We start from the raw sequence: 576,716 nt of genomic DNA, 5'->3' as shown, positions 1-576,716 counted from the left end.
ATACATACACACATACACATGTAAATACAGAATATATATCTATGAATTTTAAATTTCATTTTATTGATTTTTAATTGAATTTTAAGTTCTGATCTTTTTTCCACTCTAATTCCCTATCCAATATTAGAGAAGACCACCATTTGACAAAAACATAATTATCTCTCCCATTAGAATATAAATTCATCAAGGGTATTAACTGTTCTTTTCCTTTCCATTATATCCCTTTGGTTTATTATTGTGATTGGCTCATAGCAAGCATTTATTAAATGCTGTATTGATTGAGTAATTGAATGATGATTGACTTTATATGTTTGGACTTTGGTTTCCTCGATGTAAGGGGCTGAAACTGAGTAGATGCCCTGGAATCAGACAACTGAGCACTTAAGGCTAATTACCTATTGGACAATATCTATTATGCTTGAAAAATGGCCCTTCCCACTATTTTGTGCTGGCTGGATATTTTGGTGTATACAGAAATTGTAGGAGGGATTAAGGGGTGGAGTAAGACAAGCCAACGTCACTTTGGAGGTAGATGAGGAGAAAGGAGGTCTTGGAGATCCTGCGTCCATCCAATTCACTTCTACCCCTAAAGACCAAGAATAAAGACCAAGGACTTTTGCTTATGCTGACTCCAGCTGATTCTAAGGTATCCAGGGTGCTAACTCGGTCTTCGAACTCAACTGTTCAGCATAGGAAGTAGATTCAATCTCTGAAATCCTTTTCAGCTCAAAGTCCTATGAACCTTGGTTCTATAAAACATTTTTGATGTTAACAGTACTTCCAGCCAACCAGCTAGCATTTATTAAGCCCATACTTACTGCCAGGCACTGTATCAAATGCCAGGGTACAAAGAAAGATAAAAAAGAGAGGTCTGTTCTCAAAAGACTCATTGTCTAAGGGACTTTGCCTTCTAAGGTATTAAATATAAAATGATATATCAAAAGATTTATTATGTGGAATCATTTTTTTTTTGTTATGGGCCAGAACTCTGAACTTGAAACAAAGGATTCTTACAAGGTACTAAGTCAGTGGAATTGATAGAGACAATAGTTATCTAATTTAGCATGGTTCAGTATGATTGATCTGATCCTACAAGGACATGTTAGGGGCCAGAACTTGAAACAAGGTACTGAGTGGAATTGAGGAGACAATGGTTAAATCTAGTTTAGCACTGATTTAATCCTACAACAAATAATGGTTTCTTAGTAATATAATGATTGGTTTGTACTCAGTATGGGGCACATAAGCCTCAGCCAAGATTCAGTTGGGGAGATTGAGATGCCAGAGAAAGCAGGTAGGAACTCAAGCTTTTGGAACCAAGGCTGGACTGAAAGGCTTTCCAGAAAGCTGCCCAGCCCCAGGAAGGAGATAATAAAGGATCTGGATTATAAAAAAGTTAAACAGGCTGCAAGAAAGGAGACAAGACTTGGAAAGAGACAATAAAGGATTTGGACTTTAACCCCTGGCTACTCATGTGGTGATTACTGAACTGAAAGGAAGGCTGCCTCCAGAGACCCCAAGAAAACCCCAACAAGAATATATTGCATTTTAGAGAAGGATATTACAATTTTTATTGTTGTGATTTGCTCTACTTAATTCCAAAATTTCTCCAGATTCCTCTATTCTCTGTGGTTGATAAAGAGGCGGCATGGGAGAGAGAATAAAGAGCTAGACTGGAAGTCAGGAAGCTGGAGTTCAGATCTTTACTCCCACATTAATTAGCTCTATGACCTGGAGTGGGATATAACTTCTCTGAGCCTGTTTTCTCATCTCTAATAATACCTCATGTATCTCATAAGGTTGAAAACCAAATGAGATATTTGTTTGATATTTTCAATCATGTCCAACTCTTTCATAAACTTAATATCTCTGCCATTTTCCTTAGCAGAAATATTAGAGTGTTTTACTATCTCTTTTTCATTTTACAGATGAAGAAACAGAGGTAAACTGGGTTAAGTGACTTGCCCAGGGTCACACATCTAGTAACTGCCTGAGGCTGGATTTGAACTTTGGTCTTCCTGACTCCAGTCCGATCACTGTATTTAGTGTGGGACCTAGCTATAATACATATATAATACACAATTCTTGAAGCACAATACAAGGTACTTCAAAAATACTAGTGTGGTTTTAAGATATTAAAGCTTAATATATAAAATATTAAACTATACTTATGTATAAACATTATCTCTTATTTATTTTGGGGTTGCTCTATTTTTCTACAGCCACATATCACAGCAGTTATATTTTTTGTCAACAAATTTCAAGCCCCCAAATGTTTTATGGTCAAAGTAAGGAGAACAAGGGGAAGAGGGAAAGAAAGAAACAAGCATTTATATAACACTTGCCATGTGCCAAATTAAACACTTTTTACAAATATTATCTCATTTAATCCTTACAAAAACACTAGGAAATGGATACACTTCTTATTCTCATTTTTACAGATGAGGAAATTGAGGCAAATAATAGTTGATTAATTTGTTCAAGGTTCTATAGCTAGTAAGTTATCTGAGGCTATATATTTGAACTTGGATCTTCCTGACTCCAGGCCCAGAGCTCTATCTATCACACCATCTGCTACCTCTAATAATTTGGGAAATGCTAATCTAACTGTTTTAAGTGTCAACCTTGTCCCTCAAAATGGGATTGGGGGATTGAAATTGGAAGGAATACTCGAGACCATCTAGTTTATCTTATTTTCTGCATAAAGAAACCAAGTCCCAGCCAAGAAAAGTTACTAATGTCAGACAGTTGTGCTTCAAGGTTAGATCCTTTGTCTTCACATCTGGCATTCCTTTCTGGTACACCATCTTGCTTTTCTTTTTCAACACATCTTGAAGACAAGGATCTAAAAGCACAAGGCTATAAACTAAGGAGAGACTTTTTTGTGCAACTTGTGAAAAATGTCTCACTACCTGTTGTTATACATTGTACTTTTCCTTTATTCCCATCCACACTACCAGACAGATAGATAGCAAGCTCTCTATAAATGGAGCTAGCTTAATTGAATGGTCCAAAGGGAAGAGAAGAAAAATAGTGAAATACCAAGAAGGGAATCTTAAATCAGTATTCATGGTCATGAAATAGTGTTAGGTTCTTACTAAGTGCTAAGTCAGTACTTAACAATTCTCTAGTTCCGGTCTTTAGGGGAGTTTTACCCCTGTGAACTCCTAGGGAGGAGCTTACATGTTTAGGAGGAGCAAGTTCATTGGTAGAAGTAATCTTCCCACAAGCCCTTGTGTTATCCCACGCCCATTCTCTGGGAGGATAAAAGAGGGCGGCACTCTTGAGATTCAGAGTCTTGTCTGGCCCAGACCTGGGGCGGCTCTCTGGAGGGAGAGAAGTCTCTGCTCTGGGTCAGAGTTGGCGGCCGAGAGATTGAGTTGAGACAGCAGATCACCTCCCAGAGAGTGATCAGCAGTTTCTGGAGACAACAGCATATTACATATTGGCGTCCACAACATGGGGCAAGGATTTTTGCTTATCCTGACAAGGACTTATTCTGAGCCCTTCAGAGGAGCTAGCCCAGACCTTCGCATTTAAGGACTTATTTTGAGCCTTTCAAAGGAGCTATACCGGACCATCACAATTTGGCGCCCGAACAGGGACAGACACGATCCTGATTCCAGTGGAAAAACCTCCCATCCAGATTCCAGTGGAAAAGACTTTCTGATGCAGAAATAACCTTGAGTAACAAGGAAACTTTGTTAAAGATTAAGTGAGTATTCTAATAGACAAATAAGGAACTTACCTTGTTAAGGGCTAAACCAGCAATCTCTTATAGCTGAAATGGGGCAGATGTTAGCTAAAGACATTCCCTCGACCTCAGCCGACTCAGTCCCAGCCCCAGCGGCAGCCTCAGCTCCACCCCCAATCAGGAATGGCACTATAGAGAGTATAATTAAGATAATTGAGGAGTAGAGTTTACTTGTAACCTGGGTACAGATTGCTAAACTCTTGAGCACATTAAAACGCACGTCCCCTTGGTTCTTAAAGAAAAACTAAATGTAGATAACTGGAAGCTAGTGGGACTTCAATTGAAAGAATTTCATACAAAAAATGGGCCTCGTTCAATTTCCGCAGAGGTATTTTATATATACAATGTAGTTCAATTAGCCTTAAACTATCAAGCAAGTTGTAGGAGAAGGAAAAGTTTTAAAAATGAACAGAGGAGGAAGTGTGAGGAAAAAAAAGAAAGATCAAGATCTTGCCCAAGGGCAAGGAGATTTAAATGAGGAATTAGGGTGTGATGACTTTGATTCTCTTAAAGAAGCTTCAACCCTGCCTAGAGAGCAAGATTATTGAGAGGCCCACATCAACTCCACCTTCAGGAGTGGAGGAAGAAGGAGGAGGGGAAGAGGCAGAAACAGAAACAGAATCACCTTGAAGCAGCCTATGACAAGATTAGAAAAAGCATTTGATTAAAGCTAAGAGAAAAGGACAGGATATAAGTGATTTTATACATGCATATCCTGTGATTGAAGAGATTGATTCTGTAGGTCAAAAAAGGAGAAGATACGCACCTTTAGATTTGAATAAAATTAAAGATTTGAAAAAATGTTGTACCCTTTATGGGGCTACATCAGCTTATGTTAAAATGTTATTAGATGGTTTGTCTTATGAAGTCCTAACCCCAAATGATTGGAAATCCATAGCAAGGACATGTCTTGGACAAAACTTGTGGCTTGCAGAGTTTTATGAATTATGTAAAATCCAAGTCAGATGCAATTTGGAAATAGGAGTTAACACACAATTCACTTTTGAGCAATTAGCTGGTGAAGGTCACTATGGAGAGAATTCAGAACAGATTAAATATTCCATAACATTGTATGAGCAAATTGCTAAGGCTACAATAAAAGCTTGGGGGGCTTTCACTAAAATCGAGCAAGGTCCCAATGAACCTTTTGCAGATTTTGTGGGACATTTGGAAACTGCTGTCAAAAGAACTATTGGAGAAAATGCAGCTACAGAAATAATGACCAGACATCTGGCTAAGGAAAATGCAAATGAGATTTGCAAAAGAATTATATGGGAATTAGACAAAGATGCTCCTTTAGAGGAGATCATAAGATGATGTGCCAAAGTGGGAACAAATGCTTTTTACACCTGGACTATTATGAACATGGAAAGACAGGGTCCCTCCTGGCAAGGGACTTCTAGAGAAACTCGGCGATGTTTTCAATGTGGAAAAATTGGACATCTAATAGCTCAGTGTAGATATGGAGATAGAGTGAGAAGACAGGATGAGAGAAGACCTAAAACTCCATGTCCAAAATGTCACAAGGGTCTCCACTGGGCCTCCGAATGTAGATTGACCCAGGGAAATGAGAGGCGGGGCCCAGCTTCAGCCCCCCAGGTGGGGTTACAGCCAAGGTTACATCCAGAGAATTTTAAGACATGATCAATCAGCCAAAAGGCAATCAGATGGAAGAAAGGGATTGAAATTAGGAAAAATAGAGTTGTGTGCTACTGGCAGGATCAACCTGTGAAATCTGTTCCTGTTCAGCCTATGGATCCTTTGCCTCCAGGCACAGTAAGCTTGACCATTTTACCTTCTAAGAATGCTTACAAAACAGTGTCCATCCATATACTGATGTGGGAAACTGGAGAACGTGTAGCTAATATCCCAGTCACTAACACAGGTAGACAACGTGTGATTTATCAACCAGGAGAAGTAGTAGCATCAGGCTTATTGTTATGTACCCTTAATAAGCAACCTGGTGATAGTCGCCTAGATTCTGACTCCAATGAACAAAATCCAGGAATATATTGGACAGCAGCTGTGACAGCTGACCGACCTATGCTTACTATTTATATAAATGGAATACCATTTGAAGGATTGGTAGACATGGGTACAGATTGTACAGTTATTAGAGGTGCCAATTGGCCCAGTCACTGGCCAAAGATTAAGGCAGACACCTACATCTCTGGGGTAGGAGGATCAATAGCAGCAGAAGTTAGTGCTATGCCTTTGAGATGGATATTTGAAGGTGAAACAGGAGTTTTTACTCCTTTTGTAGTTGAAAAAATCCCCATCAATCTGTGGAGAAGAGACATTTTACAGCAGATAGGATTACAAATAAGCACTTCGGCTTTTTAGGCAGGGCTGCTGTTGAAGGCCTACCTGCACTTTCACCGGTTCCTATTCTGTGGAAGACTGATTCACCAGTGTGGGTAGAACAGTGACCCTTAAGAAGTGATAAAATTCAGGCCTTATTAGACATAGTGAATGAACAACTTGACCAACGACATTTGCGGCCTTCTCTAAGTCCATGGAATTCCCCAGTATTTGTGGTGAAAAAGAAATCTGGAAAATGGAGGATGTTAACTGATCTAAGAAGAGTAAATGACCAGATGGAAACTATGGGAACTCTTCAACCTGGACTTCCATCTCCTACTCAGTTGCCAAGAGAATGGCCTCTTTGGGTTATAGACATTAAGGATTGTTTCTATTCTATCCCTCTAGATAAGGAGGATATGAAAAGATTTGCTTTTTCAGTGCCTAGTGTTAATTTGGCTGAGCCTTATAAAAGATATGAATGGACAGTTTTGCCACAGGGAATGAAAAACATCCCTACTATGTGCCAAATGTATGTTGCTGATGCTCTTGCTCCAGTAAGAAAAGCATTTCCAAAAGTAATATTGTTACATTACATGGATGATATTTTGAGATGTGTGCACCTGAGGAACAAATGTTAGAAGCATGTCTACAAAAGACCATGGAAACACTAAAGTACCACAAACTGCATATCGCTACAGAAAAAATTCAAAGACATGCTCCTTTTCAATATTTAGGATATGAAGTATATCCTACGACACTCACATACAAAAGCTTTCTTTAAGAACAGAGAAGTTGAACACCTTAAATGATTTCCAAAAACTAATAGGAGATATCCAATGGATGGGTCCAGTGTTAGGCTTAACTACCAATCAACTGCAACCTCTATATGACATTTTAAGGGGAGACAGTGCTTTAAATTCACCACCCCAGCTTACAAAAGAAGCGCAAGAGGCTTTGAGAGAAGTTGAACTGGCTTTATCCAATGTGGTTGAAAGAGTCACTCAAAAACCCTTGGAAATATCAGTTTTTGCTACAAAAGAGGCACCCACAGCAGTCCTTCATCAAGGAGACAGTGTGATTGAATGGGTGAACCTCCCAGCACAACCAGAACAAAGCCTTACTCCTTACCCAGTGCTTGTGGCTAGAATTTTATTAAAGGCTATTAAGAGAGTAATACAATTATCTGGGATAAGTCCTGAAAAAAATATACACATTCTATACGAATGCACAAATCAATGTATGCTGTGAGACCATCCCAGAATGGCAAATTTTATTGGCTACAGCTCCAAATTTTGCACATGGGTCTCCATTAAAGATAACCTGGCTACTACATAATTGGCGATGGATTTTTGAAGAAAAGATTTCTAAGGTTCCTCTTAAAGGACCAACAATCTTTACAGACGCTTCCAAAGAAAATATTTGTGCTGTATACTCTCATGATTTAACCATAAAGAGAGTAGTCAGGACTCCTTTTCAGTCCACTCAACAGAATTAATTATTTGCTATCATGCTAGCTCTTACTTATTACCCAGGAAACGTAAATATAATTACTGATTCAGTCTATTCAATAGGTATAGTACAAAGAATTGTCACAGCCCAAATAAAATTTGTAGCCTTTAATATTTATCAGCTCTTTAAGGAACTTCAAGAACAAGTGAGAAAGCATCCAGGCAAGATCTATATCTTGTATGTCCACTCAAATAGTGGACTTTCAGGTCCTATTTTTGATGGAAATTCAAAGGCAGATAGCCTTTTAACTATGTTAGCTAGTACTCCTTTATTTCAGGAAGCACAAGAATCTCATTCTAAATATCATCAGGCTGCTTGAGCTTTACATTTACAATTTGGAATAACAAGAGAGGAAGCTAGAAGCATAGTAAAAAGCTGTACAGCTTGTCTTCCTTTCCATGCTCTTACACTCCCTCCAGGGAAGAATCCTTGTGGTTTGAGACCCAATGAAATCTGGCAAATGGATGTGACCCACTATAAATCTTTTGGTCGTCTGTCTTTCATCCACGTGGTAGTAGATACCTTTTCAGGATTCATTTTTGCAGTGCCAACAGCAAAAGTGACAGCCCAGGTGGTCACTGAATTCCTTATCCAAGTATTTGCAATTATGGGTGTGCCACAAGAAATAAAAACAGATAAAGGACCTGCATATAGTTCTAAACATTTTGCACACTTCTGTGTGCAGTATAAGATTTTACACACTACTGGAATACCTTTTAATCCACAAGGTCAGGCAATAGTAGAGAGAAGAAACAGAGACATTAAGACACTTTTCCAAAAACAAAAGAAAGGGGAGCCACAGGTAACCCTAGAGAACTTCTAAATTTAGTTCTCTATACCATTAATTTTCTAATTTTTGACAAAGATGCACTGGCTCTGGCAGACAAGTTTTATAACCCACCAGAAGGGCAGTGTCCAATTCAAGCAGCTCCATTGTCCTTAGATAATCGCCAGGTCATGTGGAGAGACCCAGAAACTGGTGAATGGAAGGGACCAGATAGGTTAATTGCTTGGGGGAGAGAGTTTGCTTGTATTTCTTCAGAAGGAGAAGGAATCAGATGGGTGCTGAGTCTTATTCGCCTTGTCCATCAGAGAGAGACAGAAAAAGAGAAAGACCTCAAAACAAAGGAGAAAATCTAAGAAACATCTGACACTAAAAGAGCATGGCTAATAAGAAGACTGTTAAAGAACTTTAAAACCAGCAGGAATCATTGGATTTCCTTATACAAGATGAGAGAAATGGACAATGGACTTATGGACATTTATAAATTCTCAATTTATGATTATTTGATCATGTTATTTGTTACATACTTCTAGCATGTATTATGTTACTATGTGTTTATATAATCTATGTAATTATGTGTAATGCCTCCCATATTGATGGATTTATGTTTCAAGGTCATGACCACCCTATGTTCTAAATCAAAAGAAAGGGGGAGATGTTAGGTTCTTACTAAGTGCTAATGAGATAATGAGATATTAGGTTCTTATTAAGTGCTAAGTCGGTACTTAACAATTCTGTAGTTCCTGCCTTTAGGGGAGTTTTACCCCTGTGAACTCCTGGGGAGGAGCTTACATGTTTAGGAGGAGCAAGTTCATTGGTAGAAGTAATCTTCCCACAAGCCCTTGTGTTATCCCACGCCCATTCTCTGGGAGGATAAAAGAGGGCGGCACTCTTGAGATTGAAAGTCTTGTCTGGCCCAGACCTGGGGCGGCTCTCTGGAGGGAGAGAAGTCTCTGCTCTAGATCAGAGTTGGCGGCCAAGAGATTGAGTTGAGACAGCAGATCTCCTCCCAGAGAGTGATCAGCAGTTTCTGGAGACAATGGAACATTACAAAATAGAACATATTACCATGATGAATTATTATCATCTTACTGGCCTGCCACCCCAGCTGTTTAATGGACTCCATTATTGTGTATGCATCTGTTGGCAGAGATGACAGACTCATTGTAGCATGACTAACATAGGAAATTAATAGGGCATTTTGAGCTAGAAGGGACTTTGGAGTTTTAATCCAAATTCTTCATGCAACAGATGGAGATTAGAGGCCCAGCAAAGTCAAGTGACTAATCTAAAGTCATACATGATGGAGACAAAGTTTTAGTCTGATTCATCTAGTATACTGTTCATAATACCAAGAAGGACATGTATTCCAGGAGAGGTGCACACAATGACTATGTGTTGGATTGGGATTTGGTAATATTGAGTAGACAAGCCAGAAGGAAAGTCAACAGGCTTTACTATGAATGAATGGAACATATTAAGAGTTTATTATGTGCCGGGTAAGGTGCTAAACTCTGGAAATATAAAAATCAAGAGAGTTTTTTACCTCAACAACCTTAAGAAGAACACAAAGACAACACACAAAGGGAATGGTATCTAAGGAAGGGGTGTTTTGATCTGAGAAGTCACAGTGATGGTGAATAGAACCATAGGGCTATTAACTGATAGGTCCTTTCTAGGGATGGTCATGTTAATGTGAATATTAATCACAGAGCTAAAAGAAGATATGGGGGAAAGTTATGCTTAACACTATGTCAGATGAAGATGGCTGGAAAAACATTACACTGGGTCTAGGTTGGGCTAGATATGGAGACCTATAGCCAACCAGGAGTCTAGGGCTCCATGGCAGATGCTGGAGTCTTAGTTCTTAGGCAGAGTGAGAATGAAGAGGGGGCACCTTTAGAGATTAAAAAAAAATTTAAAAATGAGCTAGAGATGAAAATATCAAACCAGGCCAAAGATACCAAGATGATACAAAGATGCCTTTAGGTCCAGCAGATACTAGATAACAACAAGGCTATTTGCAGACACTTAAAAGATACAAAATGCAATGATTAAGTTCTTCTAGTTCTCTATGTCCCCATGGGGACATTTGTCCAGATCAATACCAACAACACCCTACTTGAGATCGAGAAATCTTTCATATTTGAAAAGCTAATCCCACTTTGGTTTAGACTGAGCTCCTAATATATCTAACCCTTATAATACTAAAGTAAATCCCTACCTGATAATCAGTGAAACAGATACGATTTTACTACCCAATTTAGAACTAGAGTAGGCTGTGAACCTCTAAAAGACACTAGCTTTGTGTACATCTTGAATTTCTAACATACTATGCCATATTGTCAACTTCATAGAGCCCAAGGCCTTGGGAGGTCACGTGGCACTCTGTACAGTATAGAATATATTTAGACTTCTGTGTTGGACTAATAAAACTTACTGAATATATTAATATATATTACGATAAAAATAAGTGGTGAAGTAGATAGATAGGGCATGGAAGACTTATCTTCCTGAGTTCAAATATGGCCTTGGACACTTATTTTGTGTGATTCTGGGAAAGTCTCTATAATCTTTTTTGCTTGAGTTTCATCATCTATAAAATGAGTTGGAAAAGGAAATGGCAAACCAATCCAATGTCTTTGCCAAGATAATCCTAAGTGGGGTCATGAAGAGTTGGACATGACTGAAAACAACTAAATAAAAGCAATAAAAATAAGCTTTATGGTATGTTAGAGTCTACAAAGTTATTTTATATAACTTTCATTTGATTATCACAAAATCCTGTAATATATGAAGTATAAATATTATTCTCATTTTAGAGGTGAATAAATGTAAGTCTCTGAGAGGTCATATAGTTAAGAAATGGCAGAGAAGGTACACACCCACATCTCTCCATCAAGCCTCTTTCTAGTCCAGCAAGCACAGGTTAGTGGTAGAGATCTGTTTTCTCTAATCACGCCCATAATCATGTGTGGATATACATGACATTAAATTTTATTAACTTTTATTTTCAGTTTCAAATTCTTTTCTTTCCCCTCTTTTTACCTGCTCTTTGAAAAGGCAAGAAAAATAAACTTCCATTATACAAACATATATAAACATATAATCTATGTTGATTAGAGTTACTAAGTCAAGGTTGCTTCCCTTTATAATTTTGCTGTTAGTGCATACATTTTTCTCATGATTCTGTTTACTTCATTGTTGTTGTTGTGTGGTATGCAAATGATGAGGGGTCACTATTTAATAAAAAAGCTGGAGAGATTTCTAGAGTAAAGCAGAGTTTATTGTACATTCTCAGGAGAAGGGCATCCCACCCCTTGAGCAGACAATCAGGAAGAGAGGAAGCGCCTCCTGTGGGCAGGATCAGCACCTTTAATCCCTAACACAAACACCCCCTCCCACCACTGACCCTCATCCTCATTGGCTGAGAGTCTTACATTCTAAATGCGAGATCTACCCAAGAAATTGAACTTGACCAATAAGTACATAGTTGCCCATATTTGACAGAAATAGGGAGAAAATTGTGTCATGGGAGGATAGCTGGAAGGGGACTCGATCATGCCCTTGACTCAATCCTCAAAGTCCTTCAGGCCTACTCAAACTCTGAAGTAGATGAAGCCTTACTCGATTTTCACAACTGTCTTGAAAGATCTCACCTCATCTCACTCACTGTGTTGTGTTGCATTGCTGTTGAGCCTTTTCAGTTGTGTCTTACACTTCTTGACCCCATTTTGGGGTTTTCTTGCCAAAGCTACTGGCCTACTTTGTTATTTCCATATCTAGCTCATCTTTAATTTTTTTTTTTTTATTGCTAGCTCTTTTTTTTTTTTTATAGATAATGAAATTGAAGCAAAGAGGATTAAATCACTTGTCCAGAATTATATAGCTAGTAGATGTCTGAAACTGTATTTGAACTCAGTTCTTACTGACTCTAGGGCCAGAATTCTATCCAATTGCACCATCTAGTAGCTCATTTCACTTTGGATCAATTCATACAATTCATCCTTTCCAAGTTATTCTGAAATTATCTCTTTCATCATTTCTTATAACACAATAGTATTCAATTATATTCCTATATCATGTTGCTTAACCATACCCCAATTAGTAGATTTCCTCTCACTGCCACACAAAAAAGGCTGCTCTAAATATTTTTGTACATTTGGATCATTTTCTTTTTTGTTAAATCTCTTTGGGAATATAGATCTTATAGCATAGACATTTAAATAAGACAGGTCCATGACCCACGAAGTCTTATACATTATGCTACAAGTATAGGTGTGATATTTCTCATTCTTTTTTGGTATGGGATGTACATGAAAAAATGTGTAGCAGTTAGTTATTTGGGAGACCATTGAACAGCAAATTGATGAGGTGCTCTCAAGTATTCAAATAGATATGTGATCTCTTCGATTCCAAAGTTCTATTCAATGATGCATATTGGAGCTTTTCTATGCTGGCCCACCCTGGGTGATTATCCTTAATGTTGTCCAGGAAACTTACTGCAAGAGGTCTACCCAAAGTCCTGGAAGTCTTTTTTTGCTTTCTCCTGACATGATGAGGAAGGAAGGCTCTCGCTATACACTAGTTGCCCCTAATTCTGGTCACAAGACTAGCCCATTTTATCTTTCTGTTATGCTATTCACTAATAGCATCCACCATTCCTATTCTTTAGAGTTTCTTCCTAATTAGATTTTGTAGTCTATTCATACCTGCCTTTCCATTGCCCTCTGTGTGGTGCTCTTGGAAATAGGAAGTTCCTTCCACACAGCAGCAACACTAGTAAAATACATACATTGAAATGGTCTTTATTTTTATGGTAAGCTGAGACTTAGTAAAAGTGTGCTGTAGTTTACACAAAGAAAACTAGCTCATTATCCTTTTTCTTTTTCCATTCTGGGTTTGGTTCATTGTTCATCTGTACTTCCTGTCCCATAGATTCTTACTTATGGTGAAATTCTGGAGGGTACTCATTCATATATATGTTGAAATCTAGGTAACGGATTTTCTTTTTTTCATATTTGGTCTTTACTGAGTGGATGGACAAGCCAATTTCCATCGAGTGATCACAAATCTGTTCCAGAAGGTTCTGCAGTCTTTTGGGACTTAATATAACCAACATAATGTTGTCAGTAAACAGGAAAATCTGGAGAACCTCAGTATCCATCCTTGTTCTGGATTTTGCAGCAGATCTCCTCCATGACAGTGCTAAATACTTTAAGTGAGCATTCATTTCCATTTTATGCCCTGCCTGATGTTTGTTATTAGATAGTTACTGAACAAGGTTATTTCTATTGTGATATTTTCCAGGAAATCTTGAATCATCAGGAGATCTAAATGGGAGAGACCTTAAGAAAGGACATTCTAGACAATATTTTTATTCTATTGAATTGACTTTTTTTTTCCATAATCAACAACCAAAAAGCACAATAGTATTTTATGTTCTCTAGTCAATTGTGAGATGGCAAAAATATGGCTTATTTATTGACTGTTATTTGGAAAATTCTGCTTTTTTTTCCTACCAATAGATTTATTGAGAATGCCCTTAATTCATGTGTAGATGATCCTCAAGCAGATTTTGAATTGAGTGTATTGAGAGAGAATATGTAGATCAATAAGTATTGATGTTCTCTCGGTCACCTTTTTAGGGATATTAAGACTGTCTTAGTTATTTCCCCCATGCTTTTGATAGTTTTCTCTTCTTCAAATATCTTGTATAACAGTCCTTCACAATTATACAACTTTCATTATATATATATGTATACATATACATATATACATACATATATACATATATACGTATATATATATACACACATATACACATATACATGTATATACGTATATATAAATATATGTAAAACAATGGCTGAAGGATGTTTCTTGGTTTACAATTAGAGATTGTTATTTTTCCCCCAGGCCTATCTGAATCTTCATGATTTGAGTTATTCTTGGCAAAGATCCTGGAGTAATTTGCCAATTCATTCACCAACTCATTTTACAGATCAGGAAACTGAGGTAAAGAGTTAAATGACTTATCATATAGCTAGTAAGCATCTAAAGCCAGAGTTGAACTTGGGAAGATAAATCTTTTTGACACCAGATCCATCATTCCATTCTCTGTGTATCCTTTATCATATCAAGGGCCATTGAGGGTCACAATGCAAAGAAATCAAGGTGAGAATTTTAATATTATTGAAAAATAGTAATTTTGCTGAAAACCCATGAATAAAATTTTTGGAAGTGATTTTTTTAGTCCTTTTCACTCCCAGGACAACAGAATCATCAATACCTTCATCATTGAAATAAAAGGAAAAATCATATGTACAGGACCTTCACTATAAGTCTTCAGCATCTATGGTATAAGATTACCTTATTGATGAAACTACCTCTAAAATAGGTTCTTTTGGTTCTTCATCACCTAATTAATCCTGTGATCAAATTTCCATTGTTTACCAAAAAGAATCATAGGAATTTAGAGTTAGTAAGGCTTTAGAGATCAGCCATTTTCATTCCCACCCCACATTTTGTGAGAAAGGAAACTGAAGGCCAATAAAGTGCAACGACTTGCCCAATGTTACATGTTAAGTAAATAAATATAATGCAGTTGAGGAATGCACTAAGCAAAAGTCCAGAGAGAGAGAGGCTGGGAGCCAATAAAATTCTTAGAAATAAGGTTAGAACAGTGAGAATAGTTAAGTGGATTAAGAAAGTATTTGTGGAAACAAAGAATCTCAGACTTGGAAGGGACTGACTTCAAAGATTGTATATCAACTCATAGGCTTATAGGGTTATAGATTTAGAGCTGGAAAATGAAGAAATCTGGTTTCTGAGAGGTTAGGTGATTTGCCCTGAGTCACACAGTCAGTAGGGGGATAAAGAAATAGATCAGTTTGAGGGAATTTAGAGCATGTTTAAGCTTGGATAGGTAGGTTGGAGGCAGATTGTGAAAGACTTTAAAATGATGGAGGGTGTTTCAAGATTTAAAAGCTTAAAATTACACTTATATTCTTTGGAATACTGAATGAATTTGTGAACTCTTCAATTTATGAAGTCCCTCCAACAATGCAGATCACAGCCTCTGCTCATCCTGTGTGACTCTTGTCTGTCTTTCCATAAATTCCCCCTTTGGGGTCCACTGAATATGCTGGGAGTCTGCTTCAGTTTCTCTTTTTTATGTATTTATTTAAAATGAGGGGGGGATGTCTAGCCTGCAAAAACATTTGCATAATCAACCACAGAATGATGAGCTGAAAGCTAGGTATAAAAACTTCCCAGTGCTTGAGTTATATAAGCTGATAATTTTGAATGTTGTTATAAATATCTAAAGGTGGATTATATCATCTTTCTTAGGTCCAACTCTTTCCATCTTTTTCTAAATTCTCCAATTAATCATTTTCTGCACCTCTCATACACTGTAGCAATATTCCAACCCTATACTGTCTAGCTGTTTTAAATAGTATAAACAACATCAATTAATATGACTGATGTATAGTGTAGTATTCCCTATTGTCATCCACTTGACCAGCCTATCTTCTCTTCCTTTTGAGTATTTCCTCAATGACATCTTTAATCTTCCTTGAAGCTGCTTATTGGTGCCTTTCCACGGCTTTTGGTGTGATGTTTATATTTACTTCACTGGGGAGTGTTGTAGTTCATGTCTTGCGTAATTTAGCAACACTATTAAAATATTGGTATTTAAAGTATGGGCTGTTATTTTTGTGTTTAAATTGGATTCACTAAAGGAGCTTTGTAGTTTATTTATTTATTATAGCTTTTTATTTACAAGATATATGCATGGGTAATTTTTCATCATTGACTTTTGCAAAATCTTCTGTTCCAACTTTCCCCATCTTTCCCCTCCCTTAGATGGTAGGTAGACCAATACAATCAAATATGTTAAAGTATATGCTAAATCCAATATATGTATACATTTATACAGTTATCTTACTGTACAAGAAAAATTGGATTTAGAAATAAGGTAAAAATAACCTGAGAAGGAAAACAAAAATGCAGAGCTTTGTAGTTTTCCAAAAGTTATCCCATGTCCTTTCTTGTTCAACTCCAGGACTATGTCATTATCCATAGGTATGTTCTGTCATGTGTGTGCATAAATATGCATGTATGTATATGAGTAATAAATACTCTGCAATATTTAAAATCCCACCTGCTGTAAGATACTTCTGCCAGTCCTCTTTATTGTCTTCCCTCTGAGACTATCCTATTTATACCATCTTAATTACACATTTTTATTTTCTTATTGTGTCCTCCATTAAACTGTGAGCTTCTTGAAAATGGGCTATTTTTGCCTTTATATTCCCAGAACATTATATAGTACCTTGCACCTAACAGGCACTAAATAAATGCTAGTTCTCTCTCTCTCTCTCTCTCTCTCTCTCTCTCTCTCTCTCTCTCTCTCTCTCTCTCTCTCTCTCTCTCTCTCTCTCTCTCTGTCTCTGTCTCTGTCTCTCTCTGTCTCTGTCTCTGTCTCTGTCTCTCTCTCTCTCTGTCTCTGTCTCTCTCTGTCTCTCTCTCTCTGTCTCTGTCTCTGTCTCTCTCTCTGTCTCTCTCTCTCTTCTCTTTCCTCTCTCTTCTCTCTTTCCTCTCTCCTCTCCTCCCTCCCTCTCTCCTCTCTGTCTCTGTCTCTGTCTCTGTCTCTTCTCTCTTTCCTCTCTCCTCTCTCTCTTCTCCTCTCCTCTCCTCCCTCCCTTTCTCCTCTCTCTCTCCTCTCTCTCTCTCTCTCTCTCTCTCTCTCTCTCTCTCTCTCTCTCTCTCTCTCTCTCTCTCTCTCTCTCTGTCTCTCTCTGTCTCTCTCTCTGTCTCTGTCTCTCACACATACACACACATGTAAATATACTGATGGACAGACTCTATACATTTTAAAAAATCCAATTTCTGTACAATCTGGGGACAAGACACCCCACATTCACTTAGTCTTTCCTGTATGAATGATCCATCCAAATTCTCTCGAGTTGTCAAGAATTATTCTAGGAGATTCTGTAAGGCTTCAGGAATTGATGAAGCCAAACCATTACTATCTAAAAACAGCGGTTTTAGGAGGACCCCTCTGTTCACTAAAAAGAGAAAAAAAGCCTCTTCAACTTAGACTCCTTGCTTCACCTCTGCCATTACATTGGTAAACATCTTTAGTGAGTATGTCTCCCTGTAAGAGGAACAAAAGTTCACCCAGTTAACACAGATCTTTACAGCCTACATTTCTTTGCTTATTGCACATTATTTTTCATTAAACATTCTACATTTCCAGCTAAATTGTCCTACTTTTTGTTTGTTTCACCTGCTGTTTTGAACAAAGTATCATTCAAGGGGATTTTTCTGTTGTGATGTTTTTCAAGGACTCTTGAATAATTTTGATGTGTGGGTGGCTTGATGCCTCAGAAAAGAGCCTTTAAGGTAGAATTCTGCTCTATTGAACTAAATGCTTTTTTGTAATCATCAAAAAATCAGCACAATTGGATCTTGTATTTGCTGCATCGTTTATCAATTGTGAAATAGAAAACACGTGACCTATTGTTGAATATTGCTCATAAGAATCTTCTTTATTCCCATTAATATCCTATTCAGACGATCTTAATGTGTGTATAGATGACCCAAAGATTTTGTATAGGTGGAAGAGGAGGTTTACTGGTCAGTATTTATCTTGAAACCCTCCCCCCAAGGTTTAAAAAAAATTTAAGTTAGCTCTTATTGGAAATTTTATAGATTTCACTTCACAGCAATATCAAAGATTTCTTTTCACATCACTAGTTAAAATATTTAAGATCTATTTGAGCTTATGTTTCAAAAGCAGGAACCTTATCTAGCTTGCTATCTCCTAGTCAAGCTCAATAGCATTTTTCTAATGGTAAATGTCTAGGAATGATGGTGAGGGGTTTTGTCATATTGATCTGTAGAAAATGCCTGGACTCAGTTTCTCTGCCTCTTGTTTTTGCTCTCAACTGCCCAGCTGCAGAGTTAGGTGTGATGAGATATTGACTGGAGTCAGAAAACCTAGCTTCTCAGTTTCCCAAGCTGTAGCTTGGACTAGATTACCTATGGTCCCTCCTAGCTCTAGATCTGTGAACCTAGAAAGTAAGACTATATATGTATGTATGGCTATTTACATATATGTGAATGTATATCTGTATCTTTATTTTTATACATCTATTATTGTTTGTCCTTTGTTCTTGAAGAGGAGCATGACTTCAGGGAGGTGAAGCCATGACATGAAAGGGAATTGGATTTAAGTGAGAGAGGGCTCTGCAAGGTCACTTTTCCCTCCAGAGCCATCTGGATCCAGTGAAGAATTAGATGGAATGGCTTGGAATGAAACAGGCCTTTTTTGAGGTAAGGTCTTCAGCAGGTCTCACTTTGACTTTAGCCACATTCGCACAGTGATTACGGTTGTAGCAATTGAAGCAGAGAATCTCCTCTTTCACCCATCTACACATAGAGTATACCAAATCTTCCATATAGTTTTAAGCTAATAATATCTGTATATAATTATAAATATAAATGCATGTGTGTTTATCTCACACAAGCAACCACAAGCAAAATAATCTTTGGAAAGTTAGTAATACAGATTTTGCTACAGGAATGAACCTGAGCTTAGCTCTCAAGAAATCAAAAAAGAATTAGTGTTCAGAAGTCTTAGTCTGGTAGGTAAAAGTAGGGAATTTGGAAGTATTCTGGTCTATTATCTGCAACATCACCAACAAGTGGTCATTTGGTCTGAATATAGCCAATGGTGCATGTCAGAACCCAGCTGAGATAGTTCATCTGGCCAACAATTTCTCTAGGAACTGGCAGAAGACATTAATCTGTTTGGCAAGGTTCACTGAGAGCTGTCAATGTGAACTGAGTGGGGAAGCCATTTGAACCAGTAGAATAGGCTGCTTGCTGCCCATATTTGAGCCAAATTTGATAGCTAGTTTCTTAATAACTGCAATGTCTGTCCAAGTTCAGAAAACAGTAACAAATACCATATAGCTAGAGCTTTGAATAGTAGATTTCTTGATTATCACAACATGAGGACTATAGGGAAGATTGTCAGAGGGGGAGGATAGAACTAAGGGACCAGACTAATTGGGCAGATGTGAACATACCATTGATAGGAAAAGAAGCCAAGACAATCACTATGTGATACAGAGGTAAATCAAGTGAATTAGCAGGACTTCTTAAACTTTTTGCACTGATGGACCCCTGTTTGCCCAAGAAAATTTTACATGACCCTGGTATATAGGTATATAAAATACAAATCAGATATTTATTTACAATAAATCATAATTTCATGACTCCCATTCAGTTATGAGATTTAGATGAGAGATTGTAAGCCACAGTTTAAGAACCTGGGAGCTAGACAAATGGGGAAAACAGAACCAAATGTAGCATGGATCAAAATTATGAAGCTATCCAAAAACAGATTTCCAACAATAGCTGTGACAGTTCATATGTGATAATCCTTCAAATGTCTTATGTTCAAGACACTTTATTGTTGGAAAGACCCCTAGCTGCCATCTCTTCCAACCTATACCTGAAAGAATTACAAATCCTTTGTTTGAGATGCTAAATTGATAGAAAATCCACTACCACCAGAGGCAGCCCATTTTACTGTGGGATAGCTCTAATTGTTTTGGAGAATTCTAATTGCTTTCCTGAATTCAGGCTTAAGTAAAATTGAAACTTCTATACATTGCTATTGGCTCTGATTCTCAAGGTCAAACTGACCAAATTATAACTTATTCTATATAACAGCCTTTCAGGTTCTTGAAGGTACCTGCCATGTTTCTCTTAGCCCCCTTCTTCCATCTAAACATTCCTGGTTCCTTCAACCAATCTTCCCTTGGCATAGACTTAAATCCTTTACTATCAGCCCTCTTCTGGATGGTCTTCATCTTATTGATGTTCTCTCTAAAAGGTGGAGTCCAAAACTGGACATAATATACCAGAAGTATTCTGATGCAGATAGAGAGCAATTTTTCCTTCTTTCTATAAACTATTCCTTATTTTACAGCCCAAGATCATGTTAGATTTTTTTTTTGGAGGGGGCTTCCAAAACATACTGTTGACTTGCATTGAGTTTGTGGTCCACTAAAAGCTCCAGATTTTTTCATATAAATTGCTATCTAGTCATGCTTCCTCCATCTGTGTTTGTTTAAAGAGAGCTGTCATATAAGCAAATTCTTAACCAATATCAACACTCCTAGTTCTTTTAACTACATCTCATATGACATGGTTTCTAAAATTCCACCATTCTTGTTGCTTTCCTCTGATTATTCTCAATCAGATAGAGATAGTAATAGGGATATCTCTTTTGTCTGCATCTTTCTTCTTCCTGGCTGTTCTCTTTATGTTTTGGCTGTATAAAGTAATTTCTTAGTTAATTTCTTTTATACTAGCAAACCACATCCATCAGTTGTTTAAATCTGTGACAGGCTGGAAGATTGTGACAGTCTGTACAAAAAATATTTAGCCTTCTTTTGAGATTGTGTTGATGATCTAAGAAAGTAAGGGAATAGAGATCTGATTGATCTGTTGCTAGGATTTCTTGAGACTGCTTTCTTCAACCATGAGTCTTATGATGACTCGCAGGGCAGTTCTGAGAATTCCCAGGCCTTCAAAAGATCTAAATGTAAGAGTAAATTGGTTTAGGACGAAGAAGGACTTAATTCAGGTCAGGTAATATATTGTATGATGATATAATGATTTTAACATGGTCTAGACAGTCTTTCTGAATGATTCAGGAGAGCTGCAAATGATATAGCCCTTTGCCCTGTTGTGAATGAGTGGTCTTGGACTAAAAATAATAAAATGGTAGTGGTGGTGGTGGTGGTGGTGGTGATGATGATGATGATGACAAGTAGTTTTCAAGACTCTGGCAGAGCTGATTTTCTCTTAGTTTAGATTTTGGCACCTGGACCAAGTGTTTTGGGGCTCTTGAAAGTTATACTGGCTGCAGACAAGCTAGAAAAGCTTTGAAGATGGGCCTAATTGTATGTCTGTTGTTCAAGAACCAAAACTTCCCTATTACTTTTGAAGATACCATCAGTCATTCAGGCTAACAATTTTAGTGTCTTTCTCAAATCCTCACTCCACATAACCATTCTTTTGCCAAGTCTTTTAATTTCTCTCTGCACATCCTATATTTTTTGTAACATCTTCTTCTCTCTCCACACATAGCTGCCACTCTATTGTATGCTCTCATTTTCTCTTACTTGGACTGTTGTAGGAGCTTTCTGGTTGTACCTTGTTTCAAATCACTTCCAATTCCAAGCTATCCTGTGAACAATAGACAAAGTCATTTTCCTAAAGTGTAATTCTGCCCATGTCACTCCCTTTTCTCCTCCTAACTCAATAAATTCTAGTACGTCTCTATTACTTTAGAATAATATATACAATTCTTGGTTTGTCATTTAAAGCCCTTAACCCAAGTCCTACTTTTTCAGCATTTGTACATTTTTCTTTCCTCACATACTTTTCAGTCTAGTTATAATGGTTTACTAGCTGCTTTTCACATACAACAGTCCATTATTGTGCTTGTACCTTTTCCCTGACTATCTCCCATTCTTGGAATGCTCTACTTTCTTCTCTTGGCTAATTTATGGCAAAACTGTGACTGGAACCTGAGATTTGTGGTTTTAAGTCTTTGCTTTTTTTATACCATTTCCCCAGATTTTTCAGGGGTAAGAAATCCTACTGGCTAACATCACAGAGGGCCAATGGGTGCTCATCTTTTCTTGACAGCCAAGAAAAGGTGGTAAAATGCCATTTCTTTTTTTTTTAAATTTTTCATTAATTTTATAATTATAATTTTTTTGACAGTACATGGGTAATTTTTTTTTTACATTATCCTTTGTATTCACTTCTTTTCCAAATTTTCCCCTCCCTCCCTCTACTCCTTCCCCTAGATGACAGGCAATCCCATACATATTAAATGTGTTACCTTATATCTTAGATACAATATATGTGTGTAAAACCAAATTTCTTGCTGCACGCTAAGAATTGGATTCCAAAGGTAAAAGTAACCTGGGTAGAATGATAGTAGTGCAAACAGTTTACACTCAATTCCCAGCGTTCCTTCTCTGGGTGTGGCTGTTTCTGTCCATCATAAAATGCCATTTCTAATAAGAATTTTAATGTCTTTGGTATTTAAAAACTTTTAAATTAAGATAAACCTTTGGCAAACTGACAGCCTGTGAAATGAATCAATCAGTCTGGAGGAACACAAGACAAAAGTTAGGAATTGTTGCCAAGACAAACCCAGGAACTATATAAACACAATTACAAAATACTTTTTACTCATATAAAATCAGATCTAAATAAATGTAAAAATATAATTTTCTCATGGGTATAATGGATTCTGATTGTTGTCCCCAGCTCCAAGCCCCACAGAAATCATTAGTCATCATTAGGATTCTGTAACCACATCACCAGGTTACTACATGATAGTTACCATAAAACATAACACAGAAATCAACCAATAACAAAGTAGTATGAACAGGATAAAGAACAGGACATTGGAATACAAACCTTAATAAATATTTCCTCTAACATGGTTTCCCTGCACAGTTCCAAATCTCATCTTGGTATATAGTGTGAGATATTTAGGGTTAGGGTTTCAGAAAAACCCAGGAAGACTTACATGAATTTGTGTAGAGCAAAGTGAGAGCGGAACCAAAAAAATATTATATACAGTAACAGCAATTTTGTAAAGATGATCAATTCTGAGATATGTAGCTATATTAAGACAACTATCCAAGACAGTTTCAATGGACTGATGATGAAAAATGCTTTCTACTTCCTAAAAGATAATTGATGAATTCTGAATGCAGATTGAAATATATTTTTAAATTTTTTCTTTATTTTTAGTTGTTTCATTTTGCTTGTGTTTTCTTTAGCAACAGGGGTAATATGGAAATACATTTTACATAATTCCACATGTATAATTTATATTAAATAATTTACTTTCTCAAGGAGGGGGGAGAAGCAGGAGGGAGGAAGAGGTTAGAAATTAAAATTTTCAGAAATGATTAAAAAATTTTACATGTAATTGGGAAATATTTAATGAAATAAATAAAAATAAGAAACAAAGAACATTGTTTGTTCTGATCCTTGAGAAAAAAAAAGGGGATTCTAAGAGGCAGAGATGAGTATGAAACCTAGCTTCTTTGATTCCAAGTCCAATACTCTTTCATTGTACCAAATTGCCTACTAAAAAGGGTTAAAGCATAGACTATACAGCATTGCTCCCAGACATTGCTGTGCCCAATTGACTCTGTACTCAAAATTTTTTCATGTAAAACATTTTCACATTGGCCATTTTGTACAAGATTTAGATCAAAGAAAAAGAATGAAAGAAAGAAAATGACAAATATGCTTCAGTCTATATTAAATCAATATTAATTCTTTCTCTGGAGGCAGATAGTATGCTTCATAATTAGTCCTTTAGGATTATCTTGGATCATTGTGTTTCTGAGAATAGATAAATCATTCACAGTTCTATATTGAATACTACTGCTATTAGTTACTGTGTACAATGATCTGGTTCTGTTCACTTCACTTTATATCAGTTCATGTAAGTCTTTTCAGGTTTTTCTGAAATCATCCTGTTTGTCATTTCTTATGGCACAATAATATTCCAGTACAATCATATACCACAGCTTATTTAGCCATTCCCTAGTTGATGGGCATCCCTGTTATTTCCAATTATTAGCCACCATAAAAAGAAATCAGTTACATTCCTCTTTTTTTGGATGTCTTTGGGATATAGACCTAGTAGTGGTATATTTGGATATAGTCCTTTAGGTAGTATTTCAAATTGCTCTCCAAAATTTTTGAATCACATTTATACCCAGTTTTCAAAGCCTACTTCCCATCTGCTTAACTACAATTCAAGACTGTTTATTTCGTGAGAATCACTCTACAAGTATCTATCAGTTAATAGACTGAGCTGCTTCCCAAGCACAGATTTCCATGAAAATCTGGCATAATAAAGGTAGAATAGAAAGCTTGTTTCTTAGTTTCTAAAATTTTCTTTCAATCAAGCAAGTACTCTGCCTTATTTCCTTTGTACTAATTTATTGTGAGCCCTGGTTATATTAGGGGACTAATTAGGCTAAATTAGATATCATAGATTGGCACTACCACATGAATCATGGGAACCATTTAGATTAACCTGGACCAAATTTCAGTTTAACTCTAGAGAAATGGATTTCCAGGACTGCTAGATTCTTGTGTGCTACATTCTTGATGGGAAACTATTGAGATTTTGAAGGAGTAAATAGAGGGAGCCATTATGTGACAAATGTTAAATGTTGACACCAACGTGACTAAGCAATTGATACAGACTTTCCTGCTGATGTTTTGAAAGTCCTCACTGGCAAGATATTTAGAGGCATTTTGTATGAAAAATATTATCTTAACCATTAAAGAGTCAGGAAAAATAATCTGAAAAGCTGGTTTAAATTCAAATTGATGAGAAAAATGTTTTATGATGAGATTGATCATAAGGATGAAAAAGAGGAAAATACCAGAATCCACATCTCCTGGCAGATTATGGATAATGGGACTTCAGTTTTATGAATAATGAGAGCAAAGGTTAATTGAAGAGAACTGGCCTGCATCCTTCATTATTTTACTGACACCTATTCAAAACAACAGGGTCATGTACTGCCTATTATAAAATGTACTCGAATGAAAGAATTTTCTTTACCATGGATCAAAGAATGATTTGTACTTAAAGGCTAGAGTCTATATAACCACTGAAGTGGGTTAGAAGATGAGGAATAAGCAAAGCAAGAAAGTTCAAAGAATTAACTTTTTATGAATCTGTGAAAGGAGTCAGTCTTGAGATTGAGGTCAACTATGTTAGGAGAAAATCTGAAGAATGAGGATGTCTGGAGATGCAATCTGGAGATACTCCAAAAGCAGTCATTATATCCAGCAGTGAATCTGGATCCTTTTATGTATAATTTAAAAATTTTTTCCACTCACAACCCCTTTTCATCCAAAAAAATTTATGCTATTCTCAAGTATTTAGGTATATGAAATGGGCATACAAATCAAACATTTATTGATAATAAATTATACTTCCCCACATTCAGTTATAAGACTCCATATGGGATTGCAATCCACAGTTCAAGATGCTGGGATTTAAAGAACTTGCAGATAGTGAAGTATTAAAATACAGGTGGTGCAGTGGATGCAGTAGATAATGTGTAGGGCCTGGAATCAGAAAGACTCATCTTTGTAAGTTCAAATCTGGCCTCAGAAACTTACTAGCTGGGCAAGTCACTTAACCCTGCCTGCCTCAGTTACCTCATCTATAAAATGATCTAGAGAAGAAAATGGCCAACCAAACCAGTATCTCTGCTAAGAAAACCCCAATGGAGTTGCAAAAAGTCAGACACAACTGAACCACAACAATACTATTTTGTCTTTCAGTACTTTGCAAATACTTGCATTTATTTACTTTATTTTAATGCTGTATATGTTTGGATATATACTTATTTTCTCCCCCACTAGAATGCAAAGAATTAGGAGTCAGGAAAAGCATGGGAAGAGAGTGAAAAAGGGAAGACTGAGGGTAGATACCTAGTGAAGGATTCATTTTGTTTGGTGGAGTTGAAACTGAGCAAAAACAAAAACAAAAAAAAACAAACAAAAAAACAGACTTATAGTAGAATGAGCCAAAGTCCAGTTTCTTCTATAAAGGAAGGTATCCAGAGGATTTTTGTATTCCATCCTCCAGCTTTCCAATCAAAGGTGAGAAGAGGCTGAGGAAAGTGTTACCAAAGCTTGAGTTAGAAGCTTATTGATGAGTTTAGGGATGATGAGTTTAACTCGGGAGTATTGTTCTATAAAATTGAAACCAGGCAGGACAGTAGAGGCAGAGTCAAAGTGAGAGACAGAGAGGGAGAATAAGCTAATGAAGTATACAGAGGTGGTTAGGGAAAGAGCTAAGACGTAAATCTATTGATCTCATCAGAAAACTAATCATGCATGTGATCAAGGATTCTCAGTGATCTAGGAGGGGACAAGATGAACTCATAAGAAGTAATAATATGAAGGAATGAACTCATTATTGCTCCTTAGCTTTTCTTATAATACTGGAGCCCATAACTGGAGCTCATAGGTCCTCTTATTGATACTTATTTTGATTAGTCTTTATGGGCCTCTTGGGGTGGGATGGAGAGGGATTTGGGTTTTTTGAAATTTTCTACTCAATGTATTATCTATTTCTATTTCTCTCTTGCTCTGCTGTCACTAAAATCAGCATATAACATTTTAACTTTTTAAGGATTTTATTAAGGTGGCACCTTGGTTCTAGAAGACCCACTAAGTCATATATTCCCTCAGCCTCAATTTTCTTACTCATAAAATGAGAATAACAAGTATAATACCTAGCTTGTATATTAATTATGTTTTACTTTGTAAATCCTAACAGACTACATATATTTAAATTACTATTGTTGTTGTTATTATATCCAATATTTTGCCTGAATGAATTAATGGAAAGTTAACTTTGACCTTACAATTGGTAGACTTTATCCAAATTTATTTTAATACTATATATATGTTTGGATATTTACTTGTTTTATCCCCCACTAGAAGCAAAGAATTAGGAGTCAGAAAAAGCGTGGGGATTTGTTTATGTCAACATTTCTTTTTTATAGTATTTTTTTTCCAAATATGTGCAAAGATAGTTTTCAACATTCACCTTTGTAAAACCTTGTGTTCCAAAATTTTCTCCCTCTCCTTCCTAACCCCTCCAAGACAGCAAACAATCCAATATAGGTTGAACATGTGCAATTCTTATAAATTTGTCATGCTGCATAAGAAAAATCAGATCAAAAGGGGAAAAATGAGGGAAAAAGCAAACAAACAACAACAAAAAGGTGAAAATATGTGCTTTGATCCACAGTCAGTCTCTACAATTCTCTCTCTGGATGTGGATGGCATTATCCATCATGTCTTATTGGAATCACCTTGAATCACGGCATTGCTGAGAAGAGTTCATTGCAGTTGATTATCACATAATCTTGCTATTACTGTGTACAATGTTCTCTTGGTCCTGCTCACTTCACATAGCATCATTTCATGCAACTTATGTCAATATTCAAAGGATCCACGATCTCATCAACTTGTATACTCCCTTGCACAGCAGATCTCAACTCACACTGGTTTTTTTTTTTTACCCTGTGTGAGGCTTGTCCATATCCTTCCATTAAATGGCTTAGATGTGATGGGTCCTGTGCTACATGCTGGGGCTATAAAGACAAATAAGAAAAATAATTTCTTTCCTCGAGTTCTGGGTGTGATTAAATAATTCCCAAATATGGTTGACTTATAAAAGTAGGAAGAGGGTGAGACAAGAAGAATTGTCTGGGGACCTGAGGATGCATCATCAAAAAATAGACTAGACAACATCAGAACTTTGACTATTCATTTGTGCAAATAAGTGAAAAACTGAAAAAGTTTCTCAATGTAGCAGCAGAAATTTAGTGGAAGGGGAAATCAGATGATAGCCTTTGAATTGAAAGAGTTCAATCTACTGTGGCTACTAGCTGTGTGACACTGGGCAAGTCACTTAACATCTGTCTGATTCAGTTTCCTCTTCTATGAAGTGGGGATAATGATAGTAGCTAATTCCCAGGGTTGTTATGAGGATCAAATGGGACAATATTTGTAAGGTATCTTGCAAAACTTAAAGTACTATATATACTGCTATTTGGATGACGATGGTGATGATGATGATGATGATGATGATGGTGATGATGATGATGATGATGATGATGATGGCATTTGAGTTTCATGGCAACTTTTTGAATATTATCATCCTATTACCAGACAAGCACTTGCTTATGATCATAAAACTAGTGTCAGGACAGGATTTGATTTTAAGTCCAACACTATATCCATGTTGTATCTCATGCCAATAATCACTAGACTCATGGCATCTAGGAGTAACGAGAGGTAGCTACTAGGGAGAGAGTGTGGTCCAATCTAAAGAACACTGATGTGAGTTTGAATTTTTCTATTCCTGAGACCTTGAACAGGGCTCTTAAGCTTTTGGATTTTAATTTCTTCTATAAAATCAGATAACTAGATCAGATGACCTTTGCTTTTTCTAGAAATAGGATCTTAGTAATCTAAGACAGGAGGTAAAACCTCTAAGTTCCACCAAATGAATGTAAAGAAACATTTTCATAGATAAATAATGAAATAAGTTGACCAATTAGAGAGGGATGGATTCAGAGCAGTCTAATGCAGAAAAACATATAAACAAAGATAGGCACAAGATAAATTAGGAGTATCTTAGCAAAGAAAAGACTATAATTAAGAGCAACTGGGAACAGATTTTTACAGAAAGTGAAACATTAGCTGAGGATTTAAGGAAATCAAGGAAGGTGGGAGGTGGGGTTAAAGAAGGAGAACATTCCTTCTTGGGGCAAAGCTAGACAAAACTCTTATCTTGTCTGAGGACTGGGAGAAGACACACAGAAAGCTAAAAAGGTGAATGTAGAAAGGGGAGAAGGTAATGAGAGCATAGTCACAAAATCAAGAGTCAGAAGCCAAGAAGGGAATGGAGGCTGATTAGCCTTGACTTTCCCCAGAATGGAGTCCCAGGAAGGAATTCACTATTTGGAGGAAGCCATTATGGCTGAGAAATGTTCCAGTATAAGAAAACCACAGAGATGGATGGATGGATGGATAGATGTCCCAGGATGAGGAAGCCACAGATGCTGAGGGAAGTTGATGGGTCAGATGGCAGTTGAAACATGATGGCAGTGCCTAGAAAGACTAATAGTGTCTGGAACCATGGAGATCAACATAAAGTGAAAAGCAAGACTATTTCAAACAGGTTACCCAGATCTCAGTGGACCAGATAGTTGAGATGAGGAGAGGATGGTCTACACTAGCATCAAAAGCATCTCTAGCTCAGGTGCTACTTCCCATGTGAATTTTTTTTTTCATATTATTCACTTTTCAAGGTTATTTCCCCAAGTCAAATGGTCTTCCATTTTTTTCTCTGTGTCTGAGTAATAACCCACTGGTAGAATATAAGTTCTATTAGAGAAAAGAGCTTCTCATTTTTACTTTGTCTCCCCCAATGTCTCCATCACAGTTCCTTACATATAGCCGCAATTTCGTAAGTTTAGGGAGCTCTCTGCCAAAGCAGGCCAGCACTTTACCTGTAATTTTATCTTGGAAAATTGCCTCAAGTACTGAGAAGTTGTGACTTGTCTGACTTACTCTCTAAGTTAGAAACAGGACTGAAATGCAGGTCTTCCTGACCTCAAGGCTAGGTCTTGATGCATAATGCCAAATTTCTTCTGCTTGGTACACAGTGGGAGCTTACTAAGGGTTGAATTGAAAGGAATTGAAAGGGAAATGCAGAGAGACAAGTGATGTCAATTTTCCCTCATGATTTTCTCATATATCCTGTACTTCTAGGTACAGATGACAGGTTTTTGTCCTAATCCTTCCATATCTTACCATTTAGATTTTGGTGATTCTTTCATCATGTATCATCTCCACTTATATCCTGTTTGCATCTATCCATGTCTGATAACTGGGCTTCCTGGGTCTAACCTTGACAAGCCCTGACCCTGGCTGGGTAGCTGGGTATTAATCCTTTTCTACTGCACACAGAGAATATTTGATACAAGGTCAGGGGAGAAATTTTTGGAGATCAGATAAGAAATGGCTTTTTTTTTTTAAACATAGGGAGTCAAGCAGTACAGTAGAAATAGTCACTCTAAATTCAATGCATCTGGTGTCAGATCCTGCCTTTCATGTGAATTTACCTGTGTGATTTTGAGGAAAATAGTTCAATTCCCTGGACCTCAGTTTATTCGTCTGTAAAAAAGAGGTCTCTTCCAACTTTATAGCTCAGATTCATGTGCTTTATACATGGATAGAATTGTCAAAGGAGCCTTTAAAACTTGCATGGAGATTGAGGTGGACAGGCAAGAGGCAGGGGAGACAGCTTTAAGGTCTTTGCAGAATCACTTGAAATCTCTAGAAGGAAACTTTGGAGGGTAGATAAAGAAAGTACTTTCTGGAAGCCAGGAGAAAACATTTTCACCAAGAATGCCCTCCAAGGGGTCACAAAATCAAGCTCTACTGAAAAACAAGTGAAGAGCAACAACTTGAGAAGCCAGAAGGACCGGGTTTGCCTGCATTATTGGCAGGTGTGCCTCATCAAGCCTGTGACAACCTTGATGCTGTTCCACCCCAGATGTGATCAGAACAAAAATGCCTCCTCTATCTGGCGCCCCAGGAGGGGCAGGTTTCCAGCTAGTGCTGCTGTCCACCACGTCAGCAAATTTGCAGGTCTGTTCAGTGAAGCTTGGGTGGGCTAATTGTTCTAAATACGTACTCCCTATAAACTGGAGAGGGGTTGTTTTTGAGCAGCTTGTCAATGATGTGAACAGGTTGGCAGGAAGTGTCAACAAAAAGAAAATTTATTCCTTTTCTTCAGAAGCTGAGAATGTCCTCTCCAGAGTGATACTCTTGCTCTATAGGTTGGATGAAGTGAATTTGAAGGGCCACATTGAATGGCCAAAGTGATGGTTTACATTTTTAGGATATAATTGGAGAATTCATTCTATTTAGCATAGTAGATAGAGGTGTGATATGGGAGTCAAGCAACCCTGAGGTCAAATGTTTCCACGACACTTATTAGCCATGTAAATCTGGGCAAGTTACTCAATCTCAGTTTCTTCATCCATAAAAATTTAATAACACCTCTCTAACATAAAACAGTAAATCAATGCTACATTATTTTTTTTTCTTAACTTCAGTCTGCTCATCTGTAAAATGGGGAAAATAATTCTTGCAAAGATGAGGAAAGTTCTGTTTGCCAGAATAAGAAACACAATTGGAAAATAAAGCTTTCTTCCAGGAGAAGTAAGAATTCTCATTTGCTTGCAGGTCTTAGGTATGCTCTGGGGAAAGCTCTTGAATTTATGAATAGTGGGGTTAGAAAGGTAATATTTAGGTAAATTGAGTGGACAATTGTTTAGGAATAAATTAAGGTCTAGGATGGAAAGATGTTGAGTGTAGTAAGATATGAGAAGATTCAGTGACTGAAGTGAAAGCAAGTATGTGGGAATCCTGGTGTCTTCCTGCTTCTACCCTACCCACACTGGAGAACAAAGATGAAAATGGCCCAATTACACACGCATACATACCTTATGTGTATGTATATTATATATGTGTACATATATATGCCTATATATACATATACACAGTGTACATGTGTAACAACATATACATACACAAACATGCCTTCCTACCAACAACCCCCTATTTATACATTGTGTGTGTGTGTGTGTGTGTGTGTGTGTGTGTGTGTGTGTGTGTACAATGGATAGAATGCTGGACCTGGAATCAGAAAGCCCTGAGTTCAAATCTGGCCTGAGATGCTTACTAGCTGTGTGATCCTGGCCAAGTCACTTAACCCTGTTTGATTCAATTTCCTTATCTGTAAAATAATATGAAGAAAGAAATAGTCTCTAAGGTTCCAATAGATTGAAATCTGTGAGTCCAGGAATTATACCTGGATTCATTTAACAATAAGAAGAAATATTATCATATATGCATATTTATATTTAATATTTTATATAATAATTATAGATCACTTTAAAGTTTGCAAAATGCTTTATCGATATAATCTCATTTTATGTTCATAACAAACCAGGAGGTAAGTGCTATTGTTATTCTCACAATATAGATGAGAAAATTGAGACAAATGGAGCTTTAGATGATTTGTCCAAAGTTGAACGGCTAGTAAGTGTCTAAAGCTAGATTTGAATTCAGATCTTGCAGACTCCACATCTGGTAGTCTATAGGCTGAGACATGTAATTATTTCTTTTTGAACAGCTGCCAATGCTACATAAACAAGTGTTAACTTTCCATCCATGATCTCAAAATAGACAAATCATCATTTATGGTGATTGACGTTTAAACAGGATATTTCATCTCCCTGGGACTCTGTTCCTTCACATGTCAAATAAAGGGATTGAAATAGATGACCTCTAAAATCCCCTTTGGTTTTAAATTCATGATCTCCTGATCCTATTAAACAGCTTTGTTAATTCTTCTTGCTGTTGTAGATGGCAGTTTTTCAGAATCACACACAGTGCCCCCAAGTACATTTTAATGCATTTAAATAATTATTAAAACAAAGCATAGCTACAAGCTTTAGCAAATTCCAGAGTTGCATAAGAAAATTATGATCTGCTGAGATGAACTTATGAGCATATCTAATTTAATATGTGATATGAATGGTTGAATTCATGCTGTGATATTAGGCATTATCTTATGCACAACGAAATTGTCCTGGGTAAAGGTAAAAATGGTCTGAATAAATTGTTCCCTCTAAACTGTGAACAAGTGAGATGTGTCAACTATGAATTTGTCACTTCCTGTTGTGTTGTATAGCCTTTGGAGAAAAATGCAAATGTAATTATTATGCAAATAAAAATATAACTGCTCTTTTTAAAAGATAGTTCTTCTGTATCCTTTCCCTGCCCCCCCCATGTTTCTCTTTATTGTCAATCAGCTATCATCATTACTAGAAAAAGAGAATGATGTGAAAATATACCTTTACATATACAACAAAGAAAAATCATATTTTTAAAATCATTTAAAAATCACATAAAAATTCTATTTTTGAGTCATTTCATCATCCTATTTTCCCTTCACTGAACCAGTCTGTTCTCCCCATATTTTGACTTCATTGCTAGCTTTTGAAGCAGCTAATCAGGGAACCCCCATGCAAAGCCATCGCATGTTATATTGACATGGATTTCTTGTCTTACTGGAAAGAACGTTGGATTTGGAATGGGAGAACCTGGATTCAAATCTTGGTTCTACTTCTGTGTGACTCTACCTTACTCACCAGATGTTATAATTTTCCTCCCTGAAAAAATTGGACTCTGACCTAGTTCCTTTTTATCTATAAATCTTTGATTCTGAGACCCTTTTTGAAATCACTAGGTGGTAAAATGAATATAGATATTGGACTCGGAGTCCAGGAGACCCAAAGTGGAATCCAGTCTCAGACACCTCCGAGCTGTGTGACACTGGGCAATTTCCTCAACTTTAAAACCGAGCAATAATAGGACTTTCCTTGCAAGGATCCAATGAGATAGTATTTCTGAAGCATTTGGCACAGTGTTAGCATGCAATAGATGATATATAAAGGCTTATTCTCTTCCTCCTTCCCTTCCCTAGAGATGTGATCTTGGGTAAGGGTGGAGAGTCTCAGTTTCCCTATCTGTAAAGAGAGATAATAATAATAATAATAATAATAATAATAATAATAATAATAATAATAATAATAATAATACCTATTTCTATGAGGATCAGATGAGATTTTATATATGTATGCATATAGATAATATTTTATATACACATTCTATGTTTTATATATGCATATTTATACATGTATATATAAATACACATATGTGAGCATATACATATAGCTACACAGATATTTGTAATTCTTAAAGTGCTATATAAATGCTTTATTTTAACTTAAGATCTGTCATGAACCATCTCAGCTAACTTTATGAGTTATTCAGAACGTGCCATTCTGGTTATTTTGGGTTTTCCTGACCAGTCTTAAGGCAACAAGATGCAACATATAGACTGTTAACTATGGGAGACAGGGCGACATTATGGATAGTACACTGAACTTGGAGAACTGGGGTAAAGTCCCTTCTACCTGTGTGGTATTTACCTCAATTTATTCATCTGTAAAATGGGGATAATAACACAATAGGATTGCTGTAAAGATCAAATGGGAACTATGTAGAATGTATAAAGGTATAGTGAAAAGAAAAGAAGGTATAGAGGTCCGTCACTTATTACTTGTATGACTTTGGACAAGTCAATGAAGTTATAATAGACGACTTCTAAAGTTCCCTTCAGCCTCAAACCCAAAGGGCTCAAAAACTTTATTATAAAAATATCGGTGGTTATCATCATTATCATTATTGGTTTTATTGATCTGTGCAGACCTCCCCTTGCCTCTCTGTAATTTCCCTGGAAACAGTTCTTATATTTCAATGTCTCTGTTTTCTATACTGAATATCAGAGTAAAGCCTTCTGATTGAACTCTACTAATGAGCTAATTAATGAGGGGGTCCATGTCGGAGAAAGATAGATGAAATTTCCTGTTGCTCCTAGCACTGCAGAGGAATGCCCTGCTGTGTATTTCATACTGAGCAGAATAGAATCTGACTAGATTATTGGATTGACATGTTCAAATCTTTACACTCTCCCACTGTTCAAAACAAAACTGTCTGAAGGAAGAACCATTAAAATGCTATTAGAAGCAGTAGGCAAGAGTTGGTCAAATTTACAAATCTGTATCACGAGTGATGAATTGGGAAGGTTGATTTCTTACTGAAGATTCCCTCTCCTGCCCATCCTCCTCCCACCCCCTCTCCCAACTTTAGTGAAATAAAATGCCTATGAATTTGTCCATTTGTTTTTCTCTAAAATATGTGGGAAGATGATTCACTTCTCTAATAGGTACTTACTTCTGGTTTTGAATTTTACCGTGTGGTTTTCTGTTTTCTGATTCACAGATACATTGTTCTTTCATTCAGTTTTCTTCACCCATCAGATTAATCAGAGTTCAGAGCAAATGAGATCATTGCTAGTTCTTTCCTCTTCCATCATGCAGAAAATCTGACCCTGATCTCATTCAATTTGACTAGAATCATTTGCTGAACTTATTAAGCTATTAAAAATAACTTCATTTGTCATTGTAACTACAAAGAGGCTTTTAAATCTGGCAGGAACTCCCCAAGTATTCACTAATCCTCTTTGAAGTGGTAGGGAGCTACCCACCTAGAGAAGAGAGGTAGTTTACAGGGGGAAATGAGAATCTGATGTTGCTTATTAATTCTGGATTCATACAGATTTGGCAAATGTTAGGTCAGTTTCACAGATGGAGAATCCCAGGTAGAGAATTCATTTTTGGGTTGAGACAAAGCTTGCATGGTGATATAAGCAATAAAAGTAATAAAATTTTTCAGAAAATTTCAACTAGAAGAAAATTGGAGCCCTGTTCGCCACTGGGATGGTCCATGTCTCTTCCCTATTTGGAAAGCATATTTTAATGAACTTAATATGAACAATTATGACTCACAACCATGCATTACCACCTCTTAGGGGGGGAAAGACCATTTTAAATATACTTCCTGCAGGGGAACATTATAACTCTGACCTGTTGGGCGGCACATCTGTTTTAAATTAATTTCTTTTAATAAGAAGCATAGTTATTATAAAGATTTTTTGTATGCATGCATGTATGTTCTACCTATTAATCCTAAATAATAAAATACTGATCTAAAAGGCCACATGTTGGGATCAGCACTTTCTCATTCTGTAGTTCATTAAAATGGTTAGTCCCTTATACTTAATAGTAAACTAGACAAAGCAGTGGGAAATTAGCTGAGGGGACGAAAATGAGCTAGAAATGGAATGAACTATAAAAAGGAGGAAGAAAGTAACAATTGAAGAGGAAAGAAAAGGAGACAAAGAAAGTAGACAAATTAGTCATAATATTTTAAATGAAAATTAGTCCAATTAAGATAAATTGCTATCTGTATAAAATAGAGATAGATAATCATCAGATTCATAGATATCTACATGGACAAATTAATAATGGAGATAACAAATACATATTTTTTGGTTGTTGTTGCTTAATCATTTCAATCATGCCTTGACTCTTCTTGTACCCATTTGGTGTTTTCTTGGCAAACATACTGGAACGGCTTGCCATTTTCTTCTCTGGCTCATTTTGCAGATGAGGAAATTGAGGCAAACATGTTAAGTGACTTGCTCAGGGTGACAAAGCTAGACAGTGTCTGAGGTTAATTTTGAATTCATGAATTTTTGATTACAGCTCCAGTGTTCCAACCACTATATCACCTAGCTCTGCTAAACATACATAAACATACATATATACATATAAATACATACACATGAGAGAGTTATATACACACACCTACTACACATGTGCAAGATATGTACTACAAGCAGCATATGTTATATATAACATGTATTATAAAGACCACACATGTTTAGCATACACATGTAAGATGCATAGGTTTATATGTTAATAATACAACACATGTATAAGATGTATGGGTTTTATATATATTATAATATATCCATTTACATGGATATCCATTTACATATAGATAATAGATACATAGATACACACATAGATAATCAATAGATAAATCCATCTATGCATAAATAATCATTAGATAAATAATTGGTAGGTATAAATTTGGTCCGATCCCTTTTTTGTGACTTCCCAGGAATAGAGAACTTCTGCTGTGGAAACTACTTCTACCAGTTGCAGTAGTATTAGTTAGAATTTTAGAAACCTAGGACTCTGAACTAAGTGATTTGCCTTGCTACCCTCATTGATCGAGAAAGTTTTCAATATACTAAGAAAATTACAGATCCAATTACTATCCTTGTCTTTATGCCATCCTGGAGAATTGATTCAAACTCAAAGAAAATGAATTAATGAATGAGAATGCAGATGTATGACTTTATCACATAGGGTTTCCTAAAGACCTGAGAGATTATACAGGTGCACCAAATACTGTCAAAACTGGGGAACTAAACTCCTTATCAGCAGACTGCATTTGTTTGTATTGAATCAGAGATAAGTGAAATTTTAAAAAATCATTTAGCAAAGATTTCCTCTAACTGGGCTCATTTTATCGTGAATTTCATCTATTAATAAAAGTCATTCATGTATGTAGAGAGTTTTAAGGGTCACAGAGCTCTTCCCCCATAAGTATCCCAGGAGGTAAATAAAACAAATGTTATCTTCATTTTACAGCTGAGGAAGATAGAGTTTGGAGAAGCTGCCATTTAGTTAGTGATAGAATTTATTCTTGTACCCAGGTCCTTCCAAATCTAGTCATCTTTCCTTTTTTTGACTTGTTCTTTCACTTTCGGGTTTTCAGAATTATACCTCCCCTCCCTCTGGCCCATTCTGAAACTTCCATCGGTGTATGGGCCCCCGCACACTGGGACGGTTGCCATATTTGGGGCTTGCTCTGATGGGTATATTCCTCTACAAGGCTCATTTACTTCTCCCATTGATAAGTTCCTCCAGAAGCCTCCATTTTATAGAGGAATCCAGATGGGTCTTCCTTCCTTCCTTTCCCAATTCCCTTTCTTTCAGTACAGATAAACAGATTCATTTATTTATGATTTTATGTATTAATCTCTTCCCTTAACTATTCAAGGACAAAAATGGTTTTTTTTGGTTTGTTTATTTTGTTTTTGCTTATAAATGTATTCCCAGCACTGGAACATAGTAATTCTATCACTTGCTTTTTTCCTACCTTCCATCACTCCCCCATCACATTCTCTTCTACTATTAGGGTGATTTACTAGGGAAAGGCAGATTATCTAGGAGAGACCCAGGTATAGCTCATATTGGAAATAGGCAGAAGTTTGAACCAATAGGTTGAATTTCATGAATTTACTTTAAGATCAGCTAATAAGTGACTGAAAAGATACTTAAACCAAGTTCTTTCTGACTCTAAGACCAGTGCTCAACCCACTAACCAACTCTAGCAAATGTTGGTTCAGATAAATTGTGATCCCAAATGCCAGGAGTTTGCTTTTCAAAGCTATAGAGACTTTTGGAAGAGCAGGGCCTGCTGAATGATTGCATTTGAGTTCTCAGTGGTCCGTGCGAGGGAGATTTATATGCTAAAAAAATTATTTCAGTAGGGTGCCAGCAGTCAAGAATATGAAATGGTATTTCTCATCCTTTCCCATGTATCATTTGCCACCCATTATTAAGCATAGCAAAAATTAAACGATCATTGTCCTATAATGGTGGTTGACATGGAGTTTAAAGCCTCTCTTTAGAATAGTAAAACTTCAGAAGGCAATAGTTGAATGTGGAGGAGCTGGAACTGGGCAGTTTGAAATATTAATGATTGTCCAGGTTTTAGGAAGCAACTAAAACTGCTTGCAATGGGAGGGGAGAAAAAGAGGAAAAAGATACTTGTGTTGCTCTGGCCATACTTTCTATTTCAGAGGTATTGAAGGGAATTGGAAAAAAAAACAACTTATTAAAGTCATTTTGGGGAAAATGCCCTGGAAGGCAGGAGTAGAATTTTAGGTGAAAGTCTTCCCTTTCCCAATTCAGAAATGGAATGAGGGGCACCATAAATACAGACAGATAGCTCAGAGCACAACTGCTGTGGTATACGAGAGCTTCTTTAACCTTTTCCACTCATCATCCCTTTTCATCAGAGAATTTTTATATGACTCCCAAGTATATACAATATACAAATCAAACATTTAATGATAATAAATCACAATTTGTTGATCTGCACATTCAGTTACATAACTCTATGTAGGATTGAGACCCATAGCTTAAGAAACTTTAGTATAGGATGAGTCTGGAGTCAGAGCTAAGAACAATTTACCTAAGATGCTAAGCACCAGACTAGACAATGTAGGGGATCCAAAAGGGTATGTGATGCTGTTCCCAAAGGAGGTAAGGGCAGCAGTGATGGCGTAGCATGGAAACTGAATATGTCACAGGTCTGCCACTTACTACTAGGGTGATCCTTGGCAAGTCCCAACCCGTCTGGAGTTCAGGTTCCTCATCTGTAAAGTGAGATTGATAGATGGCCTCTTCCCCCTCCCTGAGGGCCCTTCCATCTTAAAATGGATTCCTGAAGGATATTATCATCACTCACATTTATATCACATTTTGAAATTTGCAAAGGACATTATATAAATTCCCTGGTTTGAACCTCATATTAATCCCATTGTGTAAATACTACAGGCTTTTTGCTTGAGCTTTGCAGATAAAATAATGGAACCTTGCAGAGGTGACTTGCTCATGGTAAAATAGCTACTAAGTGCCAGAGAAGGAATTTGAACTCAGATCTTCCCGATTCCAAGTGGTATTCTATCCACTATACCATAGTAAAATAGCTATAATATTTAATGCTTATATAATTCTTACTATATACCAGACATTGTGCTAAATGCTTTATAAACATCATCTCATTTGATCCTCACAACAACCTTGGGAGGCAGGTGCTGTTATTATCCCCATTTTACAGATGAGGAAACAAAAACAGAGGCTGAGTGACTCATCCAGAAGCATACAACTAGCAAATGTCTGGGCAGAATTTGGACTCTGGCCTTCCTGACTCCAGGCCCAGTACTCCATCCATTTTGCCACCTAGATGTATCCTAGTGCCTTCTGAGTCTTCTCAGATGTTGTGCCTCTCTGCAGTCTACCATCTGGATACCTCCTTGCTTATCTTTTCTTGAACATCTCTAGTTATCCCACAAGCCTGAAATGTTCTGCCCCTTCAGCTCTCCCTTTTAGTTTCTTCTATTAAATGTATGTTTACATTTATATACTTCCATTAAGGCACAGCTAAGATAAATACCCTCCTTCTTTAGGAGATTTTTATTTTTTTAATTAATTTTATAATTATAAATTTTTTTTGACAGTATATATGCATGAGTAATTTTTTTTATAACATTATCCCTTGTATTCATTTTTCCAAATTTTCCCCTCTCTCCCTCTATTCCCTCTCCTAGATGACATTTTACATGTGTTACAGTATAACCTAGATACAATATGTATGTGTAAATCCAATTTTCTTGTTAAGAATTAAATTCCAAAGGTATAAGTAACCTGGGTAGATAGACAGTAGTGCTAACAATTTACATTCGCTTCCCAGTGTTCCTTCTCTGGGTGTAGTTGTTTCTGTCCATCATTGATCAACTGGAAGTGAGTTGGATCTTCTTTATGTTGAAGATATCCACTTCATCAGAATACATTTTCATACAGCATTGAAGTGTACAGTGATCTTCTGGTTCTGCTCATTTCACTCAGCATCAGTTGATTTAAGTCTCTCCAAACTTCTCTGTATTCATCCTGCTGGTCATTTCTTACAGAGCAATAATATTCCATAGCCTTCATATACCATAATTTACCCAACCATTCTTTAGGAGATTTTAAAATCTATCTTCCCAATTACTAATGCCTTTCCATCCAGAGTACTTTAATCTACTGGTTTTTTTAAATCTCCTACTTTCCTAGTTATTTACATGTTGCTCTCCTGTTAGAATGTATGATTTTTGAGAGATGAGGACTGTATTTTGCATTTCTTGGTATCTTTGTTTGCCGAGCACATAATACAGATACAGACTTATGAATTGACTGCCTCTCCAAAAAAGGCTTATTTACAAAAAACAAACAACAATAATAAAAACTCAACAAAATAAGCATCAAGAGATTAACAATCTCTTTAGAGATTTCACAGGAGGAAAATGTCACTGCAGGCAGGGACAATCTCTTTCTTACCTTCTAAATGCCTCATGGGGTACTTCCTTTAGAAAAACCTGAAAGCATTTCAGAAGCCTCATGAAGGGAAGAGGCAAATATCATTTTAAAGATGAAAAACGCTCTGGCACAGGGAGGCATGAGAGTTTTACAGATCTGTAGTCTCCTTACTCTTTTTTCCCTAGTAAATTTATTAATTTTTAATATACATTGCTTTATGAATCATATTGGAAGAGAAAAATCAGAGTAAAAGGGAAAAAACATGGGAGAGATTAAAAAAAAAACAGAAAAAAAGGAAATGAACATAACATGTGTTGATTGACATTCAGTATCCTTTTGTTCTTTTTTTGTGGACGCAGATGGCATTTTCTGTCCGAAGTCTATTGCGATTACTTTGGATCACTGACCAATGAGAAGAACCAAGCCTTTCATAGTTAACCATTGATTATTATTGTGTATGATATATTCCTGGTTCCGCTTGTTTTGATCAGCATCAGTTCATGTAAATCTTTCCAGGTCATTCTATAATCAGCTTGTTCATCATTATTTATAAAACAATAATATTCCATTATTTTCATATATCACAACTTGTTCAGCCATTCCCCAATTTTTGGACATCTACTCATTTTTCCAATTCTTTGTTGCCACAAAAATGTTGCTACAAACATTTTTTGGCAAAAGTGGGTTTTTTCCCCTCCTTTATGATGTCTTTGGGATATAGACCCAGTAATGGCACTGCTGGATCAAAGGGTATGCACAGTTTTATAATCCTTTGGGCATAGTTCCAGAGTGCTTTTCAAAATGGTTGGATAATTTCACAACTCCACCAACAATGTATTAGTGTCCCAGTTTTATCACATCTCCTCCAACATTTATCATTGTCTTTTCCTGTCAGCTTAGTCAATCTGAGAGGAGTGAGGTGGTACTTCAGAGTTGTTTTAATTTGCATTTCTCTAATCAATAGCGATTTAGAGCATTTTTTTCATATAACTATACATGACTTTAATTTCGTCATCTGAGAACTGTTCATATCCTTTGACCATTTATCAACTGGGAAATTACTTGTATTCTTATAAATTTGACATAGTTCTTTATATATTTTAGGAATGAGACCTTTATCAGAAATATTGGTTATAAAGATTTTTTCCCAGCTTTGTTTTTCCTTTTTAGTCTTGTTTCTATTGTTTTTTTTTTTTGTGTGTGTGTGTGTGTAAAAATTTAATTTAATGTAATCAAAATTATCTATTTTGCCTTTCACAATGTTCTCTAGTTCTTCTTTGATTGTAAATTCCTCTCTTCTCCAAAGATCCAATGGGTAAATTATCCCTTCTCCTAATTTGTTTATGGTATCCTCCTTTATGCCCAAATCATGTATCCATTTTTACTTTACTTTGGTATGGGGTGTGAGACGTAGGTCTGTAATGACTGCATTAGGACTGTAATGACTGCACCCTGGATACCTTAGAATCAGCCAAAGTCAGGATAAGCAAAAATCTTTTTTCTTCCTCTTTTGGGGTCATCCTCAGGGGAATAGTTATAGGAATCTCCACACTTCTTTTCTCTCTCTCCACCTCCAAAAAGTGATCCTGCTTGTCCTACTCCACCCTCTGATCTCTCTCACACTTCTCTGTTCACAGCCACAGATCCAGCCAGCATAGAATAGTTGGGCAGGGTCATTCTCCAAACTTATGTTAATAGAGTATTGGCCAATTGGTAATTAGCTTTAAGTGCTTGGTTATCTAAGTGCATCTGCTCAGTTCCAGCCCTTTACATAGGTCTATGCTGAGTTTCTGACATATTATTTCTAGTTTTTCCAGCAATTTTTGTGAAATACGGAGTTCTTATTCCAGAATCTGGACTTTGGGAGTTTATCAAATATTAGATTACTATAGGCCTTGATTATTGTGCCATGATTATCTAACCTATTCCACTCATCCACCACTTTATTTCTTAACCAGGACCAAATGTTTTTGATGACTGCTGCTTTATAATATAGGTTTAAGTTTGATATTGCTAGGCCACCATCCTTTGTATTTTTTTTATTAATTATCTTAATATTTTTGACCTTTAGTTTTTCCACATGGATTTTGTTATTATTTTTTTCTAGTTCTATAAAATAATTTTTAGCAGTTTGATTGGTATGATACTGAACAATACATCAATTTAAGCAGAATTGTCATTTTTATTATTATTAGCCCAGTCTACCCATGAGCAATTGATGTTTTCCAATTGTTTAGATCTGACTTATTTTGTGTGAGAAGTATTTTGTAATTGTGTTTATATAGTTCTTGGAGGTGTCTTGGCAGATAGACCCCCAAGTAATTTATTTTGTCTACAGGGATTTTAAGTAGAAGTTCTCTTTCTATCTCTTGCTGATGGGCTTTGTCAGTAATATGTAGAAATGCTATTGATTTGTATGGGTTTATTTTATATCATGCAACTTTGCTAAAGCTGTGAATTGTTTTTAGTATGTTTTTGGATTATTTTCTAGGATTCTCTAAGTATATCATGTGCAAAGAGGGATAATTTTATTTCCTCATTGCTTATTTTAATTCCTTTAATTTCTTTTTCTTTTCTTATTGTTACAGCCAACATTTCTAGTACAATGTTGAATAATAGTGGTGACAATGGGCATTCTTGTTTCATCCCTGATCTTATTAGGAAGGCATCCAGCTTTTCCCCATTACAAATGATGCTTGCTGAAGATTTTAGATAGATATTGTTTATTATTTTAAGGAAAACTTCCTTTATCCCTATATACTCTAGTATTTTTAATAGGAATGGGTGCTATATTTTGTCAAAAGGGTTTTCTGCATCTATTGAGATTATCATATGATTTCTATTGGTTTTGCTATTGATATGGTCAATTATGGAAATAGTTTTCCTGATATTGAACCAACCCTGCATTCCTGGTATAAACCCCACTTGATCATAGTGACCATAACCTTCTGATCAGTTGCTGCAATCTCTTTGCTAAAATTTAAACATTTTTCATTAGGGAGATTGGTTTATAATTTTCTTTCTCTTTTTCTTTTCAAAGAGTCTGGACATTTTGTCCTTTTCTAAGTTCATCTTTTGGTTTGCCCTGTTACCATAGTAACTTTTTATGGCCAAGGTTCTTTTCTGTTTCTTGCTCATTTTCTTGATTTTTCCTTTGGTATTTCCTCTTTATTTATTTATTTTTACTTTTATGGTTGAGCTCTGCTCCTGGTGAAAAGGAAGCACTGTCTCCAGTTTCCTGTGCAACTCTGAGCTTGGCTTTGAGCATAGGGGCCCTTTGTGTTTGCAGGGGGTAGTTTTGCCTCCTCTTTTCAGGAAACAGCCCGGTTTCTCAGAGTTTGCCTTCTGAACTGAGACTGGAAATTGCCCCACTGTTTTGCTCTTCTACTAAGCCAGGACTGCGGGTCTAAGTTGCTGATTTGCAGTAATCAGCTTTCCCAGAGTCTATCTGAGCTGGGCTGAACACTCTTTTCACCCCAGTGAGACTGACTTTATTTTTTTTTTTTAAAGAACTTTTTCCAGTTTATCTTGAGCTGGATAGTGGTTTCTTTCTGTCAGACTTGCTTTCATGTGATTTTCAAAAAAAAAAAAAAACTGGGGGAGCTCTAGCAGTTTCCTGACTTTACTCAGCCATCTTGCCTCCATCCCCGGAAGTGTAGTCTTCTGTCTCTTAAAGCATTGTCCAGTTCTTTACATCTCCTCAGCTCTTATTAACAACCTTTCTAGTTTCACACCAATAATTCTTAACATCCTATATATTTTTTCTAACTTTCACTCAAGGTTAAAATCTGACTCTCCACATTTTCTTTCCCCTCCTTCTCTTCAATGGGTCCTTTACCCTCTCTACCAAAGAAATTCAGTGCAGAACAAATACTATTCATTTCTGCCCCCAGAAAGATCTATATCACTAGAGGGATGTTTTGTGTTGCTATTGTTGCCTGTCATGCACTAGACTACACCTAGACTCAGTTATAATCATAATAATTCTCCTTCTTTAAATCATACTCAGCACTTGTATACCACAGAGTTTTACAATGTCAGAGCTCATTTGTTCATAGGAATTAACTCTGGCTATACTTGAAGGAGATGCCATCTTTTTGCTCAATGTGTGGGTGAATTAATGTGATGGAAAGAGTTGTGTGGTAAGAAAGGTCATAAATTAGTTAAAAACCCATGTTCCTATTAATTTGCATGTGAATACAATGTCCAGCTGTTTTTTTAGTATCAGTAGTACATGTCCACTGATCCAGTGAGATATCATCTAATTTAGTCTCCCTGGAAGCATGCGCTTGACATGCCTTTAAATTCTTTAAAAAGAATTGAATTTGTGACCTTGATATCATTATTTTCATACTCAAAATTACTGAGCTAAATAGTTGCAACTGTAAATTAGCAGAGAATAGAATTTATAGAATTATTTCATGACTATGATCCTGTTCTCTCTCCCTCCTTCTTTCCCTGCCTCTCTTGCTTTTCCTCCCTCCTTTTCTTCTTCCATTCCCCCTCTCCCTCTTCTTCCTCTCCCCTTCTTTCTCTCCTTCCCCCCTTCTTTCCCTCCTTTCTGTCTGTTTGTCTGTGTTTTTCTGTGTCTTTGTCTCTCTTTTTCTTCTCCACCCTCTTTCTTTTCCCTCTCCCTCTCATCCTCCTTTTTCTTTCTCTGAATATGTGTCTCTCTATCTCTGTCTCAAAGTATGTCTATCTCAATGTGTGTCTGTCTCTGTCTCTGTCTTTATCTCTACTCTCTGTCTCTCTCTGTTTCTCTCTCTCTTTGTGTACCTGTTTCTCCCTGTATGTATGTAGTCTGTCTCTGTCTCTATCTCTGTCTTTGTGTTTGTGTCTGTGTTTCTGTCTGCCTCTGACTCCCTCTCTTCTTCTTCTCCTTACACACAAACATACACACTCACACAATCCCTACCATTTCTTTCCTCAACTATGAAATGGACAAAATGATGTCAGCCTTCCAGATTTCCCACTCGCTAACTGAGCAATTTGGGACAATTCATTTCATCTTTAGACTTGATTTTCTCATGTAGTGGTTGGATTACAAGCTCTTTAAAGTTCCTTCCAGCTCTAAAACTCTAGGAACATATGCTTATGTGCAATAGATTTTTATATACAAATTAGTATTTGTTCTTGATTGATGCTTTAAAATTTTTCTTATCTTTTAATATGGTTTTCATTTCTAAAAATAGCTCTATCTCTACCCTTATCTAGAGAGCCATCCCTTTTAGGGGTAGGGGAGTAGAGCCAAACTGCCCATTTAATTGAATCTGATAGCATATGGGATGTTCATATCTATAGTGCCCCACCTCTGCAAAGGAGGGAATGAGTTACTCTGTCTTTTAATCTTTTTCTGGGTCATTATAATTAGCATTAGAACGTTTGTCTTAGATGATCTCTAAAGTCCTTTCCATGTCTAAATCTATGATTCTATGAACATTATGATATAGTAGCCAAAAAGAAGCTGATGTGATTTGGGAACAAATTAAGAGTGAATATCTGGGATTAGGGAGCTAATAGTTCTATTATATTCTGCCCTTATCAGCCACTCAATAAACATTTTTAAAAAGCCTACTATGTGCTAGGAACTGTACTAAGTGCTGGAGTTATAAAGAAAAACAAGAGGCAGCCCCTGCACTCAAGACACATATGAAAGATTGTATTCAGTTTGGGATAGATACTACATTGTAGGAAGGCATTGATAAACTGAAGAGAATAGGAGTGATTCTGAAATTTAAGCCACATAAGGAAATATTAAAGGAACTGGGAATATTTACTATGGAGAAGGGAAAAATTTAAGGAAGACATGATGGCTGTCTTCTAGTATCCAAAAAGCTGCCATATTGGAAAACAATAAATAGACTCTTTTTTTTTTTTTTGGCCCCAGAAAGCAGATTAGAGCTTTAGGTGGAGGTTGCAAAGAGGTAAATTTGGGCTTGATGTAGGGGAAATCCCAACAATTAGAGACATCCCCAAATGGAATGTACTGTCTTGAGGTGATAGTGGGATGCTCCTCACTGAAGGTCTCCAAACATAGCTGCTTGTTGGGGATGGTTCAAAGAGGATTTTAAAATCAGATTAAGTTAGACTGGGCAATCACTGAGATCCCATCCAATCAAAATTCTGTGATTCTTAGAACATCATTGAGAGTCCATATTTTTATTCCCATATATAGTATCTTGGATACTTTCACTCATTTAAAGGAAATTTTTTTTATCTGAGTACAAGTTATTTTTGGCTCTCTGGCCCCAGTGATTTTCCATGGAATGGGAAAAGGTAACCTTTGCACTATCCTTTCTAGCAGACTACCCTCTTCTTTATGGAAAATATCATCACACTGGACACAGTAGAAGGAAAGGATCCATTTAGGAACTCAAGAAAACTTTTAAAATATCACAATAGAAGAATTGTTGTTAAAATTGGATTTTTCTGCTTTAGACTAACTCACTGCAAATGCACTTAGAATATTATTGGAAAGGAGGGTGGCTATTGTGTCCTGCTCATTCTGACATGTGGGCAGAAGTCACAGTATTTACCTATTAAAGAAAAAGGTAGAATAAGTCCCTTACCCTTCATCTCTTGATCAGCCATATTTTACATCTCATATTAAATTGAATCTGTGGGGTCTGGGTCCTCAAGCTCAAATTGCCAGGTTCATGAATACTGACATTCCTGACTACTATAGAGTTTCTGTGGATTTAAGAATAGTAATGCCACCTGATATTTAGATAGTACTTTAAAGTCTGTAAAACTATTTACATACATGACCTCATTTGGGCTTGTAAAATTGATTTATAAAATCAATATTATTGTTCTCATTTTACAGAAAAGGAAACCAAAGCTCTGAGAAGTGATCTCTTCATTCAGGAAAGATTCTCTGGACAGGCCTTTTTGATTCCAGGTTCAGTGTTCCATCTACCATGTTATGCTGCCTCTTCTTTCTTGCTTGGCGGAGGAGACTTCCCCAGTAGCTCTTTTAGAAATTCATGTTTTAAGACCTACTGGATCTGAGGGTAATGGCAGTTTATCCTAATAATATCCTCATCTTCTCATGGAACCATTCCTACAACCCCAAATTTGTTGGAGTCATGGTCCAGTATCCATGCCAGCCTATCAATTTCTGAATCAGTAAAGTGTCATTTAAGAAAGAAGAGATAAACTTTATAAGGCATGTAAAACTTTGGTGTGGAATATGCATTGAGCAAGTGTATACTGTAATTAGTAATTTTTACCTCTAATAAAAATCCAAAGTGGTTCCCATTACACCTAAGGTCTTCTCCTTGTTGGTACCTTTCACTGATATACTGAAGTGCTCCAAGACTTTCAGGACAGGAACATATACTTAGCATCCTGAAAAACTGGTTCTCTCAGTCTGTTTTTCTATAATTAGCCATTCATGAACAGTTCATCCTGAAACTGATAAATCCAATGTCATTATTAGATCTAATCTCATATAAGTGACATTATCGATCTATACATCTAGACCTCTATGTATACTCTTCTACCAATGACATAAAGAACTGAACAATATGGGAAAAGGAAATTCTTGCAGATTAGTGCCATTTGTGGTAACAAGGGGAAAAGGAGCCCTATTGTTTTCTACAATGTTATCCTTACAAACATCTGGCGCCTTTGGACTACAGTTCAATTGATGTGAGACCCATTAGACATTCCTTTTCACTGAGTTCAATTTCATCAATAGATCCAAATACTCAGCTTAGAGTCAGAAAAACCTGAGTTCAAATCCTTCCTCAAACACAGACTGGCTGTGGGTCCTTAGTCACATAAACTTGTTGTGCCTCAGCCTCTTCACCTGTAAAAAAAAATGAGTTGGAATGGATGATCCCTAAAGTCTCTTCAAGCTTTAAGTTTGTGATCTTTAGACACTGTAATTGGTGTGCAGATGTACTGTTTGGAAAACATGTGCAAAACCTGAATTTAGATATTTAATGGATCAATTGCTCTAAACTTTGTGTCTCATTCAAAATTATTTGAGCTACTCCGTAAGCTATGACGCCAATTGTACTGCCTCCAAGTGGGCAAATGCTTCAATCTAAAGGAGAGTCAGAATAGCCTGGGCTCTTGAGATATTATTCATGCCAGTACTTCCTCTTGGCAACACTCAATAGGCAGTGTTACATCTCTGCCACTATAATTCAGTCATAGACAAAAGGAACTTGTTCAAGACCTTACAAATGGTTCCCTATGACTTTTGCAATTTGATATCCACCATGGTTAATCATACATGTAGTCATAGCCATAGTCATTCCCATAGTAGGGAAAGCAGCAGCATTTTTGCGGTCACTACCTGCTCCTTTAGTACCACTGGATTACTTCAAGGACTTGCCTTTATTTTAAGGGCATAATGCTATCTTGGAGATAAGTAGATATCTTGATCAATATGGGTCCCACTGTAGCTGAGACCTGCTCCCTTTTGGTTTAATACATTTTCTGGCTTTATAACTTTCTTTCTCATGTTATCTCACATCTTTGGATTTCTTTATATACAGGTCTTCAAGTAAAATTTCACTTTCATAGAATTTGCTTTAAGTCCAATGTGTATACAAAATGCACATGAAAAACCTTCGTATTATACTTCCTATCATCATTGGTAGATCTGATTTTAGAACTAGGAAGTTCCTTAATCAGTATGCATGCATTACATACTTCATATGTGCCAGATATGATGCTAAGCTCTAGGGACACAAAGAAATGCAAAAACAGTATGTGTTCTTAAGGACCTAACATTCTGGTGGTGGAGATAATATGTAAATAACTAGAAATCATTTTGCTCAACACAACTTTTTATTTAAATATTATCTTTTATAGTGGACTTATTGATACACATTTTAAACTATAAAGAATAGGAAAGAAGAATATATGAGAAACTGAACTTCTGTCATATAGATTTTTAAAAGAAATGTTCAAACAAACAAAATATTCAATAAAATAATAAAAGAATTTGTGACTGATACTTTTTTCTTTTTGTTTATTTAACAATATCTTACTGATGTCTTTTTTCATGTCTATGACTCCCCCATAACCTATCTTTCCTGTCCCATCTGTCATAGTAAAAGCTCTCCCTTGTAATTAATATATATAGTTAAGCAAAAGAAATCAGTACTTTGGCTATGACTCCATTTTGTCCATCACTTCTCTGCCAAGAGGTATTATTAGTCTCTCTTATTTCTTCTCTAGCATATACTTTTTCCCTCCTATTTTCTCTTTTCTTAAAACCAATAAAGTCACATACAGCTTGAGTTTTTTCTCCCTCTCTGTTCCCTGAAGATAGTGAGATTCTGTAGGGATACTTATTTCTTTCCTCCTCTCCTCCCATTCCATCACAATGTAAACAGTTGGTCATCATTTAATTCTTTAAAAAAGCCCAGATGTTTTTATTAACTCATAACCTGTGTTTGCACTTTAAAAAGTCAACTCATCTCTGGTTTTTTCCACTTCTATGATAGTCCAGTTTTGTTCCTGAGGGATTGTACTCATTTTTTAGAAAAAAAAAAACTACTCTTGGTTGCAAGCTCTTTTCCTTTCTTTTTTGAATCTCATAGCTTAGGATTTCCTATCCTTAAAACTTAACTGTTATTGACATGTTACATGACCCTGACTGTAGTTCAGAAGTACTTGATTTATCTTATCTTGCTTAAAATATTTTTGCTTAAAATATCTATTACTGAGTGTTTTTAATTTGGAATTTCTTTCAGGAGAAGACAGGTGGATTTTTTCCATTTTCATTTTGTCTTCTGATTCTAATGAATATTGGAAATTTTCTTCTATAATTTATAAAATACAATGCCAAGATTTTATCCAGTTACAATTTTCAGGAAGTCTGATGATTCTTAAATAATCCTTCCTTGATGTTTTCTACATCAATCATTTTTTATTATACTTTTATTTTATGTTCTTCCAATTTTTCATTTTTTCAACATTATTCTTAGGTTTTTAAACTAATGGAATTATTAGGTTGTTTTGAGTCCATTCTACTTGTCAAGGAGTTTATTCTTTTGTCATCTTTTCCATTTTCTGCTTTAAGCAGTTCTACCAAAATTTTCCCTCAAGAGCTTTAATTTCAACTTTAATCTCATTTCTTCTATCCACTTTGAAGTCATTTTATTTTGTGCTACTTGAATATATAGTTATTTTTTTTCTTCTAGGTTTACTTCCTGGGATTCTCTTAACTTATACAATTTCTTCACTGTTTTCTGAATTCTTGTATTTACTTCTTATATCTCCAGTCTCAAAGGCTTGAGACTTTATACCAGGACCATTCTCTGCCCCTTTCTGCAAAGGGGAGCAGGGCCCTGGCTTGTTTTGTCTCTCTCTTAGTCTGAAGGCTGTTACCAAAGATGGTTGGAACTAGGCTCCATCTTCTTTCACCATCTTGACTTGTTTCTGTGTCCAGGTGGCCCAGAAGAGCAGCCCTGTCTCTATTTCCATTATCATTAGTTAGCTTTGTTTTTTGATTTCCCTGGCTGTATATCAGATATCATTCTAGTTTTAGTACTCTTGAAACCTTCACCCAAAAGTACAAAGGCTCAGGTGCTGCATCTCTCTATTTCCCTAGACAATTAATTAATGAGAGCTGGCTTTGTTTTTTGCCGCTGTTCTGACAGGATACCAAATTAGCATCTGACTGTCTTCTAAGAGGACCCTGAGGTAGGCTCATACTACTCAGGAAAGTGATTTCTTGGTATCTGTGCAGAGACCTCCTGAAAACTATTTTGTCTCTTGTTAAAGTTTCAATAAGGCCGGGTTCATATTCCAACTGGCTTCAACTGACACCCACTAGATATCATCTAGATATCAGGCTGACTTCAGGTATCCCAATGTATATATTTTTTTCTTTTTTTTAATTTTGGTTTTTTTTATTAATTTTTATAATTATAACATTTTCTTTGACAGTACATATGCATAGGTAAATTATTATTATTATTTTTTACAACATTATCCCTTGTACTCCCTTCTGTTCCAAGTTTTTCCCCTCCTTCCCTCCACCCCCTCCCCTAGATGGCAGGCATTCCCATACATATTAAATATGTTATAGTATATCCTAGGTACAATATATATGTGCAGAACCGAATTTTGTTGTTGTTGTTGTTGCAAAGGAAGGATTGTATTCGCAAGGTAAAAATACTCTGGGAAGAAAAATAAAAAAAGAAAAAAAATGTTCACAGTTTACACTCATTTCCCAGTGTTCATTTTCTGGATGTAGCTGATTCTGTCCATCATTGATCAATTAGAATTATCCCAATGTATATTGACTAAGATTTTCCACAGTCCTGGTGAGTGGGGATACTTCCCTGAAGTTGACCAAACCTTTATATATTGATTCTCCTCCTAACTGTATTGATTGGCTGACAAACTGACTATACAACTAGTTTCTGCCTATGTTGCTATAGGAGCACTGATTCCGAGAGAGAATGTTTTTGGTACTTAATCATTGGGTATGGGATTACTAGATCATAAGAAGGGCATATTTCCATTCAGTTGAACTTTCTACACCTTCCTCAGTTTATCATTTTCTTGTTATGGGGGTGTTAAACTCATTTATCAACTTTTATTCAACAATAGCAGATATAGTAACCATTGTCCAGGTACCCCACTTGCCAGGTACCTTTTTGGGGATCTGGGAATGCTTCATGCTTTCTGGAAGCCCATGTAATATATTCACTTAATCATCTTCTTTTCTATTAATTTTACCTAACATTTTGCACCCTCCCCCAAGAATTGTCAGCATCAATTATCATTGTCACACTTAATAGGTATTCCCAAAACTATCTAAGCAAAGCTTTATAGTAATTGAGTTGATAAAGTGGTTATTTCCAAATTTATCATGAAAGCATGTATATGCATCAATCTACCTGCAATATTTATGTACATATCCTATGTATGCAAATATACCTCTCTTAATACTCCAGTAAATGATATCCTCTTAAATAAAACATGTCATACTACTTTACACATTTGTTTCTTAATTCAATTTACCTAGATTGCTAATAGTACTTGTGAAAGAGAAAAAGACACCTAAAAATTTAGACTTGAAAGAAAATGAAATCCTCAATTGGCCCTGAAGTGTTAGTGTAGATAACCTCTGCTTGATCCAACACCATCATGTCCTAGAAATATAATGGACAGAAAGGATGGAGGAAATTCTGCCCAGACTCATGCTCTCTAAAGCTGGCAAGGTTTATCTTAGAACAAAAAAAATGATTAAAAAATCCCTGATGACTACTCACAGAGATGGGATAATGTCCATGAGTCCCTCACCAGGTGTTTAACGTTGTGCTTGGGTTTGGTATGTGGAAAGGGAAATATATTCTCAACTTTAAGCTCAATTGCAAATTAGACAAATCATCATATGTCAAATAATGTAATATTTCATAGAACTATGCTAACAAATTAGAGTAGGAAAGCTCATGCAATAAAATCATCTTTAATCTGTTATAAAACAATTTATTTATCATACTTTGACACTCTTGGGGAAAAAGAAACAAATCTGCAAAGGAAAATCTGCAAATGCAAAGGAAACAAATCTCCTTTATAAAATAGATTCCAAAGACTTTTTTGGTCTTCTGATGTCATGACTTAAATTAATTCTGTGTTAAAAATACTCAAAACAATAATTCTAGAGTAGAAAACAAAAAAAATTGAATTGTATATAAAATATGTATCCTCCTTTTTTGGCAGGAGGAAACAATCAGGGATAAGTGACTTGCCCAGAGTCACACAGCCAGGAAGATGAATCATGAATCTTAAAGCTAGTGCCTTCCCTCTGATATTACTTTTGATTTACCCAGTATATATTTTGTATATACTTAGGTGTTTACATATAGTCTCCTCAATTATGTTGTGAATTCCATGAAGGCAGGGACTGTTGGTCTTTTTTTCCTTTTACCTTTTTTTTGCATTCCCAGGGCTTATTATAGTGCTTAGTCCATAGAAAGCACTTTAATTAATTGACATTTGACATTTACTTAATTTTTTTAATGTGATAAGTTCAACCTATTACTTACAAAACTCTCCTGCTGTTCTGGAGTTCCTTCTGAATTTGGTTCTCTCTCCTCTGTTTACTGTTTAAAAAAAACATTTAAGTGGCCTTTACTACCTACTCTTCATTTAAAATGACGAGAAAAGAAAAATCTTTTACTTTTTTTCATACAATGTACATGATAATGAGAAACAAAATGAAAGCAAACAATAAAAAAGGTGAAAATGCTATGTTGTGATCTTCACTCAGTCTCTACAGTCTTCTCTTTGGGTGCAGATGGCTCTCTCCATCACAAGACCATTGGAATTGGCCTCCCAGATTTTTCTGAGAGCATCCTGCTATTTCTAGTGGCTTTGATCAAGATCTTCCCTGTCTAATACTGGAGGACAGTACACTGACCCTGCTTTTTTCAGGATGTATAACATATTAATGATGGAATGATATCATAGATCCAAGAGGCTGCTAGTAAAGGAAATATGGTGACAGGTACCATGTCTTCCTGACATTGATCACCCTTTCATAGGGACACAAAAATGAAAATAAACTCATATGGTCAAATTCAGATGGGTAGACTGTATCTTATAACAACATTTATGACTCCAATACTATAAAGTTAATCCGTCACTAAACATTTATTGAGTATCATGAGCCAGGCATTGTGCTGATAGAAAGAAAGGCAAAAAGTAGTTCCTACGCTCAAGGAGCTCACAATCTAATGGGGAGAGACAACTTAAACTATGTATTAGATATTTAGGAAATAAACACAGGAAAAGCACTAAAATTAAGAGGCATTGTGAAAGGTTTCTTACAAAAGATGGGTGTTCAGTTAAGATTTGAAGAATGCCAGATAAGCCAAGAGGCAGATGAAAGAAAGGAGAATTTTCCAGGATGGGAAAAAAAAAATGAGAGAAAGCAAATACTATATATTGCAGCTAAAGAGCAGTATAAAATGAATACCTTTACTTATCATAATGGAAACCCCAAAGGAAGAAACCCAGGACCAAATTCTACAGGAAATGTAGCTGTACCATGTCTTCCAGCCTAAACTGATACATCCTCAATACTAATCCACTTTCTCTCACCAAGCAAATTGAAGTCCCTTTCCATTATCTGGCTCCTTTAATCATTCTAATTACCTACCACTTGCTTCAGATATTTTCCACATTCTTTCTGGGAACATCCTAGAGGAATGTGCTTTTGAGCAGCCTGAGGTACTTTTAATGAAAAGAACAGAATCTGCAGGCTAAAGAAAGTTGGTTCTGTCACACATTATCTATGTAACATTGGGCAAGTCATTCTCTAGACCTATTTTTCCTTATCAATAAATGAGAGGGTTTGTCTACATGGCCTCTAGAGTTCTTTCTATATCTTTATTTGTGATCATGTGACTAGGTGATCTTTTGAATTTATTCCACCTCTTAAGTCTACAATCACTTTTGATTTTCATAACAATCCCTGAACAAGTATTGCCATTCTCTCACAACCAATTAATTAATCAACAAGCATTTATTTAAATACCTACTATGTATCATGTATTTTCCAAGGCAGAAAAGTGGCAAAGATGGGTGGAGTTCTGGTTCTGGAGTTAGGAAGACTCATTTTTCAGTGTTCAAAATTGCTCACGGGCACTTACTAGCTCTGTGATCCTTGGCAGGTCACTTGACCCTGGTTGCCTTAGTTTCCTCATCTATAAAATTATCTGGAGAAGAAATTGGAAAAACACAACAGTATCTTTGCAAAAAATAAAAATAAAGAAATCTAAATGGGGGTCATGAAGAGTTAGACACATTTGAAAAATGACTGAATAACATATAATCCAGGGACTGTACAAAAAGCTGGGATATTGATTATTGTGATTCATTTCATGGTTTAAAGTGCTGTTGAGAAGTAAATTTATACCTTTTGGAAGAAGAAGCTAAGTAATAGGCCAGGCCACTATGCGTGATTGCATTTATTTGTCCCTTACTGAAAACAGAAGTGCAATTCCTATTTGTAGCTAGGCAACTAAGTAGCACAGTAGAGAGAGACTGGATTTGCAGTCAGGATGATCTGATTTCAAATTTGGCCTCAGACTTTCATAGCTTTGTGACCCTGGACATTTAAGTTCTATTCACCTCAGGTTTCTCATCTGTAAAATGGGGATAATAGCATATAAAGTTGTTGTAAGGATACAAAAAGATAATATTTATAAATGCAAACCTTATAGTGCTATATGAGTGCTAGACATTCTTCTTATGTAGAAACAGAACTTATGTTATTTACTACAATCTTTTGGTTTTTAAGGTAAGGGTTAATCATTTTCTTTAAAGATGTTTGTAACTCTACTGTTTGCATAATAAAAGTTTAATAGTGTTTCCTCCCCATGTAACTTTATTTAAGAAGTTTCACTGGGTTTCTTCATCAATCCTATTATAAAATAGTTCTGCTTTCTTCTTAGGTTATTATAGGTAATGGTTAATACCTGAGCTGAGCATACTACTTTCTTCCAAGGTAAGACTTTCCCAGGTCTTTCTGTGTGTCCATCTAATACGACCTACCAGAAAGTCTCTGATATATACTTTTATATAACTCTTCATATTTAAGGAAAAAGTTCTAAAATTGCCCTCAGGTAGCACCACTCATCCCCGAAAACAGCCACCTGCATTCAAGGCTCCTGAATGTCTTGAGTATGTGTCAAGGCCAAATTGTCTGAAAGAGCAGTCATGAATTCAAAAGAGACTATGTACAAGCTCAGTACCCTTTGTCAAACTTCTCCTGAAATTTCAAGGCTATAAAAATGCAAGTTTGTTGATAAATTATATGAAATATGTAGCTCTTTATCTCAATGTACAAGGACACTTGAATATCAACCTCAAATCACATTGTTCCCAAAGATTTGTTTTGTAATCTTTACACAAATGCTGATTTTGTAATAGCATATTGATGGTTTCTATAGGACCAAGAACTGTATAATCTGGATAATTGTCATGTCCCTCACCTGGAAACATCCTAGAAAGTTCTACAAGTTTCATAGTATATGTGTTTACTACTCACAATTTATCAAACTATAACATTTTTAAATAATATGTGTAAGTTGTGTAGTGGATTTTGCATTCACCGTTCAAAGATGCAAAAGTGATGTTGCTGCATAATTATTTAGATGAGCATTTGCTGCCAAGTAGGAGATGAGCAAGAAGATCGATCAGCTTTCCAAATTTTGGAATTGTCCTTTCAAATCTAGGTCATGTCTCTTTTTACATAGAGGCAAAAGAGGTGAATAAGTCTCCCAAAATGTCAAGCAGTTAATGATCATCAAAGCCAGAATTAGGATCCAGCTAGCTTATTTCTAGTCCAATGGTTTTATTGCTGTTATTGTTTTTTACATCAGAGAGGGATCTAAAGAAGATTCTTTAGATTTTTTTGTTGATCAAAGATGGAGGAAGTCAGATTATAGAAAAGAGGCTAGTGTATCTTGGCTTAACTTATTCTATGCTCTATACTGAGAATACATGTCATACAATTCAATGGAGTTGCTGCTGGAGACAGACTGATCAATCAAGAGAGATTGATTTGTGAAAACCTTGGATACTCTAAGCTCTCTGGAGAAAACAGAGAGTAAAGGACATTCTCCCTAACTCAACATATCCATAACCCCCAAAAGGACACTATGATAGGAAGAAGATCAGATCATGGTTAAGAATAGGAAAGGGAATAATTGATAATCCTCCCCTTTGTTGCATCTCTCATCTATAGGTAATGGCTCAGGCCTTCATACTAAGGATTTGTTAGCAGTTATACTGCCTTGCACCATTTCCACTGCAGTTAAATTTGATAATATTCATCTGAGTCATTTGAGATTATAAATAGATCATACATATTTTTCAGGTCATACATATTTTCCTCCAGGAGCTGGTTACTGAAAAGTGCAACCCTGAATCCATTTGGCTATGATAATAGTAAATGTTGCCTAAAGTTCTTTGGTGCAAAGAACTCAAATAATGTCTGGTTCATATGAAGAAAGTGTTTCCCAGATAATAATCAGAACTTCTTTGAAGCACAGAATGAGTAATAATTGTAAATTTTGCTTCACAAGAGCTTCTAACTATCACTCTTAATGAATCCTAGGTCACTGGAGGTTTATCAGGAGATTTCAGTGGGTATATGTAGCAAAGATTAACACAAAAGGAAGGCCCAGAGTCTGGACTTCCTCTCTTCCCCTAATTCTGCACCCTTCCTTATAGATGTATGAAGTTTGAATAAGCATGGGACTAAAAAACTATCTTCTGATAGTTTTTAAAACTATTTCTGGATCAGATAGGAAAATGGCTAAGTCACACAGAGCATTGTCTCTCCCCAGAAGTTTGAAGAATAATTATCTAGGATCTAAAATAAAGGTATAAGTGAAACTTTCTACTTCTCTGTAACATGAAATATACTGTCTTCTTAAATAGAAAAAAATCATCAGGTGATTCAATCAATTCAATATCTATATTATTTAACCAATCACTCCTAGCCTCACCTCCAACCCCTTTGGAAACAGGATTAGTGTTGGAGAGAGGGCCACTGTCTGGGAATAACAATTAACAAATGTCGTCTGCTCTCCTTGGTCCTGAATAATTGACTCATCCTTCATGGACTGACTCGTGCCTTGTCATCAGCTGGTAGGAGGTAGCAGACATGAGTCAGAAGCAAGCTGAAATAGGATTTCAGGTTGGATCCTACTTTTACCACCGAATTATGGTATAATTTGTCCTACCCATGACTCAATTTCTCCATCTATAAAAGTAAATAAAATGCAAACATGAAATATTTTGAACTTTTAAATCCTTAGTTGGCTTTGTTCACAGCATATTTATCAGCTACCTCTCATCCCAGAGTAATGTGGTATGTCCCCAAGGAATGCTAATTGTATTTAAAATCAAAGTAAACAAAACACAATTAGGAAGGTAAATCTGCTGACAAGATAGAAAGGGAGAATTATATCATGTGTCTCAAAGCCAAATATTAATGACTGGAGATTATATATACCTGAATCTTCTCCATAAAAGTGAATAATCAAGGTTTTTCTATTCTGTGTGACCCTAAGTAAGTTACTAATCTTTTCTGAGTATTTGTTTCTTCATTTATAAAATGACAAAGTTGGACTAGATGATATCTACTATTCAATTCCAATTTCTATATTATTCTCATGCCTAAATGATAATTGATAGCCATTTTATTCTTCATTTAGGATTTTAAAACTTAGTCTGTTATAGTCAAATGCATCCCTCAGTGATAATAAGCTGGCCAATTTGACTAACCTGTCCACAGTAGGCTCCAAAAGAAACTTCCTATTCCCCAGCAATTCTATCCTAGGCCGATTTCTTTGATCTTAGTCTCACTTTTCTTACTGAGAAAATTTTCACACTTTCCAAGGTCAACTGACAGTTGCTGCTGCTTCAATGCTGATATCACAGCTTTACCCAGTTCCACTTTCTGAAGACTGGTGGGTGTCTGAGTGCCAAGAAAACTCTAAAGGCATGTCCTGCTAATGCTTGAAATGGATGTTATGAATGCGCGGCATCATTTTCTTTGCCTTGATTTTTATTTAGATACACCTGCCTTGAAGGACCGGCTGAGTCAGAGTAATTTATGCAGAAATTTAAACTAAATTCTTCTCAGCTTAATACATGTAATTTCCAGTCCTTTGAACCAGAGATTGGATATGCCAGCATGTATTTGTAGACTTAACTGTTGAGACTTCAACATAATTCTTCTTTGGGGAAATCTTTTGGGGATGCAGCTCTCCCTCTTACTCTGCTATTTCTCCCTAACTCCAAATCAAATGTCATGTTTTGCACTGAAGCTCCATTAATCTTCCTATTTTTCTTGTTTGAGGGTTAGGGCAATAAAAAGCAAATCACATTAAAGCTATTCTAGCTCTTTCTAAATGAAAATATGACAAAGATGTCTCCTATAATTATGGTCTGAAGCTGTATGTCACAAGGAATATAGCTTCTGCTACAGTTTGCAAGATCCTTAAGGAAAGGAAATATGGGTAGGTCACAATTAACATGAATAATGAATCTCTTAAAGTAGTCAAATGTACATTTTTCAAATAATTATATAAAATATTGGTTTCCATTGGTTCCAGTCCAATGGAAATATACAGTGCAAATTAAAAATAAGATGACCGCTTTGGAAGGGATTCATTAGCCATACTAATCTGGACCTAGTTCTCAGCTTTCCAACATTCAGTAGTCTCCTTCCCCTTTGCAATGTGACTAAGAGATCTTTTCTCTTCTCTGAGTACCTATGGCTCTAACTTACAGTGAGCTCCATGCAAAATTACTAAATAACAGAATCTCAGCATTGAAAGGGACCTCAAAGTCCATTTGGCTCAATATGTATCTGCCACAATAGTGTATCTACAACATAGTAAGTAATCTTTAAGACTTTTAGAGATAGTACCTCTTGATGAAGCCTATTTTCTGCTGTAGATAGTGCTCATTGTTAAAAAATATTCCTTATATTAAATATATTAATATATACATATTATATATAATATAATTAATATAAATATATAATATATATATTAAATACAAATCTATAGCTTGAAGGAGCAGCCAGAAAAGATGTCAGAAGTTCTTTGGGGGAACTTCTCTTCCCTGCTGCTGTGTTGTCACCAGCATGGTGGAGATATTGCTACTTGTAGCTACTACTTTCATTCTGACATCTTGTTTTCCTCTGTGGATTGTCAATGCTTTTCTAAAAATTTGGTGTCCAGAACTGAAGACGATTCTCTAGATGTAATCTGGCTATGGCTGAGTGCAATTAGACCATGAGAAAGTGTAGGTCAATCACTTTGTAATCCTTAGGCATTATAGATAAGTATGTCTATTGTTATTGTTATATATTGTTATATTATATTATTATATGTTATATTATATATTGTTATAAATATATATATTATATGTTATATTATATATTGTTATAAATATTGTTATTGTTGTCATTATCATTGCTATATTCAATGAAGTTCAGAAAGTAATAGTCCCAGAACAAGTTACTATTTCACTATTATTAACTTATATTTAATGTTTGTTACAGATGGACAAAGAATTGCCTTTCATAATTAAGTGAAAATATTAGGATGCAAACTCATCATTTATAGATTCACTGAAAGCATTTTGGCACAGGTTCAATAATGAATAAGATACTAGAAATAAATGCCTCATTTTATTCCTACAGGGCACTGAGTTATTCTTCTATGTCTCTATATTTTGAGAGCATTACCTTACATGTAATCTGAAGGTTTCAAGTGTTTGGTATCATAACATCTTATTCAATATTCTTAATTTTAATTTTTATGGGTCATTTTTATATCCTACACAATTATGTCTGTGATGATCTTCCAATTTATTTACTGAATTATCAGAGTTGTTTTAAGTCCAGTATCCAGAATTTGTAACACAAAGTATTGTCTAAGAGTTTACAAAAGATAGTAGGCTTCTGGTATACAATGCTGGCTAACTGATTGTGTTTTTCTAGATAGTACTAAGTTTTTAAAACTATACTGATATGTTGTGGGGTTCTCACCATTTCTTTATTAATTCTGGACATTATCCTTCTTAAGATAGCCTAAGATTACATCAGCTTTTTCAACTGCTATATTACATTATTGACTCTTAAATAATAATAACTTACATATGATTTAAGTTTTGCAAAGGACATTACATACATTATCTCATTTGGACCTATAAAATATGCTATAACATACCTGTGATAACTATTTTCATTTACCAGATGAAGAAACTGAGTTTCAGAAAAGTTAATGGCAGCTAGTTAGCATCAGAGTCAAGATGTAGACCCAGGCATTCCTGATTCCAGTTCCAACATTTTTCCGACTATGTCATGCTGTCTCTCGGTACTCACCTTGAACTCTTCCAGAATCCTAAGATTATATTTCTTCACAAGTTAGACTAAAAGAGATGTTTTTCTAAATTTATCTTCTTAATACATAATTTAATACATAATACATAAATTGCTTTATGAATTATATTGGGAGAAAAAATCAGAGCAAAAAGGAAAACCATGGGAGAGGAAAAAAAACAGAAAAAAAGAAATGAACATAGCATTGTTGATTTACATTCAATATCCATAGTTCTTTTTCTGGATGCAGATGGCATTTTCTGTCAAAAGTCTATTGGGATTGCTTTGTATCACTGAACCACCAAGAAGAATCAAGTCTTTCATAGCTGATCATCGGAATTCTTGCCGTTATTGTGTACAATGTATTTCTGCTTCTGCTTGTTTTGCTCAGCATCAATTTGTGTAAATTTTTTCCAAGGCCTTTCTAAAATCAGTTTGCTCATCATTTTTATAGAACAATAATATTCCATGATCTTCATATACCACAATTATTCAGGCCATTCCCCAATTTATGGGCATCTACTCATTTTCCAATTCTTTGCTACCACAAAAAGAGTTGCCACAAACATTTTGGCACATGTGGGTCTTTTTCCCTTCTTTATGATTCCCTTGGTATACAGACCCAATAGTGGCACTGCTGGATCAAAGGGTATGCAAAATTTGTTAGCCCTTTGGGAAAAGTTCCAGATTACTCTCCAGAATGTTTGGATCATTAGAAGAAATAAATTATAATATTTTATTTTGTTAAGGACCATGCCTAAGTGAAGGGGCAGGTCAATTCTCTAAGAGTCTCCACAGCTGTGGATCATAACATCTGAAGGAATTGCAAAGCAGCCTTTACTGACCCAAGTGTGGCTTATGGACTGGGAATGAAATAAATTGGAGGCAGAGGAATGAAGAGAGAGGTCAGAGAATAGCAACTGTCTCTCAGTCTCCTTCTATCATCATCATCATCTTCTCACATGAAGAAGATCCATTCTATCCATGTTACATTTCAGTTTAATTGTTTGAAATTAGATTTAGATTGTCAAGACCTTTGTGGATCCTAATTCCAGTATATTAGATAATCCTTCTTGTTTTATCTCATCTGCAATTTTGACGAGCATGCTGTATACAATTTTATTTAAGTAAGTGATGTAAAAAAATAATAATATAGGCCCAAGCAAGAGATGGGGTCACTTTATTGCATTCCTTCCAAATTGACGTTGAATGTTTAATGACTACTCTTACATCAAACCACTCAACCAGTCTTGAATCTCCTTAATTGTCCTATAATCTGGTCCTCATAATTCTATTTTTCCACTAGAATAGCATGAGAAAATTTCTCATTATGTTCTGGGTAAAATTAAGATAAAAAACATTTACAAAATTCTCTGGCCACTAGTGAAAGAGGGGAGGGAGGCTGAAAGGCAGGGAGATAGACAGAGAGAGGGGGGAAGGAAGAGAAATCGGGACCAAGAGGAGGAATGAGAGGAGAAAAGAGTGAGGGAAAGAGGAGGAGCAGAAAAGGGAGAGGCAGAGGCAGAGGCAGTGGCAGAAACAGGCACTCATAGAGAGATAGAGACAGAAAGGCACAAAGGCACAAAGACATATTCATAGAGACAAACATAGTCACAGAGACAGATACAAATACAGAGCCAGTCACAGACAAACCCAGAGACAGAGAGAGAGTCAGAGAGAGACTTACACACACACACACACACACACACACACACACAGATAAGGTTAGTCTGGTATGACTTGTTAAAGAAATCACAATGCTGATTCTTTGTGATCATTACTTTCTTTTTAACATGTTCACTAATCATTTAATTAATAATGCATTATAGAATTTTCTTGGTAATTGAATTCAAGCATATAGGCTTTTGTTTTGCAGATTCTATTCTTTTCTTTTTTGAAAATCAGGATGCTTTTTAAAAATCATCTCATCTTTAATATCTTGAGAGATTACAATAATCTCTCAAAAAATCATCAATAGTGGATCAGCAATCATACTTGCCACTTCTTTCAGGACCAGTTTGTATCTTGTACTCATAAATAGCATCTAGATAATTTTTATCTATTTTTATACTTATTAACTAATTCCTATCCTGGTCTCCACAGGTTAAGGAGTGTCACTGAGACCCTTTCAGAGACTGAGATAAAAAGTATTTCCATAATAATTCTAAGGTATTTTAATTTCTAATACAATGACTATCGATAGATATAACTCACATAAACAATACTTCCTTGAGGAATCCTCTAAGGAGTCTTGAGTCCAAAATGTGTGAGAACCACTTTCCTATATATATTCTTTTAGAAAATTATATATGGGGGGCATCTAGGTGGTGCAGTAGATAGAACACCAGCCCTGAAGTCAGGAGGACTTGAGTTCGAATTTAGTCTCAGACACTTAACATTTCCTCAGCAACAAAAAGAAACTAGATATAGTTGAAATCCATAGTTTTATATACCATCTTTTTTCAGTTCTTTATGGAAATGTTTGTGTTTGTCAAGTATGTGATAAAATAGAAAACAGTTTTAAATGTCATTTAATCATTTTGTTCTATCCTTTACAATTCAAAGATCATTCTTCTTGGCAGAGAAAATGGAAACACAATATTCAAATAGTTCTACTGTTTTTCCCTGATCTATTTTTATCTTCCTATCCATCCAAAGCAATACTGCTATCTCAATTTTGAACTTCTCTTTTTGCTAATATAGCTTTTTAAAAATTATCTGTTGCTCCTGACATCATTACCATCCAAAGTTTTATTGTTCTTATAGGATCCTATAGGATTCCTATAGGATCATGCCATACCTTCCTCCATTACTTGTTCTTGTTTCTATCTTCTACATATGTTTTAAAAATTCAGATTGATTGATAAATTTCCTATTAATCTTTTCAGAAAATTTTGTCCCCTTACCTCATCATTAGGATTGATTCCCCTGGTGCTGTCAGAATTTCATCCTTCCCATCCTTCCTAGGTTTACTTTCCTTCTAGAATTTTATGCCATAAAATTCTATCCTTTCTCTGGATGCCTTCAAATATGATTTCCCAAATATTAGTTTCAAGTCAAACTATACTTAGCTTTCCTAGTTAGTTAGCTAATGAAAGCATTTATTAAGTATTTACAATATAAATGCAAACAAAAAGAAAAATAGTTTTCAACAACATTAAATTTTAATAGGCAGCAGAGAGTGCATAAAAAGAAGATAAAGTAATATCTAAAATTGAGTAGTCATATCTCACTGCCTCCTGCTCCTGCTAGATTCCTATTGTATTTACATATAGAGTAATTATCTCTAGAACAATAATTCCTCTCATTGGTTTATCAATATTTTGAAGGATAAACTTATCATTAAGGTGAACCTACTAGGTTTGCTAGCTTTTACTACTTTTTCCACAGAAAATGTCAAAGGTTGTGATAATTAAAGATGCTCACCATTATTATTTCATTTTTCTGTAGCAGTTTTTTGGTTTTTCCTAAATCTATCAACCTTTTTTTTTCCTGTTAAAGAAGTTTGTAGTATTCTCTGACTGCATTATCAATCCTGTTTTCTTTTTTACCTTCATTGATTTTTATCCAAATGATCTCTACCATGCTTTCTTATTCTAGTTTATGAATTTTCTCAGTTAAGACATCTTCATATTTATGCTACTATGGCATGTGTCCCGCCTAGGCTATAGGGAATATGGTATAAGATAAAGAAGGATAAATCAACTCCAGCTCTATTACTGCTATATATGTAAGTTATATAGGTTACTACTATATGAAAAGTTTTTTTTTTCATGCAAAGTTATTTTACTTGTAAAGCGAGAAAGTTGGACTAAGAAAACTTATAAAGTTCTTTACAATTCTAAATATAGGCTCTTCTTTGACTTACAGTACTAAGCTAAACCCTTTTAGAATTGTTTTCCAGTCTTGGATACCAAGTCTAGTGATAAAGACTTTGAAAGCAAATTTGCCTTTTTTCATTAGCAACTCTAATTCCCCTGATTTGTTGCTCATACTTTTGGCATTTGGGAATAGACCTCTGAGGCCATGGGTTTTATTTCTAAACCTACCTAAGAATTTGTCTCCTCATATCTTAGGCAACTCTTCTGTAATTCTTCCTGCAGTTATTTTCTATGAAATTTAGATTGTAGATATCTGTGGGTGATTTTATCCCTCCCCTTTCCATTTTCAGTTTAAAATCCTTTTAAATATATTTGTAAGACTCTAGACAAATATATATACATATATATATATAATGCATATATTTTACTAGCTACTTTTAAGTGTGTTTCATCTCTTAAGTATTCAACATTTCTATATTTTAAGTCACAGACCAGAAATCTAAATCCTGTTTTCAGATACCATCTTATTCATTCATGGCATATTTTAAAAATCTTTCTCTCCCTTTCCAAAACTCCTTTAAGAATTCACAAGAATGGAAATACCATCTATATCCTGAAGGCCTTCAACTTCTTTGTCAAGAAAATTGAGAATTCTTTGTAATGTTTTCTAGTTTCTTTTCAGCAGCATAATTTATACCCATAATAGTTATAAGAAGCAATCTGATAAATTTATGATAGGTCCTATATTATATCATGGACATATTCCCTAGAATAACAGCAGATTCCTTTTCTTTTTAGTTCTTAAATATTTTTTATTTTATATGTTGGCATTATCTTCTAATATGGATTATAATTTCTATTAAGGCATGAAAAATACCATTTGTTTCTTTTTTCTCATTGTCACAATATGATATGTATATTTTTGACATTCTGCTTTTTTGACTGATTTAGACACTAAAACATGGAAGTTTTTTTTGTACTTTGTACATAGGCCACTCCTCTATTCAGTAAACTCTGGGGACTCCTTAATACTTGTAACATTAAAAAATGTTCTGAGTTTTAAAGCTCTTAACAATCTGGCCCCTGTTAATCTTCTTATACGGTTTTCCTGCTGTTCCTCTTATAATGCTCTACCTCCCATTTGAAATGGCTATCTCGTATGTTCTCTCTCTTTACTTCTGTCTCTTAGAATCCATGTATTCTTTCAATATTCAGATCACATGCTATTTTCTAAAGGAGACCTTTCTAAGTCTTCCTAACTAAGGTGGGCAATAGCTTACCCAAGCATTTGGTGTGTCTTATATCTACCTATTTATATACATATTACCTTATTAATTAAATTTATTAATTAGAATTTATGCTCCTTGAGGTAAGGTCCTGTTTTTGCTTTTCTCCATATCTTCATCATTTAGCACAGGGCATCTTCAGGATTTAGCACAAGGCTTGATATATAGTAAGCACTTAATAAAATGTTTTTTAAAAAATTATTCATAGTTAAGTAGTGATTTTATGAATAAATATATAACTAGACTTTCAATGAATGGGACTCTGATATTCAAGGAGTTTAGGATCAACATAATTCATCAGTAAGACTTGAATTTTAAAATGGATATCCTATAACATCCAAAAATCTTTCAAGAATAGTTTTGTGGGAGGAGAAGGAAGCAAAGTCAATGACTTATTCTAATCTGCTCTCATATTATAATCTCATCACATTCTTTCTCCCTCTGGCATAGTTGACCTTGATTTTGGTGTCACATGCCAAGTCACAGTGCATAAGACTCCTATAGAATAAACAAAATACAGCCATAATACAATTATTCTCCTCTAGTGGCTTTCTCATTGGTTCTGAATACTAATGACAAGAACACAGCTCAAATGGAATGGGGGAAATGGGTCATCCAGGCAGCCATAAATGAGTTTCTCTTGCCACATGTGGTAGTCTTATGTACCTTTATTCCTAACATGAAAATGATTTCTTAGTAAGTTATTTACTCACCACTTGTAGCCTTGAATTGGAAATAAGGGCCATCTCTAGTTTCCTGATGTCTTGTTGATGGCTCCAGCGGAGAAAGTGATGACTTTGTACATCCTTCCCTCACTTAAATAGGATTCACTTGCATGTCATGGCATCACCTCCCTGATGTCATGGTCCTCTTCAAGAAGGAAGGATAAAAAGCAGGAATTTGGAAACCCGAGTCCATTAGCTTGTACCATGGCTTCCCTTGCTTTCTTCAGCCGCTGTTCAAGGTACCTGGATTGTATTCATATTTCCTGAGGTAAGATAAGAGTATTTGGAAAATTCACTCTTAGGACCTGGCTTCTGAAGAGTCTAGTGAAATGCCCCAATTATATGTTAGAGTGTATAGAATTATTATTATTTTACTAAGTGGAAGATATTTATGTTTGCTTTTGCCACAGGATATTGGCTCCTAACTCCAGGCTTTACACTATCCACTATACCACCTAGTTTTTATATAGTGCAGTGAATAGACTGTAGCATCCAGAATCAAGAAGACTTGATTTCAAATCTTGACTCAGACATTTACTTAGTTGTATGATTTTGGGCATGTCACTTAACTTGTATGCCTCTAATTCCTTGCTAGTAAAATGACATAAAGATGGCCCTATCTCCCAAGGCTGTTTTGAGATAACATGAGATAATATTTGTAAAACAATTTGCAAACATTAAAGTGTTGTGTAAGTGCTAGCTATTATTATTCCCTGGGATTATTCACAGGTATTGAATATTGTCAAAGAAATCTGACAGGAACGTTTACTAGCTTTGATCACTGTGATTCAGCATGTGACATGCCTCAGGATGTTTATAAAACTACCTAAATACCTTTCTGTATGGCATCAGTTTTTATCACTGCATTATCTAGCCAGGGTTCTTGCTTAAGGAATGGAGGGTTACTCTAATGCCCTAAAGAGGGACATAGAAAAACAAGAGTGTGTCCTGAGAGAGGAGACTGCAACTGGCAGCTGCCACTCAGTCAGGATTGTTAGCAGGGTAGTGAGAAGTCTAGAAATCACTCTACATGCGAGATGGTTGAAAAAACTAATTATGTTTACTCTGATAAAGAGAGAATAAGCTGGGGGAAGGGGAGACATAAGAAGTGATTCCTGTCTTTAAAATGTCACATCAACTTATCATTATTTAATTATTTTGTTTTAACAATTTTAAGTACCTACTATATGCAAAACACTGTTAGAGCCTTATATTAGATGCCAGGGATACAAATACAAAATAATGCATCCCCTGTCATCAAGGAACTTATATTCAATTTATTTATTTTAAAGGCCAAGTTATTCCACCTAGATTGTAAAGCTCCCTGCCCATAGGGGAAAATGCCTTATAAACCTTAAAAAGTGTGATCTAAATAAGATCTATCATCATTGTCTTCCTCATCTCTCTTTGCATATTTAGTTGTTTTATATAGGTTAGGACCTCAATCAAAGTTTGATGATGATGTAGATAAAGAAAACCTTTTGTGTTATACCAGAAGGCAGAGCTAGAATGGATGGACAAGAGTCATTGTGGTGCATAAAAAACACTGGAATTATAGTTAAGAGACCTGAAATCAAATCCTGCCTTCCAAGTTTACTATTTGTGACTCCTGAACAAGTTACTTGGTTTCTCTGGGTCTCAATTTCCTTATCTATAAAAAGAGGGCAATAATTTTGCAGTTATGTTATAGTTATTGAAAGAAAGAGCTTTGTCAATCTGTACACTATAAATACAAGCTATTACTGCCTGGATGGTGTAAACTAAGTGGCACAGTGGATACAGCACTGGAACTGGAGTGAGAAGGGCCTCCATTCAAATTGAATGTCATTTTTTTTTTCTTTTTTGGGTAAAGCAGTTGAGATTAAGTGACTTGCCCAGAATCACACAGGTAGTAAATATTAAATGTCTGAGGCCAGATTTGAACTCATCTTCATCTGAACTCAATTTCATCATCTGAAAATTGTCTGTTCATATCCTTTGACCATTTATCAATTGGAGAATGGCTTGATTTCTTATAAATTAAAGTCAATTCTCTGTATATTTTGGAGATGAGGCCTTTATCAGAACCTTTAACTGTAAAAAATGTTTTCCCAATTTGTTACTTCCCTTCTAATCTTGTTTGCATTAGTTTTGTTTGTGCAGAAACTTTTTAATTTGGTGTAATCAAAATTTTCTATTTTGTGATCAATAATGGTCTCTAGTTCTCCCTTGGACACAAACTCCCTCCTCCACAAGCCATCCAGCTGCCCCTTGACTGTCAAATATTACCTAGTATTGTGACCCTAGGCAAATTCACTTAACCTCTATTTACCTCTGTTACCTTATCTGTAAAATGATGCCAATAATAATATTGATACCTTGGGTTTGTGAAGATAAAATGAGATAATGCATGTAAAGAGCTTTGCAAACCTTAAGATGTTCCATAAATTCTAGTTATTAGCTATTCTCAATTATTATTATTATTATTATTGTTGTTATTATTATAAAGAAGTTCAGTGTGAGATTTTTGGCTTAATATAATAATTTCCTAATAGATAGAACCATCTAGTAATGGAGTGAGTTATGTGCCTGGGGAAGTAATGAGTCCCCCATCACTGGAAGTAAACACATCTAGATGAAAATTACTGCTACAAAACCTGATGCAATATTATTAGTTTAGGTGACTGAGATGGGAAAGGACCAGTTTATGGGATACTATACCATACAACTGCCTTTTCAGGAAGTTGATACTGGCTTGAGGAAGTGGGTAATAAGTTTGTATCATGTAGTAGAGAAGAGAGGGAAAATGAACTAAGATCAATAGAAGTGATGAGGAAGTCTCTTGGTCTCAAAACCTGCTGTATTCAGAAAAAATCAGCTTAGAGAAAAGACATGGGATTGGTGACACATCTGGTTAGGTGGGGAAAACTCCAACCTAATTTAGTGAGCGATGCACAGCTAGTAAAACTTGCAGCCGTTTTTACATTAGCCAGAATGAGAACAAAACAGTAATTAACAAGAATTAGAAATGCTCAAAGTAGCTTTTTAACTCACATGCCTTATGTTTTCACCTAGTTGTAAAGGAATACGAGTAATGATTATGAAAAAGCTTGAGAAAGAGAGGCCAGCTTTGATTTCCTCCAGAGGAAGACCTCAGGTAGTAGAAGCTTGGTGCTAAACATCATGCTCTCTGCATGAAACCCATTTCAAAAATATCTGTGTAGCAGTAGCAAAACAACTGCAGTTTTCCATCGATCATTACAGAGGGTAAATGGGAATAATTCTCACCCACGTTGGAGAACAGAGAGAAAATAATCATGACCAGCTTCTTGCCATGATTCCAAAGACATCTTCTTCACCTGTTCAGCTCAAGAAAAGGAATTAAGAATCATACATGCTGGCTCAAAATTCTCCTAAAGTCTATCCTTCATAGCTTAGATAAATAGATGGATGAATGCATGATGTATGACAGATTGAGAGACTGAGCTTTTATTAAGCACACTTAATATGTTTCAGTATATTTTGTGCTGAGAATACAAATACAAACTGAAAAAAAGTCACTGTCCTTAAGGAACTAATATCCTAAAAGGCAAAGAAAATGTATAAAAGGGAGCTGCATGGGAGGCAGATATCCATGCAGGGACAAAGAGAAGTAGTTTGGAGAATCATGGGCTGAACCAGGTTTGAATTGAGCACAGATGCTTCTGTAAATGGAGGTCACAGAAGGAACTCACCAATCAGAGGACACAGGGTGAAAGCATTGCTTGAGTAGGCTGCTGGGGCAGTCAAAAAGACATTCAGGGAATCATGGTCTGCGCTGAGTTTGAATTGTGGAAATGTGATAGGGACTACTACACCAGATAGAAGATTGAAGCCCACAAGCTGTCATTAGCCAAATATCTTATTTGTCCACTGACCAAGAACTTTGCTTTGATCATGATTCTATATAACATATTCTAGAGCTGGACAATCCCAGAGGATAGTTAAACACTAGGTTAACTTTCTGTGTTGTATGGGAGTGGTTATAGGGGATGATATACTGTTCTTAGTCACTTAGCATTACCGGCTCATCATGCCTTTTGGGAGTGACCCAAAAGTCCACCACAGGATGCCATTTGTGAATCAGGTTGTTAAGTTTTCCCAAGGCTGAAACAAAACCTCAAGTAAGCTGAGCTACATGCTTGATTTTGGGATCCAGTACAAGACCGAGTCTAATTTTATCATTCTCATGATTACCCACTCTATTGGCATATGCCATGTGGGAAGTCAGTTATTCAATAAGCATTTATTAAGCACGTGCCAGGCATTCTGCTGACCGATGGGGATATTAAAAAGCAAAAATTACAGTCCTCTTCTTCAAGAAATTCACACTTTAATGGAAAGGACAATGTGCAAATAAATTTTGTGCAAAGGAGACCGTGGAGCTGGAATAAGAGGGCAGTCCTCTTATTTTGCAGATGAAGAAACTGGGGTCCAGAGTGGTTGAGGTTTTTGATCAAGGTTACACAGATAATAGAATGGTATAGCTTAGATTTGAACCTAGTCCCTTAGACATCAAATTCAGTGTTTTTCCCCATTATAGTCCAAGTGGCATTGTTGGAAGAATACAGAAAGGTTGTAAAGTCAGAAGCTTTCAGTTCAGTTCCTGATTCCTGAACTTATAAGCTGTGTGACTTTGGGTTAGTTGCTAACCTTCTTTAATCTTGAGTTTACTCAGTTGTAAAATGGAGGGCTTGGACTAAAACATCTCTAAGGTGCCTTCCACTGTGACAGACTATCCTTCATATTTCAAAAGCGTTTGCTTTATAAAATAATTCACAGCAGGGTCTCTGTATTCTGAGGCATAGTATTAGGGTTTAGAGAAATTCACTGAATCCCAGGAAAGACAGATGCTGAATCAGAGAAGCCTGCTTTGCTAAAAGTTTTAGGGGACTTATGCAATATTTCGAGTTGCAATGTTGCACAATGGATTCTTGGAATCAGGAAGACCTAAATTAAAGAGATCTGTGTCTTTGACACAGACTAGCTTCATGATTATAGGCAAGTCATTTAACCTTTAAGTCCCCAGGGACATCTTAGAGACCAGAACTGCTGGTCTGCTATGGAGGAAGGTTCTATATTAGAAGTTTATGGGATCATATATTTAGTGGTGGATAGGACCTTTGAAGGCTATCAAGTCCAGTTCCTTATATTTCAAATAGGGATATTGAGGCCCAGAGAGGTTAAGCGATGCAAATATTCATTGCTAATATGTGTCAGAGACAAGATTTGAACTTGGGTCCTTTGTTTCCAAACTTACTCTTTTATTTCCCCCAGACTTAGACCAAAGCAGAATAATGACCCATAAGTTACTACTTATGGAGTTCTCAGCATGTGATGTAAAATGTTTTTGAAATCTTTTGTATTTGCGAAGGATTTTAGTTATCTTTATTTGGTCATTTGTGCCATTGACTAAGGGGAGGGAAAAATAGAGCAAAATAGACTGATTCTTAGTTATTCTGTTAGTGAATGGTAGCACCAGATTCAGGACTATCCTTAAGTAACTATTTAGTCACTGAGCCACCTTGTCTCTGAATAGCTAATTTAAGCACTCTTTGAATCAGGTTTCACTCTCCTGGGATGCCTTTCCTGCAGCCTTCATTGTATGTCCTTCATTCAAGGTTTCTGACTTGTCTTCACTGACTGACAGGCACTGAAGGTATCAGCTCTTTCCTGTCTCATGGAATATTCAACCAGCAGTTTTCCCCAAAGGAGTGTTCCCTCCTTCCAACAAGATTATAATGGTTTGTGGTAATTAAGGAGAATTGCTCAATTATCTCTGTTGTATTCTCTCTGATGCCCATACTTTTCTTCAGTTTTCCTCTAGAGACCTCTTCAGAAGACAAGCATGGAGTTAAGAGTTAGAAGGAGATACTGAGCAAACAATCTAAAAGGTCTTCCTCTGTATTGTGAGACTCAGTATTATTGTATAGAGAAGTTTACTGTATTCTGGGAAAACAGACAATGAATTGGGGAAACCTGCTTTGCTAAAAGCTTTTGGTGAACATCACATGCAGTAATGTGTGCTGGGCAAATGCAATCCAATCCCACAATACTTTTTGTGGCTCAGTTGGAATATCCTACCTGCATTTTCCCTTCTCTATCCTCCTTCCATCTCTGCCTCTTGAAGTTCTATTCATCTTTCTAATATTATTACAAGGTAGAAATGGGGTGATAGATGACACTCTTGAGATGAATTATCATGATTTTCAAGACTGGATCCTGACAAACAATCTAGTTGGGACACAGGTTAGAGGAATCAGTATATATAGTGGGAAAAAAAGTATTGGCTATAAAAGCTGAGAATGTTGATTCAACTCCCCCCTCTAATGTTTATTTTATGTTTGACCTTGGACAAATAACTTCACTTTTCCTTAGTTTCCTCATTGGGAAAAATGAGTTCTATTGAATTAGCTCTTTCTTAAAGTTTTTCCTTTTTGCCTGAGAAATTTTTACATAATTCCTAGGATATGGACATATAAAATAGATATACAAATCAAAGATTTGCTGAAAATAAATCATAATTTTGCAACTTTCACATTAAGCTATATGACCCTCATAAAAGTCACAAGAACCTTTAAAGTAGATAACCTTTGAAGTCTCTTTCATCCCAGTATCTCTGATCTTACATATAGGAGAGACAGAGTGCTGTATTGATTCAACTGTGCTCAATTTCACTGAACAATGGAAAACATGGAAAGTTGACATAGCTACTGCCTGGATGGAGCTATAGTCTACTAGGGAGATAGAATGCAAACCACTGAACATTTTAATATATAATATTATAGCATGTGCTAAAATGCATTAGACTTGGAGGTGGTAAAACAGAAATAAAACACTGGCCTGCATATCTAGAATATGAGAGATTCGTTATACAAGATTGGAGCTTGCTTGAAATTTTACATGACTAATAATGAGGAAATAGACTACTTGGCATCAAAGGTCCCTTCCAACTTCAGGCTTATTAGTCTATGGATTTAGTGAGAATGATCGATCAGTCAACAAGTATTTATCAAATGCTTACTATTTGTCAGGCAGAAATGAAGGGAATAAATGTCTTAATGGTTTTAGACATACTAAAATGTTTGAAATATTTGAAAATATTAGAAAATAATTTTTACAGGGAAAATATCCATTTGGAAGTTAAAATAGCAGGACAAGAAGTTCAAGAGAAAAGTAAGAACTAGACATAGAGAACTGAGTATAATGTACATGGAGGTTTTATTTGAAATTAGGGGGATGACATCACTAAAGGTAAGAGAACCCAGAATTGAACACATTACTCAGGGTAAGATGTGAAGGCAGCTCAGTATGTACTATGAGACTACCAAAAAATAAGAATGATTTCAATATTGTCAACCTATGGGGCAGCTAGGTGGCGCAGTGGATAGAGCACCAGCCCTGAATTCAGGAGGACCCGAGTTCAAATCTGGTCTCAGACACTTAACACTTCCTAGCTGTGTGACCCTGGGCAAGTCACTTAACCCCAGCCTCAAAAAATATATATATATTGTCAACCTACGTAGGTTTGTGGAGATGGCATCCTTGATAGAATCAGTCAAGTTCGGAAGGGGTTGAACTTAGGACCCAAGAGTTATAGTCAAGAAGAGTCTTGAACAAGTCACTACAACTCTTAATGACTAATTCCTCATCTGTCAATGAGAGAATTGGACTCAATGTGTTCTAAACTCTTTCCTGTACTACATATATGATCAAATTTATTTTTCTACATTATCTTTGCAGAAATACCCTGCCTATAAGTAGTCCTTCCTGTGAGACTCTCAGATAAGACCAAAATACTTTTTGATTAAAGTGAATAAAAATGTTTTTGTCAAATAATTTTACATATACTTTCATAAAATAGAGTGTCTAACTGTTGCGATGCAACAAAAATTCACTTGAAATGACCTTGAAGGGGGTTGAATTGCCTTCCAGTGTCATCTATGAACAGATGGAAATGTGTGTTTAGGCAGCAAGAGAAGAATTTATTTCAAAAGCTCTTAGGGAAAAAATTATATTTCCTTACTAGGACAGAAAAAGAATATTGATGTAAGATCATACTTGATTTAGACATTTAAAAAAAACCCCAAAACACAAATCCTATTTTCTTTCCAACAAAGGAATCAGAAGACAGTAGGCTTTGCCTTTATACCTCTTTGATGAAAATTACAGATCTCTGCGTGAATGTACATAGTTTTCTCTCCAGTGTTTTCATTTTTCTTTATTTCTGGATTTCCTTGATCTAATTGATAGCCAGCAATAATTAAATACTGGGTGCATATTGTTTGGAGTATCTCTAGATATTCCTCTGTCAAGGGTATATAAAGTATAAAGTCAAAGGTATATAAAAGACAAACTCTACCAATCTATCCCTACCTAGGAAAAACCCCTCTAGTTCTAGTGCTAATCCCTATGCTTATATCTGGAGGATGGGGCTTAATTAATGACCCTGAGAACATTTTTTAAAAATCGTTTTGCTGTAGGTGGGAAGAAAGGGTGAGCAGAAAAAGTCTATATGTTAGTATTAGAATTTACTTAAACATTTATTAGGCTCTGGGCACTGTACAAAGCACTTTGGGGAAGGTGCAGAAATACTTTATCCAGAGTTTACAACTGATTAAAAATAGAACATACATACATACATTTGTGTGTGTGTGTGTGTGTTAGAAAAAGAAATTGAAATCTGAGGACTAGGAAGGGAAGAGATCACAGATATTGTGGTGCACAAAAATTCTCTCAAAAGTGCTTTTCTTCTGAAAATCTTATTGATGAATATTACAACCTTTACAAATTATTCATACTTGGTGAGAAGTCTTTAGTAACAAAGAGACACAAAAGTATAGCTAATAATATGGTGAAATCACCTGAAAGCACATGGAATATTTCTCATCTATACCTTCTAGAACTGTTTCTAGAGCTCAGGCACTGCAGAGATGGCTGACCAGGAGAGGTTAATTGCATCAGCAAATATTTATTAAATCCCTACTATATGCATGGTCTTCTGCTGGACCATAGAACTACAAAGGCAAAAGAAAAAAAATAAAAACAAGACAATACTAGTCCTCTAGAAGCTTCATTCTTTGTTTTTGTTTAGATGGATTATGTTTATTGATATTTCCTATATTAAAATGTAATAACTCTTTGGGCATAATTTTAGATTGTTCTCCTAAAGGATTTTTATGCCCTAATATATGGTCAATTTATATCATGTGTAGGTGCCATTTACTGCTGAGAAAAAGGTGTAGTCCTTTCTGTCTCTATTTCATTTTTTTTCTGCAGGTTTATCATAGCTAGGTTTTCTAGGATCCTATTAATCTCCCTAGTTTATTTCTTGTTTATTTTATGGTTAGATTTGTCTGATTCTGAGAGGGGAAGTTTGAAGTCCCCCACTAAAGTAGTTTTGCTGTCTATTTCTTCCTGTAATTGTATAACTTCCTGTAACTCTGGAAATTTGCCTGTTCTACCACTTATTGCAAACACATTCAGTATCTTTACTATTTAATTTTTAACAAGATGTACTTTCCTTCCTTATCTCTCTTAACATAATCTATTTTTATTTTTGTCTTATCTGAAATCACAATTACTACTCTTGCTTTTTTTTTTATATATATACTTTAGTAGTTGAAGAATAACAAATTCTGTTCCAGCCTTTTAGCTCTACTCTGTATGTATCTCTGTGTCAAATGTGTTTCTTGTTAACAAGCTATTTTCTTTTGTTTTATGGGAGAGTTCATCCCATTTACCTTCATAATTATGATTATTAACTCTGTATTTTCCACCATCCTTTTTTCTCCCCTGGAAAAAATATACTTTTGTTCTCTCTTTCCATCTTGTCCTTAGTAGTATGCTTTTTCTTTTTTTTACCCACTCCAGCCACTAACTTATTTCCTATGACCTCTTCCCCTTCTCTTACTAGTGTTTTTACCCACCTCACCCACTACCTTATGTCCTATCACCTCTTAGTAATGTTTTTTTAACCTACTCCACTCACTACTTTATCTTCTATTAATCCTTCCCTCCTTCTCTTACCTTTTTTCCTAGTGTTTCTGCCCTCCCTTCTATCATGATCTCTCCCTTTTCTTTTCCTCTTTCTCCTACTTCTTTATGGGGTTGCATAAATTTCTACATTTAACTGAGTGATTAAGTTATTCTCTCTTAGAGCCAGAACTTATGAGATCAAGCTTCAGACAATGCTAATCTTCCTCCTTTCTTTTCTTCCATTGTATTAGGTGTTTTGCACCTCTTCACATGGACTAATTTTCCCATTATACCTCCCTTTTCATCTTTTTCCAGTACAGACATTTTTCTACTCCTTAATGTCTTTTTCTTTGATGTCATTACATCAGAGTCCATTCGCAACCATATTCTCAGTCCATGTGATGTCCCCCTCTGCCCTAGTGACAGGTACAATTCTCAAGAGTTACAGATATTGTTTTTTCATCTAGGGATGTAAACAGTTTAACCTGTAAATAATATGTAGTTTTCCCCTGTTTACCTTTTAATGCTTCTCTTGAGTACTGTATTTGTAGCTTAAATTCTGTTTAGCTCTGTTTTTTTTTTCCCAATAGAAATGATTGAAAAACTCTTACTTCATTGAAGCTCCATAACCTCCTCTGAGAGAGGATTCTGAATCTCACTGGGTAGTTAATTCTTGGTTGTAACCCTAGGTCTTTTGCCTTCCTGGAATATAGTATTCCAGGCCTCTGATCCTTTATTGTAGAAATTGCCAGATCCTGGGAAATCCTGACTATTGGCTCCTTGATATCCTTGAATTGTTTTTGTTCCATAGCTTGCAGTATTTTTTCCTTGAGATTGTAGTTTTGGAGTTTCATAACAATGTTCCTTGGGGTTTTCATTGTGGGATCTCTTTCCAAAGATGATTGAGGGATTCTTTCAATGAGTATTTCCCACTCTGTTTCTAGAAGATAAGGACAATTTTACTTATCTCTTGGAGAATACTATCCAGGCTCTTTTTTTTTTTTTTTTTTTTTTTTGGTTATGGCCTCCAGTAGGCCAATAATTTTTAAATTATCTCTTTTGAATCTTTTCCAAGTCACTTGTTTTTCCAATGATGTATTTCATATTTTCTTCAATTTTTTTCATTCATTTAGTTTGTTTGACTGATTTTTGCTGTCTCTTAAAGTCATTAGCTTCCATTTGCCCTTTTCTAGTTTTTAGTGTGGAATATTCTTTAGGTACTTTTTGTATATCATTTTTCATTTGGTTGATGCTACTGCTTAAGGAGCCTTTTTAGGCATGAGACCAATTCATATCACTTTTTGAGATTTCCTCTGTGGACATTCTGTCCTCTTCTGAGTTTGTTTTTTGGTCTGCCTTGTCACCATAATAACTTGCTAGGGTCGGTCAAGGTTCTTTTCTGTTTCTTGCTCATTTTCTTTCCTTTTCTTTTGTTGTTTACTTTTTTTTTTTTTTTTAACTTTTATGGTTGAGCTCTGCTCCTGGGATAAAGGGGGTAGGGGCGTACTGTCCCAAGTTTCCTGTGCAGCTCTATTGACTTTGAACACACATGCTTCTTGTATCTGCAGGGGTAGCTTTGCCTGCTCTTTTCAGGAACAGGCTGGTTTCCCAGAGTTTGCCTTCTGAGCTAGGACTGGAAACTGCCCCACTGATTTGCTTTTCTACCAAGCCAGGACTGAGCGTGTAAATTGCTGATTTGCTGTGTATAAGACCCTCTCATTGCCTTTCCCAGAGTTTATCTGAGCTTGGCTGAATATACTTTTCACCCCAGTGAGACTGACTTTTTCCCCCAAGTTTTTCCAGTCTATCATGAGCTTTGAGGTCAACCTGATGAATTTGTATTTTTTCCTAGAATAATATGGAATCATTGCACAATCTTGAGTAAGGGGAGGAATGTGGTTGGTATGCTTTAAGAAAATGACATTGAGAGATTCATAGAGGATGGTTTGGAGAAAAGGGAGACTAGAAGCAAGTGGACAGTTAGAAAGTAATAATCTAGAGCAGGATGATTTCAGAAAAACCCAGAGAGACACATGAATTGATGCAGAATTAAGTGAGCAGAACCAGGAAAACATTTGATGTATTATAGTCCAGGGTCTGCTCAAAACTGTATGTCTAGCAATTTAAAAAAAAACACCAAAAAACAACCCACTACATATCTGGCTAAGAAATGTGGAGGAATAAACCTCTTATCTATTGCTCTTTATTTGTTTCCTGTAAAACTCCTATCCTGACTTTTATTTGACTTTTTATAAAAGCTCTTGTCTCCTTTCCTAAATTATGATTTTCCTTATCTCTCTTTCTTTCAATTTTCAGTCTGGTAGGTGTTAGACTGCTAGTTAAATCCCAAAGACTAGTCCATCAGTTTTGTCTAATAAAATCTTTTTGTGAATTCAGGAAAATTTTGAATTCTTTCAATGCTACTATAAAACTTGTTCTCAAATACTTTTCATTATGCATAATAATAGCAATATTGTATGATGAGAAACAATAAATTACTTAGTTATTCTCAGCAATACAATGATCCAAGATTATCCCAAAAGATTTATGATAATGTTATCTACCTCCAGAGAAAGAACTGAGGTATCTTAATACTGACTTTAACTTTCTTCCCTCTTTCCTCTTCCCTTACTCCCTTTTTCTCTCCCTCTCTACCTCTGTCTTAGGTAAGGGGAAGGGAAAAAGGGAGGGATATAATTTGGAAATTAAAACTTAAAAAAAATGAACATTGAAATTGTCTTTAAATGATTTGAGAAGAAGAAAATAACATTTAAAAAGTAATAGTCCATACAAGAGATAACGAGGCTCAAACTAGGATGTTGGTCATGTTAGTGGACAGAAACAGACTGATGTAAGAAATATTATGGAGATTAAGAACTATTATAGAATGAACAAGAGCTGTCCTCTCAGGGTCAAGTCAAGGATGATTGCATCTGAGCAAAACGGGAAACTGAGGACTTCTCAGAATAATAATTGTGCAATTCAAGACAGCTCCAAGGATCTGTTAATCATTAAGGTTCTGGGAAGAAGAGCAAGCAGAAATACCTGGGATAACCTCCTTGACCTTTAGACTGCTTAGAGAAGAACCTGACTAATTATTTAATGGCCTAGAGATATTCAAGAAGTCTCCAAAGTAGCTATCTCTATTTGTTGATTGAGGAAGCCTGAGGTAAACTATGTCTGCATGGTTATTGTAGAAACCTTTTAACCCTTCTGGCTTAATAGATTACTTACCCCTAAATAAATCTCCTGATTATGAGAAACCTTATGTGTTTTTTTCATAAAATCATTAACTAAGGTAGATTGAACCTATAATCTAAATTTTAGTTTATGAAGGTCTGATGGGTTTGGGAAAAATTAAATTCTTTGTACAAACCTTACAATAGAGTTGCTCGTACTGCTCAAATATGCCTGCAAGCATTTGCAAACATAAATTGACCACCATAAACTTAGGCAAACACACCTGCAATAAATCAACTAGATTGGCTTGATTAGAATTAAGCAAATCTTTGCTACTTCCATCTAAGCAGGCAGTGAAAATTAACCAGATGAGGAGAGAGGGTCACGGGTTCCTGTGGTTCCTGTTCTTCACTTTGAGAAATCTCTGAGTAGTCATTTTGAGTTAGGGGTTGCTATCTCACCCACATCTGCATTTCTGTAGGAGCTTTCAGAGATGCAAGTGATTGAGAAAGCTACTGGTATATGGATGGTTTGGGAGAAGCTGAGATTGTACATTATTCAGTAGTACAAAGTGGTTTAGTAAAAAATGGCTTAACAAGAGTCATTTTTTAGTTGTCATGAGCAGATTGCTTGGTGAGAGTTTGAAGTTTGATTGTGGGGGAAAAAACCAGACAGGCTGTCAGGTACAGGGGCAGTAGCATCCAACATGTTTGTTCTTATATGTACTTCCTTTATATTGTCAAGTGGCACTGTTTATGGCTTTCTGACCATTTTGATGTAGCCTTCTCTTGCTACTGACCCCCTTGAAGTATTTATACCAGTATGAGGAGCAAGTAATAATAAAACTGGCAGATCAGATCCAGTCTAGCACTGCTTATCTGAACTCTGTCAGAGGAATTTCCTATCCCTTTTCTGTCTTTCCTAGAGCAGGCTGTCATCAGTGGCAGGACTGAGCATTCTAACATTGGCAATCTAATACAAATGTGCTGAGAGAATATGGGAAATGTCTAGAGAGAGAATCTCTAAATTAGGCCTGCTTTAGACCATCATAGGAGACTGCTTTGTTATTAAAATTCCAAAAGGAGCTTGTTATAAATGATATTCACCTCCAAGAAGGCCCTGTGGCATGTGCCCTTAGGAAATGCATTAAAGAGAAACTACTTGCATGTAAAGGAAGGTGGGAAACAAGAGTTTAAAATCAATAGGAATGGTTTTTATAATCCTCATGGACATTCAATGGAGCATTGTATGTTCTTGTATTCAACTGAAAAGTTTAAGGACCTAAAGCAAAGATCAATTAGCATTCAATGAGATAATGTCAGCTCTTTACTCAAGTTTAAAACATGCACTTGGAACTCAAGGTGAAAGAGAAAACAGAACAAAAGACCAAGAAGAAAAAACTGAGTAGTCTGCCCTAATAGAAAGAGTACCAGACTAGGAATTAGGATACATGCATTTAGTGGCCTGTTAGAGCAACTTGTAAGAACTGATTGTTAAATTTCAATTCCAACAGTTTATACCTCAGAAATCAGAACACTTAAGAGTCAGGAAGATTACAAATCAGGGCTTGATTTATTATTTTGTTAATTGTCTTTATTTTAAGAAATCAATTCTCCATTAGATTGCAAGCTCCTTGAGAGTAGGGAATGTATTTTGTGTTGTAAATTCTGAAACTCACTCCTAGTCAGGAAATGCTAAAAAGGTTCATCCTGGGAACTTACAAACTGTGTTATGATTACAGTTAAGGCAACCATGATTTGTCCAATCTCATAAGATACCTATGATAGGAATTTCCCAGACTGGTTTGTTAAGTTCTGATGGGAACCACATTTTCTCAGAATATCTTTAAGATAGTCTCACTATCAATAGATATCCTTTATCTCCCCAACTCTTCTCTGGTATTTGCCCTCCCCCCATAAATCCCCAAGATTATATTCCTCCTATAAAAGATGTACTTATGATGAAGATTTTTTTTGTTAAGTCCTTTTCAGGACTAAGCATGCTATGAGGTATTCTCTCCCTCCTTATGGCATCTTCCCTTTAATGCCATCATTGTCCTTACTATAGCTAATTCTGTTAATCTGCTAAACTCCTCTATGGAATTAACCTGCCGATCAGTGATGGCCTGAAACCTCATGACATATTCCTTTACAGGCTTCTTCTAAACCCCTTTCCTTGCTAACTCTCTTGCTCTCCCAAATCTAGTCCATATTTACCACTTCTGGTGCCTATTTTGCCTTTTCATTTTGTCTGTAACTTATTCAAATAAAGTGACTAAAATGTCTATACTCTTTGAATCAGAGATTCTATTACTGGGCTAATCCCTATCTTCCTCCACAAGAAGCCATTAAGTAGCAGAAATTTCCCATATTTATTCCCAATTTCCCAAAATATTTATAGCAGCACATTTTTGATAGTCAAGAATTAGAAATTTCCTTCAATTGGGGAAAATTGGGGAATAAATAAGCAAACTGTAGTATATGGATATACTGGAATTCTACTTTTTTATGATGAATGCAGCAAAGCATGCAAAGATCTTTATGGTCTGATACAAAGGGAAGTAAGCAGAACTAAGAAAACAATATATACAATAACTATAACAATGCAAATGAAAAGAACAGCTACATACTAAAAATGAAAAGGAAATGTAATCAAATTATAATCAAATAGGACTAAAGAAAAAAGATACGATATGATACCTTACAACCCACTGCTTTGATGGGTGTTATGCATCATTGTCTATGTTTTCAGATTTTCTGTGTGTATTGATTAGTTGCACTGATTATTTTTTTCTCTAAAAATGTTAATTTTTATATGGGTGGCTCTTTGAGCCATGGAGAAAAGGGAACATTTAACATAAAAATGATGATATAAGAAAAATAAGCTATCAATAAAAACCTCTTTTTTTAAATGGAAAAAAAACCTAATTATCCTTCCTTTTTATGCTGTGTGTCTGCATATTCTGTGAGTACATAGAGTCTATCATCTCTTATCCTTTGATTGAAAGTCTTGACCATCTCAAGACATCTCAAGTATATATAAATATATATTTTCTTGTTACACTCCAAAAAAGCATTACAGGGAGCAAGGAGGCAATAAGGATTTATTCAGTTGTTATTATATGCCAAATGTTCTTTATGATATCTCATTTGAGTTTCATGTCAGTGCTGGAGGTTAGGTAATATATTTATTCCCACTCTACAGTTAAGCAGGTCATTTGGGGTATTAGCCCTTAAAAATAATGATAGCTATCACAAATCTATCATCAGTGCATCTTTAGAGTTAACCTGGCTGAGAGATCTCCTCAGGTAAAATAAATTTCTTAAATCTTTCACAACTACTTAGGCTGTCTTCTAAAAGATGCTCCCTGTGCTAATTCCAAAGGTGTGTGGGATAATGATAATAGTAATAACCTGGATTATGATAGTTTACAAAATGTTTTTATATATATATTATATGAATGGATATATAAATATATAATATCTCATTTGTTCCTTATAATAACCCTATGAAGTAGGGATACAAATATCATTATCTCCATTTTACAGATTAACACACTGAGGCTTGCTGAAGATCACACAGCTAGAAATTAATGAGATGAGGGCTAAAACTCAGATCTGATTGAAAATCTAGATGGCTCCATACTCAGCAGAAATTTAAAAAAAACTTTAAGCGGATAGGTGAAAGGATAATAAGACATTTATATCCCTACTGGTAAATATCTGAGAGTCTCATTTTCCCCATGTAAGAAACAAGGAACAGAATTGATGTGTTCTAAAGTTAAAGGTTTGATTATATAAATATATAAAGAGTATTTTAAAAAACAAAGTATTAATAACTAATCTTTATTATTATTTTGAAGCTAACTACATGGCAAAATGGATAGAGTACCCACCATGGAGTCAGGAAGACTGATTTTTGTACTTCAAATCTGTCCTCAGACACTTCTTAGCTGTGTAACCCTGGACAAGTCACTTAACCCTGTTTGCCTCAGATCCCTCATCTTACAGTGAGCTGGAGAAGAAAATGGCAAACCAGTCTTGTATCTTTGCCAAGAAACCAGTGACTGATGTGCCTGAACAGTAACAAAAAATATTATATAATAAGAAGGAAGCAATTATTTAATAAGAGCCTATTATGTACCAGGCACTGTGCTAAGTATTTTATTTATATCTTGTTTGATCCTCACACTAATCCTGTGAAGTAGGTATTATTATTATCTGCATTTTACAGTTGAGGAAATTGAGGCAGACAGAGTTTAAGTGATTTTCCTAGTGTCCCAAAATGAGGAAATATCTGAGATTAGATATGAATTCAGGTTTTCTTCACTTTTAAGTCCAGCACTCTATCCACAGCTCCACTTAGCTGATAGGGAAATTTCTTGTTTGGGAAGATTTATTTTTTTCAAATTCTCTCAAACTGAGTTCAGTTCTCATCTCAGAATGCAGTATCAGAACAGACAAAGTGCTTAATGCAGATGACAAACACAGCACCTGTAGCATATAAAGGAGTCTACTGCCCTTCTATCTTCCATTTTTTCTCAAATTGCTCATCACCAGAAATTTGACATGTGGTAACTGGCTAAAGTCACAAAGTGGGTAGATGGCAAGGTTTACTCTTACATCTTTCATTAACTGCAAAGTTAAGTAATCTATGCAAGGTCATCAGCATTCTGATAGCTTATTTTAGAAAACTCATTTGTTACATTTGAGATTTGGGGCAAAATGTCAATTCAAATAAGGCAGAAAATTATTTCAGGGGGAAAAGCATGTGTGTATGCGTGCATGCATGTGTTTATTTCTACCTTGAAGCCCAGAGAGCCCCCATGTGCATTGTCACATTTACTAATTATTTTTATTTTGTTTTCTGCATAATGAATAGGCTCAATTCCAATCTCAGAAGGGAAATATATATGGAAATATATTTTAAAATAAAAGGGAAAGGGGAGAGCAATTAAAGCCCCACCAGTTTTTCTTAAAATGAATAATTAGAATTCATATTTATGTCTAATAAAAATAAGAAACAGCATGGCATAGTGATTAGGACATTGGACTTGGGATCAGAGATGAATCAGTCAATGTGATTCTCTCAGTTCTTTATAAAATAAGGAGACTGGACTCAATGACCTTCTCCAAGCCCTCTTTCCTATAATATAATAATAGTATGAGCATATGTGGTTAAGGAAGCATGGCATTTAGTTGCAAATTCAAATCGAATATCACTTGGTTTTGTTAGTGCATAAGATTGTATAGCATAGAGCTATAGTCTGGAGAGGAACCATTAGCTGCAGAGGAAAGAATGCAGAATGTGGCTTCAAATGATCCAGCTCTGCCACTTTTACCATCTGTGTGACCTTGAACAGGTCATCAGTTTCCTCATGAACTAGATGGTCTAGGTCTAAGGTCCTTTTGAATTCAAAATCTTTGATTCTAAGCTATTATTCCAGCTGGCCAATTCTGAGTCTACTTGGAAAAGAAAAGGAAAGGGAAAATTTAGAAGCTGGAGCATGTTGTTAAGTACAATATAGCACAATACAAAGTGTCAGTTACTCAGAAGATTTTTAAGTGCCTACTGTATAACAAAGCAATTAAAATGAGTTCTCTATCTTTTTGTGGTTTAATGTATAGTGGAGAATAAGACAATGGGCAAGTCACTTAACCTGTGTTTGCCTTAATTCGTCAGAGAAGGAAAAGGTACCCATTCCAGTATCTTTGCCAAGAGAACTCTATGGACTACATTAGCATCTTATGGTCCAAGGGGTCACCATGAGCTAGGAACTACTGAATAACTGGACAACAACAACAAAATTATCGCACACAGTATTACCTGAGAATTATATTAGAATTAATTTTGAAATCTATACAAAGTCTGAGGGGACATTCAATAAATGTTGGTTCAATTGGATTACAATTATGTCATAAAACTAAATTGTTTTCCAAACTCCTTTCAAATGTCCTGCCAAAAAGCTCAAGGGAGCTATTTGAAACCTAATGCACACTGACAGAATCATTGCTGCTTTCATTCGTTGTTAACAAAGTTAGGCAACAAGCTGGAGGCATGAGAATATGCAGGTAACTTTATTCTTCTTGGTAATAAAGTAAAGAGATGTTCAGATAATCCAAAACAATGAACAATATAAATATAAGCAGTGGACATACTTTCTTTTGCCTTTTTGGACAGAATGTGGAAATGTTCACTGGTTCCTGGTTAAGAAGTGAAAGGCTAATTCTTGATTGTTTCATTAGTTGGGATTACTCCAAGAAGATAAATTAATTGGCTTGGATATGGTTTTCAGTGTCTCGATCCCTTTTTTTCCCTTTTTTTTTTTTTTTTTTTTTTTTTTTTTGGCTTCCTGTCTTTCACAGAGCTCCATGGCATAGCAGGTGATTGAGATTTATTCTTCTCAAGCATTAGAAAATGGCTGCCTTAGGGCAGAAGCACATGGGAGCTGTATATACTTATTCACTGGTCCTGAGATAAATTCCTCATCCTTTTTTCTCCTGCTCAGCACAAGTCAGAGACCAGAGTCCTGAGACTAGATTTCTCTAGTCCAGTAGAAATCAAACTGGTCTAATTATGGAAAAGTAGACTGGAGAAGCCCATGGGATCTAAAATGATCCCAGAGATTTTCAGAGCAGTATGCTTTTTGGAGATTGTTTATGAGACCATAAGTACTGAAAAGAATAATAGCAAGGCTCTAGAGCTATGATATGGGGTAAGGGTGGGGTGGGGAAGGAATCAGGACTTCCTTCTCTTTTCTTTCCCAGTGAGTTTTTTGAGCATTATCCACCTAAAAGGCAGCTAATGAAACAGAGTGCAGGACTTGGAGAGATAAAGACTCAAGTTCAAATTCTACCTCAGACCCTCCTAGCTGGGTGACTTTGAGCAAGTCATTTAACTTAAGCATAAGTTTTCTCATCTGTCAAATGGGAATAATAAAAGTACTTACTTTCAGGATTGTTGCTATGATCAAATGAGCTAATAATTGTAAAATACTTAGTACAGTACCTGACACATAGTGGGTATTATGAAACATTAGCTATTATTCTTATCAATATTATCATCTAAGGGTAAGGGAACTCCCTATCTAGTAATGCCTAAGTACCTTGGCATTCTAGGAAGAGTTTAAACCATAGAGTGGCACTTTGAGTTTGGGGAAGATTACAGAGATTAGAGATGTCATTCACACTGCTTAATATGCTGCCAAACCAGATTAAAATGTAATTGGGAAAAATTTAACAAAATAAATAAAAATATAAGACAACAAATAATATTACATCTTAAAACTAAGTCAATATCTGACTCATAGGAATCCTTATTTGAATTTTACAAAGTAGAAGAGAGGCAGGAAATTCAGGAAGATGTCCTTGAAAACAATCTCAGAACAGTCTTTTGAAGGTGAAAAGTCTGGATAACTTTGGCACTCTATAAAAAAAGGTAGGACTTATCAGAGAAAGAAAAAGTTTACATTATCTTTATTACATAATATTATTATATAATATATTACATATATTTATTATATATTATTATTTATAACTGAAATGTTCTCTTCTCTAAAATGTAATCATTGTGAGCAGGTTTCTTGGAGAGCTTCTGCAGGCAGCCTTAATTTCAGTTCAGTTCAATAATTACCTCAAATGAAGCCAGGAGTTAAAGTCCAGATCCTTTATTTTCTCCTTCAAAGTCTTGTCTCTTTTCCTGGGCCCAGTTAGCTTTCTTAGAGGCCTTCCTCTCTCCTTGATTCCAAGAGCTCTCTCCGAATGTCTCCAGCCAGCTCAAAGGTGGAAATTGGAATAAAACTGACTCTGCCTCCAAGAGTGGGCTTCTGGCTTCCTGTGGGCTTGTGGGAGATCCTCTCTTAAAGGTGTGAACTCTAATAAGTATTAAGTACATAATCACTTAGTACCTTGTTTCAAGTTCTGGCCCATAACATTATATATTTCTTTTTGTTCTTTTTCATTTTGGGGGTTTGGGATTACTATTATAAATCCTTTGTTTTCTGTATGTTTTTTGGGTGGTAATTAAAGAAAAAGGCTTTTCTTGTTCTAGATGTCATTATTACCTTGAAGAATTACTGGAGCCGAGGACCCTATTAACCTTATCTATAAAAGCCTAGATATGAGCTCCATCCAGTAATTTTCCCAGAGTAAACTGTAGGTGAAATCAATATAGGCCAAATCAATAGTGCTATTTGCAGGAAGTTGTCTACATTGAACCCAAACCATGGAAATACAAGTTAGGGATTCTGGGTCGCTAGTTACACAAATATTTTTATATTTTACTTTCAAATTAAGTATTAGCTGCAACCTCTCTCTGGGTCATTCTAACTTGTCTTAATACTGGCAACACAGGACCCAACTGGATGATGGCATAGAAATCTCAGAAGGCGACACATAGTCTACAAATTCTTGCATAGAAAATGATATTGACCATAATTAGCATTTAAATGCCTTTTCTATTTCTAAGTTTCCTTCTACTAAAGTCCAGCTCTGACATTACCGTATCATGGTACAGAGGTGACCTTGTACAGTCCTAGACTTTCCCAGAAGAGTCTACATTTAAAACATTTTACAAAACTGGGAAGGCTTCAAATACAGGTCTGACAATGGTCTATTTTTCCACAATTCAGTTCAATTAGACTAAATGTGGTAAACATTTATTAAGTGTCTACTATGTGTGTGTGTGTGTGTGCCATTCACTGTGCTAAAAGCTGGACATACAAAGGGGAAAAAGTCTCTGCCCTCAAGAAGTTTAAAATCTAATGGGAGAAGACAACAAATGAAAGGAAGTTAGGAAGCTCTAGGGTGGAGGGGTCCATTAAGGGATGAAGTTGTTCAATAGAGTTAAAACCTAGCTGATATTTTGTTGGAAAAGATAATTACCTGGAAAGTTCTGAGCGCTCGGTAAGTGAAAGTTTTAGGAGATGTTCAGAGCTCTACTTTCCAATCCCCAATCAGAGGGGAGAAGCAACTGAATGAACTGAATGGTGGTGAGATCAAAAACTGAGGGAGACTGTGTGACCCTGGGCAAGTCACTTAACCCCAATTGCCTCAGCAAAAAATAAACAAAAATTTTTAAAAAACTGAGTGAGTCAGCATAATGATAAGATTTAAGATGATAAGCTTACCCTAGTAATGTGATGAAGTTCAAAATGAGTTCAGCCTTATAGGAAATTCAGGTAATGTCTGGACTAGGACACAAAAGTACTGCCTTAGATGTAAATTGTTAGGTGGATTTCAGAAAAACCTGGAAAGATTTACATGAAACTGATTGCTGAGTGAAGTGAGAAGAACCAGGACACATTGTACACAGTAAAAGCAACATTGTGTAAATGATCATCTTTGAAAGACTTTGCTCTTCTCGGCAATACAATGATTTAAGACAATTCTAAAAGATTCATGATGGAAAATGCCTATCCACATCCAGAGAAAGAACTATGGGGTCTGAATGCAGATTAAGCATACTATTTTTACTTTTTTTTTTTTTTTTCTTTCTTGTGGTTTTTCTCTTTTGTTCTGATTTTTTCTTTCATAACATGAGTAATGTGGAAATATGTTTAATGTGATTGTACATGTATAGCCTATATCAGATTGATTGCTGACTTGGGAGGAGTACAGGAGATAGGACTAATAAATAAAATATTTTAAAAGTAATAATGTGTTAGTTTGAGATCGTCATCCAGAAGATTGATTACTGATGACTAATTGTGTCTATTAATTACCCATTAATGAGCATTCCTCTGTGGGGACTTATAAGCTATAATATAAGGACTCAGAACCACAAGATATCTTGGAACTTAAGACTAGTTGTCCCCTCTCCAGGGACTTAGTGTTAGTCTAAGTTGGGAGGACTATCCCTAAAGTATTGGAACATATATTTTGCATTTTAATATCTGTATTCCTCTTGCTCCTCAATTCAATTTATGCTCTTTAAAAGCAATTATACGTTTCATATTTGCTTCTGTGCCTAGCATCTGGCACAAAGCCTGAGACCTAATAGTTTAATAAATGTTTGTTGAATGAATAAGTGGATGATGAGGATGTTTGATGGAGAAGAAAACTTTGACATAAAATCAATGAAAACCAGGTAGATGCTTTTAATCCCCAGGATCAAGACAGACAGTTTAAAAATTTCACTGGCATATATTAAAACTATTAATAATTTTGAACTTGCCATGCAATTAATAAAATTGTAACATTTTAATCCTAAAATTAATATTTTTTGAAACTAAATTATTTATAAAGCAAGTATGGTTATATTGATACATTTTTGGCTTAGTAGTTTTCAGGAAGCTGTAGTTATAGATTATTGCTCCCAGAAGCTATCAATTTTATAATTTGTTTTAGGATAAAATTAAAGGTCTTAATGCCCTGCCTCTATTCCTTCTGATCATTTGATGTGGTTTGAGCAAATTTGGCTCCCCAACCTGCTATAACGTAGTACTAGCAGGGATTTTTCCATTAACTGCTCTTTTGGGTCATGGCATTTAGGACCCCATGATAATGCATAATGAGGAGTAATAACTTTTTGTTCTCCTAACAAACATAATGCAAATTAGTCTTTCTGATCAGTTAGATGAAATCTTGCTGTATGAGTTGATGTTTAGCTAACTATTGAAATGTGTAATGAAACCCCAAGATCACGACAGATAAAGTGGAAGAGGTGATTCTACTGGAAAACCCTTTGAGGGAAATTAAACAAGTTGAATCTAGTCATATGTCAAGTTATGGTTTAGAATCATAATATAGGCAGGTAGATATCTCAGTAAATAGAATGCTAAGTCTGGAGTCAGGAAGACCTGAGTTCAAATTCAGTCTTAGACATTATGTGATCCTGGATAAATCACTTAACTCTGTTTGCCTCAATTTCCTTCTCTGTAAAATGGGAATAATATTAGTATCTACTTCCCGGAGTAGTTATGAGGCTGTAATGAGATAAAAATTATAAAGTACTTATAACTTATAAAGTGCCAGGTGTACAATAAATGCTATATAAATGTTAGCTATTATTATTATTAATATTAGTTTTCTACTTCTAATCACTATGCATCAAAAAGAACATAGGCACTTTTATTATCATAATAAAGATAAAATGCCAACTAAGCTTTTTTTTCCCCTTTGGGTATACATTGTATATTTTGACTTCTACTCAAATCAGCCAAATCAAACACCTCGAAAATGTCAGTTCTTGGTCCCAAAGTGACTTGAAGATGAGAATATGAATCAATCAGTCCAAACACATCACTTCCACAAGAAGTGATACTCATGTTTTTAGTTTTGTTCTTACTATGCCATTTTAGTAAATGCCTTTATCCTTGATTTACTCAGTATTATTTCTTCCTATTTCACAGATCAAAATTAAACACAGGAAAACCTCTTTCTAATAAAACACCCAAGATTAAAATTATAAGTGACAGTTTAATAAAGAAACTTCTATCCTGAGTTTGAGTAACTCAAGTGAATTGTCTACCAGGCCAATAGGATAGGAAGCAATGTATCCAGAGAAGTACCCTACAGGTATCCCTTCCACATCCTGATTTTCCCCATCTTGGTTCTGATATATTATGAGTTGACATAAGAAATTAAATTGGATATTTTTTGGGGGAAGGAGTTTTGTTGAAGCTTTGGATAAAACATGAAGGCCAGCAGATGACACAGAGACTACAACAAAATACTTAACCCAAATTTTACAAAAAAGTACATTAAATTTCTCATAAAAGAAAAAAAAAATCAGACTTCTCTTCTATGGAGGTAGGGCCAAAAATTTATGGAGATTTTCCAGATCTTGACACACTCCTAACCCAAGATATGGAAGGGATAATTGTAATTGCTCCATTACAATATTGTAGTCACCAGTGTACAAATAACTGGAAGATAAATAATTCTGTTAAGAGTCAGCTTCACTCCCAGTCTTCTATGAAAGTCATTCTCCAGATTCTGCTTCTAAGTGCTTACTAATGGCACCATACATCAAAGAGACATAGGACCCTTTTACCATCATCATAGTAAAGATAAAATGCAAACTAAGCTTTTTTTCTCCTTGGGTATATATACATTGTATATTTTTATTTCTACCTCAAATCAGCCAAATCAAACAACTCAAAAATGTGAGTTCTTGGTCCCAAAGTGACTTGAGGATGAGAATGTGAATCAATAAGTCCAACCACATTGCTTCCACAGGAGGTAGTCCTTGCAGTACTCATGCTGGTGATGATAGATTTAGTCTTGTCATTTTCATGTGAGGAAAACCTCATTTTGACTTGCTGTCTTGCAGGGCATATAAAACTGACAGCAGAAGGTACATGAACAATACAACTTTAGGCACCTGTGGTTTTTCATTTGTGTTTCTTTTTATCTGCAGTATTTATATTAGAATAACAGAATCTGCATATCTCTCTAAGGTGTGCCAAGTTTGAACTTCACATCTATTCTATGAGAAGTAGGTACTACTCGAAGTTTCAGAGTATAGATGACATGTTTTGGGAATCAGAGGCAGAATTCCAAAGTAGGTCTTCTTGATTTCAGACCAACTCCTCAACAAGTTGGGAAGAATATATGTTTAAGGTAATCTATAAACAAGTGGTGAAGGACAACATAGTATAATTGAGTGCTGGTCTAAAAGTCAAGAAAATCTGGATTCAAATTCTACATTGGAAACTTAATAGCTGTATGAGCCTGGGCAAGTCACTAACCTCTCTGTCCCTCAGTTTCCGAATCTGTAAAACAAGGAAATTGGATTCTTAAGTTTCTTCCAGAGCTAAATCTATGATTCTATCCCAGTTCATCTTCCCTGGATCTTTGGCACATTAATTATTACTTTTGTACTTCTTTAATGGAGGCAGCAAGGTGGCTCAGTGTTGGTTCTGGAACTAGGAAGGCTTGAGTTCAAATTCAACTTCAGACACTTACTAGCTGTGTGATCCAAGATAAGTCATCTATCCTCTATTTACCTTAATCCATTGGAGAAGGAAATAGCAAAACACTCCAGAATTTTGTCAAGAAAATCCTATGGACTGTATGGTTCTTAGGGTCAGAAAGAGTCAGAGGCAACTCAACAACAACAGTTCTTTGATTTCTACTTCTTTCTACAACCTTCTTCTTCTTTGCCTACAAACACTTAGATCCCTTCCCCCATTTAAACTTTCTTCTCTGCAACTTTCCCTGTATCCTCACCAATCCACTACAAAATCTTTATTTGGCCTTTTCTACCTTCTTTAGTTATCATTTTCTCCTCTTCATCTCATAGTTAGACTTCTATAGCCAACTCTACACTTGATCCTTTATGTTTCTAATTTCCCATTATCTATTAGCCTTTGCAATATAATTTATGTTCTCACATCTTTACAGAAACTGTTTGGTCAAAGTTTCCAGTAACTGCCTAATGGCCAGATTTTCTTTTTTTATTTATAGTTTTTTATTTACAAGATATATGCATAGGTAATTTTTCAGTATCGACAATTGCAAAACCTTTTGTTCCAACTTTTCCCCTTCTTCCCCCCCCTCCCAGATGGCAGGTTGACCAGTACATGTTAAATATATTAAAGCATAAGTTAAATACAATATATGTATACATGTCCAAACAGTTATTTTGCTGTACAAAAAGAATCGGACTTTGAAATAGTGTACAATTAATCTGTGAAGGAAATAAAAAATGCAGGTGGACAAAAATAGAGGGATTGGGAATTCTATGTAGTGGTTCATAGTCATCTCCCAGAGTTCTTTCGCTGGGTGTAGCTGGTTCACTTCATTACTGCTCTATTGGAACTGATTCATCTCATCTCATTGTTGAACATCCATCAGAATACATCCTCATACAGTATCATTGTTGAAGTGTATAATGACCTCCTGGCCCTGCTCATTTCATTCAGCATCAGTTCTGTAAGTCTCTCCAGGCATTTCTGAAATCATCCTGTTGGTCATTTCTTACAGAACAATAATATTCCATAATATTCATATACCACAATTTATTCAGCCATTCTCCAACTGATGGGCATCCACTCAGTTTCCAGTTTCTTGGCCAGATTTTCTTAATAAAAACTACAATAAACTTAAAGCATAGTCATCTAAGCTAAGGAATAACCTCATACATAAAGTTATGAAATATAGTTAAAATGTACAGTATGGGGAAAAATTCAGAGACTTTTTCTCGTCTTTATCCTTCTTTTCCTTAGAGCACAACTTCAAAACGATTCACAGATATTCCTAAAAAAAATTATCAAGCCTTTCTTTGAACACATCTATTGTGGGAGAACTGTCACCTCCAAAGGAATATCTGTCTCTTAAGATAAGTGTTTGGAGCAGCTTGCTTGATCCTGGGCAAGACACTTAATTTTGTCTGCCTCAGTTTCCCTCTCTGTAAAATGAGCAGGAGAAGGAAATGGCAAACCATTCTAGTGTTTTTGCCAAGAAAACCCCAAATGGGCTTATGAAGAATGGGATGTGACTGAAAATGAATGAACAATGAGAAAAAATATTCACCCAAAACCAAAACTCCAGACACGGTCGTGCTAGGTCAGAATTGCCTTTCTGTTACTAGAGGAATGTTCCATTTTCTAGTGTAAGAAGAGATACAGCATGAAGATAATATTATAAGACTGAACAAAGGCCAGCCCTCTCTTTATTCCTCCTCATTCTCGGCCGAGATCTTCGTCTCTTTGTGCCTTACTATACAGATGCATTTTACTTTTTGCAACCTTAATTCCCTGCTTTGTCAACTTCATGGAGAGCTAAATTTACTACTACATAGCCTTGCTGACACACTATCGCCATCTCGTGGAAATATTTTTACAGATTTCAATCTTTTAAAAATTCTTTAAATGCAAAGTTTTAAACGCCCTTTCCTCAAGACTTTTAAAGGAAAAGTAGAAACTTCAGATATATAAGTGCTAAGGAAATGTGGAGAAGGACAATGATAGTACATTGGAGTTAATAAGAAGAGGCTTTTTGGATTAATTTTGAATTTAGTCTTTGTTATAAAGGCTACAGGGCACCTTCCCCCAAGGCACTCATATTATGGATTTGTATTTCATGATACCTCTCTTTTTCCTTATTTCAGTTTCACAAATAATGCTAAAGTGCTATTTGTAGTATTTATGTGGTGATAAAGTTATTGTTCACTCATTGCAGCTGTGTTTGGTTCTTCCAATCCCATTCAGGATTTTCTTGGTTAAGATGCCAGTTTGCCATTTCCCTCTCTAGATCATTTTGCAGAGAAGAAAACTGAGACAAATAAGGTTAAATGACTTCTCCAGGGTCACACAGATAGAAGATATTTGAGGCTATATTTGAACTCATGAATTTGGATCTTCCTGACTCCATGCCCAATATTCCATTCACTGTACCACCTAGATGTTCCAAAATACTGATGTCACATTACTTATTACAAAGATTTTGGAATTTTTTTTAGAAAAGAATTTGATAAGCCTTAAAGCAACACACTCACATTAGAGCTATTCTTATTGTTGTCTATTAGGTTTATTCCTCTGTTGCTTGTGACTATTTTCTGACATAATGCCCATTCTAAGGACAAGCATCATTTAAAAAAACTTATATTTTCAATAGTATTTTATTTTTCTAAATACATGTAAAGATGGTTTTTAACACTCATTTTTTTGTAAGACTTTGTATTCCAAATTTTTCTCCTTTCTTTTCTTTCCTAGGCCCACCCCATGACAGCAAACAATATGATATAGGTTAAACATGTGCAATTGTTTTAAATACATTTCCATATTTGTCATGTTGTATAAGAAAAATCAGACTAAAGGGAAAAAAACATGAAAAAGAAAATCAACAAACAAAAAGGTGAAAATACTATGTTAGATGCACACTCAGTCTCCATAGTTCTCTCTCTAAATGAGAATGGCATTTTCTATCCCAAATGTGTTGGAATTGCACAAGTGTCTTTTTTATCACATCATTTATATGGGTTGTAGGGGCATTAACTGACCAACTCTATGACTTATTTCTATATTTCTGGCTTTTTCACTCCTTTGATTGAATAGTACTGTCATAGAAACAAGAAATTAAAGCAGATGTCATCCCATCAACAATTTGTGAAATGTACCGGAATTTTAGTTTAAGGGGCTATGTTTTTATTGTTTATTTACTTTTTATTAAAGCTTTTTATTTTTCAAAACATATGTGTGGACAATTGTTCCACATTAGCCCTTGAAAACCTTGTGTTCCAATTTTCCCTCCCTTCCCCCACACCCTCCCCTAGATGATAAGCAGTCCAATATATGTTAAACATGGTAGAAATATATGTTAAATATAATACATGCATACATAGTTATGCAATTATTGTGCTGCATAAGAAAAAATAAAGTCAACCCAGTAACAAAAAAAGAAGCAAAATAAAATGCAAGCAAGAAACAACAAAAAGAGTGAAAATGCTATGTTGTGAACCACATTCAGCTCCCACTATCCTCTCTCTGGGTGTAAATGGCTCTTTTCATCACTGAACAATTGGAACTGGTCTGAATCATCTCATTGTTGGAAAGAGCCACGACCATAAGAACTGATTGTTGTATAGTCTTGTTGCCGTGTACAATGATCTATTGGTTCTGCTCCCTTCACTCAGCATCAGTTCATGTAAGTCTTTCCAGGCTTCTCTGAAATCATCCTGCTGGTCATTTCTTATAGAACAATAATATTCCATAATATTCATATACCACAACTTATTCACCCATTCCCCAACTGATGGGTATCCACTCAGTTTCCAGCTTCTGGCCACTACAAAAAGGGCTGCCACAAACATTTTTTGCACATGTGGGTCCCTTTCCCTTCTTTAAGATCTCTTTGGGATATAAGCCCAGTAGAAACACTGCTGGGTCAAAGGGTATGCATAATTTGATAACTTTGAGCATAGTTCCAAATTGTTCTCCAGAATGGTTGGATCTGTTCACAGTTCCACCAACAATGTATTAGTGTGCAACTATGTTTTTTTTTTTTTTTAGAGAAACCATAAGGTAAAATGAAGTACCATTTTAATACTGCTTCAATTGATAGAAAAGTGAGTAGAGTCAAAAAGGGGACCCAATCTATTGATGCAAGTTTCTAAGTCTATACAACTCAATGAACTCCAAGGACAGATAACGGGAATCAAAAGCTGAGCAGTGATCTTTTTTGATTTCAAGAAGATAGAAAAGCCCACTCCCACCAATATTATTCAATATTGTATTAGAAATTCTAGCAATAACAATAAGAGAAGAAAAAAGAAGGAATCAGAATAGGGTATAAAGTGATAAAACTATTTTTTTTAAACAATATGATCACATACTTGGAAAATCCCAAAGACTCAACTAAAAAGTTAGTTGAAACCATTAATAATTTTAGCAAAGTACTAGGACACAGGATATAATGCAAATCCACATAAATCATCAGCACTCCTATATACCAAGAAAAAGTGTGTAAGAAGAGCTAGTAAGAGATACTCCATTTAAAATAGCTCTAGATTATAAAATTCCTGAGAGTGCACTTACCAAAACAAACCCATTCTAAAATTTTTCTTTTTTTAAAACTTCTAATGTCATAGGAATAATTATTTTATTTCATAAAATAAAAGAAAAGAAAAATTTAAAAAGAAAACAGAAGAAATATAAGAACATTAGAAGAAGAAATGATGCTCAATGAGGAAAGGAAAGCAGAAAGGGAAGAGAATCTGGAGGAGTTGCTCTTTGCAAACTCCTTGAAGTCAGGAATTAGCTTTTGCCTCTTTTTTTTTTATTCCCAGCTGCTGAGCACAGTGCCAGGTACGTAATAGGACATTAATAAATGATAATGAAGTGGGGATAAATTGAAAAATTGATCTGAGAGTCAGAAAGATCTGGGTCCAAATTCTACCACAGTTTTACTAGCTGTCCTAAACAAATCACTTCATCTCTATGTGCCTTAGTTAAATAAAAATATTGGATTCAATGGCCTTTAAGGTTCCTTCCAATTCAAAATCCTATAATTTTGTGATAATAGAACAGTAAGCCCTAGAATATAATGGAAGGTGAAGACCAAGTAGGAAAAATACATGAGAAGAACAATATGGAGGTGGATGGAAATTATAGGATGCAGAATGATATCAGGGAAAGATGGTGGGCTTGTTTTTTCCCTTGGTAACTGATGACTGGATCACTGGAATTCAGAAGGGATTTTTGCTAGATTGTCATGGTAGTTGGCAGGCAAAGGTTAAGTGACTTGCCAAGAGTCATACACCTAATAAGAGCCTGAGGAGAACTTTCTAAGTAGGATCAGGTGGTCAAGAGCACAAAAACTGCACAGAACAAAAGAAGGACAGGGATCAATGAATATTGAATGTGGTGATTAGAATATCATTGATGACCTTCAAAAAAGCAGGTTCCACAAATGATTCCTGAATGTTCTCTTTTTGTGACAGCAGCACAAAGAACTTTGAATTTTTAATAAGCTTATTATTGTTGAGTGTGACAATAAAAATATTTAAAAATAAACTTCAAGGTAGCATATTCTTCCTACGCTATTAGCAGTACGTCAAATATCAATTTTCTTCTTCTGTTAATCTTTCAAATGCCATAAAGCAGAACACTATATAGTTGTTCCAGCTGTTTTTCTACGCATTTAACTGCAAAGCTAAAAGGAGCTTTCTACAAACAGCTTCTTAGATTCATATCAATGGCCCTGAAAGGTGTTTGTGCACCATATGTTTCTTTTTCTTTGACTGTAGAGCAATAAATAACATTGTCAAAATAGCTCCTGAAAAATATAAACTCTCATTGCACTTTCTGGGTGTGGAGTACATGTTACTAAGAAAAAAAAAAGTTTTGTCCTGCCAATCTGTCTCTAAAGCTCTGGATAAAGTGCCATTCTGCATGTAAGGGTACTTTTTGTGGACTGAAAACATCCCCAGGAGATTTTTAAAGGTTGTAAAAGATGTCTTTTCAAATATCAAAAGAATGGACACAAAATGTAAATAGCACATTGGTAAGCCATGTAACAAATGGCCAACTTTTTTTAATGAGAGTTCATGAGTTTGAGAAGTTGAGTGTTTGCTTACTACTCTGGAAGGAAAGTTCTCCCAGCACTCCCAGAAAACACCCCCAGGGAAACAAACTTTCAGTTTATAGATAAGGAAACCGAGGCTCACAGAGGTAAAGGGACTTGCCCCAAATCTTTTAGTTAAATTGACCAGGTGATGACTTGGTGTACTTTAAAAGGACAGAAGATCCAGAGTTCTCATAAGCTCTGGTAGCAATGTCCCTTGAATTTAGTAACAAAATCCTTAGAGTGGGTGATATGTGCATTAGAAATTGAGAGATATACTGAAAACAAATTAAACACATTAAAGAAAGTCAGCTCCATCCCTGGAAATTCAGGCTACAAACTCTACAAAAGCGAAAAAGCAGGCAATAAGCATTTATTAAGCACTTACTATTTGCCAGGCATCAATCCTTGAAGTCTAAGAGAAAGCTATACATAAGTAGTACTTCCTGAACCCTTTATGAAGAGAATAGATTCAAAGTTATTAGTCTGTGGATTACCATTTTATAGCACTGCTATCTAAACATATGTCTCACTGTCATTTTTTAATAACTTTGAACCCACTTTCCCCAAACACTGTGTATATTAAAGAGGAGAGTATACCTATTTTGAAGGAATTGTGGCTATAACAACTGTTCTTGTCATATTTGCTTAGTAAAAACTTTTTTAAAATTGAGTCTGATAAAAATCAATGGGCAGAATAGCAATGGAGGCTTCTGAACAATGATATAAGAAATTACAGTGACTTCCAATGTTACTCTAATGCCCTAGGAAAAAAAGTAGTCATTTTTCTTTAGGGACCTCAAAGTGCCTGCAAAATGGGATTTGGAATAGTAAATCCTGAAAAAGGTGCTGCATTGACAATAACAAAAATGGAGTGACCAAAATCATATTTTTTCCTAATTTACAGTTGATGGGAAGTTGATAAAGACATCAAACACATTGAATGATAGAATCTAGTTCTAAAAATTTCCTTAAAAGGATAGAATCATAGGCCAATTTTTTAACTTTCTTTTTATATTTTTATTTGTTATTTTAATAGCTTTTATTTACCAGATATGTGCATGGGTAATTTTATAACATTGACAATTGCCAAACCTTTTGTTCTAATTTTTCCCCTCCTCCCCCCCCCCATGCAATTTTTTTTTAAAGGTGAAACTAAGTAGGGATAAGCATAAAGTCTTAGATTTGTATTTTAAACTCTTTTTCATAAGTATCAGTATTTGGATGATAGTATCTCAAAAAACAAAACAAAACAAAAACCAAAAAACTCTTAGCCTTTAAATTGACTGAAAAATCTAAGTCAGCAATATGGCATAGCAGACCCAGAAGGTAATGTTAGGCTTCATTGAGTGATATAATTCACGTGTTAAAGGCTTTCTCTCAACACAGATGATCCAGATAAACTTAAGGGGAATGTTTTACTTTAGTAGTAGGGTATATTGTCTCATGGTAAAAACTTAGGAGAAAGAAGGCAGGACTTTTAAAAAAGTTTCATTTAAGAAAATTCTTAATAATTGAGTTGCCCAAAAGTAGAAATCAGTGCATTATCCCTCCTTAAATATTTTCAAGAAAAAACTAGACAATGAATTTTGCAGATGTTGTAGAAGTAATTCTTGGGTGGGCCAGATGGCCTTGCATATTCTTTCTAATTCTTACAGTCAGTAGTTTCCAGTCTGCTTCATTAACTCCCCCAGATCCCGGAGGACTTCAATATTGAACTCCTGGTTTGATGTGATCTTCTTTTCCTACTCTTTTATTTGCTTTGTGTACTTTCCATCAACCTCAGCACTTCTTTTAGATCTAAGAGTTTTGTATTGCATACAGTTCTACCTGTTTTTCTCTTATACCTCTGGGATAGCTAAGCTGGATTGCTCAAATCACCTGTGACTATTTCTCAATGTTGTAGGGAGAAGGAAGAGATGAAGGAGGGAAAGCAGGATGGAAGAGGCTATGTACTCCCTTTCATATTCTGAGGCACTAAGAAGGAAAGGGATTTTGAAGATCTCGTAATAAGTGATTTTGTCTATTTTCATCTATCATTGTTCCCTCCTTTGAACCATTACCACTTTGTTCATGCCTCTCTTGGGCCCCAGATTCCATATCCTATATTTGTATTATAACTATTTGCATAAATGCCAACTTCCTTCCAATACAGAAAACTTTCTGAGTTCAGGGAGTATGTCCTATTAATCTTGGAAAGTTCCTGTACTGCTAACACAAGATCTTACATAGAGCATAGAGCTTGCATAGAGCAAAGCTTCTTAAACTATGAGTTGTCACCCTATCTGGGATCAAGTAAGTGACTGTGATGGTTTGTGAAATTATGATTTATTATCAGTAAATATTTGATTTCTATACCTGTACCCCTGGGGTGCCATGAAAATTTCTCAAGCAAAAAGGCGTTACAAGTGGAAAATGAATGTCAATTTGAACAAATGAATGTCAATTTGAACAAATGAATGTCAATTCTTGCCAGTCCAGATTCACTGGTTTAAAGGGCAGGCTCTCTAGGAGTCTCAACTAATTTGTACCCCTCTAGTTCCCATTAGAATCTCCCCTTCCCAATAACTGGGAACCCAGACTTATCATACCTCTTGATAGCAGAATCACCAACTAGAATCAAGGACCATTATGTTTTTCCATTTGCCTTGCTGATATATTTCCATTGCCTTCTGGTCTGCCATGTATCTCTAAGGATCACCAAATCTTTCCTGAACCTTCCTGTAAGTTTTGTCTTGTTAAAATGCGAGCTCCCTGAGATCAGGGACAATACTACTTTTCTTCATGAATTCCCAAAGCATTGTGCAGTTTTTGATACATAGTAAGCAGTTAATGAATTTTTTAATCAACTAACTAATTAAAATTTCAAAGTCCTCCAAATTGTCCATTTTAGGCTTTGTTATAATGGGTCACAGGGAATTGTCCTCAAACCAAAGCCCCCCTTCCCACATTTCCCACAAGACTAGAAGCCATTTCCTTTGGAGTAGTAGAGGTTCTACTCTACAATCTCCTCTCTGAACTTGTACAATTGCACCATTTCCCCATAACATGCCAAAAAATATCTCCAGGCATCAGAATAGGAAAACAATAACTTTATTACACACAAAAAGGCTCAAGGAGCTCTTGCATACTATCTGGTGTTATTCTCAAATTGTTTCCTATTAGTCTTATCTCTCCAGGCAAGTAAACTATAACCTCCTCCAGGGAAGAGACTGTATCTTCTGCTGCTTTTTTATCCTTCATAGTATCCAGCACAAAACAGCTACTGAATAAACATTGTCCCTTAGTGATATTAAATATGAGGGAGAAATTTGTAAGGTCATTTACCTTCACTATCTTATTTCTCTTTGAATTGGTGATAGAGGTTTAATTTTTGAGAGTGAACTTACAAATAGAATCTACTTTTCAAATATATACTTGATATTCTCCAGGAGAAAATTGTCCACTTCTAGATGCTTTGTCACCAGTCAGATGTAGGGAAATGAGTATTATATTAGAAAAACCTTCAAATATTTGACAATCTGAGACTTGTCTTTAAGACTTCTTTTTTCCAGGTTAATATCACAAGTTTCTTCCACTTTGATCCTCATTTGTAATGCTTTTGACTTTCCTTGTATCCTGATTGCCTTTCTCTAGACATGTACTTATCTATCAATGTCCCCCTTAAAATGTGAATGGAATACTCCAGGAAAATCCCCTGTCTCATTGAAACAACACAGTGGTGGGACTCATAGTTCCACCATTCTGGACATTAGTATGACACTGAATTAATCAAGCACTTGTTTAGCTCCTACTCTTCACCTGGGCACAGGGGATATGAATACAAGTAATGACTTCTTACTCAAAAAAGACATTTAGTAAGCTGCTATTTTTATGGAACCCAAAAAATTAGACAGTTGAAAAGGATTAAAAAGAAACAAGCAAACCAGAAATGTCCTGCTCTAGTTTTTGTTCAATTTGTTTTCTAGAGAATGTCCTAGGATCATTTTAGATATATGTTAATCTCTTAAATACCCTATCCCTTCAATACTGTATTATGGTAATTAATGTTCATAATGATGACCCTGAGACAACAAAAATATCACAAAATACCTTCACAATCATCAAGATTCAATTGTGATCAGTGTTATTATAGTGTTTTAATAGCATCTTGATGTTTTGAAAACCAATAAAACTATAGTGGCACCCACAGTGATTCTCAGAAAATTCATTGTTTTTTTTTGTTTTGTTTTGTTTTTTACAAACTAGGACACTCTGATCCCCAGTCGTAAAGGATGAACACACGTTTATAGTCACGTACTCTATGTTCCAACCAAACCGGGCCTATGCACATCTCCTATCTTTATGCATTTGAACAGGCTGTCCTCCATGCCTGGCTTATGCTCCCTTCTCATCTCTGGCTTGTAAAATTCCCAGCGTGTTTCAGGGCTTTGTTTCAGTGCTTACTCCTAAAGAAATACTATTCTGAACCACTTCATGCCCTCTTGAAAGTGCACACCAACCTGAGTTACTTAGCAAAAAAATTAATATTCTCCCCTGGTAGAATATAAGTTCCTTGAGGGGAGGCCTTTGTTTTGCTTTTATATCTCATCTAACTAGGGACAGTTGGCACTTAAAATTGCTATTAAGTGAATAAATGTCTATTCAGGTGATATGATAATGTTCTTTATTTTTCTTCTTTTTTCCTACTTATTATTATTATTATTATTATGAAGGTATTGAAAGAAAAATCTTCACAATTATTACAAACTCATGGATCTTTAGAGTAGAAAGTGATATGACTGCTTTATGGGATTATGAATGATTTTTTAAAATTTCTCTCACCTCATTTGCTAGGAAACTATAATGCTCTGGTTTCTTTCTTCTACCCTGTTGCTACTCCAATGGGCTTGCCTTTTTCTTCAAAAAAATCTAATAGGTAATAGTTCAGACTCAGAAAACTGGTAATAATGTAGTTTGATGATTTAGAAATACTTATTGCTGGCTATTTTATTTTTATTTAATTATTTTGCAATTAGTAGGCATTTTTTTTGTCTCCCTCCCACCTCTGACTATTCCTACTCCATTCCATCACTGGGAGGAAATGGAAAAGAGAAAGTATGCATAATCAAGCAAAGCAAAATCCCTTTTTGCCTGGCCCAAAAGAAATGTGTATCTCATTCTGAATACTGAGTTCACAATCTTTTTCAAGAGGAAAGTAGCATTTTGTTATTAGTTTTCTGCCCTTCTGGTTGGTCATTATGTTGATCAGAATTAAGTCTTTTAAAGTTTTTCATTTTTTTACAATCTTATATTATTGTATATATCATTCCCTTGGTTTTTTTTGGTTTGTTTTTTGACTTAACTCTTAATAAGTTCATTTAAGTCTTCCTCATTCTTAGCTCACAATAGAATTACATTACATTTATTACCATTAATTGCTCAATCGTCTCCAACATATATAAATCCTTTGTTATTGTTGTTTTTATCTGTTTGACATTTAGTAGTAGTATTATGGAGTCAAAGAGTATACACAAGTTAGAAACTTTTGGGCCCTCCTAATTATTGTAATGCATATTCCAATATTATCTTCTTTCTTCTCTAAAGTTTTAGGATATATTTTAGAGCAATTATCGTACTTTAGTTTTTGGTTAAGACACCTGAAAAGATTATATAAGGCTTTTTTTTCCCTTTAGAGATCTGCTGGTCCTGCTTCTAAAATATGTTCTATTTTTACAAGGAAAAAGCATACATATTTGAGATAGTCAGTAAACATTTGGGGGCTTAGTGAGTGAAGGAAACTTTATTTGGTCCAGTGAATTGAAGAAATGGAAAGGCTGAATTTAAATAAAGGAACTTGGGGGTGGTCTCTAACTTTGAGAAACTGGTATTCTAGCTGGAGAGAAGAAAGAAATAATTACAAACCTAGCATACTAGTAATTCAAAGGATAAGTAACAGTGCTATACAAATTGTGGTTATTATAGTTCTTTTTATACTTCTTATGGACTCACAATGTAATATAAGCAAGGTTTTAATGGAAAGAACTTAAAATTTAGAGGCAGCATATCTGGATTTAAATTTTATTTCTGCTACTTGTTAGCTTAATAATAGCTAATATATATAAAGTACTTACTATGTACCATGCTCTGTGCTAAACACTTTACAAATATTAATTCAGTTGATCTTCATAAATTAACAGCCTTGGGGAGGCATGTGCTATTACTGTCCCCATTTAACTGATGAGACAACTAAGACAAATAGAGGTTAAATTATGTATTATTATATTATATATTAATTTTGCTATATATAATGAAATATGTACATTTATAAATAGATATGGAATAAATTCAAAATCAATATAAGATGTTGAGGGAAGGCACTAGGGGGATTAGAAAAATATTCACATGAGAGGTGATATGGCAGTTGTATTGTGAAGGAAGTAAAGAATCCTATGAAATGGAGATGAGGAGGGAGGGCATGCCAGACAAAGGGAATGTTTTAGTCCAAAGATGTGACAATGGGAAATGGAGTATTGTGTGTAAAAGATAAAGAACAGTTTGATTAGATAGTAAAATATGGAAAAGAGAGAAATGTGAAACTAAGTTGGAGTCAGGATCTGAAAGACTAAGAGACAAATGGAAGAACTTATGACTAGTCTAGAGTCAGTAAGAAGTCCCTGGAATTGATTGAATTAGGAAAGTGATATAGTCGCATGAATACTGTAGGAAAGTCACTTTGGCAACCCTGTGAAGGACAGACTAGAGTTAGGAGACTCAAGGTAGAGACATAAATTATATAGAATAAGTCATTCACAGTTGATAATTGTACAATATTCCTGTTACTGTGTACAATGTTCTCCTGATTTTGCTCACTTCACTTTGCATCAGTTCATATCAGTCTTTCCAGGTTTTTCTGAAATTCACCTGCCCAACATTCCTGACAGAACAATAATATTTCATTATATTCACACAACTTGTTCAACCAATCCCTAATTGATGATCCCCTTGATTGTCACACAGAGGGAACTGCTATAAACATTTATGTACATGCATTCTTTTCCCTTTTTATGATCTTTACCTAGTAGTGTATTGTAAAGCTTCAACTTTTAATATAACATAATAATTATTCCTCTTTTTAGATTAGAGAAATCTTGAAAGCATGGGGAAAAAGAGAGAGGAGAAAAAGAGAGAGAGAGAGAGGAGAAAGAGAGGGGGAGAGGGGATGGGGAGGGAGAGACAGCAAGAGAGAATCCTTGTACTAATGCTATGACTCTGGGAAGTCACTAACCTCTCAAAAGTCTAGCAATTAACTGTCTAAGCCTACATTGTAGAACAATGGCAGATCAGCATTGGTAGAAGGAGTTTCCTCATCAGGGAGCTCTGTACACCAATGAAATCAGATTTGATTGTGCCATGCAGAATGATGACCTCAAGAATTTTAGAAAAATGTGGAAGGACTTGCACAAAACAATGAAGAGCAAAATGAGCAGAACCAAGAGAACATTGTATCTGGTAGCAGCAATATTGTTTTAAGAATGACTTTGAGTGAATATGTTATTTAAAATATTATAAATACCCAAATTAACTGTAAAGGATATATGAAACAGAACTGATAAATAGAAATATGTATAGAATAATTGTACACACACACACACACACATATGAATACCTTTGTGGATCTAATGGTAGAGCAGGGAACAGAAGGAGGGAAGAAAAAAAAAGAAATTTATATAACAATTTTGTTATATATTTGAAAGGAATAGTAAGTTGTGCATAGTAGATTTGTAATTTAATGTGCAATCATCTTTTTATTTTTATATGTAATGGAAATGCTTGTTTTATTTCTTAAATTAAAAATAAATTAAATCAGAGATCTAATTCCACTCCTGAAAAAAAATTCTCTTTTTCTTATTTTACTAAAGGCTGTTTGATTTGAATAATATGGATATTTCTTCCAATGCTGCAAGACTATCCTATGATACTCTTCTTAATTGCTATCTTCTTGTTGGTTTTATTTTGCTTTAAAAAAGAGTAACTTGCTAGTTTTTTATAATTGTTAGGTAGAAATTTTCAATAATGATCTCTGTGTAATGGGTAGGTGTGGGGGGTTTGGATGGGGTTATTTCCCAGAGAAACAGCTTGCTATAGGAAGTAGACTATAGCCTTGAGCAACACAAGGGCCAATGCCAGCCTGCTGCCTATTAGAATGACTGTGCCAAACAGCTTGATAATATCAGTTCTGACAAGTTGGCTATGAGCCTGTACACCCTATGAAGGCTGTGTTAGTCCCAGACCCCATATCTTTTTCAGTGACAGTTTCTCTTGCATTTAAGAGTCTTTTTTGATACAGAAGGAAGAGTGTCCTATTGAAACTGGTGACGCTTTGAGTGTAGTTTGGAAAAATTCTGTTTCACTCAATCCTACTTTCCACCAGAAGTGGGGAAGAGAAAGAGAAGGAGAGGTGAGGGAGAGGGAAAGAGATAGACTCTGACTATAGATCAGTGAATCCAGAGCTTAGAGATGGAGGCAATTCAAATAAGACAGAGAAACTCAGCAAATAGCCATTTCCAAAGGAATTTACTGATTATTTGTGCTAAGAATCTATAAAAAGGTAATTACCTTGGCAAATACTTCATTTTCTGCTCCATAAAGGAAGCAATAGGCAGATTATAAATAAATGATAGCTCATAATTCATTAAAACCAAGGAGAAGGAATGTCTTAAGGTGTGGGAGTTTTAAGGTGAGCATTCAAATCTCCAATGACATTTCTTCTATGATGTGTCTAATCCAGCAAAGGTCATTCTGATCATCTGGCATTTAGTAAATGTGCTTGAAAAGGACTAAGTTTCTTCCTCTAATATAAGAATGACTTTATATCACTCCCTTCCTGAGTATATACTCATTATGGTAAGGTGTTTTCCAGAGCTTTGTCCGTATTCCTAAGGCCCAGAGGCATAAGTTCAGAATATGACGGGATCTATGTTATGCCATAGTCTCCTTGAGCTGTTCTACCTCAGTTTCCCTTATTGTCCTGACTGAGTTTCCCTGAATTGTTCTATCTCCGTTTCCTTCACTGTTCTGCCTCAGTCCCTTAAGTTGTAAAACCCCCCCTGGTTCATTAAGTCTAGGACCATTTGCTCTAAGGTTATAAATTGTCAATGGGAGATGAGGAGCAGATCAGACATCCTGGCTCCTAACTCCCTCTGCCTTCAAAGAATTTTTAACACTGTCCCTCTAAGAGATAAGATCATCCCAGATACTTCAATTGATATTCTTACTTCTGTTTCCTGATTCTGGTTTTCAGTAAGAGTTTATTGCTTTCCCCATCCTGACAAAAAAAGAACCAAACAGGCTCTGTAAGAACTTTTCCCGCTCTTGTTCTTTTCTTTGTCTGAAAGCTATAAAAGGTTTGTCATTCTCCCATTCATCACTGGATACTTTGAGACGAGAGTCCTGTCCAGTCAATTAAGCTCTCCAATTAATAAAATATTTAAAAAAGCTCTCTAATCTCTATCTTGCCTCAGTTTCTCCGGCATTGCGCTCAGTGGTTTTGATTTAGTCTGCTACTCAATACAGGAATCCTTTCTACAACTTACATGATACAGTACAGTGAATAGGGAAATAAATTGGGAGTAAGGAAGACCTGAATTCAAATTCTGTCTCTAAAATGTTTGAAGACAGTTTTGTTTGTTTGACTTTCAGCAAGTCACTCAATCTCTCAAACCTCAAATAATCTCAGAACCTCTATGAAGTGAGAAATTTATAGTGAGAAACTTGGCCTGACTTCGATGAGTTCCCCTGTTAATTGAGGTTCAATATTGAGATGAAATAAGATATTTGTATATCAATTGACAAAAGAAGATTGTACTAACATAGAAAGAATATTCAGCAAGGATATTAGAGCACTTAACTTGGGTAGACATGGTATCTCCATCTCCACACAGAAATTTATCTTGTGGGAAGGGTAGATATCATAACTCTAGTGGTCTTGTACCATCCATGAAGTCTGAAGGATCCCACCTCCATATAGGAGGAGGAATGAATCCTTAGATAAACAGAAAGCTAAGTCAATGGACCCAGAGATCACCAAGAACTTATATCACCAAAGGTAGGTTTGAGTTTTAGCTCCCTTGGCCAATCATATCTCTAGGGTAGCTTCTTTACCTTAAGAAAAACAACAATAATAATAGCTAACATTTTAATATAGAGCTTACTATGTTCCAGGCACTATGCTAAGCTTTTTAGAATTATTACCTCATTTGATCTTCATAACAACACTGTGAGGTATATGCTGTTATTATCCCCATTTTATAGATGAGGAAATAGAGGCAATCAAATTTTAAGTGACTTACCCAGAATAGTAGAACTAGAAAATGTCCGAGGTCAATTTGAATTCAGGTTTTCTTGACTCCAGCCTCAGGGTACCACCATATTGCCTAGCTCCCCATCTAAATGGGGAGTGGAGTAGAGAAGCATTGTGGAGAGTGACCTTATCACAAAAGCGCTGGACTTGATAGGTTCTAAGATCCTTTCTAATTCCAAATTTGTGGTTCCATTATCATATCTAGCTTCTGCTTGAACAATTTCAGTACTGGAAACTCAAAACCTCAAAAAGCAGATTCCAGCCTCTTTTATACTTTCCTTCTTGTTTCTACTTACTTTTCTTTCACTTGATCTCTCTCCAAACATGTGGAGAAGAAAGGACATTAGTGAACTTCTATTTTGTTTTATGAGGCAATTTAAAATTTACCCAGAGTGACACCTAAATTTGAATTCAGATCCTCCTAACTCCAGGTGAACTTTTAAAGCTAACGGCTTATCTTTGGTGTTTCCCTATCTGCCCTTTTTGGCCCATCTGATGCCCTTCCAATACCCCCACACCTCATCCAGTGCCCATCACTTTTGTTATACCATTCTTCTCAACATTCTATTTTCTAACTCCAGTTCTACACTCTAAGCTTTTTCCAATTTCCTACCCTCATCCTCATTAAAATTTAGCACTTTGTGTTCCATTCTCTCTAGACCTCATTCTCTGACAGAATATTTTATTATATCCATCAATCAAAAGGCACTTATGAAATGCCTACTATGTGCCAATCACTAAGCTAGTTAATCTCCTAGGTAACATATTTGTATTTCATTACAGATTTTACAGTGTGCCTTCAATCAGAGGAATGATTAATGACAAGAATTTCAAAAATCTTGGCTAGTCTAAAAGAAAGATTATTTTTGTAAAATGCATTTTTCATAAAACATAAGTGTTGTTTGAGAGTATATGAAATAGCATTTGCAGATCATGGCAAGGTTAGAGAATCAAAGAGGTGACCAATTCCTCCCCTAACAGCTCAAAAACTTAGACAGCCAGAAATTGAGGGCGTTATGTATTTTGCCATTTAGTTTGGTCCCTGTATAAAGCTGAGATTGAATTTGAGTAAGGCTGGTCAGGGTCTTTGGTACCATTTGAACTCACTCCTGTCATGCAAGTGGGGAAAAGGTATATCAGAATTCAAGTGTGTTTAGGGTTAGTTAGGTGGACAACTTGAAGGAGCCAGAGGCAGAAAGCAGTATCAAAATTAGACATGTACAACAAGATCATTTCTTAAGGGCAGACATTGTGTTAGACTCTGGATATATAAATACAATAAATGAAACAATCCCGGCTTAAGAAGAATAATATTCCTATAACAGAAATGTATATAAATGATAATTAGGTATAAAATATCTCAAATATTTGCATGGGGAAGGAGGAAGGGACATATATATATATATATATATATATATAGATAGATGAGAGAGAGAGAGAGAGAGAGAGAGAGAGAGAGAGAGAGAGAGAGAGAGAGAGAGAGAGAGAGAGAGAGAGAGAGAAAAGTGGGGAGAGAATGAGAGAATGAACTGTAGGTTGGTAGTTGATGTGAAATTTCTGGTCTTAAAAAGCTATGCAGTGATTTGCCCAGGACTAACAGTCATTATATGTAAGAGGCAAGATTTGAAATCAGCTCTTCTTGACTCTAAGACTTGCTTATTGCTCTTGCTTCTCACTTCTTTCAACAGCAGAGGATGAATGTTATCAGACCTCATTTCTTTAGGTCTGTATGACCAGGGCATCAATTATTTCACAAGAATTCTCTCATCACCAATGGGATCAATTTATTTTTTTATTTATTTTTCTATTTTTTTTTATTAATTTTATAATTATAAAATTTCTTTTGACAGTACATATGCATGAGTAATTTTTTTATAACATTATCCCTTGTATTCATTTTTCCAAATTTTCACCTCCCTCCCTCTACTCCCTCCCCTAGATGACAGGCAATCCCATACATTTTACATGTGTTACAGTATAACCTAGATACAATATATGTGTGTAAATCCAATTTTCTTGTTGCACGTTAAGTATTAGATTCCGAAGGTACATGTAACCTGGGTAGATAGACAGTAGTGCTAACAATTTACATTCACTTCCCAGTGTTCCTTCTCTGGGTGTAGCTACCTCTGTCCATCATTGATCAACTGGAAGTGAGTTGGATCTTCTTTATGTTGAAGATATCCACTTCCATCAGAATACATCTTCATACAGCATTGAAGTGTACAGCGATCTTCTGGTTCTGCTCGTTTCACTCAGCATCAGTTGATGTAAGTCTCTCCAAGCCTCTCTGTATTCCTCCTGCTGGTCATTTCTTACAGAGCAATAATATTCCATAACCTTCATATACCATAATTTACCCAACCATTCTCCAACTGATGGACATCCATTCATCTTCCAGTTTCTAGCTACAACAAAAAGAGCTGCCACAACATTTTGGCACATACAGGTCTCTTTCCACTCTTTAGTATTTCTTTGGGATATAAGCCCAGTAGCAGCAATGCTGAATCAAAGGGTATGCACAGTTTGATAACTTTTGGGGCATAATTCCAGATTACTCTCCAGAATGGTTGGATTCTTTCACAACTCCACCAACAATGTATTAGTGTCCCAGTTTTCCCACATCCCCTCCAACATTCATCATTATTTGTTCCTGTCATCTTAGCCAATCTGACAGGTGTGTAATAGTATCTCAGAGTTGTCTTAATTTGCATTTCTCTGATCAGTAGTGATTTGGAACACTCTTTCATATGAGTGGATATAGTTTCAATTTCTTCCTCTGAGAATTGTCTGTTCATATCCTTTGACCATTTATCAATTGGAGAATGGTTTGATTTCTTATAAATTAGGGTCAGTTCTCTATATATTTTGTAAATGAGGCCTTTATCAGAACCTTTAACTGTAAAAATATTTTCCCAATTTGTTACTTCCCTTCTAATCTTGTTTGCATTAGTATTGTTTGTACAGAAACTTTTTAGTTTGATGTAATCAAAATCTTCTATTTTGTGATCGATAATGATCCCTAGTTCTCCTCTGGTCATAAATTCCTTCCTCCTCCACAGGTCTGAGAGGTAGACTATTCTCTGTTCCTCTAATCTATGATCTCATTCTTTATGCCTAAATTATGGACACATTTTGATCTTATCTTGGTATATGGTGTTAAGTGTGGATCCATATCTAATTTCTGCCATATTAATTTCCAGTTTTCCCAACAGTTTTTTTCCGAATAATGAATTTTTATCCCTAATGTTGGTATCTTTGGGTTTGTCAAACACTGGATTGCTATAGATGTACCCTTTTTTGTCCCTTTGTATCTAATCTGTTCCACTGATCATCTGGTCTATTTCTTAGCCAATACCAAATGGTTTTGGTGACTGCTGCTGTATAATATAGCTTTAGATCAGGTACAGCTAGACCACTTTCATCTGACTTTTTTTTCCCATTAATTCCCTTGAAATTCTCGACCTTTTTGTTCTTCCATATGAATTTTGTTGTTATTTTTTCTAGTCATTAAAATAGTTTCTTGGGAGTCTGATTGGTATAGCACTAAATAAATAGATTAGTTTGGGGAGTATTGTCATCTTTATTATATTCGCTCGGCCTATCCAAGAGCACTGAATGTCTTTCCAATTATTTAAATCTGACTTTATTTTTGTGGCAAGTGTTTCGTAATTTTGCTCATATAATTCCTGACTTTTCTTTGGTAGATGGATTCCCAAATACTTTATACTCTCAACATTTGTTTGGAATGGAATTTCTCTTTGTATCTCTTGCTGTTGCATTTTATTGGTGATATATAAAAATGCTGAGGATTTATGTGGATTTATTTTGTATCCAGCAACTTTGCTAAAGTTGTGAATTATTTCTATTAACTTTTTATTACAATCTCTGGGGTTTTCTAAGTATACCATCATATTATCTGCAAAGAGTGACAGTTTGATTTCCTCATTACCTACTTTTTTCCTTTAATCTCTTTCTCAACTCATTGCTGAGGCTAGCGTTTCTAATACAATACTGAATAGTAATGGTGATAGTGGGCAACCTTGTTTCACTCCTGATCTTGGGATCAATTTATTTGAATAATCTACTCAGGGAACATCTAAGATATCCTTTTGTTTATCCCTCTTTATCCTGTCTGCCCCTCATCTACAAAAACTCATTTTGAAGCAAAGAAATGCAAAAATGAACTTTCCAAACCAGACAGACAAAATTGCTCCTTTTTTGTACCTCTCTCTTTCTCCAATTTCTGTCAGCTGCCTGATACCATTCTCCCTGTCACCTTCTATTTTTAAGACTAGTTGACAGCAGGTTTCTTCTTTGCCAAAGCATCTTGCCCTAATTTCAGGTCTTGAATGGTTCCAGAACCATTTCCATGGCATCCATGGCAGCTGCAACCATAACATTAGCACCCATATCAATATCAACAACCTATACAAAAGCATTTATTTAGCACCAGCCTCTGACCCTATGCTGAGAGCTATGTAAAGGGCAGTCTGGATCCTTGATTTTCATAGTAACCTCCAAAAGCTTGAAGTTTAAGAGAAACAGTGGGCATGTGACCAGAACTGCCAAATTATGATTTAGAAAAATACAACATGGATGGGGAGGGAGCACATATAAATAGTAAGACAAGTTCTTTTGTAGCAGGGCACTGGGTGGGGATTGGGGGAATCATTTAGTAAAGTAATGGGTGAAAGGGGAAATTATAGAATTGTGTGATTACAAAGACAGTTGTTGAGAGAATGGAATGCGGAGGCTGACACTCAATACTTTGCTTCCAGAATGCAAGACTTGTTCATAGAACTTTTTATTGCATAGGGATGCTTGAAGGGATTGGGGATAGGGGTGCCAAGATGCTTTTGCTGAACTGATGGATTAATTAAAATTCCCAGTTCTGATCTCTGTGTCTCAACTTTCTCCTTGTACCCAAGTGTTTCAGCTTCCCAGAAAGTTGACTGTCCCCTGAAATTTGATACTCATGTATGGATTCCCTCTTGCAAACCTTTACCAGTCTACTGTTTATTTTCTTGAAGTTAGAATCCTACCTGTCAAGTTTCTATGCAATGTTTCTCTTAAGTAACCTCATCACACACACTCTTTCTTTCAACAAAAATTTATTAAGTAACTATTGTTTGTTGAGCACTGTGAGGGGCCTTGGAAATACAGAGACAAAACCAAAACACTCTCTGCAAAGAAGGCATTTTATTGGAACATATAATGTGTGGTAACAATAATTTATCATTTGAATCTTACAAAAACTCTGGGATGGAGGAGATATCATTATGCCCATTTTACAGATGAGGAAATTGAGGGAGACAGGGGTTAAGTAACTTTCCCAGGACAACACAGCTAAGAAGTATCTGAGACAGAATTTTGATTCATGATTCATATGTAATTACATATGTGTATATATATATATATATATATATATATATACACACACACACACACATATATATATATAGGAAGAGAAGAATCTTGAGCTCAGAATTATCATTAATAAAATGTATAGATATATAAATACATATGTATGCATGAAGAAAACAGCTTGGGGCTGAGAATTATTGTTAATAAAAGAAATGAAAACTAAATGACTCCGAGGTTCTAATTCACATTGGCAAAGTAAAAAGATAAAGTTTACACAGCCAGAGTTGAAGACTCACCAGAGCATGCTGTTGGTAGTTCTGTAAACTGGTCAAATAATTCTGAAGAACAATTTGGAAAATGTATTTCAAAAGTCACTAGACTATCTTATCTTTGACTTAGTGATCACGAGGCACATGCTCCCCAAAGAGTTTAGAAAGAGAGGGAAAGGACTCACTTACATAAAAATATTTATGACAACAATTATTTTGGCAAAAAAGAGTACTCAAAGTTGTGTCAATCAACACGTACATGGCTGAATCATAAGATATGAATTTTAAGTAATTATGAACAAGAAGAATTCAGAGAAACTTGAAAAGATTTGTATGAACTGATAAAGAATGAAGTAAGGAAAGCCAGAAGAACGATTTATGCAATGATCACAATTTATACATAGGAAAATAAAAGACTTCAGAATTCTGATCAACAAAATGGCCAGACATTACTTTAATGGTAGTGGTGAGGAGGGCAGATTAGTAGGAAAGCGATAGATACAAAGAAAAAAAGGACAAGAAATAGCAAGAACAAAATAATAAAAACAGCAGAAAAACAAAGAAAAATTCAAAAGAGGAAAAGGAAAGAATTTGTGTCTACTGTATACTAGATGGACAGTTAACTGTCACAGTGGATAGAGGGCCAGCAGTAGAGCCAAGATGTCTCAGGTCAGATTTGAATTCAGGTGTGTAACTAGCTGTGTAACCCTAGCAAATCACTTCACTATTTGCCTCAGTTTTCACATTTGTGAAATGAGTTGGAGAAGAAAATGTCAAATCACTCCAGTATTTTTGCCAAGAACACCCTGAATCAAAAGGAATATTAAACACAATTGAACAATTATGTATTAGACACTATGCTATGAGTTTTACAAATATCTTATTTGATCCTCACAACAACCCTGAGTTCAGGTGCTTTTATATTCCTCATTTTTCAGTTGAGAAAACTGAGATAAATAGAAAATAAGTGACTTGCCCAGAGTCACACAACTAATACAAGTCTGAGGCTGAATTTGAGCTAATCCTTGGATGCAGTTCTCTGACTACCTCATTAACTTTAAAATATTTTTTACACAAATTCATATATAATTCTCTTTTTTAACCCAGTTTGTCTCCCTTTCTTATCTGTAAACTGAGCTGGGAAAAGGAAAGGCAAAACACTTTGCCAAGAAAACCCCAAATGGAATCACAAATATAATAACAGCAATATTGAAATGTTTGTTATTTATTGATTATTATTTATTCATGATGAAAAAGCAAAAAAAAAAAATTAAAGAGATAGTGAATTAAATGCCTGGCACATTATAGATACAAGAAAAGAGTCTTAAAGATGTGGTTCCAAAGGGGACAAAGAATCTAAAACCTTTGTTTTTGTGATTAAAATCTTGATCTTTCTTGGGCTGCTACAATCTCTATAAAATATTTAGTGTGCTAAATAACTTGAGACATCATCCTTCTAAAGAACCTTCCATCTGGAAATGTTAAGTATTATTTATTAACAGCCGCTTGTTGAGTCTGGATAGCTGGAGTATGGTTGTCCAAGAAGTACTGAATCACAAGGACACTGCATGTATTGGGTTTGACAATTTCCCAAAATATTGTTAGTGGAAATATTTGACATTCATTTCCATATGAAATCTAGCATTTTGTTGTCAGCTCCTTGGTTCAGCTGCTGTTCGAACAGCCCTTTTCTTTCAGTATTTGCTGTACTAGGGATTTAAGGAAGGGCTAGCTAGTGCAGGAAGTAGAGAAAGGAGATGGGAAGGGTTGATTCTTTTTGATTATTGATTTCTTTATAACACAGTTTACAAAACGTGATAGAGCCTGTTCTTAAATTTGACTCTCCAATCCAGGATGCAAATTGTTACTAGTCCTGTAGTAAAACTTTTCCAAAGAATCAGATTTAGAGCTAAAAAGGATGTAAGAGATTCTCAACATTTTTTTTTTTTTTGCAAGGCAATTGGGATTAAGTGACTTACCCAGAGTCACATAGCTAGTAAGCATTAAATGTCTGTCAGATATTTCTAACTTCAGGGGATGTTCTATCCTATACCATCTATCTGCCAAGTTTTTAACACTTTCTCTCTCATTTTACTGATATAAAATTTGAAAGCTAGAGAGATGAAAAAACCTGGCCAAGATCACATGGATTATATTAATTTACCAACTCAGGATTTGAACTCAGTTTTCTGAACTCTGAATCTAGCATTCTTTCCATTAATTTAAACTGCCTTTTCATTTGTTTTATTCACTCTCACAAAAGTCTCTTCCCCAAAAACTTTAAAGGTACTGACAAATCTCACCCTGAAATGTTTATTTCCATTTTTGTTCACTGTGAGAAGTCATCTTTATTGGCAAAATGAACAAAATTTCACATTATGATAGTAAAATGTATATAAATCTTGGAAATTACTGTAGATTTTGCAAGTGTTCTGTGGAGTTTTCAAAAACTAGGGAAATAAAACTCCTGGCTATGTTTGGATTTATAGCTTCCCAGTCTGCAGTGTTGACATTTTTACTCAGCTGGTGTATCACGCAGAGAGAATTACTTTTTAAAATTTTAAAATGATTATAATTATAATTAGTATTATTATTACTCTCTTATCCACAGCAGGAGAACATAACCATAAGGTCCACAATTTCATCAGCAGGGTATATGCAGATTTTAAAGACACCAGGATTCCATGAGAAGTTTTATGCTGCTTCTCTTGAGCTATTTTTCTAACTTGCTAGAGAGATCTAATCTATATAACTAAAAAAAAGAAATGATATAAAGAGGAGGACCATCAAAAATTGCTGCTCAGGAGATCAGAAGGGAAGAAGAGCTGGCTAAAAAAGCAATTCTTCTGCCTTCATAACTGTTAGCACTGCAGGATGGGCAGTAGAGCTGCCTGCTCTAGATGGAGGAAGGGAAATGGGAATGGAGATTGTATTGGGAAAATGTAATTGAATTTCTATCCAGATGAAGATTGTTTTCAACTGGTAAAGAATTGCACTTAATGTCTGGAAGACCTGAGTACTAGCTTTGTGATTCTGAACAAGTCATTTAACCACTTGAGCTAAATGATGAGGTCTGGAGTCAGGAAGACCTAAAGTCAAATCTGGTCTTAGAACTCACTAATTAAGTATGTAACTCCATGCAAGTCAATTAATATCTGTTTGCCTTCATCCACTGGAGAAGGAAATGGCAGCTCACTCTAGTATCTTTGCCAAGAAAATACCAAATAGGGACACAATGAGTTTGATACAACTGAACAACAATAAGAAGACTCAGTTTTCTGATCTATAAAATGGAGATAAAAGCATTTATTTTCCCCAGTTCTTATAAGCATTAAATGGGGTAATATTATACAAAGCACTCTATAACTCTTAAAGAACTATATTAATGCTAGCTATTACCATCATCATTAAGAGAGGAAATCATGGCACTAGCCATTGATAGTTTTGTTATTCAGAATGACAGTGAGAAGAGAAGGCAAGTGAGACTTTTGTTGGTTGTAGCAGGGGAGTGCAGTGGTTGTACTCTTGAATCCTTTGTTTCTATATTTGTCATTGTGCTATGTTGATATCTTTATTAGTAATGTAGACAGTGGTTGAGATGAAGCTCTTGAGTCCAGGTATAAGTAGTGTTAGGAAATAGGCCACTCTCAGTATAGATAACTGGAGGTAATCCAGCCAAGTGGTAGATAGAGTAGATAGAATACCAGCCCTGAAATCAAGAGGATCTAAGTTTAAATTTGACCTCAGATATTTACTAGCTGTGTGACCCTGGACAAGTCATTTAACCCTTTTTGCCTCAGTTCTTCTTCTGTAAAACAAGCTGGAGAAGGACATGGTAAGATACTCCAGTGTATTTGATAAGAAAACCCCCAAAAGGGGTCATAAAGACATGACAGAAAAAAAAACCTCAACAACAAGGGAATTTTCTTTTTTTTTTTTTTAATTCATTTTTCCAAATTATCCCCTCCCTCCCTCCACTCCCTCCCCCCCGATGGCAGGTAATCCCATACATTTTACATGTGTTACAATATAACCTATATACAATATATGTGTGTAAATACCATTTTCTTGTTGCACATTAATTATTAGCTTCCGAAGGTATAAGTAACCTGGGTAGATAGACAGTAGTGCTAACAATTTACATTCACTTCCCAATGTTCCTTCTCTGGGTGTAGTTGTTTCTGTCCATCATTGATCAACTGGAAGTGAGTTGGATCTTCTTTATGTTGAAGATTTCCACTTCCATCAGAATACCTCTTCATACAGTATCGTTGTTGAAGTGTACAGTGATCTTCTGGTTCTGCTCGTTTCACTCAGCATCAGTTGATTTAAGTCTCTCCAAGCCTCTCTGTATTCCTCCTGCTGGTCATTTCTTACAGAGCAATAATATTCCATAACCTTCATATACCATAATTTACCCAACCATTCTCCAATTGATGGACATCCATTCATCTTCCAGTTTCTAGCTACAACAAAAAGAGCTGCCACAAACATTTTGGCACATACAGGTCAACAAGGGAACTTTCTAATAGAAATATGACTCTGGATTCAATCAAAGCCAGTTAAAGCTATGAAACAGTTTAATCTCAGATTTTAAAAGAGTCTTAGAAGCTATCATGTTCCAATCCGTATTTAAATACAAGATTCCTATAGCAATGGTGTCAAAATCAAGCAGAAATTAGGGCTACGAAATTACATATAAGGATCTCTGCCCATATATTGCCTTAGAAAATCACATATTAATATCTCTGCTTTGTGTTTTTATTTTATTAAATATATTCTAATTATTTTTAATGTGTTTCTAGCTACAGTTAGGAATATCAACATGGTGTCCTTGTCTCTTCTGCCAAAGCTTACATAAGAAGGAACATCTAGTTTTTGCTAAAATACAGTTTTGGGGGGGACCCACTGATCCCCTTATCCAAGTAAACATGTTCCATTTTTAAACTAATTATTAGGGAGTATTTCTTTATGTTCTATAACCTACATATATTTTTATATGGGAAAATGTATAATATATGTTTGATTTACATCAGAAATAAGGTAGCTCAAAAAAAAGATTGGCAGATTCAAGATAAAAATAGTAATCAAGTTATTGAAATGAGGTGCAGAGGAAGAATAGACAGAGCCATTATAGAGGGAAGGAAGGTTGGTAGTTCTGAAAACTTATTGATTGGGAATGGATTCAATAGGCAATACTAAATATACATCATGAAAGGTACTATACTCTCCAAAATCTATATAGAAATAAGGAAGGAGGGATAAGTGGATGGGGAAGCAAAGGATAAGGGGAAAAGACAAAGGAGAGATCCCTGAATGGGGAGAAGATAAGTAATAGTAAGCCAAGTCATGGAGTGAGTTAAATTAAAAAGGCAACAGGGTTAGGAAAGACTCTGTGTGTGTGTGTGTGTGTGTGTTTATGTGTATGTATACACAAAATATACCTTCTTAACAAAAGCTTGCTTTGGGATGGTGAGGAGAATGAAAGGGGGGAAATAAAGTAAAAAAGGTGTGCAGCAGAGAACTAAAGAATAATTTGCAAGGAAATAAAAAAAATGGATATTCATGAATATAATTTTTCTACTAATATATATGCTTTCTTGATCTGGTAATTTATTTTTATATATTTTTAATCTTCCCTGATATTCTGCTGGGCACATGACAATCTTTTCTTTTGTTTTCCTTTATTTTGTTTTGTATTTCTTTTCTGTTTTTATTTTTTTCTTTGTTTTTTTCAAATAAAGTAAATTAAAAAAAAAAAAGAAAATTCCCTAGGATCAACATGCTATTAATTTGGTTGATCAAATGCTTTCCAAGTTTAATACTTAACTGAAGTTAGTGTTTTTTTGGAAATAGGATCTAAAATAGTTGATGATGCTTATTCTGTTTCCATTTTCCCTTCTTTGGGGTTATGAGGCATAATTCCATTGTCCTGTGAAAATGAGATTCTATTTTCCTGGTTGGAATTTGTCTCATAGAAAGGGCAAATAAGTCAAACCATTTGGGGCTGTGATAAATTAACAACAACACTGGGGAGACAAATAGAAAAGTAAGACAATCCCTGTTCTTAAGGTTTCATTCTAATAAGGAGGCATCTTTTATGGAAGGTTTTAGTTGTAAGTCAGAAAAGTTCCATGGTCCTTATGGTGTAACAGTACATGACAGCAAAACTTCTCCTTTAATGTAATTTTCACTGACAAACTCCTATTAGCTGTTGAACCATTTGACAGTGCCCAGGATGTTAGTGGAAATAACTTTCTTTTCTGGATCTTCAGTAGCTGTAGCTGTTGCACCTGCAGGAACAGTTGCCAAGTGTTAGGCTGCATCTTTGCAGGGTTAGCTGCAAGCATGGATTAGAAGTACTGGTATTACCAAGGCTCTAGTGTTCAGGGTCCTGAGATGTCCCACTGGGATGTCAGAGATGATGGTGAAGGTGATGGCGATTGCTTGACTTGTCTGGATCACGATCTGGATACATTTAGGGCATTAAGTATAAAGGAATTTGGCTGTACATCTTCTTTTCTTCAACTACTACCCTGGAATTGCCCTTTATGTGAATAAGCTCAAAGAGAAGGATGTTTTAGTTGTGGGATAATACTATATAATCAAAATTTGATTTATATGCTAATACCACTAAAGCATTCATAATAACCACAACAACCAGCATTGATATAGCGCCTTAAGATTTGCAAAGTACTTTATAAATAGTATCCTCATAACAATTCTGGGAGGTAGATGCTATTATCATCTCCAGATGAAGAATTCAGGAGATTAAGTGACTTTCCCGGAGAAAACAGCTAATTAATATCTGAGGCACAATTTGAATCCAGATTTTCCTGAATCCGGGTCCAATGTTTTATCCATTGTACCATCTAGTGGCTTTCTAGTTACTGGACAACAATGTGTGTGCGAGTGTGTGTGTGTGTGTGTGTGTGTGTGTGTGTGTGTGTGTAGGGATGGTGGGAGGAGGGTTTTATTATAGATAAAATAGCAAGAGAACACAGCTTCTCTCTTTTTATTGATTACCATTTTATTGTAGTGAAATTAATACATATTTTAATGAAACTGAAGCTCATTTAGTTCTAGTTCTGGCTAGTGCTCTTTATTATTTTAGACTGCTTTTGTAAGAGAAACATTATTAATAACACATTTAGGGTCTTTTTCTAGAGTACAGAAACTGTGATATATTGACTCATTAAAAATTCATCTTTTGCTTAAAGAGGTTGAAGTGACTAAAAACAATGTTATATGATCCTTGGGCCCATTTTTGGAGTAAATAGATACATTATATTAATTACAGATGTCTAGCCTGTGCAGGGAACCCAAGTACATTTATAGGGGTTGTGCCATAAAACATATGGAATTTTAAAACTTGAACTTACATAGGGTACCTATTGCTTTTTCTCAAGAGAAACTGTTAAAGGGCTATGAGATATTGGCTCATCAATCATCCACAAAGATAATATAAACAATATCATATTTCATCTGTGTTTTTTTGTCAAAGATATATAAAGCAGCTTATACCTGAATTTTTCAGTAAGACTAATATTGGTCTACTAAAGTGTATTGGGGGGAATTATGTAAGTAATCATAGAAATTACATTCACTCATGTGCCACTTTAATATTCTCTCTGTAGACTGCTTCCTTTGTAGAGCATTTCTTCCCTCATTAATTAACCCTTGATGAGGTAGTACCTAATAACAGCATTGTATGGCTTGTAAATTTCCGGAAAAGCCTAATTGGACCCCTCCTGGAACATTTATACAACGCTCCCTAAAGATTTGATCCCTTCCTAAGTGCTTTAAAATTTTTATTTACTACTGAGAAGGTTCAGCTGCAGCTGCCAAGGAGCTCACATTGTACGAAGAAGACAAGACAGAGAAAAATACACATCATTGAACAGTACCTCTCCTGAACTCCTTCTCTACATGGAAAATTCATTTGCTTCTTAAGAATGGCTATTCTTTTTCCATTTACTACTATTCAAACTGAAATCCCACCCATTTCTTTCTTGCGCTAGACAGAGAACTCCTCCTCTTTTATGTGAAAATTGCCATCATAAATTCAAATTTATAGATAGATAGATAGGTAACAATCAAATATCAAGCATTTATTATGTACTTGACAGTGCTAAGTGACAGGAATATAAATATAAGCCAAAGGACAGTCCCTATCCTCAATGAGTTTACATTCTATGGGGCAAAAATCACATAAAAGGTGCAGAAAGGGATGGTTACAAAGTCCTTGGAATCACAAGTACAGTCAGGAGAAGAATGAAACATGTCTGGCTTGTCCCTGTCCCCAAAATGGAAGTTCCCAAACGTCATACAGTATAAACTGAGCCTGAAGTCAGGAAGACCTGAATTTAAATTTGGCTCCAGATACTAGTTGTGGGCAAATTACTCACTTAACCCGTCTGCCTCAATTTCTTCAACTATAAAATGGGGATAATAATAGCACCTCCTTCATAGAGTTGTAAGTATCAGATGAAATAATATTTGTTAAAAACACATAGCATAAAACCTGGCAACAATAGGTGCCTAATAAGTGTTTTTTACCCACTTTCCACCTCCCCCATCTTTTCCTTTAACTCTATCTCTCTTACTATAACTCTGTCTCTATAATTCTCATGCTGCTCTCCTGATTCAGAGGAAGAGGTGAGAGGTGACTCTTCTTCCTCCCAGAGGTAGCCCTTGCTTCTGGGTCTTTGATCCTTTCTTTCTTTTAGGAACTTCAAAGAAGGGGAATTACAAAGAGGAAAATGGAAAGATGTTTAAAACAGACTCTTCTAGACATCACAATTTTACTCAGGGCAGGCTCTGATTATACTGACATTATGAACTGCTATGAGGACAAATGGAAATTTAATAGGCTAATAGATTTAATTGCAAGGATATTTTATATAATTCTAAAGTTTGCTATGTTTTGAAATATGTGATGAAGTGCTGGGAAGTCTCCTTTTTAAAAAACAATTTCATGCAATACATGACATTAGAGAAGAGTTCTTTGCACCTGCTTTGTAGATTTACAACTTCACAAGGTTTTTTTGGTTGTTTAGCTAATTGCTGTTTAATGTTGTGTAGAGAATGGTCGCAGGAGGCCCCCATTTTAACCTTGCAAAATGAGTTGCAGGTGCTTTCTCTCTATTTCCCTGTCCAAAAAAACAAGTTCTGTGAATCTCATCCTCATAATTACACATTGATAGTATGTGAGCTACTCATTATCTGCATTTGACTCTACTAATTATATTTTCTCTCCTCCCCCCTCATATAAAGGTTACATTTACATAAATCATATTCAAGGATAATACATGTTATCAAAGATGGCTTCTGCCCTTGCTTTTAAAATTATGAGCTATAATGGGAAAGGACGAAACAGAATAGAAAATAAGCATTACTTGACACTTAGTTTTCCTAAAGAGTCATAAAATCACCTTGATTAAGTAACTCGGGTTGCCTAATGTCATAGTTGCAATATATTACTGCCTTTGTTCCTCTCTTTTACCATCTGTCTCTAATCTCTGTTGATCAGGGAAGAAAGAGACTAACACCATAGTTCTTGCATGAGACTAACAATCCAGTTATAGTTAGTATTTTTAAAAAAATGGATGTATATAGGGCAAATCATTCCAATTCCCCTGATCTAGCAACTGCACCTATTATCTTCAAGACAGAGCTTTCACCTTTCCCCTCCTTACCTCAACTGTTTAATTTTTTTCCAGAAAATTCTTTTAAAATTGTATTTATTAATTGTTTTAATTTATAATAGCATTTTATGTTTCCAAAAAAAGTAAAGATAGTTTTCAACATTCACTCTTGAAAAGTCTTGCGTTCCAATTTTTTCCCCTCCCTTCCTGTCCCTCCCTAGACAGCAAGCAATCCAATACAGATTAAATACGTGCAATTCTTCTAAACATAGTTCCACCTTTATCATGCTGTGCATAAAAATCAGATCAAAAGGGGAAAAATGAGAAAAAAACAAACAAATAAACAAACAAACCACCACCACAACAAAAAGGTGAACATACCATGCTGTGATCCACACTCAGTCTCTATAGTCTATCTCTGGCCTTGGATAAATCTTTCCATCACAAATCTATTGAAAAGAGCCAACTCCTTCACAACTGATCATCTCATAATCTTGTTTTGTACAATGTTCTCTTGGTTCTACTCACTTCACTTAACATCAGTTCATATAAGTCCAGTCTGAAATCAGCCTGTTCACCATTTCTTATAGAACGATAGTATTCCATTGAATTCATATATCATAAATTTTTAGCCATTCCCCAACTAATGATGGCATCCACTCAGTTTCCTCTTTTTTCCCATTTCAAAAAGGGACATTACAAACATTTTTAACATATGGATTTTTTTGCCTTTTTATAATCTCTTAGGAATACAGACTGGATCAAAGGGTATGCATGTATGAATTAGTGTCCCAATTTCCCTACATCCCCTCCAACATTTATCACTATCTTTCCACTCATTTTAGCTAATCTAAGAGATGTGAAGCACTACCTCAGAGTTGTCTTAATTTGCATTTCTCTAATCAATAGTTATTTGGTGACTTTTTTTCATATGACTAGAAATGGCTTTAGTTTCTCCATCTGAAAATTGTCTGTTCATATCCTTTGACCATTTATCAACTGAGGAATGTCTTGAATTCTTATAAAATTTGAGTCAATTCTCTGTAAAAATTGAGTCAATTCAAAATTTTAGAAATGAGGCCTTTATCAGAAACATTGTAAATAAAGTTTTTTTCCCACAGTTTTCTGTTTCCCTTTTAAACTTGGATGAATTGGTTTTATTTGTATAAAAACTTTTAAATTTAATATAATCAAAATTATCCACTTTGCACTTAATAATGTTCTCTAGTTTTTTTCACCATAAATCCCTTCCTTCTCCATAGATCTAAGAGGTAGACTATCCCTTATTCTCCTAATTTGCCTAAAGTATCATCCTTTATGTTTAAATCATGAACCCTTTTGACCTTTTCTTAAGATAGCATGTTAAATGTTAGTCAGTGTCTTGCTGCTGCCATACTATTTTCCTGTTTTACCAGCAATTTTTGTCAAATAGTGAGTTCTTATCCTAGAAGCTAGAGTTTTTGGGTTTATCAAACGCTAGATTATTATAGTCATTGACTATTGTATCTTGTGAACCTAACCTATTCCACTGATCCACTACTCTTTATTTCTTAGCCAGTACTAAATGGTTTTGATAACTGCTGCTTTATAATCTAGTTTAGGTCTGGAACAGCTAGAGCACCTTTCTTACCTCAGCTCTTTTTACCTAAATGGAAATAGTTTTTATGCAACTAGGGAGAGGTTATGATGTTTAGCTTCTACCTTTTTGTGGTTGTTCACTTACTTCAGTAATGCCTAACTCTATGACCCCATTTGAGATTTTCTTGGCAGAGATATTGGAGTAATTTGCCATTTTCCACTCCATTTCCAGTTTTTAGCCACTACAAAAAGGGCTGCCCCAAACATTTTGGCACGTATGGGCCCCTTTCCCTCTTTTAAGGTCTCTTTGAGATATAAGCCCAGTAGAAACACTGCTGGGTCAAAGGATATGCACAGTTTGATAACTCTTTGGACAAAATTCCAAATTGCTCTCCAGAATGGCTGGATTCTTTCACAACTCCACCAACAATGTATTAGTGTTCCAGTTTTCCCACATCCCTTCCAACATTCATCATTTCCTGTCATCTTAGCCAATCTGAGAGTTGTGTATCAATACCTCAGAGTTGTCTTGATTTGCATTTCTCTGATCAATAGTGATTTAGAGCACCTTTTTATATCACTAGAAATGGTTTCAATTTTTTCATCTAAAAAGTGTTCATATCTTTAGACAAATTTGAATTAATTCTCCATATATTTTAGAAATAAGGTCTTTATCAGAACCTTTGAATATAATTTTTTCTTTGTTTATTGCTTCCCTTCTAACTTAATATAATCAAAACTATCTATTTTGCATTCCATAATGTGCTCCCATTCTTATTTGACCACAAATTCCTTCCTTCCCCACAGAGCTGAGAGATAGACTATTCTTTGTTCTTCTAATTCTAATAATATCATTCTTTATATCTAAATCATGAGCCCATTTCAAGCTTATCTTGGTATAGAGTATTAGGTGTGACTCAATGTCTAGTTTATGCCAAACTAATTTCCAATTTTTCCAGCAATTTTTGTCAACTAATGAGTTCTTATCCCAGAAGCTGAAGCTTTGGGGTTAATCAAACATTAGATTACTATAGTCATTGGCTACTGTGTCTTGTTTACCTAACCTATTCCACTGTGTGGAAAAATTGGGACAGAAATTCTCTGTTGGTAGAACTGTGAACTGATCCAGCCATTTTGCAGAGCAATCTGGAATTATGCCCAAAGAGTTATAAAAACTATGTTTATCAGCAATACCACTATTAGGTCTAGTTCCCAAGGAACTAGGAGGAAAGAAGGAAACAAACTTATATGTTCTAAAATATTTATCGCAGTTTTTGTGGTAATAAGGAACTGGAAATTGAGAAGTGCTTGTCGATGGGTGAATGGCTAAATAAGTTATGGTATTGTGCTATAAGAAATGAGCACAATTTGCTATCTACTAAAATGGTTTAATGTTAATGCTTTTTTATAATTAAGAGAAAAAGTGAATAGCAGTAATGAGTAAATTTTTTTCTGTTTATAAACATAATCAATCCTATTCATGTATAGCTATTACTAGTTTGTTAAACCCTTTTTTGCTTCTCTAGAAATTAACTAGCATTAGAGACTGATGTTCTGGGTTTTATTTTTTATTAAATATTCCAAGGTATTTTTAAAAATCTTTTTAAAAGACGATTCAGTGGATTTTAGAGCAACATTCACAAAGAAGAGAATAAAAAGTTATTTCCCTGATGACTAGATGTCCAATTATTAGAATGTATTTTGCTTTTCTTAAGCTGATTAAGAAAGATTTGATGATTCTTCAGAAATGCTGCCTCTATTTTGTAAAAGCCCTTACTCTAATTTATCGTTAACCATATTTAAATCATACTGCAGCTTTTTGTTATCCATTTCTCTTTCCCAGGAAAACTTCAAATAGAAATTCAAATAGAACTAGTTTTCAAACATAATTGCTTTCATCATGGAGGCTACTTAATTTAGAGATCTTCGAATTCCCAATAGAGTGTAACACATTTTTTTCTTTGTACTCATAGAATCATAGATTAATGAGATCAGGATTTCTTAAACTTTTTTTCCACTTGTGACCCCTTTTTGCCCAAGAAATTTTACTCAATTCCAGTTATATAGATATGTTAAATAGGTATATAAATCAAACATTTACTGATAAGAAATCATAAATTAGCTATACTCACATTTAGTTATGCAACCCCATCTGAGGTTTTGACCCAAAATTTAAGAAGCTCTGAATTAGGAGTCTGAGAAGTCATGTTATGCCACAGTCTCCTTGAACTGTTCTACCTCAGTTTCCCTAATTGTCCTGACTGAGTTTCCCTAAATTGTTCTACCTCAGTTTCCTTAACTGTTCTGCCTCAATCCTTTTAGTTGTAAACCCCCCCTCTGGTTCTTTAAGACTGAGGACCATTTGCTCTAATGTTATAAATTGTCTATGTGAGACTCAAGATAAGGGGGAAATCAGACTTCGTGGCTCCTAATTCCTTCTGCCCTCGAGAATTTATGGCACAACCCCTCTAAATACTCTAAAAGATAAGCCTACCCTGATACCTCATTGACATCTTTACTTCTGTTTATTCAGACATCCTGACTCTGGCTTCTAGTAAGAATGTATAGCCTCCCCCCATCCTGACAGAACCAAATAGTTCTGAAAACTTCCCACTCTTTTCTTTCTTTGTTTCAAAATACTATAAAAAGAGTTGGGATTCTCCCATTTGTCACTGGATACTTTGAGACGAGAGTCCTGTCCAGTCAATTATACTCTCATTAATAAAATATTAAAAACTCTCTAATCTCTATCTTGCCTCAGTTTCTCTGGCATTGCAGTCGCAGAGTCCACCTTTTTCATTTTACAGATGAAGCAATTGAGGCCCAATGAGGTGATATGACCTGTACAAATTCACTAAGATATTAAGTATCTAGGATTCAAACCTAGATGATGGGTTGGCAAAAGTTGAGAACTGGAAGGGATATCAACAGCCATCTAGCCCAGTCCATATATCAAAGGAACACCCCCATGTCATATCTAATAAGTGGCCATCTACTTCTGCTTACAGACTTTCAAGCAAGTTTGGGAAATCCAACCTGTCTCAATATAGTTCTTTCCAATTTTTGGCACAACTTTTATTGTCAGGTGGGTCCCCCCAACACAAAACCTAAATCTGCTTCTTTTCAACTTCCAGCCATTGCTCCTGGTTCTGCCCTCTGGGATCAACAGAACAAGTCTAGTTCATTCTCCATGTGACAGACCTTGAAATGATTGAAGACAATTATCACTCCCCACAGTCATTCTGTCCTAGTTGTCTCTTCTCCAGGTGCTTTGACTACAAATCCAGCTCTCATCCCATTAAACAATGCTGCCTTCTTTTTTATTCAGATCTATTGTTACTCAACACAATTAGCATGCAAATGATCCACCAAATAGGAAAAGAGATGAACATTTGCTCATTGTTCCCAATTTCTGCCCACACATCTCATGCCACTGAATTTGCTGCCTCCTTGATGCTGCTTATGGATCCATGGATTATAGGATCATGCATTTAAAACCAGAACAGACAGCAGATCTCATCCAATATGATCTGCTCATTTTACAGATGAGGTATAGAAATGTTAAATGATTTATCCAAGGTCACGTGGATAGTAATGGCAAAGTTGGCAATGCAAGTTTGGCTACCACAACTCCAAGTTTAGCATTCTTTCCTCTGTACCTTGAGTTAAGCTGTCCATTTATTATTGCTGTTGAATGTCAATTTTGGTTGCTGAGACCTTGCAAGATATATTGAGGTTTACAGGCTAGATTTCTTTCTTAAGGACCATGCCTGAAACCCAAATCACTCTGGATCTCATTGATTGGCCAACAATAGGTTCCAGGACAAGCCCCACTTGGTCATTCTTTGGGCTCTGATTGCCTCAGAGAATGTAAATAGTAATTGTTTCTGTTTTGGCCAAAAACTCTTAGTGCAGGTCTTCCCCCCCTAAATTTTTATATGTGTGTGTGTGTGTACATGTATACAAATGTGTGTATTATATATATGTGTGGATATATGCAGATATACATCTACACATATGTATATGTATATGTATGTATTATGGATCTGTATGTGTTTGTATATATGTGCATATATGTGTATATATACAGGTGTGGATGTACATATACAAAGAAAGACAAACTGACTAGGGAAAAAAAAAGTACATTCTCTAAATTACTCTTTTTTTTTTTTTTTACCTAGCCTTAATCACTGAATGGTCATTACCTCAGTCAAACTGAAAACTGTTAAAGATCTTAGCTTTAAAAAAAAAAAGGCCATCTCCAGTCATCCTGATCATATCTTGCCACTGGACCCAGCCTTTGGAGGAGAAAATAAGGCAGATGATCTGGCACAGCTCTGCACTACTTAAATATAATTCATATGCATTCCCTGACATCAGAGAGAAGGTAAATAATAATCATTTCTGTTTTAGTCAGAAACTCTGAGGGTCTTCCCCATCTAGATTTATATGTGTGTGTGTGCGTGTGTGTGTGTGTGCGCATTCTCTTTGAACACAAAGGACCAACAGCAACAAGCCATCCATTATTATGCTGCACATTTACTAAATGACCTTTGATTTTCTGTGGAACTTCTCATTTGTTATGAAAAAGATGCTGAACCTCAGAAGTGTCAAATTCATAAGAACTGATACGTGTTCTTTTAGAAAACCACAAATTAACATTGTCTATATCATATTGTATTTTTGTTTCTTTTAGTAAACATTTTCCAACTACATTTTAATCTTGTATGAATTTTGCAATGGATGGGCCCCAGGTCTGTAATCTCCACTGTACATTCTTCTTTCCATTGCATCCTGGCTGACCAAAAGTTTCTGCCCTTTCCTCTTTAATATAAAACAACATTTTAAAGTATAGATCAAAGGATGTAACACGTCCACTGGATTTCTGTGAATTTTCTCTTGTGCCTATCTAAGGTTTCTGTGTTATTGTTCTAGGTGTTTTTTTTTTTAAATCAAGAACCTGCTGGCAGCAGCTGTAAAGATATAGGGTCCTAAAACTATTTTCACTAGTATGAGTCTTGAGAAAGTAAAGAAAGAAAAATGGTGAAGGGAAGGAGAAGCAGAGAAATCCCAAAGGGTCAATGATACAAGAAGAAACACTTGTCCCAGGTACGTCAAACTACCTTGACTCCCAGTCCATCCCCAAATCTTAAGTGGAGATAGCCCAGAATTTTGAACACAAAATCTTGGAGAATTCAATGGCTTAAACCATCAGTCCTGCTTCTAGTCCAGCTCATAGTCACAATTTGAAGAGGCAATTCTTGTAGAGAAGGGCCATCCATTCCAACCACCTTCCACCTACAAGGCTGGCAACCAGCCTAGCTGAAGCAAGATACCTTAAGGAAAAGACAGAAAGGAGTTTGTACCTGGCAAGTTAAATCATTACCATTTCAACAACCTTCTCTTCTTAGACCCTGATAGAAACAGCCCAGGACCCTAAATGCAAAACCTTGGGAATAATAGTGGCCCTCAGACTACCAGGTTTGTTTCAGGCTTCTTTAGTGAAGGAAAAACTACTTTGGGAAAATGTCCATCCTTTCTTCCCACTCCCATCCCCAACAACTAGCAATTGGACTTATTTTCAATCCATCCCTCTCAGTAATCATCCTGGGAAGCAAATCCCATAGAGATGTCGCCTGGCAGGTATTGTGGTCATAATATTTTATGGTTTAGGAAAGAAAATTCTCACGACCAAATTCCTTTTTACTGTCAAATGGGTCAATATCAGAAACTAATATGGTTTTATCAGTGAAAATGAGATTTTAAATGAGGCATTATACCCTAATCTACTCTTGTACTGTAATATGTACCTTTCCATCTGATCTTCAGTTGAAACCTTTTATGTTGTTTCCCCCATTAGAATATAGGCTCCTTGAGAGTGGGAATGATTACTTTTCTTTTTGTATTCCCAGTTCTTAGTATGTGTAAGTACCTTATAAATGTTTTTCATTTATTCCTTCATTGTGTCCCTAGCATGTAACACAGTCTTTTTCATAGAATAATCACAAAGTAGTAAGTATGTCAGCAAGTAGTCAAGTGCTTTTGGACTCAGGAATTTTTACCTTATGAACTTTTAAAATGAACTTCATTTTAGGAACACCAAATGCCTGAGTAGGGGAAGATTGAAGGTTCCTGCGACTATCCAGATGCCAGGTCTAGTTGTGTTGACTAAGTGAGATGCTTAGGCTATGGCTGTGAGCAAGGAAAAGCAACTCACAGTCTAATATAGAAGACAACATGCAAACAATTATGTAAATATGTGCATGTATGCATATATATATGTATGCACACTGTACATATATGTGTGTATAATACAAATTAAGAATAGTTTCAGAGAGAAGGCACTAAAATGAAGAAGGACTGAAGTTAGAAGTTAGAATTTTAATTGAAACAGGAAGGAAACTAAAGAAGTTAAGACATAGAAATGAAAAAAAATAAGAGTTGCTAGCATAAGGAATAGTCAGTACAAATCCTTAGTCAGAAGATGTATTTTGCAGAAACGGGCTGACTTGTCCAGGGTCACAAAGTTAGTAAGTGTGTGAGGTCGGATTTAAATTCTAAAAGATGAGTCTTTCTGACTCTAGGCCCAGCAATCTGTCCACTGTGCCACTCACATAGACAGACACATGTGTGGGTATGTATATGTATGAATATACACACATTTATATAGATAAATATGTATATATGTCATTTTATTTCTTCTGTATACATAGATGACATTATCTCCTGTGATAGAATGCAAGCTTCTTGATAGCAAAAATCCCAACCCTTAGTACACTACTTGATATATATTTTAGGTACTTAGTGAAGACTTATTGATTAATCGATTGCTCAGTGTATATGTTACCAGAAAAACTCAACAACTGATACTGAACTTTAGGCAGCAACAGATCTAACTACACACCTTCCTATAGATGGCACTATGTAGTTAGATCCCCCAGTGGTCCTCTGGAACCTGCTTCTTCTCCATTACACAGCCCCCATTGGTGTAAATATCCTCTGGGATTCAGAGGGATATTGCCATTACTCATCAACTCCCAAAGAGAAGCAATGGGCCTGGATGGAGCTCTGTTTGCCAGTCTTAAACTCCCAAACCTTAGAATTAACACAATCAACACATCTCTCATGATTGGCTATAAAAGATTACCATCAGCAATCATGCTTCAATTATTAGTCTCTGATTGGATACTAGCATAATAATTATGTTCCATTAATAATCACAATTGGTTTGATTAGATAATGAATGCTTCTAGTCACAATTTTTCCATCATGACAAAGTGTTATATTGATTAGTTAAGAAATACAACTGCCTGCACAGTAATATCCCTTCTCAATTTATTTTTGACTCATGTAGAAGCCCCCATATATAGCATTTAGCCAAAATCTTTTCCCACTTACATTATCCTCTCAGATATTTCATCTTCCTAGCATATATTCAGACTAAACATTTGAATTTATGATCACAGTTATCTTGGATTTTTGTCTCATCACATCTAATCATTAATGATTAATGCAGTAGATTATTTCAGTAGATAATTATATCTATTAACTCACTGGTTATTTAGCTACAACCCAGTGCATAAGCATGATGAAACTGGGAAGAACTTGAAGGCCCACAAAAAAAGATCCAGTATCTGTAGGAATGATTTTCGTGTATATGAGTACCATGCCTCTGAGTCAAAATGGCATCAATGCCTTGGTAACAGAAAATATTATTTGAAGGCAATGATATCTCCTACATGAGAGAAAGGACATATCCTCTTTAGTCTCATCTGCAAAATATTCTAGTGGCTATTCCTTCCCAAAAGATAAATACCATGTCCTTTTTAGAAATTTTCTTTACAAGTGAAAATGGGTCAGTAATTGCATTTTCATTTTTGGTGACATTGCTGCGTCATCAAACATTTGTGGAATGCCTAGAGTCAATTAAATTTTAATGATAGCTGAAATGATTGATGTAAGCAAATTGTTGGGTAGATAAAGCTTTGTCTTACATATTTTTATTCTCCTTCTCCCTTCCTTTTTATAGTTTCATGCATTCATTCATTCAGTATACCAATAATTGCTTGAGAATAATCACATTTAGTAAAAATTAAAAAGCTAGATTTGGCCTCAGAAAGCTTGATTTCAAATCTCAGCCTTGACATTTATTACCAGTAAGATGTTAGACAAATCATAAGATCTCTTTGCCTTTAGTTTTCTCAACTATTAAAAAGGGACTTAGTCTAGATGACCATTGGGGTCCATGTTAGTTCTAAATTTATAGTTATATTAGATGACCACCTAGTTATAAAAACTCCTCTTTCCATACCTTTCTTACTTTCTTACTCTTTTACTTATCTTCAGAACATCTCTCAAGATCTTCCAGCCTGTTTTCTGATTCTCATCCTCTTTCTTTAAAACCTTGCCTCACGAAGACTCAGCTCACAGTCAAAGATATCATCATTAGTGACTGAAAGATGTGGCAAATATATTACCATTTTCAAACTGAAAAATCTCAAGACATGTTGCAGGCACCTGAATTTGGAACTCTGGATTATTTCCTCCCATAATAAATATGGTGGTTAAGTTTGCTAATACTATTGCTCCGTGCTATAATTCAAGTAGAAAGGACCATAATATTGTGGTAGAGAAAACCTTTGTATTAGAATGAAAAGATGCAAGTTCAAATTTTGAAGCCACTTCTTACTAGCTTTGTGACCTGGAAAAATCTTATTTTTTCTGATGTTCTTTCATTATCTGATAAATGGAGACAATGATCCCCTTACTTACACTGTCTAACTGGTACAGCTAGGTATCGCAGTAGATAAAATACTAGAAGGACAGGAAGACTTAAGGTCAAATTCAGCTTCAAATACTTACTAGTTAATAGGTGTAAATTATTATCTCAAGATTATTTTAATTTGCATTTATCTAATCAATTTTCCAAAGATGATTAGGGGAAAAAGAAAAGAACTTACATGTTCTAAAATGTTCACAGTGGCTCTCTTTGTGGTGGCAAAGAACTGGAAATTGCAGGGATGCCCATCAGTTGGGGTATGCTTGAACAAGTTGCAGTATATGATTGTAGTGGAATACTGCTGTGCTATAAGAAATGATGAGCTTGATCTTAGAAGAATATGGAAAAACTTATACAAAATGATGAAGAATGAAATGAACAGAACCAAGAGAATGTTGTATACAGTAATAGAAATACTATTTAAGAACAACTTTGAGTGAATAAGTCATTTTTGACTATTATAAATACCCAAATTAACCATAAAGGACACATGAAGAAAGAAGCTATCTAAATCCAGAGAATCACATGTATAATTCTACATTACATATAACTATTTGTGTCTAATCATAACTTCCTCTGTGGTGGGTGGAGGTAAGAAAAAAAGGGCAAAAAATAAATTTTACATGATAACGTTATTACATATTTAAAGGGTATAGTATGCTGTACATAATAGATCTATAGATTGATATCTGATCATCTTTTTAAAAATATTCTTTGTTATAGAATTGCTTGTTTTATTCCATAAATTAAAAATAAAATAAAACTTAAAAGATACTAGCTTTTATAGTAAGTCTCAACTTTTGTCTGCTTTTGTTTCCTTGTCTGTAAGAGTTGAGAACTAATAGCAGCTATTTCCTAGGATTGCTGTGAGAGCCAAATGAAATATCTCTAAAGTGTTTTGCAAATATTAAAGTACTATATAAATACTAATTTTATGGTTGTTGTAATTATCTCACTTGGTTGTAAGATGAGTAGCTAGATGGTACAGTGATTAGAGTATTGGGTTTAGAGTCAGTGTTCAGTCATGCCCAAGCCTTTGTGATCCCTTTAAGGGTTTTCTTGGCAAAGATACTGGGATTGTTTGTCATTTCCTTCTCCAACTTGTTTTATAGATTGTGAAACTGAGTCAAACAGGATTAAGTGACTTATCCCAGGTCACACACTTCATAGATATCTAAGGCCAAATTTGAACTCAGGTCCTTCTGGCTTCAGACCTCATAATGCAGATTTGACTTAAAATAAGTGGCTTCAGCTACTTATTAGCTGTGTGGCTTGCCATTAAACTTTATCTACATAAGGAGTTCCATAGCGTCAAATGGCCTCTAAAGTCTCTAGCTTTAAATCTATGGTCCGATACTCTGTCATCTTATGAAAATACTTGATAAATTATTACATAAGTATGAATTGCTATAGCCAGTAAGATGTGATCATTTTTTATAATATTGTTTCAGTGGGAAAATATATTCTAAGTTCCAAAGGAACTTTTAGGAAATAACCTATTCACAAATTAACAACTACTTGTACAAAAGGTTGAGGAAACCTTAAAATCAAAACTTAACAGTACAACAATGTAAGCATAATGCCACAAGGCATGTACCCTAATCCTCGTGAAGATCTGAGATTTTAACCAGGTAGGTCCTTCACCCACTGAGCTCAATCAGAACTCTTTCCATGGCTTAGAGATTGTCTCATGGCTTTCTCTGACCAAAACATTATCTAATGGTCCTTATTTCAATGAGGCACCTCTCACACTTGCAAGATTGTTTTTGAATATCAATCCATCACTTCTGGGTCTATTGTTGAAATTTTTCCAGTTTTGTGAGGTCTGCCAGCTTGTGCTCTGCTGACGTTGCTTCTAAAAATTCGGGCTCCCCTTTGTGCCTCAGGGAGGTATAAATGGAGGCACTCTACTCCTTTTTCACAAGGCAATATGATATCAATCTTTTAATGCCACAAAAAAATCCAGGAAGATCTCCATTAAATTGTCTTCCAAGTGAAGTATGTGACTTGGAATGTATTTTTCCCATGGAAACAATGTAATAAGTGCTTGTTCAGTACCTGATGATGATAAAAGCCTATTGAAAACACTAAAGTATAATACAAATAATTTTATTTCTGCTTTTATAGATTAAGTTCATTTCAATTCAGTTTATATTTATGAAGTATTTACTTGATGTTTGAAGAGCACTGGGCTACATGATGGGAGAGATACAAAATATAGAAGCAACATGGAATGCGTTCATGCAATTGAGATTCAAACATGAGTAAGAATTTTAAGAATAGTTGACATATGTAAAACACCTATGGAGAAGGGAGGAGGCATTCCCAGAGGGAAACAGAAGACTTCATGAAAGAAGTGCCATTTAAGTTGGATTTTAAAGAAAATTATAATATCAAATTATATGGTACTAATAGTACTTTTTCAACTCAGAAGTCAGCATGTCAAAAACTATATAACTGTGCTGCTAATCAAGAAAGGATTCCCCTAGAATAATAGTGGTGCTAGCTCTAGCTTCAGTAAGGTATGTAGACTTAGTTATCATCAACATTAACTTATAGCTGTCTTATACCTGCTTTACATTGTACATTGAGTGCCTTTCTATTCTCCCAGTGAGGAAACAATAGATGTAAGCCAATTCTAAGCTTTAAGTAATTTTCCTTAGAGTTCTGAGACAGAGTTTAATCGAACAGAATATCTGAGAACTGTTTTTTCTAAAAGCTCTGATGAATGCTATATGTATGGGTCCAGAATTAAGAGAGTCCCAAATGATAAATGGTCAAAGGATATGAACTGACAATTTTCATATGAAGACATTAAAACCATCTATAGCCATATGAAAAAATACTCTAAATCACTATTGATCAGAGAAATATAAATTAAGGCAATGCTATGATACTTCTTCACACTTTTCAGATTGGCTAACATGACAGAAAAATATAATGATGTAGAATGTTGGAGGAAATGTGGGAGAACTGAGACAATATTGTACAATGATCAATTGTGAATGACAGCTATTAATTTTGAAAGACATGTTGAAAAAATGCTTTCTATCTAGAGAAAGAACTGATAAAGTTTGAATGCAGAGCAAAGGATACATTTTTCCTTTTTTTGGTTCTGTTCTCTTTTGCAACATGGTTAATATGGAAATATATTTTGCATGACTATACATGTATAATTTATATCAAAATGTTTGTTTTCTCAAGGTGGGAGGAGAAGAAAATTTGGAACTCGAAAATTAAGGTGTTAAAATTGTGTTCCATGTCATTAAGAAAAAATAAAATAAAATTCTTTTAAAAAATAAATATATGAGCTAAGGGAAAGGGAAGAGTTGGGATGATATCAAAGTTATAATCTGGGTGATTAGAAAGATGGTGCTTCTTTTAGTAGAAATCATTAAATTTGAGCTAGAGATAGATTTAGGGATTAATATAATGAATTCTCTTAGTTATATGTTGAGTTTGAGATTCTTATGGGATTTTCATTTTTTAGAAAAAGCTGGAACTCCTTAAGTCTAAAATTCAGAAGAGAGAATTGGGCTGGATATATAAATTACAAGTACAATAAGTGTTATTGAACCTATAAAAGATTATAAGATTACTGAAAGACAATGTAGAGAGGGAAGAGTCTCTGAAGACATCTCTGCTTAAAGGGTGGAAAGTTAATGCGATCCCCCCAAAAAGAAAAAAACTGAGGAGGAATATTCACATAGGCAGCAAGAGAAATAAGAGATAATAGTATAATGGAAGACAAAGAAAATTGGTATCTTGGAGGATGAGGTGATTAACAATGTCTTTAGTTCAGGAAAAGGAAAATCAGGTAGTTTAGCACTGAATAGCATCTTTATCTCTAGAGAGAGTTTAGAGGCTTATTGTTGAATCATTTCAATGTTTTCTACTCTCCATGATCTCATCTGGGATTTTTTTTGGCAAAGATAAGAAGTGGTTTGCCTTTTTCTTCTTCAGCTCATTTTACTGGGGAGAAAACTGAGGCAAACAAGGTTAAGTAATTTGCCCAGCGTCACACAGATAGTAATTGTTCAAGGTCAGATTTAAACTTGGGAATATGAGTCTTCCTACTCCAGACTTGACACTGTCACATGGGAAATTTAACAAAAAAGTCAACTGAATCAATTTTCCAAGTATATAGAACTTTATTAATAGATAAGCAAACCTATTAATAAAGGATAGGTCAATGGTATTGCCTCTGTCCAAAGACTCAGATTTGAAGTGCAACTCATTTTTATAAACACAGAACAAAGAAAGAACAGAACAAATAATCACTTAATCGACAATCTGAATCATAGGGGTAACGGATCATGATTGGTTATATCAAAGAAACTGGTTGTTGCATGTCTGTGAGATAAAGGACACTTTTAAAGAATGCTTTTGTGAATTTATGAGTTCCAGTTATATCCTGAAATCCATTATAGGGACCCACTGGCTCTTGTGGGTGCTAAAGATGCTTTTTAACTGCTAAAGATGGAACAAGGATACTCAATTCAGCTTCTCAAGAATAACACACAAACTTGCTGGAAATGCTGAGCTAAGATTTTATGAGAGTATTGAGAATGCAGTTTTTCTGTAATAATAATTGTGGGAAAGCTTAAGCTGTTGATATCTAACTTCAGAGAAAGGGAGCCAAAACTTTTAAATTCATGAGCTTCTTAACTCAGATAGATGAGAGGCTTAGATTTGTTACATAGAATACAGAATATTCTTACAGAATAAATTCACTTTCAGAGTAAAATCAAATATAAAATCAATATTAATTTTCACAGTTCTCTATTCACTGTGCCACCTGGCTGCCCCTTAGAGGCTTATTACTTGAAACAAATGTGCTTATTACCTGGCTAAGAAGTTATCCTTGTCCTGATGACTAACTAATGAATTTCAGTCTCAAAAGACTTATAGTTCTAGGCATAGGATAAAAAAGGACTATGGCAAGAAAGAGAAATAAGTGTAGAACTCTTTTTCCTTCCCCTCATGTAAGCCAGCTTCAAGGAGATGACTGAGATCACCAGCTTTTCATTTAACTTTTGTCAAGGTCAGCCTGCTGAGAGTTACTTATAAGTCACCCAAGAGTTTCAGCTAGCTGTCTTTGTTACTTTCCAAAGAGAAAAAATCAATAATGATCTGTGCAGAAATTATATAGGGGCAATATTTTCTGAATTTTCCTCCACAAAATGACAGTACAAAACCAGAGGGAATAAAATAATTCTTTGAACAATGACTAGTTAAGCTTTTTAATAATAATAATTAGAGAATAGTAGAATCAATTGAAAGCAATTGAATAGAATTAATAATAATACCTAAGAGTCACTGTGCTAAGGTCTTTACATGTATCTCACAATAACCTGTGCATCTTCTCAACAACTTTGCTAGGTAGATGTTATTATCTCCCCCATTTTATAGTTGAGAAAACTGGCAGACAGAGGTTAAGCAATTTGCCCAGGATCAAAAAGCTATTAAGAGTCGGAAGCCATATTTGAACTCAGATCTTCCTAAAATGAAAGAGCTTCTTGAGGGACAATTTCTAGGCCCAGTATTCTATTGACTATTATACCTACTCTTCTTTTGATAGATGAATGTGTGTTTTCCCTGGAGCACAGTCCCCAGTACTAAAATTCTTCCTACCAAGTCTGTAGTTTATAATCTTAGAACATGGATTCTTATCTTGGGCTCCCCAGACTTCAAAAGGGTGTATGAATAGATTTTTAGAGGGCCTATGAACGTGGATAGGAAAAAAGATCATGCCTTTATTTGTATGGACCTCCAACTGAAATTTAGTAGTTCTTTTAGTTATGAATTTTAAAAAATCTACATTATTTTGAGAAGTAATTCATATCCTTCCCCAGACTTCATGTGACCCAAGAAAAGGAATGCCCACTTGTACAGAGCATTGTGGTGATTGTTGTTCATTTGTTCAAGTTTTGTCTGACTCTTCATGACCCCATTTAAGCTTTCCATGGGAAAGATACTAGGATGGTTTGCCATGTCTTTCTCCAGCTCATTTTACAAATGAGGAAACTGAGCCAATAGGATTAAGTGATTTATCCAGGGTCACACACAGCTAACAAGTTTCTCAGGCTGGATTTGAACTTGGATCTTCCTCACTTCAGGCTCAATATTTTATCCACTATCCCTTCTAGCTCCCTCAAGCTTGCTCTCTGTCTGTCATCCCTCTCTTCCTTTCTGGTTGAAGAAAGCAAGGACTTGACTGTCCTCCGTCTCTCCTCCTTATTGTTGTTGTTCATTCTTTGTTTTTGAAGAGTACCAAGGTTTCTTTTCAAAAGAAAACTGGAATTTTTGTGTGTGTATGCACCTCTTGGGAAACCACGTGACCCTCACTGGACCCAGGAACAGTTTCATTTGGTAACTCTCCAGTACCTTTTCTTCAGGAGCAGCTGTTTGATTAAAACAGTCTGTTAGAATCAGAGAAAAAAAGAACAGCTCAGAATTTGTTGTCAGAGCCTAAAATGACACATATGATAAACCAGTAGTGGAAGCAAGAGTGGAAAGGACAATATAGACTAAAGCTATCACAGAAGTAGACTTTCCAGGACTTAGTAAGTGACTATATGCAGTAAAAGGGAGAAAAGAAAGTGTCAAAGGTCAATCTCAGATTTAGATCCTGAGTGATTTGGGGGAATTATGATACATTCAAAAGAAATAGGGAAGGCTAAGTCTCAGAGATAAAAATTAGCATGATTATGGACAAACTGAGCATGACTATAAAAAACTTTAAATTTCAGTAGAGGAACTTGAAAAAAAATGAAAAGTTGAAAAATGAAAAATAAAAATAGTTCTACCATTTTATTATATGTTTTCATATACATTAGTCTACAGGGGTGGGTATATTATATAAATATATGTGTGTATATATATGTATATATATATACAGATATGTATATATTACATATATGTATATATGTATATATGTATATATGCATGTATATATGTATGTATGTATGTGTGTATGTATATATATACATATATATATATATGTATATTTATACACCTGCTACTAACAAGACTAGATCTCTTGAATTCAGGTGTTCTGAGCAGCAATAAGGCTAAAGCTGTTGGGTATCCTCACAAAGACTGGCTCCAACAGCAGAAGACTACCTTATAGCATTTTCTGCTCAAGTCAGAGATAGAGCATTATGCCAGTCAGCAGTCATATTGAGCTTGTGAATGTCAGCTTCACTTTATGTCTAGACAAGATAGAGAGACCCAGGATCAAAAGAAATACATTTTTAAAAATCCCAAAATGAAAAGGAGGCAAATTACTAAGAGTTCATACAGATTAACTTGAAATGAAAAGCAACAATAATAAAGTTAGACCTAATAGGGTTCTTTAAGGTTGATAGAGATTAGTTCTCATTACCTTTAAAACCAAGAGAATCTTTTGTAAATTCTTATGGCTTTAATTGAAAAGTAAACTAATCTAATGTGCACAGTCGACACTGATATTTGATAACACACCCAATGTAAAATTCCATTCCTTAGTGCAACATTTGTTTTCAGATCAGTCAGCCCTGATTAATACAAACTTGTCAGAAGAATCCATTTTTATCTGTATTTATTCATTTCAAATGAACAAATCAAAGATTAGTCACCAATTAAATCTTTGGAGAATCCAAATGAGGATAAATCAAGCTTGGATTAACAGTTCTGAACAGACTTCTCTCTGACTTTAAAGTTTCTAGCAATCTGGGTGTTTAGATAAAATAATACCCGAGTTTTAAATTTATTTTTATTATTATATAATATGGAAATATACATGACAAATAATCCAGCAGAAGGTATAAATCTTGTTTGAGTTCATAATAGAGATTCTATATAGTTTTAATCAATTTTAATATTAAATATATATGACATTTATAATTCAAATGAACTTTTTTTGAAATACATTAAAATATAGCAGTCTTTTTCAACCTAGGTACTTTTGAGTAGATATTGGGAAAAAAGTTAAGCTTAATTTTGGCTCTTTTTCCCTCTTCCTTTCCATCCTTCCTATCATTCTTCTTTACCTTTCTTCTTTCTTTCCTGCATATCCTGAAACAACTTTGCCTTAATGAGTAAGGAAATTAGAATTTCCTTTTCTTTAGGAGATAACTAGAAGATGGAAAATGTAAAGACGACCACACATAATGTTCAATAAGCCGTTATTAGTCAATTTTCTGCTAGTTTAATAATTAAACAAGTTAATGAACTCCAGACTCCAGGAATTTTTTTCACTGGGGGATTTGGGCTTATCAAACACTATGCTACTTTGCTTATGTATTTTTTTATGTATTTGCTGTGTATTCTACCCCTAATCTGTTTCAATGATTTACCGTTCTATTTCTTTACCAGTATAAAACTTCATTACAAAACAGTAATCATTAAATTTCATATTGGTTAAGAAATTGAGAGGTCAGTCAGTGGAGCAGATCAGAAAGCAAATAAGCACAGTAGTACAGTATTTGATAAACCCAAAGACTCCAGTTACTGAAATAAGGACTCACTGACAAAAATTTCTAGAAAACCTGGAAAGCTCTCTGGCAGAAATTAAGTAGAGACAAACATCTCATAACATATACCAAGATAAACTCCAGGTAGATACATAGCTTAGACATAAAAGAGGACATCATAAATAAATTAGAGGAACAAGAAAGCAATTACCTATATTTTATAGGATACAGAAGAGTTCATGATCAAACAAGAATAAGAGAGATGATTATGGAAGATAAAATAGTTTTGCAAAAATAAAACAAAACTAATATAATTAAAATGAGAAAGGAAACATGATGAGGAAACATGTGTGTGTGTGTGTGTGTGTGTGTGTGTGTGTGTGTGTGTGTGTAAAACTCTATAAGACTAGGAGCCATTTCCCAAAGATAAATGGTTAAATACTTTGAAAGGGAAGTTTTCTTTTTTTTTAATTTTATTTATAAATTTTTGACAGTATATATGCATGAGTAATTTTTTTTTATAACATAATCCCTTGTATTCATTTTTTCCAAATTATCCCCTCTCTCCCTCTACTCCCTCCCCTTGATGACAGGCAATCCCATACATTTTACATGTTTTACAATATAACCTAGATACAATATATGTGTGTAAATCCCATTTTCTTGTTGCACATTAAGTATTAGATTCCAAAGGTATAAGTAACCTGGGTAGATAGACAGAAGTGCTAACAATTTACATTCACTGAAAGGGAAGTTTTCAAAGAAAGAAAATTATTCCAAATAATTTGTAATTTAAAAAATACAAACTGAAGATTCTCTGAGGTTTCATTTCATTGTCCTCAAATTTTCCAAGAAGACAAAAAAGAAAAATGACAAATTCTGTGGCTCCAAGAAAATAGGTATAGTTGTTATAGCTATGAATTCACTGGCCTAGTCTCACTGCTACACAATTTGGAACAAGACTCAGAAATCACTACATTGTCCTTACCTATTGACCTAGTAATACACTATTAGGCTTACATTTCGAAGAATTGAAAGAAAGAGGAAAAGGATCCATGTGTACAAAATATTTATAGCAAAGCTTTTCATAATACTCAAAATCTAAAAACTAAGGGAGTCTTCATATATTAAATAGCTGAACTAAACATAGTATTTAAATGTAATGGAAAGTCCTCACAAAATAAGAAATGACAAATGAGGTGGTTTCAGGGAAAGCCAGGAAGAGCTTAATAAACTGGTATAGAGTAAAGTAAGCAGAGTTAGAAGAATGATTTATACAAGGACAACAATATCATTTAAAAAAAAAACACCTTTGAATCACTTTAGAATTCTGATCAATGCAATGATAAACTATAATGCCAGAAGACTAAAGACAAAACATGGCCCCTACCTTTTACCAGAGAGATGATTGACTCAACAGAATGTTGTACATGTTTTTGGATATGACCAACGTGGGGATTTGCTTTGCTAGTATATATATTTCTTACTAGTACTTTAAAAATATTTTTTCTTATTGATTAATGGTGGGGTTGGGGAAGTTAGAAGAACAGATATAAGTATATAAAATAAATGAAATACAAAAAAGTATAATAAGATAATTATCTTCTTGTGTCTAATTTTCCTCATCTGTGAAAGGAAGAGGTGGGATAAGATAACTTCTAAGGTCCCTTTCAGCTCCATGTCTGTATTTCAATGATCTTGGAAATGTTTCACTATAATCTAGGTAAATATATTATAACTTTTAGGGTTTTTTCCCCATATTTCTCATTTAAATTTTCTCAGAATTAAAATCCATAATATTTCATCTAGGAATTCTTAAGTAAATTATTTGTTATGTATTATTTGCTTGTTCTATTTAATACAAGCATACAAGTATACCTTCTGATGTTAAATTCAACACATTTCCTTGCTTTAAGAGCTAATCTTGACTTTTACTGATCTATAACTAAATTGCTCATTACAATTGCTTTTACCTTTAGCATTTAATTATTTGCTTATGTATTCAATCCCATCTTTTTGAAAACAGAATGGTAGTAACGGCGATAAAACTGTGCATACCCTTTGATCCAGCAGTGTCTCTCCTGGACCTGTATCCCGAAGAGATCATAAAAAAGGGGAAAGGAGCCACATGTGCAAAAATATTTGTAGCAGCGCTTTTTTGTAGTTGAAAGAAACTGGAAACTGAATGAATGCCCATCAGTGGGTGAATGGATGAATAAGTTATGGGTATATGGATGTTATGGAATATTATTGTTCTTTAAGAATGATGAGCAGGATGATTTCAGAGAAGCCTGGCGAGACTTACATGAACTGACGCTAAATGAAGTGAATAGAACCACAAGAACATTGTACGTGGCAACAAGATTATACAATGATCAATACTGATGGATGTGGCTATTTTCAACAATGAGATGATTCAGACCAATTCCAGTGGTTTTATGATGAAGAAAGTCATCTGTACCCAGTTAGAGGATTGTGGAAATTGAACGTGGATTACAACATAGAATTTTCATTCTTTTTTATTGTTGTTTGCTTGCATTTTCTTTTTTCTCATTTTTTTTCCTTTTTGATCTGATTTTTCTTGTGCATCATGACAATTGTGGAAATACATATGGAAGAATTGCACATGGTTAACATATATTGGATTATTTGTCATCTAGGAGAGGGAGTACAGGGGTGGGGAAGGGAAGAAATTTGGATACAAATTTTGCAAATATGAATGTTGAAAGTTATCTATCCATATGTTTTGAAAATAAAAAGCTTTAATAATAAAAATAAACAAATAAATAAGAAAAAAGAAAATAGAATGGTAGTAATGAAAACTTTTTTTAAGCATTGAAAGTCTTATTAATTAGTCCTCAGTCATTGTCTAAATGTTCAGCAAAATAGTATATTACTAATTACTAATTAAAATGTTTTAAATGATGCATAACATTCTAAAGCAATTAAGATGAGATTAAAATTACATAATGAATTGTTGGCTAGCTATCTTCCACTAGGAGTTCATAGAACATAAATATAGTTATTCCAATCATAGGATTTGATTTTGGAAGAGACCTTAGATATCATCTTGTCCAACTGTCTCATTTTACCAGTAAAGAAATGGAGGCCCAGAGAGCTAAAGTGACTTAGTTCAGTATTCAGTATGACTAATCCTCTTGGAGTTTCATCTGTTATAATTTGAAATATTTTGATTATGAAATTTCAGCTTCTTCTAGTTTTCTTGGTTGTTTTTTCTTTATTAACAGCAAGTTTGTTTAACCAGTTTCCCAAGTGTCCAAGGTGCTGCATTGGGTATCACATAAAACAAATAGCTATAGCTATGGGGTTTTTTTGTTTGTTTTTTGTTTGTTTTTTCCTTTAGAAGGTTACATTCTAATTTGGCTTCTTTGAATTTCATTTGGATTGTACCATTATTTGCCTCCTTTAAAAATAGTGGCTAGATGTATTTCAGCAGCTACCATGTATACATTTACTATGGTTTCTGTAATGCATCAAAAATGTAGAAACCAAAAGCAAAATATTGCAAAGGAGTCACTCTCTTGCCCTGTGTTTCAGAGTCTCTTCCAAACATAGCAGAGATGACATGGATAGTAATTATACTTAAGGGGATTTTCCATCACTCTGGGTTCATAGAATTGGAAATAACTCAAGAGAGATGATCTCCTCTGGGCACTTGCATTAAGAAAAATGAACGCCTATGCCTTCCAGGAAAGATGATACTCAACTTCACAACATCACTCAGTAATTTAAAGTAATTTAAGTAATTTTAAGTGCCTACTATATACTAATCCTGTACTAAATTCTAGAGATAAAAAGGGAAGAAAAACGATCCCTGTTGTCAAAGAATCTAATAGTGAAGATAATATACAAAGAACTGTGTATAAACAGGATATATACAAAATATAGTTTAGATTTTGCCACTAATTAGCTATGTTGTATGACTGAGGAAATCATTTCAGCTCTTTAGATTTCATGTTCTTATTCTAATAGATCAATAAATTTATCTGGAACTCTTCTAATTCTAATGTTACATGATTCCAAGCCCCTTCCAATGCCCAAAGAAAAGTGAGTAGTCTCAGAGAAAAGAAATCATAAAGATTAAGGAGGATTAAGGAGGACTGTGTAGACCATTGCAGTGTTTTATCATTCTAACAATCAAATCAAAACAAGCAAATTTATTTCCTCCATCCTATGGAAATCTCTCCTGGTTTAATATAAATAAGCTTTCCCCCTTCTGCTCCATTTTCTTTGGGTATCAGAAGAGGCTAGAATCATATAACATTAGAATTAGAATGGTTCTAGACTAATTTATAAATTTGTTAAAATAAGAACATGAAATCTAGAGAAGTGAAAGATTTCCCTAGTCATATAACATAGCTAATTAGTGACAAACTCTAAACTAGAGTCCAGGTCTCCTAATTCCCAGTCCAGGATTTTTTTTTTTTACTCAAAATATCATCTTTCTTGACATGCATCTCACTTAAAAACTTTTTAATCCCTTTAATTTTTCTTCATAGGCCATTTTTATTTTTAATGATTTCTATTACTTTCGTCTGTACTTTCATCCATTTCCCTATATCAGTTTAAAATCATGATAATCAGAATTGAATATATCATTCTCATAATGATTTAATGCCATGTTCAGTGTGTGGGTTACTTTTTAAGTCTTTAAATGTCAAAAAATTTTAATAGGTCTCAGAATAATGTTGGCTTTTTTTTTTCTAAAAGTCCATCTTCCTAACTTGATCATTTTATAGCCAATTTCCATATCTTTTTCTCTTTTACTTGTGTCAATCTTTTTTAAAACTGATGCTGTGTTGTCTGGTTTGGGTTCCTAAATATTCATCCCAGTTTTTAACTCTATTGGGATTCATGTTATATTTAGAACATTAATTTTTTTGTTTCTTTTTTTCTTTATTTCTTTAAAACTAAATGCAAAGATAAGGAAAAGATAGAAAAAGAAAGACATAAAAGGAAAATAAAAATAAAACAAAATATTGTCATGTGCTCAGCAGAACATCAGGGAAGACTTAAAATATGTAACAATAAATTTCCATTTCAAGAAAGTCTAAATAATAATAGTGGATATTATATGTTCATGACTATCCATCTTTATTTTCTTTATTTTGCTTCCTTGTAGATTATTTCTTTGTTCGCTGTGTATTTTTATTTTATTCTTTTTTTCTCTCTTTTATCGCCTCAATCTCTCCCAAGCTACAGTTAAGCACAGGTATATTCACACATACGTATGTATTCATATCCAGATGCATATATAAACATACATATATACTCCTACATGCATACCCACATATTTATATATATATATATGCACATTTGCATATACATGTATTAGACATGCATCTAAAACAATATGGCTGACATCTTGTAGATTTCTTTCTTGATTGAATCCTTCAGTTTGACTTTGTCTAAGATCAGTGATTATTAATAGTCCTATTTTTTTTCCTAATGAATAACACCCCTGATTCTTGTTACAATGTTTGAGTATATATTTAGAACATTTTAAAAGAATTTTTAAATTTCATTTTTCCCCAGAATTTTATTAGTCATAGTACGACTTAAAATACAACAATAAATGCAGAGATTGTATCTTTTCTTTAGATAACATCATTTAAAATACTGCATATAGGACCATATTTTCTCTATAGGTGACAAAATAACTATGGATGCTCATGTTGATGTTTACACCCAATCTGGGTATGCCTTTTACAGATTTTTGTTTTTGTTTTTTGAGTATACCTTTTAAAATTATAATTCGTGAACAAAAATATTGTACTATTTTGTTGCTATATAAATGGATCTTTAGAAAAATTTTCTTTAATTATGGCTTGACCAAGATAATTTAATTTTTGTGATACTAAATAATATCTAGTCTTTTAATAACTACATCTTTTTTCTTATGTAATATTCTAGGTGACCTAGCACAGTAGGTACTTGAAAAATGGAAGGACCTACTTGATTATTTGATTAAGCTTCCTTTTTTCCTTAGAATTCTTATCAGTCACATTATACTGCCACATTTAACTCTCTTTTTATTAATATTTTATATCTATAATCTTGCTACTGATTGAAACTCTTGAATATTCCAATCAGTTAAATCTTGATTTTACCAGTACAGCATCTTTTAGATTTCCTTCTCTCTGCTTATATATCTTTAACCTACTTTAGATTGCAACCAACTCATAATTATTTTTTCTGTCCTCAAATCTCTTTTCTTCATCCTTTTTGAACTCACTTTTCCAATTTCCACTTGTACTTGTCTAAGTCCCCAAAAGGGGACTACTTTACTTAAGAGTTATATGATAGGATCATGCTAAGACTCTGATATTTCTTAATATCATCATTCACAAGACCTCGTGAGTGTTTCTCCATTACTGATTGAACAGTTGATATTAACTTTTAAGTGGCTATTTGCTGAGAAAGTATAGCCAGGACAGTTGTTTTAAAAAAAAAAAAACAGTCCCTCAAACCTGAGAAGAGATAGTTAACTTTTCTCTGGAGAGAATGGACTTGCTTAAAGTGGTTGGTACAAAGTATTCCCTTGATCCAGGTTAGATGTTCCTTCCTGCAAATATAAAAGGTCTGTGGGGAGAAGGGGCTCATACTTGAAATACAATGATACTGAACAGTATACATATGGAATACATAGAGTGGATAGGACTTCTAGACACTGTGAATGAAGTTTTTATTTTGAGTTCCAAATTCTTTCTTATTCTACCATTTCTCCTCCCATTGAGAAGGTTAAAAATAAATTACCTATTACACATATGAAATCATATATATTTCCATGCTAGCTGTATTGTTTTTCTTTTTTAAGCAAGGGAAATAAAAAATGTGATTCAATTTACATTCTGAGTCTATCAGTTCACTATTTGCAGGTATAACATTTTTCATTATGGAGCTGTGAAGGATCATTGTATTGTTCAGAGTTGCTAAGTTTTTCACAGTTGATTATTATCAATATTGCTGTTATTTTGTACGTAGTTCTCCTAGTTCTGCTCATTGAACTTTGCATCAGTTTATGTAAATCTTCCCAGATTTTCCTGAAACCATCCATTTCATAATTTCTAGTAGCACAGTGGTATTCCATCACATTCAGATACCGTAACTTCTTCAGTTATTAACCAAATGATGGCCTTCCTCTCAATTTCTAGTTCTTTGAAATCACAAGAAGTGCTGCTATAAATATTTTTTTTTCTCTATGTCATTTTCCTTTTTCTTTGTTCTCCTTGGGGTATATACCTAGCAGCATTGTTTCTGGGTCAAGGGATATGCACAGTTTTATTGTCCTTTGGGAATGGTTTCAAATTATTTACCAGAATAATTGGACTAGTTCACAGCTCTACCAACAGTGCATTTGTGTACCAATTCTCCCACATGCCCTAGCATAGTCATTTTATGTTTTCTTAAGCAGGTATGTAAGTCCGCTTTTTACTGCTACATGCCCACATTACATTTGTTGGTTGTGTGGGAATACTAGGAAACAAAAATGTAGAAGAGAAGTATGTATGTATATATACAAATATATATCACATATATTCCTATTTTCACATTGTCTTCTTCATTAGATTGTAAATATCTTGAGGGGAGGGGCCATTTTTGCCTTTTTTTGCGTCTCCAATATTTAGTATGGCAACTGGCACAAAACCACCATTTAATAAATGCTTCTTGATTTTTATTGATTGTATCTTTGAAGGGCATGTCCCATATTGACAAAAAAGAATTCATCAGATAACTAACATTTACATAACTTTTTAAGGTTTACAGGGTGCTTTTACACATTTCTTATTTGCTTTTGATAACAACGCTGTTGTGAAGGTAGGTATTTATATTATTCTCATTTTATAGAGGTGGGAATTAAGGTTTAGAAACATTAAGTGACTTGCCAAGATGACACAGCTAGTGATACAATAATCCTGAGACAGTAATTATTATTATCGTTTCCATTTTACAGACCAAGAAACTAAGTCTGGAAAGTGCTTAGATCACATTGCTAATAAGTGTTTGAAGCAAAATTCAAATTCTGGTTTTCCTGACACCAAGTAGTTCTTGAGCCACTTGAGACAGCTGGCTGTCTTTTCCCTCCTCAAGATCCACATTAGGACTGAAATAAAAAGGAAAAATCTGTTCTATTCTTAGCTGCTACCAATTTAAGAGTAGTCAGGAGCCAGGTTTTTCTCGCTTCAACTGGAATTTTTCCTCTCACCCGCATGAATCAATTTGGGGATGAAGAACATGGATTTGAAGTTCCACTTTACCATAATCTTGAGCAAGTCACCTCCTTAATGTGAAACTTTGTTTCTCTCCCTGGGTGTCAAAATTGGTTGTTTCCATTCCCGTTTCGCACTTTTAAGGCTGTATACAAATGAATTTTGGTACTCTAAAAGCCTGAAACGTCCTGCCATGTGCTCCAGCATACCCAGTTGAGGCTACTTCTCACAGGACGTGATGTCACCTCATCACGCCCCTCCCCCACACGTTCCAAGGGTCGGGTCGCCTGGGAAGGGTCTTTGTTGTGGGTTGTAGTCTCCAGAGAGGGCTTTCAACTCTGGCTGTTGGCTGGGCTTGGGGACCAAGATTAAACGAAGGTCGACTTCGCTAATTTCTCATTGCTTTAACCTTGATTGGTTCAGAAGTCAAAGTATTAGAATTGTGATTCGTGAAGCAGGCGAATTATCTGGTGAGGGGCTAGGAATAGTGCTCCTTGGGGAGGGAAAGAGGAGCTCAACTACGGCTTTCTAGAGCAGGAAAAGTAATTGGCAATACAGTCATGTGGAAGGCAAATCATCAGTTCTAGACCTGGTTTGCAAAGTGCTGGCTTCCATTTAATCCATTACTTTAAACCACTGTTTCTCGACCATCGTGGCTTTGTGATGCTGGGTAAGTGATTTAATTTCTCTAAGACTGAAATTCATGGGGTTGTGGTCCATCTGCAATGGAAGAAAAAATTTTCCTTTAAGACAAATTTTCTATGACATGAAATCACAAGTTCTCCCCACTCCCTTTGAAAAATAAAGAGGATAAGGGATAAGTGTTAGATTCAAAAAAAAAGGAAAAATATATAGTCCCTGTTCTTAAGAAACTTGATTTTAGTAGGGAGAAACATTATGTAAACAGGAATGGATAATAATAGTCTCTAGCATGTGTATATTTATACTTATTTTATATTTGTATATTGTATATATATATGTGCATATATGTATACATATATACACATAATATACATATACACATATGTATGATATTTTACATATACATATATGTATGGTGTATATTATATATACATCATAGAAAACTTTAAGGTTTGCAGAATACATAAATATCTCATTTTATCTTTACAACAACTTTGAGAGGTAAGTGCCATTATTTTCCATTTTACAGATGAGGAAATTGAGGCAGATACTGACTTGCCCAGGGGTTGTCTAGCTACCAAGTCTGAGTCAATATTTGAACAGTAGTCATCCAACTCAATCCATCTCTCTATGTCCCTAGCTCTAAATCTATCTGTCATTTATCTATCAGTCCATTCAATCTACCTACCTAATTTAATCCACCTCTATTTATCTACTTACCTATCTTTCTATCCATTTATCAATATAGCTACCTACCTATCTAATCTAATTCAGTATCTCTACCTGTAGAGGGCTGAACTCTGGAGAAGTAGACTTGAAACAAGTATATATAAATCCATCATCATGGGACATATTACACAAATAGTAATATATTACAGGCTACTAGTGATATAACAAATAACATGAATCAACATGAGGAATTATACATGTCCATAAGTCCTAGAAATAGTTGAAAACCAATCTATTGTCCATTACTTCATGTGTCAGGGAATCCAATGATTCCTGCAAGTTTTGAAGTCCTGTCTCAGTCTTATGACTCGGGGAATCCAAGGATTCCTGAGGGTTTTTAAGTCCTACATCAATCATATCATCTACCCATTTCTATTTTTCTCCCTACTTAACTGTCTCTGGAATGTCTGTCAAGATCTAGTTCTAGGCATAGATATAGATGGATATCAACAGACTTTACTGGTAATAGTTTGTGATGTTTATTAAAATGTCTGCCTATAGTTTATTGGTTTTCAAATGTTATATTCAAACTCATATATATGCATATGTAACTTCCATACATGACACATATGAGCATATACCTGATGTGTTCATATACGTATATATGAGAAGTTGAGAGAGAGTGAACTAATTTAAACAAAGTCAGAAAAGGCTTCTTTCTCTTGGGATATTACGTATAAACTTAACCTTGAAGTAAGTTAAGGAGTTAAAAGAAATAAGGACTGAAGGGGATGTATTCTGAATTTGGGCAGTGCAGGAGTTTGGGGAACAGTTAGTTTGTGCTGGAACTAGAGTGTCCCTAAAGGGAGATAACAGATGCCCAGTTGGATGCCTACTATGGAACCTGTGGAATGTTATAAAAATAAGACTTGTATGTAGCATGTTGGCTTGACAACAGAGGTATCCGACACATAGTCTACAGTGAGTGCAGCCTGAACCAAATTAAAATGTAATGAATGGGGAAGTATTTAGCAAAATAAATAAAAATACAATAAAACATTGATAATAGTATTTTTATAATCATATATAATACTTATAATAGTAGTGTAAGGCATCATACAGTCCATCAAGATTTTTATGTACACATATTAATGGCCTCCATTTCTCTTTGAATTTGACATCATTGATCCATAAAGTTTTAAGAAGGCATAGACAAGGATCACTGAAAGGTAGAAAAGTTATATATTGGTTGATGTTTGCCATATTGGATGAGTTATATACATATATGAGATTTCAGATCCATTGAAATATTTATAGTTTACAAAGTAAAAGCCATTAATTGAGATTATTACTCCGAAGTCTGCAATTCTTTTCAAGGTAGCTTGAGATTTCATTAGCTTTTTTTTTTAAGCTTCTGCATCTCACTGTTGAGTCTTATTGATTTTATGATCCAGTAAACTCTAGGTATTTTAAGTGAAGATTTCTCCTATTCTAATTCTACATGTAAGCTATTGATTTTTTGAAACTTTTTGCAGTACTTTATATTTATCCCTATTAGATTTTATCTTGTTTTAGATTTAATAGTTATTAGACAAAGATTTGTTCCTTGTGAGCTAATTTTGCGCCCTGATTCCTTCACTCATTCTGTTAACTGACTCTCCTGGGTTTGTATGGTCTTTATATTCTCATCCACACTATTGGAAAAAAAATACCAACAAAGAGCTGAAAGATATATCATCAGAGGCTTAGGTTTATGTTGAATCATTAATCAATACTTCTTGGAAATTATTGTTTAATCAGCTATCAATCTAACAAAATTTAATTCTCATACAGCTCAGTTTTCTATCTTGTCCATATGAGTAGATTAAAACATTTTAATCAAATGCCTTATTAAAATCATACCACTCCATGAATATAGGTTTCCTTGATCTAGTAACCATTTAGCTTTTCCCAAGGGAAATGTTATTTTGCTATGACTTTTTTCTTGTTCAATGTTCTACTTTTATAGGTACTCACAGGGCAACCATTTACTATTTCACTCTGGATTTTTTCCCCCCAGGAATAACTATAAGTTTATTTGAGAAAAACTTTTTTTTCACCTTTTAAAAATTCAGAGTCAATTGTTTTTTCTTGATATTCTGGAACCTTTGCAACTAACTTTTCTCTCAAACAATAAGCAGAGCTACGGTTGCTTTTTGATTTCCATTATATGTAACTATACTCTCTTTTTTCATACCTTATTGATACTCATTAATTAGAAACTTCCTGGGTCTAGGAGAGGCCAGGACTTTGCAGCTGAGCTACCTATAGCTGTTTTTATCATTTGTCAGTTATTGCTTTTATTGTTCAAAACTAAAATATTCCAAGCAGTTAATCAAGTTCTGAACCTTCATAGCTCTTTTCTTCTCCTATGCCCTGCCTGAGGCCATTCCCAAGTTCTGCCCTCATAGCTCTGCTCTTAGCTCTTATTTCTTTATATTTTCTTTGTATTTTCTCCCTTCAGTAATCCCTTTACATTGATGATGCTCAAATATATACAAGGATATCTTGGAGATATTAAGGATTCTGTTCTAGACCACCATAATAAAGCAGATATCTTAGTACCATAAGTCATACAAATTTGGAATTATGCCAAAGGGTTATCAAATTGTGCATACCCTTTAATCCAGCAGTATCTCTACTGCGCCTGTATCCCAGAGAGATCATTAAAACCAAAGAAAAGGACTCAGATGTCAAAAATGTTTGTGGCAGGCCTTTTTGAAGTGGCAAGAAAATGGAAGCTGAATGGATGCCCATCAGTTGGAGAATGGCTGTATAAGTTATGATTTTTGAATGTTATGGAATATTATTGTTCTGTAAGAAACCATCAACAGGATGATTTCAGAGAAGCCTGGAGAGACTTACATGATCTGATGTTCAGTGAAGTAATAAAATTAAGGTAACATTATACACAGCAACAACAAGATTATGTGATGATCAATTTTGATGGACATAGCTCTTTTCAACAATGAGATAATTCAGGTCAGTTTCAATTGACTTGTGATGGAGAAAGCCATCTGCATCCAGAAAAAGGATAATGGGAACTGAATGTGGATCATAGTATTTTCAATTTTTGTTGTTGTTTGCTGGGTTTTTTCTTTGTCATTTTTTTCCTTGTTTATGTGATTTTTCTTGTGCAGCAATTTAGAAGAATTGCACATTTAATCTATATTGGAGTACTTGCTGTCTAAGGGAGTAGGGTAAGGGTAAGGGTGGGAGAAAAATATGAAACACAAGGTTTTGCCAGGGTAAATGTTGAAAACTATTTCTGCATATATTTTGAAAATAAAGAAAAAAGTATTATTAAAATTTTAAAAATTGCCTTGTGAATGTTTCCCTGTGCATATAAAAATTATGTTTATGCTACACTATAGTCTAGTAAGTATATAAAAGTATTATGTCTCTCTCTCTCAATATGTATATATATACATATACATTAATTAAAAATATTTTATTGCTAAAATATGCTAATCACCTGAGCCTTCAATGAATTCTAATCTTTTTGCTGGCCAGGTTCTTGCCTCCATGTTGATCACTTTCAGTGGTAGTTGCTAAAGATTGCGGTAGCTGTGGCAATTTCTTAAAATGAGACAATAATGAAGTTTACTGTATCAGCTGGCTCTTTCACTTGAAAACTTAGAGGAAATGGTAAGATCAGTAAGTGGCCTAATTTCAATACAGTTGTATATTTGGAAATAGGAGGACCAGAAGATTAGGAGAAAGACAAGAAAGAGCCAGTCAGTGGAGTAATAAGAATACACACAACATTAAGTTTGCCATTTTATATTAAAGATGCAATTTGTGGTGTCCCAAAACAATGACAATAGTACTATCAAAGATCACTGATCACAGATCACCATAATGTATATAATGATGGTATTATTGTGAGAACTATCAAAATGTCTACAGACAAAAGACGTGAGCACTTGCTATTGGGAAAAAAAAAAAGGTGCTGATAGACTTAGTGTATAGGATTGCTGCAAAACTTCAATTTGTTTAAAAAAAAAAAGAAAAGAAAAAGTAATAGCTCTAGGGTGTAGTAAAGGGAAGCTCAATAAAATGAAGCATATCTGTATCTCCCAAGGTGTCCTTTTTCAACAGCCATTTAGATAGTTCCACTAATAATACTGGAATGCCCTGTAGCACTTTGAACCCTCTGATAACTGAATGTTTGCTGTTAAAAACTTCACTTTTCTATATCTATTAGAATAGCACACTTCTTTTTGGCTTACCTATTCTTGTTTTGTACCAATATTCTTCCAGTTACCTTGGTTGAATCCTCACTTTCCCATTTGATTTATTATTTGCTGCTCCTCAAAATCCAACTAGTCATCAAGTAGTTGTCTTCCTTTTCAATGTTTTCCACTCTCTTCATTTCTATTTTTACTTTTATCACTCAAGTTCAAGCTTTTTTTTTTTAAACTTCATTTCTAAAGCATTTGAATCTATCTACTAATTGAGGTCATTTTCACCAGTCTCTCATGTGGCAAGCCATCCTATGTATTATTTCTAGATTATATTAATAGCCTGATAAATTTAATTCATTCAAATTCTTCAAAACCTATAAAGATTCTTTGTTGCCTATGAAATAAAATCTAAACTTCTTATTTTCACATCTTGAGAATCCTTATACTCTCTTCCTCAACTATGTACCATCCAAACTAGATTGTTCAATTTTCATCACATAGGTGATTTGAATTTTCTCATCTTTTCTCTTTTGACAGTTTCTCCCCTCCTTTTCTGTTTGTAGAAACTGTAACTTAGAACATAGAATCATGGTATCTCCATGGTAAGAGACCTTAGAATTTTGCCTCATTTTCTTCACTGAAATGCAGAAAAAAGGATTTGTTTGGAGTCAAATGAACCTGAGAGTGAGTGGCCTTTGGAATTCCAGGCCAGGGCTCTTTTTCCTGTACTTGGCAATAAACGATTCCACCTGGGAAGGCTTTGAGTCAAGCAACCTCAAGTTTCCTCCTAGCATTTATATTTCTTTGTTTACATTATCATCATTTTTTCTGACGATGCTTTATAAATAATCTATTTTAATATGTTATTGTTGAGTAATTATTCAATTGTGTCCAACTTTGTGACCCCATTTGGTGTTTTATTGGTAAAGAGACTGGAGTAGTTTGCCATTCCCTTTTCTAGCTCATTTTACAAGTGAGGAAACAGAAGCAAACAGGACCTTGTGTGCCCAGGGTCACACAGCTAGTTAGTAGAATTTTCCTGACATCAGGCCTGGCACTCTTCTCTATTTTACCACTTAGCTGCCTCTATTTTTATATACTTCCCCTCATAAATTTTAATACTAATAATTCACATTAATATGAGTTTAAAATTTACAGCCCAGTAATTTGTGCCCATTTTATACATTAATCTGTTATATAACTGAAGTTCAGAGAAGTTTAAAATTTTTTTTCTTCATTTTGAATTTAAATCCAAAATGAAGAAAGAAAAAAAACAGAACATTTTCTTGTACATAGCAGAACACGAGAGAAGTCAATATAAAAATAAGTGTCTATTTCTCAAAAGTCTATATATCTTACATATTGTATCCAAAGCAACATCACTTTTCCATTCTTCCTTCAAGGTGTTTCCTTTTTGTTCTCCAGTGTGTACTTTTTCCTCCTTCCTTTAACCCTCCATTCCCAAAAGACTACAATTAAATGGAAAAATATAAATACATATACACACATAAACATATACATATATACCTACACAAATAAATATGCATATGCATATGTATATATATTTGCCATTTCTTTTTAGGAGGTGGGTAGAACCTTCATAAGTCCAAATCTTTCCACATTTTTTCTAAATCAGTCAGCTCATCATTTCTTACATCACAATCATATGCTATGTAAGAGATTCTCTATGAAAATCTGTCCCAATTTTCTGCTTTCCTTCTAATTGAGTCTCAGAAGATTTAAAAGATTATTTCGGTAGAGCACTGGATCTGGATATGTAACTCTGGGTATATTAAACTCTGCCTCAGATTTCTCAAATATAAGATGGAGGTATAACCACTTCCCGTGGATGGTAGAAGGATAAAATGAGATAATATTTGTAAAATGCTCTATAAATCTTAGTGTGCTTATATGCTACTGACTTTTTGTTGTTGTTACGTTAATTTATTATTATGCTACTTTAAAAAAAATCTCCATAACATCTTTGAAGGCAATACCTAGTGTCATGTTTACCTTTGAATCTCTCACAAGAACAACTGTAAGGTAAGTACAATACCTTGTATTTAACAGTAGCTCAGTATTTGTTGAATTCTGAGATTTAGTCTTCCTGGATAATATTTTTTATAGTTTTGTACCCCCTTTTTTCTCTTTGTTCCTGGTTATGTGACAATCTCTCCTCTTCCTTCGCCTCTCTCTCTCTCTCTCTCTCTCTCTCTCTCTCTCTCTCTCTCTCTCTCTCTCTCTCTCTCTCTACTCTTCCTTCCTCTCTCTCTCTCATCTCCCCCCCCCTCTCTTTTTCTCTTTTTTTGCTAAGTGACTTGCACAGGGTCACATATCCAGGAAGTGTCAAAAGTATCTGAGGCCACATTTGAACTCAGGTCCTACTGACTTCAGGGCTGGTGCTCTACACCAAGTAGCTGCCCCTAATCTCTCTCTTAGAGTATTTTATTTAAATCTGACCTTTACTGTGTAGTCTCTCAATTCAACATCCACTTAGGTTTCTTTACCTGTTCCCTCCCTTTCATTGGTTTTATTTACAATTTTACAGATAGAATTTTATTTTAAGGACTTTTCTTTCACCTTTGACAGACCTCTGGACATCGAATCACACTAATCCTTTCTCATATTTTTTTAAATTTTCACAACATATTGATGAGCCCAAATTAAACTTTTTTTTTTTGCCCAAATGAATCTTTAATATACACTGGGCTATCTGATGCTGCATTATTCAATCACGATATTTGAAAGGTGGGATGGAGCTCCATAAGGCCTTCTAGTCTAATCAATATATAGAAGGAATTCCCATTTTAAAATGCCTAATGTGTTAGCTCCTACAGCAAGATACCCAAATTGAGGGAACCACTTCCATTTCTAGATAATTCTAATTATTAGGAAGACTTTTATGTACATTAAGCCCAAATTTGCTTCTCCAAAGATTCTACCCATTGTATTTATTGCTTGTTTTGTTCAGTTACAGTCTTTAGTACATGCTAATTCTCTAATTGTTTTATGTATAAGTTGTAATCTCTCCAAAATAAAATAAGCCCTGTTGAGCAAAATCCTAAGCAAGGAAAAGGCAGCATTAAAACTTCTGAGTTTTAGATTGAAACCCTATTAAATTTCCATTTCACCTGCTACCCTCAAAGGAAATTTGTGCATTGAGTAGAGTTCTAAACCTGGCATCAAGAAAACCTGAGTTCTAATCCTGCTTCATACACTCAATTAAGAAAGGTATATGGACATTCAAAAGCTATTTTATGAGTAAAATTTTAACAAGTTATGATCTAACTCTTTTTTGAAAAGAGCTTCAAATATCATTGATCAACTATATTAATTTTTATAAACTTTAAAGTCCTCTATAAACATAAGTTCATAACATATATTCTAGGAAGCTTTTTGTACATATCCTCTGTCTCAAACAAAATAATTTGACTTGGAAGCCTCTATGCTTTCTTCTAGCCTTCCAAGTCTGGGTTCCTGTGATTCTAACTAGAAATTTAGGTGCTGTGAAAATTAAATTTTTTCCCCACTGATACTACTTTTCTGAAAGGAAGTAAAGAAAGTAAAGTAAAATTTGGAGTGAATTACACATGTATTGTTGGTGGAGAGTGAAATGATCTAACTGTTCTGGAGAGCAATTTGGAATTATGCCCAAAGGGCACATGCCCTTTGATCCAGCAGTGTCTCTACTGGATCTTTATCTCAAAGAGATCATAAAGAAGGAAAAGGATCCAAATGTGCAAAAATGCTGGTAGCAGCTCTTTTTGTGGTGGCAAAAGATTGGAAAATGAGTGTATGATGATCAGTTGGGGAGTATTATTGTTCTATGAGAATTGATGAACTAGCTGATTTTAGAAAGGTCTGGAAAGATTTACACAAACTGATGCTAAGTGAACAAACAGAACCAGGAAAACATTGTTCACAGCAACAGCAAGATTATGCGATGATCAACTGTCATAGATTTGTTTCTTCTCAGTGGTTCAGTGATCCAAGGTGATCCCAATAGACTTTGGATAGAAAATGCTTTCTGCATCCAGAGAGAGAACTATGGAGAACATGTTATGTTCACTTTTTTCTTTTTCTTCTGTTTTTTTTTCTCTTATGATTTTTTTCCCCTTTTGTTTCAACTTTTCTCTCCCAACATGCTTCATAAGGAAATATGTGGGAAAAATGGATGTACATGTGTATCCTTTACCCAAATGTTGTTTTTTATGTGTAACTGGGGAAAATGAAATTTTTAAAAATAGCAATTGGAAAAAAATAAACATTAAAAAAAGAAAAGACAGGGCAGCTAGGTAGTGCAATGGATAGAGTGCCAGTCCTGAAGTCAGGAGGGCCTGAGTTCAAATCTAATCTCAGACACAACACTTCCTAGCTCTGTGACCCTGGGCAAGTCACTTAACCCTAATCGCCTCAGCAAAAAAAAAACAAACCCAAAAAACCAAACCAAAACAAAAAAAACACTATGAATGTATTTATACATAAGAGATTCTATTCATCCACTGTTTTCATTCTTAAGAGTAAAGATACTTAAGCCATGGATATGAAGAAAAATGTGTTTAGAAGAAGGGTTTCTCACCCTAGACAAATGGATTTAGATGCCTTGCAGTACAAAATCAAACAGAGGAATTTATTTATGCAAAAAGATGATATAAGCGACCAAGTTCAACTACCAGTAAGACATTTTTCTTTTTAAAATTTATTGTAATTATTGCTATAGTTCAAGAATTTTATAACTTTTTATTACACAATTTAATACTTAAAAGAAAAATTATAGACTAAAATATAAAGACATATATTTTAATGCAAAGAGTCCATTATAATTTAACTGAAATATTTAGAAATTAAAATCCTAAGTGTTAGTATGATTTCCTGATTTGTTGCAATGTAAATTTAAAAAAAAATAAGTTTGTTTCAATATAAATAAAAAGAACAATGGGAAGGGAAGGGAAGGACTTTTCTCAAGGATCAGCCTGTTGGATTAATTTACTCTATTTTTCTGAATAGTAGTACTTTATTAGAATAGTTGTAGAACTGCTTATAGTAAACACATTTAAGTTAATGATTATATGTTAATATTGTCCATATGTTATGGGCTTAGATATGTATGCTTATTTAACAAGACAGTAATGTTCTCAATAGTGTATTCTAACTTTAAAGTAGTTTATCAGCTTAAAATTTTTGTGAAACTTTTTCATTGAAAGCAATATTACTGAGAAGAATGAAATTTTTTTTTAAATTTGCTTTCAAAGAAACACAGGAACTAGAATGAAAGGAACCCAAGAAGCCATGTAGTCCAGTTTAGACCTGATTAAGAATCCTGTTTTCATTCCTTCCAATTTTAAGTCTTTAAACAGGAGCTGCTTGACTCCTTAAGAGCCCTCTCTATAATAAGGGAACCTATTTTTCTTTTGGATACCTCTGTTCAGAAATTTTGCCTTATTTCATGCCTAAATCTGCTTTTTATTAGGTTTTCCCATTTTGTTTCTGGTTCTACCCTTGGAGTTCAGAGTCAACTTCCCTTTATATGTGACAACTCTTAAGTCTTTTCTCTTCAAGCTAAACATAGCCTGATATATTTTTTTTTTTCTGTGTGTGTTTTTTTTAATTGTGTTTTTTTTCTGGTTATATATGCATATTAATTCTTAATACATATTTCTTTATCAGTTATGTTGGGAAAGAAAAATCAGAACAAAAGGGGAAAAGTATGTGATGAAAAAAACAGAAGAAAAAGGAAAAAAAAGGGAAACATTTAGAATATGTTGATTCTGAGAAGAACCTTGTCTTTCATAGTTGATCATCACACAGTCTTAACCATTACTGTGTACATTATATTTCTAGTTTTGCTCAGCATTGTTCATGCAAATCTTTCCAGGACTTTCTAAAGTCAGTTTGTTCATCAGTTTTATAGAACAAAAATATTCTATTACTTTCACATACCATAACTTATTCAGCTATTCCTCAATTGATGAGCATCTATTCACTGTAATTCTTTGCCACCACAAAAACAGCTGCTACAAACATTTTTGCATAGGTGGATCCTTTTCCTTCTTTTATGATTTCTTTGCTATACAGGCCCAATAGAGACATTGCTGAATCAAAGAATATGCATAGTTTAGTTGCCCTTTGGGCATAATTCCAAATTGCTCTCCAGAATGACTGTATCATTTCATAACTCCACCATTAGTGCATTAGTGTGCCAGGTTTCCCACAGCTCCTCCAATATTTATAATTATCTTTTTCTGTCATTTTAGCCAACTTGAGAGAGATGATAACTCAGAGTTGTTTTAATTTGTATTTCTCTAAAAAATAGTGATTTATAGCATTTTAATTTGATTGTAGATGGCTTTAATTTCATCAATTGAATATTGTCTGTTCATATCCTTTGACCATTTATCAATTGAGTAATGACTATCTTAAAACTTTGGCTCATTAATATGTATTAGAAATGAGGCCTTTATCAGAAACACTAGTTGTAAAAATTTTCTCCTGGCTTTTTACTTCACTTTTAATCTTCTTTATGTTGTTCTTTTTTCTATAAAACCTTTTTTAATTTAATATAATTAAAGTTGTCCATTTTGCATTTCATAATGTTTTTTGCTCATAAATTCCTCCCTTCTCCAAAGATCTGATAGATAAAAATCATTCCTTGCTCTCCTAATTTGCTTGCGGAATCACCTTTAACACCTAAATCATGTACCCATTTTGACCTTATTTTGGTTTGAGATAGGCAGTTTTTGACATATTATTTTCCTGTTTTCCCAACAACTTCTGTGTAATAGTAAGTTCTTATCCCAGATGGTGTTTCAGTGTTTATCAAACACTACTAGATTATTATGGTCATTGATTATTGTGTCATGCATATTTAATCTATTCCACTGATCCACCACTCTATTTCTTAGCAAATACCAAATAGTTTTGATGATTGCTGCTTTAGAATAGAGTTTTAGATCTGATACTGCTAAGCTACCCATTCTTTGTATTTTTAAAATTAATTCCCTTGTTATTCCTTTCCTTTTGTTCTTCCAAGTTAATTTTGTTATTTTTTTCTAGGTCTATAAAATAATTTTTGGCAGTTTGATTAGTATGACACTGAACACATATATCACATTAGTCAGAATTGTCATTTTTATTATATTAGCTCTGATTACCCATGAGCAATTGATATTTTTCCAGTTGTTTAGATCTAATTTTATTTGTTATTGTGTTCATATAGTTCCTGGGTTTGTCTTGGCAGGTAGACACCCAAATATTTTATTTTGTCTACAGTTATTTAATTTTATTTTTTTTCATTCTTTTTAAAATTAATTTTATAATTATAACATTTTTTGACAGTACATATGCATAGGTAAATTTTTTTTACAACATTATCCTTTGTACTCCCTTCTGTTCCGAATTTTTCCCCTCCTTCCCTCCACCCCCTCCCCTAGATGGCAGGCATTCCCATACATATTAAATATCTTATAGTATATCCTAGATACTTGTGCAGAACCTAATTTTTTTGTTGTTGTTGTTGCAAAGGAAGAATTGTATTTGAAAGGTAAAAATAATCTGGGAAGAAAAACAAAAAAAATTGCTCATAGTTTACACTCATTTCCCAGTGTTCCTTTTCTGGGTATAGCTGATTCTGTCCATCATTGATCAATTAGAATTGGATTAGCTCTTCTCTAAGTTGAAGATAATCCACTTCCATCAGAATACATCCTCATACAGTATCATTGTTGAAGTGTATAATGATCTCCTAGTTCTGTTCATTTCACTCATCATCAGTTGATGTAAGTCTCTCCAAGCCTCTCTGTATTCCTCCTGTTGGTCATTTCTTACAGAACAATAATATTCCATAGCCTTCATATACCATAATTTACCCAACCATTCTCCAACTGATGGACATCCATTCATTTTCCAGTTTCTAGCCACTACAAAAAGGGCTGCCACAAACATTTTGGCACATACAGGTCCCTTTCCCTTCTTTAGTATTTCCTTGGGATATAAGCCCAGTAGTAGCACTGCTGGGTCAAAGGGTATATGCACAGTTTGATAACTTTTTGAGCATAGTTCCAAATTGCTCTCCAGAATGGTTGGATTCTTTCACAACTCCACCAACAATGTATCAGTGTCCCAGTTTTCCCACATCCCCTCCAACATTCATCGTTATTTGTTCCTGTCAATCTGACAGGTGTGTAGTGGTATCTCAGAGTTGTCTTAATTTGCATTTCTCTGATCAATAATGATTTGGAACACTCTTTCATATGAGTGGAAATAGTTTTAATTTCATCATCTGAAAATTGTCTGTTCATATCCTTTGACCATTTATCAATTGGAGAATGGCTTGATTTCTTATAAATTAAAGTCAATACTCTGTATATTTTGGAGATGAGGCCTTTATCAGAACCTTTAACTGTAAAAATGTTTTCCCAATTTGTTACTTCCCTTCTAATCTTGTTTGCATTAGTTTTGTTTGTGCAAAAGCTTTTTAATTTGATGTGATCAAAATTTTCTATTTTGTGATCAATAATGATCTCTAGTTCTCCTTTAGACACAAATTCCTTCTTCCTCCACAAGTCTGAGGTAAACTATCCTATGTCCTCTAATTTATTTATGATCTTGTTCTTTATGCCTAAATCTTGGACCCATTTTGATCTTATCTTAGTATGTGGTGTTAAGTATGGGTCCTCTACAGTTATTTTAAATGGAATTTATCTTTCTATCTCTTGCTGATAAGCTGATAAGCTTTGTCAATTATATATATATATATATATATATATATATAAAGAGAGAGAGAGAGAGAGAGAGAGAGAGAAAGAAATGCTTATGATTTGTGTGGGTTTATTTTATATTATGCAACTTTGCTAAAGCTGTGTATTATTTCCAATAGGTTTTTGGATGATTTTCTAGGATTCTCTTTGTATATCATCATATTATCTGTAAAGAGTGATAGTTTTATCTACTCGTTGCCTATTCTAATTCTTTTATTTTCCTTTTCTTTTAAAAAAAGCTGACCTTTCTAGTACAATATCAAATGACAGTCTCATTATAGTCATTCTCTTGAATGAAATTATTTGTTGTTTGTCCCACTCATTCTTTAGAATTAGATTATTTAATTTTCAATTGGTTTTTATTCTATCTTTTCCTGGCTCTTTATTGAATATAATTTTTATTGCATCATGGTCTGAAAAGGAAGAATTTACTATTTCTGCATTTGATTGTGAGGTTTTTATGTCCTAATACATGGTCAGTTTTTGTGTAGGTGCTGTGTACTACTGAGACAAAGGTGTATTCCTTTATGCCCCTATTCACTTTTCTCCAGAGAGCTAGCATATCTAACTTTTCTAGGATTCTATTAATTTCCTTGTTTTCTTTCTTGTTTATTTTGTGTTCAGGTGTTTCTTATTCTGATAGGAAAAGGTTGAGGTCCCCTACTAATATAATTCTGCTGTCTATTTCTTCCTGTAACTTCTTCTCTAAGAATTTGGATGCTTCACCACTTGGTGTAAATGCATGTAATATCAATACTATTTCATTGACCATGGTACCCTTTAGCAAAATGTAATTTCCTTCCTTATCTCTTTTAATTAGATCTATTTTTACTTTTCTTTATCTGAGATCAGAATTGCTGCCCTACTGGTCTGCTTTGCTACTGAGCCAGGATAGAAGCTCTCCTTTGCTGATCTGCTATGATTAAGACCATCTCATAGGCTTTCCCAGACACTATCTGAGCTAGGCTGAACACCCTTTCACTCCAATGAGACTGATCTTTCTTCAAGTCCTTCCAATCTATCTTGGGCCAAATAGTGGTTTCATTCCATCAGACTCTGTTCAGAGGTTTGGTTTTATGTGATTTTCAAAGGTAACTGGGAAAGCTCGATCAGTTCCTTGGCTTCACTCTATTATCTTGGCTCTGCCTCTGGAATTCCATTGTCTTTTCCTTCAACTGATCCATCTGATCTGATTTCAAGGCTTTACATCCTCTTGTCTGTTATCTTAAGCATGGCTCATCAGACAATCAATAACCTTTCTTAATATCTGGCACATAGAACTAAACACTGTATTACAGTTGTCTAACTCGGTACAACAGGAAGAGCACCTCCCTCATACTGAACTCTGGGGCATTTTGTAATATGGCTTTAGGAGAACATCTCCTCTTTTGACTTTTATATCATAGTATTGACTCATGTTGAGCTCACCATCCTCTGAAACTACTAGAACTTTTTCATATTGGCCAACTAGGAACCTGTTTCTTTAACCTGCATTTGAGAATTTGACTTTCTGTATCCAGGAATACCACTTAACATCATTCCTTTTGCTTTAATTCTTTTCTGTCTGGTTCATCCTTCTACCCTGGCCAGGATTTTCCAGTCAGTTAGCAAAAGACTACAATATTTTTTTTTCTTTTTATGATGTCTTCATGTTGCTCCTCAGCAAGTCATTTAACTAAATCCAAGCCCGCTTCCCCTGTAATTCAATGCTTTAGGCTATTCTATCCACATAAGTCATTACTTTAGTTGTTCTCCTGCAGAGAATCATTGTGTGTATGTGTGTGTGTGTGTGTGTGTGTGTGCGTGCATGCGTGTATGTGTGTATACAATTCATAAATATGTAAAATATATGTATATATATATATACATATATATGTATACACACATATAGATAGATAGATAGATAGATAGATAGATAGATAGATATAGATATATATAGATATATATATAGTTCCAGTACTACTGAAAAGTCTCATTACTGATGGTCAAGAGAGAGAAGCATGAAATCTCCTAGAAATGAGAAATGATTCCCTTGTGAGGTCTGGGGTTTTCCTTAGTTGGCTCTATTCTAGACTGCTAGAGATAGCTTTCTAGAGAGAATGTCTGCAGGACTGGCATTCCTGTTATCAGGAATATGTATGATTCTTCAGGTAACCAGTGGATAGCTAACTTTACATATCCAGGGTTATTAGAAGAACTTCTGCATGCCTCCTAAAGAAATAAAAAAATAACATTAAATCTTTTATAAGGTGTGAATGTATCCTGTACATTTTTAGGAATGTTATTTCATGATACATTCAAAGTATCATGTCCTTTATAAGATTTAAGATGATCTATTTGAAATCTTATAAGATGTAAATACAGTTGTTCCAGTTCTTAAAGCCTGCAATGAGACCTTAAATCGCTTTGTCCCTTTTACTTCATCCTTACATTCTGAAGTATCATCAAAAGAGCTGGTTAAATGCAATTATCTGGGATCACTTCATCAATTCAGTCTGCATTTCCTTTCTCTAAAAGTACTTGCATACAAGTACTGTAATGAAGTACTCTAGATTCCCTTATTCCATTTATTTACAAGATGGTCTTTCTTCTATCCAAGAATAACCTTTCTATGTATCATTCTCCTCTTTATCTTTAATCTTTTTTTTTTATCTACTAGTTTTTACCTCTGACCTTAAAACATTCTCAAGTCTTTTTCATCTTTAGAAAACAAAAATGAATAAATTTGCCCTAGACCTCACAATCCCACCAAATTAGATTCCTATTTTTCCTCCCTTTTTCAGTCAAACTTATTTTTTTAAAAAAGCTATCTACTCTGTTTCCTCCTTCTTACTCCTTAACTTTTTGTAGTCCAGCTCCTGATGTCAACCCTCAACTAAAATAACACTCCAAAGATGCCAATGATAATTGCCAAGTCTTTGCTTAGTCTTCATCATTTTTTAATGCTTTGCTACCATTGACACTGTTGACCATCTTCTCACCTTTGACATTCTTCCTTCTGGGTTTCTGTGATATTCCTATCTTCTGGGTATTCCACCCATCTATCTATTCTTTTTGTTGACTATAAATACAGGTGTGGCTATTTCTCTCTACTTTGCCCTAGGTTCCTTCCTCTCCAACCTTCTTTCTGTCAGCTCAGTGACTTTCATTTCTGTTTTGGCCAGAAACCTTGAGGGTCTTTCACTCCAAGATTCATTCATTCTTTCTTTCTTTCATTCATCTAGATTTTTTTGGACAAGATGAAAAAGGAGATTTTTTTTCTTTTCTTTTGTTTTTTATTAATTTTATAATTATGACATTTTTGACAGTACATATGCATAGGTAATTTTTTACAACATTAACCCTTGTATTCCCTTCTGTTCCGAATTTTCCCCTTCTTCCCTCCACCCCCTCCCCTAGATGGCAGGTATTCCCATAAATATTGAATATGTTATATCTTAGATACAATATATATGTGCAGAACCGAATTTTTTTGGTTGTTGTTGCAAAGGAAGAATTAGATTCAGAAGGTAAAAATAACCTGGAAAGAAAAACAAAAAATGCAAACAGTTTACACTCATTTCCCAGTGTTCCTTCTCTGGGTGTAGCTGATTCTGTCCATCATTGATCAATTGGAATTGAATTAGATCTTCTCTATGTTGAAGATATTCACTTCCATCAGAATACATCCAAAAGAGGAGATTGTTTGCCTCAACTAACTACGTAGCCTTAATCAATGAATAAGTACCACTTCAGTCAAACTGAGACCTGTTGAAAACTTTAACTTATAAAATTCAAGGTCTCCCATTTCATCCAGAACTATTTTTATCCATTTTAATCTATATCTGGCCACTGGATTTAGATGGCTCTGAAGGGGAAAGTGAGGCAGGTAACTTTGCAATAGCACTCTCTCACTTGAATCTCCCCTCAATATGGAAGGGATAACTATATCTATTAGTCATTTTCTGAAGATACCTTAATCTCAGAATGTCCAAAATAAAACTCACTATCTTTTCCCCCAAAACCCACCACTCTATTTTTCTTCTCTATTTCTGTGGAAGGCAGCACAATTCATTCATCAATATGGGTATCACCCTGGAATTCTCATTCTCCTTCAGTTCTCATATTTAGTCATCTGCCAATCTTGCCATTTCTACATCCACAATATCTCTGCCTCTTGTCTCTTTTCTCTTTTTAGTTCTGGATTTTATCACTTCTCACCCACAGTATTGCAATGGTTCTTTAATAGTTTTATCTATTTCAATATTATCTATTTTTTCCACTCCTAATTCTTCTTCTGCTGAAGTGATTCCCTCCACCCACCACTCCCCCCAGTCAGTAAACTCTGGTGACTTCCTATGGCCCATCAAATGAACTAGAGCTTTTTTCAAAAGCCCTTTACAACCTCATCACAATCTAAATTTCCTGTCTCATCATTCTCATTTGCACACTCTACTGTTCAGCCAAACTGGAATTTTCTTTATTTCTCACATAAAGCACTCTATCCTATTTTTCTTCATACCTTTAGACTGGTCATTCCTGTATCTCTCACCTTCAAAAAGACACAACTTGAGCAGTATCTTCTATATAAGCATTTTATGATCACTCTAAATGCTAAGTCTTTCCCTTTCTGACTCCCATGTATTTGATTTTTTTTATCTTAATTTTGTATTTGTACTTATAAGTACATGTATTTAAGTTCAAAATGAATATTTTTTTTAATTCTCTGAAACTAGTTCCAATGATCTTGTGATGAAGAGAGCCATCTACACCCAAAGAGAGAACTTTCGGAACATAGCATTCTCTTTCTTTTTGTTGTTGTTCGCTTGCATTTTGTTTTCTTTCCCATTTTTTTCCTGTTTGATATGATTTTTCCTGTGCAGCAGGATAATTATATAAATATGTTTACATATATTTTATTTAACATATATTTTAGCGTGTAACATATATTGAATTACTTGCCATTTAGGGGAAGGAGGGGAAAATTTGGAGCACAAGATTTTAGAAGGATCAATGTTGAAAAATTATCCATATGTTCTGAAAATAAAAAAGCTCTAATAAAAATTTAAAAAATAAAAATTCTCTGAGCTTTAGTTATATAGATTTATCTATAAAATGGACACAGATTACTGGGCTGTAAAATTTAAGTCCATATTAATGTGAATTATTAGTATTAAAATTTATGAGGGAAAGCATATAAAAATAGAGACAGATAAGTGGTATAGTATATATATATTTTATGTTTGTATCTGTAGTGCCTATCACAGTGCCTGGCACAGAATAGATACTTATTAAATACTTATCAATTGATTGACTGCTGAGAAGGCATATGGTAGCAGTAATTCACTATTGGGTTTTGGACAAGGTTGAGAAGAAAAAGAATCCAGGGGACAGGCAGTATCAGAGCATGGTGTAACCTTGAACTTCTCAAAAATAGAGTTAAGATTGGTCTTCTCCTTTGAGAATTTAAAGATTTAGGGAATTAGGACCACAAAGCTGCCTAGATTATAAGGAACATCCTTAGGATGACAAAAATTTAAAGTTATACTAAATGGATAGAGCCCCTGGCCCAGTGTCAGGAAAACCTGAATTCAAATGTGGCTTCAGATACTTAATAGCTCTATGACCCTATGCAAGTCACTTAACATATATGCCTCAGGTTCCTCAAATGTAAAGTAGTATAATAATAGCACCTACTTCTCAAACTGTTGTGAGAATCAAATGAAATATTTGTAAAAGCTACACAGATGGCTCATAGTAGGTGCTATTATATAAATGCTTATTCTCTTCCCTTTCCTCCCTTTGAACAAAATTGGTCATTTTAATTATGTTTATAGAGATTATATTGAGGAAAGAGCAAGAGAAAGAAGAGTTAGAAAAAATTGATTGGCAGAGCAAGATGGGCTAATCCATGCAACCTGAAGCCCTGGGCGTATTTCAGATAAACTCTGTTTTGTTCCCTTTGAGAAGAATAATCAAAGGAGTTCTGGTATCTGTATCCCTAAACTGCCCTGTATGTTTTTGTTTTCATGTTATCTATTTCCCAGAAATAGGCATATTTACATGTAAAGGGAAAGGATATGAGGGGAAAAAGGTGCCCAAGACCAGGAAATGGTGCAAAAATGCTATAAGTGAAATCAAAACCAACATGCAAATTTCTAGAAAATAAATTATGTAAATTGAGTCCTATTTTACATTAGTATAATGGTTAGAGATCAGCTTAGAAATGATAAAAATATGTCATGCCTACATTTTTAAAATGAAAAGCAAACTAATATAAATGTCTTTCTGCAGCCACGTCCTTCAAAGAATTCTTTTGGAAACATTTCAGATATGTATACAAGACTGAATAGGAAAAAATCTGAGAAGATGGAAACCAAACCAAAACTAAGGTAAATTAAGATAGAATTGAAAAATAAGTTTGTGTTTTCTCCCTGCTTCCTATGGAATTTTTTTGAATAAATTCTAAAGCAAAATATCACTAAATTAGAAAAATAAAATGAGGTTAAGGTGATCTTGACTTGCTGAAAATTTTGTATTAGAGAATATTTTTAATGAAATACAGTATTACTTTTGAATACTAGTCTGTTAGTAACTATCATGTGCCTCCTCTGTGCTAGGTTTTGGGGGTAAAGAATCAGCCCCTGTCTTCAAGTTGCTTACAATCTAATGGGGAAAGACAGTATACAAAAAGAAGATTAAAAAGCAGTGGAAAGGCTCCTGGCATGGAAGCATCATGAAGAAGGCCAAATGGGTCCAGCTGAGTAGAAAGTGAAAAGATTCTCAAAAACTAAGTTATAAATATTTGCCAATAAGCAAAGCGATTGTCCTTAAAATACATCCTTCTCAGCCTATAATTTAATGCCCTCCACAGTCTGATTCCCAGCTACATTCTTTGCAGTTTTATTTTCAAATACTATGCTTTGTCACTTCTATTTTCTATCCAAACGGGATTTTAATAATTGGTTGTTTCCTGCATTTGATACTCCATCTCCATGCACAGACAGCATTTTCTGTACCTTTCCAATCTCTTACAATCTTTGTCTTCCTTCAAGGCTCTGCTCAGAGGTCACCTCATCCTTAGAGCATGTCTTGTTGCTCCTGGTTGTGACTTTGTTCTGATAATTGTCTTCCTTGTACCATACTCATTTTCATACATATATCCAATCAATTTCAAGTTCTTTGAAAGACAAGGGCTTTTGTCTTTGTATCCTTTGTGTATCCTTGAACATAATTAGAAATGTTTGTGCCTTGAAATGAATTGAGGAATATAAAAATAGTCTGATAGGAATGAAATTATAATGTATCATAAATTTAATGTCACCCAGATGGTACAATGGATATAGTACTGTTCTTATATTCAAGATGATCCAGGTTCAAACTTAATTAGAAATTTATGAGCAATGTGATTCTGAACAAGTGACAGTTTCTGAATGCCTCAGTTTCCTCAACTGCAAAATGGTACTAACAGAAATAATATCCTTTGGTGGTTGTGAGGATCAAGTGAGATAATATTTGCAAACCAATTAACATAATACTTGTCACATAGTAGACACTTCTTATTTGATGTCACCACCCTTTCTTATTTTTTTCTTACTAGGTTTTCATGTCACTGTTCTCTACATCTTACCAGTTCTTTTTTTCAGGTTTATGTTCCTTTTTCTACTTCCTGCATGATCACATGCTAAATCTCTAGTTTTTCTCTTTCTGTGTTCTCTCTCTCTCTCTCTCTCTCTCTCTCTCTCTGTGTCTCTCTCTCTGTCTCTCTCTCTCTGTCTCTCTCTCTCTGTGTGTCTCTCTCTCTCTCTCTCTCTCTCTCTCTCTCTCTCTCTCTCTCTCTCTCTCTCTCTCTCTCTCTCTCTCCTCATTCTCTTTCTTCCTGCCTTCCTCCTTCCTCCCTTTATCTTTTCTCTGTCTCTCTTTGTCTCTCTGTCTCTGTCTCTGTCTGTCTCTCTCTCATATAATCACATAATGTGGGTTCAGCCATATCTCAAGGCAGATGACTCCCAGCTTTATATATCTAGCTCCAATATCCCACCTGAACCCCATCTTTGTTTCAACAACTGCCTTCTGGAAAATTTTAACTGATATAAGCTGTATCTCAAACTCAACATATCCAGAGTCTCTTGCCCACCTTCCTCCACTCACATCTCTTCCAAAATTTTCTGTTGAGAGCACCACTGCCTTTTCACTCATTCAAGTTCAAAACTTCATCCTTGATTAAGAGAGTCTGTACCTCTCTAAAATAAACTCCAGTGTTTCCCACTCACCCCGGGATCAAATATGAAATCGGTTTGGCTGTTCAAAACCCTTCATAACCTTTTTCCTATTCAATCCCACCCCTGCCATTACCCACCTTTTGTGTAAATCTTCTTATACCTTTACCCTCCACATACTTTGCGATCCAATGACAGTGGTCTTAATATTCCATCTCCCAAACCCTGAACATTTTTATTGACTGTCCTTCATGCAATTTTTACTTTCTGCTTCCTGCCTTTCTTCAAGTTTCAACAAAAGACCTACCTTCTATAAGTAGGCTTTCCCATGTTTAATGCTTGTGCCTTCCCTCTGTTGATAATGAACTAATTGAGATCAAACATTTCCTTTACCTTTCTTTGTATCTCCAGTACTTAACACAATGACTGGCAGATAGTAGGTTCTTAATAAGTGTTGATTGATTTTATTGATTTACCTCTCCCTCATCTCTCAAATATAGCCACTTGCTAAATTTTTGTCAATTCTCTCTTAAATATATTTTCCACATATATGTCTATTTGATTCACTCCTACAATCTATACCATCTTTCCCCCTCTAATCAGACTCTCTGTTTCCATCCCTATCCTTTCTCATACTTTCTCTATATAGTTGCCAAGTTGATATTCTTAAAATACACATCTGATCATGTCATTTTCTTGTTCAAGAAGCTCCAGGAGCTCCCTCTTGTGTCTAGCATAAAATATAAGTTTAGCTGTTCAGCTTTCAAAACCTATTGCAACTTCCCCAACTTCAGTTTACTTTTCCAGGTTTACTACACATGACTTTGATCCATGAACTCTAAATTCCAGGATAATCCACTTGCAGATTTTTCCCAAAACAAAGAATTCTACCTGGCAACAAGTATCCTATGCCCACATATTATTTTGTGCGTATCTTTGAAGATAGGGACTAATTTATCCTCAACTCTTAGCACAGTGCCTGATACATAGAAGGTAATTAATAAACGTTTGTTGAACCATCTTGAATTGAATCTTTCCTTCCATAGACCTCAAGCTAAATGCTCACTGCCATGTTTCTTTTTTTTTAGTTTTTGGATTTTTTCAAATGAGGATACCTAGGATATCTTCTCAATATAGATTGCCATAGCATAAAATAAAAAATGCACAGCAGAAAACAAAAGAATAAGCTTCAAAGAAGCAAAGAAAAGATGGACAATCAGGAATATAATCTCTTCTATTATTATATATGCTTTCTTGAAATAGAAATTTATTGTTACCTATTTTAAATTCTCCCTGATCTTCTGCTGGTCACATGACAATGCGGTGGGTTTTTTTTTTTGTTTGTTTTGTTTTGTTTTTGTCCTTTTTTATATTTTTTGTTTGTTCTTATTTTGTATTTAGTTTTAAATAAATATTTTAAAAGAATAATCTAGCAACGGGAAAATATATATATATATATGTATGTATGTATGTGTGTGTATATATATATATACACACATATATTCATATATGTATATATGTGTGTGTTTGTGTATATATATATATGCAAACACACATACATACATACATACATACACATATATATTTCCCCATTGCTAGATTATTCTTTTAAAAATATATTTGTATATATATATTACATATACATATATATATATATTACCATGCTCCCTTACCATTAACTCATATACTTTTTATTGTTGTGAATAAGATAAAGTCATCCAAACCCATACTCTAGTTCTGATTTTAATCCTTCCAAGTCTCAGTGAAGTATTGTAGAATAATATTAATTTTTTTTAAAAGGATGTGTAGCCTTCACACCTGGCTCTCTTTGTCATCTTAGAGAAATTGCCCATTTTTGGTCCCAGTTTCTTTATCTTTAAAGTGAAGGATTTAGACTATTTCAGCATTTCTCCAAGTGTAACCTGGAGAGTACTGAGGATTCTGAAGACTCTTTCGGGGGATAGTACACAAAGGCAAAACTGTTTTCATAATAATACCAATGGATTTTAGTAAATAATACACTAAATGTCTCTCATTGTAACCCACATAAACAAAATATCTACTAATTTTTAAGAGTATAAAGGGATTCTGATACTCAAAAATTTAAGAACCTCTGGATTAAATGATCTCTGAGGAGTTTGTGACCCTTCAATATACCTCCTTGACTTGGTACTTCTAGTTCATTTTGAGTGCTAGTTAAACTTTGCTTATAGTTGCATTTGAGATTAGCTGCTTGAGGATGGATTTAATTGCTGGCTACTTTGTTAGATTTTCCAGGTGGTTAAATGGTATAGTGCTGGACTGGGAATCAAAAAGATCCAATTGCAAATTCTTCCTCAGATATTTACTAGCTTTGTGATTTGGCAAGATGTTTAACTTCTCCCAGCCTCAGTTTTCTTATTTGTAAAATGTGGACTATAATAGCTAATACCTCACAGGGTTTTTGTGATGTCCAAATGTAAAGCATTTTGCCAACTTTAGAGTACTACATAAATACTAGTAGAATATTATTTTTATTTTATTGAATATGAATTTCTGATTGTCTCTGTTGCTATTATGTTATAATTGTTCTCAGTGGTACCTAGCTTTATGGATATATGTTGGTAGTTTTCTCTTTTCTCCATCATTTTCATTTTAAAAACCTATTCAACTACATTTTAAAAATACACACAGTATATACTCTCAGTACAGTTTTTAGAGGGAACTCTATTGTCAGTCATGAATTTTTAAAGTCTCCATTTAAAGTGTTGTCCTTTAGAAATCCAAATCCCATTTCCAGTCACCATCTTCTTAGCTAATTGTTCACTTCTCAGATGAACTTTTCTTCTCTGCTACTGGGCCAGGAGAGTTAATCCTCTTTCCACTTCTCTTCAGACTTCCACTCTTCAATCACAATGGACACTAGAGGGTCTATCAAGAGCAGGTCTTCCTGGTAATCCATCTCTTCCCTTGCCTATGCCTCCACTGCCCAGTTTCCACCAGGTTCTAGACATCCCCTTTCAGCTAGATACTTATACCCCACAACTACATTTCTAGTAGAAATGCTGAGACCCACCTCCACTTCAACTGTTGGGATCAACTTCCTTTCTCATCCTAATAATTTGGGGATATATCTGCCCCTTCATGCCCACCCCTCCTTCTGTACTTCCCCTTTCCCATTGTGAACACAGATACTCACACTGCTTGGATCCTTAGGTAAACATTGAATGATGAACTTAAAATCCTTCTCATAAGATGGTGGACCATCAGGCCTTACCATTTAATTTCTCTTACTGAAATACCTTACAAGTCTTTTGGTTATCATCCTTAGATTTGCTGATACATCTGAAGGATTCCTAGATCGTTCCACTGAGTTGTTCAGATCACTTGGCCCCTATAAACAAACCTCACATGTTTGTGTATGTAGTCTACTCCAATTACAATGAGGAATCCTTTGAGACTCCTTTTCCTATTTGCACTTCCAGGTTTTATCACAATGCTGGGCACTTATTAGTGTTTAATAAGTTCTTTTCCTGTCATTTACCTTCGGGGGCAGGAATGTTGAAAACTGAGTCTGTATTTCTGTCATTGTCGGTGTCTTGTTTAAGTCTTAGTAATATGTAATAATAAAGTCTTCTATGTTCCTTCTTTCAATATCATTGTGTCCAAGGAATTCTCAGAAGTTATTATTTAGAAAATAGTTTTGACAAATTTTGGGAGTTTCTGTGTTACATACTTACATACATCACTGAGAAAGAGAACAGATTTCTCTATTGTTATCAGATCAATATTTCTAAGAAAGATGGCATCATTTACCATTATTCTTCTTTCTCTAATTTCTACCTGCTGCTCCATGCTTTGAGAGCAAAACAGAAAAATCTATGAATTTGTTTTTCTACATGACATTACTTCATGTACTTGAAGACAATTGTCATGTCTTACTTGAGACTTCGTTAGGCCATACATCCCAGTATCTTTCACTGATTCTCATCAGTGAGGCCCTTCACCACTCTGGATGCCCTTCACTGTACTTTCTCTAGTTTATCCATGTATTTTCTAAAATATGACAACCAGAGATACACACATGAAATCTAAATAGAAAATAATTGAGAGACCCCTTTCTTTCTTGAAGCTATTTTGGCTGTCTTATCACATTCTTGACTCACCTTGAGAATATAACCCAAGTCCAATCTTTTTTGGATAAACTATACTAGAGCCACATTTCCCCCATCATATCTTATATTTGTGAAGTTGATTTTTTAACCCACATTTAAGACTTTACTTTTATCCCTATTAAATTGTATCCTATTAAAATCAGCCCAAAGTTCTACTTGGAAAGAGTTTTTTTTTTTTTTTTTTTGATTTTGGCTCTTTGAAAATGATGACACAGGCAATCAGCAAACTATCTTATTTTCAATTTTAGGGTTATCTCAATTGGAATGAGATCTCCTTGAGAGTAGAGATTTTCTCACTTTTCCTATTTATATCCTCAGCATCAGGGCTTAGTACATAATAAATGCATAAAATGCTTTTTAATGAATTCATTTATTTCACCTGGTTTAGATCCTAGTTATTCTCATATATGAGACCCTAGCTCATCCTTCTTTCTTGAGGAGTTCAGTATTTAACTCATTCTTCCTCTGATATGCAATGGCTGACATATTTCAGGACTTCATAATATTTACAGATATAACTGGAACATAAGGTTAACGTTGAAAATTTATCCATGCTTGTTTTGAAAATAAAAAAGCTTTAATAAAAATTATAAATATAAAGCTTGTAAATATATTTATTCATGTATAAACAAATTATTAAATAATTGTGCATATATATTTGTAAAATAGTTGTTAATGCTTAAATATAACATTTTAAAAACAGCTATAAATACTTATATTCAAATAGTTAAATATAAGGTAATATAGGAATGAAAATATTAGAAGTTAAAAGAAATAGAAAAGGCTTCTTGAAGAAGATGGTGTTTGAATTGCATTTTAAAGGAAAAAAGAACGCTAAGGTGCATACCAAGCATGTGGGATAATCATTGAAAAAGCATGAATATAGGAGACAGATTTTTCTCTTTGAGCACTAGAGATAGATCAACTTGGTAAAATATCAGAGTGTGGGAAGAGGAGTAAAGTTCAATGAGACCAGAAAGATAGGTTAGGGCCAGGTTGTCCAGGACTTTAAAAATGAAACTGAGTTCATATTTTCTATTAGAGCCAAGAGGAGGCCTCTGGAGGTGGTTGAAAAAAAATGGAGTCATGTGATCAGATCTTCATTTATGGAAAACTATTCCATCAGAAAATTATAGAATGAAAAGGGATATGGAGACACTTGATGCAAGGAAACTGCTTAAGAAGCTGTTGAAATAACATAGATGAAAGACGATGAGGGCTTAACAAAAGTGGTAGCTCCATAAGTAGAAGAGTTTGGATTCAAGAGAAATTGTGAAGCTAGAAATGGCAAGATTTGGCAACATACTGAATAGATGGTCTAAGGGAGAGTGAGGAAACCAGAATAATTCCTGAGAGACTAGAAAGATGATGGGTATCTTTCACAGAAATAGGGGAATTTGGAAGAGAGGGTCTTTTAAATGAAATAATCAAGATTTCAGTTTTGGGTCTCTTGAATTTTAGATGTCTCTGGCATACCCATTTTGGAATTTCCAATAAGCAATTGGTAAAGTGGAATTGAAATTCAAGGCAAAGACTAGATGTTGAGATTTGGGAGTTATCTGCATGAAATCTGATGAAATGACCACGAATTTACAGGGAGTTGAGGAAGTAGGATGGAATCTTGGGGAACACTGTGAATTAGTGGGCAGATGAAGGTAATGAGCCAGCAAAGGAATCTAAGAGTAATCAAGGTAAAGATCAATCAAGAGAAAGTAGTATTAAAAAAGCTCAAAAAGGTGAAAGTATCTAGGATGGTCAACAGTGTAAAAACAGTAGATAGGTCACAAAGGCTGAGAACTGACAAAAGATCATCAGATTTAGCACTTAAGAGACACTGGTAATTTTTAAAGAGATCAGGTTCAGTTGAATGATATCAGAAGCCAAGATTGTTAAAAAGCTTAAAGAATGAGTGAAAGAATACATAAAATAAAATAAGTTTGGACAAATTTTTCAAAATTTGGCTGAGAAAGTTAAGAGAAATATAGATTAGTGGACATAGGATGATGGTAAGGTTTGTTTGTTTTTTTTTAAATGATAGAGGAGATTTAGGAATGTTTGAAGGCAATGAGGAATAAACCAGATAAGGAAAGATTAAAGATTCAAGGAGATGTTTGAAGATGTTATCTGTTAGAAGAAAAAAAAAACTTAAGAAGGAAGAAGCCATCTCTGAGGGATGGAGGGAATTAAAAGTCTGAGTGTAACGTTCAGGTGTAGAAGAAGTGAAACACACACAGAGAAGAAGGATGATTGAAGAGATGATGGTCAGAGAGGAGAATGTTCGAGTTTCTAAATAGTGAAATTGAAAATTTATGAATAATAGTAAGATCAAATTTGTGACCATCCTATGTGTGGCAGAAGAGTGAAGGATTCAATCATGAAATTTGAAAACTATTAGAAATTGTGAAGTTAGAGAGTTTAGTTAAAGAGGATATAAGATATATGTATTGTGATGAAATATTTCTTTTTTATTTTATAATTATAACTTTTTATTGACAGTACATATGCATGGGTAATTTTTTACAACATTATTTCTTGCACTCACTTCTGTTCCGACTTTTCCATTCCCTCCCCCTATCCCCTCCTCTAGATGGCAGGCAGTCTTATACATGTTAAATATTTTATAGTATATCCTAGATACAATATATGTATGCAGAACTGAACAGTTCCCTTGTTACACTGGAAGAATTGGATTCAGAAGGTAAAAATAACCTGGAAAGAAAAACAAACATGCAAATAGTTTACATTCATTTCCCAGTGTTCCTTCTCTGGGTGTAGCTGATTCTGTCCATCATTGATCAATTGAAACTGAATTAGACCTTCTCTCTGTTGAAGATATCCACTTCCATCAGAATACATCCTCATGCAGTATTGTTGTTACAGTGTATAGTGATCGCCTGGTTCTGCTCATTTCACTCAGCATCATTTCATGTAAGTCTCTCCAAGCCTCTCTGTGTTGTGATAAAATATTTCTATGCTGTAAGAAATGATGAACTTGATGATCTTAGAAAAACATGGCTAGACTTGCACAAAATATTGAAGAGCAGAACAAGAGAATATTGTATGAAATAACAAGTTTTAAGAACTGCTTCACTAAATTCAGTTCACATGCATTCTCATAACATCAATTGATTCTCTTTGAGAATGAAGGACAAAAAAATAGCATTATTTTTTGTAGTTCTATTTCCCAAAATTCCCAAACAGCTTTGAGCCATAAGAGCTATTTATTAAATATTTATTGCATAAATGTTAAGCATATAACATGAGGAATGTTTAAAGGAACTGGACAAGAAACTGGAAAGGAAAAGACTAGGGAAAGCATCTTCAAATATTGCATCCTCAAATATTCAAAGGGTATTAATGTAAGAAAATTTTTTTTCTGTGGTATTCTCTGTGGCACTGGCATTTGGTGGCACGATAGTGTTGAGCCTGAAGTCAGAAAAACCCAAGTTCAAATATAGCCTTAAAATTAGCTGTGTGACCATGAGCAAGTCACTTAACCTCTGCTGCCTTAATTTCCTCTTCTATAAAATGGGGGTAATAGTATCTACCTCCTTAGAGTTGTTGTGAGGATCAAATTAGATAATATTTATATAATGTCTTAGCACAGCATAGATGCTACATAAATGTTTATTCCTCTCCCCCTTTTATCAAGATAGACTAGAATCAATAGGTAAAAGTTATGAAAAGTAGATTTTAGTTCAACATAAAGTATTTCCTAATGAATATAGCTTCTCCATGATAAAATTGGTAGCATTGAGAAAAGGCATATAAACAAGGTCCTAGTCTTTTGAATCTAACTTTATACATAGCCATATTTCCTATCTCATTGAGTAGAAAAAAAGTTGTGGTTTTTTTAATCAATGCTTTAAAATATTGTAGTATACTTTTTCTATAGAAACCACTTTCTTTGCTGATTTATTTTGGGATGATCATGAGCAAATTGTGAATTTTTATACTTTGATAACAACTTTAATGTCTTGAATAAAAAGTACATCTCAAGGTCTTGTATCTTATTGAGTATGTATCTTTAATAACTGAGTGAAGATTAACTATTTATATTGCAGTCAGTAACACAAAGTTTTGAGTGTTATTCATGTATAAATTAGTTTTATTTGGTGGGGGTTTTTTGTATTTTTTACTTCCTTTGTTTTTCACTCAGGAAGATTAGCGGGGAAAACACAGGAGACTGAGAGTTAGGGAGATTGAAGTTCTAGTACCCTACTTTGCCATAGCCTTTTTGTTTCCCAATTTCTTCATTCATAAAAATGAGAAGATTAAACTAGATCAATCTTTTAAAATTCTTTTCATATGTAAATTCTCTAATAGTAATAATTGTTAAAAGATTAAAATAATCTTTAGTTAAAGCATTCATAGCTACTTAAAATTTGATAATATTCTATTGTTGACATTTGACATGTGCTTTTCAAATTTCTGAATCAATATTTAGAAGGAAAGAGATCTACAATATGATATATTTTAATTTACAGTTTAAGCTATCTGTTCTAATTTCTCCAAATTATAAATAATATAGAGTAAAGTTAATTATACATTAAATTCAAAGAAGCTATGTCTTTCATTCTAAATTAAAAAATCTTGTCAATTTTAATGTGTGAACATTTAATTATCCTCATCATTGCTTTCTGTATTATTCTAGGTTGCATAAACTTGAAAATAGAAAAACCTTTGATGACAATCAATCTACTTCAGCTACAGAAATAGATAGAACACAAGAACACATGGTTTTAAGTTATCCTAGCGTTTCATCATATGAAGAACTAGTTTCAGGTTTGCCAATTTCTGCAATACTTTATTATGATGGAAATGTTTTATGTGACTTTTTAAAGGAGAGAGATACAAGTTATATATAGTCTGGAATAATATTTTACAGATGATTTATTAGAACAGGCTTTGTAATATACTTGCGTACTTTAAGAGTATATTTGATACCTCTTTCAATAAATAATATTCCGGGGCAGCTAGGTGGTGCAGTGGATAGAGCACCAGCCTTGAATTCAGAAGGACCTGAGTTCAAATCTAGTCTCAGACACTTAACACTTCCTAGCTGTGTGACCCTGGGCAAGTCACTTAACCCCAGCCTCAAAAAAAATAAATAAATAAATAAATAAATAATATTCCTTGTATAAAGTCAGATACTCTTCTCTAGGAATGGAATAGTAAATGGAGTAGGGATAGAGTAACTGAAAGGATCAATTCCCTTGTTGCATCTGACTCCATTTTCCATTTCCAATATCTACTTAGTTTCATTATGTCTTACCCAGGATTAACTGATCAATTAAAATCAGTCCTTATACTGATTAACTCAATTTTTGATTCTCATTGCCTTTTCCACTCCCCTAGAGTTGTCTCTCTACTCTGAATGGAGGGCTGAAGAATGGAGCACTAAACTCATCCCAAATCCTTTCTTTACAGAGAGCAGAAATCTAAACTTTCCAAGTAACTCTCATTTTCCATCAGCAGCTCCCCTTGGTTTCAATTCTATGAAATGTCATGCCCCCTTTTGTTTATTATCTTTAAGCACTGTAAGACTGTAAATTACTGGAGGGTAGAGATTATTTCTTTTTCTTAGAATAACCCCAGATACATAATGGATTTATTCAATTGAATTGACTTCAACCCTTTCTTGTTCAGCTTTTCTCTCTTGATCTATACTATATCCAGGAAACAAATTGACACCATATACATATTGTCTGTACATGATTATTTTTTTGTCTTCCCTATTAAAATTTGAACTTCTCAAGAGCTTATCATAGTGCATCGTACATTGTTAGTGCTTAATAAATGCTTATTTATTGACTGTCAGCAAATAGGGAATTTTTTTTCATTTGTATATGTTTATACCTTTAGCTTCTGCTTCATTACTATTATGAGCATTTTTAGAATTTTGTAAAATAACCATGAAAAAGGGGGACATTTTTGCATTGCTCTTGTATTTACTAGGAAAATTTCTGGTGTTCAGGTACAACAAGAATGCCTGTTTGGCTGGATTGTAATTTGTGGAAAAGAAAGTGATGTATATTAAGATTGGGAAAGTAGGATCATGCCAGATTGAGAATGACTTTATTAAATCCCAAATAGAGATTATATCTGATCCTAGAAATAGTAAGAAGACACTGAAGTTTATTGAGTAGATTGAATGACGTGAACAGAAATGTGTAAAAGATGAACTAATAAAGAGGGAAAATTGAGGCTTATAGTAATTAGGTGAGTAGAGATACTGTTCTCCTTCAATATGTCATTCATTCATCCTATTCCAAATTCTCTGAATTAAATTATTGTCTGTTTATAGATTTCTCTTTCTTTTTGACCCTTCTCTTTCCCAGCCCAGTAAAGACTAAAGTTCAAAATTATCCTTTGTACAAACTCTCATCTTGAGTCTTATACCCTTTTCAAGGAGTTTTCTGCTGCTTTATTCTTATATTTTTTTCATCTGTTCAAGTCAAGTCTGACTCTTACTTTATGCCTTATTATTTATTCTTCTTTTATTCCCTATGTAACCCTTATAGAGAGAAATCTTCTGAAATATCAAGTTTAATTTCTCTCTTCCATTTTCATTTTTTTTTTTGCTTTTATTGGTCTTAATCTCATCTTCATTATTTTCTGATATGGTTTACTTTTATAAATGTAAATTTGACCAAGAAGTATTGCTTGGATAAAAACATGGCTATGTGGGAAGAGTTAGCCTATTTTCTGCATTGTGAGTTCTAATCAAATCCATGTCTTTCATTATGTCCCCATTCTTTTTTTTTTAAATTTTATTTTATAATTAGAACTTTTTTTTGACAGTACATATGCATGGGTACTTTTTTACAACATTATCCCTTGCACTTACTTCTGTTCAGATTTTTTCCCTTCCTCGCCCAACCCCCTCCCCCAAATGGCAGGCAATCTTATACATGTTAAATATATTACAATATATTCTAGATACAATATATGTATGTAGAACCGAATTTCTTGTTGCACAGGAAGAATTGGATTCAGAAGGTAAAAATAATAGTTTACATTCATTTCCCAGTGTTCCTTTTCTGGATGTAGCTGGTTCTGTCCATCATTGATCAATTGGAATTGGATTAGCTCTTCTCTATGTTGAAGATATCCACTTCCATCAGAATACATCCTCGTACAGTATCATTGTTGAAGTGTATAATGATCTTCTGGTTCTGCTCGTTTCACTTAGCCTGAGTTGATGTAAGTCTCTCCAAGCCTCTCTGTATTTCTCCTGTTGGTCATTTCTTACAGAACAATAATATTCCATAACATTCATATACCATAATTTACCCAACCATTCTCCAATTGATGGACATCCATTCATCTTCCAGCTTCTAGCCACTATGAAAAGGGCTGCCACAAACATTTTGGCACATACAGGTCCCTTTCCTTTCTTTAGTATTTCCTTGGTATGTCCCCATTCTTAAAGTAAATTATACTATCATTTTTTAAAATAATCTTCTCTGATGTTCAGTCAATTTTCCTGAGCTTCAATTTACTCATCTAGAAAATGGGCAAAGTTAAAATAAGTGACCTCTGAGGTTCCTTCCAGCAATAATCTCTGACCCAAAGATTTATGGCTTTGAATAGTGAACCAATGTAATTGTAATTAATCATGGGTAATACCAGCAGAATAAAGGACATTTCTTCTATTAGAGAATGGCTAGAAAAATTGTGAAATATTGAATATAGTAGAATATTACTGTGCAGTGAAAAATGATGAATTGGACAATTTGAGAGGAAATTGGAAAGATCTTTATTAACTGATGCAGAGTGAAGTGAGCAGAACTAGGAAAACAACTTATATAATAATAACAGCACTACTTTCTATAAAATGAAAGCTTCAGAAGTCTGATCAATCCAGTGATAAATCACAGGTTCAAAAGAATAAAGGTGAAACTTGTCACTCAACTCTTCATATAGAAGTAATGAACTTAAAATGCAAAAAAGATATTAAATTATTGGGCATGACTAAAATGGGAATTTGTTTTTGTCTAATTATATAAATATGTGTTGAGGAGTTTAAAAGATAATTTTTCTTAATGAGGAAGGATATGAGGAGAGAGATTAATTTATAAGAAGTATTTTTACATGAAAAATATTTTTAAATGCAAAAAAGAATAGAGAACTCTTAAAATAATCTCACCTCATAATTTGCTATTGACTTGTGGGATGATATCTAAACATCATATGCTACATATTTAATTAGTAAGATTTTTCATTTCATATTCTACTGAGTACTATGTAAGTGAGCATATGGTTTCTAAAAAATCAGGTTTCCAGAAGACTGGAAGAAGTAAAGAAGACAGGAAGAAAATGCTTAATTATCTGAAGAAAGATTTTGGAAATCGTATTCTATATGATCCAACAAGTATGTAATTTCAGATAAATACCCTTCTTAGCAGGTAATCAACGACTGTATGAATATCTCAGTGTTCCTTAATTCTAATGCCTTTCCTCTTTTGATTATCTTCACTTTATCTAGTTTATATCTTGTTTAGACAAAGCTATTTACCTGTTGTCTCCCCTATTATACTATGAGCTCCTTGTGTAATGCTGGAGAAACTGAGGAAGACAGAGATTAGGGGTTTCTAATATTTTAATAGTGGAAAAGTTAGACCATAGCCAGCTGGCTGGATCAGACTTTTATAGGACTCCAGTGATCAGGGAAACAAAGCTAAGATGGAAGGGGAGGCAGAGCACTGCCTGAGTGGAAATTCCAGGAAGGACCGTAACTTTTTAATTCTGACAGGTTGGGGGTTGAAAGCAGGAGACAGGAAGTCTGAGCCAGAAAGATAGAGGGTGCCATCTAGGTATTTGGGATAAACCATCTGGAGTTTAAGATGCAGAATGGATCCGGATTACTGGGCAGAGTGTGGGAGTATGCACACGTAGTCAGTCCCTCACCAAACCATGAACTTTCAGAGGCCTGATATCAAGCTGCAAAGTCCTTTCAGGATGCTGAAATGTTAATTAAGGAACTGGGGTTATAGGACTGGAGAAATAGATCAGAGACACAGCCAATCACAAGATAGGTCCTGTACCTTGGAGATTTCCAAGGGTGATTTCTGGTTGTTCCCAAGAACAGGTAATCAGAAAATGGTCCCAGAAACTGAATCTGCCAGGGCAATTCCAACAGAATAAGGGGGTTCAAAGTTAAAGCAGAACTGTCAATCATAGTCCAGCTGGGGTTACAAATAAAAAATAAACCAAGCAAGGAATAAAGATGAAAAAAAAAAAAAACAAACTGCTAGAGGGGCTTCCAATATGAACTGGTGGGTTAGGAGTGGCAGGAGTGCCTGAGGCCAAATGAATAGGAAACTAGAAGCACTAGGAGTTCCCAGTTTTTCAAGTGCTTTTGGGAAAAATCAACCAGTTTTCCTGGTCCCTTATCTCTTATCCTCCCTTTTTGTTTAATCATAGGAATCATCCAAGGGAAAGTAAATAGGGCTCCATTTGTCAAGTAGCCACCTCACATATAAGTTCTGAAAATGAATTGAAGTTCCTATACATAACAGACTAATACAATAGGGGTTTTCTACCCTGGAACTTATCCAAAGATCTCTCAAATAATTATATGTTCTGAAGGGAACATTGTAATCAATAAGATAATATAGATACATATATAAGCATCCTTTACAGCAACAGTTACCCAAATTTTAACCTAACATTTTTCATTCTAGTTCCTAAACACACAGTAATAGGTGATCCAGTCAGAATTTAGCAGTCATTCATCAACCACTTTCAGTTCCCCCCAAATCACTGAGGCTCAAAGTCCATTAGGGGCAGGGGCGATGGTCTCTTCTGAAACTGCTTTCTGCTGAGAATTGGTGAAGAGTTAACTCCTATTCCAGGGAAGGGTGTGTGGTGTGGTGAAAGCATCCAATGGGCTGATATAGGTCCCAGAAGGTACAGCTGAAACTTGACCAAAATCTAGAACAAAAACCAAATCTAACAAATAAAGGTTAAAATAGTCTGGGAAAGAAAGACTGGTTCACAAGAACTGCTACAAAATGAAGAAAGGCCAATATAGACTGGACAGCAGTTTCCCATGTAAGGAAACATTTGTCTCACAGGACAGATAAATAGTAAAGATGTATCAAATGATAGATGACCAGGCTAAATACTCATTTACCTAATTATTCAGTATATAATGACTACATATAGTCAGCTTGGAAACAACAAGGTATTATATATTTGAAGTGTATTTATTAATGGTTTCTATTGACTATTTGCTCTGATCATAGAAATCAGCCATAGGAGGAAAAAGCAAGGACATGACTATAACATAATATAATCAGTCAAAACTGATTCTTCAGCACATACATGTCACAGAATAAAATAGCCTTAACTCAGTTTTAGTTCAGGTAATTGTCCCAGTAACTTTTAGATCGTGGAGCTTTAAAACTTCCAAATAATATTAGCTATAGGCCCACAAAATTTTACCTGCAATAACAAATCTCAGCTTCAGATGAATCCTAAACAGTTATTTATCATGACTTTATGTAGATAACGGTAAGAGATTCATCTTAGAAACTTCACAGCTTATCTTTCATATTCCTATCTAAGTAGAGGGTTTATAAGGCCAACATTACCCAAATCATTTGGCTTTTAAAATACCCAGTATGTAGAAAAATTCTAAATTGCATATTGTTCATAACAGAAAGATGTTCAACTTGATCTCCTCCCCTTCTTCAACATGCTTTTTCCTTTATTTTTCTCTCTCTCAATGACCAACAACCATACTCTCAGTAATACATCCTATCTCTCCTCTGTTACTGCAACATTCTGTATTCTAACTAGATATTTCATTCAAACTGTCAATTCTTCTTATCCCATTCGTGTAGTCACCTCTTTTCTCCTTTCCTTAGATTTCTTTTTCTTTAAAACTTTTGAATTACAATATAGTAAACAGCTAAAAAAAACACCATAAAGCTCATACACATGTTCCAAAGAGCTGACAAAATTTAAAGCATGACTTAGAAAGTTTACAAATTATCCAATATATATTTTAGAAAGTAATATACTTCATCTAATTAGGGGTATGTGACCTCTTTGGATAAGTTATCAGGACTGTTTTAACAAGCTATTGTTAAACTTAATCAAATAAAATACAGCCTTTAAAAAGTTTTGTCTTTCAGTAGTAATGGTTCAATATTCTAACAAAGTCCTAACATCTTATACCCAGAATAAACCAACCTAGTATGCACAAGGCAGTACCACTTTAAAAACTTAAGTTCCCAAAATTCAATAGACCAAAAAGCCCATAAGGTTATGGCTTTTTCCCACGTAAGTAAGTTTTCTAAATCATAATTAAATGTTACAAACTGAGTTACCATTTGGTTATAAATATATATATATGTGTGTATATATACACACATACACATACAAACACATGCACACACACATGCACACACACACACACACACATATATGTGGCTCTCAGAAGCTTCCAATAAGAGGTTAAAAAATCACAAGCATTTCTGTTTTATTCTAAGCACCTTTGCAACATTGAAATGACCAATTGCTAGAATTTATTAATCATTGTCCTTAAAACTTAACAGAGCTCCTTAAATCAACACACCAAACAGACAAGTCACAAACCCTGATCACACAACATTTAACACATAAAAGCTAGGGGAAAGCTCCTTATATTTCAGAAATGCCATGAGGGGAGTTTTCAGGTTGACAATTTCTCCCTCTCAGAAATTTAAATGGAGCCTTTTAAGTAGGTTTCCAAGCTCTAGTTTAATGCACTCTCTGCCTTCACAGAGTATATACAAATGTTAAAAAAAATTACCCAAAACCCAGATTTGTGTCTGAAGATACAGACCAGTAGTGTTTTAAAAAAAAACAACACCCAGGGTTGTGCTTAGAAGCATCCCAATTTGTTCCGGATTTTTTTTTGCCCCAAGGCATTCCTTTGGCACTTCCCAGAGTTGTGTGGCTAGTCAGTTCAACTTTTTCTAGGGACCCAGATTTGCTAGCAATCAGAGCAGATAGAAAACTTATCCTGAAGGGATATCAAAACAGTTACTCGACTGCGGTGGAAATAGAGTGTCCAAGGTGAAATCTTGATACTGCTGGAACTGCTCTCTCTATGGGATTCTGGAAGGCTTTTCCTAAAAGAGTCCAGGTCCAGCCAGTAGTAGGCTTCCTATGGAGATCTGCTCTCTAATTCTAATCTTGCTCTCAGATCTCATATCTTCAGATATGAGATCTCCAGAAATGTAACTGAGGCAAGACAGATTAGAGGTTTTCAATATTTTAATAATGAAGTTGGAGTGGTGAAGCCATATTAGCCAGCCAGCTTGGATGAGACTCTTGTCTCAAATCATCCAGCAATGAACAAGTAATTCCCGAGACTTTTATAGGGCTCCAGCAATCAGGGAAACAAAGGCAATGTGGGGCAGAGCACTGGGTGAGTGAAAGTTCTAGGAAAGGATCATAACTTTTTTTAATTCTGACAGATTGAGGTAAAGAAGATGATCAAGCAAGAGACAGGAAGCCTGAGGCAGAAGATAACCAGAAGATATCTCAAACCAGGGTTTTCAGATAAGCTATCTGGAGTTTTATGGCTCTTTGGAATGCCAGAGTGGCCAGAGTTCTGCAGCCCTAATTATGTCAGTCCTAATGGCCAGGAAGGGGGAGTTGCTACCAGGGAAACTTAGGCAGTATAATTCAGAGAATCTGAGGCAGGGAAATTGAGGTATTACAATTCAGGGAAACTGAGGCAGAACAATTCAGGGAAACTGAGGTATTATAATTCAGGGAAACTGAGGCATAATAAGGTCAGTTCCAATGGTCTTGTGATGAAGAGAGCCATCTATACCCAGAGAGAGGATTGTGGGAACTGAGTGTGAATTACAATTTTCATTCTTTTTGTTTGTTGACTTGCTTTTTGTTTTCTCTCTTTTTTTTTTCTTTTTTGATCTGATTTTTCTTGAGCAGCATGAAATTTGTGGAAATGTGTATAGAGGAACTGCACATGTTTAACATATGTTGGATCACTTGCTGACTTGGGGTAGGGGATGAGGGGAACGGAGAGAAAAAAATAGAACACAGGGCTTTGTGTTCAAAAATTATCAAATGTCAAAAATTATCCAAGTATATATTTTGAAAATAAAAAGCTTTAAAAAAAAAAAGAAAATGGGGAGGAGTATTAGTACCTCATATGAATTGCTGGGCCTCTCCATGAACAATCTTTTTCCCACATTTTATCTGCTATTTTCTGTGATATTGGGCTTGGCACATATATGCAATCAGTTTTCTAATCATCCCTGCCATTCTAACTGAAAGACTTTTTTGGTCAACTTTATAAATCTTTAGGCAAATTTCATTTCACTACATTTCCAGAATGAAGGATAAACCACAACAGCAACAATTTTTGGACACTTATATTTTATAAGATTTTGTGGAGTGTGGAGACAAGGTTTTTTTTTATATATTTATATATTTTTTATTTTTCAAAATTTGGGACAATTTGCTTTTTTTTGTCCTGTGCGGTTTCTTTTAAAACTTCTTGAAATATAGCCCTAAAAAATAAGTTTTTTTAAAAAGTCCCTTGAGATTTAAATGAAACTACTTGACTAAGCCTTTAAACCCAAATGACTCTGTCTTTCAATTGAATGCAATAATAGACCCAGGCTAGTGGTCTGTTGTTTATTGTTTAGGAATGATATCTTAGAATGAATGTAAATAGCAATGTTTTTCTGTTTGGAAAGTCTTAGAATCTTCCCTCTTCCAGATAGATAGTTTTCTGATGGTAAAGTAGGCCTTCTTTTGTTTCAGTTCATATTAATCCTTAGTTTTTGAATGGGGGGTTTCCTCAAACAAACTGAGGCCTGGGGAAAGACCTTAATTTAGGAAAGCTATGGTCATCCACTGGATCCTGAGTGTTATCTGTAATCTTGACTTTTGTTTTGCCACCACTGGTCTTTGATGCTCCTAGAGAAGAGAGTGATGGCGTCAAACTTTGCCCAACTCCATTTCATTTAAATCTAATTCGCAGAACAAGTCAAGATGAATCATAACAATAATGTCCAAGTAATCATCTGAAATATTATGACTCTACCCTAGCTTTATGGCCTGTTTCTGAAACTTTTTGGTCTGTTTGCTTTCTTTATAGATGACCTAAAATGAGATGCTATGAAAATATAACTTCATTTTCCTGCTGATACTTATCTAAATGTACTTCCTTATGCTTTCTGTTTCTTAGATTCGCTCAAAAATGCAAATTCATATTTTGATCATGATTGCCATCCCCATTTTTGTGATGCTTCATACCATAGGTTGGATAACATGGTCTACAACGAATATTAACAGAGATTCAAGCATAAGTAGATCTTTTATATGTACATATATATGCATATTAAAGTGTAAAAATTGTGTTATAATTTTTTTTCAAGCCATGTCCAACTCTTTGTGAGCCCATTTGTGGTTTTCTTGGCAAGGATAATAGAGTGGTTTGCTCTTTCCTTCCCCAACTCATTTCACAGATGAGGAAATTAAGACAGAGAGCTAAGTGACTTGCCCAGAGTCACACAGCTAGTCATTGTCTAAGGGCAGATTTGAATTCAGGTAGATGAGTTTTCCCGACTTCAGACTTACTGTACTATGCACTGTGCCATGTAGATGCCCCATGACATATAATATTGTGTTTATTCTTTATATTTTAATGTAAAGAAATGGCATATGACTGTAACCCACACATATAATTGAAATTAGATCTTTGAGCTTTTTAAGAAACAGAGGTATTATGATTAGCTACTATGTGACTAGGTTTTAAGATATTTCCTTTCTCTCTTATAGTAACATTGTCTTCAAATAAATTTTCTCTTATTACATATTTAGATTTGTTAGATGTGTGTTTAAGTATTTTCTGTATGCAGTTATTTATTGTGCCATTGCAAAGATTTTGATTATTTAATTTTTGGATATGGGACTTATAGATAATGCTTTAATATTTTGAACTAGTACCAAAGGATGATAATGCCGTAAGAAATATTTTAAGACTAAGAGAGAAGCTGAAGTGGAAAACTGAATTTACATCACATGGATTTGAAGTTAAAAAAACTAAAGATGTTCGTCTGACGACTCCATTTATGGTATTTTTATTTATACTATTTATATATTTATGCTATTTTTATTCAGTTTTGGATAATGTTAAAATTGCAGAGTTATTTTGATCTGGATTTTATTTCTTTTGCTAGCTATATATATATAGGAAAGGAAATGTGAGAGTGAAGTTTAAAAAAAATTCGTAACACCCAATGACTGTTTTCTCATAATCCTTATAAATGAGAGAGAGAGATAAGCCTAAGAAGAAGGGATAAGGGGCTGAAATATAGTGATGGTTGTGTGAGTGGAAAGAAAAGAACATAATGTGAGAGATGTAGAGAAAAAAGAATTAGTCACTGTTTGGATAGATGAGATGAATAAGAATAAGGAGTAGAGGTTTACATTGAGGATATACATTTGAGTCACTGGGAAAATGGTAATACATTCACCAATAATGAGGAAATTTGTGGGGAGGTTGCATTTTGATGGAAGGTAATAAGTACAAGTAATATTTATGTTTAATTTGAGATATGGAACATGCAATTTGGACATAACTTATATAAGACTGGATTTCAGCAAAGATACTAGGGCTACATGTATAGATTGAAGAATCATAAGCATAGAGGTAATAAGTGATACAGTAGAGAAAAAAACATAAGAGGAACAGAAGAATTTTGTGGAATACCCTCAGTTTGTAGGTATGACATGGATGAAAATCAAGGCAAAGGAAACAGAGTGATCAGACAGGTAGGAATAGAACCAAGTAAGTAATATCAAAAACAAAGCAAAACAAAAAGTCCTACAGAAATCTAGTATCAGTATAAAAATTTCTTGATAATATGGCAAATCTTGCAGAAAGAGAATTTCTAAGATATTTGAACAAAGTCATATAGCTTTAAGTTAGTAGGACCTTTATAAGAATTTCATTAGCCCACACACCATTTAATTATTTTTTTAAGTTTTCATGATAATTGTCAATATTTCTGATGGAATAGGACTCTGTGTGCCCATTTTCTTTGTGGGAATGTGGGGATCATTTTATGAATTTTCCCCGAGGTTTGGAGGGGTTGAGATTTAAGGTTTTTCTAAAAATGATCCCCACCCTCCCACAAAGATCAAGGCAACACAGAGTCCTATTACATCATTTCTATAATATTTAAGGTTCAGAAAACTGTTTTCCAAACAATATTTCATTTGAACTTCAATGAGTTTACCTCCATTTAAGAGATAAAGAAATGCCTCAGAGAAGTTAAATTACTTCCCCAAAATCATACAACTAGTAAGAGTTAGAGGGGAGATTCTAATTCAGGACTTGCCTAATTCTCAGTCCAACCTTCTTTTCATTTTACCATATTGCTTCTTTGAACATAATTGGAAAACCCAAGTTATCTTTCCTATTTATTTTTCCTAGGTTCTTCATAATTTTTTCCTTTAAAGCCCTACTGAATTATCTTATCTGGTAGGCAAAGGGTAGACAAAAAATTCTTGAAGGAAATGCCATCAGAATACACAATTCAATTGGTATTAAGAAAGCCTTTCAATTTGAACTCCATCTCATACTAATTCTTTCATAAGGATTAGCCAGTTTATTTCAGAGAGGCTTAACTTTAGATGCCTGGCATCAAAGACATATTTTTTTTGGCCACAGGATTTCATATAAACTATTTGTTAAGACATAGAGGAATTGCCCTCTCTATTAGTGGAGAAAACATCCCCATAATAGTCAAATCACGAATCTTTTGAAGAATTGAAAAAAAAAACACATTTGTGATTTAATTGCTTTCATTTAATTTTCTGATTATAAAGTAATTGCATTATTTTTAACTAAACAAAGTAAGAATAATGTTTTCTGTTAATAGGAATCATTAAAAATAAAAGATGATGGAGAATATGTATATGGCCTTCTCAGAAATAGAAATGAATACAGAGCTCTTTATAATCCATATGAAATTCAAGTGGTTTCTGCAAATGACGCAAGAACCTGCCAAGAATTTTGGCTTATTACAGCTTCATTTGTCTCAAAGGTAAAGCATCCTTCTAAACAATTAGTGTGTTCATAATTGATTTAAGAAAATATCTTTATGGTTGAATTTGATGAATCTGTTGTCTTTTTAAAGTAGTATTTTATTTTTCCAAATACATTTCAACATTCACTTCTGTGAAACCTTGTGTTCCAAATTTTTCTCCTTCCCTCCCTTATCTCTCCCCTCTGCAGACAGCAAGCAATCTGATATAGATTAAATATGTGGAGTCCTTATAAACATAGTTTCATATTTGCACATGTTATGCAAGGAAAAAATCAGACCCAAAAGGGAAAAACACAAAATAAAAAATAAACAAAAAGATTCTTTGATCCATATTCACTTGCCATAATTCTCATTCTGGATGCAATTGGCCCTTTCCATCACAAGTCAATTGGAATTGACTTGAACCTCAATGTTGAGAAGAACCAATTCTGTCACAGTTGATCATCATAAAATCTTTTTGTTACTGTGTAAAATGTTTTCCTGGTTCTGTTCACGTCACTTGACATCAGTTCATGCAGGTCTTTCCAGGCTTTTCTGAAACCAAGCTGCTCATCTTTACTTTTTTTTTTTTTTTTTTTTTAAAGCTTTTTATTTACAAAACAAATGCATGGATACTTTTACAACATTGATCCTTGCAAAACCTTCTGTTCCAAATTTTCCCCTTCTTCCCTCCACTTCCTCCCCTAGATGGCAGGTAGTTAAATATATTACAATAGATGTTAAATCCAATATATGCATACATATTTATACAGCTTATCTTGCTGCACAAGAAAAATCAGATCAAGAAGGAAGGGAAAAAAAAGCCTGAGAAAGAAAAAATGCAAGTGAACAACAATAGAAAGAGTGAGAATGATATGTTGTGGGCCACACCCAGTCCTCTCTGGGTGTAGATGGCTCTTTTCTTCATGGAATAAATGAAATTGGTTTGAATCATCACATTGTTGAAGAGAGTCAAGTACATCAAAATTGACCGTCTTATAGTCTTTTTGTTGTCATGTATAATGATCTCTGGGGTCTGCTCATTTCACTTAGCATCAGTTCATATAAGTCTCTCCAGACCTCTCTGAAATCATCCTGCTGGTTGTTTCTTACAGAACAATAACATTCCATAACATTTATATACCACACTTTTATTCAGCCATTCTCCAATTGATGGACATCCACTCAGTTTCCAGTTTCTTGCCACTACAAAAAGGACTGCCACAAACATTTTTGCACATGTGGATCCCTTTCCTTCCTTTAAGATCTTTTTGGGATATAGGCCCAATAGAAACACTACTGGGTCAAAGGCCATGCACGTTTGATAACCTTGAGCACATTTCCAAATTGCTCTCCAGAATGGTTGGATCCATTCACAATTCCACCAACAATGTATTAGTCCCAGTTTTCCTGCATCCCCTCCAACATTTGTCATTATCTTTTCCTGTCATCTTAGCCAATCTGAGAGGCAGGTAGTGGTATCTCAGAGTAGTCTTAATTTGCATTTCTCTGATCAATAGTGATTTGGAGCACCTTTTCTGCTCATCATTTCTTACAGAACAACAATATACCATAACTTATTCAGTCATTCCCCAACTGATGGACATCCACTCAAATTTCTGAATCTGTTATCTTAAAGAACTCTAGCAACAACAGAAGTATTGAAAAATAAATATTGTCAGTCATAAGCAGTTTGCTTATTATAGTTATGTACTAAGAATTCCCTGACCTTTTGAATTTAAAAAAATTTAAATTAAAACTTCAAAACAATTATATACAAAATAGATATATACTAGATATATGCAGGATTAATGGAAGGTAACCTTAAAGGGAAAGATCAAGCAGATTGGGGAATAGGAAGGGCATGAGTTAAGTCTTGAAGGAAAGGATATCCCTGACCTCCCAAGGTGAGCAGGTAAAAGTTTCCTATAAGGGAGAGAGCCAGCACAAAGGCAAGCAGCATGATATCACTGGCTCTTGGACTATATGATATAGAAAGTATGAGAAAACTAGGAAGTAGGTCAAAATTGTACCAATACCAAGCAGAGGACTTTGTGATCCTGGGATTTAATTTATTGAGCAGAGAGGTGTAGCATACTTAAAGATTTAGGAAAATAATTTTAGCAACTACATAGTTGTTGAATTGGATGGGGAGAGGAAGGGAGATGAATTTCCTTTCCAGTTAAGTTGCTGAATATTTGAAGTATTTTGCTGTTGTGATCCATCTGCTCTCATACCCTGGGACATTCTTACCCTACAGTGTTTTTCCTTTCTCCCTTTAGTAAGTTCCTTTGGGAGAGGGGTGGGCTCTCATTTTGAGAACAGACTCAAACTGGTCCCACTTTATTCCCTCCTTTTTGAATCTAAAGACTTTGCCACTATCCCAGGCTTAAGTATTTACTAATTCTTCTCGGATCCCTAATCTTTTTTATATATTGCTTTATCTTCTTTAGAACATAAGTTTCTTTTTTTTTTTAATTTTTTTAAATTCATTTTTCCAAATTATGCCCTCCCTCCCTCCACTCCCTCCCCCCGATGGCAGGTAATCCCATACATTTTACATGTGTTACAATATAACCTAGATACAATATATGTGTGTAAATACCATTTTCTTGTTGCACATTAATTATTAGCTTCCGAAGGTATAAGTAACCTGGGTAGATAGACAGTAGTGCTAACAATTTACATTCGCTTCCCAGTAGAACATAAGTTTCTTGAGGAATCTTTTTTCATTTTCTTTTTCTCATAAGTTCTTAGCACAGTTCCTAAGGGCACATAGTAAACCAATTTTTGTTGCCTACCTATCATAAACTAGATGAAAAATTGAGGGTTTGAAATAAGGGAATAGATGTGTGAGTAGAGCAAAGAAGATATTTAAAAGAGATGTAAGATAGGAAAAAATACTTCACACTCCACTGCTATGGGGAATGAGTAAGAGTGAGAAAAACATTGGAGTTGGAAACTTGTTTGGTGATAATGATAAGGAAGTCCAGTAGAGAGAAGGGTTTGAAGGGAAAGATAAAAAGTTATGTTTGGGGCATTTCGAGTTTGAGATAACCTCAAGACATCCAGTTCACAAACGTCTAACAGGAAGTTGAAAAAATGGGATTGGAATTCAGAGGCAAAGCTGGGCCTTTGAATCTGTATCTATACCTATCTGGAAATCAAATGAATATGAGATCACTGAAAGTATATATAGAGAAAAAAAAGAGGATCCAATATAGAGCTTCCTACAGCAAGGGAAAGTGATAAGGATAACTATCTAAAAAAGGAGAGGGATTGTCAGACCAAAAAGAGAAAAACCAATAAAACAAGTTCATGAAACCCCAGAGTGTATCCAGGAGAAGAAGATAATGAATAGTGTTAAATGTTGCAGAGAGATCAAGAAGGGGATTGCTAGGCAATTGGATTGCTTCTCAGTCTCCTGATTTGTCAATCAAGAAATTACCAATAACTGTGGGAAAAGATTTTCGGTAGAATAATGAGGTTGGAAGTCAAATTACAGAGTTCTGAAGCAAGTGAGAGCAAAGGAAGTAGAAGCCCTGAGTATGAGGTCATTTGAGACAAGAGACCCCATTGGGCTCTCTTTGGGAGGAATAACAGAGAAATAAAGGAGACACACAGGACAATAATTTGTGAGGTTGATGGAATGGAAGAGATTCTGACATTTTTATAAGTGAAAGGGAGGGGGAGAGTCAATGGATAGAGAAAGATCAGATCAAAGATTAAAGATTATATTGCTGACTATATGATAGAGAAAATGGGAAGGCATAAGATTGTTATTAAGGGATTGCTATTAAGGAATTTTTATCAGTAAAGACAATGAGATTGGATAAAGCATTTATTTAGTGCTTACTATGTGACAAACACTGAAAGAATTTGAAAAGAATATGAAATAGGAAAAGGGAAGAAAATGTGGCTTATGGTAGATGACCCCAAATTTTTAAGCTCAATTTTTTTCTGTATAAAATATGAGGAAAAATTTTAATAGAAGAGAGTGATGAAGCATTACAAAAGATAAAATAGATCAATAATTTTATGAAACTAAAATATGACTTAATAAAAAGCTTCATAGCTAAGATTAATACATTTAGGATAATAAATGTTGGGTCAAATGGAAAAACAATATTTGTATCAAATTTCTCCAATAAGGGTTTGGTATCCAAGATAAAAAAATAAATAAACAAATATCTATTCATTCTCTCTGACTCGCTCTCTGATATGTGTACATTTGTACATACATGGATATATATGTGTGTATGAATATACATATATATATATATATATATTTGTATAAATGAGACTAATGGTCATTCCTCAAATATATATGGTCAAAGGATATGGTCAAAGGATATGACAAACAATTCTTAAAAAAAGAATTGCAAAATATTGATAGTCACACAAAAGAATGCTCTATATTTCTAATAATAAGAGAAATGAAAAATGGAAAAAAATTTTGTGGTTTTATCTCACACCTACAAATTCAGAGAGATTAATATATGCTATTTTTCAGGTTAATCGAATTGGTATGGACGAACAAGTAGAAATGATACCTGTCATGGAATGGCTTGTGGAAAGAAATCACTTCATTGCATTTCGTAAATTTGCTTTCTTTTCCATGTTCCGGTAAGACAAATCAAAGGAGATCCTTATATTCAAGGAAAGCTATGCAGCTTCCTAGAAAGTGTAGAGAGCTGAGCCACTAGATTCTAATATCATAATACATCATTTGTCTATTCTTTGCTGTGAACTGGGGCTATGGGATTTACAGTCAGGAAGGGTCCTAGATGGTATCTGTTCCATCTTTCTCATCTAATAGGTAAGAGAATTGATCCCTGAAAATGAAAAGTGACTTGCTCAGCATCACACAGGAGATAAAGAGCTCTACTGGAACCTGTCTTCAGATTCCATCCACTCTCTTCTAGTTTTTCAGTATAAATTTATTTTCTAAATAATTTAAAGTTTCTGTCTTTAGCTACTGAAAATTTTAATCACTTCTATTAGAAATTATATATATATATATACTTATTCCAAGAAATTTTATATATATATATATATATATATATATATATATATATATATATACTTATTCCAAGCATGACCATTTATTGTATAGTTATATGATAAAATTTTCAGAAAATATTAGGTTAAAGCACTGTTTCTTTGCTAAATATGTACAGAATATTGTGTTTTCAGACTTCTATTTAGTCTTCAAATGTTTTTTTTTTCTCCCTCATTTCTGCACTCTATCCTTACCTTTGCTCATAGAGTTAAATCTAGTTAAACATTTATATCTTTTATTTTCTTTATACTTTCAATGGTAAGAAAATTTTTTTTAGGAAGAGCAAAGGTTTTGGGAGGAAAGATATTGAGTTCTATTTGAATATCTTGATTTTAAAATGCTTACAGCATATCCAATGTGAAATGTTAGTTGAATATTTAGAAATATAAGATTGAAGATTAAAAGGTTAGGACTGAAATAATGGATATAAGAATTATCTATATAAAAATGATAATTTATGGGATTTGATGAGAACAGAAAGTGAAATAATATAGAGAGTGAAGAGGAGAGGGCCCACAGAACCCACAGTTAGCAGATACAGACTGAATGAATATCAGGAGACTAAGAAGGAACTTTAAGACATATAGGAAGAGGAGAAAACAGTGTCACAAAAACTAGAGACAATCCAGGAAAACACAGTGATTGATGATGGGTATCAAAAGTCTTGCTTTAAGATGCTCAAGTTCCATCTTTTGTATGAGGATTTTCCTGAACTTTTAATTGTTACTACTTTCCCTCTCAAACTACCTTCTATTTTGCTGTTTTAAGGGTGTGTGCATGTATTACTGACTTTACATTTATGCTCTTTGTATTCCAAATGTAAACTCATTGTGAGAAGTGATTTTTTTTCATTCTTTATACCAAACTGATTTGAAGTTCTCTAAGATTATATCGTTGATAAACTATCAGGAGAAAATGAAAATCATTACCTCTTTGTTGGAAGGTGTGACAAGCTAGACAGCAAACATGTAAGAAGGGAGACTTTGCTCAGTTTCTAAGAATAGATGTGATTCTATGTCAGTTGTAGAATCAATATAGAATTAATAAGAGGGCAGGATAAAAAAAATAAGCATTAAAATCCTGAAAACTTTAAAGCTGCTTCTGATTTAAGTCTTTAAAAAGTAATATTTTATTTAAAGTCCTATGATTTTTTGGAATAACAAATCCATTTATATTCAAATGTAAATTTCAGGACATATTTCAATGATAAATATATCCTAATTATTTTTCTAATTGCAATTGTAGGGTTTTCCTGTTGCTCTCCCTCTTTATAAACATTAATCATTAAAAAATGATTATACCATGATGATATGAATGCTGAAGCACAATTTTTTTCTTGAAAAAGTACAATTTAACTGATAAAATTAACAGGCTATATGTTACAAAGAAAATGATAAGCATAATTGTATATTTTAAATTAGTTTTTGAAGTATATTTTAGAAAAAAAAATTTGCACATTGTGTGCTTTATTGAGTCTTGTGATGACACTGATACTCACTTAATAGATTAATAGTAAGTTGGTCTAGGTTATTTACAAATATTAATAGGCCTAACCATATAGATTTATAATATGCAACTCTAATCCATTTTTGTCTAAGATAATGTTTCATCTTTCAGAGAAAGAAAATCATTTCTCATCTGGAAAAATAATGTTAAAAGAAGCAAAAAAGACAAGAACACGTAAATATTCATATAAGTGAAGTTTGTAAAAGTTTCATAAGGAAAACACAATTTAAACTATAAGATTAAAACAGAAATAAATGACTTTTAATTAATAAAGTCATAGAATTAAATAAGGCTTTGGAAAGTAATTTAGTATATCTATTTAAGGCAATGTTTTTAAGCTATCTTTAGTGACTTTTAAATCATATTGCTTTGTTGAAACATCATGGGGTATAATAGAAACGTAGCTCTATAAAGACCCTTAACATTCCTTGGTCTTTAGCCCAGATTTATGCTTCCAAAAGAAGGAGTGAACATTTAAGCAATCCAAGTTTGTTGATCTTATTTGTAAATACTTCCATGATTAAAGATACCATACCCTTCCCTGATAACAAAGTAGATTATGGTCTCCCTATGATTAACAAATCTTTCCTTGTACTAAATTTAATTTTCTTTTGAAACAAAGTAAAGCCATTTTCTCTTATTTAATTTTCTTTGGAAAGGGCAAAGAAGTGATTAGCATTTTTCTTATAACTCAGTATACTTGAAGATATTTTCAAGAATCACAGAATCACAGAGTTTGAAGACATCTAACTCAAATTACATAGCCAAGAAACCTTCCTCTAATACCTGATAGGTACTTGCTTGAAGAACTCCAATTAGAGAAGCACAAAGTAACTTGTACTTTTGTATAGCTCCAATTTTGGGAGGTTTTCCTTGAGATAAAATCTAAATTTTCTTCTTTTCAACTAACACAATTTACTCTTTGTTTTGGTCTTTTGGAATCAAGAAGAATAAATATAATACATCATTTGTATGTAAGACAGCCCTTTGGTTACCCAAGACAATGATATCCCCCTAAGTATTCTCTTTTTCAGAGTTTCTTCAACCAAACTAAATTTTTCATAATCTTGAGACCCTTCTGCTACCCAGGCTACCCTTCTTTGGACACTACCTAGTTTATGAGAAACTGAATGAATTAAAAAGCATTTATTAAGTGATTATGTTATCCTTTCAAAGTATATCAATGGCTGCTTTCTTAATCACCAAATCTGATGAACTTCGTCAATCCTCATCTTACTCTTTCTGTGGCATTTGACATCTATCTGCTCCTTCTTTCTAGGATATTCTCTCCTCAGACTCTAGAGATACATTATTTTCCTGATTCCTCCCCCTTTCTACTCATCTATCTCTTTCACTAATTCTCCTACATCTTGATTATTTACTATGGAAGTTCCCCAAGTTTTGATCCTTAGTCCCTTTTCACTATCTTGGCAATGTTATTTACTCATGAGGTGCTAGCTACCACTTTTATGCAGCTGACTTTCAAATCAATGGCTCCCTAGACTGTCTACAGGATATCTCTTATATAACCCTTGGCATCTGAAAGTCCACATCTAGCATGACTTTTTTTTTCCTATTCTTTTCTGACTTCACTGTTTCTGACACTCTTCTACATGTGAACAGTTAGTTAAATATTTTGCTCTTATGTCTCTCTCACCTTTGTTTGGTATTCAGCTTTCATGTTCTGATACCTCCCTACCTTTCCAATTGATTTACTTCTGTTGAATATGCTCTAGGCTTCCTAATCTGTTCTGTGAATATTCTTAACTGTTGAATTCCTGCCTGTCTTTCAAAGTCCGATTCAAATTTCCCTTTTTACAAAGCTTTCTGTCATGTCTTGTTGATAATGATATTTTCCCTCTAAGATTTCATGTTATCCTTTAGTCTTTATCTTTTCCTTTTATGTATTATGTATTGTTAGTTAAAATTATAAATATAATCAGAATACTTATCATTTTATATGTTTTCTCCACAGTATTCTCTTCCCAATTCCCCCTGCTCCCTGACTGTACTCTATTGGAGGGCCAGGGACCATATTCCATGTATTAAACTTCTTGTTTCTTTTACTTCTCTTACCCAGTGCCCACAATCAGTGTTCAATAAAAGTTATTTTAAAAATTAAATAGTTGTGTTTTATTTGAATAGATATGTAAGCAAAACTTGATTTTAGCAATTCTCACTGAACTTAATTCTTTTGTATTTCAGATAGAAGATTTTTTCCAGAGCCCCCTACTTATGCTTTAACCCTCATGCAAACACACATGCATTTCCCAAATGGAAAATCTGTTTGCCTATTGAGTACTAAAGATAAAGCAAAAAGTACTAAAGCCACTGAAAATTTTAATGTTAGAGACCAATGCCATTTTAAATTTTAGCCAAAAACTCACTTGAAATAATTGTTTTGGTTGACTCTAAGTTAATGAAATTAGCATTATTTTAGTAAATGAGTTTGAGATAATTTCTAAAATTCCAGATTGATATTGTACAAGCAACTTTTTTGGGCTGATAAATTATTTCAAAGCTGTTTGCTTCAAATACGGAACATTTGTGAAAATGCAAGTAACCTCACAAGAGGCAGGCTTTTTGAGGATAATCCTGCTGCTATCCTTCTGGTTAAGGTAAGTAAAAAATATTATACCTTGAAGTTTATGTATAAAAATCTTATAAAATAATTGGCCCTGAAGTTTTTGATTCAGAGAAATAGACAACCCTTGATTCTAGTATTAGATAAAATCTTTTGGATAAAAGAATTTAATCCGATCCTTCCTTCATTCCCTTCCTTCAAGTACCTAAAATATCTCAAGGAGGAGCTAAACTTTAAAAAAATTTCTGTTATTAAATTTTCCCTAAATTTTAACCATGCTTCCACTTAACCCTATTATTTTACTTTGTACTCATTGGGTATAGATGGAGAATTATCTACCATTTCTATTATATAATTCTTAAATATATAATCATTTATTGAATTTTAGCATTACTATAATAATGATAATAATAATGATGAGAACTGATATATTTTACTATATTATTTGCAGAGTGTTTTAATATATTATCTCATTTTAGCCTTAACAACTTAGTGAGATAGATGCTATTATAACCCCCATTTGATAGATTGCTGAACTGAGAGGGGTAAGTGAAACAGGGAGGGTAAGTGAATTGCTCAGTGTCTTATAGCTGATGACTGAGACATGATTCAAAAGCAAGTCTTATTTACTTCACATTAGTCATTTAATCCCTATGCCTTCTGGTTGTTTTGTTGCTGTAAGAGCTCATAGAATCTGGAAGGAACATAATAATCCTTTTAGACTCTCTAATAGACACATGAGTTCTCTCTACATTATCCCAACAAATGGTTGTTCAGTTTATACTAGTACATTAGCTGATAGTTGGGGATGAAGGGATATGTACTCTTTCCTGTGTTACCCCATTTTATTTTTATATAGATTTAATATATTTGTTCTTATATTCAGCTGAGCTGAAGATTTGGGTTGATATTGAGTTGTTTATTTTTTGCTTTGCTTTTCCTACTTGTAACAACAACATTTTGGCTTTCACTTTTAATTATTAATTGAAAATGGTCAGATATATTGTTATCATCTTTTTAGATAGAATTCAGATAGAAACATTGAAACTGGACATTATCTTGCATTTTTATATTTGATATTGTATAGACTACTGCACAGGTGAAACACCTACTTTTGTAGTTGAATAAAAGTATTGGGATGTATGTGAATCTTTTGTAAATTCACTTTAAGCATCTTTAGAACAACTACAAGAGCAATCAAGAGGATAAGAATATTATGTACCTCATTCTGCTTCAACATTTTAAAAAATATCTCCTGCTAGACTTCTAAATTTTGAAAGCTTTTTTATTGACATAACTTAGAAATGATGAGTATTTGTATGGTGATATCTATTTTTTTCCTTTTTTAGAATTTTTTAATTATAGATTTTTATTTACAAGATAAATGCATAGGTAATTTTTCAGCAATGACCCTTGCAAAACTTTCTGTTCCAACTGTTCCCCTCCTTCTCCCCACCCCTTCCCCTAGATGGCAAGTAGACCAATACATGTTAAATATATTAAATACAATATATGTATACATATTCATCCAGTTATTTTGCTGCAAAAGAAAAATCAGACTTAGAAATAAGATAAAATTAACCTGAGAAGGAAATAAAAAATGTAAGCAGACAAAAACAAAGGGAGTGGAAATGCTATGTTGTGGTATGTTAGGTTCTTACTAAGTGCTTATGAGATAATGAGATACTAGGTTCTTACTAAGTGCTAAATCAGTACTTAACAATTCTCTAGTTCCTGCCTTTACTGGGAGTTTTACTTGTGAACTCCTGGGGAGGAGCTTGCGTGCTTAGGAGGAGCAAGTTCATTGGTTGAAGTAATTTTTCCTAGAAGCCCTTGTGTTATCCCATGCCCATTCTCTGGGAGGATAAAATAGGGCGGCACTCTAGAGATAGGGAGAGAGTCTTGTCTGGACCAAACTTGAGGCAGCTCTCTGGAGGGAGAAGTCTCTCCTCTAGACCAGAGAGCAATTGGCAGTCTCTGGAGACAACAGCACATTACAAATTGGCATCCACAACATGGGGCAAGGACTTTTGCTTATCCTGACAAGGACTTATTCTGAGCCCTTCAGAGGAGCTAGACCGGACCATTCCAATTTGGCGCCTGAACAGGGACAGACACAATCCTGATTCCAATGGAAAAGCCTCCGATCCAGATCTCAGTCTCTCTGACCCAGAACCGTGAGTAACAAGGAAACTTTGTTAAAGATTAAGTGAGCATTCTAATAGATAAATAAGGAACTTAACTTGTTAAGGGCTAAAACAGCAATCTCTTATAGTGAAATGGGGCAAACGCCTTCTGTTCAAGGAAAATGTTTAGAGAGCATCATCAAGATTATGAAAAGCCAAGGATTGATTATAATTTTGAAGGAGATTACTGAACTTTTAAAAACTGTGTAGGTCATATGTCCTTGTTTTTCTCTGGAAGAAGAATTGGATCTAGATAAATGGGCATTAGTAGGAAAGCAATTAGGTGAAAACTACAATTCCAAACCAAACTCAATTTCCAAAGATACATTTCATACCTACAATTTAATCCAAATGGCTTTAAAAATTGTTATTCTAAAGGAAGAGAAGAAGGAGCAAAATGGGGAGGTGTCAACTAAACTAACTAGGTGAAAAGGATGAATCAGAAACCAATGAAGTTAAGTACAATTCTGAGCAACAGGAGCATTTCCCATCTCCTCCCTCAATTAACCCTTTAGGGGTTGAGCAAGAAGGAGGAGGGGAAGAGGCAGAAACACAAACAGAATCACCTGTGAAGCAGCCTAAGCCTATGACAAGATTAGAAAAAGCATTGGCTAAAACTAAGAGAGAAGGACAGGATATAAGTGATTTTATACATGCATATCCTGTGATTGAAGAGATTGACTCTGTAGGTCAAAAAAGAAGAAGATATGTACCTTTAGATTTGAATAAAATTAAACATTTGATAAAAGGTTGTACCCTTTATGGGGCTACATCAGCTTATGTTAAAATGTTACTAGATGGTTTGTCTTATGAAGTCCTAACCCCGAATGATTGGAAATCCATAGCAAGGACATGTCTAGAACCTGGACAAAATTTGTTATGGCTTGTGGAGTTTCATGAATTATGTAAAATCCAAGTCAGATGCAATTTGGAATAGGAGTTAACACACAATTCACTTTTGAGCATTTAGCTGGTGAAGGTTGGTATGGAAAGAATTCAGAACAGATTAATTATACCATGACAATATATGAGCAAATTGCTAAGGCTGCAATAAAAGCTTGGGGTGTCCTCCCTGGACAGAAAGATCGGGGAGAGGCTTTCACTAAAATAGAGCAAGGTCCCAATGAACTTTTTGCAGATTTTGTGGGACGTTTGCAAACTGCTGTCAAAAGAACTATTGGAGAAAATGCAGCTACAGAAATAATGACCGTAGACATCTGGCTAAGGAAAATGCTGAGATTTGCAAAAGAATTATATGGGGATTAGACAAAGATGCTCCTTTAGAGGAGATCATAAGATGCTGTGCTACAGTGGGAACAAATGCTTTTTACACCCGGACTATGATGAACATGGAAAGACAGGGTCCCTCCTGGCAAGGGACTTCTAGAGAAACTCAGTGATGTTTTCAATGTGGAAAAATTGGACATCTAAGAGCTCAGTGTAAATATGGAGATAGAGTGAGAAGACAGGGTGAAAGAAGACCTAAAACCCCATGTCCAAAATGCAACAGAGGACTCCATTGGGCATCAGAGTGTAGAATAATTTAGGGAAACGGGATGAGGGGCCTAGGTCCAGGGCTCCAGGCAAAAATGACTTGGGGCATGATGGCAGCTGATGTTACACCCAAAGAGCCTTTAGAAGGTCAGGACTCTGATTTGATCAACCAGCAGAAAAGCAATCACATGGCAGAAAGAGATTACCTGATAAGCCAGCCAAAAGGCAATCAGATTACAAAAACTTGGGGAGAATACAGGCCTTTTAAACCAACAGGGCTGTGTCCAGTGCAAACAACTCCAATGTAATTGCCAGATGATGAGAAGAGATTTAGAAAGTGGTAAATAGAAGGAAATTAGATAGGTTAACTGCCTGGGAAAGAGGATTTGCTTGTATTTTAACAGACAGAAGGACAACAGATGAAAAAGGAAATAGATAGGTGGCAACATGCACCTGGAAAGAGACAGAAAAAGAGAAAATCCTCAAAACAAAGGAGAAAATCTAAGAAACATCTCACACTGAAAGAGCATGGCTAATAAGAAGACTGTTAAAGAACTTTAAAACCAGCAGGAATCATTGGATTTCCTAACACAAGATAAGACTAATGAACAATGGACTTATGGACATTTATAAATTCTCAATTTATGATTATTTGATCATGTTATTTGTTTACATACTTCTAGTATGTATTATGTTACTATGTTACTATGTGTTTATGTAATCTATGTAATTATATGTAATGCCTCCCATATTGATGGATTTATGTTTCAAGGTCATGACCACCTTGTGTTCTAAATCAAAAGAAAGGGGGAGATGTTAGGTTCTTACTAAGTGCTAATGAGGTACTAGGTTCTTACTAAGTGCTAAGTTGGTACTTAACAATTCTCTAGTTCCGGCCTTTACTGGGAGTTTTACTTGTGAACTCCTGGGGAGGAGCTTGCATGCTTAAGAGGAGCAAGTTCATTGGTTGAAGTAATTTTTCCCAGAAGCCCTTGTGTTATCCCATGTCCATTCTCTGGGAGGATAAAAAAGGGCGGCACTTGAAAGATAGAGAGTCTTGTCTGGACCAGACTTGAGGCGGCTCTCTGCAGGAAGGGAAGTCACTACTCTGGACCAGAGTTGACGGCAACTGTCTGGTGACAACAGCTCTCTACAGGAAGAAGAATCTGTCCGAGAGATTTGAGTTGACACAGCAGATCTCCTCCCAGAGAGCAATTGGCAGCTTCTGGAGACACAGCACATTACAGTGGTACACACTCATTTCCCAGAGTTCTTTCGCTGGATGTGGTTGGTTCTCTTCATTATTGAACAAATGGAACTGATTTAGTTCATCTCATTGTTGAAGAGGGCCACGTCCATTAGAATTGATCATCATATAGTTTTGTTGTTGAAGTATACAAGATCTCTTGGTCCTGCTCATTTCACTCAGCATCAGTTCCTGTAAGTCTCTCCAGGCCTTTCTGAAATCACCCTGCTAGTCATTTCTTACAGAACAATAATATTCCATAACATTCATATACATGATGATATCTATTAAAGACATGATTTCTACATTTTTATGGATCCTTGTTTGTCTAGGTAATGATGGGCAAGTTTTGTCTATAATAATAATACTTTTTTGTAAGGAGTTACATACGTTTTCTATTTCACTAAATCTTTTTTTGTAAGGAGTTTTCTACAGATAATTTCTCTGTTTCTTTTTCCAAACCCTCTTGCAAAGTTTTCATTTCCTTTACCCAATTTTTCTTTCTTTTAAGATCCTTTTTGAATTCTTTCAAGAGATCATTGTGAGATGGGGACCAATTCATAACATTTATTGGGGCTTTACTTAGAGATGATCTGCTTTTAATGATCTCAAATTTTGAATTCTGTTCTTCTCTTTCACCATAAAAACGATCTGTGGTCAGAGTTCTTTTTGCTCATTTAAAAAAAAAAATTGATTGAGGTCTTTTTTTTAGGGCAAAGGGGAGATTATCCAAGCTTCCTTTACATGTGACAGTGGTTGTGCTGGATCAGTGTGGACTAACTTCTAGTGCTGGGTGGGTGTGGCCATGTCCCTCCATATTCTAGAGTTTAGGGGCTCACTATTTGCCCTGTGTATTTTCATTGGATGTCTTACAGCTAATCTGCTGATCTACTGGCTTACAACCAGGACAGAGTAGCCAACACTGCTGTAGATTCCTCTTAATACATCCCTGGCCCAGGACACCACATTACCATGGTCTCTGCACTCACCTGTACTTGGCCCCTCCCTATGTGCTCAATTGAAACAGACCTTTTATGAAGATCTTCCAAATGATCTTCTGCTAGAAATTTGTTACACTCCACATATTTGTTGATTCTGTCACTCCAAAACCAGTACAGAGAGTTGATTGCTGTTAATTTGAGGGACATAGGGGAAAGCTCAGAAAAAGATATCTCCTCTCTGCCATCTTGGTTCTGCCCCCAACAGAGTCTCTCTAGAAAAAAAAGATGTCACATGGATAAGTTTTTCTTGACATTCTCACACTGGTGACAAAATAGATAGATGTGCATTTGGACATCCAATACTCTTGCATTCTTATAATAATTGGGTGTCTTCTATGTTCAGCAGAATAGATTTAGAATTGGAAGGAACCTTAAAGATTCTTAAAGTCTCTCATTTAACATATGATGGAAATGAGGTTAGGAGAGGCTTCAACTTATCAAAGAGATACATAGCCAGTGTCTGAGGTAGGATTAGAACAAAATTCTTCCTGACTTTTAGATTCACCAATCTACTACTACACTACCTTGTTATCTTTTTTGCATTTTCTTAAATATGTCATTAGTTCAGAACTTAATTTTTTTCAATAGTAAATACATGAAGGGTAACACTGTTAGATAGCTTGTTGAATAGTGAACAATTGGAAACTTAAGTTGCTTTCTATAACCCTGAAAATTTTGCCACACCTATTTTGCTTCTTAAGCAATATATTGTTTTCTTATAATTTTTGAGAGGTTTTTAATCATACAGATTATGAATATTTATTATAAAGTACATGAATATTTTGTTGGCTTAAACTTAGAGATATTTCTGATGTTCTTATCTTCGGGTAATAGAGTTCTTATCTTCGGGTAATAGACATGAAATGTCTTTAGTCAAAATGGGATTAGGCATAAGTCTGAGAGGAAATTGGTCATCCCTCACTTTTACCTCAGTGGCTCGCTGTTATTTCTTATGATCAAATATAACCTCTTCTATCTTACCTTTAACACTCTTCACCATTTTAGCTGCTCTCTTACATATGAGGATCTGTATGCATGCTGTGATGAAGCAACACTGGTTTCCTTGGTGATCTTCATATACATCACTTCATCTCCCATCTCTCACTGACTATCACCAGTGCCTAGAATGTTGTCTCCTTTCATCTTCACCTCTCAAAATCTTTGTTGTTCATTTGTTTGATCATGTCCGACTCTTCATGATCCAATTTGGAAAAGTTTTCTTGGCAAAAATACTAGAATGGTTTGTCATTTTTTTCTTTCTGCTCATTTTACAAAGGAGAAACTGAGGTAGATAGAGTTACACAACTAGTAAGTGTCTGAGGTCACATTTGAATGTATGTATGTATTTTATTTTTAGGGCAGATTGGTAGCACAATAGCTAGCGTGCTGGAACTGAAATTAGGAAGACCTGAGTTCAAATGAGACATTAAAAAAGCAAAAAACATGATAAGGAATGTTTGTCAGAGTTCTTTTTGAAGTGAAAAAGAACTGGAAAATAAGGGAGTGCTCATCTACTGGGAATTGGTTAAGCAAATTATGGCATAGGAATATAATGAAATTTTATTATATCCTAAGACATGACCCTCAAAAATGATTTCAGAAATACCTAGGAAGACCTATCTGACCAGATGTACAGTAAAATGAACAGAAAATTAAAATTTTATGTAGTAACATTATAAATAAAAACAACTTTGAAAGATTTGAGAACTTTGAAGTTTGTAGTGATCAACCATGATTCCAGAGAACATATCTAAATATTTTTGTACATATGAATCTTTTTCCTCTTCGATTTTCTGCTAGTCTCTTCCCACCTAAATGCTTCTCCATACAGTTGTCAAGTAACATTTTCACAATGCTAGTGTGACCATATAAATTTCCTTCTCTTTAAAAAAAAATCATCATGAACTATCACCAGTTAAAATGGGCATTTTCTTATACATAGTAAAACATAAAAAAAGATTATACATGAACTTCAGATCTCTATAATGTACAATATGTTTTTCTTTTAAAGTACACAATAAGTCCAATATGCAGCTTTTAAAGATATCCTATTTGTTATTGCTTATTTCTGGTCTTCATTAAAAAAAAAAAAAGTTAATTCAATTATCTTCATGTCTTTTGTTTCTCTTCTCTTTTGATTCCATTAAAAAAAAATCTTCCCTCCCCCATCCACCTTTCTACTGGATAAAAAGAAACAAAAAGATCTTGCAACAAATATACTTAGTAAAGCAAAACAAATTCCCATATTGGACATATCCCCAAATATTTTATCTTAGATATTTATTTCATCATTTCTCTGTGTAAAAGTGACTCGTATGATAGTGAGTGGGTGGAAGATCAACCATAAAAAAAGGTCCAATTTGCTTAGCTAAGTTTTTAGGTGTCCATTGGTATGAAGAAAGGAAAGGAAAGGAAAACTTATATTAAACATCTACTCTGTGCTAAGAACTTTACAGATGTTGCTTTATTTGATCTTCACAATAATCCCGGAAGGTAGGTGCTATTATTATCTTCATTTTACATTTGAGGAAACTGAGGAAGATAGAGGCTTCATAGCTAGTATGGGGGATTATCTGAGAGCCCAGATGATTCTGGGAGTAATTGATCATAAGTTTTACAATAATACTTACTATCCCACATACCAAAAATAGAGATCCAGAGATTTCTTGAACTTTTCATGTTTCAGAGAGCAATATTGGTTATCTGGATATTTTGATGGTATTTATAAAGTTATTTGTAAGTCTGTCTCTTTTGGAAGAAGATTTCATTAGGCTTGGAAGGTCTAAAACAACTATCTAGCAGTCTGTCTGTGGGGTCCTTTGTGATCCTCAGGTATATGTTCTTGAAGTTCTCTGTTCATAAAGAATAGAGCCTTTGGCAGGTACCAAACATTTGTCAAACTAAATGACCATTAGGCTTCTGAAATTGTAAATTTCTTAAAGTGGCCATTCACTATATTATTATATAAGCTGCTTGCAATGTTATTGTGCTTTTGTTTATACTGAACAAATGTTTAAAGATCATACTATTACTCATCTTGCAGAATTACTCATAAGTTGTGGAGCTAAGATGGATAAGATATCAGAGGCTTCTACTGTTACATGAAAATGGCATGTCAAAGATAGCAACTACCTGGGCCCTTTGGATATTAATTATTTTGTTAGATAGATTGCAATGGTGCTGAAACCTGAGACCTCTATTCTCAGCTACATCACATTGTTCCCTTTGTTTGTAAGGATTAAGGATTGCATCCATCATCAATTTGAATATGAAAGGTATAAGACTATCTTCTTATTTTCAGTAGTTTGCCACATTGCCCTGAACAGTAGGTACTAAAAAGATGCTATTTAATTGATTTGTTGTGCTTTCTCTTACTTGCCATATTCAAAATATAGTTTCCCCTTTTCTATATGTTGAAGTCATTACCCTTCTTCACTGTCCAGATAAGTTACCAATAGCTTTTTGGAACTTTGTTGATTCTCCTAGCTAAAGTTACAAATTACCGAATTTCAATGTTGGAAGAGGCCTTATCATTTATCCATGCACCTGAAAAGGATTATGACATTATGACATTACATGACTCTATGTCATCATGACATAGACATTATGAAATTATGACATTACAAAAGACTAGAAATCCAAATTCATTTAAATACTTCTAGTGAAGGGAAATCCATTCATTCCTTTAAAAAAATTCAATATTTTATTTTTCCAATTACAAGTAAAGATAATTTTCAACATTCATTTGAGTTCCAAATTTTTTTCTCCTTCCCTCCCTTATTTTCCCCCTCTTAGGACAGCAAGAAATGTGATATAGATTTTACATGTATAATCATTTTAAATATATTTTCATATTTGTCATGCTGTGAAATAAAAAAATTAGGATAAAAGATAAGACCATGAGAAAGAAAAAAAAACAGAACAAAAGAACAAAAAGTTAAGAATATCAAGGGAATTAATTGGTGATCATATTGGTTTTTTTCTATTCCTTTGGCATAGTTAATTCTGCGAATTAGTAGAGGTTTGGTTTGCTTGTTTTCACAGATATTATATTGAAATATCATTTAATTCCTTATTTTATAACTTGAAAAGGATGATTACAGTGTTTTTATTGCCTTAGCCTTATAAATGAAGTTTGACTTTCAAGGGCTTTTTTTTTTTTTCTGTTTGTTTGTTTATTTGTTTGTTTGTTTGCATCAGCTGGACCGATTTCATACATACTCTCTGGATGAGTTTTGCGAGGACCAGTTACAGCAGACTGTCGAAGCACTAAAACAACTAGAGGAACTTAAGGGAAAAATCATTGCATTGATTAAAGATACATTTTTACAGGTAATTCTTTAAGATTTTATTTCCCCATATGTACCCTCTATAAGTTTGAATGTTATACCATATATTCTGTGTAGAAATTCTTTAGTAACTTTCTGATCACTTCATGAGGTTATATATTATACAAGTGTTATACAAGAATAACTTCCATGTAGTAGGCAGACTTATTGCTCCAAGTTGTAGTCCTGAAAGGAACAGGGAGAAGACAATTTGAGGGCCAAAGAACTGATCAATTAATCTTGTATTTATTGAGCCTCTGTTATATACAACATATTTTTCAAGGCATAAGATGTTCTATCTCAAGGAGCTTAAAACTTGATAAGAGGGGATGACTTATTTATGAAAAGATAAATAATAATGCAAGGCAAGGGAAGAAAAGTGACAAATAAGTGGTACACTTATGTTATAAAATAAAATCAAAAGAAGAGAATAATTTCTGCAGAGGAGGCCAAGGAAGGTTGAATGAATAGTTCAGTCAATTTAGATAAGTAAAGAGTATGAGAAGACTTTCAAGGGGAGGAGCCGGATGGATTAAGGGGAACTGTGATTAAAGCATTTTTGATTGTTGGAATGAGTTTGTTTGTGAATAATGGGAGAAACAAGACTGTATCTGAAATTGCAAAAGCCTATAACATTAGTCTTAAGTTCAGTTAGGCAATGGAAAACAACTGGAAATTCTTGAACCCAGGAATGAAATGAAAACCTATTTTCAGAAGATTAATATGAAAGTAGCATGCAGGATGATAGCATTCCTAGGTTGCACAGAATTCCTCTCCAGACATATGGGCAACACAGTGAAGCTAAAATGTAAGGAAGTATTCTTGAGCACTACAATTCAATATTTATGAAATAATTACTTGATAGATTTGGATTTATAAGTTCAGCCTTTAGGTGCCCATCTCTTAATTAAATGCTTTGCTTGTGATTACATACAGAATTATTACCAGGTGAATAGCAAAATCTTGGTTCTGTTTTTATGATCTGAAAAAAAAAATAGGTATGATTCACCAAGAAAAATAATGTGCATTTTACCATCCAGCTATGCTTTTGGTAATTATAATAGTTAACATTTATATAGAGCTTATATTTTTATAAAACATAAGCACTGTGCTAAACATTTCAAATATTGTCTCATTTGACCCTGACAAAAACCCTGTGAGGTAAGTGCAATTATCATCTCTATGGCAAATGGGGCAAGTGACTTACCTGGAATAACAGAACTGGTAAATGTGTGTGGCTGGATTTAAACTTGAGTCTTCCTGATTCTAGACTTGGGACCTTATTCACTGAGCCATTTGACTGTCCCAAGTCAAAAATAGAAATCTTATTTTTAAAATCACTTAAAACAATCACCCAGAAATGAGTCTCAGTTCCCAAAAATCTCAAGTATTATTTGTTAGTCCAACTGTTACGCTAGTTGTGATTTCTATCCAATAGAAACTAGTCCAATAAAACTCATCCAGAAAGCTTGCTTGGATTTCCACCTTCCTAGAATTTTTCTGTAGCTTTGGGAATCTGTTTGGTGTCAGAAGTCTTTCCAGATCCTTTCTTCTATTGGAGGTGGCCTGTTATTACAATCATGAATAATCCATTGTCCTTCTAAGGCTTATAACTAATGAAAATCATATCCTTGCTAGGCAGCTCTTATCAGTTAGTTGAGTCCTTTTGTGCTCCTTCTAGCAAGGAGGATGCTGGTAAAAGTTTATCAATGGGGGAAATTCATGCATGACACATTTTTAAAATTTAATCTTCACTAATAACATTTTATCAATCACTTTCTTAAGTCTTTAAAATCAATAAAATAATAAATTAAGCACTGATTTGTAGTACTTGCTGATATTTAAAGCATAATGCACATAATGAAATTTTGACAGGTTACTCTGTAGTTGTTAGGAGCTGGCTGCTAGGAGCCTCAGTTTCTGCCTCTCTTCCCTCTCCTCTGACTCCTTTCCTTCTCCATAGTCCATATGGTCAAATATAAAGAAAAGAATAAGTTTCACACAGTGGAATTCTATGGCTGAATTAGCCTTCTTCTACCTTTTTTCTATTAGGAGCATTGCCTAGAGCAGTGTTTCCCAAAGTGTGATACACATACCCCCAGAGGTAGGGGAAGAGTTTGGTGGGAGTTTGTGTTGCACCTGGAGTTTGGTGGGGATATGCATTGCTTAGTTGCTCCTAATTCTACATTCTCATGAGTCAAGTTAAGACAATCTTGTGAGTCATGAGATGGTCCAGTGTAGCACGGGATGAATATACCGTACTTTGTTACAGAGACAACTTACTTTGTTAATAGTTAGTGGCTTCTCCAGGCACCTGTGTATTTTTAGCTTTTGTACAATTTTTCTTATAGGAAAGATTTGTCATATGCTTTAGTAAGTCCCATTTGTTAGGATTCTTAAAAGGTGCTAAGTTAGTTGTCTAATTTAACATGGTACTTAACAGTTCTCTAGTTCAGAGTTCATACCTTTCATACCTTTATAAGAGCATATAAAAGGACAAGCCCACTAGAAGCTCCAGGAGATTTAGAGTCAAGATTCATTCCCACTTCCACCTGTGTGCTGGATGGAAACATTCAAACAAGAGCGCTCGGGAACCAAGGAGAGAGATAAGCCTCTAAGAAAGCTAACGGGATCCGGGAAAAGATTCAGGATTTTGAAGGACACAATAAAGGATCTGGACTTTAACTTCTGGCTGCTTTTGAGGAGATTATTGAAACTGAACTAAAACTAAGGTTGCCTCCAGAGCCTCTCCAAGAAACCTGCTCCAAGAGAACGATTACAATTTAGAGAACAGAATATTACACCCACTAGTTTTGATTATTTTTATATAAAAGGATGAAATTGTTTGTGCTGAAATAACAGATCATCATAATTTGGTTCCCTGGTTGTTAATTTTAATCTGAGATGCGGTTCCACGTCTAATAGTCTGTTCCTTTTTTTTTTTTTTTTAATTTTTATTTTTCAAGAATCTGTCTGAAACCAATTCTAACAATTGCTCTTCTTCCACATGCAACAAACCTTCTGACATGGATTTATATTTTATTATGAATAATTTTATTTTTCATTTATTATTATTTTGTGTATGTACCAAAAAAAAGAAAAAATATATATTTTGATTGTTATTAAAATACATCCATTTTTTTGATGAGGGGTACTCAGCATTACGAAAATTATAGAAGAAGTATCATATATCAAAAGTTTGGGAAAACACTGGCCTAGAGAATAGAGGAACAAGCTAGAGCTTATAATCAAAAATTATAAAACAGAGGCATGATTTGTATATTAAGAAATTCTTCCCATGATTTGTTTAACAACCATAACACCTACAGAATTAGAGTTGCTTTCTGTTAGGGTAGATTTGATAATAAGATGTTATAGATAACAGGAGGAAGAGAGTACTCATATATTTAGGATTGTAGATACATCTAATTATTCAAGTAGAGATATCCCAACACTTTGAAGGTAAATCTATCTTATCTAACCCATCCTGTGTCATCCATCTCTCTCTGGTAATTATTCATGTCTTTCTAGAAAGAATTTTGTTTGGTTCTTTTAATATATGTGGATACCTGTGAAGTTCTCAGATGAAATTCATCTAGTTTCCTTTACTCTTGTTACATAGCTAGTCTACTTCCTTTTCCTATCCTAGACAATAATAATTAACATTTATATAGGTTTCTATGTGCTTGGCCACCATGGTAAATTATCTCATTCAATCCTCAAAATAATCTTGGGAGGTAGATGCTATTTCTATAAATGAGAAAACTTAGACAGATGTTTAAATGACTTGCCCAGGATCACACAGCTATTAAGTGTCTGAGGCTTGATTTAAACTCTTCCTGATTTCAGACTTAGGACACTAACCACTGAACTGTAATCTAGCTGACCTCAAGATGTTATTGATATATTCTTAAGGAACTTTGTACTTATCTGTAACGTGCTCTCCTGGCAGTTACAATTATTAGTCTGTCCTAGACCCACCAGAGTACCTTTGACCACTGTCCTTTGCAGTGTGAGCTCTACCCGGCTCGCCTCCTCTGAGGCCTTCTAAGGTCTCTGGCCACAATCTCTTGAATCTATAGCTTAGTAACCGGTAGCGCACTCAAGAACAACCACATGTAATCTTAAAAGCCTTTATTATACCTACTCACATAATGCCCTAACTGATGCCCTGACTTGTTGGTTCCCTGGTGAACACCTGGTCAGAAGACCCATGTGTTCACTACCAAAACCCTTACCTCTTTTGGCTACCCATCTTGGCTTGGCCACCCAGGCTAGGGAGCCAGGGTGAACAGCACGAGGTTAAAGAGGGCGGTTGCTGCCTGCAGTGGGCTTACATAGGGCCTGTGAGGTCACACACACAGCCAATCAGCGAGAGAGTCACCCATTACGAAGCTATCTCAATATGTCCAGGATCCCGCCCAAGGGCAGTCCTAATATCCACAGAAATTATTTCCGGGCCTCAATCTCCCGATGCACTGTGGCGCCCATTTAAAGGGCCCTTACACTTATCATTGTCATGTAGATTTTCCTTGCTTTTTGGTAATACCACCATTTTGATTTTTCTTATCTGGTGGCGTTTCATGGTTTTCATTGGGAGAATATCAGTGTTAAAAAAGATAAGCTTTTACAGCTATGAGAAATCTAGGATCATTGAACTGCATAGTTTCCTGAATGTTGCAGCTTATTTCCAACTCTTCAATTCTGTACCCAGTTCATTGCTCATCTCTATTAATGCCCAAGTAAAACGGTAGAATAACTCTGTGAAAATTACATATATCCTTAATCCAATTTATTTTTACATATCTTTTGAATGACCCTGATTCTTAGTGAGAAGAAACCACAGAGTTTTAATAGTAGCTATAAACAATTCAGTGTCACCTACAAATAGGAGAATTTTCAAAACCTTACCATGAATAGGGAATCCCTTCTTTTTGGACCTTTTTTTTTTTTAGAACATTGTCCATGACTATATAATAATCAATAACATTTATACACCATAACTTATTCAATCACTCCCCAGATGATGGGCACATTCACTCAGTTTGCAGTTTCTTGCTACTACAAAAAGGGCTACTAAAAACATTTTTCCACATGTGGGTCCTTCTCCCTTTTTTTTTATGATCTCTTTGGGATACTGACCCAGTAGAGATATTGCTGGATCAAAAGGTATGCACAGTTTGAAAATCCTTAGGCATAACTCCAAATTGTTGTCCAGAATGATTAGATCAGTTTCAACACCAATTAATACATTAATGTCCCAGTTTTTCCACATCCCCTCCAACATTTATCATTATCTTTACCTGTCATCTTAACCAATCTAAGAGGTAATGGTACCTCAACATTGTCTAATTTGCATTTCTATGGTCAATATTGAGTTATGGCATTTTTATATGACTAGAAATGGTTTAAATTTCTTCATATTAAAATTGTTCATATCCTTTGACCTTTTATCAATTGGAGAATGACTTGTATTCTTATAAATTGGAGTCAATTCTCTAATATTTTAGAAATGAGGCTTTTATCAGAAACATTGGATGTAAAAAATTTCCCAATTTTCTGCTTCCCTTCTAGTCTTGTCTGCACTGGTTTTGTTTGTACAAAAACTTTTAAATTTAATATATTCAAAATCATTCATTTTGCATTTCATAATGTTCTCTACTTCTTCTTTGGCCATAAATTCCTTCCTTCACCACATATCTGAGAGGTAGATTATTCTTTGTTCTCCTAATTTGCTTATAGTATCACCCTTTATGTCTAAATCATGAGCCCATTTCAACTTTATTTTGGTATAGGTTGTTAGGTGTTGGTCAATGCCTAGTTTCTACCACATTACTTCATTAGTTATGGCACCCTTTAGCAAAATGTAGTTTCCTTCTTTATCTCTAATAATTAGATCTGTTTTTACTTTTGCTTGATCTGAGATCAGGATTGCTATCCCTGTGTTTTTTTTTTTTAAACATCTTCTGAAGCATAGAAGATTCTGCCCCAGCCTTTTAATTTTACTCCGTATGAATCACTTTGTTTCAAATGTGTTTCTTCTAAACAATATATTGTAGAATTATGGCTTTTAATTCAATCTGCTATTTTATGGGAGTCTTCATCCTTACCACCAACTCCCTCAATTTGCCTTGCCTTTTTATAGTCTCTCTTTCTTACTTATCCCTTACCCCTTCTATTTCTGTTATCTCTTCTATTAGACTCCCCCTTTCTTTTCCCCTTTCCCCTCTTACTTCCCTATAGGATAAGACAAGTTTTTATATCTAACTGAATATGTCCAATATTCTCTCTTTAAGCTAAATATAATGAGATTAAAATTCAAATAATGCTCATCCTCCTCTCTTCTTTCCCTCAATTATAATAGGTCCTTTTTGCCTTTTCATGTGATATAATTTACACTATTTTAGATTCCCTTTCCTTTTCTTCCAGTACAATGCCTTTTCTACCCTTAGGTTTTCTTATATTATCACAATAAAGTCAAATTATACTTACATCTTCTAAATATACATCTATCAAAGATACATTTCTCAAGAGTTAAAATAGCATCTTTTCATATAGGGATATAAACATTTTAACCTTTAAAAAAGTTTTTTTCTTTTTTTTTTACCCTTTTTAAAGTTTCTCTTAAGTTCTGTATTTTAAGATCAAAATTTTTGTTCAGCTTCATCTTTTCATCAAAAATAATTGTAAAAAAACCCATTTCATTGAATGGAATTTTTTTCCCTGCAAGATAATGCTTAGTTGTGCTGGGTAGTTGGTTCTTGGCTGAAGCCAAGTTCCTTTGCCTTTCAGAATATCATATTCCAGGCCCCTTAATCCTTTAAAATGGAAGCTGCTAGACCCTGGGTAATATTGATTGTGGGTCCCTGATATTTGGTTTCTTTCTGGATTCTTGCAGTATTTTCTCCTTGATCTGATAATTTTTTAATTTAGCTATAATATCCCTTGGAATTTTTATTTTGGAGTCTCTTTCAGGAGGTGATTGGTGGATTCTTTTTTTTTTTTTTTTTTCATTAATTCCCTTGAAATTCTCGACCTTTTGTTCTTCCGTATGAATTTTGTTGTTATTTTTTCTAGATCATTAAAATAGTTTCTTGGGAGTCTGATTGGTATAGCACTAAATAAATAGATTAGTTTAGGGAGTATTGTCATTTTTATTATATTTGCTCAGCCTATTTAAGAGCACTTAATGTCTTTCCAATTATTTAAATCTGACTTTATTTTTGTGGCAAGTGTTTTGTAATTTTACTCATATAATTCCTGACTTTCCTTTGGTAGATAGATTCCCAGATATTTTATACTATCCACAGTTATTTTGAATGTAATTTCTCTTTGTATCTCTTGCTGTTGGATTTTGTTGGTGTATAAAAATGCTAAGGATTTATGTGGATTTATTTTGTATCCTGCAACTTTGCTAAAGTTGGGAATTATTTCTAATAGCTTTTTAGTAGAATCTCTGGGGTTCTCTAAGTATACCATCATATCATCTGCAAAGAGTGATAATTTGGTTTTCTCATTACCTACTCTAATTCCTTTAATCTCTTGCTCAACTCTTATTGCCCAGGCTAGCATTTCTAATACAAAATTAATAGTGCGGTGTTAGGATTACTAGGTGCTAACTCGGTTGTCTAATTTTGCATGGTACTTAACAGTTCTCTAGCTCAGAGTTCACACCTTTAGTTCAAACCTTTAAAGGAGTTTACACCTTTAAAAGGAGCTTGCTCATTGGTCTGTAAGAAGTTCCCACAAGTCCATGGGAGTACCTACAAGCCCATTCCCTGGGAGGATAAAAGGAACAAGACATTGAGTCTAGAGGGCTTGAGGGGATTCAGAGCCAGGATTCAGGAAGAAGAGGATTCGAGATTCTACTGTGGTACTGACTAGGGACACTTGGACAAGAGCAGATTCACAAGAACTAAAGGAAAAGCCTGCTCATCGAGATTCACAACTAGGATTGACTTCCAGGAAACCCACAATCCCACACTTTTGGAGGCAGACTCTGATTCATTCCCACATCTACCTTCGCACAAACTGGAGGCTCCAGAAGCCTCTCAAGAAACCTACTTCCAGAGAAAAGGATCTACAGAAAAGAAACCTCCTCCCAGAGAAGGATTATAATTGAGAGACAATAGAACATTACAGTGGGGAACCTTGTTTCACTCCTGATCTTACTGGGAAAGGTTCCAGTTTCTCCCCATTATATATGATGCTTACTGGCAGTTTTAAATTTATGCTCCTGATTATTTCAAGGAATAGTCCATTTATTCCTATCAAATGCTTTTTCAGCATCTATTGAGATTATCATATGGTTTTTGTTAATTTGGTTATTGATATGGTCAATTATACTAATAGTTTTCCTAATATTGAACTAGCCCTGAATTCCTGGTATAAATCCCACTTGGTCATAGTGTATTATCCTGGGGATGATTTTCTGTAATCTTTTTGCTAATATTTTATTTAAGATTTTAGCATCAATATTCATTAGGGAGATTGGTCTATAATTTTCTTTGTTTTCAACCTACCTGCTTTAGGTATCAATACCATGTCTGTGTCATAAAAGGAATTTGGTAGGACTCCTTCAATCCCTAATTTTTCCAAATAGTTTATATAACATTGGAGTTATTGTTCTTTAAATGTTTGGTAGAATTCACATGTAAATCCATCTGGTCCTGGGGATTTTTTCTTAGGGAGTTGGTTAATAGCTTGTTCTATTTCTTTTTCTAAGATGGGATTGTTTAACCAATTTACTTCTTCCTCTGTTACTGGGCAAGCTATATTTTTGAAGCTATTCTTCCATTTCCTTTAAGTTATCGAATTTATTGGCATAAAGTTGGGCAAAGTAACTCCTAATTATTGCTCTAATTTCCTCTTCCTTAATGGTGAGTTCTCCCTTTTCATTTTTAAGACTAACAATTTGATTTTCCTCTTTTCCTTTACTAAGAATTTGTCTATTTTGTTTTTTCATAGAGCCAACTCTTAGTTTTATTAATTAAATAGCGTTTTTTTTTTACTTTCAATTTTATTAATCTCTCCTTTCATTTTTAGAATTTCAAGTTTCGTGTTTGTCTGGGGATTTTTAATTTGTTCTTTTTCTAACATTTTTAGTTGCAAGCCTATTTAATTGACCTTCTCTTTCTCTATTTTAATGTAAGTAGGACTCTAGAGACATAAAATTTCCCCTTATTACTGCTTTGGCTGCATCCCACACATTTTGGTATGATGTCTCATTATTGTCATTTTCTTGGGTAAGTTATTATGTCTATGATTTGCTGTTTCAACCAATCATTCTTTAGTATGAGATTATTTAGTTTCCAATTATTTTTTTATTTTTATTGAATGTAATTTTCATTGCATCGTGGTCTGAAAATTATGCATTTACTATTTCTGTCCTACTGCATTTGATTTTGAGATTTTTATGTCCTAATATATGGTCAGTTTTTGTATAGGTTCCATGAACTGTTGAGAAGAAAGTGTACTCTTTTCTGTCTCCATTTAGTTTTCTCCAAAGATCTATCATATCTAACTTCTCTAGTATTCTATTTACCTCTTTGACTTCTTTCTTATTTATTTTGTGGTTTGATTTATCTAATCCTGAGAGTGCAAGGTTGAAATCTCCCACTATTATAGTTTTGCTGTTTATTTCTTCTTGCAGCTCTCTTAATTTCTCTTTTAAGAATTTAGATGCTGCACCGTTTGGTGCATATATGTTTAATATTGATACTGCTTCATTATCTATGCTACCCTTTAGCAAGATATAATGCCTTTCCTTATCTCTTTTAATTAAATCAAATTTTGCTTTTGCTTGATCTGAGATGAGGATAGTTACCCTTGCATTTTTCTTCTGCTCCAACTTTTTACTTGTATTCTGGATTATCTGGACTTTATTCAGGATTATTAAACCTGTTTCAGGTTTGTTTCCTATAAACAATATATTGTAAGATTCTGGCTTTTAATTCAGTCTGCTAATTGCTTCCTCTTTATGGGGAAGTTTACCTCATTCACATTTATGGCTGAAATGATGAATTCTGTATTACTTGCCATCTTGTTAACCCTTACTTATGCTTTTCTTCTTTCCTTCCTCCTTACCCTTTCCCCAGTATTAAACTTGTGAGTACCACTTGCTTCTCACAGGCCTCCCTTTTTAATATCCCTCCCCCACTTAGAGTTTCTCCCCCCTATCTTGCCTCTTTTCCTCACAATTTCTGTATTCCCTTCTGCTCAGCTTACTCCTCCACTTTTCAATGAAGTGGAAGGAGTTTCATCATAAATCGAATATGTCTATATTTTTCTCTTTAAGCCAATTCTAATGAGAATATGATACACACTATGTTCATCCCCCTCCATTCTTTCTCTCAGATATAATAGGTTACCTTTGCCTCTTTGTGAGATGTAGTACCACCATTTTACCTTTTTTTCTGGTATAATTTTCTTTCCACCTCTAGTTTCTAGAGCAAATTATACATGTGTTCTTTATCTTTATGGCAGAAATATAGTTCTCAAGATTTCTTTTTACCTTTTTAGGAATCTCTTGAGTTCTGTATTTGGAGATCAAACTTTTTGTTTAGATCCGTTTTTTTTTGTTTGTTTGTTTGTTTGTTTGTTTTTTTTTTTTAAATCAAGAATTGATGGAATTCATTTATTTTGTTGAATGTCCATCTTCTTCCCTGGAAAAAGATGCTCATTTTTGCTGGGTAAGTTATTCTTGACTGCATACCTTTCAGAATATCATATCCCAGGTCCTTTGATCCTTTAATGTGGATGCTGCTAGATCCTGAGTATTCCTTATTGTGTCTCCACTATATTTGAATTGATTTTTTCTAGCAGCTTGTAGTATTTTTCCCTTCATCTGATAGTTCTGGAATTTGGCCACTATATTTCTTAGCATTTTGATTTTAGGGTCCCTTTCAGTAGGTGATTGATGAATTCTTTCAATATCTATTTTATCCTCTGTTTCTAAAACATCTGAGCAGTTCTCTTTGATAAGTTCCTGGAAAATAGTGTCCATGCTCTTTTTTTCATCATATTTTTCAGGGACTCCAATTATTCTCAGATTGTCTCTCTTGGATCTATTTTCCAGGTCTGTTATCGTCCCAAAAAGGTATTTGACATTTTTTTCCATTGTTTCATGTTTTTGGTTTTGCTTGACTGATTTTTGGTGTCTCCTTGAGGTGTTCAATTCCATTTGTTCAATTCTGATTTTCAATGAAGTATTTTCTTCACTCACTTTTTAAAAATCTTTTTCTAATTGTCCAATTGAGTTTTTAAGTAACTTGATTTATTCTATGGAATTTTTTTCCATTTTGTCAATTTTATTTTTTAGAAAGTTATTTTCTTTTTCCAACTCACTAATTCTGTTTTCCTTAGAGTTGTTTATTTTTTACAATTCACTAATTTTGTTTTTCAAATATTTGATATCTTTATCCACTCTGTCTTTAAATGAATGGGATGGCATATCCATATTCTCTTGCCAAGCTTCCCTTTCTTTTTTTCCATTTTGCTTCTAGCTCTCTTATGAGAGCCTTTTTGATTTCCAATATGAAAGTTTTGTGTATTGAGGAGCAGAGCATATCCCCCTTTGGGGATTCCTCTGGAGACAGTCTGTTTTTAGTCTCCTCAGGTTTCAAGTCTGCTCTCTATCCATATAGAAGCTATCAATGGTTAGAGTCCTTTTAAATTTTTTGCTCATTTTGTCAGAGAAGAATCAAAGAAAACAAATTAACAAGAAAAACAAATGTAGTCTGCTTTTTATTTGGGGGGGGGCTGGATGGTGTTACTGGGCTTCCTCTATAGACTGTAGGGGGCAGCAGTGAAGCACTAGCAGGACAACAATGACTGTGCTGCGACTGCGCTCTGATACTCTGAGGCTCTAAGAACACACTGAGTCATTCTGGGTGGGGGTGGGCAGATCCCGAGAGACGCTAGCTTTTTGGGGTGCTAGTCTTTACCTCCTATGTTTACAGCTTCTCTTCTGATCCTGGCTTGCTGTTAAGACAGAATATCCACACATATGGTAAAAGTTGTTCTGCAGAAATGGCAGAGATCTCACCCCTCCCCCTTCTGGTCTGTGCAGTGTGAGCTGCCTGCCTCACTCTCCCTGCTTGTGAGCTTGAACTGTTCATCCCTGCCCCTGAGCAAAAACAGACCTTTTCTGGTGAATTTCAAAGATGTCTTCTGTTGGTAATTATTTGTGGGGTTTTTTCTGAACAGGCACTAATTCTGAGGCTTGTCATGAAATAAATTCTGAGAGAAAACGTGGAGCTTAAGCAGATGTGTGCCTCCTTTCTGCCATCTTGGCCGGAAGTCTCTGGTGGATTCTTTCAATGTCTATTTTACCCTCTGGTTTTAGGACATCAAGGCAGTTTTCCCTGATGATTTCTTGAAAGATGTTGTATAGCCTCTTTTTTTTTTTCATCATAGTTTTCTTGCAGTCCAGTAATTCTTAGATTGTTGATACTGAATCTATTTTCTAGATCAGTTGCTTTTCCCATGAGGTATTTTATATTTTCTTCTATTTTATTTTATTTTATTTTATTTTATTTTGGTTTTGTTTGCTTCTTAATGTCACATTGAGTCATTTACTTCCATTTGTTCAATTCTAATTTTTAGTGAATTATTTTCTCCAGTAAGCTATTTTACCTTCTTTTGAATTTGGCCAGTTCAACTTTCAAATGAGTTGTTTTGTTCATTGGATTTTTCCCCATTTTACCAATTCTATTTTTGGAGGGAGTTTTCTTTTTCCATTTCACCAAATCTATTTTTAAGGAGTGGAAACACTATTTATTCTTCATAAATTAAACTACATATTTTTCATTTTTCACTGAAAAAATTGTCTACTTTTTTGTTTTTAGTTTCAAAGTTTTGCTTTGAAATAAAAATTTTTAATCATTCTGATGTTTTTCCAGGACATGATTTTGGCTCTTTTTATAACCTTAAATATTAAAGTAAATTTAATAAATAGTCTTAAAGTCATTTTGATATTTCAATAAATCTATTAAACTATCTTTCTAATTTTAGCATTCCAGAAATTAAGTTTGCCTCATAGAATTGCAGGATTGCAGAACTAGAAGGGATGTCAGGATTCTTCTAAGCAATATCTCACAAAGAACAGCTAATTCAGTGTGTCCAATATTTTTATTAAAACATCAAAAAGATGATATCTATAAAAGCATTTAGCACAGAGCATGGTATGCAATCAGTGTTATACAAATGCTTATTCCATACTCTTTCCTAAGAAGTAGTCATGTTTGAATATCTCCACTGATGGGGACCTCCCTAGTCCACTTTTGGAATGTTCTAATTGTTAAGAAAGTTTTCCTGACATTTAGTTTAAATTTACCTCTTTGTAATCTTCATTCATTACACTTGCTTGAAATAAAAAAGCCACCCACAAATCCAATTCCTTTATTTATCACTAGACCATTTTGTCTTAATATATTCAGTCCAATGTTCTATCCCACTGAGGTCTGTGTAGGTTGTTTCTTGTTATCCTCAGTATTAATTATTCTTCACATCTTTGTGACATTTGCCATTTGACAACTACACAACCTGGACTCTTATTTAAGCCATTGATTAAAAGTATTTAACAGCACAGTTCCAAGAATAGAATATCTAGTACAATCTATGGAAGATTACTCAGAAGAGTTGACATCAAATCACCAATAATTATTCTTTGAATCTGACCATTCTACTGAATGGGAAACTATTTTAAATTGTCTTGTATTATAGTCTCTCTACCTATGTATCTTTTCCATAATAGCATTTCCAAAATATAGTTTTCCAGAAAAGAAATCAATTGAATTTTGTGTGATTTAATCTTGCTGGGTTCTTGTAAATGTTACTTCTTTTTCTAAATCATCACTCAAACATTCCTTTAATTATAGATTCTGAAATTTAGCCAAGAAATGTAGTCAAAGTCACTCACTGATTTATAAATTACCAATAATCTTTTTTTTCCTTTTTTGATAATTGGAATATTTGCTTTTCTCCAATTCTCCAATACTTCTCCCTTTCTTTGTGAGCTTTCAAATACAACTGACACCACCTCAGAGTTGAAATCTAATTTCTAACACTTACTAGCTGTGTGATCCTATGCAAGTCATGTTACCTTGTTTATGTCAGCTTCCTTAACTGTAAAATGAGCTGGAGAAACAAATGGCAAACCACTGGCAATGTCTTTGCCAAGAAAACTCCAAATGAGATTTTAAAGAGCCATACACAATTTACTAACAAATTTAATTTGTCAAAGGCAACAAGCCTGAGGTTGCCTTATTTATTTTGGATAATAACCCATTTTTGTTTTGTACTTTCTAGCCCAAAGATCATTTGGGGGGGGAGTGATAAACTAGAGGCAAAATCAGAATTGAACATGTTTGTTTTCTCTTTGTCATCAGTTATCAGTTTCCTTTCCATCCTTAGTAATGATTCCTGCTTTTATTCTTCTTTTCTCCCATATATTGTAAAAAACAAAAAACCAACAAAAACAGTAAAACCTCTGGAATTTCCTTCCTTATTAGTCTCTGCTAATTTTGAACTTTAGTACTCTTAACATTATTTTTACAGTATCAGTGTTTAGCCCAGTACCTCTTATTCTTTTCATTTAAAAATGTTAATTAGTTGAAGAGATGTCTTTAGACAATACCTCTTTGTTCTCATCAGCATTGATTTTTCTTGTGTCTTCAGAATTCTATTACTGAGAGCATTTCATCTCTTCTGGATGAACTTCTGCAACAGAATTTTGGTCTATGTCCTACTTACTATTCTTCTACATTATTAAAAATCTGCCCCTCTTCAATTGAGATAGCATGATAGAATGTTCTCAACTTTCTTTTCTTTTTCTACTACATCCTCTTCTTAAGAGGAGGTGATCACTTTTTCTCAATATTCTGACCCTTTGCCCCTAGAAACCAGTTTTTTTTTATGATAATCACAGATCCAGAATGTCATTTTCCCTTGTTGTTTGTTCCCTCTTTTTGAATGATAAAGTTATAAATAAAGCAAGTAAAGATGTTATTATTTGCACTATTTCTAGAAGAATAGAAGTTTATAAATATTTAGATAATCAAGTTGACATATTTGTATTATGCCTTTTAGCCCAGATACTGTAGTTCATTTTCCAAACTTTTTATCTATTGTACTTTTCGGTCCATGTAGAATATAGTATACTATAGTGCTAGTCATTTTTGTTTCTCCATCCATTCATCTTAACTGTAATTTATCATGCTTCCCTATCTGGATCCTGAATTTCCCTTACATGAGTATAACTTCTGAATAGACAATAAGTACCCCCATTCCTCTCACTCTCTTCTTAACCCATTAAAATTCAGCTTTCAACCTTATGTTCTACAAAAATTTCTCTTTCCTTAGTTTTCTATGATCTCCATTGTCAAATACAATGTCTTAATCTTGTTGTCGTTAACCTCTCTGCAATCATTGACACTGTTGATTAACTTCTTCATACTTCTCTTATATCAGACTGCTTCCTCTTGACCTTTTTTGTGATTCTTCATCCAAATCAGGCTGTCTAAACATTGCCTTTATTTCATTGCCCTTGAACTAATGGAAATTTTTAAAAACATCAGTTAAATAGCTCTTTATGAAATTCACACTTTTCAAAATATTTCTAGGACCTCTTGAACCTTCTCCACTTGTGATCAACATTCTTTGTTTTTGAAAGCATGAGTTTTATTTATATGTGCAAAACAGAAAGCCTTTGTATATATAGTTGATAAGCTAAGATATTTCTTGAAATTTCCTTATCTGATATCTGAGAATTGAGTTAACTGTTCAAAAGTGATTTACTGATTTAAGATGTATTTCTCAAAATATGTAGTAATAGTTTTTCTTTAGATTGATGTTTAAAACAGCATATTGTTTCAGTGAATTTTAAATTAAATTTATGAAGTTTTATTTTATTACATTATTTGGATTAAAAATACTACAAGATAATGACTATGATATTTCAAGAAATAAAGAAATTGTCATTTTCCTTTAAATTTGCTTAAAGGCTGCAGAAAAGAATGGAATAAAAAGTTACTTTGAGTGTGAACCACTTGAAAACAAGATAGAACATATGAAGGCACCTACACACCGCCGTATGATAGAAAAATTTTCAAAGTTTCTTAAATTAGTTGACCACATATTCCAAGAACTGATCCGACAGCTGGTGCAGACTTCAGCCAAACTATTTTTGGACTTCCTTAGTAAATCTTGCAGAGTAGGATGTTCAACAGAAAAACGAAATAAAGACCTCATAAAGTAATTTCTACATTTTTCTTATATTATAGATATGCAATAACTTTTAAATATATTGAAAAGCTTTTGAGAGAACCATCTGGAAATATTTTGAAAATTCATAAAATTCTATTCTAACTATGTTTATGGTGATAACTGAAATTAACCAAGTATATTCTTTCACAAAATTTTATTCTATTTTGTTTCTAAATTTAAAATAATTCATTTCACTCTGATTTTATTGTATGTCTGTGTGCTTGGTAAAAAGTTTCTTCGAATTTTAGCTCTAAGCATGGCTATTAGAGCAATTACAAAGTTTAAAAGATTTCAACCCCAAGAAATAGTTTTTGATTCAGTTATTCCAAATATTTTTGGAAGTGGTATTGTCTTTATGTAAAAGCAATACTGGATAGAGGACTGGCCTTGGAATCAGAAATACCTATGTTCACATTCTGTTTCTGTCACTCACTTAGCTATGTGTGACCATGGGAAAGTCACAATTCCTCAGTGGCCTAGACAGTACTCTGTGGCACATGTATTGTTGTTCTGGATTACTGAAAGGAGTATCCATACCAGGAGTAACTCAAGCTGATGAAATCTCAGACTTAGACAACAATTATAAAAATGTAATAATATAAATACACTTAAATCATAAATTTATACATGAATGATCTGTATTTCTCTAAACATTTTTAAAAGCTGAAGTTTTGGGGGATTTTGCTACTTATGTTTATGATGGTAGAATAATTGTGGAAAAGTTTGTTCCATTAATTAATTCTTCATTACTACTTTCTATCCTTTAAATGTATTTTTGCCCTTTTTGACTCATTTGAATGTATGTCAAAGTGATAATAGTATAACTCAGCACATCATTCTACTATATAGTTCTTTGGAAGTTTGAACAAAATTAAAAACAGTTGTGGCTATTTTTAAAGGTTCAGAGATTTTTTTAATAAATAAAAACATCAAATGGAATTAAATCATAAGACTAGTCCAATCCCTTTATTTTCTTGACAAAAAAAAACAACAAAATTCAAAGAGACTTTAGTACACAGTCCTAGTGAACTGATAAAAACTAAAAACCAGAATTTCAGTCTCATAAACCAGTATTATTCTCATCACTCCATATAACCTCTTCTTAGAGATAGTAACAAAATATAAATCTCATGTGATTCAAAAGTAAATACCAACAGAATAAAAGAAAAGCATGTTGTAATATTTGAAGATAATTAGCAAAGATATTCTTTAAAAATTTTTAAATTTGTAAGCATATTATGTTAGCAAATTTAATTAGTGTGTCTGTCTTCTAGTTAAACAACTTGTATGTATTTACTGTTTTTAATTAAATTTATTATTTCTAATTAAATAAATTTTTACTGGGATGTGAAAATTGAAAGTTATCTCCAGTTTTTCTTATTTGTTAATGTAGGGCAACAAGGGAGAGCGTGTTGTTCAAAGTGCCAGAAAATTTGAATGATAATGAAGAAAACTGTAAGTCAGAAACTGATATCAGTATTTCACAAGATGATGTTATAAAGGTAAAATGATCTATGAGAAATATAAAAATTAATTTGTTGAAATAAGAATTAGAGACTAGGTTTAAGAATTTTATTTTCCCCCAGACATTGAAAAGTTGTAGTTTGTGTAATTAATACATGTGCTTTATTTAGCAATGATATGCAGAAGATAAAGGGAGGTACTCTGGATGATAGTTTGAAGTGGTCAGACAACACTGTGTGAGCAAATGGAGGAATTAGTAAATCCATGTAGATCACTCAAGGCAGCTAACTGACATTATTAGATAAAATATATATTTTCCATATTGCTATTTTTACATAACAGACCCCAACAATATTTCTGTATACCACTAACTTTGATAGCTTCTTCTCAGAGACTATAGATGTTAGTATTGAATCTTTTCTTTAATGTTAATTATTTATTTGTCTAAAACTTAAATACAAAATAGAAAAAGAAAAAATATTGCCACGTGCACAGCAAAAAATGAGAGGATTCAAAATATAAAGTGATATTAAATTCAAATATTCAAAGTATATTTGAAAATTCAAAATATAAAACAAAAATTTTTTTATTTCAAGAAAGCCTGTATAATAAATGCTACACATTGTATTCAGAGCCTTCTATCTTGTCTTTGCTTCCTTATAGGTTTTCTTTTGTTTTCTTCTATACGCTTTTTACTTTATTCTTTTTTCTACCTTCCTTACCTCTCCCAAAGGCTATTAAGCACAGATATATTTAAATATATCTATATGTATACATATATAGATAAATACATACCTACACATACATAAATACATATGGTAGATTTCTATGCTACATCAATATTCCAACCTTATACTTCCTAATTATTTTAAGTAGTCTAAAACAATATTGAATAATAATAGTTGACATTTAGTGCAGTTTACCTATTTTTCTCTTTTGATTAAATCTATTTTAGCTTTATCTTTGAGATCAATGATTACTGCTTTTTTTAATCTAATAAATTCTACTTCTGATCTTTATTATATTTCTGTGTATCTTTTATTTCCTATCCCTCTTGTCCTTTACTTCCACTGATTATCTTGCCTTGTTAACCTACCTTTCTCCATAGCTCCCACCCTTATCCTCTCCACCCACCCTTTTCCTCATTCTTTATCCTTTTTCATTCTTCTACATATCATTAGACTCCCCACCTTAATTTATTCCATCATCATCTTATTTCTTTATAAGTTCAGAAGACTTTTATTCCCTTTTAAATGTATATGTTGGGGGCAGGCAGGTGGTACAGTGGATAGAACACCATCCCTGAAATCAGGAGGACCTAAGTTCAAATCTGACCTCAGACACGAAACACTTTCTAGCTGTGTGACCTTGGGCAAGTTATTTAGCCCTAATTGCATCAGAAAAAAAAAAAAAAAGAAAAAGAAAGGAAGGAAAAAATAAAGGGAAAAAATGTATATGTTATACTCTCTTTAACCAGATCTGATGAGAGTAGGGCTTCTTGGAAGAATTCCTTCCTTATTCTCTTCCTCATCCCAATTTTCTTACTCTCTTATTTCTTTTTCAATTTGGAAGACTTTTAAACCCTTGTAGATATATATGTATTGTTGCTTGTTTAATTCATTCTCTATGAAAGTAACTCATAAGGAGACTGACAACTACTAGCCTCCTGCCTTATCTAATTCCTGTGTCAATTCTTGCACTTCATTCATATATAAAAAGGTGTGCTTTTTTACCTTTTGTATGTGGTTTTTCCTCTTAGAATCATATCATACTGAGCTCTACCTCAATCTTTCTTTTGAACTCCCTACTTATAATTATAATCTTAGCTATATGATTTACATTTCCATGTATCAAACACAAACAGGTTTGTCTTTATTGAATCCCTTTTATTTAGACTTTGATGTTTGTCTTATATTTCTCATAGATTTTATATAACAAATTTTTGTTTAGGTCTTTTTACAACAAAATTTTGGAAGTCTGGCAATTCATTGAATATCCAATTATTTTTTGTTCATAATTATGCATAACTTGGATGGATATGATATTCTTGGGCTCAACTCCATTTCTTTTGTTCTTTGATATATAATGTTCCAAGACCTGCCATCTTTTAATGTAGCTGCTGGTAGGTCTTGTATGACCTTAAATGTGGTCACAGGTCAAGTATTGTGAGGTGTCTCAAAAGAATTTTCAGGCTTGAACCCATCTCCTAGTAAAAGGACAAAGTTTATTGAAAGTAATCATAGCACCATTGCAAAACATACTGAATTCGAAGGGAATCCAGTAAAGAAATAGAACCAAGGAGAATCATTTTATCCAGCTTCTACCATAGATATGCTAATCATATGGCCTAAGGATAGGGTTAAGGAGTCTATCATTGGCATGATAATTCTATGACCCAAAGGTAGGGTAGTCTCCAGATTGAGGGGTGGTCTCTGTAATTTGATTATCACTGACCAGATCATCAATCAGCAATGAACTGACAAATTGTCTATTCAGAATCAGACAGATTGGCTGTGGGAGTTTCTTGAGGCATACTTCCAAACCAAAAGACCCAGGATTTCTTGACTCACTGCCAGAATAGAAGCCCCCGCTACCTAAAAGCAGGAGACCACAAAATCATATTTCATCAATTATATTATTTTTTTAATTGAACTTTTAGATAGTCTGATTATTCTTATGTTTTATCTTCTTGATATGTTCTCCAGATAATTTTTTTCCTATATCTCACATTTTCTTCTTTTTTCCCCCTTTTTTCTATATCTTATAACTTTTCTGTCTTCCCCTTGCCAAATTCTAATTTTCAAGGAGACATTTTTCCCTTAATTCTGTCTCTCTTTTTCTAATTGGTTGACTTTTTTTCATAATCTTATTTTTCTCCGATTGTTATTTTTTTTCCCCTCAATTTCACTCTGATTTTTAAAGTTTTTTTTTTTTTTTTAATTCTGTCTCTTTGATGAAACAACATTACTCTTTTGGGTAGAGTGTTTTTTTTGTTTGTTTTTTGTTTTTTGTTTTGTTTTGTTTTGTTTGGTTTGGTTTGGTTTGGTTTTTTTTTGTTTGTTTGTTTTTGGTACAATGTCCTCCTTCTGAAGATGAATCCCATTTTTCTGTTCCAATAGTAACTTTCTATGATTGGGTTCTTTCTCCTTTGCCTGCTCGTTTAAAAAAAAAAATTCATATCAGTGATGTAATCACCTCTAGTCCTATAGTATACAGGATGAAGCTTCTGGCTTCTAGTTGTCCTTTTGTTCTCCCTTTTCTCCTGGAACAAAAAACAAGAATTCTACCCTCCTTTAAATGCATGCAACCAGCAGTATCTCTACTCCACTGCTTTTGCACTCACTAGGAATTAGATGGTTCCTTCTTATCCAGCGTTGTGTCTCAGCAGCACAACTGGCCCTACCCTCATATTCAGAGTTTCCAACAGTCTTCCCCAACTCAGATGCCAGATTTTCTACACTATCTAGGAGGGGAATATTTCTGTGGCTGGGACCAAGTCTATCTCCTAATCTCACTAATCACACAGCTTGCTGTTTGCTATTTCAGCAGAGTTAACTTGGAGGTATTTGTACTCTACACAGGCCTCCATCCTTGGTATCTTTCTAATGATCTTCTTTGGGGGACCACTATCATGCCCCAAATCTTATTTATTTTTACCATTCTATATTCACCTTGAGGTACTGTTGTCTCGTTTGTGGGAGAGATCTGGAAACCTTGGATTTTCTGACCTACTGTCATCTGCCCAGAGTCCTTCTCTGCTATTGAATCTTTCAGAAGTGTTGGGAAATTGAGATTCAAATAGTTTTAGTAGTCATTCTGGAAATTTACCTATTATGACACAAGAGAGACACTACAGTGAAAAAGAGAAGGAAAAGTTTCCTTCCTGAGAGAACTGTTTTAACTTTTGCAAAGAAATATTATAAAGAATATCTTTAAAACTTTCTGTTCCTAGAGAGCTAATTAGTACAACTGTTTCCAGAATTGAGAAGGATTTTGTAGCTATAATGATGCAACTTTGGCTTTTATCTTTCTCAAGGTCGAATTGTGAACAATTATATTTGTCTCATTGTTTTTACATTATTAATAAATAGCATAAGACATGTTCTTGGTATTTATTTAGGCCCCCAAAATTAAGGGATTTGATATATAGAGAGCATTTATGGGGAGGAAGATTTTTCAACAGGGTTGGGAATTCAGGGTTAATTGTTCAAAAAGTGGTAAAGATGTTGAATTTTAATAATAAATATAGAAGTATTGGAAAATAACCCTTGTTTTCTGAAAACACATGATGCAAATGAATAAAGAAACTATACTAATGGAAGACAGAGAGATGGATGATGATCCTCACCTGAATAGAAGAAGGTTGATATAGTGGATAAAGGGCTGATCCTAGAGTCATGAAAACTTAACTTTGAATGATGCTTTACAAACGTATTAGCTATGTGACTCTCTGAACAAGTTATTTGCCCTCTAGGTCTCAGCTTCCTCAATTGCAAAATAAAGAGATTAAATCCAAAGGCTTCTATGATCCTTCTAAGCTCCAAAACTATTATGATTCTATACTGGGATCTGGCCAACCCTAAATTCTTCTTGCTAGATGTGAAGACATATCTGGAATTTTTCTTTTCTTTTTTTACAGCCATTTAATCTCTCATTATAAAGCCACATGATTAATGACATTTATTACCTGTTTTTTCATACATATTAAATGCATATAAAATTTTATATTTTTTATTTTGATAAGCATACTACTTATGCTGCATATTTAATAATAATATGGAGACTGAGCATCTGATTACACAACTTGACCTTGAACTGTAATGTGGTTGGCTATACTAGTTTTCTCAATACTAAATTGTAATGGTCTGTAAGATCTTGAAGCTTATATAGTTAATACTTTGAGTAGGATCTTCAATCAATCCTTAAATTTTAAGTAACTTCTTACTCTTTCTGCTAGGTAAAATTTCTTAGAAAACCATAATCTTCCCTTAAGAATCATTGATAATACTTTTGTATTTATTTAGTTAGCTTTCTCCATAATACAGTCAAATCAAAACACAATACTCAAATGGATCTGTGTTTCATAAATTCCTAGAAGTGATACAAATTACAATCCATTCATAACTATCTGTGCTTTTCATCTCTTTTCCAATTTCTTCCACAAATTTGCTTGAGGGTATCATGCTTGAGTCTTTTCTTTTCTTTCCTCCTGACAGTTTGCTCTATCTCTCACTGTTTTCCTTTGCACTTACAAAATAACCAAACAGTATTTTTAATCACATATCTTCTTGATATTTTACTTCCTTCATATCTGATGCCAATCTTCAAAAATCCTTCTTTATTTTGTGATGCAGGCTGCTCATAGGATAACACTTTAAATATTTCAGAAACTGTATAGCATGTCTCCTCATCATATAAGAATTCTGGTAAATTATTGGTATTAAGAAGACAGGTCTTTGCTTCAGCAAGATATTGGGGAGTCATTAAAAAGGCTTTATAAATTTCTTACCTCACTCTTCTCCTATTTATTTGTAGATGTTATTTATTGACTACTTCTCGTCTTTTCTGTTCCTAACATCTGTCATTGTCATAATTATCTCTTCCATTATTTGTTGCCAGTCTTTAACTCTTCTAGAGTAATGTATTTGGAGCTAGAGGATCCAGATTTAGATTCCAACAGTGGCTGCTTAATACCTTTATGGCATAGGGCAAATTACCTAATTCCTTTGGAGTTCAGTTTTCTAAACTAAAATATGAGAGGGAAATCCTCCTCTCAATCCATCATATCGATCCATATTTTCCAATATATTTCTTCAGATCTTTAAATATTCCCTCTGTTACATTATAATCACCCATGTCCAAAAATGTGATAATTTGATTTGGAAGATTTTATCTATTTCTTTATAGAACTTCCTTTCCTTTTTATCCTCTCCATATATGGTACATACAGTATAATCATGTTCATGGCAGTCTTTTTGTCTATATTCCATTGGATAAAATTCAAGAAGCCAATGTAATAACTACTACATGATCATATACATATAAACATATCTATACACATACGTACACATATTTTATGTACACACATACACACACATGCACACAGAGTAGAATAATTCATGCAAGTTGTTCACTATATTGTCTAACAAAAATACCTACTTTTTATGGAAAATGATCAAGAAATCTTAGTCAAAGTTGATTTCTAAGGAAGAATTTTTTGATCGTGATAGAGTATTTTGATGACTCGAAATATCTATAGTTACATCTTAAAATTCTGTTGCAACCATCATGACTTTTATTTTTAATGTATATATTATCATACAACATTGCTTTTGATAATTTCTGGTCAGTAGTGTTGTTTTTGAACACAAATGATGTTATTTGTAAAATATATAAATGAGAGAAGTAGGGGGATTTTACACAATTTTCTTATAAATAGTAATCCTAATAAATTTTGAACAATTTATTTTTAAATTCTTTTTGGGAACATAGCATTATATAAAGGAAGTCATAGCAATAAGTAATGTATTCAAATCTTAGAGTTCATCACAGTCCATTTACATAGCACACAGATAAAGTAATATGTCCCCTAAAATTAGGTATTGTCATAATGATATTATGTGTAAACCAAATTTCATTACAAAAAGTCAAATCATCTGCATTTTTTGTTATTTTGCATAAATTTGGCTTTATTGAATGCTGGTTGAAACAAATTAGCAAATAATTGTGCCCTAGAAATATTTTATGCTGAATAGAAATATTGTTGTAATGGAATTATTTTAGTTCTAGCAATCAAATGCTGTGCTTCTTCTCCCTTAAAAGCACTACTGTGTCATGTAGGAGTGAAAAGCTCATCTCATGGAGTCATACAATTCATTCAGTTGTAGAATTGGAATTTAGTATACAAATCTTTCAGTTCAATTCAATTTAGTTTTCATTTTAATCACTTTAGTATCTGTCTATGTGTATGTATTGTTTTCTGGTTCTTCATACAAGTCCCCATACCCCTCTAAATCCTTCATATTCCTTGTTTCTGATGAATCAATAGTATTTAATTACATTTCTCTACCACAGTGTGTTTAGCTATTTCCCCTATCAGTGGGGACTCATTTTGTTTCTATTTCTTTGCTCCCTCACAAAGTGTTGCCATGAGTAATTTGGCATATGAGAGATCATTTGATCCTTAATGACCTTAGGGATCAATGCTAAATAGTAGGATTTTGGGGCTGAGCTTTCTTTTTTTTTTTTTTTTTAATGTAATTTCAACTTGTTTTTCAGAATAGTTGAATTGTCACAAATTGAGCTATTTTATTATAGTGACTAGTTTCCTGTAGCCCCTCTCACACTAATTGTTTTGGATTTTTTTTCCTTTTGCCAAAGAATATGAAACATCATAGTTATATTATTTTCCGTTCTCTTCTTAGTGACTTGAAGCAGTCTCTCATAGTTGTTAATAGTTTACAATTTCTCTTTTGAGAACTTTATTCATATCTGTTGACCTCTTATCTATTATAACTCTCTTATTCTATTTTATTCAAAATGTAATTTATTTTGATGCCTTTTTTTAACCTCAGTTATTTTAAATCCCATCCCTCACCCCACGCAGGATGGAACCCTCTCTCTGATAAAAAAATAATAATAATAATACAAAATAGTAAATTGTCGTCTTCCTCAAATTTTTCATGGTGCATTCCTTTTCTCTTTTTTCTCTCTCTTAATCAAAACAGAAGGAAAAATTTATCCCCAGATCTTAGTCAATTCCTTATATAAATCCTGGAGGGGATCCTTGTTTCTTCTCCCCATATGTTTATGTCAGCATTCAATCATTATTTAAAGATTTCCAATTGCTCAAATATATTTACATTTCTCTTTCCTTTAGGCTGTTTTAATTTCGAAGATTTTATTAATCTCTTTAATCACAGACAGAATAGAGAATATTCATTTATTTTCTTGTATTGTTATGCCTGTTACTGGAGAATAAGTTCTTCACTCTATATCTTTTGATATATCTATATCATTTATCCTTTGGAATATTGTATTCCAAGATTTTCTTTTCTATATGGTTCTTGCTACCAAAATTGTGTGATTCCAATTGCAGGGTTTTTTTTTTTAATATTTGAACTGTTTATAACTGATGTTAGTATTTTTCTTTCTTTTATCTGAAAGCACTGGATTTTCTCTATGATATTCCTGGGACAACTTATTTTGAGGTTTTTAAATGAAATAACTGGTAACTTTTTTTTTCACTTTGTCTTCTAGTTCCAATAGATCTGAGCAGTTTTCATGTGTGGTTTCTTAAAATATATTATTCGGATTTTTTATTTGGTCATACTTTTTAAAGAGTACAGTGATTGGAGTATAATGATTATTTCTAAACTAAATTTTTTTCAATAAACAAAAAAGTCAATTTTTCATCTCTTTCCCCAATAAAATGCTCCAGGTGTTAGATAGTCTTACACTTTCTCTGGGCAAAGAAAGCCTTAACAAACTTCTATTCCTGCTGGCTTTGCTGATGGGACTCCTTTTTTTCATTGCATACAAATTTCTAACTATCTTTTGTGCAATTTTGGATTTCTTGATCATTATTTTGTTTTTTAAAATATTTGTTGGAATATATTTAGGGAAGAGGAATTCTTTCTCTTTTAATGCAGCTAAAAATTACAACTTTTTGACTAATATATAACATTGCTAATCAATTTAACTTTCATTCCATGAAAACTTATGTGTTTTTTAAACAACTTGGAATCTAGGTTTGACTTTTGCCTATCTTGTACTTTTAGAATGGAGATTTTAATCAAAATGTCAACTTAATATATTTTTTTCATTTTTTGCAGCATCATGTTAAAGTATTCTACATACTTAAATAATAATCTACAACTACAATGAACATTGTTTACAGTGTGCTTAGTATAGGATTTATATGAAAATGTGGTCTGCCAGCTGGATATTCTGTATCAAAATAGTTCTAATACAAAGATAGAACTTGCATAACAAAATGCTGTTCATCACAATGCAATTTGAACTATTTTCTTATTCAGTATGGATGATTTGGAAGTAATTCTTTAATTTGTGTTTATATGTGAATTAAAGTATAAAATTAAGGTATATAATAGATGATCCAGAACCAAAATGAATGAGTAGAACTTTTGATGTGTTATTCAGTGGCTGGAACTCAGTCTTATAATATCTTTTACTGTGTCATTTGAGTTTTGAAAGATTTTAAATACAAATTATTCTATCACTGACATTTTATTATGTCTCCTAAATCATGTTTAAGAATTTCAGTTTGAGAAAAGAGTCAAAGAGGCAAAGTGAGCCAGTATTTGAAGTACAAATACATTTGAAAACCCCTCGAAAATCTTTGGATGAGAAGGATGTTTCACCTAAGAAAAAAGAACCTTTGGATGAAATTAAATTAGATGATCCATCCCACACACCCACCAAAAAGGAAGACGAATTGTTTTCCAAAATTCCAAGATCAAGACGTGTTTTACAAAACAAAGATGAAGGAAAATTTGTTGGTAAGAAAAATGGGCACCTTATTTTGCCTTCTGTCTCAGCTTAGCATGGAGGCAACTCAAAATTATCAAAATTTCTACCAGCTTTTCAGATACCATCAAACTGGAAATAATTCAGTCATAAGCCCTAGAGGAGATTATGTGTCTGTCCCTGTATTCCAGGCTACCTGAGATCAGAGGATCCTCACAATATAGTTGACCATCAAAGAATGATTTGGGGGTTAAGAAATTACTCCATTGTCATTTCTTAATATACCCACCTTCTCCATTTAATATTCTCTATTAAGTAAGGAAAAACAATTAAGAAAAATCAATTCAACAAAATCTCTAGATCTGACAATATGTATTATATTCTGCACGCATAGCCCTCTACTTTTCTACCAGTAAGGGGGAAGATAGGCAACATGACATAATAGATAAGGCTCTGGACTTGGTCATGAAAATATTTGGGTTCAAATCCTATCTCAGACACCTACAGCTACATGAACCTGGACAAATCTCTTAACTTTTCTCTACCTCATTTCTCCCATCTTTAAAATGAAGGTATTGGACTTGATATATTTTTATGATCCCAGGTTTTTAATCAGATGTTCTTTAGGAATGAGACTTAACAAATGGTAACTAGTAAAGTCCATTTACTATGATAAAGAGGGCTTGTAGCTACATTGATGGAAGGTATATTTACACTAGTAAAACTACATATCTTTTGAAATATTGAAAAAATATAAACAAGACTGTTCCAGATGAAAATCCTTAAATATTAAATAGTCTTACTAGAAATATCATTGGCTTAGTAGTGAGATAATTTAGATTCAAATGCTATTGCTATACCCACAACCTCTGTGACTCCCATGGATATTGTGTGTATTTGTGGATAATAGTGAACCAGGTTTTTAAGAGATCATTTTGTATTAACTGTCTTAACCATAATAGTATAGTAATAGCTGCCCTCTGGTATCTTACCAATTCAAGCAGAAGTTAGGGAATGCTATTTCTTCTACTTTTTCTCCTCTTTCCTTTACTTCTCCTCCTCCTCCGCCTCTCTAGATCTTATTTTGCTTATTTGTAAAATTAAAGCATCAGACTAGATGACATCTAAAATCCACTCTGGATCCAGATTGCTATCCTATGATTCTATGAAATAAGAGCTGAAAGATGTACAAAAAATAAAAATAAAAATGAAAAAGTTTCTCTTTTACATACTTTGAGCATATAAGAAGTTGCATACATTTAGTAAATTGACTTAAAATATATCCTAAAAACAATCATAAATAGATTTAGAACAAAATTTATTTGTCATTTATGAACTATCTTTTTTTTTGACTAATACTAATTTCTTCTCTATTCATGTTTAACAACCTTTCATTTTGCTGATCCAATTAGTTTTTACTCTTTCTTTTTACCTATAAAAATAGAAGAAACATCTCCAACAGACAAAGAAGATAGTCACCCAATCAAGCTCACAGAGTAAGTATTGTAAAATTATTTCCAAGAAAAAACTATTTTACATCATTTACTGTGTTCCTCTAAAATCTCTATTATTTTCTTTCATAGAATTCCAGAATTCCATGCAAATCTCTTTCTAACTCCCAACAGATTGGAATTTTCTAAGAAAATTCAGGAAGTGATAAATAATTTTGAAAAAACTCTAAGTATGTTTATATTTTAATTTTAGAACAATATGTATATTTGTTAGTGTTCACAGAATTCTTCTATTTGACTTTTTCATAATGCAAAAAGGTGAAAAACTAAGAAACAGTGTATAGCAGATGATCAAAATTATAAGGAGTGTATGGAATGTTGGAGAACATGATACAATTTCATGTTTTCTGGTTTATGAAAAGCTGGTGAGATCAATTAATTTGAGAATGAGGTGTATCACAGAGCTCATTCTTGTGACTTTTTACTCACTACTATTTCTGCCTTCTCTTAAGAGAGTCTGTTTTTGCATCCCATACACTTACATAGTAACTGGTACATAATAAGTGTTTTATATGTGCTTGTTGATTGACTGGCCTACAAACTGATGCCTATAACTAAAAGTTTACCTGATTTCCTTTGAATAACAATATATAAATAAAGATGGTCATAGAGATTGTGAAGGAAAATAAGAGAAGACAAATTCTTACATAATGCATTTTGTAGCATTCTCAAACTAATAATATATATCCAAAATCTTCATTGAGAATGTGACTAAACAGAGATCTGAGTTTAAATTCTGAACCAGGCATTGATTAGTTGTATGACCCTTAATGAATTATTTAATTTCTTTCCTAATCTCTAACATGGAAGTGACAATTCTTACAATTCTTTCTCACAAGGTGGTTTTGAGGAAAACACTTTGCAAAATTTGCAACTCATATTGGCTTTTTTGAGCCCAAACAACTGGTTTTACAAAACTGAGACCAAAAGAAAAAAAGCCACTTATCCAAGTTTGTGCTGGAAGTACTTGAACATCTGAAAATCAATTCAGAATTCTTTCACTCTACAACTTCCCTGTTTTTTTCTCTTTCCCTATACTGCTTTGTGAGAATATTTTAAAATGTTTTTATTGTTTTCTTTATTTCTGGTTTATATGTACATTAATTTTTAATACACATTTCTTTATGAATCATGTTAGGAGAGAAAAACCTTTTCAACTTTTTCAGTTTCCTCACTTATAATATGAGAGGTAGTTTAGATAGACTTTGATAACTGTGTCAGTTTTAGATCTGTGATCCTGTGAATGAAAAAAAAAAAGGGACAGGGCCAGACAAGATCAAGGAACAGTAATAGCCTATATGACTGAAATAGAATCTGTAAAAAAAGAATGAAGCAAAGTATGTCTTTAAAAGCAGGTTGGAGCCAATGATCATAAAGCTTCAATTTTTTACTTACAGGCAATAGAAAATCACTCAAAGTTTTTGAGCCAGGATAATTATGTGAAGATCAGGTCAGATAAAAAAGTGTGAAGGAACATTATTTTAGAAACTGTATGAATAAACTGACAAAAAAGATAATGGAGGTGACAAGATCATTTAAGCAGCTGATATGTCAATCATATGGAGGATAAAAAGAATGAGGCTGGAAAAAAAGAATAGTTAGTGGATTATTGTAGTATTGGTTGGGAGAGATCAGAGATTAAGCAAAAACATTATCTTTGAAAATAGGAAGTAAAGATTTGAGTTAGTATAGAAATCTCAGAAGAATTTTTTGAATATTTGTCAGAGATGAAGAAAAAGAGCCCCAAATGAACACATTTTAATCCTTTGATAGTCAAGTAAAAGAGGATAAAGATAGGGATAAACACATTAGAGGTTTTTTGGCAAAGATATTGTCATGGTTGCCATTTCCTTCTCTAGCTCATACTCTTACCCCTGCTCAAGAATCCTATACCAACTTATTCCAGAACTTTCCCCTAGAAATGTTTTCACTGTTTCATTCCCTTACCCAAGAACTTCTGTAACCCCATTTTCCCCCAAATATAAATCTATCTAGTGTTAAAGACCCTCCCTCCATCAAATACATACTATATTTTAGTTCACCACCTCGATTTCTTAGTAACTGTAGATGCTATAAATAAGATTTAGGAGTTATTATAAATGAGATTGCTAATGTGGACCTAACTACTAATTTTTAAATTATTTATTTTTAGCTCGTTTCATTCCTTTCAGTCAAGATCAGCGTCTGTTTATCTTTTTCTTTGATCCTATGACTATGGAAGTACCTAGTGAACAAGAATTGGAGAGACAGAAAAGGCTGATCAGATGGCCAAATTACTCTGTCCTATTTGAAATGGATCCTCTTTATCAAAACAATGTGAGTTTAGTAAAAACAAATAAACAAAAAACTCTTCAAAATAAGATGTGAATTACTAAATATCCAAAGCTAGTACCAAGCCCAGAGTCAGGAAGAACGAATTCAAATCTTGCTTCAGACACTGTGTAATGCTTGGCAAGTCAGTTTCCCTCATGTATAACATAGAAATAAAAACACTTACCTCTAAGAATTGTTGTGAGGATCAGCTGAAATAATATTTATAAAGCATAGATCTGGCCACATAGCAAGTGTTAAGCAAATGCTAGGTATCATCGTCATTATCGTTGTAATTTTTAAATCTACCATTCTGGGAAGAGTGATATAAAAAAGAAATTTTAGTCTGACCATTTCTCTATAGCAGTTTAGAACTGATATTTAGCCTGATAAAACTTAGTCCTGAATTTGGCCTAATGAAATTGACTTTCCAAAGTGAATAAATTTAAATTTAATAGAAAATATTAAAAAGTGCAGCATCCTTGGTGTTCATGATAATTCCTAATTTACCATTAATAATTTATTCACAGATTGTAAAACTTCTGACCATTATTGGTAATTCAATGGCACGAGTTGAACGTTATAGCCACCGATTTCTTCAATTTTGTACCATGGTAGAACAAGCAAAGAAAATGGCATATAAAATATCAAAAATACAAGAACATTTAACCTCAAATGACTTTAGAGATATCTTGGATGTATACACAGACTATTTTAGAGACGTTGTTTATATGCCTATTGAGAAACGCATTAATATTATCAAAGTTGTGAGTCTTGAATATCAATCAAGCTGCTTACCATATGTTGAAGACGTCATTAAAATGAGCCATACATTGTTGGAGACCATTATTCAAAAAAAGAATACAAGCCTCTTTGAAGTAAGTAGTTTGCTAATGTTCTTTACTAACATTGTTATAGAATATGCAGTGTGATTAGCATGTCTAGAAAATGTTCCCCTGTAGTGACAAATGCTTTTTATATTTAGACTTTTGTTAATTCCATTACTCCCCATAGAAAACTGTTATACCTAACTACATAGTCACACTTTGGGCGATATAAACCTTAGCCTGGGATCCTCATGACAATAAAGGATCCAGGTGTACTTAAAAGATTTTCTCAATCTTTTGGCTCATAGATACTTCCTCAAAAATTTAGAATAGTTTAGGCAGGTATCTCAAAGATGATGAGACCAATTTTCAACTTGTAAACATACAGTTTTCTTTATGATAGAAGAACCCCATAAGTAAGTTGAATACATAGAAAACTTCAAACAAGGAAGAAAAAAATGAAAATGAGGGCAACACTTGAAACTCATTCCCATCTGAAATGGTAAACAGAAGATTTAATGCACACAAAGTTGGGTGAAATAAATTTTACTAACCATAGAGAGAGGAGAGGAAATAGGAAGAAGAGACAGGAAATAATATTAAAATATGTTCGGGACAAGATTAGCACTGTGCAAAAACAAAAAAAAAATCTCCAACTTTGGAGAATCAATCCCAAAGACCAGTTGGGAAGGAAGGAAGGGAGCAAAGGTGGGTGATTGATTATTGGACAAATGAAAGAGAAGATGGAAATGGGAGTAGTAAAACATTAAGCATAGAGCATTGGTATTAAGGTCAGTTTTTTCTCTCACCATCTTCTTTATAAAAAAGGAACAGGAAACTAAGAAAGGAAAAACTGTGAGTTTAGGATGAAAGAAAATATACAAATTGGCATTCACAGTTGTAAATAGGATGAACTAATCCTTAAAATGGAGCATAGTAGCAGAATGAATTCTTGTTTATAAGAAATACATCTGAAACATGATTCATACAGAATTACAATGAGAAACTATTGTATTTCTGCTGAAGGCAAAAAAGCATGAGTAGTAATCATGATCTCATCTAAGACAATAGCAAGAAAAAAAGACTTTATTCAAAAAGAAAAACAGGAAAGATTCATTTTGCTGAGCTCTATTATAGATAAGTAATTAATATTAATACTTAAAATGCATGCAGTAAAAATAAGATATATATTTTAAAGGAAAATTAATGGGCTAGTGGTACAAATTGGCAGTAGAACTATAATGATGAAGATCCTCAACATATCTATTTTCATACTTAAATAAATCTAACCAAAAAGTAAATACCTGAATAGATTTTTGAAAACTTAGAAAAGTTAGATGGTGATTATTGAATGAAAATAGAAAAGTATGTGTGCATATATATTTCTTAGCTGCATCTTTTCAGAAAAGAACAATTTGTTAGAGCATAAAATCCTTACAGATGAATATAGAAACCTAGATATATTAAATATATCTTTTACTGACCACAATATCATATATATATATATATATATATTATTGTTGTTATTAAAGGCTATTGAAGAATAGATAAAAATTAATTGGAGATTCAATAACTTAATCTTTAATTGGGGGATCAAAAAACATGCCATAGAAGTAAAACATAATTTTGTTTAATGTGGTGATAACACTGAAACAGCTCATCAAAATTTTTGGGATGTAGCTAAAGCATTTCTTAGGGAAAATTTTCTTTTTCTAAAGATTTTTTTTTTTGTCAACAAAAGCAATAAAAACAAATTAATGAATTGAGCATGTAATTAAAAAGAAGAATTCTAAAACTCCAACATCAAAATAGAAATTCTAAAAGTCAAAAAATAAGTTTAATAAAATTGCAAACAAAATAAAAAAATCATCTACTTAATATATAAAAGAACAAAATTGAAAAATCATTCCCTGATTTGATTTTTTAAAAAAGGAATAGGAAAACCATATCCTAGTATCAAAAATGAAGAAAAAGAAAATTATATGACAATAAAACTAACAAATTAAATGAAATGGATGAATATTTGCAAAAATATAAAATTTCTACTTTAAGAGGAAGGAAAAAGTGATTTAAATGATCCAATCTCTGAAAAATAAATTGAACAAACTATAAACACACACATATACAACACATATACACATGCATGAATGCACAAAAGTTGGACCAGACAAATTTACAAAAAAATTCTTCTAAATATTCTAAGAATAATTCATAAATTAATATTTTATAAACTATTTGAAAATAGGAGCAAATGAATATAGTAACTTTATTTGGAAAACCCAGAGAATCCAACTTATCAGACAAAATCTTCAGGAAAAACCTAGCAAGCCATCTGCCAAAAACTAAGTATACACCAAAACTTCACTGTGTACCATAAAAAGCTCTATATTAGTATGACTCAGAAGTAAAAAGTGACAAGATGAATAAATTAGAGGATCATGGAATAAATTACCTTTCTGATCAATTAATAGGCAAAGAGCTCATAACCAGAGGCAAGGTAGGATCACAGATAATTAAAGCGGATAGTTTTGATGATGTGATATTTTAAAAAGTTAACACAAATTCAATGTAACTTAGACTAGAATGTAAATAGTTAACTGGAGAATAAAGTATGTTTCTCTTATGACAATCTTATTTCCAAAATACTTAAGGAACTGGTTACAGATTTTTAAGAGCAAGAGTCACATGTATACATATATTGTATTTAATTTATACTTTGACATATTTAACATGTATTGGTCAACCTGTTATCTGGGGGATGGGGGAAGGAGGGGGGAAAATTAGAACAACAACAAAAGGTTTGGCAATTGTCAATATTGTAAAATTACCCATGCATATATCTGGTAAATAAAAACTATTAAAATTTTTTTAAAAATAAATAAAAGAACGAGTCAATCCCAAACTGACAATTGGTTAAAGAATATAAGTAGGAAGTTTTCTAAGGAAAAAAAAATCCAAATTATCAATAGTTATGTGAAAAATGCTACCAACGACTAATAATTAGAGAAAAATTAATTCTGAGGGTTCACCTCACAGGAATCAGATTGACAAAGGTGACCCAATAAGCCATTAATACCATTAGTTTAGTTATGAACTGGTGTACCCATTCTGGAAAACAATTTGAAACTAAACTCAAAACATTTTTAGGACTCTTTCTCAAAGCAGTTAAAGAAAAGAAGGTCTTAAATGTGAAAAACTATTTATGGCATTTTTTTTTGTATTGACAAAGAATTCTAAGTTAAGGGAGTACCCATCAATTGGGGAAAGACTGAACAAATTATGTCAAATAAATATAATGGAATAATTTATGACCTAAGAGATGGTTTAAAGAAGTGTAGGAAGACTTATACAAACTTACACAGAGTGACATAAACTAAATCAGGAAAGCAATTTATACATTAACAACAAAATCATAAACAATCTTGAAAGATTTATAAGACCTTTGATCAATGCAGTGACCAACCTTAATTCCATAGAGTCACTGATGAAGGATAATACCTATATCCTGATAGCCACAAAGTATAGAAAAACATGGTTTTGGACAGGGCTAAGGAGGACAATTTTTTTACTTGACTTTGTATTTGTGTGTGTTACAATTTGTCTTTCTTTTCCAATAGAAAGTAAGAGGGGGAAAAATAAAAAATAAAAAAAATTGTGACTGGATCAGTTCATAACTCCACCAATAATGCATTTGTGTCCCTGTTTTTCCACATCATCTCCAACATGTATCATTATCTTTTTCTGTCATTTTTAGACAATCTGATATGTGTGAGGTGGTATTTCAGAGTTGTTTTAATTACATTTCTCTAATAGTAATTTGGAGCATTTTATCATGTGACTATAGACGGCTTTAATTTCTTCATCTGAAAATTGTCTGTTCATATTCCTTGACTATTTATTAATGGAAGAATGACCTGTTTTCTTATAAATTTGAATCAGTTTTCTCTATATTTTAGAAATGAGGCCTTTATCAGAAATACTGGATGTAAAAAATTGTTTTCCAGCTTTCTTCTTCCTTTCTAATCTTAACTGCTTTATTTCTGTTTGTGCAAAACCTTTTTAATTTAATATAATCAGAATTATCTATTTTGCATAGTGTTCTCTACTTCTTAGGTAGATATAAATTCCTCCTTTCTCCAAAGAGCTGAAAGGTAAACTATTCATTGCTCTACTGATTTGCTTAAAGTACCACTCTTTATGTCCAAATCACGAACCCATTTTTACCATATCTTGGTATAAAGCATGAGATGTTAGTCTGTGTCTAGTTTCTGTCATACTATTTTCCTGTTTTTCCAGCATTTTTTGGTTAAATAGTGAGTTCTTATCCAAAACATTAGATTCTATGGGTTTATGAAACAATAGATTACTATAGTCATTGACTATTGTATCTTGTGGACCTAACCTATTTCACTGATCCACCACTCAATTTTTAGTCAGTATCAAATAGTTTTTGAGGCCTGCTGTTTAATAATATAGTTTTTAGTTAATTCTCTAGGATTCTTTAAGAATACCATCATATAATCTACTGAGAGTGATAGTTTTGTTTCCTCGTTGCTTACTCTAATTCCTTCCATTTCTTTTCTTTTTCTCTCCTTTCTTTCCCTCAATTGTAATTGATCTTTTTTGCTCCTTTTTCCTGGGTAGTTAATTGTTGGCATTTTGACTTTGCTGTCTTATTCTGAGTCTGTGTTCTGATTTTCTCTCTCCATGGCCAGGGCTTTTTTTTTTTTTTACTTTTTTGTTCATATTTTAAAGTTGAACTCTGCTTCCAGGGCACAGAAAAGTTTTCCCAAACTTCTTTTGCAGATGGACAGGGGGATCTCCACACTAGCTCTTGAAATGCTTTTGGGCATCCCATTATGATGGGTTGGCCTGGTCTGTTGTGCTCACAGACTCACAATTTACCTTCTAAGCCACTAGGTAGCTAATCCAGGACAGCAGGGCTTCTGCCATAGATCTATGCTGTGGCTAAAAGCCTCCTACTAGATCTCCTGCACCACACCTGTTCTGGGCCATGCTCTTCTTTTAACCAAGTGAGAGACACCTTTCCTGAAGTCCTTACAAGATAAAATAAGCTAGAAAATTGTTTTACTCAGTCTTTTTCTGGGATCTGTCACTCGTTCCATTTAGAAATTGGGGAGAACTCAAGCAACTCCTTGGCTTTTCTCTAGCATCTTGGCTTTACTCCTTTGTGTCTTAAAATACCAATTGTGGCTACAATTGTTATAGAGTGAAGATCATTGTGTGCAAACTCCCCTATCCTTTCCTATGTGTGTATGTATGTATGTGTGTTTATATACACACAAAATATGTGTGTGTATATATATACTTATATGTGTGTATATATACATACATTTATGCATACATACACATACCAATCTCTCATATCATAGTTATAATAGCAAGTTTATAAACTCAAGCATATATATGTATAATACACATATATACTCTTCTTCTCTCATATCCAGTTATAAGAAATAGTAAGTTTATATATTCGAATATTTATAGCTATACTATATACATATACACATGTATCTATATACAGATATGTATATAGCTACATGTTTGTACACACACACACACACAGTTGGTTTAATACATTTAGCTTTCTAGATTTCCTTAGATGCTTGCATTTATATTTCAGAGTTCCTGTCATCTTTTCATCAAAAATGCTTGAAATTCTTCTTGGAATAATGTATTATAAAATTGTTTTCAGTAGAAGCTGCAAGGCCTTGTGTGAACCTACTAAGTAGGGTTTGATCCTTGTATTATCCTTGGTACTTGAACTACTACTTTCTGAACTTGAGTATTTTCTTGTGTGTATGTGTGTGTGTGTGTGTGTGTGTGAGAGAGAGAGAGAGAGAGAGAGAGAGAGAGAGAGAGAGAGAGAGAGAGAGAGAGAGAGAGAGAGAGAGAGAGAGAGAGAGAGAGAGAGAGAGAGAGAGAGAGAGAGAGTCTAAAAGATATAAGCAGCTTTAATTGACAGTTTCTTAAAATTGTCCAATAACATCCAAGTTAAGGAGGGAGTTGTGTATAATCATGATTTTTCAAAAATCAAATGATTCTTAAATTATATCTCCTTGACCTGTTTTTCAGATTACTTGTTTTTGATAGCAGGTAGCTTAAATTTTTTTTTTTCTATTTTTTTAGTCTTTTGATTATGTCCTAATCTTTCTTGTTCATTCATGGAATGATTGATTTATCTTTATTCTATTCTTCTTTATAATGAGTCCATTTCTTGAGTAAGGTTTACCACTTTTTATTCTCAACTATTTTTGTGCTTCTTTCTTCCCAAGTTATTTCATTTTTGCATCTCTTGCTTTATTTTTGGTAGATATTCATAAAGCCCTTGTCTAAAACATTTTTTTTTCCTTTGAGTGTCTAATTTCAATTGTTACAAAGTTATTTGCTCTTTCTTTAGGGGCTTTCTAAATTCACAATAGTTTTTTATTCTGCTCTGTATTTTCTCTCCATTTTTACTTCTTGAAGTGAGGCTTTATGCCAGAGCTGCTCTCTGCTCTCAGGCAGCCAAGTAGTGCAATGAATAAAGCACCAGACCTGGACTCAGTAATACCTGAATTTAAATCTAACCCTAGACACTTACTATCTTTGTGATCCTGGACAAGTTACTTACAATTGTTTGCCTCAGTTTCCCCATCTGTAAAAATAAGCTGAAGATGGAAGTGACAAACTACTCTACCATCTTTGCCAAGAAAACCCCAAATGGGGTCATAAAAAGTCAGACATGACTGAACAATTTAAGTAATCTATCTTTGTTCTGCTTTTAGTTATAGTGATTGGCCCTGCTTGGTTTCACCCTGGATGCTCTGGATTTTTATTTTGACTTCTGCCTTCTAGGATGAATCCCTTTGGTCCTGCCCTTGCTCTATGAGTGTCTCTAAGCTGGATCGTTGGAGTCCTCTGGGGCTTCTCAAGACAGAGTTCATAGGTATTCTACAATTCAGAGATGTGTCACTATAGATACTGTCACTCTTAAGAATTTCTATTTTAGGGAGCAGCTAGGTGGTGCAGTGGATAGAGCACCAGCCTTGAATTCAGGAGGACCTGAGTTCAAATCTGCTCTCAGACACTTAACACTCCCTGGCTATGTGACCCTGGGCAAGTCACTCAACCCCAGCCTCAGGGGAAAAAAAAAAGAATTTCTATTTTAGTCTGGGGCGTTATGTGTTCCATGGGTCCTTTATACAAAATGTGCTTTTGGGCACAACCTTGTAAGCTATATGTGTCTCTGACCCATATTTGATTAATTTGAAAGGTTTCTAACTTACATATATTTTGCTAGTGGCCTCCTTTCTTACTGAATTAGTTTTTGCATATTTCTAGGTTAGAAGAAATCACTGAATAGTTTCTTGTTGGATTTATTGGTCCTTGGTTCAGCATGATGTGAATTTAAGATTTTTAATTGGAGTATCTATGCTGGCTTTAAGTGGTTTGGCTCCTTTTAGTTAGCCATTTAAATTGGGAGCTCCTTTTACCTCTCTTTGTGTCTCCAACCCTTATCACAGTACCTGGTTTGTAGTAGGTGGTTGGTAAGTTGTTCTTTATTCTCAAAGAGGACCAAAATGACATCACTATGTTAGAGTTCAATTACAGTGTGTCTGACTGTGGCTGTTCAGACCTACATGAGTTCAGAATGCTCTGCCACAGAATGCTCTGCCACAAATACTCCCTATGAACATTTAAGGTGGATTCTATTTCTTCTGAGCTAATTCAATTATATTTTGCTCTTAGAACATGGAACCTTCTGTGTGAGAGCACATTATACTCAGCAATACTCTGCCAGTATCTCCCATGCTGTAGAATTTTAAGTTCTTAAAGAGAGACCTCGAATTGCTTTTTCTGACCACCTCGTGAGTACTTGCCCTATATGAGTTCTTCATAAAATAATCTTTTTGTCAAGTGTACATTTGGCATTTGAACAATGTAGCCAACCCAATGGATCTGTGTTCTCTGCAGCAGAATTGGAATTAATGGCAGTTTAGTTCAAGAAAACACCTCAGTAAAATAACTCAAATTTATAAGAATACAAGCCATTCTCTGATTAATAAATGGTCAAAGGATATGAGCAGACAATTTTCAGAAGAAAAAAATTAAAACCATTTCTAATTATACGAAAAGGTGCTCTAAAACACTATTGATCAGAGAAATGAAAATTAAGACAACTGGCAGCTCTTTTTGTAGAAACTGGAAGATGAATGGATGCCCATCAATTGGAGAATAGTTGGGTAAATTGTGGTATATGAATGTTATGGAACGTTATTGTTCTGTAAGAAATGACCAGCAGGATGAATACAGAGAGGCTTGGAGAGACTTACATGAACTGATGCTGAGTGAAATGAATAGAATCAGAAGATCGCTGTACACTTCAACAACAATACTGTATGAGGATGTATTCTGATGGAAGTGGATATCTTTGACAAAGAGAAGATCTAATTCAGTTCCAATTGATCAATGATGGACAGAATCAGCTACACCTAGAGAAGGAACACTGATAAATGAGTGTAAACTATTTGTATTTTTGTCTTTCTTCCCAGGTTATTTTTACCTTCTGAATCCAATTCTTCCTGTGCAACAAGAAATTCGGTTCTGCACACATATATTGTATCTAGGATATACTATAACACATTTAACATGTATGGGATTGCCTGCCATCTAGGGGAAGGGGTGGAGGGAGGGAAGGGAAAAATCAGAACAGAAGTGAGTACAAGGGATAATGTTGTAAAAAATTACCCATGCATATGTTTATCAAAAAATTATAATTATAAAATTAATTTAAAAATTAAAAAAAAGAAAATTAAGATAACTTCTGAGATACCACTACACACCTGTCAGATTGGCTAAGACAACAGGAAAAGATAATGACAAATGTTGGAGGGGATGTGGGAAAACTGGAACACTGATACATTATTGGTGGAACTGTGAATGGATCCAGCCATTTTGGAGAGCAATTTGGAACTATGCGCAAAAAGTTACCAAATTGTGCATACCCTTTGATCTAGCAGTATTTCTACTGGGCTTATATCCCAGAGAGATCTTAAAGAAGGGAAAGGGACCCACACGTGCAAAACTGTTTGTGGAAGCCCTTTTTATAGTGGCAAGAAATTGAAAGCTGAATGAATGCCCGTCAGTTGTAGAATGGCTGGGTAAATTATGGTATATGAATGTTATGGAATATTATTGTTCTGTAAGAAATGACCAACAGGATGATTTCAGAGAGGGTTGGGGAGACTTACATCAACTGATGATAAGTGAAATGAGCAGGACCAGGAAATCATCGTACACAGCAACAAGAAGACTATATAACGATTAATTATGATGGGCATGGCTCTCTTCAACAATGAGAAGATTCAAACCAGTTCCAATTGTTCAGTGATGAGGAGAGTCATCTACACCCTGAGAGAGAACTGTGAGAACTGAGTGTTGACTGCAATGTGGTATTTTCATTCTTTCTGTTATTATTTGCTTGCATTTTATTTTCCTTCTTGATTTCCTTCTTGATGGAAACTGAATGAATACCCATGAATTGGAGAATGACAGAATAACTTATGGTATATGGATGTAATTGAATATTATCATTCTATAAAATAATCAGCAGTATGATTTCAGAAAGCTCTGGAGAGATTTGCATGAACTGATGCTAAGTGAAATGAGTAGAACCAAGAGAACACTGTACACAGCAACAACAAGACTATGTGATGGTGATTGATTTGGCTTTTTTTTTTTTTAACAATGAGATAATTCAGGCAATTCCAAAAGACTTGTGATGAAGAGAGCCTTCTGCACCAGAAGAGTACTGTGGCGACTGAATGTGAATCACAACATAGTATTTTGACCTTTGCTGTTTGGTTACTTGTTTTTTTCTTATTTTTTCCTATTTGGTCTTATTTTCTGGTGCAGCATGATAAATGTGGAAATATGTTTAGAAGAATTGCAATGTTTAACCTGTACTGGATTATTTGCTGTTCAGGGGAGGAAGGAGATAGGGAGAAAAATTTTGAATACAAAGTTTTGTAAGGGTAAATGTTGCAACTATTTTGGCATTTATTTTGAAAAATAAAAAACTATTATTTAAAAAAAAACTTAAGAAAGTAATGGAGAAAATATTAATACATACACGCACATAAATAAAAGAAAGGACCTCAGTGTCTTGTATCTTATCCTGCCAGGTGATTTTCGGAATCTTCTTAAGACAATTAATTTAAAAAGAGGTGCTTAATTAATATTTATTGATTGACTAATTTAAAATTCTGCTCCTTCTTTACTCTGGAATTGGTAAAGTCTTACCAATCTCTTTAAACTAACAATTTCCCTTAAAAGATGATTAGAGTTATGGTGTGTTATTGCAATAATAAATAGTTTCTGTAAATCAGAGAACTTGTAAAACTCTACAGATGGCTCTGTGAATAGTACAGGTAGGCAACTATTCATGCAACTTAATTTGCTGTCCTTTGATTAGATCCCAGTATGTTGCTATAGCAAAGCAGAACTTAAAAGCAAAACGTGTTAGACTGACTTTCTGGACAATATAGATAAGCCTACCTTGCTCTTCCCTCTATATTGTCTATTTAACTTAAGTCGCTCAAAGTAGCTAGCTGCCTTTTTTCCTTCTGTTTTTCCCTATCAAATCAAGATGATATTAGAATACACACATTCTCATAGGTTCTCCTTTGTCATCTTGTAGATAGCATTCGAGAGCATGATGAATTTGGCTGATTTCTAGTTATTGAAAATTTTGCTGGTTCAGTGACCCCATGTTGTCAGTCTTGCTTATCAATTAGTGTTGAGAGAGGCTCTTGGGGGGGAGTATTAGACTGCATATTTGTATCACTTGCCATCCAATCGTAGCAGTTCATTCCCTAACTGTTTAGCCAGCAACATAGAAGCCCTTTCCCTTTATCATTTTCTTAGGATGTGACAATTAGGGAAGAAGTGAGACTCAATGGCTCATTCCCTTAGATGTGTATCTATCTGAATTGTCTTTATCTCAATACTCAATAAAGTAGCTTTATTAGTAAAGCTACTTCCATTTTGAACCCCATTTTTTAACCAGTGATCAGCTAGTGAACATGTCGTTACCTTGACATATTTTATAATGAATGTTTTTTTTTTTTAATTTTCCTTTTCTGTGTTTTGCCTCATTAATCAAGACACAAAGACTTTTCCTTTTAACAAAGAGAGCCAATCAGAATTTTGAGGGCTTTCACCCAAGGCTTTTACTGTGGGAGGGTTGCTTCACCATCCCAAGCTGGAAATTAGACATTAATTGATAATAGACTATAGCAGACCTTTCCCCTGTGATTAGTTAGAAGGGATGGAGAATTTGCCTTCCCAAAATTTAAAATAGATAAAAGAGAAATGGATCTCAAAATTTATATTTTGAGATCCATTTCTCTTTTATCTATTTTAAATTTCACTAAAATTCTGTCCTTGGACTTATATATAGAATATACATTCATAATTTCATTACCACATAATGTAAGTTATGTTTGGAGTTTCCATGTTTCATAAAATCTTCATGGTTTTTAAAAGAAAGGTAAATGGGATAAACTGAGTGAAGACCTCTCATAAGAATGTGGCCTTTACTTATGTCTTAATGGTGACTTGAGACTTTGCAATAATAAGTTGAACTATAGCTAAAAGCTACAGGTGTTCCATTATCTTAGATAAACATTTCCCTCCTGTCCTCCCACCTTTTAATTAACATTTAAGTACTTAATGGGTAAAGAATCTGTTATTTAATAATATTCTTTTGTTTCTGTGATAGATTTTTGTGTTTAGTATGGAAGCCTGGACTCCCCTAGACAATGGGAGAAGTTGGGGAGAAGGGTATATAGACTTTTGGTTTTGTTCTATATAATCATGTATTTTGCAGTTTGCACTTTGCACTCCTCTACTGCAACTTTGTCTGCTGGGAGTTGCCTTTCTCGTGAGATTGTAATAAATCACTTTTTGCTTTTTATCTTGAGTCCCTGATTTTAATGTGTATAAGGGTTGCTGTCCCTTATAAAGACAAAAAATTCAAGATAATCATTTTAAATTTTTAGCAGTTGACTAACTGAAAGCAGTTGGCCCTGTAATTTAATGTCCTTACCCACTAAGTGATCCTTGGGACAATTGAGATTCATTATGATTCCATTGTAAGTATAGATTCAGATGAAATATTATTATAATGTGAGCAGATTTATTTTGCTTTTATTTTAAGTGATGTGCTCTTCTATTTGTATAATTGTGATAAATCAAAACTTAAAGTAAAATATATTCATTATTTGGCATTAATGCAGAGAAATAAAATGTCCTTCCTTCCTTCCTTCATTCTTCCCTCCCTTCTTTCTCTCTTTTTCTTTTTCTTTTTCTCTCTCTCAGCGGCAGCAGCCCCAGTAGTGTTAGTAATTTTAATTAGATATAATTGTTCCATGTTTGATAATATATACTGAATTTTAGATATGATCAATATAAAATGCTGAAAGCAATAAAATGAAGTGATTTCTATGTAAAAGGATTCAGAGCTTCATTCAAATAAATTTATGCTATTTGCCATTCAGTTAAATGCATGTACAAGTTTTATTATATTTCAAAAATCCAAAATGTCATTTGTTGTTACTGTCTTGTGAAAATTGTGAAATTATACATGGAATAGCATAAATTTACAACTTGAGCCAACTTAGTTTCAACAAACTCCAGTCTTAAATTTTTATTCTTGTCTTAATGGGCAAAATAAAATAATATACTTCAAGAGATGGTTATCTGTTAGTTTAGAGGTTTACAGTAATTGGCCAGTATTGAGTTTTATTTTTTATGATTATTTTTATACAAGGATGAGTTTAAAACTCCTGGGGAAGAAAAAAAAGAAGGAAAGTATGTTCATTTTTTATAAAGGCTTGGTAAACTTTTTATTATTACAACATGATAGTGAAAATTATGATTGTACTTACCCCCAAGGTGTAATTAGTGAAACTTGCTATTTAAGTTAAAATCTCTTGAAATTATAGAGGGTGGAGGGCAGGGCCAAGATAGAGTAAACACATCTCTGTGTTCCTTCAAACTCTCCTCAAATTAATAGCAGATTAAGCCTCTGAACTGGTTTTGGAGTGACAGAACCCACAAATATTTCCAGAAGAAGATACTTTGCAATAACTTCAGAAAAGGTCTGTTTCAATTGGGCAGGGAGAGAGGCTGCTGAGTCCAGACTGTAGCACAGGGAGCTTGGGGCAAGGAGCTGAGGTGGGGAGCTAAAGCGTGGTGGCATCTGCGCACCAAGGAATCTACTGCAAGGCTTTTAGGTTACTTTGTCCAAGGTAAAAATCAGTGGTTCAGCACATTATATGTAAGACAACCAATACAAATACAAGTACAATTGTGAGCCACTGAATCCCAGAAGAATGAAGCCCCCAAAGGTGATATGAGTTGGTCATCATTTTAACAAGAATTCAAAAATTATCTTAAAAGAGAGAAGAAAAATGGGAAAAGGAAATGAGATCTTTGCAAAAGGGTATGGAAAAAGAAAAACAGAAATTATGTGAAGAAAACTCCTTAAAAAATAGATTTGATGAACTGAAAAAAGCATATAACTCATAAAATAGACATGGAAAAGAAACCAATTTATTGAAAAACAGAATTTGTGAAATGGAAAAAAATTCAATGAACAAAACAACTCAATTGTCCAAATGCAAAAGGAAATTTAAAAAAAAAAACTAAATGAAGAAAATAATTCACTAAAATTTAGAATTGAACAAATGGAAATGAATGACTCAATGAGACTTCAAAAATAAGTCAAACAAAGCCAAACAAATGAAAAAATAGAAGAAAATGTAGAATACCTCTTTGGAAAAACAACTGACCTGGAAAATAGATCTAGGAGAGACAATCTAAGAATTGTTGGACTTCCCTGAAAAATATAATGGAATTGTAATTGATATTGTTCCAAATTTTTAATTCAAGTATAATTATCTTATTAATCATTAAATCAGTAACCTATCATTCAAGGGAAATGCTACAAACTGCACAAAGGGAGAATAACTCTGAATTACTAGTCTATGTGTAGCTAAATTAAGGGGGTGACCTTGTAGAAAAATCTTGACTTGTTTTTTCCAATGTATTATTTCCTTTATGAACAGGAATGTTTTCTGTCTAAATAATTCTGAGCCTGGCTATGGATACTTTTTGAATGAGATGAAACTTTATTATATATTAGCTGTTCTAAAATCTTGGCAAATATATACATATACATATATACAGATATATACATACGGACATCCATATGCAGATTAGGTAGATATATGTATATATATACATACGTACATATACATATTATCAACATAAACTGTGGGGGGGAGGGTATGTATACATCCTAGTAAATAAATCCTCAACATAGGATTGAGTCATTCTGTGGCCTTAGCCTTAGGTGTGGAGAACCATCTTTGTTGATGTTATAACCATGAACCCTCTACTTTAAAAGCAATTTTTTCTAATGATAGCAAGGAAAAATGTAATTTATATACCTGTCTCTATATATCTATCTATACTTGTAAAATGTATACTTGTGTATACATTTATACACATGAGCACACACATATTTTATAATGGATTTTGTCACACTGTCTCTTGATTTACTATATAATAACTTGAAAGTATGAAACATCTTACTGTTTTCCATCTGAATTTGTAGTCATTTCATATGCTAAGCAACTGAGTAAATGAGTATCTAAACTTGTCATCTAGTTGCCAATACATATATACATGTTTATATGTATATATAAATATACATACACACAGATTTATGTATAAATATAAGTCTCTGAAATATCTCGATTCAGAATTGAGAGAATGATTTAACACAAATAAAAAAACCAGTGAAACAAAAATATAAGTCTATTAATTTCTGTGGCTTAAGTCAGAAACCTCTTTTGTTTTCAGCCTTAATGGGCTTCTAAGACTGCTAGTCTCTCTGTATATAATTTAGGATTAATTTAGTCCCAAATCTTCTGTTGTTTAAATAAGAATCTTTAAAGCAAATTCATAGGTCTAACTCTTGAATTAGGGATAAAAGGCATCAATGAATGCTGGTAGGTGTGTATTTATATATAGGATTAGATCCTTAAAGTATCTCCTTTTTCTAAGTGGGGAATTAGTTGGAGTAAAATAATTGTGAGAAAGCAACAATATCAAATGATTATATACCTATAGCCTTTGAGCATGATATAATTATAAGTTCTGAAAATTGAGTTCAGGACTTTACATATAAAATTACTTTTTTTTTTGCAAAAAAAAAGAAAAAGACTAGTAGAAAAAGCAAGTGCCATGTAATAACAAAAAATTTGTAAAGTTTCAGGTCAATTATGGATTCCTAATTTGATATTGTTTTTATAGCTTTATTGTTAATAAGACTAGAATCATGAGACTTGAGAAGGCATTTTTTAACTACATGAACTAGTTATTGGAAAAACCAAATTTGAGACATTATATTAAATCGTATTGAGTCCTGTTGCTGCCAGATTTTAGTAGAATTACCTAGAATTGTTCAAAATTACTTGGAACCAGAGAAGCAAATTTATTGGTTAAAAAAAAAATCATCCTCATGGCTGTCCTGGAAACAAGGCCTATTCTGGAATGCCCAAGGGAAAATGCTTCCAAGGACCAACCAATAGCATGAAACATCTCAGACTCAAGATGAAATGTGCTATTAACTGAACATTGGGAGTGGGTTACCAGGTTACAAGGAGAATTGAAGTTGTTTGTTATTGATAATTATCATCATATTACTTTGATCTTTTGTTTCATAGTATTTATTTTTACTGAATTTTCTTGGTAACTTTACTTATATGTAAATTTCCATATAAAAATTAGTATGCGGTGAGCCCTCTAAATAGCTTGATCTGTGATTTGCCTTGCTTTACATACATAGCCTATTTAACAAGATTTGTTTCATTGCTAGATATGTGAAAGTGTGACTTCCTGTACCTAACTTTCTTAAACTTTATGACATTGATGGGAATGTGGGAATTACAATTTTGATGCTTATGGCCACAACATGTTTTCTGTTAAGTTTAAGTCTCCTAGCTTGAAGCCACTAATGCTTGGTCAAATTGATTTAGTAAAAGCAGCAGGGATTAGGATGATACAATTGAAGATAAAGAAGTGATATGAAACAGAATTTAGTGCTGCACTATATACATACATACATATATATATATATATATATATATATATATATATATATAGTTAACATCAAATGGAGAAATTATTAAAAGTTATGCTTATTTAGCAATCCCATTGTTTCTAATCCCACTTGACAATCAAAGTTGAGGGAGGCTCAATTGAAAGAAGCATCACCCAGCCTGTTGTTTTTATATTACCCACCTAATTGTCTATCTTTTCCACATTTAGGTAAAGATTGTTTCTTCACATTTAAATTTTAGCAATTTTTCATAAAGAAAATTTCTTTTTTCTGCACATTTTTTGGAGCTGTTTACACAAAAGAGGGCAGTAGTTACAACTTGCTTTAATTATCTTTACATAAAAATTTACTTTTTATAGCAACTACCATATAGGGTTGTGGTGAGGGTTAAATGAGTTAATGTGAATAAAGCACAAGACAAAACTTAAAACGCCATATAAATGCCAGTTATTGTTATTGCAAACTATTTTTTCTTTTTATCAGCCAAATTCTTCATATATTCATGTCTTCACATATTTGACACAATAAAACTTAAGTAACAATAACTAAGCAACTTCAGTTTTTCTTATAGCCATATTTAAAATGTCAAGCCAATATATATTTTGCAGGATTGTTGAATAGATATTATTACATTTCACATTAACTCTTCATTCTCTGTCTTAAAGTTAATCTCATCTAGAAATTCTGTCCAGAGGTTGAAGTTCCTTATCCTTTCTGTGTGTAGTCAGTCTATTTATAAGCATTTATTAGACACCTACTGTGTGCTACACACTATGGTAAGAAATAGCCACACTAAAAGAGGCAAAATACAATATCTGCCAAAAGGAGCTGACAATCTGATGGAGATAATAAGCAAATAAATAGCTATTTTAAAAGATTATTTACAGGATAAATGGAAAATAACAAAGGTAAGACATTAGTCTTTAAGAGAACATGGAATTGATAAATGGTCAAAGGTTATGAACAGACAATTTTCAGATGAAGAAATTGAAAATATTTCTAGTCATATGAAAAGGTGCTCTAAATCATTATTGATCAGAGAAATGCAAATGAAGACAACTCTGAGATAATGACGAATGTTGGAGGAAATGTGGGAAAACTGGGACACTGATACATTGTTGGTGGAATTGTAAATGGATCCAGCCATTCTGGAGAGCAATTTGGAACTATACTCAAAAAGTTATCAAACTGTGCATACCCATAGTGTTTCTTCTGATCTTAAGGGATCCCAAAAAGATCTTAAATAAGGGAAAGGGACCCACATGTGCAAAGATGTTTGTGGCAGCCCTCTTTGTAATGGCTAGAAACTGAAAACTGAGTGAATGCCCTTCAATTGGAGAATGGCTAAATTGTGGTATATGAATGTTATAGAATATTATCATTCTGTAAGAAATGACCAGCAGGATGATTTCAGAAAGGCTTGTAAGAAACTTACATGAACTGATGCTGAGTGAAATGAGCAGAACCAGATCATTGTAAAAGCAACAACAAAATTATGCAATGATCAATTCTGATGGACATGGCTCTTCTCAACCACGAGATAATTCAACCAGTTCCAATTGTTCAGTGATGAAGAAAGCTATCTACACTCAGAGAGAGGACTGTGGGAACTGAGTGTGGAACACTACATAGCATTCTCACTCTTTTTTTTGTTACTTGCTTTCATTTTATTTTGCTTCTTTTTTATTGATTTGATTTTTCTTAAGCAGCATAATAATGTTATAAATTTGTATGCATACATTAGATTTAACATATATTTCTACCATGTTTAACATATATTGGACTGTTTGCCATCTAGGGGAGGGCATGGAAGAAGGGAGGGAAAATTGGAACGCAAGGTTTTGCAAGGGCTAATGTTGAAGAATATGTTTTGAAAAATAAAAAGCTTTAATAAAAATAATAATAATAAAGAGAGTACATGGAAAAAGCTCTTATACAAGATGGTAGTTGAATGGAGGATAAATTGGAACTGAGAAACTCATAGGGTAGACAGATTCACCAGTATGCTATTGCAATGATCCAGGTATGAGGTGATAAAAAGTATTCACCAAGGTATTGCTTCACTTCTCTCGTTCTATTCTTAACCGCTTAAAATTATATCTTTATTTTTATTACTCATCATTTTCCTTAAATACTCACTCTTCTCCTGACTTTTCTCCTGCTCCAACTTCCCTTTTACTTTCAAGGACAACACTTCTTCCCTTGGGAGCTATTTTTTTATTCCTCGCTATCTCTCATTGCTCACCCTTCTACTATCTAATCTGTTGCCAAAGCCAGCCAATTTCACCTATGCCCCATTTCTTAGGTATGTCCCTTTTTTCTTCTGATATTGCTATTGTTTAGGCACTCATTACTTGCCTGTTTTCTCCCTCCTTCCTTCCCTACTTCTTTTTTTTTTCCTTTCTTATTTTTCCCTCCTTCTTTCTTCTCTGCTTGCTTCCTTTAATCTTTGCTTCCCTCTTTCCTTTTTTCTTTAAATCCTTCCTTGCTTCTCTCCTCATTTCCTTGCTTCTTTCTTTTTTCCCTCCTTCCTGATCTATTAAAATGGCTTTCTAGGGCCTGCCTCAAGTATCTCTTGCTCCAATTTATCCTCTCTTCAGCCACTAAAGTGATTTTCTTAAAGCATTGTCATCCAATCATGCACCACCATTTAATAAACTTTTGTGGCTCCCTATCTTCTGTTTGCTTTTAAAATCCTTTCATCATCTCTTCCTTTTCTACCTTTCCAGTTTTCTTACATCTTACTCTCAGCTATGTATTCTTTGATTCAGTGTCATAGCTTCTGATGCTCCACAAACAAAATTTCTCTTATCTCCAGATATTTCCTCTGATTATACCCCATGTTTAGAATGCTCTCCCTCCTCATATCTGCCTCCTGACTTCTCTGGCTTCCTTCAAGTTCCAACTAAAATTCTATTTTCTACAAAGAAACTTTTATTAATCCCTCTTGATTCTCTTGCCTTCTATCTTTTTAATTGTTTCTATTTATCCTGTATATATGTGTTTGTATGTATTGGTTTGCTTGTTGCCTTTCCTACTAGACTCAAGGGCTACTTTTTGTATCCCCAATATTTCATAAAATGGACATTTAATAAATGTGTATTATTGATGGGTGACAGTATAAGAAGAGAGAACAGAGCCTATTCAAGAGATGTTGCAAAGGTAAAATTGATAGACATTGGCAACAGATTGGATACAGGAAATAAGAGATAATGGGGAATCAAAGATAATGCCTAGATTTTAAGTCTAAGATACCGGGAGGATGGTGATGTCATTGACAGTAATAATTTTAAAGTTTTAAAGAGATAAGGGTTTAGGGGAAAAGGTAATGACTTCAATTTTGCTCATGCCAGATTTAAGGTCTCTATTGAACATCTAAATTGAGATATCTGAAAGGATGTTGGTCAGCAGAGCTATTAGGGCAGAATAGGTAGATTTGAGAATCATCAGCATAGAGATGATCATCAAATCCATGGAAACTGAGATTACACAGATCAATTAATACAGAGAGGACAGAAGAGAGCCCCAGACAGAGTCCTGTGAAACAACACTGGTAAAAGTAGGTGACCTTAATGAAAATCTAGACAGAGATCAAAAAGGAGCAGTCTAGTAGATGGGAGGAGAGTAGCAAGAAAAAAGAATTGTTCTGAAAACTTAAAAGAAAGTATCAAGTTGGGAAGAGAAATGTCAAGGAAAATGGGAACTAAGAAAAGATCAATGGATAAGGTAAATTGAAAGAGATCTTTGGTAACTTCGGTCAGAGTGGTTTTAGTGGAATGATGAGGGCAGAAGCTAGGTTGTAAGGGTTTAAGAAGAGAGAAGCTAGAGAACTGAAGGCAGATATTGTAGATTTTTTTATCAAGGAGTTTAGCCATAAAAAGCAGATGAGATATAAAACAATAGTTAGCTGGAATGGAAGGATCAGAGGAGAATTTTTTGAGAACAGAAAAGACAAAGATATATTTAAAGTGGTAGGGAAGGAGCCAGTCAATAAAGATTTAAAGATAATTGATAGAATTGAATAATCTTCTATAGTAGATGGGAAGGAATATTTTCATTTGTGCAAGTAAAGGAATTTATCTTGGTAAGGAGAAAGATTATTGTTTGCCTTTTCAACGATGGGAGGAAAAGAGAGAATTTGGAATTCAAAATTTTTAAAAATGAATATTTAAATATTTTTTGTAATTGAGAAAAAATAAAAAGCAAAAGTAGGAAATAAGGCCACCTTTTTGTGTGAGAGAGTTTGAAAGAAAACATAGTAGAAAAGAGCCTATAAATGTTATAAGATGAGGAAGAAAGGGAAGAACTCATAGTAAATTTTCTCAATGTTTTCTATAAAATATGAAACAAAATTTTCATCTGAGAGAAGATAGGAGTCTTGGGAAGTTTGAGGAGAAAGAGAAAGATTTGTAAAAGCCATTGTGGAGAATGGGATATGTATTAGTAAGAAAAGTATATAACAATTGCCTAGAAAAAAAGTAAAGACCCAGGATATGCAAATTATAATTAATATTTTTTTTATTATTTCAGATTATCCAGTCATCATTATTAAGGCTTAGCAGTGAGCTCACAGGTGTGGAAGAATTTGTGGAACACTTGACTTTCTTAGATTATATTTCATCAAAAATGCCTTCACTAGATAGAGAATATTATATTATCTCCCAAATGTATTCAGTCACAAAACGCTACAACGTCACTATTTCACCAGAACAAGTTGCACTGCTTCATGTTCTTCTTTTCAAATATAAGCAACTTAAAATAACTTTTAAATTTCATGAATCAAATAAGGATAATGCTATTATTAGATTCAAGACAAATTTGGATGGGTATATGTTCAATTTGAAGAATGAAATTAGAGACTTGAAGATCAAAGTAAGTTTCTTTTATAAGAAATAAAATACTACATTTCATTTAAATCTATACATAGATGAATAAGTTGATTTCTAAAAATGTCTGAAGATCTTGGCTGTATGATTTGGGCAAAGGCTTACTGTTGTTGTTTAGTCATTTTATGTTTAACTCTTTATGACTCCATTTAGGATTTTCTTGGCAAAAATACTGGAGTGGTTAGCTATTCTCTTCTCTAGTTCATTTTATAGATGAAGAAACCAAGGTAATCAGGGTTAAATGTCTTGCCCATAGATAAGGGTCTATCCATTTCATTCTATTCATTGCACCACCTATCTTCATTAAAGGATTATCAGATTGTATCTGAAGACCGTGGTACAAGTGTTATCACTGACTGATTATTTGTCCTAGGAAAGATATTGTACTTCAATTTCTCCATCTCTAAATAGAGATGATAATTCTGACCCCTCTTAATTTATGACAAAGATAAACAAAACATGGTATACTGGCAATAAAATGGATGGAATAATTGGAGAATCTGAGCTTTGATTTCAGTGTTCCCCCTAAGCAACTATGTGACATTGGACAAGTCACTAAATATCTCCAGATGAGCTTATTTATCTCTAAAGTGAGAGAGTCTAATTAAATGATCTTGAAGGTCCTTGCCAGTGATAAAATTTGGCCATTTTTTCTAGGGAACTAGATTTCTTAGAACAAAAATGGCTACATAAATGACCAGGAATACAATCATGAATACATCATCCTACCAATATTTAGTAAAAAATAATAATAAAGTGAAATGAACATTCTATATTGTATAGTGTGATTTCTCCTTAGGTAAATGCATTTTTTGTAAGGTTTTGTCATACATTTGTATAATACTTTGAGGTCTTTAGAGCTTTGCATGTGTTATTTCATTGGTACTCCTAGCAGTTCTTTTAAGTTGGTGCTATTATTAGCCCCTTTTTACAGATGAGGAAACTAAGGCTAAGGGGGATAAAATTATTTGCATGGCCACACAATTAGTAAAAATCTGAGGCAGGCAGTATTCAAATTTAAGTCTTTTTAGTTCAGTATTTTAATCTATTCATTGCATCCACTCTAGTTTTCATTGATTGGCCAACAACAGATCCCAGCCCAATCTTTACTTGGTCTTTTTTTTGGAGGGGGGGTTGGGAATTCTGATGATTCAGCCTGAATTTAAATAGCAATTATTTCTGTTTTGGCCCAAAACCCTGAAAGTCTTCCCCTCCCGGACTGGATGGGAAGTATGGAACTGAGTAAAAAAAAGTCATTTTTGCTTCATATTTACTTTATCTTAGTCACTGAATGGGCTATTTCTCTGAAGAATTGATAACTGTGAAAGACATTAGCTCAAAGTCTTCCCACTGCAATCTGGTCCATCTGCACTCAACCTGATCTACATTTTGTAACTGGATCCAGATGGTTTTGTAGGAGACAGTAAGACTGGTGACTTTGTACAGCCCTTCCTCACTTAAATCCAATTCACTTTCAAGTCATTCCATCTCCTTTTTGCTATTGTGTTCCTCTTTGAGAATGATGTACAAACAATATTCACTTTATTACCTAGCTGACTCTAATAATCTTATTATTTTTGCAGATTAGATTACATTGTGGGCTTAATTGTAGCTAAGTTTATTATATTAATTGTACCAGTGAAAATATGCTGGTGACTTGACTAGTAAATAAAATTCTCATACTCTTAAGTTAATGATTCACTCCATATCCCAGTGGAAAGAATTGAAGCCTAAGAACAGTCAACAAAAGTCTTTGGAGAATGTTGCTTTTTAACACTGCTGGTCCAGGGGAACTCTAGTGGCCTAGACATTTTCCTTTTCCTAACTCCCTAGAAGAACAATTCCTTTACTATTATGAGTACTCCTTCCTGAAATGCAGATCTAGTAGAAATGTTCAATGTGCAAAGCTCTGGTCTCCTGCCTGCCATTTAGCTACCAATATAATCTCAAGCAAGTCTTTTCTAACTATCTGCGCTTTTACTTTCCATCTGTAAAATAAGAGGTTTGGACTATTGAGAAATGGATGGGCATTTGTTTCCACAGTAATGAAAATTAATTGGAGAAATGAAACTTAAATTAGAAAACCAAAATCCCCAGGGACACCAAGGAATAATCAAGAGGGGAGTTTATCTTCTTCCAAAAAGAATGTAAGCTCCTTGGGGTTAGGGACTTGCTATGTAATGCTTCAGGATAGGAAATAAAATGCTACACTTGAAGTTGCAAATGTAATCACTTTTACCTCTGTTCATTAAAACCTTTCCCTCTTTCAAGACTTCCTTTATGTTATACTTCCATAATACCTTTTCTAATCTTTTTAAACTGGAAATTATTTTTCTCCCCTTGAAACAATAATAGAATATCTGTTCATTTCTTTGCCCAAATATTCAACTGCGTTGAAATATTTTTTATTTGAATCACAAATGTTTGTGTATACATTTTATAACCTCTGAAATTACAGATTCTTTGAGAGCAGGTTGACTCATTTCATCTTTCTATTCTTAGTTTCTAAAGCGGTTCCTCACACAGTTTAAGCATTTAATGACTGGTTGTTGAAATGAATAAGCTTCTAGAGCTTGTCAATAGTAGAACAATGATGGCTATATTCTAGATCTCTTATTGGTTACTAGTTTAGTCTTGCTTTTTAAAAATGAGCTTTATTTCTGAATTTATTAATCATAGATTTGTGTTTATTGTTACTTAGGTAAAAAATCCTGTTCTTGTACATCCTGCTACTCGGCCAGCAGCTGCCTTGGAAATTATTGAGAACCTCTCAGAAGAAGCTTCAGTTCTATCCAATAAAGCTCAGACATACTCAAATTATCAGGATTATTTTGAGAGCTCTACTTCAATGAGAATGGTAGCTTTAGAGAGGAATATTGCAACCACTGTGATGTCAGAAATCTCAGAAATTGAATGTGATTTAACTTTGAGGAAAATTTTATGGGAAGCACAAGTGGAATGGGCAAATCTGTCTCCTGTGTGGAAGCAAAGCATTTTTGGTAATATTAATGTAGATTTAATCCAGAAGAGTGTTACAAGATGGATGCATATGATTTATATGTTGGATAAAGGTATGTATGAGAATCAGTAGTTATTTGCAAGAATTTACAATTTTATTATATATTCTATGCTTCAGGATACACACAATTTAAAGTAACAAAGAAGTTGTTAAGCAAAAATAACAGTAAACAGTTCTTATCTTGGAAAATCAACCTTCAAGTTATATTCAAGCAAAGAGAGATTTTCAGTTGTAACAGGGGTTAAGGTTGAACATCATTTGTTGATTCTTCCTTTATCCATACTTTTTCAATGTATTCCATGTTCCTTGAGTTTTTTTGATATGCTCTTTTATATCTCTTGTACATTCATTTCCAATTTATTGTGGTATATGGTATGAGATACTGATTTAAACCAAATTTCTGTCAGACTAATTTCCAGTTTCTCTTACAAGTTATTGTTCGAATAGTGATTCCTACCTTAATAGTTAAAAGTCTTTGAGTGTATCAAACACTATGGGTTTTTGTGGGGATTTTTTGTCTTACGTACTTAATATTTTCTTTTTTTGGGGGGTACCTAATTTTTTCTACTGATCAGTGTTTTTATATTTTAACCAGTAGTAAATATTCAATATGATTTTTTTGTAGGATAGCTTAAGACTGTATAGTACTGAGCCCCTTCACTTAAGATTCTTGACCATTAGTTTTTTCAGGTCAATTTTATTATTTTTATCTACAATTTCATATAGCAACTCTTTATAGTTTAATTGGTATGGTGCCGTATCTTCAAAGTACATGAGGAAATATTACTTTCTTTGCATTAGCACAGCTAAACAATGAACAATACTTTTCCCATTATTAGTTCATCTTTATTTCTGTAAATAAAGGTTTATAGTTGTAGTAATTTTATATGTATCTTGGTAGATGAACGCTCAGAATTCTATAATCCTATAATTATTTTGAAATAATTTATTTTTCTTTCTCTTACTGTTGGATTGTATTGGTAATATACAAAAAAAAAAACCCTCATGATATTTGTAGATTTATATTTGTCCTGCTAATGTAATGAAATTATTAATTACTTCACTTGAAACTCTCAGATTCATGCTATTATTAACATTTGCAAAAAGCAAAACTTTTAATTCCTCTTTGCCTATCCTTAATTCTTAATTTTCTTTTTCTTATATTATTATTATTACAAATGGTGTGTGTATATATATATATATATATATTTTTTTATATATATATCTGAACTATGTTAAATAATAGTGGTGAGTTGATCTCCTTGCTTTACCCCTAATCTTCCTGAAAAATATTAGATCTGTTGTTTCTAAGTTTTGCTCTTTGACCTATATATTCTTTAGGGTTGTAATTTAGCATCAATTTAAGTTTCAACTCTTTTCTTCAAATGTCATATATTTATAATGAATTTTTGTTGTATTGATTTTAGTAAAGGATATGATTATTATCGCTAATTTTTTATTTTTTAAAGTTTTTATGCCCTGTTACATGGTTGATTTTTATAAAAAGTGCTGCAAATAGGTAAGAAACACACTTATATCCACATATAAGTCATGCACCTATATGTATTTGTGTATATATGTACATATTTGTGCATATATATTATATATAACGATTTCTTTCTATTCCCAATCACTAGAGTTCTAACATATTTAACTTTTCTGAAATTCTTTTTCAGTCAATCTTAGCATCTTTCTTAGTAATCTTTTTCCTAATTCTAAAAGCAGAACAGTAAGGTGCCCAGCTATTACAGATTGGTTCATTCCCTTTCGTTCTATTAGCTTTTCCTTTAAGTATTTAAATTCTACATATATAGATTTATGTGTGTTTGTATGATACATCTAAAGTATCACATATACTAAACACTGATATTTTATTACTTCTTGTAAACAACATATTGTTAGATTCTGTTTTCTAATTTATTCTGCCACTCTCTTCTTGTTCAGGAGTAAATTCATTCTATTCATGTTTACAATAATGATTGTTAATTGTGTATTTCCTTCTGTCATATTATTTCATACTTTTTTCTTTTTGTTCTCTACTCTCCATCTTTTGCAAAGAAGAGTGGGGTAGAAAAAGAAAAGAAATCCCAATAATACCAGTACCCTATATTCAAAGTTATCTGTTACATTCCTTTGCTCCACTGCCTTTCATCTAGCCCAGCAACCAAATTTCTGGTTCTTAAATTTATTGCTCTTTTAAATCTCCCCAATTATGATTTACAATCCAAAGATAAAGTCTGTTTTTGATAATTTCTGACTATCTACTTCTTGACTTTCTTCTCTCTCTTAAATCCTTCTTCTGTTCTCTTTTCCTACTTCTTTCTCTTACAGTATCTCCACACCAAACTTGTGCATGGATCTAATCCTCCTTTTTTTCAATTCAGATTAGAATTACTTTAATGATATGTCCATTTTTCCCCCCTACCCACCATTTTTGTATATACTTTTCCTTATGTATCTAAATAATGTGAAATAGTAAATTCTTCCCTCTTCCAAATTTCCTTCTTATTTCTATGTTTCTATATTCCTTTTCCCTTCTTTTCTCTTTCCTCTTTTAAAGACAACAAAATAAAACTCTGTGTGAGTGAATGAGTGAGTGTGTGTGTGTGTGTGTGTGTGTGTGTGTGTGTGTGTGTGTTGAAGTCCTGTATTTATGTTTCTTACTCCCTCGTTCATCCTGGAAGAGTGGTAGTGCTTTTAACAGTAGGAAAAGGAGTAGATTAAGAAGTATAATGAGTTCAGAATTGAAAATGTTAAGTATGCTAAAGTCTATGGACATCCAGATGGAAATGCCCCAGTAAGATTTTGATTATTTGAGACAGGAGTTCAGGAGAGAGATAAAGACTGAATGAATATATTTGAGAGTCGTTTGCATAGAAATAACAGTTGATCCAAGGGAGATGGTGAGTTGAGGGAAGAATAACCAGGTCAAAACATAGGAAGGGAAATGGACAATGATCCTGCAAAAGAAACTGAGAAAGATTAGTCAAACACTAACTGTGGTGATAGAGTACTACCAAAAAAACTCAGATAGCAGAAAGTATGGCGGGAGAAGGACTGGTAGAAAGATCACAAAAGATGGGAACTGTAAAAAGGTCATTCATTATATTTAGCAATGAAAAGTATGTTGGTGATCTTAAAAAGAACAGTTTCAGTCAAGTGATATACAAAAATGTTAGGTTACATGATGTAACAGTAACAACAATATTGTTGTTAATATAATATTAAAATTATAGGAGACTTGATTAATCAAGACAGTAATCCAAGACAATTCTAAAAAAACCATAATTAAAAATGCTTTCCACTCCCAGAGTGATGAATCCTGAGTACAGATTGAAGCCTAACTTTATTTTTTGATATGTGTTTTCTTTTGTAACATGACTGATACATAAATATATTTTGCATGGTTTCACATGTATAATATCATATTGTTTCACTTCTCAATGGGATATAGGAGAGACAGAAGAGAATTTGAAATTAAAAATTTTTTTAAATCTTTAAAATATTAAATTTAATTGGAAATGTTTAATAAAATAAATAAAATATATAGTGTTTTTTTAAAGAAGTTAATAAGAAGTAAAAAGCGAAGGCAATGTAATAAGTACAATTTTACCTAAGTGTTTGAATGATGATAGATAAAAAAATAAACTTAAAAAATAATAATGGTATTAGTAACAAATACCTACTATATATAATATATATACATATATATATATATATATTACTTTTAAGAATAATAGAAACTGAAGACATTTTTTAAATTGTCAAAAAAAAATCTTATTGTGCTGCTTTGATTTACAGGCATACCAAAAAATTCTATGATAAAGTCTCTTAAACAATCAGTATTGAATTTTAAACAAAGCTTGCCTACTATCGTGGCTTTGGTAAATCCTTGTCTTAAACATCGGCATTGGGATGCAATACAGTCAATTATTGGGCATGATTTTATTTTGGATAGACACTGCACAGTACAACAACTAATAGATCTTGAGGTAGGTACAAATATGAATCTGCAGCACTTAAGAGTTCTGTTCTCCAAGGTTCTCAACCTTTCCAAAACAAATTTGGGTAGAAGATGAAGAGGCAACACACACACAACACATACAAGAAAGAGACAGAGAGAGAGGAAGAAAGATAGAGGGAGAGGGAGAGACAGAGAGAGACACAGAGATAGACATGAATACTGTGACATCTACAGAAAGGCTAGGGAATCCAACTGGTTTCATTTGCACTTTTTTTAAAAAAATGTTATTTTGAGGCACTTGTAGTTAGGTGATTTTTTTTCCATTTATTTATTATTATTATTATAGCTTTTTATTGACAAAACAAATGCATGGGTAATTTTTCAACATTGATACTTGCAAATACTTCTGTTCCATATTTTCCCCTCCTTCCCTCCATCCCCTCCCCTAGATGGCAGGCAGTCACATGTTAAAGTATATGTTAAATACAATATATGTATACATATTTACAATTATCTTGTTGCACAAGAAAAATTGGATTTAGGAAGAAGGTAAAAATAACTTGGGAAGAAAAACAAAAATGTAAGCAAAAAACAACAGATAGATGCAAATGCTAGTGTGGACCACTCATTTCCCAGTGTTCTTACATTGGGTATAGCTGGTTCTGTTCATCACTGATCAATTAGAACTGATTCGGATCATCTTATTGCTGAAGATAGCTTCTTCTATCAGAATTGATCCTCATATAATAATGTTGAAGTATGTAATTTCCTGGTTCTGCTCATTTCACGCAGCATCAGTTGATGTAATTCTCTCCAAGCTTCTCTGTATTCATCCTAATGGTCATTTCTTACAGAACAGTAATATTCTATAACATTCATATACCATAATTTACTCAGCCATTCTCCAATTGCTGGGATCCATTCATTTTCCAGTTTCTAGCCATTACAAAAAAGGCTGCCACAAACATTTTTACACATACAGGTTCCTTTCCCTTTTTTAATATCTCTTTGGGATATAAGCACAGTAGTAACACTGCTGGATCTAAGGGTATGAACAGTTTGATAAATTTTTGAGTATAGTTACAAATTACTCTCCAGAATGGTTGGATCCATACACAACTCCACCAACCAAGGCATCAGTATCCCAGTTTTTCCTCTCCAACTTTTTTTCATTATCTTTTCCTGTCATCTTAGCCAATATGACAGGTGTGTTGTGGTATCTCAGAGTTATCTTAATTTGCATTTCTCTATCAATAATGATTTGGAACACCTTTTCATATGAAAATAGTTTCAATTTCATCATCTAAAAATTGTTCATATCCTTTGACCATTTATCAATTAGAGAATGGCTTGATTTTTTACAAATTAGAATCAATTTTCTATATGTTTTGGAAATGAGGCCTTATCAGAACCTTTAACTGTAAAAAATGTTTTCCCAGTTTATTGCTTCTCTTCTAATCTTGTCTGCATTAGTATTGTTTGTACAAAAGCTTTTAACTTGATATAATCAAAAATCTTCTATTTTGTGATCAATAATGATCTCTAGTTCTTCTTTGGTCACAAATTCCTTCCTCCTCCACAAGTCTGAGAGGTAAACTATCCTATGTTCTTTAATTTATTTATAATCTCAATCTTTATGCCTAAATCACGAACCCATTTTGACCTTATCTTGGTGTACAGTGTTAAGTGTGGGTCAATGCCTACTTTTTGCCATACTAATTTCCAATTTTCCTAGCAGTTTTTGACAAATAGTGAATTCTTATCATAAAAGCTGGGGTCTTTGGGTTTGTCAAACACTAGATTATTAAAGTTATTGACTATTTTGTCCTGTGAACCTAACCTATTCCACTGATCAACTAGTCTAATTCTTAGCTAATACCAAATGTTTTTGATGACCACTGCTTTATAATATAGTTTTAGATCTGGTACAGCTAGGCCACCTTCATTTGATTTTTTTTTTCATTAGTTTCCTTGAAAGTCTTGACCTTTTGTTCTTCCTGATGAATTTTGTTGTTTTTTCTAGATCATTAAAATAGTTTCTTGGGAGTCTGATTGGTATAGCACTAAATAAATAGATTAGTTTAGGTATTGTCATCTTTATTATATTTGCTTGGCCTATCCAAGAGCACTTAATATTTTTCCAATTATTTAAATCTGACTTTATTTGTGTGGAAATTGTTTTGTAATTTTGCTCATATAATTCCTGATTTTCCTTTGGTATATAGATACCCAAATATTTTATACTATTGACAGTTATTTTAAATGGAATTTCTCTTTGTATCTCTTGCTGTTGGATTTTGTTAGTGTTGTATAAGAATGCTGATGATTTATGTGGATTTATTTTGTATCCTGCAACTTTGCTAAAGTTGTGGATTATTTCTAATAGCTTTTTAGTAGTCTCTCGGGTTCTCTAAGTATACCATCATATCATCTGCAAAGAGTGATAGTTTGATTTCCTCTTTACCTACTTTAATTCTTTTAATCTCTTTTTCATCTCTTATTGCTGAAGCTAGCATTTCTAATACAATATTGAATAGTAATGGTGATTGTAGTCAATCTTGTTTCACTCATGATTTTATTGGGAATGGTTTATCACCATTATATGTGATGCTTACTGATGGCTTTAAATAGATGCTACTGACTATTTTAAGGAAAAGTCCACTATTATTTGAGGCACATAAAATATTTGATTTTGGTTAAATATTTAGATTTAAGAGGAAAAAGTCATCATAGTATGAGTGCTTAAACATTTGAACTATTGGTGAAATAGGTCACATAATCTTTAGGTTAAAAATTAAATCCACAAGCTTCTATTTAGGAAACCTCCTAATATAAATGCTACTTCAGAAATTATCTGTGGATCTTTCAGTTTGAAAAGTTTATGAAATCTTAATAACAACACATCTTGTGAAAATGAGATCTTGAAATGAAACATATTTGGAATTATTGTATTGGGCATTCAGAAATGTTTTGTTTATTTTAGTTGTATCACCATGAAGAGAGAATCATTGAAATATCAACAGTGGCAACAAATGAAGCTGCTCTGGAAAAAATGCTAATGAAGATTATTGAGCTTTGGAATCATACTCGTATACGTTTGACTGTCCATCAAACAGAAGCTTCTGAGATCCTTATTATTTCATCAATAGATGATATATTAGCTCAATTAGAGGAATCTCAAGTTATAATTGCAACAATTAAAGCATCTCCCTATCTTGGAGCAATGAAGGTAAGCACCAGGTCACAAGAAGGAGATTCTTCAGTGTTTTGATATTTAATGTTTTTGCATTCTATAATTGTCATGGCTATATACATTATTTTTTTTGCACCTTTTAGTGATTTAAACACAGATATTTCTACACAAAAATTTATTGTAATCGAATAAATGCCAGAAAATTGACATTTTTTAAGTCTTTGCATTTCCTACAGTACCTACTGGAGTAAATTGCAGCTAAAATGAGTCAATTAACATCTATTTATTAAGCATCTTCTACATGCCAGATATTGTTCTAAATGCTAGTGACACAAATATAGAAGATGATGAATATTTGATGATAGTATGAACAAAGGATAGAAACAGTTTGCCAAAGAAATATTTTAAGTACATATAATCTCAACATAGATTTTTTAAAATTTCATTTAATATAACATGGCTATAACTAAAGAACTTTTTTTTTTTTAAATCAAGTACATTTTATGCTTTATGGCAAATTATACTGAAATATTATAAGAATTAGAGGGCACCTTTCACCATTGAGTTAAAAATAACCTTAAGTTCAATTTATTCAGTTTAAAGGAGCTCCAGCAGGTCAGATTTATATACACAGTTATGAAATATGTGGCGTGAAACTCCTAATTACCAGTATTTTTAAAAGCCATGAGGTTTGGAGTTTGACAGGGGGTGAGAAAGACCAGAATTTCAGCTTGGACAAATCACTTTAAAATCTTTCAGCCTCAGTTTGTCATATGTAAATGGAGACCATACACTTAGTTCTCAAGATTATTCAAAGAAATTAAGATTTTTTTTAAGTGTCATGTAAATATTAGCTCTTGTTTTCATAAAAGTGATTATCTTTACATTTGAGTGACATGCAAATCCTATTTTTCTTGAACAGAAAAATTAGATTTTTTTCTTTTTTGAAAATAAACTCATAGGAAACATTTTAGAATGAGTTAATTCTCTCAGCATGATTTTTAAACCTTTCTATCTCAAATCAAGTAATGAAGTAAATTCAATCAAATATTTAGGGTAATTTAATGCCTGGTATTATAAAAATTATTCTCAAAAATAGATTCAGTAATACTCTACCAAACTTTTTTTTTAAGAGACAAAAAAATGGCCCTCATACCAAGACAAGGGAAACACAGATCAGACTAAGAAAACTGTGATCTAATGTAATCTCTTTTATCAGAATTGATGCAAAAATGTTATATAAAATCTTCACAAGGAAAATACAGAAATATATTCAGAAAAATAATTCACTGTGACTAATTTGGATTTATATCATGAATGCAAAATTGGATTAATATCAGGAAAATAATTAGTATAATAAATCATATGAAGAACAAAGATTGCAATAACTACAGATTATTTCAATAGATGCAGAAAAATTTTGACAGATTTTAATATTTCTGTAATTAACATTAGCAAAACTTTTTAGAGTTTTTAACAAATACAGACATAGAAGGGCTCTTATTTAATATTACTGAAAGAATATTTAAAACTAAGAATTAGCATTTTTTGCAATGGCAAAGTAGTAGAAACTTTTCCTGTACATAGAAGGCTAAAGTAAAAATAGTCTCTCTCCACTACATTTGACATAGTCATACAAATGTTAACTATAGGAAGACAAATTAAAATGTGATGCTTGAGAGTCATGAAAATTTTCTGATATTTGTTTAAAAAAATAGATAAAATAATGTTGTAAAATAGAACATATAAGCAAAAAGCATAATGAAGAGAGGACATGAAAACAGTCCAAAACAAACCAAGAATATAAATTACTGGGGGGAAAGCACCCCCTTTGTGACAAACACTTTTAGGAATATTAGAAATTAGGGACATCTAAATGGCGCAGAGGATAGAGTACCAGCCCTGAAGTCAGGAGGACTTGAGTTTAAATCTAATCTAATTAATGCTTCCTAGCTATATGACCCTGGGCAAGTTATTTAATCCTGATTGCTTCAGCAAAAAAAAACAAAAACAAAAACAAAAACACTGGAAATTAGACTAGCTTCTGATATATCTTATTATATAGTATATCATTTATCATATTCTATTATATTATATACCACAATATCCAAAATATATTCTATCTTAATATAAAAACATACACTGTAAAAAATGCAAATTAGACAAGGTAAAAAAACTTTTTACAACAATGACTTAAGGAAATATTATTAACCAACCAAATAAGAGATAAAAGAGAACTTTTCTGAAATACGGAAAATCATGGATGAGTCAATACATACTTAAGACGAGTCGAACAAGAAAAAACAATTTATATAATAACAATACTGTAAAGACAGAGAATTTGTAAAAAAAAAACAAAAAAAAAAACACTTTAGGGCTCTGATCAACACTATTAATAATCACCATTTCAGAGGACCAATGTTGAAAAGTGTTACCCATCTCCTTATAAGTCAAGTCAATGAACATTCATTAAACATCTACTATGTACCAGGTATTGTGCTAAAAGCTGAGAATACAAAGACAGAAAATGGTTTCTGATTTCTAGGAACTCAGAGTCTGATAAGGGTGATCACATGCAAACATCTATGTATAAACAATATATATCCAGAGTAAATTGAAGATAATCTTGGAGAAAAAGTGCTGATGTTAAGGAGGACCAGGAAAAATTACTTGCAGAAAGTGAAACTTTAGTTTAGACTTACAGGAAGCCAAGCAGTTCAGAAGATAGAGATCAGGAAGAGAGTTCCTGGAATGATAGACTGGTGATCCATTTTCATTGAAGAATGAGAGATAAAATTTTTTGATATGGACAGTTTGGAAATTTATTCTGCTTGATTACATGTATCACATGGGTTTATTTGTTTTGTTTTGTTTTTCACCTCAATTGAGGTTTCAGTGTAAGAAAGAAAACCAACTTTTTATTTAAAAAAAATAAAAACTAATTCAAAGGTGACAAAAACAAAGTGAGGGCACTAGATTAGATGATCTCTAAAATGAATATTTCTCCTTCAGCTCTAAATCTACAGTTATCTGATCAAATAGGAAACTGCCAATTTGAGCTAGAAGAATTGGATTCTGGGGAACTAAACTCATTTTGGAGGGAGGAAAATCTTTATGTGATACTTAAATGTGGCATTGATTTGAGTTCCTTTTTGGAAGCTAACAGCTGAAGAAGTGGCTGTTGCTAAAGAAAACCAAATGCAGAGAACCATGGCAAAATATATGAATTTTAAAAGAACTGGATTAACATCTAGCAGCTTTGTTTGGAGAATAATATTTAGGAAAATTAGGGAGTTTTAATAGTAATGGAAACAAGAGAGGCAAGAAATAGCAGAGTACATTTCTGAAGTTACTGAATTGGACCTTAAAAGCCCATTGTAGCAGAGGGGAAAAAATGAGGGTAGTGGGATCAACTCATGAGCTTCTGTTCTCATTCTTTCCTTCTCTCTGTCTCTCTCCCTCCCTCTATTTTTATCTTTCCCTCCTTCTTCTTTCTCTGCCCTTCCTCACTCCTATATTATGAAATTTCTATAACTGCGATTTATTTTTAGTTGGTATTATCACTTTCCTTAATTCTAAAAGTGGACAAGTAAAATGTTTTATACTGTTCTTTCTTAAAAAGTAAAATGATTTTTAAAAAATTTCATGACAATTGATTCTTCCTCTGACTATGACCCTCCAGAAAAATCTTTGCCAATTTTAAGTATTATCTTTCTTTAAAAAGAATATTAGTTATTTAAATTTCATTTTATTATAAAATGTTCTTTCTAATGCAGGCTCTTGCAGATGATTGGCATCAGAAGTTGGATCTCTTCTCTCATACTCTGGATGACTGGATGACATGTCAGAAAAACTGGCTTTATCTTGAACCCATTTTTTTCACTCCTGAAATACAAAGGTATCCAAATTTTAAAAATGTATGTTAGTTATTTCTCCTATTTTCTATATTTTACCATATTAATTTTCTTAAACTTACTACATTAAAATTATTTTGGGTTACAGATTCAAAATATTACTTGATAAATCAAGTCAGCAAACATTTATTAAGTGCTTTTTATATGCCAGGCATTAAACTAAGCTGTAGGGCTAAAAAAAAAAAAAAAAAAAAGCAAAAATAGTCCCTATCTAGTTCAATGGGAGGAGATTATAATGCAAAATATACATAGAGTAAAATGGAGGCAATCTACAGGGCAGGCACTAGCATTGAGTTAGATATGAAAAGACTTCTAAAAGTGTTATTTTAGCTGAAACTTCAAGTTAGAAAGGAGACTGAGAGGGGAAGGGGATCCAGTAAAAAGATACAAGATCAGGAGGTAGATTATCCTGTGGGAGGAATAGCAAGGAGATCCAGTGATTGTAGAGTATATAGAGTGGAGAAAAGTGTGAGAAGACAGAAACAATAGGAAGAGACCAAGCTGCAAAAACCTTTAAAGGTCAAAAAAACCCATTGCTATAAATTTTAAAAAAGGAACAATTCCAAATATCATTTTCAGAGGGGCTTACTTTTCAATTAGTGGATAAAAATGAAAGGAAAATAGGAAAGTACAATTGCTTCATTTTGTTTCCCATATTACAAGGCTACAAAAAACAGTTCTGAACTGTCCAGTCTATACACTGGTCAATAGGCACCATCATCATATCAAGTCATATTGTACTTAAGAGAATCATATTTCTCTGGACTAGACTTTTTTTTTTTTTTAGCATTGAACAAAACATCAAGTCAATCAACAAGCATTTATTAATACTTTCTATGAGACTCATACTGTCTCATAGAAAAATAGCAACTGTATTCGAAGAGTATGTATTCCGATGGGTGAAACTATATATATATATATATATATATATATATATATATATATATATATATATATATATATATATGGTAAATGATACAAGAAAGGCACTGGGGACTAAGTTTTGAAAGAAGTCAGAAATTATATGAGGCAGGGAGAATTCCAGTTATAGAGGAAAATGGGTACAAAGATATTGAGAAGACAGAAATAGAATGTTCTTTCTATTAAATACTGATTAAACCAATGCACTTGGATTGAAGGAAGTGATGTTTAAGAAGACTATTAAGCTACAAAGGGTTCAAATTGTCAATACCTTTTTAAATTCCAAAGAAGTTTGTATAATCCCTGGTGGTCATACAGAGCCACTGAAGATCATTGCAAGGAGAGCTAACACAGTGAGACATACACTTTAGGAAAATATTTTGGCAGTTGAGTGGTCAGATTTGGAGTAGAGCTACCAAATAAAGTATTGTAATAGTCCAGGCAAGAGGTATTAAAGACAGTGACTATGTGAGTAGAGAGAAGGGAAAGTAAAGTAGAGATAGAAATAGTAAGTGGATATGTGGGTCAATAAGAATGAGAAGCCCAGTATGACACTGGCCTGAGAAGCTAGAAATATGGTGGTGTCTTAAACTATAATAGGGAATTCTGGAAGACAAATGGATTTGGAAGGAAAAGATACTGGATTTTATTTTTGGACATGTTAAGTTTGAGATGCCTAAGGGAGATGTGGTTCAAAATATCTGACAGACACTTAGTGGTGTGGGATTGGAGCTCAGGAAAAAGAATCTTCCTGTTCAGTCATTTTCATTTGTGTCTGACTCTTCGTGACCCCATTTGGGGTTTTCTTGGCAAAGATACTGAAGTGGTTTGCCATTTCTTTCTCCAGTTCATTTTACAGATAAGGAAACTGAGGCAAACTGGGTTAAGTGACTTGCTCAGGGTCATACAAGTACTAAGTCTAAGGACAGATTTGAATTCATGAAGGAGTCTTCCTGAACCCAAAGCTGACACTCTATCTATTGTGTCACCTAGGTGCTCCCAGGAAATAGAAAGGGTAAAATGTTGTGAAAATTATAATAGCTATGGTGTTAGATAATGGTTCCTATAGTGATAGTTTTATCAGTACTATGAATGACATCTTGAAAGTTTTAGTCCAGATAAAAAATTAAAGACCTCACTCATGACTTAAGTCTCAATCAATGACAGTAATATCATTGTTCTTTATCAATGACTGACATTCCCATGAAATGGAAAAAAGAAATGCTTCTAGAATTTCAAGTAATATCAAGTCTATTTACCTAAAACAAGAGTATTATGAGGCAGTAGTTGTCCATTTTATGTTATTTTTCTTTTAAAAATCAGATAGAAATAGTATATAGCATGCTGGAAAGAGTCAAAAATCTTTAGCAAAACTCCTGTAACTTTAAATAGTATAGAAAATCAGAAATATTTTAAAGAACAATATGTAATCAATTGACAGCACTTTAACTATGATATACAAATCCATTTTGATAACTTTAGGAAATATTTCTTGTCATATGATTATATTAAGAATTGAGATAGTACTTTAGAAAACTGAAGTCATCTCAGATTTGTTTTTATTTATAAAGGCAGCTTTCAACAGAGGCAAGGCTTTTTGCTAAAGTGACTTCTATGTGGAAAGAAATAACGTCAAAAGTAAACAATAAACCTGATGCTTTGAGAAGAGTCATATCAGTAGGAGTCATTGAAATGTTGCAGAGTAGCTCTCTGCATCTTGAAAAAATAAAGAAAAGTCTTGAGGTAAAAATCATTTTGGCATAAAGAATGTTTTAATTCAGTAAGAATAACATGTGGGCCATTTCATTTGGAAAAATTGCAACATGGTATACAATACAATACCATTATTACTAATCTCAGAGGGTGGGGGAAAACCCAAATTGTACAAGCATCATATTGAAATTTGAACAGTTAATGACTCTGTTCCTCTGGAACTTGATGGTAATATGTTACATAGAGTGTGATTCAGCAGATCAGTTCCTTTTTAAAGTATTATTGTTTATTCTTAACATAGTGACCATCAAAAAAAAAAATCCAGATCCAATATGTAAACAAAAATAGAGCTGAAAAATGAAATTCTAAACTCCATTATTTATAATTTATTTTAAAATGGAAATTAATTTTGATAAGTTTAGCAAAAGTTTTGCTTTCAGAATTTTTCAATTTTTAAAAATTTTGTTATCTTCACCATTATTGAGTATATCATAGTCAATGTCTAATTTTGCTTTCTTTCATTTATATTTCTATACACGTCATTTGTAATCTTCACATTATTACTTCGTGTAGTGAAATAATATTCCAATACATGTACATACCACAATTGTTCAACCATTTCTCAGTAGACAATAATTATTTTAAAGCAGTTATTTATAAATAATGTTTCTATGAATATTTTATATAGATCAAGATTTTTTTGCCTTCCAAAAATATTATTGAGATAACAAAATCAAAAAGAATGAACATTAGCACTCTTACTATATAATGCTATAATGTTTTCCAAACTATTATTACAATTCCCAAATCCATAACAGACATATACTAATGTCTCCATGGCCCAAACAACACTAAATTTTATTTTCACCTCTCTTTGTAATTTTATTGGTCATGAGGGGGCACCTCATAATTGGTTTAATTATTTTTTTCTGTTTATAATTCTAACAGATTTTATAGTTATTGATCATTTGTACATTATTTCTCATTTGTGCATTTCTTTTTGAGAAATGTCTTTTGATTTAATTTGACCACTTAGATAGTAGAGGTAAGGGAATTCAGTCACTCCCAGGCTCCCTAAATTTGAGTGTATGCTGGGCTCTGATGAAAATGAATATATGGTAAGGACTCTGGATATAGTGATTATCAAAATAAAAAACATTCAGATAAGAAGTCACTTAAGATAAAGAGAAGTTGGAAAATTTCTGGGCATATATATTCTTGAAAAGATTAAAATTTCTCTGGAAAAGAAATTTAAGATAACTAAAATAATAAAGTGATACCTGACAACAAAATAGAAGATGGGAGGTGACTCATTAACCTTAACCTGGGCACAGTTTAACACATAAGCAGTAAAAAGAATCTTAAAGATGTATCTACCTTTCCAAGGTGTCCTTATTGTTTCCTTTGGAAAAGGTCAAGAGGAAAAATTGAATATTGATGGGCATACCTAGGAACATGGCAAAAAATGGTCTATGTAGTAGACTTATGGATACACCCACAATGCAGTATTTTGATGATGGTTAATGATAAGATGTTTAGAAAATGCATTTAAGCTAACAGTTATAAAGCATTTTTTTAAGATTTACTAAATATAGGGGCAGCTAAATGGCACACTAAGTAGAGCACAGGCCCTGGAGTCAAGAGGATCTTAATTCAAATCCAGCCTAAGACATTTAACATTTATTAGCTATATGACTCTGGTCAAGTCACTTAATTCCAATTGCCAGCCTGGAAGCAAAAAAAATTTTTTTTTTCAAAATACAGTATATACATTATTCAGCACATTTCTCTCACAATAACCTTATAAAGTGAAAACTATAGATATTCTGAGAGGTTAAATGATTTGCCTACAGTCACATGGCCAATTAATGTCAAAGATAGGATTTGAACTTGAGTTTCTTCTACACTACAAAATCTCCACTGTTTTTATTATAAGATACTATTTCAAAAGAAAATGTCATTTCAGAATGTGTTGGAATGTATACTTTACCTCCTCCTTTGGCTCTGATGTTATGCATGTTTATTGTGTATCATGTAAAATATATGACATTTTTATATCAGTGTTTGGGTTCTCATTCATATTTGTCTATGTTTTCTGGGACAGGAATATCTTGAAGTGAAGAGAATGATTTTCCCAAGATTTTACTTTCTCAGTAATGCTGAACTCATTGAAATTCTGTCTGAAAGCAAAAATCCTGAAGCTATCCAGGTAATATTTTATTACTGTGCTTATGAATATTCTTTCTTGATTATGTCGGAATTTTATGATGCTATTTAACTATGTTTTTTTGCTTGCAGCCTCATCTTATGAAATGTTTTGAGAATATAAGGCATTTGTTTATATGGAGAAAAGAATTAAGTCCTCCTCTGGTCACATTGCTCATATCAGCGGAAGGTGAAACACTTCTTCTGTCAAAGTATGGTATATGTTTAATGTTTAATCTTTAGTTATAGTAAAATCTTAATATTAGAGAATGTTTTGGGATTTATGATCATCCATTAAAAGGGCTTGGCTAAATTGTGTTTATTTAGCAAACCCTTTATTCATAGAAAAGTAGGAACAAGACATTTCAGTATTCTAGTGAAACCTCAAAAAATGGGCCTTCTTTTTACCTCTCCTCTTCTTAAAAAAACCTGTGCTCCTCTATCTTCCTGCCTTTAGAGGTTTCAAGTTTTCACTATAACATGCAAATTGGTTCCTCATATAGCTAATAACTGTGGGTCAGAAATGAACATTGTATATTTGTGGAACATGTGCATATTACTTAATATATTAAGATGTACCTTATTGTATCTCTAATTCCATAAGTGCCAGCCTCCCTTATCTTTCTGTAACTCTACTAAATCATAATGCAAATTAAGAAATAAAAAGTAAGATAGGCATATGTTTAAGACAATTAAGAAACAAGCTTTGGAAGTCATTTAAAATAATACCTCACCATACAAATAACTTAAGATAATAATGTGTTTTTACAATCATAGACAAGCGAGTCAGCAAAAACTTGACCTATTTAATTGTTTGAATTAATAGTTTTAAATATTTACTACAATGCCTAGCAATAGGAGCTATATAAATGCTTTTTTCCTTCTTCTTTTTACTTATCAACTTGAGAGAGATGGCAGCTAAAGGCAACATCATTTTAAATGTTAACTGACTTGAAAAATCTTCCAGAGAAGAATGATGGAGAATTATCATTTTCTCAGACAGCAAAAAGCAGTGGAGGAAAAAAAAACAATTTAAAGAATGTCTCTTAAGAGTCCCATCAAAGCAAAGTGGTTCAGAGAGTCTTTAATGATGAGACTGGAAGACCAATAGAGACAAAATTTGCCACACATATATCAAAATTATATAAGATTCCTTGACAGATATAACAAGAGAAAGGAATTTGCTTAAAGATCTTTTGTTTAGTTTCAAATCTGCCATTAAGGAGGGAAACATACATTTCTAAAGCTGTTTGCCACTATCACAAAAAATATTCAACACAGGGTTCAACTATAAATGGGTTTCCATATAAAATAACGTCTTCCAAATGCTCATTGTCATATAATATTGTGCTGCCTACATCAAGCTACAGAACATTGCCAATTCCTCTAAATGAAAATAATTCGAAGGAATTTGATATATTTATCTACACAAGAAAAACTAAGTATAAGAAAACGTTTATTATCCAACTGGTATATATAGTTTGGAATTAACAATCCACAGAGCTTGTGTGTGTGTGTGTGTGTGTGTGTGTGTGTGTGTGTGTGTGTGTGTGTATGTGTATGTACCTCAGACAAATACCAAACATGGACAATATTCTGGGCTCAGAATTTATTAGTAAGTGAGGAATGGGCTCGATGGTCTTTAGAAAATTACCCACTACTTTTAATGGTCTCAACCTCCTTCTGGAAAGAAAGACCACTATTATTTAAGTGTCAAGATATGGCTACAAGTAATGTATATAAAATTTTTCAGAGAATTTAAATTTAAGTCAATCCGAAAGCCAATAAAAAGGAACTTGGGCAAGAATACAATTGTAAAACATTACACTTAGGGAATTGTGCAATATAAAGGATGTTAGAACTCTGGGCTGGGGTAGGAAAGATGGAACATTCCTACAGTGAGAGGAGGGGTCCATGTGTTCTATTGTCATCTGAGCTACATCAGGAAATCCAGAAAATGGATCCCAGAAAATTGACCAAAGTAATTGTTAATAGTTTAAGGTGGAAGGAGATTCCTAAGGGAGAGTCATACCTTTGCTATTCAACATTTAAGTCCATGATACAAGTAATCAACAAGCATTTATTAAAAATCTACTATCAGGCAGGAATATGGTAGACACTGGTGAATATGTAGTTCATACACTGATGAAGAGAGAGATAGTATAATTATCAGGTTTAAATATGACCTAAAGCTGGAAGACATGCTCAGATGACAGAACTAGGTGCAAAGAGATTTGAGATTAGGACCTTAGGATTTGCCTAAGAGGAAATTTAAAATGAATCAACCTAAAACCCTACACAAGATCCAAAATCAGTTCTACAAAATACAATAAATATAGGGAAGTAAGGATGGACAACTATACATTTGTGAAAGATCTAGGGATTTTATTTAACTCATAAATCAAGTGTGATCTGACCACCAAAACAATCAGTGCATTAAGAGGATTATCAGGATTTACCATGCATAAGTATATGGTAGCAAAATCAAAAATTTGAGAAAATAGGTAATTTCCTCCTAATGTAAAATATTCCAATGAACAAGACAAGAAGTAGAAATCTCATACAATTCAGTATCAAGACTGAACAAACCATAAAGAAGTATCAGGAGAGGAAAGATAGATTTACAAGTAAAATTAATGTTTGAAAGAACATACTAATTGTGCTACATGGATTCTTCTCAAAAATTGAAAAAAGTTTTATAAACTCTTTTTTATTAGACAAATATATTCCTAACATTTAAACTGTTGTTTAGTCATTTCATCCATTTTGATTCTTTGTGACCCTATTTGGAGTTTTCTTGGTAATGATACTAGAGTAGTTTGCCATTTCCTTCTCTACCTCATTTTACAGACTTGCTTAACATCACAATCACATAATTAGTAATTGTCTGAGGCCAGATTTGAAGTCAAGATGACTCTTCCTGACTCTAGACCTAGCACTCTATCCATATACCATCTAGCTGCCCTAAATCTAAACTGAAAAATAAAGATGAAAAAAATCTATAGACCAACATCGCTAATTTATATGGTTAGTAAAAATTTTAAATAAGATCCTATGGCATTTTATTCAAAAATTATTCACTCTGGTCAAGTATATATATTTGCACTTAGGGGGAAAAAACATAAATGATCAGAAAACAAATGCAAAAACTCTTGTGATTACAAAACCAGATACAAAAAAAAAAGCCTTTTATAAAATAAAATACTTAAGCTAAGACCTAACAAAAAACCTGTTTCTTTCCCACAAATCTTACTTCTCTCTCTTTTTTTTCCATAGCTTACTCTTACCCATAAATTTTGTTCACAGCACATATTATCTACTTTTTATTTTTTTAAAGTCACCAAAAAATCTGAAAAAACAAGTTCCATATAGTTTTTTTTTTTCTTACTGTCACCATTTTAATTTGTCAATTCTTTTTTCACAGCAGGTTTTCACTTCCCTTTGCAAAGCTTACTCCATTTTTTATCAGTATTCTCTAGGCATTAGTTTCTATTTGCTGTCATGGAGGTTGCTGCTGCTAGACTTTGTCTCTCTCTTCAAGTTGGAAGAAATGAGAAAGGAAACCTAGATCTCTGCCAAACTGACTAGCTCTGGTCAGAGCCGTAAATCAGACAAAATGACTTGAGCTTTGGTCCAGAATGCCAAAAATTTAAGGGCACCATCAACATTTAAATTAAGTTTAGTACTGATTAGCAAGAATAATTTGTTTTAAAAATAGAAAGTACCAAATGGCATACTTTCTACTCTGTCCTGCTTATCCCCTTGAGTTCTTTAAAAGTTATCTTATTTCCATTTCCATCCTTTCCTTCCCCAGTTTGGCTAACATTAGTCTCATAGATTTCCAGAGTTTTTGTTCTCAATATTCCAATGGATTTTTCTAAGTGTCAAAATGTCCAGTCCTAATTCTAGTTACAACAAATCTACTTCCCATCAGTTGTGTTCTTTAAATGTATTAAAGGAGTCATCAAAATATCTAAATATGTTTGCACATATTAAATAATATCTAGCATATTTCCTCCCTCAATTTCAAGAGAACTCCCAAAGGGGTAGAGTGACTGTGGGTTTACCCCTAAAAAATTGTATGTAAATGTAATTTTATTATAAATGCATTGAGCATATTTACTATGTAAAGGAACTCTGCATTTTAAAAAATGAAGAATCAATTTGTAATGTGAATAAACACCTCAAACTGATACTCATTTTAAAAGGATAGTTCTTTAAAGACTAGAGTTTTAAAAGTAAATCAATAATTTGCTGGTTGCTATTGCTGGATACTTTGTGAGGCATTGGGGATACATAGATAAAATGAAAGTTTCTGCTTCAGAGAACTTATATTCTATATACATATTTTAAATCATGCCAAATATAAACAAAATAAATACAGTAAAAATTATTTTTTGGGGGGGAGATACTAGCTGCTAGCAGGAATCCAATAAGGTATTAGATTATGTTTCAGATGAGTTTTTAAGAAAACCAGATTCTGACACTGATATCCCAGATATTGGGGACAACCAGTCTGAAGGGCATTTGTATCATAATTTCATATCATGATTAGTTGCTCCCAGAGAACTCTCACACTTAAGAGAGCCAAGCTATAACAAGAAGCAACCTGCATTGCTGTCTGTGGTAAATTCAGCATTAGTATGGTGAGTTCTCAAGAAAGGAGGTTTCCCAGGTTGCCTATAAGAACAACCAAACTGGCTCAGGTCAAAAATAAAAAACAAAAAACAGTCAAAACACCCATGCTGATGATCCGTATTGAGATCAGGTCAGGCTCCTACTGTTTCAGTTTGGATGAGATGGGAACATTCGGTCTTTAAAACCCCTAATTACATATTTTGGTGAGTTATAGACAGAGTATTTAATGATAAAATATGTAAATTCATATAATATAAATTTTTCTTCTCTTTGACCCATAGCTATAATCAAAGAAATATGTAGGAAGTCAATATAAGTGAATTTTAATGAAGCATTTTAGTACATATCATTAAGTAATTTTTAATAACCTTTTTTTTTTAACAAACTTATAGGAAAGTTCATATAAAAAATTTTGTAGAACAATGGTTGGTAAATGTGGAGAAGAGCATGTTTGACACGGTAAAAATGTAAGTATATCTTTAAAAATTACAAGCTAGAATCTCAGTTTAGGTAGCAATTCAATTTCTATTAAGCTATGATTATATATTAAATATAAAAATTTTGAAATTATGTGGTCTCCAAATTCAAGGAATTTGCAGACTAAGAGATAAGAAAACTAATAAACATAATAAAAGGGATGAATTATGGTACAAAGAGAGAATAAAAATATTCTTAAAATTTTGAATTAAGAGGGATCACTTTCAATTAGGAAAATCCAGATTAGGTTTCTATGGAGGAGAGAATAAAGTAGGAGCAGAAATATTGAGTTATGTAAATATGTAAAAGAGAAAAACCAGCTAGAATGATAAAAAAAACCACTATAGTAAAAAAAATGAGGATAAAAAATTAAACCCTGAATTTGTTGTGTTTGTAAGAAATTTACGTGAAACTAATAGATTTTTTTTGGCTCATTTGGTGGTTTAAAAAAAAAGGGGGGGGATATTCCAGACAAGGAAGATACTTTTTGTGAATGCACAGAAATTACAGGAAATGGAATGAGTCAATAAATTGCCAATAGTCAAATATATTTAGAAAATAGAGTGTAGGGAAGAACATTTTTATAAAATAAGCCTACAACAGTTAGTGGAAGTCAGATTATAGAGAAGACAATATTGTCAGATTGTGTATTTTATTCTATACTGGAAATAGGGAGCTACTGATGCTTTTTGAAGCATACTAAAACCTATATATTACATTATTACATTACATCATAATATATTAATTTGATATTTGGGTGAAAAATAAAAAATGTTAGAAAATAGAAGCCAGGAGACAAATTCTAAAGCTTTTATAACAGTCCAGGTAATCAATAATGAGTCCCTGAGTTAGCACCCGGACAATTCAATAATCTATCGTTCTTTCAGAAATTTCATAAGAATTCCCTAACCATATAGAAAACTATTCTTATCATATATAGATTTTATAAGATTTTGTATATTGTTAGATTTTGATAAAGTTGAAAACTTACCTTAATACTAATGCTCAATTGTTGCACAAGATTCTTTTAAAATAGAAATTTTTCCTTCACTTTTACCCTACAAAATTTTCTCTAATCTTTAGCGGTCATTTTTACATCCTAAATACTTGACAGCTACAGTTTTGCTGAGGAGTCTTTTTTTACCTAACTTGGTATTCTGTATTCTCTCTAACTTACTGCGTTATACACACGGGGCTTTGATTTGCTTTGTTTATATTATTAGGGCAAATTTATCATTAAAAAAAAAAAATCTTAACCTCATCCACTGTTCCTCCTTCCCAGTTTCATTTGACTACCTCTTAGCCTAGATGCAATATCACCAATCAGCATGACGCTCTTAATTCTCTCATTCTTTCTGAGTTTTGGCTCACTCCAGGCTGCAACCTCTTTGTGGAATCATTATAACTTTTCAATGAAGCAACAGCTGTAAGCCTAGAATTTTTAATTTCCTAAGTCAGCTTTCTTAGCTGGGTAGTTAAGTGGTACAGTGGATGAGCACATGATACAGGAAGATGTGAATTCAAATCCTGCCTCAGACTTCCTGGTTATGTGATTCTGGGTATGTCATTTTATCTCTAGCTGCATATTTTATCTATAAAATGAGGATAACAATAGCATATATACTTTACAGGATTGTTGTAAGGATAAAATGAAATAATATTTGAAAAGTGCTTTGCAAACATTAAAGCATATGTATAAATGCTATTTTTAGTATGATAAACATAAATGCTATTTGTTATTTTCATTATTATTTCAGTGAAAGCAATTCCTTAAAGCAGAAAACTACAAAGCAATTCAGATTTGCTCTTTGAACTCTGAAGATTATTCCCCTCTAAAATCAGAAAGATGCTTTTACAAGCATCTGAGGGTTTCCCATATCTAAAGTTGTAGATGTACTAAAAGAATACTAGACAAGCTCAGTCAGATTTTTTTTTCCTTAGCAGGAAAATACTGCTTTCTCCAAGGAACTCCCAGTAGATACAGGGCTTTCTTCCCATTAGAATAGTTCCCAAATGAGTGTGAACTGTTTGCATTTTCATTTTTCTTCCCAAGTTATTTTTTTAACATTCTGATTCCAATTCTTGTGCAAAAAGTGAACTGTACGGTTCTGCACACAGATATTGTATCTAGGACATACTATAACATATTTAACATGTATAAAAGTGTCTGCCACCTAGGGGAAGGGGTGGAGGGAGGAAAGGGAAAAGTCGAACAGAAGTGAGTGCAAAGGATAATGTTGTAAAAAATTGCCCATGCATTTGTTCTGTCAATAAAAAGTGAAAATAATAATTTTTAAAAAAGAATAGTTCTCAGATTGGCAATTGAGATTAGGCATTTTCAGTCAGCTCCCAAGCTGTAACTACCACTAGTGTATAACTACAAAGAATAAACCTGCCAACCAAAGGATCCAAGATGAAGAAAACTTAATTATAGATCTTAAATCCCCAGGCCTGCACTGAAATGTAGCGTTTGTAAGTCCGTTTATGGCAATGTATGTTCACACACCATTTGCCTTGCCCTGAATCTGGCCACCATGGCCAATCTGGGCATCTGCTCCCAGCCCTTCCTGGTGCAACTGGAGGAAAGAAGAAAAATTGGACACAAGATGCTGTGGGGAAAATTTTGAGGAAACGGGAGAAAAGAAATTCATTTGGTGGGAATAGTGCAACTCATTTCTATATCAATTTTCTCATGAAAATTTGCCTTACTGGAACTTAGAATCAGATGTCTTTACTCTTGATAGTAAAAATCTCCCAGCTGGAAGGGAGAGTACAAGCAGGAGGAAAGCTGAAAAAGAATCATTTGGAAATTTGCTAGAGAACACACAGAAAAAAATCATAAAACAATAATAAGTCAGGGATGTTTCAATTCTGCAGCTACACATAATGAAACAATAACTATGGAGAATAGGGATATCCAAAATTCTTCAATGAAAACTGGTTTTAATGTAAAGGCTTTTCACTTTGAAATACTCATTATCAGATGCTCCCATTAACAAACAACTGAAATGCAACAACAAATGTCATGAGGCTGCAAGATGGCACAGTGGATAGAACACTGACTCTGGAATCAGGAGGACCTGAGTTCAAGTTCAGCTTCAGACACTTAACACACACTAATTATGTGACCCTGGACAAGTCATTTAACCCCAGTTGCCTCACATGCAAAAACTCCACAAAAAAACAGACGTCATTACCTGTCTCCTGCTCTTATGTTAATGGAGATTTGCAAAGATAGAAGCAAAGATAGCTAGCCTCAGAATAACTCATATTCAGCTTTAGAAATCATCAATGGAGAAGCTTAACTGCTTCAAAATGAAATGTGAAATCTGGGAACGGTGGAACTGTGAGAAAATCTAATTGATGAAAGGCTGGACCATTGCCAGTTGTTTTGATCTTTGTCTTGCCACTGGATTCTGATGACTAGAGAAGAGTGAGACTGATGACTGCCCAGCTCTGCCTCTTTTAAATTCAATTCATGCACAATTCAAAACATCACCCTCATGATTCCTTGGTCCTTTTTAAAAGCAAAGAATAAACAACAACAATAAAGAGTTCTGCATGAGATCTTTAACATAGAGGAGGACTTCCAAAGTTCAACCTTTTTCAAACCTATTTCTTACACATTCCCCATTATTATTGCAGTCTTTATGAAACTTATGAATCCCATGGATGCTGTGCATATTTGTGGAAAGTAGTAAACCAGATTTTAGAAGACTGTTTTGTATTAACTGGCTTTACTATATTATGCATATGTTATATGCAGCTACCCTGTCAATTTGAGTGGATATTAAGGAATGCTTCTCCTCCTTTCTTTTTTTCCTCCTTCTCTTTCTTCCCTCTCTTCCTTTTCCTTCTCTTTTTTCCTCTTCCTCCCCGTTTTTCTTCTTCTTCTTCTTCCTCCTTTGCTTTTTCCTTCTCTCTCTTCCTCTCCAAATCTGTGCCTTCTCATATGTAGCAGCTCTTTCCATAAGATGTAAACTTTTTATGCTTTTTTCTTCTATAGCATTTTATTTTTCCAAATACATGCAAAGATAATTTTTCAATATTCACCTTTGCAAAACTTTGTGTTTCAAATTTTTCTTCCTTCTCTCCTAGACAGCAGGCAATCCAATATAAAGTAAACATGTGCAGTTCTTTTAAACATTAAAAATTTATCATGATACACAAGAAAAATAAGGACAGAAGGGAAAAAACATGAGAAAGGAAAAGATAAGCAGACAACAGTAACAAAAATGTGCTTTAATACATGTTGTTTCCATAGTTCTCTCTGGATGCGGATGATTCTTTCCATCACAAATCTATTGGAATTGCCTTGAATCATCTCAATGTTGAAAAGGGCCAAGTCCATCACAATTGATCTGTTGTTGCTATATACAGTGTTCCCTTGGTTCTGCTCCCTTTACTCAGCATCAATTCATGTAAATCTTTTCAGGCTTTTCTGAAATTATCCAGCTTGTAGTTTCTTATAGAACAATAATAAGGAATGTAATTTTATTGGCTTAAGTTTTGTAAGATGTTTTGGAAGTTTTTATGATGATACAAGATTATATAATTTTTATTACCAGGAAACATAATTGAATAAACCAAATTATAAAGACTGTTAGTGTGATTACTTAGCAGTGTAATGACATCAAACATCAAAAAATTGGATAATTGATCTAAAAATAAAATTAAACTCATAAAAAGATCTTGAGAATAAACAGAAGCTATTATAAAAGAAGAATTTTTGGTTTCCAGATCAAGTAAAATATACCAAATATGTAGGAACATATATTTCAAGATGAAGAAACAAGAATGAATTGCTCACTATGCAAAAACTCCTGATTCCCAAGAAAGGATGCAATCATAGCAGGACATTCCTAAATGGTTTTTTAAAAAATAAGGATTTTAAAGCATTTATTGCCTAAATAGCAGCAATAATTAACAGAATAGAAAACAAATTTTAATCTATAGTAGCAGATTTAACTAAAGAAACAAATCAGGATTGCAAATACATTGAAGTAAAAGACAGTTTGAAAGAAAGGATGCAAAAAAACCCAATGTAATTAAAAGAAAACATGATCTCCATATAAGCAAAATCTACTGCTTGTAAAGACAGAAGATTGAGAGACAACTTAATGATTATGGGTATTTCAGAAGAACATAGTAAGACCAAAAACTTGAAAACCACAATTCAAGAAGAGATGCAACAACTTCTAAACACAGAAAATTTTCCCAAATTGGCAATTGAAAAATCCACAGATTGTCTCCAGGAAAGAAAAAGTCTGTGCTACAATCTCCAAGCTACACAGTAAATTACATTGAATAATTCTGTTGAAAAAAGCAACAAATTCTACAAGCAGGGAGGGGAAAAAATCTTACACCATACTCATGTTCTTAATTGACATGACTTTAATACTTAGGATCATGTAACAAAAATTTAGAAGTGTACAAATAAAACGATTAAAATGTCTGTATCCTTTGTCCCAGAGATTCCATTACTAGGCTTATGCCTCAATGAGAGTATTTATAAAAGTTTACATATATGCCAACATATTTTTAGCAGCATGTTTCTGGTAGCAAAAAATTGTAAACAAATTAGGAATCCACTGAATAGGGAATGACTAAACAAATTGTGATACATGAATATAATGGAATATTACTGAGCTGGAAAAAATGATAAATGTGATGAATACAGAGAAGCATAATAAAGTCAACCTGAAATGATGCAGATTAAAGAAGAATTGAGGAAAAAGTAAGATGTAGTAATTATAACAATTAATAAATGGAGTAGTAACATAATTATAAGCTAATATTGCAAAAATTATAAATAAGCATAGCTTGCAGGAAAAAAAGTATGAGAAAATATACTCACCCTGCCCTTTTGCAGAAGTGGGAGGTCCAGAAGTGTGTACTGCACAGACTTACAGATTTTTCAATGTTTGATCAATTATGCTGATCTTTTTTGTCTTTTAAAAATATTGTTTGTTATTCTCTCTGACAGGGAAGAGGGAGAGATACAGAACAAAATTATGATTATATAGAAAAATAAAACATGTCAATAGACATTTTAAAAAAGAAAAACTTGCTTTATTTTGCTCTTTTAAAAATAATATTAGCCTTTGTCATTTATAAAGGACTATAAGGGAAGAAATGTTTAGAACAATTAATGATAGCATTTTGGGTGCCCTGACTTAGGAAAAACTCTTAATAAAACTCAGGAAAGAAAGAGAGGGAGGGAAGGAGGGAAGGAGGGAAGGAGGGAAGGAAGGAAGGAAGGAAGGAAGGAAGGAAGGAAGGAAGGAAGGAAGGAAGGAAGGAAGGAAGGACGAAGGAAAGGGAGTTAAAAAAGAGGGAGAGAAGACAGAAAAAGAGGGAGACAGAGACAGAGAGAGAGAGAGAGAGAATGAGAGAGAGAGAGAGAGAGAGAGAGAGAGAGAGAGAGAGAGAGAGAGAACCTGCTGTTGATCCATCTGTCATCACTAGCTATCATCCCATATTTCTCTTCCTTTTTGTGGTAAAACAAATCTTTGAAAAAAAAAAGTTTATAATTGATGCCTTGAGTTCCTTCCTTTTCATTTTCTTCCTAATTTTTTATGATTTGGTTTCTGATTAAAATATACCATGAAAACTTCTGTCCAAAGATAGCAATATCGTGTGTGTGTGTGTGTGTGTGTGTGTGTGTGTGTGTGTGTGTGTGTGTGTAGCAACTGGGGTTAAGTGACTTGCCCAGGGCCACACAATAAGTGTCTGAGACTGAATTTGACTTTGGGGCCAGTGCACCATCTAGCTGTCCCCAAAATAGAAATAATCTTTTAATTTTCCCATCTAATGACCTCTTCTCAATCGTCATCCATGTTGCCATTTCTGAAGGCTTTGACATTATTGATTACTTCTCTTTGATGCTCCTTTTCTCCAGATTTTCATGACTCTCCTCTATTCTTATTCTCCTACCCAATTAACTGTTCCTTCTGTCTCTTTTGCTGGATCTTTGGTGTTAGTAGGTCTCTGTCCTTAGCCCTCTTCTCTTTTTCTTCTCTACTACACTCAGTGATCTCATCAGTCCAGTTGTCATCTGTTCTGGATTTTCCATTCTACTTATCCAGCCCTAACCTCTTTCCTAATTCCCAAGACTTCTACTTCCAACTACCTTGTCATTGCATTGATCAGAGTTCTTAAGTATTACTAAGCACTTAATTAGGTGGCATAGTGAATAGAGTTCTAAGTTTAAAATCAAGAAGACTCATCTTCCTGAGTTCAAATCTGGCCTCACTTACTAGCCATGTGACCCTGGGCACATCACTTAATCCTATCTGCTTCCATTTCCTTATTTATAAAATGAGCCAGAGAAAGAAACGGAAAACTGCTCTAGTACCTTTACCAAGAAAACAAATCCAAAATCCAAATCGGGTCACAGAGTCAGACTTGACTGAAAACTCAATAACAATAAATGCTTGTTGAATGACCAAGCTGCCAAAACAACCTAAAATGCAAAATGATTAAGAACTATAGTTTAGACTCTTAGAAGCAACTGCATGGTACAGGAAATAGCATATTAATGCTATTAATTGGAAAATCTGAGTTCAAAACTGGTCTTAGACCCTTAATAACTATATGGCCAAATTATTTAACATTTCTCAGACTCAGTTTTCTCATCTGTAAAATGAGGATAATAGCAATGTCTACCTTATAGGGTCACTATGAGGATCAAATGAAATATTTGCAAAATAATTTGAAAACCTTAGGCCACTATTTAAATGCTAGCTGTTATTATTAATATTATTATACTGTTCCAAGGTTTTAGTAATAAAATAAAGAGGGAAGATTTAGAGAAATTTTGGTAGTATTTGACAGGCTGAATAAATGGCAAGGACAGAGATAAAGTAAAGATGGGATGATGATACAGCATTATATTAAGTCTTGCTATATGTCTTGTAAAAAAGTGTCTCACTGTTAGATCACTTGCTTTGGGAGTTCTCAGATACAGCAGAGCTAAAATTAACTGGTGTCCACATTAAGCTCATTACCAATATGGCTAGTCCAGGGAGTGAGGAGCCACAAGACTTCTTAAGGAGAGGTCAACAGGCCCAGATTAGAAATATGGTAGATCAAGGTTAACTATGAATTAGCAATGACTTCTGGTCCGTGAATGACAAGTTCCCTTTTTTGGCCTGGGTGAGATAGGGATACCAAGTCTTTTTTTTTTTTTTTTTAAGTATTATTTAGAATTAGAGCTAATAGGAAAGGACAAAAGTAGGTGGTGTTTACATATGCCATTTATTTATATCTAAGTTCTCTCCTGAGTTCCAGTTCCACATTTTTAACTACACATTGGACATTCCCTATTGGATAACCCTCAATGAACTCCAATAAGGCATATCTAAATCAAATTCATCATCTTTTCCCCAAATAAATTTCCACTATGATTTTTTCCTTTTCTGAATCTCTACCATTTTCCCTATCACCAGGCTCAAAATGTTTTAGTCTTATCAATCCTTCCTCTCTCATACCCTTCATGAAATCACCCCTAAAAGCCGATTGATTAATCTTTAATATCATCTCTCACATCCACCTCTTTCTTTGCATTCTGCTTTCTGCCCTCATCCTCGTGAGCCTGACTATAACTCCTCACCATCCTAGTCCCATCTTCCTGATCTATTCTATTAACCACTGTCAGATTGACATCCTTAATAGATACCTATATATTCACCAGTCTTTCTCTCTTTTCTAGTTCTCTGTTATCTGCAAATTTGAGAACCACTTGCAGCTTACCAGCCTCCATTGGTAAAGAATATGCCAACCTCAGAGGAGAAAGTAAACAAATAGGTTTCATAAATAGAACAGGACTTGAATATCACTTTTTTAAGTACCAAAGTAACATGGAGAAATCAAAGATTCTGAAAAAAATAGTTTATCCTGTAATTTTAATTACTCTGAATCAGCAAGTAAATGATTTTCATAAACAATATTATTTATAAAAGCTATATATGAAACTTTGTAATTGTAGGTTTATAAATAAAGGAATTGATGAATGGGACCAGAGAAATTTTGGAAAATGGATAAAATCTCATCCAGGACAAGTGGTACTTCTTGTGGTAAGTTAATGTTTAACAGATAGAATCTGAGCCTAAATTGTTTATGGAAACAATGCCAACAAAACAGATGCACAAAAAAAGATATGTGACTGTGGTATTATTATCAGTTTTTTTCTTTTAATGAGAAAAAATTGTTTGCTAAGGTAAGTCTTTGTTGTTTTTGTCTCTGTCATTTAAAAAAAATTCCTTTGGAATTTTTAAAAGTGAAAATTACTTTGTGAATTCAAGATTTTGAATGTGTAATATACAAATATATTTTTATTTATTTGTTACCCTAATCAAGATAGAAAGTTTTACTGAAATAAATTTTTTACTTTTAGGAACAGAAATGTAAGGGTAAGCACAATTCACAATTTATTAATTGTTTTTCAAAATTAATTTTTAAGTATGATGCTATCTGCCGAAAGATATGATGTAAAAGTCCTGTGTGTTTTGTTAAAATGAAATTTGTGATTCAACAAAATCATATTCTTGTGTTCTCTTATCAGAGCCAAATAATATTTACTAAGGAGTGCACCAAAAGTTTTAAGAGTAGTAAACCAAACTTGAAATTGAAAGAAGTGCTTGAGAAATTGAAAAGCCTCCTGGAACAGCTTGCAGACCTAGTAGTGTGTGACAATCTTCATTTTCGAGTAAAAACTACCCTAGAGGCATTGCTTACCATTTATGTTCACTGCAGAGATGTATTGACAGATTTGATAAACCACAGTATCTATGATGAATATAATTTTGAATGGACAAGGTATATATTAAATTTTACTAGTAAAAAGATCTTATCAAAAGTGCATTTCTCTCTACTCATATTGATCCTCTTAAAGTTTAGAAAATTCAAGCTGAATTCTGGAATGTGTCTCTAAAAAAAACATTTTGTAGAATATTTATAAATATTAACCATTTTCACTCTCTTTTTAGCTTTTCCCCATTCTTCTTTAATGCTTTTGCCTTCTTTCTCATTTATCCTGTCTACATATTGTTTTATACATGGTTATTTGTTTCTTGATTCCACCATTAGATTCTGAGCTCCATGAGAACATGGTCTATTTTATTCATTTCTTTGTACCACAATGTCTAGCACATAGTAGACACTTAATAAATGCTTATTGACTTGACTCCTCACTCACTCCCCATTTCTTACTTTCTATTATTCTTTTCTCCCTGATTGCTTTTCTCTCATTTCTTGCTCTCTTTTTGGTCACATAGAGTGTTAAAACATGGATGGTACAGTGTACAGGTTACTGGATTTGGAGTCAGGAAGACTTAGAGTGATGTGATCCTACACAAGTCATTTATCCTCTGTCTGCCTCAATTTTCTTATCTGTAAAATAGGAATAATAATAGCATCTACCTAATACAATTGATGTGAAGATCAAGTTAGTTAACATATATAAAATGTTTTGCAAACAAGAAAGTGAGATATATATTCTGGCTTATTATTGTTATTATTAACCCCTCTTCCATTTGCTGCTAATTTTAATAATAGCTTTTTGTGGGGAACAACGACTATAACTTTAGAACACTCCCTAAATCAAGAATGCCTTTATGATATAAAAACTATGTCAAGGTAAGTATTAGAGTAACGGAGAACAGAGTTAACTATACTTGGGATGAGGAAATACTAGAGAGACAGAGTTCATGGTAAAACTACAAGGTTTCAAACTTTCAAAGACATTAATTTTCAAAGATTTTTTGTTTTCTGACTTCATAGAGGAAGCAAAAACTCACTATTCATAATCGTATTTCTTTAACTTCCAAGAAAAGTTGATGTAAAGCATAGGTAATATTAAATCAATTAAATATTTATTTAAATATTATACATATAATTTAATTTTTTGATGTGCCATTTATTAAACTTTTAGGACAACTAGAAAGAAGGAAGGAATCCTTCTTTTAATCAGAACCATTTCAATGACTTTTCATTTAACAAATTTTAAAATTAATATTAATATTAATTAATAATTAATTTAATTCTACTATAATTAATAATTGCTTAGAATTCTGGATATTACCTTTCTCTCATAGTTAATATTTGAAGATGTTAATAAGGGAACAAGGGGAAGAGAGAGTATAAAGGTGAAGGAGAATGCTGGAAGGAAGGAAAATATTTTCCCATCTAGGATAGTAGTTTCTCAGATAGCCCAGAGTTGATATTTCTGTATAACTACCCTGGATTTCAGCCTCCCTATCTCTTGCACAGTCTGCTTCAGAATGGCCAGATTTCAGGGTCACACAAACTAATACAAGTACACAGTCTAGTAACTACTGACTATCCAATTTCAGTAGATTATTATAAATTCTTATATGTTTCCTGGCATCTTGATATTCACTTTATTGGTCCTTTCAGATATTGTGCTTTAGTCATCTCTTGACACAATTCATTCAATACTTCTGGAAAATCCTTACGAAGGCAAAGTATATTGAAATCTTCAAGCAGTAACCAAAGAAATCAAGGGGAAAAGTTGGACAAATCATTACATCACTGTCAACTTCAATTTCCTTATCTAGTTCAGTCACTTCATTCTAAAGTCCATATTTTATCTACTTTGACAATGAATTGTTCCTCACTGGTCAGGATCAATTCCAAAAGAATATTCCCTCTCAATGCTTCTTCTGTTTTGTTTTTTCTTTTTTAAAAGATATGATTGTCAGCAAGATAAGTCCAGAATTTTTCAGCTATTCTAGTTCTAATAAATGTCCAGGTAGTTAAAGTCACTGATTTTAACAGCTTCCTTCCTTCATGATGCTTTGGTGATCAGCTCACAGAATTCTATTCAGTTCTTTCTTCTGTTTTAACTATAGCATTGCCCCTCTTGCTTACCTCCAATGAATCTTTACCCAAACCCTCTTGAAGTTCCCCCAAGTTTTCATAAATTTCCACACTAAAATTGATAACTGCTACCTCTACTCCTTATTATCTATAACAATAACAACAATAATAACTACCATGGATAATGGCACTTTGGGGTTTGCAGAGCATTTTACAAATATTATCACACTTTATTTTCACAATAAACTTTTGTGGAAGTTGTTATAATCCCCAAGTTACAAAAAGAAGCAGCTAATTCTTACTTGATTCAGTTTGTTCCTGTAAAATTCTATTTGTGTGCTTGTGTTTCAGAATAAACAAGAAGGAAAGCACAAGTATTATAGAAGAATGGAAAAGGCTAAAAAGAGAAAAATAATGGCTTTTACATACGGTTTTAATTACAAAGTGCTTTGCTTTTTAAAAACAGAATCCTCAGTTTTGTCATTTATAAAACGAGGAGGGTTGGACTAGATCATTTCCAAAGCCCCCTATATCTCTGGATCAAGAAATCTAGATTCTGTGATCCTATGACATTTCTTTAAAAACTGAGGCCCAAAGAGACTAAACATTACTCCCACAGTCACACAATAATAGAGACAGTATATAAACTTTGGTCCTCCAGCTATCATTCTTTTCATTATGCCAGGAGGCGTAGATTTGAAAGATTTGATGATAGATTTTTTTTTTTTATTGTTCTTCAATTGTTTTCAGTAGTATCTGACTCTTCCTCACCCCATTTGAGGTTTTCTTGGCAAACATACTTTACTGGTTTATCATTTCCTTCTCCAACTCATTTTACAAATGAGAAAATTGATGCAAACAGGGTGAAGTAACTTGCCCAGGATCACATTGCTAGTATAAAATTGAGGGCAAATTTGAACTCAGGAAGATAAGACTTACCTCAAGACCTGGCCCTTTAATAATACTTAATTAAATGTTTTGCTAATTAAGAATCTAATCCAGTTCTAAAGATTATTCGATAAAAATAGGAAAGTAACCATTAATTGATTTTAAAACAGAATTTCTTTCTAACTGCATGCCATTTTTTATAAATTACTGAGTATCTCCTCTAATTTTCTAATCATAACTGGGAGCACATTTATATCACTAATTTTTCAGTAAATTCGCGCTTTAAACCTATACATTTCCATCCTCTTCCTATTGAATATAGGTTCCTTAAGGGCAGCAAGTAAGTAGTACAGCTTAATAAATGCTTGTTGATATTATTTGAGATTTTTTTTTAAATCTTATTTTAGGCAACTGCGTTATAAATGGGATGATAAGCAGAAGACATGCTTTGTATTTCAAGGACATGCAACTTTTACTTATGGCTTTGAGTACTTGGGCTGCACCTCTCGATTGGTTATTACACCTCTTACAGCACGATGCATGTTAACTCTCACCAGCGCACTTCACTTGAACCTTGGAGGCTGTCCTGCTGGCCCAGCAGGCACAGGGAAAACAGAGACTGTCAAGGATCTAGCAAAAGTAAGTACATTTCTGCAAAAAAGAAGAAATAAAATAAATCTTCATTTACTAGGCCAATTCTGATAAAATCTTGAATTTACATCAGATTTATATCCAAGGCACTCTTTGTAACAACATTTATTAACCATGTACTTATTACATATCTCAAGCATATAGTAGATATGCTTTCATCTTTGAAGTACAGACTAAAATCAGGGAAAATAACTTGTGTCTTCAGATAGCTTTCACTCAAGTTGAAGGACAAAACACAGATGGGAAAGAACTAGACCAATATTGAAAGCAGCACGATTACAAATTTTTAGATGTTCTGTAGCTAGCTGGTTCAATAGATAAGGTACTAGGGCTGGAGTCAGGAATACTCATTTTCCTGAGTTCAAATCCTGAGACACCTATTAGTTGTGTGATCCTAGGCAAGAGACTTAATCCTGTTTGCCTCAGTTTCCTCATCTGTAAAACGGGGAAATACTAACAGTATCCATCATCCATCATTATGATGAGAATTAGGTGAAATGATATTTGTAATGTATTTTTATTTGTTCGGCAAAGAGGCTGGTCTGAACAGAGCACAATGTTCATGCTGACAGATTGTGTAATACAAACGTAAGGAGAAAAATGGGGACAAATAGTGAGAAACATTGAATAGTGGAAGCCAGTGAAGTTTTTTGAGCAAAGGAATAGCATTACAAAGATTATTTTAGTTGGAGAATGGATTCAAGATAGGAAAGCTTGAGATAGCATCATTCAGTTGGAAGATTCTTGCAATGATTCAAACATAGCATTGTAGAGTTATTATGCTTAGATCCTAAAGGGATTTTAAGAGACCACTCCCAGCCCCTTTATTTTGCAGATGTGGACAATGAGGCCCACAAAGTTTAGTAGCTTGTTTTAGGTAGTAAGTTCCAAACCAGGATTTCAAGCCAGACTGCCTGACTCCAAATATAATATTCTTGTGTAATAAAAGGCAATAGGGATGACTAAGGGTAAATGAAAAAATCTGGAGAAACATTTTTAAGGAATAATTTTCAGGATCTGAAGACTGACTGAATTTAGATGAATGAAAGAGATATGCAAGACCTGGAAAATAGTGGCTGAATTAACAAAACTGTGGAAATTAGGAAAAGGTAATTGATTTAGAGTAAAAATGAGTACTATCTTGGATATGCTAACACAATTTCAGGTGATGATAAAATAGCCACGTGGAAATTTCATCATCATCATCATCTTCTTCTTCTTCTCTTCCTCCTCCTCTTCCTTTTGTTTGGTAAGTAGATGGAAATTTAAGTGTTCTTAGGAAGGACCTGAATTATCATTTAATCTCATCCATATTTAAAATAGTTTCCCTGCACTAAACCTCTGACAATACTTCATTCAACCTTTGCTTGAATATCTTTAATGAAATGGAATTCATTCTGTTGTTGGATAGCTCTAATTATTAGAAAATTAATCCTTATATTGAGCCTCAGGGAATGGTGACAGATGTATTAAAATTCAGCCAAAAAAAAAAATAGAAGCAGTTGGAAAAAATAGGACAATAGTACCATTGAAGCTAAAGACTATTTTAAAATAGCAGACATAATGACAAAGAAATGATATGGTATAGAAGCATTTGTTTGGACTCACTAAAGAAAAACCCAGATAGTAAGTGATTTTAAACAGTATAACGGACTAAAAATAATTTTGTTATTTCTGAAGTTACCTCAGCACCTTGCTGAGAGGAAACTAGAAACCAGGATTAGTACCCAGAGACTAGGGCTACCAAACATAATCTCATCAGGTCATTGAGGAATCACCAAATGAATCAGGGGCTCCCCTGATCACTTTCCTCTCTCCCTTACATACCCGAAGTAGCTTCATTGTTGCCTGCTGAGCTTCCCTTTAAATTTACTAGTTCTAGCAAAAAAAACCAAAACAAAACAAATTTTTAAAAATTTTATTTTGACTAATTAAATTTGCATCTACTGACTTTAAGTCATGGTTCCTCTAAATAGGTTTACATGTATATAATCATGTACCTCAAAAAAAAAAAAAAAAAAAAGCATTCACATTGACCCAGGCAAAAACACTTATTGTGGATATGGACACTTGAGAACACATTTAAAAGACACAACTAGATATACCAGCCAAAAGGGCATATGTAGATATATATAAATTACAAGTAGAAGAAAGTAGGTTTTATGTACTGAATACAAATATTCATAGATGTACCAGGCTCTCGAGCATGTAAATGCATATTTAATTCAGAAAGCATTTCATTAAGCTCCATGATACCACTCTTGTGACATATGACACACATATAAAATATACACAAATATACTTTTATGTGCAGTGTATATATTAGTGTGTGCTGGCCACATACTTTCCTATTATATTCCTCCTTGACCCAGAATTATTTAGGTAAGTCATTTGGACAAGGAATAAAGTCATGCAAATTCAGCCATTTTAGGAAATGGAAAGAATAAGAATATTTGTGATTGAGGCTAAAACAAACAAATAAAAAAGACAATGTTTCTTTATTATCAATGCAGAATGAAGTTGCGAAGCAATCTAATTGTACATGCTCTAGTTTTCCTGCTAAATTGTATTATTTACAAAAAAGGACTCCTAAAACACTATGGATGGCTCAGAATAGATTTCTCATCAATTTTTTTCCAGGAAAAATAAACAACCTAGTTTATTCCAAATATGTTGTTAATTCAAATTATGTTTTATAAATTAATTAAACAACCCAAATCTCGTAAATTTGTTCATAGTTTATTTCTTTTTTTCCCTTAGTAGTGGTAACTTGCCCTAGTCACACAGTTTGCCTTGTGATTTATAGGATACATATTTGATAGTATACATGTAAATACATATTTGAATGATCTGACAAAGAATAGGGACGTATATATAGCCATGGAAAAGCATGGTCTGGGAAAATATTATTTAGAGATTAAATAAGACCTTTGTCTTTCTGTGTTTTAATCAATTGAACTAACTGGCTTAAATATATTCTGGTACTTATGTATACAATCCATGGTCCTATTGTAATGCTTTTGTGAATTTGTCAAATTGTGGCTTGTCTCCTGGTAAAAATATAAGTTTTGTCCAGAGATGTTTTTTCAGAAATTCCTTTATTTCATAAATTGCCTTTACTAATATTTTTGTTCTCATTTCAATAAATGTATATATTCTAAAACCATATTTTCCCCCCTCAGGCCTTAGGCAAGCATTGTGTGGTCTTTAATTGTTTTGAAGATTTGGATTATAAGGTAAGGCTGATCATGTCCCCAGAAGAAAATAAATTATGCATGAATTTTAAAAAAAATTTTAAAGATTTTTGTGAACTTGATATGAACTAACAATAGTTGATATTCTTATTGTTGTGTCTTTATGTTCATGTGAAAGAAGATTTCTGATAATAGAAGTAAATAGCAACAGGAGGTGTTCACTCTATGTCAACCTAAAAAAATATAACTAAAGGAATTCTGAAAACAAAGAGAACTTGCTTTTAGGGTTATCAACAAGAAAAATTAATATAACTTGGAAAAGTAACAAAAGTTCCAAATTCTCAAAATGATAAAAAAAATAAGACCATAGAGGAAATTAAAGGTTACTGAAAGAAGAAACAGATTGTATAAATTAAGGAAATTAAGAAAAACCTAGACTTAGCACAAAAAATAATACAGGAAGACAAAAAGAAATCAAGAAATTGGCAAACATGATAGAAAACTTAAATTTTTGTTGAAAGCAGAAGTATACTGCTAAAACTTAATGAAAAGCTCTCCCATGTTTTAGTTTAATGTGCATCATTTACTTTTTTCTCCATCACTTTCTTAAATTTGGATAATAAATCAAGCTCTGATTAGTGAGGTGGAAATGCCCATCCAAAATATTTAATAATCAGCTATTTTGAGACTATCTGTGCTGGTACCAGGTCACCCCTTTATCAAAGTAACAGATCAGAATAGATTTGGGGAAATGAAGAACTATCTGTGAAAATAAGGATTATTTGCCAGCAATGCAAGTTAAACATAACTTTGACTTTGAAAGTAATCTTGAAAACAGATTGAGATGATCTACCTTCTGAATAATTGGAATTCCAGAGGAAAAATGGAAGGCAAGTAACCTTGAGTATGTATTTCCCAAGTAATGTAGTGGAAAGAGAATTTAATGGAATGTCAGGAAAAGTAAAATCTAGTTTCAATTCACCAAGTAAATGATTGATTTTAGGCAAATCATTTCAACTTTCTGAAACTCATTTTCTTCTTTTATACAGTGAAAGGGCTGGACCTTTCTCTAATTATTAGTGAGCTAAACTTTAATATTTTCTGACTTTTAAGGAATCAAGCTAAAGAAGCCCTACCAAATTCTTTCTATGACACAAATATGTACTGATACCTAAACCAAGAAGAGTCAAAACAGAGAAAAAAAAATTACCAATCTCCCTAATCAATATTGATGCAAAGATTTTAAATAAAATATTAGTAAAGAGATTACAACTTATCAGCAAGATAATGCACTATGACCAAGTGGAATTTATACCAGGAATGCAGGTCTGGTTCAATATCAGGAAAACTGTTATTATAATCAACTATATATAATCAACTATATCAATAATAAAACCAACAGAAATCATGTATTAACCTCAGTAGTCAGAAAAAGCTTTTGACAAAATAAAGCACTCATTCATATTAAAAACAATAGAGAGCAGAGGAGGAAAGGGAAACTTCCTTAAAATAATAAGTATCTATCTAAAACCAATAGCAAGCATTAATTGTAATGGAGAAAAGCTGGACCATTTCCAGTAAGATCAGGAGTAAAACAAGGATACCTAGTATCACTACTATTATTCAACATTGTACTAAAAATGTTAGCTTTAGCAATAAGAAAAGAAAAAGAAACTAAAGGAATTAGAATAAACAATGAGGAAACCAAATTATCATTCTGCAGATAATATGATGATATACTTAGAGAATCCTAGAAAATCATCCAAAAAACATATCAGAAGATATTTTACCACAGTTGCAGGATATAAAATAAACCCACAGAAATCATCAACATTTCTATATATTACTGACAAAACCCATAAGCAAGAGATGGAAAGAGTTAAAATAACTGTAGACAAAATATTTGGCATCTTGACAAATTCAAGAACTATGTGAACACCATTACAAAACCCTTCTCACACAAATAAAGTCAGATCTAAACAAATGAAAAAAATATAAATTGTTCATGGCTAGGCCAAACTAATATAATAAAAATGACAATTCTGCCTAAATTGTTCTATTTGTTCAGTGCCCTCCCAATCAAACTGTCAAAAAATATTTTATAAAACTAGAAAAAAATAATTCATCCGGAAGAATAAGAGGTCAAGAATATTAAGGGAATTAATAAAAAAAAATAGGATGGTAGCTTAGCAGTATCAAACCTAAAACTATATAATAAAGCAGCAGGCATCAAAACCATTTGGTATTGGATAAGAAATATAGTTCTGGAGCAGTGGAATTGATTTGATACACACAACATAATAATCAAAACCATTAGTAATCTAGTATTTGACAAATCCCTAAACTCTAGCTTCTGGAATAAGAACTCACTATTTGACAAAAATTGCTGGGAAAACTGGAAAGTAATATGTCAGAAACTCAGCATAGATCTCACACCCCATACCAAAATAAGGTGAGTTGGGCATAAAGAATGATACCATAAACTCCAAATTAATAGAGCAAGGAATAATTTGCCTATCAGTTCTTTGGAGAAGGGAGGAATTTATGACTAAAGAACAACTAGAGAACATTATTAAAGACAAAATGAACAACTTTGATTACATTAAATTAAAAACAAAACCAATAGAAACAATATTAAAAGGGAAATACAAAGCTGAGGGGAAGTCTTTACAGCTACTGTTTCTGATAAAGGTTTCATTTCTAAAATATATAAAGAACTGTGTCAAAATTTATAAAAATACAAATCATTCTCCATTTGATAAATGGTCAAAGGATATGAACAGACAGTTTTCAGATGATAAAGTTAAAGCCATTTTAGTCATATGAAAAAATGCTCTAAATCACTATTGAATAGAGAAAAGCAAATTAAAACAACTTTGAGGTGCCACCTCAACACTTCTCAGATTGGCTAAGATAACAGGAAAAGATAATGATAAATGTTGGAGGAGATGTGGGAAAACTGGGACACCAATGCATTATTGGTGGAATTGTGAAATGATCCAGCCATTCTGGAGAACAATTTGGAACTGTTGAGATGTGAGAAATGAAGGTTGAGAGTTCCCCTGACAGTAATGGGGTCCCTTAGCCAGTTGCAATATGAATACAGGTGCAAGGTTTGTGGTGGAAGGGTTTCTATCCAGGGCCTTTCTGACCTTCCCCACCCAAAGATCAGGGGGACAGTTTACATAAGATCTGTGCCCAAAGGGCTATCAAACTGTGCATAACCTTTGACCAAGAAGTGCTACTACTGGGTCTATATCACAAGGAAATCATAAAGAAGGGGAAAAGACCCACCATGTACAATCTGTACAAAGTTACCTAGAGTCAATCCATCCATCATTTAGTACCTACTATTTCTCAGCAGTATGCTGAGCTACAATATTTATAATATTGAAAAATTGAGAACAACCTAAGTAACCAGTGGCGATAGAATACTTGTCGGGCAGAATTTCCATATCTTTCAGACAGAAAAATATTCAGGAATACAGAAAAGTATATATAGTAATACAAAGTGAAAAAAAATTGTAGTGACATACCTTTTGGGAGGAGGGAGAACAAAAGTGACTTGCCCAGGATGGTACAGCTAGTGTCTGACACTGCCTTGGACTTAGGTCCTCCTGATTCCAGGGCCAGCGCTCTATCCACTGTACTATCTAGCTACTCCAATTACATAACTTTTTAAAAAAATATGCAGGATATCTCAAAAGCCTTAGTGAAATTTTAAACGTTAGTATCTTAAACATAATAGTAATGCAATCAGAAGGACTATTGTCCTTGTTAATTAATGGATAATTTTAAGTGTTTTAACAATAGAAAAGTAAATAACTTTGTATTCACTACTAATTTCAACAATTTGTCTTTTATTAAGATGATGGGGAAATTCTTCTTTGGAATAGTTCAATCTGGAGCATGGTGTTGTTTTGATGAGTTCAATCGAATTGATATGGAAGTACTCTCTGTCATTGCCTCCCAGATGCAAACAATTAAGGCAGCTAAAGATAATAATTCTCAAAGGTATGTATTTTATATATGACATACCATATTTATGATGATGTTTAAAAGTTATTTGATTAATATTAAATAGCCATTGTTTTATATTAATGTTATTGGATTGCATGTGGATACCTGATTAAATATAAAATGCCCTGATCATCATATCATTATATCACTATTTAATATAATACTTAGAAAAAGAGTGACCAGATTTTCCAAATGGAAAAGAAATTTGAAGAAAATGTTTATATGGAGATAGATAATTAGTATCAAAGATTGAAATTTCTAGAAACTAAGTTTCTGCCCTTGACAAGAAATTTTGTTCAGACATCCAGAAGAAGCCAGTATCCATAACTTCAGAATGTGTTTGATATCAGGTGTCTGGTCCATAATTAGGATTCCTAGCACTTCAGGCAGGGAGACATGTCTCTGCACAGACTTTGTTTGACTGCAGCTGTGGTTAAATGAGTCTTCCTCTCTCTTTCCTCTCTCTGTAAATCTCTTTCAACAAAGTCACTAGTGATCTCTTAATTTATCCAATTTCATATCTATCTCATTCCTCCTCCTCTTCCCTGACCTCTATGAAGCCTTTGACACTACTTGATACTTTGTCCTCTCCAGTTTTTCATGAACCTGTTCTCTCCCTTCCTTCCTGTTTGATAGTTCCTTCTTTACCTTCTTTATTGGATTCTTCATCTAAATTAAGAGCACTGCAGTATCTTGGGTGTTCCTCAAGTCTCTGTTATATCTTTTTTTTCCTCTCTCTATACTAATGAATGCATTTTGGGATATGTTCACTGTTGTGTCTATGGGACATGTAATTTAAAGTGCTAAATCAGCGATTGGGAACCTGAGTCTTGAGATCAGGAGAGGAGATGGACTATCAAATAGATCTGAGCAGCGATCTATATAGAAATAATCACCAAATCCATGGGAGTTGAAATCACCAAGGGACCAGGTTCTCACAGATGTTCGTTCAGTGATTCAGCAAAACTGATTAGAGCTCATAATTAACAGAGTAGGATTTCAAACTGGATTTCCTCACTATGCCATGAAACAACTGAAAATTGAATATTTTAGAATGTTATGTTATATGTTGGGTTAGAGATTTAAAATATAAATCAAATTAAAAAGTGCTAACACACAAAAAAAACCAACTCTTTGCTGTGCATCTAACCCCTATGGAGCTATTTCTTATAGATGTTTTAAGTTTCTTAACAGTAAAGTTTAGTAAGAGATCATTGATTTAAAAAATGTTTAAAGCATTAATTTAGAATTTACTAATTTATAATTCATGATAATTCAGAAATAGTATTTTGGATTCCTAAATAAAAAAGCTCAAAATAGGTTCATAATTTTCTGTAAATTTTCATAATCTTATTCATGAGAAAGTAGATTGTTAAAACCCCAGTTCATAAAATTAAAGAGTTTTAAGTGCAACTAGATGGCATAGTAAATAGAGCACCACCCTTGAAGTCAGGAGGACATGGGTTCAAATCCCACCTAAGAAACAATACTTCCTAGCTGTGTGCTCCTGGTCAAGTCATTTAACCCAAATTGTCCCCTTCCCCACCTTCTCCTCCCCCCACATACAAAATTAGTTTTAAAAATTAAGGCCCTTATCTCGCCTCTGCCTGACCAAACATGATTTTACTATCCCTATCTAGTAGCAAAGAAAGGGAAAGTAAATGAGAAGGAAAAGTCATAACCTGACCTAGTTCATTTTGGATTTCAGTCTGGAATTAAGGCTTCTTGCTACAATTACATGACATTGATAGAAATCTTCCATATAATAAATATTGTAGATTCACATTTGAGATCAAACTTTAGCATTAAAAATAATTTTATCATATATATTTCATCCTTATCATCATACTGGACACTATTCTGAATTAGTATGATATTAATGTCCAAGTACAATGATGGAAACCTCTGCTGATGCAAAATATACTGTGAAAGGATTTTTAGTGATTAGTATTTAAAAAGTAAATCTTTTTTCCATTCTGTTTCTCCCAAAATAATCCTCTGTGCCCAGAAAAAGGAATTCCATTTAATTGCAAAAGATATAATTTACTTATTTTGTGGATGTGCAATTATACCATCAGATTTTTCTAAATTTATGCTTAAACCATTAAACTAAACTCAAACAATTAAGTAAGCACTTAATGAATGCTAACTTACCGAATGATTATTTAAAGTATGCCCCCTTATGGACTTACTCTTTAGGAGTTTTTTGAAAATATTTGATATTTTTTTCTTTTGATTTGTTTGGGCTTTTTGTCTGTTACGTAGCAATGGCCTATTTTTAAAAAATCATTCACTACATAGCATTGGGAGATTTATGATACCTGTATTGTTAAACTGTTACTATTTTTTAATGTAATAAATTATAGGTTTTTACTAGAAGGAAAAGATATCCCAATCAACCTGTCCTGTGCAATCTTTGTCACTTTGAATCCTGGGTAAGTAACAATGAATCTACAGTAAGCATGCTAAATCTCAGTAGGTTTTAGGCTAAATTTTGCCCATCTTAATTTCTTTTGGGAACTCTGGGAGTTTTTCAAAACTATGCTTATCATTTGGCTACCCTTGCCTTCTTAGACTTACTCCTCCCCACTTCCTACAACTCTCTCCCATCCCTTTTCCCCCTGTCTTCTGATCAACAAATGCAAAATCTTACAATCTTCTGAAATGGAATCCACATGATAAAAAAATATTTTAACTTTCCACAGAGGGGAAGAGGGTCATCTCCTCTTGAACTTATGATGCTAAGCACATGGAATAGATATTCAGTAAATATTTGTTGAATTGGATGTAGCTATCTAACTCTTACTGGGTACTTACTGTCTACATGCCAATGTAGTAGACATTTAGATATAAAATTACTATGATAATAATGTCTAATACTTACATAGCCCTTTAACATTTGCAAACTGCTTTACAAAAGTTCTCTCATTTGATCTTCACAAACCTTAAAGATGTGGTATTAATATCCTGTTTTTACAGTTGAGGAAACTGAAAAAGGCAGTGGTTAAGCTAGTAAGTGTCTTAAGGCCTGATTTTAACACAGATTATTGCAACTCTTGATTCAATATTCTATCCACTGAGCTACCCAGCTGTCTCAATTCTATTTTTGATAACAAAAATAAAATTCACAGATATATAAGCAGTTTGGTGACTTACCTATGACTAATTGTACAAGTTAGTAAGTATCTAAGATAGGTACGGATCTAAGTCTTTCTCCCTCTCAAAAAAGACAAAAACAGTATTTTATTGCCAGATCCAAAAGATTAACAACAATTAGCATCTATAAGCAAAATTATTCCCCAAATAGATAAAATTGAATTATGTACATGCTTCTGTCTCATTTGCTGAATCACACTTAACAAGTGTGTTCTCTCTATATTTACATTTTTCCACTTGATTTTACCAAGGCCAAGGTTTCCTATTTTATAGCTTGGGATTCTAACAAATGCTCTCTTTTCATTCATTTAAGAATTATCAAGATATGTAAAATTAACAATAATGTACAATTTAGCACCAGTTGTAGAAAAATTTTTCTTATATTTGAGGAAAAAATTATTTGGAAAAAATTAAAGATTGAAAAGTGTTTTCCTCTGTTTTTAAGATACAAAGGACGTGTGGAACTCCCAGATAATTTAAAATCTCTGTTTCGGCCAGTGGTGATGATGCTACCCCACTATCAACTGATTGCTGAAATTATGCTGTTTGCAGCAGGTTTCAAATCTGCAAAACCACTGTCAGCCAAACTCATTAACCTTTATGAACTAGCTAGCAAGCAACTTTCATACCAGGTAACGAATTGCTCAGAGCACTAGATGATATTTTACAGGTAATAATAAATGGTTCTTTTTATTAAATAATTTATTTTCTCTCCTTTAGAAAAATGGGCCTCAGGGCCCTCATTCCTTTAAGTTTTGCAAACATTTAACTAGTCCTATATGATTTTACCATCTTTATCAAGTAGCAAATTCACAGTTCATTATGGAATTTAGTCTGGGATTGAGGCTTCCTGCAATGATAGCACGATATTAATGGAAATCTTCCACAAAGTGAGCAAAAAGGTTGAATAGTTAGGAAATATCAGTGTCAGCACTCACCCTCAGATCCTTCTGATTTTCAAAAGTAGGGTCCTGTCTATTAATCCATGCTGCCAAATTCTACTATTCTACATGTCCCTCTTAGTCTTGTAGCCTAAAAGAAAGCAGAGAGCCATAAGTAGGGAGAATTCCATCAACTGACAAAGGTCCTCATGTTTATCTGGCTAGTAAAGAGAGCATTCTCCAAAGGGAATCAAAACATTCTAGGAGTTTTGCCTTTTAGCCATATTTATGTCAATAGAGCCATCTCTTTCTTCTATGCTCCCAAACCCATGCTGATGAAACAGATAAATCCATTTCAAGCTACCAAGCATTTATCAACCATATAACACCATGTTACACTCTAGAGACGAAAAAAATGAAAAATAGTCTCTGACTTCAAAGAGTTTAATCTCCTAACAAGGGTGATGGGAGAATGTCACTTCTTTTGCATTAGAGAACACCCGCTTCAATTATGAGAAATAGATTCCAGAGATCCCTTTGAATAGATAAATCTTTGCATATTTGTTCCTTTTACTTCAGATAGGTATCCTTTCTTTCCAGAATTCTCTCCCTATTCATGTTCTTCTCAGTTTTTCTCCTCATAAGAAAGAATACTTCTCATTATATCAGTTAAATGCCAATAATCTTTAATCCCTCTCTTGAATTTCTAAAAGTTATGGCTCTTTTTAGGAGGGGGGCTACATCCACATGAACAGTAATAATTTTAAAAATGATAATAACGATACCTAATATTTACATGGCACTTAAATGCCAGGAATTGTGCTGAATACTTCATATTTATTATCTCATGGGATGCTATTAGTGAGAAAACTGAGGCAAAAGAAAGTAAGTGACTTGCCTGGGGTCATATAGCTAAGAAGTATCTAAACTTGGATGTGAACTCCTCTTTCTGATTTGAGACCCAGCACTGCGTGCCACTAGCTGAGGATGGTTGGGTAGAGAAGAAATAGATAGCAAAGGGTGACAAATCTAGAACTGAATCAGGGTTTCCTATATTCTCATCATAGTTATATATACATGCAGACAAACATACATGCTTTTGGCACAAAATTGATGTATATTAATTTGAAAATAGTCCTTTTTTCTTAATAATATATCTTTTTTGTCTAGGATCATTATGACTTTGGCATGAGAGCTATAAAGACAGTTCTAATTATGGCTGGTCGAAAGAAACTGGAGTACAGAATGTAAGTCAAATATTATTTAGAAGTTAAATTATAGAAATATTAGTAAGAGATAAAATGATCATCCAGAAGCCCAAGATGAACTGATTTGAGACAGCATAATGGGATGGGAATTCTAGATGCTTGAAGGAAAAGAGAAAAACTGATGTGCATTTCCAATCCACATTCCCATTAGAGCTCCTTCACAGAGAGAAAAAAAAAAATCTTGGTTGGGAGCAGGTGTTTGTAACCTAGAATCAACAAAGAAGGGGAGTGGATAGATTTTGCTAACTATAAAATTATATGGGGGAAAACAATACTTTGCTTCAATACACTTGGTTTCCTTTGCAATCCTTTGTATTTTATGTTTTTGAAAATATTCTGAGAAGAGATTCAATGGCATAGATAGTTGTATTTATGAGACAGACAATACAAGTAACTAATATTTTTCTTTATAATAAGTCAAAAGGAGAAGAAAATATAGAAATGTCCTAAAGACATGTAACAGATAAATTAAATCAATCAATCAGTATTTTTAAGAGCTTACTATGTACCAGGTTTTGTAATAATAAGCACCTTAAACCAGGACCAGGGAAGAGCGGTTTGATATCCATATTCCACTTTCTCCCATCAGAGGACTCTATACTTATTGACTGGAAACAGAAACACCAAAGCATACTTCCTTTTTTTCCACTTATGCATGTTCATATTTTACTGCCATTGAAGTCCAAGATGCCGGGGACTCCCTTGAAACTCCTTGGTCTTCACAGTCACCACCATCCCTATTTTAGCTTAAGCTTGGTCCCCATCCCTGGAAAACATGTGAGGGCCTAGGAAGGGACATGCATTTATTCCTTTCATACTGAAACTTTCCCTATTGCAGTTTTAATATTTCGCAGTTCAGCATAAGAAATTAAATGTAAATTTTTGGAAGCTTTGCAGAAGCTGTTTAGGACACACATAAAACAGCACAGAAAAAAAATGTATTAACTCATAAATGCATATATATATATATACATATATATAATATTACATAATGTCAACATATTCTATCTTTTAATACCATAATAAATCAAACTTCTTCTGTGGTATGAAGGAAAGACTAAAAAATTTATGTAGATTTCCCAGATTATGAGTGCACCATGCCTAATCCCCACAATGTAGAAGAGATAATTATATTTGAGGTTCTTTTGAGAAACTTTAACATGTTATGATAATAATAGCAATAACAAAACATTTATATGGTACTTTGAACATTTACAGAGCATTTTGCAAATATTATCTTATTTTATTCTGGAAAGTACGTGCTACTTACTTATCATGTCCATCTTACAGATGAGGAAACTAAGGGAGGCAGAAATTAAGTGATTTGTCCAGAGTGATTAAGTATCTGAGGCTGGAATTGAACTCATATCTTCTTGACTCCAAGTGCAACACTGAGCCATCTCGCTTCTTCTGACATACTTTTCGTCAAAAATGCAGAGTACATATAGGGATAGGATAGTTCTTATTTTAAAATAAGATATTTCCATAATCAGAAAGTATATTACATATTAGACAATATAAAAATGTTTGTAAAAAGGTTGTTGATTTTTTTTGAGGGTTTCTTTTTGCCTCTAATACCAACATCTTTCCTGAATCACAGTATGCTTTGAATATCAAACAAAGAAAACCTAAATAGTTATAGCCAATGCTGCTTTCCAGAGTCAGCTCATTTAAGTCTCTGTGTCAGAATCAATTGGGGAATGGCTGAATATGTTGTGGTATATGAAGGCATTGGATTATTATTATTCTATAAAAATGATAAACATATATAATACACACACACACACACACACACACACACACACACACACCCCAAAAGATTGGGAATTTAGTTGTAACAGGAAATTTCTGATACAGAAACTGCCTGGACAAATGCAGATTGCAACACAGAGTTTCAACAGTGCACTGCCAATTGGTGGCAAATTATTGGACTATCACAATCCTCGAAACAGAAAAAAATAAAAAATGGGCCTTCTGAGCAGTCTCTATAATGATCATGGCAGAGAGAGGATTAGAGTATTTAGGCCCAAACAAATTTTAGGCTGTCCATCAACACTAACTTAGCTATTGATACTCACAATTTGAAATCCTTGTCAAGTCACTTCAAAGTGAATGTCTTTGCCATCCCATTTTTAGTTTATGCAAATTTATGGGACACTAATGCATTGTTGGTGGAGCTGTGAAATAATCCAACCATTCTGAAGAGCTATTTGGAACTATGCCCAAAGGGTTATAAAATGATGCATACCCTTGGATCCAGCAGTGCCATTAGTGGGTCTGTATCCCAAGAAAATCATAAAGGAGGGAAAAGGACCCACAAGTACAAAAATGTTTGTAGCAACTTATTGTGGTAGCAAAGAATTGGAAAAGGAATGGATGCCCGTCAATTGGGGAATGTCTGAATAAACTGTAGTATATGAAGATAATAAGATTATTATTGTTCTATAAAAATGATGAACAATCTGATTTTAGAAAGGCATGAAAAAATTTACAAATTTGATGCTAAGTGAAACAAGCAGAACCAGGAATACATTGTACACAATAACAGTGTGAAAGAGTTGGTTGTTTTTAGTGGTTCAGTGATAGAAGGCAATCCCAATAGACTTTGGATAGAAAAAAATTAAGGAGGTTCAATGTAAATCAACACATTCTATGTTCACTTCTTTTGTTTTCTCTTGTGTTTTTTCCCTTTTGTTCTGATTTTTCTCTTCAAACATGATTAATAAAGAAATGTATATTTAGGGGCAGCTAGATAGTGCAGGGGATAGAGCACCAGTCCTGAAATCAGCAGGACCTGAGTTCAAATCCAACCTCAGACACTAAACACTTCCTAGCTGTGTGATCCTGGGCAAGTCACTTAACCCCAATAGCCTTAGCAAAAAAAAAAAATTTTTTTTAAAATGTGTATTTAAAAGTTAGTATATGTATATATAACCAGAAACAATAAAACAATAAAAAAGAGTAAACTATTCAGGAAAAAAAAAGCATTCACCAGTTTAGAATTAGAGAACCACAGTAAATAGTAAAATATAAGGAAGATACATAGCATATTGTGTAAAGTACTAAACAATAATGTTGATATGGCATATTGTCTTAACAAGGAATATTCAATTGTTTGCTTTAAGTTAATGTAGGTTTTCACATGTCTTTTCTTTTCCTTTCTCATCCCATTCCCACCCCATCCTCTTACTATTATTAAAGGAACACTAAGGGAGATCTTTCTGAAAATGAAGAAATTCTGGTCATTATATGGGCAGTAAGAGAAGCTAGTTTACCCAAGTTTCTTCCTGAAGATACTCCACTTTTTGAAAGCATTCTGAGAGATATATTCCCTAAAGTTGAGGTTCTAGAAGTGAAGAATCCTTTCTTGGAGGTATATATAAATTTAATTTTTTTTATTTTTTATTTATTTTATTTTATTTTCTTAATTAATTAATTAAAGAATTTTTATTTATTATTTATTTTTAATCTGTGATTTAGAAGGCAGACAACCAACAGGAAAAAAGCATGAAAATTAGCATTTATATAACAAATGATTTCCTTCTTCAGTGAAGAAGTGAGGCAGCTATCTGACACAGTAGATATAACCTCGCCCTGGAGTCAGGAGGATTTGAGTTTAAATCCAACCTCAGATACTAGTTACATGATCCTGGGCAAGTCATTTAGCCTGAGTTTCCCCAACTGCAAAATAAGAACAATCCCAACACCTACCTCCCAAGGATCAAATTAAATACAGTATTTGTAAAAAACAAACAAAACAAACAAACAAAAATAAAAACCACTTAATATATAGTGACTGGTATGTTCTAGACATATAAATGCTTATTCCCTCTCCTGCCCCTTTCCTTCAATGATAATAGGACCTCTTTTTCTGGACTTTAATATCTCTGAAACATGAGTGCAAGAGGAAGTAGAAATGGCACTAAAGAAAATATAGATGGAAAAGGCAGATGGATTAGATTGTTTACACAATAAAAATCTATAACTGGAGGAGATATGATTATGAAGATTTTGAGAAATTGATTTTCAATATATCTGAAAAAGGGGATAAACAAGAATAATAATAGCTAGCATTTGCATAGCACATTCAAGTTTATGAAATAATGTACATATATTATCACAACAACCACATGAGGTAAATGCTACTATTTTTCTCATTTTAATAGGCATTCTGAGGTTAAGAAACTTGCACAAAGTTATATAACTAGTGAGTATGAGGCAGGACTCAAACTCAGGTCTTCTGGAAAATATCACAATTGCTTGTTTTTTTCTTTTTCTTTTTTCCCCTTCCGATCTGGTTTTTCTTGTGCAGCATGATAAATGCTTAGAAAAATTGTACATATTTAACATATATTGGATTGTTTGCTGTCTAGGGATAAGGAGAGGGAGGGAGGGAGAAAAATTTGGAACACAAGATTTTTCAAGTTTGAATGTTGAAAACTATCTGCATATATTTTGAAAAAATAAACTATTATTATAAAAATATTTAATTTTTTTAAACAAAGGGAATTTATACCACACAAGACAGAATGAAGGAGTTTTCCCATTAAAAGCAAAGTACCTCAAATTAACCAAGAGAAAGAGTCCTTGAGCTCAACTATGGGCAAGTTCCTCAAAGTCTCTAGAATAGGAAGCTGGGGAATGGCTCATGGTAGAGACAACCAAATCTATTTTCTACCAGATTCTCTGTGTGAGGCAAGGAGTTAAAAGTTGAGGAGAGGACAAAGGAGAGCTTCCTCCTTCCTTTTCTAGTAAGAATAATCCCTAGGGTTGACCTGCAAAGCTGCCTTATCTTCCTCCCATACTAAGAAATTCAGATTTCATGAATCTTAGTCCTATGCCTTGAGTTGACAACCAGGATTGGCACCAGCTGGGTTTCAGTCCCTTTTTCTTCAGGTCAAGTATAACAGCTATTCATGCTGGTCCCCTGCACTACTTCCTCCTTTGTCTGGACTGGATCAGTGTGATGCTGATTTTTGCAGACTTGGTATGTCCTACGTACACTGCAACTGATTGTATGCAATAGATAAAAGGATGGGGAGCCCATGCTTTCCAGCTATTATCATATGAGGCCATAATACTATGGGAATTGAGCTATATGCTTGTAAGAAAAAAGAACCAAATAAGACCTCTTTGAGACAGACAACAGCTTTGTGCTACCTGGTTAGCAGGTGATTCTTCCCTGTTTATAATTGGCTCACTCTGTGTGGTGTGCACTTCTGGATAAGTCTTTGTGCATTGGACTGTGCTGTTAGCTGAATTAATCCTTAGGAAAAGAATATATCAGATAGTTGGGCAGTAACAACTGCATTATGAGATTGTCTTTGAATTTGCTTTGAAATTCATTGTTAGAGCAAGAGTTAATGATAAAGTATATAATTGTTTAGTTGTTTTTCCGTCATGTCTGAATTTTTGAATATGTTTGATATCTCATTTGGAGTTTTCTTGGCAAAGAGTTTGGAGGGGTTTGGAATTTTCTTCTGCAACTCCTTTTTATAGATGAGGAACTGAGGCAAACAAGGTTGAGTGATTTAGCCAGAATCACACAGCTAGTAAATGTCTGAGGCCAGATTAGAACTCAGGAAGAAGAATCTTCCTGCTATTAGACCTACCATTCTATCCGCTGTGCCACCTAACTATTTTGTAAAAATAAAGTAAAAAGAGCTTCATGGAAAATAAAATAGACAATTTGATCATAGGAAAATTAAGAGTGGTTGCACAAGCAAAATGGATACAATTCAAATTATAAAGACATATCTAATTGGAAAAAAATTGTTGCAGCACTTTTCTCATGTAAAAGATCTCATTTGTAAGATATAGAAGAAAAGTAATTCATATTTATAAGAATAAGAGCTTTTCATCATTTAATAATCAAAGGATATGAATAAAAAGTTTTCAAAGGAAAAATCCAAACTATTGATAGATATATAGGGGGAAAATGCTTCATCCCATTAACAGAAATTCACATGCTCTTATTTTTTACTTTGTCAAGATGACAACAGAGAAGAATGATAAATTTTGGCTTTGGGAAAACACTCATACTACCTCACTGCAGCAGGGTAGTGAATTGGTCCAAACATTCCAAAAGCAATTTGACTAGGTCCTATAATTGTGCTTATCTTTTAAGTCAGTTATATCACCACTAGGCCTATTCCCCGAAGAGATCAAAGAATAAGGAAAAGTATTCCTATATACAAAAAAATATTTTAGCAATTAAACTAAGGATATGTGCACATATTGGTGAATGGATGAACAAATGACATCGTTTGAATGTAATAGTGCCATAAAGAAAAAAGGAAGTTTAGAGAAACTTATATGAACTGAAACAGAGGGAAATGAACAGATCTAGGAGAACAACCTATGCAGTAATAGCAGTGTAAATTTCGAAATATTTAAGAACTCTTTATCTGTGCAATGACTATTTCCCAAAAAACAATATAGAAGCATACTGCCTTCTTCATATTAGAAAAGTGGTAGACTTAGCATATAGAATAAGGCATATACTTTTGACCAAAGCTAAAATATTTTGCTTGACTACTCATATTTGTAACAAAACTGATTTTTTTCCCAATTGGCAATGACAGTAGGCAAAGAAAGAAACTAAATGTTTATTCATTTAAAAACCTAATGTTTTATTTAGGGATTGCCTATTGAACCCATCCTCTTTCTCTCAAGAGTGCACCATATTTACACTAAAATTACTTATGTCAAGTCACAAAGGACTTATTTTTTGTATCTTCTAACATAATACTAGTACCTTTGACATAGTAAGGGAAAAAAAAAGAATAGAAAAGAAAATACAAATAAATAAAATTTAAAAACAAGACATAGTAGACACTTCATGAATGTTTACTGACCTGAATCACAATAATAGAAAAACAAAAAAAGTTGTAAATCATGAGTTCTGACTTAGCCTCTGGCTTTGCCATCATAGGAAAGCCATTTAATTTCTTGTTAACTGTCTTCTTCTTCTTCAGTAATATAGAGGAAAGAGTATCAAGAGACTAATGTCTGAACCCTCCAGGTTTAACACTTAGAGCACCACATATGGAAACAAAAGAATTTAGTAGAAATCCTGACTGCTCTTAAGATTGTGAGCAAGCCCTCTTAAGGCGTTACACTTCACTTTCTTTTAATATAAAATGAGAGAATTAGACCAGATGATTCTCTAACTTTGTAAAATATTTGTAGGGGTTTTAAAAATTAATTATTGCAAGGGCATATTAATAGAACGTATTCCTTGTACTGCCAAGACTGTTTTAGTCTTCTCCTATTGAAGCCATATGTTACAAAATTGCAAAACTCCTTTAATATGGCCACATCTCTAGTCATATGCAAAAACACAAATTTTTGTAATGCTCTATATTCTTCTAGTGAAGAAGAATATGCACTACTCATGATCAGGAGCTATTCTTCATTTTGCCTTTATATTTCTAGTACAAGTCTTGCATAAAATAAGCGCTTAACAAATTTTAATGAATTTTTGAGAAGTATCCAGTAGTACTTTTTAAGAATAGATGATTATATATAACTTAAAGTCTAGAAACTGGTAATTAAGAGAAATTTTTGAGGGTATTCAATTAAGAACCTAATATCATATGGTTGATTTTTTTTAAAAAATCCATTTATTGTAAATTTCTCTTTTTCCTCTAGGAAGCAATAGACATGGCAACAAATCAACTAGGTTTACAATCTTGGCCATCTCAAAAAAAAAAGGTTATAGAGTTTTATAATCAAATCCAGGTAAATATAGAATTACATTTTAGCAATCCATTATCTTATGTCCTAAAAGTTATGTCAGAGGGATGGGGAAGGAAAACTGGTAGGTAAAATGCTAGTTTCTACTTAAGTGATTAATTCATAACTCTTTCATGAGGAATATAGGTGTCTCAAAAAAGGAAGAGAGAGGTCTAACAGCTCTTTCGTCATAATTATTGTCTCTATCCGAAGGATTGTTGCTTAAAAAAAAAGAAAAAAGAAATAGATAAATTAATACCCCAACTCACTACTATTTCAAGTGAGTTTATTGTGCTAAATCAGGCTCAGTCACTGTAGAATCCTGAGAGTGATTATTGAGGGTCAGTTTTCCTACTTTTTCTGATGATTGATTGCATAGCTCATTCTTGTTTAGCTGACTTTAATTAGTATTTGCATATTTCCATAATGCCTTATATATAGAATCAGGCCAAAGCTGAGATAAAAGCAGAAATCCAACTATTTAATTAGATCTGTTTGCTTTATTTATTCTTGTTAATGGTTTCCAGATATGTTCTTGTATTTTCTAGTTACTAAGCTTTCTGTCCCTGTTGTGGGAAACTAGAGCAAAGCTTAAATTATTTAGCAAATACATGGTACATAACACATATACCATAGGAGAGTTAAAAGAACTCTTGAGTTTTTTGCACAAGCAAATTTGCTGTCTTTGTTTTTCCCTTGTTGATCTCTAGTTTTCGTTTTGGAATCTCTTTTAGGAAATGACTAGTAGATTCTTTCAATTTTTGTTTTAGCCTCTAATTCTAAAAGATCAGAATAATTTTCTTTGACAATTTTTTTGAGAGATGATGTCTAGGCTCTTTTTAAAAATTATGGCTTTTAATTTTGACCAATAATTTTTAAAATTCTCTTGCCTGGTTCTATTTTTCAGTTTGTTGTTTTTCCAATGAGATATTTCACATAGTGAAAAACAGGAGGCAAGGATTGAGACACCTGATTTCTTATTGGGAGAGGGGATTAAGAGACACTGAAGTGAGAGGGAGGAGGAGGTTATGTGGCATTCCTTAAGTCAGATGATAGTTGGGAGGGTATGTATTGCTTACTTGCATTTGTTTCTCCAGTACTTAGTACAGTGCCTGGTACAAGGGCTTATCCTTTTTAAGGGCCTAATAAATGATTTTTCATTTCATTTCATATGAAATTTCTTATTTATATTTTAATTTTCTCTATGTTCCATCATAGTACATTGTATATAGTGTATTTCAATAAATGTTTCTTGTATGACTGAATCTGGGAATAGTCATAGATAGAATCAAGAACTAATAAGAATTTATTCCCTTCCATAGTTAATCGCTTTTTAACTATTTTCCCCAATGATTTACAATTTGATTGGGATTGTGACCACATTTTATTTTCCCAAGGTGTTATTTAAATTTTTTACTTGAAGAAATTATTCTCCTTAGAATATGTTTGGTTTTAATCATTAGCATTTATATTGAGAAAATATTTATTATGTTGAAAGGATATAAGTAAAAGGGGACTTTTACATTTTAGGAAGGAGCTAATCTTTATAATTTCATTTTTAGGCTTCTATTGGTGTGATGTTAGTAGGTCCAACAGGAGGAGGGAAGACTGTAGTAAGAAAAATTTTAGAAAAAGCTTTGATTATTTTACCAACTTTAAGCATATTTGCAAATGGAAAACAGGAAAAGACTCCACAGGTAAGGGCACCAATACATAAAATATTTAATAGAATTCCTCTAAGGGAACAACTTCCTTAATTAAAAAACAATCAGATATTCCCTCCCAGTTATCCTGAGTTATGTGCATATATTTAAAATTCTCTAGCTTTATCTCTATTTGGTATGTCAAATATCTCACTTCTCTTTATTCCTTTTCCCTGATCAAAATTCAGTTAGATTATTAGACAACTATTCCTCTCCTCTTATTTTCTCTATTCTACTCTCTTTTCCTCTTCTTTCCTCCCTTATCCCATGTGTAACGTGCTCTCCTGGCAGTTACAATTACTAGTCTGTCCTAGACCCACCAGAGTACCTTTGACCACTGTCCTTTGCAGTGTGAACTCTACCCAGCTCGCCTCCTCTGAGGCCTTCAAGGGTCTCTGGCCACAATCTCTTGAATCTATAGCTTAATAACCGGTAGCACACTCAAGAACAGCCATGTATAATCTTAAAAGCCTTTATTATACCTACTCACATAATACCCTGACTGATGCCCTGACTTGTTGGTTCCTGAGTGAACACCTGGTCAGAAGACCCATGTGTTCACTACCAAAACCCTTACCTCTTTTGGCTATCCATCTTGGCTTGGCCACCCAGGCTAGGAAGCCAGGGTGAAGAGCTACAGGTTAAAGAGGACGACTGCTGCCTGCAGTGGGCTTACATAGGGCCTGTGAGGTCACACACACAGCCAATCAGCGAGAGAGTCACCCATTACGAAGCTATCTCAAAATGGACAGGATCCCACCTACAAGGCAGTCCTAATATCCACAGAAATTACTTCCGGGCCTCAATGATGCGCTGTGGCGCAGCCCATTTAAAGGGCCCTTACACCCATGGAAGGATAAATCAGCTGAATCATAGATACCCTCTCTCTTCCTGTCAGTATTTATTTTCCCCCCACCCCAACCTTCCATATAAGCTGTAACCAAAAATAAGACGCTCCTCACAAGTGTTAACCATGGTACATTCTGAGCTGATCTAAAAATCTTATAATACCTAGCATGCAGGATCATTTTAAGGATCAACGTGCTATATAAATCTTTTTTTAATAAACAAAAGTAATGATAGAGGGTTCTTAGTCTTTCAAAATTATATAGGGTTTCTGCAAGATGTAAGGTTGGAGAAGATGACTACAAGATTCCATTTTGCCAGGTGGGTCTGTTTTTTCCATTTGAAAAATATTACAATCTCTTCAGCTTTAAGTGATGAAAAGGTAGAAGAGTCTGGAGGCTACTGAAAATAAATAGAGGTGAGGAAGAGGTGGGGTACAACAAGATTAATGTCAGTGTTATGTAATTGATATGTCATCAGGAAAGTCAGTTGAAAAAAAAAAGAAAAGCTATTTTGACAAAGATTATTTTAAGACTCTTGGTATCTTTGGTTAATAATGCAGGGACTGCTTGATAATATTTATACAGATTTTTATTAAAAATATACTATGTATATTTTTGTTCATGATTTTTTCTGGAGGGTTATTTGAGGAATTTTCAAAATGTTTGATATTGTGTATTCTAATTAGTTTTAGTAAGCATATGATTTTTAATTTATCTTAATAGCTGTGTTATTGGTATAGTATAGGATCTACAAGGTCTATACTATCCATTTTACCAAAAAATATTAATTGCAATTGAAATTAATAAATTATAACTTCTTCTATGTCTATGAACTCATTGTTTTTCTAAAACAAATGTTGATCTATTTTAGGCGATAGGAAAAAGCGGGAAAGTAGAGATTTTCACTTTAAATCCAAAATGTATTACTCTTGGAGAACTCTATGGTCAAATGAGTTTGGACAATGTGGAATGGACTGATGGATTATTGTCATCATCAGTGAGAAAGTTTATAAATTCTGGCACTAAAAAGAAAGCAAAGAGGGAGATGGAGATTGAAGGAAATTTACACATTTCAGATTTCCCTAATGTAAGTATGGGATCATTTTTATACTAATTCCAGGACTTAATTTGTTTTATATAAGTAACTTATTTGAAGTCTTATATAATGAGGACCTATTAAGTAAATTTATTAAAAATGTATCAAGTTCCTCCTACATTCGAGGTGCTATGGATACAAAGATAGTTGTGATGCAGAATATAGTTTCAATCTACTGACAGGAGATGATACATATGCAACAACAACAAAAAGCTTATAAAAGAGACAGTATGATAAATGTGGAGCAAATAAGTGATGCAGTAGACCCAGAGTCATGAAGATTTTTCTCTGTGAGTTCAAATCTGTCTCAGACATTGATTAGCTGGATATTCTGACAATTTATTTAATGCTTTTTGCCCCTATTTCCTCATCTATACAATGAGCTAGAGAAGGAAATTACAAACTCCTCCAGGATACTCAATTGGAATCATGAAGAGTCAGACAAGACCAACCAAAATAAATAAATAAATACGGGTAAATGTGAAGAGGTCTAGGTACAAAACAATTAGACATTTGAAAAGGGAGAGAGATCAGTTTCACCTGGAGGGAGGTAAAATTAAGAAATGCATCATAAAAAAAAAAAAACAACTTCAAGAGTTGGATCTTGAAGGAATAGATTTTAGATGATGGAGATTGCTGGAGTGGGCAAGCTGCATATGAGCAGAGGACATTCTAAGCATGAGAGGCAGTGTGAATAAATTTTTGATTGAGAATGAGAAAGGAAGAGTAATTCAGTTTGGCTAGAATTTAGAATATATGAAATAGAATACTGTCAAGTAAGGTTAAAGAGGTAGACTGGAAATAATATCATAAATGTCAGATTCTAATGTTCATACTTTTTTTAAGAGACAATGAGGAGGCATGGAAAGTTTTTGAATTGAGAAGTAACACAAAACATGATCACAGTGATGAAACAAGAAGGTTTCTCTGCCCAGGATGTAAAGGACAGGTTGAACAGATAATAAATAAATAATTAGAGACAGGAAAATCATTTAGAAGGCTTTTAGTTGATCAGCCATTATCAATAAGACCTGAATTAAAGTGGTTTTAGTGTGAATAGAAAAGGAATGGAGTTTTTTAAAAAACTTTCAAAATTAGAATTGATGAAATCTGTCAATTGATTGGATATGGAAATGACAGAAAACACAGTAGTAGGTATACTGAGATAGGAGCTTAGCTGACTTTGATGACCATGTAACAAAGTACAGCATCACTTCATATTCTTGATTAGCACTGTCCATTTTTACTGACTGTTTAGGCTTGGATGATCTCCCTTTTCATCTTCAGTTCCTGGATTTCCTGCTTCTTTCAAAAATTAAGCAAACTTTCTGGTGGCAACCTTTCCTGTCTTCTCCATTTTTTCCTTCCCCTCATACTAGTGCCTTTCCCTCTGAGGTTATTATACATATACATACATATCATATATACATCTGTATACATGTGTGTATAGATATGTGTATATATACACATAAATATACAGACGCACGTATGTATATTTAGAATAGCATCTGGCACATAGTAAAAATTTAATGTTTCTTGACTAATCCCTTCTCAGTAAAGAAAGAGTCCATTTTAAAATGGAATTAATTACATTATTTCAGAGGAAGAAGAAAATATAATTTTAAAACTAATGAAAGTATAATAAGACAAGTGCAAATTAAAAAAACATATAGGAAAAAATTCAGTACAAAAAACAAAAGTCCATGTGCATGGCCACATCAAAAAAACAAATTAAGATTACAATTATAAATTGACTTGATTAAGCTTCCCTGGGCCTGAGTTTCTCCCTGACATATGTAACATGAGGTTATTGAACCATATGGCTTCTAAGATTCCTTCAACCCCCAAATGTACATAACTAAAAAGACAAATGTGATGTGATAGGATTTATAAAGAGGTATATGAGACATAATGAGATAATATTCCCATTTTATTCAACTATGGTCAAACATAATATCATCAGTGTCAACCTACTCAAAGGTATTTGAAATATTGTCTACTACCATATTGTTCTCTTAAACTATACCTTGACTTTAAACCCATCAGCAGAGTTCAAGCCACATTTTTCTGCCTATGTCCCTGAATTTGCTATCTTGTTTCTAGCATTGACTTTTGGTTTATCATTGTTGCATGGAAATGCATACTTAATATGAAGGCTTATTATTAATGGCTCTCTGTCCAACATTGTATTTTTGTAGGTGTTGTTCCCACTCTGGCTCATCATATTTTCATTTTCTTCTGAATGAATAGGAACTACTTTGACTAAGATTCTAGTTTGATCCCCATTCTGATAGCATCAATATGAAGGGACAGAGAAAAAGAGAAACCAAGAAAAAAGAGATGGAACACGTTAGGAGACTGTAGTTTTAAGGCAGGTCATAAAAAAATACTATGGATGATGGCTGAGAAAAAATTATAGGATTTCATAATCTAATGACCTTTGAAGAGAATAGGTTCAGTATAAAAGTAATATTAGTGGAAGCCAGGTCAGAAGGCAATAAATGATGAGAGACAGCAATGAAGTAGAGATTTCAGTAGGGCATGAAGGCTAGGGTTTTTTGGGGAAACTTGGCAGATAAGTTTAGGCATATATGTGTCACTCCAAACCAAGCTAAAGGTTTATCTAATCTTTTATTCAACTTAAGCATGCCATAGATGTTTTGTTGAGTTTTTTTAAGAAATATTTTCATCAGCATTATCTTTGAATCCAATTCTATATCAAGGGACAACATGACAATCTGTGAGGTGTTATATGATATGGTTAATGTTAGGTAATAAAGTTAATATGTGTTATTTTGATTAGCCCTGTTATTTCTTTGATATAGGAAACTCCCAGTGGGAAACTCTAATTACTTTCTAACAATGCACTGAGCACCTGCTCTGTAACATATCTTTAAAGAGCTGCATGGCAAATTGAGGGGTTAAATGATTTGTCAAGTATTACACAGCCAATATATGTCAGAAGCAAGACTTGAATCCAGAAGTTATTTTCCAAGGCTTGTTCTCAATTCACCACCTACCATATACAACTCTATCAATTAACTGACTTTTTTCTTCTCAAGAATAAATAGGAGTATGTCATCATTGCCACTGCCATTGGAGGCCATTCCTGCAACTGAAGTCAAGGTTGGAGCTGGGACTAGGGCTGAGCAGAGGAAGAGCAGGAGCAATAAAAAAAATAGGAGCAGCTGACTTATGTTCAATCCTATCCCACATTTCATTCAATCATTATATATCAAATAACATTATAAATATTAATTTTAATATATTTTAGATGTTCATACTTGATCCTAGTGACAAAGCAGAGTTTATTGAAGATGAAGGTGAGGATGAAGATGAAATGGAGAAAGATGTTCAATCCCCAAGTCATTGTAAGTAATCTCACAAAACTGAGAAAATAATTAATATAAAACATATTCATCAAACAAATAGAAACTTTGCTCATCTCTATTACAAAAAGTCTGTTATTGTTTTATAGTGTTCTTATTTTATAGCATGCAAGAAATATTATGTATATATGCATATATATATATATAAAACAAGAAATAAGTTATAATTTAGTATAATAAAGTAGAAATAGTGTATGGTGTTCAAGGTTTAGCATAAGAAGGACTTGTATTCAAATTGCATCTCTGATATTAATTAGCCTCTCTTTTCTCATAATGTCCTTGTATTCACTTTATTTGTTTTCTTAATCTATTGTGCTATCTTTTGCTTCTTTGGAAGGACTTGTTACCATGAACTTAAGTTTTTCTATTCTTCATATCATTTATGCTATGGATGAATTCTGTATTTTCTTCTAACTTCATGCTAAATTCTGATTTCTCTCTTGGATAATACAAGAGCCCTGACACTCATTTTCTGATATTACCCTCTCTGATAGATTGCCCTCCATATTGAATCACAATACTATTAGCCTCCTCCTTTTGAGCAATTTTTATTTTACTAATCTTGGTTTCTTCCCCAAGTATCTTCTGAGAAGTAAGACTGACCCTCACTGAATTCATTCCTCCAGGATTGGAGCTGTCCCTGACCCCCTCCTCCACCTTTATTTACCTCCATTCTTTAGTTTTCTTATAAGATTGAAAAAGTTTCTGCTGTTTTGGGATTTTTTTGTGGGATTGGTAGATGTTCCTGGCACAGTTTCTGCATCCTTAAAATTCCCTCTAGGAGCCACTCAATACAGTATGAAACTAGATTTCTTCCTTTATTGCAACAGGTTGTTGGAGAAAAGTGGGAGCTAGATGCTGGCAGAGACTATGCAACAGAAGAGAAATCCCTAAGTAGGTCCCAGAGTGGATCACATTCCACACCCTACAAGAAAGCAGAGGCTAGCTAGAGAGTCATGCTGGATAAGAGTGTGATGGATTAGCACTGCTGTTCATCTATATGTTTTTACCTAGTTGAGTTTCTTGATTTCTTATCTTTATTCACTGACAAAATCATACATCCTTCAAAGATTTGTATAGTATTATTTAAATTTAATGGAGTAAAGATGTCTCACTGTGGCATGAATATGATTCTGACTTCTTAAGTGGAATACAAATGGACCAAAAGCTTGCCAGACCTTACCAAGTTGGAATGGTTTCAAGTATGAACCCTTTAATATGATCATGCATCTTTTAAGAAAGGGTGATGACATTTTTGCACACAGAAACTCAGGGACTCTAAAAGAATAAGGACAAAATCACAGAATCCTGAAATATTGGAATAAATTTACATTATTTTGAAGTACCTGGATACTTGACTGGCTTCCTGATTTTGTCAGAGCATGTATTCAATACACCAATGGAGACTACAACCTATATATACCCTGATATTCAGTGTGATTCTTATCATGTCTTTTCATTGATCAAAGATCATAAGATTATGACTTGGAGCTGAATATAGCCTTGGAGATCCAGTGCTACCCCAAGTTCAATTTTATGGATGAGGAAAATAAACTTTAGGAAGATTATGACTTGCCCAACATCACATACATAAAAACAGAGTTCAGATTCAGGATAAGTCCAGGGATTCCAACTTCAATGCTCTCTCCCTTCTATTACATTGCCTTGTAGCCCTCCATTGAGGAACTTCCAAATGCCAGAACCCTTGTTTTGGGTTTTGATAATTTGTAGAAACTAATACAGCCCTCAGTCTGTCCCTGAAAAATCTGCAGACTCCTGACTCGTGATCCTAGGAGAACATAGCACTCAATATCTGACAAATGTACTGACTAGGCCAGAAACATAACAGAATCGTGATAATCATTCCAAAACTCTACAAAATCTGACTTTAACACAAAATCCCAATTTGGTTGTTAAGACGGGTAAAATGAGTAAACAAATAATAACAATAATAATAATCAAGAACTACTTTGATTTCAAGGATACCAAAGACTTAAAAACAAAAGAACAAATTAATTCTAAAAATACATTGAAGCAAAGCCTCAAGGAAAACACGTATTGGCTACAAGATAAAGTAGAATTGCTAAAAGATAAGATGTAAGATGCTTTGTTTAAGGAATAGAAAATTATACTACAAATGAGAATAGGAGAAAATTAGAAAATGAGAATGTGAGAGGGGACATGCTAAAGTTAGCACTTCAGCAGAAGATTTACAAAACCTTACCCTTGTAGCAAAGTTGCTGAAAATTTGAATGATACAAATAGAAATTAATTAATGAGAAAAAATATGACAGGAATTTTTTTTAAAGAAGGAAAAGAAAATATAGGGGATCTTGAATGAAAAACAATAGACAAAAATAGATCAAAAGGGAAAAAGTCATAATATCAATGGATCACCTAGAAGCCATATCAGAAAAGAAATTGAAATATAATATTTAAATGATGAAAGAAAACTGCCCGGAACAAGGGGACAAAGTGAAAATACAAATAATCCACCAATAATCTCTTGTAAGAAACTTCAAAATGAAAATTCCCAAGTAATATTGGAGTCATCAGAGCTCCCAAATTGTGAAAAAATTACTTCAAGGAACCAGAAAGAATTCAAGTACCAAGAAACCACAATTAAAATCATGCAACATTTAGAACCTACCACTCAAGAAGAGCAAAAAGCCTAGAATATTATATTTCAGAATGAAAATTATATAGGCTTAATTTGGATATATTACATAGGGGAAAGTGAAAATTAGAGGGCCTCCAAGCATTTCTGATAAAAAGATCAGAACTGAGTAGAAACTTTGTAGTACAAATATCAGAATTAAGATAACTATAAATTGATAAATAAAAGTGAACAGCATAAAAGGAGGGAAATGTGGATATAAGGATGAAATGTTACATTCTAATTGGGTGAGGTAATGCAAGGGTCCCTTCAGGAGCCTAATGTCACCAGGGATCACCAAAGAAGACGAATAAGTCAGAGAATCTTTAATAGTTATGTTACATAAATAAATTATTGGACACATTTTGCCCAAATATATATCAGTAAAAAAAACAACTTGAATAAAAATTTATAAAAATATTAAATGTCTGGATTGTCCATGAAGAAATTAAGAAAATAAATGAAGAAAGCAAACTCTAGACAAGTATTACAAAAATTGTATATAGAATATTAACCAAGTGATTAAAGAAGAATATCACAAGGGTTGTGTACTGTGACTTAAGTTTATATCTGAAATGAAAGATTGGTTCAATATTAGAATACCTATAACTATAGTTACATAGGAATAAATGAACTTTTAAAAAGTAATATGTATCTAAAAGCAAAAGCCAAGAATTTTAATGAATTTAGAATACATCTTTAAGTAATGTGAAATAAGCCCCAGAATAAGTTATGGAAATTGTGAAAGGTTTTAAAAGCCAAACAGAGAAATTAATTTTAACATAATCAGAAAAGAGGGTGCCTCTGAATATCTTAAGCAGAGGAGTGATATGATTAGACCTGTATTGTAAGAATATCTTTTGGCAGTCCTAGGAAGGATAGATAGGAAAGGAGAGAGGGTGGATGTAGAGAGTCTAATTAGAAGATTATTGAAGTAGTCTACATGAGAGGTAATGTAAGATATATTTACTACAAACTATAAAATAAACACTTCTTAAATTTTGCAGATCTAAAAATTACAGATTGGCAGTGGATAGTGTTTGATGGTCCAGTTGACACCATATGGATAGAAAATCTAAACACTGTGCTAGATGACAACAAAACTTTATGCCTTGCTAACAGTGAAAGAATCATTTTAACTGATAGCATAAGAATGATTTTTGAAGTGGATAATCTCTCTCAGGCCAGTCCTGCTACAATCACTCGATGTGCGATGGTCTATCTGGTAGGATTCCAGGAATAATTTTCCTATTAAAAATACATTGTAAGGGGCAGCTAGGTGGTGCAGTGAATAGAGCACCAGCCCTGAAGTCAGGAGGACCTGAGTTCAAATGTGACCTCAGACCTTGAACTACTTCCTAGGAGTGTGACCCTGGTCTAATCACTTAACCCCAATTGCCTCAGGGTGAAAAAAAGAGAAGAAAAATACATTGTAAAATAGTAAACTTTTTTATATAGTTTTCTTTTTTTTTTTCCTCTTCTTTATATTTATTTATTTATTTTATTGAGACAATTCTGCTCTTAAGAGAATCATGTTCTAACATTAACATGTTTCAGAGTTGATGAAAAGTAATCAAAGAAGGGAAGATTCTAGATACTGGCTGAGAGGTAGAGAGAGCTGAGAAAAGCCTCTTGAAAAATGTAAGCCTTGAGCTAAGTGCTAAAGGGATTTTAGGAAAGTAAGAAGTTGAAGTGATTTAGGTTGCACTAGTTATCAACAGCAAGAGACGGGGAGAGACTACATCAAATAATATGCATTACATTCCTTATATCATATATATATATGTATATATATGTGCTACACATGTGTGTATACATACACACATATATATATATGTACACATATACACACATACAAGACACTTGGCTGATTATTAAGGGATGTTATAGAAAATCAATTGGGAATATTTTGGAAAGATTTAGGGGTGCAGCTTATGACTAGAGTACATGGTTTGTATGAATCTAATTGAAGTGTATATTTATTGAACCCCTGACTTTTGTCACTTAGGTGAATTGAGTAGCTCAATTAGATGAGAAATAGGAGTGATCCTCCCATAAGTAAAATCAGCTCAAAAACTGAATTCCACAATTAGAACCAAAAAATCATTTTAGCTTCAATTTGTGATCCACGTTAAAATATAAACTCTCGTTGGAGGAATAACTCAGAAGTTATTAGTCATATTAATATTGGCACAATATACCATATTTTCAGTGACATGGTTCAGTGCCAAGATCAAGGCCAATCTGAAAGCCCATTTCAATAAAGGGGAGGAAGGAGAGAATATGAGGGCACTGGGCTTCAGGAGATGGGAAGTTGGGGAAAGAATCTTCTAAGGGGAAAAAGGCAAACAAAATTTAGTATTCACCAACTCTGCTTCCTTCACAGTTTTGCCTAGAGTTAGTCTTGGAAAAAGGAGTAAATAGTAGAAGATCCTATAAGCTATCTTAATCAGGGAGTTCATTGCTGTCAGAAAACTGATAGATTGTAAAAGTAACAAGGATCGTTGGACTCCTATGGTTACGGCAGACCATCCTGTCGGTGATGATCTGACTATTCTGGTCTCTATGTCAGCCAACTACATCCTACTGTAGCTTGAGGAAAACATTGTGCTAGCCTATTTCTACCAATAGAAATAAATTGGGGGAGAGGAGAGGTAAGCAGAAGAAGAAAAGCCATATCCAAAACACAATTAGAAATGTAAAATATTCATAAAAATCATATTTGGAGACACTCATACAAGTATTTTCATAGTAAATTTTCATTTGTTAGTGATATTTAATGAATAGTGCCTAGGCTATGAACTCACACTATTTTTTTTTTCATTTCTAGGATCCTGCTGATCTAGGATGGCAGCCATTTGTTAAGACATGGCTTATAAAAGTTTCATCACTTCTTCCACCAACAGCCATAGAGCATCTTGAAGGCATGTTTAAAAAAAGTGTGGAAGAAGGTCTATTATTTTTAAAGAAGAATAATAATATGCAGCCATTCTCTATACTTGAAATACCAATTTTAACAAATCTCTGCAGGATTCTTGATGTTTTTTTTGATTTCATGAAAAATAATGGAGTTTTTGGTAAATGTAAGTGGAATAGAAGTCATTTCATTTTCTTGAAAGCTTATTGGATAAAATTCGAAAGAAAATGTACACCTCTCCCCATCAAGCATTTGCATTCTAGTTGGAAAGATAAAACCCCCTATATGAGTAATGAAGTTTATTTGCAAGTTACATGTTAGAGGTGTTAAGTTTGATTAGAAAAGAGGTTCAAGCTATATTTCAATGCTGGATATAAATAGAGAAAGACATCACAGGAAGATTATATGGTATATGCAAAGCATAAAAACAAAACATCTTATGCAGGAGAAAAAATATTCTTGGGAAGTATTCAGAGGTAAAATTGAAGATATTTGTTTAGAGTCACACAGCTGTATATTTCTGAGGGCATCTCTAACTCAGGTCTTCCTGACTCAAGGTGTAGAACTCTAACCATTATACCACCTAGCAAGGGAGGATGAAGAAAAGGGAAGGGAGTAACAGACAGTGCTATAAATTCCTTAAGAACAATATGATTTCTAGACTTCTGTGAATTTTTATGATTCTTCTTTATAATAAAAATTAAATAAAATCAGATATAATTTGATGCATCATTGATAATATTCTTTTTCTACTTTACCTTCCCTTTAAGCTTTGTCTTACTTTCATAACTCTTTCTTCTTCAACACTCCTAGAAAATAGTACATTGTAAAAATATATCTGGAATCTATTTCTAACCTCTCCATAAAATCTCTCACAACTATAGAAACTCATTGTATTATATTTAACATGTATGGGACTGCCTGCCATCTAGGGAAGGGAATGAAAGGAAAGAGGGGGAAAGTAGGAATAGAAGTTTTTGCAAGGGTCAATGTTGAAAAATTATCCATACATATGTTTTGTCAGTAAAAAGCTATAATTTTAAAAAATTCATTGTATTGATAAAGAATATAAGCCTTGTTCTTGACCATGACAGAAAAAGAATTCCTGGGACAAAGGTCCCAGGCTAGATCCCAGTCCTAGCCTTTGGTCCTTGGTTCAGAGATCTAAGAGACTCTATAGGAAGGGAATTAATTCCCTGTCACTTAGACATAGAAATCGCCAGCTTTAGATTTTTCTCTGTTCATAGCTTGTGGAGAGGGAGTTGAGGTGATTAGAGCAGCAAACTAGAAAGCATATTTCTGTGGCTGATAGCTATTCTAACATAAATGAACTCCTACCCAAGTTCTGTTGTGAATTGTTAGAATAAAGCACTTTTTCATAGAACTTATATTTCTGTTTCATGGAATGCCAAGGCCACATAGAACACAATTTAGGAAAAATTTCTGTACTGTACAGCAATGCCTATTCATACCTTCTAAATGTGATCTAGAACCAAAAGGCTACAAACCAAAGGAAAACATTTGATATCCTAAAGAATATATTTACATAATACTTGAAGACTACATAGGAGAACCCAATTCTGTAACTTATAAAGAGGGATACCTTGGATCAAAAATGCAGACAGCAGATAAGGGAATATTTTCTTCCTCATTAGGAACAATGGGTCATCTTATTCACTTCATAATCAATCTGAAAAGGCAAATCTAATGCAATATTTTTACAAATTTCTTCACCACATTTTGAAACTCAAATGGTAGAAACTTTTGCCTAGAGAACTTAAAATATAGGAAATTATTGATTACTTTAAAAAATTAAATTTTTCTTTCTCTTTTTCTAGCTATTGATCCAACCCTAATGTCAAAATTAACCCCAAAAAATAAATTTGGTCTTAGAGTCAGGCTTCGAGACATTGAAAAATTGAAAAGGTAAGTCACAAATTGATTTTGGTATGAATCAGCATATTCATAGCATCTATTTCAAATTGGTTTATCACAGATTTATCATAGTTTTTGCATAATTGTCTGTAATGTCTGGGCTAGCTCTCTGGAGGGCCTCAGGATCAGTCAGAGTCAGGATCAGTCAAAGTCCTTGGTCTTTAGGAGCAGAAGTAAAGGAGGCAGGCAAGCTGCCACACGGCTTGCCAGAGATGGATCCTGGACTCTGTACTCTGGATCCTGAAGTCTTATCTGCTGAGCCCAGAGACTCTGACTCTCTCCCTCAGCCCTTCAATCCTTCCCTATGATTACATCACCACCACACATTCAGCAGGTGCCAATCTTAAGGAGAGCTATCACATCACCAAATCCTCCAAGTATATGTTTATAGAACCATTATCTCACCTTAAGTAGGTACTTAGCCTTAAGAGCTCTGCTGTCTTAGAGTCTAGTACCTCTTTTCAGAGTTCCAGCCCTCTGCAGTTGTCTAAGAAATCTTTCAATGACTAAAGTTAGTTGTTACTTTAAGTACCATATAAGTTCATTGAACCAGAATCTATATATGAAAAAGGAATAAACTGTCAAGAACTATTTTCAGGTAACTATAATCTTGGTTGTTGTTTGTGTTATGTCCAACTCCTCGTGACCCCATTTGGAGTTTTCTTGACAATTCCTTTTCCAGATCATTTTACAGATGATGAAACTCAGCCAAACAGGATTAAATAACTTGGCCAAGATCACACAGTTAGTAAGCATCTGAGGCCAGATTTGAACTAAGATGAAACCCTGCCATCTATTCATTGTGCCACCTACCTGTCTTATAATCTTATTAAATATTCTTATTAACTATAATGTTACTAAATTGTAATTGCAATGTACCAAATGATGCCCAATCTCTGTGGTTCTAGGCAAATAGCTGTTAGGGCCACAGGAGAAGAATTTTGTTCACTGTAGCCTATTATGAAATCCTGAGACTTTATGCCAATGTGGCTTATATGCAAAGATATAAAGATAAATATTTAACAGCTGGCTAGGGAGTATGGGGAGGTTGGAATGAAAATTTGCTCAGGATACACTTAAGTTTAATCTGCATTATTAACATCTCTTTCCCTTTCTGAAGTTTAGACAATTCACAAAACAATAAATTAAACTCTGATCAGTCCAAGTAAATCATAGCCAGGAACATAGAATCTCATATTTAAAAGGGATACCAAAGACCATCTGAACCAACCTCTCTTCAAAGAAGAATTTTCTCCATAATATAATCAAGGGGTCATCATCTAGCCTTTGCTTGAAGACATCTAGTGAAAGGGAACCCATTATTTCTTAAGACAGCCTATTCCTCTTGATATAACTAACTGTTGGGAAGTTTTTTTCTTAACATTAAGCCTAAATTTGGCTACTTTGAAAAATTCTGAGGGCTGATTCTAACATCTAGGGGTAATCCCTTCATCGTACATCAACCTTTCAAATACTGGAAGACAATATCATTTCCTACTGAAGTATTTCCTCTAGAGCTTAAATGGGTCTAGTGCCTTCAAATACTCCTCATGGTTTGCTCTATAAGTCCTTCACTATCTTGATTACTCTTCTGTAGATTCTTTCTTATCAATGTTCTCCCTCAAATGTGCCACCCAGGACTGAATGAAGTGCTTCCTATAGTGTATGATCATAGCAAGGCAGAGCAAAATGCTTAGCTCCTCGAAAGTATGGATCAATTCTTTTTCTTTATTTTTTTATTTTAACTCCTGTGCAAACACAGTGCCAAGTAAATAAAAGGTGATTGATAAGTGCCCATTAATTGATTGACCATCATCTGCCTCTTTCTGGACATCATGTCTTCCTTGATATTGCTTGTCACCTTAGCTTTTGGAGTGATCATATTACACTTTTCATTCAGACTGAAATCCATGGCTCTTTTTCCAAACAACTCTTATCTAGCCATCTCAACCTTGTACTTGAGAAGTTTATTCTTTTAACCCAAATGGAGAATTTAACATTTAAATCTAAGAAATTTTCTCCCATTAGACCCATCATTGCCTGTTTAGAATTTCTAGATGGCATTCTTCCATTTTGTCTGTTGGCAAGTGAAATATCTTGCCAAATGCTTAGCTAAAATGTACCTACATGATATCCTGATATACCAATCATAACATTATCAAGAAATTAACTCAATTTGACTTATTGTTGTTCATTATCTCTGCTTCTGTTCTATGTGTGCACAAAATCTCTTTAGCCATGTGTTCTAGAATGTTGCCAGAAATTGACACTTACCTGACTGATCTATAGGTTATAATAGAATAGCCTGCAAGCCTACTTGCTATGCAACATTCCCAAGTGTGACCCAAACCATATTCAATATAATTGGAAAATATTTAACAAAATACATTGAAGCATAGATAATATTAACATGTGGTTTTCTAAATATGTAGCTCAAAAGCACTCTTATGCATGGTTTAGTGGTTCTCTTATTTCTATTTGAATTTGATGCTACTGATTTATAGAGTACATTTGCCTCCCTTTTTCTGAAAACCAAAACTCTGTTTACTCTTCTGGTCTATAGCATCTCTCCCATTCATTGTATTGCATGCAAAATCTGCCATTACACTGAGTCATTCTACTCTTCTGTTGCCATCTACTATCCTATCTACTATCCTAGGGACTTACTGCTACCCTGAAACTTAGTGCATCAACTCAGCAGGTCAGTTTTATGATCTGGACAAAGTGCTGTTGATGGTCAATATCAAAGCTTCACTCTCATATTTCATCCAGCTCAAATCTATGCCTTAGACAACAGTCATCTTCATCTTTAGCATCAGGACCTTCAGCAACTGGGTCCTAACCTCTAGGACCAAACCCACTAACACGAAGCCCCCAACCCCCAAAGGATCCAGTTCAGGACCAAAGACTCAGATACTAAACCTCTTGTATAGGAGGATGACTTCTGTTCAGTTAGGTTGTACTAAGTGACCTCAGAAACTCTTTCTCTTGAGCTAGAAAGAAAAAAATATTTTTCTTAATTTTTATATTTTTAGACACAAAACAATTAAAAAGCAATATAGGTTTAGTTTAATAAGAGTTACTAATCTTAGAGTCAGAAAGGGCTGTGTTCCAATGAAAGCTCTGAGACTCATTCTAAGATCCTGGGCAACTTACTTAACCTGCTAACATCTAAGGTACCTCCCTGCGACAATCTATTAAGTTACAAACATATTGATGTTTTGATAGAGGGAATTTCAACAGCAAGATTTCCTTTACTGATACTGGCAAAATCACAGATGCTTTTATAGATGTAATTTTAAATTTTAGAGTTATTAATATAGTATTCATGGACAATAATTAGAACAAAAATGAGGCAATGGACAGAACACTAGCCCTAGAATCAGGAAGAATTAAGTTCAAATCAAGCCTCAGACTTGTAACTAGATATGTGATCTTAGGCAAGTCATTTGACTTCTGTCTATCTCAGTTCTCTTATCTGTAAAATAGGTATAGTAAAAGCACAATATTATGAGGACAAAAAGATCTTATTTTAAAAGTGCTTTACAAACCTTAAAGCACTGTATAAACGCTAGATAATTATACAGAATATCATAATTAATCTTACCATGAATTAAACTGTTAATTTAGGAATTAAATTTGACCAAGGTATGAAATCACAATTCTGAAAATCCATAAAATAAGCAAAAATTGTAAATCCTATTTGATGTCTCTAAGTAGAACCCTGGGTTTATGCATAGACCTGAGTCTCCTCAGGCCTGTCCTAGCTATACAACCCTTAATTATAGGCCTTAAATTTGTGTATTTAAAAATCAAGTTTCATCCTAGAAGAAAGGAAAACCCCAAACTTGCAAATGTTATTGAAAAAGATAAACTAAATATTATAAAGATTCTGAACATTCCTTTTATGTAATATCTTATTTTTTTAAATGAGAAATAATTATCATATGATCACCATTAAAGAATTAAACAATGTCAAGCCTTAAGTTTTAATAACTACATTTTATTTTTAACCTAATGCTACAGAAATATTTAATAATGACAATTTTAAGCAAAAGTATATGAATAAATTAATGAACTGATTTCTTTATTGTCTTTTCATTCCTTCTCTGTGCTTCCAAATTCTTTCATTCCATATCACAGAGCTATTCTCACTGACCAAGAAAGGGGATCGAAGTGGTTTCTTCAGAGAAATCCTGAAAAATTATGTCTAATGCTTGATAAGCTTTTTGTGTTTGCATTTACTTGGTCATTTGGAGGAATTTTGAAACGTGAAGATGAACATGAAGATGATATCCTGTTTGGCTCAGGGTATGGATTTGCATCTCTCCGGAAAATAACCTATGACTTCGACAACCTTGTTCATGAATTGTTTGGAGGAGATCCACCATATGGTATGTTCTGACACATTCACAGAATTAAACAAAAAAGAGCAAGTAATTTGAACCTTGTTTTCTATTTATTCTAAATCATAGCAAAATCTGTTTGTTAGAGTATAAATATCTTTTTTAAAATATTTTGAGTTTTTACAGAACTCATTATGACCTCCAACCAATTGTACAGAAGACTTCAGCAACAACAAAAAAACCTAACCATCTTCCTAGCCTATTTCTGTTGAATCTGTCTTTTTATCACCCAAATTCAAAATCTTATTGTGACACTCAACTCCTCACCCTCTGTCATTTTCTATATCTAAGCAGTTACCAAATCTAATCATTTCTACCTCACCAACAACTATTACATTCTTCCCCTTCTTTTCACCCACACAATAACCTCTCCAATTCAAATTCTCATAATCTTTTGCATGGGTTAGTTTAATAACCTATTTATCAATCTATCTCTTTCAAGTTTCTCTTCATTCCAATCCATCTTTCAAAGAAATTCCAGAAAATGTTTTATATAACGTTGTGTCTTCTCAATGTTTTATCATAATTTTTAATTTGGTGTTTAAAAATATACATTTTTTTCCTGAGGCAATTGGGGTTAAGTGACTTGCCCAAGGTCATAAAGCTAGGAAGTATTCGGTGTCTGAGGCTAGATTTGAACTCAGATCCTCCTGACTTCAGGGCTGGTGTTTTATGCACTGTACCACCTAGCTGCCCAAAGATAAACTTTTGATGAATATTTAGTTTTATATGATTCTAATGATTAATTTAAATAGAATTTAAATTATATAAATTTAATTATGTAAAATACATAACCATGTGATTTATATAATACTTTGAGATATGCAAAGTGCTTTATATATGTCATCTCATTTGATGAATATAATTTATATTATAGAGTAACAAAATGGGTATCAAAAAATCATTTTCTTTTTTCTTTTTTTTATTTTTTTCTGAAGCAATTGGGGTTAAGTGACTTGCCTAGAGTAACAAGCTAGGAAGTGTTAAGTATCTGAGGTCAGATTTGAACTCAAGTCCTCCTGACTTCAGAGTTGGTGTTCTATCCATTGCGCCATTTAGCTACCCCCCCAAAAAAAATCATTTTTCAAGTGTGTATTCTATAGTTTCTGAAGTACATATCATCAATGAACTATGGAAGGAAGTGCAGCACACTGGAGGAACATGTGTGCTCTGGACTGAAGGGATGCTTGGTTTAAATTCTATTTGATGTCTCTGTGAGTAGAACCCTGGGTTTATGCATAGACCTGAGTTGAAATCTCTCCTCAGGCCTGTCCTAGCTATACAACTCTTAATCACTTAATGTCCTTTTGCTTCAGTAAAATGAGGATGATAATAGCAATCTCCCAGAAATATTGTAATGATCAGATGAGATATTTGCAACTCAGTGCTTCACACATAGTAAGAACTATATATTAGCTATTATTATTATTGCTCATGCTTAATAAAGTAAGTAACTGAATCTTTTGGGGCCTCCGTTTCCCTAGTTGTAAAATGAGTGGGTTGGACTAGATGGCCTCCATGGGCCCTGTCAACTCTAGATTTCTAATTCCATGATATTCTTTAACTGTTTTTGCCTCTTTCAAATATTGTTAGGTATCCGTTTGCCAACAGCAGAACGTACAATCTTTGCTTATTTTGTGGATTTTCAGAATTGTGATTTCATACCTTGGTCAAATTTAATTCCTAATTCAGACAGTTTAATTCACGGTAAGATTAATTATGATATTCTGTATAATTATCTAGCATTTATACAGTGCTTTAAGTTTTGAAAGCACTTTTAAAATAAGATATTTTTGTCTTCATAATATTGTGCTTTTACTATACCTATTTTACAGATAAGAGAACTGAGATAGACAGAAGTCAAATGACTTGCCTAAGATCACATAGCTATATAGATCACATGTCTGAGGTTTGATTTGAACTTATTCTTCCTGATTCTAGGGCCAGTGTTCTGTCCATTGCCTCACCTAGATTTTGTTCTAATTATTGTCCATGAATACTATATTAATAACTCTAAAATTTAGAATTACATCTATAAAGAAATTGCTTGATATCTCTGTATACAAAACTTATTGTTAAGATTTTGTTTTGTTTTTAACCTGGATATGCTTAAAATGTTATATTCTAATAAGTCTAGCTTATCCCTAGAAGTTTTCTAAGTAAAGCAAGTTATAAAACATTAAGGTTTCTTGGGCAGCTAGTTGGTGTAGTGGATAGTACGCCAATCCTGAAGTCAGGAGGACCTGAATTCAAATCTGGCCTCAGACACTTAACACTTCCTGGCTGTGTGACCCTGGGCAAGTTACTTTACCCCCAATTCTCTCAACAAAAACAAACACACAAACAAACAAACAAAAACCATTAAGGATTCTTTAGAGAATTGACAGTTGATTTATGACATTACAAAATTGGGGCAGATATGCCTCATGGTTTGGGTATTCAATGAGAGAGAACATGATTGGCAGTGGAATATGGAATAAGAATCACACTTTAATAAAAGTACAGAAGGTACAGAGACAAGTGGTAAAAGGGCCAAAGAGGTAGTTGACATGAGGACAGGGGGTGGAAGACAGGTTGTATTGTAGGAAAGAAGATGAGCAGGGAGAGAGGCAGGGGAGAGAGATAGAAGCTTAGCAAACACTCTTAGCACTCAAACTAGTTGGGAATGACCTGAATCTGAAGGGATTCTTTCCATAAGGATTTTTAACAACAAACTAGCTAATACTTAATTCATGAAATATTACATTGAGATTTTATATTTCTTGAACTCTTACTCTTAATTATGTCATTTATTTAGATGATTATGCTAGTATAATAGCATGCTAATAATACAATATGAACAAGCAGCAAAAGCAATTAAAAAGAGTAGACTATTATTTGATAAACCCAAGAATATAAATTAGCTAAGAAAAGAATTCCTTTTTTGTTTTCGCAAGAAATGCTAGAAAAACTAGCAATTGTTTGTAGAAATTATCTTAGGCCATATTCTTCAAGAAGCTTAATATCTTGGCATAATATAAAACATAACATAAAGGTATCAGATGAGAACAAAAGGAAATGTCTTTTATATTTATGGCTATGGGAAAAATACTCAACCATGCAAAAGAGAAAAGAATTCAAAAGAAAATATAAGTTTTAATTACATAAACTAAAAAAAAACCTTTAACACAAATAATCAACAAAGAATAAAAATAGAAATTGTAGTGAAAAAATATGTCCACATTAACGTTATTGTTTAAAGAAATCTAAAATCTGAGATGCTTAAGAAATTTATAGAACTATGTGACAGTCATTTCTTTAGAGATAAGTGGTCAAAGGAAATAAAAGTTTTCAAAAGAAGAATTGCAAACCATAAATAACCCTATGAAAACATAGTCTGGATTACTAAAAGAAAATCAAATCCAAGATAAAAGAAATACAAATAAAAATAATTTGAGATTTTACCTCACATCCTGAAAATTGGCAATGACAGAAAACAGGAATAGCAAAGGTTTGTGGGAGACTCACTAATGAACTGTTGACGGAGTTGTGAATTGATTCAACCATTCTTCAATGCACTTTGGAATTATGTTTTTAAAAAATATAATGAAGTTGCCACTTTAATCCTTTTTCCCAGTCATTCCACTATTAAGCACAAAGAAATTCAAAGACATATACAAAGGTAAAACATATGTCACAATATTCTAAGCAGCACTTTTGTTGTAGCACAGAATTAGATACAAAGTAAATATCCATTATTAGGGAATGGTTAAAAAACAAAGGCATGTGAACTTAGTGGAGTCTTATTATGCAGTATAATACAAAGAAAGAAAAATGTAAAAAGATTGTTACTAGCTGACATAAAATGAAATAATCAGAACTAAAAACTACATTCATGACTACAACAATGTAAAAGAAATGATCACAAAAAAGGAAGCTTAATGCTAAGTAAATGAAAAACCAGTAAAAATCTTGGATAATAAGTGAAAAAAAAATGTGTTCCAAGAAGTAGGGATTACTAGCACAAAATGTTAAATGCATGATACAGTCCATGTATCCAGACTACTTTCTGATTTAAGCATAGATTATTTCTGCACTAGATAGCTAATTAATATTTATTAAGTGCTAGGGACTGTACTAGTCCCTAATAAAGATCTTGAACTCCCCCCCAAATAATTTCAATAATAACATTTATTAAACATCTAATATGTGCCAGGTATTATATTCTAATTTCTGACAGATATTTTATGCCCTTCCCAAAATGTTTTCGATAAATAATAATAAACATTTAAGTTCCTATTATATGCCAAGCACTATACTAATCCCAGATGGAGATCTTGTACCTCTCCACCCTAAAAGTTAATCATCTTCTCCCAAAAGAAATCTATAGAAGATATGTAGGGACTGGTGCTATGAAGCTACTCTTTCTTCCAAGATCCTCCAAGCTAACATGCAAATGAATATGAGTAAAATGAAAAGGTAAATGAAAACGCTAATGTTATTGCCTTCTACCTTACTCACGTTCTTACCTTAATATTTATCTGCCATGACAAAAATACCTGTCTTTGCTCCAGCATGTAATCCTTACTTGCTTATATAGGCATGGAATTAACTGCCTCCTACAAGGTTGTTTCACGGAAAATGTTGCTTTCCCAGAACTACTTAACAATGTCAAATAAGAAGGTCAATATTTCATAGAAACGGGGCAATAGGGAACAGCACAAGTCAAGATTAAAAATACTATTTAATTGGATAGTATTTCTAGCTGACATTTTCCTATTTGCTTTCCATATCCTGTTGCCCCAGAAGGTGGAACAAGAATACCTCAGAATATTCTTTAGACAGATAGAGAGATAAGATACCACAAAGAAATGCCTTAGATGAAAAAAAAATTCAGCAAAATGGTATAGAGTCCATGACTTTAGGAGAAATTTCCTTTCCAGTTATGTCTCTCTCATATATATGTATGTATCTCTCATATATATGTATGTATATATATATATATAAATATATATATAAACTGCTTTCTAATCTTTCAGAAATTACTTGGATATTTTAAAATCAGATTATTTATGTGGCTTTTTACCCTAGAAACATTTAAAATATACCCAAAATCACTTTTTCTTTTTTTCTTTTTAAATTTAGGATCTTCATACGCATCTGGTTTTCAAACATCTCTGGATAATATGATCAAGCCTAATAACAATATAGAGTTTAATCATCATTTTGCTACTAGAGATTCAGTATCTTACTCCTTTTTGATGAGTCTTTTTATAAAGAACAAATATCCTGTACTAATTGCAGGTATTAATAAAAATAAATTAAAATAACATAAAACTATAACCAATGTTAATAAATAGTTTAATGTAAGTGATTTAAAATACTATTGTGATTTAATGACATTTTATAAATACAGCTTCAGACATTCATATTTGTGTTTACTTGAAAAGGTTAAAATGTTATGTTTATTGAAGTAGGCATAACTCATTTTTTTCTAGAAAACCTATTAATTAAACCTATGGTGTTTTAATTTCCTCAAAATTGCTATTTTGAAAGCTGATATCTTAGTTTGCATATGACTTTTCAAGACCCATTAATATTTCATCTATAATTATCAGACAATGAGTATAAGGGTTTATATTTTTCAGCCCTTCTCCAATCTCTCTGGTTTTTACATGATCTTTCAAATATTATTAATAGTAGCTAAGAAATCATATCTTTCAGCTCTTTCAGGATCCCTGTATATAGGTCATCAAGGAGATGGATTTCTGGATAAGAAAGTGCTTTCCTTATCTTATATATCAATTCCCTATTAGTTATTTTTCTTCTAATAGTCCTGTATTTCCAACTGCCTGACAGACCATCTCAGTTAAACTCAGCATTCAAAAACTGAATTCATTTTCTTTCTCCCTAAGTCCTCCCTTTCTTCTGTTTTTTTTATTAATGTCAAGGTCACTACCATGCTCACAGTCATCCCCATTATCAACATAGTTATTATCCTTGACTCCTACCTTACACTTACTCCATATATCCAATCTAATGTTGAGCCCTGACATTTCTACACTCACAACATATCTTTTATACATTCCTTCTCTCCATTCATATAGCTTCAACCCTAGTAAAAAGCCAGTATTACTGCATTTCTGGACTATGACAGTAACCTTCTCTATGTTCTCCTTGCTACATGTCAGTGCCCATTCCAAATCATCAATTGCCAAAATAGAGATTTTTTAAGCACAAGAATGGCCATATCATTGCCCATTTCAATAAATTAATCACAACAAAATATGTAAAATATAGCTTTAGAGGGCATGAAAAAAAAAACAACTTTAGACATTTACTCTACAACTTTAGAGTAAATGTCCTCTATCTCAAGGAGCAAGGCATAAAAGCCATTCACAACCTGGTCCCAGCCCATTTTTTCAAAAATGTACTGTTTCACTTCCATCATTCTCATCCAGCCATCTTGTTCCTTAGACATAACGCTCTTCTCATCTTTCTGGCTATTTCCAAGCCCAATATGTATTTCCATCTTATGTCAGTCTTAGAATCCATTTTTTCTTCAAAATTTAGCTCAAACTACATCTTCCATGAAAGCCTTTCCTAATTAAATGTACTCTGCCTCCCAAAAAATCATTTTGAATTTATTTTTAAATATTAAGAAACATTTTCTTAATATTTCCCAAAAAAGCATCACAAGATTTTGCCTTCTACGACTATCATTGTAATCCACAAACCTAATGACTAGGCTTCTTCTGTCTTCCTTGCTATTATATTTCACTTCTCAATATTTCAGATCCTGTCACTCCATTCCTTCTTTGCTGCTTCCAATCTGTTATTCATCTGTCAGAAGAAAGCTGACAACCAAGGTTTAATTTTGCACACAATTCTCAGTCTTTTGACCAGGAGTGAGCATGCATTCTCCTGCATTCTGTAACTACAATTTTCCTCACAGATAAATCACAGTTATATAGATAATTGAGGTCCTAGATACCTGGTATCCCAATAGGCTTATATATACCATATACTCTGGGAGTTATTTTCTCAATCTACCTTTACACTGGTAGATCAAATCCTCATAGCAAGGTTGCCATACCTCCTCTCAGATTTCTAAGAATAGCCTTTAGAGGCCAAATGTCATTTTGTAATGCTATGACTCTCTACTACCCATGGATATGATCCCCTCTCCCTGCCCCCATTGTGTATCAATTAGTCAACTAGACTTAATTAGTTTTTAGAAAAAATATTCACTAAGATGGTACAATAAGAAGAGTTGGTATAAAACATTATTTGTGATACTCTTTCACATGGACATGTGGAATACAATGGAAAAGTGGGTTTAAGTATAGACTTTATGTGACAAAGACAATAATTCGCAGTCTTGGTTTCTGAAAGTCCTTTCCTCCCCTTCCTAGAGTAATACTCATAAAGTCCCATTTAAGCAAAGGATAGTTTTTTCTGCTGGACTTGAAGTCACCTTTCCTCAATGTTTCTAGCTTGTTCTTGACTCCCAATGCAGATATTACTATCTTTTTCTCCTCTTCTGGGCTTTTTACCAGGAATTTATATGCTGATTGGGAGCCTAGGATCCTTTGGACCCTTTTAAGCTCAGAAGGTCTTCTGGTCCAGAGGGTGGAGAGATCAAGGTGAAGACCCAAACCCTGCTCTTCTCAAGTGGGTTGCTTCTCAGGAACTGGGATAGAGCAGCCATTACCAAGCTGTCTGACATAAAAAATTGCTAGGTTCCAAATTGGATTTTTTAATAGATGATACAGAGAGCATAAACAAATTTTCTTGGCCAATATCAATAAACTTACTGTACTACTTCATCAGAGGGTTATCAAGGAATTGTAAACTGGTCAAAAAGGATTTTTTACACTTAGTCCAAAGTCTATGATTGATTTGATTCATTAGAGATATTTGGGCTTTTTCCACACCTGGTTACACTACACTTCACTACAAGAATATCAGCATCTTTTCACTGCCTCAAGCTAGGCGATGGAAGGAAGGAGTAATCAATTTATTTAACTCCACCTACCTCTTATAATTGCTATTATTATATTACTGTTTTAGGAGTTCTTTGAGTCAATTATACTTTGCTCATAACATTGTCTTTCATTTAGATTTATGCTATATTCGTCATGGTAACAAATACCCCTGTTCTTCCTTCCTTATAATGCTGATTTTTGTAGAATGAAATCATTTTGGAAATCATTTTTAAAAGTGGAAAGAAATATACACAAAAGGTGTTATTTTATATTTACATTTAAATTATTCTATTTAAGACCAAAAAGTGGCTTTGGATTTATCCACTAAAATTGAGGAATCTGGGAAATTCTGGCAAATCAATCTGAAATGAAAACCTATTCTCACTTATTCTCTCATAAGCAGTTCAAATAGTTTTGAGGGTTCATAGTAAGCCTCTGATCTTAATTTTCTTAATCATTCTATCACAAAATCGATATGAAAAGGACTATAACAAAGGCAAGGAAAGTCTTTCACATGGAATTGAGATGCAAAAAAATCTAAAAGATACCTTGACTGTCCCCAGCTTTCCATGCTATTAAAAGAGGAGTAACCAATTTTATATTCTTGCCTTCAGCATAAAATTAGATTATTCTGGGTGTTGGGTATTCTTTATTAAATTAAGTTAAAATAATGAGAAAGTTTCTAAAAATCTATTTGGCCATTTTCTTAGGTTAAAAAAAATCTAACTTATCATAATCTTTTTTTTTTCTTTTAGGAGAGTCTGGTGTTGGGAAGTCTGCTGTCATTAACCAAATGCTTGAGAGACTTCAGGGCCCAGGGCAATTACAGATAAAATATGGAACTATTTTAGGAGAAGTTTTTTTGTATAGGAGAAGAAGAAAATCAAGGTTGTATATGTTAAGATCCAACATTGCTTATCTTGCAAAAAATTCATATATATGTATGTAAAAATCCAGATTAATCAAAAAAGTTAGTTTTTTCCAAAATTTTCAGACTCCTTTACATTATAAGCTTTTTTATATATTTAGAATATGATTCAGTTTATAACAATTTATTTTACAGTAATCTTTTTAGAGATTATGTTACATAAAACAAGGTATATCTCTAAGTTTCATTTATATTTATTTAGTTACCGATAGGAATCTCATAGGATTTTAGACCTTTAATAGAAACTGAAGTTAAGTGAATTGACCAAGATAAAGCAGTATGTGCAAAAATCAGTGCATACAATTAGGTTTAAATCAATATAAAGACTTGTAGAAGCATTCGTAATATACAACATCTAATAACCTGTGATATAATAATAATAATAATAATAATAATAAAATCAAACTTTCTAGTTCTGCATCTCTAAGATCTATTCATGGAATTGTTGCTTTGTCTCTTTGTTTCAAATATCCTAACTGTAAGATAAATATGGTATATCCTTACAATCTTTTTAGAAAGGATGTTCTGAAATTAATCTTCAATTACATGTACTGGGAATGAATGGGTTGTTATAAGGAAATGCAAAGATGTCTAAAGCATCTTTCTGTGTCCCAAATGGAAGAGGAAAAAAATCAACACTGAACAGAAAAGAGATATGACTTAAATTGTCTTAAAACAAAAGAAGGAGTCTCTGTTTTGGAATGCTGGCTGACTCCTCCCATATAGCTTCCCTCTATAGGGGAATTGACAGGGTCACTTCAGAGTAATCGGAGCTCATTTTCTGTCACAGAATTTGAAATCTGAAATGAATGGTGGTCATGTCCATCCTCCAGTAGAGAATGCAACCAGAGCTCATATTTTATCTTCTGAGCTAGGACCCCCTTCTCCCTTTCTTAGAAAGAAAAAGAGAGCAAATTAGCCAACTTTTCTTCCAGTGGAAGACTTTGGCAGAAGCCAAATCCATATCAAATCAAAAAGGAAAAAGTCATTAATGAGTTGGGCTACTATTTATACTGCTATTATGAAAGATAATCAAGGCATCCTAGTAAAGTATCTGTCTATAAAAGTGTTGGCCATACTTGAATCTTTATGGTTTTAAAGAATGTAAAAAGTTCAAAATAAACAACCTTATAAAGGGGAAACATTTTTATTGATTATCTTTTCAAAATGGAGAATTTGTGGAAATATGAGATACTTTATGCACTGCTTGTTAGACGGAAAAATCTAAGTCATATTGAAGAAATCCTTGATTTGAAAATGCTTCTGAGTTGGAATAGATTCCTTTTATTCTCAAAAATCACATGGATAATCAAGAGAAAAATTTATTAGAAAGTTTTAATTATTTGAATTTATTAGAAAAGAATTACATACGTATATTTGTGTGTATTATATATAGCACTTCTAAATTATTACACATTACCACATAGTGAAACCTTCATTGCTAATGAGAATTATGTTAACTGTATCATTGTAAAGAAAAATATATACCATTCTCTAATATGAGTTAGAAACAAAATCATAACCTCCTATTTTCATTATCTGGGTAGATCTTTTAATACATTTATTAATAGAAATAATTTTTAAATAGAAAAACAAAGTGACATTTCCTAACCTTGGAGTCAACAAAATCAAGGTTCACCTTCACGTCTAATAAACATTGGCTTTCTAACTATGTTCAAGTCCCTTACTCTCTCAGAAATGTAGCAGAACCAGTTCTAAGGGCTTAGTAAGAATTGCTATTAAATTGTCAGTGTGACTCCTACCTTTTAAAAGTCAGCAATCAATACAAATTAGAGCTTGATTTAATGTTGAATGGATTTTTAAGACTTAAAAATGCTGATAATGCAGGTTAGATTTTAAAATGGACTTCCATATATTCTTTTTGGGGGAACACCTGGTTGTTAAACATTTCCTAGCATTCCTCAATTTTGCACTATAAAAATTGCTTGAACTCTGCAGAAGGGCTTTAAAAAGGTCAGGGGAAAGACTGTGGCCAGATCACTATAAGCTAATAATAGTAATAACTATAGACATTTATCTCATGCTTTAAGGTAAGAAAGGTGCTTTGTACGAATTATCTTATTGAGCCTCACAATACTCTTGTTTCTGTAGGACTAAATAACTGACAAAGACTAATGATTTCAGATGTACTAATTTTTGATCTGTGTCTGGGGTGGAACTTCCTAATGCTAGGCATTTCCACATTGATAAAATGACAGATTTAGATCCCCTCTGTTCACCCTTCCCCCCAAAAAAAGCCATTTAAATGAGTTAATAGTGACCTTTTTTTTTTAATTTTAACAGCCTACAAGACAATCTCTCCCTGTTAATTTCAGACAGCTTTAAGACACCAAGAGATTTAGGTATGTGTAGAAACTGAGATAAATGAAATGAAATAAACAGTAGCAGTCACTTCCTACTCCACCAAGATGCAAATCATTTACCATTAGGGGCATACAACTTTTAGAACAAATGATTCTATTTTAGTCACTGATTATGATTAGACAATATTATGTCACTAAAGTTTTCAGATGATATTAAAATTTTCATGATCTTAAGTGATTATATTAATGTCTCAAAAATAACTAAAACATATTCGTTAATGAAAACCATTTTGGTTCTGTCTCCAAAGTCATGGTGAATGATTTGGGCAAGGGAAGATTATCCCTACTCATGAGAAGCTCTTAAAGAGCTTCTCATTAGTAGGTGTAGTAGATGCCAAAGTTCTGGAGGGAACTAAAGATTTCTTTATTCCTTGATGACTTCTAAATGTAAAGATCCAATGAACTTGTTTGTTAATCCGTGACAATTAGGAACATTTTCCTTAAAATTAATAAGGTTTATTTTTAATTATTTTATTTTCAAGTTTTTTCTCATCTTTCTCTCCTTCTACCATTGGGAAAACAGGAAACACACACACTCCGTTACAGAGATGTATAACCAAAATAAAATCCTCCATTGACCATAAACCAAAATATATGTGTGTGTAGAGCACAAACATACATGTTCACACAGAGATTGAGACATATATGTGTGTATATACACATATATACATGAATATGTGTGGAAAATATATTTCACCTTGAGTGCTCTGGAATTATAGTTATTCATAATTCATCATAGTTCCTACCTTTTTAGTTGTTTGACTTTATATTATTGTTATTATACAAATTGTTCTTTTGATTCTGTTCTGTTTGTGTCATTTCATCGTTGTTCATTTGTTTTCCAGTTGCATCTAATCTTCATGATCTCATTTGAGGTTTTCTTGGAAGAGATACTAGGGTGTTTGCCATTTCCTTCTTCACCTCATTTTACAGATGAGGAAACTGAGCCTAACCAGGTTGAATGACGTAGCCAGGCTCACATAACTAGTATATGTTTGAGGGCCAGATTTGAAATTAGGAAGATGATTCTTCCTGATTGCAGACCTAGAACTCTATTCTCTATGCCTTCTAGTTAAGTACTTACTAATACTTAAAAACTCTGATCTAGACAATGACTAGCAATTTCTCCAGAGCCCCTATAATGAACAATGCTATCAACATCATGACAGGTGATGGTCTTGAATTGCATAACATCATACATTTTTGTACATGACTATTGTGTGAATTTTTTTGTCTCATCTCTGCAACCTGGTTTTTCTATCTTCCTTCAAATCCCAATTAAAATTCTACCATCTTACCAAATACTTCTTAAGCTTGGTGCTTTCCCTCTGAAATTATCTCCAATTTATCTTATGTGTATCTTGTTTGTGCAAAGTTGTTTCCCTATTGACTCTACCATTATACTATGAGCAGCAACATATACTTTTTTTGGCTTTTATTTTTATTTCTAGAGCTGAGCAAAGAAACACTCTCTCCAAGTCTTCTACATTTCCCCAATCCTCTTCTCCCTCAGTTGAAGACATTTGCCTCTAACTTTACTGAGAAAATTGCAGCAATTCCCTTTGAGCTCCCTCTCTAACCTTATCTTTATCTCAAAATCCTTTAATATCCTCTATTTCCCTCCTTGATTTTCTCAGATTCTGTCAGTGAGGTGGCCCTTCTTCTTGCTAAAGTCAATTCTTATACATGTGTGATCTCTCTTCTTCAGTGGATTGAAACTTGGCATCTTCTCCCTATTTTCTTCTGTTGATTCCTTCCCTTCTGCCTCTAAATGCAACCCATATTGCTCCCCATCTCTAAAAAACCTTCATAAAAATGTAATAGTTCTACAAAATGTCATTCTGCAATCCTCCTTTTGTTAACTAAACTCCTGGGAAAAAAATCATCTGCAACTTTTTGCTTCAATTCTTTGCCATCTGGCTTCTGACTTTATTCCTAAGTAAGACTGTTTTCTGCAAACTTTCCAGTGATCCCCTAATTGCCAAAACTGATAGCCCTTTTCAGTCTTCATCCTTCTTGAGCTCTCTGTTGTCATTATTTAATATCTTTTCATACTGGATACTGATCTCTTCTTTGGGCTTTTATGACATTTTCCTCTCCCTGTTATTCTACCTGTCTGACTACTTCTTTTCAATCCCCTTTGCTGGGTCATCACTCTTAAGTATTCTTCAAATCTCTGGCACTCTGGTCATCTCCTTCTACTCTCTTTTACTTGGGAATCACATCAGCTCTTCTGAGTTTAGTTATTTTTATGCTACTGACTTAATTCTATGTATCTAGCCTCAGTCTATACCCAGAGCTTCAGTCCTGCATCACCAGTACTTAATAGACATTTCAAAAGAGATTCCCATAAGCATGTCAAATTCAAAATGCCCAAAGTAGAACTCATCATCCTTTTCCCAAAACTCATCTCTCTTGCAAACATCACTATTTCTGTCAAATGAACCACATATTTTTAGTTTCCTAGGTTTATAACCTCAACATTATTCTCACCCCCTGTATCCTATTGCCAAATCTTGCCATTTCTACATTCATTATATATCTTATATCTGATTCCTTCTCTTTAACTACCCAACTATCACCTGAATTTGGACTCTTATCACCTCTTGCTTAGACTATTGAAAAGCTTCCAAATTAGTCAACTTGATTCTGATGTTTTTCTACTATTATTTATATTCTTTGTAGTTGCCAAAATGTTCTTCCTTAAGTCACTCCTCTACTCAATAAATCCTTTTTTTTTTTTTTTTTAAGTTTTGGAAGCTCTTCACAACCTGGTTCCAACCTATCTTTCCAATCTCATTGTACTTTCTTTCCCCTCCCAACCTCTGCAAACCAGCCAATTTGGTCTTCTTTCCGGGGACAATAAGAATTGGAGGAAGATGGAAGCAAAAAAGATCACTACAAAATTTTGAGCCTAAATGGTTGAAAACATGGGATTCCTTAAAAGAAATGAGATGTTGGGAAGAGGGATAAGTTGAAGGAAAAGCTTGGCAGCAAGAAACAGTGGAAAGAATACTATCTCTTAGTCAAAAGGCTTGGGGCTAATTACCACCTCTGATGCTTAGTATCTATGTGACCTTGGAAAAATAACTTGGCCTCCACAGACTTTACTTCTCTACATAATGACAAGATTGGCTTTTGAGGTCCCCTCCCCTATCTAGATCAATGTTCCTGCAAGCCTACTATGAGTTTGGTTCTTAACATGTTAAGTTTAAGTTAGAAGTGAGGCAAATAATAGGAAGCTAAAGATATTAAAATGGACCTTGAATAGAGATTACATTAAATATATTGAGTTCATATATGTATATATATAGAGTATATATACATACACATATTTATGTATGTTTATATATAAAAATTTATATATTGAATTTGTATATTGTCATCTGTTGTTGTTTATCTTTTTTTCTCAAAGAAAACTATGACATCAAGGACCTGCAAGTGAATTAAATTTAAGTGAGCATGGACTGTGCAAAGTCACCAGGCTCACTTTCTCCTCCAAAGTCATCTGGCCAGAGATAGATCAGGTGGCTGGGGATGGCCCTAGAGACAATGGGAGACCTTGTTTCTTTCAAGCAAAGGTTTTTCCCCGGACTTAATCTGACTGAGGCTGTACCCACCCAGTGATTAAATCTAAATAAGAAATGAAGCAAAGAATAGCTTCTGTTATCTAGTAAAAAAAAAAAAAATTCAATGGTAGAGGACCTCAGAAACCTCAGGGTTTCTGATCCTCTTCCCTGATCTAGACAGCCATGATTGAGTTCTGTCAGTCATTCTTGACTCTCCTTCATCTTCTATATATCAAAATCTACCACTTTTACACAATGTTTTTCCACTTTGTCCCATCCCATCCACTACTCTCATGCTTGCCTAAGTTCTCATTCTCTCATCTTGAACTATGGCAACTGTCCTAATGGATTTCCCTACTTCAACTATCCTTCCCTGCTATTAGATCCTTCACTTCACTCCCAGATTATGTCATTCCTCTCCTCAAAGTCTCTTGGTAGCTCCCTGTTGACAAAATCAAACTTCTCTTCTGCTACATAGGAACCACCAATCCTGACACTTTCCCCCTCACCATTTTTCCAGTTTTAAGGCACTCTACTTTTCTCACTCTGTCCTCTAGACAAATTTGTGAATTCCCTTTGTTCATTCCCGATTCTGGCTTTTATTTCTACCCATTTCTATCTTAACCTGTTGAAATCTTATCTTATAATCTTCAAGACCAAGTTCAAATGTCATCTTCTCCATAAGTCATATCAATCCAAAATTATTTTTTCTTTACTTAAATCTCATGTACAAATTTGTTTGGACCTCTCATAAGCATTTTTTCCTCCAGAGTTATCTGGCCAGATAGAGATCAGGTGGCTAGGGATGGCCCTGGATAAAATGGGAAACCTTGTTTCTTTCAAGCAAAAGTTTTTCCCAGGACTCAGTTTGACTGAGGTGTACCCATTCAGTGATTAAAACTAAGAAATGAAGCAAAAAATAGCCTCTTTTACCTACTAAAAAAAATTTCATGTACCATTTTCTGTCAGTTTTTTTTTTTTTTTTATCTGCAGCTAATTTCCCCAACTATGTTCTAAGATCAGTGATTGCCATGACTGTGTGCTGTTGATCTAATACAGCATTTGGCTTAGTAGGCACTTAATCTGTTTTTATCTGAAGAGCAAAGATATTTCCTCAGAATTTCGATGTTCATTTGTGTCTAGCTTCCTGGGAGAAGATTATCATTGGATTAAAGATGAAGAAAGCGAAGAAATTCATGCTAAGCTTGAAAAAAACATTATTGTGTCCTCAATAAAATTTAGTGCCAATACGACTGCTGGCAAAACCCAGGAGATGATTCTTAAGAAATTGATACGAAAATCTAAAAACGTTCATGGAGCACCACAAAATAGCCAGGTAAGAATTCTCCCCTCCCCTCCTTTATTTGATTATCATATCAATACTATTAAAGGACTAGTACTACTACAATTTTTTGAAAAATAATAATAACAGTAATAACAAATAGCATTTAGAGAGGACTTAGTATAGCACACTTCTACTGTGCTAAGTGTATTTACAATTATTATTTAAATTTTATTCCCACAACAATCCTGGCCTGGTGACCAGGGTTCTTTATCTTTTAAATAAGGATAATAATAATAATAATAATAAAATAATAATCATAATAATAATAATAGCACCTCCGTTCTAGGGTTGTTATGAGGATCAAATGAGAATTTTGTTGTTATTCAGTTATTTTTCAGTTCTGTTCTATTCTTTCATAATCCCAAAGATACTGGAAAGTATGCCTTTTCCTTCTTCAGCTCATTTGACAGGTGAGGAAGCTGAAACAGTTGAGTGACCTACTCAAAATCACACAGCTATTAAGGCTGGATTTAACTAGAGAAAATTAGTTTTCCTAACGCTAGATCCAGCATTCTATCTACTTCGCTATCTAGCTAACCCTCAAATGAGATAATACGTATAAAAGTATTTTGTAAATCTTAAACTTCTACATAAATGCTAACTGTTCTTTTTATTATATCATTATTATTACTAAGAATCTCCATATCTAATACACAATTTAAAAATTTGAAGTGAGAGTATATGATAGAAGGGAAAGCTGAAATTAAAGGTAGGTGACAGGATTGTCTCTGCTAATGCTTTTTTTTTCAACACTTTTTTTCTCTTGTTTATGGTACCAGTAATAAAAAGCAAAGAAACTAATGGTACCTGGATCCTGACGTAAATTACAAAATAAGTAGACTTACTATAGCTTGATAAACTCCTTTCTAAGCAGATGGTGCTAAAAATGTCAACCAATGTACTGGGACAGCCCCAAGTGTATCTGTCCTACCTCTGCCTTTAAACAAACCCAAATCACTTGCAAAAAGCTTGGAGCCAAAAATATTTGATCCATAAGATGACTGAATCGCTCCACTGGGATATGAGCTGAAGTCAGCTGCTACCAAAATTATTACACAGTTAAGACCAACTACCATTTCTGGAGACAGAATGGAAAAGGAAAATCAGTTTTTACAGAATTGTTTTAAAATCTAGGAAATCAAGTCTCAATATGCCATACACACAAAAATTATGTGTCATTGTATATAGAGTGTGGACCTCTCACCCATAATCTATACATATCTATGATCACAAATAAGACTTGAATCCAGGTCTTTCTGTCTGTAAGTCTATGACAACTTTCTGCTTTAAGTAGAAAAATATCCTCATCTGGAAGTTTCCTATCCCATTGAAATCACAAGTATATTTTGGGGGGGAGGGGGTTTTAAGTTTTTTGTGTTACTTTTCACATGAAGAACTACAGAAATATTTTAAAGAAAATTTGATTTTCCCCCCCATTGGGTACCAAAATTCCTGGTTAATGTCTTTGTAGCTAGGTGATCCATCTCTAGCAAGTAGTTTTGTCCATGAATAATACAGTCTTCCTCAAGTTATATGGTTTTGGATCACTAATCATCTAAATAAAGGATGAATGGAGCTTCTATGTTTAAAAATGCTTTCTATAATTCATTATCTACAAAATTCCAACTTCACCTGTTGTATTTTAATAATAATAATAGCTAATATATATACTTTAAGATTTTCAAAGCTTTTCACATATATTATTCCATTTGATCCCCAAAACAATACTGTAAAATAATTGCTATTATTTTTACTTTATAAATGAAGAAAAAAAGTTTCAGAGGAGCTTCATGAGGATTCCACATCTAATAAAGGGTCTGAAATCAGCTCTTTGTGATTTGAATTCTAACATAGCAGCCACCATACCCCATATCTGGATGGGCCCCTCACACTGCTGAGTGGTCTAGATACACATGAAACTTTAATTGGGAAATATTTAACAAGATAAATAAAAAAGCATAGATAATATGAATTTGTATTTTTCTAAATCAATATGCAAACCACAGAAATCTGTTTCTTGTGATATATGAAAAGCCTGAGAGACAGTTTAAAGATAATTACTAATCAATTTATTAATTAAGCTAGCTGAAAATAAATTGATAGTTAATGGTTTTTCTGTAACCAAAGACACCAAGTAGAGATACTAAATGTCTTAAATACTTTTAGAAAAGGGGATGGCCCAACAGGTAAAAATCAACCCTGATTGATGAACAATTTATGAGGAGGTAGACATATTAATGAGGTAGACTAAAAATCCTTAGTTCCTGCTATTAAGAATATGACTTGATCATGAGACTCATCTGCTTCTAGCATCTTAACAAATGAATACATCTCTATCCAAACCACTCTGGTTGGTTTTCTTTTTCTGGAGCTGGGTCACCCTAAACTCAGTAGAGAAATACAAGGACATGGGTTTAATGCTGTATATTTGGAATGTGACTAGATTAGATTTTATTTACACTCTAAACAAAAGTTAGGTCTTCTAGTCAAATGAAATCTGGATAAAAATTTAGGCAATCTCATCAATTATCAAGTTATTTCAGAGATTGGCTCACTTGCTTATAGGGACTGGCCCCTAAATGAAAAAATGAGGAAAAAAACTTAATCCTAATTTTTAAATTGATTATAAATATAATAGAAAAATAATAATTTCTCTCAGAACTACTAATCTCAGTTGCCATCTTCTTTCTCTATAGGAAATTACAGAGAATTCAAGTGAATGTTTTATTTTTGATGAACTAAGAAGGTGTTATTTGTAATTATCATATATTTGTCACAATTATTTAATAATTTTAGTGAAGGTAAGCATATAATGACTATTAAATTTGTTTAATTTTCCCCCCAAAGGTGATAGTATTTATTGACGATCTGAATTCACCAGTGCCAGAAGAGTATGGGGCACAACCACCCCTGGAATTGGTCAGACAATTTTTAGACTTAGGAGGGTTTTATAATACTGAACAACTTCAATGGAAGGTACCATTTTTTAGTTTTGTTTACCATAAAAGATTATAGTTAACAATGACTTATTTGTATTTGTATTGTGTTGTATACGAATAAGTATTTGTAACTATTTTTAGCAAAGTGGGGATTTTAAATAGATCAACTGTTTAAATACCCAAATGATGTATGTATATCCTATGGGATAAGGATGTTGTTTTTTAGGAAAACCTGAAGATTCAAGATTGGCCATGCCAATGAATTTTGCAAATTAAGCAAACCTGTTATTCTAGGATCTCAAAGCAAATAACAAACTAAATCAAAACAGGTTATAAACAAGTTAGAATTTGCACAATTCCTGTAATATTGGTTATTTTACTATTTAAATCAACTAGCGGTAATTTTTGTCCAAAGCATCACTTATTTTATATATACACATGTATGGAACATGTAGGAAAATATGGGATGATGATTTTTTTTAAAAAATCAATTTGTGTGCTGCTTTTCAAGTCCCTTAACTTATAATTTTCAGTAGTCCATATTACAAAATGAAAACTTTGCAAATAGACATCTGTCTATTTGACATTCCATTCTAAATCTTTGGTCCTGTTAAGGATCCTGTATGAGGCAGCTTAGTGGCAAAATGGATAGATCTCAGGGTCTGGAGTCAGGAAGACTTGAATTGAAATCCAACCTCAACCACTTTACTAGCTATATCCCTCTCTAAGTAAGTCACAACATTTGCTTGCCTCAATTAATTTAATTACAAATGGATATAATAAAATCACCTACCTTATAAGGTTGTTGTGAACATACAATTTAGATAACATTTGTAAAGCTCTTACAAGAGCACATAGTAGGTATAGATACTTATTTTTCCCTTTCCCCTATTATCTTTCTATAATCTTTCTCTTCCATTCTCCACGATCTTCAAAAAGCAATAATTGTGGTTTGCTAAGCAATCATATTCATCTGTTGTTGTTGCTGTTGCTTTTACTTTTTAAAAACAAAAGGGGACAGTTTATCTGTGCCAGATGACTTGAATTCATTGTGATCAGGGAGATATTCATATTACCACTTCCTTATGTATTTAAAGTATAAATTCCCTATGTCATTTTTTAATCTGTGTTTTCTCATTTAAAATTCCTCTTCCTTGGCAGAAAGGCATGAGAACCAAGAAGCTCAGTCTTCCTTTTATTTTTTAAAACCTCCTATTTTGCCCAAAATAGTTTTTTTAATTTTTTTATTGTCAACTTTCCTCCCCAGTCTTAGCTAATTTTAAGTGTTACCCCTCCTAATAATTCTCTCTCACTTTTTTATTCATCTTGTTATCTGCCTTTGGTCCCACATTCTGTGAATACATTTTGAAAGTCTAAGTTGGCCAAAGAATTCCTGTGTAACCTTAATATCATTTAAAAATCTTTAGAAAACTTGCCTTTTTCCTTCTTATCAGAATATTTCTTTTTGTGTCTTCAAAACATTTCCTCTATAGAAGATGATTTTTCACATAGAATAGACAACAAACTTAATTAAATAGGATGAGGGTGAGTTAAGTTGAAAACTATATCAAACTTTCTGAAAGGCCCATCCCTTCATCATCCAATGGGGCTATATAGCTGCAAATAATGGAATGCTTCCGTTTTGGAAAAATTAAAGTTTTAGGCTACCAGAAGGCATGAGCTGTGCATTAGTAGGCTGCAGTTTATTTTCAGGCATTACAAAGAGTGACTCTCATTGCTCATATTTATTAGAGATTTATTAACATCAGAATGGTAATTTATCAGTTATAATTGAAATTTATATAATCAGTAATAATAATAAAATCTTATAGATTTTATACGTACAAACAAATGTAATTTCCAAGTGAAATAGAAAATTCTTTTCTCTGTAGACTTTCTGTTAGAAAAACCAAAGTGTGATATTGTGACAGTTCAGTAAGTATGGAATCAAAGAAAAAGAAATGTATCATGCTCTCCATGAAGCCTTTCTTGATGGACCACTTTTTTTTTCTTTCCTCATTTTTAAATGAAAATCATCTCTTCCCTCCTGAGATTTCTCACAGTACTTGGGCACCTCCCTTGACTAATTTCACTTTAACTTGTAATAAAGTTATTTGTCCATTCCCACCATTTAACTGTAAATACCCAGAAAGTAGGCTGAGTCTATTGTATTTCTATATTTGTATCCCCAGAATCTAGCACTTAATATGTTCTTAATAGATTTTTCATTGACCAAAATTAGCTGCCTAGTTTTAAGATTAGGATATTATGAGAAAGTTGTCATATCCTGATAAGTCACTAGTAAAAAGATATATCAGGCAGGCAAAGAGGGAATCAATCTCATAAGTAACATTTTCTCAAAATAATGTCTTAAAGGAAACTTGCTGGGGTTCTAATGTGCCCATGATTCTATCCACAGTGCACCAATGTCAAACAAAAGGCAGTCTCTTCCCAAATCAGGTCTCTTGTCTTTTTCTGATCCTTTCGTTTCTAGATCTATTCCATCTTCTAAACTCAGAGTTCACTGACTGTATTACTATTGGTTCATCATTCTTTCTGTTTCTTACAGGATATTAAAGATGTCTCTCTGGTTGCAGCTTGTGGTATTCCACCTGGTGGGAAAAGTGATATCAGTCCACGTCTCCTCAAACATTTTTTCACACTAGTAATGCCTCATCCTCCACAATTTGCTTTATATACTATTCTTCAGGTAATGAATGACATTAGTAGAAATTAGAAGGCTTTCATAGACTAAGAAGAAAGGGAAAGGGATGAAAGTTTAAAACTACTAACCTTTTAAATAACAATACCATCAGAGATTCCTGAGAGAGGCACTATACATGGAATGGAAAGTGTTGAATTTGTGTTGAAATTGCAGTCAGAAAATTTAGGTTCAAACTTTAGTGATTAGCTATATGACCCTGAATAAGTCACTTAACCTTTTCTGAACCTCAGTTTTCTAAAAATGGAGATAATAATTCTTGTACTGACTAGTTCGGAAGGTTATCTTGAAGAAAGAGCTTTGTAAACTAAAATTCCATGAATATGACTATACTATAGCCAGTGAGTCAGAAGGACATTTCATGCACATTGTTGAAACGATATAGAACACAGGCCAACTTAGACTTTCAAAATGTATTCACAGAATGTGGGACCAAAGGCAGGTAACAAGATGAATAAAAAAGTGAGAGAGAATTATTAGGAGTGGTAACACTTAAAATTAGCTAAGACTGGGGAGGAAAGTTGACAATAAAAACCTGGAATATGCCTTACGTCTATCCCTAGACCTTCAAGAGTCCTTGCCAAAAAAATTGACATTTCCCAAAGAAGCCTGGTATTTTGCTACCCCCTTGATAATCCTTCAGAGAAGGCTTTTTAAGAATCCAAGATGATCATTAAGTTACATAGAAAATCCTAAGATTTCATACTTATTTTGTAACTTCATCACTTCAAGGAACTCAGAGACCATAACAATATCCTGGATGGTATCAGCTGTCCTCAACAAAAGTGCCTTGTTGCTTTCTCCCCCTTTCCTAATAAACTCTTAGAAACTCTACCCAGATGGAAGACAATACGAAGCCTGAACACTAAGTCATCACCAATACCAAGCAGTATATATCCACCCTCTGAAGTTTGGACAAGCCATTATGATAGTCCTGTTTATCTGTTATATGATGGCTATTAGCATTTTAATAGATTTAAACTTCTTGTTAATGTCATAATGCACAAATCTGTAGGAGTCCTAAGGAATACTTAAATATTTTTAAAATATTATTCACAAATGTTTTTAGGTTCATCTGGGAATCCACATGCATAGCAATGCCTTTCTCTCGGATGTTCAGAAGTGCAAGCAGCAACTGGCAGAAGTCTCCCTCTCTATATACTATCATGTATGTCACAACCTGTTACCAACCCCAGCTAAGTGTCACTACATGTTTAGTCTTCGAGATCTGTTTAAGGTTTGTGTCAAATTTCATTCTATATTAGCATTAAAATATTTTTACTTGTTGAAAATGTAATTTTGTTCATTTAATATGGCTTATATATTTGTCCTTTGGATTGTGGTCAGCCAGCACTCTACTGAAAATCAAAATATAATCCTATTTTGTCTTGCTTATTTTCTCATTCATTCTATGTTAGGGCTTCTACTGAAGGATGCACAACAAAAAAAGAATGAAGTGAAATTCAAATCAATCAATGTGTCATTTATCATCTCTGATATTAGATGAAAGCTGAAACTAATTGTTAAAATGAGATCTGGGAAGCATTTTTTTGGATTTTGATTATTTATGCCTATTCCTCTCAGCACAGATTTCTGTTTGTTCTATTTGGTTTCTTGATGATGATTTGAGAATTGATTAGATGCACTAAAGCACTGAAATTTATGGGGGGGAAAAATCTCATCTCAGAGGCAAAGAAGGAATTAGCAAATGTCTTATTTGTGACTTTATATTATTGCCAAGTCATGAGTATGGCACTGAGTGTATTTGCATTGTAAAAGTAGTTTTGAACTTTTGAGTCTTACATTTCACACAAAGCAATGATATACAAATTGCTTTCAAAATGCTTTCAGTCTTGCTCAGGACTATAAGCATAGTTAAACAGAACTTTAAGATTGTCTTGATGTGAGTTGTTTCTTTGCTAAAGTAGATCTGAACTTATTACTTGGGTGATCCCAGACAAGTCATTTAATCTCCCTTCTCTTAACTCTAGTTTCTTCATGTATAAAATTACACAGTTGAACTTGATGACCTGTAGACTCCCTTCTAGCTCTAAATCTTTGATCCTAAGCAACTTCTTAGTAGATAGTCAAACTAGCCATTACTGTACAATCCATTTCCTTTCAATCATTCTGGTCATGAGGCTCTCTCTGAACTTAACTAGACTAATCCTTAGAGAATAAAGTCTTTTCACTCTGCTAGGGCTACTCGCTTGGTCTTGGAGAAACTAACCACCTCTCCCCAAAAACGATGGTGACTATTAAAGGAAAATTTTAATGGAAACCAAAAGAAATAGTATTGATACTTTTGATAACTTTTTTTTCTTGATACAGATATATTTTGCCTTAATGTAAATAATACAATTTAAATGCAAATTAAGAGTAGGATAGGGTACTTAAAGGAAAGACTGTGGCTCAGTGGACAGAATTCAGTTATTCCAGGAAGACCTGAGTTAAAATTCAACCTCAGACACTTACTAGTTGTGTGACCCTAGAAAAGTTGTTTAACCTTTATCCTCATCTGTTAAATGAATTGGAGAAGGAAATGGTAAACCACAACATCTTTGCCAAGAAAACCCCATGTCCTGACCAGGAGATTGGAACAGTGGGATTCTCACATTTATAGATTCAAATTCAACTGATTGCTGTCCTTGGGAAGATTTTACATTTATTCTTATTATAATCAACATTATAGAATCAATCTTCTGTTCTATCTTGTTCAGATATGTTCAGGACACAACTGAAAAATGACTGAATAACAAGAGTAGTGGACAGAGCAATAACCATGGGACATAATAAAACTCTTCCACTTATAAGCTTTTTTGTTTTGCTTTGCTTTGCTTTGTTTTGTGTAAAGGGCTGAAACTCTGAGTAGGTGCACTTGGACAACTGAGCGCTTAAGGCTAATTACCGATTGGACACTTTCCTCATCTATGAAATTAGAGGATGTGATGATCTCATAAACTTCAATGGCTTTACTTAATTCTTCTATGCAAATGACTTCTGAATCTCTATACATAACATCCCTGAACTCCTGATCTGGCTCCACAGCCTACTGTGCTTTTGACATCTGTAATCTCTGATTTCCATCTAAACAACCATGGATAGCTCAGACTCCAATATCCTCCCAAAATCTACTCTTCCTCGCAATATCCCTGTTATTTCTAATTTCACTATCATCCTTCCAGTCACTCTGACACAAAACCTTGGACATTTTTAAAGTCTTCCTTCTTCCTCATTCTCCCCTTATCTTCAATTACCTTGTCCTATTTATTCTAATTCCACAATATTTTTATGGAATCTCTGCAAAAATGATCATCTTGTTTATATTTAAAACCCTCCAGTGATGAAGAATCCTCTTATTCCCAAGTCAACCCACTCCACTTTTTGATTTTGTTATTTCATTGATTAGTCTTGTGTGACTCCTTGTGACCCCATTTGGGGATTTCTTGACACAGATATTGGAAGGAGTTATCGTTTTTTTCTCCAGCTCATTTGACAAATGAGGAAACTAAGGCAAACGGGGTTAAGTGATTATTATCCCAGGGTCACACAGCTAGTAAATGTCTGAAGCCAGATTTGAACTCAGGTTCTTCTGACTACAGATCTGGCACTCTGGCCTGGCTTAGCTGCCCACTTTGGGGAAGCTTTAATATTTAGGAAATTTTCCTTTATGCAGAACCAAAATCTGCCTTTCTCCAATATCCACCTATTATTCCAGTTTCTGTAGTTGGAGATGAAAGTTTGGGGAGGGGAGTAGGGAAGAATAAATCTATTACTGCTATTTGAAAAAAGCTACCAAGTCCTAGCTTAAATGTTCCCCAGTTTCTTCAAGCTATCCTAGTGTTCTCCAATCCCTCATCATTTTAATTATACGCTTCTGAAAGGATTTCAGTTTCCCATTATTCTTCTTAAAGAGCATACAAATGTTCATGATGTGTCCTGATCAGGAGATGGCCTAGAGGAACTCTCACCTCTATAGACTCAAATTCAATTGATTGCTGTCCCTGGGATAAGATTTTGCATTTCTCTTTACTAAGCATTATAGATTCAGTCTAGTGTTCTAGCTTGTTCAGATATGTTTGGATTTTTGCTCTATCATTCCATAGATTAGCTTTCTCTCCTACTTTGGGTTGACAGTGCATCTCGTAAGCATATCATCTATGCTTTTATCCAAGTAACTACTAAAAATGTTTAACAACACAATGCCAGCCATAAATCCCTGAAACACTTCACTAGAGACTCCCACCCATGTTAGAGTGATCCCTTTAAGATCACTTTGGGGACCCAATCATTAAGTCAAAGTTGAAACTATTCCTATAACACCGTAATCTATGTATTGTGTTCAATTTTTTTTAATCATGTCCTACTTTTTGTGACCCTGTTTGGGGACTTGGCAGAGATACTGAAGAGGTTTGCCATTTCCTTCTCCACCTCATTTTACAGATGGGAAAACTGAGTCAAACAAAGTTTAGGGACTTGTCCGGGATCACACAGCTAAGTATCTGAGGTCAGATTTTAACTCAGATCCTCCTCACTATGTTTTATCTATTATACTACTTAGTTGCCTAAGACTATCTTAATAGATTCCTATTCTGTTTCTCTGTCTCCTCTTTCTCCTAGACAATACCAGCTTTCATAGAGATAGCAAAATAATTTTCCTAATGCAAAGAAACTCCCCAGTTGATAAATGGTAAAGAGATATGAAGAGACAATTTTCAGATGATGAAATTAACACCATCTATAGTTATATGAAAAAATTCTCTAAATCACTATTGATTAGTGACTAACTAGTTAATTAGTTACTAACTAATTAGTAACTAACAAACTAAACCAACTCTGAGTTCTCTCAACATCTCTCAGATTGGCTAAAATGACAGGAAAAAGACAATATACATGTTGGAAGGAATATGGGAAAGCTGGGAGACTAAATCATTATTGATGGAATTGTGAAATGATCCAACTATTCTGGACAGCAATTTGGAACTATGCCAAAAAGGCTATAAAACTGTGCATACCCTCTGTTCCAACAGTGCCATTACTGGGTCAGTTTCCCAAAGAAATCATAAAAGACCCACATGTGCAGAAATGTTGGTAATAGCTCTTTTTTCTGGTGACAAAGAATTGTAAAGTGAGTAAATGCTCATGAATTGCTGAATTAGTTATGGTATATGAAAGTAATTGGATATTACTGTTCTATAAGAAATGAGAAGCAGTTTTATAAAAAATTAATTTTAGAAAGGCCTAGAAAGATTTACATGAACTGATACTGAGGGAAACAAGCAAAAACAAGAAAACATTGTACACAGCAACAGCTTCTCAGTGGTTCAGTGTTCCAAAGCAGTCCCAATAAATTTTGGATGGAAAATATCATCCATACCAAGAGAGAGAACTATGGAAACTGAATGTAAATCAACCCATATTATGCTCACTTTTTTTCTTTTCCTTCTGTTATTTTTTTCTCTTGAGTTTTTCCTTTTGTCCTGATTTTTCTCTCCCAACATGCTTCATAAGGAAATATACAAAAAACTAATGCACATGTATAATAATTTTTAAAAAGTTTTTACATATAACAGGGGAAAATAAAAAAAAAAAACAATGCAAAGAAACTTAACTTTGGACCATAAGTTTCCCTTCAATGGCTATTCTTTGCTTTATCCTCTCCTTCCATCCAATTTACTGTACATGTAGATCATAGTTTGTAGAAATGGGCAATGATTTTAAAAATATACACTTTTCTTAATAGTAGAGTCCAGACATGCTGAGGTTTTTAGCAATTTGGTTATTTGATATTTTGCAATATTTTTAAAATACTTCAATGACTTTTGAAAAATTTAACTTGATATTCCTAACAGCTACTCAGTGGATTATTACAAGCTAACAAGTCAGTTATCGTGTCTAAAGAAACTCTTGCCTTGTTCTTTGTACATGAAGCAACTCGAGTATTTCATGATCGTTTAATTGATTCTGAGGAAAGAATATATTTTTTCCAGCTTCTTTCAAATGAACTAGAACTCTATTTTGAGGTAAATAAATTTAAATGTTATTCTTTCAGTAAGAACCTTGGGGAAAAGAATGCTGTTTTCAGAAAGATACCTGAACTTTGTTATCTTAAGTGTAATTATTAAAATTGTTTTTAGATTAAGTGTATCACTTGAAAAATCATTGAAGAGTCTCCCTAAAGATATTATTTAAAAAAGCAACAGTCTCTGGACTCAAATAGATTTCAGATTAAGTTTCCTCCTTAATCTAAGATACTTGTTGGACTTCTAAAAAACACCACTCCCACCAGTGCCATCATACATACTTCAAATTTTTAAATGAAGCTATTATCTCCTCAGTAGGGAGAGAAGCTTCCTATGCATGTATGAACCATAGGGAACCCTCTGATCCCTACTAAGAAAGAGAAAAAAATTATTTTCTCCATCATAGAAAAGGAGGAAGAGTTTTTCTACAAATATCGGAAATTTGGGGGATTTTACCCTTCCCTTAGTGGGATGACCAAAGGAAGGAAGCATTTTCACCACTGATAGCTGAAAAGATTTTAGTTTTTGTCTTTTTCTTGATATGATGGATAAAGAAGAGCTGAACCAGAGGAGGACTTTGGGATCCAGAGCAATTGGACTTTTTTGTCTGCATTTTCTCATTGTTCCCAGAATAGCAGTAAATATATCAGAGTGTCTACCAGACAAGCCAAGGACAAACTAGACACAGAAAAAATAAGCTTCAAGACTGTACAAGGAATTCAGCAGAAGTTTCACCATGAGAACTGTTATCATGTTTGTACACGTATTCTATACCCTAACCCACTTTCTTCTGGATTCTGTATGTTCTTGTGAGCGAGTGTATCATAGACTTGGAAAGAAGCAGAAATGTTTACATACCAATTGTTCTTATAATACCACCACAGCAGATTCTCCTCTAAAAACTAATTAAATCTGGCTAATGAGTTGATATCAGCTGATAAATATGAAGAGAAACATATTGGTAGAGGCTTATGAGCTATAGTATTAAAAAAACTGCCTTCCAACTTTTTGGAACTAATTCTTTACAGAGTAGGATAGTAGCCACCCTCCAGAGATCTGATTTATCAGTGAGATTGGGAATCAAAGTGATAGCTAAAAAATCAAAGGGTAATTACTGCTAGGGTTATAGCTTAATAACCTCAAGGTGTTATTAAGTACAGAGTTACAGTGCTCTTTACAAAGAGGCCACAAGTCATAACATCATAGATTTAGAGCTAAAAGAGATCCTGGATGCCATCAAACCTCTCATTTACAGATGAGGAAACTGGAGCTGAGAAAAGTGACAGGACCATCAATAACATTTAGAGCTTTGTTCTTCACAATGATAAAGATTTCGTTGAGGGTGATAACTTGATACTGAAAGACAAATAGAAGGGGAAAGGGAAGGAAAACTCACCAGCAAAGTAGTATAAAGATAAGTAGTTCAATTTACATTGAACTGGAGGCTAATTCTAAAATGTAATTGCTCATGATTAGAGAAGACATAGAAAGTTCCTCTATCTTTTTCTCCACAAGACAGATATAATAATTATAGCAGAGTGATAAGACTTGGCAACAGTTAGGTTAGGAGAGAATGGAAAAAAAAATGAGTCAAGATGATGTAAAATTGAGCTAATGGTGCCCTCAATAACTGGGCATAGTTTAGCACAGTGGGAAAAGCACAGCTTAGAAATAAAGCAGAGTTCCTGGGGTGGAAATTACCTTGCGGAGGATTCTTAAAGAGAAATGGAAGATGTCACTACAAAGTAAATTATTATTATGGGACTAGTAAGAGTATAAGCATGAGAAATCCTTGAGAGGAGGTATGAAAAAGGATTTTGCTTATACTTATCTGGTACTTTACTCAGACCAATAATATAAATGAATTAAATACTACAAAATTTTCAGAATGCTATTAGATATCATTTTTTCCTTTAAAATTTGAGGGAGGGAGAACACTTCCAGGGGTGGAGCTAAAATGGAAGATTGAAGCCAGGAAGCTGCTCAAATTCTCTCAGTATCCCTCAAAAATCACATGAAACCAAGCCTCTGAATAGAGTCTGATAGAAATAAACCATTCTTTAGTTCAAGAAGAACTGGAAAAACTTCAAGAAAAGTCAGTCTCACTAAGGTGAAAAGGATATTCATCTCAGCTCAAACATAGTCAGGAAAACTGGTGTGAGGGTGTTAATCACAGCAAATCAGCAACTAGGACTCTTAGTCCTGGTTCAGTAGGAGAATAGATCAATGGAGCAGTTTTCAGTTCCAGCTCAGAAGGCAAATTCTGGGAAACTAAGCTGTTTCCTGAAAAGAGCAGGCAAAACTATCCCCTGAAAACACAAGGGACCTCTGTGTTTTATTATTTTATTATTTTTAATAATTTGAAATTGAAAGCCAAAGCTCAGAGTTGCACAGGAAACTTGGACCAGCATCCCCTTTACCCCAGAAGCAGAGCTCAGCCATATATATATATATATACATATATATATTTTTAAGAGAAAATATCAAAAGAAAATATGCAACAAAACAAAAAAGAACCTTGACCATAGAAAGTTACTATAGGGACCAAAACATCAACTCAGACAAGGACAAAATATCCACAGAAAAAAGAAGGATATGAATTGGTCACAAGACCAAAGATGCTTCTTGGAAGTGCTCATAAAAGACCTGAACAAAGTTTTGGCTCTAAGAGGGAATAACTTAATCATTCAGTTGGGTATAGAAATTCATCTAACCTTATAAAGAAGTAGGAAGAAAAAGAGGAAAGTGGAGGGGGTGGATAGAAGGGAAAGCAAAAACACTAGGGGAAAAAAGGTAAGAGAAGGGGGGAGGGTGATAGAAGATAAAGCAATGGGTGGAATAGGTCAATAAAAAACAAAATACTACTAAGAACAGGGTGGAAAAGGATATATGGGGGAGAAAATAAGATGGAGGGAAATACAGAGTTTGTAATCTAACTGTGAATGTGAATGGGATGAATTCTCCCATAAAACAGAGCTGAATAGCAGAGTGGACTAATGTATATCAAATGTGTTTCTTGTATTCAACATATTGTAGGATTCTGTTTTTTAATCTACTGTGGGGGCCTCAAATTTCTCTCTCACAATTTGACAAATCTAATCACAGAAATAAACAAGAAAGAAACTAGGAATGTTAATAGGATCCTAGAAAACCTAGAAATAATACACCTCTGGAGAAAATTGAATAGATATAGAAAGTATTACATCTTTTTCTCCACAATACGTGGCACCTACACAAAAACTAATCATGTATTAGGGCATAAAAAAATCTCACAATCAAATGCAGAAAAGCAAAAATAGTAAATGCTTCCTTTTCAGACCACAATGCAATAAAGAGTCAGGGAAATATAGACTAAAAACCCAACTAGAAATTAAATAATCTAATTTTTAAAAATGAATGAGTCAAACAACAAATAACAGAAACAAGCCATAATTTCATCCAGGAGAATGACAATAATGAGACAATATACCAAAACCTATGGGATGCAACCAAAGCATTTCTTAGAAGAAAATTTATATCTCTAAATAGCTACATAAAAGAGAAAGAAACAATCAATTGGGCATGTAACTAAAAAAGCTAGAAAAAGAACAAATAAAAAACCCCAATTAAATACCAAATTAGAAATTCTAAAACTCAAAAGATTAATAAAACTGAAAAAAGAAAACTATTGAATTAATTAATAAAACTAAGAGTTGGTTTTATGAAAACAATAAAATAGGTAAACTTTTGGTTAATTTAATTAGAAAAAAAAGGAAAAAAGCAGATCATCAGCATCAAAAATAAAAAGGATGGACTTACCACCAATGAAAAAGAAATTAAAGAAATAATTAGGAGCCATTTTGCCCAACTCTATGGCAGCAAATATAACAATCTAACTGAAATGAATAAATATTTACAAAAAATATAAATTTCTCAGATTAACAAAAGAGGAAATAAATTACTTAAATAGTTCCATTTTAGAAAAGGAAATTGAACAAGCCATTAATAAACTAATTTTAAAAAATTCTCCAAAGTAAGTTGGGTTCACATCTATTTGGTAAGTTCTACCAAATATGTAAAGAACAATTCATTACAATACTATTGAAACTATTTGCAAAAATAGCTAAAGAAGGAGTCTTGCCAAATTCCTTCTATGACATAAATATGGTAGGAATACCTAAACCAAAAAGAGCCAAAACAGAGAAAGAAAATTACAGACCAATCTCCCTAATGAATATTGATGCAAAAAATTTTAAATAGAATATTAGCAAAGAGATTACAACAATTTATCAGCAGCATAATATACTATGACCAAGTAGGATTTATATCAGGAATGCTGGGCTGGTTCAATATCAGAAAAACTATTATCATAATTGACCATATCAATTTCAAAATCAACAGAAGTCATATGATAATCTCAGTAGGTGCAGAAAAAGCTTTTGACAAAAACAAAAACAACAACAACAAAAAAGCACCCATTCCTATTAAAAACATTAGAAAGCACAGGAATAATGGGAGCTTTCCTTAAAATAATAAGTGGTACCAATTTAAAACCAACATTAAGCATTATTTGTAATGGAGAGAAGCTGGATGTATTCCTAATAAGATCAGGGGTGAAACAAGGATGCCCATTATCACCACTATTATTCAACATTATACTGGAAATGTTGGCTTTAGAATAAGAAAAGAAAAAGAAATTAAAGGAATTAGAATAGAAATGAGGAAATTATCATTTTTTACAAATGATTTGATGATATACTTAGAGAAGCCTAGAAAATATTCCAAAAAGCAAAGTTTCTGGATATAAAATAAACCCACAAAAATCATCAGCATTTCTATATATCACTGACAAAGCCCATCAGCAAGAGATAGAAAGATAAATTCCATTTCAAATATCTTTAGACAAAATAAAATATTTGGGTGTCTACCTGCCAAGACAAATCCAAAAACTATGTGAACACAATTATAAAACACTTCACATACAAATAAAATCAGATCTAAACAACTGGACAAATATTAATTGCTCATGGGTAGGCTAAGCTAAAATAATAAAAATGACAATTCTGCCTAAACTGATCTGTTTGTTTAGTGCCATACCAATCAAAGTGCCAAAAAATTGTTTTATCAAACTAGAATAAATAATAAAATTCATCTGGAAGAACAAAAGTTTAAGAATATCAAGAGAATTAATGAAAATAAATGTGAAGGATGGTGACCTAGCATTACTAAACCTAAAACTATATCAAAGCCATTTGGTACTGGCTAAGAAATAGACTGGTGGATCAGTGGAATAGATTAGAGGCACATTGACACAACAATCAAAGCTTACAGTAATCTAGTATTTGATAAGCCATCAGACTCCAGCTTCTGAAATAAGAACTTACTATTTGACAAAAATTGCTGAGAAAACTGGAAAATAGTATGTCAGAAACTTGGCATATACCTATATCTCATACATATACCAAAATAAGGTCAAAATGGATACATGATTTGGCCATAAAGGATGATACCATAAATTAGGAGCAAGGGATAATTTACCTATCAGATCTTTGGAAAAGGGAGGAATTTATGACCAAAGAAGAACCAGAGAGCATTATGAAAGGCAAAGTAGAAAATTTTGATTACATTAAATTAAAAAAGGATTTGCACAAATAAAGCCAACAGAAATAAGATTAAAAGGGAAGTACAATTCTGGGGAAAATCTTTACAGCAAGTATTTCTAATAAAGGCCTCATTTCTAAAATATATAGTCATTCCCCAATTGATAAAGGGTCAAAATATGTAAACGAATTTCAGATGACAAAATTAAAGCCATCTTTAGTCATATGAAAAAATTCTCTACATAACTATTGATTAAAGAAATGCAAATTAAAATAACTCTGAGGTACCACCTCACACCTCTCAGATTGGCTAAGATGACAAGAAAAGATAATGATAAATGTTGGAGGGGATGTGGGAAAACTGGGACACTAATGGTCCCAGTAGGTCTATGAAATGATTCAACCACTTTGGATCATGGGCAACAATTTAGAACTGTGCCCAAAAGGCTATCAAACTATGCATTCCCTTTGACCCAGCAGTGCCATTACTGAGTCTGTATCCTAAGGAAATAATAAAGGAGGGGGAAGGACTCACATGTGCAAAAATGTTTGCAGCAGCTCTATTTGTGGTAACAAAGAATAGGAAAAGGAGTAGATGCCCACTGGGCAATTGGAGAATGGCTGAATAAGCTTGGTATATGAAAGTAATGGAATATCTATAAAAAATGATGAACAAGCTGATTTTAGAAAAGTCTGGAAAGATTTACACTAACTGATGCTGAGCAAACCAAGCACAACCAAGAATACATTGTGCACAATAACAGCAAGAATGTGTGATGATCAGCTCTGAAAGACATGGTTCTTCTCAGTGGTTCAGTGATCCAAAGCAATCCCAAAAGACTTTGGACAGAAAATACCATCTGCATCCAGAAAAAGAAGCAGGGAGTTTGAATGTAAAGCAATACATACTATATTCACTTCTTTTTTCTGTTTGTTTTTTCTCTCCCATAGTTTTTCCTTTTTGTTCTGATTTTTCTCTCTCAACATGATTCACAATTTGTATTAAATTTTTAAAAAAAGAAATAAAGCATAGGTAGATATGCAATTACAAAAAAGAAAAGAATTCTCATAATTTGAATGCTTTTAAAAAAAATTAATTTTCTTTCCAAAGCTTGTATGGCCCAAAGACAAAATAATGGATGATTTACCTATGTATGTGGATTTTTTGGATGTAAACAAACCTCATAAAAGAAGGATCTATCAGAACTGTAATAACTACAAAAAACTTGCAGACGTACTTTCTGAATTCCAGCTATCATTGGGCTCAAGTGGTTTTGAGGTAATGAGATGTTACATAATCTGTTGCCAGTAACTACTGGCTCAAAATTTTAAGGAGCTCTTCAAGCATATTGGACAAGAGAGAGGACTCCACAACTTGGGTTTCAAAGTGAGCTACAAGTATAAGGTTTTATATTATTTTACCCCTCAGGTAAGATATAATCTCAAATATGATAAATTCAAGTTTTAGCAACAGGGCTGTAAGGGGTAACATCCAAGGAAAGGAACTGGTGAAGAAGAGTTAAGAAAGTAAGTCAGATGGAAATGACACAGAAAGAAAGAGAGAATGGGGAAAGGATTCCCAGGGCTGGAAGTTTCTTCAAAGGCCAAGTAGTTCAAAGTCAATGAAGTTTTTATATAAGACCATTTCCTTGAGAGGGATGCCTCATAGGGAAAGAGGAGGAAAAAAACAGCATCTGCAAGTCTGTTTTGGATTTTATTTTCCTGCTTCTGAGTATCAAGTAGGTGATGATCATTCAACAAAGGAAAGTAGAGAAAGGGCGAGTTATTCCAGAGACCAGATCCTGAAAGCAAGAAAACTATAGCGATTACTACTCATCTTGCTTTTGCTTTCTTCCTCTTGGGCTTTGCTTTTTCCCTTAATCAGAGAGGCAGCAATAGTAGCCAGCTTCATGAGATAGTCTAGCATGAATTATGAATTATTCATATTTTCTCCTTCAAATTAAAATTTACACTATTTTGAAGACATAATTCTTAAAGTTCTTTCTTTCATCCTTTCTCTTACCACAAATTGAATTAGACATTTCCTCTTACCACAAATTGAATTAGACATTTCCTCTTTCTGGTACCATTGTGTTTATTCCTTTCATTTCCTTTCCTAGCTTTCAAATTCAATGGTGTTCTTCAAGGAAGCCACAGAACATGTTTGCAGAGCTACAAGAATCCTTCGACAGCCAGGGAGCCACATGTTGTTGGTAAGAAAAGAAAATTTAGAAATAAATATTTAAAGTTCTCTTGTTGTGTACAACTTGAGAAATCTAGTAAAAATCATTTTCCTTCAGAATGTTATCCTTAGCACTAGCCAACTGAAAAGCACAATGCTTGAAAGTTGATGGACTTTAGCACAAAAAGATTTCTTGGATATGATTAAGTTGTAAATCTATAAAACAGAATAATAGTTTTCTAATATTTCATATAAGACACCTTCAATGTCTAAAATAATACCAGTATATTATGTGTGCACACAGAAGTGTGTGTATAGGATGGATTTGGCACCACCTAGTGGTCCTTTACATTTGCTTGCTTTTATCAACAACATGTATAATCTGCTTAGAAGAAAAATTTCACTAATTGGCTTAAATAGCTTCATGCTAATGTTCCTTAAATTAGAAGCTTTACTTAAAAAAAAAAAAAATTAGACCCTAGAAGTTGAGAGTTAAACATCTAGAGAAACCCCATAATATAAATAAAGGATAAAAAATTAGAATAAGACATAGAAATAAACTTGTCATTTGAGACTTTGCTAGCCAGAGCATTGAAACAAATTATTAGGGGTATTAAACCATTAAATATTTTTCTCCCTTTACAAATGTTGTTATCAGTAGAATCCAATTTGTAATGTTCCAGCTAGCTTTCTATCATAGTCAGACCCAGTCTCCTCCAGCAGTCTGACAGTCTGACAGTCTCAACCAGTCTCCTCCCACTTTGACTTTGTCCCCAATTTAAATACCTTATTATAATTACATCATTACAGCATACTGAGTATGTATGAACTAGAGAATCATTACATCATTATGCTAAGTATTAAGTATATGTATACTAGAGAACCATTATCTCATCAATTCCACTTAGTTAACACCTTATTTCAAGTATACTTCTCCCAAATTCCTGCCCTCTACACAACTGAATTCGAAAACTTTTCTTTTAATTCACAATAATATTCCTTACTCTGGGGGCACTAACATGCACCAGGCTATGAGTAAATTATGTTTCACAGAATCTTAGTGGTAAGAGAGAATTCCAGGGGCCATCTGATCCAAACTTAGAATCCCTTCTACAACATGACAAGTGGTCATCCAGACTCCACTTGACAATCTCTGGGATAGGAGAATCCCCTACCCACTGAGTGAATCAATAATCCATTGTATTTTTGCACAGCTCTAATAAGTATTTCCTTATGTAAAGTCGAAGTCTTCCTATACAACTTATCCCAAATGCTATAGTTCTTACTTTTGGAATGAGCAAAAAGAGTCTAGTCCATTTGCCATATGATAACCCTTAAAATCCATTAATTCTACTACCCTATTTCCTCCTTGAGTCTTAACTCCTTCAGTCTGACTCCAAAGGTCTCCAGAGAGTTTTTCAGATACACTTGTGTGTTTATGGATAGATCTCTCTCTCTCTCTCTCTCTCTCTCTCTCTCTCTCTCTCTCTTTTTCTCTCTCTCTTAATATACATACATACACACACACACACACACACACATATATATATATATATATGAATTATAACACCATTTTATATTCCAATTATGAGATGAGATTGAGGGAGGAGGGTTGACTGTTTTTATCATCCTCCTCTGGAGGCACTCTACTCTTTATTCAATGACATTCCTAAAATGTGACATCTGAAGTTGAACATAATACTCCAGATATAGTCTTTGTATCTAGTAAGATACAAGACCTAGTGTAGACAATAGCTATCAGATAAGTAGAGTTGAAACTAATTGCCTGAAATTTGATAGGAAATTTAGAAGACATTTTACCATATTTGACACAATGTCAACACTAAAAATTTTACTTCTACATGTGAATATACATATATGCACTTGAAAAATCACAAGAATGGCTAAAAATATTTTTCATTTCAAGTATTTAGTAAATCCAGTTCTCATCTTGGGGGAGTTATTCAAAAGAATGCTGTAGACACAACCCAACATATAAGTAAGTCATCAATATAAGCTTTAGGAGATTGATATCAATCAATATCCTAAATTGATAGAAATTTCAAGGGAGAAAGTAGTTTTTAAGGGAAGGGAACAATAAGTTAGGAAAATGGATTTATGAGAAAAGCATTTGGATTTCTGGACTATGGATTAAATATATATCATTATATATATTTAGAGAGAGAGAGAAGAGAGTGGGGGAGGAGAGTATACAAAATGAGAACAACTAAAATTAACTTACCTAAAATTTTGCAAATGTGATAAGACTTTCCAGGTCATGTTCAAATTTGATGAAAGGTTCTCAAGTTGCTTTCTCAGAGGGCTCTTTAAAAAAAAGAAAGAAAGAAAAAGAAAAGTATGATGTGGAAAATGTGTGAAAATTATTTTGTAGACCTTGGATAGGGATAAGGACCAGACCCATTATTTCACTAGGACAGGGAGTTCTCTGGTGAAGAAACTCCTCTTACCAATGTTCTTCTCTGCAAGTTAAAAATCTTAGAGAGTTTCCTGAGGAGGAGCACTGCTGGCTGCGTGATTTGCCCTAGAGCCCATAGCCAGTACAGATCATAGGCAAGACTGGAACACAGGTCTTCCTGCCACAAATCAATTCTCTATTGTCTACAAGATAAGACTATTTTAAAGCAGAGAAGAGCTACCCAAAATCTAAGCTATTTTCACTCTTTATCTTTACTATAAACCAACAAAATTATTTGGTGAAAAAATTCTTAAAACATCTATTTGTTTCATAATTTGTTTTCTCCCATAAAGATTGGAATAGAAGGATGTGGAAAAGAAACATGTGCCACTGTTGCCTCTTATTTGGGAGAGTGTAAACTCTACAGATTATCTACAGCTCGTACTTATGGCCACCTAGAATTCAGAGAAGACTTAAAACAAGTCTTTCTACAAACAGGATTAGAAGGAAAACCTACAGTTTTGCTTATTATTGATTTGCATTTAACTCAGGTAAGCAGCTTTTATTATGGATCATTGTTTTAAAGACTGACATATTAAAGTATCTTTTGTAAAAAAGTGATAAACATAAAACTGTTTTTGTTTTCTTAGCATTCTAATTCTTTTAAAGATTTTTGGTAAGGCAATCTGAACCATTTGACTCAATTCCCTCATAAGAATTACAATATCTAATTATGCTCTATTTACTTAGTTTTCCTAGATATTATCTATTTTAAGTCAAATATTTTTTTGCTCATTGCCTAAACATATTTTCAGCAGTAAATTAAACATTTGAAAGGATGAATTAATTCTTTTTATCTTTTTATAGGATGGCACATAGGATCATACCACTGTTTTCCTGATTCCCTGTGCTCACAACTTGGAGTTAAAATTTTTTTTACTTTAGTTTCATCTTCCCAGTATAGTCAATCACCCTGTCCTCTTGATTCTTTGTTGACAATGTGGCTTGGATTTTCAATTTCTAGTCATTATTCTAATCTATATTCTCATTCTTCTGTTGTTAAATATTATTGAATCTCCTTTTTATAAATTGTATTTCTTAATATAGATTATGAGTAAGAGTGTGAATTTCAGGTAATGTAGTCAGTCTCAACATGAATGTTCCTCATATTCTTCTAGAGCTGGATGTCATCTTGGCACAGAATCACAGAATTTGAGAGTGATAAGGGATGTCAGTAGCCATCTAATCTAGATTATAAACAGAATTTCTGCTGTTACAGAACTAAAAAGTAATCATCAAACTCTAGCTTGAACATCTTGGTTGAGAAGAAAACTAATACCTCCCAGATTAAATTACTCTACTTTAGGTTATCTGTAAGTGTTAGGAAACCTTTTTCTTACACAAAGGCTAAATTCATTTCTTTATAAATTCAGTGCCATGTCCTTTTTGTAGTGGCAAGGAACTTAAAATTGAGTGAATGCCCATTGGTTGGAGAATGGCTGGATAAGTTATGGTATGTGAATGTTATGGAATATTATTGTTCTATAAGAAACAATCAGCAGAATGATTTTAGAAAGTCCTAGAGAGACTTATAGGAATTGATGCTAAGTGAAGTGAGTAGAATCAAGAGAATACTGTACACAGCAAAATAAGATTGTGATGGTCAACTCTTATAGACGTGGCTCTTTTCAATAATGAAGTTATTGAGGCCAATCATAATAGACTTGTGATGGAGAGAGCAATCTGACTCCAAAAAAAGGACTGTGGGGACTGAATATGGATCAAAACACAATATTTTCACTTCCCTTCAGGAAGGAAGGAAAAGAAAGAAGAAAAGAGAGGAAGGGAGGAAGGGAGGGGAAAAAAGAGGAAGGAAGGAAGGAAGGAAGGAAGGAAGGAAGGAAGGAAGGAAGGAAGGAAGGAAGGAAGGAAGGAAGGAAGGAAGGAAGGAGGGAAGGAGGGACGGAGGGAGGAAGGGAGGAAGGGAGGAAGGGAGGAAGGGAGGAAGGAAGGAAGGAAGGAAGGAAGGAAGGAAGGAAGGAAGGAAGGAAGGAAGGAAGGAAGGAAGGAAGGAAGGAAGGAAGGAAGGAAGGAAGGAAGGAAGGAAGGAAGGAAGGAAGGAAGGAAGGAGGGAGGGAGGGAGGGAGGGAGGGAGGAAGGAGGGAGGGAGGGAGGGAGGGAGGGAGGGAAGGAAAGGAAAGGATTCACTGCCACTACTTCTGTCCTCCAGGAACACATAGAAGAAATAATCCTTTCATATGATAGCCATTCTTGTATATTAACATAGCTATCATTCCTTACCCTAAGCTTTCTCTTCTCCAGTTTGAATATATTCAAGCCTTTTGACTCATATACAACTTAAGAACACCCTTCCTAAATTGTGGTACCAACAGCTGAACCCAATACTCCATATATGGATTAACCAGGTCTAAGTATAACATAATAATCTCCTACATATTCCTGAAGGTTATGATTTTCTGAATTACTAAAACTATATTATCTTTTTTCAGTGTTATATCTTATTATTCACTCATATTGAGCTTACAATTCACTCAAATCACCATTTAAAAAATAATCTCTGCTTATTGTGTTTATTTTTTAATTTTTAAGAAATTTTTTTGTCCTGTTACATGTCAAGAAAAATATTGGTATTATTTTTTTTTTTGCTGAGGCATTTGGAGTTGTGACTTGCCCAGGGTCACACAGTTAGGAAGTATTAAGTGGTTCAGGCCAAATTTGAACCCTGGTCCTCTTACTTCCAGGCCAGTGCTCCATCCATTGTGTCTTCTAGCTATTCCTGACAGTCATTTAAAAAAAAAAAAAAAAAAGATTTTAAGTTTCAAATTTTTCTCTCTTCTTCCTTCTCCCCCTTGATATACATGTGCTATTATATAAAATATATTTACATGTTAACCACAGTTATGAAATAAGAAACAGATCACAAAAGGAGAAAAAACACAAGAATAAGATAGGGGGAAAAACATGTTTTGATCTGCATTCAGATTTCATCAGTTCTTTATATTTTCCTTCTTAATATTTTCCTTCATGAATCCTTTGTATTTGTTTTGGATTATTGTGTTGCTGAGAAGAATGTGTCTTACACTTTATACTTAAGCCCATGTGTGTTTTCGTTCATCTCTATTCAATTTCATTTTGTCAGATTCACTCCAGTATATCACAGATCAATGAACATTTATTAAATATTTACTCTTTGCCAGACTCTTTTCTAAGAACTAAGAATACAAATGCAAACAGAAAGACAGTTCTGCCCTCAAGGACTTTCTCATAGAGAAGACCACACATAAAAGAAAGCCGAAAAGCAGAAGGAGGTATCTACATAGAAACATAGTAGAGAAAGTCTAGAGAGTAAGGAGTAGAACCTGAAAAAGAATGAAGACAGCTGTATTGGACACTTTCCATTTATATATATATATATATATATATATATATATATATATATATATATATATATATATATATATATATATTCTGTAAGGAACCAACCAGAAGAAAAGACTAAAGGAACAAAATTCCAGAGTAAGACAGTTAGGGACAGAGTCAACTTGTATGATGGAGAAAATACAGAGGCAAAGTGAACTTCCAGGATGGGAATACCAATGTTGGCATGGTGGAGAATGTGGTGGAGTCAAGGAAAGAGCCTGGAAAGGAAAGGAGACATGGCTAGCTTGGACAGTTTCCTCAAAAGGGAGATTTGGGGAGAAACCAATCCTTTCAAGGAAAGGGCTACAGGGATAGAATGAACTTTATTAGTGAGAAGTGTAGGAACAAAGTGAATTTCTGAGATGAGAAGATCAAAAAAGAAGGATGCATTTTCAGGATGAGAAGACTATTGAAGGAGAAATTCCAGAGAATCAGGAGTAGACTCCAGAAAAAAATGAGGAGTCCAATGCCTTGTCAAAATTTAATTTTGAATAGGGACTGTCATCTAGTATGCTAGTAATTTTAAAGTTACAGAAGCCTCTGTTCAGGGAATGGCTTAGATTTAGATGATCATTGAATACCTTCCAATTATGAGATTCTATGATTTTTCAATATCTTTTGTTGAGAGATCTGTCATAAAATCTGCCTAAGAAATCTTATAACAAAGTTTTTTTTTTCTTTTCCAAGTTTGTAGAACGAAATATGGTGGGTCTGAAAGTAGTAAAAGTCTTTAAAAGCTTAAATTTGTTATCAATAAAAATGGTATTTGACTAATTTGACTATTTTATTGCATTATGGTTTATGAAGGTTATATTAACTAATTTTGCCTTTTTTAATTTATTCACAATATCTCTCTGACCTAATATATGGTCAGTTTTTATAAAAGTTCAATGTGGTGCTAAGAAATTTTTTGTAGTCCCCAATTAGATGCTATAAATATTTTGACTTTTAATTTCTACAAGCAATTTGTTTAGTTCCATATTTTCCCTTTGTTTTCTTTCTGTTAGATTTATCCAAAACTAAGAGATTGATTTTAAAGTCTCTTGTTCCTAATGTGTCACTGTCTACATCTTATTGTATCTGAATTTGGACAGTAAGGCATTTTAAGTATATAAGCTTGTTAGTGATATGAGTTTGATGTCTGTGACTTCTTTCAAAATAATCTAGTTTCCTTGTTTACCTACTTTAATTTTTGAATGTTTGTTTTTGCCTAGTTAGACAGCATAGTTGCAACTCCTGCTTTTTTTACTGTATTTGATGCATAGTTTTTTTCCCCATTTCCTTAATCTTATTTTGTGTATATCTTTGGTTTTTTTAATATGTGTTTCTTGTAAGCAACAGATTGTAGAGTTTTATTCTCTTATCCAATCTGTTACTCTCTTTTCTGTTTCGTTGAACTGTTTAATTCATTGAGATTTAAACCACTTACCTCAAAGTTTTCTTCTTTGGTCCATACTCTCTCAGTTGTCTTCAGGAGTTCTAACTCCATGTTCCCTGCCCTTAGTTCTGACATCTTGAGGTGGAACAAGTGGCCTTTTCAAGCACCAGATTCCCCAGGTCATAGGAGCACAATGTCCTCATCTACATTCAGAGAACATTTCTCTTCACCCATAGGAACATTCATCAGTAAAACATATTACTGTCATGACCAAAATAAGACTTCTCTTTCCCTGCCCACTCTTTAATCCTTCCTTCCTCCTCTGTAACTACTCCCCTTTTGGCTCTTCTTTTCTTGAGACCCACTGAGTCTCAACTTCCTAGCTATTGATGTTGTCCAGGCACATCACATACTCTATTCCCTCTCATTCACCATCCCAATTTGTAGTGTACTACCACCCAAAACAAACAAACAAAAAATATTGATTAATTTTTAGGCAGGGTATCTAGATTTTGTCCTTATTATCTCAGGTCTACTCCTTCACTTTTACCGTCACTTGATTTCTGCTTTAACCTTTTTCTCTTTGTGTACAGTTAGAAAGAAATCCCTTATTGGTCTGTCTCTGCTGTCACTCTATTGATGTTGTTGTCCCTTTTTTGGCTATGTTCATTTATTCCTCCTGCATTTCTATTATCTGGACTGTTCAAAAATCAATAATTTCTTCAGTTTTGGTTTCCTTTCTAAGAATGCTCCAGGTGTCTCTTTATGTCCATCTTTTTTTTTTCCATTTATGGTTAATTAAGTTCAGATTTGCAAGGTAGATTCATGTACCTTGAGCTCCATTGCTATTCAAAACACATAATTCCATTCCCTCCTACATTTTCTGATGTATGTAAATTAGCTTTATGTTATTTGGATTGTCTTTCCTTTACATTTAGAGGTCTTTCTCCTGACTGTGCAGAATTTATTGCTTCTAAGTTGAATTATTAAATTTAACCACTATGTGTCTTGTGGTTTGAAGCCTTGGGTTGTTTGATGTTGGGGTTTCTTTTTTCTGTAGGCAATCTATGAATATTTCTATTGGTATTTAATTTTCTATATATAATCTATGAATACTTCATTTGGTATTTAATTTTCTATATTCAAAAGTTCTGGACAGTTCTTTATATTATTTCCTGCAGAATGGTGTTATAGTTTTGTTATTCTGTACTGCCCTTCTGGGAAACCCTTGATCTTTAGGTTGTTTCTATACATCCTGTCTTTTATATCAATATGTTTTGCCTGTAAAATGAGCATATTTTCTTTTAATATTATTGTCTTGAATCTCTTCTTTTATAATGTTCTTCATTTCTGTGTATTTGCATTTCTAATCTATTGTTCTCTTTCTGGTTTCTTTGGTGAGACTTGCCATTGCAGATTCTAATTTTCTGTCTGGACCATTATTTTGCTGAATAGGACCATATATTTTCACGCTCTCATTTCTCTCTTAAATAATTCAGAAAGAACATTTGGTGGTTTCATATTCTCCTCCATACCTCCATCTCATCAAATGTTGAATTGTTTCCCCTATTTTGCAATATTTATACATAAATACCAGAATGTATTTATTAGATCTGGAGGTCATCTTTCCTTCTGCTATTATTATTTTCCTTATTGTTTCATTGCTTATGTTTGAGGTCTTTGAATTTTCTTCTTTCTAAGATCTTGGTAATTTCATTCTTTTTCTTATTTTTCCCTACTACTCACTTTGTGACCCCCCTGTCCTGGTAGTTTTCTAATCTGGTAGTTCGCTTGAGGGTTGTGTCTTAAAGCTTCTCAACTGCCTCACACACTGGGCAATTTATACTTTATCACTTTAAGTGACAACTGAGAGGACAGAATTGGCTCCAGCTAGACTCTAGCTCTTTCCCTCTGGCTTAGTGGAGTACTGCATCATCTCCCATACATATATAGTTTCCTATCCCACTGCCTGAATTCTCACTTCTTTGGCAGTTCAGAGAGCTGCCTGATGGCAATGGAGTTGATTTTTCTAGTTTGGGTTTCAAAGGTTTGAAGGTATGGTGTGGAACACTATTTCAAGTTCAAAGTCATACTCCTTTCCCTCTGTTCCTGGCTCTCCTGCATAGATCTTTCATAGCATAGACAACTGCCCTTCATCGTAATGGCTATGTGGGCCTAGTAAGTCTGCCCATGGAATACTACCTCAGGTTTGGCTATCTTCCATGGCCTAAGCAAATATCCATATCTTGGAAGCAGGATCTCTAAGGCATTGGAAGAAGCAAGGAGAATGGACTGTTGATTTGAATTTGGGTCCTTTGGGTTCCAATTGCTTGAGTTAGCTAATAGCCTTGCTGCTATTAGTCCAAGAGTTGGTAAAGGAATGTTAAGTGAGCTCAAGAGAGATGTCAATTTATGGGTTTATTTGTAGGAATGGGAGGGTGAAATGGTTCTTTTGAATTCTGAGTATCCTGAATCATAGAGACAGATTATGTTTCTTTATTTTGGACATATAATTTCTGTTTGGAGAGATTTGAGGAGTTGAAAGGATTAGAAAAAATTCTAGTCCTTCATCCTCTAGGTCACATGACCTATTTGACTGATTTGGTTATTTAAATTATGAATAGACCATGATGGTTAACAAAAAAAATAAAGTTTACTTTCTTAGTATATCTCTGATAATTTAATGTGCCTTAATAGAAAATATGAGTAGTCATTTTTTTATTTTAAAAATGTATGTTATTACCCAAGGAGTCTGTTTTAGAAGATTTGAACTGCGTTCTCAATTCAGGAACTATGCCTGATTTATTTGAATATGAAGAGTTGGATAATATAACATCAGGTCTTAAAAGTCTTGCTCAAGAAGTCAGTAGTGATGACAGCCGACATGCTTTGCTCCAGTTTTTCCAAAAGGTATTGTTCACTTGATTTTATTTTTGTCAAACTATGAACTCAAACTAAAGATACATATTTGAAGCCACATTCATGTTTCTACTTATAATGTTCAATTTGTGATTTTGTCCTTAAAATAAGCTTATTAAGCCAAATCACTAATGATATTATTTTAAGATAGTCAGGAATTTTTACAACCTTTTGGCTTCTTGACTTTCTTAAAAGTTTAGTATCCAAAGATGTGTCCATCCTTAGTGATATGTGTGACTTTTGCCAGATTATCCCACATTCATAATATTATTTTATTTTTACCATTAGCCATTAATAATTTCCATTTAAAATATTGTGATATCTGTCATGTGACTTTCCTTTTTAAAAAATGGGTAGCTAATAAAATGGTATCTGAGAATGGGATTAGGACAGAGTACATGCAATAAAGTTTCACAAGAAGGTTTTTTCTTGGACTTCCAGTAGAGGATCCAAGAGCTTCAAATCATATTCTGGACTGGCAGACCCAACAAAAGGAAAAAATGAGATGTTTTTTTCAGCTCAGGACAATTTAGAAGGTTGGATAGAAAGATCTGTGACACAGAGATGGATGAACTTCTATGAATGAAACACCAGTGATAGAAATAGATAATAGTAACAGAAGTGACAGCAGCTCTGGGAATTCTCAAGTTGGAAACAGTATGGGGATCTGGCAACTAATTATAAGGGATTACAAGGGATTCCTATGCTAACCTTGAACACAGGATTTGCTGCTTGTCAAATCCATTGCTTTTAACCCACTTCTGAGTCATAGTTCAAGATTCGAGATGGAGAAAATTATCTCACATAAAAAAGGTATGCAAGGAAGATTGTACAATGGAAGGGGAAATTGTGGGTTGGGTAGTGGACAGTGCTTGAACTTCACTTATTGGCTCCATATATAACTATCTCTGTATATACTCAATTGGTAACATAAATCTATCTTACTCAACTGAGAATTAGGAAAGGGGATAAGAGAAAAAGTGAGTGATAAAAGAAAAGGCAGTTAAAAGAAGGCAATGGTCAGAAGCAAAACAGACTTTAGGGAAGAGATAGGGACAAAAGAGAGATAGAAGGATAAACAGAAGAAAGTAGAATAAAAGGAAGTGTACAGTTAGTAATAATAATTGTGAATGAGAATAGGATGATCTTGATCCATAAAATGGAAGCAAGTAGCAAAATATATTAAAAACCAAAATGCAATAATAAGTTATTTAGGAGAAATATGCTTGAAACAGAGAGAGACACAGAATTAAAATAATGGGTTAGAACAGAATCTGTTATACATCAGCTGAACTAAAAAAGGCAACGGGGAACAATCATGATCTCAGACAAAGCAAAGGCAAAAATAAGCTTAATTGAAAAAGATAGGCAGGATACTATATCTTGCTAAAGACACCATCGACAATGAAATAATATCAGTACTAAACATATATACATCAAATTGAATAGCATTCAAATTTTTAAAGGAACAGCTAAATTATGTATAGGAGAAAATAGTAAAACTCTATTAGTGGGGAACCTCAACTTTCCCCTACCAAGTTAAATAAAGCTAACCACAAAATAAACAAAAAAGAAGTTAAAATGATTTCTAGAATCCTAGAAAAGTTAAATATCTGGAGAAAAGTTAATGGGAATAGAAATTTCTTGTTCTCAGCTATACATGGCAGCTTCACTAAAATTAACCGTGTTTTGTGCATAAAAACTTCATAACCAAATGCAGAAAAGTATAAATATTTAATTCAGTCTTTTCAAATCATAATACCACAAAAATTAGATTCTAAGGGCTGTCGAGGCATGGATTTAAGATTAATTGGAAATTAAATAATCTAATCTTAAAGTATGAGTATATCAAAGAAGAAACCATAAAAACAATCAATAATTTAATTAAAGAGTAATAAATAAATAGTAATAAGCAACATTACAAAAGTTGGCAGATGCAGACAAAACAGACACACATATATATATATATATATATATATATATATATATATATATGTCAATAAAAGAGAGAACAGATCAATGAATTGGACACACACAATTAAATACAAAACTGGAAATCCTAAAAAGCAAAAATGAATTTAAAAAAAAATTTAAAAAAACATTGAACTAATAGCTAAAACTAGCAGCTGGTTTTATGAAAAAAAAGAATAAAATAGATAAGTCATTGATTAATTTAATAAAAGAAAGAAAAAAACAGATTATTAGCATCAAAAATTAAGAATGAATGTACCAGCCATGAAGATGGAATTAAAGCAATTTTTGGGATTTATTTTGAATCTTAATAGGCCAATGATAATCTAAATTAAATTGATGGATATTTACAAAATATAATGCATTCAGATTAACCAAAAAGGAAATAGAATGTTCAAAAACGCCTATCTTAGAAAAAAGAAATTGAAAAATCCAAAACTTAGCTACCTAAGGAAAAAAAATCCAGTAATAGATGGATTTTTGAGTGAATTTTACTAAACATTTAAGGAACAGTTAATCCCAATAAAATATAAACTATCTGGAAAAATAGGTTTAAAAAAAAAAGGAATCCTACCAGATTCTTTTTATGACACAAATATTGTTTGATTCTTAAACCAAAGAGAGCAAAAACAGAAAGAAAACTACAATAGGCCAATTTTTCTAATGAATATCAATGCAAAATATTTTAAATAAAATATAGCAAGGATATAATAGCAATATATCATAAAGATAATATACTATGACTAGGTGAGAATTATACTAGGAATTTGTGGTTGGTTCAATATTAAGAAAACTCTTCAATATAATTGAGTAAAACAACAGAAATCCATGATTATGTCAATAAATGCAGAAAAAAACTGTTGATAAAACAACACCCATTCCTACTTAAAAAAAAAAACAAAACCCTCCAGAAAGAATAGGAATAAATGAATCCTTTCTTTAAATTATAAGTTGTATCTATCTAAGTCCAAGAACAAGCATTATCTATAACAGGAACAAACTTTAAGGCTTCCCAGTAAGATCAGGAATGAAGCAAGGATGCATGTTATCACAACTATTATTCAAGATTGTACTGGAAGACAAGAAAAAAATTCTAAAGGAATACAAATAAGCAAAGAGATAAAATCATAGAGCAAAGGGGAGAGGAAATATGAAGAAATTCAAGAACCACAGAAGAAAATATTGAGAAAAGCATTTGGGTGAATATTGATGGAGACAGAAATAGGAAACAGTATTTTATAACTGTGATATAATAAATATGATATACTAAATACACCACCTAGAAAGAAAGAGAAAATAGCAATTTGGGAAACTTCAAAAGCCTGGCATATAGGTATCATAGCATAAATTAAAGACTCTATTATTCAGACATCACCTAGAATTCTGCCAAAAGAAGAGCAACTAATCATTTTTTTACTTACTTTACTAATAATTTCATCTTTTAAAAAAGTAAAGAAACCAAGAAGGGAAATTCTATTCTGGATCTGATTCTCACCAAAAGATTTGCTCAGTGGAATGAAAATTTGGAGAAATGCACTTTATTAGCATTTGTGATAAAGAAAGGTAAATAAGAAATTGTCTAAACAGTCTCTCCAGATTTTGTGAGCAGATTTCAACAGGTTCAGAGAAAAATAGATAGGATCCTATGGGCTAGGATTCTACAGCAGATGTCAGCCTTAGAAAATATGTGGGGAATTTCCAAGAATGAAACTCTGAAGACCCAAGGAGAAACATTTCTGAAGAGAAGGAAGTCATCTGAAGAGATCAGTGTGAATGCACAGAGAACTTATAAAACAACAGGTTTTCAAAAAATGAGTTCAAGCAATGAGATCTTCTGTTTGAAGTTCAAAGTCCTTGATAACTAGTGCTCTTCCTACCTTTCTAGTCTTTTAGCAGACAGAAAGAAACCAAAAGGGAAGGGGGAGGGGGGGAGATGAAGACAGAGACAGACAAACAGACAGAAAGAGAGAGACAAACTCTTCAATTGTATTGGTATCAAATCTGCAAATAGCATATCTCTGGGAGGGCTAGCTAACACAGATGACAATTAGAATTCAAAAATATCTTGACAATCTAGAACAAATTGCCAAATCTAATCAAATGTAATTTAATAGAGAGAAATGTCAAGTATTACACCTGGGTTCAAAAATTGAGCTTCAACAGTACAGTTATTCATTTGAAACACATGTAGACTCTTAACAGACTCTAAGCTCAAAATGAGTCAACAGAGAGAGCAGCCTAAAAAACTAATGCAATTTTAGGACATGTTGTTCAGGACAAGAGAGTGCTAGCCCCTGTCTGTACCAGGTAGTTAAGACCTTCTCTGTTGTATATTGTGTTAGTTTATGAGCACTAATCTTACCCTAATGAAAACATTAGAACAGTAAAGTAGGAAGGGGTGTCTTAGGAGGTACTGTGCTCCCCTGCCCTGAAGATCCCCAAACAAAGGCTAGATGGTGACAATGTGGGTAAATTACAGAGGAAGGCCCTTCAGGGATGGGTTGGACAAGGTGCTACTTCCAACTCTGAAATTTAGTGATTCTAAGGTAGCCATTCAGTTTTACAATGCTATCCATCTGAGAATTCTATATCCCTTTGATGTGGGTTGTGCTCCCTTTAAGATACTAATCCTTTCAGATTGATTTATTCCTTTCTGATTCCCAGCCCCTCCTAGCTGATGCATTATCAATTCAAGAAGCTAGGACCTTTGATTCACAAATCCTGTCAAAAGCACCCCTTTGAATTCCAATAAGAGATCCGGGCTCTCACAACCTCCACCCAGATCTGAGCCAATTTGGGACACCACCCACAGGCCCCTTTAGCTATAAAAGAGCCAAACTGGAGCTCTCTCTTTGCAGGGGTTCCTAACATGGCAGCCTTACGCCTGGCATGCCAAGGATCTCTGTCCACTGGAATCCTATTTCCGGTGCCCTTTTATCTCTACCTTCACCTTTTTATTAACTAGATTTTACTTCCAAACCCCATAATAAGCCTCCTTTATCAATCTAGGCTTTCAGGTCTGTAAATTCCTTTACAGGGAACTCTGCGCCGCCACTAGACCTCATTTAACTCTGTATCCTTAAACCGAATCCAAAGGGGTTGCAGGGGAGCTCCATGTGACTCCCTGTACCCCAAACCTGCCACTAGACCTCAGTTAAACCTAATATCATTCTAAACCTCATCACCTTCAAAGACAGAATTGAAACAAAATTTTAGTATGTCACTTTCTTATGTAGCTAATAATCTATTCTTTTCCATTCAAACAGAGAATTGCAAGAAATCTTCATATTTTTATGACTGTAAGTCCTGCAGGGCCCAATTTCCGCCAGCGTTGTCGTAGATACCCAGCCTTGATTACATGCAGCACAGTTGACTGGTATGAGAGGTGGCCCAACGAAGCTCTTTTTACTGTAGCAATGTCTCATTTAAAGCAAAAACATGGTCTGGAGATCAAAGAGGTAAAGTTTTAAAAATAACAATTAAACACATGTTTTTAAATAACATCCAAATATGAAGTTTATTTGTTGGTAGTATCTGAGCACATTTTCCTTCTCCTTAATTGTAGATTTTGGGTGGGGAGCAGTTTATCATCAATCACATCCCTAACACCTCAATATCCATTTCCTCTGTCAGCTCTCCTTTCTAGATTTATCCTACCTGCATTCTATTTCCACTTTCAGGGATAGAAGATAGTGATCCCAGGTTTAAATAAAAGCCCTCACTCTTCCACATCTGTGACTTTCTTGAATAACCCCAAAGATCAGGCTGTTATTATTTTCTATGTTATATTCTTTTGTCAATGAGTATTAAAGATACCCAAATGAATTGGAGACTATAAAATGATAAGAAAAGCCATCTGTGAAAATAAGTCTATTTTGCTCTTACCATACAGTGAATTAAACAAGAAACTATAATGGTAAGCCTGAAGGGTCACCAAGTGACATCTAAAGAAAAAGAAGAGGACTTAAGATAATTCAATAGCAGTTGGAAACCATTAAAAATGCATAAGGCTGCCATCCCAACCCTTGGGCATGACACAGGACCTGGAGAACCAATAAGAGAATTATTCCCTCATTATTCCCTCAAGTACTAAAGTGAAAAAGAACCAAGAGTAGAGATTGGAGGGAATTGAAAAGGGAATACAAGCAGAATAGGCTCACAGCGATCACATCCATAAAGTGATTTAGGACCAAAGATAAAAAAAAAATTTGACAAATTTGACAAAGCTGGACTCTCTCCTGTACCTGTATTTACCTATCTTAATAGGAGGTATCCTACCATAAAAGTTCTTCAATGCCTTATTGTGACTGAGAGATAACTCTGGGTTCCCAAGACTTTGCCAACAAAGCTTTTCCTCTGATAAAATTCAAGAGATTTCCAAGACAGTCCCATGGATGGATTGAGGTCTCTTGTCCAAAGACCAACCTAACTAAATACCAAAAAAAAAAAAAAAAAAAAAAAAAAAAAAAAAATCTCACCATTAATTTGATTATCAGATGATAAATTGTTTTTTGACTGATAATTTGTGAAGACTATCGAATTTGTAAAGCAGTCACAATCTAGATTAGTAACGGAAATAACTATATCTATGGAAGTTCTAAGTATGGAATTGATATCTATATTATTTCTTCTTCCTGTTGTCATTTTGTTGTATTGGCCTGAGAATTGAGATGAAACCTATAAGCTAAGGAGAAAGCTATCTGAAATCATTGCCCCCCCAAAAGAGAACCCCTAAATTTTTAGGTGATATCAATTGAAGAGAAAGGAAAAGTTGTGGTTGACATCATATCTTATTATGGACTTTTCCCCCTTTCTCATTGCCCCTTCCCCCACTTTCACCATTCAGTACTGAAAACATCAAATTTTCCAGTTCTGTATTGAGGATCTTCCCCTCTCAGAATGATTGATTTATTTAGATTTTTTTTTAAACTAGTGAAAGAGGAGATTTTTTTTATCTCACTATAGCCTCAATTAAACTAAGAACTGTTAAAGACCCTCATTTAAAAAGGCCAAGGTCTCCCAATGCATCCAGGACCATCTCCAGTCGTCCTGATCTATATATGGCCACTGGACCCAGATGGCTCTGGAGAGGAAAGTGAGGCAGGTGACCTTGCCCATCCCTCTCTCACTCAAATCCAGTTCACTTGCATGTCATGACATCACCTCTTTGAGAACAAAAGACAAAGAACTAGAATGTATCATTCTAGACCAGAGTACTGATAAACTAATTAAATAAATTAGAAATACCTCAAATATTTTTTAAATTTATTTATTTTTTTTCTCTTTTTTCTTTTTTTTTTTATTAATTTTTATAATTATGACATTTTCTTTGACAGTACATATCCATAGGTAATTTTTTTTTACATTATCCCTTGTACTCCCTTCTGTTCCGAAATTTTCCCCTCCTTCCCTCCACCCCCTCCCCTAGATGGCAGGCATTCCCATACATGTTAAATATCTTATAGTATATCCTAGGTACAATATATATGTGCAGAACCGAATTTTGTTGTTGTTGTTGTAGCAAAGGAAGGATTGTATTCGGAAGGTAAAAATAATCTGGGAAGAAAAACAAAACAAAACAAAACAAAAAACACTGCTCACAGTTTACACTCATTTCCCAGTGTTCCTTCTTTGGATGTAGCTGAGGAATACCTCAAATATTAAAGATTTTACAAAGTGTTCTTTTTCCTGTTTCAATCACAATTGTTTTGTTTTTTTCCCTAATTACAGGAATTAATACCAAAACTCGCTGAAACATGTGTTCATTTTCACAGTAGTATTGTCAATATGAATATCAGATTTTGGAAGGAAACTAAAAGACATTATTATATCACTCCAAGTAGCTATCTGCATTTTATAGATACCTTTACACACATCTTGAAATCAAGGGAAAGGAAAATGATGATAAAAAGGTAAGAATTTAAAATCAAAATTAAATTAGAAATACATAAATACCCCTTTACCCTGGCACTCTTAGAGAGCAAGAACCCCAATTTCCTGCCATGGCAGAGAAATATAGAAGAACTATTGTTGCATATTGGGCTTGGAATCACAGAATTAGAAATTGAGAAATTGAGAAAGAGACCATAAAGATTATTTCATCTAATCCCCTGATTTTACAAATAAAGGAATGGAAGCCTAGAGCTTGGGAGTGATTTGCCTATGGTCACATGGCTAATCAGTTACAGAGACGAGATTTGAAGGCAGGCTCACCCACCAACTCCACATCTTTCTATTTTATGATGATTCCATCTCAGAAGAGCTGAATTTGAATCCTGACTTTGATGCCCTGTGACCATGGTCAAATTTAACCTTTCTACATCCCATTTTCTTAGCCAGTAAGTTGGGAGTAATGATATTTGTATTACCTATGGAGTTGTGAACAAAATAATTTTAAATCGAAAAAACTATTAAAATATAAGTTGCTATTATAAAACTGATCACAAAAATATTCATGGAGAATATCTACTAAGATGTATAGGAGTTACAATCAGTGTGTATCAAGGGAGATCACCTACCCAGATTGAAATTGCAGTTCCTTGTCGTACTGAATGAGGAAGTATTATAAAAATATAGATACCCTTTAAAGCTTAAACCCAGGCCAAGGAAAATGTCTATCACTCTCTATATGTTCATAGTAAATTCCCCTATGTTCATGTATTCACACAGCAACACTAAAACCAAACAAAACATTATATCCATAATCCCCAAAGAAGAGAGAAAAAAATTTTTCATGCTTAACACCTAATAGGTATTTAAAGTATTTTATCATTTTTCAAAGTACATCCATATACACATTGCCAAATCTTTTCAAAGTCTACCTTCTAACAGTCTCTCATCTACTTTCCCTTTGTTCCCTGTTCCTCATCACCTTCTAACTGATTTCTCTGCCACAAATCTTACCCCACTCCCAGACGTGCTCTACTCAAGTAGCAAACTGACGTTCCTAAAGCTTACGTCAGACTATTATCACCATCTGCTCAACAAGCTCTAGTAGCTCCCTGTTACATCTAGTATCAAAAAAATTCTATTTGATACTCAACGTTCTCCATAACTTGGTGTTTCTTAACTTTCCATTCATCTCTCCACAATCTATCATCCATTCCCAATGATACATCCTTTACTTATACTGATTGGCTGTCCCCTCTTCCTGGGATGCTCTGTCCTCTCACCAACTCTTAGCTGCTTCCTTCAGGTAGCAGCCCAAACTCCATTTACTGCAGAAACCTTTCTTGGTCTTTTCTTCTAGTTCCTTCCCCTCTCAGTTTACCTTGCATCTCTTCATTATCTATCATGCATGTTCATTTAAATTGGGTATTGGTTAGTCATGTCTGACTCTTCGTGATTCTATTGGAGGTTTTGGTTTGCCATTTCCTTCTTCAGCTCATTTTACAGATGAGAAAACTGAGGCAAACAGGGTTAAGTGTGTCTGAGGTCATATTTAAATTCAAGCCTTCCTGATTCTATTCACTCTGCCACCCAGCCCTCCCTCACTCAAATACAGTTCACTTGCATCATATCATGGCATCATCTTCCCATTGTCATGGTCATCTTCAAGGACAAAGGACAAACAACAACTTGTATGTACTTCATTATTTACATATTGTTTTACCCATTAGAAGGTAAACCTTTTCAGGGCAGGGACAGGTTTGGTTTTTTGTTTTTGTTTTTTGCCTTTATTTGAATCCCATAGCTTAGAGCAGTGCCTGGTACATAGCAAGTACCTACCTAATAAATACTTGTGACCTCATGACATCCCTAAGTTAGGCGAAAGCAGAGCATTATTCCTAGGAACCTGCATCACAGCTTCTAAGTATTGGAACCCTCATTAAAAACTATACTCCCTAATTCCTTTTCTAGTGTTATTTGTCCTACACTACCATCAGACTGCCGAGGCAGAGATAACCCAGTCTTTTTGTAAAGAGGAAGTAGCTATAAAAACTAACTAGTTACCCATATACACATCCTATTCCTCACCTGGATTTGCTTCAGAAAGTACTTTAGACTCTTTGGACTATTTCTGAATGACCTTTCATCCCCCTTATCCTATCCCATCCTTTCATTCACTCTATATCCCTTTCCCATTGATCTACACACCTTGTACCACTGCCATAAATTTATATACCCCTTTATACTTCACTTTATTCTATTGCCTCCCCTCTCATTTCTTTATGGATTTTGAAGTGAGCTATACCTTCATGATATATACCCACAAACATGCACCTATGTTTATATACATACTGTTCTCTATTGAACCCATTCCCATGTAAGTAGATTTTCAGAACTACCAGCCCTTCTCTAATGCCTCTATATCAGTTCTTCCTCTGCAACTCATTTATATAATATAATTACTTTTTTTTTACCTTTTCCTAAAGAGTTTTGCTTTTTAGAGGCAGACTATACCTGGCTCTGCCCCACTCTTTTTTGTGAACTCCCCAATTAGTGATGTCAATCTCAAAAGGCACATCTTTCCATGTAAAAAAAAAGTAATAATTTATCCTTATTGAGTCACTAGAAATTACTTTTCAATGTTGCTCTTATATGTTGTTTTGCACTGAGTTCTGGTTTGGTTGAGACAAAGTCCTGAAAATCTGCAAGTTTGTTGAATGTCCTTTTATTGTACAACTTATTGTTTATTTTGCTAGATATGATATTTTTGGCCACAGGGCTAATTCTTTTGATTGTTGACATATATTATTACAAAATCTGCAGTCTTTTGTTTTAGCTGTTAATAAATCTTGTATAATTCTAATTGTAGTTCCAGCCTATTTGTATAGGATTTTGTATCTTGTAGATTTTTTGATCTAGAGATTTCAAATCTTAGTAATAATATTTCTATGTGTTTTCCACATAGAATCCCTTTGAAGGTGATGATTGGTGGACTTTTTTCTATTTCTACTTTCCCCTCATGTTTTAACATTCCAGGAAAAATTTCTTTGATTATTTCTTGCATTATTATGTCAAGGTTCTTTTTTTCAGTCACAACTTTCAGGTACTCCAATTATTTTTATATTTTTCTCTTTTTGATCTGTTCTCCAGATCTAGTGTTTCATATTCTATTCTGTTTTTTTATTCTTTATTTCTTGGTCTCTTCTAGCTTCACTGGCTTCCCCTTGCTTGATTCTAATTTTCAAAGAATTATTTTCTTCTTTAAGATTCTGCATCTCCTTTTCTAGTTGATTAACTTTTTTCATAGTCTTTTTTTTTTCTTGGATAGTTTTTTGTTGTTTTTTCCTCAATCTCTCTCATTTGATTATTGAAGTCTTTTTTTGAGTTCTATAAATTCTTTCTGGGTAGGTAGCCAGTTACTCTTTGGCATAGAATGGGCTATTTTTATTTCAGTGTCCTCTTCTGAAGATGAAACCTTATCTTCCCTATTCTGATAGTAAGTTTCTATGGTTGGTTTTTTTTGTTTTGTTTTGTTTTGTTTTGTTTTTTGCCTCTTCATTTTTTTAATGAGAATTATTAGTGTAAGCACCTCTAATCCTGAGGTGGGTGGGTGGGAGGGATGGTACCTGTAGCTTCACTTCAGTTCTCCCCTCTGACCTGGAACCCCAAACCAAAAGGTCCACCCTCCTGCAAGTGCTCCCAGCCAGCAGCGTTCCTACCTTAATGCTTCTACACTCACTAGGTGTGCTGGTTCCTTCTCAACCAGAGCTACATCTCAGCACCACAGTTGGGACTGGCATCAGTGGAGATTCCCTCAGTCTTCTTGGACTCAGATCCCAGACTCCCCTCACTGTCTGGGAGATAAAAATTCCTATGGTTTGATCTGAGGCTCCCTACAGAACCCAGCTAGCCCCAGGGCTCCCTACTGGCTGTTTCTGCAGAGCTACCCTGGAGGTATTTTTACTTCACACTGATTAAACCCTAGCCTTGGATCTTTATTTCAGTCTTCTGAGGTTGTTCCAGGAGGACCTCTTTTATGCCCCCAAGTCTTATTTGTTTTTCACAGGTCCAAATTCAACCTGAGGCACAATTTTGTATTGTTTGTGGAGAAAATCTGGAGAACTCAGAATTTTCTGACCTACTCTGCCATTTTCCCAGAATCCTCCCCTTGTTTGATTTTTAACATCAAATTAGCTCCAATTTTGCAGTATGCTTAATTTTTAGAAATGGCAACTTGGTTACTCAGTGGATAGAAAATCAGGTCTGGAGTAAGAAAAATTCATCTTTCTGAGTTCAAATATGGCCACAGACACTTACTATCTGTGTGAATCTGAGCAAGTCACTTAGTCGTCTTTGCCTCAGTTTTCTCATCTGTAAAATGAGCTGGAGATGGAAAAGCAAGCACTCGGGTGACTTTGCTAAGAAAACCCTAAATGAGGTCATGAAGTCAGGTGCAATTGAAATGACTGAAAAACAACAAATTTTTAGTTCCAATATTCCCCCCATTATTCAAAGTATTTACTTATACACAGTAGATACAGGTACAGATAGAAGGAGAAGAAAAAAAGGAAGGAAGGAAGGAAGGAAGGAAGGAAGGAAGGAAGGAAGGAAGGAAGGAAGGAAGGAAGGAAGGAAGGAAGGAAGGAAGGAAGGAAGGAAGGAAGGAAGGAAGGAAGGAAGGAAGGAAGGAAGGAAGGAAGGAAGGAAGGGAGGGAGGAAGGAAGGAAGAAAGAGAAAGGAAGGAAGGGAGAAAGAGAAAGGAAGGAAGGGAGAAAGAGAAAGGAAGAGAGAAAGAGAAAGAAAGAGAGAAAGAAAGAAAAAAGAGAGAAAGAAAGAAAGAGAAAAAGAGAGAGAAAGAGAGAGAGAAAGAGAAAGAAAGAGAGAGAAAAAGAGAGAAAGAAAGAGAGATAAAGAAAGAAAGAAAAAAAGAAAGAGAGAGAAAAAGAGAGAAAGAAAGAGAGAGAAAGAAAGAAAGAAAGAGAGAGAAAGAAAAAGAAAGAAAGAGAGAGAGAAAAAGAGAGAAAGAAAGAGAAAGAAAGAAAGAAAGAAAGAAAGAAAGAAAGAAAGAAAGAAAGAAAGAAAGAAAGAAAGAAAGAAAGAAAGAAACCACTCCTATATTCAAGTTGGCTTTTTTTTTAACACTAGAAGATTTTAACTTTCACAAATTTCTAATTTAAAGTTTTAAAACACATGTGATTCAGGATATACACACACAAACACACAACTCCAAATCTAAACGTCTGTACTGCAGTATGCCATATAGAATAAATGTGATTTTTATGCAATTATTGAGTTTTAAATAAGGAAAAACTCAATTTATTTTGCTAAAGGCATGGTGGTATGATTCTCAGGCCAATGGGAGCTTATTTGGTATCTCTAAATAATGTTCTTAATTTTTAAAATCCATTTTTCTTCTACCACTTTTGAAATGGAATATAGGAAAACCACTTTCTTTACTCTAGAGGGAAAAAAAAGGAACTGACATCTATATTTATATACTTTACAAAGACTATTTTTTTGATCATTTGCTTTGATTATCTAAATCAACAACTCCAAAAAGTTGTCAGGGTGTTTCAATCCTAATGTTAAAGAGGAAAAAATTGAGGCTCATAGAAGCCCAATATTAACAAATAACAGAGTTATAGCCAGAATTTGAATCCAGAACCAGTAACCCTTCTATGCCACAGGTAACTTTCTTATGAAAGGAAAAAAGAGGAAAAGAGAAAAAGAATGAAAGAGAAAGAACCTTCTGATAATACCCAGTTGTTGTTAGATCACTCTTTACCCTACCCGTTGGAATGCCATTCTAATATTGTTCAGCTCTGCCATCCTACCTCAAAGCCAAGTAGCACTTGGAACCAAACACAATTCTTATAATTTACTGGCTATATGACTCTGGATAAGTCCTTTTACCTATTTTAGTCTCCATTTCCTCAGCTACAAAATGAGGTTTCTTACAAGTTCTAAATGTATGGTCCAATGTCCTTATTGATTTGATTTGATTTCTTCTCTAGGACTGAAGTTAATTTCTGAATTCCTGTGTCTATTATACTATAGGATGTAGTATTTAACAATATTCTATCTTGTGCTACTGATTCACATATATCTCACCTTGTCAGTTAAGATGCATTCTTGCATCTCCCTCAATGCCTTATATTATAGCAAGCAATTGTCAAAGGCTCCACTTGACTTAAACCAACAGAGAATAGATCTATTTGGGAATTTGATTGGCATCAGCCAATCAAATGAAGGTTTTATTTTATGGGAGAGACTTCCCCAAGCATCCCTGAAACTAAAGTTCATTGTCTCAATTACCACAAATATCCTATATCTAGTTTTGTAGAATTGCATATTTTGTACTTGTTAGTATTTTTCATTCTATATATTATTATATTCTATCTCCCCTGGAGATTACAAACTCCTCAGAGGCTGGAGCCATGTCTTCTGTTTCCATGGAAACACCAGTGAGTTTCTGCTACATGCTGAGTACACAGTGGGGACTTGATAAATTCTGGTGAATGATTCTGGAGTATTTCTAAGCTGCATTTCTGATGCAAATGGTTTAAAAACTCAATGCTTCATTCTTTTAGTAAATAGGTCAGTTAAAGGATACACAAAAACCCCATCTTATAACTCTTTGATATTTGTCTTCTTCAGGGAACGTTTTAGTAATGGCCTCTCAAAGATTCTGGAAGCATCACTGCTAGTTTCGAAAATGCATGAAGAGCTTCTCATCCTCGGTCCCCAAATTGAAAAAAAAACTAAGGTATATTTGGTTGGAAATTGATGTTAATTATGGGTTTCCTGCATTTTTAAGACATCAGTCAGGAGTTTGTTTTGCTAGCTTGTGATATTTATATTAGTATGAAATCAGTTCCTATCATCATTCCTCACATATATTGTCTAAAAGAAATTTTGTTCCGTATTAATCTTCTCAAAACACATTATGCATCTTGGTTGCTTTGATAAATTTGCTAACTCTTGGAGTATTGAAATTTTTTTATCTGCTTTAGATGGATTCAAAGAAAAAAATATGTAGTTTTAGTTTCTTTTTTCTATAGGAAACAGATATCCTCATGGAAAAATTACAGAAAGATTCACGAGTTGTGCAGCAAGTACAGGCCCTTGTAAAAGAGGATGAAGAATTGATGACTCAGGAAGTAATCATTGTACAAGATTATGCTGAGGTAGTTTTAAATTCCATCAAAATAATTCCACACACCCATGATGTCCTTCATACTAAATTAAACAAAGTTAGGTTCCATCTCCCAGAACATGAATGTTATAAACACCTAACACTGGCCAGATCAGTTAACCTCAGTCTTCCCATCAATAAATGAGATGTTCTCTGAGATCTCTTCTAACTCTAGAATTAATCATCATCACCATTATCATTATTAAAGTTAAATTTATTGTTTACTTTAGAAATAAAGCAAGTTGTAAATATATTTGAGAAATTTGCAGCTTTTCATGTTCAACTCTTTCTATTCTATTTGGTATATGGAAATACCTATTTTATCTGGTGTTTGTTAAGTTCAGAATTAAAATAATTTCTTTAAAAAAAAGTATATTCTGCACCAAGAATTTTTAAAAATATGTAAAACTTTTAAAAGTCTCTTAACATCTCTATTGGGTAGATTGGGATGAGTATTTTTATTTCCATTTCACATATAATACACTGAAGTTCAGAAAAGTTTAATGATGTGACACATACCTCATGTGACCCTTTCAGATCCAAAATTTGTACTTAAGGATACTGGCCATAGAGGAGAGAAAAATTTAAGTATTCTCAGGAAAGGAAAGGTTGTCATTTTTTTTTCTTCCTTCTCTCCCTTCCTCCCTCTTTCCTTTCCCTCTTTCTCTCTTTCTCTCCTTCCCTCCCTTCCTTCCTTCCTCTCTCTTTCTTTCTTCTCTTTTTCTTTCTTTTTCCTTTCTTTCTTCTTCCTTCTTTCCTTTCTTTCTTTCTTTCTTCCTTCCTTCCTTCCTTTCTTTCTTCAAAGCAATTGGACTCAAATGACTTGCCCAGGTCATGCAGCTAGGAAGTATTAAATGTCTAAGGTCAAACTGAACTCAGGTCCTTGTGACTTCAGCACTAGTGTTCTATCCACAGCACCATCTGTCTGCCCCCAAGATTGCCATTTCATAAAGTCTTTTTCAACAGACATTTCTCATTTATATCTTGTCACTTTTAATAGAACTCTCCTGAGGGTTTTATTCAAGTTAAAGTCAGCCTTGTGACTATGTGTCACTGTGTCACTATTTGCCATCTCTTCTACCTGTATCCTGCACAGTCTAGGACTGCTACAATAACAAAAGTGTCTTGAATGTAGGAAGGCTTAGCAAATATTTGTTAAGTTAATGAGTAGCTACTTTAAACATTTCTAAAATGATTTTCCTCTAAAAAATCTGTCTCTTGAAGGGTTAACTATTGATTTATTAGGAAACTTTGCTTCTCTTGGAAAATCTATTGTCCAATTTTAAGTTGTAAATATTAGAACTTTTAATCTGTTTCATTATCGATGTTTTCTGCTCTAATTTTGTACTTTTTTTGTTTTTTTGGTTGAGGCAATTGAGGTTAAGTGACTTGCCCAGGGTCACATAGCTAGGAAGTGTTAAGTGTCTGAAGCCAGATTTGAACTCAGTTCCTCCTGATTTTAGGGCTGCTGCTCTATCCACTGCACAACCTAGCTACCCCTAATTTTATACTATCAATGAATAGAAATTGTATCTATAGCTTTCTCCCTATATTTCTCCTCTCTTCCTTTGCTTCTTTATATTCTTCTCTTTTCTTTTCTTTCTATTCTTTTCCTTCTTTTTCTGTCTTTTCGCTTTCCTTTTTATTTCTCCTCATTCTCTTCCTTGTTTATACATAATGTACATCTGAAATACACTGATTAAACTGATAAAATTATAATGCAAATAAATTAACTAATGACATTCTGTGTTTAATCAATGAACATTCTTGCTTACCATTTATTAACTTTAACTAAGAGTCACTAACTTTTGGTGTTGTAACCTTACTGTAGAAAACACAAGAAGAACTAAACAGAGTGATACCAGCTTTTGAAGAAGCAGTAATGGCTCTGAATGCCCTCGATAAAAGTGACATATCTGAAATAAGGTTTTTAATTTAATTTCTAAATTCATTATTTAATTCTTTAAGTGTATATTAACAGTCCTAAAATAATGACCTTTATGATTTAATATTGTTCTGATTTTCTTCCTACTTCTCTATGCCTAACCATTTTCCTACGTTTAAGTCAAAAAAAAAAAAAAAGCTAATAATTAGAAGTAAATGAGCATTTTAAAATATAGTGCTCTGTTTGATTTTAAATGAATATATTTACTTATATTCCCAATTGAATGTAAGGGAGTTGTAGGCAGGGACTATCTCATTTTGTTTTGTTTTATTTTGTTGGGTTTTTTTTTGACTGGATTATTGGTTCTGTTACAGAGTATACACACATCCGCCCTATCTCGTACTGACTGTCATGAATGCAGTCTGTGTCCTCCTGGAAAAGGAACCTAGCTGGCCAACCGCAAAACTACTCCTTGCACATCCTAGATTCCTAAAAAGATTGGTTACCATGGATAAGGATAATATACCCGAAAAGGTAAAAAGTAAAGATCTTATGAAGGAAGAGCTACATAAATAGTATAGTTCAAATTGTATATTTGACTTGAATTATTGATGGATGTAAATTAGGTAGAGTAACCAAGAAAGTTCTGTGTTTAAACTGACTGATGGTGTAGAATTTAGAGCAAGAGGTAATATCATCCAATCCTTTCATTTTACCAATGAAGACATTGAGGACTACAGAGATTAAGTCAATGTCACACCAAATGTGAGTGGTAATGCTGGGATTTGAACCCAGGTTCTCTAACTCCAAAAGGCACCTTAGAGACCACTCAGTCCAATTTCCCCATATACGTGTTTTATATACCTATATATCTAGGGGTGTATAAAAATTTCTTGGGCAAAAAAGCAGTGATGAGTAGAAAAAGGTTCAAAAGCCCTGAGTTAGAACAGGTTTGGGTTTGGGTTACTATTATACCCAAATAGTAAATTTAGATTTGGTTTGGTTTTTTAAAGTTATGTGTCCTAGTTATATATTCATATGTATGTGTTTTAAAATATCTTCTCTGAAATTATAGCATAGCAGTTCTAAGAAGTACAATTAGAACATGATATAAATCAAAACTCTTGTTTTTCTTTATATAGTTCAACATGGTGCCAGTATCTCTTTTGGATATAGATATTTGCTAGGGTGTCTACTATAGGTAAAAGGATCAAAATATTCTAATCAATCCCTTATTTCTATAACAAAAGCAGTTATGATATGCATATGCAGGAATAATATATCAAATCCAGAACACTTTTCTGATATAATGTAAATCTTTATTCCCTCTAGGCATTTACAAAACTAAGAAAATATTTAAATTTACCTGATTTCACCCCAAGAAAGATTGCTCAAGTATCTGTTGCCTGTTGTTCCATGTGCCAGTGGGTGATAGCTTTAAATAACTACCATCAAGTACGGAAGGTGTGTCTTTTCATTCTTAAAGAAGATATTGCAATTATTTCACCAATGTGAATGTAGTATTGGGATATATGATGTTGTAACAGACCTAACATCACCACTCTGTTAGCTAAAGTTCAATTTTGGTAAGTTATGCAACAAGGACATAGACGCCTTTGGCTTCTCTGCACATGACCTACCTGTTCTCCACATGGAAGTTGTCTGGTTTACAGAGAAGGACAGGGTGCATCACATAATCTTCAGATATCTACTAGAATGTTGTGGCCCTGACATCCCTAAGTGGGACTTTTTAATGCCCCTAAATCACCCAGAGGCAATAGAGTCTCAAAGACAACTTTCTTGCCTTTTAGGAAACACTAATCCCTATACAAGAGGATGAATGATGAGAGTCATAGTCCTATCCCCCTAGAATACCTCAAAAGATCCACGATTTCAACAGTATGGTTCCTTCATCTAAGGTCCTTCCTTTTCCAGATTTCTCCTTTATTTCTCCAGAGAGGATCTATCCAATATACAAAGGAGCTTTCTCTCTATATCTCATGAATAGCAAGGAAATATTCAGACTGTCAATCTCTTTTCACTAAATAGCTATATAATATATATGCATATATAGTTTGGATAAAATATTATTGTACTTTTGATAAAATCAGCAAAGAAAAATTAAAATATTTTCACTGTACTTAATATATATTAAAATTTCTGAGTACATATTTATATATATTTTCATAGAAATAGATTAAAAACATGCTCTACTTCTTTTGCTGAAACTTTATTTACACTTCCTATAGTTCTTTTTAAAAACATTTTATTAATGCTTTCTTTAATGTTATTATCATTTTCCAGTATCCTCACCCTCTTCCTATAGAATCCTCCCTTGTAACAAAAAAGGTGGGGAGAGAAAAAGGTATTCTTAAAACAAACCAATGTATTGACCTTGTCCAAAGTACACTCCAATGACAATAATCATTGTTTCTTCCTCCATTGACTTTCACCTTTCTTTTTCTCTTTCCAATAGGAGGAGGAATGAGGAAAGAGGGAAAAAAAGTAAATGTTTGATGACTTTAAAAATTAAAGAAAAAATAAAAACAATTCCTAAATGTTCTTAAAATGACTTAATATAGGATGGCTGTATAAGAATTTAACACAGAAAAAAATGTGTTTAGAATAAATCACCTTTCTTCTGGCAAAAAAAAAAAAAAAAAAAAAAAAAGCTTTTTTTTTTCAAAATAGATGGCAAAATAAGAATCACAATTTAAGTCCTATATCCTAAATTTCGATTTTGCACCTTAGGAATTTTCCATCTTCTCTCTATACTTGTTTTGATGATATTCAGGTTCCTATTTTGCACTTATTATTATCTATTAGAGTTCTATTGGTAGATAATAAGCTTATTAAGCCATTGATGTTGGAATTGATATAGTTCAATAGTCTCAGCTGAAAAGGAATGAGCGGAATAAAGAACCGGGAGTTATATTATTATCATCAAAAGCTTTCATCAAGCATCTATTTTGGAAGGGTATAAGAGAAACATTTAGGAAGTAATTACCAAGTCTTGATTAATCACATTTGTTTTAGAATGAGAATATTTTAAGTTTTCAATCTGCTTTCATATTTCCTTTGTTTTGAGCCATTCATATCATTCATATCATTATGAAGTTGGACTCAATCAACTACCTCCTTTGTTCCAGGTGCTGTGCTAGGTGCAAAAAAAAATAAAAAGAACAAAAGTAAAACAGTCTGCCATTAAGCATCTTACATTCACTGGGGGAGACAACAAGTACATAGATAACTTTGTATAAATATATGCAATATAAATGTAATAACGGATGTGGAGGAATTAGAAGTTTAGAGAGTGGGAAGGAAATCATGAAATATTTTATTTAATAAAGGGGATTTTGAAGAAGGCATTCCAGGAAAGGCAAACTGCCCACTAAAAGGGCCAGAACAGAAAGAGAAAATGTAATGTGTGAGGAACAGCAAAAAGTCCAACTCTAAGAGTCTCCCTACTCCAATCTATCCTCCATTTAATCATTAAAGTGATTTTCCTAAAATGTGTACCTCTCCATATCATACCTGCCTTATTCATTCAATAAGTTCTATTGGTCCCCTATTGCCTCCAGGATCAAATACAAATGTTCTGTTTGGCATTCAAAACCTTAGCCTTTTCACTCTTTGTACAACTTACTCTCTGACACATATTTTTGATCCAATGACACTAGACTCTAAGCTGTTCTATAAACAAGGCATTCTATTTCTCAAATACATTCATAGGCCTTCTCTCTGGCTGGATCTCATTCTTGGTACACTCTACTTTCTCCCCTTTGACTACTGAACTCCTGGCTTCCTTAAGTCCCATCTAAAATCACACCTTCCATAAGAAACTTTCCCCACCCCCTCTTAATTCCCATGCCTTCCCTCTATTAATCATTTCCCATTCATCCTGGATGTAGTCATCACGTATATGGGTTTTTTTTAAATTGCATTAAATATTTCATTTTTCCCAGTTACATGTAAAAACAATTTAAACATCTATTTTTAATACTGAATTCCAGATTCTCCCCCTTGCTTCCTTCTTCCCCCATTAAGAATGCAATCAATTCAATATAGGATATATGCAAAACATTTCCCTAATAGTCATGTAGCACAGACAAAAAATCTCAAGAAAAATGGAAGTTTTTTGTTTTTTGTTTTTTAAATCATGCTTCAATCTGCATTCAGACATCATCAGCTCTTTCTCTGGGGATGGATAGCATTTTTCATCATAATTCCTTCAGAGCTGGCTTGGATCACTATATTGTTGAGAATAGTTATGTCATTCATAGGTGCTCATCTTACAATATTGCTGTTACTTTATACACAGTATATTTCACTTTGCTTATGGAAGGGAAGTCTTTCCCAATTTTTCTGAGAGCATACTGCTCATCATTTCTTATACCACAATGGTATTCCATCATAACCACATACCATAATTTATTCAATCATTCCTCAATTGATGAGCATCCCCTCAATTTTAAATTCTTTGCCCCAGAAAGGAGCTGCTATAAATATTTTGAGACATATTGTTTTTGTTTTTGTTTTTTTAATCTCTTTTGGAATACAGACCATAGTGACATTGCTAGGGTAAAGGATATGCATAGTTTCATAGTCCTTTGGGCATGATTCCAAATTTTTCTACAAAATGGTTGAATCAATTCACAGTTCCACCAAGAGTGCATTAATGTCTCATTTTCCCCATATCCTCTCCCTCATTTGTCATTTTCCTTTTCTATTCTATTAGCTAATCTAATAGTTATATAGTAGTACTTCAGAATTGCTTTAATTTGCATTTCTTCAGTCAATAATGAGTTAGAAAATTTTTTCACATGACTATAGATATCTATGATTATTTCAACTGTAAATTTCATATCTTTTGATCACATCAATTGGGGAATTATTTGTTTTTATAATTTTGACTCAAGTCTAAGTTTGAAAAATAAGACCTTTATCAAAGAATCTTGCTTCAAATTTTATTTCAGAGTTACTCTTGTTAAGTGTATTCCCTTACCCATTTATTTTATTCTTTCTCTCATTTCACCTTGTCCCTCATCAAAAGTGTTTTGCTTGTGACTACCCCCTCCCACAATCTGCCCTCACTTCTATTATCTTTCTCTTTCTCTTATCCTTTTGCCATCCTATTTTCCTCTAGGGTAAGGTAGATTTCTTTATACCCAATTTAGTGTGTATGTAATTCCCTCTTTGAGCCAAATCTGAGAGTAAGGTTCACTCACTACCCACTTAATTTCCCCCATCTTCCTCTTCACTGGAAAAAGCTTTTTCTTGCCTCTTTTATGTGTAATAATTTGCCCCATTCTAACTCTCTCTTTAAAGAGTTCTCCTAATACATTTTTCTCTCACTCCTTAATTTTATTTTTTAGATATCATCACTTCATGTTCAACTACCATCTAGATAGATATAAATATAATTACAAATATAATCTTCCCATATAGGTATGCAAATCATTTAACCTATTATTAAGTCCTTTATGATTTCCATTTCCTATTTACCTTTTATGCTTCTTGAGTCTTGTATTTGAAAGTCAATTTTCTATTTACCTCTGCATCAAGAATGCTTGAAAGTCCTTTATTTCATTGAATACACATTTTTCCCCTGAAAAAATTATACTTAGTTTTGCTGGGTAGGTGATTCTTGGTTGTAATCTTAGCTCCTTTGCCCTCTGGAAAATCATGATCCATGCCCTCCAATCTTTTAAAGTAGAATTTATTTAATCTTGTACTATTCTGAGAGTGGTTCTACTACACTTGAATTGTTTCTTTCTGGATGTTTGCTGTATTTTCTCCTTGACCCAAGAGGTCTGGAATTTGCTATAATATTCTTTGGAGTTTTCATTTGGAGATATCTTTCAGGAGGTTGGTCAATGGATTCTTTAAATTTCTATTTTACAGCTGCTTCTAGAAGATAAGACAATTTTCCTTGACAATTACTTGTAAGATGATGTCTAGGCTATTTTTTTAATAATGGTTTTCAGGTTGTCTAATAATTGTTAAATTTCCCCCCTAGATCTATTTTCCAGATCAATTGTTTTTTCAATGAGATATTTTACCTTGTCTTCTTTTTTTTCTATTCTTTTGGTTTTTTTTTTTTTATTTCTTGATTTCTCATAAAGTTGTTAGCTTCCATTCACTCAATTCTAATTTTTAATGGATTATTTTCTTCAGTAAGCTTTTGTACCTTCTTTTCAATTTATCTAATTCTATTTTTAAAGGAATCATTTTGTTCAGTAGGTTTTTTTCCCCATTTGGCGAATTCTACTGTTTAAGGAGTCCTTTTCTTCAGCGAATTTCTGTGCTTCTCTTTCTATTTGACTAATTCTGCTTTCTAAAGCATACTTCTCCTCATTGACTCCTTGTACTTCCTTTACCATTTTGGGCTAATTTGTTCTTTAAGGTATTATTTTCTTCTGTCACCTTTGGCAGATTTGTTTTTCATTATTTTCTTACTTAATTCTTATTTTTCTTCCCAATTTTTCCTCTATTTCTCACATTTGATTCTCAAAATCCTTTCTGAGCTCGTCCATGGCCTGAAATGAATTCCTATTTTTCTTGGGGGTTTTGGATGTAGGAGTTTTGACTTTTTTATCTTCTATGTGTGTTTTGATTTTTCTTGTCACCGTAGTAACTTTCTAAGGGGAGAATCTTTTTTGTTGTTTTTTTCATTTTCTCATCCTATTACTTGACTTTTAACTCTTTATTTAAAATAGGACTTTGTTTCCAGGATGGAAAGTACACTGTTACAAGCTTTAAGATTTTTGTGCAGCTGTTTTCAGAGATACAAAGTGGTATGCTTTAAGAAGAGGTGTGGCCTGTGTTCTGATCTATGAGTAACCACAGATCTGTTTTGCCCTGAAATGATAAGGAGGGTCCCCACTCTATTGTGGCTACAAGGTCTTGTATACTAGTGCTCCTTCTTCCCCTGGAGTTGCCATCCAGAACTGTCCCAGATCTTAGTATGGGCAAAGCAACTGAGAGCTCTCTCAGTGCTAGCAAAGAGACCTCTGTAATCTCTTTCTGACCAACTGTTCTATACTTTTGTCAGTTGGTAGAGAGGTCTGGAAACCATCACTGCCTCTCTGTGGCTCCCAAGGCCTGATCTGCTTTGCTGGAGCTAGGGCTATGCTGGTAGGGTTTGCTCTCTACTCTCACCTTGGTATGACAAACTTTTCCTGCCAACCTTCTAAGTAGTCTTTGGTATCTGTGGGCTGAAAAGTATGGAAACTGTCATTACTGCCACTGATTCAGTCTCCCCATCCATCATGTATATACTTTCTTTGTAGATATTTGTTTGCATATTGTTTCCCCCATTAGATTATAAGCTCCTTATAAGGTGAGATTATCTTTTGAATCTCTTTGTATCTCTAGCACTTATATCCCTAGCATTTAACACAGTGCCTGTGACCATCTCGGGGGCTTTGGTGTTATCAACAAGGATAGGGACTGGGTGATTTTGGCAACACTTGTGTCTAGAGTTTGGGGCCACTGAATAGAAAGTGAAGTAGATAGAAAGGAAAAGGTACTTAATATTTAATAAATGTTGATTAATTGATTGAATGGACCATGTTGTATGGATCGTGGAGTACATAAAAATAAATAATGCATAATATGCAGCAAAGAGAGATTGGAGGCAGGTTATAAAAGACAATCAATGATCAGCAGAAGAGTTTGTATTTAATTCCAGAGACAATAGAAATTTTGTTGAGCAAGGGTGACAGACAAATGTGTATCTTAGGAGTATCACTGTCGCAGCTGTGTATAGAATGCGATTAGGAAGCTATTGTAACATAATCCAAGCCCAAGATGTTGAGAGCCTAAACTAGGAGGACTGCTATGTGAAAAGAAAGGAGTCAGATTGAGAAATGTGGAATCAGACTTGACATTACTTGGTTGTGAAGAGTAAGGGAGAGTGGGAGAATGAGGATGACTCTGAGGAGCAAATCTGGGTGGTTGCAAGGATAGTCATTTCCTCAAGATAGATTAGGAAGTTCAGAAGAGAGAATTCAATCTTAGACATGTTGAGTCTGAAATGTCTGGTTTGAAATGTCCACTAAGCAGTTGGTGATGTGAGACAGCTTAAAAAAGAAACCACATCTAGTTATAAGAATCTGGGTATTAGAAGCATAGAAAAGATGATTAAACCCATAAAAGGCAATTAAGTCACCAAATCATAATTGAATGATGTCAAAGCAAATATTTTTAAAGGTTCATCTGCAATAAGAGATGGAGCAATTTACATGTTACAGCCACACAGGAGAATCATACCTTGCAGACAACATAGAAAATTAGCAAGATGGGTCAGTGTTTACTTCTTACTGAAAGTTTAACAGTAACCAAAGTAAATGGAATGTTTCTATTTCTAAATGTTTACAGCAGGAAGCATGGATACTATTATTTAGGGGAAAGGAGTTGGGGAAGATGGTGGATATTGATTATGTACTTGATTATGTACTTTATGAAAAATAACAGCCATTTCTAAGCAGAACGGAATTAGAGAATGGATATTAATTTGAAGAAGTTGCACTTGATCGAACTGAAGGGTTTTTAAAAGTAGATAAGTTTTTTTTCCATGCAAATTACTAAAAAAAAATAGGTAATTACTAGAGGGATTTCAGAAAGAAAAGCATGTTGATTCACAATTTATTTTAACTGTGAAATACTCTAATGATTGTGTATTTAGTTTTGGAATTATACTCAAAAAAATTACTGCATATCTATGCCCTTTTACCCAGAATTCCACTGCTGAATGCATACCTGAAAGAGATTACATATGTACCAAAGAGTCCAACATCTGCCAAAATATCCATCATTCTTTGTGATAGTAAATGACTGGAAACAAAGTGGCTGCCCATCTAGGGGAGAATGGCTGAAATAATTATGGTGGATAAGCATAATCAAATTTTTTATCAAATAAGAAATGATATTTGTCAGGAAGTCATAGAACAGAGAGAAAATTTAAATGAATGGATATAGCATGAAATAAACAAAATCAAGAGAACAATTTATATAGCAATTAGAACTCTATCATTAAGAGATTATTAAAAAGAAGCTGATCTCTGAGTAATGAAAAAATAAATGAATATTCCTGATCATGGCAATAGTCAAAGACTGCTAAGACACAACATTACATACATTACCAAATAAGATCTTTTTGCTGGGTACTGTTGCTTAATTTTTTTTTTATTTGGTTTGGCTTGGTTTTGATTTTGGTTTGGTTTTTCTTTTTGTCATAAGAAAGGGTTTAGTCTGAGTGGAAAATTACTGTGATGCAAAATTTTAAAAAAAGGTATCAATAAAACATATTAAAAGATAAATTTTTCTGCCTAAAAGTTCATGTTAAATAATTCCATTCTTAGGAATAAATTTGCTTTCTTCTTCAAATAAAAAAATATGGGCAAAAAAGTTGACTAGTATTATTTCCTATTATTGAGGACACAGCCAGTTAACTTTTGGTAGAGCTATCTATTATTTCTGTTGACATTAAAATGTAAAACTACTATAAGAGATTATTACTGGATTAATATAAAGTTCAACCAAAAAAAGCTAGACCATCTATGAATTTCTACCAAGACTAAATAATATTAATCCAGACAAACAATGTGCTTGAGTGTAGAGGAACTTGGAATTTCAGAATATCCTGGTATGAGCTGAATGATGACAAACTTAATGTTACTTAATTTAGAAGTTGGAAAAGCATTAAATTCAAATACACTAGAACTTCATCACTAGCACTATTTGTTAATTCTTATGGGAATAGAATTTTCCCAAAGACTGATCCATTTTAAACTCCTTTTTCAAAGTGTTTTGTTGTTTTTTTTTTCCTTTATAACATGGTAATTCCATTTACAAGATTAGTTCCCCCTAATTGACCATCTATAAGACATATTGGGAAGCAACTAAATGGCACAGTGGATAGAATATAGGACCTGAAGACAGAAATATTCAAATACATGAGTTCATACTTGGCTTCAGGTACTTATTAACTATGTGACCCTGAGCAAATAACTTATCCCTGTTTGCCTCAGTTCCTCATCTATAAAATGAGCTGGAGAAGGAAATGGCAAATCACTAAGAATCAGACACATTATATATATATATATATATATATATATACACATATATATGTATATATATATATATATATATATATATATTGGATCATATGTTAGAGTCCAAGTAATATATTTGTATATCAGTGTTAATTGAATTTATGTAGACCTGGTACAAATGGAAAATGTATCAATTAACCCTAATGTCATTATTCCAAGCAACTTCATTCTAAGAGCTGGTAACTGTGACATATATTTTAAATATGAAGGGTATTTGTGGCATAAAAATAATATTTAATAATTATTCCTTACTCATGTTGAAATATTGTGACTTTTTTATCAAGATGTTGCAACCAAAACAACGCCAAGTAGCTGAAGCTCAAAGAATACTCCAGCTTGGTCGAGAAAAACTGGCAGAAAAACAAAAGGGTTTAGAATTGGTAAGAAACTTGCTTATTTTGTTATTCTGTCTTGTACTTTCAATAATTTTACTATCCTGGCAAAAATATTAGGAAGAAAAATTAAGTATTTTTAGTTCACTATTTCATTATATATCCCTAACAAGAATCACAGTGACATCATATATTTAATCATATCATAATCATAATTTGAAGAGCTTTTAGAGCTCTTTTATAGTATTTACAACCTGGAATATGGGTGAAGGTATATATGCAAACAAATATTAATTTATCATGGGTTCAACATCACAGAACTTTTTCTTTTGTTACATATTAATGCATTTTTTCAGACATTTATCATCATTAACATAAATAAGCAACATGGGACAGTGGAATAGTCTTCAAATTGGGCACACTGCACAGCCAAACAATCGGCTGGTAGAAAAACGAGTCTGCATGTTACAGTAGGAAGCTAGTTATAGCAGAATCCCACCACTCTGTTTATCTGTTAACTTCCAATACAACAACAACAAAAATATCACTATAATTGTGGAAAATGTATAGAAGAATTGCACATGTTTAACATATGTTAGTTGCTTGCTTTCTAGAAAAGGGGTTGAAGGGAAGAGAGTGAGAAAAAAATTGAAACACAAGGTTTTTCAAGGGTGAATGTTGAAGGCTGTGCATGTGTTTTGAAAATAAAAAGCTTTATAAAAAAGGAAAAAAGGAAGAAAAAAAAAGAAAACTTAATCACTACAAAATGAATCCTACTTTGGTTTTAAAACTCATCTTTCAATAAGGAGACCACCATTATTTAAAATGGAATGGATTATGAGGCAGCCTTATGAAGTAGAAAGAGTTTTAGATTTTAAATCAGTGGATCAGTGAACAGTTTTACATCTCAGCTTCGCTTGCTTATTGCCCATATGTGAATTTGGACAAATGACTTAAACTACCTTAACTTCAGTTTCCTCCTTGATAAAACTGAATTATCTCAAAGGTCCCTTCCATCCTAAATTGATGAATCTAAGAGATTGTTAAGCAAAGTGAGAATTAAATGTTTTAATCTTTAATTTACATTGGCTTTCAGGTTGAAGATCATTTGAACTCTTTACAACTTGCCTACGACGATACTGTCTCTGACAAAGAATTCTTAGCAGAACGGAGACAAGTGACAACTAAACGCTTAAATACAGCTTCTGTTTTACTAACAGCTCTACAAGATGAGAAGGTATTCTTTCTTTTCAGAATTAACTTGATCTAAAGTTTATTATTTTCATTATGGTTTATTTAACTTATATTGAGTCCTTTCTTTGAAGAACTCAAGGAGTTACTTTTTTCTTCTGGTAGTAAACTGTTCTTATCTGACTCTCTACATCCTAATTCTTATCATATTCATTAACCAGTACCAGTAAGAGTAAATTTAGAAGATTCATAGTCTATATAACTATTTCTGATAAAACTGGATAGTAAAAAAGATTCAACAGAATTTAAAACATTAACTTAAATTCATGCTCTTAATTCATAAGAGACAGTCATATCTGATTACATTCAAATTCTAAGTCATGAGTGAAATTTCAGTCCACTCTGTCCAAATACAGGAATGGTCAAAATAAAATGATAGAAGGAAGAACGTTCACAAAATCACAGAATGTCAGAGTTGGAGGAGATCTTGGAAGGCATCATATCAAATCTGTATTTGAAAAAGTATCCCCTCTACTATATCCCTGATAATTAACTGATCACCCACATTTTGCTTGTAGATTGTATATATGCATTATAGTGTGTCTATGGATGGATGGATATTGTACATTTAAGGGATATCGTAAGTAGCATGATGGATAGAGTACAGGGCCAGAAGTCAGGAATATTCATCTTTCTGAGTTAAGATCTGGCCTCAGAACACTTACTAGCTGTGTGATCTTGAGCAAATCACTTAACCCTGTTTACCTTGGTTTCCTCATCTGTAAAATGAGCTGGAGAAGAAAATGGTAAACCACTTCAATATCTTTGTCAAGAAAATCCCAAATGGGGTCACAAAGAGTCAGACATGACTGAAATGACTGAACAATACCAACAAATATACATTTTTATACATTTATGTATGTGCATATTGTTTTTGTATGTATATACCTAAATTTTGCAGTGGATTGAGTTCCAGGACTAAAAAGTTCAAATTCCCACTTACTAGTGTGACTGAAGCCTCTGCTTGCCTCAGTTTCCTCATCTGTAAAATGAGGATAAAAATGGCATCGATCTTTATAAGGATAATAATAATAATTACTATAATAATATAATAATAAATGATAAATAAATAAATAAAAATAATCAAATAAGATAATATTTGTAAAAATTTTAACACAGAACCTAAGATAGAGTAAGTGCTATATAAGTGTTAACTATTTTTTGTATGACTTTATTTATTCAAAACTGAATGACATTAAAGTAAGCTAATCTGTAAGTACAGTTGAGTTTTTTTTTAATCTTATTTCTGTTATCCAACATGCTAGCTATCCCTTCCAATTTAATGTCATCTGTTAATTTGACAAGTGTGCTATCTAATCACTTTCATCAAAGGCATTGATAAAAAATGTTAAATAGCTCTGGGCCAAAGATAGCTTCCTGAGAACTATCTCCTTTCTCTTCTTCTTTCTTTTTTCTCTCCCTCTCTGTTTCTCTCTCTCTTCCTCTCACTTGTCCCTACTCACCCACCCAAAATATCCTTTCAAACCGACATTGACCCATTAATAACATCTGTTTGGCTCTGGGCAATTCTAAATCCACCTAACTGTATTTAGTCTACACATATACATTTTGTCTACAAGAGTAGAATGAGATACTTTGGCAAATGCTTTACTGAAACCTAAGTAAACTGTAATTGAATGCATTTTCCCCAATCTACCAATCTGATAACTATATAAAAAATAGTTAGTTTTAGTAATTGGGCTTGTGCTCAGTATACCATGGCCATGATCAATGAATCCATAGTGGTTCTTAATGAATAATTGGATTCTCTTCCAAATATTCACAAACTATCCTTTTAATAATATATTCAATAATTTTGCCAGGAATTGAATTTAAGCTTACCATTCTATACTTTGCAAATTATAGTCTCTTCCTTTGTTAAAATGTTGGATATTCATCTTTATGAAGTCCTGAAGTATTATTTCTATCCTCCATATCCTTCAAATATCATTTTTGGGGTCCCTTGTACCCCTCCTTGCCATTTCCCCAATTTAGCTAGCAGAGTACATTGGGGGATGCAGAGGCTTAGGCCTTTCACAGACATTCTACAATGGGTATCTGGATTGAGTCTAGTTGCCTTTTTAAGCTACAGTAAAAGATGTGACATTTTTGTTGGGAGATCATTGACAATGGAACCCTGAATGAAATTCATCTGGGCCTGATGACTTGAACTCATTATAGAATACTAAATGTTTGCTTATTTGCTCCTTATTTATATTAGATTTTAAATTGTTGTTAAACTTTTTTGTTCTGATCATCACAATCAAAGATCATTTTTCATGGCAAAGAAACAGAAGCAAAATAAGAGCTGACTACTTCTGTCTTCTCTCCATTTTCCTTTGTCATTTTCCCATATACCCCAAACAGTATTGTTCCTTCTCTAATCTTCCTCTTGCCCACAAAAAAATGGCTCCAAATGCCAATATCTGTTCAAACTAAGCTTTTGTGGTGTAATTCTGACACTATTATTTGCAAAATTATCCCTCTTTTTTGTATCAATCCTTTTTCTGGCCTTTTTTCATTACATATGTGAGTGTATATATATATATATGTGTGTGTGTGTGTGTGTGTGTGTGTGTGTGTGTATACATACATATATCCATACATACACATATATGTGTGTATAAAATTTGGAATAGTTAGTGGGTCTCCTGTGTACTTCAATCTTTCTAGATGTATTTTTATTACTTTGAAATTGATGAGTAAACTAAGACACTTAGAAGTAAAATGTCTAGTTAGCATTAGAGCCAAGACAAGCACTTTACCTTTGTCTCTTTTCAGCTTAGTAACATCATGGAAATGATGGATATAATTTGAAGATAATTTTCTTATTTTTAAAAAAATACATAGTAGTATCCTTTCAATTGTGAATTGCTATCAATTTTTTTCAACTTTTCTTTTGGCATTAAGGATCGATGGGAAGAAATGGTGAACTTAATAGATCAACGCTTGGAAGGAATTGTAGGTGATATACTTATTGCATCAGCATGTATTGTCTACAGTGGAGTGTTCCCAACAGAGTACCGCCAATTAATTGTGGAAGAATGGGAACAGACCTGCATTGAAAAAAACATTTCTACATCAGCCAAATTTTCTTTAATTGAAGTCATGGGAAATCAGCATGAGGTATTTGTTTTACAATTGAAGAGATAATATACCTTTTTAACATATTCCCTAGAATGATGATATTCCTGAGTTCCAGGTTCTAGAGAACCCAAATGTTTGGGGGAAATTTGGTTGAATTTAAGCTTTAATATCACAATTGCAAATTCTCTCCAGACTTTGTCACTATTTGTGCCATTTTCTTTCTACCATCCTCCAATCACCCTATTCTAGTCATCCAAGAGGCACTCGTTTTCTACTTTCTATGAACCTTCTTAGTTTTGTTGGAGAACTGGCTAAAATTTTCAGATTTCAGTCAGTTGCAGGAAATATTTTTACGCATAGAATTAAATACATTCCTCTTATACTCAGCAGTTCAATCAGCAAATCTAAACTTACTGAATATCTGTGGTGTACCTAGCAATGTATGATTGTTTTTTATGTGATTTGTTTTCTTGTTCTATAATAATTCAAAGTTTGTTTGATAGACTACAAAGTAATCACCCAGTCAAAATGGATATCCAAACCACAAACTCAATGTTCTATAGCAGGTATCAACTACTATTAATTGATCAATTTATGAGCATGATGACAAGACTCTAAGTCTAGTTAGACCAACTAAATCTAGCTAAATAGATTCTAATTAAATCTAGAGAGGTTTCTTACCTGAATAATAACCACTAACTAATGAATTTTACTTGTCCATTCATTAAACTTTTAGTTCAAGCATGGAGGGGATTGTGATGTGCATTAGTGAGGCAACTGTGCATAGCAATGAAATCAAAGGTCCTTGGAATACTAAAAGAAGCAACCAATATTACAAAAGGAATCCATTTCCAGATATAGTGACCTCAAAGGTCTTTTAAATAAAAAAACTTCTCTGATATATTTTAAAATAATTTTATTTACAAAAATCTGGTTTGCATACAATTTTTAGAAACATTTAATTTTTAAGCAAATCAAACTTCTACCTGAAGAATTCTAAAAATTATGAAAAATCTTGTAATATATTGAAAATACTAATTTCTTTATTCTAGATACGCCAGTGGCATAATCAAGGTTTGCCCCTTGGTCAGTATTCAGCAGAAAATGCCATCTTGGTTAAGAGCGGACTGCAGTGGCCTTTGCTAATTGATCCACATAAACAAGCCTACAATTGGCTCCATCATATGGAAGGTGGAAGACTACAGGAGCTTAGTATTGATGATGCTAATTATATTAAAGTAATTGAAAATGCTATGAAAACTGGAGGATGTGTTCTCTTACAGGTATCTAAACAATCATGCCCTACCCAATATTGTTCACAGAGATCTCATGGATACCAACAATGTAGTAGGGGCTGTTAAATAAGATAGGAGATGTAACTTTGACAGGGAGGAAAAGATACATTAGAAAAAGTTGAGTTTAATGTAGTTTGTTACATTCAAAGTATTGATTTCCTCAGAACTGCCTATAAAGTGATAGTCTTTGGTCTCAATCCATTCCAATTGTCTTTTCCTGAACCAAACTTGTCAAAACACATTTTTAATATGACAATCTGGGAAAATTAAAAACAAATAAACTGAAAGGATTTTTTGACACATTCATTCCTTGTAATATCAGTTTTATAAGTTATCTCTGCTGGCACTTTTTTCAGAATCTTCCTGAAACATTAGATCCAAGTTTAAAAGCCGTCTTAAAAAAGGACATCTATCACAAAAGAGGACAACCTTTTATGAAGATCGATGAAAATGAGATTGAATACAATTACAACTTTAGGTACTATGTTTCATATTTCACTTAAATAAGATATCATTTAATTGTTAAAGAGAAGTTCAGTGATTAAAATCATGCTCATATGTTATAGCTTGATGCTGAAGCTTCCACTTTTAGAGAAATGAAAATTTTCATTTTGAATGTTTTTTATCTTCATTGCCAGCAACCATTAGTCAATGCTGAGACTAGCATTCTATATCTTTCAAACATGATATCTTTAAATAGAGCAATCTATTCTTAAAGCAATTATTTAAAAAATTATTTTAAACATATGAAAAGTTACCTCATATTCATTTTATTACAATCTCCTAATATTTAGAACTACAACAAAAATTATCATTTATGTAGTTCTATAATATTTGTAAATTGCTTTCTTCCCAATAACCCTGGGAGGAAGAGAGTATCAGTGCTCTGATCCCCATTTCACAGATAAGGAAACTGAGAGACTAAATGGCTTGCCAATGATCAGCCATATAGCTAGTGAGAATCTGAGACAATTCAAACTCGACTCGTAACTTCATTTCCTTCATTAATTCTATCATATCACACTGTCTCTCATCCATAATCTCATCAATGACAATATTTGGTAAAAACAAATTACAAGAAATAAATTGTTTTGTTCAGTAGGGTATTTAATTTGATAGTAGTCATCAAAATGTTTTTGACATGTCTATTATTATGTCAAGATTAATGTCACTGTCCATACAAATAATGAAATAATCTCAGCTTTATTCTGGGATGGATAGATGGCTCAGTAAATAGAGCACCAGGTGTTGAGTCAGGAAGACTCATCTTCCTAAATTCAAATATGGCCTCAGATACTAACTATTGAACCCTGGACAAGCCACTTAATCCTGTCTGCCTCGGTGTCCTCATCTATCAAATGTGGAAAAGAAAATGGCAGACTACTCCAGTACCTTTACCAAGAAAACTCCCAAAAGGATCGCGAAGATTTGGCTACAACTGAAAAACCCCTGAAGTAACAACAAGCTTTATTCTGTATCTTAGAGAAGATGAAAATATTGTGAAATTCCTACATTGCACTGTAACTATTCCATTTTGTAATAAAGGTATCTTTAACATTCATGTTCAAAGTCAGGCCAAGAGTGCGGTGATTCCTCATAGATTACTGCTATTGTCACTTCTGGGTCAAGTTATAAATTACTTTGGATTACCGAAATAAGGGGCAGTAAAGCTCTTCCAACAAGTTGGACATACTCCTAGGGGTTAAGGGGCATATAAAAGTTTATTTTGTTCAAGGGGTGGAAGGTGCTAATTAAAGAGAAATAACATCCAGTCACATATGCTGAGGTTGTGAGTACCCAGAAATTCTATTGAATAAATTTTTTAAAGTTTGCTAAAGCCATATCTAGCATCTGATACAGTGTATGATGGCTATCTATACATACACCCTTTTAACACTCACACTATGTATGGACAATTTTGAGTTCCATGATCAGTCCAAAATAGCAAATTCATTTAATCATTCATTCATTTATTTATCCAAATATTTATGTCGTGAAATTGTTTTATCAGCAAGAAAATTAAAATCTATCCTGAATTTTTTCTAGTTATTTGCAGGAAAAAATGTTTTATTACTTCTCTCTATATTCAGCATACAACTGAAATGCTCTTTGTGTATTACAGGTTATATGTAACAACAGAACTAGGCAACCCACATTTTCTTCCATCCGTTTATAATTACGTAACCATGATCAACTTCACAGTGACTTTCCAAGGTCTGCAGGACCAGCTCTTATCCACTGTCATGATTCATGAAGTTCCTCAATTAGAGGATCAACGCTATGTGTTATTAGAGAGCATTACTGCCGATCGTTTAACCCTCCGGGAACTAGAAGAAAAATCATTGAGTTTATTGCAAAAAGCACAAGGTAAGCCCAAAAATTTTTGAAGGTCTTGAACATTCAGAGACAAGCAAAAAAAAAAAAAAAAAAAAAAAAGTCTGGAAGTGTTGCCTTCTGAATGTTTGGCAGAGTGTGGTAGATTTAGATTTATAAAGTAGCTAAGCTAACTAATATATGTGAAGCTACCTCTTTATGAGGACCATTTCCCTAGTTTTGTTGTTCCTTAATTTCCTCAATAGCTTTGAGCCCTTCTCTGGGTTTTGACCTGGAGCACATTGGCAGGCACTCTAGGCTTGGAGTCAGGAATTCCTGATTTTAACTCCAGCCACTAAAGCTTGCTAGCTGTGTCCCTAAGCAAAACTTTTAACCTCATTTTGTCAGTTTCTTTATCTATAAAATGGAGATATTACTAGCCTCTACTCACTAGGATTATTGTGAGGAAAATATGAGATAATATTTAAAAGTGCTTAGCATAGTGCCTGGCACAGAAGTAGACACTATATAAATATATTAGTACCTACCTTCCAGAGTTGTTGTGAGGATCAAGGAAGATAATGAATATAAAGTACTTAGCACGCTACCCTGCACATAGTAAACATCATATAAATGTTTGTTGTTAGCTTTGTCCTATGCTAGAAAAGCTGTGAAAGCATAAAATCGTAGAATTTTAAAACTAGAATGAACACCAGAGATCCTCTAGTCAAGTTAACAAGAATTTATGGAGCACTTTATTTATACCAGATACTGTGCTAAGTGCTGGGAGCAGAAATAAGACAAAAAAGAAAGATGATCTGTCTGCCTACATTCTAGTAAGGGAAGACAACCCATAAAAGAAAACTTAAACTCTCAAGGAAAAATTAAGTCGAGAGAGGCAGGAGCAGTCTAAAAAGGACTGAAGAAATGAACATGACTGTCCTGGGCACTTTTCTTAAGATAGAGGTTCTGAGAAGTGACCAACTGGAGTACTGTGCTTGTTACTATGTGCTTCAGAGGAAACTAGATGTGAATCCTGATTGGCAGAGAAAATATTGAGCATAGTCCTGCAAACTGCATAAAGAATTTACTGAATTAGTTCAGATGCCTCTGGATGAAATTTGGACAAATGATATTCCAGGTGAGCGAAAAGAGAGAAAGATTTTGGAATGGCAAATATATACATATACACATTCATACACACACACACACACACACACACACACACACACACACACACACACACACACACATATATATACTTATATTGAGTCAACTCCATTATGTTCCTGAATTTGCTCAAAATTCTAGAGACTGATACAACTCTAAAGGGGTATGAGTGTACAGAAGTGCTGAAACCCAAGTTTCAGAACTCCCCCTGTGTGGTCTACTAAATATTGGGGAGCAAGGGTTCAACCCCAGAAATATAGCCAAGTCTCAGGCCATGTCACAAGGTATCTCAGAAGAATTTGTAGGCTTAGATTATCTCCAAATCAAGAGCCAAAGATTTTATTATTACATCATTGACAGGGGTGCAAAGTTCCAGAAGGAAATTAGCTTTGAAATAGGGGGAAGGCACATGCTAAGTTCCCTAGAAGAACCCACTATTAATAAGGGGAGATGCCATTAGTCAGACTAAGTCCCAGTGAACTTGCTGCCATAAGGTGGGAAGTTCCTCATGAACTCTTGACTCCATAAGGCCAGCTAAATTCCTAAAGAAGTTGGGGAGGTGGAGGGAAGAGAATAAGATTTACAGGTAGCTTCTTTTATGGGGAAAAATAACCTGAGGGGTTGATACCATTGCTTGGTCTTCTGATTGGGTACAGTTAACTGTAGGGTTTGTCAATCCAAGGAATTTGACAAGAACCAAAAGGCCTACTTAAGAACAAACCATCCCTAATAGTATTAATGGTCCTCCCTACTTGTCTCAGAAAGTGGCTTGGACACTAATCCAGGTTCTCTCTGGTGGATGCTACCAAAGATCAAGGATCTGGGTGAGAATGGTTTGGTTGGAGATAAGATCTTATCTTGCTCTTCACTTTAGATGCTTTTCAATATATTCTAGCCTGTTATTTTTGTTTGCTGTTTTATTAGATGTTGGATAAATGAGTTGAGCCAATATTCACTATTAGTGTTGGTATTTTGTGTAATTAGAGATTGTATGTGGGAAGGAACTAAGCTGATAAGTATAAACTAAGTCTATCCTTCCCTATCATAAACTAGATTATGAATATTTGGGGGAGGCAGCTAAATATAATTTCCTTCTGATACCATTGTTAGACATTCAGAGACACAGCCCAGTTTCCAAGGCTCTTGTGGGGCACAACTACCGCTTACCACCCTGATCCCCAAAGCTAAAATGTTGATGGTACAAGTATGGTCCTTGTTTCTTCTCCTTTCCAAAAAATCAGGCCAGATCTCAGATCTCTCCATACCATTTGTGAAACACATCTATTTATTTAGACAATTTATATGGGAATATATATTACACTGAAAAGACAAAACTATCAAGGTTATTTCTATTTACAGCAAAAGAGGTAGACTTGATTAATCTGTTGCATTGTTGCTATTGTTATTATTCAGTTATGTCCAATTTTTCATAATCCTGTAAACCATAGAGTCCCAAAGCTGTCCGTGGGGTTTTCTTGGCAAAAACACTGGAGGGGTTTGCCATTTCCTTCTCCAGCTCATTTTATAGATGAGGAAAACTGAGGCAAATAATGTTACGTGACTTGCCTAGGCTCACACAGCTAATAAGTGTCTCAGGCCAGATCTGAACTCAGATTTTTTTGATTCTGGGCCCAGTGCTATACACACTGAGTCATTTTGCAGCCCCCATCTTTGCATAGAATTGCCACAAAACTATTTTTGCTACTTAATTTCTTGTTCCCATCATATAATGTGCTTGAGCATCTCAAGGAGACCCCCATTCTTAGTTTCTCTTCCCCCCCCCCCCCAGGCTGGGGTTAAGTGACTTGCCCAGGGTCACACAGCTAGGAAGTGTTAAGTGTCTGAGACCAGATTTGAACTCGGGTCCTCCTGAATTCAAGGCTGGTGCTCTATCCACTGCACCACCTAGCTGCCCCATCTTAGTTTCTCTTTTAAGTCCACAAAGAAAAATTATCTTTTCTAGTGTAAATCTCTTAAAGTTATGGACTATTTCATCTTTGCCTTTATATCCCAACCCTAGCATAGTACTTTGCGCATGATAGCCACAATAGATATCTATTGAATTTAATTCTTCCTGAATGTCGTCACTTATCTTCAAACACATGAAACCTAAGAGCTAGGATATAGTTGGCCACTGGACTCAACTCATATTAGTATCTATCACTCTTGCCTTATTTCCTGAGATCTCCTTTTAGGAACAGACAAGGCTATAAAACTACATCTTCTGCACATGTGTTCTAACCTCATGTCTCACACATTATGAGCCCTTCCCTTCTTTCCCATCTCTGAAAATCCCTTTGAGACCTTTAGGGGAAAATCTCTTTATGATAAGGTTAAGCAACTTTTACAATGGCATTCTCTATGGCCCTGTGCCTCCTTTTTCACATACAATATTTCCCCTCCTCTTTAATAACTAAATTCCCAAAATGTTGCCTCAAAGTGAACAATCCAAATTCCAATGTTGCTTAAAAGTAGATGGTTAAGCTCTCCACTCAGTGCCTGAAAAATCCTTTTCCACAAACATTATTTGAAATTCCAATGAACCTTTCAAGAATATCAGACATTTATATGGTGCTTTGAAATTAGTAAAATACTACCTCTATTTTATCTCATTTATTCCTCACAACCACCTAATGAGAGAGGAACTAAAGTTACTAATATAATTTCAGAAAAGAGAAAACCAAGACTGAGTCTTTGGATAAGTGACTTGCCCAAAACTATATAGATATGTAATATCAGACACAACATTTAAGTGTATCCAAACCCTGAATCCAGTACTTCTTCCACTAATATAATTGCCTTCCTTGTCTCCTTGACAATACCAAAATCCAGTACCTGGATTTGTCAATAAGCTTATTGATGAATGTAGCCAATACCCCCAAAGGTTAAATGGAGGAGTTAACAACTCAAGAGTATCCAAAAAGACACAACAAAAAATTTCATTGTGTTCCAGAATCATATCCAAATTTTGCAGTGTCTTGATTCCCAGACACTACGTGTCCATGGTGAATGTGTCCATAAATCCACCACAGAAAACATCTAATTCTAAATCACCTTAGAACAGAGAAAATCTTCTCTTTTTTAACTGGTGACAGTCCATCAAAAATGCCATTAATGTTTCTTCAGTACTTTGTAGGCAATGTCCAAGGTTGTACTTCTCATATTCTTATCCTACGTAATGTTTGTACATGTCTTCCTCTATATTCTCCACAAGGGTTCTCCTACATGTTAAGAACCTTCTAGTTCTTTAAACTATTACATCAGTGCTATTCATTTGTTATTTATTGCTTTTGCTGCATGATCTGACTTTGCCTCTCCATAAACGCATCTCTGATGAAATCTTTAATGCTATTTCTTGCATATAAATTCAACATTGATGTTGTGCTTTTTATTCCCACATGGTCTATCTCCATTACCCTTTGGGTTACCTGAATCATATTCTTCCATGATTCACATCCATATGAATTCCTGAAAGATAATTTGTGTTATAAGCAGATGGATTTATGTTGAAACTTGTGGTTATTGAACATGCTTTACAGTTTTACAAAAGCAATCCGTTTTCATTGTCTTCCATTATGGGCCCAGCTTATTGGTCATCTGCAGAATAATTAATATTCACAATATATGTACTGATGGCCAATCCAATAATTTGTTGAGTCAACTACACATATTCTGAGCAATAGACATTTACTTAGTGCCACCAAGATTTAAGCCAATCCTGTTGAGTGGTTGTAAATCTCATTTAGAAGCCTCTGCAGAATTCTGAGACTTGATGCAATGAGTACAAGGAGTAGTTTCACTCCATAAAAACAACGGGAAGAGAAGATCAAAATGGCAGAAAGAGGGTCTTAGCTCCCCTACTTTATTCCCAAAGTAGCAATAAATGCATCAAATGAGTAAAACAACCACTAAAAACTAAAACTCCTTACAAAGAAAATTGCTTCAAATAGAAAAGATTGGTTGATGAAATGAATCAACAAATCCCCCAAAGCCAGCCCCAATACTATGAATAAAATTGAAAATAAAAAATACCTCCAAAGTAAAAATTAATCAATTAGAATATCCTTTAGAACAATTTTTAAAATTAATTAATTTTAAGAATTTAAAAAATTTTTCCAACTACATATAAAGACAATTTTAACATTCATTTTTAATAAAATTTTGAGTTTCAAACTTCCTTCCCCCACCCTCTTTCTTCTCCCCACCTCACTAAGACAGTAAGCAATTTGATATATATGTATAGTTTTCCCTCCTTTCTTTATCACTTTTATCATCAAAGTATCAGTATATTATGGGTCAGCATAAAAAATTAAATGGGAATTTTAGAAGAGTTTTGTGGAAACAGCAAATGACAAATGGAGGCAAGCAAATGACAGAAAATACTTAGAAATTCTGAAATGCATAAAATATACCAATAGTATTGAAAAATATCAACTCAAATTTTACAATAAGGTGCTGTAACCATTCTATAAAATACAAAAAAAAAAAAATTCAAACGCCTGTGATTTGAAAGGAAGGCTAAAAAAAATATGTGATTTTCACCTTACAAGTAGGAAATAGGTGAAGGGGAGTAGAAGAGAGTTCAGGGGGACGCAGGGGGATGGAGGAGGGGCCCACCTTAACTCCTTCAATGTGGGAAGGATACTGTATGCAATCATGTAAAATCTATTTTCATATCAGTCATGTTGTTAATAAGATCAGTTTTAAAATTCAGAAATTTCTGACATCAGGAAGATAGAATTAAAAATCATTAACACAGAGGTTCTTACTCTGGACCTCCAAAAGATTTGTGGGTGGATTTCAGTTGGTCCATAAACTTGAATGGGGAAAAATACATCTTCATTTCAATATAATTAGTTTTTCATTTCCGACATATTTCATTTTGCCCATTTGAATTCTAAAAGATCTGTGGTAGGAGCAATATGACATATCTAACAATAGGGATTTCATTGATAGAGGGAACTCTTGGTTGAGAAAACTTTATCAATTAAGATCTGAATGCTCTAGGGAGAGTTAAACAAGAGCTGAAGTTTCATAGGGCAGGAAGAAAAAGAAAGAAAAAAGAAAAGGGAGAGTTAGAGGGAAAGCAAGAAAGAAAAACGAAGGATTGAAAGGTCAAGAGGCAAAGCTCTCAGAGAGTAAAATAGGTATTCACAATCCAAGAAATGATAGAAGACTTAAGACTTGATTAAATATGGAGGCCAGCAAGTCAGTGGATGTGCCTTTGAGATACAGATTGCATTTGTTCCTTTGTTTCTAGTCACTTCTAAAAGAGTATAGAATGTAATCCTATCTTTGCTGTACTTAAAGTTTATCTTACTATTTAGCCTTATTTAAAATTTTTCTTGTTCAAACTATACTTCCATTGCTTTTCTTTAAAGTAAGACTTTTACTTTACTTGTTTATTGCTATAATAATGGTAGACTATCGAATGAAAGAGAAGTCAAAAAATCAGTGTAAGACTTGTTTTTTTTGGTTTTGGTTTTTGTTTTTATTTTTTTGGACAAAAAGAGGCTCTAGTTCTCTTGTTAGTTTCCCAACCATTCCTTGAAGCACAATTAAATGACTAGTCCACCATGCCATCTTGCTCTGAGAATAAGATACTAACTACAACAGTGTTATCTATCAGAAGGCCTTTTCTGCTCCAACAAAATCTCAGGCTCTAAAGACCCAATAAATAATTGGGTCCCTTTTTTCAAATGGAGAATCAGATTATGTTCTGATAGAACATTAAGATGACTCTTCTAATTCTAGATATGACAAAACACATGTGATATCTATCTGGTTTTTTCAGCGATATTTTACTATGGATTTTTCTTTTGTTCAGAATCATATTCTTTCTTTGAAAAAAAAAGATTGTTTTCATGGTCAATGTGTTGTAAACTGCCTTCTCTAGGCTTCTGAATATGAGAACTAGAATTAAATTATATTGATGATGAATTATTCTCAGGTGAAATAAGCCTTTTAAAAATTATTGCCTTCTTTTGTTTCTTTTTATCCAAAAATGCCTTATGTTTTAGATGAGATTCTGCATTAAAGGTTCTAATAAAAGAAATGTATGAATACAAGCATGGAACTTGTCGAAAGGGTAGATTCATATTGTAGTGTGAGAAAAATGTGGTCAGTACCTTATCAATTTGAAAACCAATTCTAAGGCAGACAGTATGACAATAATTGGGTTTGCAGACTGACTCCTCTTATTTTAATAGAGTTTGCTATTCCTCTCTCCACCATCAGCTAAATTTTTTAAGACTGAGAACATGTGAAAGTAGGTGACTAGAGATTATCATCAGAAATCCTCCCAAGATTTTGAATCTTTTTAAGCATACTACCTCTCTGTGTATCCTTTTATCCTATACCTTAAACCATTTCATTAAACAAATCCTATTTAAAAAAAAAGTATGAAATATGAAAATAAATGAGCTCTCCATGGTAAGGGTCTACAAACTTTTACCATAAAAGGAAGATAATAAATTTTTTAGATTCTGTGTAACAAAAAAGCAAAATTGAAGATACTATATAGGTACTTGTGTAACAAAAAAGAAAAATCTCCACAAATTTTTGACAAAATTTAAAATGTAATATTAATAATTGAGTACAATTTTGTAATGCAGGTCTATTAATGGCAAGAATGGGCTTCTTAGGGAGGGATAATATTTCACTTAATTAGGATTCAAAGTTAACATTGCCTTATCATCAAAATAGATTGCAGATGTTCATCTGTTAATGCTCCATCTGTAATGAGGATTTTACATATTTCATCTTTGAAAATGTCTTTTCACAGATAGGTACTGCCAAATACTGATATCAGTCCATGAGAATATGATTTTAATTGAGTATATTTATTACTTAGAAAGCATTTTTAAAATTGTATTAGATTCTTCTCTTGATATTTGTCTTTTGGTATATCGTTCCATTGCAAATTAATAACTACCAATTGAAGGTTAAGTGGAAGCTCCCTGGTGGCATGGTGAAATCAGTTTGAAATATGGAAATTTCCTTGCTCTTGTATCAAGGCCCTAAAAACACTGTGTAAATTGAGCCTAGAAAATGTATCCAGTGAAAAATTTTGTGAGAATGGAAATATCATTTCTCATTTTAACTGTTGACAGCATGGGATATGTATAAGGCAATTTGGCATTACTTGTGGCATTAGGGAACATAGAATTAACTTTATCACAGAATAAGTTTTGTACATAAGCATTCTTTTGCCTTGGATTCTTATTGAATTTATTAAGAAACATTATCAAGTCTGAGAAAAAGGTTTTTTCTTCTTTTTTTTCCCCTGAGGCAATTGGGGTTAAGTGACTTACCCAGGGTCACACAGCTAGGAAGTGTTAAGTGTCTGAGACCAGATTTGAACTCAGGTCCTCCTGACTCTAGGGCTGCTGCTCTAACCACTGCATCACCTAGCTGCCCTTAGAGCTAACTAATTTTCAAAGCCATGCAGTGTTCAAAAATAGCAGCTGAAACCAGTTCTCACTCAGAAAAATTTGTCCTTTCCTTGAGCTCAAAAAATCATCAGTGAACTTTTCTTTCTGTTTCTTCTTTTCTTGTTTTGATATGATAAAAATTCAATTGCAGCACAGCAACATGTACAATACAGCAAAGTGACAAAGAGGCTGCTTATGGTCTCTGTAGCAACTACAGACATATTTCATTGCACTTAGCAGGTATTGCATTTTTTTTTTTTTTTTTACAAATTAAAGGTTTGTAGCAACCTGTGTCAAGAAAATCTATGAACACCAGTTTTCCAACACCAGTTTTTGTACTTCCCTTTTAATCTTGTTTCTCTTGGTTTTGTTTGTGCAAAAGCTTTTTAATTTAATATAATCAAAGTTGTCCATTTTACCTTTCATAATGTTTTCTAGTTCTTCTTTAGTCATAAATTCCTCCCTTCTACAAAGATATGATAAGTAAATTATCCCTTACTTTCCTTTCCCCATGCTTTCATGATCTTCATGGTCAATTCCTAATTAATAATTGTTTTCATGAATATCCCTCCTATAAGTTAGAATCTCAAAGAAATAGCATCCTTTTTGATCCCTATAGATTAAATCCTCCACACCTTCCTATTTGTCAACATTTTTAAAATACTGTAACTTGTTTTAATTACTTTCTGTGTTTAGTTCATATGTCAAAGACTTAGAGAAAGTCTACTCTCTTCAGGAATGTTTGGTAGACCTCAAGTTAATTTTTTTAATTTTTCATCAGAAAAAGATATGACCCATTTTACTAGATATGCAATTTTGGGGTGGCAGGGAAAGAATTCTAAGTATGGGAGGAAGCCAGTGAAAATATACAATTTAGAGTTCCAAGACATGTAAACAATAAAATGGATTAAATAAGGATCTTTCCAATCCCTACTACTTTTGAAGTCTCTCCAAAATAGGAATTATTCACAGAAGATAAAGTGATTTACAGTGTCTCCATTTTTTAAGATAAAAGAAGTCGTAAAAAGATAACCTGATGAAGAAAGCTAATAAATAATCCCTAGTGAAGTTATTCAGCAACTCCTCCCTTACCAGCCCCTTTGCTCTGACCATACTAGTAAACTAGTGCATAGGCTCAAAACAGAATTTCACCACCCACTGTCCCACTTCCACCCCCAACTCCATTATCTCTTCCCAGTGCCATGGAAAATCAAAAGACCAGACCTGGCTTTGGCTGAAACCAAAGTACAATAGGGCTCTGTGCTGAAAACTGAGGAACAATGTATGCCCTGAATAATGTGTGTGTGATATATGTGTCGCTCCACTAGTCCTGAGAGAAAAGTAGACTGGTAACTAGTTGGAGCCATTTCTGCCCCATCCTGCAAAAGTCACTTGAGCTGGATACCAAAGTCAGTAAACTAGTATTTCCCCACATGGGAAGACACTGACTACTTTTAGATGCAGTCTTTAAGGGTATCAAAGAAGTCCGAAAGTAAACAATAATGGAATATAAGCAAACAAGATAAATTACCAAATATCTCTGTTGAAAGAAAACTCAGGAAAAGACCTTAGATATAAACAAATAAATCCACAAGGAAGATATTAATAGCAGAAGGGAGTATGATCTCTAGATCAGCTGAAGCTATATATCTATGAATTAAATTATTTGTATCAAATTTCTGAGATTTTTGTGTCCAAGATTTGTAAACAACTAGCACACACTCATACATATATATGTACACACACACACACACACACACACACACACACACACACACACACAAACTAAATGCCGTTCCTCAACAGATAAATGAGAATTGTAAACTCTTAACAACTATTTGAAAGAATGTTCCACTTCACTAATAATGGAAACCTTAAGGTTAAATACCATACTTAGCTTGCCATCTTTGGAAAATACATTGAAAGATGGAAATAATCAATGTCAGAGAGATTATGAAAAAATAAACAGACTGACATAATTTTGGTTTGGAAGGATTATTTATATTTTCAATATCAAATTCTCTTCCTCCTTTTATCCCCTTTTCTACCTATTGAGATGGTAAGAAATATAATATGCATATGAAATCATGTAAGACATATTTTTACTGCATGAGTAGTGTTTTAAAATAAAGCAAGACAAGTAAAAAAAAAAAAAAAAAAAGGAATATACTTTCATATACATTGTGAGTCCATCAGTTCTCTATCTGAAGGTGGACAGCATTCTAAATCATTCTGTATCCATCCTTTGGAATTTTGATGAATCATTAAATCAGAGTTACTAAGCCTTTCACAGTTATTTTTATTTATAGTTTTGCTGTTAGTGTATACAATGTTCTAGTTTTTGCTTGCTTCATTTTGTATTGCCTAAGTCTTCCCAGGTTATTATTTTTTTTAAAGATCCTTCTTCAAAAAGAAAAGAAAATTAGCAAAAACTGATCAAACAGAAAGTCTTCATTTAAATCTTCCCAGGTTTTTTTTTTTTCTGACACCATCCCTTTCATCATTTCTTACAATTCAATAGTATTCCTATATACCATAGTATTCATATACCATAATTGATTCCCTAATTGATTGCTATTCCTTCAGTTTCCAATTTTTTTGCCCACCCTCATATAAGTCATTCCAGGTTTTTCTGAAATCAGTCTGCTCAACATTTTTATATCACAGTAACATTTCATTATAATCATATGCAACAACTTGTTCAGCCATTTACTGATTGATGGGCTTCAGTTTTCTATGCATTCGAGAAATAAGATCTTTATCAAAGAAACTTGTTTTCAGGTTTCCAGCTTTTCTTCTCATTTTGGCTACTGTGATTTGTTTGTGTAAAACTTTTGTAATTTTATGTAACCAAAATTATCCATTTTACCTCTTGTAAATCTATCTCTTGTTTGTTCTTTTGCTTTAAAATGCTATTTGCTATATGGGGTGATTTGTCATATGGGGACAAGTCAAAGGATACTTGAAGAAATTTGAGTAATGTAAAAACAAAAGGAATGAACAAAGATCTTTTTTTAAATTAATATAAAAATTCCTATGTGAAAGATACAGAAAGTGAAAACAAACCTAATAAAACTGTTGTTTTCATTGAAATCAACTTTTTACTTTTGTTTAGGTTGCATTTTAGATGATGATGCCATTATAGAAAACTTAAAAAAATCCAAACAGACATCCATTGAAGTTTCAGAACGCATCAAGACAGCAGAAAAAGCTGAAAATGAATTTCAAATGATCCGTAAAAACTATCTTCCCATTGCAACAAGGGGTGCCTTGCTCTATTTTTTAGTAGCAGGTCTGGCACAGATCAACTATATGTACCAATTTTCACTGGATTGGTTCCGGGACACGTTTGTAATGTCTGTAACCTACAAGGCTAGTAAAATTGAAGACAAATCTCAGTTTGCTTCTGTTTTAAGAAAAGTGCAAGTGTTTCAGAGACTGCAGAAGTACCAAGATGATAAACCCGATCCTCTGAAGGACAGAGTACGCTTTAATAATTATATTGCAGATTTAGTCGAATTATTGACAGAAAGCATTTATAAGGTAAGATTCTATGTGTGTTCAAATTTTCCAGATGTCTTTTGTTGGCTCCACTAATCCTACAGTCACCTTTTCCCATCAGGTTGTTTCTTCAGCACTGTTTATCAAAAATAAACTTTGCTTCTCCTTTCGGCTTTGCACCTTAATCCTGCAAAATAATTGTGATGGATCTCAAATCCTAAATAGTACAGAATGTTTACCAGAGGAAGAATGGAACATCTTCTTGTACTCTAACCTACTGATAAATATTGAGGAGAAATTACCCCAAGCTAAAAATGAAGGTAAGTAAAAGACAATGACTCTACAAAAAACCTTTGTCAAGTTGTAAAGGAAGGCTCTGAATCAGTCCCATAAAACAAAAGTTTGTAATCACTGACCTTTAAACTCCCTTTAAGAACTGTTACTTTGGCCCTAAGTTTAGAGTATAAATTTCCTCTAGGCAAGGCTGGATCAAGTCTAATTTTATCTTTGTATTTTCCATGGCACCTAGCTCAGAGCCTTGCACACTATATATAAATGAACAATTTTTAAATGACTATGATTAAGGTTATTTTTAGTTAAAAACCTAAAATGCAAGCCATAATGCCTAGTTCTGGTTAAAAAAAGGTAGTGAGTAGTGGACTGAGAGCATCAGAAGACGAATCTTATCTGTGTTTTGTGACTTTTCCTCCTCTTTCTTTTGAAAAAAAAATCCTTTAAAAAAAGCTGCAAAAAAAAAAAAAAAAGACAGAATTAAAGACCTCATTCATATCAAAAAGACATTCTCACACTTAGTGTATCTTAGTAGAACATAGGATTGAAATGCCACATAAAATGATTTAACTAATCAAGAATATATGTCTATATTATATTGTTAGTCACATTTAAAAATAATAAAAGAAAAAAGAATGCTACAAGAGCCCTGGCATTCTCATAAAAGGTTCTGAGGGCAGGGAGGTGAGAATTTTGCAAGTGACATTTTTCCAAGAATGTTTTACATATGACAGATGAAAACTAAAAATTCAGTTAATCATTTGGGCCACATGATGTCAAATAGCCTGACAGAAATATTCACAATTGATTTAATTTATTCAGTCGTTACAGGTGTTTGATGTCATATTATCATGTTTGTAGTCCTAGGGCTGGGATAACATGAGTTGTGACAAGAGAATGGGGCGGAGGGGGAAGCAAGAAGCCCTAAAGGTATAAGATTTTGTTGCTGTTCTGATGTTATGACACATATTCATCACTGTCCAAACTCTTCTGTGCTCTCCTGAATCTACCAGGATCTCAAGTAATTCCTAAGACAATCTAGTACATGAGAATTCTGCAGGAACACATACAACACAAGGGCACATAAGCACAGGCACATACATGCATCACATTCAAAACTCCAGCTCTTCAAACTGTTCCACCAAAATGGTGATTCCATAGCCACAGCACATCAGGCAGCTTGGAAAACACTAGCAAAAAGTCTTGCTTCTCTCTACTTTTATGTAATAGCTGCAAGCAAATCCAAAATAGGGAATGGGAGGGGAGAGAGCTGACTCCTGGACAGCAGAGTTCAATTTCCCTAACTTCTTTTTTTGTGCTGAGAAAGGATTAAAAAATAACTATAACTGGCTATTGCTTTTTTTGCCATATATTCCCCAATAGTCAGTTGGAAAGCAGAACTCTAGAAAAACAACAACTCATATTCTTTTCCTAGTTACAGTGTCAGTAAAGAGTTTTTCTGACTTGGCATTTGCTTTAAAAAGCAAGTCACAAAACTAACTAGAGCTTGCAGAATTTATCTAAGACTTTTAGCTCAAGGGATTAACTAGTTAGTGATAAGAGAATTTCTGGCTCTGCCTGATTATTTCTATTTAAGATGAACATGTCAAGTGCATAGCTATACTCTGTTATTAATGGCTAGTCTATAAATTCCAACGATATCCCCAGTGTTTATTGTTGTTGTTGTTGAGTTGTGTCTTGATTTTTACTGTCCAGGAGATTTTTTTTGACAAATAGTTTGCCAATTCCGACTGTGGTAAGCAAGGGTTAAGTGATTGACTCAGGATCAAACAGCCAATAAGTTTCTGAGGTTGGGTTTGAATTCCAGATCTTCTTGATTCTAACCCCAGTGTCTTACTCATTGAGCCCCCAAACTGATTCCAGGGTTTACTGAGCAGTTTTAACTTGATATAGAGCTTTCTCTTCTACTTTCAGTTCTTTGATATGTAAATCTTTACCTTGCCCTTCTGCCTTCTATAAAATTCCTATGTACCTATCCTGCCTATGTGACCAAAAATATAGGATACAGCTCAAGACTCAGGATCAAGTTTCTTGCATACTGATTTCTGAATTTATTTTCTGAGCATAATAAACCAGGGTTTTATGTTCTGTACATATTTTCATGTATTGATTTGTTGATTTATTTATTTTTATTAAAGCTTTTTTTTATTTTCAAGACGGATAATTTTTCAACATTGACACTTGCATAGCCTTGTGTTCCAAACTTTCCCCTCCTTCCCCTACCCCCAAGTAATCCAATATATGTTATACATATTAAAATATATGATAAACCAGTTTTTAAAGTGCTTCTGCTTGTTAATAATTTTCAATTGATAGCAAGAACTAAAAATGCATTCTTCCCTAAAAATGAAAAACCTATGATTCTTATTGACCCAGTTCCTTTTTAACCATTCTACAACTATTAATGTAAAATGGCAGAGAGGACTTATGAGATTGAGAACCCTTATTTTATTTTCCTTGATACAGCTTGCTGTAGTCAAAAAGTTTGTTACCTCATGGCCAAATTGATGGAAAATGTTTTCATTCTTAGTTGGGTTAGTACTCAGACAATAGGCAATCTGCTTTTGGGACCAGAGATGTGCCAGAACTAACTCTTATCAGCTCTGAGAACTGATTGTTAAATTTTTAGTCTGAACATTTATGCCCCAGAAAATGGCAAACACTACAACTCAGGGCTTGCTTTATCTTTTTTTTTTTTTGTCTAGACTTAAAGAATTGCTAAAGAAAATGTTACTAAGGCAGTTTATATTTACTTAAAAGCATATTTTGTGTACATTTGCCCTCAGCAAAGTTGGTTATTAAACATTTACTAGCCTGATACTCAAATTCAAACTTTTCCAGCAGAGTAGACCCTCCTAGAATTTACCTGGCAAAGGTGGCCAATTGTTTAAGATGAGTAAAAGAAAAGAGATTCTAGTATTCAAGCGATATCCTTAAAATGAAATAAAAAAACCTTTGAGGAAGAAAATCTAATCTACTATGTTGTTGGGTGGATTACACAATAATATAATAGCAGCTAACATTTATATAAAAGCAGTTGGTAGTAGAGAGTGGCAGGCTGGAGTCAAGAAGACCCAAGTTCAAATCCAGCCTCAGTCACTTAACTCTGTTTGCCTTGCTTTCCTCACCTGTTAAATGAACTAGAGAAGGAGATGGCAAGCCACTGCACGATCTTTGCTAAGAAAATTCCAGATGGAATCATAAAGAATCAGATGCAAATTAATATCAATAAAATGGTTGATACAGTATCTACTCTGTACCAAGCACTTTATATATATTTGATCCTCTCAACAGCCTTAGGGAAGTTGATGTTATTGTGATTATGAAATTTTACATTATGAAAAACTAAGGTAAAAAGATGTTAAATGACTTTTCCAAAGAGAAATCACTTGTTCAGCTAGTAGGTATCAGATCTAAAGTGAGGTCTTTCTAGTCCTAGATCAATAATACTCCGTACACTAGAGCACCACTTAAGTGCCTCAGTGTAATCCTCTGCGGAGGACCTATGGAAGACCATGAGCAAGGATCACACAGGGAAAGAGAAAAAAAGGTTTATTATAAAATAGATTACAGAAGGTGGAGCCAAGATGTTGGAGAGAATGCAGGAAGTTGTCTGAGTTCTTCCCAGTTTTCCTAGGAAACAACCCTAAATCAAGCTTCTCAATGGATTCTGGAGTGATAGAAGCCACAAAAAGATGGAGTGAAACAATTTTTTAGCTAAAGATAACTTAGAAAGACATTAGGAAAGTTCTCACTTGGGTAAAAGGGGAACACAGACCAGGATGGACTTGCTGTGGGCAATCTAGCAGAAAGTTCTTAGCTGCAGAACACATCAGTCACCAAAGCCCTCAGTACTGGCTCAGCAGCCCAACTAGGTGGTCTCATACCCCATCATAGAAGACAAGTCCCAAGGTCCAGAACCACAGCACAATAGGTGTGACTAGGCTAGGTCATTCCAGTGCAATAGGCAAGCCACCAGCACCACAGCCCCAGCATGGAAAGCCAATGACCAAGTTCCTGTCCCTATACCCTAGAAGTAGACCTCAGCTCTTTAAAATGGGAGAAAAAAATTAGAAAACTAATGGCAACAGAAAAGATCAGAACAAACTCAGAAAAGGATAGCAATGGCAAGATGCCTTCGTGTTAAACCTCAAAGGGGAATATAAATTAGTCCTGGGCTCAAAAAAGTCCCCTTGGAAGAGCTCAAGAAGGATTCTAAAAATCAAATTAGAGAGGTAAAAGAATAATTGGAAAAAGAAATAAATTATGCAGAATTATGAAAAAAGTCAACAGCTTAGAAAAAAAGAAGCATAAACATTGTAGAAAAAAACTCCTTTAAATGAAAAAGGAGGAACAAAAGCTAACTGAAGAAAATAATTCATTAAATATTAGAAATGAGCAAGTGGAAGTTAATGATATTATAAGACATCAAGAATCTAACAAAATCAAAAGAATGAAAAAAACAAAAAAAAATGTAAAATATCTTATTGGAAAAACAATTGACTTGGAAAATCATTCTAGGAAAATTATTTAACTACCTAAAAGCCATGACCAAAAAAAAAAAAAGCCTAGAAAACATCTTTCAAGAAATTAAGTAAAACTGCCTTGATATTCTCAAACCTGAGTGTGAAATAGTAATAGAAAGAATCCACCATCACCACCAAAGAGATACACCAAAATGAAAACTCCAAAGACTATTGGAGCCAAATTCAAGAATTATCAGGTCAAGTTAAAAATACTGCAGGCATTCAGAAAGAAAAATAGCTACAACTGGGATTATGTAGAATTTAGCAGCTTCTACATTAAAGGACTGGAGAGCATGGAATATGATATTCTGAAAGACAAAGAAACTTAGATTACAATCAAGAATAAACTGCCCAGCAAGATTGATCATAACTTTCATAGGAAAAGTTAGATATTCAATGAAATAAGGGATTTTCAAACTTTACTGATGAAAAGACCAGAACTAAACAGAAAATTTGATCTTCAATACAAGACTGAAGAGAAGCATAAAAAGATAAACAGGAAAGGAAAGAAAAACATAAACAAAAACATATTATTCAATAAATTTAAACTGTTTACACCCTTACATGGGAAAATGATATTTGTAATTCTTGAAAATTGTAATTCTCTTAGGGAAGAAGAATACATATACAATGAGGATAAATTGATGTTGATAGGCTGATATAAAAATTATTAAGGGGTAAAAAAAGAATTGTACTGAGAGAATAAGAAAGGGGGAGGCAGAATAGGGTAAATTACATCACATGAAGAGGTACAAAAGCCCTATTGGAAGTAGAGAGAAAGAATGGATAGAATGGGTATTATTTGAATTTTACTTTCATTGGATTTGGTTCAAAGAAAGAATAACACACTTAGTTGGGTATAGAAATTTATCTTACCCTATAAGGAAGTAGAAAAGGAAAGGAGGGGGAAAAGGGGACAGAGGAGGCTGATAGAAGGGAGGGCAGATTGAAGGAAAGAGGCTTCAGAAGCAAAACATTGGTAATAAAGGACAAGGTGAAAGGAAGGAAAATAAACTATAAGTGGGAAAAATAGGATGGAGGGAAATACACAGTTAGCACTTAGAGTTGTGAATATGAATAGGATGAACTCTCCCATGAAACAGAAGTGGATGATAAGTGGATTAAAAGCCAGAATCCTAGAATATGTTGTTTACAAGAAACATATTTGAAGTAGAAGGATAATGTAAAATGTAAAAGGCTAAATCAAAATATATTTTGCTTCAGCTATAGTTTTAAAAAAAAGAAGCAGTACCAATCCTGATATGAGACAAGCAAAAGCAAAAAATAGATTTAATTCAAAAATATAAGAAAGGAGATTACATCTCACTAAAGGGTACAATAGACAATGAAGTAATAGCAATATCAAAATATATGCATCAAGTGGTATAGCACTTGATAAAGGTAAAATATAAAAGGCTAAAGCAAAACATACTATGCTTCAGTTGTAGTTAAGAAAAAAAAAGGTAATGGTAGCAATCCTGATACAAGACAGACAAAAACAAAAATAGATTTAATTCAAAAAGATAAATCTCAATAAAGGGTACAATAGACAATGAAGTAATAGCAATACTAAAATAGATGTATCAAGTGGTATAGCATCCAAGTTCCTAAAGGAAAAGTTAAATGAGTTTCAGAATGAAATAGAAAGCAAAACAATACTAGGGGAAATCTCAATCTCAAAGAGGAAATAAAATACTTAAATAACACCATTTTTAGAAAAAACAAGTCATCAATGAACTCTCAAAGAAAAAATCTTCAGGTCTGTATTCTTCAAAATAGACTAAGAAGGAGTTCCATCAAATTCCTTTCATGACAAAAATATGGTGCTGACACCTAAAACAGGAAGAACCAAAATAAATTTATAGCCCCCCCCAAAAAAGAAAGAAAATTACCCTACTAATAATGCAATTTAAATATATATATATATATATATATATATATATATATATATATATAAGCAAAGAGATTTATGTCTAGCATAAGGCATTATGATGATGTGAGATTTGTACCAGAAATGCAGAGCTACTTCAATATTTTTAAAACTATCAACATAATTAACCATATCAGTAACAAAACTAAATCTCAATAAATGCAGAAAAAGCTTTTGACAAACTAACACCCATTCCAATTAAAAACACTGGAGAACATAGGAATAAACTGAATTTTCTTTAAAATGATAACCAGCATTTGCCTAAAACTATCAGCCAGTATTATACAAAAAGAGAATAATCTAGAAGAATTCCCAGTAAGATCAAGAATGAAACAAGGATGCCCTTCATCACCATTATTATTCAGTATTTTTTCAGTAATATGAATACTACCTTACACCTATCAGATTGACTAAGAGGACAAAAAAAGAAAATGATAAATATTGGAAGTGATCTGGGACAATAGGGACACATGCACTCTTGGTAGAGCTGTAAACTAGTCCAACCATTCTGGAGAGCAATTTGGAACTATGGGAATGCCTGAATAAGGTGTGATATATGAATATAATGGAACACTTTTGTTCTATAAGAAATGGATGAACAAATAGATTTCAGAAAAACCTGGAAAGACTTTCATGAACTGATTCCGAGTGAAGTAAAGAGAACATTGTGTGATGATCAACTATGATAGACTTAGCTCTTCTCCACAATACAGTGATGTAAGATAATTCCAAAAACACATGATAGAAAAAATCATCCACAGCCAGAGAAAGAATTATGGAAATTGAATGTAGATCATAGCATTCTATTTTCACTCTTTTAATTTTTTTGTTTTTTCTTTCTCCTGATTTTCCCTTTTGTTCTTATTTTTCTCTCACAACATGACTAATATGGAAATCATTTAACATGATTGTATGTGTATATATGGACTGTATCAGATTGCTTGCTGTCTTGGGCAAGGAAGTGATGGAGGCAGAAAAATTCAAAACTCAAAATCTTACAAAAATGAATATTGAAAACTATATATGTATATATACACATATACATATATATAAACTATATATATGTGCATACACATATATAAAGCATATATGTGTATGTATATATACATATATAATTGAAAAAAATAAATACTATTAAGTGAAAAAAAATAGATGGATTCCAGACAACATTGATGAAAGAATATTTAAATTAGATAAAACTCTTGAAGCTTCAAAACACTCAGTGATCATAATTGTTTTCTTTCACCACTAGATGGCAATCGCCATCTAATTGGTAAGGTATGATACTGAATGAGTCTGAATAGGAAAATAGAAACTGATAGAGAATAAATGAAAATAATAAATGAAAAAAAGTAGCAAAAGAGTTACATGTAGATTATTGGAGTTGGATGGATTCATAATCAAAATATAAGGCAGCAATAACACAAAGAGAGACTGCCATTTACTTGGATTCTTTCTTAATATCCATGGGAAGATCTTAGAGAGGAATCTAGTTGGACTAATAGGAAAAGAGCCGTCATCAAAAAATACCAACCCCAGAACTCTGGCTCTTGGACGCATTTCTCCAGATGCCTCTTGTCTTTGTCAAACAGACAAATAGGAAACACACATAGGACTACCAGGGAGCAAGGGGAAATAAAAAAAACTTTGTAAAAATAAAGGTTTTTTTAAAGCAAATTTTAAAAATTAACTGATTGGAGGCTTTACAGCAGAACACAATCATTCCCCTTTCTATAATCAGGTTCAGCATCTCCTTTGGTTTTCCTTTTAATACAACAAGATTTCAAAATTAACAAGTATAAGTTCTTTGAAACAAAAACACTGTTTAATTCTGAAGAATAAGATTTATTTGTACCGAGCTACAGCAATCAATTCATTTGGCTAGTGATAGACAAATAATCAACAAGGTACTAATAACCTGAAGTTAAAAAGATAAAGATTTTTCAATGGGACAAGAGTAAAAAAAATTGCCTGAAATCCAAAGAAAATAGTGGCAGATACTTAGGTAAACAGTGGTCAAAGCATACTTGAATGGATGGAATGGAACGTTGTAAAGATTTTCTCCCAAAATCCCAGAAGTTAAAGCAACTGCATAAAAGTTTTCACTATATTCACTAAGAAGTTAGCTCTTTTAAAATTCTAATTTTTTATGAAATATGTAATGTTACATATTTTATACTCATTCAGGCAACAAAGTATCACAGTGGATAGAATGTTGACTTGAAGTTAGGAAGGCAAATCCAATTTCAGCCTTACCTGTGTAGCCTTAGCCAAGTCATTTATCTTCTATGCCTTAGTTGAGATATTATATATATATATATATATATATATATATATATATATATATATATATATATATATGTATATATATATATATATGTATGTATATATATATGTGTGTGTGTGTGTATGTATATACATATATATATATACACATATATATAGCACTTTATATCTTATAGTGCTACATAAATGTTACTAACAGTTATTACTATCCATCTTGTCTAAAGTTGTTCATTATTTTGTGAAAACACAACTTTAACTTAACATTAATAGAGGAGGCAATTCCAATTCCATGGAAACATGATTATTATCTGGAAGTCCTATTCCTGCCCAGGTCAAATTTGGATGACTAAAAGCTCAAAATAGGAAGAAACCAGAGACTTTATCCTCTTTATAATGGTAATGTGGATTCTTTTCTTAGCAGCTTCCCAGAAAGTCAGTTTCTTACCTAGGAAAGTTATGTTGGGGAAGAAGTGGGAAAGAAAAGTGTTACTCAAACTACATATAGGATTCTCAACAATGAAAGTATTTCAAATTGGAGTGTGAGCTTGGTAGGCACTAGATTGGGTCCCTCACAGTTCCATCACATTCTCACAACTTTCCCTTCTCCCTACTCAACCCCTCCAGGTCTCCTAAATTCTGTGATTCATATACCTACCCAACAGCCATTTTTTAAATTGGTCTTGACAGTTGAAAAACTTTCTATTATGTTGGAAGATGTTGTAAAACATTTTTCATGAACTGGATATAGAGTAGACCGATTTCTCTCTGGGGTACCTTCCAATACCAATCATACCATATGATTCTTTGCAAGATAAGATGTTATAATGTGCAACTAAGTACATTATTGAAAAGTAAAGTTGATTAAGGCAAAATTAGTTTTAAGTATGTCACTATTCTTTTACAGCACTTACATGTAATTGAATTGTTTTTAAGAAATTCCTCCACAGAAGTCCTACTTTAGTGTCCCATCATGACCTAGTGGTAAAACTAGGTTATCAAAGGATTTTCCAGCCAAGATAAGCACAAATTCTAGTAGGTTTTAGCAAACTGGAAAGTCTTTGAATAGGGACTCAGTGTTAGTCTTAGATATTTTAACAAAGCTCATTAACAATAATGTTAGCTTCTTAATAAGTGATGAATTAGTGTGGCCATGGTAACACAAAAAGACCCTCTATGTTATATGGATGGGACATAGTATGCACATATAAAGGGAGTACTCACACCAATATATCATATCATTGGCTCATTGTAGTGAACTAAATGAATCAGATAAAGGTAATTATTTTAAATCTTGGAATAAATAATTAAAAAACAAAAGATCATTATATTCTAATGAGATTTGTATTTCTTTTCCAGAATTAGATTTAGATGAACTCAGAAAAGCTGAGCATCTTTTCTGGCTTTCTGAATCCAGGTTAAAAGAGTGTCAGTTCATCTGTCATCACATACAATCATTTGCTCTTTTATGTCAATCTCTTTTGTCAAATAAATCACAATGGAATTATTTTATGAACAGCAAAGGTACATATTTCCTAATGAGCAAACCTTATATTTCCCCAAATTCAAAAGAAGAAGGAGAAGGTAAGAAATTATCTTTTTTCAAATTAAATAAAGCTAATGCTTAAGTTAATAGGCTCAAGCTATAAATTGAGGCCAGTTGACATCTCAAACCTTGGAAAAAAGAAAAGGGTAACTTTAGTCACTTTTAATGAACCAGCTAATATGAGTAAACTACTTAATACCTCATGCCTCAGTTTTCTCTTTTGTAAAATAAATTTGCACTCAAAGTCCTGAGATCCCTGTCAATTCTAAATTCTGTGATTGTATATATGCCTCACTTTATATAATAATTTATGTAAAAGAGCCATTAATCTATTAAGGGTCATTAATCTGTTTATCAGAGGCAAACAAGCTTTTCCTACAAATGTTATAACAAGATAGTATTTATTAAACAGTTAAATTGATTTTGAAATATGATAATTTCTTTGCATTTGTATTAGGGTTCTGCTAGAGCTATAGTTTCAGCTTAGAAAATTTATCTGCAAATGTGTGTGGGATGAAGATCTTGCTTCCTATTTTAACTTTTCACAGAACAGGAAGTGTAAAAAACCAGCTTGTAATTCAAATAGTCATCAATTGACTTTACTACAGTATAAGTTCGCCAAATATAAGTTCTGTTTTTCTTTGACTTTAGGTTGAATTAATTAAAAAGTATCATCAAGTCTATGCTATAAGTTAGTTTTCAAAGCTATTCATTGTTCAATAACAAGAATTGGTGGGGAAATGTTCTTCTCATTCAGAAAAATTTCAACCCCATCCTTGAGCTCAAAAAAATCTTAGCAAAACTTCTTCCTTCCTTTCCTTGCTTCTTTTCTCATTTTGATATGATAGGTATATACTTGTAATAAAAATAAATAAATAACAAAATGTTGCAATACAAAAATACATATGGCCCCTGAAACACTATTGAATTATAATTAAAATTTCAATTTGTAATGCTTCTCAATTCTGCTATCTTAGCATGAAAGCAGCTACAATACATAAATAAATGAAAATAGCTTTGTCCAAATAAAATTTTATTTTGAAATGTAAAAATTATCTTTAGTTCATTGAGCTATGAAAAAACAGAAAGTAAGCCAAATTTGGCCCATGGGCCATACATAGCTTGCCAACCCTTAGCTTTGCAGAAGGAACACATTCCATTGAAAACGAGTACTCTAATACTCCAACTGAGTCAATACTTCAAATCAGGAGCCAAAGGTGGCAAAAGTCTACAGCTGCTTATTAAAGAATGATGTGGAGATGTCTTACAGATCAACCAGAGGCAAATTAACAACTGTTATATAACTCAGTCTTAGAAATGTGCATAGGGCTCTTAGAGATCACATAGACAGCCTTTCATAATTAAATCTTGAACCCAAAGCTTCCTAGTTCCAAGATCCTGTCTATTTACCACACCAGTTGCTTTTCATTAATGTTATGGTTATAAATGAGTTTTTACAGTTAGTATAAGAAATTCCCCAAATAACGATTTTTTTCCTGAAATACTTCCCTGACCCAAGGAGTATCAACCAATTATAATACCTGGGAGCCATAGCTTTACATATTCATTTCCCCAAGAATTCATTTCCCCAAACTCTCAAGCAAGGAATAGTTTATGGAGAATACAAATAGGGAATGTACAGGAAAAAAATAAAAGGAGTAGCTAATGCTTAATTTTAATGTTACTAAATTTTAAAATTGTATGAAAAAAAATTTTAAAGAATTTGTTTTTAGAATGTCTTAACTTAATGACTTAAATGATGAATCCATTCATCTCAATTTTCTCTTCGAAATCTTGATCCAGAAAGTGATTTGGAAGAACAGGAAATAATATTCCCCTGGGAGAATCTCACTTCATTTCAAAGACTTACATTGGTAAGATATGTGATAGAAAATATAAGAATCTTTGATCTTTTAGGCACTGATTACCAACTTTGAATTATTCAAAACTAAAATGTTTGTAAGGCAAACATAAGAACACAGATCTTGGCAATACCAATAGTCATCATCTTCTTATAAAGAACTTTCCAAAAGCTTTTTCTTTTAAAATCATTACTGATACTTTTATGTTGAATAGGAAGAGGGGGAAAAGTTGATTCCTTTCTCTCAATCATCTTGTCTGGCTGTCCTCCTTCCTTAATGTTAGGATAGTAGATAATGCTTGTACAAATTATACATATGATTCTATAATTTTTTCCTGGCAAGAAAGGGATAAGCAGTCATCTTTAGGAATGAAATATAATTTCTTCTGCACAATTTCCTGCTCCATGACAATCTAGAGAACATTTCCTAGGCCTTTCACATCTGTCAAAAACCTTGCTCCCACAATGACTTCCAAATCATTTAACACTTCCACTCCAAATCTCAAGATATCAAGATACTTTTAGTTTAACAACTAAAAAAAAAAAAAAAAAAAAAAAAACCCAAAACATGCAACCCTTCTAAGGTAAGTTAGAAATATGTTTTCAATATAAGACTTGAAGTAAAGGGGTGGGGGGAACTTAAATGCCTTTCTCTCAGCTAACTCTAATCAGAATTGCTTCTGAATTGACCACTCTTAAGGCATGATGAAGAAAAAAGGAGTGCACTAAGAACACAAGACAGATGGCTAGATGGTGCAGTGAGCCTGTAGTCAGAAAGACTCATCTTCCTGAGTTCAAATCTGACCTCAGATATTTACCAGCTATGTGACCCTGAACAAGTCACTTAACCCTATTTGCCTCAGTTTCCTCATCTGTAAAGTGAATTAGAGAAGGAAATGGCAAACCACTCCATTACTTTTGTCAAGAAAATCTCAAATGAGGTCACAAATAGTCGTATACAACTCAGTGACAACCAGACAATAAACAGCAGCCAGAGCCATAAAAACCACCTCTGAAAAATACCTCCTTCACAAATCAATTAGGTCCCTAACTATCTGTCTAAGACTATATATTGCAGAAAAGGTGTGTACTGCCAATGGTGAAAGATGTTTCCTATACCAAAAAATCACAGATCTAGTACTTAGGATAATACTATTATCCCAAGGAGAAAAAAAAGTGAGAAGAAAGGAAAAGAGATATCAGGGGTACCCCAAGGAGCTTTATGTTTGCTCAGAAATCAAAAAGAATTAGATTCCACCAAAGAACATCTTTTCTCCAAACTCTTCCACCTACTAAAACATTAATTTAAATGGAAATAAAAACAATATCCCATGATGATAGGGAAAAAATACCCATAAAAAAGAAGTAATTATGACTACAAATTAAACTATGAAGAGGAGGAACCAGTTATTTCTGATAGAAAAAATCATTTTAATGTTTCCAGGACCCCATTATAGTACATTAATCCTTCACACATGGTATGAAAGTAGATGATGTATGTACTTATTGCACATAAAATTCTATAATATTTTTTTTCCTAGTAAGGAAAAGATGTGCAATCATATACATTGGCCAGTAGAGAAGCTATATTAATGGCTCAGCCCTAATGTTAGATTCCACCATGGTGGAAAGCCTTCAAGAATGGTCCCTACAACAGATATAGCTACCATCACCACAATCAGTCAGTGTCAGGGATGTGATGTACAGAGACTACCAGTGAGTCCTTCCAGCTTCATTTGAGACTAACAGAGCTTTGATATGGTCTTTGAAATCCCAGCATCACTCCCATCACAAGAAGGCAATAGAATGAGATAGCAGTAGAAAATTATTTTTCTAGTACTGTGAATTTTTTATTAATTTTTTCATTATTTATTTTTTATATTTAATTTAATTAATTTATAATTTTTTCATTATTGTCTAAAACCAACTTTTTTAGTGTTTAGGGTTAGCGCTGGGCCTGAGTCCAGTAAAATGGGCCTGAATTCAAATGGGCCTCAGATATTTAACTGCTACATGACCTCCAGCAAAAACTCTTCCCTTAATCGTAACTATATCCAGCCATTTTGGAGAGCAATTTGGAAGTATGCTCAAAAAGTTATCCAACTGTGCAGACCCTTTGATCCAACAGTGCTACTACTGGGCTTATATCCCAAAGAGATCTTAAAGAAGGGAAAGGGACCTGTATGTGCAAGAATGTTTGTGGCAGCCCTCTTTGTGGTGGCCAGAAACTGGAAACTGAGTGGATGCCCATCAATTGGGGAATGGCTGAATAAATTGTGGTATATGAAGGTAATGGAATATTATTGTTCTGTAAGAAATGACCAACAAGATGATTTCAGAAAGGCCTGGAGAGACTTATATTAACTGAAGCTGAGTGAAATGACCAGGACCAGGAGATCATCATACACTTCAACAACAATACTAAATGATGATGAATTCTGATGGACGTGGCCCTCTTCAACAATGAGATGAACCAAATCAGTTTCAATAGAACAGTAATGAATTGAACCAGCTACACCCAGCAAAAAAAACTCTAGGAGATGACTATTAATCACTAAATAGAATTCCCAATTCCTCTAATTTTGTCTGCCTACATTTTTTATTTCCTTCACAGGCTAATTGTACATTATTTCAAAGTCCGATTCTTTTTGTACAGCAAAATAATTGTGTGGACATGTGTATGTATATATATATATAGTATTTAATTTATACTTTAACATATTTAACATGTATTGGTCAACCTGTCATCTGGGGGGGGAGGAGGGGAAAAATTAGAACAAAAGGTTTGGCAATTGTCAATGCTGTAAAATTACCCACACATATATCTGATAAATAAAAACGATTAAAATTTAAAAAAAAAAAACCTCTTCCCTTATGGGATTTTTGCATCCAGAATAGGGTCCTAGGCTGGTAAATGTGAAAGAGCCACAGGCTCTGTCAGTAACAGTGGTTATGTAGTTAATACTACAAGTATTAAGGACAAATAAAGAAAATGTCAGGTTCGAAGAGTAACTGAAAGCTAATGCTGAATTACTATAAGCTTGTTCCTATTGCATTTTTATATGAAATAACATTTCTCAAAATCATGTTTGCATTTTGTCCTCTTTTTCCTATTTTATTTTTAGATAAAAATCCTTAAACCAGGATCTTTAAATAATTCTGTGCAAAGATTTGTTACTGAAAAATTGGGATATAATTATCTTCATACAGCTGGAATTAATTTAAAGGAAGTGTTTAGAGAGTCTAATGCCAGAATTCCACTAATATTCATCCATTCTCATGGTGAGCTACTTTATAAATATACTGATGATATTTAAGATTCTCATTCTCCTCAGTGGTAGAGACTATAAGCACACACTACCACAGTATTTTCAGAAAATTCATTTAGTGATATGAGGTACAGGATTAATATTGCATTTATAACATGTATTAGTCACCCAGGTTTTCATCATCTACCTGGACTATTGTAATAGCCTCCTTCCTAGATTCCCCCTCTCCATTTTATCATTCCCACAGCTGCTAAAATAATTTTTATAAGGTATGTGTCTGACCACCTTACTTCCTTGTTCAAAAAGAAGTCATTTAAGTTTTAAAAACCTTTGTTAAACATTTGCTATTTGTAAGACACTGGGTTAAATCCTGGAAATTCAAAGATACATACACACACACACATACACACACACACACACACACACACACACACACACACACACACACACACACACACACATTCTCTACCTTTAAGGAACTACATTTCCCTGGAGGGAAACATTCATCAGGAATTTCAGTGATAGCCATCTGACATTTAAGCATCTCCTATAGTCTGGCTCCAAAATGCACTTCCAACTATTCTCCAATTTCAACCTGCCATCTCTGGCCTCTGTATTCATTCAAGCTATCATCTATTTCTGGAATACTTCCACTCAGGTTGCACTTATTTCATGAAGCCTTTTCTAATCCCCTGTAAACTGAAAAGGTTCTATCTCTCCTCAGATTTTCCAAAAGTACTTTAATTGCTTTCATCTACCCTTCCTATCTCCCCTTTCCTCTTACTCTGAGCTCCTTAATGTCAGGTTCTAGTTATTCAGATAATTAGATAGATTAGATAGATAAAGAGATGGAAGGAAGGAAGGAAGGAAAGGAAAGGGAAAGGGAAAGGGAAAGGGAAAGGGAAAGGGAAAGGGAAAGGGAAAGGGAAAGGGAAAGGGAAAGGGAAAGGGAAAGGGGAAGGGAAGGGAAGGGGGAAGGGGGAAGGGGGAAGGGGGAAGGGGGAAGGGGGAAGGGGGAAGGGGGAAGGGGGAAGGGGGAAGGGGAAAGGGGGAAGGGGGAAGGGGAAAGGGGAAAGGGGGAAGGGGGAAGGGGGAAGGGGGAAGGGGGAAGGGGGAAGGGGGAAGGGGGAAGGGGGAAGGGGGAAGGGGGAAGGGGGAAGGGGGAAGGGGGAAGGGGGAAGGGGGAAGGGGAAAGGGGAAAGGGGAAAGGGGAAAGGGGAAAGGGGAAAGGGGAAAGGGGAAAGGGGAAAGGGGAAAGGGGAAAGGGGAAAGGGGAAAGGGGAAAGGGGAAAGGGGAAGGGAAGGGGGAAGGGAAGGGGGAAGGGAAGGGGGAAGGGAAGGGGGAAGGGAAGGGGGAAGGGGGAAGGGAAGGGGGAAGGGAAGGGGGAAGGGAAGGGGGAAGGGGGAAGGGAAGGGGGAAGGGAAGGGGGAAGGGAAGGGGGAAGGGGGAAGGGAAGGGGGAAGGGAAGGGAAGGGAAGGGAAAGGAAGGGAAGGGGGAAGGGAAGGGGGAAGGGAAGGGAAGGGAAGGGGGAAGGGAAGGGGGAAGGGAAGGGGGAAGGGAAGGGGGAAGGGAAGGGAAGGGGTAAGGGAAGGGAAGGGGTAAGGGAAGGGAAGGGGTAAGGGAAGGGAAGGGAAAGGAAGGGAAGGGGGAAGGGAAGGGGGAAGGGAAGGGGGAAGGGAAGGGAAGGGAAGGGAAGGGAAGGGGGAAGGGAAGGGGGAAGGGAAGGGGGAAGGGAAGGGGTAAGGGAAGGGAAGGGGTAAGGGAAGGGAAGGGGGAAGGGAAGGGAAGGGGGAAGGGAAGGGAAGGGGGAAGGGAAGGGGGAAGGGAAGGGAGGGGAAGGGAAGGGAAGGGAAGGGAAAGAGTGGGGAAGAAGGGAAGGGAAGGGAAAGGAAGGAGAACATTCCATTTACCAATATTAGTGAGCACTCAAGAAGTGAAATAACTTGTTAGAGCCACAAATCTGATATATTTCAAAGACATATTCTTCATAAATATGTGTTAAGTTCAGTTACTAACTTTTTCTCTATTTCTTTACTGGCTTATCTTTCTCCCTCCCTCCCCCCATCCCCTACTGCCTTCTGGACTTCATCTTTCCTCTAAAATTTAACTTGTCAAAAATCTTCCCCCAAAACTAACTTTTCTATTTCCCTTAATGGAAACCCCCAATTACTTATGTTAGAAACCTCAAAATTTTGTTCCACCTTCAGCCCCCATTTCTAATAACATGCCAAGTTCTCCCATTCTTCCTTCATACCTCTTACATTTATCAACTCTTCTCTTTTCCCATTACTTCTACTATTAGTAAATCTTTACATTTCAGTTGGGCTGTTATGTCCATTCACTAACAAGTTATGAAATGACATAAATGTCAGTTACTATGATCATTATTCATCTTTATAGAAATAAAAACAAAGTCCTAACTCGGAAAAAAAAGAGATATACATGGAAGAAAATATAAATATCATAACTTTAAATATGAATGGAGTAAATCATCCAATGGAAGAGTTAGGTGGTGCAGTGGATAAAGTACTGCACCTGAAGTCAGAAAGATCTCAGTTTAAATCCAGCCCCAGACACTTATCAGTTATATAATCCTGGACAAGTCACTTAACCTTTATTTGCCAGTTCCATATCTGTAAAATGGGGACGCATTGAAATGGCAAATCATTCCAGTATCTTTGCCAATAAAATACCATGGGTAAAGTCATGTACAATCACATACCACTGAACAATGAAACAATCCTATGAAATGAAAGAGTGACAGATTGGATAAAAAAAAAAATCTCACAATCTGTAACTTACAAGAAATATAACTATGAAGCAAAGACATACACAGAATAAAAATTAAATTCATTATGGATCACATAAATAGAAAAAAAATCAAGAGTTATGTTCATGCTATCAGACTCAAACCAAAACAAAATACAGCATAAAAAGATAAAACTCTATTATGTTAATAAAAATAATAGACAAACCAATCAATATCAATATTAAACTTATTTGCTCCATCTAAATCTAAATTCATAATAAAATAAAAAATAAGCTGACTTTAAAAAGATATAATAATACAATAATAATAGAAGTTTTTAATGTGCTTCTCTGTTATATACAAATCTAACAAAGACAAAGAAAAGAGAAAATTTAGAATTGACCAAATTGCTAGATAAATTATGATATATAATATCATCTAAACAGGATTGCTAAAGAATATATGTACATCTCAGCACCACATGAAACTTTGGCAAAAACTAGCCATTCTTTAGGGCAGCTAGGTGGCGCAGTGGATAGAGCACCAGCCCTGAAGTCAGGAGAACCTGAGTTCAAATGTGACCTCAGACACTTAACACTTCCTAGCTATGTGACCCTGGGAAAGTCACTTAACCCCGATTGCTTCAGGAAAAAAAAATCATATCCTTTACAGATAATCAGTTCAAACACAGTAACCAGTTCAAAGAGCACAAACTAAAGATCTAGACTCAAATTAAGAATGAAATTCTAAATAATAAGTGGGTCAAAGAATAAGTCATAGAAATGAATGATAATTATGTAGACAAAAATGATAACGATGAAACAGCATATCAACTTTTCTGGAACACAGCTAAAGCAGTTTATAGGCCTAATACATATAGTAACAAAAAAGAAGATTAATGAACTAAATATGCATTTTAAAATTAGACTAATAAATAAACAGATCTAAAAGAAGTACAAAAGAAGAAAATATAAAAATTGGAGGAGAAATAGAAAAATTGGAAGTGAAAAAGACTGAAGAATTGATAAATAAAACTCAAAGTATCTTTGTATCCTCAGCACTCAGCATAGTATCTTATATGCACAATGTGAGCATTGAATAAAAGTCTCCCATTGAATTGAGTTTAATTTAATTTAATGAAATTATATTCAATGTTGTTATACAGGAACAGATCCGACAACTCTCCTGCTGAGATTTGCACAGGAGATGAAAGGAACTACAGATCATGTGACCATGATTTCTTTAGGACGTGGCCAAGGAATTAAAGCTGAAGAATTAATCTACAAGGCAAAAATAAAGCAGGGCCAATGGGTCTTTCTTCAGAACTGCCATCTTGCTGCATCCTTTATGCCAAGATTGTGTGCAATTATTGATGGGTAAGTTCTTTTAATTTGTTTACCCAATTTGAAGGATCAGATTAAATTTATTGCTTAAAAAAGTGAAAAGTAAATCCTATGCAATGATTATAAATCTATACTGTGGTATTAGTGATCAGTCTGTTAGCATTTACAAGATTGAAACAGGAATTAAAGATATTTTGTATGAAAAGACTAGCATACCCTTGAATAATGAAAAATGCCTTATATGAGAGTGACATATCCAACTGTCATTTTCATATATACCACTAAGAAACTATAGCTCATTTAAAAAAATTATTTGAAGTTTGTTCAGATCACTTCAGTTTGATCAGTAGTGATTTCAGGCATCAAGTCACAAAATGCTAAAGTCTATAATAGCAAGATCATTCCAGGTTTTATGTTTTTAACAAAACAGCATGAATTGCATTATTAGCCTGCCTTTCAATACTGATGAGTATTCCTAGGTGTATACTAAAAAGTATTTCCTGTATTGGGTCTTCAAACTATGGGACACAGTTATGTCCTGGCTAATCTTCACCTCTCTGGCTCCACACATTTTCCCTTTCATAGAATTCAGTTTTGCATCCCAATGTGACGGGTGAAAGATAAAATGATTGAGAAAGGTTCAATCTTCCAAACATATTGGTTTATAAGCAGTATATGCCCATTGCCTAACTCTGAACACAGGGGGAGACAGACATATACATCAAAAGCAATAAATTAAAGAAAGTTAATTAATTAAAAGTAAACAATACAACATTAGGTTAATTGATTCCTAATTGGAGGAATGATTAGAGACTTCCCAAATTGGGAAGGACAGAGTAAATAGGGACAATTCCCTGAATTCAGAAAAAGAGGTGGCCCACTCCCCACGAATGTGTACAAACAATCCAAAGAACTTGGAGGCAACAACTGATTGATCAGTATTTGATCTGGCCAGTTTTCAGATGTCACATGAATTGTGAGATCCATCTTTGGATCTGGCTGGGGTTTTGGTCAGCATAACCAAGGTCCTTGGTTAAGGGTCTCTAAAAGCAAGCAGAGGTCGTTCAGTTGCCCAACCATGCAGAGATAGGTTCAGATAAAGCAATAAAGTTTTCTCCCAAATCCCACAGTTGAATCAAGTTTTATTTCTCACAAGGTAGAAATTGAACTGGACCCATAATGGAACAGAAAAGGAACTGAAGTACTTTCAGAATTGAATCCCAAGATGAAGTCAGTGTGGTTCATACAATTCCCACAATTAAGCACTTCCTCTCCTAATTCCTTCAATTCCCTAACCAAAAAGAATTCCCAGAAATTCAATCTCTGCATCCTGTACTGGTATAAATGAAATTTAGTTGACTGGTTTTTAACTGAAGAGCAATCAATATCTGAGATTAATGACATATTGTTTGACAGATTTACATTTATAAAAATATATAGGACCCACTTAAAATTAATTCAACTTTCCTGGAAATTGAGACTCTCTACCACTAAAGTCAGACCATGACACTTAAAGAAAGTAGGAAACCTAACAGGTGCTCTAAGCCCAGTGTCCCTCACTTTTACATCATCTTTACACCTCCTCCCTCCAACACACACACACACACACACACACACACAATAGTGCTTTTATTCTTTCAGAGGCACAGCAAATAAAAATTAGCTAGATGCGATATCAATTATAGCCACTAAGGAGCGCCATAATTGAGCTACCAGCTAGACCTTTTCAGTTTTTCTGACATAGTTGCCTGAATGATAATTCTTTCCTAAAAAGTTGCAGCCTCCTTACCCCGTTTACAAGAGATACCCAGCATTACAGCAATGCTCAGGCTCCCCTTCCTGCAGATTCTGGGTTGTCAATTATAGGAAATTTACAGAGGAAAAATAATGCAAAGAAAAAGAAACTTCAATTTTGTCCTTAAAATTGGGGAAGACTTGTAGAATATATACAAAAAACTGTTAGCCAAATAAGAAGGACCTTTGATATTAAAATGATCCCTCATTTGTGTTCTAGCTCAATAATGCTATCATTATTATTTATATAATTATAATTATATATATATATATGTATATATATAACAATAATGCTTTGTTTTATTTTTCATACTAACAATTTTATAAATTAATTATGTTGCAGATTTAATTTTTCAAAACTAGACCCCGACTTTAGACTGTGGTTAAGCTCAAAACCAGACAATTCCTTCCCTATAGCTATTCTGCAGAAGAGTTTGAAGGTAAGAATTATGGGTTTTGGTGGGAAGGAGATGGAAAGGGATTCAGATTGTGGGAAATTCCTGATGTGAAAACTCCCCTCACCATTCATCAATGCAGACCATAAAATTAACTTGTACCTTGTAACAGTCTTAGAAAGTGCCAGAGGTACTAGGAAGTGACTTGTGCAGCTAATTTCTGTCAGAGGCAGGATTTTAACTTAGCCCTCTATAGAGATTCCAAGGCTAGAATTCTATCAGTTATGAAAGAATGCTGCTCAGGTGTTAAAAAGAACAAATTTTAATATTGACAGAAGAACCTAGTGTAAGTGCTGGAGATTTTTAAATCTTTACTTTGAGGCAAGATGAAGAGAAGGTTTGGTGCTATCAATCATTCAGCAAGTAGAGTAAGTAGAGAGGAGTTTTTACAGTTTAAATTGTTTATGTTTCACACAACTATAGCACATTCAGAATTATTAGGAACTGAGTATTCCATTTGAGGAGGATTTCTGCCCTTGCTTTTGCCATTTGATTTGGTATTTATAAAATTTGTGAGAATTCATGAGAAGGTAGCTGGGGAAATCCGCATTTACTTAGTGCCTTCAGAATACAGAATGCTCTAAAGAGTTATGGGAAATTAAACTGTAGATTAAAAAGGGTCCAAGTCAGGTGTGTACTGTTAAGTGATAGGAGGAAAATATGCATAGGGTCAACTTTTAAATTTAATCTGAATTGGTAACTTTTTCTACATTACTTTGTTTGGACAATCAATAAAGCAAAAAATCAGTCCCTAATTTATAGCATTTCCTGATTTTTTAATTGAAATGATTGCCTTGAAAATTTAACAAGATTCTCAGAAGCTAGTTTAGGCTGACTCCATCACAGTTCTGGCTAGCTTCATCTAGGTGATAATCTTTTTGTTTGTTTGTTTGTGGGTTTTATTTTCTTTAGCTGAAAATCTAATAGGGAGAAACAAGGTGAAATTACTTACATTATTTATAAACAGTGCTTATGTAATATCTATCAAAAACATAGTTTAAAGAATTGAATAAAAAATCATAACTTAGAATTATCAGTGGATTTCATCTATCCTTTTTTATACCTATCCCCCATTACCATGATGTTCACATTGGCTAGATCTAGACAGTGCTAAAAGATTTAATTGGTATAACCAAATAATCCATTCAAACAAAAAAATGGTCTTTTTAGTGAAAGAATCCACCAAACTAATTAATTATGATTCACCAATCATAAAATCAGGTTATACTTAAGAGAAATGGACATTTAACATTTGCTTTAAACTTTGATAAAAATGGAGAAACATAGAGGAAATTGCATTGAGAAAAAGTCCCTAACAGACACAGGAGGTTTTAATTTTAATTGCATTTTCCTGAAAATAAGGACCTTTCCCACTACAGTCAGACCAAGTCCAACTGTCTTGTCATTTCTCCCAGTCCTTTCTTCTGGCATACCTAAGTCATTGTCCCTCTCCAAAGCCTCTTCCTAAGGAGACAAGATCTGGATCCTGGAATATTATTTTTTTGAAGTCAAAACAACTCTGCCCATCTTGTAGGCAATCAGAAACTATAAATCATTCTTTCCACCAATGAAGAGAGTCTTATACCAATACTCAGGATATATATGTATGTATGTATGTATGTATGTGTGTGTTTATGTAAATATATACACACACACATATATATATAAATACATTTAACATGTTTTATATACCTGTGTATATATGTATGTACCAAGATTTTTGATCTGCCACTAAGTCCTGTAAATTATATTCAAACTCCTGTGCTAAGTTATAGTATGTCTGCAATTATGTGAGATGCTGAGAATACAAAGATTAAAAAATAATATAGTACCTGCCTCTCAAAACTTTAAGGAAATTGACCGACCACTTATTAGTAAACTTTCTATCTTTATTAATGCCAAAAAAGAAAAAATAAATTAACTTAGATGTAGAAGTATGAAGAACGCTACTTTCATCTACTACTTTTATTTCTACTCTTTAAAGATAACAGTAGAATCTCCCCAGGGTGTGAAAGCAAATCTCCTTCAGTCATTTGGGTATCATGGCAGTGGAGAGGTAACAGAAGAGATATATGAGAACACTAAATGTGGACCATCATGGAAAAAACTTTTATTCAGCATCTCTTTCTTCAATGCTGTAGTCAATGAAAGAAAAAAGTATGGAACATTGGGCTGGAATGTCCCATATGAATTTAGTTCTTCAGATTTGGAGGTGAGTATAGTTTGGGAATTTTTTAAAGATAAGATCCTATTAATTCCTTGATACCAAAACTTTTTCTAACTAGGTAAAAACCTCGCAATAGCTTGAATTTGGGGATGAATGCATGGAGAATTTAGTAAGAGATAGTGAAAAGTCAAGGATGATACTAGACTATATCTGAGGATCTAAAAGGATGGTTATATTTTCTACAATAATATGAAAGTCATGAGGGGGGAAGCTTTAGAGAGAAAGATTATGTCAGTTTTGAACATTTGGAGTTTAAAATGTCTACTGGAATCAAGGTTTATCTTCCCAAGTTCAAATCTGGCCTCAGACACTTAGTAGCTACATGACTGTGAGCAAGTTAGTTAACCCCATTTGCCTTACTTTCCTTATCTGTAAAAATGAGTGGAAGGGGGAAATTGCAAACTATACTAGTATCCTGACCAAGAACACTCCACACACAAAATTGACTGAGCAACATGCCTAATGAACATCTCATTCAAAATAGCTGTTCTCTAATCTCTATTGACCTTCAATCTCATCTCTCCAACTGACTTTCAGCTATTTTGATAGGTAGATCTAAGAATCCTCAGCACGGAGATCCATAAGAACTGATAAGATTACCAAGTGAAGTAGTGTAGAAGGAGAAGAGAAGAGACCCCAGCACAGACCCCTAAAAGACACCCATAGTCAGAGGGCATGATCAGGAAGAGGATCCGGCAAAGGAGGTTGAGAAAGAGTGGTCTAGCAGTAGAAGAGAATGGTGCCCTAAAAACCTAGAGAGAAGAGATTAAAGGGAAGAAAATGATTAACCACTTCAAAGACTGCACAAGAGTGAAGGAAAATGAGAATTGGCAAAAGATCATTGGGTTTGACAATTAAGAAACCATTGGTAACTTTGGAGTGAGGTTTCAATAAAATGATGAAATCAGAAGCCAGATTGTAAAGGGTTAAGAATAAAGTAAGAGGGAAAAAAAGCAGAGGCATTTATTGTAGACAACCTCCTCAATAAGTTTGGTTACAAAGAACAGAAAAGATATGGGATAATAGTAGATTTGGAAGAATTAAGTGAGGGTTTATTGAGGATGGGGAAACAAGGACATGATTGTAGGCAATAGGCAAGGAGCCAGTTGCCAGGAAGAGAGTGAAGTGATAGAATGGCGATGACAGAGGACAATATGATGGAGGAAACAGGATGGAATGAGATCTCTTGTGAGCTAGAGTGGTTTGCTTTGATGAGGAGTAAAGCCATCTCTTCAAGTAAATTGGAGTAAAGAAGAAAGCAGTGGCAGAAGGCATCTGAATGGTGTGAGTTAAGGAAGAAGCTCATAGTGAATGACCTCAGGTTTTTTCTGTGATATATGAGGCAAAGTTCTCATGTGAGAGAGTAGGGGAAAGGGGAGCCATGGAAATTTTGAATAGGAATTAAAAAGTTGAAAGAACTCCATTAAAAAGGATTGCCCAGCAACAATGAAGACCCCTTTAAAGTTGTGTAACATAAATGTGTAATGAATCAATCAGAAATTGCATGATTTTCTCCACCTTTATTCATCACATATTCATCTGCTAAAGACAGCAGATAAAAGGGATCCCAGACTGAGGCTTGGTAGGATATAACAGTGATATTAGAAAGAAGTCAGACATTCAAGAGAAGAAGTCAGTGTATCTTATCAAGGGATCAAGATGGGGAGAAAAGGAGAGAGTGGCTAGTGCAGGAAACATGAACTGGGAGCACTGAGAGATCAAGGAATTAGAGGTCATAGAAGACAACAAATAGTGTTTGGTAAAGGAAGGCAGAGGGAGAAGAAGAAAGTCAATAGATTATGGTCAAGTAAAGGGATTTGGGAAACATGGAGGGTGTGCATTTATAGATCAAGGGTATAATTTGTGTGTATGTGGCTGAGAATAGGGGAGAGAAGTAGGTCATAAAAACTGAACAAGATAATGATTTGAGTGATTAGAATCAGTGTGAATATGGAAGTTCCCTAGTATGAAGATAAGAATAAGCAAAGAGAAGAAAATTGTGAATCAGGCATTGAACTCCTTGAAAATGGAAGGAGAGTCAGCAATGCAGTGATCCAAGACAATTCCAATGGAGTTGGGATAGAAAATGCCTTCTGCATCTGAGAGAAAATGATGGAAACTGATGTGTATTGAAGCAAAGTATTTTCACCTTTGTTTTTGGTTTTGTTTTTTTGGGAGGGGGTTTGCTTTTTCTTTCTCATGATTTTTTCCCTTTTGGTCTGATTTTTCTTGCACAACATAAACATGTAAATGTTTAGAAATATTGTACATGTATAAATTAAATCAGATTGCTTGCTATCTTGAGGAAGAAGGAGAAAAAAATTGGAACACAAAATCTTACAAAAATGAATGCTGAAAACTCTCCATATATTTAGGAAAATAAAATACTATTGGGAAAAAAAATCCAAAACAAAAAATAAAGAGAGAGATAATGGAAAGAAAGTGACCTAGCAGTCTATAAACTACAGGATTTTGATTGAACAATGTTTATAAATAATATGCCTATTTATTTGTAAATGATTTGCTTGTTCTATTTTACTAATAATTTTGTATATTATAAACTCCATACAAAAATTAAAAGGATGAGATGAAGATGAAACAATATTTATTTAGCAGTAGTACAAAAAAAAAAAAAAAAAAAAAAAAACAACTCTACACTATTGAAAACGTCATTTTAAGTGGGAACAGGAAGAGGTCTTTTCATGTATTAATGAGGTAATTTGGAGATTAATGGCTTAGATTATGGCCAGGGTTCCTTCCATTACTTAACATTCTGTACTTGCCAATAATAAAGATAAGCTTCAAGTATTTAGTGGTACTGAAGTGCCTTAACTACCAGAGTAATGAGTAAGTGATCCATGCAGATAACCTTTCGGTTTTTTTTTTTTTATGGGTTTTTGTTTCCAAGGTTAATAGCTTAGCTAAAGATAATAGAAAAATCTTAGAAAATCCAGGTTTTGGTTCCTGTTTTCACCCTTACTAGGTTTTGTCACTAAAACTCTGAGCCATGCAGATTCCTCATCTGCACAAGGAGGCTAATGGGACTTGCATTGCCCATCACTCAGGAATGTTGTGAGACAAGTGTTTTGTTCAGCCATCAAGTACAAAAGAAAAGAAAAGAAAAGAAAAGAAAAGAAAAGAAAAGAAAAGAAAAGAAAAGAAAAGAAAAGAAAAGAAAAGAAAAGAAAAGAAAAGAAAGGAAAAGAAAGGAAAAGAAAAGAAACTTGTTATCACTTGTGAGTTTTCCTGTCCCAGCCAGATTCACCTCAATGTTCAGAATGGACTCAGAAATATCTCTCGTGGCCCATTGTGCTGCCTATGGGTACATAACAGAAAGAAAGAAACAGAAATCGATGAAGCACCTTACTACCATGTGCCAGGGTCAGCTGGATGGTGCAGTGAAGAAACAGAGAAGAACTGAGTTCAAATGTGACCTCAGACACTAACTGTGTGACCCTGGCCAAGTCACTTGACCCTGTTTGCCTCAGTTTCCTCATCTATAAAATGGGCTGGAAAAGGAAATGGCAAAACACTCCAGTATCTTTTCTTGACAAAGAACCCTCATAGAAAGTCAGACACAACTCAACAACTATATACCAGATACTAGGCTAAACACTTTATTATCTCATTTAAACTCAAAAAACGGGAGAGAGATGCTATTATTATTCCCATTTTACAGTTGGGAAAACTGAGGCTATCACAAGGGGTTGCTTAGCTAGTGTCTGGGTTCAAATTTAAACTCAGATTCTCTTGACTTTGAGTTCAGCACTCTCTTTCCTGAATTACCTCGGTGCCTAGCACTTTGAGCAACTTATTATTTAAAAAGCTCAATCTGAAGGGGGGGGGGGAAAGAATTTCTTTAAGTCTTAATTTAAATGTTTGAGGTTATTTAAAGCACTGGTCCCCCTCCATTAATATGAGCTCTATGAGTTGACTAGAGTTATGCTACTGATAATATAATTTGGGAGTTTGGTTTGGTTTGGGGGGTAGGGGTTGGAGGGCCCATCCAGTCTTAGGATTTCATTGGGGTGAAGACTCCAAAGATGCCCATCAATAATTCACCTGTAAAATTATAGTTAGAGACAGTTATCCAAAGCTCTGTGAAATCTGCCCATGATCACAAAGCTAGTTAATATAAAAGGCAGAACTTGAACCCAATCCAGCGGATCTTTGTGTGTCCCATTCTGTCTCCTCTCTATTTCTCCCTTTCTCTCTGTTTCTCTCCCTACCTCACTCTTTTAATCTCTCTCCTCTTTTCTCAAATTCTCTCCCCCTTCAAATCTTTCCTTCCAGTCTCTCTGTATCTTTCTTTCTCCCTCTCTCTCACCATAGTAGTTATTTTATGAAATTCATCTTTTCTTTTAAACTACCTGACTGTTCTCGTATGCAAGATGTATAAATTTGATTTTCTTAAAAAAGCAGAATTCTCATCCAGATATCCCATATGTGATTTGGTAAAATCATATATACATAGAGAGCCACTAGCTTCCCATTAAATTATGCAAATATCTCTTTCTTTCCCAAGGGATTCTTTGTCAATGTCTCATAGGCAGGCATTGAAATGCTTGGCTTCAGATCTAACACAGCACCATTCCCAAGACTGTAGAGTAGTTCCAAAGGCATAAAATCATAAATTTGGAACTGGAAGAGATTCTAGAGGCTGTCTCTCCACCCCATCACCCATCAGGTTAAGCAGACTGGTGGAATGAATTGTAGGAGGTCGAATTGGCAGAGGCCTATCTGAACCCAGATTTCCAAACGAAAATCAGTTCTCTTTCCACTCTCTAGTGTTGGAGCAGTTACCCAAGGCAAGATCCTATAGAGATTCTGATACATCAAGGAACCAGAGAATACTGCCCCAGAAATAAAAAACTATTCTCTTATTGTCTATCCTGGCCTCAAAAAGCCATCTAAATAAAGTCAAGAAGTACATTTAAAATGAAAACTATGATTTAATTTAAATTCTTTTTTGAAAGGTCACCATCAAAATGTTGGCAATTCTCCTGGCTGAAAAGTCAGAAATTCCTTGGGAAGCAATATATTATTTGACAGGAGAAATAATTTATGGAGGCCGAGTGACAGATTGCTGGGATAGGCTCTGCTTGCTAGCACTTCTAGAAAAATTTTGTAATCCTGATGTGTTGAAGAAAGACTTCAGTTTTACTGATAATGGGGTAAGAAAAGTATTTTTTCTAATAGTCCTAATTTTTAAAAAATCTTTTAGGCTGAATTTTGTCATATGGATTTTATTGACATATCCATTATTGTGATTATCAAAAAGAATTTAATAAATACTTCATTGGAAATTGCACCAGACTTTGGTGTAATAAAGAATTTCTACTTTAAGACATATGAAGAAGATACTAAGTACTCTCCTGTTTATCTTGGATATGAAAATGCTCCAAGCTTCTTCACCCTCCGTTTCTTTTCTTTTTCTCCATCTTTTTTCTTCCCTCTAAGTCTGCTGTATCTTCCTCTTGAGGAAGCAAGGATAATAAGTTGGTAAGTATTTGGTAATAGCTGGCTCAGAACTAAAGGAAAAGCTTACTTCTAACCTTGCAATATTACCATTCATTTTCCATTGATACAATTAATTGCCAAGTATTTATTAGACACCTACTATGTGCAAGGACCCTGAGATACAAATATGGTAAATTCTGTTATAACCGATGTTTTGAAAAGATTAATTTATTGCAGATTGATTGATATGTTAGGGAACTATTTGAGCAAAATATGAATTTTGCATTTGCTTATGTGCAATTTTATCTGCAAGAACTATTAACTACAAAAAACTATAGTACTTCACAATAATTAACAAGCTTCAGCCCTTCTGTGTACTCATTTCCACAATTAAACTTCAAGTTTTTTTTCAAGTTTAAGTATTGCATTTATTGTATATTTTCCAATACAATAGAATCTTTGGGTGGAGGAGAGCTAGTCTACATCCACATATTCCATCCCCCAAACCCTATCATCTTCCATGGCTTCCTGGAGTTGGCAGAGGACAACATCTCCCCTCTTCTCTCCCCACAAACAAGCTTCCCTTTAGCCCACAGCCTTTGGGACCCCGGACCTAGGCTTACTTAGCAGTACTTCAGATTCATGGAGACCACTATTATTTATTGTAATATTTATATTTCTCAACATATATAAAATCATGCTGCCATTTTTATTTTCTTACCTTTTTTGTAAGACAAGATTATCGAATGATGTACCCCAACACTGAATATAAGATGGAATTCAATAGGATAAGTGTAAAGTCTTAAATTTTGGTTTAAAAAAATCAGCTTCACAAGAAGTACAAGATGGAAGTATAGTTATAATATTTTGTCAGAAAAGATCTGGGGGGGTTATAAACTCAATATAAACTCAATCAACAGTGTGATGTGGCGGTAAAATTTTGTGAATGCCATCTTGGGCTACATTAAGAGAGTGGCTTATAGCTTACAGCTTCCCCTAAGGAGGAAGAATAATTTGTATTCTACCCTAATCAGACTTTTGTGTTCCTTTCTGAGTACAACAACTGGAGAGTGTCCACAAAAGGGCAAGCAGGATAATTAAGGGCGTTGAGTCTGTGGCTTAGGAGAGTTCCTTTGAAAGAACTGGAGATGTTTAGCATAGAGAAAACCAGGAAGGAAGGGTACACATGACAACTATCTTTAGGCATTTAAAGGATTGACATGTACAAGAGAGATTACATTCCAGTCAATCAACAAACATTTATCTCTGCTTTATGCCTAACAAAATCCTGTTTGCCTTTTAAAGCCCTTCATAACTTAATCCCAGCCTTCTTATACCTAACTACCCCCTATTTATTCTGAGAACACTGGCTTCCTTGGTGTTCCTTGCACAAGACACCACATCTCCTGCCTGTGATTTTTTAATTGACTACCTCCCATCCCTGGAATGTACCCTCTCCTCATCATTGACCCCTCATTTCCCTCACTTCAAGTCCCAGATAAAATCTCACCATTTACAAGAAGTCTTTCCTAATCTCCCTTAATGCTACAACTTTCACTCTGATTTTTCCTGTAAATAATAGCGGTGTTATTTCCTCCCACATTACATTCTGAGCTCTGAGGGTAGGCGTGTTTGCTATTCTTTGTATCCTCAGCTCTCAGTACAGTGTCTGACACATAAAAGGAACTTAATAAATGCTTCTTGGCTTGATATTATTCAAAACCCCTTTTCCCTTCTTGAGATTTTCTTTCTACTTCCCCTAGTACTCCTCTGCTATATTTTCTAGTTCTTCCCTCTTGCCTCCTCCCCTTAAATTTGGTGTTCTCCAAGATCAGTCTTTAGGGACAGACAGACAGACAGAGACAGAGAGAGATGGAGAGTTGTAGAAACATAGAGAGAAATAAGCATGGGAAATATTTTGAGTCTTTAGAAAATTAAATTCGTTAGAATACATTGTCTACCAACATACTTGAAAAGTGCAGCATTACTGTGCCATAAATTTCATGAGAATCTAGATCTAAAACATAGAAGATTTTATCTTGAGAAATCTTTCTTACTCAAGTTTTTCTCATAACTAAATAATAATAATAATAATGTCAAAAATATGGCTATCAGAAAACTAGATTTGGTTTCAGTTTCTTTTCACTACTTATTCACCACTCCAACTTACATAACTTTTTGTAGATCACAAACACTCTAGACACACAGAAGTTTCTAATTGAGAATTTTTCTTTACTTCTCACAAGTGTTAAGGAAACTTTGATAGAAGATGAAAAAAAAAATACCATTCTACAAGATTTAATTTTACATGAAAATTTGTAATCTTTAGGAAAGAAAGACAGAGTCTAATTTTTGATTAAAGCTACTAAAAAAACTGCAACCCATCTACTATCTTTCTCTTATCCAGCCTCTTTAATTTTTTAAAAGTTTTATTTTAGGGTTGCTAAAATGATTCTTATTGATGTTCTTTTTGTCTTTCAATCAGTTTATTTCTAAGTATGTTCTTCTCCCCTACCAAGCAAGCCTTCTCTTATGTCAAAGATTAAAAAGGAAAAAGCAATTTATCAAAATCACAATGCTATTGTTTGTCCTTCATCCTTGAAAAAGACCACTGACAACACTTGCAAGTGAATTGGACCAACCAAAACATGTCACATTCCATACCAGTGGTCCCTTGCCTCTCCACTGATAAAAGGGAGAAACATTTTTTCATTTTTTTCCTGAGACCAGCCTTGGTCATTATAATTATACAGCATTCAGGTTCCATTTATTATTGTTAATATTTATATTTCTATTGTCATTGTGAATGTCATTTTCCTATTTCTAATAATTTGATTCTGCATCAGCTCATAGAAGTCTTTCCATACTTCTCTGAGTTCTTTATAGTCATCATTTCTTACAGAATAATAATATCCCATTGCAGTCACATACCAGAATTTGTTTAGCCATTCTCCTGATAAACAATCCATTTTCTATTTGAAAGTATCTCTAGAACAGGTGTTTTGATATCACAGACTCCTTGGCAGTCTAGCCCCTTTCTCAAAAGAATGTCTGTAAATTAATAAAGTAAAATACATAGGATTCAACCCCCCAAAAGCCAGTTATATTAGAATACAGTCATGAAAGACAATTATCAATTTTTTTTTTAAATCATGAACTCCAGGTTAAAAATTCCAACTCTCAAACATATCCCCCATAATTGGGGAAATAGCACTTCTGTATAATATTTTTCAGGCAACATTTCAAGTAGTCAGCCCTTTCCTTGCTGAAGATAAATCTCTCATATGTGCTGAAAGTCTTTCTCTGTCTTTCATAGTAAAAAGAAAACTAACAAGCTGCTATGAAATTTACAGCTGTATCCAATGCTACCCGACTGTGCCAACTTGACAGAATGTAGAGAGTACATAGAATCCCTCCCAGATGCTGAATTGCCCGACATGCTTGGAATGCACCAGCAGACTTCAAGGATTTTTCAAGAATCCCAGTCCCAAGACCTTATTGACAACCTCATAGCTATGCAACCAAGAATTACTATTGCCAACATAATTACTGGGTAAGAATTTCTGAGAAACCAAAGCTTTTCTTTAATCTCCAAAATATCATATAAAGCAGTTTATTGTATTTGACATAATGGCCTTGATTTTAACATTTTGGTTATTTAAATCATTATCCATAACATTTTCCAAAGAGATATATGAATTTTTAAAAAGGTGGATCAGTCATATAGTAAAAGAGGGGTACCATGCAATCTGTGCCTCTTGAGAACTCTCCTGCTGTTAAGAAAGACCTCAAACATTTTAGATAGAAGTCCTTCCCCATAGAAGATTTACAGGAAAATCCAGCAAAGTTAACGGTATACATAGAAGTTACTTAATATATGCTTATTTGACTGACTTAAAGAGTCACATTGGATTCGAAGACATAGAGATGAATTGCTATATTTGAGGAGCACTAATATCTTAACCAAGATACAGTGATTAAAGGTGGACAAGGATTGGGGGACAGGGAGAGAGAACAACAAGAATCAGAAAGTTAGGTGATGCAGGGGACAGAGTACTAGACTTGGAGCCAGGAAGACTTGAATTCAAATTCTCTCTCAAATGCTTACTAACTGCGTGACTCCAGCCAAGACATGTAACTTCTCTAAGTCTCAATTTCTTCATCTATAAAGTAGAAATAATAATAGTCCTTATCTCCCAGAGTTATTGTGAAAGTCAAATGAGATAATACATGTAAAGCATTTTGCAAACTTGTAATAACAATAATAATAGCTAACATTTATTTAGCATTTACTATGTGCCAGACAATATATCAGACACTTTATAATTATTTGATCCTCACAACTGCTCTGAAAAGTTTGTTGTTATTTGCTCAGTCAGTCATGGCTGACTCTTGTGACCCCTTTATGAAGTTTTATTTGCAAACATATTAGAATGATTTGCCATTTCCTTCTCCAGTTCATTTTACAGGATCATAATCCTATCCATTGTACTGCTTGCCCCCTTGTATGGAGTTTACCAAAAAAAAAGTACCCATTATATTATTAAAAGAACTCATCTTAAAATGATATATAAGTATACCCTATATAACATTGGCTTAGGCAATATCCTCTCTTATTTTTACAAATTATTTACATTTTATAGCCAAGCCACACTATAATATTTTCAGCTAATCAATTACCTGCAATTCAAAACAGGTGGTTAGTGACAATCTGAACTAATAATACTTGAAGTTGATCTGAATTAATTATCCCAATATCAGTTTAATTACCCATTTATCCATAAGATTTTTCCTGTGAGCTACTCTTGTCAAAGTGTTTTGCTCTTGAGCAAGAAGCATATATTTGGGAAGAGGGAAGAGAATATCCTGGGAAGAACATTACCATTGGCTGGGGAAGCATTCATGGTAATATTTAGTCTCCACTGCACTACTTTACTCCCTGTGCATATATATACCTATGGCTTTATCTGATAAGATTTTTATGAAAGCAAGTATTCAAATCAATAAGCATTTATTAAGTGTCTTCTATGAGCCAGATACCACCAAATTCTGAGAATACAAAGACAAAATGAAATAATCCTTTCTTCTCAAGGAGTTTGTATTCTCTTGGAAGAAAACATGTTTATGAATAAGTAAAAAAATACAAAGTAATTTTCTTGTGGAAGATGGGGGCTAATATGAAAGGCAATTTGTTAACAATAAAACAGGAATTCCAGAAGGCACAATGAAAGAATAAGATAGCCACATGGATATATATAAGAACAGTTTTACATAGTTGCACTGGGATAGCGTATTTCATTGAAATCCTAAACACTATACTTCCAAATTTCTTTAGGGAAGCTGACTTTTGCCATTTGTCTCTAGAAAGGACTTCTGAGCTAAACTAGCCTCATGTAATTGCCACAACTTTCTTTTCAGGAGTGGAAAGAGCCAAGATGAGCTGGTGCTGGAAATCTCATCTGACGTGGTCAAGCGATTGCCTTTGACTGTAGAGTATGAACCAGTAGTTACTGAAATGAAAGAAGCCATTCCAGCTACACTGTTATCCATAATTTCAAGTAATGTTTGGGTTACAATTAATAAAAATGTCAAAGGTAAGAACTGTAGTTTATACTCTTTGCAAAATAATGTTCACAAAGCATACATATGTATCTGTATATATATGCATGTATAAATATATATACATATATGCGTATGTGTATGTATGTATATATAAAATAGCAATTTTTATCCTTAGGTTCCCTTTTTTCTTTCTTCCTTTCTTTTTTTTCCTTCTTTCCTTTCCTTCTTTTCTTTTTCCTTCTTTTTTTCCCTTTATTTCTTCCCTTTCTTTTCCCTTCTTTCTTCCTCCCTCTCTTCCCTTTTCTCCTCCTTTTCTTCTTTCCTTCCTTTCTTTCCTTCTCTTTCTTGGTTCATTTTCTTTTTTTTCCTTCCTTCTTTCCTTTCCTTTCTTTTTCTTTCTTGTTCTTTTATTATTTTCTTTCCTTCCTTTCCTCCTTCCTTTATCCTTCTGTTAGAAACAGTATCCTGAACTTCAAAAAGGACACAATGAATGAACAGACTCCCGGAGGAAGCTGGTGCGAAAACTCCATATGAACTCATATACAATTCACAGATATCAAAGCCAGCAGTTATATCCTATAATCCTGTTCTAACTCCTCCTCCTCCTCCTTAAGAGTTTCCATTGGAGAAGATCGCTCTGATGTCTAACATTTTATTATACTCCCACTACATATACCCTTTACATGTTACCATGTTCCTCTTGATATGCATTCACATGTTCCAAAATGACAGAAGGCTCTCCTTAAGTGAGAAGTTAATATGCATGAGGCTTATGAAGCATGCTCTATTGAAAATTTAGCTTACCCAGGACATGCACCCAAGTCATTTGTAGCTAACCAGCACCTATGGTCACTTCTGTTGACTTATGACATTCTTTAGTTCCTCTTATCCAAGAGATATTGACCCCAAAGCCTGTATCACATTCCTCTCTTACTTACTATGGTACCCTTTACATAACATTTCTGTGAGACTCACAGACATTTATTTCAATTTAATTTCATCTAATTAAATTTGGTTCAATATTATAACTGCTCAGGATTTATTTGGAATGTTTCAGCTGTGGAAACAAAACCACAAATATATTTTACTTTTTACACTTCCTTCTTTCTCTTCTTTCTCCCTCTTTCTCTTCCTTCCTTCATTCCCTCCTTTCCTTTCCTTTTGTTCATCTCTTTTTTATTCCTCCCTTCTTTTCTTCCTTTCCTTTCTTTTTTCTTTCTTTTCTTTCTTCCCTTCTTCCTTCCTTCTCCTTCTTTCTTTTTCACCCTTCTTTTCTTCTTCCTTCCTTCCTTCCTTTTCTCCTTCCCTTCCTTCTTTTCCTTCTCTATTTACTTCATCCCTCCTTTCTTTTTCTTTCTTTCTTTCTTGTATCAGACCTATAATTTCATGATGAAGTACTTCCTCTACTAATGCAGATCAATACCTACTTTGTAAATTATAATCTTAAAGATCCTCCTGGAACAGTAAAGATTAAAGTCCTTGCCCATTTTACAATCTGTTAAATCTCCCATGTATGTTAGAGGGAGAACTTAAACCCAGACCTTCCTGATTTGGATGGCAATTCTCTAAAGTTAGATTGTACATTGTAATAAGCATAATTCGTAGGCAGGCCAGAAAATGTTTCTAAAATCCAGCTCTGAAAACAATGAGGGGCTTGTGTAGCTTTAAAGTATTGACTAGTCAGGCTTTATAACTCTATGGGAGAATTAAAGAACAATCTCTTCATACCCTTTACACTCTAGGTAAGCCTCTGACCATGAGCAAATCAAGAAACATTCAACAGATTTTTCTGTACTGGCTATTTTGTAACTTGTTTTTATTCATATTTCTCTACATCTAAATTCTTGTGTCATCTGAAAAGCATGCCATCTATGACTTCATCGAAAGCACTGATAAATCTGTTAGAACAAACAGTTCATTCAATCTCCATTGCATGGCATTTAAAGCACTCCACAAGCTGAAACCACCTGATTTTTCAAGTTTATCTCATATTTATCCCTTTCTTCCTCCATCTTTCTTCCCTGCTGCCAAACACACTGTGCTCTGGCCAAATAGGAATATTCTCTGACTTTTGAGTGTATACTGTACTTCTCCATCCTTATGCCTTGCTGTATTCTACTCCCTTTTATCTAAACCATCTATCTCCCCTCATCTATTGAATTTCTCCCCTTATGCCAAAACCCATCTTAAATTTATTCCACACAGTCTCTTGTTTTCCCCTCCAAATTAATGATTTTGCTCATCTGACTACATAGAACTTTGTTTTGTAACAAGGTTCTCTAATGTCTTATACCCTCCCAGAATGCAAAGTGATAACAGTATATAAGACAAATTTAAGAAAAATAAGTGAAAAAGATGAACAATCACATAAAAATTCCATTCATTAATAATAAAGGAAATGTATACTAAAACATTTCTGAGTTTTTATCTCATACCTAACAAATGATTAGAAAGAAAATAGAAACAGGCTCTTCTGGGGGAATTGTGGGAAAAGTTTTTAGAGCTGTGAACTGGTATAATTCTAGAAAAAAAATAATTTGGAACAAATATGGAAAAGTCACTAAACTGTTCATATTGGCCCAGAAATCTCACTGCTGGACACATACTCAAACAGGTCAAATAAAGAAAGGAACATCCTACATATAATAAAATATACATATAACTATATTCTTTGTGGTAGCAAAAAGGAAAAGAAAAAGAAAATGAAGGCCAAATACATGCTCATCAGATTATTATTGTGCCAAAAAAGGATGAATATAAAAAATCCAGAAATACTAGAGGGTGATTTATATGAACTGATGCAAAGGGAAAGAAGCAAAACATTCACCTTTGTAATGTAGAGGAAAACAATAAAAAGCTATCTGAACTCTGAACAATGCAGTCAACTATTCTTGACTTTTGAGAATTGATCATGGAGTAGGCTTCCTTGCTTTCAGCAGAAAGATGTTAGGCAAGGTGTTAGACAAGGACCAGTTTAGACACAGCTAATTCAGTAGTTTCTCTTATTTAACTATATGTCTTTGTTAAAAAGGAAGATATATTTTTTTAATTTTTTATTTTATTTTATAATTATAACATTTTTGACAGTACATATGCATGGGTAATTTTTTACAACATTATCCCTTGCACTTACTTCTATTCAGATTTTTTCCCTTCCTCCCCCAACCCCCTCCCCCAGATGGCAAGCAGTCTTATATATGTTAAATATATTACAATATATTCTAGATACAATATATGTGTGTAGAACCGAATTTTTTTTGTTGCACAGGAAGAATTGGATTCAGAAGGTAAAAATAACAGTTTACATTCATTTCCCAGTGTTCCTTTTCTGGATGTAGCTGGTTCTGTCCATCATTAATCAATTGGAATTGGATTAGTTCTTCTCTATGTTGAAGAAATCCACTTCCATCAGCATACATCCTCGTACAGTATCATTGTTGAAGTGTATAATGATCTTCTGGTTCTGCTCGTTTCACTCAGCATCAGTTGATGTAAGTCTCTCCAAGCCTCTCTGTATTTCTCCTGTTGGTCATTTCTTATAGAACAATAATATTCCATAACATTCATATACCATAGTTTACCCAACCATTCTCCAATTGATGGACATCCATTCATCTTCCAGCTTCTAGCCACTATGAAAAGGGCTGCCACAAACATTTTGGCACATACAGGACCCTTTCCCTTCTCTAGTAGTTCCTTGGGGTATAAGCCCAGTAGTAGTATGGCTGGGTCAAAGGGTATGAACAGTTTGATAACTTTTTGGGCATAATTCCAGATTGCTCTCCAGAATGGCTGGATTCTTTCACAACTCCACCAACAATGCATCAGTGTCCCAGTTTTCCCACAGCCCCTCCAACATTCATCGTTATTTGTTCCTGTCATCTTAGCCAATCTGACAGGTGTGTAATGATACCTCAGAGTTGTCTTAATTTGCATTTCTCTGATCAATAGTGATTTGGAACACTCTTTCATATGAGTGGAAATAGTTTTAATTTCATCATCTGAAAATTGTCTGTTCATATCCTTTGACCATTTATCAATTGGAGAATGGCTTGATTTCTTATAAATTAAAGTCAATTCTCTGTATATTTTGGAGATGAGGCCTTTATCAGAACCTTTAACTGTAAAAATTTTTTCCCAATTTGTTACTTCCCTTCTAATCTTGTTTGCATTAGTTTTGTTTGTGCAGAAACTTTTTAATTTGGTGTAATCAAAATGTTCTATTTTGTGATCAATAATGGTCTCTAGTTCTCCCTTGGACACAAACTCCTTCCTCCTCCACAAGTCTGAGAGGTAATCCATCCCATGTTCCTCCAATTTATTTATGATTTCGTTCTTTATGCCTAAATCTTGGACCCATTTTGATCTAATCTTAGTATGTGGTGTTAAATGTGGGTCCATGCCTAGTTTCTGCCATACTAATTTCCAGTTTTCCTAGCAGTTTTTGTCAAATAATGAATTCTTATCCCAAAATTTGGGATCTTTGGGTTTGTCAAAGATTAGATTGCTATTTTTATTCACTATCTTGTCCTGTGAACCTAACCTATGCCACTGATCAACTAGTCTATTTCTTAGCCAATACCAAATGGTTTTGGTGACTGTTGCTTTATAATATAGCTTTAAATCAGGTACACTTAGACCACCTTCCTCTGACTTTTTTTTCATTAGTTCCCTTGCAATTCTCGACCTTTTATTCTTCCATATGAATTTTGTTGTTATTTTTTCTAGGTCATTAAAATAGTTTCTTGGGAGTCTGATTGGTATAGCACTAAATAAATAGATTAGTTTGGGGAGTATTGTCATCTTTATTATATTCGCTCGGCCTATCCAAGAACATTGAATGTCTTTCCAATTATTTAAATCTGACTTTATTTTTGTGGCAAGTGTTTTGTAATTTTGCTCATATAATTCCTGACTCTCCTTTGGTAGATATATTCCCAAATATTTGATACTATCGACTGTTATTTTGAATGGAATTTCTCTTTGTATCTCTTGTTGTTGGATTGTGTTGGTAATGTATAAAAATCCTGAGGATTTATGTGGATTTATTTTGTATCCTGCGACTTTGCTAAAATTCTGAATTATTTCTAATAGCTTTTTAGCAGAGTCTTTGGGGTTCTCTAAGTATACCATCATGTCATCTGCGAAAAGTGACAATTTGATTTCTTCATTTCCTACTCTAATTCCTTGGATCTCTTTCTCGGCTCTTATTGCCAAGGCTAGAGTTTCTAGTACTGTATTGAATAGTAATGGTGATAGTGGGCAACCTTGTTTCACTCCTGATCTTACAGGGAAAGGTTCTAGTTTATCACCATTACATATGATGTTTACTGAAGGTTTTAAATATATGCTCCTTATTATTTTAAGGAATAGTCCATTTATTCCTATACTCTCAAGCGTTTTTAGTAGGAATGGATGTTGGATTTTATCAAATGCCTTTTCTGCATCTATTGAGATGATCATATGGTTTTTATTAATTTGATTATTAATATGGTCAATTATACTAATAGTTTTCCTAATATTAAACCAGCCCTGCATTCCTGGTATAAATCCCACTTGGTCATAGTGTATTATCCTGGGGATGATTTTCTGAAGTCTATTTGCTAATATCTTATTTAAGATTTTAGCATCAATATTCATTAATTAGCATCAATATTCATTAAAAAAAGGAAGATATTTTAACAGCGGGAAGAAGGGGTGATCATAGGAAAGTGAGAGCAATGTTTAAAAGCCTCCACAAAATTGTTTGAAAACACTCTATAGGGAATTATTAGAATTGTTGCTCCTCTTCTGCAACCCACCAACCTCCACCTCATTCCCTCAGCCCTGCCTAACACTTTCCTTGAATTTTACAATTGCCTGCCACTTTCAGAAGGAAATGAAGCCTCAAAACTCAGTTAACCTAATAGGGAACAAACTTTAGAGTCACAAGATTTGAATTCATGTCATTTTCACAAGTTAGTGTACCTTAAGAAGATAATTAAAAGTCTTTACCTTGGTTTTCCAATTTGTGAAATGATCAGTCAATAAAAGGAAGAGAAAGGAATTAAGCAATTATAGAGAATACAAAAAGATACACATGACGTCCCTTACCTGCAAGGGGCTCACAATCTAAGTGGGGAGACAATAAGGAAACAAACAAGCTATATACAGGATAAATAGGAGATAATCAAAAAAGGGAAGACACTAGAGTTAAGAGAATCTGGGACAGACTTCCTGTAGTAAATGGAATTTTAATTGAAACTTAAAGGTAGCCAGGGAAGCCAATAGATAGAGATGAAAAAAAGTAGAACCCTGTAGGCTATTACACTAAGGGTAAGATAGATGATAATGGCTTGTAGAAGGATGAGAGGAGTATCAGAAGAGAGAAGGGGATATTTCAAAACATATTGTAAAGCTGGCAACAAATTGGACATGGGGACCTGAGAGATAGTAAGGAGTCAAGGAGGACCTAGATGACATCCAGCCAAAGCAATCAGATAAGTAGAAGAACCAAAAGAGACTGAAAAAACCTAGAATGAAGAGAGTCATCAACCATGTTAAAGGCTTCAGTAAGGTCAAGGAGAATGAAGATTGAGAAAATGCCATTGGATTTGGTGATTAAGAGATCAGTAAATTTGGAGAGAAGTGTTTTGGAAGAACGAGAAGAGAAAAAGTAAGAGACATGGCTTGTAGACGTTTCTTCAAGGAGAAGAAAAAAAGGATAAAAGCAGGAATGGAAAGCTCAAATGAGGATGGGGAGACATGAACTTGTCTGTATGCAGTAGGAAGAAACCAAAGTAAGTGATAGAGTAGGGATGAATAAGGTGCCCACCTGTTGGAGGGGACAGGTTGGAATGAGACTTTTTGTTCATGTAGTAGGCCTGGTCTTGATGAGGAATCGGGCTGAGGAGGAGATAGTAGCAGAAGCATCAGAGTGATTTGAGATGAGCAACAAGGGAGAAGAGGGAGTACCTGGCTTCAACTTTTTCTTTTTTTTAATTAATTTTATAATTATAACATATTTTTGACAGTACATATGCATAGGTAATTTTTTACAACATTATCCCTTGTCTCCCTTCTGTTCCGAATTTTTCCCCTCCTTCCCTCCACCCCCTCCCCTAGATGGCAGGCATTCCCATACATATTAAATATCTTATAGTATATTCTAGGTACACTGTATATATGCAGAACCGAATTTTGTTGTTGTTGTTGCAAAGGAAGAATTGGATTCGGAAGGTAAAAATAACCTGGGGAGAAAAACAAAAAATGCTAATAGTTTACACTCATTTCCCAGTGTTCCTTTTTTACACCCAGAAAAGGAACAATGGGAAATGAGTGTAAACTGTTAGCATTTTTTGTTCTGTCCATCATTGATCAATTGGAATTGGATTAGCTCTTCTCTATGTTGAAGATATCCACTTCCATCAGAATACATCCTCGTACAGTATCATTGTTGAAGTGTATAGTGATCTTCTGGTTGTGCTCATTTCACTCAGCATCAGTTGATGTAAGTCTCTCCAAGCCTCTCTGTATTCATCCTGTTGGTCATTTCTTACAGAACAACAATATTCCATAACCTTCATATGCCATAATTTTTACCCAGCCATTCTCCAATTGATGGGCATCCATTCATTTTCCAGTTTCTAGCCACTATGAAAAGGGCAGCCACAAACATTTTGGCACATACAGGTCCCTTTCCCTTCTTTAGTATTTCTTGGGATATAAGCCCAGTAGTAGCACTGCTGGATCAAAGGGTATGAACAGTTTGATAACTTTTTGGGCATAATTCCAGATTGCTCTCCAGAATGGCTGGATTCTTTCACAACTCCACCAACAATGCATCAGTGTCCCAGTTTTCCCACAGCCCTTCCAACATTTATCATTATTTGTTCCTGTCATCTTAGCCAATCTGACAGGTGTGTAGTGGTATCTCAGAGTTGTCTTAATTTGCATTTCTCTGATCAGTAGTGATTCGGAACACTCTTTCATATGAGTGGATATAGTTTCAATTTCATCATCTGAAAATTGTCTGTTTAATACCCTTTGACCATTTATCAATTGGAGAATGGTTTGATTTCTTATAAATTAGAGTCAATTCTCTGTATATTTTGGAGATGAGGCCTTTATCAGAACCTTTAACTGTAAAAATGTTTTCCCAATTTGTTACTTTCCTTCTAATCTTGTTTGCATTAGTTTTGTTTGTACAAAAGCTTTTTAATTTGATGTTTCTATTTTGTGATCAATAATGATCTCTAGTTCTCCTTTGGACACAAATTCCTTCCTCCTCCACAAGTCTGAGAGATAAACTATCCTATGTTCCTCTAATTTATTTATGATCTCATTCTTTATGCCTAAATCATGGACCCATTTCGATTTTATCTTAGTATGTGGTGTTAAATGTGGGTCCATGCCTAGTTTCTGCCATATTAATTTCCAGTTTTCCTAGCAGTTTTTGTCAAATAATGAATTCTTATCCCAAGATCTTTGAGTTTGTCAAACACTAGATTGCTATAATTGTACAGCATTTTGTCCTGTGAACCTAACCTATTCCACTGATCAACTAGTCTATTTCTTAGCCAATATCAGATGGTTTTGGTGACTGCTGCTTTATAATATAGTTCTAGATCAGGTACAGCTAGGACACCTTCATTTGATTTTTTTTTTTCATTATTTCCCTTGAAATTCTCCATCTTTTGTTCTTCCATTGACTTCAACTTTTTCTGGGAGATATGAGGCAAGGTTCTCTGCTGAGAGGGTGAGGGGAAGGGGAATAATGGAAGCTTTGAGAAGGGATGGAAAGATTTAAAAGAACTGCTGTGGAGTGAGTTCATAAGGAAGGCACAGTAGCAATGAGGGCCCAGCTGAAGTTGTGTGACATAAATATGATGGAGCCATTCATAATAGTTACATGATTTTTCTCTGCCTTCATATAGCAGCATGTATAGAAATTAAAGCAGTAAATTGTAGGAATAATCTGAGGCTGAGGCTTGTTAGGGCACAATTGAAGATATAATAAAGGGGCTATTGACTCAATAGTTTAATATAGATTTGAACCAGTTCATTAAGAGGTCGAGACTGGGAAGAGAAAAGAGCATGGCTGGTCCAGGGTTGAACCTGAAGATTATAGTGTGAAAAAATGGCAGATGGAGAAATGGAAAGCCAAGGTCAAGTAAAGAGATTTGAGATCTTGAACAGAGAGGTGAGCGTTTGCAGGTAATGGTAAGATCAAGGTTATAACCATCTTTGTATGTGACTGAGATGAGGTAGAGGAGAAGGTCACGAACTGATTAGTTAAGGTGTTGGAGAGAGATTCAATATGAATAAAAATGCAAAGGGGAAAGGTCAGCTTACAGTAACCCCTCATCACGGCATAGCTTAGTGCTTTAATTATAAACATGGACACAACTTGGGCAGAGTCAATCTCCTGAAGATCATAGTTATTCTCTAACATGGGGGAATATGCATTTCCTGTCTCTTGATGTCGCTCCAAATTTCAAATCACTATGTAAGTACAAGGAGAGTCCACATAGTCAAATGGACTGTACGCCAATTATAGAATCCAAAAACCTAACTCCAAGTCTTCATTCTACAATTTATTCACTGTATCCTGTGGATGTCTCTCAACTTTGAAACTCAGTTTCCTCATCTATAAAAGGATGCTAATAATGCTCACCTTGTACACTTTACAGGATTATTCTGAAAAAAATCATATAACAAACCATTATGTACCATTAGTCTGCTGCCTTAGCATTTTCAAAGACAACTTCCTGTAATTGCTTGTGATTAGAATATCCTTCTTTCTCTACAAAATATGATATTATTGCATCCTCTTTTTTTTAAAACAGGTTATGATCCCCTCCTCCATTCTGCATTGTTAACGTTCCTGTGTCAAGAAATTAGTCGATTTGATAAGTTATTATCCCTAATCCACGAGTCCCTGGAAGAACTCCAGGGTGCTGTCAGAGGTGAAAGCACCATTAGCCAGAAGATGGAATTGATCTATGATTGTCTCATCAAAAACAAAGTGCCTGAGTTATGGCAGGTAAGGGGCACATAGCTGTTTTGTTTTGTTTTTTTCTATTTAGAATTATGGATCAAAAACATGTAAAGGAAATCAGTGCTCTTTTGCATGTCAACACCTGACTTAATCAACACATTGACCCTTCTGACACAAACAATCAAGTTTGTGTCAACACTGGAAAATGTTTAATGTGATTAGAATAGTCTTTGTTTGTGTAATACAATATTTTTAAGTGTTTTATTAACATTAAAATCAATATAATTAGGTTTGTTCAATAAATTTATTTTAAATTTCTTAATAACCAGTGAGTTAAAACACTTTTTCAGTCCTTCCCTTTATTATTCATGTGTTCATTCTCATTCTCTTTTCCTTAGATGATCATTGTTAGCATGTACTATGTTCTTCTGACTAGTAACATGTTGATCACATTTCCCCCACCAAGTATATATATATATATATATATGTAGTTGTTTCCTAAACTTGCTCTTAGACACATTGTAATTCCCATCAATGACTTGGATCAAACATTCCCTAGTGTGCGCCAAACCAGATTAAAAGGTAATTTGAAAACATTTAATAAAATAAAAAAAAACAAAAAATAAAAAAAACATGGATAATGTTAATGTGAGGTTTTCTAAGTTAATATGCAGACCGTGGAGATCCTTATGTATGGTTTAGTGGCCCCCATTTCTATTTGAGTTTGATACCTTGGACTTGAATGATTAAGCAGAGTTCCTTAGTTCTCCTTCCTGCTTTAAGCCAGTTATGACTAAAAATAAGATTAGGAAAACTTAAATTTACATCTATGAAAAGTCATTTTTAACAAGGAAAAGCAATTTTAGCATCTTATTGGTAGCAGTAAGAAAATGGACGTTCTCAGAAATAGCTTTGCAATTTTGGCCAAGTTCCTTTACTTCTCCAGATCTCAATTTCCTCATCTGTAAAATAAGGGGTTAAATTGGTTTCCTTGCAGTTCTGACATTCTATGACTCTGTGAAGGTGATGAGAAGCTGCCAAGCCCAGAATAGACTTAGTCAAAGAGATCTGACACTTACTAGTATTACAATGCTGGACCCAGTTACTTCTCTAAACCCATCTCTTCATCTACAAAATAAAAACAATAATAAAACTTAAAATTGCTAGTAAAGTTAAGTGACTAGCCCAGAATCACACAATTAGTAAGTGCCTAAGATGAATTTGAATTCAAGTCTCCTTGGCTATGCATTTGGAAAATGGCTTCTTCTTGCAGTGACTTCACCATGTCTGACTTTAGTCTTTTTTAGACTTTATAATGAAATAATTAGTGATTTTTGAAGTCATTCTTTAAAAAAAAATCTGATGTGTCTGTCTCTCAATCCCAACAGCAAGCATCTTATGAAACTGAAAAGGTATTGTCTGCCTGGACCACCTTTCTTCTCCTACGACTGGCATTCATCCAGAGCTGGGCAAAAGTGGCCTACGATGCTATACGTCACAGGTACAAGTGTCAGATTAGCTGCAAAGTACTTCTTAAAATGCAATCCTCTGGTATCTTGTGGGTTTGCTTTTGTTAATGCCAATTTAAAGGAATAGAAACTTCTATTTTAAAAAGGGATTCAGTTAGCATTATGATCCTTTACCAGAAAAGTAAGGCAGACATATCTAAGTTACCTTTCCAAATAATCCTTCTAAGCAGATGGGGGAACTGGAGTATTGTATTACTCAGCACAAGATTTGCCAAGATCTTTATAAAAAAACTGAAGGAACAAAAACATTTTATAATTATCCAAACTCTCTTTAATTCTAAGAATGCAGAAACTTAAAATTACAAGTTTATCTACCTTAAAATTTTCCAGAAGTCAAAAGAGTATAATAAAGATAGAATTCTACAATAAAATAGCTGAATTAATAAAACTAAAAAGTAACAATAATTGCAACATATGTCTTTATTAGGATTAGGGACTGACCATATGATTTTATTCCTAACTGGAACTCCCAATGAAGGAAGTCTCCATATTAATATACCTTGAAATCTTTGCTATTACTTTTAATCTTAGAATATTGACAAGAACATCTAGAGCTAAAGTGACTTGACCAGCATCATACAGTCAGTATTTATCATAGGTGATTCTTAGACCCAGATCTTCTTGATACCAAGACTAATTCCCTCTTCACTATACCACAATGCCTTCATATGTATTTTTTTTAATTTTTCTTTAATTTTTAATTTATTTTCATATTTTAAAATTTTAATTTTTAATTTTTTTGATTTTTTGTTTCATTTTAAAATTTTTTAATTTAATTTTAATTGTAAAGTTTCATTTTAATATATCTTGCCTCGCTACATCAGCTTAGATTTCCCCCCATATACATGTCCTGCATCCCCTTCAAGAATGCCATGCTTTTTAACAAAAAATATTTTAAGTATACATACTTAAGAGATAATATAAATACATAATATAAAGATGTTACTTTTAAATGATAAAAGATAAGGTGACATTTCTATAGCACTTTAAGCTCTTGTAGCAGATGAAAAATGAAATAACTAAGGAAGCAAAGGTTTAAGCTCCTGATAATATCAATTTATTAAGCAATTTGAGATAATTCCATAACAAATTGAGACCAGTCTTTCCTTCTCAGCCTTGACACTAGATTCTAATACAAGAGCAGATGGATTTGATGGATTTTTATGCATTAAAAACAATTAACCAAATAAGACAAATTAATTAAAAGTAATTAATTAAAACAATCAACAAAGATACAAAATTAGTTAATTTCTAATTGGAAGAAAGATTAGAAACTTTCTGAGTTTGGAGGAAATGGAAAGCTGGCACAATTCCCTGAAATCAGAAAAAAAAAAAGTGTCCCACCTGCTCTTCCTTAAAGTGTCTTTTTTATTCCACTAAAGGAAAATGGAAACAATAACTGATTGACTAATATAGGGCAAGTTTTCAGATAAGATATAGAGGTTACTTGAGATGTACAATAATGGGGGGAAAAACTCCTTGCATCACTTTGGGTGTCCATATCACAACTTCATGTAGGATTCAAGAACTAGCTAGCCCTTTTTCTTATTCATAGGAATACCATGGTCTGTGAGGAAACTTCCAAACTTCCAACTTGATAGACTGGGATTGGAGTATAGAATGAAGTTTTGTCATTCATCTTGTCTCCCCATCCATCACTACAAGCTTGATTGAGCTCAGTCTACCAGGCTGCAAACTGGGAAATGAAACTACAGTACTGGGAAGCCCATCCATTTTATTTTGGGAATTTACAAGTTTTGCTGGTTTTCCTTGGCATTTTTGGTCATGCTAAGGTCATTCCCAGCCCATGAGAGAGGATGGAAGGTCAGAGCATTTTGCAAAACTTGGGTGTAGGACTTGGTTCATCAATGGCGTCCTCAGGAAAGGCATTCCATCTCTGACCCACATTTTTCTTGGCAAGAAGAAGGGACTTGGGTTAGCAGCCTTCCTCCTTTATGCTTACTCAAAGGTTAACATATTTTCAGCATTGGCTGAATAGAAATGAATCAATTAAGTTGGGAACCTAATAGATTTAAGAAAATTATTATGCTATCAGCCATCTCAAAGTCTATTCTATGTCTACAAACAGATATAGTAAAATAACTACCACTTGGAAGTATTCCTTTCTAAATCGGAATAAAAGATTTGAAGAGAAAGAAAAAAAAGAGAAAGATCCCGCTAAATCCTTTCCCACCCGATTCTGGCTTCCAACTTTCTTCTTTCCACAAGGTAGGAACCTGAGACTAACCTTGGTAAAATTGTCAAGCTATCAATAGGTCTTTGGTACCCTCACACATCCTTTTTTGGCACCCATTTTCATTAAAGCCTGTTCTCTCAGATCCTCCCTCAACCACCCCCACCATTCTCCAAAGTTCACCTCTCTATCCTTCCTTTCAAAACAACCTTTCTAATATCCCAAACTTCTGAAACATTCTACTAATTTCATGTTTTTGAGTACTTTGTTGATAATGTTTTTTTGGACTAGTATAGCCATTTTAAAAGGAGAATCCTGGAGGTCCAGTCTCTTAACCCAAAGAGTGAGCTTCTAATGGTGAGAGATTAGAAGCCTAATTGGTCATCATAACATGGGTTTTATCCCTGCACTGGAATTTTCCTGAAGGGTAAAACAATATATCCCAAGAGGAAGAATTTAAATAATAGCTAATAGGGTTTATATTCCTCTAGAGAAGATGGCAGGGAAAGAACTGTATCTAGATAATAACAGAATGGTGAGAGAGGGTATGAGAGTAGGCTTCCTGGTGGTGCTGGTCAGCCCAGTGATCAAGTCTCTTGAAAAATTCTTTAAAAGATGGCTGACCATGGTCTCTGGGGTCGAAAATCAGGAAGATGGTTTGGAAGAAACTGAATTATCAGTACTCCACACTCTGCTGCTCCACTGGGGTCTAGGGAAGCTAAAAGTGAATCTCTTATAATCTCTGACTTCCTTTAAATTCAGCTCAAGCATCACATTCTTCATAAGGCGTTTCTTTGTTCCCCAAGCTTCTAGCTCATCTGTGTCTGTTTTATACATACCTAAGTATTTGCATGGTTTGTTGGGTTTTCTTTAGTGTAAGCTCCTTGAGGGCAAGACTTTTTTGTGTATTTTGTTTCTCCAAAATTTAACACATTGCCTATCACATTATAGGTGTCTAATAAATCTGTATGTGTTTGTATGTGTGTATGTATATGCTTAAAGGCAATTAATGGCATAGTATATAGAGTGCTGGACCTTTAGTAAGGAAGAACTTAGTTCAAATACGGCCTCAGACACTTAATAGATATGTCACTCCAGGAAAATACCTTAACTTTCTGTCTGCTTCAGTTTTAGCTGTCAAATGGGGTTAATATAGCACCTACCTCCCAGGCCCGTTGTAAAGATAAAATGAGATTATATTTGTAAAGTCCTTAGTACAATGCCTATCACACAGTAGGTATTATATAAATGCTTATTCCCTTCCTTCCCACTTGCATTATATTTGACCTGACTCCAAATGATCCACCATACTTTTAAACTCTTTTCTTCTACCACTGATGCTAATTGTCTGGGGGTTTTGCCTCCCTGTCCATCATCTGAGGAAGTCTTTCCTCCTTTTCCCACAGATAGATAACTCTGGAGCTACAGCTCTGTAAGAGGTAGAGATATATTGTGGCAAGCCCTATGGGCCCTTCTAGCACACTTCTCAATTATTTCATGTTCACTCATTTATTAATGCAACAAACATTTATTAAATGCCAACTATGTGCCAGGCTCTGTTTTAAGCTCTGAGTATACAAAAAGAGGCTTAAAAACAGTCCCTGACCTAAAGGAGTTTACAATCTAATGAGGGAGAAAACATGCATATAAATATATACAAAGCAATTAAAAGAGGGAAAAGCACTGGGTGTTAGATGGGATTTTATGAAGCCAGGGAGGTCAGCAGTCAAAATGGAGGAGGGAAAACATTCTAGGCATGAGGGACAGTCAGAGAAAATGCCTGGAGAAATAGAAGGTGTGTTCACATTCCAGTGTGCAAAAAGACTGGAAAGGTAGGAGGGGATTAAACTATAAAGTGCTTTAAATGCCAGAGGATTTTATATTTTTACCTATAGGCAATAGGGAGCCACTGGAGTTTACTGTGTTAAAGCAGTAACTTGATCAGACCTACACTTTAGGAAAAGTATGTCAGTGACAGAATGAGAATGGATTAAAGTGGGGAGAGACTTGAGGCAGGTAGGCCCACCAAAAGGCAATTACAATAGTCCAGACATGACATGATGAGAGCCTTCACCAGAGTCAGGGCAGTGTCTGGGTTTCGGAGGAAGGAAGAGAAAGAGGTTGCAAAGTTGAAATCAGTAAGTTTTGGCAATAGTTTAGATGGGGGGATGTGTAAAAAATAGCAAGGAATCTAGGATGACTCCCAGGTGGCTAGACTGAGGGTCTAGGAGGATGGTGTTGCTCTCTACAGATAGGGAAGATTGGGGTAAGGGCAGGAACAACTAAGAGGGGTTGTAGATAATTCTGTTTTGGGCATGTTGAATTTAAGTTGCCTACGGGACATATTATTATGTCTGAAAGGCATGTGGAAATCAGCCCAGAGACTAGGGCAAGAAGGATAGAGTTGAGAATCATCAGCATTAAAGTGGTGAGTACATACATGGGAGCTGATGAGATACCAAGTGTAGTAATTAAGAGGAAGAAGAGAATGCTCAAGACAGAGGCCTGAGGGACACCACTAATCAGAGGGCATGATCTGGAGCAGGATTCAGCAAAGGAGACTAAGGAGGAATAGTCAGATAAGTAGGAGGAAAACCTAGAAGAAGAAAGTGATCAGCAGTGTCACCGGCTCAAGGAGAGGTCAAGAAGAATGAGAACTGAGAAAAGGCCACTCTATTTGGCAACTAAGAGATCATCAGTAACTTTGGAGAGAGTAGCTTTCTTGGAACGATAAGGTCAGAAATCAGAATGTAAAAGCTCAGAGAGAGAAGAACAGGAGAACAAGAGAAAGTGGAACTACTTATCACAGATGGACTCTTTAAGTATGAAATTACAGTCAATCATCTGGGTTGTTCAGAACAGAAATTAGGTACTCCATACCAAATGGCAACCCCAGGCCCACTGAACCCTTGGCATCCTCTTAAAGGGGTTACACTAATAACTAATTTCATTAGCAAAATTATAAAATCCATCAATAGCAGTTGTTTGACCATCAGTCATGGGTCATAACACTTTTGAATATCATCTCTAAAGGTTTAGATGACTTTGGGAATTAGCATAGGCCTAAGCTCTATGTAGCAGGGATTGATCGCCTCCTCCTCTGATAAAGGAATTAGCAAGAAAAAGAAAAAGTAGAAACAGATATATTTAATCAAACAGGCTAATGAGGATCACAAATATAGTTGTCTTGTAAGGGTATGTAGGGAAATAAGCTCAGTCCCTCATCTCTAATACACATTAGACACTTAATAAAATTCAGTTAACTATATGAGATCGATTGCCCTCTTGGGAGAGGTGAAGAGAGCAAAAGAGAAAAAAATGGAAATCAAAATTTTATAAAAGTAAATGTTATTTATTATTAACTAATTAAAACTAATAAATAAATTTTAAAAATAAAATGCTGATTGAGTTGATTGGTTACTGTTATCTATTTTAATACCATAGGTTTCTTTATAGCCGTACTGCAAAATTATGCAAGATCCAAAAAAATCTCTGTAGACAATGTTCAATTTGTCCATCATGTAATCAGTGACCCCCAGGATGAAACACTTTCTAGAAGTCTCGCAATTAAAGAGTACATACTGAAGAAAGCATTTAAGGTAATAAGATAGTTGGTCATTTTCAAAGATATCATTTACAAATCACATAATAGATTGTTTCTTTCTCTCCATCCCTCTTTCCAGTTTAGTGGATATCATCTGTTGGAAATGAAATCAGTCCCTAACAATAAGAGGAGAAAAAGAAGAGGCAATGGATATAGATGACTTTTTCTAGAAGTTTGCATATGAATTGGAGAAGAAATAAAGGATAGCTTGATGGGATGGTAGAATTACATGAAGGTTTTTAAGGATAGAGAAAACCTGGGCATATTTCTAGGCAATTAGGAAAAATTCAGTATAAAGGGAAATAATGAAGATTAGAGAAGGAAAGGAAGGTTATGAAGGAACACTTTCCATAAGAGATGAGTGGGGATGGGATCTGGAGCTCTAATACAGGAATTGGCCTTGTCAACAAGAAAGACAGTCCACTTTCCAGAATGAAAGAGCAACAAGCAAGAGAGATATTGAGAATTTTTAAGAGATTAATGACTATATTCCCTTTTTTGTGTGGGGGGGGTTAATTAATTTTATAATTATAACATTTTTTTGACAGTACATATGCATGGGTAATTTTTTACAACATTATCCCTTGTACTCTCTTCTCTTCTGATTTTTTCCCTCCTTCCCTCCATCCCCTCCCCTATATGGAAGGCATTCCCATACATATTAAATATGTTATAGTATATCCTAGGTACAATATATGTGTGCAGAACCGAACGTTTTTGTTGCACAGGAAGAAATGGATTCAGAAGGTAAAAATAATCATGAAAGAAAAACAAAAATACAAACAGTTTACACTCATTTCCCAGTGTTCCTTCTCTGGGTGTAGCTGATAATGTCCATCATTGTTCAATTGGAATTGGATTAGCTCTTCTGTATGTTGAAGATATCCACTTCCATCAGAATACATCCTCATACAGTATCATTGTAGAAGTGTATAATGATCTCCTGGTTCTGCTCATTTCACTCAGTGCCTATATTCTCAATAAAGTTATTAGGTAAGGTCTTTCTGACTTGTTGGTGTTGTTAAGGGGATAAGAGAAGGTTTGGAACCACCAGTAATAAGAGCCCAACTGAGATTACATAACAAAAATCTGAAGTAGACCAGTCACTTCCTCTAGGATAAATAAAAATTATTTTGTTTGGCGTCTACACTTCTTCCCAATGTAGCTTCTACTTTTCTAGATTTACAACACATGAGTCCTTAATACATTCTATATTCTAACACACTTGACTTATTTGATATTTCTGTTATGTTATTCATTTCCCTTAGGAGAAATCCACTCCCATTCTACTGCCTGGCCTGGAGGTGACTCCACATGCTCATTTAGCACAATTGGAGCATCTCACTAGATCTGTCCGGCTGAGGGGTGTCCCCAAAGGCTCCTCACCAGGGAGTGGCCACTGGTTGGTAAATTGGAGGGAGCAGCACAGAGACTCAGGCCCATCATTTCCTAAGCCAGGGGAGCCTGTAATAGGTATAGGGAAATGGAGTCCTCCACACTTGCAGAGTTGTTCTGTCCTAGGATCTGTATAACAAAATTCATGAGATATGGTTCTACTTGTTGTTCAGTCCTATACAACTTTCCATGAGCCATAGGGGGGGTTTCTTGGATATTGAAGTGGTTTGCCACTACTGCAGATCATTTTAGAGATGAAGAAACTGAGGCAAACAGTTAAGTGTTAAGTGACTTGCAGGCATCTATATAGTATAGTGGAGAGAACACCAGCCTAGGTGTCTGAGAACTGGAGTTAAAAAGCTAATCTTACTAGCTATGTGAGTCTGACCAAGTCACTTAACCTCAATTGAAGAGAGAAAAAGAGAGAGAAGAAAGAAAGAAAAAGAAGGAAGGAAAAGAAAGAGAAAGAAGGAAGGAAAAGAAAGAGAAAGAAGGAAGGAAAAGAAAGAGAAAGAAAGAAAGAAAGAAGAAAGAAAGAAAGAAAGAAAGAAAGAAAGAAAGAAAGAAAGAAAGAAAGAAAGAAAGAAAGAAAGAAAGAAAGAAAGAAAGAAAGAAAGAAAGAAAGAAAGAAAGAAAGAAAGAAAGAAAGAAAGAAAGAAGAAAGAAAGAAAGAAAGAAAGAAAGAAAGAAGGAAGGAAGGAAGGAAGGAAGGAAGGAAGGAAGGAAGGAAGGAAGGAAGGAAGGAAGGAAGGAAGGAAGGAAGGAAAGAAAGAAAGAAAGAAAGAAAGAAAGAAAGAAAGAAAGAAAGAAAGAAAGAAAGAAAGAAAGAAGGAAAGAAGAAGGAAAGAAAGAAAGAAAGAAGGAAAGAAGGAAAGAAAGAAGGAAAGAAAGAAAGAAAGAAGGAAAGGAAAGAAACAAAGCAAGAAGGAAAGAAACAAAGAAGGAAAGAAACAAAGCAAGAAGGAAAGAAACAAAGAAAGAGGGAGATAGAGAGAGGAAGAGAGAAAGAGAGGGAGAAAGAGAAAAAAAAGAGGGAGGGAAGAAAGGGAAAGAGGGAAGAAGAGGGGGAAAGGAAAAAAAAGTGTCTAAGGTTACACCTGAACTCAGTTTTCCTGACTCCAGACCCTGAACTCTATCCACCATACCAGCTAATTCCTCAGCCTCACTTAAAGCAAAGACATATTAAAATTTAGGTTTAAAAAAACAAAATTTGAGAAAGGGTTATGTTCCCTTGGGCCTAAAGTCAAGAAGACCCAAGTTCAAATCCTACCTCAGCTGTATAATTCCAAGCAAGTCACAAGCTCAGTTTCTCCAACTCTAAAAATAGGGACAGTAATAGTATGAATCTCCAGGGTTGTTATGAAAATCAAATGAGATATTTGTAAAGCACTTAGCACAATGGGTGCTTAATAAATAACTGTTTCCGTCTTTCTTTTCTTCTTATTGCTAAATGATTCTTTACTTTGAAAAAAATTAATCCCAGCAGTATTTCCTTAGATAGCCCCTTCTTTTGTCAAAACATGATTTGACTTTTAAAAACTTCAGCCCTCATGCAACCATTCAGTTAGAGATCAAGTCTCACTCAGAGCCAGGATTCTCCACCTGCTGGAAACAATAAATATGTTGTAGCTGATGAATACAGGCCCTATCTGGGTAAGCACAGAGGCCCTCCCTAAAGAGACTGGTCTTCCTGCTCTCTATGGTTGAATCTTTGCCAAAACATTCCAGCTGAAAAGCACAGACTTGCTGCCAAGACTGTCTCTGTGTTACCATCCAGATCCCTTTTAGGTACAGTAAAACCCTGATCAATCCAAAGTCCTCAGAGAGAATAAGTGGCTCCTATAATCTTAATTCTCAGTTAGAAATTTCACCGGAAATTTTTTGTTTTGTTTCAAATCTGATTGCTAATCTCTTGACAAATAGAAGATTAGCCAAGTTTGCTGAACCTCATCAGATCTTCTAGGGCCACAGGTACCCATAAGAATATAACTTTAACTTATAGAGGATTGGGGCTGTAGAAGGATGGGGGATATAACCATAAATTCAGTGCTGGATAGCCTCTAAATGTTGGTGTTTTTTATGGTATGAGTTTGTGTTTGTGTGATTTCCCTTTGCTAAAGTTGTTTTTCGTCAGTCATGTCAGATGAGGAAACTGAGACAAACAGGGTTAAATGTCATGTTCAGAGTCATATAATGAGTGTTTGAAACTGGATTTGAATTTGGTAACTAAATAAGTAAGTTTGGCGCTCTACCTACCACCTAGTTGTCTGTGAAGGTAAAAGAGTGAACATATCAGTACTTGGAGGAGGTACAGTTCCGATTTTTTCCAGTCACTAAATGCTTCAGATTCTCACAAAATGTGGAGTTAAGAGGGGAGAGGAACGGGCAGTAATGGAGTGTTGTGTTGCAAAGAACATCAAGGAATCCAAGCTCTAGGGCTGACTTGGAAGCATTCCAGAGGCCCTCTAATCTAACCGTCACATTTTACAGATGAGAAAACAGGCCCTGAGTTGTAAAGTGATTTGTCCATGGTCACAGAATTTATAAGAGGCAGAACCATAATTTGAACTCAGCACCTCGGTTTCCACATCCAGTGCTCTTTTCCATAATATTACGCCAGAATAAAGAAGACAGAGTTCAAATCCAACCTCAGACATTTACTAGTTATGTGACTCAAAAGAAGTAATTTAACCTCAGTTTTCCTCTATTTCCTCAAATGTAATCCACACTACAATAATAGTCCTTGAGGAGTAAATAAGGGAAAGTAAAAAATCTACTCAGTGCTGTTGGTAATGAGAGGAAAGGGAGAGTGTCGGAAGGAAGGAAAGAAGAAGGGAAAGGAGAAAAGGTGGGAGGGAGGGAGGAAGGAGAAAGGGGGAGAAAAGAAAAGGGGAAAAAAGGGGAAAGAGGGAAAAGGGAAAGAGAGAAAGAGAAAAATAGAAATACACAACATTTTTAAATTTAATCTGCATTATTAACACTTTTTCTTCAGTATCTTACATCTAGGCAATCAACAAAACAATAAAACAGGCCTGATTTGTAGCTTCCCAATTTCTGAAGTATACTCACACTGAAAATTTAACAATTAGCTGGGGGGGTGGGGTGGAAGGGAAGTAGGTTTAAGCTGGCTCAGGAACACATTAGAATCTACTTCCTTACAATCTTGTTCATCAGTTTATACTGAAAACTTTCCCTGACAATGTTTTGGAGGAGATCTTTCCAAAATAAGCTATTGCCAGGCATTAAAAGAATGCCTGAGTTCACTGAAATTACTTTTTTTTTTTTCCTTTGGTTTCAGGACGTTGAAAGGAATAAAGTTGGAGTTAACATTTTTGGTTTATATATGGAAGGAGCAAAATGGAACACAGAAGAACAATACTTGGATGAGCCACTGCCTCAAGAGAGATATTCTGATTTTCCAGAAATACATTTTTTGCCTGAAAAGGTAAATATTTAACTATTTACCACAAATCATAAACTCTTAGAAGCCAGAGGTCAACTAACATTCTCTCTGCAAAAATGCAAACCACCTAGCCATGGTCCCTGTGAGTTAATAATTTTTTTTCAAAAATAAGTATATCTTTTCAACAATAGAGGATCAGTTCCAATAGATTTGTGATGGAGAGAACCATTTGCAAGCAGAAAGAGGACTGTGGGGACTGGATATGGATCATAACATAGTATTTTCACCTTTTTTGTTGTGGTTTGCTTGCTTTTTTTCCTTTTTTGATCTTTTTCTTGTGCAGCATGATAAATGTGGAAATATGCTTAGAAGAATTGCATGTGCTCAACATATATTGGGTTACTTGCTGTCTAGGGGAGGGGGCTAAAGAAAAAGGAGGGAGAAAAATTTGAAACACAAGGTTTTGCAAGAGTAAATGTTAAACTATCTTTGCATGTATTTTGAAAATAAAAAGATATAAAAATTAGCATAGCTCAAAATGATACTCCAATCTGAAATAATTTTAGTTTAACAACAGAAATTTATTCTAGGAAATAAGTGCTAAAACTGAAAGAACAAAATTTTTAATAAAGATTCTCAACAAATGTTTACAAGCTATAATATGTGCCAAGCACTACTAGATTGATGTTTAAAGTGGACTAAACATTTATTATGCCAGTTACTTCTTACAAAAAAATTCACTTAAAAGATAATCCACAGATAGGACATCAGATATTCCACTGATAAGAACAAAGAACTGTTTTCAATAAATGTACATTGATTGCGGGGTTATTGGAAGGTTGGTTGCAGATTATACATCTGGACTATCAAAGTTCAAATTTGGGGATGAGCCACTGCCAACCACGTAAGGCTCAATGATGTCATTAGGTAGAATTGAAATATTGATAGAACAATAGAACAGCTGATAATTCAATATTTCAATTGATAATTCAATTCCTGATGATGAAAGATAGATGAAGACAGAATATGATTTGTACTTTATAAACTGAATTAGCAACATAGATTTATCATGTATGGGCCTATGTAGTTGATATTTCTTAATATTTATAACTAGAATCAATTGGAATATTTTACAAATAGAAGTATCTATCTTTGATGTTCATGACATCAATTATATGTACTTGACACTGGTTATGTATTTCTTGAGATCATTTAATGTGATTCAGCTTTGATTGATTAATGGAATAACTGTGCTCTTAGCCAAAAAGCCAAGAAATAGTATTTATGATGTCAAGAGGGAAAAGGAAAAAAAAAGAAGAAGAAGAAGGCTCCCTTTCATGGGTTTGCTAAAGCCAGCTTTAAGTGACTTGAGAGCCAGTTTAATTTTCAATATGAACATTTACACTTCAGAAATTATCAAAGCAAATTACAAATTACAAATCAACTTGATTTTTTAATTTGTTGCTTGTCTAGATTCAAGATACTGATGGAGAAAATATTAATAAACGAGATTAAATGTAAAAGTTTTTTTTTTTTTAATTGGCAAGCCAAATTGTTAAACATCTACCACCATATCTCTGCCTCTTCTGTGAATTTATGGGAGGATATGGACAAGAATCATCTGGCACAGGCAAGCTGGTTATACTTTGATCAGCTTTATTGTAGACAATAATGTCAAGATGGTAGATCAACTGGAACCTTGGAATACAGCCAAGTCTCAATTTGTTCAAGTAATGAATCCCCTGAAGTAGTCAGCATTATTTAAATTTGTACTTCATTTATCCACTGGGCTAGAACCAAGCACCAGGTTTTACATAATTATAACTGGAAATAATGTAAATCCAGATACACATGATTACTTCATGGTATGAATTATTCAAACTAGTCAGGACTTGACTTATGCACTAACAACTGAACATACTTCTTATTATCTACCTCAGAGTTATGATGAAAGCATTTTACAAACCATAAAGTGCTGTAGAAGTATCAGCAGCTATTGTTATAAAGAAAACCATGGCCATGATGATTTTAAATGATCTGTTTTTCTGTCACAATACTCAATATCAGATACGTTACTATCTGTCCTCTTGTTACACTGAGTTTGTAACAAAATCCCCCAAATATAGCAAAGAAAAAAATGTTAAGTCTCCCTGAATTATGCAATCTAACTCTTGATTTTTTTTTTTCATTCCAAATGAAGGTTACCACTCCAAGTAATACTTTCAAGGATCCCGTCTCAAAAAAGAATCTTTATGAATGTCCACTTTACCGAACTTCTCAGAAAACAGAATCAGTAACCTCTCCTGGCATGTTTACCAACTTCATAACGTCAGTGTTTTTGCAAACACAGAAACCTCCCTCTCACTGGATCACAAGACGGGTAGTACTGCTGTCTGAACTCAGTGAATGAAAGAAAAGTTCCTTCATATTTATCCTTAGCGCAGTAATAATTAACAGCTGAGACGAAGCACTAGACCAAACACAAAAGAGAAATTGTATGTTACAAAACAGGTCGTGAACATCTTCAATAAACAATTCGCACATATATGTGTCAGTTTCAATAAAACCTTATGAAACTTCCCCAAACCATCCCTTATCTCTTTCCCCATTCTCACTCACAAACATCCACAAATATAAAATCACACAACTGGAAAGCACTTGAGAGGTCATCTTGTCCAATCCCCCCATTCTACAGATGAGAAAACTGATATCCAACAAGGACAAATGATGTAGCCAGGGCCACTCAGCTAATTAATGGTAAAGCCAGAACTAGAGCTCAAAACCTTGCACTTAGTCATTGAAGTTCAGGTATATTGAAAGGAGGAATACTTGCAGATGATGACATCTGATCAATCAATCAAACATCTGATAAAAGTGCCTCTTCTATGCCAGACACTGTGTAAGGTGCTAGAGATACAAAGATAAATAATGGACTAATTCTAATAACTCCATATAATGGTAGTATACTCATTCGTTGGGCTTTGCTCTTCTGTTTCTTTATGCCAGGAATTCTCTTCTCCCTTAATTCCTGAACTGCATCCCTAGATATACGAGTTATATTCTGCTCCCCCCATCCCCAAACAGGGTTTGCCTCCTGCTGCTGTCCTTCCACAAACTCCTCTTTCTCTTGCCAACTCAGCTTCCACTCTGCTGGCTTGACTCCTTTCCCTCATTCTCCCCCAGCCCACAGAGGGTCCTAATGAGACAGTTGATCTTTGGACAAGTCACTTAAGCTCTCAGCTTCAGTTTCCTCAGCTGTAGAACAGGGGTAATATACCTTCCTTCTTCCCACTTTTCCCCTCCCTCCCCCTTCTAATCTCCTTTATCCCTTATGACTTCTCCCCCTTCTCCCCAGCCCCCTCTATTTGATGTTTCAACAACAACATAAACTGATATACAATAAAGCCAAAGCTGAAAAGACTATTAGCCTAAAAAAACATAAATTGATTTCCTCAAACTTTGGGTTTCCTCAATCAAGGCCATGAGATCTGGAAGTCTCCATCCATCCTGTGGAATTTTCCCTATTGCAGTGTCTTGAGTAAAAAGGCCTGGTTTCAACCTGCCCCAGAATTAAATAAAAACCTTCCAGTTTACTCCACACACAAGAAGTCAAGCTTGTGGTCAACTGTGCTGAATAATAGTTGATCCTTTGGGGCTAGGAAGCTGCTGAGTTCTATTCTATTATTTTATCCTACCAAAAAAATATTAGCTATTGATTGGGATGGTGAGATAGCCATTAAGTGCCCCTCACTTGGTCATTTCAAGCACCCTGTAATTTGAGCCCACAAAGTGATCCACTGCTCTGGAAGGTTAGTTCTTCATTTTACTTAGTTGGAGAGAAGTGATCTTTAAACAGTTGATTTGGGGGCCTCTTCCCTAAGGAAGTGATTGGCTGTGAACCCTTTCGGGATAAGAATTGTATCTTTATTCCTTTTCGTGAACCCATCAGATTTCCCAATGAATGCTTGTTGAATGCATTGCCCCCAAACAAGACAATAACAGCTAAGATTTAAGCAGCTTCTTTTCAAATATTTCATTTGAGCTTCATGACAATCCTTAAAGGGAGGGGATATTATTATTTCTCCCCATCCTACAGCTGAGGAAACTAAAGCTGAGAGCTTAAATGGCTTGCCCAAAGTCAGCAAAAGATTGAACCCAGCTGTTCTCATTAGGACCTCTGTGGGCTACTGTTGGGGGTGAACATGGGAAAGGAGTCATGGCAGAGGAGTGGAAGCTGAGTTGGCAGGAGAAATAGGAATAAACAAAAGAACAGCAGCAGGAAGCAAACCAATCTCTGGCAGGCTCCAAGCACCATCGTTCCTGGCGTATTTCTTGTGGAGCAAGCTGTCAGGCTGAAAACTCAATCTACACACGCCCACTGCTATCGCCACCATGAGTTTCTTTTTCCCTTTATTAAAGTGAGTAGTTCCTGACAGCTCTAATTCCACCTTTTTTCCCTGTGGGAGACTGGGGCATTTGGATCCATAAGAGAAGCAGATTGGGACAAAGGAATCAAGAAGCCATGAATTCATATATTATTGTAAATTCTCAGTGTTCCAAGCATCTAAGACCAAAGTTGAAGATACCCAGCTACATTAGCAGAGGAAATGTCTTTATCCTGGAGTTCCCTGTACCAATGAAATAACTTGTTAAGTGCCCATTGGTGGAGGTGTTTAGTCATGTCTGACTCTTTGTGACCCTATTTGGGATTTTCTTGGCAAAGATATTGGAATGATTTGCCATTTCCTTCTCCAGGTCATTTTACAGATGAAGAAACTGAGATAAACAGAATTAAGTGGCTTGCCCAGGGTCACACAGTCAGTAAATATCCAGGAAGAGGAGTCTTCTTGACTTCAGACCTTCTATCCACTTTGCCAGCTAACTGCCTAAGGAGGACTTTTATGGCCTCTCCCTAAATCAATTTGAACCCTTTCTTCAGGTGGTTCGGGTGACTATCCTTTTAAAATAAGTTTTTGTCCCCTTTTTAGGGGACAAATCTTTGTTAAAGCAGGTCAATCTTTAGCTAACTCCCACAGATATACTCTTAGGATTCCATGCTGCCTGCTACAAAGAGGATTTGAGGCATTTTTTAAAAGTTGATACACTATAAAGTAAGATAATTATAAAGAAAAATAGAACAAAGATAATAAAAAGTACCAAAAACAATAAAAAGTTACCAGGTATCTGGAATGAATTATTGCCAGGGAGGGCTGAATTTAGCCATGAGCGTCTTGGCAGCTACAAAGAAAAGATTACTTTCAAGCTCAAATTAAATTACATGCATACTATGTACCATTTGTCATCTGATGAAAATCTAGAAAGAAAAATTTGGCATTAATTCCAAAACTATTGTGTAGGTCATCCGACGGCAGAATAAATATGTCATATGTTACCCATTCCTGGGGCAATTTTCCTAAGGGACAATTTAATGCCAATTTATTTCTTTCTCACCTGTTTACCACCCCCATCATTTTCCCCTAAATTGAACTGGGCCAAGTTCATTCCCAAGAGTTTTTTTACTTGAGTGTCTTCTAGTGTTTGTTTTAATCTATATCATTTCAATTTACTTTGATTAAAAGGTTAGCTAGCTATCAGTGAGTGACACTTGTGTAATGACCTTAGTTGAAAGAAACCAACTTGGCAAGAGTAAATTATTTGTTCGATCATTTTATCAGGTCTGACTGTTGTGATCCCATTTGGGGTTTTCTTGACAAAGATACTGGAGTAGTTTGCCATTTCCTTCTCCAAATCACTTTACAGATAAGGCAGCTGAGGCAAACAGGGTCACTAGCAAGAGTCTGAGGCTGGATTTGAACTTGGGTCTTCCTGACTCTACTGCTCTAGCCATTGGGCCACCTACCAGTCCCAAACCAAAAACCAAACTTGCCCTTAAAGACAGGGACACAATAAATCTGGGGGAACATTCATAAAAGTTACTAACCTTCCACTTCTGACTTCTTCACTGTTAGCCTCCCAGTCCCTTCCTCTTCCTACCCAAGATTCTGTCCTGGTCTCTGATACCTTCATCTGTAGTTTTAAAAAGAGACAAAAGTGTTGTTCTTTTTTCATATTTCTTGCATTAGCTTTCCACATAAGCTGAAATATAACATGAAATCATTATTCTAGATCTGTTTTCTCATTCAGACTTTTCTCAGTTTATGATCTCCTTGATTCCTCTGCTATCACCTGACAGTGTTGACTTCCTTCACTAGCTTGATTTTTCCCCCAGCCTCCTCAACTACTTTTTCTTTTACCTGCCCAATCTCTTCCTCTTCCTCCCCTCTAAATATAAGGCTCTACCCTGGATTTTCTCTTCCCCCACGACCCTACACTTGGTGTACCTCCTCTAATGCCATCTATTATATCATTATCTAGTGCCATCTATTACATCATCTATTGCCATCTATTTTATCTATTGCCACGTATTGTCTGTTGCCATGATTCAATGGTGATGTACAAATGACTAAAGTCTTGCATTCCCAGATGCTTGTCATTCCATGCTACAGCCCAGACCAGAGGTTACTCCTTCCCTTTTAATAGAATCTTCTGAACTATTTTAACTTTTCCATGCAAGATTTCCATTTTCCATAGGATCTTCTTCCTGTAATTCAGAGCAGCCACTGCAATGGGCCAATGTATGTGGTTCTTGTGACCCTCTGCCTTAGAGCAGGCAGAGAGTAGGGTCTTTTTCCTGTCACAGAAAAACATCCGGTCTTCCCTGTGTACTCACACATGCCTTCTCCTTCAGAGTACATGGTAATATCAACTTGAATTCTTAGGAGAATTCCCAGCATATAGTGCAACATGAAGATGGAGGGGTTGTCTTCCAAAATCTAGACATACAGATAATAGGCCCACATTCAACTGTGATTAGATTAATGACTTCTTTTAAGCAATGAACACGGAGACCCTCTTGCACTTCATCAGTCATGATCCTTGAATATTCTCCCAAGCCTCTAATCTTCTGGAATCCAGCTTTCAAATATGTCTTAAGCCAGAGCAGCCCACAACCTGCAATTTCTTCTAATGGGGAGGCGGAGGCTGGCGGACCAAGTTAGTTTAGGAATTCTGGGCTATAACAGGGCTAAGCTGACTGCCCTAAATTTAGCACCAATATAGTAAAAGTCTGTGATGATCTCCCAAAAGTACATATAAAGCCCAGAGAAAGTGGACTCAAATTTTAGAGAGCACATGTGGCAAAAAGGCTTCTGGTTACCCACAAATCTTGGTTTGTTGGAAATCATTTTCTCTCATTTTTAGGGTATTCAAGAAATTCACTATTTAAGTAAAGCTTTTTTCTTGATTTTCTAGTAGAATCATGATTGTCTGACCTTGACTTCCTCAAGAACAGGATTAATCCACAGTTGCTGCTAGAATGCCAATGGGAAGATGGAAAGTCCAATAATGGCTATACCATTTAAAGCTCTTGAGTTCTTCTTCAGATCTAAAGAGGAAGAAAGGAAAAGAGAACCTTTTCTTTTCCCCATCACAGGTGGTTCATTCTCGAGGGGTTCACCTACAATGTTTACTCCAATTTCTGAAAATTAATCTCTTCTCTAGTCACTTAATGACAATCCTAAAATGTGGCCAAGTTCGCCCAGCCTGTCTGAACACGAGTCTGGTACAACCACATATCGTTCCAAATTTGAATGCCTTTTAACGTTTAGTTTAAGGACCATGAGTGTTCTCACTTATTTATGATATCAAGGATAAAATGGAGAGGGATCGTTTATCTCCCACCCTCATTGCAGCAGTTGCTCAGATCAATATGACATTGAATTTCTGAAAATGGATACCCTCTTTGGTTTCCATTCTTTGCTACAACAACAACAACCAAAAATACTGAACTACAGGTTGATCTTTTTCCTTTCTTTAGGACATGTTCCTGGAAGTAGTATTACTTACTCAAAGGGAATCTACGCCTTATTTTTAAAGTACACTTTCAAGTTACTTTTCAGAAGGGAAGGGAACATCATTTGGCTCCATTAACAAAGCTCATACTCCCTTATCTCATGCAATTTTTCTTTTTCTTTTTTTTTTAATTATTTTTGCCAACCTGATGGATGTGGGATGGAAACTGAGCTGTTTTAATTTGGACTTAATTTAATTTGTGACTTAGCATTTCTTCCTCATGATTATTGTTTTTTTTTCTTCTGAAAACTGCTTATTTGGCAATTTTTAGAGGATGAAATCCAAGCAATTAATAGTTATATGGGGGAGAAGGGGAAATACTGCTTTGTAGTCAGTCAAAAAACATTTATTAAGTATCATATACCAGGAATTAAAAGTACAAATATAAACAAAAAGAAACATGTTTTCTGCCTTCAAGAAGTTTACCTTCTAAGAATGGAAGGCAGTAGACTGAAAAGGGGGTGGTTTGAATTGATTTGAAATCTGATATTGTTAAGTCCTCTTTCTTTTGACCTTTTTTTCTCCTATCATCCCCCTTTTAGATTTCAGAACCTTTATTTTTTTTTTAAAATGGCTTTTATTTTCAAAATATATGCAAAGATAGTTTTCAACATTCACCCTTACAAAACCTTGGGGGTTTTTTTCCTCCCTCCCTTCCCCCAAGCTTTCCCCTAGACAGCAAATAATCCAAAATATTAACCATATGCAATTCTTCTATACATATCTTCACAATTACCATGCTGCACAAGAAAAAATAGATCAAAAAGAAAAAAAATGAGAAGGAAAATAAAAAGCAAGCAAACAATAAAAAAGGTGATCCACATTCAGTTCCCACAGTCCTCTCTCTGGATGCAGATGGCTTTCATCACAAGTCTATTGGAATTAGCCTGAATCACCTCATTTTTGAAAAGAGCCATTAGGGTTGATTACCAAATAATCTTCTTGTTGCTGGGTATAATGTTCTCTTGGTTCTGTTCATTTCACTCAGCATCAGTTCATGAAAGTCTCTCCCAGACCATTCTGAAATCATCCTGTTGGTCATTTCTTACAGAACAATAACATTCATATACCATAAGTTATTCAGCCATTCCACAACTGATGGGCATCCACTCAGTTTCCAATTCCTTGCCACTACAAGAGGGGCTGCCACAAACATTTTTGCACATGTGGATCCTTTTCCACTTTTTTATGATCTCTTTGGGAAACCGGCTCAGTAGAGATACTGCTGGATCAAAGGATATACAACCTGATAGCCCTTTGGACATAGTTCCATGTTGCTTTCCAGAATGGTTGGATCAACTGAACATTTATTCTTATAGATGAAGCTTGTCATAATTTTTTTTCTAGTTCTATAAAACAATCCTTTGGTAGTTTATTGTTCAATCTGGTACTGTAAAGCCCCTTCCCTCCCACTTTTTCATCATTTCCCTTGGCTTTTAGTTTCTCCAGACTAATTTTATTATAAATTTTGCCTAACTTTATAAGAGAATCCTTTGGTAATTAGAGTAATATGGCATTGTATTTGCAAGTTAATTGTCATTTTATTGTCATTTTTGTCATTTTTCATTTAATAGCACAAACTAATTGTGAGTGATTAAATCTTCTCTATTTGTCCTCAGTTATTTCTGTTGTTTTGTACCTGTACTCATATAACTTCTTACATGCATCTTGGTAAACAGAATCCCAAATTTATGATATACTAATTTTGAATGAAATGTCCTATCTCTTTCTCCTGGGTTTTGTTAGTAACATACAAAAAGGCTGGGGAGAGACGGGGATAGGTGACTTTATTTTTATCCTGCTACATTACTTGTCTTCCTCCTTATCAACCTGGAAAAGCCATAATGGGGCCCAGGACTAGTGTTTTAGGAGAGACCTTACTCCTATTGCATCTTTACTTTTCAAACTTCTCCATGTCAGCTACCTTCTCATAGCCAAGGATATCACTATTCTAGGAAGTGTTACTCCCACATCACTTCATTCTAAACCCTTTCTCCCCACCAATCATCTCTTCCCTGTGTGGGACACTCTTCTCCCATCCACCCCTCTATGTCCAATTTTGCCCTGTATTTTCTCCCATTAGAATGTGAGCTCCTTAGACATAAGAACTATTTTGTTTGTATTTACATTCCAACACTTAGCACAGCATCTGGTTATCTTTTAAAACTCAAAGTATATCACCTGCAAAAAGTTGTAACTTCATTTCTCTGCCTATACTTATTCCTTAGATTTATTTTATCTTTTTTAACTATTCAAATAATAGTGATAATGGACAAACTTACTTTACATCTTATTTTATTGGAAAGGCTTCTAGTGATTTTTCATACAGATGCTATTGTTAGATAACATTCACTCTCTTAAAAATGGTCCACTCTTTTAGTGGGGTTTTTTTTTCAATACATAAAAGCATATTTTGTCAACTTTTCCCCCATACTTTTTGATATTATTTAGATTCATGTGTATAATTTTCCATATATTGAGCCAATCCTATATTCCTGATAAAAAAAGCCAGAATTTGTAATTTTTCCATGTGTTGCTAGTCTTTATTTGCCAACATTTTTGAGTTGTCATAATAGATATTTGTCTAGATTTTTCTTTCCATTTTGTATCTCCTTGGCTTAGCTATCAACACCATATTTGTTTCATTGAATTTTCCTATTTTTACAAAGAGAATATGTAATGTTGGTATTTTTTTTGTTTCCTTTAATTGCCTTTTAAATCCACTTGGTCATTTTTTTTTGGGGGGGGGGGAAGGACTTTTCTGTAATAATTTGATTTCTTTTTCTAAGATTGGGTTTTCTATTTCTTATTCTGATGAATATTCATTTTTGTAATTTTAATCCATTTCCTTTGTCACTTCTTTGTTAGGATGTGATTTGTCAAGTTCTTTTTAAATTTTTTTACATAGAAAAATTTGGTTTGGCTCTCTAAAAATCATGTAACCTCTCAATTTACTTAGTATAGATAGGCTTTTTCTCCAAATTAGTTACTAGTTTTGTTTACAAACAAGCTTTTTGCTTTCAATTTTGCTCATCTCATCTTCAATCTTCAGGATTTCTACTTTGGTGCTAAATTTTATTGTGCCTTTCTGTCTCTTTAGAAGTAGCGCCTTCCCCTACTCTTCTCTGCTTGGGCCTTTCAGTTGGTCACACCAGACATAAAAATCTGTGGTCTGATAAACAGTTGTTTGGGATAGTTTGACAGCTGTAGCTGGATAACTCTCTAGAATGGATTGAAGCTTGATTACAATTCCTATTCCTTGGACTTCAAAGACTTTCACAATTTGGTTAATGAATGCCCTAATGTTAGAGTCGTTCCAAAGCATTTAGGGAAGCATTAACTATTGTCATGAGTTGCTATAGCAGTCAGCTTTTACAATGGTATTGCCCAGAGAAGTTAGGCAAAGGTTAAAAAAGAATTACATTTTCCAATACTAATGAGGCAAGGTCAGAATTTTGTCTGAGCCCACAGAAAAATAACAGCCTGGTAAAAGATTAATAATTATAAATAGAATAAGGAAGAGCACCCCATACAGAGAAATTTTGAAAGGCCTTCTGGCACTGATGACCCAGTCATCGGAGGTGTGGTGTCCCTTGTCCAAGCTCTCCTAAAATTTCTAGTGCTCTGTGGTGTCTATGTTGTAGGGCAGACTAAGAGTCTCCAAGAATTGATACCAATATATATTAAGTACCTATTTTTACCAGGCACTGTCCTAGGCCTGGGGATACAAAGAGTGGCCAAAGATAGTTCCTTCTCAAGCAATTTGTAATCTATAGAGGTGGCAACATGCAAACAAAAATATACAAAGCAAGCCACATAAAAGGCTTGCAGGGAAGGATGAGATTTTAGTTGGGATTTGAAGGAAGCCAGGAGATCAGTAGTCAGAGCAAAAGCATCTCATTCATGGACCAGCCAAGCCAGTAGCACTGAGAATACCAGTCCAGGAGGAAAGTGGACTGCATCTAAAGGAACAAGAGGACTAAGTTATGAAGGACTGAATGCCAAACAGAAGGTTTTGCATTTGTTGCTGGAAACAAAAGGAAGCCACTGGAGTGGGGGGAGGGAAAAGGGAGGGAGGGAGAATGAGAATCAGAGCTGCACTTTAGGAAAGCCATTTTAGTACCTGAATATAGAGAATGCAGTAAAAGGGAGAGAGATTTGAGGCAGACCCACCAGCAGGGCTACTAATGTGTGATTGAAGAAGGGAACTAAATGATCTTCAGGTGAAAATGATCCAGAGAGACAGTCCAACAGTAGAGACCAAGGGTACTCAAAAACACTTGACCAGCTTCTATTTACCTGTATATTAAATTATTTATTAAATAAATAATTATTTATTAGATGTTTATTAAATAAATAAATAAAGATTTATTAAATAAAAAAACCTCTTTGGCCTGGTTTAAAGCCCTGTGTGGTCCGGTGCCAAAATACTTTTCCAATATTACTTCACATTCTTCTTCTTCTTCTCAAATTTCCCACTTTAGTCAAACTGGACTACTAGTCACTTGGCATTTCATCTCTGGGCTTTTGTACACATGTAGAATTTCCTTAACTGCCTCTCAAAATTCGCTTCAAGGAAAGCTTAAGTAAAGAGCCTCCTTCACCATGAAACTTTTGTTTTGTATACTGTTTTGTCCCTCTTCAAATGACCTTATAGAGATAGCTGTATCCACAAAAACCCCCAATAGGAAAGAAACTGTCATTTTTTTAATATAGTCTATGCTTAGCGCAGAGACTTGGTAATTTTAATAAGCACATGTACTTAATACATATTTATTGAATTGACATTGTTGGGATGGTCCTTCCTTTACAGAGAACTTTTCCACTTTATACAAATGAAATATAGGTTATGTTTAAAAAAAAAAAAAAAGACCCAATTACGTTCACAATTTTATTAATACAAAAGAAGTTGCAGCAGCCTAAAGATATCTTGAATGAAGGAAAGTGCTTGCTCTTCATGTAGCCAGTAAGCCTAAATTCAAAATAAAGTAGTATTTGGATGCTTGCATACATGGGCATATGTTCCAAATTGGGGATGGGGTAGGGGAGAGAATTTGTATTTCTAGTACCAGAAAAATACCAGAGAGGGGTACCTAAACATTAAGTGATCAGACGTAGAACCCAATCCATCAGTTTCCTAAAATTATATAAAAGTCCCAAAATAATATTTTGCATTAATGAATAAATTTTAAATTTTTTTGGAACAAGTCACTCCATAAATACCAAATTGTAATAATTAAACTATTTCAGTTTTCAAATTTATTTAAATGGAAAGTGATTTTTTAAAAAACCACAAAATCTTTCACATTTTATATGAGAAAGAATAAAGAATGCCTTCACCCCGTCAGGAGGCATTCAAAGCTAGAAAACGAGCTCTAATATCCATCTAGTACTAAACTTCCAAACAAACCACTAACAAAATTAAAAGTCCAGTGGTACAACATGGTACACACCTAAATATATTTAAGATATGTGAGAAGCAATCAAATTAACACACTGTTACTTTGAATTTTATTTCAACTTAAATTTTATTATAAAAACTTCTACTTATCAATTTGTGTCCAAAATTGAAAAGAAAAGGAAGGCAAGATAGTTAATGTCACTCAGAAATAATGTCACCATGTAGGAAAGTTTGTTTTCACCAACAGGAAAATTAATTAAATAGCCTATACTTATCCCTCTCCCCAAACTCATTTAATTATTGTAATATAGACTATATGGTCTATATCACAGACAGTGCTATTTTTAATACTGAAAGGAAAATATCTGTAATAAAAAAAAAAACTACTTGCATACATCAGTGACTATACAAACATTTTGAAGTGACATCTGACAATTTTTCCCAAAAGAAATATTCAAAAGCTGCAGGTTGCAATGTGCTTGAGGAAAAAAAAATTCATGATCGTATTAAAATAAGCTATGCTACATATACTTCAAATCGTAGTGTACAAGACACTACAAATCCAAATGGCTCATATACAAAATGTAAAATTAAAAACCCCAACATACACACTAGATTTTTATTACATTGCCATATATTTAAGACACTGGGAACTATTTTAACTTTTAACACAAAAATCTCAGTTTAACAGAAACACTTTCACATTTATGACTTTGCTACTATTTCCCCACCGACAGCTAATGATGAACCCCAATAAATTTAACTATATTTTAAGACAGATTTTGTTTCATAAAAACATACTTCTAATAAAATCAAAGAAATACATTTTAAACATGCTCAATTCATGTGCAGATGAAGCTTTCAAAGGTGAAAAATAGCAATTTTAAAAACAAAATCACAGCAATGAAGTAGAATTTATAGCTATTGGATACACAAAATATAGTATAAACTGCAAAAACGAACAGTAGCAAACACAGTGTTTAATTACAAAAGTCAAAAATATACAAAAATATTAGTCCGAAATGGCAAGTTTTCAACCACAGATTCATGTAAAAAATGTTTAAATAGTGATGTTATTCCAAAAATATAAATATATATATCCAAGCTATTTTTACTTATTTCTAATAGTATAAAAGGCAACTGAGAACCTATAATTGAGGTAGCAAAGCCAAATTCACAAACTTTGGATTAAAATTACGATCCCTATGTTTTCATAGCATTTTCCAATGCAATATTTAAGTGAAGTCAGATTGTTTAAAAAACTTTAATTTCATATCAATACATTACTTTATAAAACTTTCATAAAAGTACAATTAAAAAATACTGAAAACTTATTTTTTTTTTGTTTTTTGTTTTTTTGTTTTTTGTTTTTGTTTTGTTTTGTTAAAAGATATTCCTGGTCCTAAATAAGCAAATGCACCTCACATTCAAAATACTGTACAAAAAAAAAATATATATATATATATGAAGTTACCATATTATACACAAAGAAAGCTATGTATTTACATTTTTAAAGTAATTTTAGACTTTTAAGTAAGCAAGCAAGATGTTACTTTTTTTCTTTTCTGCAGGTCCTGCTACTAAATTACTACTTCTTACACCTTGGTATTCAGCACTGAAAACACAATCAGTTTTAATTTTAACTCAAGGAATCAAGCAAATGATTCACTTATTGAAATTATGAAAATCCTATTCTAACTGATGAAACAAAAATATAACTAGCTGTTAAAACATACTCTAAAAGCTGAGCCACACTATTTTTAAAAAATGAAATCAATTATCAAACCAGAAATGCAAATCTGAAAAGCTAGGAACCCAATCTAGAAATCAGAAGTTCCATTTTGTTTGGTGCATTTACCGTAAGACTGTCCTCTTTTCATATATTAAGAACAGGAAAATTTCCATTAAAAGCTAATTCAAATATCTGTACTCTGATTTTATTTTCCCTTAAGTTTATTAAAACAAATTATGTGAAAATCCTGGCTAATTTCAGTGACTAAATGGGGAACAAATCTAACTTGACCTGACAGACCTATTTCTTACATATTTATGACTATTTGTTGAATTATGTATTTCTTTAGAAAACAAAATAAACAAAAAATAAAATACCTACAGCTCCAATGGGAAGATAAGAGGTATGTTTTGTTTGCAGGGAAAATAGAACTGCAGAAGCATTTAAGAGTCTAAAACAAAAGCTTAGTAAATGTATGGAAATATACGATATGGCACACGTTGACAATATTTTTCCCATGCCAAACCATATTTCTTCTTACATTGGTGTTCATCACGAGCTTCTCGGTGGATAAGCAAGATGGTAAAATAAATCACATAGATATATGGCAAGATATGATTAAAGCCTGTGGAAACACAGATGGTATAAATATTATGAAAGGAATAAAGACATTTTCCCTAATTAGTCCTTACCTAATTCTTTTAATTAAATTTGTTTTATTTTTAATTCTAAAATCTCTTCCTTCCCCACCCACTGAGGTGGAAGGAAAAACAAAAGTCCATGACAAATGTATAGTCATGCAAAACAAATTCCTACATTAGGCATATCCAAAAAGAAAAGGAAAAGAAAATGTTTCCATAATGAGTCTATTAAATTTCCATCTGAAAATACCATGTTTTTAATCATAATTCCTCTGAAACTGTGGTTGGCCACTGTGTCAAAGTTCTCAATCTTTCCCAGATGACTGTCCTTATAATAATATTGCTGTTTCTGTATAAATAGTTCTCCTGACTTCATTTGTATCAGTTCTTACAGGTCTTCCCAAGTTTTTAAAAAAATTATCTGCTTCATCATTTCTTATAGCACTGTATTTCATCACATTTATATAACAAGTTCTTCAGCCATTCCTTAATTGATGATCCCCTCAGTTTTCAATTCTTTGCCACCACAAAGAGCTTTAAGTGCTATGTCCTTTCTTTCTTTCTTTGGAATATAGAAATAGTAGTGGTTATCAATGAATCAAAGGGTATACAGAGTTTAATGGCTTTCTGGGCACAGTTCCCAGTTGCTTTGGTGAATAATAGTTGGACCAGTTCACAGCTAAACCAAAAGTGCCTTCAAGAACATGTTTTCCTGTTTGGACATGTATACATATATTGTATTTAACTTATACTTTAGCATATTTAACACGTATTGGTCAACCTGCCATCTGGAGGAAGGGGTAGGGAGAAGGAGGGGAAAAGTTGGAACAAAAGGTTTTACAATTGTCGATGCTGAAAAATTACCTATGCATATATCTTGTAAATATAAAACTATTAAAAAAAATGTTTTCCCAAAAACCCTCTCACATTTATTTTCTATTTTTAAGCCTATTTGATGAGTATGAGCTGGTACTTTTAGAGTTCTTTTAATTTGAAATTCTCTTATTGTGATTTAGAAGACTTTCATATGACTATTGATAACCTAGATATCTTTCTTTGAAAACTAGCTATATCTTTTGTCGATTTGTCAACTGGGGAATGACTTTTAATATGGCTCAGTTCTCTAAATATCTTAAAAATGAAGCCTTTCTCCAAGAAGACTGATGCAGAGATTTCCTGCAACTGAATTGGTTTTGTTTTGTTTTGTGCAAAAAAAAAAAAAAAAAAAAAAAAAAATTATTTTTTTTTAAATTTCATGTGATCATAGCTGTCCATTTTAATTTTCTTGAAACTCTCCATACATCTCATTTGGTCATGAACTCTTACCCTGAAAAATCTGACAAGTAATTTCTTATATGCTACTATAATTTGCTTAAGATCTCACTTTTTACACCTAAATTATGTATTCATTTGCAATTTATCTTGGTGTGCAATGTGAGATACATTTGTAGCCAAGTTTCTACAAGATTTTTTTCCAGTTTTCAGATGTTTTTATCAAATATTGAGCTTTTACTCTAATAGCAGAAATCTTTGAGTTAATCAAATATTAGATTCTTATGTGCATTTAATTCTAAATATGCACAAAAATCTATTCCACTGATCAATCTCTATTACTTACACAGCAACAAACTGTTTTGACAATTAGGACTTTTTTGTCTTGATCATTCTGTTCCTCCAGATGAATCTTAATTATGTTTCCTAGGTTTAGTTCTCTGTCTGGCACCAAATGATTTTTAGGGTCCCTTCCAATTCAAATCCTATATTTCTATTCATTTCCATCCCAAAAAAACTCCAAAATAATTTTTGTATAGGCAAGGTTTGGAGATTACAATTAAATGAAAGCAGAGTCAAGATATGATGAGAGGGAGTAAATTAAACAGTATTGTCTTTTTCATTATACTGGCTTGACCTCCCCAGAAGCAATTACTTTCTCTCCAATTATTTAAATTTGCTTTTGTACAAAATGTTTTGAAATTTTGTTCATCAAGTTCCTGAGCAGGTGCTCACAGGCAGACCCTTGAGTGTTTGATATTAGCTAAACTTATCTTAAATAGCTTGTCTTCTTCCTACTGGATTCGTTAGTAATAAATAGAAAGTCAGATAGTTTATATGGGGTTTCTTTTATATTCTACAACTCTGCTGAAATTCTTTCAATTAGTTTTTTAGTTCTCTAAGTAAATAATATCATCAGAAAAAGTAAAGATTTTGTTTCTTTATCTATATTTCTTTTTTTAATCTCCTCTTTTCATCTTACTACTATAGCAAGTATTTCTAGTACAATAATGAATAAAATGGTGATAATGAACATCTCTGCTTCATGCCTAATATTACTGGAAAGGCGTCTTCTTTGTACCCTTGTCTTAGATAATGGATTTATTTTTTTGCATTGTCAGAAAAAGGATGCATTTAATATTTCTGATTTTCTACATTTTTGTGTGTGTGTGTTGTTTTAATGCCTGGTTAATTTTTGTAAAGGTTCCATGCATGGTTGTGAAATATACTCCATTCTATTTTTATTCAATTTTCTCCTAAAGTCTATAGAATATGTGACTTCTAAAATTTTATTCAAGTTTTTAATTTCTTGTTTATCATTAGCTTTATCCAGATCTTTCCTCCCATAACTCATTTACCTTTTTTCCTTTAAGTCAGATGTTACACCATTTGGTGATCATAATATTGCTACTAATTCACTGATACTTTTAAAAAATATATAATTTCCCTATTTTTCTTTCAATTGGTGTATTTTTCCTTTGTTTTAAATCATACACCTTATTTTTAACTGTTTGCATCTTTGTGCTTCAAATGTGTTTCTTATAATAAACAACATATTGTTGGATTCTAGCTTCTAATTCATTCTGTCTTCTCTTTTGTGGGTGAGTTCATCCCATTTGCAATTATACTTGATAATTGGGTATTTCCTTTCATCCTATCTTCTTTCCCCTCCACTTCCATTGAGTAAGATGAATTTCTATACCAAACTGTCTTTTTTTTTTCATCCTTTAACAAGTTCAAATGAGAATAGTTTAAGTATGGCTCACAACCAACTTCTCCATTGTATAACAACCCATTTATGATTTCCCCCATTCATTCCTTCCCTTCCTCATCTCCCAATATATTCTTCTTCCCCACTCATTCTTCTTTTGAGATCATCCAAAATAAGAAAATCACAACTTGGCCCTGTCTAATTAGATTCTATGTTTTTCTTGTTTCCTATGGGCTTGCATGTCAAATATTTTACTCAGTTCATCTTTTCAAAAAGGAAAGCTTAGTAGAAGTCCTATATTTCCTTTAAGATTCATCCCTACCGCTACCCCTCACAATTAAGTATAATATTGTTTTGCTAGGTAGGTGTTTCAGAGTTGTCAATCTAGCTCCTTTGTCTTAGGTGATCTGATTAGCTACTTGAAGTACTTTTTTTCCCTTAACCTGCCTATAGTATTTATGGAAGTTTTCATTTTGGAATTTCTTTTAGAAGATGATTGGCAAAAAAAAAAAAAAAAGATGATTGGCAAATTCTTTCAAGTTCAATTTCCCCTCTTATTGAAGATATCTGGGTAGTTGATGCTTAGGGCTCCCCTCACTGTTGATCAGATAGTTCAATGATTCTTAAATTTTCTCAACCAGGATCTATTTTTCAGGTAAGTTATTTTGTCTTTCAGATTTCACTTTTTTCCTTTTTTTTCCTTCAGCCTTTTGAATTTGTTATTTCTTAATGTCTCATGGAATCATAATGTCTCATGGAATGTCTCATGGAATCATAACTTCCATTTGGTCAATTCTAACTTTCTTTAGTAAAAGTTTTGCACCTCTTTTTCCAAGTTGTTAATTCTCTTTTGAAATCTTTTTCCCCCCTTTGGAGAGTTGCTTGTAGATGTTTTAACATTCTTTGTTACTACAACAGCTCTTTATGGTGGGATTCTTATTTAATTTGCTCATTCTTTCAGCCTACTTCTGGACTTTGGGGGAGGGAGAAATCTGCCCTCTTGTTCTTTGATATCCTTTTGCTGTCTCCACAGCAATAAAATCCAGAGAGAGCTCTATTTATTACCCTCCGATCTCTGCAAATTCCTGACCCAGGTATGAATGAGTCTGTGGGTTTATACATGCTTGAGGATTTCAGTGGACCACAGCTGGACTTAAGTCACTATAAGCCAGCTGGGAAGTTCCTCAGGCCACAGGGAGTGAACTGCTAGCTGTCTCTGGTTTAGAGTTTATACACCATATACAAAAAGCCAGAACTTGAGGCGTTCCACTCAGCTTGCCTTCTTGCCCAGCTTCTAACCTCAGTGCCCACAGACCTATCTTAAACCCAAGTTGCTGCCCATCTTGGAAGAAAAAAAAAAGACTTGATGGAATTTTTTAGACTTTCTCAATTAAAATTCAGGTTGGTGCATTCTCTAGATCATTATGGAATAGGTATACTGGGTGAGAGCTAGACAAACATGCTTCATCTCATTCTACCATATTTATTCTGCCCTTATCTAAGTAGCCTATTCTATTAATTAATAACCTTAATACAAAGAGATTCTTCTATATTCTTTAGTCTATCTCCTCTCATTCCATCCTCAGTAGAAAACTAAAACACCAAATCATTATGGGGCATTCCATGGGACATAGCAAGAATGGTAAGAGTAGGTAGATGCCAAAAGAAACTGAAAGAGCTGCTTAACTATTGAAAAGCTGTGAATGGATTCAACCACTATGGAAAGCAATTTAGAACTATGCCCAAAGGGCTATAAAATTACACAATATTCTTCAACCCAGTAATACCGCTATTAGATCTATATTCCAAACAGATAAAAGGAAATATTTATAGAATAAATATACATAAATATTTATAGCAGTTCTTTTAATGGTGGCAAAGAACTGGACATTGAGGCAATGCTTAGCAAATTGGGAAATAGCTAAACAAGATATGGCATATGATTGTGATTAAAAAAAAAAAACTACTGCGCTATGAGAAAAATGAGAGGAATGATTTCAGAAAACTTATAAAGAAATATATAAGATCCAAAAATAGGATCCAAAGTGAAGTGAGTTGAACCAGAATAATACTGTAAAATGACCAACTGTCAATGACTTAGCTATTCTGATCAATAAAATGCATCGTGGCATGTAGATACCACTCAGGCAAAGTGGATATTTATTTGTTTATCTGCTTTCTGCTTTCCCTAGCAAGTCAGTTAAGATTAGAAGAGGCCCTTGTTCAAAAGACAATCGGAGGTCAAAATATCAAAGAGAAATCACAAACTTCAATAGTCCCTAAAAGTTAACACTGTTACAATGCATATTACTAGTTCTAAATAATGACCAAGTCAATCAGAAAAGTTAAATACATTCTAAAAATTTTTCAACCACTCAATAAGGAGCAGTCTGCACCCCTAACAGACAAAAAGAAATTGGAATCACCTTGGATTAAAATTCACAAGATCATTTAAGAGATCTTTAGGATTTTTTAGCTGGGAAAATACCACATTTATAACTCTCACTAAAAGCAGTTAAATATAGCTGTGTGACCCTAAATGCCTAAACAAAAGAATAAAAAGCAGTTAAATATCAGTATCTTACCACATGGTAGAGACCAAGACAGGGCCATAATAAGATCACCCAAGTAATTGGGATGTCGAACAAAACCCCACCAACCAGACACTAGAAGATTCTTTCCACTTGAAGTATGAATAATTTTTAGATCTGTGTACAAAGAAATATTATATATTTCATACATTCACATACATGTAATGTACATGTAATTTTAGTACATAAAAACAGTTATTTTATATAATCAATACTTACGTGCCAAATTGGGATCATTGGGATTTTTCCGAAATGCATTTTTCTGAGAGTTTGCACAACGAAATACTATATACCCTGAAACTAAAATTTAAGAATAAAAAATTTGGGATCAAAAGACAAGAATTGTAACAAAATCCATTCTACAATTAAGATTATGGTATCTCAATTCCAAAACGTAAGCCTCAATTATTAAATCAGGTTTTTGGTATGACCAAAATATGATTTCCCCCCACTTCTAAGGATCAGTTTTAAAGTCAGTAATGTCTTGAATTTATTGTTGAAGATTCAACATTAGGGCTTGAATAAATCCATAATAAAAAATCATTTTAAGCTAATAGTTCTTATGTTACTAATACTCAATATATTTTTAAGCAGCTGAAATAATTCCCCACCCCTTCTATTTTTGTCATAATTATGCAGGAGTGACAAAAGTAAGTGAAAAATCAAACTAACACAATTAGGCGTTTTTTAAATGCTTACTATTCTGAACAAAAGGGTGGTACAATAAACAGCATAAAAACAATACAGTAGAATATAAATAAATACAAGTTATGACTAGGTATCATTAACAATCAGCACAGATAAGTGTTGAATTTTACCAGTTTAATTAGTTTAATTTTTATTAAATTTGACTAGTCCTACTTCTTAGAACTCAATGGGATCATCACAAAAGCTTATATTTATGTAGAGTACATATATAGTTTTGTAAGCTGTAAATCATCATCATTAATCTGCCTGGATAATCAATTTATACATGATCTAAGGCTGGATACTTCCCTATAATCCCTAAAAGCATATATACTTTCCAACCATCTTATTATGAATGTTCTCTTTGCTTGAAAAAATGACAATATTAAAATTATTAGCAATTAGTGTTTTTAAATAGTACTTTTAACTTTGCAAAGAACTTCTATATGTTATCCCACTGGAGCCTCACAAGGGCCCCACATGATAGGTATTATTTATTCATTGCAATTTTAGGTAAGGAAACAAGACTAGAGGTATGGCAAAGAATTGTAGACTTAGAATCAGTTAAGATAGTGTTTCATATTGTGCCTTCATCACTCACTAACTGTGGGAACATGAGCAAATAATTCATCCTCTGAGTCTTTCCTTAGCTGTAAAATAAAGACTAATAATAAATAAACCATCAATCCCTACCTTCAGGACTGTAAAGATCAAATAATGCATTTATAAAGTGCTTTATAAACTTAAAAATGATTTAAAAAAATTTTTAAAGGCTTGCCAAAGTCACAAAGTAAAGTAAGTTTTGGAGGCAAGATATGAACTCGGGTCTTTCTAACTCCAAGTTCAACTCCTTAACCACTCCACCTGGTGTCCCTGTGTTGAACTTCGCTTTACTCCCATTCCTAATGAATTCCATATTTCCAGGCCTAATTAAAATGCTAACTTTCTCCAAGTCTTCTCTGTTCTTCTCTCTCCCTCTCCCCTTCTCTCCCTAAGATCTCCTCTTCCTCTGACTAACAATATTTATCACATACAATCCTGTTCTTTAATTAAAGGTACTTGTGTTCATGTTTTAACTTCCTTACTAGATTATAAACCTGAAAGCAGGGATCTTCCTTTATTCATCTGTGTTTCCTACAGTTTACATATATCAAATGTTTAATTTAAAAAAAAAAAACAAAACTTGCTAGTGAATGTTGAACTGTTATGGACATACTTCTCAAAAGCACTTGTGGAAAACTGCTTAATGGCCTAAACATGAAATACTGACATTCCTTGAAGGCAGGTACTATTCCTACCTTGAACTTATGGGCATTTTTAATGATTGACAGATGCTATAAACAAATATTGTGGCACAATAAATTCCATACATAATTATTAATACCAAACAAATAAAATGACTTACGTTTTAAAGCAATAATAATGGATGCAAAAAGCCAAGAAACTTCATTAGGATGACTGACTAAATAATAGGCTTGTAGACTATAGACAAACGGCACCCACACCAAATCTCCAAAAGCTAGCATGAACCCAAATCCATCATGTATAATGTCCATAGTTGTCAACAAAGCCTCCTAAAAATACAGTAGGAAAAAGACGTAACTAAACAAAACTTTAGCCCTGAAAAGGACCAACAAGTAAGCTCTAATAAAATTAATATGACAGCATTAAAGTGAATTATGCCAACTCATGAGTAAACATTAAGTAGTAAGATACCAGTGAAAGAGTCATATTCAACTCTATTTTTAAAATTATGACTTGTCATATGATCTCAGTTATCTGAAACAAGCAAGAGACAGGAAGGAGGCAAAAAAGATGTGATCAAGCCCTTACTCTAAAGTCCTGAAATTTAAGCACTCCACAAATTATTCAGAGCCTATTATTGTTTTATAAATAATTTAAAATACTCTTTTAGTCTTGTCTCCCTCCCCACCCAGAGATTCACTGTTTTAAGCCAAGATCTTTGTTTCACATGTCTTCCCATCTATCGATGTGACCATGAGGAAATAAGCATTTGTTAAGCATTTTATTTTGTGCTGTGCAAACTGCATTAAAAGATTATCTCATGTTATTCTTTTTTTTTAAATAAATTTTTTAATTATAATTTTTGATAGTACATATGCATGGGTAATTTTTTTTTTACAACATTATCCCTTATATTCACTTTTCCAAATTTTCCCCTCCCTGCCTATACTAACTCCCCTAGATGACAGGCAATCCCATACATGTTAAATGTGTTACTGTATCTCATGTTATTCTTAAAGAAATTTTAGAGGTAAGCACTATTATCATCTTCCCTTATTTTACAGATGAGGAAACTGAGGCAGTAAAACCTGTTATAAGTAATTTGCCCAGGGTCGCACGGGTTTTTCTGACTCAGTGTTACACTGCACCACATGGCTTCCCCAAAGAGATGAGAGTTCACAACCTAACAGCTAAGGAAGAAACAGAAAAAGCAGAAAACAAGAACACAAAAAGTATACAGCGCTAGCATAGGAGTTAGGTCCTAAACGCTACCCAGAATCATGGAATTTAAGAGCCCTCAGCTGGTGGCAGTATATAGAGCTCTGGGATTGGAGTCAGAAAGACCTGGGTTTAAATCCAGGCTCAGACTTCTTGACTGTGTGACCTCCCAGGGTGGTTGTGCTTAGCACCAAAGGTGCTACATTAAGCGCTTATTCCCTTCCCTTTCCCCATCTAGTTCAAACCTAAAATAGTATAAAGAGCAGTGTCTCTGAAATCAGTGGACTTCCTAACTCTGGAGCTGGTTGGCCTTGCCTTCGCCATCTTCCACTCTTATCCTCAACAATAAAATGAGGGACTAAAAACAACCAAGGTTCATTCCAGTTCTAGACTCATGTCCCTATGAACTTTATTCAAAAAAGAAAAGAAATGGATAAGAAGAAAGGACACATATACTATATATTAAGAAGATATATTCATTTGAGAAGTTTAGGAAACCAAAACCAAAATCATCTAGGTGACTCAGAGGGAGAAATGGAAGCAATATGTGGCAGCAGTGCACCCAAAAACCACCTGCAAGTTCCAAGAAAGACTAAGATCAGCACGCTCTCCAAGAAAGATCTCAAACATTAATATAGTGGTGGAGAACCTCAACTCCCTGAATCTAAAAAAGGTAAGGGAAACAGGACACCAGGGCCTTTCATGTAGAATTTATCATCTTCAGAGACTTATAGACAAAAGTAGAAAAAAATAAGAAGTTATTGTTGCCTATGAGCTTTCTCTACTACATTGGTCGCTTCAACACCTACATCAAAGCAGTCTGGGGCTTTTCTTAACAAAATAAGAGGTCCATAAATTCATCATTAACTAGAATCATGATAAGGGTCAAAAACCTTCTTGTCAGGACATTTCATTTTTTAGGCCTTTTGGTCACATTATTTCTTTTATATAAAATAGCATCCTTCTGCTCCCCCCTCCATAAATCTTCTCCTAACTCAAATTCTAACAAATATCCCTCTCCTCTGAACTTCAATAGCACTCTATGAAGCTTTTCAATTACATTCCAAATTACATGTTATGTAGTATATCATACTATTAACTGCTGTTTCAGATGTGTTAAGTAAGTCTCCAGGATAAAAGTTAACTAATTAATTTTTACTATCATAACCCACTGTTCCTTCCATACAGCTTGACCAGCTTTTGCAGTCTAAATTATGACTACCTGTATCTCTTTAAAGATTCCCATACCCTACCACATTCCCAATTTCTAGCTCTCTATTCCCTGAGCTCCATCTTGGACAGTGCTAAGAAGATGAACTAGATATAAGAAAATTGTTTTTCAATACCTCTGGTTTAATTCTTGGGCTTTTTTCTTTTTTTATCTGCTTCTAGGCATGATTCCCATTATTGAAGGATTAGATATTTATTATTTAAAGAGAGGCTCATGTTAAAATTTCTTGGGAAATTACTCAGTCCCTGCACCCATTCATCCACATATCAGCTCTAGTTAGTAGAATTAGCAAGACACACAACATAAAAATTCCTAAGTGAGATCCAAACATTATTATGAATATTGTTTCCAGAGGAATGTGGATGGAATCAGAGCTCTACAAAGAGCTAACTAAAGAAACATGCTATATGTCACTTTCTTACTAGTATGCCATGCTATTTCATTCTGGTTAACAATCTGCCCTACCAAACTGTAAATTACTTGAAGACAAGAATCATGTCTGATTTGTCATCTGTATCTTCTAAAAACTATAATAAAACAGGGTATCTGAGTGAAATTTTGAAGTGAAAATGATAAGTGTAAAATTTGAGTGTGAACAGTCAGAGACTACATAGAAATATATAAAATAAAGACAGAACATCTAAATTGGAAAGGCTTTCTGACAGCTTAGAAGACTGATACTAGAGATACCACTATACAACTGTCAGATTGGCTAAGATGACAGGAACAAATAATGATGAATGTTGGAGGGGATGTGGGAAAACTAAGACACTGCTACATTGTTGGTGGAGTTGTGAAAGAATCCAGTCATTCTGGAGAGCAATTTGGAACTATGCCCAAAAAGTTATCAAACTGTGCATATCCTTTGACCCAGCCATAGTACTACTGGGCTTATATCCCAAAGAAATACTAAAGAAGGGAAAGGGACCTGTATGTGCCAAAATGTTTGTGGCAGCTCTTTTTGTTGTAGCTAGAAACTGGAAGTTGAATGGATGTCCATCAATTGGAGAATGGTTGGGTAAATTGTGGTATATGAAGGTTATGGAATATTATTTCTCTTTAAGAAATGACCAGCAGGAGGAATATAGAGAGGCTTGGAGAGACTTAAATCAACTGATGCTGAGTGAAATGAATAGAACCAGAAGATCACTGTACACTTCAATGCTGTATGAAGATGTATTCTGATGGAAGTGGATATCTTCAACATAAAGAAGATCCAATTCACTTCCAGTTGATCAATGATGGACAGAAATAACTACACCCAGAGAAGGAACACTGGGAAGTGAATGTAAATTGTTAGCACTACTGTCTATCTACCCAGGTTACTTATACCTTCAGAATCTAATACTTAATGTGCAATAAGAAAATGGGATTTACACACATATATTGTATCTAGATTTTATTGTAACACATGTAAAATGTATGGGATTGCCTGTCATCGGGGGGAGGGAATGGAGGGGGGGGGGATAATTTGGAAAAATGAATACAAGGGATAATATTATTAAAAAAAATTACTCATGCATATATACTGTGAAAAAAAATTCTAAATAAAAAAATAAAAATTAAAAAATTAAAAAAATTAAAAATTAAAAAATAAAATAGAAGACTGATACTAACCATAATTGGATTAATGAACAGTAACAATAGGTTGGGAGAGCAAGAGTAAACATCAGAGAAGCCAACATCAATAGATCTTAAAAACATAAGATTTTTATACATATATAAAATATATTAACATTTTCTTAAAACTCTGTTATTGGGAATAATTACCTCATTCCAGAGAGCATCCACCACATACACAAGTTGAAAACTGTTAACCAATACCATTGCTACAGATGGGGTTTCACGCTTTTGGACCTTCATTTCCGCTAAAAGCATTATTAAGTTAATAACGACCTAAAAGCAAAGATGTGGGGGGAAAAAGTACAAATGAATCCAGAATAAGTGGTGAAAAAAGTTCTATTCTCACTTAAAGGATCTGAAATTGAATATGGTTCCTCTTTGCACCATGCAGATCTTAATTTCTCTGACTTGGTACACTGTTGTTGAGAATTGCTGTACGTACCATCATCCTGAGACCAACTTTCCCAAATTTAAAATGGCTAGTTTCAGAAAGCCAAAATAATTCATGCCTGAATATTTACTATCTGCTAGGGCTGGGAACACTTTAGCTTTCACAGACATAGCTCTTAGGAAACCAGTTATTTCCAGGCATGATGAGGCATCAAAGGAGAACTTTCTTAGAAAACATTTACATTTAAATGAAAACAATTAAAAAGTATAAAGAAAATCTGTAAATCTCCTACTTAAACAGATATACCCACCTGAAGACAGTGTATCTTAACTACTGATCTCCATATGTACATTCCAATTACATTCCAAATTACATGTTATGTAGTATATCATACTATTAACTGCTGTTTCAGATGTGTTAAGTAAGTCTCCAGGATAAAAGTTAACTAATTAATTTTTACTATCATAACCCACTGTTCCTTCCATGCAGCTTGACCAGCTTTTGCAGTCTAAATTATGACTACCTGTATCTCTTTAAAGATTCCCTTACCCTACCACATTCCCAATTTCTAGCTCTCTATTCCCTGAGCTCCATCTTGGACAGTGCTAAGAAGATGAACTAGATATAAGAAAATTGTTTTTCAATACCTCTGGTTTAATTCTTGGGCTTTTTTCTTTTTTTATCTGCTTCTAGGCATGATTCCCATTATTGAAGGATTAGATATTTATTATTTAAAGAGAGGCTCATGTTAAATCATCTAATCATCTAATTTTGCATGACTAAATTTAGGAAGAATTTATATTTAGGGTTAAAAATAAAGCATCAGCTATTTAGTTTTTTGTTTCTTGGGATTTTTAAATCTTAATACAGAAGTTGATCATCTATATTACTAATTTTAAGAAAGGACTAACCCAACCAATCAATCCTGGACGCAATTCACAGAAATATTTGAGGTCAAAATGTCCAATTCGTGGATTTAATTCACGGCCAATAAAGAAATCATACACAATATTTCCTGCAAAAGAAAAAGTATTTTTTTTCAAAATTATTTCAGTTCTGATCATGGAAACCTAAATTCTCAGCATTATGTACTTTAAAAAAACAACTATTTATTGAATCAGGATTTGAAATAAAATTATTCATAAATTACAATGCTTATTAGCCAAGAATAGGTAATTAGTATAAGAGAAAGTGTGCTTGGAACCTGAATACTTGGATCCAAATTCCAACTTTCTACTTGGTATAACACAAGCAAGTAATTTCCTCATCAGTAACATGTAGAAATTATATCAAATGATATGTGAAAAACTATCTTGCTCTAAGCCCTAGGACCTATAAGCAATTTACTAAAAATGGTACAATGACATTAAATACCTAAGCAGAGAAGAAGGAAAGAGAACATATCAAAGAGTTAGAAAGAAGGTATTTCTATTTTTTCTTTAAATTTCTTTCCCACCTTCCCATTTCAAAAAGGTTCAATCCCCAAATGTTTGGAAAATTAGTAGCTGCCTCAAGTAGTAGAGTTCACAAAATTCCACATGAAGCCATGTTAAAAAAAAAAAGAAGAAGAAAAGAAAAAAAGCCAAAGAAAAAAAAAAACTTTTTTTTTTTTTTTTTTTTTTTTAAAGGAATGCTCACCTGATTTTCCTGGAGATAGCTCATCCTTGGGTGCTTTCAAGGATCGGACATAAAGATAAATGCTCAAGGTTACAGAAAATACTGTAGCTGCAACTGCAAACTGAAGGAAGTGGTCATACACATAATAGAGCTCTATCCCCCAGTACAGAGATGTTCCAATGACTACAGATGTCAAAATAAAAGCATAAAATCCTTTAAAAAGAAAAAAAGTTAGCAGTTAATTAAATGAGAGAAAATGTAAAGTGCTACAACAATGGAATTTTTAAAGACTCAGTCTCCACTATATACAATCAATAAAGTCAAGACATTATGATGCTATCGGTCATTTGGTACTCTCTTTTAAGAAGACAAATAAGAACCAAATTAATAATTTAATCACTAGATACCTAAAACTTCAAAATATGAAATGATAATCACTTAATCTTTACACTGAGTTGCTACTTCTCAGGGCAAATCACTGAGTTCAGAAGCATAACAGAAGTTTGCATGAAGTTCTAGAAGCCAAACTTCCAAAACCGTAATACACACATTAAGAATCTTGATCACTGAAACTAAGATCTCATTACATATAGTCAATCACATTATCATTGTACATGAACATTTCCTACTGCTCTAACCACCCTCCCCACCCCTTTCTAGCTCTAACTCTAGGAAGAGCAATTAAATCAATACAATTCTTGCTTTTGGAAAAGGTATATGAAATGACTACCCCATAGGTCCACTTCCCTAACTTAATGGCTTTTTCAGTTATCTACCCCACTGAAATATAAGCTCCTTAAGGACAGGATTATTTCTCTTTTGTATCTGTATTCCCAAAGTGAGCACAGTACCTGTCACATAATTAAGGTGAAAAAAACTTTTTTTGCGGGGGGGAGGAAGTAGAGCAGGGAGATGTGGCAATTTTAATGTATTAATGGAATTTTATGGTAACTTCTTTTATAAAGAATGCTTCTGTAAAACAGAGTCAAGAATTATCTTTACTGTGTTCATTTTTAAAATTAGATCTTTTGCAACTGGGGTTTAAGTAAAACAGTAGACTTTTAAATTCTAATTGTTGTACTTTGCCCAATTTTTATTACATATTGTACCTGATAAAGTGATAAGAACAACATAACTATTCTCTTTCCTAATGTCTGTGTGGGTTAAAAAGAAATGATTTATTCAAAAATTTTATACATATATATATACACATAGAATTGCTTGCTGATTTCTTCAGTCATTAATTCTTAATATAAGTATTATTTTAATGTAATATGTTTCTCAGATCCCCAAGTCTTAGTACTTTGCTCAATCTTTGAGAACAATGGCTCTCATAAGAAAATAAAAATGAAATTGCTTAGAAAAATATAAACTGAGGTGGTTTATAAGCTAGGTGATGCAGTGGAAAGAGCATCAGTCCTGAAGTCAGGAAGACCCTAGTTCAAATCTGGCCTCAGACACTTAACACTTCCTAGCTATGTGACCCTGGGCAAGTGACAACCCCAATTGCCTCTCCCCCCCCCCAAAAAAAAGCATCTATATATCTATATATATATATAAATAAAAACTGGCATTCAAGGGAGAAAAACTATAAAATGCTTATGTCAAGAGATCTAGTAACAAAAACTAAAACAATATAATTTAACAAATTTCCAAAAACTTAAGACATAATCTTATGATGAAGACAGTATCCCAGTGAGATTAAATCTAGTTCTAGTACCCTACCCATTATCCCAGAAGCTATAATGATAAAGGCATTGGATTGTAAGCTTCTGGACAGTAAAGCTCCTATTACATTTCTTTTGTGTGTGTTTGTGTCTGTGTGTATCCATGTAAATCAATATTATGCATATACACATATGGTATACCTATAAAGAAACTATAATATATGTCTGTTAACCAAAACTAGAGTTTATACTCTGGTATAGAAATTTATACAAACCAAAATATCCAGATCAACACTGTATCAGTAAAACTTTCTCAGCCACTTATTTACATGGTATAATTGCTTACATTTTGTTGAAATGAACCTAAAAATTTAAGAGTCCACCAAGGGCATTATATGTGCAGTGAGAGGCTCTGGGTCTATTCTACTTATTATTTCAGCAACCTTGGACAAGTTATAGTTTCCTTCCCTATAATATGATGCTGAATCAGATGAACTCTTAAGGTGCCTCTCAAGTTCCCAAGCTATCCCCCCATACATAATCCAACTATGTTCACTGAACGCAAATGCTAAAAATATCAAAAGCAGAACTGCTTCTCTCAAAGGTCTAGATATTGAAGAGGGGAGAGCAGACAATCATTCAAATATACACATTACTATAAATCAGAAAATTAAGCTGGGGGAGAAATTACTTATAACTGGAAAATCATGATATGGGTAGATATAATACCCCACTTCCATTATCATAATAGATTGAGTTGCCCTGGGTTCTTGGAGGCAACAATGGAAGACAGGCCCTGGAAGCCCATGAGTCTAGAAAGGCTCCAATATTAAATCTGATCACATTCTTCAGAACCAGCCAAACTAAATGTGGGAAAGGTTTATTACCAAGAGATTGCCATTAAGCAATGAATTTTTTTTTTTTGGCCAAAAAAGGTCATGAAGACCATTTACTAAGGCATAAAGAGGGGGCAGTTTGTATGCATGGAATAGCTATTCATACTAACAAAACCAAAGGTCCAGAGAAAGTAGAAGAAACCTATTGTACAAGGTATAGTCTACAAAGATATAATTTGTTAATCATTGTTCTAATGAAAGTAAAAACCATTATCTATACAATAATTCATAAAATTCTAAAAGTACCTAGCTTAAGGTGTAATGTGAGTAAATAGTTTAGGACTCTAGAACTGCATACATATTTTATTATTATTATTATTATTATTGGGGTTTCTTTTGTTTTGTTTTGTTTTTTGCTGAGGCAATTGGGGTTAAGTGACTTGCCCAGATTCACACAGCTAGGAAGTGGTAATTGTCTGATTTGAACTCAGGTGGTCCTGACTTTTTCAGGGCTGGTGCTCTATCCACTGTGCCACCTAGCTGCCCCTATAAATATATATATATATATATATTTTATAGAAAACATTTCAAGTGCCATATTGCTAAACTAATCCACCCTACAGAGTAGAGAAGCCTCTAAGTAACAACTGTATTAATTCAACAAAAATTACCATTTAATCTATACTTTAGTCTTCTTCCACTACAAAGAGGTGTTCCTTCTACTACCTTAGGAGAAAGAAAAAAAAAATGATTAAAAGCATGCACATCAACTAAAATTCAATCAAAATAGCCCTCACCAAACCTGCCTCTTTCAAATGCACCCTAACAAATGCTTCACTTTCCTCTTATTAAAGACATGATGCTACTCCCCATCATCCCCATGCTCAAAGATTTTTCCTGTTTTTAACTGCAAGTTCTTCACCTCATCCCTTTTCTTTACTAGTATATGCAATGAGTCTTATTGATCTCACTCCAAAATATTTCTTCCAATCATCTTACTCTCCCAAATACCAGACTATCCTAGTCCAAGATTTGTTACTACATAGCAACAGCTTCCCTAAATTGTTTCTGTCTCCAGTCCTTTTTCCCTTCTAAACCATTCTATACATCATTACCAGATTTTCCCAAATTAGCACCACATTCACAATGCTACTCAAACCTTCATTGACTCTCCAATACCCACAGAAAAAAAAAAAACTCCTCTAACTAGTATTTAAGTACCCCTAAAATATGGACATAATCTATTCAAATAAAATTCCAATATTTCAACTCACTCCTTAAGTCTTTTCAGATAACTTACAGTACAATAAAAAGAAAACTAAATTTGGAAGTCATGGGACATGAATTCAAATCTTGACTCCACAACTTACTATGATATTGAGTCTGTCACTTGACCTAACTAGGGCTCATTTTCCTCATCTGTAAAATGAGGTTTAGACAAGTGCCCTCCAGGGCTCCTTCCAAGTTTGCATCTTCCAGTAGCTTCTGGGCAACTTCAGCTCATTTCTTCATCTTCTCTTCTACACCACAGTAGTACTTGTATAGAACTCTCATTGTGGTACTTATTTTGATAGAAAGCCAAATGCACAGATATATTATCTCTCCATCCTCAACAGTAAGAACTAGCTACTTCCTTTGGCACATCCCACCTTATAATACAACTATACAGATAGCACATTCAATAACTACGTCCTGAACTGAACAAATAAACAATTTTCCCAAAGACAGAAGAATATTACTCCCCAGAATAGCTATTCACTCCTTAATTAAAATTTCACTAATTTAGAACTCATAATTTGACTTATCAAAATTAATTTATCTCTTCAACATATAATTATTTGCACATTATATCTGCCATTAAATTGTGAGTTCCTTGAAAGCAGGAGTTAATTGTCTTTTGCTTTTCTTTATCTCCCCATGCTTAGCACAGTGCTTTATAAAAGTTAAGTGGCTGACTATAAGTCAGAATAGGGTACTTGAAATATATATAACCTATTTAAGAATCCACAATTTAGCAGTGTCCTTGTGGTATCTGTCAAATAAAATGTATCTACTCATTAAATCAATCTGACAATTCTTTCCTGGTCTTTAATCTGTGCTATCCTACATAACAAAGTAAAAAATAAAATTCATTTCTTCATAAATATCCTACAATTACAACTAGTACTTCTTCTTCAAGTAAGCTGATTTAGTAACATTTTACTACATATTGCAAACCTACCATCAAAATACTGAGAATTAATATTATATATCATATGATAACAAACACATTTTTGTTGTTACATTAGAATCTAAACTCCCTGAAACAAATTCAAGATTAACCCACTTTTTAATATATACTAAATTTCATAATCAACTGTTTTAGTGAAGTTCCATTATATTTGCTACATGCCATTTTTCCCCCCAAAGGTATGCCTCTATATAATAAAACTAATCCTTTCAGTTTACAAGCAACTGGCAAACTTACAAGGACCAAGAATAAAACCTTTAAGTTATCTGTTTTAATAAGCTTTCTTATATTGCATATAGAAGGCAAAGTATGTGTATGTGTTTAATTCAGAATACTATGAAATACTCAACAATTTCAGCAATTTTATGGAAATTAAAAGCTCCTATAATATAAAATATGATGTCCACTCAAGTTTCTTATACTATATCCATCTTTAGTACAATCTGAAACATAAGATATGAGTAAAAGGAATTTTATTTTTGTATCCAACTTCCCATTACTCAACTGAAATTCATATGAAAAGTTATATAAATCTAAGTAGAATAGCTTAAGTCTTAATTAGAAAATGTTTTTACGAAATATAGAAATTCAGACTTCAAAACATGTGGTTTTTGAGGACTTACTATGTGCAAAGTATTATGACAAATTCTATGGAGAATAAAGAAATTTAATTACAGAATCATTGTTCAATTTTTATTTACATGGGCAAAATTGAAAAATTCTCATGCTATCATGCTTAACAATAAAACTTACCTTTCCAATTGGCAGGAGATGGAGGAGGGCTTGGAGAAAAAACCAGAGTAGACAGACTCCAAACACTCTGGTTTCCCATAAATTAGCCAAAGGTGGCAAAGGAGGAGGAAGATTCGCAAGACTGGGATCCTCTTCCCTACACATCAACAATAACATAAAGAGCATAACCGGCAGACCAATCATAATGGAAAAAGCTCCTATAAAATAATCAATAGTCAAGAATCAAATTCTGATGAAAAGTTTAAACAGTCTTAAAAATATATATATATTAAAAAGACAAATGCACTATCCCAATGGGAAAAGTAGCACTCTTTCTTATTAGCACCTCTTTTCTGATACACCTCCAGATACTTGTACCAACTTTTCAACTAATTTTCCCCCCTCAGGCAATTGGGGTTAAGTGACTTGCCCAGGGTCACACAGCTAGGACATGTTAAGTGTCTGAGAGCAGATTTGAACTCAGGTCCTCCTGATTTCAGGGATGATGCTCTATCCACTATGCCATCTAGCTGCCCCTCAACTACTTACTGAAAGAGTCTGAAATTATATGAGAGGCTACTCATTTTAGTAACAGACATTTTTCATTTCTAGAGACTAAAAAGACAACTTTCGTCATTTGGTCAATTCTGTATAGTTATCAAGATATTTAGTCTTTATAGTAATGAGCACTAGATTATCTGAGAAGAAATGAGGAATTATCCAGGATCTTAAGAGTATTATTTCTATAGTTAATACTCTTAAAAAGTTACAAAGAATGAACTGAGTTCTAATGTATTTCAACTAGATATTAAAAAAAAAGATTGTAAACTTTCCTCAAATACACCAAATTATAAAACAAATATAACAGTTGGCACAAATCAATTAATGCATGCTTCAGTTAAAAGAAGTATGGTAATAAAAGATTTTCTGTAAAGTGTTTACTAAAAAATTAATACAACAGGCTGAATACTTCCTCTTTAATTTATTTTTCTCTATATATCACTAATTTGTTGAGTCAACTCCAGTCTTTTGAGATCTTCTATTTGTTTTTTTCCAAATCATTTATCAGAAAAAGATACTAGAGGAGACCCAGTAACATTGCTAGTTTTTCTTCTCCAAAACTGGACCGTCCTAAATGATTCAGTGTAAAGGTAAATGATTGTTCAACTTTAAATATGAACACTTGCAGTTCAAGTAAAAATTCCAGAATGGTAACCCATAATGGATAATCTAAAAAACAATCAACTCCTTAAAATCATAAGAGGTTATAATAGAATATTAACTAAACTTGATTAAAATGTCCTCAAAGTCCTTTTTAAGATTTATGATTGTAATTTCAATTAACTAAATAAGTACTTTCTAATATACATACCAAATCCTCCTCCAAATTCGAAGTCCTCTGGTTCTGTAGCTGTCATTTCAAAAGTTCTTAAGGATTTTGGTCCTTTTATAATATTTCTCTCTTCTTTAGAAATTATTTCTTCAAATTTGATCTCTTCTTTTCTTGGGCGAAGGCTATATTGTGTAGCCAGATAGCTGCTTTCTTGTGATAAATAAGATTTGTCCTAATTTGTAAAAAAAAAAAAAAATTAACCATCAGAATTAATACTAGTATTAGACAGCTTTTTCTGCAAGTTAAAATGTCAGTATCCTTTAATGACAATTTAATCAATAAAAAACACAAATAACAGTTCATGAGAAAGCATTACGGTTTATAGTTCATTTCTTCTAGAAAAGCCATGTTAGCAAAAAAGGGAATGCTTAACAAAACAACAGGTTTCCATACCTGAATGTTTCTGTGAGATACATCATTCCTTTCTATTCGATCAGGTTCACCGTTGTATCTGCTAATGCTGTTTCCACTTTGTTTCTAATTTAGAAAATAATACACATTTTAATAACTTTTGAGGATTCAGAAAATGTTATAATAATGTTTAAGCAGTAACCATAAGTTAACGATACATGTGACCTTGCAAAAATATTTAAGTTTTTCTGATAACCAGAAAAATTAACCAACTGATATGTGAAACAGGAAAAGAAAATCACTATCCCATAACAATTGACAGTAACAAATTTAATTAGTAAGTTCATCACAGGAATGAAAGAAATGATGATTACTTAAGGATTACTGTTGCTGACAAATCATGCCAATTATATTCAATAAAAATTGCTAACTTATAGAAGTTTCATTTTTTTAATGTTTGAATAAAATTTGCTAATGTGGAATCTGTCTCTTTGCAAAGCACTATTCTACCTCTTTCTGAAGACAGCATTTTTCTAATAGTAGACTAAGAGCTTACAGCAGTGTTACTGGATAACATCACATTGTCAGAGATTCCATAGAAAACAATACAGATGAATCAATAATAAAACTCTTAACACTTTAGGAAAATTTATTAAATCATGTAACACTGATTAAGTACTAAAAGAAAATTTTCTTTCAAGGGCAATACTTCCTTTAGAATGCTAATGGAGTATAACATTAATACATTAAACTCTAGGCCAAGTTATAAGTCCATCCTAGTTTATTCTACTTTTCATGCTATGACTGTGAGCTACACTTATCTAATAGTTTCAGTTATAAGCTTGTATTCACTATTCAATAGTATCAATAGCCAACAGTAGTCAATCATTCAATCTTGTTGCCAACATATAGGAAAGCTAAGGTCATGGAAACTAAGACCAGAAGATCTAATCAGTGACCATTATCAAGCTGTGGTGGAACAGAAAGGTCAAAATTGCTGGAGAAGGTGATGTTTTAATGTGTGCATACATGGGAAATAATCATTATGGAAAGAATTCTGTTAGATTGATATGACTAAAGTTGTTATATGTATTTTATGTAACAATTTAAATACCAGTAGTTACATTAAGCACATTTAATTATATTCACATTCAATATTTTTACTAACAATTAATTAAAAACATCCTCATAGCATCACTTCTGATTACTTAAGTTGACAGATTAGAATGAAGTTAAAATTTGTTCCATTTAATATAAACATTTATATCAAAGAAGATAATTATAGAATTTTAGAATTTTACAAGATTTCAGACATCACCTACTTTGACCTCATTTTACATAAGGATGGAAAGAGAAACCCAGAAATGACTTGCCCACAGTCTCATTCAAGGCTTTTGATTCCTGTTTCACAACCAGTTCACACAAATTTGTGTATGAATTAAAAAATGATTATACTTAATAGAAATTTATTCCAATGAGTAGGTTTTTGTTTCTTTTCATCTACTCTGGAAGAGTATTTTTATTTCAAAACTATAACACTAAAAATCCCTACATGTAATGTTAAATCATCTTTTTAAATAAAGCTAAGAAATCTTATTTTTCATTATCATTTTTTATAAATTTGCAATTTATTACTTCATATTTATGCTAAGAAAAACACAATTTTGTATAACTATAAATAAGGTTAGTGTTGTTTTAACAGCAATACAGTGTAATAGCAGTAACACACACTAGCTTCAAAATCAGGAAGACGGATCCGACAAAATCACGGCCGGATCCGACATGTACTAGTTGTATAAGTGTGGACAACCTTTCACTTGCTCAGAAAACTCTCTAAAGATGCTAAATCAAATTAGCTTCTTTATCCAGTATTCTAATGAAATTAGAAGACCACACCCAAAACAAAAATTAATGTAAAGGAAAAGGCTATAATATGTTAAAATTTTGATGGAGACTTGCATAGCTAAAATTTACTCTAAGAATATTAAATATTCCTAAATATTATGAAGGTCTGTCTTAGAGTCTTCATGAGAAAAGTCCCAGTACCAAAGGAGTCAAGTTGATTTCCAACATTTCCTTCTTTTCTTTAATTTCTGCATGCTGGGAAGCAGAACGACGTAGGCTTTTTGGGGGACGGCCAGGGGAACGGGATCGAGAACGAGATCGACTCCCTCGGCGTCTAGAAGGAGAACTAGATGAAGAACCACTTTTCCTTTGCCTGAATGATGTTAAAGGCTGTAAGAAGTTGGGGAAGAAAGAGAAAAAAGAAATTCCACAGTTAGTTGTACAAATATAAATGTATAAAATACAGAGATATAGACAGACTTTTTTAATAGGAAAAAAGTAGGTTCACTCATAAACATGGCCTCAACATACTTTAGGTATTAAATATGCAAAAATATTTACTGCTTACCTCTTTAATTTAGCATTAGGCTATTGAGGACTTATGAAAAAAATTTTAACACTCAAAATCTCCCTCCACAGAGCTACATATTGGTATGTACTGACTAGTTCAATCCACTCTTTGAAGGACACTCCCTCCCAAACTTCAAGATGACTGCATTTTTTCAGCCCACATAACTTAATTAACTCTTTGTTAAATCTTTTCAGGAGAACTATATGTGAGTTATAATTAAGATCAACAAAGATCTAAATTCTTTGAAAAACCACTGGTACCAATAAGTATCTGGCCAACTCAAACAGTCCAGTAAAAATTGTTTTTGCTCACAACTGTTGTACACAAAACACATTAGTGAGGCTTGAAAGTAAATGTAAGATGCTTCACTGCTTAACTGATGTTTCATAATAACTTACTTTTAAAAGGCAAATCTTAACCATAAACTAGATTTCCAAACTTGACACATCAAAAGCACATCTGGAATTGTTGGCCTTCATCCTAATGAGGAGGCATAACTGAGAAACACTTGTTTCCATTAAGATGGAGCGAAACTGGACTAGTCTAGTCAAGAAGAATCTCAGAAAGCAAGTTTTTCAAGTTATAAATTTTATTAAAGCAGAGAATAACCACAACATGTTCTACTTTTGGTTTTCTAGTTTCAAATTCCAATTATTAATAAAGGAGAATTATGTTGCAATGACTCCCTATTACCTCTGGAATCAAAAATACAATTCTGTGGCTTTTAAAGTACTTTCTAAGCTGTCCCCTTTCTGTCCTTCTGTCTTACTCATTTCCACACACTCTCTAATCCAGTGACACTGGCCTCCTTGTTATTCCTTGCACAAGACACTCTATCTCTAAGTATTTTCACTGCTACCTAGAAGCTTTCTCTCCTCATTTCTGGCTTAAAATCATCTCAGAATCTGAAATTCCATCACCTTCAAGAAGACTTACTTAGTCTTCCTTTATTTTAGTGCCTTCCTTCAGAAATGATCTCTAATTTATCTTGCATGTAGCTAACCTGTACAAAGTTATTGGCTTATCGTTCCCCACATGAAATTGTGCTGTAAGCATCTAAAGGAATGGGGAAGGGGGGGTACAGCATGGGGACTGATTCTCATCTTTTGTTGTAATCCCAGTTCTTAGCAGAGCCTGGCACATAAGTTTAATACCTGTTGATAACTTTTATTTGGGAAGTTGAGGGAGCATGAGACTGATGTCATCTTTTCTACTCAGTTGTGAAAACACAATAAAACTTTTGATTTTGATTTTGTTTACAATTCCTAAGAGGCCATTGGGAGATAAAAGTCATCCCACTAAGTATACTTCTTATCCATGCTATTCTCTTCTCTGTGCATCTTTGTCTCTTTTATTGACTAGGAATACTAAAAAAGTATATTATTTGTGTTTATTATTTTAATAATAAGATAATAATACAAAAGGAATGCTTTACAATTCTCTCTCAAAGAATTTACACTATTAGTTTTTATTTCTATTTCTGTGGTTCACTGGCTCCAAAATTCCCTACTTGTATCTTAAGAATCTCAAACTAGGAGGGAAAATGATCAGAAATTATAACAGCAATTTCCTAGTAAGTTAAATAAGACACCAATAACATTGGTAGTTATTTCTTAAATATGTCTTTGTACAAAAACACAGCACTTACCTTTAGGTCACTTTCTTTCAATTCAAGTTCAGTTCCATCTTTGTATTTCACAGTGTAAAGATGGGATTTGCTATCTTGACTAAGTACTTCCACCTCATAATAAAGTGAACTCCCGGGCCAACGTCCTCTTACTACCTCACCATCAGCAAATTTCCTGCTTGGCATTTTCCAAAATTAATCTGAAAAAAAAATTAAACATATGGAATAAGGATACACAGGCTTGACAGTTCTACCTTTTCTATTATAACTGGATGTCTTACTTGCCTGAAATGCTCCCTCTTCTACCTTCTACAGCAACCTGGCTCCTTCAAGACACAGCTTAAATCCCACCTGGTAATGCCGCTAATGCTTTTTCTTTCAGATTACTTTCATTTACTCTGTATATCTCATGTGTGTACTTAGTTATCTAAAATGTATCCCCCATTAGAACATGAGCTACTTGAAGGCAGAATAGCACTGTTAGGTCTAAGTCATACTACCATTTATTACTATAGGTTCAACTAAGTCATACATAGACGTTTGTGTTGAGGAATAGTTTCACTTACAGGCTACAAAATCGGGGGGGGGGGGAGGGGGGAGAGTCTCTCCAAATCTATACATGAATAATAATTTTTCTAAAGTTGAGATAACATTTTCAATTCTTATTTGTAGCCTTATGGAATGAAACAGAACTCAGATTATGTTAACTCAACCTGCACTATAATCCACTGAGGTCTCTGCTTAAATAGGTACTTTTCTCTACTAAATCATCATATGGAATTCTTTGGTGCCACAGTCCATATCAAAACAAAAAACTTATCTCCTTAAAAAACTAAGCTGAAAATGCACCTGGCCACTTAAAATACTTAAACTTAAATACTTTGTATATTCACAAATCTGCTTCTGTTATCTATTAAGGGTTCTTGAAATACTCTTAACAATTCCTCCATTCCATGACTTATTTCTCCACTTTGCCATAGCAACAAAGATGATCCTTGATTTTTCTATCCTCCATATATATATGTCCACCAGTTCCGAAATTTCTTTATCTGTTCATAATTTTTTATCAACCCAGTTTTTCCTTTGCCTTACAACCCCTAACCTGTAACCCAAAACTGTTCTTTAACATCATCATAACTTCCATTCCCTTCATTCTTCAGTTCTTTCCTTGGTCATTAGTCCTACAATAATTTTTCCTCTCCCTATATTCTCTGCTAACACCCTCAATGCACACCTCTCTAATCCAGTGACACTGGCCTCCTTGTTATCTCTGATCCCTTCTATATCTCCTACTTGACTTCTGCCTCACATGAAAAAATAGCCAGTCTTCTGATCACAGCCAACCAATCATCTGCATATACTCTTTATTATCCCAATCCCTACTTCTTCTCCATCAGATTGCCCTCACCATCACCATTGTTTAGTTATTAGATCCCTTCCTACTGCCTAGAAATACACATACACCTCTCTTCTTAAAAACAAACAAAAAAACTCTCACTGATTTCCCCCACCTTCAGAGCTAGAGCCCTGTTATCTCTACTCCCCTTCTCAGCAAAATTTCTTGGAAAAATAATCTAAACTGGGCCCTTCACTTCTTCTCTTTTCACTCTCTTCTAAAACCTCAGCAATCTGATTTCCCACCTCATCATTCAATTGAAACTATCCTCTCCAGAATTACCAATGATCTCTTAGTTGCTCCAATATAATAGTTTATTATCAATCACCATCATTCTTGGACTTTCTGCAACATATTGATTGGTTCTCCTTTTGCCTGACTTCTCAATATCCAAGTCACACCCTGGGTTTCCAGGAAAGAATGAGGAGAGGAAGGAAGGAAAAGAGAGAGGAAGGGAGGAAACCAGCATGTATTAAGTACTTAATATGTGCTAATTGCCTTACAAATATCTCATTTGGTTCTCACAACTTTCCTGAGAGTTATGCACCACAATTATCCCCATTGAGGAAACTAAGGTACACATCAGTTAGGTGATATTCCCAGAGTCACATTGCTAATAAATGTTTGAGACTAGATTTTAACTTGATTATTCCTGACTCCAGTGCTTTTACCACTGAGCAACCTTAACTGTTTTCCATGCACAAGTGATCTCCAAAAAGACTGCTCTTTCTATCAAGCCTAATGTCTCACTAATCTTCTTTCTACCTTCTAGACTGCTTCCCTACTTCCTAACAAACATGCTCATGTCTTCCCATCCTCTCACTTGATCTAGCCAACTCCTCTAGGTAAAGTCTGCCCTTGGCCCTTTTTTACATTTTCCTTTTATTCTTGGTCATTTCATCAACTCCTATGACTTCCACTGTCATCTCTGCGCAGAACCATTTGTGAATGCACCCCAGTCTCTCTTGAGCTCCAATCCCCTATCAACTGTTTGTCAACTACTTCAAAGTGGAAGTCCAAAAAGTTATTTAAAACTCAACATGGTTCAAAACAGAATTTACTATCTTCCCAGCTTCATCTCTCTTCTGAAATTCACTATTACTACTAAAAGGATACCATCCTCCTAATCAATTAGGCTTATAAGCTCTGTGCCATCCTCCATTCCTCATTCATCCCACATACCTTAATCTCTACTTTCATGTCATCTCTCCTCTATGATCTTATTTTCATCCACACAGCCACTATTCCTAGTTCAGGTCTTTGTCACCTCTTGAGTAAACTCTTGCTTTCTGATTAGCCACCCCTGCCTCACCTCAAGTCTCTACTTACTCCAGTTCATTCTCCACTCAACTGTCAAAGTGATTCTTATTCAGTATGTATCTGACTATATTTCCCCTTATATCCACATTCAATAAGTTTAATACCTTTCTATGACTTCAAGGACCAAGATAGAAGCAATCCTTTCACAACTCTCCACTCATTTCAGTATTCCACTGACCACAGTAGTTTTCCAGTTTCTCACTGCCCATAGCTCCCCTTTACCTTGCACAGATAAAAGAACCTCACTTCACATTTCCCAGAAAAAAATGAAGTCATTCTCTGAGAGTTCCCTCTTATCCCTACACCTTTTCTTCATCTCACATTACAATGACGCATTCTGCCACTATCTCTTCTTTCAACTCGTCTCATATAAAGAGGTAACCCTTTCTCTTCCCAAGGAATACCCCTCCAAATGCACAAATGATCCTAATTCTATTCTGTCTTCTCCAGAAGACATCTCCTCTCTCCCTAATTTTCAGTCTTTCTTGCCTCCTGGATCCCCTTTTACCCACAAATATGCCCATCATCCCCATTCTCAAAAAACCTTTACTTGATCACAATTCTCCACTAGCTCTCATTCCTAATTTCTAAAGATTTCACACAACAGATACCTTCACTTCCTCTCCTTTCTCTTTTCCTTATTTTCAGCACTCTAGCTTCTGATTTCATCATTTGAAGTTGCCCTCTCCAAAGTTACCAATGACCTCTTATTTGCCAAATGCCTTTTCTTCGGTACTCATCCTTCTTGACTACTCTGACATTGTTAATCATGCTATTCTTGTTACTTTTTTTCTTTCTAAGGCTTCTGTGACCCTGTCTTCTTACCTGATCCTTTTATTGGATCTTTAGTCAGAACATGCCTGAGCCCTCAAGGCTCTGGCCAAGACCCTCTTCTATTCTTCCTGTACTATTTTGCTTAATAACTTCATCAACTCCCATGGATTCAATTATTATCTCTGTGAAATGCTATTCCTTACACCTGACATTACCTTTTCCCAAAATTTTCACTGACTTGCCTCCATATCTGAAATACAATATCCTGTCTTATCTATGCTTCCTGGCTTTTTTCCAGTCTCAGCTAAAATCCCATCTTCTCCAAGCCTTTCCTATTTCCTTTCTTCTTAACACTTTTTTTTCAATGCTTTTCATCAGTGACTATCTCAAAATATCCCATATCTATTTTGTTTGTACATAGTTAAACAACTATATGCTGTCTCTCCCATTAGACTGAGCTCTTTGGGAATAAGAACTTTTTCTTTTCCTTTCTTTTTTTCTTTTCTTTTTTTTTTTTCTTTTTTCCAATACTTATCAAATTGTCTGGCAGATGACAGGTCATTATAAATGACTTACTGAAAGGTAAAACAGGATCCCCGCCCTCAATTTCACATTTTATTAAGGGCAACAACATACAAACAACTATTTATATACTAGACAGTGTAAATTAGATGTCACACATACCTTCATCCACATAAGTCTACCCTATTTGAGTATAAACTCCTTACCACCAGAGACTTTCTAAACTGTCTTTGGATCCCTAATTATCACAATGCCTAGAACACAGCATAGATTAAATAAATGCTTCATGAATAATAAATATATACATCTTCACTTGAAAAGAGAAAACATGAACTAGAAGAATCAGGCAAGTCTTCCATTATGTTCAATGATTAACATAAGTAATTTTTTTGGTGGTTAAACAAATTAAACGAACAGTTTATTAATTGGTAAATATTGGTACAGAAAATTAAGAGATTTTAATGATATCTAGGATCATGATAGAGGAATGTTTCAGATAATGGCTGATAAACAAGGCAGTACTGATCTTATAGGATTTGTATCTGGACAGGATTTCTGAAAATATTTTAACTAATTAAAAAGATATGTATATGACATGCAAATAGAAAAAAAACCCTATTTGTTTTGCCTCTAAGGGAGATTGTTTTTTATAAAGTCTCCAATTTCAGGGAAAACTAGAAAAATTTCAAAGAGAAGAAACATACAAGTCAGAGGGGGCTGGTCAACTTGCCTAATATCTCATATACAGGAAATGGCAGAGCAAGGTTTCAAACCAAGTCTTCCTTGGACTCTCCAAGGGATGCCCTGTACATTTTGCCTTGCTATCTTTTAGTTCACATACAACTTCTCACATAATCATCACTATGTAATACAAACATCAATACTTACTAATAACTATCAAGCAAATGTAATGATGTCAAATAGAGAATCAAGTGAGTATGTAATCATTGTAGAAATTATCATATCTCCTTATTTTTCCTTGAATATGAAGAATTAATAAAACAATCTAAGACAAAGTAAAATGGGTGGGCAAGTTGATAATAGAACTCTATTTCCTATTCTGATACCATCAAAAATAGTCTCATCAATTTTCTATTCTTTTGACATTTTTCTATAAATTCAATTCTTGCTAAAAACTTTGCACACACAGACTTATTAGTTATTTTCTCATATCCAGAGTTACCAAGAAGCTCTTTCAACAATAGCTTTCATTTTTCTCCAACTAGATTCCTCATTTTCAAGTTTTCTAAACTTACTTTTTTTTTTTTTTTTTGCAGGAAATAAATAAAGCCAAAATTAAGACCTAGGGAATAGATGCTTCTCTGTTAAGGTATGAGAAAAACTCGGGGAAAAGAATACCAAGTGCCTTGCACAATATGACAAATTTAAAAGGATTGCAAATATTTATAAAACTTCTATCAGATTGCTTGCTCTCTTGGGGACAGGGGAGATAAAGGAAAAAGGGAGAAAAATTTAGAACACAAAGTCTTATAAAAATGAACGTTGAAAACTACCTTTATATGTATATGGAAAAATAAAATACTATTGATAAAAAAGAATATATGGTCAAATAACTTAGATCACAAAGGTCAGTCTTGGCACAAATTCTTCCTAATATAAGAAATACATAATCAAGAAAGGTGCTTGTAGAAAAGAGAAAACCAAGACTAGAATCAGTGGCAGCAGAAATCGTAGAAATTCTGCAGCTATATGAAGACCAAATTGTCACTTTTTTACTTGTTCTTCCTATTACCCATTCTCTCTTACAATCTATCCTTATTAGATACTGCCAAAATAATCTTAAGGCACAGATCTGATGTTACCTCCTTCAGTGGCTCACAAGTGCCTACATAGGATCAAATTTTGAAAAAAAAAATACAAACTTTCCCTTAGTATGGAATCTTTCAAGATGATCTACAAGTTCATTTATCTTTCCTTTTTTATTTCAGATCATTCCCCTTTAAAAATTCTACATTCCCATTCAATCTGAATAACATCCTTCAAAATCAATACATTTGTATGCCATTCCTCTGCTTGGAATGCATCCCGCTGCTCATCTCTACTTTCCAGGTTCAATTAGGTACCACTTCTTCCCATCTCCACCTCCACATCCCACTCCCCCATCCCCCCATCCCATTTACAGAATCCTCAGTCAATGCTCCTTACTACTGAGATTTTTTTTTGAGTTATTTCTATTTGTATACATGCCCTATACCCTCAGTAGAAGTTAAGTTCCTCAAGTACAAGAACTGTTTCAATTTTTGTCTTTGTATCCAGTGCTAACAGTCTTTCACAGGGTGCTTAATAAACAAGTATTAAATTGAATTCCTTACATCCAGTTCTCTCAATAGTGTGTAAAGCATGACTTTAAAATTTCCTGCTGACTGAAAACATTGCTGTATTTTTACAGCCACAAGGAAAAAGATACTCAACTACTTAGCACCATGAAGACTCTCTTCCTCCAAGCCAAACAAAAACTAATCTATTTATAATCTCTGAAAAGACAAAGTAATTTAGAAAGGTACAGAGTATATACCCTACATAAATAAAGATATACAAAGCTAGGATATAAATGAAGGTACAAGAAGTTACACCAGCAAGTCTCAGAGGCTGACTGGTATAGTTTGGAATATTATGAGAAAAAAAGGTAAAATACTAAGGGATATTTTGATTACATAAAGTTAAGGATGAATTTTCTTTGTTCTGCATAAAAGGCAGAAGCACTTTCACTTTTTTTTTTAAACTGGGAAGCAATATCTAAGACTTCCCCCCACCTGATGCAGTAATGCCAAGTTTCTAGAAGCCAAAAAAAAAAAAAAAAAGTCAATCTATTTATTATTATTATTATTGTAGCGTTTCATTTACCAGCTATATTGAATGGGTAATTTTACAGCATTAACAATTGCCAAACCTTTTCTTCCAATTTTTCCCCTCCTTCCCGCACCCCCGCCCCCAGATAGCAGGTTGACCAATACATGTTAAATATGCTAAAGTATAAATTAAATACAATATACGTATACATGTCCAAAGGGTTATTTTGCTATACAAAAAGAATCGGACTTTGAAATAGTGTACAATTAGCCTGTTAAGGAAACCCAAAATGCAGGTGGACAAAAATAGAGGGATTAGTGGTTCATAGTCATCTCCCAGAGTTCTTTCTTTGGGTTCAATTCATTACTGCTCTACTGGAACTGATTTGGTTCATCTCATTGCTGAAGAGGGCCACATGTCCATCAGAATTGATCATCATATAGTATTGTTGTTGAAGTATACAACGATCTCCTGGTCCTGCTCATTTCACTCAGCATCAGTTCATGTAAGTCTCTCCAGCCCTTTCTGAAATCATCCTGTTGGTTCCACCTATAATCTTGATTCCACAAAAGGAAGGTGCTTCTGAAGCACAGGAAAAACTAGAGCTAATATACATCCATGCCAAATGGATCTCATCAAAAATTGTGCACAAACCACACACATTTTTTACAAATATTTAAATTATTTTGAGTATTTTTTTTTTTGCTACATCTTCCATCACCAAGTGCCCACAGTTTCCTTTTTTTTTTTTAATTAAAATGTATTACCACACTAGCTATGCATTTTTTTTTTTGAGCTAATCACAAACTCAAATTGTGAGATGCAAAGGATACTATAGATCATCTGGTCCAAGGATGTCAAACAGTGGTGTCCAGAGCCCATAATTCTCCCAGTACAGACTCATCTTATTTTTGTAACAAATATTTAATAAAAATATAACATAAAGCTGAAGTTTTCTAAGTCAATATGTGATCCAGGGGGATATACTGCTACCTGAGTTTGACACCACCAAGCTGGTATATATTTCCTTACATATAAAGGCAAATGAGGCCCAATGATTAATCAACTTGCCTAAGATCAGAGAGAATAACTAACATAATAATGTTTGGACACAAGTTCTCTCACTGTCCTCCAATCCTTTCCTCTACATGGAACCCTCTCCAGCTACTTGATATGTAAACCTAAACAACCCCCCTCAAAATGTCTCAGCAATGTTTGCATAATCCTGCTTTCCCCAAGAATGAAAAGCATGTGAATCTTCTATAAAGCAACTCATCTTTTCTCTTGGACAGCTTTTAAAACAGAAAAGAAAAAAATCTTGCTAGTTCTTTCCCCTGTCATTTACTACAAAATAGCACAGCCATATCCCAATTTGGTGTATTTTCAGTTGGAGAGATAAAAGGAACAAAATTCAAGACAGAATTTATAACTATTGTGCGTGCTAAAGATCCAAATGGAGAAAATGGTTAAGATATATGTATATATTCAGGCACTCTTGAATAGACTTTAGTCAAATTTTACTTTAAGGAAAACTTTTGTACATTAAGTTAAATATCCTCACTCCTACTGTTCCCCTAGAATGCTTCTCCATTGACCACAAGTTTACTTTGTTCCCAGAAAAACTTGACTTCAATATACCAATAATTCTAAACTTCTGCTGCACTAAAATAATAAAGTAAAGTCTTTACCTACAGCATGAATTCTTAAACTTTTTGGTGGATGCCTTTGGCAAACCAGATGAAATCTAAAGAGTTTTACTCAAAATAATGCTTTTGAAAAGCATAAAACAAAATACACAGGATTACAAAGAAAACCAATTAAGTTGAAATATAAAGATTTTTTTTTCCCTCATCCAATTTCAGAGAAATATCCCTTAAGGATTCAGATTCCAAATTAAGAATCTTTAATATATAACTTGCCTCCAATTTCAAGAGTAGGCAGACCTTGTTATGGAATTTTTTAAAATGACTATCTTTTTTAAATGCCTGGAGAGCTGAGTAACAAAAAATATCTGAAAAGATACTTAAGTTTAGAGATGTTCAATTCTTAAGTTAAAAGTGGCGCTGTCAAAAATCTATCAGTCAGTGGGAAAGGAGAAAGTCACACTGCTCTCTGAACACCTCTTCTCCAATTCCACATGTTACAGGCTCTACATTTTTATAAGTTTAAAGAACTGGATTAAGCAATAGTGGAAAAATATCAAGGATCCGATAACATTCTGCAATCTGTTATACATTCTAATTCTGCAATAAATGCTTGTCATTCTAAAACATTCTGCCTCATAATTGTCCTTGTAATTTCCTAAGAATGCATCTGACACTGGTTCTAATGCTTAGGATTGATTCTAGAAGTTGGTCTTGTTATATTCTTAACTCCAACCACCAACAAAAGGAAGAATGAAACTAAGAATATTATGATACCATTTAACCTGGTTTTCTTGTTGGATTGCCCAAAGCAAAAAAACTATGCCAGCTATGAAAGGAAAATGGGCAGTAACGTTTACCTATTATTAAAAATAATAATAAAATTGTACATCATTCCCCCCCACAAAACATAACTATTCCATATTATAGTCACTTTATAAAAGGCAAGCAGGCACAGATACAATAAATAATTGCTGAACTGAATGATAACTTGTGACAAGTATCAGAGGTTTAAAAGAGGAAGTTACCTTAGTGTCCATTCATTTGCTGGTTTAACGTTTCTACTCTGCAGTCTGAATGTCCTCTAAGCTCGTATCAATTTCACCAAGTAATCAACTTAAACAGCAAGATCTGGGTGTTATAATCCTTTTGGAACAAGCCGAGCAAGCCCCTGCTAATTAAGCACTTTGCAGCCATTACAACTCTCCTGAACATAACAGCAATTAAAGATCTGCAAACCATTTTCTTCATAACACTCAGTCAACCTTAATTATCAAATATAATTATACCCATTTTACAGATGGAGGGAAAGGAGGCAAAGGCATAGAGATGAAGTGATGTATTCTTTCTCCTCCTCCACAAAGTGTGCTTTAAAAAGTACTTTTCAAAGGTTAAGTAGTATTTGTAACACCATCTCAAGATTTAATCACAGGTATGCATCGTTATGAAATAATAATATAATGAATATGAAGTCTGTCTTCACTGTGTTGGGCGCTGGTGATACAAAGTGACAAAATGTACCTCAAAATGTATTTTCGAAGTTACAAACTCGGCCACAAAACTTGCTGCTGCGTAAGAGCAGAGTCTTTCTTGGCAACAGAGAACCTCACAGCCATCACTAAATTAGGATCTCAAATGCATGGACAAATTCTGCGTTTTTAAGCAGCGTCACAAACTCATGCACACTAACCGCAGTCTAATTAAAACAAAACAAAACCCGAACCTTCCTCATCTCCAGCTCAGGACCTTTTCAGCCTCTCGGACCTGCCTGAAATACTTTTCCCTCCCCATCTGCGCCCCACCCCGCCCCGCTTCTCCATGCTCCTCTAAAAAGCGCCTCCCGCTTATCCGGGATGGATCTGGTTTGCGCTGCAGTTGGGAGGTTCTGTCCCTTTCCTCACAACACGAGGAGCTTCTCGCGGGCAGGAGCAGTCGGCTTTTCTTGGTATCCTCCACATTTAGTGCGATGCCTGGCCCCTAGTTGATGCTAGATTAAATGCGCGCAGTCTTGACTTGACGTAAACACCAAAGACAGGTCAAGCTCCGCGACCACTGAGACCCTCTGCCCCCCAACCCCTGAACTCTTTAGGTGTTTCCAAAGTCAGTGCTTAATTGTCTCCATTCCCACATCACCACCGTCCCCACCCCAAAAAATGCAACTGAAGCCGGTGGCGGGAGCCAGGAAGGCTCGGCCGCTGGAAGAGGCGGCCCGGGAGACAGGGGACCCAGGAAGCCCCCAGCCGCGGAGCGCCGCCGAAATGAAGGGAAAACGTCAGTCCTTTAAAGCCCCACTTCGTCACTTAAAGGCTCCCCGTGGCACGCGCTGCAGCCGAGGGACTGAACCAGACCTGGGGAGAGAAGAGGGCAGAAGACCCTCCCCAAGTCCGTCGGCCCCCTCCCCAGAGAGCGCGAGCCACAGCTACAGGAGACTCAGGGCAACCCGACAGTTTAAACCACCTCGGGGGGAAGGGGGAGAGGGGAGGAACCATCGGCCGGGGGGGTAGGGTCTCTTCCTCCTCCCCCGACTCGTGCTTCCGAGAACGAGGCAGCGGCCCCCTCACCACCATCCCCAGCCCAGGGCCTTCCCGCTGGAGCGGAGGACTCCGGAGCTGCCCCAAGATCCGCTTCGGGACCCAGCTCCGCGCCCGATCCCGGGGGGTAGAGGTCCGGGCGCTGTCCCGGGAGGACAAGAGATGAGTAGCGGCCTCCGGACCCAGCCTGCCCTCACCCGGCCACCCAAGGAAGGGAAGGGGAAAAGAAGAGGAAGGGTCCCAACCTGCAGCCGAGGCTCCTCCGGAGACACAAACAGATCCAAAAAAGTATAGAAAAGTAAATCCGGCAGCGGCGGCGGTTCCGGGCGCGCGACTCGCCTCCAGCCCGCGCTCTCGCGGTCTCGCGCTCCCGCGCTCCCGCGGCGCTCGCTGCCTCCGCCCCTCCCGGGGCGCGCGCGCGCACGCTTCCGCTGTGCGACCCCCCCCCCCCCTCCCCGCTTTCCCTTGCTTTCCCAGTCCCAAAAAAGGTGCAACCGTCCAGTGGCGCCAAAAATTTCGATTGGTCCTTGTCTTCGGTTTGAATCGTCCGCCTTGAAGCCGATTGGCTGATGACTCGTGGCGTGGCCAGGGTGGGGGGGTATCTTTTCTCACTCTCTACGGGCCCCTCCCCAAAAACCCCGCCCTCAACGAGAGAGCCTCCAGCAGCGATTGTAATCTGCGCGGTAGGGCGGAGCCGACGCCGGGGCCGAGCTGGAGCCCTTATTTTGCCCCAGTTTTATCTCGCCTTCGCAGACGCCCGCGTCTGACCCCGGGCAGTCTGTTCTGAACTCCTAGCTCCCCGCCCTGCCTGTTTCCCTCCAGAAACCGCCAGCTCCTCTGGTTTTTCTTTTGTGCTCCCCTGAAAGCTGCCCCCGTATCACTTTAACTCCTCCTGGGGAGTCCAAGCACGTCACGTCACTGGCGGCTCAACTCGGCCCTCCGCCCGAGTTGGGCTAATTTCAGTGACCAGCTCTCCGTGGAACCACTGGACAGACACTCTCGTCCTGAGTTTCGCGTTTCTTTGGCTTCCCGGCCCCTCCCTCATCCTCAATCCTGCTTCTGTCAGGGTTTTCTATGGGGTTATTTTGTTTGATTCCAATGAAAACCTCTCCTAGCTATCTTTCTGCACCAATATGACACCGCATTTAGACCTGTTTGCTGTGCCCAACCCAATTTAAGTAACTAGTAAATCTAGAATCCTCCCAAGATAGAGTATCCAAAAATAGCCCCGGTTCGGGCCGGAGACTAGGCTTCCTAGCCATTAGAATCGGAAGGAACCTAGCAAGTTAAACGAGTTCATTTTATAGATGAAAAAAAATGGAAGCCCACAGGGACTTAAATGACTTTCCCAAGATCAACCTGGTAGTCCAGTAGCAGAGCCAGTATATACTACAACTGCTAATTTCCGTCAAGAAGTAGTTATTAAGCCCCTGCTATGTTTTAAGTACTCTTTAAGTTCTGGGGAAACAGAGGCAAAAAAAAAAAAAAAAAAACACCACTCTCCCACCTAATATACTTTAATTACGTAGTTAGGGAAAGTATGAATTCCCTTCTTTTAGGGCAGCCTAACCTGAAAAAGACAGGACCGCCCTCTTCAGAAGGAGTCTGGACAATTGCAGAGAGGGCTGCAACTTTGTTTCCACCACAAAGGCTCCGATCTTTAGCCTCCTGGTCCATCTTTCCTCTAGGCTGGTAAAGCCGGTTTTTTTTTTTGTTTTGTTTTGTTTTTAATCTTCTCAACATTCCTGTGAGAGTGAACCCATTTCACAGCTGAGTTGTAAAGAAATGGAGGCTCAGCCTAGATAGTTTCCAATTCTGTGAGGATTCTAGACTCCGGACTCTTTATACCACATTAAATGTATAGGAGTATCACGCAGGGCACCAGACACCTTTCGAGTACTTGTAAATATTTTAAAAAGGAAAGATATCGCTTTGCTTTTTGGATCTAGGAGCTCTTACAAATTAGCATAGGGGCGATTTTTTTTTTCTCTTTTAAGTTTTATCTGACCACTTGTTCATGTCTCGTTTTGGCTTGGGAAAAAAAAAATTTTTAATCTTTTTTTAGAGCTGTCATTGAAGTGTAAACGGCAAACAAAGATTCATTTGCGAATGCTTAATGAAAATTTTAATATTTCATATTAAATACATTACTTTCTTCCACAATTTACCAAAATCTACAAAGATCAAGGATGCTATGAGAACAGGTTTCTTCAGTTTTGTCTGACCCTGTCTCTACCCTGGTGTGAGTTTGGAGACCAGGCTTCTTGTCCTAATTCTAAGTAACTAAATGACCGTAAACATTCTTCAGGGGCTTCAGTTTTCCAAATCCAAAACCATGACTGGTTAGCGGGGAAAAGACTGGATTTGGGGATTGGGAGAATTCTGTGTCCAGTGTTTAGCGCTGACACTTGTCGAGCTATGTGAATGTAATTTTTTGAGCCTAAATTTCCCCATCAGAAAAATGAGAATCATAATACTTGTACTACTTTTCATAGTAATTATGAGAAAAGTACGTTGTAAATCTTGAAACTGTGTGTGAATTTTTATTTGTAAAATGAGGGAATTGGGGTTGACCATAGAATTTTGAGCAAGAAGGGGACACACATTAACAGTCCCGTCATTTTGCAGTTGAAAAACTGAAATCTAGGGACAATCTAAGTGATCTTCTCCAAGATTAATCACACACAAAAATGAAGATTTGAACTAGACATTTGATTTGAAAGCAGGGTTCTTTCCATAGTATCACATCCTCTTTCTATCATACTGAACAAGCCTTCATAAGCTAACATTTTACAAACTATTTTAAGTTTCAAATTAAATTGCTTTATCCAATCGCCAAAAAGAAGCAAATTCTAATCATGGTGTGCCTCATTTGTCACAATTGATATATTCCTTAAACCTCTGTAAAAACTTTTTTTTTCATTAAATCATTTAAAATATAAGACTGCTTATTGGTGCTTCTTTGTAGTATGTTTCCTCACAGTCTTTGTCAGAGAGCTAGACTCTGGCTAGTTAATCAATCAATAAACTTTTATTAAGCACTTGCCATCAGCAAAAGGAGGTAAAAGAGCTTGCAATCTAACAAAGGAGACAATTTGCAAACATACAGAGAGCAAATTAAGTGCAGGTTAAGTAGGAAATAGTAAAATTAACAAAGGGACAACATTGGAATTTAGAGGGATTGGGGAAGGCATCTTTTAGAAGGTAGAATTTTAATTGGGGTTTAAAGAAATCGAGGAAGGTTAGAGCTGAAGAGGTATGTTTCAGGTATGGGGGGACAGTCAGAGAAAATGTCTTAGGCACAAGGGATAAACCATCTTGTATGAGGGAAGAAGCAGATACCCTTGTCACTGGATGGAAGAATGTATTTCTAAGAAGATTGGAAAGGTAGAAGGCCGGGGTAGGTAGATGGCACAATGCACCAACACTGGAGTCAGGAGGACCGGAGTTCAAATTCACTCTCAGATACTTGACACTAGCTTTATGACACTGGGTCAAGTCACTTAATCCTGATCGCCTCTCTCTCACACACACACATACACACACACACACACACACACACACACACACACACACACACACACACAAGAATAAAAGAAAAGCTACATTGTAAAGGGTTTTGAATGCCAAACAGGATATTTTGTAATTGATTCTGTAAATGATAGGGAGTTATTGTGGGGACTGGGGTGGGGGATGAGGGGTAAGAGAGGAGAAATTGGACCTAAGCTTTAGAAAGTCACTCTAATGATTTTTTACTACAGAATTAATTGGAGTGGGAAAAGACTTTATGCAGGCAGTGCAGCCCTCCAAGCAGACTACTGTAATTAATCCTAATGTTTGGACTATAAGGGTAGAATTCCCACAAAGCTGGAAAGACCCAGAAAAGGACTTCATTGAATTGGTTTGGCACAAGGGTGATGAATTTTCAAGCCATAGCAACTCTACAAATCTATTTACCAAGTTATAAATGTTTTTGCACTAATGAAATCACAGGTCTTTAAAATTTAAAAGTCTATTATTTAAATAAATTCCAAAGTGAGTCTTTTTAAGGCATAGAATCCTTCTTAAAAGTCAACAACTGTTCCCCCATGTAGTGTTTGATAATTCCCAATTCTTTTATTTAGAGGTATCTTAAATTGAAGCAAACCTGTGCAATGTACCAAATAACCAAAAGTATAATTTTGAGTCAGTGTAATACATCTATATAGACTCCTGTGTGACAGGATTTTCTCAAAAATTCTTTATATTTGTATCCCCCTAACTCAGTGCCTAGCAAATATTATAAGCTTAATAAATCCTTGTTTGATTGATTGGGTTGTGAGAAAGCATGGCATAATGAACAGATAGCTGATCTATAAGTCAGAAATATTGGGCTAAGGGATGGCCTCTGATGCTTAAGTAATTTGTTTTTCAGTGCCTCAGGCAACAAAGGGTACAGCTGATAAACCTAGGGATTTATTAGAAGAAATTGTTTAATCACTGACATCATAACAATTAAATCACCAATCTAGTCCAAATAATAATAATAATAATAATAATAATAATAATAATAATGCATTTGCCTCCTTCCCATATAAGTATGATTTTAATTACTCAGAAGTAGTGACTCATGAAATTAGTAATTCCTCACATAGTATATTACAGACCCCAACCTATTATTTCAAGCTTCTTATTGTGTAGATGATTCCAGTCTTCAAAAGTCTTCAAAAGTTGCTTCAAATATATTTTAACAGATTGATACCGTGTTTCCCCGATAATAAGACCTATCCTGAAAATAAGACACCCACATACTCTTTAATATTCCGCTAAAATAAGCCCTCCCCCGAAAATAAGCCCTATCGAACTTACTATGAAAACGGTCATCATGGTGATCCCCTGCGCTATATGCTGCGTAGCGGTACCTTCAGTAAGCAGCGCCGCCCTCCCCTCCCGGGTGAAACGCACGTCGCGCTCCGAGCTGCATCCAATCAGAGCTGCAGCAGTGAGCGCGTCATCCTCTTCTTCCCTGGTGATTTGCTTGCTGGCGCTACTGAGAGCAGCGCCCCGGAGTAGAGCTGAGATAGGACCATCTAAAAACTCGGTAAGTTCAGTAAGCGATGGAGAATAAAATAAGCACTCAGGGGGCATGATGGAGGCTAAAAGGGGCATGATGGAGGCTAAAATGGGCATGATGGAGGATAAAAGGGGCATGATGGAGGCTAAAATGGGCATGATGGAGGATAAAAGGGGCATGATGGAGGATAAAATAAGCCCTCCCCTGAAAATAAGCCCTCTGGTGTTTTTTAGTCCCAAAAAAATAATAAGACAGTGTCTTATTATCGGGGAAACACGGTAGCATTTAAAACTTGCCACTGAATTGTCTATAATTTTTTGTGCAGTTTTAAATGAAATTATTTAAATTCTTTAGTCTTTTATTCATAATATTAAAACCTCAGTGAGTTTATTTGTGTTTTAGAAATTCTTTCACACTTAAATGTGCTTTTCCAATAAGATGTGACTGTAAAAGACACAATCCATTATAACCAGGAAAGAATGCTTAGCTATGAAAAACAACAGCTGGATAGCCCAGGTGTTACAGTGATATTCCCCAGATAGCAAAAGAATAAGAAGAAGGTCTCTAATGCATTGGCAAGTTTCACCCACAGAGGATTCATGGAAAAAAGAATAAACAAGGCCCACACAAGATAAAAAGGTCTTGAGAGTAAACATGTAGCATCAGAGATGAAAACCCTTTTTGGAATTCAGACTTACCTTTTTTGTAAAGAGAGGGCCTTATACTAAATAACAAAGAATGAAAAGAAAGAAAATAAGCATTTATTGGTATTTACACACATATATTGTATCTAGGTTATATTGTAACACATGTAAAATATATGGGATTGCCTGTCATCAAGGGGAGGGAGTAGAGGGAGTGAGGGGATAATTTGGAAAAATGAATAAAAGGGATAATATTATAAAAAAAATTACTCATGCATATATAATGTCAAAAAATTTATAAATAAAATTTTTAAAAAAGAAAAAGAAAATAAGCATTTATTAAACACCTACTATGTGCCCAGCACTATGCTAAGATCATTACTAGTATCTCACTTGATCTTCAAGATATCTCTGGATAACAGATGCCTCCCCTGTGAGGCAAGCAAAAGATGTGGTTTTCCAAGCATGGTCTGTCAGCTAGTGTCTGAGGCTGCCTTTGAGCTCAGATAGTGACTCCATGGCCAGTGCCTCGTCACCTCTAAATCTATTAAACTTAAGTATATTTTTCTTCTTCTTGACTTTTACCTCAGTCTGATCAAGTGTAATTATTTAATAATTGGAGCAAAAAAGATAAAAATATATAATTGTGGGAGAGAGAGGCAGCACTGGTCCTGGAGTCAGGAAAAACAGAGTTCAAATCCAGCCTCAGCCACAGACTCTACTAGCTGTGTGACCTTGGCAAGAAAAAAAAAATCAGCTTCTTCCTCCAAACCACTAATGTAGATGTGGACCAAAGAAACAGGGAGATGGTTCTGTTCTGGAGAGCCTTGAGTTATTTGGCTTTGGCTAGATCCAAAACAATCAGCTTCAAAAGTCCTAAGTGATTGAATTTTAGTGCTTACAAGGTACAAGTAACCCCCTCAAAAATCTTTTCCATCCAAGTTATTATTGCCTGAAATGTTGTGAAATAGCAACAGATTAACTTCACTGTCTTTATCTCCTTATGCATTATTTTTTTTTTTTTATCAAATCCTTTTCTAAGAACAGATTGGGAGGAGAGAAATACAGTGAAGAAAAGTGTCCCCACCTTCAAAGAACTAAAGATTCCAATTAATTCACTGAGTTTCATAGAGCTGATCTAATATTCCTCTTCCTGGAACAAATCAGCCCATAGGTTGTTTCTTGGTACAACTCATTTCTTAGCTGATTTTTGTGCCTTTGCAGAACTATCCTGCTTATACATAGGAAGCTCTCCTGTGTTTGGGAATCCTTAACTCCCTTCAAGGCTCAGATGAGGGGTTTTTCCTAATCTTCTTCAGGTACCAGTCTCCCAGGACTAAGCAAGCATTTTGAAGGGGGACAGTTGTCAGCATTTTGTTGTTCTTTTTGTATCCCCAGCACCTCTCCTATTTGTCCATTCTCTGCACACAGCCAGCCACAATTTTGGTTCAGATATTCATTTCTTGTCTCTTGTCTGGACTTTTGCAATACTCTCCAAACTGATATCCTTGCCCCTAGTCTTTCTCTTGCTCTAATATATCCTTTTATCCAAGATGATTTTCCTAAAATACAGGTCTGACACATCACAAATTCTAAGGACTCCCTTTGGCAACCTAACTCTTCCCCCACTCTAGCTTTTTAACCTTCTTATACAAACTCTATCATCCAGCTATACTAGTGAGAATGGCTACTACATTCTCCCATCAAGTTCATTTCTGAATGGAGCATAACTCATGGGATGTGTTACCTGCAGCTGTGTTTGCAAGGCACATGGGTGTCTAAGCTGAGCAGGACCACAAGCTGTACTCTATCTTCACCTGATTCTCTTCTAAGAGTCATTGCCTTCTCTTCTTCACTAAGATCCAGAAAGAATAAACACAAGGACAGAAAAAACAACACGGTCATGAATTCCAAGAAATAGAGAACACATACACACACAACTTATTATATCTTTTTTCCTTTCCTTGCCTCTGGGAAAGAGAAACATTAAATCTGTTAGCAATGGTTTAAATTTTCATTGTTTGCATTTGCACTTTGGAAATAAGCAAACTACAAATCAGTTCTTTTATTTCTTGATTTGTTAAACTTAAGAAAATGATGGGGAAAATATTTATATAGATTAAGCCTAAAAGGGTGTAACAAGTACTTTTTTTTTTTTTTAAGAGAGTTGATTGTTAAACATTTACTAAAATACCCCTCCTATGTCCACTTTGTTCCAGCTCAGAGTACAGTCAAAAAAAAAGGCTTTTATTTGCCAAGAAGTGAAAAGAAAACATTCATAGAGGTGTTGTGAGTTCAAAAGAGGTAATGGCTATAAAATATTTTACAAACCTTAAAGCACTACATAAATGCAAGTTGTTGTTGCTCTTGTTAACCTACAGTAACTAGTCCTACATTTCCTTCCCTGAGCTTTCTACTGCCCTCCTGCTAAGCTCAGTCAATGTTTATAGAGCAATAGCGTGTTGGGAAATAGGTAAACACACACACTCACACACACCCAGGGACATATTTTGAAGTTTAATCTGCATTTTCACGTTCTTAAGTCTAGATGCAGTAGTAGTGGATAGAGCACTGGCCCTGGAGTCAGGTAGAGCTGAGTTCAAATGTGACCACAGATATCTACTAGCTATGTGATCATGAGTAAATCATTTAACCATTATTTGTCTTAATCCACTAGAGATAATAGCAAATCATTCCAATCTTTGCCAAGAAAACCCCATGGACAGCATCAGCAATTTATGGTCCAAAGGATCACAAAGAGTCAGACACGACAGAACAACAGCAACTAAAGCTGCCTGCTGGGCTTGAAGTTGAAAAGAACTGAGTACAAATTCAACTTTTTAAGGGGCAGCTAGTTGGCCCAAGGGATAGATTTCTAGGTCTGCAGTCAGCAAGACTTCCTAAGCTAAAATCAGACTTCAGATACTCCTATATCTTTGCCAAGAATACCTCAAATGAGGCCATGAAGAGTCATACATGACTGAAATGGCTGAATAACAAGTCTAGAAAATGAACAAAAGAATAAATAAATCGAGCCCTGATTTGTAGCTCCAATTTCTCAGGTATAAATGTGTTGTGCCAAGATATAGAGACTAGTTGAGAAATACTAATTTTCAATTGGAGAATTTATTAAAGTTGACTTTGGCCACATGGGATTAGCAGCCAAAGCACATGGCCCCAAACAAAAGGACTTATTATAGAGTCTAAAGAAACCAGCAAACAGGTTAGCCAGCTTCCTTATCTGACACATTTGCAACTGTTTGTTAAGGGGATATATCAAAGACCGAGGCTGGGAGAAAGAAGCCTTGCATGAGATTCCGTTCCTAATGTTATGCAAGAAGGAAGGAGACTAGGATCTTTTAAGATGTGCAAAAGGGGTTTTGGGATTTCTGGTCACTTCAAATTCTCAAATCCAGTTTTTGGGAGAAGGGTGTAGGGCTATGGTTGTAACAAATGCTCACATTAAAAATATTACCACAGACCCTGAAGAGAAGGCTTCACCCTGTCTCTGGTCATAGACAACCTGTACAATACACAGTCTGAATAGAGGATAAGATCTCTCTATTACACTGCATCACCTGGTTCTAGTAGTATGGGAGTTGGCAGTAACCAACAACTCTGAGGACTGGGCTCCTACTGATTAGTCTCCCTATTGTAGTAGATCAAAGGCAGTATTTTGAAGGAATAAGTTAGCAGCTGGAAGGAAGGGAAAAGGAGAGAGGAGGGGGAATTGTTGATCACAACTTGTGGAAGATGGGTTGGAGAGGGAAAAGATGAATGGTGGTGATGTTGTTCAGACACGTTCAATTCTTCAGTTCAATTTCTTGGCAAAGATACTGGAGAGATTTGCTATTTCCTTCTCCAGCTCATTTTACAGATGAGGAAACTGAGACAAACAGGGTTAAATAACTCACTTCCAGGATCACATAACTAGTAAGTGTTTGAGGTAAAATTTGAACTCAGGTCCTCCTGCTTCCAAGCAGGGCACCCCTATCTATCTACCTATCTGCTATCAAAATATTGTAGACCCCCTGTTTCCAGAGTTAATGTCCAGCAAGCAGGCTATGCCCTGAGGTTGGCAAAACAACAATTCTTTGCATTCTGAATAATTTAACTCTCTGGCAAAGTATTGCTATACACTGAGGGATTTCCATCCATCACACCTCCTGACACCTGTGCCTATGTAACTGCCAAGTGAACCAAACCAGGTTCTGCTTTCCTAATCCCACCACATTAAATCTGGTTATATAACCTGCTGAAAAAAATCACAAAGGACCCTTACACAACATAGAGAGTGTTTCCACGGGATCCAAGAACACCTGCACTGTCCCAAGTAATGTCAACCATGAAATCTGTGTCAAGATCTTTTATGGGTACTAGCCTTGAGTTATCCCCATCATGTTAAACCCAATTTGGGGGAAGGGAGGAGGGCAATGCTTGCATTTTAAAGCATTTTCTTTGTAATAGTTCCATGAGGCATTTTAGTACAATATACTGCCTCCATAATAGACAATAATAGTCAGTGAGCTGCCTTCCAAATCAGAAGAGTTTAGAATCCCACCTGGAACAACATACTGTGCTTAATCTCTTATCCCCAGGCTATGAAAATTTATAAACTGCAAAAGAGTTGTCTCTAAATGCTGGGAGAATTTCACCTGGAGCTTTTGGCACTAATGAAATCACTGGTAATGGGGGAAATGATTTTTAAATCTTCATTTTAACAGTTGAAGTTCAGAGAGTTTATTTAGCTCGCCCAAGGTCACAGAGCTATTAAGTAATAAACCCAGAATTCAAACCCATAATTTCTCATTCCAAGCGCAGTGTCCTTTCATCTGTGACTGGGTGGAGATCAATTTAGTTTAATGTTAAAGCCAAATTTATAATCCACTGTTCTAGGCCCATCATACTGGGCAAAAGAATCGTAAAGAGTTAAACTCAGCTCTCTTCTCTCTGGAAGACCAAAAGCACATAATCGAGGGTTTTCATTTTTGAGAATATTAAATGAACAGAATCCTTGACCTTCTAGTGCAAGACTGTTTCCTTAGCATAGGTTTTGCTATAAGCCTAACAATGCAGTTCTTCAGTTTAGCTGAAAGCATTAGTACTCAGAACTCATTATGGCATCTATTATCATAGGATTTTGCCCAGAATACAATCTTAAAGAAAGAAGAGAGTCACTGAACCCCCTCTCTCTCTATCTCTCTCTCTTTTTTTTTAGGCAGAGAAGAAAACATTAAAAAAGCTTAGATAAGCAGTATAGCTTTGAAAACTACAGTTTGAATTTATTATATATATATATATATATATATATATATATACTTAAAAAAGAAAAGAAACTTGTACATGATAGAAATCTACAGTTTCCTGTACAATCCCTTTTTTCTGTTATACTATAACAACATCTATTTTATTTGGTATTTGTTAAGTTCAGAATAAAAAAAAATTAACTTAATTGAAAGTTCCCTAGACAACTATGGAAATTAGATGATATCCCTTCATGAATTAAGACAAATCACATTAGACTTTTATTCCTCAGTTTCCTTATTGCTTATAAACTTACTGAATTTCAGAACTAAAAAAGAGCTAGGATATATAAAACCATAGTTTTAGAGCTGGAAGGACTTTTGAGATTATCTAAATCATCCTCTTCATTTGATGAGGAACCAGAAGAGTTACGTAACAGGTGGTGAGTGACAGATCTGAGTTTTGATCTGAGGTCCTCTGACTTGGCCAATGATCTCTCAACTCTTACTTACTCAAATCCAATTCACAAACAGGTCAAGACTTCACTTTTGCAATGTCATTGGTCCTCTTCAAGATCCAAGGACAAATAACAACAATAGATCATTGGTGGATAGTGTCAGACCTGGAATCAAGAAGTCTTCCTGAGTTCAAATCCAGCTTTAGATGCTCACTAGCTGTATGACACTGGGCAAGTTACTTAACTCTGTCTGCCTCAGTTTCCTCATCTGTTAAATGAGCTGGAGAAGGAAATGGCAATTTACTCCAGTATCTCTGCCAAGAAAACCTCAAATGGAGCCATGAAGGGTCAGACACGAGTGACTAGTTTCTACAAACTCTGGCTACAAACCCAGCATTTTTTTCAGTCCCAGTTCCTTATTTACAGATTGAGACCCAAAGAGTCTCCTACACAAAATTAGCAAGCTAGTGAGTTAGTGCTTGACCTGTGACTAAACACAGGACTTTCCCCTCCCACTTGTACCATTAGGCTGGTGTTCCCTTTTTCTATATAGCTTGCATTAAGCCAATAAAAACAGAAGAAAACAGACACTTCATTTGGGTGAGTCCCATATTGGTCTCTTGGGGAAGACTGTCCTAAGCTGACAAGCCTAAGAGGTATCACCTATTAGAGTCTGAATACTCTCCACTTTCTCTTGTCCCCCACATCTAATCAGTGGCTAAGCTTCTATCTGTTCTACCACTATAACATCTTTTCCCCTCCACTGATTAGACTACCCTTCTCATACAGACTCTCATCACTTCTTGTCTAGATCCCTGAAATAGCCTACAAAATGTTCTTATTACTTCTGTCTCTCCCTCAGTCAATTGGATACCAAAGTTATATTCCTAAAACTCAAGTGTAACTATGTTGCTCCTGTGCTTTAAAGAGAAGTGATTCTATATTTCCTCTCATGTAAATAATGAACATGACCTGGACAGTAGTGGGGTATAGAAGGACCTGGTGTGCGGTGGTCCATTAGGTTAAGAAGAATCAGACATGACAATCAGATTCCTTTGTTTATCATTGAAGGCCCTGCTATTCCTAATACATCAAACTCTATCTCCTTTTCTGTATCTTTGGGCAAATTCACCTGTAATTCCCTTCCTTCTAATATCTATCTCTTAGAAACTCTCCCTTCCTTCAAAGCTTCAACTGGTACATGAGGCCTTTCTTCAAGAAGCTAATGCATTTCCACAATTTCCTCTGATTTACTCTGCATGTTTTGTTTTTGTTTTGTTTTTTTGTATTTACTTACCTGTATTTATATTATTTTCCCTAATAAAATGTAAGTTCAATATGTAAATATGTTTTTATGATTTCAAATGTACAATTGATATCAAATTCCTTGCCTTCTCAAGAAGTAGAGAGAGAATGAGAGGTAAGGAGAGAATTTAGAACTCAAACTTTTGAAAAATTATTGTTCAAAAAATTTAATTGGGAAATGTTTTAAAAATAAATAATAATTTTAAAAAATCTTCTTGAGGACAGAGACTGCTTAATTTTTGACATTATGTCCTGAGCTCCTAACAGTTCCTAGCATATAGTAGGCAATTAATAATGCTTATTGATTTTTGATTGATCTGAGGACCTTCTAATCTCTATTCTGTTGTCACTGGGAGTAGCAGAGAACTAGGTAACAAGTATTCAAGAAGTAGATTTAGGAATGATGGCACAGAAAGAAAATGGCCTAAAACTGAGTGATATTCATTCCATTATAACTGGAAACTAAGTCCCAATTTTTAACTATTAAATCTTACCTTCCTTTAAGATTCTGCTGAAGCCTTATCTCCTCCACAAAGCCTTCACCAAGTACTACAACTCACAGTAAATTTTCCCTCCCTGAACTCCCACAATGCTTAATTTGTTTTGGTGCTTAATTCCTTTATTAATTATTTAACTTTCTTGTATACATCTTATGTAGCAACTGGACAGATTCCCTAACTTACCCATAAGTCCTTCTACATAAGACAAGTTTCTTTTTCTTTCTTTCTTTTTTTTTAATAATTTATTATGCACTTTAATTTGTATTTTTTTAAATTTTGACTTCCAAATTTTCTCTCTCCCTCCAATCCTTTCCCTACCCATTAAGAAAGCAAGTGATATAATATTAATTATATGATATCAATTATACATACAAAATCATTCAAAATGTATTTCCATATTAGTTATATCACAAAGCAAACAAGAAAAAAAGAAGAAAAATAAAGTGGGAAAATTATACTTCAATTTGCACGTAGAGTTCATTAATTCTGTTTTTAGAGGTAGATATCATTTTTCATCATGAATTCTTCAAAACTCTTCAAGACAAGTTTCAAAGTACTTTTTAAGTCTGCAAAATCACTAAAAAAAAAAAATCAGCTCCACAAGTCCCCAATGATTTGTTTGCTTTTTTAAGTTGGGGCATATTATTCCACAAATGTATATACATCAATGAGAAGAGCATAGTCATGGAAAGACCAACAAAGGAAAAATGCATGACCAAGGCACAAACATGAAAACATGCTGCCAGAGCACATATGTAAAGAGGTAATTCATGCGTCTGACACTACAGGTCCAGTGGTGTGTCATCCTGCTAGCCCTCTGTGCATGCTCCCCATTGTTCTCTCATAACACATTGTCTCTGCTAGATATTGATCCCTGCTAGGATCTCATGCAAATGAATGAGTAAAGAGGGAAGTGCAGGAACAAAAGCTAATTTCTGGGAGCAAAATCATTTTTTTTCTCTAGAATGGCCATATTATATGCATTTGTATCCAGCAAACTCTTCCAGGAATTAAGTTCCATACTAAAATCATCAATCTATTAAGATCCTTGAGAGTAGGAATTGTGCCTGAGTCTTCTAGATAGTCACTCTATTAATACTTATTGAATTAAACTCTTTCCATCCAACAAAAATGTCATGGGGGTTGTATTAACAATTGAGGAATGAAGAAAAGTTTCAGTATTTTTAAAGTATTACCTGATCTTTTCCTGGAAGGAAGGGAGTTAGAGATTCCAAGAGGTGGAAATGGTGCACCAGTCAAATTATATGAAATGTATCTGAAGAAATAGGTCAGAGACAGGCTATAAAAAAAGAGCTTTTTTAAGTATCAGAGAAGTATTTCATCTTAAAGACAAGAGGCTAAAGCTTCTCATGTGCAGACTCTATTCCTTAAAAACTTTGGCAGTTGTGTGAAGGATAACCTGGAGAGAAAAGAAACTCAGCTCAGTACAAATAGGGAATGATTAGGAACAGTTTGGAGGAGAAGAGGAATAGTTGATGTAGTGGATAGAGCACCAGCCCTAGAGTCAGGAGGACCTGAATTCAAATGTGACCTCAGACACTTAATGCTTCCTAGCTGTGTGACCTTGGACAAGTCACTTAACCCCAATTGCCTCAGGGAAAAAAAGAAAAGAAATGGAAGAGAAGGGAATGAAGAACAATGCATTTGGGTGTTCTGAACTTGATGGACTGGAAAGATGGTGGTGTCCTTAAACAGAATTAGGGCCATTATGAAGAGGAGTGGGCTCATGGTGACAGATAATGAGTTCTGTTCTAGACATTATGAATCTGAGATGCCCATGGGATATCCAAAGGTATCCAAAGACATTTTGATTCCAAGTTCGAGACAGAGGGTAAGGGATGGATATGAAAACTTGAAAGACATCTACATAAAGATGAATATATGGAAGCTAATGAGAGCACCAAGAGAACAAGACCCAGGATAGAGCCATTAGGGTCAACCATGCAGCAGGAGTGAACCACTGTACCTCTTGTTTCCCTACCAAGCAAAATAACCTTTGAATGGAAAAGAACAGAACAAGAGTAAGGCAACATTTGCCTGCCCTTGATGAAGTCAAGCCACTTTGTCCAGATGAACAGCAACCTTGGGGACTGATAGATGTGGCAGATGTGATTATTGAAATGTTACAGAGAACAGAGGAAGGATGTATGACATCCCAATTTTTTTGAAGTAACAGAATAAAATCTGCAAGCTTGATTTCAATTCCTGGGAAAATTCTATAATATATTATTAAGGTGATAGTGAACATCTAGATAAGAGAGTGGTGATCACAAAGGGCCAACATGGCACCATCAAGAACAAGTCACACCAGACTAACTTCATTTCATTCTTTAAAAGGATAACTTAACTACAAAGGAATGTGATAGTTTATAAATGTATTTAATTACATAATTCACCTAGATCTTAGTTTAGCAGAATTAATATACTTCCTCCCATGCCTTTGCTGAGGAAGGAATTTCACAAGTATGGAACACTACATATATTTTCAGATTTTTTTTCTTTTTTCTTTTTTCTTTCTTTTTCTTTTTTCTTTCTTTTTTTTTTGCATGCATTGATTGATTGTGCTGCTTGGCTTTTTTCTTCAAAAAAATTCCATGTTATATGGGATGACTCTTTGAGTAGGGAAAATGGGAAGAATACAGGGAGAAATTTAGCCAATATAAAAACAAAATATCAATAAATCTCATTTAAAAATAAATAAAATAGAATATCTCATTTTTTTCTTATGAATAAGGACCAGACAGTAGCCCCCCTCTTACCTTTCTAATCTTCACATCCCTTACTACTCTACCACATACTCTTCAAACTAATGACACTGGTTTTCTTGCTGTTCCAAGAACAAGAAACTCCATCTCTCGACTCAGGACATTTTTCCTGGCTATCCTCCAAAGTTGGAGAAGAGAAGGAAATACATAAGATCTTTCATCAAATATTTTTTAAAAACTATCAGGTGGAACAGAGAATAAATTTGTTAATTGACCCAAAAGAGCAGAACAAGGAACATTAAGTAGAAAAAGCAAAGAGGAAATTTTAAATTTGGTGTAAGGAAAAGCTTTCTAATAATTATAGCTCTTTAAAAGTGGGAGTTGTAGAGGTATCACTTCACATCTCTCAGATTGGCTAATGTTACAGAAAAGAAAAATGATTAATGTTGGAAAAGATGTGGGAGAATTGGGACACTAATCCATTGTGAGTGGAACTGTGAACTGATCCAACCATTCTGGAGAATAATTTGGAACTTTTCCCAAAGGGCTATAAAATTGTGCCACTATCAGATTGTTTTCTGTCTTGGGGAGGGGGAAGGGAAAGGAAGGAAGGAGAAAAAATTGGAATTCAAAATCTTACACAGAGGAATGTTGAAAACTACCTTTATATGTAATTGGGGGAAAATATTAAATAGGAAATAAAAGGTTTTAAAAAGTGGGAGTCAGTGCTTTCCTTCTCACTAGAGGTCTTCAGGCAAAAGCTAGATAGATGTCTGTGGTAGAAACAGTTCAAGTATGTTTTCGACTAGAAGTACACTGAGATTCTCTTCCAAGTCTAAAGTTCAGTGATCCCATGACTTCTAAAGTCTCTTGTAAGGCTTTACAATAGAACTTGAGGGTATTCTATTCACCTTTTGGTAAGAGAAATTTCTAAAGCTAGAAAACAGTCTAAAAACCATTATCCAAGTTATATTTTCTGAATTTTCCAAGTTCAGTTTTACATCTTTTTTAAAAAGACTGCTTAATCATAACATTGAAATACTGAGCTACACACACAGTGCTATTTGGAGGGAGGGTAGAAAATTCTACATCAATGCTATGCGAACAAAAGATGAAATTCTGAAAAACTAAGCTACATGACATTTTTTCTCTCATAGGGTCTCAATTCTAAATCATGTGTACTGGAAGTTTGCACACTGAGTTATTGTAAGACTTCATTGTATTCCTCCTGAGGTTCACATTTCCTGGGCATTTGGGTCATTTCCTATTATGAAATTTGTTGAAAAGGTTTGTGGGGTTTTTTAAAAGCTAAATTATGCATTTTTTTTCCTTTTTAAAGATCTATTCTACTGAGTATTGAGATCACAAATAAAGAAGCTTGTAAGTAATTAGAATTAGCTCTGTTGTCACCACTCCTTTTAAATTATCTATGATTGCTGAATAATTTAAAACATAAGGCTGATTGAGACATCAGGAAACCTAAGCAACAATGATTCAATAATGTTGCTCATTCTGAGCTACTATGGCTATTGTGAAAAATCAGATAAAAGTACAGGATACTTTCACAAAAAAGGAAATACAAAAACAAAAACAAAAAACCAAAAACCCCAACACTTTTTTTAATGGCTACAGATAAAGCAATAGGTTAGAAATAGAGAACAATGTCTACTAGCATATCCTCTGTTCCAAAGTATATCACTGGACCAGGGGTTTCAGTGCTGGCTTGCTATAAAGCCTTTGACAACCTAGCTCTGTCTTAGGAAAAAGTAACAGTAGATTTTATCATAAAGTCCTACCTGCTTATTGTTAAAATAAATTTTCTTTCCCCACAGTCTCTTCCCTTATATCACTTCTGATATCACTTCTGATTTCAGTCCCTATTTGCATTTCTGGGCTACATACCACCTCCACTCATGAGGATTTCCTTTACCCTAATATCACATCCTCTCCAGTCTGGTACACAAGTGGAATGTACCAAGGGAGGCCCTTGAACAACATTTCAGGTATTATATTCCTTCTCATGACTTCTGCTACATAACATCACTCATTCATCTCCCCAAAACATGCTCTTTTATATGAGCTAGAGGCAATTCAGGTAAGGAAGCTATACTCAGATACATCAACTCAAGGTGTCCTCAATGTCTATCCTTATGGAATATCCTTTTTCTCTTATGGCAAAAAAAAAAATTCTTGTTAACTATTGAATGATCTGTTACATAGCTAGTAAGTGTCTGAGACTAAACTTGAACTTAGTTCTTCCTAACAATAACTTCCAAAAGTGCTTTAATACTAGGTATAGTTTTAGAGTGTTGTACTCAGAACAAGGTGTACAAAAATTTTATAAACTTTTTTTAATTACAGTTAATAGAATGCCTGGCATCAGGAAGACTCATCTTCAAGAGTTCAAATCAATCTCAGACATTTCCTAGTTGTGTGACCCTGGGCAAGTCACTTAACCGTGTTTGCCTCAGTTTCCTCATCTATAAAATGAGTTAGAGAAGGAAAAGGCAAACCACTCCATTATCTCTACCAGGAAAATCCCCAATGGGATCATAAAGAGTTGGACATGACTGAAACATCACAGTTTCTCCTAATCTTTCCATTGTCAACACATATTCCTCTAGATACTTTATCCTGTCTTCTCCTTCCTTGTCATCGTTACACTTCTCATGTTATTTTATATACTTCAGGAAGATCTGGGCATCGTACACGAGACTTCACAACAAATTGTCTTATAGCTGCTAACAGCAAATACATCTTCCAGCATCCATTTCCTCCTCTGAAACTCAGCTGGAACCCCCCTATTGTTCTACTGGCATCTGCTGACCCAACCACACCTCAGTAAGTGTTTTTGCTTTTGCTTTTTAAATGTGAAAAAACAATGTTTTGTTACAGAAGCCTTCCCTTCCTATTTTATACCCCCTCCCCCAATCTGGAAATTGTCCTGGATTGGGTCACTGAGGGGTATTTTATAGAGTATTAATTTTCCCAATATTTTACTTTTCAAATGTTCTTTAGTCATTAATGTGTGTATTTGCCTAATTTTTAAAAATGTTCTTTAGTCATTGATATGTGTACCAAATTATTCTCCATCCCCAAATAGATTATAAGCTTCTTTAGAGGTGGGATCATGTCATAGGATTACAGAGATCAAGCTGGGAAGGGAACTTAGAGGTAATTTAATTCAACTGTTTCATTTTACAGATGAATAAAAAGAGCTTCAAAGAGATTAAAGAATTTGTTCAAGTTCACACAAGCAGCATAGATTATTAGATTAATTGGGATCTCCTGACCCCATAGGAGTGAGGGTGGTCCTCAACATGTATTTTTGACTTACTATCTAGTATTCTTCATAGCTGTTAGTGGTGGGCTAACACTGGAATATTTAACAGTCCAGATTTAATGTTGAAATGATAATAAATACCTGGAAGTCATTGAAATACTAACACAGAAGGTTTACTTAGCACTAACACAGCAAAGCAATGCAACAAGGATATAATGAAACAGCTTTGGGAGAAGTTAAGCCGACATCTGTTCAATAGGACATGGTACAGTGATTCGGAGGGTCTTTAAATATCCAATTATGAAGACCTTTTATGCCTCTAGGTGACTAGAATGCCCCAGGGACATTCTACAACCAGGGGCCACTGGGAAGCTGGGTAAAGAGAAACACAGCTTAAGCCTTGCCCCACTCGAACCAATCAAATCCTGGCTTTAGCAATTTTTTTTTTTTAATTTTATAATTATAAAAAATTTTTTGACAGCACATATGCATGAGTAATTTTTTTATAACATTATCCTTTGTATTCATTTTTCCAAATTTTCCCCTCTCTCCCTCTACTCCCTCCCCTAGATGGCAGGTAATCCCATACATTTTACATATGTTACAATATAACCTAGATACAATATATGTGTGTAAATACCATTTTCTTGTTGCACATTAAGTATTAGATTCCGAAGGTATAAGTAACCTGGGTAGATAGACAGTAGTGCTAACAATTTACATTCACTTCCCAGTGTTCCTTCTCTGGGTGTAGTTGTTTCTGTCCATCATTGATCAACTGGAGGTGAGTTGGATCTTCTTTATGTTGAAGATATCCACTTCCACCAGAATATATCTTCATACAGCATTGAAGTGTACAGAGATCTTCTGGTTCTATTCATTTTGCTCAGCATCAGTTGATGTAAGTCTCTCCAGGCCTCTCTGTATTCCTCCTGCTGGTCATTTCTTACAGAGCAATAATATTCCATAACCTTCATATACCATAATTTACCCAACCATTCTCCAATTGATGGGCATCCATTCATCTTCCAGTTTCTAGCCACTACGAAAAGGGCTGCCACAAACATTTTGGCACATACAGGTCCCTTTCCCTTCTTTAGTATTTCTTTGGGATATAAGCCCAATAGCAGCAATGCTGGGTCAAAGGGTATGCACAGTTTGATAACTTTTTGGGCATAATTCCAAATTGCTCTCCAGAATGGCTTTAGCAATTTTAAGGAAAAAATTAGCCTAATCTATTTGGGAAGAATAGGAGGAGCCCTGGTAGATATTGATCCTCTCCTATTAGCCATGCTTATTAAAATGTTATTCCTAATAAAAATTTTTTTAATTATAAGAACTAGGTGAAAATAATTTATTTGGTATTTTATTTTCCTCAGATACATGTAAAAACAATTTTCAACGTTTGTTTTTAAAACTTTGAGTTCTAAATTCCCTTCCTTATTCCCTCCCTACCCCCATCACCTCACTGAGAAGTCAAGCAATTTGATGCATGTGTAGTCATGCAAAACGTTTCTATAATAGTCGTATTGTAAAAGAAAACAGACAAAATAAACAAGAAAAATAAAGTTTAAAAGTATAATGACATAATTGTAACCCTTGTGTTTGAGGTTCACATATGATAATGAAAGGCTTGGGTATACTTTGGGGAATTTTTTATTTTCTCTCAGCCCACTCCTCCAGACACTCTGGGAACTTCAATAGGATAATACTAAAGGTATTGTCAACAAATTCCCTTGCAAACACATGGATCACAAGGCTCAGAGAATGAACAGGTTAATAATACATAGAAGTCAGAGGAAACAATTAAGACTCCTTCATAATTCATGGGAAGTAACAGCCCCAGCCCACGATTGGGCTGTCTCAGGGCCTCCCTGCCTCAGAGTAGTGCCATGGGAAGGCTCCCTGGAGTCACTGTTTCTGACGGGCTCCTTGGCGAGCACCCCATTCTGTGGCTCTGGTAAGTGTCCTTGGCACTGTTCCTCATCGTCCCTTGGGCTTTCAGCCCTCAGTGTTACCCTCAGCAGATGTCATGGTCCTCTCTACCACTTCCTGTTGTGGTTCCTCCTCTGCCCTCTGTATACCACTGTAATGCCCGCAGTTCTCTAACAGATGATCTCAGTACCAGCCACTGGAAGAGTTTATGCAGCCAGTTAGGAGCTGCTGAAAAGACTAACTTAAAGAAACAGGGGTCGTTTTTTCCTCCACACTTTCCTCCAGTCCTCAAAATGTGGATAGGCTTCCTGAGGACAGAGAATCCCATTTTATTTACCTTTCTGTCTCCTTCATAGTTTTACACAATGCTTTGCATATATATTTGGTACTTACTAATGCATAAAGTATTTTTTTTAGGGGCAGCTAGGTGGTTTAGGGAATAAAGTGCCAGTCCTGGAGTCAGAAAGACTCTTCCTGAGTTCTAATCCAGGCTCAGATACTTACTAACTGATTCTGGGCAAGTCACTTAACCCTGTCTGCCTCAGTTTCTGCATCTGTAAAATGAACTGGAGAAAAAAAAAACAGATCACTCCAGTATCTTTGCCAAGAAAACCCCAAGTGGAATATATGTCTGCCCAGATTGCATGTACCTTCGGATTCTAATGTTTATTGTACAACAAGAAAATGATATTCACACACATGTATTGTACCTAGACTATATTGTAACACATGTAAAATGTATGGGATTGCCTGTCATCGGGGGGAGGGAATAGAGGGAGGGGGGGTAATTTGGAAAAATGAATACAAGGGATAATATTATAAATATATGTATATATAATAAAAAATTAAAAAAAAAAAAAAAAGAAAACCCCAAGTGGGATCATGAAAAGTTGGATGTGACTGAATAGCAATAAAGATATAAGATTTAGAGCTGGGAGGGACATTAGAGAATATCTAATCTTAACTCCCTTAAACAAAAGGAAATTGGGGCTCTAACAAGTCAAATGACTTGACAATGTTAATATAGAAAGAAGCAACAGAGCAGAGATTTGAACCCAGATTTGCCAACTCCAAATCTTTTTTTTCCCTCTTTTCACTATAGCACTATGTCTCATCAAGCACCAAGCAAGTTGATGGATTCATTAGCCAATAGATAGAGCAGAGTGCCTGAACTGACCGTATCCAGCAAAAATGATCAGCTTAACTAGTCCTGGGGAATAACTAAATTCTTTTAATTCAACTAACCAACATGATGGCAGAAAGAATGGCTCAAATGAGACAAAATAAACCAACCACTATCCAAAATTTAAAATAGTATGTGGATCTCAGCTCTTAAAGACAGTGGCTCAGGAAATAAAGAGCTGCCCTTAGAGTCCCAAAGACTTGAATTCAAATGCTACCTCTGGCATATAGCAGTTCAGTGACTCTGAGCAAGCCACTTAATCTGCTCATGTCCTAGGCAACTTTCAAAGAACTATAAATTAAAGAGAAAGTACCATCTGCATTGGTAAAAGGAGTTTCCCCTTCAGGAAGTTTTCTCTATCAGAAAAATCATGGGTCCATTATCTATCCCTTATTTGTCTAGATGTAATTTCACTAGTGTAGAGAGCTCCCTAGTATGACAATTTTGTCCACTTATGTCTTAGGAATTTCCTGTTCTCTAAATATTTAAAGGATTTGCTTTTAAACCCACAACTAATTTCTGTCAAAGGTGGGATTAGAACCAAGACTTCTTCACTCCAAGATTAACCTTCTATCCATTATTCTAAACTAGCTGTGTTGCCTTTCCAACAATTATTAGAATGGAAAAGTGGTCTCACTTAGTCTTTGATTACCAACTGAATTAAAAGGAAAAAATATTTTAGTGCCCAGTCAAATGCAGATTAGAAGGCAGCTTTTCTAACCTTTGAAAATACTTAGGATTTCTGGACTTGGGGGCCATCAAGTAATCAGGAAACACCAGTGCCAAAAGAACAAAACTCCTTCCAAAAGGAGAAATGAGATTTCTGACATTTCATTTCCCCACATGCCCCAACAACGATCCATACCATAACACTTTTTAAAAAAAAAATTAAAGCTGTTTATTTTCAAAACATATGCATAGGTAATTTTCAACATTCACCTTTGCAAAACTTTGTGTTCCACATTTTCTTTTCCCTCACTTCCCCCTCCCCCCTCCCCTAGAGGTCAAGAAATCTACTATACCTATAACTTTTCAAAATATAAAAAACTGACTTAAGAAGTGCCTTACCCCAAGACTATAGATGAAGGTCAAGGTAGAGCTTTCCTTTAACCAGCTTATAGCTGCATAGTCTTATAGTCATATTTTCCCTCAGAGAGAAAGAAAGCTCATCTTTATAGCATGAGGGCCTGAGTTCAACCTTGGAGTACAGCAGTTCAGATCTTTAACTCTGCCTTTGACTCTGCCCTAGGTATAAACTATAACTTTTTGGTTACACCTGTGGTAGCTTGATTAGATTTGCACTTTGGTGACTCAAGGTCTAAGTCAAAAGGTAACTAGGTGTCAGGTGTCTCATTCAAGTTTTAAAAGGCCTATTGGCTACTTTAAAAGAAAATATTTGGATTGTGTACCCAGGTGTCAACTGTTAGAAGAATAAATTAATCATTGATCCTTTTCCTAGGCTCCCTCTGCTGGTATGAATAGCAGTGACTGCAGAAAAGAGCAATTTTTAAGCAATTCTAAAGTTTGTCATTGTGTGTGAGAAACTGGATAGTTTATATCCACAAGGAGAAAATACGGAATGAAGAACAGAAAGGGGAGGGGGAGACATTTGTAGTCTGATGGAAGTTTCCCACTGAAATATTAGAGTTGAAAGGCAGATCAAAATTGAGTCCTATCCTTGTGAGTAAAATACAAGACCTGTTCTGCTCGTTTCTATGTTGTTGTATTTTTTTTCCTCCTCAAGAGTGTGAACCGTGTGCATTGTTTACAGATGGTGTAAAGTCTGGGAAAGTGTCCAAGAACTTTATCTTTTCCACCAGCTTTCACAGATGGAATAAGAACTACAATCTTTTGGCAGCTTTGTTTAGATTTCTTTCAGGCTCAGTATGCACCTGAGGAGTTCAAAGAAAAAAATAAATAATAGGAGTTTCTTGTTTTCTGTTCAAATCGGCTAAACAGAGGAGTAGTCACTTTTAATTCTTTGTCCCAACCCCCACCATGCCTTCTTCATCCTTCATCCCTCTTCTCTATCTCAAAGGAAAATTATGAAAAAATCAAAAATCATTCATTGTTAAAGAAATCTATTTCCTACAATGTTCTAGTTGATATTGAAAGTTGATAGTTGAAAATCAGTAAAACTGATCAATTTAAAAAATCATACCTTATTAACAATGTTCCACACACATGGATTACCACATCTCTAAAGGAAGGAGGGAAAATTTCTTCCATTGCCTCTTATTGGGGCCAGGTTTATATGTTGTAATGTTTCAACATTCATTTTCAATTGTTTTGTGGAAAATATTCTTTCCATTTGCAGTCATCATGTATATTTTTTTTCCTGGCTCTTCTAACTTCTTGCATCAGCTCATATAGGTCTTTTCGTACTTTTCTGTATTCATCATATTTTTCCTTTCTATTTCAGTACCATAATATTTCATTGCTTTTATGCATCACAATTTGTTTAACCACTCCCCAGTTGATGAACATCTACTCTGTTTCTAGTTTTTTTCTATCAGAAAAAGCACTGCTATGAATAGTTTGGTATACATATAAGACACCTTTATTTGTTGTCAGTGATCTCCTTGGAATACATGCCTAATTGCTTCTCTTTTAATACTAATGTAATCCAAGGACCAGTAGCCACCAAGTTCAATATCTGAGCTCATATGGAACAGGTCTGATCTTGGGAGCTAACCCAAAGAAGGTAATTTTTCTCTTTCGCTTATTTCCCCAATTTGGTGTTACTACAAGAAAATCGCCAAATATAATTTATACTTGTTCTTTATCTCTTTCTCCAAATGTAGGTTACAAGGTTCTTGTTCTAGTATAAGCACTTAAGGAAGAAATGCATATATACAGAATAGCATTTCACCCCACAGAAAATGAAGAAGATGCAAAGAATTTACAGGAGGCCATAAAAATTATAGAAAAAATATAAAGCATCCAAGTGGCCTATCAGTTACCTTTGCAAGGGAATATATCTTGGGATTGCTATGAGGCAATACTCCATTCTGATGGATTTCTCTTTCTCTTCCACAGGAAGCTCTCTAGAAGCTCCCTTTATGGCACATAATGTCAGCCTCCTGTTTGAATTCTTTCCTCTTGAAGATAAATGCACTTTGGGGCTACTGAACTAAACAAGCAATCCTTCTCCTCCTCCTATCTAAATAACTTACTGGCTTTGTTCTACTTGGATGCTGCTCTGGAACTATAAAATCAAACTTCTTTCTCCAAGGAGAACTAATTAATCCTCTTATTCTCTCTCTAGATCCTTAAAATCTTGAATTTGTGAACTCTTAATGGAAAAGGAGGGGTGTGGGTAAGGGGCTGCCTACAAGTCAACAGCTATTTGGTGCTGCCCAATCTTCCCTCAGGCTAGAAGTCTATATTCCAAGATTAAAATGCCTGGGGAATTTTTAAAAATATTTTCTTCTACCCGGAGTTTGAAGTTGATGAATATTGTCCATGAATTATCCTCTTGAGCCAAATGAGCATACATATATCTGTCTGTGCCATGTGCCTCTGCAGGAAATCTATCAGTGACTGAGTTGCTGCTATCTCTTGGGTTGGGAAAGTCTACTCTCAGTATCTCTTCTTTCAGGTCTTCTGTAAGCACATAAAACTCCTCTGTGGCCTTGTCTCCTTCCTGGAGGAAGGAACTGTAATTGTATATAAACTTCCTTTCCTCCTAAATCAGACCTGATTTGCTGAATAGGAAAAATTAAGGATATCCACAAGTGACTGAATTGTAAGTTCACTTTTATAAACCACAGAGAGAAAGTAGTTCCTTCAACAAGAATTCCAGCCCAAGGCAGCCCAAGATTTTAGGAACCAATTAGAAGTACTTTGTCCTCTCTCTAAGGCACCAGTGGGCATGTGGATCTTCTCATGGAAATTGTTCCTTACAGGCTACTGTTCAAAGGCTTGTGCCTTGTCTCTTTAAAAATGGTTATTTTTTTTAAATTAATTTCTTTAATTCTTGATTTAACAAACACCAAGTAAAGTTAGAGTTGTCACATAAGAATGCAGATTGTACTTTAATCCATGAATCTGTATTATCTGTATCTGACTTTTTCTTTTGAGTATAGAATAAAATTTAGTGTCACTTTCATAGCTATCCCGCTTACTTTTGTTTCCTTCTGACTTCCTTCTGTTTGTGTATTTTTAATTTTTTTCAATGGTATTTTATTTTCTTTATTTTGCCAATTCTGTTGCAAGTTCCTGTCTTTTTACATCTTTTCCTCCCAGTTGAAAAAAAGAGAAAGAAAACCAAAAGCTCTTATAGCAAATAAGCCTAGTTAAGGAAAACAAATCCACATGTTGATATTCTCAAATATATGTCTTATTCGGTGCGTATGTTTTAGGGTGCTAAGATCATAACCTCTTTGTGACTAGGTTGATAGCATGCCAAATGATTATGTTCATCCTACTTGAGCTATGGTTGGTCATTTAATTGATTAAATTTCTTATGTCTTTCAAAGTTTTTTTTCTTATAACCCCATTTTCAATAGGGTTATCATATGAATATATTTATTAGTTTTTTTAAACTGCTACCAGTTTTATTATTTATCAACTTGGCAAATTTTATTTTCAATTTTATTCATCTCTTTGATTTTCAAAACTTCCATTTGGGGTTTTGGATGTACTATTTTTCTGAAGAAGATTTTTCCCAAATTGCACACCCAATTTTTTTATCTGTTTTTTTCTTTCTTTTGTTGATTGATTAAGATGTTTGCCAATGTAAATTTTCCCTTAAAGACTTCTTAGATTGTCCCAAAAGTTTTGGAATATTGTCTTATTGTTGTAAGTTTTCTTTGATGAAATTATTTATTGCTTCTGTGATTTATTCTTTTACCTCTTCTAGGAATTTAGGTAGAACTTGCAGCCATTCCATATCTTTATTTTATGCTTGCACATCATAATAACAATAATCACATTTATTATCTGCCAGGCACTCCGCTAAGCTCTTCATGCTTGTAATCTCATTTGAAACATGAGAGACAGGTGCTATTATTATACCCATTTTCCAGGCAAGATAACCAAGACAAACTAAAGTTGATGACTTACCCAGGGTCACTGAGCTAGGAAGTATTTAAGGGCAGATTTAGGCTCAGATCTCCCTAGCTCTGGACTGTACCTACTGTACCATTTAACTCCCACACAATCACCGTGGAGATAATTCTCTCTAGACCTGTGTCATATGTAGATCCACAAAACTTTACACCAATGATCTCTTCTGTTTACTCCTGAACTGAGACATTTTGCCAGGACAGGGTTCTAAAGTGATGGCGGGCTCCTGTTTTGTTTCAGTCCATCTTTTCTGATGTCCTATCCCTGACCCTCTCTTCCAATGGGACTGCTGGGAACAGGGTGTATAGTTTCAGGCACTTCAAGAATACCAAGCTCATGACAGCCAGCCAGAAAAGTTTGAGAGCCCCTAGGACATAAAGACTGAATTCCCAGTAGGAGCCACATCCTTTCTCCAGATCCGCACTCAGAACTGCTTAGGTCCTTGACCTCCCCCAGGGCATCCTGTCTGGAGCAAGCACTTGGGTCTTTCACATGAGGACCCTAAGTCTTCCTGGTCAGAATACTCTGAGACTGGTCCATTTAAAAGACTTCCTAGCCCTGTGATTGCTTTGCCCAGATTTCTTAGTCTGGGCCCCTCACCTTAGTTCCTGAAGGTTTCTGAGTATCCTTTTGCCAATCTAACGTGTAGGAAGTGTCTTTATTCTCAATCACTGTTCAGTCTGGCAGTGATATATCTTTTCTAAGTACAAGTATGAGAATTAGACTTTTGAAAACTTTGACATGTAATTCAACTGACTTATTTGTTGCCCTTAAACTTTCCTCAGCCATGCTGCTTCTTTTTTCCCATTGTCAAATTCCTTCTGGGGACCTTATTTTGGGGACGGCCAGGCTGGCCATGCTTCATTCCCTAATTTACTGATCTTTAGATATTGCCACCATGCCTTCACAGGGATACCCCTTTCTGTCCATCTCTTTTTCAGCTTCCTTCCTTTTTCCTTGTATTTGTATCCCTAGTGCCTGGCAAATAATAAATGCTTTAAAAATGTTGATTGCCTGACTACTCCATTCCCATTCACAATGCCACCTTGACAGGAAGTTTTTATCTGCTATCACCTCATGTTGACTGAGGAAATCATCAAATCAATCAATACACTTTTTATTAATTCACATTTATGTATTGTAGTTAACAATTACAAAGTATGTTTCCCATAACCCTGTGCACTAAAGAATATATGTATTCTTATTTTTTCAAAGAGATTAAGACTGTCTGGTGCAGGGAATAGAAGCCTAAATTTGAAATCAAAGGTCTTGGGTTCTGTCCCATGTCCATTATTTTCTATCTGTGCAATAACCTCCTTAATATGATTTCTCTTTTACTCAAGAGATGTTAAGTATAAATGGGGAAAAATCACAATACTGAATTGATAACACTCACTACAGTTTTACTTTATATAATTTGCCAAGACCCTTTCTGCTATTCAGCAAACTAACTTTACCCTCTTTACTTCTGATTTACCAGCATCTGTTCCAGACTTTCTCTTCTTTAATTCTTTCTCCATACTAGGTAAGACTTCACAGAAGATAACATAGACTCTTACTTCCATGAGAAGATTGGGGGCACCTACCATCAACGCCCTCAGCCATTGCTTCAAATGTCTCAGTCATACTGGTTCTCACCTCCTTTCCTCTTCATAGAAGGAAGCATCTTCTCCTCATTAATCCTTCTGTCTGAGCCTCTACTAATCCTGCTCTCTTTCATGGAGCTTCAGTCTTCATCTCCACTGGTTCATTTTCATCTTCCTGTGAATACCTTCACATCTTCCTATTCCAGTGCTTTTTCCTGAATCTTCTTGCCTATCCAGATGCCATTACTACTCTCTCTGCTTCATGATCAGACTTGTTGGGGAATATACCCTTAAATTGATATAAAAACAATAATAAAAAAGAGCTCTCTGTTCAAAGATTTTTAAAGGACATTATTTGTAATAAAAAAGGAAGAAACCAAAATATGAAGCAACAGTGGAATAACTAAATAAATTTTGACACATGGATGCAATATAGTACAATTAATACTAACATATAATATACTTTTATATTAATATTAAAGCATATATAATTACATTATATTATATATTACAGTAACATTTACATAATGAAAAAATGTCATCTCAT

The 576,716-nt window shown here is 34.3% G+C and overlaps 2 protein-coding genes and 1 long non-coding RNA gene across 5 annotated transcripts; 2 read left to right on the top strand and 1 right to left on the bottom strand.

Annotated features, from left to right (window-relative positions):
• Positions 1 to 150,635: 150,635 nt before the first annotated feature.
• Positions 150,636 to 498,208, top strand: DNAH14 (dynein axonemal heavy chain 14). The gene is given in 83 exon segments (XM_074264888.1): positions 150,636 to 152,979; positions 162,366 to 162,521; positions 172,876 to 172,973; positions 183,606 to 183,736; positions 187,233 to 187,328; positions 193,934 to 194,064; positions 195,877 to 196,041; positions 200,537 to 200,649; positions 202,703 to 202,730; positions 205,081 to 205,209; positions 215,303 to 215,434; positions 231,434 to 231,684; positions 233,090 to 233,151; positions 246,313 to 246,476; positions 247,001 to 247,348; positions 268,023 to 268,364; positions 271,080 to 271,449; positions 275,199 to 275,389; positions 278,345 to 278,590; positions 282,331 to 282,452; positions 284,961 to 285,132; positions 287,207 to 287,311; positions 287,401 to 287,519; positions 292,338 to 292,412; positions 301,412 to 301,499; positions 301,988 to 302,241; positions 305,559 to 305,790; positions 308,985 to 309,038; positions 312,865 to 313,010; positions 315,383 to 315,451; positions 316,618 to 316,804; positions 318,224 to 318,304; positions 321,533 to 321,694; positions 325,975 to 326,064; positions 327,621 to 327,755; positions 329,481 to 329,696; positions 332,980 to 333,070; positions 336,758 to 336,975; positions 338,581 to 338,833; positions 340,506 to 340,593; positions 344,746 to 344,996; positions 346,602 to 346,715; positions 350,133 to 350,291; positions 353,731 to 353,863; positions 361,000 to 361,192; positions 364,049 to 364,177; positions 366,710 to 366,850; positions 367,932 to 368,099; positions 372,715 to 372,885; positions 379,576 to 379,743; positions 380,585 to 380,677; positions 383,416 to 383,613; positions 390,630 to 390,791; positions 396,038 to 396,229; positions 398,502 to 398,683; positions 405,318 to 405,426; positions 405,722 to 405,847; positions 407,687 to 407,781; positions 408,115 to 408,274; positions 409,073 to 409,204; positions 418,143 to 418,238; positions 419,287 to 419,427; positions 422,352 to 422,567; positions 423,581 to 423,811; positions 424,180 to 424,301; positions 425,946 to 426,190; positions 437,855 to 438,282; positions 438,362 to 438,560; positions 448,657 to 448,919; positions 450,661 to 450,711; positions 453,824 to 453,980; positions 457,884 to 458,094; positions 460,199 to 460,295; positions 462,295 to 462,522; positions 467,514 to 467,711; positions 471,351 to 471,550; positions 473,416 to 473,591; positions 483,387 to 483,583; positions 484,927 to 485,039; positions 487,157 to 487,296; positions 490,706 to 490,860; positions 495,559 to 495,705; positions 497,864 to 498,208. Coding segments are annotated over 82 exon segments (13,389 nt in total). The 5' UTR covers positions 150,636 to 152,979; positions 162,366 to 162,383; the 3' UTR covers positions 498,074 to 498,208.
• LOC141539616 (uncharacterized) lies at positions 242,452 to 244,272 on the top strand. Its single transcript, XR_012481339.1, has 3 exons — positions 242,452 to 242,681; positions 244,094 to 244,145; positions 244,233 to 244,272. It is a non-coding gene; the product is annotated as an uncharacterized LOC141539616 (long non-coding RNA).
• Positions 498,209 to 511,021: 12,813 nt separating the features above from the next.
• Positions 511,022 to 570,600, bottom strand: LBR (lamin B receptor). 3 transcript variants are annotated; one of them, XM_074262630.1, is made up of 14 exons: positions 570,582 to 570,600; positions 536,208 to 536,386; positions 534,190 to 534,378; positions 532,186 to 532,269; positions 531,772 to 531,964; positions 530,421 to 530,617; positions 528,109 to 528,163; positions 524,956 to 525,147; positions 524,229 to 524,332; positions 523,074 to 523,199; positions 519,015 to 519,183; positions 517,142 to 517,222; positions 516,917 to 517,039; positions 511,022 to 511,332 (listed from the first exon to the last, which is right to left on the bottom strand). In XM_074262630.1, the coding sequence occupies exons 2-14, from the start codon at positions 536,370 to 536,372 to the stop codon at positions 511,172 to 511,174; spliced, it is 1,839 nt and encodes a 612-aa protein (XP_074118731.1). In that variant the 5' UTR covers positions 536,373 to 536,386; positions 570,582 to 570,600; the 3' UTR covers positions 511,022 to 511,171. The 3 variants fall into 3 exon arrangements, with proteins under 3 accessions (XP_074118731.1, XP_074118729.1, XP_074118730.1); XM_074262628.1 differs by lacking the exon at positions 570,582 to 570,600 and adding an exon at positions 547,429 to 547,613; XM_074262629.1 differs by lacking the exon at positions 570,582 to 570,600 and adding an exon at positions 545,681 to 546,828.
• Between the last annotated feature and the right edge of the window lie 6,116 nt (positions 570,601 to 576,716).

This window comes from Sminthopsis crassicaudata, chromosome 4 (genome assembly GCF_048593235.1).
Source record: "Sminthopsis crassicaudata isolate SCR6 chromosome 4, ASM4859323v1, whole genome shotgun sequence".
NCBI classification, from domain to species: domain Eukaryota; kingdom Metazoa; phylum Chordata; class Mammalia; order Dasyuromorphia; family Dasyuridae; genus Sminthopsis; species Sminthopsis crassicaudata.
Note: the sequence above shows the minus strand (reverse complement) of the source record. Positions and strands in the feature narration are given on the sequence as shown.

Excerpts from the sequence above, each read along its gene's own strand:
- LBR (XM_074262630.1), bottom strand. The coding sequence starts at position 536,372 with ATGCCAAGCAGGAAATTTGCTGATGGTGAGGTAGTAAGAGGACGTTGG. Across the intron at positions 531,965-532,185 it reads TATCTCACAGAAACATTCAG|GACAAATCTTATTTATCACA; the intron begins GTATGGAAACCT and ends TTTACAAATTAG. Across the intron at positions 517,223-519,014 it reads CATTATTATTGCTTTAAAAC|TTTCAGGGTATATAGTATTT; the intron begins GTAAGTCATTTT and ends CTTAAATTTTAG.